The sequence below is a fragment of the Equus caballus genome, chromosome 30, assembly GCF_041296265.1.
Source record: "Equus caballus isolate H_3958 breed thoroughbred chromosome 30, TB-T2T, whole genome shotgun sequence".
Lineage (NCBI taxonomy): Eukaryota > Metazoa > Chordata > Mammalia > Perissodactyla > Equidae > Equus > Equus caballus.
Window position 1 is genome coordinate 38,273,624 of NC_091713.1, and position 433,877 is coordinate 38,707,500.

General features: G+C 48.6%; 13 protein-coding genes, 7 long non-coding RNA genes, 1 other non-coding gene and 4 pseudogenes across 94 annotated transcripts; 9 read left to right on the top strand and 16 right to left on the bottom strand.

Moving 5' to 3' along the window:
* Positions 1-16,687: 16,687 nt before the first annotated feature.
* Positions 16,688-22,963, bottom strand: TUBA5P (tubulin alpha 5, pseudogene; annotated as a pseudogene).
* Positions 22,964-23,087: 124 nt separating this feature from the next.
* Positions 23,088-59,510, top strand: LOC111771333 (uncharacterized). Of its 5 annotated transcripts, none has more exons than XR_011434260.1 (5): positions 23,108-23,511; positions 44,927-45,114; positions 54,110-54,203; positions 55,228-55,375; positions 59,103-59,510. It is a non-coding gene; the product is annotated as an uncharacterized lncRNA (long non-coding RNA). The 5 variants fall into 5 exon arrangements; XR_011434262.1 differs by lacking the exon at positions 23,108-23,511 and adding an exon at positions 40,478-40,938; XR_011434263.1 differs by lacking the exon at positions 23,108-23,511 and adding an exon at positions 42,101-42,247.
* On the bottom strand, positions 29,840-40,450 carry RABIF (RAB interacting factor). The gene is made up of 3 exons (XM_023632676.2): positions 40,155-40,450; positions 32,453-32,704; positions 29,840-31,574 (listed from the first exon to the last, which is right to left on the bottom strand). Exons 1-2 carry the CDS (start codon positions 40,278-40,280, stop codon positions 32,459-32,461), a joined length of 372 nt encoding a protein of 123 aa, XP_023488444.1. The 5' UTR covers positions 40,281-40,450; the 3' UTR covers positions 29,840-31,574; positions 32,453-32,458.
* KLHL12 (kelch like family member 12) lies at positions 42,751-73,257 on the bottom strand. The gene is made up of 12 exons (XM_023632674.2): positions 73,060-73,257; positions 71,157-71,390; positions 67,530-67,683; positions 66,233-66,450; positions 61,415-61,564; positions 59,183-59,297; positions 47,566-47,672; positions 46,561-46,756; positions 45,926-46,084; positions 45,502-45,600; positions 44,501-44,687; positions 42,751-44,321 (listed from the first exon to the last, which is right to left on the bottom strand). Exons 2-12 carry the CDS (start codon positions 71,349-71,351, stop codon positions 44,195-44,197), a joined length of 1,707 nt encoding a protein of 568 aa, XP_023488442.1. The 5' UTR covers positions 71,352-71,390; positions 73,060-73,257; the 3' UTR covers positions 42,751-44,194.
* Positions 73,258-73,335: 78 nt separating this feature from the next.
* Positions 73,336-74,961, top strand: LOC138921583 (uncharacterized). The gene is made up of 2 exons (XR_011434264.1): positions 73,336-73,883; positions 74,377-74,961. It is a non-coding gene; the product is annotated as an uncharacterized lncRNA (long non-coding RNA).
* A 2,756-nt stretch (positions 74,962-77,717) lies between these two features.
* On the bottom strand, positions 77,718-92,416 carry ADIPOR1 (adiponectin receptor 1). 9 transcript variants are annotated; one of them, XM_070255934.1, is made up of 12 exons: positions 92,204-92,331; positions 91,160-91,213; positions 89,249-89,506; positions 88,636-88,706; positions 87,374-87,533; positions 85,453-85,687; positions 83,869-83,985; positions 82,620-82,791; positions 81,948-82,134; positions 80,768-80,955; positions 78,908-79,101; positions 77,718-78,576 (listed from the first exon to the last, which is right to left on the bottom strand). In XM_070255934.1, the coding sequence occupies exons 6-12, from the start codon at positions 85,591-85,593 to the stop codon at positions 78,448-78,450; spliced, it is 1,128 nt and encodes a 375-aa protein (XP_070112035.1). In that variant the 5' UTR covers positions 85,594-85,687; positions 87,374-87,533; positions 88,636-88,706; positions 89,249-89,506; positions 91,160-91,213; positions 92,204-92,331; the 3' UTR covers positions 77,718-78,447. The 9 variants fall into 9 exon arrangements, with proteins under 9 accessions (XP_070112035.1, XP_070112037.1, XP_070112036.1 ...); XM_070255936.1 differs by lacking the exon at positions 92,204-92,331 and adding an exon at positions 91,903-92,155; XM_070255935.1 differs by lacking the exon at positions 89,249-89,506.
* A 2,416-nt stretch (positions 92,417-94,832) lies between these two features.
* Positions 94,833-101,212, bottom strand: CYB5R1 (cytochrome b5 reductase 1). 2 transcript variants are annotated; one of them, XM_001495674.7, is made up of 10 exons: positions 100,168-101,212; positions 99,889-99,964; positions 99,453-99,602; positions 99,238-99,310; positions 98,606-98,712; positions 98,235-98,364; positions 97,456-97,539; positions 96,465-96,550; positions 95,925-96,024; positions 94,833-95,640 (listed from the first exon to the last, which is right to left on the bottom strand). In XM_001495674.7, exons 2-10 carry the CDS (start codon positions 99,901-99,903, stop codon positions 95,468-95,470), a joined length of 918 nt encoding a protein of 305 aa, XP_001495724.4. In that variant the 5' UTR covers positions 99,904-99,964; positions 100,168-101,212; the 3' UTR covers positions 94,833-95,467. The 2 variants fall into 2 exon arrangements, with proteins under 2 accessions (XP_001495724.4, XP_023488216.1); XM_023632448.2 differs by lacking the exon at positions 100,168-101,212 and having other exon boundaries at positions 99,238-99,358.
* Positions 101,213-102,404: 1,192 nt separating this feature from the next.
* Positions 102,405-106,518, bottom strand: LOC100064979 (alpha-1,6-mannosyl-glycoprotein 4-beta-N-acetylglucosaminyltransferase). 5 transcript variants are annotated; one of them, XM_070255942.1, is made up of 6 exons: positions 106,414-106,497; positions 106,179-106,305; positions 105,894-106,016; positions 105,590-105,719; positions 104,437-104,596; positions 102,405-103,690 (listed from the first exon to the last, which is right to left on the bottom strand). In XM_070255942.1, the coding sequence occupies exons 3-6, from the start codon at positions 105,905-105,907 to the stop codon at positions 102,549-102,551; spliced, it is 1,446 nt and encodes a 481-aa protein (XP_070112043.1). In that variant the 5' UTR covers positions 105,908-106,016; positions 106,179-106,305; positions 106,414-106,497; the 3' UTR covers positions 102,405-102,548. The 5 variants fall into 5 exon arrangements, with proteins under 5 accessions (XP_070112043.1, XP_070112042.1, XP_023488212.1 ...); XM_023632444.2 differs by having other exon boundaries at positions 102,406-103,690; positions 105,964-106,016; positions 106,414-106,509; XM_070255941.1 differs by lacking the exon at positions 106,179-106,305 and having other exon boundaries at positions 106,348-106,490.
* A 10,742-nt stretch (positions 106,519-117,260) lies between these two features.
* Positions 117,261-160,562, bottom strand: LOC100065011 (alpha-1,3-mannosyl-glycoprotein 4-beta-N-acetylglucosaminyltransferase C). 29 transcript variants are annotated; one of them, XR_011434266.1, is made up of 10 exons: positions 160,125-160,325; positions 157,921-157,987; positions 148,702-148,772; positions 147,038-147,181; positions 129,426-129,614; positions 128,149-128,305; positions 123,409-124,436; positions 121,322-121,380; positions 120,658-120,787; positions 118,660-119,124 (listed from the first exon to the last, which is right to left on the bottom strand). XR_011434266.1 is itself a non-coding variant. In XM_070255950.1 (7 exons), the coding sequence occupies exons 3-6, from the start codon at positions 129,531-129,533 to the stop codon at positions 121,333-121,335; spliced, it is 1,341 nt and encodes a 446-aa protein (XP_070112051.1). In that variant the 5' UTR covers positions 129,534-129,614; positions 157,921-157,987; positions 160,121-160,325; the 3' UTR covers positions 117,261-119,106; positions 121,322-121,332. The 29 variants fall into 29 exon arrangements, 24 of the variants coding, with proteins under 24 accessions (XP_070112051.1, XP_070112064.1, XP_070112050.1 ...); XR_011434269.1 differs by lacking the exons at positions 148,702-148,772; positions 160,125-160,325 and adding an exon at positions 160,495-160,550 and having other exon boundaries at positions 117,261-119,106; positions 128,149-128,528; XM_070255950.1 differs by lacking the exons at positions 120,658-120,787; positions 147,038-147,181; positions 148,702-148,772 and having other exon boundaries at positions 117,261-119,106; positions 160,121-160,325.
* On the top strand, positions 160,469-177,771 carry TMEM183A (transmembrane protein 183A). 2 transcript variants are annotated; one of them, XM_023632729.2, is made up of 8 exons: positions 160,469-160,817; positions 161,666-161,755; positions 162,550-162,717; positions 169,893-170,052; positions 170,958-171,138; positions 173,560-173,640; positions 175,608-175,763; positions 177,075-177,771. In XM_023632729.2, exons 1-8 carry the CDS (start codon positions 160,709-160,711, stop codon positions 177,258-177,260), a joined length of 1,131 nt encoding a protein of 376 aa, XP_023488497.1. In that variant the 5' UTR covers positions 160,469-160,708; the 3' UTR covers positions 177,261-177,771. The 2 variants fall into 2 exon arrangements, with proteins under 2 accessions (XP_023488497.1, XP_023488498.1); XM_023632730.2 differs by having other exon boundaries at positions 160,588-160,817; positions 169,896-170,052.
* Positions 177,772-180,054: 2,283 nt separating this feature from the next.
* On the top strand, positions 180,055-226,639 carry PPFIA4 (PTPRF interacting protein alpha 4). 21 transcript variants are annotated; one of them, XM_023632668.2, is made up of 31 exons: positions 180,074-180,335; positions 189,967-190,599; positions 194,184-194,285; positions 194,696-194,860; positions 195,153-195,227; positions 195,436-195,525; positions 196,071-196,262; positions 196,552-196,698; positions 196,948-197,082; positions 198,912-198,995; positions 199,249-199,380; positions 199,617-199,679; positions 200,339-200,430; positions 202,692-202,800; positions 204,381-204,589; positions 206,002-206,242; positions 206,643-206,678; positions 206,886-207,019; positions 207,309-207,475; positions 209,620-209,713; positions 210,151-210,232; positions 210,713-210,913; positions 211,603-211,665; positions 212,319-212,345; positions 214,021-214,196; positions 217,694-217,791; positions 218,433-218,608; positions 220,700-220,768; positions 223,934-224,087; positions 224,228-224,328; positions 224,456-226,639. In XM_023632668.2, the coding sequence occupies exons 2-30, from the start codon at positions 190,366-190,368 to the stop codon at positions 224,284-224,286; spliced, it is 3,606 nt and encodes a 1,201-aa protein (XP_023488436.2). In that variant the 5' UTR covers positions 180,074-180,335; positions 189,967-190,365; the 3' UTR covers positions 224,287-224,328; positions 224,456-226,639. The 21 variants fall into 21 exon arrangements, 17 of the variants coding, with proteins under 17 accessions (XP_023488438.2, XP_023488436.2, XP_070112071.1 ...); XR_011434273.1 differs by lacking the exon at positions 212,319-212,345 and adding an exon at positions 214,463-214,517 and having other exon boundaries at positions 180,089-180,335; positions 224,456-224,611; XM_070255970.1 differs by lacking the exon at positions 224,228-224,328.
* A 4,067-nt stretch (positions 226,640-230,706) lies between these two features.
* On the bottom strand, positions 230,707-233,539 carry MYOG (myogenin). Its single transcript, NM_001317250.2, is given in 3 exon segments — positions 230,707-231,590; positions 232,153-232,234; positions 232,972-233,539. Coding segments are annotated over 3 exon segments (675 nt in total). The 5' UTR covers positions 233,443-233,539; the 3' UTR covers positions 230,707-231,468.
* On the top strand, positions 231,867-268,188 carry LOC138921584 (uncharacterized). Its single transcript, XR_011434274.1, has 2 exons — positions 231,867-232,089; positions 267,436-268,188. It is a non-coding gene; the product is annotated as an uncharacterized lncRNA (long non-coding RNA).
* Positions 259,051-260,139, bottom strand: LOC100065194 (annexin A2 pseudogene; annotated as a pseudogene).
* LOC138921585 (uncharacterized) lies at positions 264,494-274,661 on the bottom strand. 3 transcript variants are annotated; one of them, XR_011434276.1, is made up of 5 exons: positions 273,825-274,661; positions 273,526-273,664; positions 273,363-273,415; positions 272,232-272,512; positions 270,606-271,193 (listed from the first exon to the last, which is right to left on the bottom strand). It is a non-coding gene; the product is annotated as an uncharacterized lncRNA (long non-coding RNA). The 3 variants fall into 3 exon arrangements; XR_011434275.1 differs by lacking the exons at positions 270,606-271,193; positions 272,232-272,512; positions 273,363-273,415 and adding exons at positions 264,494-265,544; positions 266,513-269,800; XR_011434277.1 differs by lacking the exons at positions 270,606-271,193; positions 272,232-272,512 and having other exon boundaries at positions 273,158-273,415.
* Positions 274,633-307,811, top strand: ADORA1 (adenosine A1 receptor). Of its 3 annotated transcripts, none has more exons than XM_001496410.7 (3): positions 274,633-275,028; positions 275,845-276,242; positions 303,329-307,811. In XM_001496410.7, exons 2-3 carry the CDS (start codon positions 275,902-275,904, stop codon positions 303,966-303,968), a joined length of 981 nt encoding a protein of 326 aa, XP_001496460.1. In that variant the 5' UTR covers positions 274,633-275,028; positions 275,845-275,901; the 3' UTR covers positions 303,969-307,811. The 3 variants fall into 3 exon arrangements, with proteins under 3 accessions (XP_001496460.1, XP_005608137.1, XP_070112081.1); XM_005608080.4 differs by lacking the exon at positions 274,633-275,028 and adding an exon at positions 275,246-275,515; XM_070255980.1 differs by lacking the exon at positions 274,633-275,028 and adding an exon at positions 275,333-275,548.
* Positions 305,567-315,265, bottom strand: MYBPH (myosin binding protein H). Of its 2 annotated transcripts, XM_005608079.4 has the most exons (12): positions 315,123-315,265; positions 313,388-314,802; positions 313,164-313,298; positions 312,269-312,436; positions 309,777-309,865; positions 309,202-309,397; positions 308,905-309,044; positions 308,198-308,357; positions 306,945-307,081; positions 306,626-306,812; positions 306,341-306,391; positions 305,567-305,839 (listed from the first exon to the last, which is right to left on the bottom strand). In XM_005608079.4, the coding sequence occupies exons 2-11, from the start codon at positions 313,581-313,583 to the stop codon at positions 306,375-306,377; spliced, it is 1,425 nt and encodes a 474-aa protein (XP_005608136.1). In that variant the 5' UTR covers positions 313,584-314,802; positions 315,123-315,265; the 3' UTR covers positions 305,567-305,839; positions 306,341-306,374. The 2 variants fall into 2 exon arrangements, with proteins under 2 accessions (XP_005608136.1, XP_070112079.1); XM_070255978.1 differs by lacking the exons at positions 305,567-305,839; positions 306,341-306,391 and having other exon boundaries at positions 306,597-306,812.
* An 8,133-nt stretch (positions 315,266-323,398) lies between these two features.
* On the bottom strand, positions 323,399-330,921 carry CHI3L1 (chitinase 3 like 1). Of its 2 annotated transcripts, none has more exons than XM_023632449.2 (10): positions 330,750-330,921; positions 330,256-330,285; positions 329,118-329,319; positions 328,546-328,602; positions 327,645-327,795; positions 326,832-326,953; positions 325,646-325,769; positions 324,904-325,086; positions 324,227-324,343; positions 323,399-324,044 (listed from the first exon to the last, which is right to left on the bottom strand). In XM_023632449.2, the coding sequence occupies exons 1-10, from the start codon at positions 330,904-330,906 to the stop codon at positions 323,904-323,906; spliced, it is 1,284 nt and encodes a 427-aa protein (XP_023488217.1). In that variant the 5' UTR covers positions 330,907-330,921; the 3' UTR covers positions 323,399-323,903. The 2 variants fall into 2 exon arrangements, with proteins under 2 accessions (XP_023488217.1, XP_005608139.1); XM_005608082.4 differs by lacking the exon at positions 330,750-330,921 and adding an exon at positions 330,452-330,702.
* Positions 330,922-337,995: 7,074 nt separating this feature from the next.
* On the top strand, positions 337,996-345,400 carry LOC138921542 (uncharacterized). Its single transcript, XR_011434181.1, has 2 exons — positions 337,996-338,398; positions 338,610-345,400. It is a non-coding gene; the product is annotated as an uncharacterized lncRNA (long non-coding RNA).
* A 7,862-nt stretch (positions 345,401-353,262) lies between these two features.
* CHIT1 (chitinase 1) lies at positions 353,263-365,658 on the bottom strand. The gene is made up of 11 exons (NM_001143797.1): positions 365,553-365,658; positions 364,239-364,268; positions 361,833-362,034; positions 361,185-361,241; positions 359,774-359,939; positions 359,451-359,575; positions 358,595-358,718; positions 356,112-356,297; positions 355,685-355,798; positions 354,233-354,359; positions 353,263-353,689 (listed from the first exon to the last, which is right to left on the bottom strand). The coding sequence occupies exons 1-11, from the start codon at positions 365,575-365,577 to the stop codon at positions 353,445-353,447; spliced, it is 1,401 nt and encodes a 466-aa protein (NP_001137269.1). The 5' UTR covers positions 365,578-365,658; the 3' UTR covers positions 353,263-353,444.
* On the top strand, positions 399,232-399,942 carry OR4C224P (olfactory receptor family 4 subfamily C member 224, pseudogene; annotated as a pseudogene).
* On the top strand, positions 404,464-410,348 carry LOC138921609 (uncharacterized). Its single transcript, XR_011434312.1, has 2 exons — positions 404,464-404,613; positions 409,451-410,348. It is a non-coding gene; the product is annotated as an uncharacterized lncRNA (long non-coding RNA).
* On the bottom strand, positions 417,631-418,557 carry OR5W66P (olfactory receptor family 5 subfamily W member 66, pseudogene; annotated as a pseudogene).
* On the bottom strand, positions 425,137-428,946 carry LOC111771319 (uncharacterized). 2 transcript variants are annotated; one of them, XR_011434311.1, is made up of 4 exons: positions 428,806-428,946; positions 428,338-428,404; positions 427,978-428,233; positions 425,137-427,264 (listed from the first exon to the last, which is right to left on the bottom strand). It is a non-coding gene; the product is annotated as an uncharacterized lncRNA (long non-coding RNA). The 2 variants fall into 2 exon arrangements; XR_002805081.2 differs by lacking the exon at positions 428,806-428,946 and having other exon boundaries at positions 428,338-428,472.
* Positions 428,364-428,494, bottom strand: LOC111771364 (small nucleolar RNA SNORA18). The gene has a single exon (XR_002805176.1). It is a non-coding gene; the product is annotated as a small nucleolar RNA SNORA18 (small nucleolar RNA).
* Positions 428,947-433,877: the final 4,931 nt, after the last annotated feature.

The window sequence follows — 433,877 nt, forward strand, 5'->3', positions numbered from 1 at the left end:
TCTGCTTTCTTCGACTTTTCAATCACTCTCATAGTTTCACCTGAGAGAACTCTCAAGTGCTACCCAGGTCGACGTCATCCTCTGAGGCCTCAGCGTCTTCTCTCCAGCTGATGATGGATACGCTCCATTTGGCTGTTTTACTGTCTTCTCAAGCTCAAATGTCTAAAACCAAATTCTTTAGTTTATTCCAAAACCCAGTACCCGCTTCTAGATGTGTCTATCTCTGCCAATGGTTACCTTATATACATAAACTCAAAATCTTGAAAGAATGCTTTAAAAAAGTGTCTGTGAACCACTGGCATCAGATTCACCTGGAACTGCTTGTTTAAAGTGCTGTTACCAAATCTTACTCATTCTCCAATCAAAGTGCTTCGACCTCAGTGGTTTCCTATTTTGATATCCACCCCAGTCTAGACCCAGCTGTCGTGTAGGCTGATGTTCAAACTTCTCCGCAGAGTTACCTCTCCAGGCCAAGGAGCACTATGGCCCTGGGCACTGGGGAAGAGGTAGGAGGCTGTAGACTTGGCCTTGAAGGCTAGTGAGAGACAGCCAAAATGCAAAGTGAAGGGAGCACAGAGGAGGGAGTGACTGTGCCTGGCGCCATCAGGGAAGACTTCACAGAGGAGGTGACAGTCAAACAGATGAGATAGTTCTTGAGCAGAAAAGCGTGAGTGAAAGATGCAAGCAGAGGGACTGACATTGCATCGGGCCTCCTCTCCCTGGAGGTGCCTGGTGCCTGTTCTTGTGTCCACCAGGGACTTCAGGTAACACAGGCGAAGCAGGCCTTGTGTAAGAACCCAGGGCAAAGTTGTTGTAAGTGCAACTGAGCCTCAGCCTCATGTCTGGGAGATGCTGGGCGTAGTGAGGCCTGTAGCCTGGGGGTCCGCGTGCCCTGCTTGGAGGGCGGAGCTGCTGCCCAGCTTTCCTGGACTGGCACCCTGTAGGAATGTGGGCCCAGTGTTGCTAGATCTGGTGATTTTTCATGAGAAGCTGGAAATCCCAATGTTTATGTTAGCCCTCCCAATTTTTTAAATGCCAATTCAAAATATATAAAAGCACGGTTTTAGAACACCTGGAGCCACTCCTCTGCTCTGCTCTGGGAGGCTTTCCCAGGTCTCCCGTTTCACCCCAGGTCACAGCACCCTAGCTCAGGTGACAGCTTCCCTGGACACTCTCCGGGAATCGTCTCAGCTTCAGAAGCACTGGCCACCTGGATAGAGCCTCGTCTCTATCAGTCACACACACCATCTCTCAGTGTGGACTACTCTGCAAATGACAGAATTGATCTGTTGTTGAATTTATTAGCTCCACTTTCAGAGTGGCCTCTTCCTGATATTGACTCACCCACTCTATTCGGGGCTTAGTGTCCTCTTAAAGAATCACCCCATTTAGGATCAGCCCTCAAATGATTTACAGTGAGTGCTGTAATTCAAAAGAAAGACTTGTCACTGGATTGGGGTACGGCACCAAAGGTTGAGGGGCCTGAAAGAGATTGTTGAAGTTTAGGATTTAGGGTGGAGCTCAGGCCTGGTCCTGGCTGGAGGTGACTGACCTAGCTGAGGAGGGCAGTGCAAGTCAAAATCACACACGACAAAGTGGGCATGCGGCGCCCCGAGATTGGCCTCCTCTCCACGTGCTGGAGTGTGGGGTCTCACCTTGAAGCCGCCGAACAGTGAAGGCAGGTGAGTCGTTACGGGGTCAGTGGAGAATCGCTGCAGATGGTCACTGGGCTCTGGGGACGAGTTTCATGCTTCCTCAGACTTCTCCAACCCGAGGCAAGAGGTGGGGGGCAGGGCTACAAGCAGCTGACGGAGGCTTCTTGGCCCCTTCCCCACAACCTCCCTCTCTGGGACATCCTGTCTCCTAAAGTGATGCCCTGCTCCCTGTTTCAAGTGAGGGTTAGGGCAGGGGAAGCCAAGAAAGGCAGTGTTTCAAAGTTGTCTCAGTTTCCTTGGGAGAAGTGAACTCTGCAAGAGGCTTCTCTGAGCCCAGATCCTGCCCCTGCCTCCTCCAACTCCCGGGCTGGGCTTTTTGGGATCAGTGAGATGCAGAGGCTTGGGTCAGATAATCGGTTCACCCTGGGCCCGGGCCCTTTGTCCATACTTCCCTTGCAAACCTCCTTTCCACATCCTGCTAACCTTGCTCTGGCCTCTCATAAGCCAGACACCCTCTTAAGAAGCTAAAGGAATTGGGATTTTGCTTGAGAAAAAGATGAGGGGTGACATTCTTAAGGAAAGGAAATGTTGCTTTAAGAGGATGTTGTTAAAAAGGAGGTCTTATGGTGAGTGGTTACAACTATGAACTTTAGAGTCAGCCTGACAGGGTTCAAAGCTCAGCTGTCGTCTGTGGGCCGAGTGACTGAGGTTACTTAAGCTCAGCTTTCTCACCAGGTAGAAGGGGGGAACAGGGGAGGGTTGCCTCCAGAATTAAGAGGTGAAAAGTACCGTGAGCACTTACAACACCGCTTGGTGCTTAGTAAGCACTGGGAAGTGTTGGCCATCACTCATATTACAGTAGAAAGTATTACTGGTAGAAAGTACTAATTACTAGTAGTATTACAGTAGAAAGTATTACTGGTAGAAAGTACTAATTACTAGTAGTATTACAGCACAAGGAAGGAGAAGAGGCCATGCAGCGCCCATCAAGCGTGCTGTGGCTCTCTGACCCCCTGCATTTTCCTCCCTGCCTGGCGCCCCCTCCTTTCCTACAGGCTAACCCCTGCCCCTTCTGCAAGAGCCAACTCAGCAGCCCCTCCAGGGAGCAGACAGGGCACCTTAGTTGGCTGTCTGGACGTGAGTTCCCGTTTGCCTCTAATGCATTGCCCAAACTCAGTGGGTGTGTGTTGAGCATGGAATGATCCCTTGCTTTGGTTGTCACTTTAGTTCAAACAGCTCAGAGGAATACATTATCTGATTTAATCCTCAGAACTGGAGGGGCCGTCCCTGTTTTACAGATTAAAATATATAGAAATGAGATCGATTACCTGGAGTTTGCAGGAGTCCTACGGGATTGCCACAGCCTAGACCTTGGCTGAGGCCACTGTTACCTGTGCAGCCAAAGGTGGGTGTCGTGGGAGGCTCCCTCCCCTGACCCAGATTCCGAGGACCCGTCTGTCCAGGCCCTCTCAGCGCCCCACACTGGTGCCAGCCCTTCCTGGGATATGACTTTCCCTGGCCAGGGGAAGGCGGGGTCCTCCCTTCAATCAGTGGGGCTCCAGTGGAGGTGGTGAGGAAGCCGGGGGAAGCGGGAGCACAAGCCCGCCATCCCGACTGAGGCTTCTCTCACTTGGGGTCAGCTGTCTTCCTCAATGTCTGCTTCTCCTCCCTCTAACATGGCACATCCTACTCAAAAGCACCTGCCTTGGGTCCTCCCCGATTCTCTTTTTGGGGAATGGTGTTTGGGTCTCTCGGTTGCTGGGTTCCTGCTACCAAGCATTGGCCAGGGGACAGGATCTGGCTCCACAGGGGAGACTGGGAGGCCTTGTCACCCCTCACTCCTGGGGAGTTGGGTCCACAGTGAGACCCCTGCCTCCTTCCCCTCTGCCCCCACCGCCAGCACCAAGGACCAGCTGCAACCCTTTTCTTCCAGGTTTTCATTCATCCAAACCTTTAGTGAGTTCCCACTGAGTCCTAAGCACCTTAGCACCTTAGCTGAGCACCTGAGAGGAGGGTCTCAGTGCAAATCTCACCTGCTCCGTGGAGCCTTTGGGACTCTCCGTGGGAATAAGTGAGCTCTCTGTTTACGGGTTAGTGAGGGTCAATGGAAAGCCCATCGGCGTTGGTGTCAGCTCTATTTACTAGCTGAGAGATCTAAAACTGTGATTCACCTCTCTGAGCCAGTGTCCCCATCTGTACAACAGGGGTTCCATCTGCCACAAGGGGTTGGCACGAGGGTTGAAGGCAATCAGATGTAAGGCAGACGATAGACACTCTAGAGCCTCGGCTCACCCTCCCTTGGCTTCGGGAGCTGGTCAGACTCTCCTCCCTCCCACCCCACCAGTGAGGGAGGACCACAGGCTTTGGCTCCCTCCCCAGGGCCTGCTCCTTTGAAGCTGTGTCTGGGGTTGCTCCCTGCTGACACATCCCCAGGGCTGCACAGTCAGCCCCACCACGGGCCTGAGCTCCCTCCATCTTTGCCAGGGAGCCTCAGACAGGCCCAGGCAGGTAGGACATTTCCGCCGTGCAGCTAGCCCTGCGCCAGGTGGGTGGGGAGGGGCCCCTCTTCCCACCAAAAGGCCTTGGCATGGTTCTCTTCTTTCTGGTTGGGCTCCTCTAGAAGTTCTGGACACCCAGCGAGCAATATAGTCACCAAGAGGACTCAGAGACAAGATGGGGGAAACCCGGCTCCCTGCCCTTCCACGGGCACCCCCGCCTCCCCTGCAGCCCACAGGGCATTGGTGGCATCAGCCTTGTAGGGGAAGGGGACAGGGCTGGGGTGGGGATAGTCTAGATCCCAAGTGTTCTGGTCTGTGGGATGAGGACACCATTCACGGAGGTTGCTGTGGGAGTCCAGCTGGGATGTGTGAGGCTCAGGAATATGTCACATTCGGTCACAACAGTACCCAGTTTGCAGTCTTCAGCGGCTTCCCCACAGCTCTTGGCTAAAAACGTTTTTAACTCAGCCTACAGCCACCTCACTCACCTCACCCCCACCGTCGCGGCCGCATGGTTCCTGCCGTCTCTCCAGGGCCTGAGCTGGGGCTTTCCCCATGCTGCTCCCTGGCCTGGACCTCCCCCATCTGGCTAACTCCTCGCCCCCAGCTTCAGTAAAACATCCTCAGAGAAGCCGGCCCTGACCACTCCTGCAAGGCCAGGGCCTCCTGTTACTCACTCTCTTTGCACAATGCAAGTTAGTTGTGTAACTGTTGAAGGCCTGTAACCCCCTGCAGGGTGTGTTTCCCAAGACAGGAGCCCTGCGTGGTATTTTTCCACCACTCTATCCCCAAGGCCTCGCCGGGTATACAGCAGGCGTTTTCTTATTTGTTGAAAGCAGCAGCAATGGAATCCGAGCAGCCTCACCGCCAGTCTCCCCCTTGGCCGTCCCCCCACCCCCACCGCCCCCGAGCCTGGAGTCTGTGGCTGTCACAGCCTCCCCACCCCCACCCCCACCCCCACTCTCAGTTCAGCACCTGCTCTCTGTCTGCAGAAGAACCCGGAGGGTGCGGACTTCCCCTCAGTCCTCCCTGCCAAAACCTGAGGTTCCGACCCTTGCATCTCCCTTCCTTGCTCCCTGTCATGACCCCAGAAGGATGTGGCCTGTTGACCCTGTCTTCTTACTTTCACCTTTGGGGCTGTTCTGCACGTTACTCACCTGTCAGCAAACCTGCTCATCAAAGGCTCAAGTCCAGGTGCAGCCGTGCCCTGTCCCAGCTCTTAGGACAAGTCAGCTCGTGCACCGTGCACCAGTTTCCTGATCTGAAAGACAGGGGTACCGCTCCACAAGGCGGTTGAAGTCAGGAGGCCCACAGATTACTGTCCATGCGCCTGACGCTGCACCAAGCACCCCATGTGCCTCAGTCGGTGCAGCTCAACGCGACAGAAGCCATCTACTTTACCCTACATCTGAGGTCTTTGAAGCACAGAGGGGCTAAGCCCTGGCTTGCTCACACCCTGTTAAATTCAGACTCACATGAGCTCCTTCTAGAGCCCCCAGCTCTTCCCTAACCGCAGGCTCGCTCTGTGCAAGTCAGGGGCCCAGCACGTGCTCACCGGTTCAGGTTGTTTAGATCCAACCTCAGTGAGTTATTGAAGGCAGCTGGGAGGTTTGTGTCCTAAAGTCACTCAGCTCTGCAAGCACCAGCTAACGTTTGAGGCAGGGACGTGGAAACATGAGGGGTCCCCTCTCCTTCCCTCTGAGGATGGAGCTCCCAGCTCTCTCCGGCCAGCGGGACTGTGCCGGGATGACGGACAAGAAGGAGTTACAGTGTTCAAGAGAAGGCGAGGGACTTGCAGGTCAGTCAAAGTCCCTCCCCTCAGGAAGTTAGGGAACACTTTTTTTCTTAATTTTTTTAAAGCTATGTTTTGTTTGGGCCATATGTGTCAGATTGAGGAACTTTTTTCTAAAAAGCACACCCTGACATGGTTTTATTGCACTGTTTCCTGAAAGGTCTGTGGCCCTTTGAGCAGTGGTTCTCAACAGCTGCAAGTTGGCTTCACCTAAAGAGTCTTTAAAAAAATACCAGAGCTTGGACTCCAGCCTAGACCCAGTCTAGGAGGCTCCAGGAGAGAGCCTGGGCGGTTCTCCTGTGCAGGCAGCGCCCCTCACAGTGTGCTCTCCAACCAGCGGCCTCAGCACTTCCTGGGAACCTGTTAGAAATGCACCTTCTGGGGCTGGCCCAGTGGCCCAGCGGTTAAGTGTGCATGTTCCGCTTCGGCTGCCCGGGGTTCACTGGTTCAGATCCCAGGTGTGGACGTGGCACTGCTTGGTAGGCGTGGCAGGCGTCCCACGTATAAAGTGGAGGAAGATGGGCACGGATGTTAGCTCAGAGCCAGCCTTCCTCAGCAAAAAGAGGAGGATTGGCAGCAGTTAGCTCAGGGCTGATCTTCCTCAAAAAAAAAAAAAAAGAAATGCACCTTCTCAGTCCCCACCCTGGACCTGCTGACTCAGAGACTCAGGGAGGGCATTAAAAGCCCTGCGGGGATTCTGATCCAGGCTCGAGTTTTAAAGTTGAAAACAATCGAAAAGGGCATCTTATCTAAGCCCGTCCTTTCGTGGTCTGGGAAGCAGCTCCCTGAGGCCGCCTATCAGCCCTTGGCAGTCAGGGCTGGGACTGGGTTTTGCCTTCCCTTCTCTAGTGCGTCCTCTCCCTTGTCCTGCCCGCTTGTGAGCAGCCTCGTAGCAGATGGACTACAAAGAGCCACAGCAGTGCCCCCATGCCTATACACGTGTATCACCCTTCCTGTCGAGAGGTGGCAATGATTGCCTCCTGTATGAATCTGCTGGGCCGCAAACAGGGTGGCTTCAAACAGCAGGAACTGGGCCGGCCCGGTGGCGCAGCGGTTAAGTTCACACGCTCCGCTTCTCAGCGTCCCGGGGTTTGCTGGTTCGGATCCCGGGTGTGGACATGGCACTGCTTGGCAAGCCATGCTGTGGTAGGCATCCCACATATAAAGCAGAGGAAGATGGGCGCGGATGTTAGCTCAGGGCCAGGGTTCCTCAGCAAAAAGAGGAGGACTGGCAGTAGTTAGCTCAGGGCTAATCTTCCTCAAAAAAACAAACAAAATAAAAAAAATAATAAAACAGCAGGAATTTATTGTCTCGTGGTCTGGGGCCTGGCAGTCTGAGATGAAGGCCTTGTCAGGGCTGTTCCCCTGGACGGCTCTGTTCCAGGCCTCCTGCTAGCACCTGGGAGTTGTGGCAGCATAGCTCATCTTCCTAGGCTCTGTCCTTGTGTCCATCTACATTTCTCCCTGTACAAGGACGTCAGTCACCTTGGATTAGGGGCCCAGCCAATTCCAGTGTGACCTCATCTTATTGATTACGTCTGCAATGACCGTATTTCCAATGAAGGTCACATTCTGAGAAACTGAGGGTGGAGCTTCACATATGATTTTGGGACTCTCCAGAGTCCTCACAGCTTTCTTCTTTCTTTCTTTCTTCTCTTTTTAAAGATTGGCATCTGAGCTAATATCTGTTGCCAATCTTCTTTTTTTTCTTCTTCTTTTCCCCAAAGCCCCACAGTACATAGTTGTAAATTCTAGCTGTAGGCCCCTCTGGCTCTGCTATGTGGGATGACGCCTTGGCGTGGCCTGATGAGGGATGCTAGGCCCATGCCCATGATCCAAATCGGTGAAACTCTGGGCCGCCAAAGCGGAGGGTGCAAAGTTAATCACTTGGCCAAGGGGCCGGCCCCCAGGATCCTCACTACTTCTATGTCCACTCTCTGGAAGCTGGCTACTATGCAGAGAAGTCTGCCTACACTGCTGGCAGGAAAGGCCCTGGAGGATGAGAGACAGAAGAGAGAAAGGGAGGCCCAGGTCACCCCCAGTCTTCCGGTCACCTTGGCTAAGGCATCAGATGTGTGAGTGAGGCCACCTTGGGTTCTTGGGTTGCCCCAGCCAACCCCACACTGGGGGAGTGGGGGTGAACCGCCACCACCCAGCTCTGCCCAATTACACAATCATGAGTGAATAAATGGCGCTTGTTTGAAGCTGCTCAATTTTGGGGTGGTTTGTTTTATACAGCAGATAACTGCAACGAGCCTCAAACAGCAGGGCCTTCACAATTAACATGACTCTTTCTGTTGGAGGCCCTTCTGCAGGAGCCCAGCATCTGCCTTTCACTCAGTGAAGATATCTGGGTCTCATCGTGGCTGAGTGGCTGGGAATTAGGACACAGCGCTGCCTGGACGTGGTGAACAGCACCATCTGACGCACCTAAACGCTTCTGAGAGCACGGGGCCGGCGCGGAGGCTCTGGCTGGGAACAGGCGCCAGCAGGGGTGGGGGCAGGGGTCCTGAGGGGTGCTTTGTGTGGGTGGGCCTGAGGCCAGCGCTGGGACGCACAGAGCCAATTGTGTGGGCTCCAAACCCTGGAACTCGGGGCGGGGGTACAAGCAGTGAGGGGCCTTGGCAGAGGGGAAAATTGGAATAATTAACCACTGAGGACGTGTCCTCAAAAGGGCTTCAGTGGGGGGAGAGGAAGAGCTATGCCTACAGAGAAGTAGGAATAGGAAGGGAGCAGTTTTCCACAGAGAACAGGATGGGGGAAAAGTGCTCAGATGCTGCCCCGGGCGTTATGCTGGCGCCCACACGGATTCCACTAACACAAGCACCTGAATGTCCCAGGCACTGTTCTCAGCGCCGTGCGTCGCAGCCTCACGACAACCCCACGAGGCAGGCTCTGTTCTAGTCTTGTTTATAGATGAGGACACTGAAGCCCAGTCTCATGTCCAAGCCACGAAGCTGTCCTTCCAATCCAGGCAACTGGCCTCAGTCTGTGCTCTCAATCGTGAGTCATGCTGCTCCATCCTTCTTCAAGCCCGCCGAACGGATTTCCAGTGTCCCTCACACCTCTGCAGAGCATGGGACTGGCCATTTGACCTGACTTGTGCTCGGGGCTAATAAAATCCACTCCAACGGGCCCAGCCTTCAGGGATGAGGGCTGTTCCCCGGTAGGCTGCTCTCTGGAACAGGATGACCACACTGGCCAGGGTCCGCTGCCTCCTCGTGACTCATTGCTGTATGAAATCCTGTGTGACACTTGCCTGTTGCCTTTTTTTTTGCTGAGGAAGACTGGCCCTGAGCTAACATCCGTGCCCATCTTCCTCCACTTTATATGTGGGACGCCTGCCACAGTATGGCTTGATAAGCCGTGTGTAGGTTGGCACCTGGGATCTGGACCGGTGAAGTCCGGGCCGCCGAAGCAGAACATGTGAACTTAACCACTGCACCACGGGGCCGCCCCCGCACCTGCTGCCTTTCTTATAGCCTGAAAGCAGCCCCTCCCAGAAAAGGCGAGCCACACCCTTCCGAGGAGCCTGCTGGGGCCAGGCTGGAAGCCTGCTCAGACTTGATGGAAGAACCAGACTCCTGATCAGCAAGAAGGGGTGGGAAAAGTGCTTGCATCTCAGACCACATCCCCCCATTTCTTCCTGGTTGCCTGGGTTCTGTGTCCTTGTCCATAGAGACACGCGGAGTGTCCTTAACACCCTCAATGTACAGAAGAGCGTCCAGAGGAGGGAATCACTTCCAAGTGAGAGCTGGGTCATCCCTCTTTCCAGCCAGCCTCACTGCATTGTCTTTCTTCCCGACGACCAAAGACCAAGCGGAGGAGGGGAGAGGACGTGGGTGCCCATGGCAGGCTTCCTTGTTCCTCCTGCCAATGAGGGATCCCACGCTGCCCCTCAGCCTGGCCCTGCCAGGTCCTTCTGAGCAGGGTTCAAGTCCATGGCAAGCCAGTGTCAGCAGCCCCCACCTGCTCCTCAGGGCGGCCAGAAGGCCCCAGGAAAGGGCAGAGGCAGTCTCAGCTTGAGTCTAGCCCCAAACCCTGTCACCAATTTTGTTTCTAACTCTGTTCCTTCTCTCCCTGGGCAATGAGAACGAGCCACGTCATTGTGGAGTGGGGAGGAGGGTGCCAGGGACACAGGAACCACCAACGTCTAGAACCATCCCTGGAACCCTAACTCTGGACTTCTGAGGTCTTCGGCAGTCACCGTCTTTCTCTGCCCATAACTGGGCACTCCAGTCCCTGCCTTCCCTTCTCACACCTGAGTCCTTCCACCTAGCTCAGTACCCTGCCTGCACTGGGGACCAGCACTATGTGGGATGAGACCAGAACACAGACCCTGCTGTGAAGGCTCACGCACTAGGTCCTTCCCGCACTAGGGCGTTCTCTCGGGGCCCTCTGTTGGGCGGGGAGAACACAGCCGCTCCCATGTAGCTTTCCCTTTTCTCCCCACTCTGCCTGGCGCCTCAGCCCCAGCACGGGGAAGCCAGCGTGGTTCCAAGCTGGGACGCTGGCCCTGTGCCTCCTCCCTTCCGGGTCTGCTCCTGCTCGGCTCCCCACCATCTCCATCAGAAGCCCACCAGACTGTCCGCCGTTTCCGGACTGCGCTCACATTTCCACCCTCCTGCAGCGCGGTATATGTTGGTTTGTTCACGTCTCTCCCTCTCCCTACCCTGCTTCTCCCCTTGCAGGCGTGGACTCAGGTGGCAGTGGGGTTCAGCCTTCATGCCGGGGACCCTGGTGGTGGCTGTGTCGAGGGTCCTGGGCCCTGGGGACCAGGGTGGGGGGGGGGCGGTGCATGCTGCTTGGTGGGCCGATGACCATTCTCCGATTCACTGGGACCCCAAGGGTGCCTGTCAGGCTCCCTACCCTTAGACACTTCTTCCCGTTCCCCCAGATTGGAAGTCTTGGATGGTGCCTAACCCATTTCCTGGCATTCACGTGAATTAATAAAAGACGAATTCTTCTACTTTAAAAATAGAAGCCAGGAATTCCAACTTCCTGCCTACAAACGTATCTGTACCAGTGTCTGTCTGCTGTCGCCACCCCATCGGACTAGTACTGAGCACCAACCACCCACCCCGCACCCACCACGGCTATCCTCTCCCTGGTTCTCGTCTCTTGGGCTGGGGGGGGGCGGTCTCTCCTCTCCATGGACAGCAGCACTCTCTGAGGTGTCTCCTCTGTCCTTTCATATTCTCTACAGGTGACCTCACCTGGCCCTCAGCTCTAGCCACTGCCATACACCAGTGACAGGAGTCCTGACTTCCAAGGTTCCAGAGCAGCAGCCCCAGTGCCCAGCGTGCTCCAGTCAGCCCCAGGCCTCAGGCTCCACATACCTGTTAGGGGCTGAACTATGCCCCTACAAAATTTGTCTGTTGAAGTCCTACCCCCTAGTACCTCAGAATGTGACTGTATTTGGAGACACAACCTTTAAAAAGGTAATTAAGATAAAATAAGGTCATACGGACAGGTCCTATATGCCTGGCATCCTTCTTAGAAGAGGAAATGAGGACACGGACTGGCACAGAGAGACCATCTATATGTCATCCTGTGAAGACACAGGAAGAAGACGGCCATCTATGAGCACGGAGAGTGGCCTCAGAAGAAACCAACGCTGCTGACACCTCGACCTTGGACTTCCCGCCCTCAGAACTATGAGAAAATTGACTTCTGTTGTTTAAGCTCCGAGTTTGTGGTACTTGTGGCAGCCCGGAAGATTAATGCAAGGTCTGAGGCTGAATTCGTCCCCAAGTGCAGATGGAACAACGCGGGAGGGAGAGCATCTCAGGTGGTCCGAGGCAGAGATCCAAGGTCACCGCAAGTCTCCGCTCCATGGGCCGTGTCAGCCGGCCACTGAGTGCTGCCCTTCCCTGTCCCACTGCTCTGGTCTAAGCATTCGTCACCACTGTGACTGCTGCACTGCCTCTGTCCCCTCCTGAGCTTGGAGACACTGTGCTCGGAGTCTCCCTTCCTGCAACAGGCGAGTCATCCTTCAAGGCACGGGTTTTCCGCTCTCAGCACAGCTGACATTTCGAGGCAGGATAATACTTGTTGTGGGGGTCCGTCTTGTGCTTTGTAGGGTGTTGAGCAGCATCCCTGGTCTCTTCCCATGACGTGCCAGAACCCCCTCCAGTTGTAACAACTGAAATATCTCCCAACGTCTCCCCAGGTGAGAACCACTGCTTTAAGGACAGCTTATCCCTGAATGTTGGCACTTGAAAGTCACTGATGATTTTATACAGGAGAAAGTTCAAACTCCTCTGTTCCCCATTGGTTCCCTATAGTCCCTATAGCATCCAGAATAACCCACAGCACACAGGAGGTGCTCAATAAATATGTGAGACAGAAAAGCAAAACCAAGGTCAATCAGCCCTGCACCTTTTTCTCTAGCTTCCCTTTCCTCCATCACAAGTTCCAGCACAAACGACTCAAAGTCACCTGAATATACTGTGTCCCTGTTTTCCATCCCTTTTCCTCTGCCAGTCTCTGCCTCCAACACCCTGCCCTGTCCCCTGGCCCATCTTCAGCTTCGGCTCAGGTGCCAATCGTCCCGGGAGCCTCCCTTGGTTGGGCTGGGCCTTCCTGTGTCCTCTAGGCATGCCATGAGCATTTCTCATCCCAATTCCACTGAGCTTTAAGGAAGAGGGGAGACAGAAAGAGAGACAGTAGACAGGTCCCTCACTGTAGGTGGGAGAACTGGTGCACAACACCCAGCGCCCACAAGAAGCAGGATGACTCACGTCATGGTTCCAAAAGGCTGAGGAAGTTCTGAAGGTGGGGACGCAGGGAAGAGGTGTGAATAGGAGGACTGGTTGAAAATCTTCACAAAGGAGCAGTTAGACCCAGGATCCCATCCTTGACACCTGTTAACACATCCACCAGAAAACAAGTCTACACCCTGCAGCAGTCAAATCTAAAAGCCTTTGGGGACCCCAGGTACAGCTCAGGGTGTAGGTGAGGAACCAGCCCTCAAACCAGGCCTTCGTGGAAATCTGCACCACAGAAAAAGAAACAGTCAAGGCCTCCTGTCCCATCTGGACATTCTTGGAGGGTGGGAAGTTTTTCTTGTTCAACCTCTAACGCTTTGGAGGTGCTCTAGTCCTCCCTCTTACGTAGGTGAATTCCCTTCAGTCTTCTGTCCCGATCGCCGGCAGGATAACCGCCTTGCTCTCCAAATACCCCACGGAGCCAGCTTCCCACAGGGCTCCTGGGTGCTAGGCCAGCTACCGATGGAAGATGGTGGTGCCTGCAGGAAGTCATCTGGGTTCAGACCTGGCTGCGGCGAGGAGCAGAGTCCATCAGGGGCAGCTCCAGCAACATCTTCGAGGAAATCCCTGCCCAGCAAGAGGAAGGCTCACTCGATGCTCACGCTTAAGTGGAGCACTTGTTAAGACTAAGTGTCTCTAGTTTCAGACCACGGCTCCCAGGGCAAGAATTACTCTTTTTCTCCATCATCACCCCACCAAGGGCTCCAGAGTGTGAAAGATTCTCCCTGGGGACCCAGGGACTGGGCACTTTCTGGGGCTTGGAGGTGGGTGTTGGGGGGTATTGATTCCAGGCACAGATTTAACCAAGATTTTTCCTGCTTATTTCAAAAATACCAAAAAACGGGGGGGGGGGGGGGGGGGGGGGGGGGGGGGGGGGGGGCGGGTGGTGGCTGGCCCCGTAGCGTAGTGGTTAAGTTTGGCACACTCCACTTTGGCAGCCTGGGTTTTTGGGTTTGGATCCCAGGCGTGGACCTACACCACTCATCAGCCATGCTGTGGCAGTGACCCACATACAAATTAGAGGAAGATTGGCATAGATGTTAGCTCAGGGCCATTCATCCTCAAGCACAAGAAAAAGAAAGAGGGGTCGGCCTGGTGGCACAGTGGTTAAGTCCCCCTTCAGCAGCCCACGGTTCGCCAGTTCTGATCCTGGGTGCAGACCCGGCACTGCTTGGCAAACCATGCTGTGGTAGGCATCCCACATATAAAGTAGAGGAAGATGGGCACAGATGTTAGCTCAGGGCCAGTCTTCCTCAGCAAAAAGAGGAGGATTGGCAGCAGATGTTAGCTCAGGGCTAATGTTCCTCAAAAAAAAAAAGAAAGAAAGAAAGAAAGAAAAAGAGGATGAGGGGTGGGAAAAGAGAATATGACCTACATCTATTCCAGTTTAGGGCCACGAGAGAAGGTAATGGCAGCTGTGCGTTTACCCAAATAAATTATCTCGCTTGCTCCACCCATTGTGACTGAGTCACCCTACCTGGTTTCTAATCACAGGTGTCCAACCCTCAGTGGCCATTTGCTTTCCCGCCGTCTGGGCGCCTGCAGGGGGAGGGGTGGTCTCTCCAACCTGTGGCTAGAACTAACAGAGGAAGGCTGCTAATATGTACAAACCCACGTGTCCAGCAAGGGAGAAAGCAGAGAGAGGAAGAGAGGAAAGACAGCGTCAGTACTGGCTTCTGGTGACGATACCAGCAGAGCAGGCTAGACGCACTTGCTGAACACCATCAGATCCGCATCCTCGAGTAGGCCCTGGGCAGTTTCCTAACCTCCTTCCTTGCCTACTCTGCCTTCACTGCCCTCTAAACTGAGTGCTAGAGGAGCCAGGAACAGCTTTGGAGAACAAGACTCTGAGGTAGAAAGTCAACAGCTCTAACAAAGGAGACTTGTGTTGCTTAAGATGGAAGAAAGGGGTGCAGGTGTCTGACACACACCGGTGTCAGAGCTGGGCTTCTAAGGAATGAAGACAAACCAATAAGGAAGGCTGAGGGCCTGTCTTCTTGGGACTATAAGGGCTGAGGGAAGAGAGAGGAAGCCAAGCTGGACTGTCAGACCTCTCTGCTCAGAATTGGATGGGGGGCCGGCCCCATGGCCGAGTGGTTAAGTTCGCACACTCCGCTTCAGCACCCCAGGGTTTTGCCGGTTTGGATCCTGGGCGTGGACATGGCACCGCTAGTCAGGCCACGTTGAGGCGGTGTCCCACATACCACAACTAGTAGGACTGAAAACAAAAAATATGCAACTATGTACTGGCAGGATTTGGGGAGAAAAAGGAAAAAAAAAAAAAAGATTTGGCAACAGTTGTTAGCTCAGGTGCCAATCTTTAAAGAAAAAAAATAGAGGGGCCGGCCCCATGGCCAAGTGGTTAAGTTCGTGTGCTCCACTGCGGCAGCCCAGGGTTTCGCTGGTTCAAATCCTGGGCATGGACATGGTACTGCTCATTGGGTCACACTGAGGTGGCGTCCCGCATGCCACAACTGGAAGGACCCACAACTGAAATTACACAACTATGTACTGGGGGACTTTGGGGAGAAAAAGGAAAAACAAAATCTTAAAAAAAAAAATTAAAAAAAAAAAGAATTGTAATGGTAGAGGAAGACAGGAAAGCAGAGAGAGACCGGTCACCTGGGGATTGACACGGCACAGGCCCACAGCCCATTAAGTGCAGGTGGCTCCACAGCAGGGTCAAAGTCTGTGGACCTGGGCACCGTGCTGTAAGCAAATGTCTCCCAGGGACCCATCAAGCAGGGCTCACAGATACTGGGGATCGGTTCCTGGGTTTACACTAATAACTAGTCCTCTGAACCCAAACCAAGGCCGTTGGTGACATTTCCAGGCAGCCCCAAGTTTCGCTGGTGCTTAAAAAAGAGCAGAGGGCCTGCCCTCGGGTGGGGGACGAGGTGCTGGGCTGGGTTCTGCTCAAGAGTCTTGCTAGGGGCAAGGCCTGACCATAAAGCTCTCTCACCTCTTCAGAGAGCACACGCCTGCCACTCCCACCCGGCCGAGGGGGGTTTCTTTTTTTTTTTCTTTTAAAGATTTTATTTTTTCCTTTTTCCCCCCAAAGCCCCCTGGTACATAGTTGCATATTTTTTTTAGTGGTGGGTCCTTCTAGTTGTGGCACGTGGGATGCAGCCTCAGCATGGCTTGAGCTGTGCCATGTCCGCACCCAGGATCCGAACTGGCGAAACCCCAGGCCGCCGAAGCAGAGTGCGCGAACTTAACCACTCGGCCACGGGCTGGCCCCCATGAGGGGGCTTTTCAAGCACCTGGAGGAGAAGCCTCCTTGGACTGGGCGGTGCCAGAAGGGGCATCCAGTTCAGCCCTTTCACTGGCTACTACACTTATCTATGACCAGGTGTGGCCAGATCCTAGCACAATGGTTACTTTCTCATCAGGGACGCCTTTGAGAATAAAAGATACAGATCTTCTTGCCTAAAAGGCTCATAGGCACTTTAAAAACTATTTCAGATGTTCATAGCCCCAGGCTAAAGACCCCTGTCTTTTGCAATCCTGGTTCTGGGACCCTGTGCCTTTATAAGGCCTCCGGGTAGAGCCCTCAGTTGTGAGATGGCAGCAGCTACCTGGTCTGTGAATTCACGCGGCTTCAACATGCACTGCCCTCTGTTGGCCGTGAGGAGGGGGGACAGGTAAAAATGCCTGATGCTGCCCTGGCATGGAAACTGAGACAGGGTTTCTTCCCAGAATGTTAGGGGCAGAGAAACTTCCCGAAGCTTTCACAGGACCACTAGGAGGGCTGCCTGTTCTGGAGACGGGCTGCTGATAAGGGGGTCCATAGGGAACTCCACATGAATTCAGAGCCCCTCAGCCCAGGTCCCAAGCCCCTGAATGGTTGACAGGGTGGTCTGCTCACACAAGATAGCCATGTCAACCCCTCATCCCCTGCGGGAATCACTGGAGGAGGCCACCCCAGCCCTGAACTTAGAAGAACGACTAGAAAGTTGGCAAGGTTGGAGAAGGCCCACTGCCTGGTCTGGGCTCCACGTCACTTGCAAAACCACTTGTATTTGCAGGGTCAGGGAAACAGTGGAATGAGAAATACAAAACTGGGGAGAGAGAAAGGGTGGGGCCGGTTCCAGGAACCCCTAGAACTCCTCACTCTCGTCCTCACCATGTAAACACTCTGCATCCACTTCTTCATAATCCTTTTCCAAAACAGCCAGGTCCTCTCGGGCCTCGGAGAACTCCGCCTCTTCCATGCCCTCGCCCACATACCAGTGAACGAACGTCGGCTTGGCGTACATGAAGTCGAACTTGTGGTGGAGGCGGGCCCAGGCCTCGGCGACGGCTGTTGAGCTACTCAGCATGCAGACCGCCTGCCGCCCCTCGGCCAGGTCTCCCCCAGGCACCACTGTGGGGGGCCTGGAGTTGATGCCAACCTAAGAAGCAACAGCTAGTAATGTAAGCAGCCGGTCCTGTGCTCCCTGGAAGGGTCTGCACGAGGCTCCCCATAACTGGTGAGGGGCATGGCCTGTGTTTGACACTTGCCAGTCCGCCAGAAACACGGGGATGGAGGAACGAGGTCACCACCACAAGGAAACAGACCAATCCGGGATGTGGGACAGTCAACACAATGAGACTAGTCCCTTCAAAGTCACAATCCAGCAAAAGGGTGAATGGTTTTACATTAAAAGATGCAAGAGACAAATATAACGCCTCATCCTTGATTATACCCTGATTTTGAAAAACTGACTATAAAAAACATTTGTTGCAACTGGGAAAGTTTGAATACTACTAGGTACTCTTATTTTGGGGAAGTTATTAATTCTGCTAGGCACAAAAATGGATTTCTGTGTTATATAATAGCTATAAGTGAGCTCAAATGGGTCAGTCAAGCGAAAATAAAGGAAACAGAGTTTGATGTTGACTCCCGGCAGTGGGTTTGTGGTGTCAAACAATTGTACTAGTCTCCCCACTTTCCTGTAGTTTAGAACATTAATAGTTTAAAAAATATAAAACCTTGTGAAAGTATCCAATTGGATCTAAACTTAACCTACTTTAAATTTCGCTCTATTCAGAATACATAAATACGTTTCACATTCAGCGTTTAAGAAAAAAATAGTCACCTTCCCCTTAACACTTCCTGAAGGCAGCCTGCTCTTCCTTTGAGCAGCTAAACCTTTCCTAACATGGAGCCTCCCACACATCCGACCTGTGTTTGGTTCTGGGCTACAGGACAACTCGCCACTACTAGCAAGTGGCTAATATCTTGTGGCCAGGGGCCCTGCCTCCCCTCCCGTTGAGGTCCTGTCCACGCAGTGTCACAGGGCTGTATGTAACAGGAAAGCTGTATATGTTTCTTTAAATGCCACGTCTGTCACCTTTAATCTTTCCAGTCTCACCCTGGAACAAAAGCCATAAAACTTAAAGGACCCTCTGGTAATGTGAACTGGTAAGGGGATGGGGCTTCAACAAGCTCTTCCCCATGACTTCTAAAGGAAGAGCTGCATTCACAGCCCTTCTTTCTGAGCCGTATCTTGCTCAGTATTTGAATGTAGGCCTTTCTGTGCTTCCAAAAGCACTTCCTGCTGGGCAGGAGCCATAATAAGTGGGTTTGTCCTGCACATGTGAATGATGAGGGCAAGGCCCCCAAATGACCAGAAGCAGAGGAAATGCCTATTTGCCAGGCTAAGAGACAAAACATGCTCTTCCTTTCACCAAGGAAAGCTTTCCAATAGACTCGGCCCTGGCTCACAGGCCAAAGGCCTGGGGTCTAGACAGGTTGAGACCTATTAGTTGAAGACAGTCTTGAACACTGTGAAGGACCCGACTTGCCCCAGCCCGAGCACACTTTCTTTCATGCCTGAAGCTCCACAGGAATCTCTCCTCCCAGTGGGTACACAGGCCACATGCTAATCCTCCCTCTACCCCCAACTTGCCTTGAAACCTGTGGGACACCAGTTCACAAACTGGACGGTGTGCTTGGTCTTGATGGCGGTAATGGCGGCGTTCACGTCCTTGGGCACCACATCGCCACGGTAGAGCAGGCAGCAGGCCATGTACCTGCCACAGCGAGGGTCACACTTGACCATCTGATTGCTGGGTTCAAAGCAGGCGTTGGTGATCTCCGTCACTGAATGTTGCTCGCGGCAGGCCTTCTCGGCTGAGATGACCGGTGCGTAGGTCACCAAGGGAAAGTGGACACGAGGGAAGGGCACCAGACTGGTCTGGAACTCAGTGAGGTCCACGTTGAGGGCCCCGTGAAAACGCAGGGAGGCGGTGATGGAGGACACAATCTGGCTGATGAGCCAGTGAGGTTGGTGTTGTTCGGGCGCTTGACGTCCAGGTTGTGGCAGCAGATATCATAGATGGCCTCGTTGTCCACTATGAAGACAGAGTTCAAGTGCTCCATGGTGGCGTGAGTGGTCAGGACAGAGTTGTAGGGCTCTCCAACCGCTGTGGACACTCGGGGGGGCTGGGTAGATAGGAAACTGCAATTTGGACTTCTTGCCATATTCAACAGAAAGCCGCTCCGTGAGCGGGGAGGTGAAGCTGGAGCCGGTGCCACCCCCGGTGCTGTTGAAGATGAGGAAGCCCTGCAGCCCGGTGCACTGGTCTGCCTGGGGTAGGAGATGACACTGCTAAGGATGCGGATGGCATATCCCCTGCCCGGCCCTCCTCTCCCGACAACACTTGTCCGTCTGGAAGCTACTGTAACCTAAGTACAGCTGTATTCACTCCTGTATTTACAAAAACACTTTGAAGCATGATTTATGCTTAAGTGCATACATTTTGTTCCAGGTACAATGAATGGGAAGTGTATGTACCTATAAAGCCACCAAACCAATCAAGATACAGACATTTCCATCACTCCGGAAAGTTCTCATGCTCCTCTGCTGCACCTCCATAGAGGCGAGAAGACAATACCTACAAGGGCTTGTTGTTCTTGGGAGAAAGATGACCCAGAAGGGCAGCGCCGAGTCTGTGAAGGGGGGTGGGAGGCAGGGAGATGAGGGTCAGGTGGGACGGAGGATTCATAGTCAGAGATTGGGGCCCTCTCAGTTTTGCAGCTTTGCCCCCAGTTGCAGGAGAGTGGAGTGGGGGCAGCAGTGGTGGTGGTACCCTGCTGAATACACAGATTCCGAGGCCCCAGCTCGGACTGGAATCCAGGAACTGCAGGTTTCACAAGCACCCTCGGTGACTCTGACGTAGCTGTTCCTCGGACTAGAAAAGCATCCTTCTATGCCAGACACATGGTAGGGACAATACAAAAGTTTTCCACTCATCCGCAATATATACATGTACCGAATCACGACATTGTACACCTGCAACTAATATAATGTTGCCTGTCAATATCTCAAAAATAAATTTTTAAAAAAGCAAAGCAGGCTTTATGCAAATTGATAACTAAAAAACCCCCAAAACTTCCTATTAAGAAAGTCTAATGGGCCAGCCCCATGGCAGAGTGATTAAGTTCGTCCTCTCTGCTTCAGTGGCCACGGGTTCACTGGTTCAGATCCTGGGCGCAGATCTACGTGTCGCTCATCAAGCCGTGCTGTGGCAGCGTCCCACACAGAAGGACTAGAATGACCTACAACTAGGATACACAGCTGTGCACTGGGGCTTTGAGGAGGGAAAAAGAAAGAAGGCTGGCAACAGATGTTAGCTCAGGACCAATCTTCCTCACCAAAAAGCATTAAAAGAAAGAAAGTCTAAGCCTAGGGGTGCTTTGTTTTCTTTTCACAGACTCCTGTTCGTTCCTCAGGTCACCCGCAAGTCCTTGGTCTCCACTGAGCAGCAGAGAGTACGTCTGCACACTCCCTCTAGAGCACCAGTGCCCAAGTGCTGGCTGCTCCTCGCTGGCCTCCCTCCTGGTTCTCAGCGCCTCAGGCAAGGGATGGGGAAACTGGGCTATGCAGGAGCCTCTCCCACTGGAGCCTAAGAGCTATAGGAGCCCGGAGTCGCAGAGGCAGCTTCCTCCCACCTGCTGGGGCTGGAGATGGACCAAGGCTCAGAGGAGGCTTGGCTCAGACTAGCAGGCCCAGCACAGTGAGGACCCAGCAGGGAGAAGGCCAAGTTCACAGACTCAGGGCAGACTCAGAGCAGGTTAGTTAGGCTTCTAACCCTAGACCCACCCCCAGGACACACAGCTCCCCCTAGAGGAAGCCTGGTGGACAGACAGGCCGGAGGAACCCCGGGGACACCATCAGCCCCGGCCTCAGCCACAGGCCTTCGGTTTCCCTTTCCTCCACGAAGGTCCAGCCTCCCAGGCCAGGGAAGGAGGTCAAGGACGCACTGATCTCCTGCAGGCACTGAGGACACTCGTCCACTCACCAGTGTTCGGACTTGCTCCAGCACCACGTCAATGATCTCCTTCCCCACAGAGTAGTGGCCTCGGGCATAGTTGTTGGCAGCATCTTCCTTGCCAGATATCAGCTGCTCCGGGTGGAAGAGCCACCTGTGAGTACCAGTTCTCACGGCATCTCGAGGGGAAGAAAGAGGGCAAAGGTGAGACGCTGGTCTCCTCCCCACGAAGACGCAGGTGCCAGGACCTAGGCTGCTAAGCACCCCTGGGTGGAAGCGCACACAGGGCTGAGGGGGCCCTGCATTCCAGAGGCGCCGTCTGAAGCCCAGTCCTAACCGGGCCTGGGTGGGGAAGCCAGGGCCCTTTAGTAATCCTTTCCTTTCCTCTTACCGTAGCCACTTCGCTCTGCTTGGTGAGAAGCTGAGAGGTGTTTGTGGGAATCTCACCTGACTTTTCACTGGGATCAGAACATTCACTAATGTAGAAAACGCTCGTCCACAGCTACAAAAATGTCCTCAAAAGATGGGGGGGGGGGGGGGGTGGCGTGTAAAGTTTTCAGGAACAGGAAACTGAGGAGATTTGGAAGCAGAGAGGTCCCCCCCACCTTCGCCCACCCTGGGAGCCAGCAACAGCCAGGTTGACACAAGTCTACATCCTCTCAGGGTGCCCACTGCAGGTAAGGCTGAGCTGGGGGCCCCAGTTCCTTAGGTAACGTTTTCCTCAAGAGTCTGAGGATAGGGAAAAGGAAGTTTAAAGTTTTTGCTTTTATATCCACTCTTTTCTGCAGTCTTTCATTCCAGGTCTGACGCCTGACTCAAAAATCTGGCAGTTTCTGGGCAGAGTTGTTTGACTAATCTCCCCCTCAGCACAGGAAGACCCCAGGGTCTCCCCTTGAAGAGAGTCTGGACAAAAGCCACAGTTGGCAGGGTTGTTTCTAGCAGGGGATTGCCCACATTCCAGGAGCTCTTCCCCTAAGCAAAGCTTCCCACTGACTTTGGGGCTGGGGGTAGGGAACCCCACCACCACCCACTCACCTATCGCAGTTGGCTCCAAGTCTACAAAGACAGCCCGGGGAACACACTCGCCAGCCCATGTTTCACTAAAAAAGGTGCTGAAGTTGTCCTCGCTGCCCCCCAGCGCCTGGCCACTGAGCATGATGCCATCCGGCTGGATGCTGTGCTCCAGGCAGTAGAGCTCCCAGCAGGCATTGCCCATCTGCGCCCCAGCCTGGCCCACGTGGATGGAAAGACACTCACGCTGTTGGCAGAAGCAGAGCAGGGACTGGTGTGAGGAGGGAGGTGGGGGCTAGAAGAACCTTCCCTGGGAGCACCCTTTATCCTTCCTCCTTGGAGGCTGAAGCCTAGCAGTGCAAGCGTGACCTGGACTGAAACCCAGAGGACTGGGTTCCCCTTCCAGGCCTTACCACACTTTAAGCCAAACTACCTCCAGGCTCTTAGTGTCTTTTCATTTATTCAGGGCTTGAGAACAAAGTGGGCTAAGCCTAGGTCTTCGGGGGCAGGAACCAGAGAAAACCAATCAAGTGGAGAAACCTGCCTGATTTCCTAACCATCCCAGGTGCCGCGTCCTGCGTGGGCGCCTCTTGGTCCCGGACGCAGGGCGCTCCCCAGCTGGGCTGAGGCTCGGCCGCCCCGACCGTGCCCCACATGCCTCTGTCCAGCGAGCGCCTCTGTCCAGTGTGCGCCTCTGTCCAATGTGTCCCTCTGTCCAGTGTGCGCCTCTGTCCAGCGCGCACCTCTGTCCAGTGTGTCCCTCTGTCCAGCGCGCGCTGCCAGGAGCTCGGAAGTATTCGAGCTCACACCCGCCTCTCGCAGAGAAGGGGCGCAGGAAAGCCGTGCTTGCGCGCCCCCGGCCCTTCCGCGCAGCCCCCTCTCCGTGGGCTCCTCGGGCCCCCAGCGCCACCTCACCATGGCCGCTCCGACAGGTGGAAGGCCTCCCGCAACGCCAGCCCTCCCGGAGCCGGCTGCTGATGCCGGCAGTATACCCGCCGAGCTGCTGGCCACGCCTCCCAGCGGGGCTCCCTCTGGGCCCGGCCGAGGGACCGCCCTCCGCGTCCTCTCACTGGTCCAGGCCCCCCGAGCCCCTCCCCGCCCCGCGCTGGGCGGCCAGGCTGTGGGGAGTTGGTAATACCACCCCGGGCGAAAGCCTCGGGGACGCGCGCGGGTCCTCCCCTCCCGCCAGGCCGTCTTCTACTCTGTCGGGGCGCGTGCTGCCTCTGAGAGGCTGAAGCTTTTGGGGAGACACCATTTGTCTTAGGTCTCTACACCCGCAACACCGCGGACTTGGTTCGAAAGTGCGTAAACCCGGGCGGGCGGCGCAGAGGAGCTCGGCAAGCGCCTGAGAAGGAAGGATGCTGTGAGGAGAGCCAGGTGCCGGGACGAAATGGGCGAGGCGCTGCAGGTGCGGCCGACTGAGTCTACCCCCTCTCTGCCGGGGGCAGCACATCCAGTTCGGGTGGCAGATTGCCGCAAGAGCCGGGGCCCAGGCTGGCTGACGCAGGCTGGAGACGACTTGTGGGGTGAGGATGGGGAAGCAGCGTGGGGCCTTGAATGTTACTCTGAAGAGTTTGCAGGTAATTCCGCTGGCTGTGCTGGGCGTCCCTGAGGGTTTTTGTCGGAGCAGTGATGTGATCACAGTAGCATTTTAGGCAGTATGTACATGTTACTTGTGTATATATTTTTTTCCAGTGGTGGCTTGTGTTTTTCCATGCTAAAGGGCATGCACACATTTGCCCTCTCCCCAGGCTGTTTGTTAGCTGTCTGAGATGAGGTTTTACTTCTATGAAACTAAGTGTAACAAATTAGCCCATTTCCTAGTTTGGGAGGGTTAATTGGTGTTTGTGGGTTTTTTTTGGTTTTAGTTTTTTAAAATTTTTTGGGGGAGGAAGATTGTCCCTGAGCTATCATCTGTGCTAGTCTTCCTCTATTTTGTATGTGGGCCACTGCCACAGCATGCTTGATGAGTGGTGTGTAGGTCCACGCCTGGGATCTGAACCCCCGAATCCTGGGCAGCCAAAGCAGACCATTCACACTGAACCACTACACCACCAGGCAGGCCCTGGCGTTGGGTTTTATCAAATGATTGCATACCCCACAAAGATTACCCTTAATATTTGACCAGCACATTCCAGAGGAACCCAAAGCATCTGTCACTTCCTAGTCTCACTTCCCAGGGGAAAGATGTCTGCACCCAGTTTATGTGGGTCAGACTTGGAGACTTGAATTGTTGCCTTAGGAAAGTCTGCAGCTGTGGTGACTTTCTTCTTCTTCTTCTTTTTTTTTTTCAAAGATTGGCACCTGAGGGGCCGGCCCAGTGGCATAGCGGTTAAGTTCGCATGTTGCGCTTCTCGGCGGCCCGGGGTTTGCTGGTTCGGATCCCGGGTGCGGACGTGGCACCGCTTGGCAGCCATGCTGTGGTAGGTGTCCCACATATAAAGTAGAGGAAGATGGGCACGGATGTTAGCTCAGGGCCAGGCTTCCTCAGCAAAAAGAGGAGGACTGGCAGTAGTTAGCTGAGGGCTATCTTCCTCAAAAAAAAAAACAAAAACAAAAAACCCCCAAACAAACAACAAAAAAAGGGGTGCTGGCCCTGTGGCCGAGTGGTTAAGTTCCCGTGCTCCGCTGCGGGCGGCCCAGTGTTTCGTTGGTTCGAATCCTGGGCGTGGACATGGCACTGCTCATCAAGCCATGCTGAGGCAGCGTCCCACATACCACAACTAGAAGGACCCACAACGAAGAATATACAACTATGTACTAGGGGGCTTTGGGGAGAAAAAGGAAAAATAAAATCTTTAAAAAAAAAAAAAAGATTGGCACCTGAGCTAACATCTGTTGCCAATCTTCCTTTTTTTTTTTTTCTTCTTCTTCTTCTTCTCCCCAAAGCCCCCCAGTATGTAGTTGTATATTCTAGTTGTAGGTCCCTCTGGTTGTGCTATATGGGATGCCGCCTCAGCATGGCCTGTGGAGTGGTGGTGCCATGTCCACACCCAGGATCCGCACCGGTGAAACCCTGGGCCACCAAAGTGGAGCACGCAAGCTTAACTACTTGGCCACGGGGCCAGCCCCTGTAATGACCTTCTGCTGACAGAACCCAGGAAGACTCAAAGTTACTGTGTCACTTGCCAGTGTGACATCAGACCAGCTGGCCCCTGGATTTCTGCAACTGTTTTTCCACAAGACTCTAGACATGTTATTCTAAAGAATCCTGGAACATTTTGAAACTAAATGCTTGTTCTGGTGGCTCGGGTAGTTTAAGTCCAGGGTGCAAAGGTTAACTTCAAATTCTGAAAAGTGTTCTTTGGTCTCAACTCTTGGGTTTTATGTGGATGCCTCTGGTCTAGGGATAAGGTGAGAATGTGTGGGTGAACATTCAAGTAAGTACTTTGAAAACTCTTGTCTATACAAAGCTAAGACATGGTTATTCATTGTCTGTCACTGCCCCAAGCAAAACAACTCAAATGTTAGATCCTGCCGAAGGTGGGCATATCAGCGATTAAAATGAAGCTACGTGGCCATAAACTCAAAAGTCATAAATTCAACACCATCGTCTCTCCCTTGCTCACCTTTCTAGGCATTCATTCTACCTTCTGGTAGGCAGACTCTGACAGTTAAAAACGTCCTTCCATCCCTCTACTGAATAGAGTCGCCTCTAACCCAGGGGGGTTATGAACATGTTTGGAACAGTGACATCTTCAGTCTTATTTGTGGAAATTACACAAACCCCTTCTTGACACTATGCTTCTTTACCTCACACCAATTAAAATTAGTCCTGTTACAAGGTAGATTTCTATGATCTAGACTGCTTAGATTTAGATGTAGATTTTTGCCCCTCCCCAAAGTCCCAGAGCATGGTCGTATATTCTAGTTGTAAGTCCTTCTAGTTCTGTGTGAGCCGCTGCGACAGCCTAGCACCTGACAGACGGGTGGTGTCTTTTGACAACCAAGAAACGAACCCATGCCACGAAGTGGTGAGAGCGCCGAACTTTAACGACTAGGCCATCAGGGCTGGTTCCCAAGTTGAGATTTTTGTCTCTAACTTTTCCTCCTCCTTTTCTCTATATCACCCCACTGATCTCTACTTCAGTGCCATTACAGACACACCATTTTCATACAGCTCTTCAGGAATTTTAAATATTCCACGGTTCAGAGGGAAAAGCCCATGGGCAACTCTAGTTTTCAAGCAATCTAAAGAATCCTGATAAGCCTGTCTCCTTTCGTATATACGTGCTCTCTCCCCAGCCTCCCCACTGCACGGCAGTTAAATGACACTGAACTGAATGACAACCACAGGGAGTCTGGGCAAGGGAGGGGCAAAAGGAGATGGAGAGGCTTTGTGGGAACAAGAATATCCTGTTCATTCAGTGGTGGAGAATCAGGTTAAACAGGGAGACATCAGGGCTGTGCCTGGCTATTCATTCTTGAGCCAGTGCCAAGACTGTACAGGCAGCAGCTGGCTTTCAGTTGACTGAATTACTTACAACTGATGGTCATCTTAGTTCAGTTGCCCAAGTAGGGTGACTTCATGAACTCACTCTCTTTCCATATTGTCTTGTCTTGAAATTCACCTCCCCTTTGACTGGGGCAACTGCTCCCTAGGATGAAACCCCCATTTCCACCCAATCCCTATTTCATGTCTCATAGAGGCCATTCAGGACCAAGGGGGGTTAAATGTATAAGCCCGTGAGAGTTATCACTCTCCCCTTACCTCCTTAGGGCCACAAGTCTCCCCTGCCCACATTCTATCTCCTCACTCGTTTCCCCAGGTCACAGTTCATCCTGGCCCCAATCTGAAATAGAATCTGTCTGGGGTCACCAGATCTGGAGAGTGACCCTGTTCTAATTGTAGCAGAGGACTTGTTCCTGGCATCCAAAATGAGAATCATTTATTATAATGTTATGCTTTGGGTACACTTAGTTTTGTGTCATAGGCTACAAACTACTCATCATGGATAACATTGTTTCTATATGAGGCAAAATGCATTCAAATTTTCAAAAGACTTGAAGTGAATTTGGTGGACACTTCTGCCACAACCCTACATTCTGACAGTCAGACACATATTCCAGAATTCAGTTCTCCCAAACAAAAGAAAACCTTGGTTACAAATGAAAAATTGGCACTGCTGAAGTTAGCACCTTCATCTTCTTGCCCTCTGAAGACTTAGCCACGGTAATGGCCACATTGACGTACTCTCTGCATGAGTCTGCGTACCACATCTGTTTTCACTGTCTTTGTCAAAAGGCATTGGAAAAAAGTGCCATACCTAATTTCTAACCCACTATTTCTGCATCAGAAATATTGCTCACTCAACCCTCCATTAAAAAAAACTGCATGAACTACTTTAAATTAGTCCCATTAAAATGATATAGCTTTCACTGGAGTTTATTTTAAATTCCTTTAACAATTATTTATCAGACTATTAAAATGTGGCAGACAGTGGGCCAAGCACCAAGGGTATAATAGTAAACAGGAGTTTTGGTCCCTACGCTTATGGAATTTACCTTCCTGAGAGGTGAGGAAGTAGTCAAGGGTTTAATTTTCAAATGAGATATTATAAAAGAAATGTCATCCAACTGAAGGGAAGAACTGATGTTTAGTAAACTGGGCTTTGTACAGGACCGTTGGTTACATTCTTTTAAAGACTGTTTTATTATGAAAATATATATTCAGAAAAGTGCACCAAAGATGTACAGCTTAACAATTTATTACATAACCACTACCTAGATTAGAAAAAAAAAACATTACCACATTGCAGCTCTCCTCATGCCCTGTCCAAATCGTTACCCTCGCCTTTGGCATAAATCGAGTATCCATATGCATGGGTCTGTTTCTGAGCTATTTTGTTCCATCTATTTGTCTGTTCTCGTGACAAACGACAATGTCTATCCAATAGAGAAGTTCTCTCATCTTGTTTTTCTCCATGACTGTCTTTGCTATTCTTAGTCTTTTGCATTTTCATATAACTTTTAGAATCGGTTTGTTGAATTTCACAAAAAAACTGTTGGGTTTTTGATTGGGATTTTATTAAAGTTATACATCAGTTTGGGGAAAAGTTGACACCTTTACAATATTAGGAGTTGGCAAACTTTTTTTTCTTTTGCTTGAGGCAGATTGACCCTGAACTAGCATCTGTGCCAACCTCCCGCCACTTTATATGTGCGTCCCCGCCACTGCATGGCTGACGAGTGGTGTAGGTCCATGCCAGGGATCCGAACCCACAAACTCAGGCCACTGAAGTGGAGTGCACTGAACTTAACCACTAGGCCACAGAGCCAGCCCCTAAACTTTTTTATTAAAGGGCCAGATAATAAATATTTCAGGTTTGTGGGCTAAGAGACAATACTATGTAGATACTTATATAACCATTTAAAAAGGTAAAAACCATTCTTAACTCGAAGGCTGCTGAATCTCAACAAATTGGATGCTGGCTTGAATGGATTTGTCCTGTGAGCTGTAGTTTTCTGGCCCCATAAATTTGTTTGCTTTTTGTATTTCTCTCAGTAATGTTGTGTAAGGTTTTGTGTGGTGGTCTTGCAAGTCTACTGTTAAAGTTATCCCTAGCTCCCAGTTGTCTAGTTCTCTCTTCAGCTGTGTCTAATCTGCTGTTAAAAACCTTCCTGAATTCTTAATTTTGGTGATTGGTTTTTTTTTAAATTCTAGAGTCCACTTGGTTTTTCACATGTCCAAGTATCTGCTGAATTTCCCCAAACTTGTACATCTCCTTGAAGAGACCAAGCAGTTATTTCACAGGCTCTGTCTGATAGCCCCAGTGTCTCCAGCCTCTCTGGGCACGTGTCCACTATAGTTTTACTAGTTTTCTTGTCATCTTGTCTCATATGCTTGGTTACATTCTGTTGTATTCAGGATATCAACTTAGCAAAATTGTTTGTAAAAACAACTCAAAATTTAGGCTGATGGTATCTTCCTCTAGAAAGGGTTTTTGTTTGCTTATGCCAAGAGGTTGGGGAAACTACCACTTTGGGATGACCGTCAGCTAATTTCAAGGATTGAGAGCACTGGAAGCTGAGCTGCAATCCTGAGAGGCTTTCCTACTTTCCTACTTCTAGTTCATCCCTGATCCTGGGGTGCAAAGGACTGAGGGCCTCAACCCAAAGTGAGGGTCACACATCAGGCCCACGATCCTTTGACAGGCCCTGTCCCCTACTTCTGGAAGGCTGTCAACATCACCCATCAGCCGCTTTCTGACCTGCCTCCTCCAAGTTTGGCAAATGCCCCCAAAACAGTAGCCCATAACACTCAGCCCACTTCCCAAGGCCTCCATCATCTCACCGGTCCTGGTTCAGTAATTCTTCAGTCATGGTAGCTCTCTGATGCCTTCGGATTTTTAAAATATTTTGTCCAGTCTTTCTATTTGCCATTAGTGGGATGGTCAATCCAAATTAGCCATTCTGCATTACCAGGAGCAGAAGTCTTATTAGTTCTGTTAGAGTTACTTGAGCAGCCTCATACCTGACATGGTAACAATATGTAAAATGTCAGTACACCACTGTTCATCTTTGATTATGTGTTAAAAAAGAATTTTGTAGAAACAATTTGGCCTTGGAAAAACCAATTGCTCTCCCCAACAAAAACTGCAGGTTTCTATACTCATAGTAGCAAGCATGGGTTACGTCCATCTACCTATGGCAAATAGCAGTTAACTGATTCACAAGTCTTTACTGAGAGCCTTTGTGTGAGGGGAAGGAAGAGATGACATTCTCATTTTATAGCAGACACTAAGCGGTTAATTTAGTAGTTGACAGACCTCAAGATAAACCCTAAGTTTCAGGTTTCGGCTCTCCTCTCTTTTTCAAATTATATATTCTTCCCAAGGACACACAGGAATCTAATTTCCTCTGTTCAAATGCCTTTATTTCTTTCAAATCAAGCTGAGAAGGCAGAATATTGATATTTTTGGCTACTGGGGCAATAACGTTTGGCAATTCTCAAAAAAATACAAATAACCAATAAGTATATAAAAATTTCATTAGAAATAAATACAAATTAAAACAATGAGATACTTTTTTTTCTATTAAAGTAGCAAAATGTTTGCTTTTTTTTTAGATTGGCCCTGAGCTAACATCTGTTGCCAAACTTTTTTTTTCTTCTTCTCCCCAAAGGCCCCCAGTACATAGTTGCATATTCTAGCTGTAGGTCCTTCTAGTTCTGCTGTGTGGGATGCTGCCTCAGCATGGCTTGATGAGTGATGCTAGGTCTGTGCCCTGGAGCCGATTCGGCAAAAACATGGGCCACTGAAGCAGAGTGCATCAACTTTACCACTCTGCCACAGGACTGGCCCCCAAAATGTCCTTTTAATGATAATAAATACCCAGTGTTAGGGTTCAGACAAATGAGTTCTCTTGTACATTGCTGGAGGAGGGAAAATTAGCACAGGTGTTTTTGAGGAATACGTGTCAATACAATAAAGCCTTGAAAATGTGCATACTCAGCAATTCTAATTATTATAATGTATGCCAAGGAAATAGGTAAGAATGTGTATACCGATTTAACTAGAAGGTTGCACATTACATCACACTATTTATAGGAAACTGGAGACAATCTAATAGCGGATTGTTTAAATTATTGTACAGAAATACAATGGAATATGAAAAACAATGGTGTACATAGATGAATCTACTGACATGAAAAGTCAGTATTCTGTTAAATGGAAAAAGCAAGTTATAAAAGAGTACAGTATGATCTCATATTTGTTTTACAAAACCATACATATTTATATATATATATATATATAAAAACATTGAGGATATATGCCACATTACCATTGGCAATCTCTGGATGGTGGTAATACAGGTGATTAAAAAAACTTTTACACCCATTTTCATATTTATCTGCAATGAATGGGTACTATTTCTGTGATTAAAAAAGGAAAGAAAAGTCAAAGCCTAATTTAAAAAAATGCTTTGCCTAGGTTTTGGCTTATAATGAGGGGTCATATGCCGAGAGGCATCTATTTTGTTTCTTCTGACCTAGTGGATAATTCTTGGTTGTTTTTCTGCAAATGCCATAATCATAGGCATCTGAGCATTTGTCTGGAAAACAGTTCTCTTGTTTTCTACTAGAGCTCATTGAGGCTATGACTGGGGAAGGGAAGCTACCTTTCTAGGGCAGTAGGTGGGTGATAAAATCATGCCCAAGGCCTGTACTTTAGTTGGGGAGCCCTTGGAGTAAGTTTGGGGGACAGGAATGAGGAGGCAACCAGAAAACAGATGCAAAAGAATGGACTGCAGATTGTAAGGTCTCCTTTTAGTCCTTTTTTCAATTCTAGGTCTCCTGACTCTTAAAGGTAGGGATGATGGGAGATACCTGAAACCTGGTTATACAGATTTCTTTTAAGATGGTAAGTCATTTCAGAAGAGAAATGGCAGAACTGAACATCATATTGAATGGTTAAAGAAGTTTGCTAATATCAAATGGCCAGAGCAACCCCACAGCTGTAGAAATAGAGGCATCTGGATAGAAAGTTTGTATTCTGGATTGTATAGATTCCAATTGAACTCAAACTCTGTGAAGACCATGTCCAGAAGGTTCAGTGAATGATGACAATGTCCATTAAAGAAGTTGTTCCTAAGAATAAAGGAAGAGTTATTGGTCCAGAGCAGACAAACCTGTAAACTCGCAGATAATATGGCAAAGGCCTATCCCTCCGATATCCCACATCCTCCACTGTGATTCCAAGAGATCCTGGGAAAATGGCCTGGGCTGAGTTTTCCTTGGGGTGGCTGCCAGATGGGGGTGAAAATCTGATTTTCAACTTACTGGCTATAGCAGCAAGGAGCTAATATGAAGAGAAAACACATTGAGATCTGAATGGAAGAGGGGCCATGTTCATCTTCACAATAAAAATCACTATCAATCTGGAGTAGAGGCTCTCGAACATGGTATTAGAGTTATGTCCAAAGTAATGTGTTTCTGATTAGTAGTTTAAATAGTGAAGTTTGTAAATGCTTTACTTTTAAAAATAAATTATGGTAGATAAAGTTAGCATACAACAAAGTCACTGTCAGATACTATATGCTTTTTGAATGAGAGAGAGATAAAGGTGGTTTCAACTGTCAGCACATGAGCATCACTTGTCATGTGTCATTGTGGCTACAAGGTTGATTATTGCTCTTTTAGAGCAAAAAATGAGGGAGCCCCTGGGTAGGAGAGCACCTGGGCAGAATGCTAGGGATGAGAAAAGATTTGTGGAAGCATTCCAGTGTCCTAAAACTGGGGAAAAGGGGACATTAGGAAATATTGTGATGCGAAGTGAATTAAGCAAGAGGCATGCACTTGAGGCTTTAAGGAAGCAGGGTTAGCTCTCTGCATGTTAAGCTGGACATGTTGATACTCATAATTTATATTGGTACAGAGAAGGTGGCAGCAGAACAATTATACCACGTTAAATGCCAGTTCTTGTGGAGAGTAGCTTTTACAGTTGGGGTGGAGTTGAGTCCTCCTACCCTCAATTACTCATGAGAAACCCGTTCCAAGGCCACATAGAAACTCTTCTTGTCATCTAGGCAATGCCAGCCAATTGGTCCAATTTCACAGTCCGCGCAGACCAGAAACTTGATGTTGCCCACGTCCTTGGTGAAGCCCACGTTCTCAAAGATGAACATGTCATCAACCAGCCAGTGTTCCTGGAGGATATCGCCATCGGGATTGCTGCCATCAGCCAGAGCTGGCTTCTTTCTCATGGAGGGAAGAAAAAGCTGTAGTGGCAGAAAGAATACAAAAGCTGAACTGGCTCAATCACATCATCACCCCCATTCTACTTATACTTACACTTCACCCTAGCAGTTTCTCGGAATGAAAACGAAACGAGGAGCTCTATTATTAAGTTACAGACTAGGAGGCTGGGTGGCTTCTCTGCTACCTCTGATCCATGCCCTGATTCTTAAGAGACATGAAAGAAGAACTTTGGTTGCTGTGGTAACTTGGCTTCATTGCTATCCTTACCATGGCCTATAAGGCCCTATCTGTTCCTAATCTCCCTCTAGCTCTTTATGCTCCTTCTTCAAACTGAGTAAGTCTGCTCTGCCCTCAGATCGTGGCAAGGCCAACTCCTTCTTGATATACAGCTCAACTGTAACCTCCTCAGGAAGTCTTCCCTAACCAAACAATCTGAGTTAGCTTTCCACACTGCCCACTGTATTTTTATTTTTAAAATGGCTTTACTGAGGTATAACTGACACACTCACTGCACATATTCAAAGTGTACAATTTGATACATTTTGGCACATGTATGCACCAATGAACCACTACCATCAAGATAATGAACATATCCCATCACCCCCAAAAGTTCCCTTATGTCACTCCTTCTTTATGTTTACTTACCATTTTTTGAAATTATCTTCTTAATTTATTGGCTTACTTATTTACCATGGGTCTCCTTCTACTAGAATGTCAGCCCCTGGACAGCAGGGAGCTTATCTTTCTTGTTCATTACTATATCCCCAGTGCCTAGAATAGTAACTGATATAGAGCAGGAACTCAAATATTTGTTAAAATAATACAGAATATCTGGCTTTCCTATATTCCACCATTGTTATGAATATGCTAGATTTACCTTATAAAAAGAACATTAAAAAGGAAAATCTAGTTTGAGAATTTGCATTATCATTAGGATCCTTGTACCCGCTAATTAACATGGCTTCCCAAGGTTTAGGAGAAAGCCTCTGGCACTGCCACGCTGCTATGAAAGCACACGCAGACACACACACACTCCCTTTAATTTCTTCCATATGGCTAGTTCACACACCTTTAGCTTCCCCAGACTACTGTAAATACAATGCCAGCAAAGCTTGTTACACCTCTGCTCCTCATCATTATGGCTGCTACCAAAACACTTATTTTCCACCCTACGATACATGTTTAATGCATCCCCAAACTCTAACAAAACAGGATGGCCTCAGTGTGCTAGTCTGGCATTGGCAATCAGAATAAAAGCAAAAAACTTTTAGAAATTGGACTGACATTAGTCCAAAAAAGGTAAATGCTTTGGTAGGGATGAGTAAGCCTCTCCCTGAATGCTACAGTTAGGAAGTCCACAAGAGCTACCAGTGTGTATTAAATACCCTGGAGTTTGCACTTCTGAACTCCAGGCTATACTGTAGTCAGTAGCGTATCCCTGATACGGAGGAGGGAGCACCATTCAGAACATTTCTACTCCCCGTCCTCCAAACCCTTGGCTTATTAAAACACGTCTGTGCTCTACCCTTTGCTGTCACCTGAGAGGTCATCTGAGGACATCACAAAATGAGATAGTCCTTCCTCCTGTTATATTATCATTCCAGTCACTCATTTTGCCTCATCTGATGTTTAAAATGAGTTCCTAATGCTTTGTTTTACCCTAAAGGAAAATGGGAACAGGCAGAGGCAAAGGGAGTTAGGAATCAAAATTCAGGAACCAGGAAACCTGGATTCCAGTCCTAACTGTAACTTTCTGTGGGCCTAAATTTCCTTAAAACTATTTCTGGCCTATCCCCTACATTGTAGGGGTGAAGTCACATCTTAACTAAATGGAAGGGAAGAAAATCAAAGACTATTTAAGCATTAGCCTTCAGGAGGCATCCAACAAAGCACCAGCTTCCCTCGCACTGTTCCCATTTAAAGAGCAAAACGCCACCTCTGCAATCTCACTTGATTAATGATTTAAGAGAAATACTATTATTAACCATTCATTCAAAGAATCATTCTGAGTCCTGTTCCCTCGATTTGTCAACATTCCCACTTTTATTTAAATGCTATAAGTAAGGCCCACAAGACTATACCTATATATAACCATGTATATGTGTATCTGCATGGATCTCAACCTATTCACTGCCATGCCGAGCACAACTGCTAGGGTTAGGTAATATGGGGGATATAGCAGTCTCGAAAGACTACTGGGGTGGAAATCAAGAATTAAGATTTAATTTGAGGCAGCTAACCCGGTTGGGGGCCAAAGTTGCCAGTCAGATCCCTGACCAGAAGGGTTAACTTTGCTGTCAGGACCCCAGCTAGTACCCTGAATCCTGGCCAGGCTCCTCAGAGATATGTAGAACATGACAACTCAGTGAGATTCTATTGATGTCTCAGTGGAACTCCTTTTCCTTTTTTCAAGAGCTGTTAACAGTACCCTTTTAAAAATAAAATGTTTTCTTTCTCTTTGTAAAAATACATTCTCATTATGGGAAGCTTGGCAAGCATGCTACAATATAGATGAGAATAAAAACTGTTAGACTACAGAGTAAACTTGGTAACTTTTTCATGATTTTCCCCCTTCAGTGAGTACTTGTGGTGGTTTTAAAACAGGTCCACAAATTCTTTGACAATCCTTCCACCAAGAGGTGGAGTCCTTGCCTCTCCCCTTGAGCCTGGGCAGGCCACTGTGACTGCCTCGATGAATGTAATACTGAATATCATGTGGTGGGAGTGACAGGCTAGGTTAGAAAAGGCCACGCCACTTTTGCTAGTTTCTCTTGGAACACTTGCTCTGGGAGCCTTCAGGTTCTATGTAAGAACCCCAGCTACCCTGAGGCCACCATGCAGAGAGACCATGTGGAAAGATCCACTGAAAGACTGAGAGGCCCCCAAAGCCTGTTCCAGTGCTCACGTGTTTGGGTCTTCCCAGTCCCCAGGCAAAGATGAGTGAAAAAGCTTTTGAGATGACCCCTCTGACTGCTATCACATAAAAGACCCTGAATAAGAACTGCCTAACTAGGCCCAGTCAACCCCCAAATTGATAGGCAAAATAAATGTTAATGTTTTAAGTCACTGTTTTGGGGTGCTTTTGTTATGTAGCAATAGATAACTAGAACAATACTGCCTAACATAGCTGAGATGCATGTTCCATTTTGATCCCTGATTTTTTTTTTGAGGAAGATTAATCCTGAGCTATCATCTGCCGCCAATCCTCCTCTTTTTGTTGAGGAAGACTGGCCCTGAGCTAACATCCATGCCCATCTTTCTCTACTTTATACATGGGACGCCTACCACAGCATGGCTTTTTGCCAAGCGATGCCATGTCCTCACCTGGGCACCCCAGGCTGCCGCCAAGAAGTGGAATGTGCGAACTTAACCGCTGTGCCACTGGGCCAGGCCCCCGCCCCCGATTTTTTATTGTGATAAACTATACTTAAAATTTACCACTTACGTCATTTTTAAGTGTACAGTTTAGTGGTACTAAGTGCATTCACATTGTTGTGCAATCATCACCACCATTCACCTCCAGAACTTTTTCATCTTCCCAAACTGAAACTCTGTACCCATTAAACAAAAACTCCCCATTTCTCGCTCCCCCCAGCCCCTGGCAACCACCATTCTAATTTTCTGCTTCTATGAATTTGACTACTCTAGGAACCTCATGTAAGTGGGATTATACAGTATTTGTCTTTTTGTGACTGGTTTACAGTCACGTGTCACTTAACAAAGTGGACACGTTCTGGGAAATGCATCCTTAGGCGATTTGGTTGTTGTGTGAACAGCACAGAGTGTACTTACACAAACCTAGATGGTGTACCCTACTATGCACCTAGGCTATATGGTACTGATGTTATGGGACCACTGTCATATATACCATCTGTTGTTGACCAAACCATCATTATGCAGCGTGTGACTATTTCCTTAGCATAATGTCTTGATTTTTAAAATGAGTTTTAAAGTTTTATTGAGATAATTGTAGGTTCATACATAGTGAAGAAATAATACAAAGATATAGATAAATGATAATTATTTCTATATTAAGAAATAATACAGGGGCTGGCCCCGTGACCGAGTGGTTAAGTTCACATGCTCCGCTGCAGGCGGCCCAGTGTTTCGTTGGTTCGAATCCTGGGCGTGGACATGGCACTGCTCATCAAGCCACGCTGAGGCAGCGTCCCACATGCCACAACTAGAAGGACCCACAACGAAGAATATACAACTATGTACTGGGGGGCTTTGGGGAGAAAAAGGAAAAAAAAAATCTTAAAAAAAAAAAAAAGAAATAATACAGAAATTCCATGTACCCTTTACCCAGTTTCCCCTAATGGTAACATTTTGCAAAACTATAGCACAACATCACAACCAGGATATCGACAGGGATACAACCCAGATTTTATTCAGATTTTCTTAGTTTACTTGTACTCATTTGTGTGTATATGTAGTTCTATACAGTTTTATCAATTTTATCCCGTGTAAGTTCATGTATCCACCACCACAGTCAAGACATTGAACAGCTCCATCACCACAAGGATCCTTCATGTTACCCTTTGTTTGTTGAGGAAGATTGGCGTTGAGCTAACATCAGTGCCAATCTTCCCCCATTTTTGTATGTGGGATGCCACCACAGCACAGCTTGATGAGCGGTGCATAGGTCCCTGCCCAGGATCCAAACCAGTGAACCCCGGGCTGCCAAAGCAGAGCATGTGAATTTAACCACTACATCACCAAGCCGGCCCTCTCCTGTTACATTTTATAACCACACTCACCAATACCCCCAGCCCCATAATTCCTATCCCTTGGTTACTTCAGAAATGTCATACAAATGGAATCATACAGTAAACCTTCTGGGACTGGCTTTTTTCACTCAGCATAATTCCCTGGAGATTCATCCAAGTTGAGTGTATCAGTAGTTAACTCCACGGTACGGCTGTAGCACGGTTTGTTTAATCAGTCATCTGGTGAAGGACAGCTGGGCTGTTTTTAGTTTTTGACTATTATGAACAAAGGTACAATGAACATTCACATACAGGTTTTTGTGTGAATATAAGCTTTCATTTCCCCTGGGATAAAGGTCCCAGAGTGCACTTGCTGGGTCACATGTTAAGAGCATGTTTAGTTTTAGCAGGAACCGCTCTTGGTTACTGCCTTCAGGTCCTCTGCTCTCATATTATCCGAACACTGCTCCACACTTCTCTCCCATGAGCCCATCTTCCACTGCCTACTCATGCTGCAACTCCACTCCTCCAAAAAAGATAAAAAAGCAAACAACTCTCATTTATAACATCATCCTCCTTTTCCTACCTTCACAAACTGTTGTTTCCTTTTTATTTTGTCTTCATGGAAACAAGGCTCTTGTTAGAAAAAACCACTGGCTCCTCAGTGCCGCCCACGCTGATAGCCCACATACTGGAGATGGGAACCAGTGTTCTCCTTGCCCCCAGATTATTACTCCTACATCTTCACATCAACACCTCTGTTCCTTTTAGGTTTCTGCGACCCTTCACGGTCAGCTCTGGTCACTCCACCCTATCTACAGCTGACTGGCACCTGGCTCAGTCTCTCTTGAGCCCACTTCCTCTATTCCCATCACCTTAACTGTGAGTGGCCTCATTTCTTGCTGCTTTTATGACATTCTATGTCCTGGCCAAGTTGAACTTTTCAGTGCTTCAAATATCCCAGTCTCCCTCACAACCATGAAACATCATGCTGCTATTCACCTACCTCTACTCCGCTGAACTATAATTTCCTCTGCCACAACTTGAGGTAAGATTTGAGAAGTACCTACTGCGAGCGTATGAACACTGTGTGTGACGTCATTTATATGATTTGAAAAGAACACAGATCACGTGCTGCACAAACAGAGAAGCAATGGTACCAGTTAAACATACTGATCCATTCCATCCACGCTAACCCATGGTTTACACCGGACTCATAGCTTCTATTCATTAATTTATTTCAATCCAAGGATTTACTCAGTTCTTATTTATACGCACAGTCCAGGTGTGGGAGATACGGAAGTGGACAGGACACCAGGCCTCATAGTCTAGGGGCATAAACATCAAGTACAGATGATTTCATGGGGCCGGCAGGGAGCATGGGTGGGAGAGCGCTTTGCGGTCTTCCGGCCATGGCGTCTCCATCTGGGTCTCCTGACATTTGGGCTGGAGAACTCTCTGCGGGGGGCTGTCCTGTGCCTTGTAGGATGCGGGCAGCATCCCTGGCTTCCACTCACTAGATCCAGCAGCACCGTGCCACAGACCTAACGTTTGTGCCCACCCTAGCATTCTTACGTGGAAACCCAGTTCCCAGCGGGACAGGTCATGAGGGCAGAGCGCATTTTGAGGGACAGGGTTGCAATGAGGGTACTCCTCACACCTTCCTGGGCCACGTTACACTCCGGTGAAAAGCTTACCAAACCACTGCTTTCTCAGCTGTCTTGCGGGGGGCGGTGGTGGAAGGGATGGGAACCCCTAAGGTGAAGACAATCAGCAGACTTCCTTCACACCGGATCTTCAGGGCTGCAGAGCTGTCCCGCTGACAATGGGATTCCCCTGGGAAACTCGATCCCAGAACTTGCTAGGCATGCGTGATACGGGAGTTACCCCGGCGCATCCCTACACTGCACGTGCTGTTCCTGGGGCTCTTCTCGGAGCGGACAGCGCCCGGCAGAAGGGACCCTGGCAATGAGGACTGGCGGCGGGTGGAGGCGGAACTCGGGCGCCATTTGGCAACGGGGCTACCGGAGAGGCGCTCAGACCTGCGGGCCTCAAGAGCCGGCCCAGGACGCCAGCCCCGGTGGGGCTCAGAGCCCTCACGGGAAGGGGCCCCTCACGGACCCAGACACCTCACAGGCGCGAGCCCCTTCACGGACCGGGGACCCCTCACGGACCGGAGCCCCTCACGGACCGGGCCCCTCACGGACCGGGCCCCTCACGGACCAGGCCCCTTACGGACCGGAGCCCCTCACGGACCTGGACCCCCTTAGGGACCGGGACCCCGGGGACCCTCACAGACCGGAGCCCCTCACGGACCGCAGCCCCTCACGGACCAGGCCCCTTACGCACCGGGACCCCCTCCGGGACCGGAGCCCCTCACGGACTGGAGCCCATCACGGACCGGGACCCCCTCACTGACCAGGGACACCTCACAGACCGGAGCCCCTCACGGACAGGGACCCCTCAGGGACCGGGACCCCCTCAGGGACCGGAGCCCCTCTCGGACCGGAGCCCCTCACGGACCTGGACCCCCTTAGGGACCGGGACCCCGGGGACCCTCACAGACCGGAGCCCCTCACGGACCGGGACCCCTCACGGACCGGAGCCCCTCGCGGACCAGGGACCTCTCAGAGACCGGGAACCCTCACGGACCGGGAGCCCCTCAGGGACCAGGACCCCCTCACGGACCGGGACCCCTCACGGACCCGGACTCCTCAGCGGCGCGGGCACTCGGTCACCCGCCTCCAACCTGTCTGCCTACCTGCCGGCGGGAGAAGAGAGCCGTCCCCGGCTGCAGCACCCGGGAGCCACAACGTCGGCACAGCACCGCCTTCCGGTTTCGGCCCTCGGCCGACACCAACTCGTTTAGCGGCTCCGCAGGCTCCATGACTGCCACCGGTGCAGCAGCCTCGGCCACCACCGCGCAGGCGCCGGCCCGCTCAGTCTTTCTGAACTGCGCAGGCGCGGCCTTCAGAGGTGGGGCGCGGCGCGGCGCGGCGCGGCGCGGCGCGGACGGACACGCCCCCTGCGCAGGCGCCCGCTTCCCCCGCTCCGGCCTCTACTGCGCAAGCGCCCTCCTCCTTTGCCTAACCTGAGCGCCAGGTGTAACCTGGCTTTGTGACAGGGTCACTTCCTGGGACGTGACAAATCCTCTCTCTGTACTCACCTGGTCACTAGCCTCCCCTTACTGTTGACTAAACCCTGGGCACAGAAGTCATTACAATTGACTGTAACTCTTTAGTTTCCCGAGATTTGTATTCAGTTCAGGAATGAACGGGGACATTCCTGGAGGCACCATGAAGGGATCTGGTCAGACTCCCATCAGCAAGTTTTGACCACATTAGCTTCTTCTATAGCCGACTACTTAGAAGGACATGTACCCTTTTGGTGTCGGAAAAAGAGGCCTGGAAGCTTTTATTGCTGTCTCTGTTCTAATCACAGTGACCATATATTAGGTGGCATGTGGAGCACTTCAGAAACCTGTTGAATCATCACAATTTCCTTATGGTGTCGTCACTTATTATCCCCAGGACACAATGACAAAGGTAAAGATCAGAAAGGTTACTTTCTAGGGTCCGTAGATCCAGGCATGGCTCTAAAACCACCTTACACTATACTTTCTCATTCCATCTGATGAGTCTGTAGACCCCTAGCTTACTACTTCTAACCCAACAGGCCATGGGTTTCCTGACATGGCAGGGGAAGCAGAATATGAAGGGAACTAAGCCACTTGATTAGGTAGTGTCTAATCTACCTGCCACTCCATCTGCATTTTTTTCTTTTTCCTCTTTGTCCTTCATTAATTCAACTTTTGGTAATTGGGTAACATGCTATACCCTGAGGATACATAGGCACTGTGTAGTTAAGAACAGTCAAAACAGGAAGACAGACCCAAACCCAATGACATGTGATAAAGATGATCACGGGAACAAAGTGAATGGAAGCATGGATTACGGAGTAATTCGGTCCAAGGAGTTAGAGAAGGCTTTAACCCAGGTGACATCTGAAATAGGCATTAAACATGACTAGGATTTTGTCAGGAAAGCAAGATTATTTTAGACAGAAGAAACAGAATACATAAACAAGGGAGAGAACAAATTTAGGAATGGTTGGTAGACCATTGTGGCTGAAACGTATTATACCTGAAGGAAGCGAGGGTTGTAGAGGGAGGTAAGATCAGAAAGGTACAGTGGGTCTAATATCATGCTAAGGAATTTGAACTTTCTAATATGGGCAATGGGAATCTATGGCCAGAAATAACTTACTGAAACTTTGCTGTATGTTAGGTATTATAATGATCCTATCTGTGCTTTAGAAAGATAACTGAAGACAAAATGGAAGGGCTTGATTGAAAGACAGGAAAAGAGCAAAGGTAAGGATAGTGGAAGGCTATTACTCTATGAGTCTGAACTATGTGGCAACAGAGGGAATAAAAATATAGGAGTGGATTTGGAAAAATTAAAGATAAAATCGTATAGAACCTAGAAACTAACTGGATGTTGTATTGTGATAGAGGTGACACAAGATAAATGATAGCCTTCTGAGGTTGGATAACTAAGTGGCTGGCTGCCAGTTAGGGGAGCTAGAAAAACAGAAGTAACCACCAAATCAGGGGTACCTCTGTTTGTATATGTGTGAGCATGCGAAAGTACACAAGATTGGGAGAAGAGTGGAAAGGGAGCAATGAGCTTTATGTGTTTTCTGCAGAATATTCTATTGTGGCTGCTATATAAGAACTATTTGGGAATTTGGTCTGAAACTCAGAAAACTCAGCAGTGAAGACAGCCTAGGAGCCAACAGTCTTTACCCCCACTTCTCTACCTCCTCTCAACCTTCCTTGGATCTCTTCCTGAGGTAGGATGAGTCACGTTTCATAGCTCTGGTTTAATCAGCAGTCACAACTCCCATCTGCTAGAGAGGTTGGCAGGCTTCTTTAGTGAAAATAACTTCCTCTTTGGCTCCCCCTTCCCTTTGCTCTGGGAATATCAGGACTTTTGCAGTTTTTCAGGCCTTCCACATAGCTGTTTAGATCACGGGTCACAAATTGAAGCAAATAGGAAAAGGATGGGGTGACTAAAACCCTAAAATTCCAGTGGGTACTAAATGAGCTCAAACTCCAAGTGTGAGAGAGTCAATGAATACACCAAATTCACATAAACATTTTACTGATAAGAATCTCTATAGTCACAAAGTGGCTACTCCTTATCTGTGTCTAACGGAGAGACATAGCAGAGTTAGTTGGCAAACACACAAGGTGAACAGGTTGAAGGGACAGGACTAGCAGCTGATCTCTATGCCTCATCCCCCCAAAATGTCTGCAAGGTAATGCTGGTTAGCCACAAACTCTCTTACAGGCATTTGAGACAGTTGATTTTTAATATTTTCTTAAAAAAATACAAAGATGAACTGTTCAGATCAACAAAACTCAGGGAAAGGGGAAAAATGGAATTTCAGAGTAAAGGGAAAGTGCATTCTTATTTAGGCATCATATTCCCACACTCCCAATACCCATAAAGCAAGAATTTCACTCCATAACACAGGGGAGACTTGAACAGTAGCTCAGAAATGGTGATAGCAGGTACTGGAACTAACAAAAGAATTCTGGTTGTCCTTGATTTTTCTGTCGTGGGATGGATGAAATCCATTCTAAGGACAGAGAAGGGAACCTTATAGTAGGAAAAAGACTAAATGTACCAAACACAGTTGTAAAAACCCGTCCTTAGCATAAATGTGCCCTTAAAAGAAGGGGACAGTAATCAGGTAGCTGAACTTCTAGGCTGTTGCCATCCCCACCCCATTCCCAAATAAATAGTTTGGAAGTGTAATAGCATAGTCGTATTTGATTCAACAAAGAGTCTCTCACCCACTCGAGGCAAACCTTACCCATGGGCAGATGAGCCCCGGCAGGGATTAAGACAATGTAAAGTCAGAGAACTTCCGATTCGTCCCCAGGCACACTGAACTCCCACATTTACTCAATCTCCGCTCCTCCCAACGTTTGTTCACTCTGTTATTCCCTCAGACAGTCTCCAGTGCCAAGATGCACGACACTTGAGTTCAGAAAGACCATGGGGACATAAAACGATGCTTCGAATAATACACCCTTCTCAGTCTTCCAGGTTATATTTTAGTGGTGTTCTAGGTTCACTCACATCCCATCGAATCATTTTCCTCACTCACTCTAAACTCCTGATAAAGCAACCCTGTCCCCTCTAAGGGAGTGTCCGATAGATCTTTCCCTTGGCCCCCAAAGTTTGACAGGGCTTTTCTGTTGGTTTTCCTCCAGAATGGAACTGTGTTGCCCCTAGCTACCGGTAGACTAGGAAAGATACTTATCCCTGGAAAAGGAAAACAAAAGACTTGGGTTTTACCAAGCTTGGTATCCTCCCAACCATCTAGGCTGAATACTGCCCACATGTAATAGGTCAAACTCACCTTCATTCTCTGCAACACATGAGGCACAACATATATTTATATATATAAGTATATATTCTCCCAAGCATATGGTAATTTAGAGATGACAAGAAAGTGCTCCCTAGACCAGAAGGAGAGGTGATCTGGCCTCTCACATCCATCCAGTGTGCAGTCTCTTCCCTGGAGTGTCTGTTACCCACCCTCCTCTTGGACAAAACTACCAGCGCGAGGGGGAGGTGTGTCAAATAACTACAGTCATCACTGCACTGGTGCTTGTAATCACCCTGTGCACACAAGGAGAAAGAGACATTCTGGAAAGGATCCTTGATTCTCCTGTAAACTGTCCCTGGGACTGGTCACTAGCTCTGGATGATGCTCCAACAACGGTCACTTCTCTCGGAGAACACACACGCCAGCATCACAGCGCTGGGTTCCCATGGATGTCACTACTTCCCAGCTGTCGATGATAGGGTCATAGCACTCGATGCTACTCAGCAGGGAATTCCCATCATATCTAGTGGGGAAGAAGCAAAAGAAGGAAATGAGCTTTCTATTCCTTTCCATACAAGTCCTACACTAAGGTTGCCACTGAAGATGTCTCCCTGACCCAAACCCCGTCTCCATCCAAAAATGTGGACTGGATCACACTGCCCTGGATGCTTGGTGACTCTAGCCTGGTTTCTAAATCCTCACCCTGCAATCGCATAAAGTCTTCCCCGCAGCACTGTGGCTCCTACATAGCAGCGTGGAGTGGTCATGCTAGTGACAGTTGTCCAGGAATCGGTGCGAATGTTGTATGCTTCAACGGAAGAAAGGTGGGCTGTACCGTCAAATCCCCCCACCACGTAAATATGGTCATTCAGCAGGGCTACTCCTGCACCTGGGGGAAAAAGGTACAGCAGATGAATACTCCTAAGTTAAGACCTGAATTCTAGAAACAAAACATGGTCACTGATGGCTAGCTGAATTCTAGGTTAGCTGAGGGATGTGGACTGGGGCCAGACAGGCCTAGAAGAACCTAGCCCAGCACAAGTTATCCCATCTGTAAACCCTTTGGTTGGGCCTCGAAATAGAAAAGAAAAACTGAAATGGTTGTCATCTTCACTTTCATTAATTCAGAGCCCAAGCCTCTTCACTAGGAGAAAAGGCGGCAGTGGACAAAACAAGGTACTGAAGGTGGAAGGAGGAAAGGAGTTGAAGCTGTCATCCCAATGCAGTTTCCACCCAGAGAAAGGAAAGTGGAGCAGCGCAGCATTTCTCCTTGCTTCCAACCCAGCCTGCTCCACTTCAAGCAGCTCCCAGTGAAGGTAAATCACTGCTTTTCTGTACTTGTGCATTAGAGATTTTATTCAGCATATTCATTTAACAAGTACTACACTCACGAAACTGTACTAGATACCACAGAGTGCAGAGAGGGAACAGAGACATAAAAAACAAGTAAAACAAGAAGACTTTTGCCCTCAAACTTATAATCTAGTTGAAAGTTTAAGTTGTCTTTATTCTCACTATATTTAGAGAAAACAGAGGGAAAGAGGAGAATGGAGTCTGACTCATGTTTTACTTTATGTCTACATGGAGGAGGAAATGCAACTCTGATTTACTGATACCCTGTCCTGTGACTGTACCATGGCCGCACAAGTACAGATTTGACAGTACTGTCTATTGTCCCCTCCCTTAGATCCGACTGGTCTTACCAGAGCGCTTGGTGGCCATCGGTGTAACATTGGTCCAGTGTCCTGTATGGGGATCATATTTCTCAACTGAATTTAAGATATTCAAGCCATCATATCCTCCTGAAAGACAAAGTAGAGACTATTCCAGAAAGAACGGTAAATCCTTCTGCCCATTCCCAGTCTGCCTGCCTTTCTCTGAGTGTTTCAACTCATTCTTTCAGTTTCACTTTTCCCTCAAGAGTTCCAATAATCCAAAAAGAAATCTGATAGTATGCTATTTTCTGCTTCCAGGGAAAAGATAATCCTAAGTGATGGAAAAGATAGTGGGATAGACTGGGGTTTTAGTTGAAGGAAGTCTATGAACTTCCGGTAAAAAGGGAGTCCCACCCAGAGGCTGCCACCCTTAAGTGAGTTCTCTCCCATCCCTGCATCCCAGACTGAATACCTAGACAGTAGATCACTCCGCTAGCCACTACTAGTCCGGCGCCTTCCCGGGCTGTCTGCATATCTCCCAGCATGCTCCACTGGTCAATGTTTGGGTCATATCGCTCCATACTGGTATGACGCCTGCTTCCATCAAAGCCTCCAGAGACATAGATCATATCTGTTCAGAATGAACAAATCACAGACTATTAGAGAATGAGAGATTTCTAGGAACTCTTTTCTCTACAAATTCCCCACAATTCCTTCAAATGTTTGGGAGCAAAAACGAAGATTTTTTCACGGAATAAGTCAATTAGGTCTTATAGATAAGGAAGACAGCACAGTCGAGATATCTAAAAAAGAATGGGGTAAGACTGAATCCTCAAAAGCATTTGAAGAGTAGGCGAAGTTTGCAAAAATAAAACTAGTGCCAATTCCTCATCAGTACATTGGAACTCTATTTACCAAGTGTTGTCAGTGTTGAAATATCCATGCATAACGAACAGCTTTGTTAACACTGATATTTCTGAAAGCAAAAAGGATATTTGACCTTACCAGTATCTCTACATTTCATGCTCCTGCCAGACCAAAGGCAGAGGTATGAACCCTGATCCAGCCACAACAAAATGGAAACACTGCTCTCCACACCAAGCCTACCTCCTAGGGTGGTGGCTCCAGCAAGGCCTCGTCGGACATTCATCGGGGCTACAGAATACCAGACCCCATCCTCATCTGCTGTGTAGTCTAGACACTCCACTGAACTGAGGCGGGAACGGCCATCATAGCCACCAATTACGTAGACCCGGTCATGTAGGGACACTGAGGCCACATAACGTCTCTTACGAGTGATGCTCTGTGGATTTAGGAGAGAAGCAGTGCAGAGCATGTCAGTCACGAGAGTCTCAGGCTGTCCTTTCTGTTTCTACCTACACACCTCTCCTTCTTGTCACCAGGAACCCTTCTTGAGGCAGTGGTTCACCCTCACGTGGCCTCCAGCGGCCTGCCTACTGAATGAATACCCTCTTGCCTGTTGTGATGCAAGACTTCTGTACATCTGCCTCTTTCCAAGGCTTCCAAAAGATTTGATGTCTTTTTGTTATCTAGTACCTGATCACTTCCTATTTCATAAGGCACTGGGCTACAGACTTCCTTAAAGTGGAAAAGTTCCTTGCACTGCTAATCCAAAGGCCAGGATTCAAAGACCCTAAAAGTTAGGAGGACTGATCAAAAGATTTCCATGCTTTCTCAGAATTATTATTTTTCTTTCAGCACTGAAACAGAGACACACCAAGGGAGAAAGATACAAACTTCTGAGTTCAATTGAACACTAGTTCAAATGAACACCATTTAACACTGAGTTCACGTGAACAGAGCATGATCAACGGAGCATGCCAGGAGTTACACACACAGCTCAGGAAGGCGATGAAATAGCAGTGGCCAGCTGAGTTTAATTCGATGCAGTGCCACTAATATTTCTGAAGTTTGATCTACTCCAAACAGTCAGTAACTATTTATCGAGTCCCTACTCTACATGACACTGTTGTAAGGAACATTAGGCTGTTACCAGGCTTTTATACTTTTAGGGCTGGATTATTATGATCTATAGTCAGGGAACGGGGACATTCAGCTCTTTCCCCATGACTGGTTTCACCAATTACTTACTGGCAAAAAGCTCCACTCCTGAGTCTTGGGGTCATATTTCTCTACCACATCGATGGGAGACTGCTGGCTTCCAAAGCCCCCAACCACCAGGAGCACTTCATTGGCTCCTGAAAACAAAGGGAGAAAAAGAAGTTACTTCACCACCCCTGGCTGGGGAATTACTCACAGGAAAGTATTAAGTAGAAACAGTTCTGGGATATCTTGCTTTACGTGGCCCAGAGAAGCAATCTGAAATAGGAGAATCATCCTAAGGCTGCCTAACAGGAAATTATTTCTTCCTGATGCCCTAGCTCTTGAGGACCTGAATCTATGAAATTTAAATTTCTGGACAACATTAAAACTCCAACAGGCAAACCCGAACATACCATCACACCACTTCAACCTATCTAGATGACTTTGGTTGATACAGTAACTGTGTTCTAAGTGCAGGCAGGAGGAGGCTAACGAAGCTCCCTGCCCCTCAGCCTGCAAACTCCGAATGGGATTTTCTCTAATGAAAGAATGCTCTCCTAACCCTGTCTCAAAACAGTTGAGAGATGCGGCTTAAGACCAAGTGATCAACTTTTAAAATCTCTTTTCCATGAACTTTTATTCTTCCAATTTAGCCAACTATATGAACATGTTCCCTGCCAGTACATCAAAACTGTCAGGTATTCATAAGACCAGGCTTATAAAGGGAGTCTTTTTCTCTACTATTTTCCCAAACAAAATATTTTGATGGCCTTCACATATTCCCCTTTATCCTAAGGCCTTATTCTGATCAAATACTTCCTACCTTGTGTCCTTCCAAGGAGCAAAGTCTTCTGAGGAACCCCCTGGCGCATCTGCTCTCCTAGAGCACATGGACTGAACACTTAGCTGGAGCACTTTGGATGATGCAATCACTATGAGGGCATTTAAGAGACCAAGGCGCTCAGAGAAATAACCTGGACTTGAAAGAGTAACTGTAGTACCTCTAAACTGACAAGAGACACAGAGCCCTGAAGTAGTAACTGCTCTGACAGTTACCACCAACAGTTGCTACAATCATTAGCTGCCGCTAGTATACTACTTTACAACGCACAATAGAAGTACACCACCATCACCTATGAAGTATTGCTGCCAAAAAACTGACGCTGAATCTTCAATCTTTTCAAGTCTCTAGTCTAAACCACCTGTTTACAGGAAATACAGGGGACAGAAATACATGTTAAATGATACAAGGCTACAATCAGTAAAATCTAGAATGTGGGAATTTCTACAGGTCAAACAACCTGGTCACTTCAACAAACAAATTGCAAGGAAAAACCAAAGCAGGAGGGGAAAACCTGTGGATTAAAAGAGACTAAAGAGAGAGATGAACTCAACGCAATGGCTAGACCTTGTCTGGGTCCTGAGTGGAGCAACTTGAAGTTTCAAAAACAAAAACAAAAATTATGGAAAATTGGGGAAACACGAACATCTACTTGATATCTGAGATAAGGAGCTGGTTGTGGGGGGAATCCTGGTCAAGATGGCAGTGTAGGCAGACTCTGAACTCACCTCCTCCCATGGACACAACAAATTTACAACTACTCCTGGAACAATTACCCCCGAGAGAGAACTGAAAACGGGATAAAAAGAACCACACCACAAGGGACAGCGCTGACAGAGGTGGAAGAGGAAAAAGTTCCTTTCTGGAGAGAAGAAAGCCACCTTCTAGCCGCAGAGCTTCATGGCCAGCTGGGAGCAATCTTAAGGTAGGAAGCCTTCCCTGGAGGAGTGGGGGATCTGAGTAGGGGAATGTGAACACAAGCAGCAGCTTTTGGACTCAGCATAACCAAGACAAGCGTCATAATATCTGGCATTGCTGCTACTAACAACAATGGGGAATACCCCCAGAAAAGCAATTGGACATAAGGGAAAAAAAAGCCTGCTATTAAAGGGCCCATGCACAATTCAGAAAGCAACCTAAAATCACCAGCAAGAAAGGTGCACAATCCTTTGGTGAAGACTCACCTGATAAGCTTTGGTCGCATCTCAGTGAGAGGTGAGACCTCCCCACGGACTGAGACATTGGTGGTAGCCATTTTTGAGAACTAGTACAGACATGCTGACACAAACACTGGCAGATGCCACTGGAGTTCTTCCCATGGCCTATTAGCATAGGAGTCTGCCCCATCCACCAGAGCACCAATTTAATCCAGCTCAGCCAGAACAGGCAACCTGCCCTAGGGACTAGCCCCACCCAACAGCAAGCCTTGGGCAATCTGTGGACCCACAAAGGTGGGGTGCCTGGATCCTCTGCAGTGCGGTGGGTGAGTCCACCTCGGCGGCACAGGGCATGCACGAGGTGTGGGCCTGGATTGGCGGAGTGTGTGAGGCCTCTGCAGTGCAGTGACTGGGTTTGCTTCAGTGGGTCAGGGCCCACGCGTGGGGCAGGACTGTGTTGACAGAGTGTGTGGCCCTGCAGGCAGTGGGGCTTCTTAGCTGCAGCAGACTTGTGCTTCTCAAACAACCACATAGGGGATCAGCCCCAACTTCGAAAGCCTGAAAAAATCGGGTGCTCCCATGCCTGGTGCTGGCCCCACTAAGCTGCAATCCTGAGAGAGCCAACAACAGACCTGCAGGCCAGAGGGCTACAGCAATGTAAGCCCCCTGAGCCTAGCAACCAGCCACACTTGGGTCATATTCACTTAACAGAAAAACTGCAACAGGAATGTGCTATTAGACCTTGTAGCCAACTGTGCTGGAACTCCCCATGCCAGATAAAGTGACTGAAGGGTCCACGGCAGCCACATGCAGCTGAGCATTACAACCGGCCAGCTAGGGGGACAGCCTCCCCGGGTACCTGAAGCAAGAGCAACCCTGCCACAACAGAAGGACTCACACAGCCCACACAGGTGACACCCTGAACATCTGTAACTGGTGACGAGAGGCAAGCACACCACTGGGCCTCATAAGGCATTTCTTACATAAGGTCACCTCTCCAAGATCAGGAAATGTAGATGACCTACCTAATACATATATGTAAGCACGGAGAAGAAGGCAAAATGAGGAGATAAAGGGAATATGTTCCAAGTAAGGGAACAGGACAAAACCCCAGAAAAAAAACTAAATGAAACAGAAATAATCTACCTGACAAAGAATACAAACTAACAGTCATAAGGATGCTCACTAATCTTGGGAGAAGAACGGATGAACTCAGTGAGAACTTCAACAAAGATTTGGAAAATATAAAAAACAACTAATCAGAAATGCAGAAAACAATACTAGAAATGAAAATTTCACTAAAGGCACTCAACAGCAGAGTAGATGATACAGAAAAACGGATCAGAAAGCTGGATGAAAAACTAGAGGAAATCACCCAAGCTGAACAGATAAAAAAGAATTAAAAAGAATGAGAACAGTCTAAGAGGACTCTGGGACAACATCAAGCACACTAACATTCATATTATAGGTGTCCCAGAAGGAGACGAAAGAGACAAAGGGGCAGAGAATCTACTTTAAGAAATAACAGCTGAAAACTTTCCTAACCTAAGGAAGGAAACAGACATGCATGTGCAGGAAGCACAGATAGCACCAAACAAGATAAATCCAAAGAGGCCCACTCTGAGATACATTATAGTTAAAATGTCAAGAATTAAAGATAAAGAAAGAACCTAAAAGCTGCAAGAGAAAGGAAACAAGTGACATACAAAGAAAACCTCATAAGGCTCTCAGCTGACTTTTCAGAAGAAGCCTTACAGGCTAGAAGGGAGTAGCACGATATATTTAAAGCACTGAAAGGAAAAAACCTACAGCCAAGAATACTCTACCTGGCAAGGTTATCATTCAGAATGGAAGGAAAGAGAAAGAGTTTCCCAGACAAGCAAAAACTAAGGGAGTTTATCACCAAGAAAATAGCCTTACAAGAAATGCTAAAGGGATCTATTTAAGTGGAAAAAAGATGACAAATAGGAATAAGAAAATTATCAAAACAAACAATAAAATCACTGTTAAAGGCAAATATACAGTAAAGGTAGCAGATCAACCATCTAAGAAGCTAATATGAAGGTCAAAAAAAAAAAACTAAAATTATCTATTTCCATGATAAGAGGGTAATGGATACCCACACAAAAAAAGGTTAGATATATATCAAAAACATAAAATGTGAGAGGAGGAGAATAAAAGAGTAGAGTTTTTAGCAAGAGGTCAAACTAAAGAGACCATCAGCTTAATACAGATTGCTATATACATAGGTTATTATATATGATGTCATGTAGTCACAAACCAGAAACACGTAATAAATACACAAAAAATTAAGAGACAGAAACCCAAACACAGTACTAAACAAAGCCATCAAACCACAAGAGCAGAGAGCAAAAGAAGGAACAGAGAAGAACTACTAAAATACCCAGAAAGAAAGTAATAAAATGGCAATAAGTACATTCTTATCAATAGCTACTTTAAATGCCAGTGGACTAAGTGCTCCAATCAAAAGGCATAGGGTGGCCAACTGGATTAAAAAACAAGACTCATATATATGCTGCATACTAGAAACACACCAGACCTAAAGACACTCACAAACTGAAAGTGAAGGGATGGAAAAAGATGCTCCATGCAAATGCAAAGAAAAGAAAGCTGGGGTAGCACCACTTATATCAGACAAAATAGACTTTAAAACAAACAGTGTAACAAAAGGCAAAAAGGGCACTACATAATGATAAAGGGAACAATCCAACAAGAGGATATAATACTTGTCAATGTCTATGTACCCAACATAGGAGCACCTAAATATATAAAGCAATTATTAACAGACATAAAAGGAGAAATAGTAACACAATAACAGTAGGAGACTTTAACACTTCACTTACAACAATGGAGTGACCATCCAAACAGAAGCTCGATAAGGAAACACTGGCCTTAAATGATACATTAGACCAGATGGACTTAGTAGATATAACACTCCATCCAAAACCATAAATACACATTCTTTTCATATGCACATGGAACGTTCTCCAGGATAGATCACATATTAGACCACAAAACAAGTCTCAATAAATTTAAGAGTACTAAAATAATACCAAACATCTTTTTTGACCACAACAGTATGAAACTAGGAATAAGCTACAGGAAGAAAATTGGAAAACCCACAAATATGTGGAGATTAAACAAAATGCTACTAAACAACGATTGAGTCAATGAAGAAATCAAAGGAGAAATAAAAAAATATCTGGAGACAAATGAAAATGAAAATACGACATGCCAAAATTTATGTGATATAGCAAAAGCAGTTCTAACAGGGAAGTTTATAGCAATGCAGACCTACCTCAACAAACAAGAAAAGTCTCAAATAAAGAATCTTACAACAACAACACACACACAGCAACGGAGATTGGATTAGTGGTTACCAGAGGTGAAGGGGGTGATTAGGCACAAGTGTGTGGTGGTGGATTGTAATTAGTCTTTGGGTGGTGAGGATGATGTAATTTACATAGAATTTGAAATACACTACGATGTATACCTGAAATTTACATAATGTTATAAATCAATGTTAATCGTACTAAAAAACAACAAAAAAATGCCAACAACAAAAAAAAGGATTGGTTGTGTGTTTTCTTTAAAGAGTGATAATGGCATTTTGGATACATTAAAAAAAATGTTCCTTATCTTTCAGAGATACATATGAAAGCATAATATATGTGGATAGAATTATATCCTGTCTGGGATTTGCTTCAAAACAGAAAGGTCATGAGTTCAAAGTTGTTGAAACTGGGTAATGGGCATGGGGGATAATCATATTATTTTGTTTTTATGTGTGTGTGAAATTTTTCTTAATGACCCACACAGAAACCAGAGTCTAACCTCATCTTCTAAGGGGGCACCAGTCTTGTGTACTTTCTCCAAGGTGAGCCAGGAAGCAGGTCTCAGCAGCCAGTTCCTTTTGGAAAAGCAGACCATGTACACACGGGCCCTTTCAAATTATGCTGGTTTTATTTGTGTATAAAATTCCTTCAAGCAGGAAGAGGCCAGGCCCACAGTTATTTGTCTCATCTTTGGGAGCACTCTTCCCCACTTCTTCCCTCCCTCTGACAGGAAGAGAGAACGTAAGAGCAGTCCTTCTATCCAAACACATTTCCCTCTGTAGATGAACATGATGCTAGTGGATGATGTCTGTATGGGTAAGAGAATGCAAAGACTCCAAACAACTGAGAGGTATGTTCTACGCTTTGCACATCTAAAAAATTTCCACTGATTTCCAGCTGTAATTTCTTTTGCTTTATGTAATTCCCAGCAGAAAATAAAAGTAGGGGAAAAAACCCCTTGTTCTTGATAATATGATTTCATTCAGGCAGCTTTTGAAGGATGGGAGACACAGAAGCAGATAGGAAATATTTAATTATGCTACAAAACCCAGTGAACTGACAGCACTTCCTGGGCGACAATTATTGAGTAAACCTGGTACCTATACGTCGACAGTGGAAGTTGGACAGACGTGTGAGGTGCTCAGTCATTCTATGGCTACAAGTGCTGGGGGCCCTAGACCACTGGTTCCCAAATATACTTGCCATGAAGGACTCTTTTCATTATTTTCTCCTGACAGATCCTGTGTTTGAAAGACTGTCTACCAAGCTGCATTTAAGTAATCAATCTCCCCATTGCTGCTGGAGCTATATATAAGTGCAAGAGAGCTTTTGGTAAGTATGAGAGCACCACAGTTTTCACATTGAATAGACATAACTTTAGTCAATTCTGATGTCTTTTGTTCAGCCTGTGCAGCTTTTTCTAGCACAAAAATGATTTCCTTTTAGAAAACTTAAAAAATTACTCAAGGACTAGTATAATTGCCGTCCTTACTCGAATATTAATTATATTTCTCGTGATTATAAAACATATAATATATAAAACACATTTTCACTGCTAGAAATAACTTGGAAAATATAGACAAGTATTATGAAAAAAAATTTACCCTTAATTCCACAATACAAATACAAAGCCAAATGTAACAGATTATTTCCTTCCAGCCTTGTTTCTAAATATTTATAAAACATAAATGGGACCATATTGTATTGCAACCTGCTGTTTTTATTTCATTTTCCCAAGATAAGAGCAAAATCTTTTGATATACAATTTTATTTCAGGGGTTCATAATTTTGGGTTATGAACAATCACATAACCCTGTGATAAATATCGCTGAATATGGAACTTTTCCCAGTTATTTTTCTACCACAGAAATGGGAGGGTCTCTGGAGTGAAGAACATGAACATAAACAAAAATCTTTTCATTTAAATGATAAGATTACTCTGAGGTTGAACCAATTTACATTCCCACCAACACTATAAAGGTGCCAATTCTTTCTACTCTCTGTAGCACTGGATATTGTTGTTTAATCTTTGATACTTTGGTAGGCAAAAAATTGTATTTATTGCTTTAATTCTTATTTTGTTACTAATAAGACTCTCTTACTAACTAGGTTGAACTTTGCCCCTCATATTTCATAGCCAATTGGGCCTCCCGTTCTGGGAGCTGTACACTCAGGTCTTCAGAGTTTCTCTCACGCATTTTTATGAATGCTCTACATACAAATGACGTTAACCCTTTGCTGTGGTTGCAGCAAATCTATTCTCCTAATTTGTCTTTAAGGTTGCGTATGATTTTTATTTAGTCAAATACACTGATCTTTTCCTTTGTGATTGTTTCTATTCCTCTGTGCCTACAAGGTCATCCTCCACTGGAAGAACGCCTAAGGTTTCCAATGTCTTCGGACTCTAAGTGGGGACCATTCCTGTAACAATGTGACTAATGTGAAAAAAGCTACTGAAAGGAGTGACCAGAAAGAAGCCTGCTAGTTCTTTGCCAATGAATGGGGTACTTAAGATAGATTTTTATCTTTATGATGAGGAAAGCATGTCGAAAACATCTAACAAGAGGGTGAAAAAGCACATTACTAAAACTGAGGCATCTTCACAGTGCCCCGGTGGTTTTTTTTTGTAGGAGAGGATGGGGTGGATAGGAGTGTGTGTGCGCTGTGGTGTGACGTTAGAGGAATATAGCAGATGGACTGCAGGACTGCTAACATAACAGGGCTCATAGAACTCTATTTCCATATGCATTGACCTTTAACTCAGAGAACAGACAGCGACAAATCAAGAATTGCAATTTCCATGATAGCTTCTGTGAGGGCAATAGGTGTGGTTAATAACTAAAACAAAATCCCCACACACTATTTGGCACGCTATTTTTAATTAGCTGTAAATTTAATTTCCTTATGCTGCATGCAGAAGAGTCATTATCCTGGTAGCTGGTTTAACAATCCCTATGAATATAGATGGGCAGTGGACATCATGGTAGGAACATTCTACTTCTAAGGTACTGATGAGGAGATGATAAATTAATAATCTAGCTGGAAGCAGCTTCAGAATTTCCTTTCTAGGATTTCTGAAAAATAACCTCAAAATGATGAGCGCACAAAAAATCATATCCTAATCTCTCAAGGTCAGGGCAATAAGTAAGTTCTCTGAGCAAGCAGGAGCTTCTGCTGCATGTTTAGAGAAATGCAGGAAATGTACCTTCAAAGAATCTTCTGGGTTTTCGGGTTCACAAAATTTTCATTGGCTTTAGTTCAATTTAACAAGCAATTAGTGAGTGCTATCCTGTACTTTCTGGGACACCTTTGGCTCTGCAAAAAAAAAATATATCTTCCATATTGGAAAGAAACTTAGTGACTGAATTTAACCCCCATGATATACAGAAGAAATGGTAATCCAGGAAGGTAAAGAACCTGTCCAAATTCAAACAGTAAGTTACTAGAGTGAAGAAATGGGAGCAGAAATCAAAGCAAATAATATGTCTTACCTCCTAGTGCCAGATTCTTTCCATTAAGTCACTGGCTTACATCGTATTTAAAGAATATACATTTTTTACTATTTTTTAAATAACAAAAGTAACCATGTGCTTATGATAACCCAGACGTATATAAATAAAACAGTCCCACTTTGTTAAAGGTATAGTGTTTAATCCTTGCACACATATCCTGTTGATGCTCATGCAAACATACACAAACAGTTTTTGCCTCTTTTTTTCCCCCAATGAAAAGATTTTCCCCTCCACTTAGTATACTCAATTAATCCTTCTTGTTTACCCAGCTACATATATCTGACTCAATGCTTTAATAGTTTCATAACATTCCATGGTACAGTTGTAGTATAATTCAGTCAACCATGCATTTCCCTGCAGATGGAATTCAGGATATATCCCTTTTTTCTGGCAATATTAGCAATGGGAAACACTCTTTTTTTTTTTTGAGTGGCACCTGAGCTAACATCTGTTGCCAATCTTTTTTTTTTTTTCCTTTCTCCCCAAAGCCCCCCCAGTACATAGTTGTGTATTTTAGTTGTGGGTCCTTCTAGTTGTGGCATGTGGGACACTGCCTCAGCATGGCCTGATGAGCAGTGTCATGTCTGTGCCCAGGATTTAAATCGGGGAAACCCCGGGCTGCTGAAGTGGAGCATGTGAACTTAACCACTCGGCCACCGGGCAGGCTCCATATAGGAAACATTCTTATGCATATATCTTATATATACTTATTTCTATACTAATATTTTATTTCTATGGTATAGATTATACTATTGTGCTTATTTCTATAGTACAGATTCCCAGAGGTGGGACACAAAGGTGGTTTGTACATTTTAAACTTTAATTTTCATTTCTAGACCTGCTAGGGAAGCAAATTTTTAAATGTTCAGTGTTCACTTACATTTCCTTTTCTGTGTGAATCTGTATATCTCTCATGCAATCTTCTATTGGGCTAGTGTTCTTTTTCTTATTGATTTATATGAGCTCTTTTTATATTAGATATATTAACCTTTTATCATATATACTGAATATATTTTCTCCCAGTCCATCAATTAAAAAAAAAATTGATGCAGTCAAGTAACCTTGAAGGGTTGTAGGTTTTTTTCTTTTAGCTAAAAAGGTTCCTACCCAGGGGGATGGGGGAAGGGAGAGTTGCTGTCTAATGGGTACTGAGTTTTAGTTTTGTAGGATGAAAAGAGTTCTGGAGATTGGTTGTACAAGAATGTGAATATAACTAACACTATTGAACTGTACACTTAAAAATGGTTAAGATGGTAAATTTTATGTCATGCATTTTTTACAATTAAAAACAGAAAAAAGGGCTCCATCCGGAAGTTATACAAATATTTTCCTATCATTTCTTCTAGTATTTTTATAGTTTTTCACACTTAGTCCTTCAATCTATCTTGTGTTGATAATATATCCTTGCATATAGTATGAGAAATAGATCATATTTTGTCATCCTCCAGGAACTAATAGAAGAGCATCATCTACTATTCTTTCTCTAGGATTTCCCTTATAAAAAAAGCAGCATCTCTGTGTGGTGGGATTATGGATGACTGTTACTTGTTTTGTGCTTTTCTGTATTTCTAAAATTTTTACATTAACATACAGCACTTATGCCATTAAAACAATATAGGGGATAAATCATCATTCTACTTAAATCTATCAATGAACAGCTTAATTATCAATTAACACCTTAGCATGCACACACGAGTCCACAGTGAGATTAAAAACAAGACTAGGAAATAATGAAAAGAAAACATCACTCCATATACAGAGTAATTTATAACTTACAAAATGCTTTCACACATACCACCTAGGCTCTTAGGACAGTGAAATCGGGAGGGTAGGAAACAGAAGTGAAGCAAGATTTGGGCACCTTTTACTGCCAGCTACAATGTTAGGCATCTTCTTTGCGTTATCTCCTTTAATCTCCACAACAACCCAGTGAGAGAGGACATTAATTAGCACCCTCATTCTAGAGGCAGAAGCACAGGCTCAGATAAATTGATGCCTTGCCCCAGGTCATAAAACCAGTCCTCAGAGGGGCTGGGATTTGAACCTCAGTCTGCTTGCTAAAATAAGAGCTAATATACACAGCACTTATGCACCAAGAACTGTTCTAAACCTTTTACATAAATTACTTCATTTATTCTTCATAACAACTTTGGAGGTAGGAGCTACGATGATCCCCATTCTACAGATGAGTCAAACTGAAGTATGAGGTTAAGTTTTCTGCCAACATTAACACACCTCGTAGTCGGTACACTGGCAGCTGCACCCACACGGTCGGCTCCAGAGCGCAGGCTCTTAACTACTACACGTCACTGCCAAAACCCCTGTATTGCAACTATCCTGAACTCCTGTACTCTCTACCATGCTGCTGCGTTTCCTTCCTCTTTTCATCCCAGAATGGAAAAAACACATATGGAGAAGGGGAGAGGTGGGAGGGAGCATACCACCTACTACATGGCATTTGAAATAATTCCTAGTTCACAGACTTCAAGTACATTGAAATAAAATTATAACTTACATTGCATAATAGCTGACAATTCATAAAGTGCTTTCACATACTTTTTCTCATTTAATCCTCCATATAGTTATGTGAAATAGATAGGGAAGATATCCTTGGTTCATAGGAAAGAAAGTTCAGGGTGATGAAGTGATTTGTCTGAGATGACATAATTAATAAAAGATCAAAAACATGTCTAAAACAAGGTCTTTGTATTTCTTACAGAATGTTCTTTTTAACTACATCATGCCGCCTGGCAAGTGGTAGTGGAAAAATCCCCCCCTTCTGCTCAGACGCCAGCTTACCTAGACGAGCCCTCGTCCTGGGTCCCTGCATCTGACTGCGCAGTTCAGGCCTCAGGTGAAACTTCTTTGCTTCATCAACTAGGTCCCTGCACTGTAAACTACAGCGGATGAAAGGCTGAAACACAGGAGGCAGGAGAGTGAGCCACAGCGGCCACCTCTCATCTAAGAGAATACAGGGCACACATCAAGAATTAACACAGAAAACCAGCACTGTGGTTCCAGAAGGGCTGCTAGTAATAACTACACTGTGGGTTTCCAGAAATGATTAAGAAAAATTTTTAATAGACAATATATTACATGGATCAAAAATAAAATGATATAAAGAAGACATACAGGCATACCTCATTTTATTGCACTTTACTGTGCTTTGCAGATAATGCGTTTTTTACAAATTGAAGGTTTGTGGCAACCCCGTGTCAAGCAAGTATACTGGTGCCATTTTTCCAACAGCATTTGCTCACTTCATGTCACATTTGTCATGTGACAAAATGTGTGTCACATTTTGGTAATTCGTGCAGTATTTCAACATTGAGGCAAGACCCTCCACCAGCAAAATGATTACAACTCACTGAAGGTTCAGGTGAGTGTTAGCATTTTTTAGCAATAAAGTAAATTTTTTTTATTGTTTTTGGTGAGGAAGATTGGCCCTGAGCCAACATCTATTGCCAATCTTCTTCTTTTTTTGCTTGAGGAAGATTGTTCCTGAGCTAACACCCATGCCAATCTCCCTCTATTTTGTATGTGGGATGCCACCACAGCATGGCTGATGAGTGGTACGTAGGTCCACACCCAGGATCCAAACCCATGAACTCTGGGCAGCCAAAGTGGAGCGTGTGAACTTAACCAATATGCTACCAGGCCAGCCCCCAGCCATAAAGTATTTTTAAATTAAGGTATGTACATTTTTTTTAGACATAACGCTATTGCACACTTAAAAGACTACAGTACAGTATAAAAATAACTTTTATATGTACTGAGAAACCAAAAAAATGTGTGTGACTCGCATTATTGTGGTGGTCTGGAACCAAACCTGCAATATCTCCAAGGTATGCCTGCCTCCTTGGCACTTACAGGTAACTACTCTTACCGGTGTGTTTGTAATCCCCTCTAGTGACTGTGCAAAGACAAGTACATGATAACTAATAAAAATTTCAGGGGAAAACCAAAAGGCTTCTGTTATTTTCCGGGACGACAGGATGGAGGACATCATGTCTGGAGTAACTTCCCCAGGGCTCAGAGCACTGTCATGATGCCTGTGTCTACTGCTGACACAGCTCTGTACTGGACGGCTCTCACGTGCCTCCCCACAGTCACTTTGCACCTCCTCCGCTCTGCTCTCTGGCTCAGAAGACTGGCGCATATGAACTAGGTCACAGGGCTCCCATGTCCTCTTGCTTTTGGTTGGGCTCTGCCATTGAAAAGCCCTAGCAGGAACTCAGAGGCAAGGAGGAGAGTGAGGTCAGGCTCCTTCACAGTAAGGTAAGTGGTGAATTTGGGATTTCAGTCCCCTGAGTCTGGGCTCCTAACCATAATATAAAGAAATACACACTAGGGGTCTATGGATGGGTTGTAAGAATGGCATTATAAATTGGACAAAAAGAGTTTGAGATGTGACAATGACCAGCCTGCAACTTTTCTAACGTGAATAACTAAAAAACTGTGTTTGTAGTTAACTCCAAAACAGATCTAGGGCTGGGCCAGAGGAAGGAACGTGTCTGCTGACGTGGGTCTCACCTGCATGTCAGAAATCAGTGGGCCCCCAAAGGATGGTCCAGGTGACACAGGTGAGATAGATGGTAAAAATCATGAAAATGTACCACAAACAACTTAAGGTAGAGAAATACTTTTATAAGTAAACACGTTATGACTTAAGTTGATGTTAAAATGCATCAAACTACTTTCATGTGGGCTTCACCAGAGGTCAAAAACAGAGAGACTCGATAAGCAAAGTATCTCTTTTGGGGCAACTTGGAACAATTTACATTGAATAGAGAAGGAACAAAATTTATCAAGTGTTGCTTATGTAAAACACTTAGCGGCATATAAAAAAAAAAAAGACACCTCAACACAGAATTAATTAAATCACAGATTTTCACTTGAGTCAGGAGCCCAACTTGCCTAGAGGCAAACCAGGAGACACTGTGCCTACATTAAAATAACTGATTTGAGTACACAATACGAAGCCAAAAGAGATACTCAAGGTTTTGGATCCTGTGTGTCTGCATGACTTACCTCAGCATCTATTACATCCGTGATGTACCTGGGGGTCAGCAAGGGCATCCGGACATACTGTAGCAGATCAGGCAAGGATTCTTCTCGCTCCTTCTTGGCATGCTTCACCCAGTTGATAACAGCCTCAAAGACTGGCTCTTCAGAATCCACCTACAAATGTATAATTACAAACCATGGATCTCTGCTTTTCCACTTATCTCACAATCTCAAAATGGAACCATACCGGGCCTGGCCTGGTGGCGCAGCGGTTAAGTTCGCACGTTCTGCTTCTTGGCGGCCCAAGGCTCACCAGTTCGGATCCTGGGTGTGGATGTGGCACCGCTTGGCAAAAGCCATGCAGTGGTAGGCGTCCCACATATAAAATAGAGGAAGATGGGCATGGATGTTAGCTCAGGGCCAGTCTTCCTCAGCAAAAAGAGGAAGATTGGCAGTAGTTAGCTCAGGGCTGATCTTCCTGGAAAAAAAAAAAATGGAACCACACCTACTTTCTCCTTCCTGCTCTCCACCCCCACCACCATTCACCATTATCTCCCAACTTCCAGAAACAGCAAGGCTCTTGGGAAAATAATCTTTTCAGACACAACTTACTAAGACCAGAAAAAGAATTACAGTCAAATTGGGTAAAAAAAATCTTAGATAGATAGTGCCTCATAAACCATCAGTCACAAGTTGGTTTTCCCCATTCCTGAATTTTTTTCCAGTAATTTGTGAAACTTTAAGGTGGGTGGGGGGAGGGAGGATCTGTTGCCCTATTCAAAACTGGCTCTTCAAATAACTCTTATTCCTAAGGGTTGTCTGATGACCTCCAGGCTTGCTCCCTAACTCCTCCACACAAGCCTGTGAAGTCGGAACTTCTCTTCCATCATAGATGGAGTGTCGCAGTTTTCAAAGCATTGTCAATTAGCACTGGAGCAACCACGCTGTCTTAACGTGCTGTGCTATTTGAGATGATATATATAATCCATCACTTGGGAACTTAGGTCTAAGCTTACACATGACAAAACTAGATAAGACACACCCTAAAAAACCTACTTTACACCCCTGGTAAAGCACTAGTATGATGACACCTAGGACATCCCAAAGATGAACATCTAAGCATAGGTCTTGTGTCCCCTCCACCAGCCCCTTGAGTGTATCTGTTCTGAGAGATACCTTTCAGAGTGCGACAGTGCCAGATAAAGAAACCATTCTGTGAACTTTCCGCAAGAACTGCAAATGTTTCAGAATGTTTACTCATTTGATGGATTTACTGAACACCTTCTAAGTGCTAGGCACTTAGATTTCCCAATTAAGACTGATGGGTTAGGGAGGGCCTCCCTGGATGGGTAGCAGTTAGCAGGGAGAATAAGAGAGACCTGGAGAGACTCCAAGGCAGACGGGAGAAGACATGCAAAACCCGAAAGCTGCACTGTTCACACGGCTGCCACCAGCCAGTGCGGCTAGCCACGTTTACACTAATTAAAACCAAGTTAAATTAAAAATTTACCTTCACAGTCACACTAGCCACATTTCAAGTGCTCAGCAGCCACTGAATAGCAGCTACTGAATTGGACAGCATGGATATAGAGCCTTTCCATCTTCACAGAATGTTCTAATGGACAGCACTGTCCTAGGACAAAAAAGAACCTGACCGCTGGGCAATGAAAGAGGTTGGTGCAGCAGGGGAGCAGAAGAATGGAAGAAGACGGAGCTAGAGAAGCCAGCACGGGCCAGACCCCGGAGAGCATCAGAACACTGGGTTTTACTCCATGAGCAACCACAAGCCCACCCTACACAGTTTCCAGCAGGCTGATGACAGGGTCACACTGACGCTGTGTGAAGATCACCCTGACACTGAGGGGAGGACAGTGTGGAAGGCTGACAGCTGGGAGGACAGCCAGAGGCTACTCTGTGTATGAGGCCAAAGGTGACGGTGGTGAAGACATTTATACACCAAATCTATGGGAGGGCAAACTAACTTGGCCTACTGATGGATTAGATGCAGAGGAATGCAGAAGGGAGTCCGTGATTTTTTTTAAAAAGTTTTGTTAAAGAATGACAGACTAACAGTTTTAAACAGCTGCACACTGGACTCCTGACACATTCTAGGTTTAAATTAGATACATCAATTGAAAATGAGGCTTTCAGTCACGAGCAGAGATCCTTGATCTTACTGAAGACAGAATAAACTAGAATTGCAGTGAAACAGCTAAACTGGGGGGGAAAGCCCCAACATCAACACTTCACTATGGAGAAAAATTTCTCCATGATAAATTTTCAAAGAGGATTCTTTCACGTATGAGGCACTGGCACTCTTATTTAATGCTCAGAACAGCCCTGTGTACTGACTACTATCAGTGCTTTACAGAAGAGGAAACTGAAGATTAGTGGTTATGTCACAATGTCACACAGCCCAAACTAAACCCTAGTCTGATTCTAAGGCCATGTTGTTTTAACCACGACGACACACTGCTTCCCACTACTACGTATAAAACAGTAGTACTTAACACTACTTAACAGTAGTACTTAAGCACTCCTGTTTTATATCACTGAGATGAAGGGTTAGGTAGCAGTGGGGAGTCAGATACCTGGTTCCTATTTCCGGCTAGTACATGGGAGAGAAAAAAGTGTCTCAGGCTGTCTTTCCAGAAAAAGGCAAAGGCCAGTCCTGATAGACACTTAAGGAAGACGATACAACAGAGTTCTCAAACTGCTTTCATCTCGGCTTCTGAATAAAAGGTTAGTTATTTGCTCTCCTTGTTCCATATAGTTTTATTCCAAAGTCTATGTAGTTCTAAAATAAATGACTTTTGTGACTGCTTCCTGATTTGGTCAATTAGACGTGCACTAACTAGGTGACCAGCTCATAGCTGAGTGGCTAAGAGAACAGACTCTGGAGCCAGGCTGCCTGGATATGCGTCCTGGCTCCGCCACGGACTGGCTGTGGTACAGTGGTTACCCTCAGAGCCTCAGTTTCCTCCTATGACAAATGGAGAGAGTTTTGAGAAGTAAATAAAATAAAAAATACCAAGAATGGTACCATTAGAACGGAAACTCCAGGGTATAGGGATTTTTGTCTGTTTTGTTCACAAGTGGATCCCTGGTACCTTGCACTGTTCTAGGCACGTTAAGTGCTCAATGAATATCTGATAAATGAACCAACAGTGGATGCTGAGTAAGTGCCAGCCGTTCCACTCTCACGCGCAGTCAACTGCAAGTCTGCAGTGCTCACCCCATTCACTGTATTTTCTAATGTCCGAACAAATCGAGAAAAAACAAGCTATTCTAGCAAATTACAAGTCTGAAGAATGTCATTTGGCTATACCTGGCATTTCAGTGCGAAGACACAATGTCTCACACCACGAAGGTGAGAAAAAACTTTAGCAAACACTTTCCTCAGCGGTATTTCTAACAGCAGCTTCTCTGGGCTGATATGAAACAGCATGTCACCCTGGAAAATAATTCCTCTTTAGCTGGAGACAATGTCACCAACATGCCCTAATCAATATTCCCTCAGGAATGTCACTAGGGAGAGGTGTAAAGAAAAAGTTGGCTAAAATTTGATAAGAAATATATTTAAGACTTGTTATTATATTACATGAAAATCCTAGTTTCAACAAAATAAATCAGGGAGTAATCATTTGGTTTCTAAGTCTATTACGGAACTTCTTTAAGTAGCAAATGCCTCCTACAGCCCTTAGAATATTAATCAAACTTTGATTCCTTCCAATATCTCCCGTTTAAATTGAGGTGCCACTAACTTCTGGGAATCCACTAATTTAAAATTCATTTTTTATTATCTGTGGAGAGTGAGAGGAGAAAAAAATGAACTCTTAGCCTTCCTAGAGAATCAAATTTCTCCTAACTGGGGGAAAGAAAACCCAATAGATAGACTTTTATCCTACCACTTGGCTCTGCTAGGCATTTTCTAGAAGCTACCAACTAGATTAAAGAGTTGGACCACTGGAGATTAATGCCACGGGCTTCAGAGACATCTAATAAATAGCCCTACAGTGGACCTCTCTCTCCAACTCTCAGCCTAACTATAGGCCTATATGCAATAAGAACTGCTAAACCACTGTTACTATGATTCGGAATTAGGAGTGACGAACATTCTTCCTGCTGGGTTAAGTCACTGAATGCTAGCCTGGGCACGGTGGTCTCCCCTCTGCTGGGTGAAGCACTCCTTCAACATGCAGTTCTCACGTCCCTTCCTCCCACTCCCCCACACCTCGTGGAGCACTTAGGATCTTGCTCGTGCGTACCATCTCCAACCTTCTGTTCTTTCCTCTTTGATCTAATTTAAACTTAGAAAGTTCACTCTCCTTTCTTCTATGGAATTCCCTCACTTTGAATAGGCTCATTATTCTCATTATACTCTATCATAATAATTTTTGTCTTTGTGTCTGTCTCTATCACTGTGCTATGAATCCTCTGAAAACAAAAACTGTATCTTACTCACTTTTGGATCCACAGCACCTGGCTACTGATTGCCATATAGCAGTTATTCTCAATAAATGTTTGTAAAATGAGTAAATGGGTAATAGAGAAGTGTTCTACAGAAATCTACTTTACTTCCAATTTCTGCTTATTCCACACTGTTTAATGTTGACTCAACACTGGGATCACATATTTCATCGAGGAAGGTGGTGAACTCCCTCCCACAAATACCCAAATAAATCTGCCATATAATCTCAGCGTTTAATGACACCTCTGGAGCCAAGAGGGACACCCGATTAAGAAGCCCTGCCACAGCCACACAGTAGCTCCACCCTGCTTTCTGCAGGTTTTGTTAGGGCCCAGGCTTGAAGTGCCCATAATACCAAGCCAAATCTGTACCTGAATTTCATCACACTTGATCAGCTTTTCCACCTCTCCTTGACTTAGAAGAATGAATTCTTCATGCTGTACCACTTCAGGAAAATGCTTCTGGCTAAAAACTTCAGCTGCTTGCATCAGGTCAACACAATTGTGAGTTTCAGCAAAATCCCTGATACCCAGGCAGTTAGAAGGGTCCAACTGACTTTCTAAGAACTCACAGCAGGCTTGCTTCACACCTAGGACAAACACAGACAGTGAATCCTTCAGGATACTTGGCCAGGTGTGAACTGGTCTACATTCTTGGATTGCGACATCTTCTCTACACAGTATCAGAGGAGCCCCAGTTCAACACCTAAGAATCAGACTAGCAATTTTATGCATAAGGATTCAAATCCTATTTCTGTCTTAGGTGCTGTATGACCTTCAGCAAGGCCTTTACAACTGTCTCGGCTTCAGCTTTAAAACAAGTGTAGCAAATGAACTGCTTGTACAGACACTGGCACAATTAAACAAAAATGCCCATAAAACTCTTGGGAATCAAGCTATAAAACCAATTATAATTCAGCAGAATTGTACCTAATTTCTACTGTACATGAAAACTTACTAAAAGACTCCAGTGAAGGAAAAATAGAAGATAGTAATAACAATCTATTATTTCTATAATTGAACAGTTCAGCATACAAACTTAATTTTATAGCTGTGCACTAATGCAAAAGTTTCACACTGTTTCAATCATGTACTAAAACTGAAAATGTTCAATCATGTGTATAGAAAAACTGGAAATAATAGAAACATCATTGGAGGTTAAGAAACACAGACTGGCAACTGGAAAAGGGACCATCCCTAATCCTGTGAAAACTTTACACTTTCATTTTTATGTGTCAATTAAAAATTTTAATAATTTATATGGTTCAAAACATTAAAGGTACAAAAGGGTTTACCACGAATAGTCCCCTAGCCTCCGTATCCACCTGGCTACCTAGTTTCCTTCTCTGTTGGCAATGCATAGATTCAGTTTCTTGTGTTCCTTGGAGGGCTATCACGTACATATATGGAAGGAAATCCACCTGTTATCCTCGCCTCCATTTTTTTTAAAAACAGAAAAGGTGTAGATGCTCTCTTCTAAAGACGCAAATGCTCACATTTGGAACGGTTCCTTTCTATTGTGATCGAAATCTGATCTTCTGTGCCATGGGCAGTAAACATGAGTGCCCAAAGTTTCTCTCCGTGATTTTCACAATCAGGTATACATCATTAATTTTAAACATTTCCAGGGCTACCTAGGCATGAACAATAGCAACTTAAATGTCTGTACCTTTCAACTGAAGCAGACAGGCTGCAGGGAGCAGTTCTTGTACATTCTCCACCGTCACGTGTACTGTTTCTGTGTACACAAAGTCCAACAGGATTTCCATGGTAGAAGCAGTTAAACCTTGGATATCAACATAAGGTTTTCCCTTCTCTGAAAGCTGGAAATTCAAAGCATATGAAATAATGGTGGTTATAATTCCACAAAACAAAGGCAGTATCTCATATCCAAGAGCTTGAAGAGATGTTAATAATATTAATGGAACATACACCTTTTAAAAAATTACGTTCTATTTTTTTGATTTGTATAAAGCAAATATGGCATGTATTTGTAGCTTTTCAAATGGGGGGGAGCTGTATGTAACCTAAGAGCACACAGTGAGGTCACACCCTTCCAGGAATATCAACTTTACTAGTAAATAACTTAAAACACTGCTCTCATATTAAAACAAACGTAGATGTATTAAAGAACAGAAGGCAGAAGTCCCATGAACATATCACTAGTGTCTGGGAGCCTTTAAGATAAAACAAAATTTCAATGGACTCTCATGCTTGTAGAGGACCCAGTGGGTTACAGCTCCAGACCCTCCAGGACCACCCAGTTCTGTCTTATCTGTCCTTAGACTATATTTGGTAATGATGAAAAGAGACATGCAGGTCATCTGAAGGGGCCTTCTGCTCTAACACTGCCTGAATACAACTGAATTCCCTGATACTATTTCAAAATATTCAGTTGACTCTACTTTGTGATTACTGAATTGTTGGTATTATATTTAATCTAGAATATATCCTTGGAGTCATGAGTATTGATGAGGCCAGATAATGATAGAAAATTCTTTAGCTAAGGATGGATATCTTCAATTTTCAGGACAGTAAGCTGTATGTAAATTGATTACTTTATGAAAATCTTACCAGATCTTAAGCTTAGTTTAGAAACTCAAATTACTCACAAAACTCCAGTGCACTTCTATTATGAACTAAATGTCTTTATCATTTTTGATACTTCTATCAGCCCAGGATAATAATCAGACAGTATTCTCTACCAAAGCCAAGAACAAAATCAACCTCTAACATTAAAAAAGGTCACTAGTATATTATTTGGAAAAACATTTTATTAACATTTATCACAGCATAAGTATTTACAAACAGAAATACAAAAGTACATTTATTCTAGAAGTTTCTTATTCAATAAACTATATTCCCATCAGCCCAAATAGGTTAAATATGGAAATGATTTCACTATGTAATAACTTAGAGCAATTACAGTGTCATTTCACATTTATATTTGCTTCACAATTTTTCAGAGTGCTTCTCATTTACTATTATTTCATCTGATTTTCACAGCAACCTGTGAAGACAGTTAGCTCTGACGTTATTGCTACTGAAGACATGAAGGATCTAAGGTTCAAAGAAGTTATGTGACTTCACCAAGCTCTCTTAACTAGCAAGTGACAGACGTAACTCAGGTCCTCTTGCCTCACTCCTATGATCTTTCAATTGGACCACATTTGAGGAGCATCTCTGGGCTGGAAGAGAACAATGAAACCATCTAGTTCAATCACTGTATTTAACAGATCAAATCAGTGAAGTTAAATGGTTGCGAGGGTTCACACAGAATTGCTAAGAGAATTGAGCCTAGAAGCCAGGTCTCTGGACCCTCTCCTTTATATCAATTACTCTTAAAAATAAAGAGAAAACCATCTGGCATTTTCTTGCCTGATATTGGTTTTTAAAGAAAGACTATAAAATAAGCACTGATTAGAAACAAATGAAAAAGAATTCTTTTCCAGAACTCCAGACCAATTTCTAAATGTGTAGAAAAAGAGTGAAGACACACTAATTTTCCTCGAGCTGACAAAGCACAGGATGTACAATACGTAATTAGCAGGTGGCAGTCCTAGACCATTAGTATTTCACGCTCAGCAGCTGCTGGGTGACACTCTCCTTACCCAGTTAAATGCCAACTGCTTCTGATGCTCTCAGGCAGATACTGCAGAGAACAGTAAAGGATAGGGAGCTGTAACATTACACAAGCTCACTTTAAAATTAGCCTGGATTAGCTGGAACGATCTGTCAGGTTTCCACGTTATTCCTTCCAGCCATGTGACTGAGCACTGGTTCACAGCAACATAAACTACTTACGCTTTAAAATCAGACTATAGAATACAAAACTCCTTATCTCAGAGGCTGAGGGACACAGTACTTAAAAACTGTTTGGGCTTCAGAGTTAGAAAATTAGGGATTAAATCCCATGTCTACTATTTACAAGCCATGAGACTTGGGGCAAATCATTTAACATCTGAGACCTTCTTTCTTTGTATGTAAAAGGAGATGGCAACATCACCTCCTGGGGAGAATGGGATATAACAATCACCTAAAGCAGCACCTGGCCCAGAAAGGTGGTTATGTCGTTATTATGACACCAGCTCTCCCACTCAGATCCAGCAGCAACAGCTTCAATAAGGTGAGGGGACTAACTGAAGACAATAAGTGCTGGTTAAACAGATTTCTTTTTTAAAGATTTTATTTTTCTTTTTTTTCCCAAAGCCCCCTGGTACACAGTTGTGTATTTTTAGTTGTGGGTCTTTCTAGTTGTGGCATGTGGGACGGTGCCTCAGCATGGCTTAATGAGTGGTGCCAGGTCCATGCCCAGGACTTGAAATGGCAAAACCCTGGGCCACCGAAGCAGAAGGCACGAACTTAACCACTTGGCCACGGGGTCGGGCCCTAAAAAGATTTTTTCAAGTGTTACCATAATGAAATATTTCAGGCATACATATAAATATAGATAATGATATAATAAACCCTGGTGTATTCACTGCTCAAGCTTAAAAAAAAAAGATAATTTATTTAAAATTTAAAAATCAACTTGATCTTGAAAAGTAAAAAAGTTGCAGTGCTCTCCTCTGTTCAGCTTTCTAGGAGCACCTCACAATGTAGTCAACAGCTTTACTCCACATTTTAAATGTTTTGTCAATTACTAAAGCAGCCTTTCTTAATGCTTTGTGAGCACTGCCGTTTTTCTTGTCAAGTCAGCCTTTTCCTAATTCCCTTTGCTAACTGCGTACCCTCCAGAGTCAGCAGCTCTTTCCAAGTTATCCCCCGCGCCAACAGTCATCCATCAGGTTCTCTTCCTCTCATGTGAAACCACTCTAAAATCTGCACTAGCAGAATGAACACTGGTTTTCTTCAATATCGTTAGGAGTAGTGGGAAGAGGAGTGAATCCCAACCCTTTCCTTCACTACTCTCTAAACCCCTAGTATTCACTTTAACATACTAAACTTGAGGAAGAGCAAAACAGGAAAACAAACAAGACCAATAAGTGACATCCAATAGCTGACATTTATGTTTTACCACATGCTAGACACTGTTCTAAGCACTTTACATGCAATGCTCTCCAATAACTGTCACAATAACCACGTTGCCGTGTATTCCTATCATCCCTAAGGTAGAGATGAGAAACTAAGGCACGGTCAAGTGGCAGATCTTATCCAGAGCCTGCCCATTTAACCACCATGCTATAGAAATTCAGCACCATATCACAGTTCTGCTGTTTTATTCAGTAAAATGAGCTGACTACAAGGTTGCAACATGTGCGAGTGTCATTTGTTGAGGGGATAAGTTACCACTTACCTCACTGGTGAACATGGCACAGAAGTAGTCACTACAGGCAGCCAGCACAATCCGATGGGCAGGGAAGTCCTTCTGCTCCACCCTTAATGTCACATCACAGAGGGTATTGCTCTTCCTGAGGGAGTTCATCGAATTGAGGATGGATTTAGCATGAGTATTTGTCATTATGTCTTTGGGGGCCATAATGCCTCCCATCAAGCAATATGTAGAAGGAATGAAACGAGTCCTTGGATTCTGCAAGGACAAGAGAAAAAAAACAATGAGCATATTTGAAGGACTGCGAAACTGAATACATTCAATGAGCCTTAAGGAGGCTTCCTCAGACCCAAACACCCACAAGTAGAGAGCACTCCTACTCCTGGCATTACTGCCACAATCTAGCCACTAACTATCCCAAGTAAAAAGGATCTCTTCTTTCTCTGAATTGCACTATAACTGAGTACCCCTACCACTTGACGTTTATTATAATCAACACTTTACTGCAAACAGAAACTACACATGTCCCGCATATCTCCACAAAGCTGTTGTCTCAAATGATAAAATGATGAAAAGATAAAATTTCTTCAAGGTGTGATATCACTGTCATTTGATATCCATCCATAAGATTAAGTAGATCAGTATGGGGGGGGGGGTCCTGTTTTATATATTTTCTCTATCCTAGTAGCTGTACAATGAACGTTTAGTGATTGAATGCAAGAAAAGAAAAATTGTGTATTCAACTAAGAGCAATACAGACTAGAGTCAGCGAAAATGGACTTTTTTCTAAAGAAGTATGCAAAGATTTATTTGATGACTTCCGACTATTTCTTGATTTCTTCTTAAAATGACACTCCAAATGAGGACTCGACAGCTACACTGAGTAATGGAAACCATACAAGCTCACGTATAAACTTTCACTTAAGCTACTGAAGCTCTTCCATAGAGGGTTCGTCCTACTCTACATTATTAGGAAATGTCCATCGACATTAACAAGTCAATATTTGCAGTAATTCTTCTATACCGAAACAGAGCCTCATTAGGAAAGAAAACTGTCAAAACTCTACTGATTTTACTGCCACAGCTGGTCACTTGCAAACTTCACTTGTATGCATCAATTAAATGAACTCACTAAGAGATCACAGATCAAAAAACCAATATAAGAAGTACTTTCTTGGTTGTTGACAGCCTCTAGTCACACTATTTTTTTCTTTTTTTGCTTTAAGGACAATTTTTGGGGAATAAAATGGAGTCATTACTAAGAGAGTTTATCTTACTTGAAATACAAAACTTTCTCAAATGATCTAAAGGAAAAAAAGAATCAAACTACGATCTTCAAGAGTCCATAACCCACAACCGTAATTTTCGAATAGCAAAAACAAGACCCTAAATTCTCATCTACTCCTGTTCACAGCGTATTATCCTACAAGCAGTCTCGGTAATCCCTCCAACTCTGCAGAGATCCATTTTACAGAAAAGGTGATTCATCAGAGCAGACGATGCTTTTCGCAACGATTTTCCTTAAGCCGACTCAGTCTCAACTCCGGAGCTGCAAGCAGGTCTGAGAACCGCCCGCCGTGAGGACTTCCCGGGGGCGCTCTGCAGCCTCCGCGGCAGGACGGCCGGCGGAGACCCAGCTCCCCGGGACACCTGCCTCGCCTCCCCTTTCCGAGGCGCTCTATTCTAGAACTGCCGCGGTCATCCGAACGCAGGGTCGCGCCCTGGGGGACTCGGGGAGGGGGGCCGCGCCGAGCCCAGGAAGGCTCAACTGCAGGCGGGAGGAGGCAGGAAGGGCGGCCTCCGCGCGACTCGACACCCAGGCGGAGGCCCGGGCGCGTCTCTCCCGTTCCGACCGGGCGGCGCACGGGCCGGGCCGCGCCGGAGCCCACGGCCGGGAGGGCGGCGGCCACCGCCTCAGGGCACTCACCCGCGCTCCCGGCCCGCCCGCGCAGACCGCGCCCCGCCCGTGGGGACAGGCTGGGGGCCAGCAGGCGGCTCAGGAGGAACCCAAGCGCCGCCGCCGCACCGGCCCGCGGCCTCCGGAGCCGTCACCAGGCCGTCCCCGCCGCCGCGCGGCGTGATGACGTAACGCAGCCCGAGGCCCACCCCTTCCGTTCCGGTCTGCGTCACGTGAGGTCACGGCGTCACGTGACCCGTCTACCCGGGCTTCCGGCTTGGTAATCTTCGGGAGAGCGGGCGAGAAGGGCGTGGGCGGGGCCTTCCTGCGAGCTCGGAGAGCGTCGCGGGCTGGGATGCTCCGGGCTCGTGAGACAGGCAGGTTGAAGGCATCTCAGAGAGCTCGGGGTCTAGGGGAGCTCGCTGCGGGGAGCCTGTGCTACCTGCCCGGTGTGCGGGAACCCTCTCGCATGTCGCAGCGCTTCAAGTTGCTTAGGTCCGTGTCCTCATTGCCCCTTCTCAGGCTGAACACCGTCGCGGTGGGAATCCCCCAGCCCTGCGCTCCACTCACCTCAGCCTTCTCTGCATCTCCTCGGGGACTGTCATTACCCCTGAGGTCCCTCTCTGCCTTTTGCGCTGGAGGACAAATAAGTGGAAAGAGCTCGTGGTCACTAGAAGTTGGATGTTGTGAGGGAAACTGCCAGGGATCTTCTTAGAAGTCCCGGGAGTCCTCATCTTTCTCTTCTGCTGACTTTGCCCCAGCTCCTGGGGGCTGAGCGTTTTTGCTTCTAATCGATTTTGGCGCACTTTTCTTAGTGGCTCAGAAGGGAACGAGGGTCCTTGGTTCAACTTAATGTGAGTGTCCCAGCTAATTGTGTTTGATTATACTGTTTTCTTCCCTGAGGCCCTTGATTCTTTAGCGATACTAAAACCATAGCCAAGTGGGCAGCAGTCTAATTTTACATAGTGTTTCCATCTTTCCTATCATGTCTCTCTGACCTAAAATTATCCCTGATTTATACGGGGGTGGGGGGGGGTGGGATTGCAGGCTCGGTACAAGTTCTGTTGGGGGCGTTTTGGAAAAGTTCACCAAAATTATTGTTACAGGCTTTTAATTAATACCAGTCCTGATATCGGTTCCCCTACAGTGACCCCAGCATATGTGGGGTTAAAACCAGAAGCTCTCATCCCCTTCCCGTTTCTTTAGTTACACTCAAACGTAAATATCTGTTTCTTTAACCTTTGTCTCCCTGAGCTTTGTAACTAAACAGAAGTTACAAATTGTTAAAGCCCAGGTGGCCTCAGCTGGGCTCACACCAAAGTTTTGGCTAATCAGGGGTCCTTAAAGTTTATTACAGGAAAACAGATGTCCAGAGAATAGCAAGAAACTGAAGCTTCCTGGGCCCCAACTCCTTGGCTTCCTGGCACCAGAATCTGCCAATCCACCCTGGAGGCAGACAACCAAGGACACCCACCTGCAGATTCCCTTATCTCACCATCCCCCTCCCTAGGAGCAGCCTCACAAGGCCAAACACAGGCTGGTGGGAAAGGTTGACCAGCAAGGTCACAGGCTCCCACTCCCTACAAGCAGCAAACCTTTAAAACCCTTTACCCACTTCTTAATGGGGAGCCAGCAGTTCCTAAGGCGTTAGCCGGCCCGTGCCTGGCAAAGAAAAAAATAAAACTGTTTTTTTCCTTTTCACCCAAAACTCTGTTCTCGCTATTTGGGTTGGCACCAAGTTCAGAGAACAAACTTTCAGTAACATTGTAAATGCAGATATCCTTTAACTGAGTGATTTTTATGTTTATTCTTATATACTCCTACACATGTAAAATGATGTGTGTGCAAGGTCTAATTTCTAGATTAGATTGAAACAACCTTAATGTCCATCAGTAGGTGACTGGTTCAATAAAGTACATCTGTACAATCCAATACCATGATGTTGTGAACAGTGTGTATAGTTTGCCATTATTTGTATAAAAAGGTTGGGGAAATATAAGTATTCATATTTGCCTGTATATGTCTAAAATGCATTTGGAAAGATATGAAATCAAGTGGTAATATTGGTTTCTTCAAATAGAGAAACTGGTTGATTGGGAGACTGGGTGGGAGGATTTTCCCCCTCCATAACTTTTTGTGCCTTTTGAACAAACTTTTCATTATATGAATTAAAAATATGTACAATTCAAATAGCCCTAAAGGTCTAGTGGTTAAGATTCTGCACTCTCACCGCTGAGGCTAAAGTCAGGGAACCACAGCACCCATCTGTCAGTTGTCATTCTGTGGCAGCTGCATGTTACTGTGATGCTGAAAGCTATGCTACCAGTATTTCAAATACCAGCAGGGTTACCCATGGTGGACAGGTTTCAGCAGAGCTTGCAGACTAGGACAGACCAAGAAGAAGGACCTGGCCACCTGCTTTTGAAAAAATTGGCCATGAAAACCATGAATAGCAGCAGAGCATTGTCTGATATGGCACTGCAAGATGAGAGGATGGCACAAAAAGATCCGGCAGGGATCCGCTCTGCTGTGCAAAAGGTCGCTAGGAGCCAGAATCGACTCGATGGTACTAACAAGCAATTTAAATAAAAAGTAAAAATAAGCCCTTGTTTTGTGGATGCAAAATAGCACTTTAATGATATTGCCTAATTCCTGGCTGCTAAATTGGGAATTTTTCCAAACGTGAGAGGGAACTTAATCAAAGAGGCTTTGTTTAGATTATGCCCACCCTTTTTCCAGAGACAAAAAGAGAGGGAAACTGCTAATAAGCAAGCCAACACTGAGGGAACTAGTTCAGGCTAGTTCATGGTGCAGTCCTGGCATGTTTTGGGTCTTTAAGTCATGGGTACACTATCCTTGCCATACAAGAATATTTCCAGTCATTTGGAAATACCCTAAAGCCCAAGCCCAAACTTGCTCTGAGTTTCTTAGGTCCATTCTGGAGGGCTGGGTTCTGGTTAAGGTGAGTCGGTCAGTTTCCATACATAATCCTGCTTTGATGGTTTGGACCTGGGGTGATTCTGAGTGTTTATATCTCCTCAAGGGTTTCAGTAAAGGAAAACAGAACTTGCCTTGGAACGCTAGATCATGTACATAGAGTATAGGTCAAATCTCTAAACCAGCTAGGCAGAATACATTGTGTTTTTGCACCACCTGAGTGTGGCAGACATGACAATGCACCTCTTAATTACTCATTTAACGTAATCAAAGCAGGGCCCCAGCTGCTGCTTTGAAATTTGTCACTGAGGTGCCAGCCCGGTGGGACAGCGGTTAAGTTCCCACATTCCGCTTCTCGGTGGCCCAGGGTTCGCCGGTTCCAATCCCGGGTGCGGACATGGCACCGCTTGGCAAAAGCCATGCTGTGGTAGGCGTCCCACGTATAAAGTAGAGAAAGAAGGGCATGGATGTTAGCTCAGGGCCAGTCTTCCTCAGCAAAAAGAGGAGGATTGGCAGTAGTTAGCTCAGGGCTAATCTTCCTTTAAAAAAGGAAATTTGTCACTGAATTTGCACTCGGGCCCAGATCATGCCTCCTAAGAGCTGGTTCTTGCCCCAACTGGGCATAGCAGATACTGAGGTGGACCTTTTCCCAGGAAGATGGCCCTGAGCTAACATCTGTTGCCCATCTTTTTTGTCCCCCCTCCCCAAGCCCCCACAGTACACAGTTGGATATCTAAGTGTAGGTCATTCTAGTTCCTCTATGTGGGATGCTGCCACCCCGATGAGCCCTGCCTAAGTCTGCACCCAGGATCTGAAGCAGCGAACCCTGGGATGCTGAAGCGTAGTGTGCCAACTTAATCACCTGGCCATGGGGCCAGCCCCCAGAATCAGCATTCTTTTAAATGAAGTAACCTATGATAGATAGCAGTTGCATCTCATATTGTGAAGTGTTGTTTCACGAAACATTTGGATGTTGTAATGTGTATATACCCTAAGCTTATCCACACAAAGTGGTCCTGCCAATGTACAGCTCCACCAGCAGCATCTGGTCTGCTCCATAGCCATACCCACACTCAGAATCTGAGGATTTTTATGTTGTATCAGTCTGGTAGCAGTAAAATGGTTTATCACTTTGGTTTTAACTTACATTTCCCTGATTACCATGGGAAGTCGAGAAACTTCACTTGTTGGCCTGGTTTGATTATTTTTTAAAAGAATTATTTGTTCTCTCAGTTGTACAAACTTGACCCTCAAAGTAAACTCAACTTCTAACTCAAGATTTCCATCTCACTGCCTACATTAGCTTGGAAGTGCTCACTGCGGACCTTACACTATCCCATGAACAGAACTCACGTCAACTCGAGGACAACTCGCAAAGGCACAGAAAGCTCCCGAATAAGCTCGTGCAACAACCTTAAGCAAGGCGGTTTTAAAAGCACTAAACTCCAAAGTAATAGGTAGTACACCTTTGATATTCACAAAGGCTATATCACAACACCTCTGAGAATCTTTTACTTATTCAACACTACTATAGCACACTAATTTCTCTAGTAAATGTCTGTGCAATAAGCAGAGAAAAATAAAGCTGTATTGAGGAGCATGTGTCAGGAATTCAATCAGGTTCATTCACTGGTTTGCATATGCCAGTCTGTCAATACCTTTGATTCAAATTTGTGCCTCAGCAGAATCTGACATTACTTTCCTAGTGTTAATCCTTTGGAGTTATGTGCAAATAGTTGAGACCACACGTGTTAAATTTCTGAATGCCAAGTGTCTTCTGTACTTTCCTTTATTATCATCATAGTCTTTGCGTCAAGATACATAGCAATGATAGCAGGTTTCTTTTTAAAGCTTAGTATTAAATATTAAATATCTTTCCCCATTTTAATTTTACATTACTCTGCCAAGAAAAAAAAAATTAAAACTTAAGTTATTTGAAGCCTGGACACATTTCCATGATTAGCCGGGCTATGTAAAAGTTGGGGGCTTTCTTCTTCCTGCTGTGTAAGCAGATCCAGGCCCCAGAAAGATGGGACCAGGTTATAATTGTTTTGAAAAGTGTGCTACAAAAATGGAAGGCCTGTTATAAGCCAGGTTACAAAGTAAGGACAGGGGTAAGGGAGGGACGTTTTCTTCCAGAAACAGAATTTCTGAAGAGTCCCAGTCCATCATTTTTCCCCAAAATGGTTGGAGGGGTAAAAATCTCAACATGAGCTTCAAAGTACTGTCTCTGGAGGGGGACGGAGTTACCTCGCCGAGGAGGGGGACGGTGGAGTTTGACCATCCCCACCTTTCTCAGCTAGGGAAATGGAAAGTTTATTGCCCAGTGGATGTGAACGTGGGCTGAAGCTTGGTTGGTACTGAATTCTCTAAGAGGTTTCTTCTAGAAACAGACAACTCAGACTCTTCCTCTCACTTCAGCAAAGAAGTGATTTTTAAAAGCACTTGGGAAGTCCCTCCTCCAGCTTGCAGGTGAGGGGCTCAGAGAAGGGAGTCATCAGTACAGCCGCCTTCAAGGCCGTACCGGAACTCCTGAAGGTTGGAGACCCCGTAGAAGTGGACAAAGGCTGCTGCCACCACCAGGACATGGAAAATCTGATGAGACTGGAACTGCAGAAATGACAAGAGAAGAGCCTTCAGGATCATGCAAGGAGGGATGAGAAACAAGCAGGAGAAAGCATTTTCCTGTTCTAGTTTCTCCTCAAAAAAATTTTTTTTAAATCATAAAAGTGCTGTATTTGTTGCAGAAAATTAAAAAGTCCCGTCAGAGATACACTAAAATGTTAATATTGGTTACTTCCCCACCATGTCTCCCTATGTACACATATATACCCCTCAAATGCTGCAGGATCCTCATGCCTCTTACTGCCTCTCACGCAGACCTTTAACTTTAGGCTGGTCATTCACCACCAGAGACCCTGCTGGAAGAGTCATTTCTTACCCATATGTCAAATTTTCCAGGAAAGAAGCGCTCAGGAATTCGAGCAGCATAGAGGCCAGCTCCCGTGATGTACATCACAGCCATGAGGAAGAACCAGCCCATCTGGCCCACTGTGGTGGCCTTGACAAAGCCCTCAGCGATTGTAAAGTGCATGGTGGGCACAACACCGCTCAAGCCGAGTCCCAGGAACACTCCTGAACAAAGCAGATGTAAGACTGTCAAGCAGGGGAACACTCACTCCATGAAGGCACTGCTGACTTACTCTGGAATCCAGATATTGAGGATCATTAGCGATTTTCTGCTGAACAGTACACATTCAGCAAATGTAGCAACAAGATGGGTAACAGGCAGCAGATGTTTCTTCAACATCCAGAATGAGAAGGCTGTGCAAGTGCCAATATAGCTGTTACCTTTTAAGGAGCACCAAGAACAAACACCTCACATTCTTTATTATCTGCTAAGAAGCCTAGGAAAAATGATGTCAGAACTCTCTAATGGTTGATTTGGGCACAGAACCTGGATGGCAAGGCCTCAGGGGGCCTGCAAGCCAGAGAAGTAGGACAGGTTTCCATGAAGCTGAGAAAAGACTTAAGTAATCAGGACTCTGACTTCCCGAGTAGACAGATACACCAGATCAGACGCTGTCCGTGGCTGCTGGGACACACAGAGAAAGTGAGAGGAAGGCAGGAGTGAGCACTTGCTCACCACCACCACACTATACGTAACTGGAGGGCAGGGACCACCTTCTCCTTTTTTCTCCCCCCTGCAGGAAGATTAGCCCTGGGCCAACATCTGCCACCAATCCTCCTCTTTTTGCTGAGGAAGACTGGCCCTGAGCTAAGATCCATGCCCACCTTCCTCTACTTTATATGTGGGATGCCTGCCACAGCATGGCTTGACAAGCAGTGCATAGGTCCACACCCAGGATCCGAACTGAACCCGCAAGCCACAGCCACTGAAGCAGAGTTCCCAAACTTAACCTCTGCGCCACCAGGTAGGCCCCCCACTTTCTCCATTTTTGTAGATATGCTTGTGAACGCACAATGCTTGGCACATGGTTGGTACTTAATGAATATTTAGTTTTTTTTAACTGAACACTAAAACACAGAAGATATTAAGAAGTCTAAAGGGGGGGCTGGCCCCGTGGCCAAGTGGTTAAGTTCGCGCGCTCCGCTGCAGGCGGCCCAGTGTTTCATTGGTTCGAATCCTGGGCGTGGACATGGCACTGCTCATCAAATCACGCTGAGGGGGCGTCCCACATGCCACAACTAGAAGGACCCACAGCGAAGAATATACAACTATGTACTGGGGGGCTTTGGGGAGAAAGAGGAAAAAATAAAATCTTTAAAAAAAAAAAAGAAGTCTAAAGGGACTGAAGATTAGTGGTAATTGGTGTGTAGCTCCAAGTAATAAAGCTTAAAATGAGAGTCCAGATGAGACAATACAAAGATGATTATGCTTATAGCTATTAGGTTATAGTCATGCATCACTTAATGACGGGGACACATTCTGAGAAATGCATCATTAGGCGATTTTGTCATTGTGTGAAAATCAGAGAGTGTACTTACACAGACCTAGATGATACAGTCCACACACAGCTAGGCTCTATGGTACTAATCTTATGGGACCACCATCATATGTGCAGTTTGTTGATGACTGGAATGTCGTTATGTGGCATGTGACTGTACTATGAAACTTCGGGGAGAATTAACCTTTGAAAATTCATGCTGTTTTCAAAGTTCTGAACACAAATCAGGGTTTGGACAGGGTCCCCAAACTGCACACCTCAGGGCCCAGAGTGGAGCCTATTAGGCTAAGGTCCAAACACCCAGGAGGCTTCCACTGTGTCTTCCTGCCCACCTGCTCTTGTCTGCCGGTGCTTAGGAGTGGCAAACCGGTCCCACTGTGCCACGATGATGGCGGAAATGCCCAGGACACAGACGATGGAGAGGTAGATGAGCCGTGGCTGTGGGGAGCAGTAGAAGGAGTAATAGAGCCAGGGGACAAAGCTCCCCATGATCAGTAGAGCAATCCCTGAATAATCCAGTCTGAAAAAGAGCCACAAAAACAAAATCAATCAGTGGCAGAAATGAAGAATTCCTACAGCTCGTTTAACTGTTTTTTTCTGTTCTCTACCCGCTCGCAGACTTGACTACCCCCAGTTTCCCCTCACTTCCCACACAATCCACCCTATATCCTGGGTCAAAACTCCACAAGGTCAAGCACTTCTATTTTGCAGTGGAAAAGGTTCTACAGATCCTTGATCACAGAACTATATGCCTTTCTCTAGCTGTGAACACTCTATCTCCTCGTGTATACTTAAATTCAGGAGTTCTATCACAGTCCAGCTGGTTCCCAGCTTAGTACTGAGGAAGGGCTCTGAATATCTCTTGTTCTGATAGGTTGCATTCTAAAAACAAAACTCTTAAATTGGGAGTATTATTAAGGGGTACTGTTCTGTTCTGGTTGACTTTTTAATGAAAAAAATGTATTCTTGTTAGTGGTATTACTGGGAAAAACAAAGTACACACCACTCCCACCAAAACCAAGCAAACAAACAAAGAGAACTCCAGGCTCAGAGTTGGGGAGTACGGAACACACTAGATAGTGGACACCCGGGGCTTCCAGCAATGCATGGGCAGCAAAGATAAGCTTTGCTGGATGGGTGGGTAGGACCCCTGGCAGAACAAGGCACAGAATACTTCGCCACACCTTCCTTTGGCTCGGGCGATAGCCAGCTAAGACAGTACTGGGTACTTGGTCGTGGAGAGCAGCCACTAGCACCCCAAGGCTCACAAAGGATAGCACTGCACAGGGAGAAAATATATTCTACAACTGGGTTCCATCTCTTGAGGCTGCCATGAAGGATTTAAGAGAAAAGCTTCATCACCCTATTATACCCACAAAACAGAAAGCCCTTCCTCTGGCACATCAGGGAATCTTTAGGAGTCACTGGAGTTTCCAGGACCCAGTCAGCACTCAGACCACAGGATGTGACAACAGGGCGTGGTCTTTCCCTACTGACATTCTTTCCACTCACTTGGAAAAAGTCCGAGAGACTTTCTCTGAATGGCAATAGACGGTGTGAAAGAGCCAGGAGAAGCTGAGGCAGAGCACCGCGCCCAGAAAGAACATCCCGAAAACCACCTTCTCCTGCAGAGGGGCCATGAAGTACATGTTTGGTCTGAGCATGGTCAAGATTCCCAAAAAGAGAAACAGCACAAAACCTACAGGAAGGGAAAAAAAAACAACCCTGAGGAAAAAGGGAACATGTGCACTCTGACAGTTCACGGTGTTCAGTCAGTACTAAAATTACAGGGTTTAGCTGTGCAAACTGCAGTTTAAATTTAAACTTCAGGAGAAAACGGGACCCATCATATAAACCCAAACAAGAAGATCATTTTCTGAAACGCTGGGATATTGTTTTGACAATGGGAACTTATGAAGAAGAAGGAAGTGCCTCCCCCCGGGACAGATGTGATCACAAGAGAACACCTAGTTCCAATTTCTTCTCCTGTTTCTAGGCCTTCTTCCTCCAGTCTTAAAGACCAGTGATCAAGAGTCAACCTAGCTCACTGGTAGTTTAAAGGCACACTGCCAGCTATCCATCAGTCAGAACGACTCTGTTCTTCCTTCCCATGGACAAAGGCTATATAATCTCTTGGCATTTAAGGAGACAAAAATTGGATTTTTCCCTATCCAAATCACTCACCAAGTAGATGGGTCCAGATGTTGCCAGTCTCCGTGTGGATGCGGAAGATGCTCTTGAAGCAGGCCCGAAAGGAGGGCATGGGGGGTCTGTGGCCATGCAGCAGATAGTCATTGTCCTTCAGCCAGTCGGGGAGCACATCATACGGGATGACCCTCCAACGTCCCTCCCACACCTAGAATACACACACTCTCTCTAAGCAGGACCCTCGAGAATACTGAGTTCCCCAAGGCCAAGGGCTGAAGGAAAGCTCGGCTAGGAGGACTCAGTCAGGCTTTGGGTGGTCCTGGGTAACATCAGAGAACCAGCCTGGACCTGGAGCTATCCAAGACACAGCATAAATGAGGCCATTCTGGGACGGACCATTTTTTTAATGCTTTTGTTCTTTGGTCATGTTAGTCTATCTAGATATGCTTTAGATAAGTGTTTCTCAACCTTTAAAAAAAATACAGTAGGACCTCCTTTAAGCTACTCAAAATTTCAAAATTAAGTAAATATAGTGACTGAAAACAAAGAAGTAGAAATTACACATATGGTTTTAAAAATATACATTTTATCTCTCCTTTGCCCCTCTCCTCCAGGAAATACTGGTTGCCCCCTGCTCTATCCTTTCCCGGATTAGATTCCAAGTTCTCACTAGGTTGAGATTATGACTTTTTGGAGCAGGGCTTCTTAGCCAAGGACACATGGACAATAGACAGAATCCAGAGAATGGACGGAAATCTGGATGGAAAAAAGTTATCTTTATTTTCATTCACCTCAAACTAAAATTTAACATTTCCTTCAATTATAAGTGTGAGCAACAAAGCATAGCAGTAATAGAACTTGTGAATCTGTCACCAACAGAAATCACAGATATTTTCACACATCAGTTTTGCAGATATCAAAATATTGTTTCTACTCATCACTACTTAGAAATTATAAATTTTAATAAAACGTTATAGCTTGTCACTAGTGCATATTTAATGTTAATAAAAGAGCACATATTACTACATCACATTGTAATATTTTGATGACTGCCAAAGGGATTCACAGCAAAAACACTATACTGTTTTAGAATGCGTTTTGAGCAACGCCTAACACGTAGGCAATGAAAATTTAGCCATCCTTCCCCTTGACTTACTCCACCTTAAGCAAAAACAAATGCATTACACGGAGTAAAAGCTCTTCAGTCCAACGCATGCTTGCCAGCTGGGAACGCCCCAGTAAGCCTCTCCCCTTCCCCTCCAGGACAGCAGCTGTTAGGCTGTACCTTATATACAAACTCCTCCATCTTCTCCATGGCATGGTGGGCTTGCAGAGGGAGTGTCAGCACCCGCACCTCCTCCTCCTCTTCCTGGGGCACTGGGCATGCTTGCTCTTCTTCAGCCTATATGGGGAAAAAACCAACAAAAGCCAATCCTAGGAGTCATCTTGTAAACTGTTCTATTCCAGATCAGAAAGATTCAGAGAAACCCAAACTCAACTTTTTCTACCCAGCCTCTCTCCCACACATAGGGCCCTGTCTCCAAAAGCATGACAGTTAAGGAGTTTACAACACTGTAGTTCAAGATTTATTAATACTTTGTGAAGGGTGGAGTGAAAGCTCAATTCAGCATGCAGGAGACAGACATGGAGACTGGCATCAGAGGGACACAGGACTGGCACACCAATCCTAAATGTTCTCTAAATCTTCATGGCCCATCCTTATCTCTAGGACAGTGGTCCTCAACTTTCCCCAATTTCCCAAATATTTCTCTCCTCCAGACCACTAAACTTTCAAAACAATGAAAAAGTCTCAGAGACTGCTTTAACAGTTTAAATCTCTTCATAGTTCTCTGTTCCCTGACTCTGGGGATGCTATCATGACGCAAACTTTGTATACGCAGCAGCTCCCAGGAGTACCAGGGCCTCAGGACTAGTTCCACAGAAAGCAGCAGCACTGACTCCTGTACCCAAAGGAGTCTCAACACAGAGAGTGCACACCGGAGAGCACTTGCCTACCAAGGAGAGAAACTTTTCTCTCTGTCCCAAGGCTCCAAACCATGGAGATGGAGAGCCTGGCAGTTCAACTCCTTCTCTGGGCTACTCGCTCTCCTGCTGATGGTCCCTGGTAAACAAATGGTCCCGCTTAGATTTTGTGATACAGATTCCTGCTGGCCAACCCCAATATCCATTCTCTCTCTTTCTCAGTAAGAGCATTCTTGGTTCTTTTCAGGGTGGCAAAGTTATTGTAATTTTACTCAGCCCCACTGAAAAGACTACCTTGTCTAGTCTCCACTGCAGCTGCATATAACTACATAACTAAGTTCTGGCCTATGGGATATAAATGGCAGCATTGCAAGGTACTTCCAGAAAAGGCAGGCCCTTCTCCCTTCTGCTCCCTCCCTTGTGGTGGCTAGTACCTGGGCGGGATGGGTAACATATTAAGAATGATGGAGGAGATAGACAGGTGAGCCTCTATATCAGCCTTGGTTACTTCCAGAATTTTTTATGTGAGAAAGACTTCTATCTGGTCAAAACTATAGGGATTTTCGTTTGTTAAATGAAGCCAAACCTAATCCTAAATGACTACTTCCCTCATTCAATCAGACATTTACTAACCACTTACTGGATTTCAGGTCTTGTGCTAAGCACTGGGGTTACAAAGATAGTGAACTCACAAAAGCTTACAGCGGGCAAACCAGACAAATCAAAAGATACTTAGAACACAGTATGGTAAGGATTGGGACAGAGACATTCCCAGGGTGCTACAGTTCCTCCCTTGGGGTGGGAGTTGGGGTCTTAAAAAACGGAGACCGACAGAGATCTGAGGAGAGATGACGGCCCAGGGAAGGACTCCTGGAAGACAACTTACTTTGGTTGGGTTGGCGATTACCCGTGTGCCCTTCTCTTCTAGCAAGGGTCCCAGTTCAGCCAGCTCCAGCGTGTCCGTTTCCCTGTTACTGGCAGGAGCCCCATTGCCCTGCGCCACCACAGATCCTTTGTGAGAAGACATCTGGCTGGTACCTCAAAACCCTGCAGCTTCAGCTTGGGGAAAGGTTGGAGTCTCTCAGCCCCAGGGGGCAGAGATCTCCCTGTGATGGTCGACGCTAAAAGCAAACACAAACATGACGAGTGTTGACAGTTTATTCCTCTCATAGTTTCATTTCTACAAGCCAATACTGAATAAGACACAGCTAATCAACTCACACCGTCTCTAACTCTAAAGGCCAATTAATTGTTAAAACAAAATCTATTCCTCGATCTCCCTCCTTAATATCACTCTTTGCTCAGAACCTCACCAATCTCACAGTTAAGGCTGAAAACATAACACCTGGTTGCTTGCCTTCAAAGGATCTGTGGTTATCGTACCAAACTGTCGCCAGTGACAAACAGCTACCCACCCTCACCTCCCTCCCACAGGCATGGAGTCTGTTTAGTGAGAAGAATCTGGCCTACCACTCCCAAAGTTATTCTGCCCAAGGAAGGCCTGGCTTTGAGACTGTGGAGCAATAACATGAAGTCAACACCTGGCTGAAATTACTACAAGACCACCCAGGCTTAGAAATGAATTAAACGCCAACCAAACTAAGCTGGGCTTTGTCTACAAATGCTCTGACAAGTGTGCCCTGAATGCAAAAGACACTTGGTTGTGGACTAGATGTCCAGTGGTTAATTTCTCCGCAAGGTCACTAATTCTATTACAGGATTATAGCCTGGGTTCAACACTTGGATAACAAGCTTTCCTCACAATCTCCTTAAAGCAAGCAATAACTTACCTGGAAGCAGGAAGCTGAAGACAGGCAGGCACACACACATACCAAACAACCACATACCTTTGCCACACACATACCAAACAACCGGCTCAGCAAGAGCTTGTTCCAACCACCACAGCTCATAACCCAAGCTCCACTCAAATTAGCTTTTCAGAAACTAGAGACAGGCACCACATCCTTTAGGAAAACCAGAAAAACCCAGAACTCAGTTTTCTAGGAAAAATCTCAAACATTTCAGGGTTTCCCGAGATTGACTTTAGCAGGAGTCTTTAACTAGGCCTCAGGGAGATGAAAAGAGGGGGAAAGTGCTCAAAGATTTCTAATATCTTATAAATTACTAGTGTTTTTCCCCCAGAAACAAAGCAGTTTATTACTCATAGCAGTAAGATAAGCCAGAATATTAACATTTTCCTGCACTAGTTACCTCAGCCCGACAACCAGTGGGCAATGCAAAGAGGACCAGATAACACCTGCACAAGGCGCGGGTTCCACATAAGAGAGGACAAAGAATTGGGGAACCCAAATCTTTTTTTTTTGAGGAAGATTAGCCCTGAGCTAACTACTGCCAATCCTCCTTTTTGCTGAGGAAGACTGGCCCTGAGCTAACATCCATGCCCATCTTCCTCTATTTTATCTGTGGGATGCCTATCACAGCATGGCTTTTGCCAAGCGGTGCCATGGCCACACCCAGGATGGGAAGCAGTGAACCCCTGGCCGCTGAGAAGCGGAACGTGCAAAATTAACCACTGCGCCACAGGGCTGGCCCCACCAAATCTTTGACAATGGGCAGTAAGCTCAGCACGACTCTGTGCCCAAGGAGACATTATAGCTATATTCCATGGCGGGTGACTATACAAACGTCTTTGACATGTTGTACAGTTCCTTTTTTACCCAACAGTAACCACAAGTCCCTCTCAGGGATTAAAACTGGCTGTATGCAGCCAGGTGAGGGCAATCCTCAAGTCTCAAAACAGTCATGCTGGGCTCAGCTCACAAGCACAGCTGAATGCAATGGCAAACCTGGGTGCAGAGAGCAAACAGTAGCTCCCTGAACAGCAGGCCTCTCTATGGTGAAACACAGACGGCTCCTCTTCCTTCAGACGGACGACTGACAAGACAGATGCCAGCCCACAGTCACAGCCAACTACTGAGCCCAAGGAGAACAGGAAACTGGAGGCCCCTGCAAACCTCAGGAGACAGGCAACCCACATGAGAAGGAACATTGGGAAATCTGTTTCAACAGACTGACCACAAAACATATTACATCAAAGTGAAGTACTACCGAATAAACAGCTTTACTAAGAAATAATGTATACTACAGCAAAAAACATAACTAGCTTTGGGCATCTTGGAGAAGTCTGAAAAGGGGAACACATTTAGCTTAGAATACTGCTGCCACTACTTTAGAGGCAGGCCACGGTGGGCAGTGGGGTGCTGTTGTTCTCAGGTTCTGGATACAATACTACGCGGATCACAAATTGATATGTATGAGTTTGGTCAGCCTGTATTTCAAAATGAATGAATGAATGGGGCAGCATTCCAGCCAGCAAGCATATGACTTATTAGCTTCCCGTCACTGCCTAAAGGTTTATGGCCTCTTTCTTGTGATTGTGGGGCTTCCTCCTCCTCCTTCCCCCAGAGTAAGCCAACACAATCACCAATTATTTAACAAAGGTATTTAGCACTAGGGCCCTAAGGCATTCTAAGGTACTGTGCAAAATACTAAGTTGAACAAGTTAAATCATTGTTTTCAAAGAGCCTACAATCAGACGGCATGAGGTAATCTGTGATATGTGTAAAACCAGTGATAGAATGTCACTCTCCAGGAGAACGGTGGAGAGAGAGAACCCCTAAACTACAGGCCACATACTAAGTTCTGTTATTTTGAATGCTGTGTAACTATTATACTGGAGGCAATGGGAATAATATAAACAAAGTTTAATTTGGGCAATTAGGGTCAGAGATCAGATGCAGAATCTAGCTTGGTATTCCTACTAATTTCCTCATTTGATCTGAAAATTTTTATGCCCTCAAGTACAGTGTTCTCTTAGGATGACCTCAGTCTCTTGGCCATCAGCAAAGTCTTCTCCCCTTCAGTCCAAACCACTTCCTATTAATTCTTTGGATTCCCTCCAGCTCCTCTATCTCTAGCTCCCACACCTCCCCTCAGCATTGTCTTCTAGACCCAAAGTCACTAAGCCTAACAGACACCCCACTTAACTCACAAACTAGCCATCAGCTACAATTAATCGTACAGGACATGTCATCATGAATTAACGTACATGCAATGGAGGTCAATGGAGATCATGTCATCGTAATGAGCAAGGTCCATTGTCCAGTTTGGTCTTTTAAACTGTAGCAACACAGAGGCAGCAAAGGGAGAGAAAGGGATGAGAGGTCTGGCAAAAAAGAAGAGCAAATAATACCAGGACCTGAAAATCTAACTTCCGATAGGGTGGACCACTCAAAAACAACTGGGAATTATTACAAGCAAGTGTTTTAGTCTCCATCATACAAAATCAGCAAAACCCCTAAGGTCTTATGACTGATTCTAGGAGCACTCAGGAGAGCAGGATACACTTTAACTTTCTACCAGCTTTGTGCATCCTCATGTATTTGAGGAAACACATTTCCTGTCAAACTCGCCACACCCAATATGGCATACTATAATTGGGCCAAACTCTGCTGACTGCATTTTTGACGGGATTTCTTCAATTCAAGCTAATAAATCTTTACCACTAAGCTTTCCAACTGGAAAAACCTATGATATTAGAGAATAATACAGTGGAGGCAGGGAGGTGTTTGTGTTCCCATAAATAAGATAATCCTGTGCCAAACCTGGGAGGACTGATTCTTAATCACCAGCCAGTTAGCTGGAGAGTTTATTTCCCTTACAGTTTTTTGAGACATTTATTCTGTGATCCAGTTCCCGAGTTTTCCAGGCTACCGCACACTCCTTCCCTGGAGTCAAAGGCACATGGCTTCTTCGAGGAGTTTTTAATCTCTGGTCCCGTCCTCTTAGAGATCCCAAGGGTAGGCGCTATCAAGGCCTACCAGACCATCATTGTTCGAAAGCCGGTTGGTCTGGCAGTAAAGACAACACAGCCATCTTCTCTATGTGCTCTCTCTTTTAGGGAAGGTGGTTTCACAGCACTGAGGGGAAAAACGAGTTGAGGCAATGAACTATGTGTGAAAATTACTAAACTGCACTAATGGGGCCTAAGCTTTCCAACTTGATGCCAAGTGTCACTGACTTAGGAGTCTCAAGTGGAAAATCACAATCTAATTTCCTTTGTAGCTCTTCTCCAGTTAAAGTTATCCCAATAGAAGAGGTCTTTTTGATCCCCAACAGACAGGTAATCTTTTCAAATGCCATATTAATTTCAACAACAAAAAGTAAAGTATACAGGCACACGAAGGAGTTTCATGCCAGGCCCTGTTTTTAATACCTGGCTTTCAGTCCATTTCAGATATATGGTCAACATGGTTACACACTATAGTGATCACTTTGTACTGTGCACCTCAGAAGCCCCAACGAGACAAGAGCAAACTAGGTGGAGGTGCACGCCTAAACGCCAATCACTTGGAACTGGTTGGGCTAGAGGGCACTTTCAAAGATCTTTTCAATCCAAGACAGCTACAAACTTCATAAACATTAATCAAGCCCCTAGCATTTCTGAGCAGGAAGAGGGAAACAACTCTAAGCATAATGAGAGGAACAAAGTCCAGTGGGCAATGGTAGGGACAAATGGACACTGAGGACAAAATGTAACTACTTTGATAAGTGGCAGGACCAGAAAAAATAACTAATAAAGCTTCTAGATTTAAAGATGACTGTTTAGTTCACCAGTGTGACCACAAGTAGATGGGACAGCTTAACACAGCAAGAGTGTTATAGAGTTTCAGTTTAGCTTATATGCTAGGGGTCAGGGGAAATTTCCTAGGGAAACAGAGAACAAGCTTACTGGCACTGAAAGAAGTACAAACTCTATCCTGTATACATCTCAGAATACCTATTGATTATTTACAATACGCATAGCACTGTGGCTACAGAGACAAGGAATAGACAGGAGTTAAGAGGCTTGACATGGTTGCTGGTCTTTACTTCAAGAGGGAGCAAAAACTTTTGTTTTCTACTAACATCACTACAAGGCAATACCACTAAGTGCTGAAGGAATTCAGAAGAAGAGGTCAATTTGAGTTGGAATGATCAGGAAAGGTTTTGTGGAAGATTTTAAGAAAGGATCTTGATAAGTAAAGATGGGAGCAGGGCATTCCAGGAGGGTACGCGGTATGAACCAAGGCAGACTTGAAGGAACATAACCCCTAGGGTAGTGAATAATCCATTTTTCCATAAATGAGTCTTGGAAAGGTAAAATGAGGTCAGACTGAAGAAACTGAAGATAGCCTAAAAGCCTACTTAAGGTAGTATACTTTACCCACTGGCAATGGGGAGCCTAGTGGATTAATGTTGCCTCCTGATATTTGTCGAGATTCTTTCCTATTTGCAGGCAAAGTGGTCGGTTAAATTTTTTTTTTTTTTTTATCATTTGGGAATTATGTATTTCCTTGGCCACTGAGAAGAGAATGATTTCAGATTCTACTCTGCAATTAGGTATGGTTTTTGGAGGTCTACCCTAAGATGGACCTTCGCAGTTTTTAAGAGGGATTCCCCAAGTACGACCACTATATGGGAACACAGAAGTTACTCCTGGAATAAGGAAATTTAGCAGCTGCAAGCTGGGACGGGCTACCCTGGCATTACCATTTGTTTAGCACCACCCAGTCTAAACTCCCAGTACTTACAGATACTATAAGAACATCAGGAATGGCATTGCACGGTAACAGGTGACCCAACTCCTACCGAGAGAAAAGCGGTGAACAGATCCCACTACTACTTCATTTCAGAAAAGAACAGCCATTACAATGTTTACTTGATTTAAATCTTCTAAATACTTGAGGGAAATACTGTGGTTAATCTAGTAAAGTACTATGGAGGTCTCCTAATGCTCCTTTTACCCCTGAAACTGTGTACACTGAAACTCGCCTCCTCAGTTTCCCATTTGCCTACAAAGCACCAGAAACTGAAGGAAAGTACATATCTACATTATTTTCTTAAAAAGCGAAGGCTCGAGGACCAAAAATCTCGAACATAAGATGGCAAACATAAACACGAGATTTCCAAGGGAATGAAGTTTCGTTTTCCCCCCAAAGCAGTTTAGATTCTGTTCACATTTCAGCTTTTAGAACGACCTAAAATAAAAAGTAAACTGTCCACCAACCTCCCCTTCTCCCCCATCAAGGTAGGGGCACTGTCACGGTTAGATCTGCCAAAGATTGTTGGTCTGTCAAAGACTTAGGGCTTCCCAGGCCACCAAAGGCGGCGTTTCCCGCTGAGGCGGTTCTGCGACCCGGGCACACACCCCGACTCCCCATTTGCCTCGCGCGGCGGCCCTGGGACCAGGCTGAGCTCCGGCCTGGCCCGTCCCGAGGCGGAGCCTGAATCTACACGTCTCAGCCCCAGCGGGCTGGGAAGACACAGCACTCACCAGGACTGCTGGCCGTCGGGGCAAGCCGGGGCACGAGCGGCCCACCCGCTCCGAAATTGCTTTGGAGGCCGCCCTGGAGGCGGCACGCAGTGGGAAGGGCCGGAAATGTTTACAAGCCCGCCCGCGGAGAGGCCCGGAGGCCCGGCCGGCGTCGGGGCGGGGGTCTCGGGACCCTCGGGGCGCCCGGGTGGCTTGGCCCACAGGCTGACCCCGCCTCAGGCCTGGGGCGAGGCTCCCGGGGCCCCCGCGCTCCGGCCGAACCCTGCCCACCCGCTCGCCACGGCAGCCCGGGGACACTTACGGCTGGGCAGCCGGGCTCTGCTGGCGCCGCGCTCCGGCGCTACATCCCGCAGCGCTGGAGGCCGCCTGCGGCCGAGCGGCCCGGATCCTTAGCGCCCTCCCCGCGCCGGAAGGGGCGCGCGCCCACATGGCGTCACTTCCGCCGCCGCGTCGCCTCCTCTCGGCGCTCGCTGCCCTCGCACCCGGCGGTCTCCCCGTGGGCCCGCCCCGCTCCTCGTGACCACGCCTCCTCCGGCTAGGCCCCGCCTCCCGCCCGACCACGCCCCCCGTCCCGGCCCCGCCCCCTGGCTGCGCTCGACAGGAGACTCCAGCTCGCCAGACCTCGGGAGGACCACGCCCTCAAGCGGCAAACTGGAACGCGCGCTGGAGAAGGAATTTCAGGGAATTCGACCCAACCCCGGGAAGGAATGCCGAATATCCTACCTTGCACCCTGTTGTCTAAACTGAGAAATGCCCTACATCTCCTCTTTTACCGACACGAGTTGTTTTAGCTCCGAAATTTGCTAATCCCTCTTCCTCAATCTCGTGGTCCCTCCCTCCCTGCCACAGATGTTTATCGAGCGCCTGTCACCTGCAGGGCACCGGGCTAGCCTCCGCTTCTGGCTCCTGTTATTTCTCGTCCGAACAGCGGAATGGTTTTTAACCAGTCTCGCTAGAGGACGCCCCACTGCAGCGCGCGCTCCCGCACGGCGGCCAGAGTGGCGGCCCCGGAGTGCACGTCTGGGAGGCTCCAGGGGGTGGGCCCTGATCGGAACCACGGAACACAGTTTTCTCAGTTCTCCCGAGGATGGTACATGACGAGTGCTACTCTAGATGCAGAGAGACAGTAGTTTATCATAATCTTATACGGATGCCTTGGGGCAGTGGAATTACCGTTCTTGCTGCTGGTTAAAAGCGTGGCATGACCAGCCTATGATCTTGAGCACGTTACTGAACCCCTCCAAATAATAATTACCTCACCTAGAAAATGGGAATAAAATAGTGCTATTTCACTGGGTCTTTCTCAGGATTGAGTTAATTTATGCAGGCTGATGCCTGGCAAATGGTAAACGCTCCATAAACGTTGGCTATGATGTGTTGCCCTCTGTATATAACCCTCAGAAACGTCTGTTGTCCACAGGGTTGAGTTTCAGTTTCTTCAGCATGGCATCTCAAGGCCTCACCTTCCTCCACTTTCCCGCTGGCATCTGAGCCTCAATGAACCTATCTGAGTTCTCCAAATACAAACTTCTCTGTCATTCCTCCAGGCTTTTGCCCATGCTGATCCTTCTGTTGGATTGCCCTTCTCCCACTCTCTGCTGAAAGATGCCTAGTTCTAGGCTTAGCTTTGGACTGAGACAATCCTATGTTGACATTCAGGCTCTGTCAGCCACTGACCAGGTGTCTGACCTTTGCAAATCCTTAATCTTAGACTCACAGGGTTTTCATAAATTATATGCTCTGTACTTAGCACAGTACCTGGTACGTGGTTAATTCTCCTTCTCTGAATCTTTCCCAGCCCCTCCCCATCTGTTCCTCATGTATCTACTAGGTATTAACCACACCGTGTTATAATTGTTGATCACCTGTCTATCTCACTCTAGACTATGAGTTCTTTGCGGGTTTAAGACCAGTCTTGGTCACAATCATATCCTCAGGGCCCAGCACAGTGCTTGGCACGTGGCAGGTCTCTAATACATGTCCGTATGTTGAGTGGGTAAGGCAGAAACCTGTGCAAGACAAGGAATGGTGAGCTTCCATGTGGGAAATTCCCTTTGCTGGGCTTCTTCACTATCTGAGCCCAATGTTGCTAAGCAAGATTTCCCTTTTTGGAGGTGAGGTGGCTGAGTGCGTCTCACAGAGCACAGTGCCATAACATACTAGCTCATCAAGAAATATCTGATACCGTACCAACAACAGAAGTTACTGACAACTCTGCTCTGTGGAGGGGTGAATTCTGAGGGTCCCAGAAGCCTTTCTTCCAGGGGCCCCAGGGACAGCAATACACAGTTCCATGCAGAAGAACATGTCGACCCTCCTCCTGAGACTGATGCTTTTTCTGTCCCATTGGGACTAACAAAGATCTGAAGAAGCTGCCCTTGCCCAACCCTGGGAGAAGGGAGTGGACTGGGTCGTGTTCTCATAGCGGAGGAGACAGGCAGTCCGGACAGATGGGCCTGCGGGAGGCCAGCTCTGTCCAGACACCAGCAAGTCTGGCTAGGGCTGGTGATGTCAGGTTACTTTTTAAAGGAGGAGGCTTCTCTTCCAAATAGAAAGACAATCCTCTGGTTTGTTTGTCTGGTACCCTGTAGGATAAATATGGTGAAGGGCCAACAGAAGGAAGAAGGGAAAGAGGAGCCAAACCAAGGGACCACTGCGAGGGGTTCCTGGGCTCAAAAAGCCTCCCCTCTAACTTGTATTCTCTTTCCCTCACCTTAAAAGCCTCCAGGGAGAAGCTGAGCTTCTGATTCTGCTGAAACAGCTGCTAAGATGATCACTGAGTTTGGTGGCAGCTCACATTTCAGCACATGGTACAACTGCTCAACGGTTCTTTGGAAGACCTGGGAAAAATTCTGTGCTGGGAAACTGTTCCTCCCAAGATTCTCAGGCATGAAAAGCCTTGGACACAGGACCCCAGACACAACAACCCCTTAGGTATAACACTGGGGCCTTAGCCACATTTATTTGCATAGCCAGAGGTTCCTGCCACAAGCAGCAGTCTTAGACTGTGGGTTGCTACTTCCCTCCAGCCTGGGCAGGGACAGAGACAGACAGATACAAATAAATATTTCAGATTCCATTCTCTAAGCTCTGCAGAAACCATTTCTTCTTTTCCTGCAATTTCTATAAGACTACTTCTGTAAGTCTGCTCAACTTGCACTCACACACATGGAATCTGCTATGGGTTAAGCACTGAATATTAAGTAACACCCATTGGATAGATTCTTCCTTTCATCACAGACACAAAGAATAGTGCAGTGCTCTCAAGGAACTAGCCAGTCTTGGATCAAATGTACATGCTTCCTTCTTTCTGACCCGTGGAAGAGATTGCTCCATGCGCCTGACCTGGACCTTTTACCACAGGGAGATGTGCAGGGGCCTTCCAGGGAGCGACTCAGCCTTGGCCCTTTTCCATGGCTATAAGGATGTTGTTTCTGCAGGTACCATGGAGATTTCAGCTCCAGAGTAAGACAAAAAGGCTGATCCTGTCAGGAAAGGAATCCAGGGCTTAAGGCATTTGTGTACTGACTGGGGACACTGCAGGGCCCAGGGAACTAGGGGACGCTCAGTAGGTGAATCGCATCTTCTGCGTGTAGCCCAGTTTGTCCAAGTTCGGATGGCAGGCCAGCTGTACCATCGGGGGAGGCCCACAGAGCAGCAGCAGCACGTCATCTGCCGGGGCGGGCAGGTGGTCCCGGATCATGTCGGCAGTCACAAAGCCCTTGCTGTAGGCCCACTCTGAAGGACAGGGGAGAGGAGAGAACTGACACTCCAGACCCGTGCTGCAAGGGGGTGCCATGCCCGGAGATGGGGAGGACCCAGAAAGGCACCAGGTGTAGCAGTAGCTGGATGTGTAGCAGCAGGGCCATCGCGGCCACCCTCCGTGAACAGTAATTGGGAGGAAAGGGCCCAGGAGACCAGCGTCCCCATGCACTCGGACTTGGGAATCAGGCAGTGTCAGGGAGGGTTAGTTTCACTGAAACAGAGCTCAGAGGTGCGAGGCCCTGATTTGGGGAGGGTACCTTCTGAGGGATGATCCAGAGTGAACCAGAGCTTAAAGCGACGGGGATATCGGGCCTGCAGTTCCTCCAAGTCCTCTCGCAAGATTATATCCTTTTCAGTCTGAAACGAAAAGGGGACGCAGTCTTTAGGGAACTCCTCAGGCCCACACAGAAAAAGTGCTCTGCTATAACAGCTTTCCAACCAGGAGAGAAAAAGAAAACTCAAGTTCCAGGGAATAAGCAGGACTTTCAGGGGGCTGGAATGAGAATGAGGGTAAGGCCTCTATTTACACGGCATAAGGGAATGAAGACAGAATGTGTACCCAAGGAGAGGCACACTTCTATGTCAGGACTGGAGTCCTCCCATGTTTCCTTTCCTTTGGGCAGGGAAGGAACCGGGCCCAGTACTCTGTCCTCCTTGCTGCAGGAGAGGACCCTCTGCCTTGCAGGGACTGTGGGCAGGGGCTAGACAGGCTCTGGATCAGTTCTCGCTGTCAGCACACCTCTCAGGCCCACCCACTTTGCAGCTTTGCATCCCAGGACCGAGAGGAGGAAACCAACCTGGTTGGCGAAAAGCAGAAAGCACTGGGTTGGGTCTTGAGGGTCACTCAGGACGGCCCGGAGCAGCTGCAGCATTGGGGTGACTCCTGCATCAAGATACCGCCCCCCCAGAGTGAGAGGCCTCTCCCCTGACTCCCAGCTCCTCAGCCCTTTGCCTCACTTCTCCTCATTCACCACTCCACTCTGATTTCCTTTAGTGCCCCAATCCTCTCATCTCCCCCTGTGTATCCTCCAGTACCTACACTTCTGGACACATATGCCCTTCACCCCACACTCACTGAAATTCTTATCTGGTAGGTGGATGGTGGTCATGCTCAATACTCACTTAAGTTCCCATTGCTGAAATCTGTCTAAGGAATCAATCTAAGACTTCCTCTGAGAGCCCGTTGGAGGCTAGGACTCAAATATCACAGGTGACTATAAGTACCTCCTGATTCAGTGATGAGGGTTCTGGAACACTGGACACGCAGGTTAAGTGCACATGCTTTGGAATTGGGCAGAGTAGATACTAATCCTGCCTCTGGCCACTACCAATTAAATAACACTATAGAAACCATTCAACCTCTCTGAACCTCCAGTTTCTCATCTGTAAAAGGGGAAGGCTAGCGCCTGCTTCATAGATGCATACATATAGTGACTATCATGGCATCTAATACATGGAAGTAACCAATGCTAATTTTCTTTCTTGTTGACTATCCTATTCCTAGTTGCTTCTCTCTATTCTCACCTAAAACTTATGAGAAACATTCAATTTGAGGTCTTGGGAGAGCCCACCTGATTTATTTCTCTCATTCTATCAGTTAAAAAAATTTTGGGGGGGTTTCTATGTCATTGTGATTTTGTTTATCAGATACTGGGGAGCTCTAGCCACTGCTGGGAATCCTGAATAACAGCTTGGCTATGATTACCAAACCTTCACAGGGTCACTTGGAAGTTTTCATGGCAACAATCAACAACGGTGGGGGAGAATGGCCCCTGAAGTGACATACACCTGTTCCGCCGGCAATCATTCCCAGTTTCTTCACCACTCGGGGCTCTGGTGGAGATTTTTTGTTGGGCTGAATGCTAAAAGTCCCTGAGAAGTCAAGTGAAGAGGAGGGTAGGAGAATGAAGTCAATATAGAGAACTAAGAAAACAAACGCAGAACTGAAAACATGTCGCAGGCCAGTTTAGCAGCTGCTATGAAACCTGATCTTGGAGCTTGGGTAGGGGTTTGAGTTGAGCCAGCTCTGACAATAATACACTTGAGGAACAATGGGGCCAGGACTATTTGTCCCATATTATTAACTACCAGTCAGTTTAGGGCCACACCGTGAGTCATCAGCTGCTTTTGGCAGAGGGTCACTCCCTGCTGAGGGCGACAGGCACAGGGCCAGGTGTGAACCTGCTTTCCCAAGTGGCACAGAGCAGCCCCAGAAGCTTGCTAATGCACCCAGCTGTTCCCATGAGAAGGACTGAAAGCTCTCTCTGGTTCTCCAAACAGCTCAGCCTGAGGGCGAATCTTTCAGGGAGGCAAAGAGAGGTAGTGCTTGCTTCACAAACTCCACAGCTGTCATGGCTGCTCAATTCAGATGGACAGGGAACTGATCCCTGTGGCAAACGGGGCTGAGAGAGACGCATTTCCATAATAGCTGTGCTATGTTTAAAGGAAGGGCAGCTCTGGTCCTTACACACATGCACACACATGAACACACACAGCCACACTGTGCCAAGAGCACTGTGGGCACGGGAGACGTGGGACACAGGCTCAAGGAGAAAAGAGGCTGTTACCCTTTCCTGTGTAAGTGAGCAACCCACTTGGCCCTCGAAACTCCACCACATCCCCAATCTTCAGGCTATTCAGGTACTGAGACATCTTCCCCCCCTCAGGAAATTTGGGGTGCACACCCTTCAGGTAGACCTGGTAAGACAGAATGGAAAATACTTTGTTGGAACGTCACTGATTTCTGAGCCCCCTGTTGACTGACCCTCCCTGAAGCTGGGGCAGGGATGAGACATGTGCCATCTTTTCCTAGTCCACCTACTTTCTTCATATCCACAAAGGACACACATCTCCTGCTATCAAACACATCTTGGAAGTTCCCACAAATCCCAGAAAGAGTAGGATAAAGAGCTCCTGGGGCTCCTTCCTACCCCCTTACCTTGATGACAAGATCCACGTAACCTTGGTCCTCATCACTGGTGACAGGAGTGTATGGCCTGATGACCAGGCTGCCATCAATTCGGGCAGAGAGGTAGACATGTTTGCCTGGGGACCATGCAGAGAGCTACATAAGGGCTGCTTGCAGATGTGCTGCATTCCTGTTACCTTTCAAAGTACTCAGAGAGATTTGAGAGGACAAGGACATCTTGCTTCCTACTGTGGTCCCAGTGAGCTACCAGGCAGCGAGGATTCACCCCTTTGAACACACAGTTGGATCCTTCATAAGTCCCCCATTGGAGAAACTCATCAATTACTGCCAGGACCTTTCAGCCGCAGTGAGTTGAGGGTTTGGGCAGTGGGGAAAAAAATGAGTGGTTGCTCTAGGGCAGGTATGAGCAAATCCTGCAGGAAGGAGGGAGGACGGCTGAGTGTTAAAGATGTCTGGGGGCACAGACGCCATACCCTAGAGTGGCCCAGTAGCACCTCACAGCCTGGAGGATCCAGTGCCAGGTGGGGGAGGGGAATGGGATGGGGAGGCAATAGATGGAAGCAGCGTGTTTCAGGAGACCCCAGAAGGGGAATCAGCCCTCTAGGACACCAGGGAAAGAGCCCACTCCACACTTTCCTTACCCACAGGCAGCCCCAGAACGTGGTGGGCGGTGGGCAGAGCAAAGCGGAACCTCTTGGTGTTGTGGCTCACAGTCTGGAGAATGGATGACACGAGTGTTTCACCAGGCAGGTCTGGTGCTGCCTACGGGCATCCCAACCACAGTGGATGCTGTCCGTTTCATACAAGGAGGGAACTCTGGTCCCCTCCTCTTCCCCAGCCCCTTCCTCCAACTTACCGTCTTATCTAGCAGTCGCAGCAGGTACTTCTCATTGGGGTCCAGAAGAGTGACCAGCGGCCGGCGGGACCTCCGAACCAAGTAGGATCCCAGGGCCAGGCCGAGCAGAGTCAGCAGTCCCACCCCCAGGGAGGCCAGCAGGACTGGGCTCTGTGGGTAGAAGGGGCCGCGTAACCGCCACGCTGGGGAAGCGCCCGGGGAGTGGGTGGTGACCGTCCCCTACGCCCAGCCGCCCCAGGGGTGCCGACCAGGCGCTCCAGCGCGGGAGCGGGGGTATCTGGGCGGGGTCCCGAGCCCCCATGTGCGGTACCGGGACCCCGGCATCCAGGGCTGGGTCGGCGGAAAGAGCCCTGGTCCAGAGCTGAGCGCCCAGAACCAGATGGCGCAGAGTCCCCTGGTGCAGCACGTGGAGCGAGGGGGCTCCGAGGGGGCTCACCGGCTGGAAAGCCATGACCGCGAGCCGTGTCCTCCACCGCCAGCCGGCGAGCAGATCCCACAATGCGCCTCGGGGCCTGGCAATGGGCGGGACCATACAGAGGAGGGGCTTGTAAGTGGGCGGGGCCGGAAGGAGGCGGGGCCTGGCAGTGGGCGGGGCGGACGGGTCTGTAGGTGGGCGGGGCCTGGAAGGAGGCGGGCCGGAGGGCGGAGTGGCTCTGAGCCCCACCCCTTCCTTCCCACGCTCGCTGGCGGCTGGGCCCAGGAGCCGGGTGCTTACCAGAGACCTTTGAAGACAGCAGTTCCAGCCTCTCCTCCCCAGCCTTCTGTCCCTGCCACTTCGACCCGCTTAGCCCCTCTTAGCCCGGAACAGGGTGGGAGTCCTGTCAAATGTAGAGTCTCACCAAGTCGGGGGACTGGAAATCAGTCTGCGAATGCTTAACACACAGGGTGGGGCGTTGAGCCAGAGACAGGCTCGAGGTGGAGCAGCAGGGGCTGAAATTAATCATCGTGTGGTCACCTTAGTTTTTCAACAGCTGAATTACAACAAGAGAATTGAACAGCCTGGCGGAGTCTCCTTCAGGCATGAACGGTGTATAGCAACTTCATAGCAACTGCATTTGCTGGTCCCACTTGACTGGTTTTGCTCACAGCGCCGGGACATCAGGCCATCGTGATCACTCAGGAGCTTGTTTTGGGTCCAGTCAAGCTCATTGTCCAGATCTGGGTTCTCCTGCCCTCAGGCTCAAAGAGAACTGAACAAGAATTTCACCTTGAGCACTTACTGGCTGTGAGCTTAGGCAACTTACTCAACTTCTTTGCGATTCCTCATCTATGTAGATGGATATGTACTATCATCTATCTAGTTCATAACGTTATTATGAGGCTTAAATGAGATATGTAATGTGCTTAGTGTACTGACTGTACACATGGAGCAAAATACTCAACAGATGTCAGCTACTATAATGACCCAGGAGACAGCACTGATGCTCAGTTAGGGTTTTAAGAGCAAGCTCTGTTGGCAGCAGAAGCGTGGGACAGGTGGAGTCAGAAACTGAGACAGACACTGAGAGCCCACTGGAGCTACAAATTTGCCAAGATGGCCGTTCTTTCTCATACATAGTTTCCCAACCAGATTGACACTTGCTCTTGATTTCTTCTGAGACCTCTCTCCTTGGCTTGTAAGTGGTGGTCATCTCCCTTCACATTGTCTTCCCTCTGTTTGTCTGTGTCCTAAGTTCGTCTTCTTATAAGGATGTGTCACATTGGATTAGGGTCCACCCTAATGACCTCATTTTACCTCTTTAAACTCTATCTCCAAATACAGTCACATTCTGAGGCAGTAGGGGGCTAGGACTTCAATAAATGAATTTTGGGGGGACACAATTCAGGCCATAACAGGGGGTGCTATTTTAAATGCCATTGTTTTATAAAATTTTTATTTCCAATTGTATTTACTAGTGTATAGAAATATGATTGATTTTTGTGTGTTGACTTTGTATTCTGTGAACTTGCTAAACTCATTAGTTCTAAGAGTTTTTAAAATATTTCAATGGAAATGTAAAAATTTCTCGTAAGTAACATTGTTTCCTCTCTTAAGAAAGTTAAAGCTACTGGTTTAGCTATTCTTAACTTTTTAGAGATAGATATGAAACATTTCAATGCTCTGATGAAAGTATTCTCTTCTTAGAAAAATGCATTTATGAATTCATACCAAATTTTGGACACAGTTCTAGGGGATTCGTAGATACTTAAAATGTCCGTTATTGAATCCCAGCTAAACTTTGCTCCAGCAAGGTCTCAACCTTGGCACATTGGAGGTTTGGGTCTTGCTATGGTCTGAATGTGTCCCCCTCAAAATTCATATTGAAATCCTAACCCCCAAGGTGATGGTATCAGGAGATGGAGGCTTTAGGAGGTGATTAGGCCTTGAGGGCAGAGTTTTCATGAATGGGATTAGTGCCCTTATAAAACAAGCCTGAGAGTTCCTTTACCACTTTCTGCCACATGAGAACACAGAGAAAAGACAGCCACCCATACACCAGGAAGGAGGTTCTCACCAGGGGCAGAATCTGCCGGCACCTTGATCTTAAACTTCCCAGGCTCCAAAACTGTGAGAAATAAATTTCTGTTGTTTATAAGTCACCCAGGCTATAGTATTCTATTATAGCAGCCCAAACAGACTAACACAGGTGTGTAGATATGCGCCAAAGCCGGTTCCACCTCCATGATCATGGTACTATCATGACAGTTGCAACTCCAGATAGGGCAATAACTTCTTCATAGAAAGATCTTAGGGGGTTAGAGTTGTGTGGGGATAAGAGCCAAGGCAGTTCATGGTGTCTCCTTCCCTCTCTCTGGCCGTTGGAAGCCAGGTTATTGTCTTGTCTCTGCCCCAACTATTGTAAGTAGCCCACAAAAATCAGAACTAGGATGACATACATCTGAGCCTGCTGGGACAGTCCTGGTTTACATCTGCTGTTCTGGTGTAATTTTTCATGGTGCTTCCTTTCACTCTCAAAAGTGTCCCAGTTTGGACAATAAATCACATGGTCACCTTACTCAGAATGAGCAGGCTTTGATCAATTTCTAGCTTTATTTCTTGTCAACCATGTGATTCCATTCCCAAATCCCGTCCTTTCAGAATTCCCATTTTGCCCTCTAACTCTCCTCCTCCTTGTACTCAGTCCAGACTTTGATCTGCCTGATTAGGAGCCAAGACTCTTGAGGTGCTAGCACCACCAGTCGTACACAACGCAACTCCTCCACAGAATCTTCTTCGTAAAATACCCTCTGGTCCAAATTTCCTTCCACCAGTGGACCTAGCAGGGTATAGCGAGCACAGCCTTTGGAATTCTCTAAGAGCTCATAGCCCAGTTCTATCTGCCCTTGGTGCAGCCGGTACAGGCCTTGTTTGTCAGAACCTGTCAACACCTCTATCCGGATGACTTTTTGTGGCCTCTCCAAAATCACTGTCAGGTAGTTGCCTCTTACAGGATCAAACGTAGAATAGCACTCATCGTTAAGAGTGTAAGCATATTGTGGAATAATATTAGATAGTGTCATCATGTCACTGAGGACACTGGCAACGGGGTTGTCTGGTTCACCAAAGATCTCTTCCTTCTCCACAGGAAAGCATGTGTCCACCAACACAGAATAATTGTCCCTGTAGGAGAAGACTGAGGAACTGAAACGAATTGGAGTGTTTTGGGCCAAGAGAAGACGGAATTCAGAGAGAAGCAAGTGAATAGGAGTGTCCTTATGGAAGAGGAGAAAGAAAGAGGTCAGGCGGGAGAGGTCGCTGTTGTGGAAAACTTTCCCAGAGAAGCTCAGGCTGGAGAACTCCAGGATCACCCAAGGTAGTTCTTTCCAGGCTGATAATGCCCAATAGATGGTAGAAATAAATTTGGGGGTGCAGTGAACATTATCTTCCAGCATCAGAAAGTATTCAGAGAGGTTGAAAGCAAAGTTCATGAGGAGGGCATAATCGACTTTCTGCCTGGAGTCACGTGCGTCACAGGGCAAGGAGTGATTAGCGCTGTTCAGATCTCTTGGGAAGGGAGAGCCACTGAGACAACCGTGGATCATGAGCAGGTTTTGGTCCTCGATGTGTGGTTTGAAGAGGCTTGAAATATTGGCAGCTGTTTGGCTGAGCCATTCAGGGTCAGGATCTGACAGGTAGACCAGCACCACAACACAATCCAACTCAGGTCCTGAGGAAGCTTGAAACAGGGACTGCAGGGTGTCCAAGAGGTAGCTCCCACGAGGATTCCGTGCTGAGGAAATGCCCACTGTCAGCAGTTCTGGGGGCGGGAGAGAGAAGAGAACCTTTAGCACTTTAAGATGGTGAAAGTTGCTGGGTCTCTCCTCCCAGGTCTTCCCCTTAATGCCAATACCTGTGACAAATTCACATTTCTATTCCCTGGGAGAGTGTGGTCTGGATAAGAGGTTAAACTCTGACCAGAAGTTGTCAAGTGGTTTTATTTGATCTCTATTTTGAAAGGCTGTTTGAGGAATCTTTATGAAGGAAAAGGCTCTCTGTGATGGAGAAGCCTGCCCTGTACCAAAGGTAAACTTGCTGGCTTGGCAAATTAGCCTGGCCTTGACCTCAGGGTTATCTCAGCTCCCGTGGATCAACCAGACCTGGATCTGAGGATCTCCAGGGCCCTGTGTAAACCCTGGGGCTCTGGCAGTCTGGTGCACAGCAAGTCAGCATCCATCTGCCCTCTTCTCTCTCTACCCAGGCTGTTTCCCATGGCTCCCTCTGGGTTCCCTCCCTCCTGTCTTCCCCTCCCTGCCATGAGTGTGCTTCACTATGTGATGGCTTACTATGGACTTCTCATCCTGTTGGTCATTCAAAGGGTGGCAGGTGGGAAGAGAAGGCACTCAGAATTATCCCTGCACCAAATTCCATAGCGTGGCCCTCCCTCAGAGCACCCTCCTTTCCTCACCAGATGGCAGCTCATTTGCCTTTTATCCACCTTCCTTTTTCCTGTCGGAAACTGATATGACCTTGTCCCAATCTGACCACTCCCTCCCATGTACTCACTCTTTTCCTGGGGAGGGGCTCCAGCCAGGAATTTGTAGTTGGCATGATGGAGTAAAGGGGAGTTTTGCTGCATCTCCTTGAAGGTCTTTAGATGGTTCTTGCTTTCAGAGCTGATTCGCTCCTGGTCTAACTGCCACAGTATTTTCTTCTTTTCCTCCTCCTGAGGATAGGATAAGCATCAGCCTTGAGGTTCATCCCTGCATCCCTGGAGACAATTGGGGAGCAGATCCCCCTTCTAGGACAAGCTAGGCAAGCCCCAGGATGCAGTCACCAGGTTGCCAAGTGTCAGGGTTCAGTTAACCATTATCCCCACCTCACCAGGAGGACACACAGGGTTTTCCAGAAGGGCTGAACTCTGGCATCAGGGAAGTGGTGCTCCCCAGTTCTGTGTGGAATGGCTGTAGGAAGGTCCTAGGTGTAGAGTAAGAACTTGCCTGCCCCCACCATGCCCCACATCTAATTTCTCCTACTATTATCAGGCTGGCGAAAGTCATCTAACTCAGCTTAGACCGTGCTAGGTTCTGTGACAGATGCTGAAGACCAATGCTGGTCCTGTCCTTGAGGAAGTTATACATAGTGCCTCAGTTCTAAAGTCCTTTCTCCTGCTCGATTCTGACCAAACACATTTCTGGACCACTTCCCCACAACCGCTTTATGCTTTGCTCCAGCTGGTCTGAGGCATTTAGGAAAAATGCAGACTTTAAACCTGAGCATGACTTGTGTTGGGTGTGGCCTTCTCCATTTGCAGACGTTGAACATGGGCGATGTTATTTTAGGGCTCTGAGTTTCAGTCCCTTCATGTGAGATGTGGGAAGATAACATCTCTCATGCTAGGCCCTGGTGAGGGAAGCGGCCAGAACCCAGGCAGGCATCATCACGCGCTGGTCCTGCCAGTCCGCACGGTCTTCTAGAAGTGTCTGTGCATTGCTCTCTCCACACTCAAAATGCCCTCTCTTCCTCTCTGCCTTTATTCAAATATTGTTTATACTTCAAGGCTGGTTCAACATTTATCTTTTCTCTGGTACTCTCTTGATTCTTCAAGTGTTCTCATCTGAGAACTTCTATGGTGATATTAGAGTGTTCACATAACTGGAAGAATTTACCTCCTAGTGAAGGATTAGCAAGCGGTCCATCCTCAATCTCTGGTACTTACCAATGATAAACGGTATTCAATACGCTCTTCCTTATTCTTCTGGAGGAAGAAGCTGAGGAAGATTAAGGACACAGCAACTATGATATATTTCCACAGGCAGTGATGCATGGTGCTGGGGCCTGGAGCAGCTCTGCAAAGAAATGTGAGCGGAATATGGGTCCTGAGTGCATCTTGCTCAGAGATGCATAGGGATGTTCTCCTCTTGCTTGGGAGCCTCCCACTTCCTTTCCCCCATCATTCCTCCTGGGCACCACTGCCAAATTATTTCCTTAGCCTTTTCCCTTTGAATTTGACCCCTCCCCACCTAGTTGTAGCCATCTAAGGAGAGACAAATGTCAAGGAGTTTGATTCTGTTCGACCTCTACATTCTTCACCTCCTGTCTGGGTTTCCAGGTGAAATTGGAGTCACTTCTTTCGTTCATCCACTCTTGAAGTAGAGACCCAATCAGAGATGATGTGTTGCCAAGAAGAGGAAATCAAAGGTTAGGTATTAATCATACCCTTCCCTAAGCTTCCAACTCAAGCCAGAGTCTCCACTTGGGTGTTCTTGATTAACAAATTGGGTCTCATCTATTAACTCCCCACTTACTTTTGTGTCTGATCCTTCCCAGGATTATGCTAGGCAGACTGTGAGGTTTTGAATCAAGTCAGAGGGACCAAGGGAAACTCTTGTTACTATATCCTCCCCATCCTGGACTAGTAAGAAGGATGGAGACCTAAAAGTGACCAGAAATTTCTAATCACGTGAAAGTTTTTACCATGTTTGGAGTGCTATATCCATTGGAGGCTTTCTGTCTAACAGAAAATGTGGCTTGAGGGTTTACCATAGAGCAAAGATTTCTCTGAAATCAAGGAGAAAAAACTCTAATGTTGCAGGGTGGGGGCCCAGAGGGATTTCTCTGAGGTAGCTGAAACTAGTCACCTCTCCCAGGAGACCCTGCTTGACAACCATTGTTCACCCTGAATGGGGGCCTGCTCACCACTCCAGCCTCACATCAAACACCTGTTTCTAGATAAAGTGGGAGGCAAGTTTTAAAACCAGATTTCCTGTCTTTTATCTCAAACCAGGAAGTTTAGAAATTAACTGTCAGTTTGAATCAAATTGACAAGGGTGGATATTGAATGGGTATCTAATAGGCCTTTCCCCTGTTAGAGGGCCCCCATAGATGGTTCCAGGGGGAGGAGCTGCCTGCCAGTCTGTCCCCCTCCCTGCCCAGGCTGCTGTCTAGTGGGTCTGTTAATCACCACAAATTGGTCCTCAAGTCTCCCATTCTTTCTTGGGCCCAGAATTGCCCAGTGAGCCTCCGAAGTTTCTTTTCTTCCCTTTATCTATTCTTTTCATTACTGGTTTTGTCAATTCAACTTTTTAGATATGAAAAATGGAACCTGTATTTAGGATCATATTTTACTTATAACGGTTTTTTTCTGTCAGTTTTATTGAGATATAATTGACATACAGAACTGTGTGACTTTAAGATGTAGAGCATGTCAACTTAAACAGCAAATTTTCCTGTTATCTCAAAATGAGTTCATTTGGGAATAGCCAAAGGAAGTACAATTCAGAATGTGCATGCCATAGCAAATCACAGGCAAATCCAGAAAAAAAGGGGGGAGCTGCTTTTATAGAGAAAACCAGGGAGAGGGAGGGGCTGTTCTAAAGGAAAGCCCATCTCGGGGAAGTGGCAGTTTAGGGGGGCAATGGCTTCTCATTGGCTGGCCTGCAGCGTTTCTCATTGGCTGGGCTGTCGGCCATGGGGAGAGAAATCTTCCTTCAGTAGTTAAAGTGGTTTCACTTCCTGTCCAAGATGCAGGCTCCCTCTCTTCCTGTTTGGTGTAACTGAGGATGCGTGATAGGGTGTGAGTGCTGCCCCTACAGGCCTTCCCAACTCCAGGTTCGTTAAGGTCTCTTTTCTTAATTTCCACAAGTCATTAGACTTTACCTACATATATTCCAAAATGATTACCACCATACATTTAGTTAACATCCATCAACTCATATAGATTAAAAAAAAAGGGAAAAAGAAAAAAAAGTTTTTTTTCGCATGATGAGAACTTTTAGGATTACTTTCGCAGCAACTTTCAAGTATACTGCACAGCAGAGTTAACTATGGCCCCCACGCTGTACATTACATCCTCCGTACCCATTTATCTTGTAACTGGAAGTTTGTACATTTGACCTTGTTCATCCAATTCCCCTAGTCTCTACCTGCCCGCCCTCCCTCCCTACACCACCCCCACCCCCGCCACCTCTGGTAAACACAAATCTGTTCTCTTTTTCTGTGGGTTTGTTTTTTCAGATTTCACATGTAAGTGAGATCATGCAGAGTTTATCTTTCTCTGTCTAACGTGTCTCACTTAGCATGAGGCCCTCAAGGGTTATCCGTGTGGTTGCAAATGGCAGGATTTCTTCTTTTTATGGCTGAATAGTATTCCACTGTGTATATTACACACACTGCATTTTCCTTAACCATAATAATATTGTTTTGACAAGAATGTGTGTTTAACTACTACGGTCTTCTACTAGGGCATAGCTTCTTTCAACTAAAGCCCTTCTCCTCCCCTCTCTCCCCGCTTTGAATCTTCTTTTTGGAATTTTTCTCCCCTCTCCTCCCCTTTCTCCTCTAGGAACCAAAAAGCAAGCAAACAAAAAAACTACTAAAAGCTTTATATTGAGGTTAAGATGGTTAGAGAAGATCTAGAACCATTTTTTTGCATTAAAAAGTTATGTGTAATTTTGACGTTCAATTTATCATTTTTTTCTTTTATGGTCAGTGATTTTTTTCTCCTGGTTAAAAATATGATGTACTACAAGATAGCAAAGATATTCTCTTATGTTTCCTTCTAGAAGCTTTATAGTGTTTTCCCACAGATTTATTGAAGTATGACTGACAAATGAAAATGAGATATATTTAAGGTGTACAACTTGATATCTTGATATACATTTGCATTGTGAAATAATCCCCACAATCAAGTTAAATAACACATCTATCACCTCACAGTTACCATTTTCTTTTTTTTTTAAAGATTTTATTTTTCCTTTTTCTCCCCAAAGCTCTCCAGTAAATAGTTGTGTATCTTTAATTGTGGGTCCTTCTAGTTGTGGCATGTGGGATGCCTCCTCAGCGTGGCCTGATGAGTGGTACCAGGTCCACGCCCAGGATCCGAACTGGCGAAACCCTGGGCCGCTGAAGCAGAGCCTGTGAACTTAACCACTTGGCCACAGGGCTGGCCCCACCATTTTCTTTCTTTCTTTTTTGTTGTGAAGTCCCTTAAGATCTACCCTCTTAGCAAATTGCACATATCCAATACAGTATTGTTAACTCTAGTCACATTATTGTACATTAGATCCCAAGAGCTTATTAATCTTGCGGAACTGAAACTTTGTACCCTTTGACTAAGGTCTCCCCATTTCTGCCTTCCCCCAGTTCCTGGCAGCTACCATTCTACTCTCTGCTTCTATGAGTTTGATTATTTTAGATTCCACACATAAATGAGATCACTCAGTATTTGTCTTTCTCTGTCTGGCTTATTTCACTTAGCCTACTGTCCCCAAGTTCATCCATGTTGTTGCAAATGGTAGAATTTTCTCCTTTTTAAAAGCTGAATAATATACCATTGTGTATATAAATATGTACCCCCCTCACACACACACATTTTCTTTATCCATTCATCTGGCAACAGACATTTAGGTTGTTTCTGTGTCTTGGCTATTGTGAATAATGCTGCGATGAACATGGGGGTACAGATACCTTTTCGAGATACTCATTTCATCTTTTGGATAAATACCCAGCAGTGGGATTGCTGAATCATAGTTAGTTCTATTTTTAACTTTTTGAGGAACCTTCACACTGTTCTCCATAGTGGCTGTACAAATTTACATTCCCACCCACAGTGTACAAGTGTTCACTTTTCTCCACATCCTCAAACTTACCTTTTTTTTTTTTGTAATAGTCATTCTAACAGATGTGAGGTGGTATCTCGTTGTGGGTTTTTTTTCTTTTTTGAGGAAGATTAGCCCTGAGCTAACATCTGCTGCCAATCCTCCTCTGTTTGCTGAGGAAGACTGGCCCTGAGCTAACATCTGTGCCCATCTTCCTTTGCCTTATGTGTGGGACGCCTGCCACAGCATGGCTGACAAGCAGTGCTTAGGTCCGCTCCTGGGATCTGAACCAGCAAACCCCAGGGCGCCAAAGCGGAACATGCGAATTTAACTGCTGTGCCACCAGGCCAGCCCCATCATTGTGGTTTTGATTTGCATTTCCCTGATGATTAGTGATGTTGAGCACATTTTCATATACCTTCCGGTTGTTGGTATGTCTTCTTTTGAGAAATGCCTGTAAAGGTCCTCTTCCCATTTTTTAACTGGGTTGTTTTCTTTGCTATTGAGTTGTATGAATTCCTTTTATATTTTGGATATTAACCCCTTATCAGATATATGGTTTACAAATATTTTCTCCCATCCCATAGGGTGCTTTTTCATTTTGTTGATTGTTTCCTTTGCTGTGCAGAATATAGTGTTAGTTTTTATTTTTATAAATTGAGTTCATAATAGTTTACATCATTTTGCGATTTCAGTTGTATATTATTTCTTGACTGTCACAACATAAGTGCTCCCCTTCACTCCCTGTGCCCACTCCCCCAGCCCCCTTCCCCTGGTAACCACTGAACTGTTTTCTTTGTCCACGTGTTTGTTTATATTCCGCATATGAGTGAAATCATCTGGTGTTTGTCTTTCTCAGACTGGCTTATTTCGTTTAGCATAATTCCCTCCAGGACCTATAGTGTTAGTTTTTAACTTTAGGTCTATGATTCATCTCAAATTAGTATTTGTGTATGGGATGAGGTAGGGGTTGAGGTTCGTTTTTTTGCACTTATATTCAGTTGTTCCAGCCCCATTTGTGGAAGAGACTTCCCCTTACCCTCTGAGTTACCTTGGCATCTTGTCAGAATCAATTACCTGGATAAGCAAGAGGCTATTTTTACTCTATATAGTTCCGCTGATCTATTTGACTACTTTTTTTTTTTAAGATTTTATTTTTCCTTTCTCTCCCCAAAGACCCCCGGTACATAGTTGTGTCTTTTTAGTTGTGGGTCCTTCTAGCTGTGGCATGTGGGATGCCGCCTCAGCATGGCCTGATGAGCGGTGCCATGTCTGCGCTCAGGATCCCAAACTGGCAAAACCCTGGGCCACCAAAGCGGCGCGCGCGAACTCAACCACTCGGTCACGGGGCCGACCCCTCCTAGGTATTCTTTTTGCAGTTATGTAGGATGGATTTTTAGGTAGCATTTGCAATAGGATTCCAATCATATTATTTTCCTCATGTGGATGGCCATGCTTGCTTGCACAATTTATTAAAATGAAAGTTCTTTCCCCACTCATTTGCAGTGTCATCTCTGCTATAAATCGTGTTTCTGTATACCCCTACTTCTTGGAGATGGTTTCTACTGCTGTGCTTAAATCATGCCATTTTGATTAGAATAATTTATTCTATTTTTTTAGCTTTTAAATTAGCTTTATTGACATAGAATTTACAACCCATTTTAAGTGTAGTTCACTGAATTTTGACAAGCGTATACACTTATAGAACCACCATCAAGATATAGGACAGTTCTATCACCCTAAAAGGTTCCTTCGTGGTCCTATACGGTCAATGACCACCCTCCTCACCCTCCCGTCCCACCTCTGGTCCCAGGAAACCACTGATATGCTTTCTGCCAGTACGGTTTGCCGTTTCTAGAGTTTAACATAAGCTGAATCACCCAGTGTATCTTCTCTCGTGTCTGGTCTCTCTCTCAGCGCAATGCTCTGAGACTCATCTGCGTTGTTGCGTATCAGCACCTTGTTCTCTTTTTATGACCGAGTTGTGTTCCATTGTGTGGACGGACCCCAAGTTATTCATCGATTCATGACTTTTGATGAACATTAGAGTTGTTTCAGCTTTTGGCTATAAACAATAAAGCTTCTATGAAAATTCACGTGCAAGTCTTTGTGTGGACATATGCTTTCATTCCTCTTGGGTAAATATCTAAGAGCGGAATGCCTGTTTTGTGTGCTAGGTGTCGATTTAACTTTATAAGACATTGCCCAATTGTTTACCAAAGTGGCTGTCCCCTTTTTGCCCTCCACTAGCAATGTATGAGAATTCAGTTCATCCATATCCTTGGCAACGTTTGGTATTGCCAATCCTTTCAATTTTAACCATTCTGGTGGGTATATGCTGGTATCCCATTGTGGTTTTTTCTTTTGTAAATTAAGGTATAATTTGTATATAGTAAAATCACCTTTTCTAGTGTAGAGTTCTGAGAGTTTTGACGTATGTGTATAGTCATGTAATCTCCACCATCATCAAGATATAGATAGTACCATCACCTCCCCAAATTCCTCATGCCCCTTTGTAGTCAATCCCTCCCCTCACTTCCAGCCTCTGGCAACTCTTCCCCTGTTTTCCTCTCCATCATTTTGCCTTTTCCAGGATGTCGTGTCAATGGGATCACACAGTATGCAGCCTTCTGAGTCTGGCTCTTCTCAGCATGCTGCATTTGAGATTCATCTGTGTTTGTGTATATTAGGAGCTCATTCCTTTTCACTGCTGAGTAGTATTCTACTGCATGGATGGACTACAGGTTTTTTATTCATTCATGATTTAATGGATATTTGGGTTGTTTCCAGGTTTTGGCAATTACAAATGAAACCACTAAAAATGTTCCCTCTCAGGTTTTTGGGTAACATAAATTTTCCTATCTCTCAGATAAATACCCAGGAGTGCACTTGCTGAGTTATATGACTAAGTGTATGTCTGCTTTAGAAGAAACTGCTAAACCTTTTCGTAAATTGGTATATCATTTTGAATATCCACCAGCAATGCATGAGAGTTCTGGTTACTCATCATCAATACTTGCAATGTCAGTTTTTTAAAAAAATTTTAGCCCTTTTAATAGGTTTTATGGTGGTATCTCATTGTGTTTTTAATTTGAATTTTCCTTATGGTTAATGATGTTCATCATTATCCCCTAAAACAAGCCTTTAAGACTATACACTTTATTCTCAGGACTGCTTTAGTTGCATCCCATAAAGTTAGATGTTGTGTTCATTGTTATCCAGTTCAAAATAATTTCTATTTCCTTTGAGATTTATTTTTTGACCGATGAGTTATTTAGAAAATTGCTTAATTTCTAAATGTTTGGAGATTTTCTAGATACATAATTGTTACTGGTTTCTACTTTTATTCCTTTCTCGTCGGTGAGTATACCAGGGTAACCCTCTAATGACCTACACAGTTGTTAGACAATATTTGGCAAATCTTCTCGCCTCTCTTAGCTTTTGTCTTCCCCCATCACCCCAATCCTGACTTTTTGGCTTCACCTTCTAGTCCCCAAGCAGATAACTCCTTGAACCTGCAGCAAATCTGGCTTCTCTGGCTTGTCTGTCAGTCCTCCCTTTGGCACTATTTTGTCACCCCCTGGCTTCCTCCATTTCTGGCTGGGCTTGCCACCATCTGGCCTATACACACCCCCTGGCCTGGGGCCTGGCCTTGACTGGCCCTCTTGGCCCAGGCACCCTATGACAGGAAATAACCAATTTTTCTCATAAATCCACAGTGCTCAAGGGATTACAGTGGGATTAAGGGAGCCCTGGTGGGTAAATTTCGTTTCACCCAGTCAGAATCTGGGTGAAGATGCTCAGAGCAGAAAGAGCAGTGGCCCTCAGAGGCCAACCGACAGTGGGGAGAGTGGAGTGTGTTTCCCCGCATTCACAGACTTAGCCAGGCCTGCTCTCTCTCATTACTTGCACTGATGTTTTTGGGACAATTCCATGGGTCTGTAGCCCAACCTCTCACCAACATGATGCAGCTCCGACAGACTTCAAGACCTATGCCTCTGCTGAAAAGGTGGAATCTTCCTTGATCCTCTTAACAGGCATTTGAAAGGATAGATCATCCCAGACCATCAGTCCCCAGTGAGCAGCCTAGGGAGAACACGGTAGCATTCCTGGCTGTCCTTCACAGCACCTTGCCCAAAGCTGCCTGACCGCTCCACTCTTTTTCGCCTCTGTCGTAAAAGGAATGATGCTGGTTTTTCAAAATGGAATTTCAGGAAAAGCTTTCAGGGACAATGCTAGAGGGGTGGGCTGGTTACAGAGCCGGAGAGCCCTGCAGGGCTGGCAGATCTTGTCGGGTGTTGAACACGGCTGGCCACCTGGCCTCACTTGCTTGGCCCAGCCCAGGCACGCTTCTGGGTAGAACAGGGAACTGATGCATACGGGATGGGGGTATCAAGGCAGCAGCCAGGGCCATGGCTGGCTCCGCCTGGGTGGACAAGACAGGACCTGACCGGCAGCTGAGGAGCCTCCGGAATGCTCAGGGGTCGGCTCCGCTTGTAGCTCCTCTATCGGCGCTGGAGCCCCAGCTGATCTTACTTCTGAAGGGTGAGCTCACCAGCCCTGCCTCCTTCTCTTTTGTGCCCTTCTGATGCAAGCAAGGACTAGAAATGGAATGAAGGTGCAACAATAGAAGTCCTCTGTTCCTCAAGGGTCAGTTTGTGTCTCTGAAGAATGGCTGGGTGATGCCCAGTTCCCTAGGCCCCTGCTCTACTCAGGAATGGGTCTCTTTGGGAACTTTCTAGACTGATGAGCTCTAATGTTCTTCAGGGGGAAAGAGAAGACTATCCAGAGGATGCTCTTCATCATGTTTCACCCACAGACCTCTTTGGATCTTCTCAGAAAAATGGATAAAATGCACCCAGCCATTCACTCACCCCCAGCACCTACTTACACAAGCACCCACAACACCCCACCCACATGTATATACACTGATTCACCCCCGCACCCCTGCACGTATATCCACTCCCACATGTCCATACACACAAACCTTCCACACACCTACAGATGCATCCACTCACACACAGTTCACGCTTCTCACTTACACACTTACCCACTCATTCTCCACCTGCCTGTGTGTTCCATAAATGCCCACACGCGCCCACACAAATACCCACTTCTAAAAACCACACATACACATATCACGCACACTTTTGTATTTAACTTCAGGTTAACTCCAGGCTAAGAACTCACCACTGTAGGGTGTTTTTTCACAAAAGTCCCCTCTTCACAGGATTCTGCAGCTGACAGCCCAGAATTTAGGATCCTGTGGAATCTCTTGGAAGAAACCATTCACACTATGGAGGGTGTGAGCTGGGGCTTCTCCTCTGTGCTGTCCTCGCTCTCTACCTAGCACTTCCTGTGATATGAGGATGTGACATTCCAGTTTGTTACTGGTGTGTAAACACTGTGAGGCCAGGGACTGTAGCATCAGTCTTTGAATCGCCATGCTTGGCACAGTGCTTGGTACATAGAGGGGACCTGATTAATTTTGAGGGAATAGTTAACTCACTTTATGACTGAATAAAAATAATTCACTTATTCAACAGATATGTGTTGAGTTTTTCCTGGTTGCCAGGCACTGTGCTAGTCTTGTAGGAGATGAAAAGAAGGCCTTGCCCAGTGGGTTCTGGAGATCTAGCCGAATGTGGGACACAGGTGGGCAGAAAATGACAATACCAGTAGGGTATTTCTTTACTCAGTTCTTATGACACAAAAGGCACTTAGTAGATTTCTTGATTGAAAGAAGTGCTAGAAGAGAGTTCAGCATAAAATAGTATGAAAATAGCAGAGAGGTGTTATTAACTCTGCCTCTGAGTAATTAGGGAAGGCTTCACAGAGGAGATATCGTTTGAGCTAGAATCTGAGATCTGATGAGGAATTTGCCAGGTGAGTCTGAGGAAAAGGGCATAGTAGACCATCTGAATTTTGGGTGGGGTGGGAGGCAGTAGGATGTGAATCCAAAAAGAACAATCCAGATTGTGAAGACTCTAATGAGTAATGCAGGGTTGATGTTTACCCAGTTACTAACCAGTTAGTAAACACCTGCCATTGGGTCGGCCCCAATGTCCCAGCCATGTCTGCCCCTTCCCTGAGACTCCCAGACCTCCCATGAGTTAAGAACTGGCCCTGCAGGGGGCTTCTAGAACCCACCCTAGTTCTGGGTCCAGTGCCTGTTTTGATTGAAGGGTGCTTGTCCCATCTAAGTTTTCAAATTTTCAAGTAAGTACCACCTCTGAATTAATGTGAAGAAAAATGGAGCCAAGAGAGCTAATATTTACTTAGCAACTTATATGCCAGACGTGGTGGTGATAGTGATGGGAAGTCATTTGCTAATGTGTTCATAACTGAGACCTCATAAATGCCATTGAATTTATTTATTAGTATCCCTGTATTAAAGATGAGGAAATGAGGCCGAGAGAAATAAAGAGAAGGAACTTTATCAAGGGTCTGCTATGGCTAGATGCTGCCCTTTCCTGCCTTTGGCCATGGGTCTTGGGGTTTGCATTTCCAGTTTCTAACTCTTGGGGGACTTAGCTCAGCTGCCTAAGGATATCCCAACTTAATTCTGACCTCTAAGACCAACTGCATTCTCTGATCTTCACCATGCAAATAGCTTTTAGAATGGACAGAAGGTCAGTAGAAGACAGCCAAATGGACAGGTTCATATAAGGTGGGTGGGGACAATACAGTGAGAAGAAAATGAAAATATGTGGTTGCTGAAAACATGGCTGGATGCCTTGGCATTTCCTGCTCAAGCTCCTTCTACGTTGGGTCTTAGAAAAGATCAGAAAGGCTTGGGAGAAGCTCTAAGGGGCAAATTGGCAGTACTCATTAATCCTTGCATTGATTTTGTCCTCGTCCCAGATATTTTAAGTGAGTATTGGACTCTCTACAGTGAGTGTCAGCCCTCCCCTCAGGGAAATCGGGCCAGGTAGCTGGATAGATACATGCAGATCTTAGCCTACGTTCCAGCAAGACAAGGATGTGGTGCTGACGGTGCAGCCACTGGGACCAGAGACCCTAGGCCCAGTAGCGGCATGGGCAGGATTAGCCTGTCCTATTGGAACAACCTCCTGCTCTGGGAGAGGCACTACACTATCTCTGAAATACAACGCCTAGTGGGAACCCGTGACTAGTACCCAAGCCAGCTGACTGTGGCTCAATTACCTACTAACCCTGTTTTTAAGCAAGTAACTGTCCCATCATCATTAGTAACCTTCACTCTCCAATACCAGCTATGTTATGCACAGGCAGGTTTTTAGAGAACTCTAAAGGTTTCTGTCATCAGCCATAGCCGTTCTAGGTACCACCTTCTTTCTGAGAGCTGTATGCTTGCCCCCTATCTAGATCTGAGCCTAAAGTTTGGCTGACTTTGCTCAATTCATGCTGGTGGTAAATCTGAAGTGGGGAAGGTCCTCCGACACAAGCACGCGGCGAGAGCAGGATGGCTGCCTCAGTGGAAATGAGCCTCACCTTCTTTTGAAATATCTAGGACCTATTTCTTCCTTTTTGTTTAAAATAGATTTTCTGGAGTGATCCAGTTTTGCATCAGAAATGTACCCCCTCCAAGAGCTGAACATCCAAAGCCCAGTGCCTCCATGTGCATTTGGTTGTAAAGACTGCATTGTGCACAAGGGGAGGGGTAAGAACAAAATCCACCATCACAAGCCCTGGTTTTGGCTTTGCAAACTGGGGGCCATCTATCTTAGGAAGGGGTGCCTTTTCCTCATTTGTACAAAAGTGTGGTGTGGACTAGTGTGTGTCCACTCGGAATCCAAGGCCAAGATGGGATTAGACGTCCAAGGGATTTATTGGGGGAGGGAGCAGGACAGCCTTCAAGACTGCAGGGCAGGTTTGACGTCCGGGAAGGCAGAAGGGGATGGAAGGAGGATTGGGTAGAAAGCATCTTATCCGTACATCAGTGCAGTCTCAAGAAAGCTTCAGACAGGCCGATGGGGGAATGCTCAAGCCAAAGTTTCCCATTGGAAGAATCCTGATCTTGTTGGAATGGGCCCGCCATAGTAACCCTGATGTGCTCAGTCACTGGAGAAGTGCAGACTGTGGGAGTGTGCCTTTGGGGGCAAGGCAGTGGTGGACCCTGAGGGGCAGCAGCTAGGTCTTCCAGTGAATCATGCTCTCTGTAGCGGGAAATCTGAGTGGCAAACTTTCATGGCTGCCCAATCCACCCCTTGCACCACTTGGATATACTTCTCCATACAGTCTGGGGAGCAGCTCCTCCCTCGTTCCCACTGGTCTCTCTTCCCAGGGGAAACCTTGAAGAGAGAACTATAGCTCTCATTGCCTTAATTGGCATTAGGTCCATAACCTATACTCATCTTCACTCTCGTCTACCACCTGTTCTACTTTCCCTCACCCTCAGCTATTGTCTTGGCACGTCTTGGTGGCTTCCCTGGTGGTGTGACCCAAAGCTACATTTGGGGTCTGAGTACTGGTCAGTCATAATCCTTCTTGTACTGGGGTTGCTGCACATGTCCATTCACAGTTTCAGTGGGGAAAGGGAGGTGCCCAAGTGGGTCACACGGGTTTCATAATTATTCTTCTTTGTTCTCATTGTGTAAAAGTAACCCTAACTCCTCCTGCTGATCAGGGACAGTTACTCTTCACACAGTAGTGACTCCTTGTCTTCTGCTCCCTGAACACAAGGAGCCCAAAGTGCCCTGGTGGCAGCTGTGACTTATAGTTTAACAGGACCCTTGTTGTGTCCCCTGGCAAGGGTGGAACCTCTTCGGGGATCAGCACTTCCAACTCTGCGAGTCCAGAGTTTCAGAGGTGGGAAGCACAAAATTCCCCAGTGGGTCATGGGGAATGATTACTGGGAGTGATGGTAAGTGGGGGCCCATGCCAGCTTCCACCCTTAGGTTCCCAGACCCATGTATTCTTCCTTTTGAGGACCATTTAGAGGTCTCTGATTTAATGCATATAATGCATACTGAAGGATGGCGTCAAACCCTTTCCGGGTGTTTTCCACGAGCTGGCATTTCACCTGTACCTTTAGAAAGGCATTCCAGTGCTTCCAGAGGGTGTGTTATGGGATATGACCTTCTGTGCCTCTTTGCTGTGAAGTGGCTTCCCTGGTTGTGATTCCATGCCTGGTGATCAGGCATTTCATAAGCTCCTAGATAGCGGCCCTGGCTGAGACTCTGTGGGCAGGAAAGGACAACCCCTACCCAAAATAGATATTTATTCCGGTGAGGATGAGCCTGTGGCCCTTTCAAGATGGAAGTGGTCCAATGTAGTAAACTTTCCACCAAGTATCTGGCTGGTCTTCTCAAGGAATGGGGCCATACTGGGGACTTAGATGGTCTCTGTTGTTAACAGGTTGGATATTCAGAGGCAGCAGGGGCTGAAAGCAGCAAGTTGGAATCTATGCTCTTTAGCTCATATGTTACCTCCATATCAGCCACCCACTATGCCACTTCCAGGTTGCCTAATGTCAACTGGCTGAGTCATTTGTCTGCTTGGTTGTTCAGAGCCTCTTCCATGGGGATGCTCTCTGGTGGGTATCGGCATGGATACAAAAATCTTCACAGTTTGTGCTCACATCCATGTGTCCTTCCACGTTCCTCTATCCCAGTCCTTCTATCTCCAGTCTTCTAGTCCTTTCCCTTCCAGGCCCCTGATAAGACAGCCAAACCTTTGGTCACTGTCCAGGAATTGTGAGTGACCAAATACACTGCTTAGAGCTTCACCCATTGGGAAGATCTTCCTTCTCTACTGTCTTTCAAGGTCACCCCTGAATGTGGCTATAGTGCAGCCACCCTGCATTTTCAGCTTACACCCACATATTGAGCACACCTATATGTGAACCAAGCTCGGGGCTTCTCTTTTCCTTCAGCTAGTCATGTGGAACCCTCCATGTGGCCATAGGTATGAGCTTGGGATGGGCATGGTATAACTGCTGTGTGACATGGGAGTCTGGACTACCTATTAATGCAGCTTACTCAGGCCTTCTGGCTCTGCTTGATCCCAGATATCCCTTTTTCGTCTTTTGATGGACTGCTGCTAGGCCCGTCTGACTTATACTAGGCCTTACGACTTGGTGGGTCCAACTGAATTTAGCTCCTAACGGGAAGTTTTAGACCCAGGGTCACTAGGTGTTCTATGCTCAAGCATTTGGTAACTACCAGGGCTTGATTAGATGCCAGGGGCCACTCTCAAAGGTATATAATTCTGTTGCAGATGGCATGACTTCTCCAGAATCCCAGGGACCTGCTTTGTGGTTCTCCTGCTGGGGCTTGTCATAAACTCTACACTGCATCTTTTCCCATCAGTATAACCTCTGATGCCATAGGGCGTGCGGGGTTGCATGGCTCAAGTGGCAAGGCTTCCTGCCTTGTAACCTGGACCTGCTGCAAAGCACTTACTTGTTCCAAGACCCACTGAAGGCTGGTAGCTTCCAGTGTCAGTAAATGAGCTAGGACAGTATTCCTAGATGCGGAAACTGCTGCCTCAAAGAGGCCTACCAGGCACTGTGCTTCCTTCTTTGTGGTAGAGGATGCAAATGCAGTAATTTGTCCTCACTTTGGAGGGAATATTCTGGCACTCCCTTGACCACTGGACTCCAAAATTCTTCACTCAAGTGGCAACTTCCTGAATCCTACTCTCTTACCAGGACCTCCAGCATCCAGCCACTTCCTGCTTGTCCTGCCTGATCAGCATGTCCTGGGTCAGTGTGGTGTTCTGTGTGATGTCCAGGCACTCTAAATCTCCTTGGACTATCTTATGACAGAGGGCAGGAGAGTCAACACAGTTCTGGGGCAAAAATGTGAATGAATATTGACCATCTCATATGAATGTGAACTGTTTCTGATCTTCGTTTCTAATCAGAATGGAAAAGAATGCATTTGCCAAATCAATGGCTGCGTAGCATGTACCCAAAGGTGCATTAATCTGCTCTGTAAATGACAGCGTACCTGGCATAGCAGCTGTGATCAGGACCACTAACTGGATGAGCTTGTGTTAGTCTATGGTCATGTTTCAGGATCCATCCAGTTTCCGCAGGGACAGACTAGTGAATTAAACAGAGATGTGGTAGGGACCCCTCCACTTCATACTTTAGGTCTCTGATGGTAACACTAATCTCTGCCATCCTCCCCCACCTGGGATACAAGAGTTTTTGATTTACTATCTTGGCCAGGGGTAGGGTAGTTTCAAGGTTTCCACTCACAGCTCAGTCCTTTGCACTGTGATGGCTCTCATTCCATAGGCCACGGATCGAATGTGGGGTTACTCCAGTCACCAAATATATCGATTCCAATTATACACTTAGGGAGTGGGAGAATGACCAGTGGATGGCTCTGTGGACACATTAGTCCCACACTAAGCATATCTTTGGCAAGGACTCCATTTATAACCCGGCCCCCTTAGGTTCCCACTCTAACAGGAGGCTATGATTTTGCTTTGAATCTCTGGATAGCAGTATCAACTGAGATCTTGTGTCCCATAGTTGTGAAAATATCTGGGGATTTCCCTTCCCGCAGTTGTTCAATTACCCAAGCAAATGGCTGCAGGTCCCTTTGGGGGAAAAACTAAAGAATCGTTCCAGGATATGTGTTGCAGGGTCATTCCCTCTAGGGACTTGGCCACCTCTTCTGTCAACTCAGTCGATCTGAAATTGGCTCAGGCCCAGGAACTAAGAGAGGATTGTGACTTGTTATTGGGATGGCTGTCCTCAACCTCCTGTTCCTCCATTTCTGCCTTTTCTTGGTTGTAGATGTTAAGCAGCAGTCTTATTATTTCCCCATAGTGAGGACATGTTTTGCTGACCTATTTTAACCTCTATTTCCACAACTTCCTCAGGGTTGTAAACCAGTCCAAAATCCTCAACTTACTGTCCATTTTCTCAGAATACTCTTGGTACTCCTTGTATTAGTTCATACCTGCCAAGAGACTGACATGAAAATGGGATTAGACATCCAAGAGATTTCTTTTTTTTTTTTTAAATTGTAGACCTTTTTTTTGGAGAGGAAGATTGTCCCTGAGGTAACATCTGTGCCAATCTTCCTCTATTTTGTATGTGGGACACCACCACAGCATGGCTTGATGAACAGTGTGTAGGTCTGTACCCAGGATCTGAACCCACAAACCCCGAACCACAAACCCTAGGTTAAGTTACACAAATTTTATCACTACACCACCGGGCCAGCCCCCTGCCAGGAGATTTCTTAGTGGAGGGAGAAGGAGAAGGCAGGGAGAGGTTCAGGTGGTAGTGAAAGTTTGACAACTGTGGAAGGTGACAGAGAAGGAAGGATTGGCTAGGAAGAGTCTAGGACTGCAGCGTGGTTCCAAGAAAGGTTCAAGCAGGCTAATGGGGAGTCCTTGAGCTAATGTGCCCTGTTGGATGAGTCCCCATCTTGCCAAAATGGGCCTTGCTGGCACCCCTGCTGTGGCCAGTCATTGGCTGGGAGCCTTCTGTGGGAAGCGTGGCCTTGGCACCAACACAGAGGGCAGCAGTGGAGCTACCAGTCAGTCATGCTGCCTGTAGCAGGCAATTTGAACAGTACATTTTCGTGGCTACCATATACATTTGCCTCAGTCCCCTGCATCTGACACTCCCAAAGCTTCTACCTCCCATCCTTGTTTGTTTCCCTCACATCACTCTCCTTGTTTCCATCCCATCATCCTGTTCCCAAATTCTCCGGCTCTTTCTAACCATTTTGATTACAACTCATCTGGACACAGCGCCTGGCTGTGATTTCAGTTCTTACCAAGTGTTGCTCTCACAGTGCTCCTTCCCTTTTCCCTTCTCCCTGCCGTCAGGGACTATACTCTCCAGCTAGTGAAGACGAGACACTGCACGTTAGTTGAGTGCAGGGCTCAGAGCTCAGATTTTTCTTAGAACAAAGATCTCATAGCCCAACTGAACTAAAAAAAGTTAGTAAAATACCCAAAGTTTTTCTTTTCAGAAACATTCAAATTACCATATAGTCCCAGAGATACGACTAGGCCTTCAAGACAGGAGCTACCAAAAATCAGAGCAAATTATTTTGAATAATTTTGCTGCTATTTAAAAAAGAATACCCTGCAAGTTGGGTGATCACGTAGAAGAGGACTCAGCCTAACCATAAAAGGTACTCACTGGATGTTTATCAAATGAATGGCTACCTGGTAATGGAAAAATTAGATCACAGAGAAAACAGTCGAGTTCCTCTCCTGACCAATCTACTTTTTTCTGTCACATGGAAAGTTCAGCCTTTAATGAATCCATTTCTCAGCTGGCGGAAAGATCCTCTCTCTTCTCTCCTGCACTGCTAGAGTCTTATGATATGAGTGTCAGTTGCTGTTTATAGCTGTTTATAGCAAGTATTCTTGCCCCAAGGAAAGAATTTTGGATGGTAGATCTTTTTGGATATAAAATCAGGGAAGAGGGCCTGGCCTCATGGTGTAGCAGTTAAGTTCACTCACTCCACTTTGGGGGCCCAGGGTGCACCACTTTGGATCCTGGGTGCGGATCTACATACTGTTTATAAAGCCATGCTGTGGTGGCATCCCATGTACAAAATAGAGGAATATTGGCACAGATGTTAGCTCAGGGCCAATCTTCCTCACCCCAAACCCAAAAAACCAGGAAAGGATTTAACAAGCCCACCTCTTCTACTAGTGGGCGTCTGGGACCAGGAGGATGCTCCCTTTACTCTGCCTTTCAACATGCTGTCTCTTCTTTATTAAGAACCCTGAAAGACCCCAACAATGAGATATCCCTGACCAACTTCAGGACTTTATTTATTTATTCTTTTACCTCTGTAGACTCTGACCCCAAACTTGACCCCTCCCAGAACTCCCAAAGGCTTCTCCAAATATTACTTAAACTTCACTTAGTCCAGAGGTTGATGTGCCTGACTACTATTCCAGAGGGTGAAGTGGCTGTCACAAGCAATCGCACACATTTTACCTTCTTCCCAGACTCGTTTGATAATACCTGCTTGTTCAGGCTGCCGTTTACCAGTAGCCCCAGCAGAATGTAGTCATCACAGTCATTGATCCTGTTAGTACAATCAAAGCCCAGTTCGACGTGTCCCTCTTTCAGCCAATTTTTGCCTTTTAGGTCAGAGCCAGTCAGCACTTGAACTCGGAACACTTCGGCAGGTATGTCCAAAACCACAGTTAGATGACTGCCAGCCTCAGCCGACTTGGCATAAAAGAAATTCCTATCCAAGCTATAGGCATTTATGAGAACAGAGTCATGAGGAACATTCAGGTTAGTGTAGATGGAGGCAGCAGGGTTGCTGGGAGAGCCAATGTCATTTTCCTTAAACTCTTTATCTTCGAGGCTATTGAATTTACCCTCAAAGGAGGAGTAATTATCTATGTGCTGGAAGAGGGAAGGGAAGAAGTGGATCCGCGGTTCTTGCATGAGAAGGTCGTGAAAATGGGAGAGGAGGCAGTCACCGGGCATTTCTTGGTGGAAGAGGAGAAGGAAATGAACAAAGCGGGGGAGGTCTCTAGCATGGAAGAGTTTTCCAATGAAGCCCAGCTGAGAGAACTCCAGAGTCACCCAGTGTTTGTTTTCCCAGGCGGACACTGTAGTAGCTATCTGGGTGACAAATCCAGGGGCACATTTCACGTCATCTTCGATCATCAGGAAATAGTCAGAGTGGTTGGTAGCAAAGTTCATGAGGAAGGCATAATCCATGTTCTGCTTGGAGGGGAAGGCTACATAGGCGGGGATGTCATTAAAGTTTTTCTTAAGGTCCTTCAAAGAGAGATAGCTTTTAAGAGGAGTATTGATCACTACTAGCTGTCTGGCCTGGATATATGGCTTAAAGAGGGTTGAGATGTTGGAGATCATTTGACTGAGCCACTTGGGGTCCGGATCTGCCAGGTGTACCAGGACGATGAAGTGTTTCCGCTCAGATGAGGAGGAAGCAAAGAAGAGAGACTGCAGGGTGGCCAAGAGGTAGCTCCCTTGGGGATGCTGCACTGAGGCAATCCCTATGGTCAGCAGTTCTAGGATTGGGGAGAAAAGAGGAGCCTTTATCAACTTAGGGAAGTGAGGGAAATAGTTGCCATGGGTGAGGTTATAATACTTTTTTAGGTCTTTCCATATGCTAACTTCATGTGTTCCTATGGTTATTTTACATTTTCTCTCCCACAGGCCTGAGTATGGGCCATTTTAGGGGTTAATATGCGGCCGTAAGTTGTGAGTTTTAAAAAATCATTACCTTTGAAAAACTGTTGTGAGGGAAATAGATAAAGATGATAAACTAAAAACATTTGCATCTATGTCTCCTCCCACCCCAAATTCCACTGAAAAACCACACAGGTTGCCATGACAGAACCATAACATTTGAAGAATTCCTGGAAGTCATAGTCCTAAAGACACACAAAGAAAACAACACACAGATACATCCTTATACCAAAAGCCTGGGAGCAATTCTAAGTTTGAGCCATCAAATACAAAGGAATGGGCCCTGGGATGGTCACCTGGATAATTATTTATAGAACTATTTCAAGAACTACTGGACCAGCGACCACCAAGGGGCTGGTGGTAGCAACATCCATCCCCAAGTTAAAGTCATAGGATTTCCGTCAAAATAAAGTGGAAGGTCTGCAGCGAGGAGCCCATGGTATGAGTCCTTAGTCTGGAGGGAACCTCAGAACTGAAGCCAAGAACTCCAGGCAACAGAGGGAAGAGGAGCTAACACAGCTGACTATGGTATTTGCCCCTAGGATAAAGCTCTGCATATGGTTCCCTGAAGCAGACGTTCAGAAATGCAGAGGCTGCCAGAGTGTGTCTAAGCAGATGAACGGTGACATGCTCCAGATGGCTTAGGGCTTTACTAGAAGAGACGGGGGATACTTCACCCAGAAGTTCAGCTACCCACATTGCTTACTTCCTCCATGTGTCACGGCTCCCCTACAATCTAATGAGGCAGGCTTCCATAAGCGCAGCCCACTTTTACTGAGAGGCAAACAGGGATGGTTGTTGAGGAGAAGTACACTGTTCATTCTAGATCCTTGAAGATAAATCTGAAACAAGCATCACTAAACATTTGAATGTAAATATGAAACAAGAATCACCAACGTAATGGAAGAAAGACAACAACTCAACCAGAAAAAGAACTCCAAATATAGCGGTTAACAGAGGAAACAGTGATTGAAGAATATTTCAAACATATTAAATCAAACCTCAGAGAATTAGAGAGGAAATCATATTCTTTGGCAAAAGAACAGGCTTGTATGAATCAGGAAGAGGTTGTAGAAAATAGGGATACGGGGACTTGATCGAGTTCAGGTTAGACTTTTTGGCAATGATATTTCCTGGGTTGCGATATGTTCTTCCATCTGAAGGCACATGATGCAGGTTGCTTCTGTTTTGAGGATGTCAGCAGCCTTTGATGCCCAGTGCCCAGATCCATCAATACTCTAGGGGTTGCAGTATGGTGATATTCTAAGTCAAACATTCCTTCCTCATTTATTATCTGGAATGCTTCTATAAAGAGAAAATTCCCTCATCTACTTTTTGGTTACCCAGTGGCATAGTTCATACAGGAAAGTATTTCCTATATGAAATATATAGGAAAGATAAATATATCTCACATAGGAAAGATAAACATTTGATTCTTTCCCTTTATTTACCAGCTTTCAAAATAATGGATTGGTTCCCTAGCATTCTCCAATGGTGATAAACTTTATAAGGTTTTTTTTTGGTATCCGTATGAACTCATGGATTTTATGTGTTTCAAACCATTGAAATTTTATGCTTATCGATGCTCAAACTGCCCTATCTTTGGCAAGTAGCCTTTTGAAGTTAGATCCTGAGCCCTTTTGATACAACCTCAGTTCCTTTCAAAAGCTTCCTTGCTATCTGGTATGACACTTCCTGCCTTGCACGTGGAATCAGCCACTTTTTCAAGGCACCCTGGTCCTTTTTAGTGGAAAATGGTGTTTATATAATGGGTGCTCATTGCTAGTGGGTCCTTTCTAGGCCCTAGTGGACAGAGCTAAAACATTTTTTTCCAGCTCTCTTCTTTATGTTTCCACAATACACAGAAATGAAAATACATGGAGATTAAACCCTGGCGGCAGCTTTCATCACCCGTCCTCACATTCGTTGGAGCTTTCTTCACTCAGACCCTCGCTGCTCTCCCCTTCACTCCCACCGCTCCTGTTTTCTTCACTATCTTCATCATCGTCCTCAAGATTCTGAGCTTTCTCCATCAGCAACATTTCTTCAATAAGTGAGAAAAACTCCTTGGCCTCAGGATTTTCTGGTTCATAGATTAGAATCATCTGACATAAATTTTTTTGTCAAATGGTAGTCTTGGCTCAGTTCTGCTCCCAGGAATTTTGCCATTAACTCTAATGGTGCGTGAAGATCCTAATTAGGGTTACTGTCTTTGTCATAATCTTCATCATTGGTATCATCTTCACCATCATCTGTTGATTCAGACAACTTATCATCAATATCTTGAAAGCCATATTCGTTATTTGTCTCCTGCTCTGCATTGACGGCATCTTTGCCAACTCCGTTCTGACAATGTTCCACTTGATTCAGTCGTCACTTTTTCCTTTGGATCAAAGACTAGTAACCTGCCATTCCCTCTATGTTTTGGTGCCTTCATAGCATCTGCCTTATCTAGATAATTCCTACGGATTTCTGGAATACAAAATTCAAGGCCAAAACTTCTCGCATGCCACCTCGGCAGCCATGGGGCCCCAGAGCCAGAACCTGGAGGGGGCAGAGAAGTTTATGGGTTCAGGTGCCAGGCCTAGAGGGGTCCCAGGTGAGGGCTGGGTCAGGCTGCACAGGGATGGGGAGAGGGTGACTTGCGGTCACCACGGCACCTCTTATCTGCTTCTAAAACATTTTGTTTTTTAATAAAACACATCATGAGTTCATACTGATATTTTAAAATGCATTCAATTAAAAATGCATTTAAACTTAAAGAAAAAGTAATTTTTCTTATTGAGAGGTCTTTGTATCATTAAGTCCAACAAACTCAAGCCCTCTCGAACTTAATCTTATTTTATTGACATAATAAATAGCTTAGCCCTGTCCTTTGAATTCTTGAAGTATTTGAGTCAGAAAAAGCTTACTCTGTCTCAAGGTTTATTTTTTCTTATTAAATACCATCACTACTTTTGGGGATCAAACCAGTGTCACAGCCGGACCTCAGGAGTATTCACAGTGCCAAAGTGAAGCTGGTTCAGCAGGAGAATTGCAAAGTGATGATTGAGATGGCAGATAAAAGGCCATGTTCTCTAGCCTTAGACTGCAGTGACAGACGCCAGCACCGTTACCAGTGACAGGGGAAAAGGGATGCCGCTTCTGCAGAGGCCAGTGAGGACTACCGATGGATCTAGGCTGGAGCCGTAATTTTGAGAGCAACTGGCATATATATGGTACTTAAAGCTGTGAGACTGGATGAGCTCACCAAGACAATGAATGGAGACAAAGACTGAGCTCTGGGCTACATCAACATTTAGACCTTGGAGAGAGAAGATAACCCAGCAGAAAGTACTGAGGATGTAGCAGTGAAGCTGGAGGAAAACCAGAAGAGATGGGATCCTGGAAGCAACTGAAGAGAGTGACGAAAGAAGAGAGTGACCTACAGTGTCAAATGGTGTCCTGGGCCCTGTTCCTTTCCACCTGCCTTCTCTCTCTACTCTTGTCTATCCCGCCCCTGCACAGCCTGTACCCCTGGTGCACACTCACTTTTTTCCACAGGAGGGAATCCAATCACGATACGAGAGTTCACCTTTTTGAGTGGTTCTGAGTTTTTCTGCATGAGTTCGAAGGTTTCCAGGTGTTTTGTTCTACCTGGGTTGATCTGCATCCGCGCTCTCTGCCAAGCTACCACCTCTTTTTCCTCCTGAGAAAAGGGTAGGTTTCAGCTCTATGATTCGTGCCCTTTGGCAGTAATGGCTGGGAGGACTCCTCTTTGCATAACATAATGAAACATCTCCAGGATACAGGGCACGTTGCTCAGGGGTCAATTCATTCTCTTCCTTATCTTCTGAAAAAATTCTACACAAGGGGTTCTTGCATAGGTTATGTGTCCAAGGATGAAGGGAGTTAGGATTTCTCTAGCTCTCCTGGGTGATGTGGAGGGAAGGAGACGATGTCAGTCTATGGCATGCTTCACCCACACTCATCCCTGTGACTACAGCCTGATGTAGGTCACTGAATCCCATGAAGGACAAATGTGAGAGATACAGGAGACAAGGTGACACCCCCCACTGATCCAGTCTAGACTCTTTCCCATGGTGGCACTAGAGTCTTCCTCATCCATTCAGCACTCTCCCTTTCCTTATTTGCCTTTTCTCATTCTGGTGGAATTTTCTCAACTCTTTAGAATTTTTCTTGGCTTAGAGAAATGACGTAACTTCTCTGAGCTTCAGGATCCTATTGTATAAAATGGGGGAAAAATGTGTAACCTTGAAACCAAGGGAAATTTTCTAAAATGGGAAACTTACAGGGCCAGCCCCGTGGCCAAGTGGTTAAGTTCGCACGCTCCGCTTCGGCGGCCCAGGGTTTCGCCAGTTTGAATCCTCAGCCATGCTGAGGTGGCAGCACACATGCCACAACTAGAGGGACCCACAACTAAAAATACACAACTATGTACTGGGGGGCTTTGGGGAGAAAAAGGAAAAATAAAATCTTTAAAAATAAATAAATAAAATGGGAAACTTACTAAATAAGGAGAATATTTTCTACCTCATCAATTGCTGTTAAAAAAAGGGCCAACTCTGCTGAAGCATTAAATAAGTGTCTTTCTTGCCAGCTCTGAAATCTCTCTTCCAGCATGCTCCATCCCTTATTGTCTCCACCAAAACAAAAAAATGCTATGCTGAGTCCTCAAGCTTTATTATCCTTTTTCTGTTTTGAATGTCTACAACGTTACTGACAATTTCACACAAATAGACACTTAGATAATGTCTCCTTTTTTCACTCCAGGGATTTCATTTTTGCTCATGGTTTCTGGTACTCACCAAAGACAGGAAGCTTGCAGTATCAAAGGGGTTTTCTTTAATGAAAAAGAAGATGGGGAACACTCCTGCTGTTGCAATAAGGATGAGTCTCCATAGGAGATTGCTCATGTTGCCGGGGTTGGGGGCTTGTAGAGCTGTTTCTCAATCTGTGATCCTTGGATGTGTATTCAGATGTCTGCAGTTTATACACTGTTGAAAAAAGTTTTCATTTGACAGTAACTTTTTTTCATGAATCAAGAAAGTGCAGTTTACTTGTAAAAATAGCATTCTTTTTTTAGACTATTTTTTAGAGCAGTTTTAGGTTCACAGCAAAACTGAGAGGAAGGTACAGAGGTTTTCCATTTACCCCCTGCCTCCACACATGCATAGCCTCTCCTGTTATCGACATCACTCACCAGAGTGGTACATTTGTTGCAAGTGACGAACCTACATAGACACATCATCATCACCCAGAGTCCATAGTTTACATTAGGGTTCACTCTTGGTGGTGTGCATTCTAGGGGTCTGGACATATGTATAAACGGTACGTATCCATCATTATAATATCATACAGAGTATTTTCACTGCCCTAAAAATCCCCTGTGCTCTGCTTACTCATGCCTCCTCCTACTGCCCAATCCCTGGCCACCACTCATCTTTTTACTGTCTCTGTGGTTTTGCCTTTTACAGAATGTCATATAGTTGGAGTCATACGGTATGTAGCCTTTTCAGATTGGATTCTTTCACTTAGTAATATGTGTTTAAGGTTCCTCTCTGTCTTTTCATGGCTTGATAGCTTATTTCTCTTTAGTGCTGAATAATATTGCATTATCCGGATGTACCACAGTTCATTTATCCATTTGCCTACTGAAGGACATCTTGGTTGCTTCCAAGTTTGGGCAATTATGAATAAAGCTGCCATAAGTATCTGTGTGCAGGTTTTGTGTGAAGCTAAGTTTTCAACTCCTTTGGATAAATACCAAAGAGTGCAATTGCTGGATGATATGGTAAGAACATGATTAGTTTTGTAAGAAACTGCCAAACTGTCTTCCAAAGTGGCTGTACCCTTTTGCATTCCCACCAGCAATGAGAGTTCCTGTTGCTCCACATCCTTGTCAGCATTTGGTTTTGTTAGTGTTCTGGGTTTTGACTATTCTAATAGGTGTGTAGTGGGATCTTTCAATGCTGTTTTAATTTGCATTTCCTTGATGACATATTATGTGGAGCATCTTTTCATGTGCTTATTTTTCATATGTGTATCTTCTTTGGTTAGGTGTCTATTAAGGTCTTTGGCTCAATTTTTAATTGGGCTGTTTGGTTTCTTACTGAGTTTTCAGAGTTCTTTGTGTATTTTGGATAATAGTCCTTTATCAGATGTGTCTTTTGCAATATTTTCTCCCAATCGGTGGCTTGTCTTCCAAGTCTCTTGATGTTGTCTTTTGTAGAGCAGAAGTTTTTAATTTTAATGAAGTCTAGCTTATCAATTATTTCTTTCATAGACCATGCCTTTAGTGCTGTAGCTAAAAAGTGATCACCATACCCAAGCTCATCTAGGTATTCTTTTATATTATCTTCTAGGAGTTTTATAGCTTTCCATTTTACGTTTAGGTCTATGATCCATCTTGAATTAATTTTTGTGAAGGGTGTTAAGACTGTGTCTAGACTCTTATTTTTTTTGAGGTGGATGTCCAGTTGTTCCAGCGTCATTTGTTGAGGAAGTACTTTTGCTTCATTGAATTGCCTTTGCTCCTTTGTCAAAGAACACACTGTATTTATAGGGGCCTACTTCTGGGTTCTCTATTCTGTTCCATTGATCTATTTGTCTGTTCTTTCACCAATACCACAGTCTTGATTACTGCATGTTTCTAGTAAGTTTTGAATTATCACTTATTTCTTTCATAGATCATGCCTTTGGTGTTGTATCTAAAAAATCATCACCATAGCCAAGATCAGCTAGGTATTCTCCTACATTGTCTTCAGTCCTCGAACTTCGTTCTTCTCATTTAAAATTGTATTGGATATTCTGAGTCTTTTGCCTCTCCATATTTAGAATAGATTTAGAATCACTTTGTCAACATCTGTAAAATAACTTGCTGAGATTTTGACTGGGATTGTGTTAAATCTATAGATCCAGTTGATCTTCTGGAAGAACCAACATCTTGACAACATTGAGCCTTCCTATCCATGCACATGAAATCTCTCTCCACTTATTTGGTTCTTCTTTGATTTTGTTCATCAGAGTTTGTAGTTTTCCTCATCTAGATCTGATACATATTTTGTTAGATTTATATCTCAGCATTTCATTTTGGGGGGTGCAAATGTAAATGGTATTGTGTTTTTAATTTAAAATTCCACTTGTTTATTGATGGTATGTAGGAAAGCAATAGACTTTTGTATATTAACCTTGTATCCTACAACCTTGCTATAATCACTTACTAGTTACAGGAGTTTTTTTCTTCATTCTTTTAGATTTTCTACAGAAATGATCATGTCATTTGCAAACAAAGACAGTTTTATTTTTTCCTCCTCAATCTGTATACCTTTATTTTCCTTTTCCTGCCTTATTCCATTAGCAAGGACTTCCAGTACAATGTTGAAAAGGAGTAGTAAAAGGGACATCCTTGCCTTGTACCTGATCTTAGTGGGAAAACTTTGAGTTTCTCACCATTATCTGTGATGTTAACTGTAGATTTTTTGTAGATAGTCTTTATTAAGTTGAGAAAGTTCCCCTCTATTCTTAGTTTATTGAGAGATTTTATCATAAACGGGTGTTGGATTTTGTCAAGCACTTTTTCTGCATTGATTGATATAATCGTGTGATGGATTACATTAATTGCTTTTACAATGTTAAATCAGCTTTGCATGCCTGGGACAAATCCTACTTGGTCATGGTGTATAATTCTTTTTTACATTTTTGGATTCAATTTGCTAATATTTTGTTGAGGATTTTTGTATCTAAGTTCATGAGAGATATTGGAATGTTGTTTTCTTTTTCTGTATTGTCTTCATCTGATTTTGGTGTCAGGGTAGTACCAGCTTTATAAAATGAGTTGGGAGATGTTCCCTCCTCTTCCATTTTCTAGAACAGACTTTGTGAAATTGGTGTTAATTACTTAAATGTTAGGTAGAATTATCCGGTAAATCTACCGGGGCCTGGTGCTTTTTGTTTTGGAAGTTTATTAATTATTAATTCATTTCTTTAATATAATTAGGCCTATTCAGATCATCTATTTCTTCTTGTGTGAGTTTTGGCAGATTGTGTCTTTCAAGGAATTGGTCTATTTCATCTAGGTTATCAAATTTGTTGGCATAGAGATGTTCATAGTATTCTTTTATTATCCTTTTAATTTCCAAGGGATCTGTAGTGATGACCCCACTCACATTTATATTACTAATGTGTGTCTTTTCTCTTTTTTTCTTAGTTAGCCTGGTTAGAGGCTTACTGATTTTATTGATCTTTCCAAGGAGCCAGTTTTTGGTTTCATTGATTTTCTTTATTGATTTCCTGTTTTCAGTCTCGTTGATTTCTCCTCTAATTCTTATTTCTTTTCTTCTGCTTAGTTTGGATTTAATTTGACCTTCTTTTTCTAGTTTCCTAAGGTGGAAACTTGGATTATTGATTTCGGATCTTTCTCCTTTTCTAATATATGCATTCAATGCTATAAATTTTTCTCTAAGCATTGCTTTCACTGCATCCCACAAATTTTGATAAGTTGTGTTTTCATTTTCATTTAGTTAAAAACATTTAAAAATTTCTCTTGTTATTTTTTTCTTTGACTCATGTTATTCAGAAGGTTTTTTGTTGTTGTTGTTTAATCTCCACATATTTGGGGATTTTCCAGTTATCTTTCTGTTATTGATTTTTAGTTTAATTCCACTGTGGTTGTAAGAGCAGACATTGTGTGATTTCTATTCTTTTAAATTTTTGAAGATGTGTCTTATGGCCCAGAATGTGGTCAATCATGGTGAATGTTCCATGTGAACTTGAGAAGACTATGTATTCTGCTGTTGTTAGATGAAGTAGTCTATAGATGTCAATTATATCCAGTCGATTGATAGTGTTGTTGAGTTCAACTATATCTTTACTGATTTTCTGCCTACTGGATCTGTCCATTTCTGATAGAGGGGTGTTGAGGTCTCCAACTATGATAGTGGATTCATCTATTTCTCCTTGCAGTTCTACCAGTTTTGCCTCATTTAGTTTGATGCTGTTTTTAGGTGCATACACATAAAGGATTGTTCTGTCTTTCTGGAAAATTGGCCCCTTTATCATTATGTAATGCCCTTTTTTATCCCTGATAACTCCCCTTGCTTTGAAGTCTGCTCTGCCTGAAATTAATATAGCTACACCTGCTTTCTTTCTCTTTTTAACCATCTTAACCATTTTTAAGTGTACAGTTCAGTGGTATTAGATATTCACATTGTTGTGCAACCATCCATTCCCATAACTCTTTTCATCTTATAAAATTGAAACTCTATACCCATTAAACAATAACTCCCCATTCTCCCCTCCCCAGAGCCCTTGGCAACCACCATTATACTTTCTATCTTTATGATTTTGACTACTCTAAGTACATTGTATAAGTGGAATCTTAAGTATTTGTCTTTTTGTGACTGGCTTATTTCACTTAGTATACTGTCCTCAAGGTTCATCCATGTTGTAGCATGTTGCAGAATTTCCTTCCTTTTTAAGGGCAAATAATCCATCATATGTATATACCACATTTTGCTTACCCATTCATCTCTCAATGGACAGTTGGGTTGCTTCCATGTTTTTTATTTATTTATTTATTTTTGTGAGGAAGATTAGTCCTGAGCTAACATCTGTGCCAATCTCCCTCTACTTTGTATGTGGGATGCCTCCTGAGTGGATTAGGTCCACACCTGGGATCCAAACACATGACCCTTCAGCTGCCAAAGTGGAGTGCGTGGAACTTTAACCACTGAGGCACAGGGCCGGCCCCCGCTTCCATGTTTTAACTACCGTGAATAATGCTGCTATAGGGGCCAACCCTGTGGCTGAGTGGTTAAGTTCATGCACTCTGCTTTGGCAGCCCAGGGTTTCACTGGTTTGGACCCTGGGTGCGGACCTAGCACCACTCATAAAGCCATGCTGAGGTGGTGTCCCACATGCCACAACTGGAATGACCCACAACTAAAAAAATATACAACTATGTACTGGGGGGCTTTGGGGAGAAGGAAAAATAAAAAATAAATAAAATCTTTTAAAAAATTAAAAAAATAATGCTGCTATAAACATGGGTATACAAATATCTCTTTGAGACATTGCTTTCAACTCTTTTGGGTATATACTCAGAAGTAGAATTGCTGGATCATATGGTAATTCTATTTTCAATTTTTTGAAGGACTTCCATCCTGTTTTCTACAGTAGCTGTACCATTTTACATTCCCATCAGTGGTGCACAAGGGTTCCAATTTCTCCACATCTTTGCCAACACTTGTTTTCGACATTTTTCTTTTTGATAATAGCCATCCTAATGTGTGTGAGATGGTATCTTATTGTAGTTTTGATTTGCATTTCCCTAGTGATTAGTGAGGCTGAGCTACTTTTCATGTGCTTATTGGCCATTCTTATATCTTCTTTAGAGAAATGTCTATTCAAGTCCTTTGCCCATTTCTGAATCAGGTTGTTTGTTTTTTTGTTGTTGAGTTTTAAGTGTTCTCTATATATTCTGGATATTAATTCCCTATCAGATATATGACTTGCAAATATTTTCTCCGATTCTGTGGGCTGCTTTTTTACTTTGTTAATGTTTTTTGATGCACAAAAATTTCAAATTTTCATGTCCAATTTCTCCATTTTTTCTTTTGTTATCTGTGTCTTTGGTGTCTTATCCAGAAAGTCACTGCCAAGTCCAATGTCATAAAGCTTCTGTCCTGTGTTTTCTTCTAAGAATTTTATTGTTTTAGATCTTACATTTAGGTCCTTGATCCATTTTGAGCTAACTTTTGTATATGGTGTAAAGATCCAATTTCATTCTTTTCCATGTGAATATACAAGTTTTCCCAGCACCATTTGTTGAAAAGACTATTCTTTCCTCCATTAAATGGTCTTGGCACTCTTGTCAAAAATCATTTGATCATATGTGCATGTGTTTTCTTCTGGGCTCTATTCTATTCCATCTGTCTTTATGCCAATACCACACTGTTTTGATTACTGTAACTTTGTAGTAAGTTTGGAAATCAGTAAGTGTGAGTCCTTCAGTTTTGTTTTTCTTTTTCAAGATTTTTTTGTCTATTCGGGGTCCCTTGAGACTCTATTAATTTTAGGATTTTTTTTTTTTTTTTCTGCAAAAACCGTCATGGGGCTTTTGGTAAGGATTGCATTGAATCTACAGAGTGCTTTGGGCAATATTGATGTTGTAAAAATATTATGTCTTCCAATCCATGAATATGGAATGTATTTCTATTTATTTATATCTTTTAAAATTTCCTTCAGCAATGTTCTGTAGTTTTCATTGTACAAGTCTTTCAACTGGTTGGTTAATTCTTCTTCTTTTTTTATTTTTTGAGGAAGATCAACCCTGAGCTAACTACTGCCAATCCTCCTCTTTTTGCTGAGGAAGACTGGCCCTGAGCTAACATCCATGCCCATCTTCCTCTGCTTTATACGTGGGATGCCTACCACAGCACGGCTTTTGCCAAGTGGTGCCATGTCCGCACCCGGGATCCAAACCAGTGAACCCCAGGCTGCCGAGAAGCAGAACGTGCACACTTAACTGCTGCACCACCTGGGCAACCCCTGGTTAATTCTTAAGTATTTTATTCTTTTTGATGCCATTGTAAATGGAATTGTTTTTGTAATTTCCTTTTCAGATTATTCATTGTTCGTGTGTAAAAATGCAACTGATTTCTGTGTGTTGACTTTGTATCCTGCTTCTTTGCTGAATTTATTAATTAATTTTAACAGATTTTTGGTGGGATCTTCAGGGTTTTCTACATGTAAGATCATATCACCTGCAAACAGAGAAGATTTTATTTCTTTCTTCCCAATTTGGATGTCTTTTATTTCTTTTTCTTGCCTAATTGTTCTTGCTAGAACGTCCAATACTAGGTTGAATAGAAATGGTGAGGGCAGGCATCCTTGCCTTGTTCCTGGTCTTAGAGGAAAAGCTTTCAGTCTTTTACCATTGACTATAATGTTCACTGTGGGTTTTTCATATATGGCCTTTATTATGCTGAGATAGTTTCCTTCTATTCTTAGTTTTTTGAGTGTTTTTTAGAATGAAAGTGTGTTGAATTTTGTCAAGCATCATTTCTGCATCAATTGAGATGATCTTGTGGGATATTTTCATTCATTCTGTTGACGTGGCATGTCACATTGATTGATTTTTGTATGTTAAGCCATCCTTGCATTCCAGGAATAAATCCCACTTAGTCATGGTGCATAATGCTTTCAATATACTGCTGAGGGGCCAGCCCAGTGGCACAGTGGTTAAGTGCGCATGTTCTGCTTCTTGGTGGCCCGGGGTTTGCTGGTTCAGATCCTGGGTGCAGACATGCCACCGCTTGGCACACCATGCTGTGGTAGGTGTCCCACATGTAAAGTAGAGGAAGATGGGCACGGATGTTGGCTCGGGGCTGGGCTTCCTTGGCAAAAAGAGGAGGACTGGCAGTAGTTAGGTCAGGGCTAATCTTCCTCAAAAAAAAAAATGCTGCTGAATTCCGTTTGCTAGTATTTTATTGAGAATTATTGCAGCAATGTTCATAAGGGATATTGTGCTGTAGTTTTCTTTTCTTGTAGCATCTTTGTCTGGCTTTGGTATTAGAGTCATGCTGGCCTCATAGAATGGGTTAGGAAGTGTTCTGTTTTCTTCAGTTTTTGGAAAAAGTCTGAGAAGGATTAGTATTAGTTCTTTAAATGTTTGGTAGAATTCATCAGTAAAACCATCAGGTGCAGTTTTTTTTGTTGTTGTTGGGAGATTTCTGATTACTGATTCAATCTCCTTACTATTTATGGACCTATTCAGATTTTCCATTTCTTCATGATTTATTCTTGGTAGGTTTTGTGTTTCTAGGAATTGGTGATTTCATCTAGATTATTAAGTTAGTTGGTGTACAATTTTTTTATAGTACTCTCATAATCCTTTTTATTTCTGAGAATCAGTAGTGATGTCCCACGTTCATTTCTGATTTTAGTTGAGACTTCTCTCTTTTTTTCTTAGTCCATCTAGCTAAATGTTTGTCAATTTTGTTGATCTTTTTAAAGAACCAACTTTTGGTTTCATTGATTTTCTCTATTTTTCTATTCTCTATTTATCTCTGCTCTAATCTTTATTATTTCCTTCCTTCTGCTATCTTTGTGTCTAGTATGGTCTGATTTTTTTAGTTCCTTAAGTTGTAAAGTTAGGTTGTTGATTTGAGATTTTTTTTTAATGTAAGCATTTATACCCATAAACTTCCCCCTTAGCACCACTTTCACTGTGTCCCATAAGTTTTGATATGTTGTATTTTTATTTCCATTCATTTTAAGTGTTTACTAATTTCCCTTGTGATTTCTTTTTTGATCTATTGGTTGTTTAAAAGTGTGTTGTTTAATTTCTACAGTTTTGTGAGATTTTCAGTTTTCCTTTTACTGTTGATCTAACTTTATCCTGTTTTGGTCAGAGAAGATACTTTGTATGGTATCTATTTTTCAAAATGTATTGAGACTTAATTTGTGGCCTAACATATGGTCCATCCTGGAAAATGTCCCATGTGCACTTGAGAAGAATGTGTGTGCTCTTGTTGGGTAGAATGCTCTGTATGTGTCTGTTAGATCTAGTTGGTTTATTGTGTTGTTCAAGCCCTCTAATTCCTTACTTATTTTCTGTGTGGTTGTTGTACCCATTATTATAAGTGGGGTATTGAAGTCTCCAACTATTATTGTAGAATTGTTTATTTCTCCTTTCAATTCTGTCAGTTTTGCTTCATATATTTTGAGGATGTTATTAGGTATGTAAATGTTGTAAATGTTCTATCTCCTTGCTGTTTTAAACATTAATAATACATAATGTCCCTCTTGGTCTCTTGTAAACTTTTTGATTTAAAGCCTGTTTGCTATTGGTATAGCCGCCCTACTCTCTTTTGGTTACTATTTGCATGGAATATCTTTTTCCATCCTTTCACTTGCAATCTGTTTGTGTCTTTGGATCTAAAGTGAGTCTCTTGTAGATGGCACACAGTTGGATCATTTTTTTAAAATCTATTTTGCCAATCTCTGTCTTCTGATTGGAGAGTTTAATCCATTTATATTTAAGGTAATTACTGGTAAGGAGAGACATTTGCCATTTTGTTATGTGTTTTCTAAATGCCTTATAGCTTTTTTTTTTTCTTAGGAAGATGTGCCTTGCACTAACATCCATGCCAATCTTCCTCTATTTTTTAGTATGTGGGCCACCAGCACACATGGCTGCTAATAGAGTGGTATAAGTCCACATCTGGGAATTGAACCCAGGCCACCAAAGTGGAGTGCACTGAACTTAACCACTAGGCCACTGGGGCTGGCCCACTTTATAGCTCTTTGTCCTTCATTTGCTGAATTACTGTCTACTTTTGTGTTTAGTTGTTGGGGCTTTTTTTCCCTTTTTTTTTTGGTGAGGAAGATTGGCCCTGAGCTAACATCTGTGACAATCTTCCTCTATTTTGTATGTGGGACACAGCCACGGCATGACTTGATGAGTGTTATATAGGTCCATGCCTGGGATCCAAACCCATGAACGCTGGGCTGCTGAAGTGGAGTGCACAAACTTAACTACTATACCACCAGGCCGGCCCCTTTAGTTGATTTTTTTTTATAGTGAAATGTTTTAATTATCTTCTCATTTCCTTTTGTGTATATTCTATAGCTCTTTTCTTCATGGTTACCCTGGGGATTACATTTAACATCCTAAAGTTACACTTTAATTTGAATTTATATCAGCTTAACTTCACTACAAAAACTCTGCTTTACAGCTCCATCTCCAACCCTTTGGGTTGTTGATGTCACAAAATTACATCTTGTACCATTGTGTGCCCCCAAACATAAACTCTTAATTCTTTTAAATGCATTGGTCTCCTAAATTATGTAGAAAATAAGATTTGGAGTTACAAGCCAAAGTTAAAGTAATACTAGCTTTTACACTATTACTTTTTTTCTTTAAATATATAGTCTCTTAAATCACGTAGAAAACAAAAAGTGCAGTAACAAATCATTGTTACAATAACACCAGCTTTTATAGTTGCCCATATATTTACTTCTATTGGGATCTCTATTTCTCCATACGGCTTCATGTTTAGTGTCCTTTCATTTCACCCTGCAGGACTCCCTCAAGCATTCCTTGCAGGGCAGGTCTAGTGGTCATAGACTCCTTCGGCTTTCGTTTCTCTGGTAATGTCTTAATTTCTCCCTCATTTTTGAAGGACAGCTTTGCTGGATAACGGATTCTTGATTGATGTTTTTTTTCTTTTAGTACTTTAAATAGATCGGCCCACTGTCTTCCTGTCTCTACAGTTTCTGATGAGAAATTTGTTGATGATCTTATTGAGGATTGCTTATATGTGATGATTTGCTTCTCTTTTGCTGTTTTCAAGATTCTCTCTCTGTTTTTGTCTTTTGAAAGTTTGATTATAATGTGTCTCAGTGTGGGTCTCTTTGAGTTCATCTTAGAATTTGTGGAGTTTCTTGGATGTTTATATTCAACAAATTTGGGAAAATCTGAAGCCATTTCTTCAAATATTCTTTCTGCCCTTTTCTCTCTCCTCCTTCTGGGACTCCCACAATGTTTATCTTGGTCTGTTCTCTGCTTGAGCTGGGCTATCCATTTTCTTCTGCCCTCAGACATTAGCAGTCCTGGTTCTCAGGCCTTCAGGTTTGGACTGGAACTACACCACCAGTTTTCATGGCCTTCTGGCTTGTAGACAGCAAATCATGGGACTTCTCCACCTCTACAATCATGTGAGCTAATCCCTCATAATAAATCTCTCTCTATATATCATATTGGTTTTGTTTCTCTGGAGAACCCTGACTAACACAGGCACTTATTAAGGATCTAAGGTAGGTTATGAATGGGGTCAAGTCAGAGATCCAAAAGACAATCTCTCTTTCTGACATGAGCCTTCCATTCCCCCAGGACTTTTGAGGAGGCAGGAAGGAAATTAAATATATTTATATTGAATATATATTTCAATATATATTTATATTGAAATTTCAACCACAACACATGAAAGTCCTCACCTTCACTGGAGCTACAGTTCCATCTGAGATTTTTTTCTGGGTGCATAGGAACTCAGCTGCACATCTCTTGAGTTTTCAAGACTTTCCCCAAGTCAAGAAGAAAATGCAATGTTTGTGGGGGGCTAGGTTGGGGCCAGATATGCATCCTCTGAGGCAAGACAAAGTTGGTCACTGCTCTCAGATGACACCCCCCTGGCAACCATTGTTCTCCCTGAATGGGCCCTGTTTACCACCCCAGCCTACACCAAGCAGCAGCTCCTAGGTGAGGGCCCCCAGGGAAATGGAGAGGAAGTTATGAAATCAGCTTCCTGGGATTCTGACCTAGATCCAGGGCATGGACAGTAACTGAGCCACATTTCTCTCCAAATAAAAAGTTTTATTGATATTTTCCCAGTTATAAATACAATACTTGTTTAATGTAAAACATGGAATGAATTACAAAAAAAAACTACTCAAAATCACAATGGTCAGAGATAATCTTTGGTTAACATCTGGCAGACGTCTTGAATCAAAATGAGGGTGGATTGAAACCTGGCTTTATAGCAAGAGATAAAGTCACTCAAAAGCCCCCCAAGAAAGTCATTTGGGCAACAGAACTTACCACGTGTAGCAATCTCTGTGAGAGTTTAGGGAAGAAGTCAGTCTATCTCCACAAATTTACCATTTTCAGTTTCCTTGGGCAACTTCCAATTCCCACTTATCTCAGACGTGCTATCCTTTTCCCTAAAAATCTCCCCCCTCCTTATCTTGTCACCTTCTTTGTCATCCTTAATAATTAATGTCCTAAGCCTGTCTTTCCAGCCCCCATCTCTGTCCCAGCATTCTTGGACTGCTCTGGATAAAAGATACACTTAGTCACTATCTAAGGGAAAATGATGGTAATAGAACATTATCACTGTTATAAGTCCAGGACTGCAGTGTCCACTTTTAAGAATATCTCTCCAAAGAGCTACAAAGAGCTTACGCAATAGGAACCAGCTTTTATTTGGTGATGTTGTTGCTTTTATAAAGCTTTTTGCTCAGAATACAAGGGTTCTCTCATTCCTTTCCCTCTTCCTCCTTACTGATTCAGCTTTCCCCTCCTTCCTCTTAACTTCTTGATCCTTGTTATCCCCTTTATATGCTTCTGATGCTTCTCCTTGTAACCAAAGACTACTCTAAAAGAATTATCTTGAGAGTAATGAACATAAGGAGCCCCATGCGGGTGTATAGCCTCAGTGGGAAGTGGCTGCATCTGGGGCCTAGTGCTCTGGACTCATGGGTGGTACTGTGAAGCCTCCATGTCGACGTGCTCTCAATGCCAGTTGGGGCTCTCTGGGGCAGAGCATAGCTGGGCTTGGGCCAAGGGCCCAAGGGTAGGAGGCTGACTGGTACCACTGTCTTCTTCAGAGGAAGAGAAACGTACTATCCATCTGCTCTGCCTCTGATGCAGAAGTGATGCTGTGGTTGGATATTTAGAGGACATTATCATGGATGAAGAGTTCCAGGCGTTACAGAGAAAAAGTACATGGACAAGTGCTACCACGAATTGGAAGAAATGAAGGATAATAAAATCACCTACAATGCCTATTTTTAATGAATATATTCCCTTGGCAGAAAAGCGTATGAAGGAACAGCTACTGGAGGCTTCCTGAGTTTAACGTGGTGGTTTCCAAACATTACAGCTCCCAAAAGATGGCTGGTGACATACTTGACAGACTGCTCCCATGTATGGATTTTCTGTCTTTCAAAGACATGTTTCTGGACTACAGAGCAGAAAAAGGAGGTCTAGCACTGGGCTTAAGCAGTGGTTTGGTGGCTACTTCATTGTGCAAATCATCTTCCCAGGACACTTTGCAACACTAGCTCTCACCTTCAGCCAACAGGATTGTTGTGGACATCTTTAGCCCAATAGGTTGTTAGAGGCTTAGACTAATGAAGATAGAAGAGTAGGTGTCGGAAACACTGAATTTGTTTGTGGCTGTTCATTAATGTTCAGTATTGAGTCAAAAAGAAAATGAGAAGGTTTTATATTGTTAAGATGATAATACTCCCCAAACTGATATACAGATTTAATATAATCCCTTTCAAAATTCTAAAAGAAAACAATTTTGTTTCTTCTTCTAGTCTACTCACAATGCTTTACTTCTGACACCTGATATGCGAGGTTTTCCACACCAAACAATTTAACTCAATTCTGACACTATCTACCTGGAGTTAGCATCAGATCCCACGGGATAAGGGCTCAGTGCCACAGGTCTGCCTCCCACTTCAGATGCCAACTGCAAGTCTGGACCTCTGGTACTTCTGACCAACTGGCTATAAATTGGGGATTCCTACAACCCCTCTCCTCAGGTTCAATAATTCACTACATTGGCTCACATAACTCAGGGAAACACTTACTTACATTTTCCAGTTTATTATCCAACAAAGGATACAGATGAATAGCCAGATGATGAGGTATATAGGGCAAGGTCTGGAAGGGTCCCAAGGACAGGAGCTTCTGTCTCTGTGGAGATGGGGTGTGCCACCATCCTGGCATGTGGATGTGTTCACCAACCCAGAAGCTCTCCAAACCCTCTACTTTAGGGATTTTTATGGAGGCTTCATCACATAGGCAGGATTAACTATTAACTCAATCTCTCCTCTCCCTGGAGGATAGAGAGGATGTGGGGCTGAAACTTCCAAGCTTCTAATCATGGTTTGGTCTTTCTGGTGACCAGCTCCCCTCCAGGAACCCACCCAGAGTCACCTCATTAGGACAAACGACAATTTGTGTTATTCAAGAGATTACAAGGGCTTGAGGAGCTCTGTGTCAGGAACCAGGGGCAGAGACCAATTTATATATTTCTTGTTATTTCACAATTCCAACTGCCTTTATCCCTCACTAAAGTCGATCCTAAAATTTATACGGAAATACAAGGGACCCAGAATTACCAAAACAATCTGGAAAAAAACCAACAACAAATAAAACAAAATTAGAAGACTCATACTTCCTGATTTCAAAACTTACTACAATGCTACAGTAATCAAGACAATGTGGTCTGGTATAAGGACAGACAGATAGATCAATGGATTTCATAATTTCTAAGACAACAAAATGGGTAAAGAATAGTCTTTTCAACAAATGGTGTTGGAACAACTGCATATCCACTTGCAAAAGAATAAAGCTAGATCCCTACCTCACACCATATACAAAAAATTGACTCAAAGTAGATCAAAGAACTAAGTGTAAGAGCTAAAGGTGTAAACTGCTTGGAAGAAAACTTAAATGTAAATCTTCACGACCTTGGATTAGGCAACGGTGTCTTACATACGACACTGAAAACACAGGCAACCAAAGAAAAATAAATAAATCGGACTTCCTCAAAATTAAAAACCTGGGGCCGAAAAAAAGAGAAATAAAGGGGCTGGCCCAGTGGCCGAGTAGTTAAGTTCACGTACTCCGCTTCGGTGGCCCAGGATTTCACCGGTTTGGATCCTGGGTGTGGACATGGCACCGCTCATCAGGCCATGCTGAGGCGGTGTCCTACATGCCACAACTAGAAGGACCCACAACTAAGAATATACGACTATGTACTGGGGCCACTTTGGGCAGAAAAAGGAAAAATAAAATCTTTTAAAAATTAAAAAGCTTTGTGCTTCAAAGGATGCTATGAAGACAGTGAAAAAGGCAACCCACAGAATGGGAGAAAATATTTTCAAATTGTATGTCTGATAAGGGACCAGAATTCAGACTACATAAAGAACTCTTGCAATAAGATGACAACTTTGCTAAAGAATAGGCAAAGAATTTGAATAGATATTTGTCTAAAGAAGATATACAAATGGCTAATAAGCACATGAAAATACGCTCAACATCCTTAGTCATTAGGGAAATGCAAATCAAAACCGCAGTTAGACCCTACTTTATACCACTAGAATGGCCATGATAAAAAGATGGACAATAACATGGAAGATAAACAAACACAGGACAAAGAGAACAGTTCAGTGGTTACTAGGGGAAGGGGGCTGGGGGTGGGCACAGGGGGTGGTGGACATGTAAGAATGTACAACTGAAATTTCACAATGATGTAAATGATTATGAACTCAATAAGAAAAGAAAGATGGACAATAACAAGGATTGGTGAGGGTGTGGAGCTGTTGAAACGCTCACACATTGCTGGTGGGAATGTATAATGGTATAGCTATTTCGGAAAACAGTTTGACAGTGCCTCAGCAAGTTAAACATACAATTAGCATATGACTAAGCAATTCCACTCCTAGTATATACCTAAGAGAAAGGAAAATACATGTCCATACAAAAATTTGTACATGAATGTTCATAGCAGCATTATTCAAAATAGCCAAAAAGTGGAAGCAATCCAAACGTCCATCAATTGATAAACAGATAAATAAAATATGACATTCCATGCAATGGAATATTATTCAGCCATACAAAGGAATGAAGGGGCTGGCCAGGTGGCTGAGTGGTTAAGTTTGCACGCTCTGCTTCAGTGGCCTGGGGTTTGCAGGTTTGGATCCTGGGTGCGGACCTACACACTGCTCATCAAGCCATGCTGTGGTGGCGTCTCACATCAAAATAGAGGAGGATTGGCACAGATGTTAGCTCAAGGACAATCTTCCTCAAGGAAAAAGAGGAAGATTGGCAATAGATGTTAATTTAGGGCCAATCTTCCTCACCAGAAAAAAGAAAAAGAGGAATGAACTGCTTATACATGTTACAACATGTATGAACCTTGGAAACATTATGCTGAGTGAAAAAACCCAGACCCAAAAGGCCACATATTGTTTATATGAAATATCCAGAATAGCAACTCCATAGAGACAGAACGTAGATAACAGTTGCTAGGGATTTAGGAGAGGGGGAAGGGGAAAAATTGATAATTGATACAGAGTTTCTGTTCTGGGACTAGATATGGGTGATGGTTGCACAACTTTGTGAACATGCTAAAAAAAAAGCCCACTGAATTGTATACTTTAAAAGGGTGATTTTTATGGTGTGCGAATCATATCTAAATTTTTAAAAAGGCCTTAAGGTCCTGGAAAAAAAAAGAAGATCTCCTGACTGTCCTGGGACTGCTGTTTCTCCTGAAACACGTCCTGGTCCTCAGTAACCCGAACTCTCCTCCCGGGGTCGACGCCTGTTGCAGGGGTTGCCGAGTCAGCTCTGTTGAACTTTCCACCTAGGGAGTCCCTGCCCCACAGACATGGTGACATGTCAACATCGAATTACTTAACGTCGCAAACCTTCTCTGTCCCAAGTACACAGACAGGATTTGCACAAACCTTCTGTGTGTTCACAGCTCTTTCACTTGGCCAAGAGTTTCGGTTTTTCAGCCCCAATGCCCCAGCTGAGTGGTGTTTCTCTTTGGGAGTGTTTATCTAGGGTGTTAAGCTGCCCCTTAAGTTTTCTGAAGCTCCTATTTTCTGCCCAAGATTCTGGGAAAAGCATGGCTAGTTTTGGCTGTGGGAATCAACTGAAAGAAACGGAATAGATTTGTGCATGTTTGGAAACCAGAGAAAGGATTTGATGGGAAAAATATGTTCATTTTTATAATTCCTGTTGTGTTTAGTTTTGCAGAGTCAATTTGCAAGCTTTCTCAGGCCCTACAATCTTGGTCCTGTAATGAGGCTATACTGCCTCCACGTGGTGTAGGCTGCCCAGGCACTTCATTCTGAACCAGGAGTCAACAAACTTGCCGTAAAGGGCCAGATGGTAAATATTTTAGACTTTGAGAGTCGTATGGTCTCAGTCACAATTAGTCAACCGCCCTTGTAGAGTGACAGTAGCCACAGATAATAGGTGAACAAACAGATGTGGCTGTGTGCCAGTAAAACTTTATTTTAAAAAGCAGGCTTGGGTCAGATTTGCCCTGCAGCCCCGTTTCTTGATCCCCCGTGTAAACTTGTGGTGCTCAACACAGTCACGCGTCGCTTAACGATGGGCTACATTCTGAGAAATGCCTTGTTAGGTGACGTTGTCCTTGTGTGAGCGTCATAGAACGTACTTACACAAACCTAGATGGTGCAGCCTTCCACACATCTCGGCTCTGTGGCACAGCCTATCGCTCGCAGTTACAAACCTGTGCCACTGTGCTGAATCCTTCAGGCAATTGTAACACAATGGTCAGTATTTGTGTATCTAAACACAGAAAAGGTACAGTAAAAAGATAAAAAATGGTGCACCTGTATAGGCCACTTACCATGAATGGGGCTTGCAGGACGGGAAGTTGCTCTGGGTGAGCCAGTGGGTGGTGAGTGAACGTGAAGGCCTAGGACGTTACTGTAACTACTGTAGACTTTATAAAAGCTGTACACTTAGGCTACAGTAAATTTATATAAAAAATATTTTTTCTTCAATAATAAATAAACCTTAGCTTACTGTAACTTTTTACTTTATAAAAATTTTGACTCTTGTAACAACGAAGCTGGGTACCTGAGGGTTACTGAACTGGCGGGAGGCACGGCCTGGGGACAGGTGGGCGCTCGCCTGGCTCCACCCAGGGGCCATGAGCAGCTGCGGCAGTGGAAGAGGCTCGCTGCTTAGTCTCTTCACAGCAGGCTGGACACTGGGCTGGAGCTGGAAGAGATGTGTCCTTGGGTCAGAAATTTCCAGGCCTAGTGGGAGGGCTGTGCCAGGACTGACCCTGGGTGGAATACTCTTTCAAAGTCTGCTTTTGAAAGCCCTGCAAATAGTAAGCTAGCCACCCCTTGACTGGTCTAAATTAACAGAGGTCCAACAAGGCCCTGAGGACAATCCCTCTGCCTTTTTGTCCCAGAGGCTACGGGACTGCCTCGGGGGATCTGTTTGGATGGAGCCCAGGGCAGTAAAGTGATTCTTAATACCTATCATATCTCAAAGTGCTCCAGACATCCATAGGAAACTCCAAAAGTTGGCTATAGGCCCTGACGCTAATTTTGCACAGCTAGTAGAGGCTGCCTTTAGGGTGTTCAATACCCAGGATGTAACTGAGGATGAAAAAGAAGACAGGAAGATGAAAAGGCAAGCTGTGCTGCTAGCTGTGGCCCTCCATCCTACTCAAGGTAACCTGAGGGAAAGGAAGATGCCATGGGTGAGTGACCTTGGCCCCCACCGAGGGACCACAAGGCCACCAACAAAGTTGAGGGCTAATCAATGTGCATACTGCCAGCAGGAAGGGCATTGGCGGTGGGACTGTCTGAACTGTCCCCAGAGAAGGAGGGGATCAAACAGGACTGGGTCATGCCAGCTTCCCTTGACTGCAGATGAGATGTGATGGGCAGTGGGGGTTCCGTGGTTGGCTCCAGGAGCCCCAGGTGACCTTGGCAGTAGGAGGAGAGCATGTTGAATTTTTGTTGAACACTGGAGCCACCTTTTTGGTGTTGAACACCCAAAAGGGAAACCTTTCTAAAGGAAAGTGTGACATAAAAGAGGTATCAGGAAAAGGAGAGACCACAAGATTTCTGGAGTCCTTGGCCTGTGAAATAGGATAAAAAGTGCTGAAGCATTCTTTTCAGTATGTACCAGAATTCCCTCTTCCCTGTGTAGGGAGGGACACGCTACCTAAGTTAGGGGCCTCAATAAGCTGAGAACAAGACCAAATAGAGATCCCAGTGATGTGGATTAGGGCTGCCCCAGGGAGAGAAGCCCACGGTGTCCTGCCTACATGCTGATCAATACGACCCGATGGATTTCATGGTGTGGATTAGGGCTGCCCCAGGGAGAGAAGCCCATGGTGTCCTGCCTACATGCTGATCAATACGACCTGACGGATTTCATGGTGTGGATTAGGGCTGCCCCAGGGAGAGAAGCCCAGGGCATCCTGGCCTACATGCCGATCTATATGACCAGATTCATATCTAGTTATACGACCACACAATAACCAGACCCCATCTGCACCAAAACCATTTAATGACTTTTTACATCATCTTTTCTTTGTCTAGTAAAAATAAGTCACGTACCCATGCTTTATAAATTTAGCCCTAACCCTCAACATGTGGCAGCTCTTCACTGTCCATGGGTCCTGGCCCCATGCTATTCCATACTATTCTCTGAATAAAAGAGCACTACTGCCAGACCTTGAGAGTCCAAGAAATCTTTCTGTCGACTCCTCGACTCACCGAGCCTGCACCACAAGTTCCTGAAAGTTGGGGAGTTGAGCTCGTGGCCCTATTGCAATATATGCCAGTACCTGAAAAGGAAGAGATTCCCCTAAATATATTAAGCCAAATTAAGTCGGAAGTATGGGCACAAGGACAGGTGGGACAAGCAGCTGGTGCCATGCCAGTAAAGATAAAATTGAAGCAGAGAGATCACTGGCCCCAGGTAAAACAATACGCCTTGAAGCCAGAAGCTGTAAGAGGAATCTTTCCTGTAATCAATAGACTTTTAGAATAGGGATTGATCAGGCCACGGAGAGTCCCATGGAACACTCCCATTTTACCCATTAAAAAGCTGGAAACAGAGGAATATAGATTTGTTCAAGACTTTAGGGCTTCAGTGCTATACAGTGCTAGATTTAAAAGATGCTCTTGGATGCTCATACCCCCCCATCACCGCCCCCCCCACCACCAGGTGATGTCTGATCACCTTGCTGATTAAGGAATCCTGATAGGTTGGTGTGATGTTGTGATTTATAATAAGAAATACTTTCATTTCATTTCTGGCACAGAGCTCCTAAAATTCTTGTAATTTCCGATATAAGAGCCATGGGGCATCTTTTATATTCAGTTCCTGAAATAACTCCAGAGCAATAAAGGTGAAATAGGTATCTTTTGTTATTCATAACAAGCTCATTTCAACCACACCTGAATTTATGTTAATAGAGTGACTTTTGGAAAGTCCCTAAGGGTGGAGACTGGTTGCCAGGGGAACCGATTGTGTGATTGGAGGGCTGGCACTTTGCCCCACTGGGAGGTGTGGGGAGAAGGACCAAAGATTGAGTTCAATATGTTCAATAGGTGCAGAGAGCTTCTGGTTCATGAACACGTTGAAAATTCGGAGAGTGGCATGCCCGGAGGGAGCCTGGGAGTTCCATGTCCCTTCACCACATCTCTTGCTGTAAGCATCTCTTCCATCTAGCTGTTAAGTAAAATGTTTTCCAAGGGACGGGGTTGTGGGAACCTCTGGTCTGTGGCAAGTTGCCAGAAGCACAGGTGACAACCTGGACTTGCAATTGGCATCCAAAAATGGAGGCGAAGTGGAATCTGATGCTATCTCCGGGTAGGCAGTGTCAGAATTGAATTAAATATGTTGAAACTTTTTTGCCAGTAAGGGATATAAAGTGTCTAAAAGGTAGGCACAAATGTCTGAGACTGTAAAGTATTTGTAGTTTATCATTTCAAAAGGGCAACACAGCCTTCCTCAAGAGAGAGAGGTGGTAAAAACTCTGGCAGCTATGAGGATTCCTGGGGATGGCTGGCTTTTGCTGCATTTGGATCCCTAACTTGGGTTGATTGCTAAGCCTCTGTATGATAAACTACAGAGGCCAGAAATGGACCCCTTTGAGCGGGAAGCTATGTGACCAAGTTTTCAATAAGCTTAAAAACCTCTGGCCTCACCAGACCTGAGCAAAGGATTTGAAATGTACATCTTGGTAGATCATTCTCAGGCACAGACTCTCACTGTCGGTCTAGAGTGACTGCGGAGCTGCATTCCTCTCCTGATAACCCAGGACGTATCAAGAGCCTTGGGGATCACTTGGAAACGCCACGCCTCATGGCAGCCCCAGTCAACGGGAAGGGCTGAGAAGATGAACGAGGAAACTGATTTAACCTGGGACAAGGTGCTGCCCTCTGCCCTGTTGAGGATCCATGTAGCTCCCGAAGTAGGCTCCAATTTAGCCCCCTTGAAATGATGTATGGGAGACCATTCTCACCTTCACCAATGGGGGGAGATCATATACAACAGAAGGAAATAGCGATCAGGCAGCACTTAAATTTTTTTTTGTTTTTGAAGGTAAGCAGTTTGAGGAGTGTTTTTTAAATTATTATTTTTATTTCTTCTTCTTCTTTTTCTTCTTCTCCCCAAATCCCCCCAGTACATAGTTGTATATTCTAGTTGTGGCATGTGGGATGCTGCCTCAGCATGGCCTGACGAGTGGTGCCATGTCTGCATCCAGGATCCGAACTGGTGAAACCCCGGGCTGCTGAAGTGGAGCATGCAAACTTAACCACTTGGCCATGGGGCCGGCCCCAGCACTTAAAAATTTTAAATGAATTTCTAACTTCTGTCCATGAGTCTGCCTCTCACAGGTCCCCGTTCCCACTGGATGTTCCACTCCACGATGTCAAGGCAGGTGACCAGGTTCTCCTTAAGTCTTGGAGGGAGCGTGGACCAGAGGGTCAACTAACCCCCACGTGGACGGGGTCTTATGAAGTCCTCCCAACTGCCCATCCATCAGTCAAACTGGCCAGAGTCAAGCTGTGGACTCATCACACCTGGGTGAGTCCTGGCCCCCACCCACAACCAGAGCACCTCGGAAACTGCAGAGAAAAAGAAAACTGGTCTTGTGAGCCGCTGAAAAACCTCAAGCTGCTGTTCCGGGTTAAGACAGCTGACACTAAACAGTCAGATGAATAAAATGAATCAGGTTGTTGCATTTTGGGTTCTGGAAATTTGGGTTAATCAAATATGCAACAAGGCGCTATTCTAAGACTATAGATAAAGGCACTCAAATAATAGTTATGCAAAATACAACCCGGTACTCGAGAATATTTAAAAAATTTCCTTCCTCAGTTTCCCCATCTTTGCTCTCTTTCAGCAGGAAGTAGCCAGAATGATCGCTGCCCTGCTCCCTGCAAGAATGAGGAAGGGAAAATAGTGGGGTTGAAGCCGGTACCTGAGGGTTACTGTAGATATTCAAGAACATGGTTGCCTTTTGACCTTGTTCCCAACACAGACGTAGATGAATCTTGTCAGTTTGCCGTTGTCTTATTTAACTTGAAGGGTGACTCAGGTCTCAAGGACTTGTGAGCTTGTTTTGCAGAAGAAAGAGAATGCATTTGGGGAGGTTGTGATCACCAGGTGGCTGGCCCCCAGCAGCCGTTGCAGATCGCCCAGAGGCTTATCGGGGGGGGGGTGGCCCCTTTGTTTCTCCAAAGCGCCTCCTGCCATGCCTCTTAGCTCTATAAAACCCCCTGCTTTTTGTTCTGGTTAAGGTAGATTTGAGCGAACCCAGGCTCCCACCTTCTCATTTTGGCCAATTCGAATAAATCTTCCTCCATCTCCAAGCACAGATGTCTCAGTGTTTGGTTTGCTGTGCATCAGGCACACGAACTTGAGATTAAGAGGTTCGGTATCAATAACACTTAGCTTAAAATGCAAACATTATACAGCTGTACAAAAATATTTTCTTTCTTTATATCTTTATTCTACAAGCTTTTTTCTATTTTTGAATTTTTTTTACTTTTCAAACTGTTTTGTTAAAAACTAAGATGCACACACGTTAGCCTGGACCCACACGGGGTCAGGATCATCAATACCACTGTCTTCCACCTCCACATTGTGTCCCACTGGTAGGTCTTCAGGCACGATGACAAGCATGGAGCTGTCATCACCTATGACAACAGTGCCTTCTTCTGGAATACCTCCTGAGGACATACCTGAGGCTCTTCTTGAGGAGGTGTCACTCTTTTCAGAAGTGTGTCCATGGTGGTTTGCTTGGTTTGTTTCTTTTTTTCATCACAGATTCACTTGTAAGTGGATAATGCACCATGAACACTCCTCTCTATTAGTGAAAACATTTTGGTGTTAGGGTCCATGTTTTCAAACTTTTTAAGGAGCTTGTGGAGGTCTGCAGAAGCTTCTGCTAAACCCTTCACTGTGCATTTTCTTGAGGGTTCTTCTTTTTCTTCTCCTGCAGTTTCCTTTTCTCTTGCCTCTTCTTCAGCTATGTGTTCCTGTTCCAATTCCAACTCCTCATTAGTCAATTCCTTAGGAACCACTTCTAGGAGATGGGCAATGTCATCCTCATCCATACCCAGGTTATTTGCCATCTCAGCCATAGACTTGTTGATTTTTGCAACCTCCTCCTCCTTGGCCAATCCTTTGAAGTTATGGACGAACCTGTTAAGTGTCTTTTTCCAGATGCCATTCATACACTCTTTGGTGACATCACCCCAAGCCCAAGCAAGGTTCTTGATGCAGCCGTAGATGTTGTAATCCTTCCATAATTTCATCGGTGTCTTCCTCAGTTGTAGCAATAGCCTGGGCTAAGGTCCTCCTCAGGCAGGAGGCCTTAAAAGCTGCTATAACTCCTTGATCCATTGGTTGAACCAAAGAGGTAGTGTCTGGAGGGGGAAATACAACTTTGATATTGGGATGCAGATCACCAATAAAAGGAGGATGACCAGGAGCATTAGCAACAATAAGCAAAATCTTGAAAGATATGTTACTCTCCAAACAGTACTTCTCCATTTCACTGGCACAGCAATTGAGGAAGTCATCTTTGGAAAAGGAGCTGGGTCCTCAACTTCTTATTGCTCCTGTAGTACACTGGCAGTGTGTGCTGACTGATATGCTTGAAGGCCCTGGCGTTCCCACTGTGCCAGATCATGAAGGGTTTCAATTTGTAGCTTGCAACATTGCCGCCAAGCAAGACTGTTATCCTGTCCTTAAAAGCCTTGAAACCTGGCATTGACTTGGCTTCCTTATGGATAAAAGTCCTCTCAGGCATCCCTTTCCAGAATAAGGAGGTTTCATCCATACTGAGTATTTGCTCTGGAAAGTAATTTTCCTCCACAATTAGCTTATCTAGAGTTTGCAAAAATTCTTCAGCTGCCTTTACATCAGCACTCACAGACTCATTACTCACTTTCACATTATGTAATGAGTAATGATTCTTAAATTGTTTAAACCACCCAGAGCTAGCAGTAAATTCCACATCATAGTCGTGTCCAACCTTTCTTTTAACATCGCAAACTTTTTGCTTTGGCCATGATCATCATGGTGCTGAGAGGGACAGGCTTCTGTGTCGGGTCTTTAATCCAGGTCGTTAGAAGTTTCTCCAAGTCTGCTGCAGGCCCTTGCTGAATTTTTGTTCGTCTCATTGCCTTCAATGAGGCAGATCCTCTAACAGCTTCCATCACTTCGTTCTTGTTCTTCAAGACTGTAGCTATGGTGGAGTGGCACATGCCTGACTAGCAAGGAATAAGCATCACTGATTTCCACCTTCGTAGCCCTTAATCACTTTTAATTTCATTTTTAGGTCAATCGCTTGACATGGTCTCTTATCGGCAACATTAGCAGTGGATTTTGTACACTTAGGGGCCATGATGAACAAAACAACATGAAAATAAATCAAACACAAGAGAAAATGATGCAATCAAGAGATGTGGTAAACATGAGATGTCTGAGGCTGCTGCTGGCATAACACAGCATGCTGTTTAAAAGTGAACTTTTTTATAAGTAGAAAGAGTACACTAAACTAATGATAAAAAGTATAGTAAATACATAAACCAGTGACAGTCACTTATTATCAAGTTTATGTACTGTACATAATTGTATGTGCTGTACTTTTACATGACTGGCAGTACACTAGGTTTGTTTTCACAAGCATCACCACACACGTGAGTAATGTGTTGTGCTATGATGTTACCATGGCTACAACATCACTAGATGATAGGAATTTTTCAGCTCAATTATCTTATGGGATGACTGTTGCATATGTGGTCCGTCATTGACTGAAACGTCATGTGGTGCATGACTGTATTTGGGATGAAGATAAAGTTATCCATGTTTTTATTTAAAAAAAAGTGGGTGCCCAGGCCCCATCTCAAATCTACTGAATAAGAGCCTTTGAGTGTGGGGCTAGGTCACTGGTTCTTCATAAAATTCCACCAGGGAGTCTATTGTGCAGCCAAGGTTGAGAATTACTGATTCAAACCAATATATTTCTAGTTCTAAGTGCAGCAAATAATAATAGCTAATGTTTATTTAGTGCTTATTATGCACCAGGTGCTGGGCAAAGAGCTTTCATTTATTTCTCACAACAGCTGTATAAATTGAATACCATTTTTAAGCCCATTTTATAGATAAGGAAACTGAATTCTTTTTTTTTTTTTTTTAAAGATTGGCACCTGAGCTAACAATTGTTGCCAGTCTTCTTCTTTTTTTTTTCTTTCTGCTTTTTCTCCCCAAATCTCCCCAGTACATAGTTGTACATTCTAGTTGTGGGTCCTTCTAGTTGTGGCACATGAGACGCTGCCTGAGCGTGGCCTGACAAGCGGTGCTATGTCCACACCCAGGATCCAAACCAGCGAAACCCTGGGCTGCTGAAGCAGAGCGTGCAAACTTAACCACTCCACTATGGGGCCGGCCCCTATTTTATTTTTTTATTGAGGTCATAATAGTTTATAACATTGTGAAATTTCCACTATACAATATTATTTGTCAGTCACTATATAAATATGCCTCTTCGCCCCTTATGCTCACCCCTGACCTCCTTCCCCTCTGATAACTACTATTCTCTTTGTCCACGTGTTAGTTTATCTTCCACATATGAGTGAAGTCAAATGGTGTTTGTCTTTCCCTGTCTGGTTTATTTTGCTTAACATAATACCCTCCAGGTCCATCCATGTTGTTGTGAATGGGATGATTTTGCCTTTTTTATGGCTGAGTAGTATTCCATTGTATATGTATACCACATCTTCTTTATCCAATCATCATTCAACGCGCAGTTCAGTTGCTTTCACTTCTTGGCTGTTGTGAATAATGCTGCAATGAACATAGGGGTACATAAGTCTCTTGGAATTGCTGGTTTCAAGTTCTTTGGATAAATACCCAGTAGTGAGATAGCTGGGTTGTATGGTATTTCTAGTTTTAATTTTCTGAGAAATCTCCATACTGTTTTCCATACTGGCTGCACCAGTTTGCATTCCCCGCAGCAGGTATGAGGGTTCCGTTTTCTCCACATCTTCTCCAATATTTATTATTTTTTGTCTTGGTGATTATAGCCATTCTAATGGGTGTAAGGTGATATCTCATTGTAATTTTGATTTGCATTTCCCTAGTTATTAGTGATGATGAACATCTTTTCATGTGCCTGTTGGCCATCTGTATATCTTCTTTGGAAAAATGTCTGTTCATATCCTCTGCCCATTTTTTGATTGTTTTTTTTTTTTTTAAAGATTTTATTTTTCCTTTTTCTCCCCAAAGCCCCCTGGTACATAGTTATATATTTTCAGTTGTGGGTCCTTCTAGTTGTGGCATGTGGGATGCCGCCTCAGCATGGCTTGATGAGCAGTACCATGTCTGTGCCCAGGATCTGAAGTGGTGAAACCCTGGGCTGCCGCAGTGGAGCGCAAACTTAACAGGGCTGGCCCCGGGTTTTTTGGTTGTTGTTGAGTTGTGTGAGCTCTTTATATATTTTGGAGATTAACCCCTTTGTCAGATACATGATTTGCAAATATTTTCTCCCAGCTGGTGGGTTGTCTTTTCATTTTGTTCCTGGTTTTAAGGAAACTGAATTTTGTTAGATTAAGTAATTTGCTCGAAGTTGAAGGAGATTAGAATGTGCCACCCCAAAATACGTCACTTTGGTATAAAGATTATTTTATGCTAAAGACTTTTGAGATGCAACAGATGCAAGAAAAAAAAGAAGCCTTGTCAGAGCTTCCCTTATTGACAAAAAGCAGCAACTTCTGAGAAATAAGGCTACCACAAATTCCTTTTCAGGGTAAATCTACTCCCAGAAGGGGGAACACAAACAAAATAATAACCTACCCCCAAATCCCTTATTTAGGGAAACTTTATAGGCCAGAAGGAGACGAAGAGACCACTCAGACCACGATACAAAAACATTGTTACGAACTTTCTTGTCTCCTGTTTGTTCTCCTGAAAACCCATTTATCTTTCCAAAAAGTCATTTGTTTTCCCATAAATGCCTTTCTCCTCCTCTCCTTCACCTATTAAGATGGTATACAAACCCCCAATTCTAATCACCTGAGTTACTCATCACTGAGGCCTCCTGAGTGTATGCATGTTGCACACATAAACTGTTTTTTTCCCTCCTGTTAATCTGTCTTTTATTTTAATTTATAGGGTTCCAGACACAGAACCTAAGGAGGTAGAGGAAAAAGGGTTTTTCCCCCTCACCTACAAGGTCATGTAGCTATTAAGAGGAAGAACGGGGATTCAAACTCAGACATCTGTTTCTAGAATCTGAGCTCTGTTTCTACACTACTCTGTTATTATTATTTTTAACTGAAAGACACCCAGTTTCTATCTGAACTTAACTAAACCATTTTACCATATATTTTATAAGGTATTTAAAAAGGTAGTCACAAATAGTTTTCTGTAGATTTAATTAACATACTTTTTCTAGTGCCACTGAATCTTATTTTGAATCATATTCTTCTCAGACCTTGTCCAAGGCTTTGGCACATCGTGGAAATTCACTGTTGAAGTAGTATTTCAGTTTGTTTTCTGTCTTGTGGATTTTCTTAGCCATTTATCTTAGCCATTGTTTGACTCCACATCTGTTTAGGTTATTAATACTATTCAAAAGCAAAGCTTTAGTATGATTTCCTTCATTTTAGAGGTAGCACGGTTCGGTAATTTTATATATGGGCTTTGAAGCCAGACAGTCCTCAGTTTGCATTCTGGCTCTGCCACTTGCATGATAAGTACTCGGTAAATATCAACTATTCTTCTAGCAAATTAACCAACTAGAAGGGGATGTCTTGCTTCTGATTTCCCCATGTTTTCTCTCTTCAGAAGCAAAGAGGATTTAGTCACTTAAGGTGTCTTCCAATAACAAGAATCACTACAATTTTAATTACCACCACCACCACCACGATAATGAAACTGGCAAACAGTTAGCCACTGATGATTAAGTAGCTAGTAACTAAAGTTTCTTTTCCTTTTTGCAATTACTGATTATAGCTTTCAGTTGTTCCCCTGCCCATTGTTAACTGTGCTGCTTAGGCAGTAAGCTACCTGACTCCCACTGGGCTCCGATAGATAACATCTCCCTGGAGCCTGGGTCACCATGGTAATGGGTGTTTGAACTGTATTTCACGAATTAGGACCCCTTGTCCACTTCAGGCTGGTTGAGATCACCAACCCATCAACCAGGCCCATGCAGATGTGCGATAAGTGACCTTTTGATGTCGAGAGGCTAAAAACTCCACCCTCAGATCATGCTAACACCACTATTTTGTGACCAGACGTCCTTATGAAGAGGCATGGAGTCTGACTACGTTTCTGCAGACCATCAATTACCTCACCTCCAATCATCCGTCTCCACACTTCAGACCAGCTTATCCCCTACCCCATAAATATCCCTGAGTCCCCATTTTTGGGGGGTGGATTTGAGACGTGTTCTCCTGTTTCCTCACTTGGTTGCCTTGTGATTAAACCTTCTCTCTGCTGCAATCTTGTCATCTCGGTGTTTGGCTTTCTGGGCTGCAGGGAAAGGAACCTGGTTCAGTAACAATAATAAAAGCTGACGTTCATTGAGTAATTACTGTTATTTTAAACACTTCTCATGGATTAATTTAATTATTTCAATAATTCTATGAAGCAGGTGTTATTATTATCTTTAACTTATGGACAAGGAAACTGAGGTCCAGGGAAATTAAGTACTTTTCCAGGGTCACGCAAATAATAAGTGGAAGAGATACTTTGTGAACTGGTGAGTCTTCACACTCTTTATTACTTTTCTATATTGCTCTATTATACTATATGGCCTCTAATATGAAATTCTGTTATGTATTTCTTAAAATCAGAAGGAATAATTTCCAATGCCTCCAAGGCAGTGGTTCCTAGGCTTTAGGATTTCACAGGCCATTAAAATTTAAAAGAAGATTCTGGCAAACAATGTTGACTTTCCACCTTTAGGTTTCGACAAGAAAGAACTTTAAAAAGCAACACCACCAACACCACCAACACCATTTACTATTAGCACAAAATAAAGGACAATTTAATACCAAAACAGTAGGACAGATATAATCTAGAAAGATAGCATCCTAATGCTATATGTATTCATGTATTGTCCTCAAATTTTCCACCTTGTTGAGCACAAAAATTTTAGGATAACATTCTCCTTCCACCTTGTTCCTAATAGCTAGACTAATAACTAGATGCCACTTGCATTTATTTTATCTTATTTTATTTTTTTTGAGGAAGATTAGCCCTGAGTTAACTGCTGCCAATCCTCCTGTTTTTGCTGAGGAAGACTGGCCCTGAGCTAACATCTGTGCCCATCTTCCTCCACTTTTTATATGTGGGACACCTGCCACAGCATGGCCTGTCAAGTGGTGCCACGTCTGTACTGTACCCAGGATCTGAACCGGCAAACCCCGGGCCACCGAAGCAGAATGTGCGCACTTAACCGCTGTGCCACCAGGCCAGCCCTACGCCACTTGCATTTAAATATAACAGCTCTTTCAGTAACTTTTACAACTTGTCTTTCTAGATAGGACCTGTATCTTTGGGTCTGGAAGCTAACAGTGCCATTAACTAGAAGCTGTTGCTTTTTAATAAAAGGTAGAATAAAAGTTCTACTGGTGTTCTGCTCCACTACAGTAGCCAAGGGACTTAAGAGCCTGAGGGGCCTTGCTTAAGACCTTCTCATTCTTGGAATCTTAAAAGATGAAATAAACAGCTTTGGGATTAGCATTTCTTTCATTCCAATGCATTAAAATAATTATTATACTGTTGAAAATGAGAGAACATTTCACTTAAAACCTTCAAGTTTGCGATAGTGACGGCATATTAATACGGTTTATGTCCTCTGCACCCATGGTTTCCTCCAGAGTCCAGATGCCTGAGTGTTTTCAACAGGGCGCCACATGAGCAGAAATCTACAGGCAGGTGGGTCTTAGGAATTTTTTATTGATAACAATGTGAGGTGAAAAGTCTTGGTGCTTACTGGCTGCCTTTTGAACTTGACTCCAAACATGAACTATGTATACAGGGAAAAACTATTTGAAACAATTTTCTTTTAGTTAACAGTCTATTAGACCCTTGCTTCATGTTATGACTAAATAAATTTTGAATAGTTCACTATTATAATCAATTATATTCAGCTTCAATTATAATTCCTAACTAATTCACCTATTAGCGTGAACCTCTGGTAATAGTCTGTTATACTAGTGAGAGGCTAGTGGTTTGTTCCTAATGAACTTCTATGTACCAGGTAATTAGATTAAAGTAGGAGTCTCTTTCCTTCCAAATACCTTAGGGTGGCTTTTTGGAGGATCCAGCAGGTTGGATACCTGGTCCCTAAGGGCTATGCTCCTCAAGCCAGGGATTAGCACCTTTTGGGAGGGGCAAGGACGTTTGGACAAAGAACATAACTCGGGACACCAAATAACTTCTTATTCACACCGGTGACACGAGCCCAGGGTCCTGCTCCCTCACGGTTCTGGAACCTTCCGTCAGTGACCTTTTCTCTCTCAATACAAAGGAAAGACAGTATTCTTTCCTCATCTGTCCTTCTAGTATATTGCTCAGAGGATGGTGGTAGATAACGTTTTAAAACCCCCTCCCATGTCTCGAGAATTCAGAAATATAAAGCTTTTGTATGAGTCTTACAAACCCATGTTGGCACAGCAGGCGCTCAGTCTGTGCGGCCTGAGAGACGGAGCACGAGAACAACGCCCGCGAGCGGGGGCCGAAGTGAGCCCGCAGTGTGGACAGAGACGGGGCACCGGGACGACGACGCCCGTGCGCTGGGGCCGAAGTGAGCCCGCAGTGTGGACAGAGACGGGGCACCGGGACGACGACGCCCGTGCGCTGGGGCCGAAGTGAGCCCGCAGTGTGGAGAGAGGCGGCAGCAGGAACACCGGGGAGACCTGGATGTATATTCGGTGTCGACCCGCGCGAATGCGCGCTCCGGATCTGGGACGCCGACCGTCCTACAAGGGGAACCGCGAAAACCCACCCCGCCCCGAACAGCGGCGACCCACCGTGACGGACGCTGCTCGCAGGTGACCGTGGGCGCTAGATGGTGACGCACTCCCAGACCAGGCCCTGATTGGTTTCCGAAGAGGGGCGTCGCCCGCCGACGCGACGCCGAGCCCGGCCTACGTTCCCGCGAGAGCTGCGGCCTCGGTGCGGGATGGCCGCGGAGCCGGGTGGAGCTGGCCGGCGGCTCCCGGAGCCGGCTCTGCGGCCCGAGACATGGCCCGGGGTCCCGGCCCACTAGGCCGGCCTCGCCCCGACGCGGGCGCCATGCCCAAGAGAGGGAAGCGACTCAAGTTCCGGGCCCAGGACGCCTGCTCCGGTCGAGGTGGGCGCGGGCTTGCGGGGCGGCGGGGGCCGGGCCTGCGGGGTGCGAGCTTGTGGGGCGGCGGGGCCGGGCCTGCGGGGTGCGGGACGCGGGGCGGCGTGCGAGGAGGCGGGGTTCGAGCTTGCGGGACGGCGGGGGCCGGGGGTGCGGGGCTGCGGGGCGCGAGGAGGCGGGGTACGGGCTTGCGGGGCGGCGGAGCGCCGGAGCGCGGGGCGGCGCGGGCCAGGCCGGCGGGGTGGTGGGGTGTGGGGCGTGGGGCGGCAGGGGCCGGGCCTACGGGGTGCGGGCGCGCGGGGCGGCACGGGCCAGGCCTGCGGGGTGCGGGCGCGCGGGGCGGCGCGGGCCTCTGCGGTGCGGGGCGGCGGGGGCCGGGCCTGCGGGGTGGTGGGGTGCGGGGCGCGGGGCGGCGGCGGCCGGGCCTGCTGGGCGCGGGCGCGCGGGGCGGCGCGGGCCTCTGCGGTGCGGGGCGGCGGGGGCCGGGCCTACGGAGCGGCGGGGCGCAGGGCGGCGGGGTGCGGGGCGGCGGGGTGCGGGCGCACGGGACGGCGCTGGCCTGCGGGATGCTGGGCGGCGGGGTGCGGGCCTGCGGGGCGGCGGGGGCCGGGCCTGCGGGATGCGGGGCGGCGGGGTGCCCTATGGGGCGCTGGGTGGTAGGGGCCCGGGCCTGTGGGGCGGCGGGGCGCCGGGTGGCGGAGGACTGGGACTGCGGGGCTCGGGGCGCGGGGCGGCGGAGGCCGAACCTGCGGGGCATTGGGCGGCGGGACTGCGGGGGGCTGGGCCTGCGGGGCGCAGGGCAGCGAGGGACCCGGGGAGAGGCCTCCTCCCGCGAGCCTGGTGCTGTGTTGCAGTTACCGTGGCCGACTACGCCAACTCGGATCCGGCCGTTGTGAGGTCCGGACGGGTCAAGAAAGCCGTGGCCAACGCTGTCCAGCAGGAAGGTAGGCTTCCGACCAGGGTCTCGGCCTCAGGCCGTGAGGACAGACGTCCGTCTTCGTTTTCCGCTTCGCTCCCTGTTCTTGCACCCTTCGGGCATCTCCCCGTGAACGTGCTGCTCTCCTCGATGGGTGCTCACACGGTGTAGGGGGGAACACTAGCCAAGAGCAGTAGCTGTAACGCTTTCTATCCTTGCATCGATAAACGTCCGCATACTCTCCCATAGTTTCCACTGCTTTCTTCTTAGTTGTTAGTCTTTTTCTTTTACACGTTCTCCTCCACTTATTCTGCAGTTTGCTTCTTTGCGTAGTAACCTTGAAGTATTCTTTTTCCCCCCCCCAAGTCTCTTACTAGCAAGCTTTTTACTCACGGGTCCCTGATACCTGTGTTTTTAGGACCCTGCTGTCTCCAGCCCAGGAACAGGGTTAAATTGGATTCAGTTCCTCTCAGACTTTGGTCCTCAGAATTTATGCAAATAAGGGTAGCATTCAGCGTTTGTTTTTATCCTGCAGGATTTATAGTGGAAGAATAATGCACTCCCTTTTGCTTCCGGCCTGGAGTTGGCACTGTTAAAGAGTTAGTTTCTGCAAATTTGGAGTCACATTGCCCATTGTTTTCTGATTTTTGGAATTTAAAATGCTATGATATTTTTCTCTTTAGATTCTCAGCTTTCTTCACTTGATTCTCACACTGCTTTTGCTTTTTTTCCCCTTTCCCTCATGGATGCTGATATCTGCCTAAGCCGCTCATATTTCTGGGTAGGACTCTGCCATCTCATTCTCCCCTTATTTTCTTCTAGTAAAATCTCTTTGTGGCTTGGAAGCCTCCCAGGTTCCGGCAGTGGAAGCTCTTTCTGGGGCCGGTGAGCCTTGTGACATCATGGACAGCAGTGATGAGATGGATGCCCAGGAGGAGAGCATCCATGAGAGAACTGCCTCCAGAAAAAAGAAAAGCAAGAGGCACAAAGGTACCGGGCTTGCTCGCTTGGCTTGTTAAGCTTGCCTGTGGTGATAACTGGAAGCTGTCACTTTCTCAGTAGCATGAGAGATGATACCAGTGGAGAATCAGAGTTTGGGTCACAGTAGTGAGACAGGCTCCAATATAGCAGGGCTTTCTACTTTTGTCTACGTGTGAGAGGAAAGGAGATTGGGAAGAGTCAGATTCCTGGAGCTGTGAACTCAACTGTAACAGCCACTCATTGATTATCAGGGAAGATGTCAGTATCAGGTAAGAACCCAAGTGGCAACATGTAAACAGAAGGCATTTGCATTTCTGCATTTCTGAATGTATGAGGAAGCAGAGACATGACGAAAAAGGTTTTCCCAAATATGTGGATTGTATATTACCAGTTTAATGTCAGCTAAAGTTGTGTATTATTATGGGTTTTTAAGTGCTCTGCAGTTATTAACGTCTGCTTTATGTCTAATAAGTACTTTGGGAAGTAGAAAAGTATGTGATACTTTATCTTAGTAGTGATAAAACTTACACAAAGGAAACAAAGAAAAATAAATAACAGTATGTCATGTGCCATACCATCATTCAGTGGTTTGTTCCAAACTTAATGAATCAGACTCCAGCTGTCTAACTATCCCAGAATAGTTATTTTGAAAGCTAGCGTGGTTCTGATGATCAGCTAGAGTAAGGGGGAAGCTAATGCTAATGTAATAAATAATATGTACATTTTGGGTCTCAGATCTACCAGAACTTTTACTTCTATTTGAGAATCAGAACAGATATTTGTATTTGTTAAAATATGTTGAAATAATCAATAAGTTAATGAACTGATGTTGCTTTGCAATTACTGGAATTATTGTCAGTGGTACTACTCTTTTCCAGAACCCCAAAATTAATATTGACATTCCTCGTACTTCTTTGTTCCTTAATTTCTTGCTTGAAGTCCCTACTCATGATCACCATTCTATTAGACATTTATTTTGTGTTTTTTGTTTGTTTTTGGACACATTCCACAGAACAGCCTACAGATTTTTTAAACATCTTTGAGATAAAATTCATTCCTTTGACATGTATGATTCACTGGTTTTAATCCTTTCACAGAGTTGTGCAGCCATCAACATGATCTAAGTTTAGAATTTTTCTGTGACCCCAAACCTATTAGCATCATTCCTCATTCCCTCCCGACCTTCCCCTGTCTGCTCCCCTCATGCAACTGGTAATTTACTTTTTGTCTATAGATTTGTCTGTTCTGGACATGTCATATAAATGGAATCATATCATATGTGGTCTTTTGTGTCTAGCTTGTTTCACTTAGCGTAATGTTTCAAAGTTCGTATTGTAGCATATGTATCATACTTCATTCCTTTTTATTGGGCTATTCTGAATAATGCTGCTATGAACACTCAAGGACAAGTTTTTGCGTAGACATATATTTTCATTTCTTTTGGGTGGAGTGAAATTGCTGGATCACTGGTAACTTTATGTTTAACTTTTGAGGAGTTGCCAAACTGTTTTCTCAAGTTTCCATTTTTTTCCTACAAGCAGGAGTTTGTCCATACGGTGTACCCTTATTGAATGGATGTTACAGATAAACTGTCCCAGCTATAGTGAAAGCTTTTTTTTTTTAATTGAATTTATAATAGTTTACATCATTGTGAAGTTTCACTTGTACATTATTTCTTTTCTCTCCCCTTACAAGTGCTCCCCTTCACCCCTGTACCCACCCCCACCCTGCCTTCCCCTGTAAACAGAAGGCATTTGCATTTCCGTATTTCTGAATGTGTGAGGAACTGTTCTCTTTGTATATGTGTTTGTTTATATTCCCCGTATGAGTGAAGTCCTATGGTGTTTGTCTTTCTCAGTCTGGCTTATTTCACCTAACATAATACTCTCCAGGTCCATCCATGTTGTTGCAAATGGGATGATTTTTGTCTTTTTTTATGGCTGAGTAGTATTCCATTGTAATTGTATGTATGTACCACATCTTTATCCAATCATCAGTTGATGGGCACTTGGGTTGCTTCCAAGTCTTGGCTACTGTGAATAGTGCTGCAGTGAACATAGGGGTACATAGGTCACTTTGGATTGTTGATTTCAAGTTGTTTGGATAGATACCCAGTAGTGGGATAGCTGGGTCATAGGGTAGTTCTATTTTTAGTTTTTTGAGTAATCTCCATACTGTTTTCCATGGTGGCTGCACCAGTTTACATTCCCTCCAGCAGTGTATGAGCGTTCCCTTTTCTCCACACCCTCTGTAACATTTGTTATTTTTAGTCTTTGGATTATAGCCATTTTAAGAGGTGTAGGTGGTATCTTAGTGTAGTTTTGATTTGCATTTTCCTAGTGATTAGTGATGTTGAACATCTTTTCATGTGTTTATTGGCCATCTGTGTATCTTCTTTGGAAAAATGTGTATTCATGTCCTCTGCCCATTTTTTGATCCAAGTGTTTGTTTTTTTGTTGTTCAGTTGTTTGAGTTCCTTATATATTTTGGAGATTAACCCCTTGTCAGATATATGATTTGCAAATATTTTCTCCCAGTTGGTGGGCTGTCTTTTTGTTTTGATCCTAGTTTCTTTTGCCTTGCAGAAGCTCTTTAGTCTCATGAAGTCCCACTTTATTTTTTCTTTTGTTTCCCTTCTCTGAGAAGACATGGTATTTGAAAAGATCCTTTCAAGTTGGATATCAAAGAGTGTACTACCTATATTTTCTTACAGAAGTTTTATGATTTCAGGACTTCAAGTCTTTGATCCATTTTGAGTTTATTTTTCTGTATGGCGTGAGATAATGGTCTACTTTCATTCTTTTGCAAGTGGTTGTCCAGTTTTCCCAACACCGTTTATTGAAGAGACTGTCTTTTCTCCATTGTATGTTCTTGGCATCTTTGTTGAAGATTAGCTGTCCGTAGATGTGCGGTTTTATTTCTGGGCTTTCAGTCCTGTTCCATTGACCTGTGTGCCTGATTTTGTGCCAGTACCATGCTGTTTTGATCCTATGGCTTTGTAGTACATTTTGAGGTCAGGGATTGTGATGCCTCCAGCATTCTTTTTTCTCAGGATTGCTCTAGCAGTTCGGGGTCTTTGGTTGCCCCATATGAATGTTAGCATTCTTTGTTCTATCTCTGTAAAGAGTGTCATTGGGATTCTGATTGGGATTGCATTCAATCTGTAGACTGCTTTGGGTAGTATGGACATTTTAACTATTTTTATCCTTCCAATCCATGTGCATGGGATCTCCTTCCATCTCTTTATGTCATTAACTATTTCTATCAAACGCCTTAGAGTTTTCATTGTATAAGTCCTTCACTTCCTTGGTTAAATTTATTCCTAGATATTTTATTCTTTTTGTTGCGATTGTAAATGGAATTGTATTCTTGAGTTTTCTTTCTGTAAGTTCATTATTAGAGTATACAAATGCAACTGATTTTTGTAAGTTGATTTTGTACCCTGCAACTTTACTGTAGTTGTTGATTATTTCTAATACTGTAGTTGTTGATTATTTCTAATAGTTTTCCCATGGATTCTTTAGGGTTTTCTATGTATAAGATCATGTCATCTGCAAACAGCGAGAGTTTCACTTCTTCACTCCCTGTTTGGATTCCTTTTATTTCTTTCTCTCGCCTAACTGCTTTGGCCAAAACCTCCAGTACTGTGTTGAGTAAGAGTGGTGATAGTAGGCATCCTTGTCTTGTTCCTGTTCTCAGAGGGATGGCGTTCAGTTTTTCCCCATTGAGTATGATGTTGGCTGTGGGTTTGTCATATATGGCCTTTATTATGTTGAGGTAATTTCCTTCTATCCACATTTTGTTAAGAATTTTTATCATAAATGGCTGTTAGATCTTGTTAAATGCTTTCTCTGTGTCTATTGAGATGATCATGTGGTTTTTATTCCTCATTTTGTTAATGTGGTGTATCATGTTGATTGATTTGCAGATGTTGAACCATCCCTGTGTCCCTGGTATAAATCATGATGTATTGCTGTATTTGGGTTGCCAATATTTTGTTGAGGATTTTTGCATCTATGTTTGTCAGCGATATTGGCATGTAGTTTTCCTTTTTTGTGTTGTCCTTGTCAGGCTTTGGTATCAGAGTGATACTGGCCTTGTAGAATGTGTTAGGAAGCGTTCCATCTTCCCTCAAGTTTCCATTTTTATTCCCACCAGCAATATATGAGAGTTCTGGTTTTTCCATATCCTGGCCAACACTTGTTATTGTCTGACTTTTTAAATTATAGCCATCCTAGTGGATGTGAAGTCGTAGCTCATGGTTTTGATTTGCATTTCTCTGATAGCTAATGATGTTGAGCATCTTTTCATGTGCTTGTTTGACCATTTGTATATCTTCTTTGGAGAAATGTCTATTCAAATCTTTTGCCCATAAATTGAAGTATGTTTTTCTTACTGAGTTGTAAGAGTTCTTTGTATATTCAGGATACCACTCTCTTATTAGATAGATGATTTGTGGCTTTTACACTCTTAGCTATAATTCGTCTTTTACTTCCTTGTTCCACTTTACCCTCGTTGGATTCTTTATTCTAGTCAAACTAGTCTTGTCTTTTGCCTCTTCTTTCCTTTAGCTTCTTTTTAATGAAACATATACAAAAGATGAGAGAATAGTATAATGAATCCTGTGTAGCTATTATGCAGCTTCAACAATGATCAACTCATGGCCGTTTTTGTTTCAACCACTCCTGGCCCAGTTTGCACTCCCACCAGCAATGTGTGAGAGTTCCCTTTTCTCTGTATCCTCTCCAACACTTATTTCCTGTCTTGTTAGTTATAGCCACCTCTTCCCCACCCCAAGACATGTGCGCGTGCGTGCGCGCATGTACACACACACACAGGGTTATTTTGAAACAATTTACAGATATCCTGTTATTATCTGTAAATATTTGGATAGTTATCTCCAAAAGGTAAATACTCTTAAAAAAGAAACCATTAGCAAGTCTAAAAAAGTTAGTAGTAATTTTTAATATCAATTCTTGTTAGACTTGTCTCTTTGTTGCCCTCACATGTGTCTTGTTTTTCTAAGTGTGTAGGCTTCATGTTAGCTGTTTATTTTGCTTGGAATATTTTTCCTCTTAACCTATGCCTATCAAAATTCTTTATGTCAATCATGGCTTATTTCCATGAAGATTTCCGTTACGTTCCATTTCCTACGTTTAGAAATTTCTTTTTTTTCTAATTTATTTATTGTTTTTTTTTTTGAGGAAGATTAGTCCTGAGCTAACATCCACTGCCAGTCTTCTTCTTTTTGTGAGGAAGATTGGCCCTGAGCTAACAACTGTGCCCATCTTCCTCTACTTTATACATGGGATGCCTACCACAGCATGGCTTGCCAAGTGGTGCCATGTCCCCACCTGGGATCTGAACCAGCAAACCCCGGGCTGCCGAAGCAGAACGTGCGCCCTTAACCGCTCCACCGCTGGGCCGGCCCCTAGAAATTTCTTAATAATTATGTATAAAACACTGACCGTTCTTCAGTACTGAGTAATTTTTGTCTCTAAAGACAGAAAATTTTTTTTTTTTAAAGATTTTATTTTTTTCCTTTTTCTCCCCAAAGCCCCCCAGTACATAGTTGTATATTCCTTGCTGTGGGTCCTTCTAGCTATGGCATGCGGGACGCTGCCTCAGTGTGGCTTTAATGAGCAGTGCCATGTCCGCGCCCAGGATGTGAACCAATGAAACACTGGGCCTCCTGCAGCGGAACGCGCGAGCCTAACCACTCAGCCATGGGGCCAGCCCCAAGACAGAAAATTTTTAGTAGCATTCTGCTTTGTAAAAGTCCCTATGGTTCACAGTGGAGGAAAACTGATGGTCATTTGCCTTTGCTTTCAGGGAGAGATTTAATGTGGGAGACAGTGGGGCCCAGACCTGGTAGACTGAACCTTGGTTGGTTACTGGAGATGACAAGAAAGGATAGGAACCAGGAGGATGATGGTTCAGAGGCTCTTGTCTCTGTTTTGAAGAACCTAATGCAAGAATCTGATTGAGTCATAGAGCTGCAGGAAGCAGTTAGCTAGAAGAGCAGAGGTACCTTTGGGGAGGTGGTGTAGGGCCTTTTTTTTGCCCAGGAGAGAGAAAAAAGGTAACTGGTTTTAGGGTAGTTCTGTGATTAGGTCTGAATTAAAGGTTAGGGCTAGCGTTAGCCCAGATTCAGGTGTCTTTATGGAGTGTGAGTTTTTACTTGAACCTGAGATGTGTAGTGGGCCTCAGGGTGGAGACAATTAACACTATGGGATCTGAAGGAGGAGGAGGTGGGTCTGCATTATCACAGGGTATCTTTGAATACTGAATACCTGTGGCCAGGGTCATAGGTCAAACTGGAAAGGAAACCTGGAGAAACTAGCAGAAAGGAAACATGTCTACAGACAGTTACTGCATCATGAAAACACTGTAACGAGCCAAACCTGAGGGCCTAGTGGTTAAAGTTCAGTGTGCTCTGCTTCAGTGGCCTGGGTGTGGTTCCCGGGCGTGGAACCACACCACTTGTCTGTCAGTAGCCATGCTGTGGCAGTGGCTCATGGAGAAGAACTAGTAGGACTTACAACTGTTCAATCGTGTACTGGGGCTTTGGGGAGGGGAAAAAAAAGAAAGGAAGATTGGCAACAGATGTTAACTCAGGGCGAATCTTTCCCAGCAAAAAAAACACACACTGTAACATCCCCTAGTTTTTTATTTAGTTTGCACTCTGAGGTTTCCTCATTCCATCTTAAAATCAGGTTTTTTAACGACTGAACTGAAGAAGCTGTTTGGTGGATGGGACTTTGGGGAGTCAAGGGCAGAGCTGGAGTTTGGAGTCAGAAGACCTAGTTCTGTATACCTTGAGTAGGAGGCAAGGCTCTGTTTTTTGGTTAGTAAAGAGAGCACCATAATAGTTCCTTATTTCTGTTGAAGAATTATTAGGGTGAATGGCATAATGTAGGCAAAGGTACTTTGAAAACTTCAAAATAGTATGTAAATAGTTATTCAATAAAGGCCTTAAGAACAAGACTTGTTCATCTGGGCAGCAGGAAGCCAAGGTTTCCAGCAGCTTGAATAAGCAGGAAACGATGAGTTTGAGAGGCTTCCTTCGACCCGTTTAAAACCTTTCTCTTAACTGTGCAAGCCCTGGGAGAATTGAATGGTTGGGAATCTTTAGATACGTGTATGATGGAAGGTCAAAGGTGATACTCTTTTTTCTGTTTCAGAAGACCTGGATGGGGCTGGAGGAGAAGAATATCCCATGGATATTTGGCTCTTGCTGGCCGCCTATATCCGTCCTGAGGACATTGTGAATTTTTCCCTGATTTGTAAGAACGCCTGGACTGTGACTTGTACTGCTGCCTTTTGGACCAGGTTGTACCGAAGGTGCGACACCGAGGGCTCACTTTGTTGTGTGTGTGGCTGAGTTCATTTCTGCTTGTGATTCGGAGCTGCTACCTGATAGGCACCTCTTTTCACTTTCTCTGCTCCAGGCCTGGGCGTGAGCCTAGCCTTGGACTCCTTGAGCTCCTCTCTAATTTAAAATTGATATTATTAATTCATCCAGGTGATTGTCTTCCCTGTGGTTGCCCCCTCCCCTCCTCCATCCAGTATCGCATTTCAGAAAAAAGTCTTGCTTCAGGCCTCAAAGAGAACTGTCCTTGACTTTTCTTCAGAGGTTTATCTGAGCTAGAATATTCATAAGTTACAGGTGTCTATCTACTTAACTTTCCAGCTGGATTAGGTTCTTAAGTTTGCTAGTCATCTTGAAGTGTCATGTAGTTCTTGTACTTTGCGGCCCTACGTGCAGTGGTAGTGGTGAGGAGAGAGTGAATGTTAGGGCAGTTAGAGGGAAGATTGTAAGCTGTCAGTGAGGATGTGGTGGGAAGGAGTGTTGAGGTAGCAGGGAGTAGAGAGCTTGCTGAGATGTGTGACAGGAGAACCTGGCAGCCTTTCCATAGTACAGGTTCTTTTTGAGCAACTGAAGTCTCTTTTACTGGTGTGAAGTCATAGACTTGCCCTTCTTTTAGGGTGAAATAGTGAGGATTTAAAATTTTAAAGTGAATGGAGAAGTGCAGGATTACAAGGTATCTGTGAATTCTGAGGAGTGAAGGAGATGGTGATGTCTGTGTCTGTGTGAGAGAGAGAGAAAATGAGAGAGCGCGCGCTGGGGATAAGCTGGCCAGTGGAATGGTGCAGTACAGTCCTGCAGAGACCAGGAGTCCTAGGAGGCTCACCGGGAGCAGGAGAGACAGGTCACATGTTGGTAGGAGTAATGTGTCGTGTTTCAGGCACTACACGCTGGATGCCTCTCTGCCTTTGCGCCTGCGACCAGAGTCCATGGAGAAGCTGCGCTGTCTCCGGGCATGTGTGATCCGATCTCTGTACCATATGTATGAGCCATTTGCTGCTCGAATCTCCAAGAATCCAGCCATTCCAGAAAGCACGCCCAGCACATTAAAGAATTCCAAAGTAAGTGAGAATTAGTGCTGGGGTTTAACAAATGGGCTGTTGTAGGGTGGGCCTGTTATCGTGGCTTGTCTTGGCTTCCTTGATGGGAAGGGCTCTGGCCATAGGTACCATGCTGCTAGGTGCTAATGTAAACTTTCAGGGCTCAAGGTTTTCACTTCTCCAAGACATTCCTGCTGTGCTGGTCTGACTTATGTCATCTTACCTTAAAGCTTTCTTGTGCTTGTAGCATATTCCTTATTCTCTTCATTTTAATTTATTTTCATGCACTGTACATTGAACCACTTTACATGGCTTTGATGGTTTGGGCAAAGAAGAACACAACTCAAATGGTAGATGTAAACTGTAATTCTTAAAAGGTACTTTAAATTGTGATACAAAGATACAACATGAACAGCTTACTGATTTTCTCTTTTTAACATGACCTTGACATCTGGGATTCCTCTTTCTTACTGACCTCCTTAAAGGATTCTGGTGTAGACTTGATTCCGTTAGCATTTGCTAAGTGCCCACTGTTGCCAGGCTCTGGGGAGGGCCATTTCAGTGACTGTAAGGTACTCCCACGCATAGACTTTAGTGCTCTAAAAGTTTTCTTGTGTTCTAGGCTGGTTCTTGTATCTCGAGGTTTCCCCAGTAGTTTATAGTCATACATTGTGTTCAGGTTTCTGGCATTCTTCTGATCTGTCAGTAGGTCTGTTAGCCTTTGGTCCATTTTCTCCTTTCTCCTCTGCAATGAAGTGCCCAGTGAGTGCACCTTTGCCAAGCTGGACTGGCGCAGCAGATAGTGTTATTTAGGCAAGTTCATGTCTCAGCTTTTTCCTCATTCAACTAATACCATTGTCTAAATTTCGTATCTTTTGAGTTTGTGGGTAATTGTTATTACTCTTTTCCTACCCAGAATCTGGTGTTCTGTAGTACTTCCTATTCTCACGTATTTTGTTTTTATGCTTCGGATGTTAGGCAATGATTCTTCTCTCCTAGTTTAGCTCTAATGTGATACATAGTGATTAAAACGGTACTGTTGATTCCAAGATCAGCAAGGTTTCTCCCAGGGTTGCAAACAGGTGGTCAGGGCCACTGGCTGAGCTCTTTTTAAAATGGATATAGGGTGGGAGTAGGATGCTAGGTGAGGGGAATCCCGCCCAGCAGCTGCTTCTGCTTGTAATGTGAGTGGACAGTGTCATCTCACATGTACAGTTTCCCTCCCCCAGAAACATTGGATAGTGTCAGACGCACTCTGGTGAGATGGGAATCATCCCAAAGCTGACCATGCCAGCTGTGAATCAGTTGCTGGGAGCAGAGCAGCATTGGGCAAACTCCTCCAGCTTGACACATCCTAGCGGCTCCAGTGCACAATGCAAGAGCTACTGCCTAGTTCTAAAACACCATGTGTTCATGTTCTTATCACTGTATATTAATTTTTTGAAAGTGGACTATAAAAAGCCAAGGTGGCATGATAAGTAATGCGTTAATCCGGATAGTAAGCCCAGGCCACCTGGCTGCTGCTTTTGTGCCTTGTTGTTGGAGAGCTTCTGAAGAGGAGGTGGGACCTGCAGTGCAGGTGTCCACGCATGGCCTTGCCACTTGATAACCACAGTCGCATGGCATTCAGGGAGTTGCCAGCATGCCTAAGGAAGTTGTCCCAGTTCCTGGACTCCAGCTTTTCGTATGTGATTCTCCCTCTCTCTCTTTTCAGTAGCATAGCTTGTGTGGGACACTGGAGCCGTTGTGATGGCAGCAGAAGTGTTTGCCCCTTAAAGCCAAGCCCATTATTTTTGATGGAACAGCAGGACGTACAGGGCATGTCTGAAGGGCAGGACAGCTGGCACGGCGGACGACCCACCCCTTATCCCCTGGGAGGTACTTACTTCTTGTGCTTAACCCTAGCTGTAGCTTGACTTTCACTGAGGGGCTTACTTAGACTGAATTCAGCCCAGCTCCGTAGTTTCCACACTGCTGTCTGCTCCCAGAAGGTCCTGAGTGGCGTGCCCCTGTTACAGGGCTGGCCATCTCTGCCTGCTTTATGGCTTTGTCATCATCTTGCCTGGTGGCTACTGGCTGCCTTTATGCTTTAATACAGAGGAGTGGCCTGCTGAATCAGAGCATGCCCCAGTCTCTAGAGACCATGCTTCTGTCTTTACAGATGAGAACAATAGGGATTGACCTCAGTAGCCTCTGAGGTGGGCTTATATTGGTCCCTCTTGTCTTTACTGAATAGCCCTGGGATTGTCTCTTTTCCTGTTGCACCAGTGTCAAATTGGGGGGTCTCCACCTGTGCCAAAGTAAAATCTCAGCATGGGCTGTGGCTGGCTTTAGAGCTATGAAACAAAGGTTTTTGCTTATTACTTTTTGTTTTCTTATTTTGATTTTTTTCTTTTCTGTCTTTTATTTATTTATTTTTTATTTATTTTCATCTTCTTACAGTGCTTACTTTTCTGGTGCAGAAAGATTGTTGGGAACAGACAGGAACCAATGTGGGAGTTCAACTTCAAGTTCAAAAAACAGGTATGCAGTCGTATCTTCTCTTTGCTTTTCAGGTAATATCTTGTTCTAATAAATTTCACTAGGCATAAAATTGCCTTATTAAAATCAAAACTTATAATGTCATGAAAAGAAAAGGAAGAAGGAACTATTCTGTATGAAAGGGACACAAAGATATATTAGCTTAATGCAAAAACTAAACATTGAGTGGATCCTGGATTGGGGAACAGAGAGCTATAAAAGACATTTTTGAAACAGATTTGAATATGCTGTGGATATTAGATGATATGAAATTGTTAATTTTCTTAGGTGTGATAATGATGTGGTTATACGTCAGTGTCTATTCATGCTGAGTAAGGGTGGAGTGTCAGTGTTACTTTCAAATGGCTTTGTATCCCCTGAAATGTGCGTGATTTATGCCTGTGTGTATATATAAAATGAGAGGTGGGGGAGCAAACATGGCAGAATACCCAGTGGGAGAGGGTACACAGGAGCTTATTGCACTATTTTCTTAACTTTTCTGTGTATTTGAAGACTTTTTAAAAGTGAGAAAAAATGGGGAAACTTGTTATAAAGTACTGAGGTTATTTGCCTAAACTTTTGTGTGTGTGTGTTTTTGTTGCTGAGGAAGATTGGCCCTGAGCTAACATCTGTGCCAGTCTTCCTCTATTTTGTATGTGGGTTGCCACCACAGCATGGCTGATGAGTGGCGTAGGTCTGCACCTGGGATCCAAACCTGTGAACCTGGGGCACCGAAGCGGAGCATGTGAACTTAACCACTATACCACGGGCCGGCCCCTAAAAATATTTTTGTTGTTCAAAGCAAATGTATTTGTAAACAACAGTAATTTATGTGGTTTCATGTCTGGGTTGATTTGGGGAAGCCCTGAGGAGGACTGCCAAAGGCTGTTCTGAGAAGAGCAGATACTGTTCCTCCTCCGTCTCTGCCTGTTGCTGGGGCTGCACCTGAGATCTGGGCCACAGAGAGGGCCTCTTTGACTTCTCTTTACTTCTTGTCCTCAGCAGCCTCATTTCTCCCATCTGTCTCCCTACGTAGTATCCTACTGAGGAGACAGATCACAAATACAAATAGTCATCCCTCACTTGATGGCAGGTAAGTTACAGAGACGTTTGTAATTAAAGCAAATCATATTTTCTGTTGATTTTTTTCAAAAACATTGTTCTAGGAAAGAATTTTGGCTTTGATAATTTGCTTTTAATAAGATGTCCCCTGGGGCCAGCCTGGTGGCATAGCAGTTAAGTTGGCATGTTCCGCTTTGGTAGCCTGGGGTTTGCCCCTTTGGATCCCGGGTGCAGACCTACGCACTGCTTGTCAAGCCATGCTGTGGCAGGCATCCTACACATAATGTAGAGGAAGATGGACACAGATATTAGCTCAGGGCCAGTCTTCCTCAGCAAAAAGGGGAGGATTAGTGGCGGATGTTAGCTCAGGGCTAATCTTCCTCAAAAAAAAGAGAAAGATGTCCGCCTTGTGTGATATCCTTTAGACATTGGTGAGCAGTCCCGCATAGGACTTTTTAGCAGTGTCTCAGCTGAGGCCAGAATTACTGCAGGGGAGAGAATGCCGAGATTCCTCGAGTTTTGAGGCTTGTGACTCTTGCTTCATGGTGCCTGGGTTCCCGGGCCGCTTCTGCTTCCAGCCCTGTGTGTAGTAAGTGTTCTTGGGGGTCTGACAACATTGGGGAGCCTCTGGTAGAGCTGTAAGTTTCCATTCTTGCCACATGGCAGGAAATGCCATCTAAATGCAGCATACACCCACTGCCACACTGCTCGTCCAAATGTTTCCCCTCCTTTCGAAGGGCAGGTTTTCTTCAATTTGTGTAAAAACCGATACACGTATAAAGAGAGGAGATGATAGAGAAATGGATCTCATTAGCTGTGGTTGAGCTGTAGGATGATTTTCACTGGTGGAATCCTAGAGCCATAAACATTTCCTCTACGCTATTGAAGTAATTCTCAGTTCTCTTCAGTCCCCTAGAGTGAAGAGCAAGTGTGCGGGAGGGTTGCAGCCTCCCATTCAGTATGAGGATGTTCACACTAACCCGGACCAGGACTGCTGCCTGCTGCAGGTCACCACTCTCAATTTCATCTTTATTCCCATCGTCATGGGAATGATATTCACCCTGGTAAGTGGGGACAGGATGCCATGCGCAGCTCTTTCATAGACTCACTATCCCTAGGGTTTGAAGGAGATTTGTAACTTTAACCATTGACGAAGAAATCTTCGAAGAAGAGTAAAAATAGTGTCAGAAAGCAGACTTGTGTATTAGGAACAGACAGATTTGTGGAGAAGTTAATTAAGTCTGAGAATGTTTTACCTCTGTTTCCTTCCCTATGGTTAAGGGGAGTGTTTTGCATCTCCTGTATAGTGATCATTCATGTTTGAGAAACATCACCCCCTTAGGGATAATGATGAGGCTTATCCTCGAGGACTGTGTGTCGGGACCTTGAGGCGTGCATGTGGTGTCATAAATGCATTATTAAAATCTAGGGTGACCAGCTCTGTCCTTTGCGTGATGCTCTGACTATTCAAGGCTTAGCTAAGAATTAGATTAGGATATGCTCTGGCATATTTTCCAGGCTTAAAAAATTTTAGCCTGGATTGGCAATTGGAGAATTGACACAATTTATCTTTGCTGTATTTTAGGCTTATGTTCAGACATATGTGGGGTCTCCCGCTCTACATTGAAAATAGCTTTATTCTTTTTTTAATGGTAAAGTAAATAACGTATACTTCATGTAAAGAATTTAAGTAATACATAAATACATTGAGAGAGTAAAGGTGACTTAGACTTCCACCATCCTGTGACTCCAGTTAACCTTTTGGGAGCTGTCCTGTAACGTGTCTGTTAATATGTACGTGTACACACCCACTCTCTTGAGTAATTCTGTGTAATTGATATTGTTACACATGCTGCTTTTGTGGTAGGCTCCTCTCCCCTCCCTCTGGCTTAAGCCATGTTAATGACCTAGCTATATACATACTCCATGTACTTCATACTCATACAACTCTGTGCTGACCTACACACACATAAACATGTTTAGAGATTTTGTGGTTTATTTTACAAAAAATGTGATCAGGTGTGTTTCATGCATCTTGCTTGACTTGCTCAACAAGATCTCATCAAAATCCCTTTATCTCTTACAGCTGTAATCCAATCTGTAAAAATTGGCTTTGATGGTAGTCTGTGTGCATGTATCCTAATTTATTCAGCCATTTGAGAGGCTTTCTTTAGCATAGTTTAAATATATGAAGCTAAGAAGAACTTATAAAAATCACTTAATTTTTTACATCTTTGCACAGGTGTTGGTATTATAATTTAGAGATTCTCTTGTGGCCTAGCCAGTGTAATTTTGTCTAGACTGTCTCATTTCAGAGTGAGCTGTGGGAAAACAAGGCTGTTTAATTTGGGTGCTGACTTTACTTTTCCTTCCAGTTTACTATCAATGTGAGTACGGACATGCGGCATCATCGAGTGAGACTGGTCTTCCAAGATTCTCCTGTCCATAATGGTCGGAAACCGCGCAGTGAACAGGGTGTGCAGGTCATCCTGGACCCCGTGCACAGCGTGCGACTCTTTGACTGGTGGCATCCTCAGTATCCGTTCTCCCTGAGAGCATAGTTACTGCTTCCCGTCCCTGAGGGCGGCCCTGAGCTCGGCCAGTCCATTAGGAATCGGATCCCAGTTTGGAAGGGGTGGCTGGATGGGATGTCTGGTTAGTAATGCACATGCTCTTCAGGCTCCTGGGGCTCCTGTTAGGGGAAGGAGAAGGAGTGAATCAAGAGGAAAAACAACTATGATTTATAAACATATTTTAATGTGAAAATTTGCATTCGAAAGGAGAAGCCTCGCCTTATTTTCTGCGTTAAACCCCATTTGGTGCTATTGAGTTTGTTCTTTATTCTTTTATCCCAGTGAAAATGAATAATCTTGCTCTAGGGAAAAATTAAACTCTTGAATCTCCAAACAAGGAAGTTTCAGCAATCCCTCCTGGATCAGAGGAACCTTAGAGGCCTACAGTTGTTGCTGTGTTGCTTCCAGTTTAGCTACCCCTCAAATTCAAGTGAATATTTTCTCTTCTCCCTTGACCCTTCTGCAGAAATAAAGCGGTGAAAGGGTTTTCAGAATCTTATAAGATTGACTTGTGTATCCTTCTTTAAAAATGATTTTTGGATATTTATTGCATAAATATTCTTTTGCCAGTTTTGGATTTTAGGTATTTTTTTGCATGAAGCTGATATGGTGATAATAACTTTGTGTCCTTGGTACTGTATTAGGAACTTTACATAATATCCCTCATTCTCACAGTCCTGCAAGGTGGTGACTCTGTTCCCATCTGTGGCTGAGGAACTGGCTTGGTGACTTACCCAAGGCTATAACAGCCAGTCAGTGGTAGAGCCAGGGTTCCAGCCGAGGTCTTTCTGCTGTGCCAGAGTTAAAAAGGTCAGTCTCCTTTTTCTTGAGGTAGATAGTGGCAAAAGGGAGTAGGCAGAATGTACAAAAGGTGACTCAAATTTGACTGTGGTATACCTTTCCCTAATCAGCCTGAAACTTATGTTTCTAAGTAAAATGTAAAACAAACCAAGAAACTTACTGAAGGCAGAATAGTGATATTTTCATTGAATTGTTAGAAAGGCACTTATGCCAAAGGTTGCTAAAAAAATGCCTCCCATGTTGAAACCAGCCTCCTGAACTGTAGGCAGCTGGTGACTTTGCCCTGCTCTGTCCTGTGCTGCTTCTCATCCTACGTGCCTACAGGCGCCTGGCCTCGTGCCTGCAGAAATGCTGGCGTCCTGTAGGCCAGAGGACTGCGGTAGCTGGTGTACTCTGAGAAGACAATCATGGGTGGGCTGTTCTGTTTTGTTTTGCTAAGGAGATAACCTTGCTGCTTGTGTCTGCCCCCCAACCCCACAAATTAGCCAGTGAGCTAGATATCAGCTAGATATTGTCATGAAGTGGGCATTAAGATGATGTTCTTTAAACTTGAAAATCTTGTGGGGGCAGTTATTAGCATGAGCCAAAGTGCTAAATTAGTGTGGTGTTTTCTCCTTACCGTCCTCCCTACCCCCTGCTATTTAAAGTATATTTTTAGGAAGCGTTTGCTTAATACTGCTGTTGACAGCTAATCTTATCCCACACTGAGGGTGGTACTAAAGCTGTTCACACAGAAAGTGAGCCTGTGTCAGTGAAAAGCAGAATTTGGGTATTTAAATGATAAAAACAAACAAAACCTGAGGATGATAAGCACCTTGTGAATCTCTACAGTCAAGAGGTCCCTGGCTCCCTGCGCTAGAGATGCTGTGGAACAGGAGGGCTGTGTCCTGGTGGATTGATGTCCCCCCTTTAGGAGTTCCTTTAAAAGGGGAGTGAAATAAATTTGGCTTAGTTGTTTTCTGACTCAACTTCCGAGTTTTTGTATCGCAGTCCATGGTATGATGATAGAGAAAATATTAGATACTGCCTCAGCTGTTCTCTTAGTATAATATTGACAGACTTGGTGAAGTTGTCAGTAGTCGTCATGCCTAAGTCTTCCTTCTGCACTGCCGAGTTGCCTTTTCTAGGATGATTCACGGTTTATTAGCGGAAGGATGTGAAGTGCTCAGGGATTTCCTTCTGATGGGACCCCCAAACCACCTGGAGAAGTTGCAGCTTTCCGGGCTGCTTTTGTAAAAACTGCTTTGTAATTTTCACTTCCTTAACTACATACCTTGATTTCGTTCTGAGGGGCAGACAGAGAAAATAACACAAATTTACCTTCATTTCTCACCCCTTAAGTAAATCAGAATTACTCACATTTTCTTGCCTTCTACCAAAGATACAAGGAAACTAAACCAAATGGGGGAGAGAAGAAGAAAGAATGGCTGTACGTGCCGTCGATCTCAGCGACAGCGTTTGTCGCAGATGGAGAGCGCGCGTCTGCATCTCTGCGTGTAAAAACTCTTCCCGCTTCCCGCCGTGCCTGCCGGTCGGGAAAGGGTTGAGCAGGCTCTGGGATGCACCGCCACAAGCCGGGCGGGCGCCGCACTGTCGCCGCGGGGGACAGGGTGAGGGGCGATTCAGGACGACGGAGACTCAACGGAGGCGCCAGCCGGGAACTTCGGCCTTGGGCCGCCTTCGAACCCCGTGTTAGAGCAGGCAGCGCGCCGCTGGACAGCAAGTGCGCGCACGGCCGGGCTGCTGTGGCAGGAGACGGCTCGCCAGCGCGCACGCGGAGTGGCTGGATCGCAAGCTGCTCCGCGTGGAAACGGGCGCGACCGCAGGAGAAGCGGTGAACGCGCGCGAGCCGGCGCGAGGGGCCGAGCGCGTGGGGCTACGCCGGGCCGGGACGCAGGCCGACTCTGGAGCGGGGGGGGGGGGGGAGCCGGGAGACCCGGAGCCGCCGCATCACGTGCCGGGGGCGGGGCCTGAGCCGGCCGGGGGCGGGTCCGGGCCCTGCGCGGGCGAGGGGCGGGGCCTCGGGCGGACGCTTCGCGCCGCGGAGGCTGCAGCGGCTCGATCCCTGGGTTCTCGGCTCCTCGGCTCCTCCGCCCCTCGGCTCCTCGGCCCGCTAGGCCGCTCGTCCGCTCGGCTCCTCGGCTCCTCTGCCCCGCTGTCGCTCGGCCGGTCGGCTGCTCAGCTCCCAGGACGCCCGGCTCCGCGGGCGGGGCCGGCCTCTGCTGCCCAGAGCGCACTGCCGGCCGCCGACGACGCAGGCGGGTGAGCGTGCGGGGCCGGGTCGGGGAGGCTGCCTCTGCCTCGCTCCGGCTCCCTGCCGGGCTGGGGTCTCGGCGCGCCGCGGGAGTTGCCCGCTGCGTCCGGACGTGGGGTCTCGGGCGGCCTGCCCGCTCCCCGTGCCGCCCCCTGCCTTGGCGGCGCGGGTGCCCTTGGGGTGGGCGTGGGTTCGCCGCCGTCAGCCGCCGAGGGGCTGCGCGCGTCCCGCCGAGGGCACCTCTGCCCGTCCCGGAGGCGCCCCGAGCCCGGCCGCCGCTCCGTCCTGCGGCCCCGGCCCCTGCCCGACCCCCGCCCTCCGGCCTCCCCCTCCTTGTCCCCTGACCCCCCGGGTCTCCTGCCTCCTCGCCCTCTGGTTCCCCGGCCCCCTTACTCACTTCCTCCTGCTCCCCAGCTCCCCTGTCCCCCTGCTTCTCTGGGTCCAGTCCTGCCCCACAGCCCCCTCCACGGCCCCCTGCCCCGTGCCATCCTGCCTCTCCGGGTCCAGTCCTGTCTCCTGTCCCCCTGCTCCTCCAAGTCCAGTCCTGCTCCCTGCCCCCCTTCCCCTGCGGGTCCAGTCCTGCCCCCTGCCCCCCTGCCCCTCCGGGTTCAGTCCTGCCCCACAGCCCCCTCCCCGGCCCCCCGCCCCCGTGCCATCCTGCCTCTCCGGGTCCAGTCCTGTCCCCTGCCCCCCTGCCCCTCTGGGTCCAGTCCTGCCCCACAGCCCACTCCCCGGCCCCCGCCCCTGTCCCATCCTACTCCTCCGGGTCCAGTCCTGCCCCCCTGCCCCTCTGGCTCCCGGTCCTTCCTCGCAGTGCCCCGGACACCTGCTCCCCTGCCCTCCTGCCCCTGCGGGTCCAGTCCTGCCCCGCAGCCCACTCCCCAGCACCCCTGCCTCCTGGCCCTGGCGTCCTCGCGGCCTCCGCCCCTCCCTGCGGCCTCAGGTGCCCGGGGTCTCAGGCCCGGGCGGCGGCGGGGGGAGCAGTGCGGAGCGGACTCCGGCCGCGCGGGGGCCGTTTCCAGGGGGCCGGCGGGCCTGGGAGCGGGCAGACGGAGGTCAGGGTGCGGGTGGGTTCTCGAGCAGGAGGGGGGCTGGAGGGCAGTGCGCTCGCTGCCCAGGTCGCCTGTGGGGAGGGGCACGGGCGGTGGTCACCTGCGGGGAGAGGCACGGGCGGTGGTCGCCTTTGGGGTCCGCCAGGGCTGTCCTGTGTGAGCAGGTGTGGAGGAGAGCTCCGCGAGCCTGCAGACCCCGGGCGGGAGCTCAGGGCCCCTCCCGCGGCCGGGCTCAGCGACTTCCAGGAGCGCTGGAACCGCACCTAGTAGTTTGTTCAACCCCCCGCAAGCATTCGTGGGGCCCCTGTGTATGCCGGACACCGTGCTGGGAGCTGCGTCTTCTGAAGGCGGTTTAGGGCCATGGAGCGGCTGCAGGGCCCCCCACCCCGTTCTGTTGCATGCTCTTGGATTAGGAAAAGACAACCTGTCCACGTGCTTTCCAACAGCTGTCTGAACTGGACTCCGGCCCCTCTGCCCCCGACCACTCTTAGCTGGCCAGGTAGTCCCCTTAGCAAAGGAACAGTTTGGATGATTTCCCTTGGCTATTTTCAAGGACTTTGTCATGAGGCCTGAGGCGGCTGCCTGGGATAAATGATGCCTCAAAGTAATGAGATGATGAATAGCACGATGGTTATTAGGGGCCAGGGGTATGCTAGACGCCCAGCAGAGCGCGAGACTCCAACACTGGAAGATAGAGGAGCATGGGGGAGGTGGGTTTGGAAGGGGAGTCTGTCCAGTGTGCTGCTGGGCGTGTCCTGAGGGCAGGAGGGACTGGAGGGGCAGGCCAGGGCAGGCAGCCAGACTTTCGGGCCTGCTCCCTGTGCTGATGGCTGAAGTCTTAGAGTTGGGAAGAGTTGTTGCGTTGCTTGTGAGCCCTTTCAGAGCCTCTGGTGGAGGGGAGGACAGTCAGGCTGTGGCGGCAATGAGACAGGAGTGAAGGCTCAGCAGGGCCAGGGTGCTGGGGACCCTGGGGGGCTTAGGTGATGGGGGAGCTTGCTGAGGCCCTTCTATGCCAGCATATTCTCCTCTGGGGCTTTAGGCCCTTGCCTGGGTTGCTGTAGAGACAAGTGTGGTTCTGAGTGGTCCGGAGGGGTGTGTGTGCTGGAGAGGAGCCGGGAGGACTAGGGAGTGAAAGCTGCCCTGATCAGAGTCTAGGTCCCAGGGACTGAACTGGGAGGAGTGGAGAGAGGAGGGGGGTCAGAGGGAGGGGCGAGTGTGTTTGCAGCCACACCAAGTCACCATCTGTCCCCCGTTGGCCTGCTAGCTCACTGACCTATAATTAGCTCTGGAGGGCATATGGGGCTGGCTCACAGGAGCTTGGCACCTTGAGTGGCCGGCCTAGTGAAAGGTGCTCAGAGGGGCTGTGGTGCTCGGCGGACCCTGGGAGGCTAATTCCAGGGGACTCTCAGCCTTTGCTGTACTGGAAGGGACTGTGGGAAATGAGGATGTCTTGAGGTGCAGGACATGTCCCTGGTGGGGGACATGGCAGTAGGGGAGGAGCTCTGGGCTCAGGTGGTGTGAAACTCCAGGCCCGGCAGAGCCTGAGCACTCCTCTCTCCTTGCCTGGCCGCTGGCTCAGCTGTCACGAGAAGTATGATTGCCACCTGCCTCTGGCTCGTTGCTCTGCTGTCGGAGCTGTAGCCACCGCCTGCCTCCCGTGTCTTCTGTTTGCCCAGGTGAAGTCACCGCTAGCACAGGGCAGCTTCTTGCCTGTCAGTCAGGGGCTGAGAGCCCTTGGCTGGGGCTGCTTCATTCTCAGGGAGCTGGAGGAGAAACTACCTCCAATTAGTTTAACTGGTTGTGCTCCAAGTGGTGGTCAGCGCAGACCCCCAGGCTGTGCTGGGACTGAATATTTGGTCACATGCTACTCTGTATTGCTCTGGACTGTACTTACGCATCTGTGTTCTCTCAAGTAGACTGTGAACTTCTTAAGGACTGAGACCGTATCTTACATGCCTTTTGCATCCGTAACAGTTTCTAGCTCAGTATTGGATTCATGGAAATCTACTCAATGAGTAATTGTTGCATTGAATTGAAGAGGTCTGTCTTCTGATTCCCTGGGTTCAGTGAAGCAGGGTCTGCTTACAACTAGAAGTGTTTAACCCGGAGCCGAGGAGCCTCTGGGGACCCAGTACAGTGGTGTTACATCTCAGTGGGGAATTAGATTCTGTAGGCAGTAGGTAAAGTGAAAATCCCTAAATCTCCCATAAAGCATGGTATATGGGTTTAGGTTTATAACTCTGAACAATAGCGTTAATGTACAGATATAGTATATGTTATATACCTTGTATATTAATTATATAAATATATAATGTGTGCAGTGATTTTAAAGAATACTTATGTACAATATAATTTTGTATTTAAGTGTCAGATGCATTTGAAGGCCTTTACTGCTTATTTTGCCCAGCCAACAGAGTTGAATTCTTCTAAATTAAAAGCATATCTGATGTGACTTCATGGCCATTGTCTTCCGATGGATAACTGTCATTTCAAAGAGGAGATGGGTTTCCATTCAATTTAAGAAAAAGCTTCCTTAGGACAATGAGGGCTTCCTCGTTTCTAGTGAGCTCCTTGTTCCAGAAGGATAGTCAAGTAAAGACTGAGCTGTCGGGGGTGTGTGGAAGGACTCCCACACAGAGTGGCAGTTTGGCCTGCGTGACCTCAGAGGACCCATCCAAGCAGGAATCTGCAGTTCCAGGTAATGGGTGGGGGTGGGGGTGGGCGCTGGATGGTGGAGGTCTTTGGCAGCTGCTACAGAAGAGGACTCTCCTGAGTTTGGCTTAGAGGAGAGATGCTGAGAGCGGAGGGCCTGGGGAGTGGGGCCAGGCTGGGAATTGGTCTGGGCTATTCCATGAGTAGTGGACATTCTGGAAGATCCAGGGGGTGGCCACTGCCGTCTGTAATGCACATGGAGCCCTGGGCTCAGGAGACCCTGCAGCGCAGGTCTGGTGGGGTCGTAAGTAGAAGAGTGGGCTTGGCCCAGTTCCCTGACCCAGCTCACACTGGGCCGCTTGTGGAGTGCCCACAGCTTTTGGCCCTCGTTCGGGCAGAGCATCTGGACCAAGTTTCATTCTTTCATTATCATTCCTGTCCTTCCCTGCTCTTCCTGTTACACGTGTCCCACAGGTTCAAGACCACATGTGCTCTTAGACTCTCTCATGACCAGCAGTGTGCTTTCATGATCACACACGTGCACGCACCCTAATGGGGCCCACATGCTCTTATGAACCTATGTGATTTCATGACTCCCCGATGTGTGTGCTTGTATGGCCACACACACTCACTCTCGTGACTGAACACACACACACACACACACACACACGCATTCCCATGGTCACAGTCGTACCATCGTGAGCCCTGACACACTCATGACCACACATGTCCATACACAGTCTTACCCCTGTACACACCCGCTCACTGTCTCTCAGGCCCCTGTTCTCGTGACTGTGCCTGCACATGCACATACCCCACAATGTGTAACCATGTACACATGCACACTTTTTGTGATGCCTGCATTTCTCTGGGCGGTTTCGCACCCTGGCACCTGACAGCACTGCCCTCTGTGTCCCCGACTCCTCCTGGGCGGTTCTGTTTGCTCCTGTGTGATGGCTCCCTTGCTTGATGCACTGATCTCCTGATGCAGAGACTCGTCAGTGTTTTTTTTCCAACACCAGAGGATCTATATTTGTTCCACGGGAACCGCTAGATTTGAAAGATTTTTATTCTCCAAATACACCACACTTATTACTTTATTTCTTCTTTTGAAATCATTCTTTGAGGGCATCCTTGAGTATTAATCAATGGCTCTGATTAGCAGAAGGTGGCTGGGGTTACCGCACTTAGTGACGCAAGTCCTGCCGAAGCTGTGTGCTGTGTTCAGTGGTGCCGCCTTTGATCTTTTCTGGTGTAAATATATGATTTATATTCGACGTTTAGAATGTGGAACACAGCTGGTGGCCCCCAGTGCCACCTGGTAGCCCCCAGGTTTACCGTGCTGTGCATGGATGTGCTGCCTCTCTGAGAGAACGTGTTTCTTTTTGCAGGGCCTTCTGCGGACAGTGCTTAAGCCAGGGATTTTCTCACCTTGTTTTAGACTCGGAACCCTTCTATACAATGAAATCTTAATCAGATGTCTAGTAAAGTGAGGATGACCATACAGCCAGGCGTGTCTGGGACGGCCCCAGTTGACACCTGTTCCTGGTGTGATTGTTAACCCGTGTCTATTCGCGCCCAAGAAGGTCCTGGTTTGGACAGTAAGGAGTGTGCTCACCAGGTGGTGGGCTGTGTCTTGGGAAGAGGTGGCCCATAACTAACTCCTGGGGAGCAGCTGGAGAGATGGGCTTCACAGCGACAGGCCCGGGAGCCTGTTGGAAGGAGACGCCCCTGCCTGTGTCTGACTGCGTGTGCCGGGCACTGGGAAGTTGAGTGCCTGGGCTGGCAGCTGGTGCTGATCTGTGAGGTATGTGCTGAAAAAATAGCTATAAACAGAGGGTGATCAGAAGTTCCTTAGACTAGCATGGAGAGGGAGACTGAGGCAGGCCAGGCGAGGTGCTAGAAGCTCATGGGTAGCAGGTGGGCTCTGGGAGCATGGCAGTGAGCAGGGCTAGGAGGAGCAGGGGAGGAGGCCCGACTGGGATTTTGGAGGAGAGGGTGAGTGAGGGCAAGGCTTCTTGGATTGGTGAGTGAGAGGGACGGGAGGAGGAGAAGCTTCTGGGTTAGTGGGAAGGAGAGGGGTCACCTGGACTTCCTTCTGCTAGGAGGCTAGTATCTGAAAACCCCCCAGAGTGAGGGGGGCTGAGGGCTCAGAAGAACGTCTGTTCCTGTGGTTCTCGCAGGAGTGTGTGGGGGAACTCAGGGGTCTGCGAACAACTCAGAGTGGAGCCAGCTGTGGGCTGGGGGAGAGGGTTGGGTGGGTGGCAGACGAGGCCTTGGAGATGGGTCACTTCCAATGGTGAGGGGGCCACCTCATGACCGTGACAGCTGCTTTGCCGAGGCCTCCCCCCAGGCTGGAAGAGGAGGGGGTAGGGGGCCGAGGTGGGCTCTCCCTAGGCCGCCACCACCCTGATGAGGGCAAGAAAGGCTGCCCCCAGGTGCCTTGGCTCCTGGGAGGAGACACGCCCAGAGCGGTTATCGCTCGCCCGCTTCCTCCACCCCGACCCCTGTTTGGAGTCAGACGGACTGGAACTGAATCCTGATTCTTTCTCCTACGAGCTCTGTAGACTTGGTTGCATGACTTTGTCTCAATTCTCACACCTGTGAAAAGGAAAGAAGAATTATGTGTTCCTTGCAAGAAATTGTGAGGATTAAAGGAAGTTAATATGTCACCTCACAACCCAGTGCCCAGCATGTGGTAGATGTCGAATCAGCTGTAGCTGCTGTCACAATCGTTATTGTCCTGGGTGACGGCTCCCTCCTCCTTTCCTCGGGCTTCCTCCCCCTTCCTCCAGTCCAGTGGGTGTGTGGCCCTCCTCATTCGTCTCTCTGCTCTGAAGGGGCTCCCACCTGGGGCCCCTCTTTGCCCAGCTCGTGGCTACTCGGACTTGAGCACAGCTCCTGGCAGCTTTGCCCTGGCCCTTTGGCCTGCACAGGGGCCAGCAGCTTTGTCCTTGCCGAGCTGTCTCCCTGTGGTGGGGCCTGCCATCTGGTGGGACAGTGGGGAGCCAGGCTGTGTGTGTGCGGCCAGCCAGAGCCTCAGACAAGTGTCCATCCCTGTTGTTGGGAAAGGTGGGTGACTTTTGGGAAGACAAAGAGGCCTCAGAGTTTATCTTCTCTGTTTATGAGCCCTGAGGCCTGGGTTTTTGGTGAACCCCTCCCTGCTGACACACGCACACGCACTTGCACACGTGTACACGCACACACGCTCACTCTGGAGCCCTCTTCTGCTGTTGCACAGCCTGCCCACGCTCCTCACCGGCAAAGCCCTTCACAGATGCTTGCTTTGGGGGCTGGTAGCTTTCGCCTCTGAATCAGGACCTGTGAGTGTTACTTAGAAATTGTGCGGGAGTTGAGGAGGTTCTGTTAGGCTGAGATGGTAATTGAGCTATTTAAAGATGGCCCCGGAGCCAGAAGGAGCCAAGTGTCCTGACGTGGCTGTCCTAGAGCTCACTTCCGCTCACAGTGCGTGTGGTCGGTGGGGGCAGGGGCAGGAGGTCCTAGACCGTCGTCTCAGGGGCATCTGCCTGGCGTCTCCTCTGGGCCCATCTTCAGCCTGCTCTACGAGATGACATCTTGCCAGAGGAAGTGGAGTTCCTGCCTGGCGCCTGGTCTGGAGGAAGGCTGGGAAGGGCAGGTGGCTCTGAAGCCAGCCTCTCAGTTGCCAGAATAACCAGAAGGATTTGGGGAGGCCAAGTTGGACCAAATACCTAGCCTGTCGCAGTCGGCAGCCTGAGGTCCTGCTCTTCCTAGCCCCTTCCTGTGAGGAGCTTTCAAAACCCCGCCCACAGGCCTACAGTTGCCTCCCCTGGGGCCATTCATCCTCCCCTCAGTCTCAGTGTGCTTTCTGCTTTTCCAAGCCCTGTTTACCCAGGGTCTCATCCCTCTAAGGAGGGCAGAACAGGGGTCGTGGCTTCCATCTTGCAGCAGAGGCTGTGGTAGGTGTTGGCAAGCCTAAGTGCCAGCTCTGGGCTCCTTTATGCTACCCTGTGGGCTGCCTGCGGATCTGTTGGACTGAGGCCATTCCCAGGGTCCTGGGCTCCTAGCCTGGCTCTTTCTCCTCTCTCGTTCTTCTTGGGGCGGGGTGTGGGAGTGGGAGGGATGAGGGCCTGGCTGGTGATGAGCTTGGAGAGGTATGGTGGGGCCATTGTGGCCTTTTGACCTTACAAATAGGAGCATTCACCGTGGGGGAGAATGGGAGGAATGGGTGGCATCGGCACCAGTGAGATGGCAGCTCTGGCAAGATGGGGGTGGCAACTCCTCCTGTCTGCTCCAGCTGCTCTGTGGGGCAGGGAGGTTGGGGGCAGCAGGTGTGCTCCAGGCTGCTACTTGGCGCCTCTGTAGCCTCTGGAGTGACTGTCTAGCCTGGAGGAAGAGTCCCTTGGAGCCGTCTGTGTCTGGTTTCTGTGTCTGGGAGACTGTGTGTGGCCACATGCATGTTGTTCTAAGTCTCCATGGCTCTGTGCCACCTCCGTGTGTGTGTGTATGCACGAGGTTGTGTGGGCACCCACCGCCTGCCTGGACTGCTGGGCCCCCTGGGAGCGGCTGCAGGTGTGTGCCCTGGCCTTCTCAAGCTGACGCTCTTTCGTCTGGTCCAGGCCTGTGTTCCTCCCCAGACTCCCTCCTGCTGCCCCCCTTTCTGCCTAGGTCCTCAGTACTCTGAGGGAGGGCTTGCCAGTGAGTGAGGGGCAAGGGGCTTGGCCCTTCTCTGGTTCCCTTGCTGGGTTCAGCCCTGCACAGGCCTGGGATGCCCAGACCTGATCTCTCACTTCATGCCTGGTCCTGATGCCTCTGGTCCTCTCCCCGACCCTCCCAGTCTGCCACCTGAGGGGTGGACAAGAAGCTGTCCCTGTGTCTCCCAAATGGGGGTGGAGTAGGAAGGAAAGCAGCATTTGTGGAGCATCTGTGTGCCCATCGCTGTGCTGGGTGCCTCACATCCCATCGCTCATGCAACAGGAGCTCTGAAGACAGCTCCCTTTGAAAACTGATTAAGGGCAGGGAGGTCCCCAGCTCCTTGCTGCCTTCCTCATTCCACCTTCCTTTGCTCTGTCCCCGGGCTCCCCTGCGCCAGACTCAAGGCCTTACTGCGGCCAGGCTGTGCACATGCTACCTGCCCCAGCCGGCAGTGCCAGCAATAGGCGATTACAGGGAGGGAGAAGATCCCCTGCCACGAGCAGGGCCCCCACACCAAGCCCTGCCCTAGGAGAATGACACCCCCACCCACACACTGACCCTGGGCTCCTTCACATCAGTCCGTCCCTGCTCTAGCCCAGAGGTGGTAGGCCATGAACGCAGAATGGAAGCCTGCTGGCTGCTGGTGGTGGGGGGAGTGCCTTGAGCTAGAGCTTCCTCCCTCAGTGATGGGCATGGAGCAGGTCAGGGCTCTCTGCCCGCCCCAGTGCCCTGCTTGTGTGCTCCAAGGAGCCGTGCTGTGCCAGTGGTCAGGGGAGGAGCTGCTCTGCCCCTGTTTCCATGGCCCCAGGAGTCAACCCTGTGTGGGACCCACACCCACTGGGAGCCCTTTAATTCCTTCTGTGTTTGCCTTGGCTTGAGCGTGGGGGGAGAAGGCCATGGTGGGTGGGGCAGAGACCCTGTTTCCTCCTCACCCACCCCCAGGTCTCAGGAGGATCTGGGCAGCCTGCTGGCTGCTCCCCTGCCGCTGACTGAATCATTTCTATATTTGGCCAGCGAGCCACGTGGGTGGGGGAAACCACTCCACTGCGGCTGCACTTCTGACAGCAGGGGTGGGGGGAGCTGGCGGCCCAGGCTGCAGCAGTGGGCATGTGCGTTCCTTGGGAGAACTAGGGAAGGCGCTTTCTGAGAAGGGGCATGCGCCAACACTGCCCTCGCCTCCCCACACTCTGGTCCAGGTTCCTGCCTCCTTTCCCCCACCTCTCCCCTCAGCTGGGCCTCACGGCAGTCTCTTCTCCCACAGACCACTGCCCTCCAGAAATGATGGGTGTCGCTGGACCCGGCTGGGACTCTGCCAGGCTCCAGCGCTCAGTCTAAACGAGGGGCCCTCTTCTGGCCCTGCTCTCCCTGCCTGTCATGGCCACACTTGGCTGCTGCCCGCTTGTCTGTGGACAGAGGGCACCCAGCCCCAGCCCTGAGAGGTTAAGCCAGGCCCTCTGGCTCTGTTCCACAGGGGCGCTCTGGGCACCAGGCCCCTTTCAGAGCAAGAGCAACTGATGCCATGGGAGAAGCCCCTGCCCACCTGTCCACTTGCCTGGCACTGCCTGCTCTGAGACCCATGCACTGGGTCCCCCTGAAGGTGCCAACCCTGTGAGCCCCTCCCCTCTCCCCTGACACCGTGAAGGCCCTGCCCACTCCCACCATGTGTGAGGTGATGCCCACAATCAACGAGGGGGACCCCCTGGGCCCCCCCCATGGCGCCGATGCTGACGCCAACTTTGAGCAGCTGATGGTGAACATGCTGGATGAGCGGGAGAAGTTGCTGGAGTCCCTTCGGGAGAGTCAGGAGAGCTTGGCGGCCACGCAGAGCCGGCTCCAGGATGCCCTGCATGAGCGGGACCAGCTCCAGCGCCACCTTAACTCCGCCCTCCCCCAGGTAAGGCCTGCACCTCCCTCGTCCCAGTCCCCCTCCAGCCTTGCTGAGGCCAGCATCCTCTGGGCGCTGAGCTCTCGGCATCTGTTTGCATATCGACCAATGGAATTTACAGGGCATTCGCTTTTCTTCGTCTCCCTACTAAGTCCTTTCCCTGTCCGTCCCACGCCCCCGAGTTTGGAATTGGCTTCACCTGGGGAAATGGATGGACTTGGATGCGGGAAGAAAATGCAGCCGTGAGCCCAGGCGGCCAGCAGGGGGCAGCCTAGACCGGCGTCCTCCCAGTGGAGGTGGCCGGTGGGAGCCGCTTACTGCGGTGGGAGCGCGGTCGGCTCGCACGGAGAGTTCCTGAGGGGCTGCGTCTGGGAGCCGGCGTCTGCTCCTCCGTCAGCCAGCGCTGCCGCTGCGCTGGTGGTCGGCAGGGCTGTGTGTTTCTGTGTCCCTAGTGCTTTGGGTGGCCTTGCCTCGCTGAGTTCTCCCGGCCGCACGCCGGGACTGTTCTCCGCCGCGTCTGCTGTGCAGTGATGATGCTGCCCCGCCAACCCGGCCTGGCTGTGCGGTGATGACACTGCTCCCCCGGCCTGGCTGTGCGGTGATGACACTGCTCCCCCGGCCTGGCTGTGCGGTGATGACACTGCTCCCCCGGCCTGGCTGTGCGGTGATGACACTGCTCCCCCGGCCTGGCTGTGCGGTGATGACACTGCTCCCCCGGCCTGGCTGTGCGGTGATGACACTGCTCCCCCGGCCTGGCTGTGTGGTGATGACACTGCTCCCCTGGCCTGGCTGTGCGGTGATGACACTGCTCCCCTGGCCTGGCCTGGCTGTGCAGTGATGACAGTGCTCCCCTGGCCTGGCCCGGCTGTGCGGTGATGACGCTGCCCCGCCAACCCGGCCTGCCTGTGCGGTGATGACACTGCTACCCTGGCCTGGCCTGGCTGTGTGGTGATGACACTGCTCCCCCGGCCTGGCCCGGCTGTGTGGTGATGACACTGCTCCCCCGGCCTGGCTGTGCAGTGATGACAGTGCTCCCCTGGCCTGGCCTGGCTGTGTGGTGATTACACTGACTGCCCCCCAGCCCGGCTGTGCAGCGATGACACTGACTACCCCCCGGCCCAGGTGTGTGGTGATGACATTGACTGCTCCTCCTGCCCGGCTGTGCGGTGATGACGCTGACTCGCCCCCCAGCCCGGCTGTGCGGCGGCCACCCGGGCTGGGAGAGGCTCAGCTCAGCACAGCTCTGGCCCCTCCTCGGGAGTGGGAAAGGGGCCTGGTTCCGGGCGGTGCAGTTTTGCCAGGGTTTGCGTCTTGGGACGCTGCGTCCATAGGAGTGGGGAGTCCTAGGGAGGCGTGGGGGCGGGAGGTGGGCCCATCCCACCTGACTGTGCGTGGGGCCCTGAGCAAGCCCTGAGTGAAGGACCAGGCCCTGCCCCCGGGTGCTCATAGACCGGGAAGGAGGTAGACCAGAACCCAAATGACTGGAAGAGGTTGTACAGGAAGAGGAGAGGAGACCCAGAGGGTTGTTGGAACAATATCAGTGATAGAAGCAGCTGCCTTGGGGGGCTTGTGCTAATGCTCTCTGTACATTGGCTCATTTGATCCTCCTAGCAGCACCTGAGGGAGGTCTAGACCTTTGTCTTATAGATTAGAGGCTAGAGGTTCAGAGAGGTTAGGTGACTTTTCTAAAGTCACACAGCTGATGGGGCAGAGCTGAGATTTGATCCCAGCCCCTCACTGGGAGCTTCATGCAGGCGGGGATTATGTCCTTTTTGTCCCTTTGTGCCCAGTGACCAGCACGGGATCTGGGACGTGGTAGCTGCTCACAGTATTTGTGGTTGAATGGTGGGCTCCTAAGCCGGTGCTCTTAACCACCCTTCCAAACAGTTTTCAGAAGAGGGAGAGAGCCTTCCCCTGGGGAGCTGGAAGGGTCCCGAGGAGGCATGTCCTATGGCTTGGGCTGTGAAAGCTGGATGTGATTTCATCAGTGATGGCTGGTGACAGAGGGTTGGGCCCTCCTGGGGGAGGGAGCCCACTGAGCAAAGGTGTGGAGCTAGGAAGGCTTTCTGGTGACTGGAAATAGCAGGTGACCCAGGTGGGCCAGGTTGTAGGGTGTGTGGAAAGGAAGGTGAGGGAGAAGCTTGAAAACCCGGACAGGAAGTTTGCATCAGTGACAGCGCTGTGCACTGGGAGTCTGCCCTGCCACAGTGTGAGACGGGCTGGGGTGGGGACGCCAGGCAGCCGCTGCACGGGAGGGCGGGGGAGGAGATCGGTGTCATGGTGGGGGCTGGGGGCAAGCCATTGGGTCCTGTCTCTGGCGACAAGCGCGTGCATGTGTGTGCGTGTGCAAGTGTGAGTGAGTGTGTGTGTACATATGTCCATATGTGTGTAAGCTGAAGAGGGAAGCAGCCTTGGGGCCAAGCCTGGCCTTCCAGGGTGTGAGATGCTTGACCACCTGTGGCCATGGCCTTGGTAATCAAGGAGCAGGGTCAGAGGTCTGTGGCTTCTCAGGCTCTGGCCTCTCTGGTCCCTCGTCCCCTTCCCACAGTGCTCTTCTTCCCTTTGCCCGGTCTGGGGTGGTAAGAGGGCACTGCCTTGGAATCCTTCCTTCGGTCGTGAGACCTTGGCGTGTGAGGGAGGGTCCAGGTGAGGATGGGGCTGCAGCTTCTCTCAGTCACTCCTAGACTCTGGGCATTCACAGAGTTGGGGCCGCTTATCTGAAAACCTTTCTGGAATGAGGTGATGTCTAAATAAATAGAATATGATGGGCCTGGAACTGCGGGGCCAGCCTCTGCCCTGTATGCTTGCCTGGGTGGAGGAGGGTTGGCTGGAAATGTCTTTGAGGACGTCTGGGCCTGATGGTGTGGGCACAGGGCCCCCGAACATATACTCAGAGTGTGGGAATTTGGTAAAACCAGGCCAGTGCTCTGGCCTCAGCACTGGGAGGCACACTGAGTGAGCAGGGATCCCAGAAGCCAGAGCTGAAGCCACACGGCCACATGGCTGGCTGGGCAGGTCTGCACCCTCACTTGCTCCCATGTAGGTGGGTCCTTCAATCCCCTTATTTCACTGGCTACCTGCAACTTGCAAAGCCCTGGGGAGGGGCTGGGAGAGAGCTCCCTGGGCACTCACTTCACAGCCCCTTCTCTTCCTTCTCTGATACCCACCAGTCTCTGTTTGGACCTTATGATGCCAAAACAGGAGCAAAACTGCTCTCCATCGGTTTCTCAAGGGAAATGTCACTGGTTGCTGGGGACACAAGAACACAAGGGGCGAGAGGACATCATCTGTTTATATTGGTGGCTGGGGCAGGAGGGGCTGCAGAGCAGACCTGGGGACTTTCTCACCCTAGTGTCGAGTCCTGTTTCCTTGTGCCCTAACACAGCTTGGAATGCACGGAGGACCCAGAGATGCAGACCCTCTGGGAGGCACGTGCTAGCTGCGGGTTACTGCCCTGCAGTGTGGATGGACAGGGATTTTTCTGGGGCGGGTGGTGGAGGGAAAGGATGGGTAAGAGGACCCCACCATTGACCAGGTGTGCAGGACACTGCTCAGGGTGAATGCCCAGGCACTGAGGGTCTTGGGGTTTTCAGGAATTTGCCACCTTAACCCGGGAGCTGAGCACATGTCGGGAGCAGCTTCTTGAGCGGGAGGAAGAGATATCAGAGCTGAAAGCCGAGCGGAATAACACAAGGGTAAGCGGGGGGCCTGGCATGCGTTCGTGGGGGGTGTGAACCCTTGGACCAAGGAGCAGGCATGGCCAGGGCCAGGTGCATCCCAGCGCCACCCTTACCTCTTCCTGGCTTAGGTTCTGGGGGATAGTGAAATCATTTCATCGTCAGTGCTCGGCTTTTCACCTGTGGTTGGGGGATTGTGGGAAGGTCGGCGTCCTGGGACACAGGCCAGGCAGCTGGCTGGCGGTGGGTCTTCAACTGGGGCAGGAGCTGTTTACCAGCATGGAGCTTCATGAGCGTTTCAACTGTGGTACACATGGCTGTACTTGTGTCTACTTGGTGGCCATGTGGGCCCTGCTCGTGGACCCGGGGCACATGCTTACAGCCCTCCCTCTCAGCCCTCCCTCTCACCCCTCCCTGCTCACTGCCAGTTGCTTCTGGAACATCTGGAGTGCCTGGTGTCCCGCCATGAGCGGTCACTGCGGATGACTGTGGTGAAGCGCCAGGCCCAGTCACCTTCAGGGGTCTCCAGTGAGGTGGAGGTGCTGAAGGCCCTCAAGTCACTGTTCGAGCACCACAAAGCCCTGGATGAGAAGGTACCCAGCCTGGCCCACCCCCGCCTACCCTCCGTCCAGCCAGGCTTCCCTGGAACCGCTACATGTCCCTTCTCTGCGAGTTCTGCATCCTGTGTTTTGGGAGAGCTGCCTTCTGGCTTCATAACTGGCTCCCTCCTACCACTGGCCCAATTTCCAGGTTCTCCTTATTAGGTTCCCTCAGAAATTTGCCTCTTTGTCTCACACCCAACAGTGGTAGACCAAGCCTGGGCTCCTCCAGCCTGAGTCCAGTGGGGTTCCCATTTCTTCCTCCATCTCCCCTTACCTTGGGCAGGTGCGAGAGCGGCTCCGGGCAGCCCTGGAACGAGTTACGTCCTTGGAAGAGCAGCTGGCAGGTGCCCATCAGCAGGTGAGCTGCCTGCCCCCTCCGTCTGCAGACTGCAGCTCCTGGAAGCCCAGGCCGGGTCACCCCTTTGCCCCGCTTTGTTCCTCCTCGGGTTTCTCCCTGCTGCCTTGGCTGGGGACTACCAGCCTCTGGGAGGCAGGGCCTTAGGAGGGCCTGGAGTGTGTAGGAGGTTCTCCTCTCTGACTCACTGCCCTGGGGCTGTCCCCTGCAGGTGTCTGCCCTGCAGCAGGGGGCAGGGCTGCAGGATGGATTGGCAGAAGAGGAGGGGACTGTGGAACTGGGACCAAAGCACCTGTGGAAGGTGAGTCATGGGGAGCTGCACAGCAGGGGCATGTCTTCCCCCAGATGGGAGGGGGGCCTGCGCTGCTGAGGTCACTGGAGCTGCTGCCTGAATTAAATCGGTGCTTTCTCCAACATTCCCACCTCTCTTTCCTTCTTTCACTACCCCATCTGCAGAGACACCTGTAGGTTTTTGTTTTAGTGCCCAGCACACTTGAATTGTTAGGTGCTGTCTGCCTGTGTGTCAGCTTCAGGCAGGACGCCTTCTCTCTCTGAGCCTCCTGACCCCTAGTCATGCTCCTTTCTGGGTTACCAGAGGCTGAGACAGCAGGTGAAACTAGAACTTGTTTTTCCAGAGATGCACAGGAGAGCGAGGCTATCTGATCACTCTCTGGACTAAGCTCCAGGGCCCAGGGGAAGGAGGGTACCTGGAGGTGTGCTCTGAAATTAGGGGCAGTGCTGTGACCTGCTCTGGACGTGCTGTTCCTCCTCCCGCCTCCCTGGGGCGGGGCAGGGGAGTGGGATCCCTGGGCTCCAGTGACTGACTGTGGCCCCCTGTCCCTGGAGGAGGATGTGGGCCGGGTGGAGGAGCTGCAGGAGCTCCTGGAGAAACAGAACTTTGAGCTGAGCCAGGCCCGGGAGCGACTGGTCACCCTGACAGCAGCCGTGGCTGAACTTGAGGAGGACCTGGGCACGGCCCGCCGGGACCTCATCAAGTCGGAGGAGCTGAGCGGCAAGCATCAGCGGGACCTCCGAGAGGTGAGCAAGGGCCCACCTCACTCTCTCCTGCCGGGTGCAGGCATTTGGCGCTTGGGAGGGCAGCTGGCTCGACGCCTTGGGCATGGAGGGAGGGCCAGGCGAGGGCAGGAAGACCGAACTCCTGGTGGGGTCCAGTGTGCGGAGGTTGGCGGGGAGGGATGGGTAGGGCCAGAAAGTGGCAGGGCAGTGTGGAAGACACAGCCAGGCAGGTGTTGCTGGTGAGGTGCCCACAGGATGGGGGAGGGAGAAGCTTATGACCTTCCCTCCCACGCCCTCCTTTCCTGCCCAGGCTCTGGCCCAGAAGGAGGACATGGAGGAGCGGATCACCACGCTGGAGAAGCGCTACCTGGCTGCTCAGCGTGAGGCCACATCCATCCATGACCTCAATGACAAACTGGAGAATGAGCTGGCCAATAAGGAGTCCCTGCACCGCCAGGTAACTCTCCCAGATGGGGGTGAGGCACTGTACTTGACTCTGGAGGTCCCGATGTTCACGCCAGAACCTTCCCTTGATGGCCCAGGGGCCCCTGGGGCTGCAAGTCACCTTGGGAAAGGGGCAGTCAGGCATCTTTGGCAGCCAGGAACCAAGGCTGTCCCTTGCTGCTTCTGCTGGTCTGCTGAGGCTGGGTGGGCTGGGGAGGCTTCGATGCCCCCTCTTGACTCTTCCCCACCTCCACTGTGCTAGTGTGAGGAGAAGGCCCGACACCTCCAGGAGCTGCTCGAAGTGGCAGAGCAGAAGCTGCAGCAGACGATGCGCAAGGCTGAGACGCTGCCAGAGGTGGAGGCTGAGCTGGCCCAGAGGATTGCAGCCCTCACCAAGGCAAGTGGACTGGGGCCTGGGGGCCTGCCTCTGTCCCCTGCTTCCTGAGCTCTCATGGAGCCAGGCGGTGAGTGGAGAGAGTGGGAGGCACGTGGGGCTGGGAGCTAGGAAACCTGTGCTCACTGTGTGACTCTGCTCACTGTGTGACTGTCCGTGTCTGTCAATTGGAAGCGCACGCCCAGCCATTGTCGCCCCACAGGGGTGTGAGGTGCTGGGGGAAGCAGAGGAGACTGCTGACACAGTGTTCTCTTGTCGTTCATACCTTGTGGTTAATAACTTCCTTCTGTTGGTCTGGGGTGGAAAATTAGGACTTCTGTCTCTGGAGGGAAGGAATCTGCGAGGAGATATGGCCAAAGTCTGTATATCCTTGAAGGGGTGGCAAGTGGGAGTTTAGGATGAGCATACCTTTCTTTATCAAGACGAAGCCTTCTAGATGTGGGGCCACCCCTGGTTGCTTGAAGCCTGCAGCTTTAGCACGAATAAAAGGAAATATGATTTTACCCCGTGGACAGTTAACTTTCTGGAATAGTAATAATTCCTAAGAGGTGTGCAGGCTGAAAACAGAATAGGCTCTGGGAGAGCTTGGTGGATGCATGGACACAGACGGTTGGTGGGTTCATCATGAGAATCAGTAGTGTTTGCAGCTGGCTGGAGGGTTACTGGGGACTCCATAACTCCCCCCACCCATGGGGAGAAGGAAGCCAGTGTCTCATCCTCCAGAGGCTGGCCAGTGTGTCACTGTGGCAGTTTGGGGTCCTGGGGATGGAGCCTGCAGCCTGGCTGTCCCTTGGTAGAGCCAGGACCACGTCTGTATCTGCCACTGGCTGGCTCTGGGACCTGGGAAAAGTCCCTCCCTCCCTACTCAGGCATCAGTGTTGTTAGCTATGATGATGTCATCATCTCTATGATGACACTGTTGTCTCTATGATGACATCATCAGCTTTACGCTGATGGGATTGGGCTTGGTGGTCTCTAAGGTTTTCCAGCCCCTAGGATGAAGGGCTGGGTTTCAAGTGCAGCAGAGGATGTTATGGGTGGAATGTTGAGCAGTCAGCTTTAGTGTCTTCCAAAACTGGCAAGAAGGGATGAAGTGATTTGGATGTTGAAGTGAGTCATAGGAGGAGGGCTTTAAGGATGGACTTCCTGACTGGAAGAAGAGTGCCAGTCTGGAGTATCTTGTCAGCAGAAGCAGTGGGGTCTCATCTCTGGGAATCCATGAACAGAAGGGGAGACCACTCTACCTGGGCTGGTTTCATAATGAAGAGAGTAACCACGGCTGGCATTTGTTGACTGCCTGTTGTATCCTCAGTGTTTGCCATGGCTTATCATTTAGTCCTCACAGTGGTCCGGTGGGCATAGGTGCTGTTAGTATCCCTGTTTTACAGTTTAGAAAACTAAGGCCCATAGAGGTTCAATAACCTGCCCAAGGTCACGCAGCTGGGAAGAGAGCAAGCCAGGATTTGAACCCAGGCAGTCTGGCTTGGGTTCATGCTCTTAAATGCAGGTCCATGTATCTGGAGGCAGAGAGGAGATTTATGGTAGCTCATGCTTTCAAGTGGAGTTTTTTTCTGCAAGTGTGGGGAAGACTTTACAGTCTCTTGAGCTCCCAGCTCTGGGATGCTTTAAGGCAGGCCCTGAGCAGCGAGAAGGGGTTGCGGGGGGAACCTGGCAGTGGTGCTGGCAGTTCTGCTCCCAGATGATAGGCTGGGCTTTGTTGATACCTGAGGCCCTGATCCCCAAAGACCACCCTGGCACCAGTGTGCCGGGATATGAGGCCTGAGCAGGAGGCAGATGATCCGCAGGCTGCAGTGACCCATCCCTGCCCTTAGGCTGAAGAACGGCATGGCAATATTGAGGAGCACCTGCGGCAGCTGGAGGGCCAGCTGGAGGAGAAGAACCAGGAGCTGGCAAGGGTGAGGGCACCGGCCGGGCTCTCTGCCCCTAGGGCAGCTTCCCAGGGCGGACTGTGGGTGGGGCATGGAGGAAGTGGGAGCTGGGGAAGGACCTGGCCAGGGACAGAGTCACAGAGGGGCAGGAGGAAGTGGTTAGGAGAACTGGAGAGAGGGGACAGGCGAGCAGGGTAGAACCAAAGAGGGTGGCTGGCTCCCTGGGACGGTGGAGAGATGGCCCCGGTGTGGGCTGGTGCGAGGTGGCCTGGCTGTGCAGGTGCGCCAGCGGGAGAAGATGAACGAGGACCATAACAAGCGGCTGTCTGACACCGTGGACCGGCTGCTGAGTGAGTCAAACGAGCGGCTGCAGCTCCACCTCAAGGAGCGCATGGCGGCCCTGGAGGAAAAGGTGCGTGGGCCGGGGTGGGTGGGGCTGCAGGAAGGGGGCGGGGCCGCTGGTAGGGGCGGGGTTGGGATGGGAGAGGTTGGTCAGGGGCGTGGAGTGAGGCTGGGAGGGGCGGGGCGGCCTGCGGAGGCGGGGCTGGGAGGGGGCTGCAGACCGAGGATCAGGTTGGGCAGCGAGGCGGGGGCCGGCTGGAGCTGATGGAAAGGGCGCGGGGTGGGCTCACAGCTGTTCTTCCCCAGAATACGCTGATCCAGGAGCTGGAGAGCTCCCAGCGGCAGATTGAGGAGCAGCACCATCACAAGGTACAGCTGCCGGCCAGCCCACCGGCCGTGCTGTGAGCAGGGAACACACCTGTGCCGTGGGCAGCTGCTCTGACAGCCAGCCTGTGCCAGCCCAGTTGTCGGTCCATGTACATACCTGATCTCACTAATCCTCAGTAGAGCCGTCATGGCGGATGCATCACCACCCATAGAAGAAACTGAGGCCGTAGGCATAGGCACAGAGTGGGCAGCAGAGAGGCAGGCCCAGTGCAGCACTCAACACAAGTATCTCACACTTGGTGAGGCTAGAGTCCCGTGTTTCTGGGAGGATTAGCTACATCCCTGCCTTGGCAGTGGCCATGAGGTCTGCGAGGGCACCAGGGCCCTTCTGCTGCCCAGCCTCGTTTGCCAGGCATTTGTGTGGTGGTGAGGGCCCAGCAGGCCTATCTGGTAGAGTCCTTCCCCAGACAGATCCCGCTTCTGGCCCTGCCCCTCTGCCTGCCTGCTGCTGACCCTTCTGCTCACTTTCCAGTTGGACTGCTTCTCTTTTGGTGTCATCTGTGGGCCTGGCCTGGGGCCCCCGGCTTTGAACTTTGTGGTGCGTTCTTCTGCTTCTCCCCAACTCTGCTGTCCTCTTTGTCCCTCTCTCCCTTCTCTGCCCTTCCCTGGTCCCCACCCCCACCTGGGTCTGCCTGGCACAGGGCCGCCTATCCGAAGAGATTGAGAAGCTGCGCCAAGAGGTGGACCATCTGAAGGGTCGAGGGGGGCCGTTTGTGGATGGCGTCCACTCCAGGTACTGGAGCACGGGAGGCTGGGCGTGCGAGGATGGGGTCCTGGATGGACTCTGAGGAGGGAAACTTCTTCCCACCAAATGCAGTGGGCCTGTGGTTCCAGCATATTCCTCAGGGTCTTGAGTGACAGCCTTCTGCTGGGAAGAGCCCCAGCTACCGGGCCACACGGCTCCAGGTCAGAGTCCAGCTTTGCTGGCTGCTTGATCTTGATCAAGGGGTCTTTACAGTGGGACTAGTGACGGCTTCTCATAGCTTTTGGCCTGGTTTCTAGTGTACCATATGTACTCTTAATGCCAGCTTCTTTTCTCAGCCTCGTCTGCCCTCCTCACTGTCTCCTTCCGTCTCGCTCTGCAAGCCCAGGACCTTAGGGTCTGCCTTCTGCTCTGGGTGGGACACTGAGGCTCAGAGAACTTGGTCAGAGTCGCCCAGCTCATGAGGGCAGTTGAGAAAGGGTCACCTGTCCTCTGAGGGATGCTGAGAGGCACGTAAAGCACAGGATGCTCCTTCCCCAGTGCTGTGGGACAGGCTCTGCCTCCTGCTGCTCTGACAAAGGGTATGCCCTTGAGAGGGGTCTGCTGAGTTACGTGCTCACCTGTGTCCCACGGGGCCCGCTCGTGGGAGTGTCCGGTTCGCTCTAGTTCTTTTGAGACGCCGTCTTTAGGGCTTTGGAGCATTGCGGTTGAGGAGTCGAGGGCTGCCTCGGTTCAGGCAGCACATGGTGGGCAGAAAGGCAGCGGGAGAGACTGAGATGAGGCATCAGGAGCTTCCTTCCTGTTGGAAGCTGAGATGCCATGTTACTCCTGGTTGTGGCGTCCCTTTTCCTGAAAATGTTTTAAGAGATGTGAGTGGAGCTCTCCACCTAATGCTTGAATTAGGGCTACATTTCAGGGAGCTTCTGGATTTTTCTTCATATTTTGTAAAGCAGTTGATATTGAACTCAGACCTCAAGCCTGTGCTCAGTTCTCTGCCCAGAGAGGCAGGGTGAAGGCCACGGAGATGGAAGTGGGTCATGCCTCTCACGGCTCCTGGCTCCTGGCTGTTTTCTCTCCACTCCAAAGTCTCTCAGATCAGAACCCTTGAGGTTCCTTTCGCTCTGCTCTTGCTGTTAGGGAAATAGGGATCAGCTTCCCTGAAGAGAGGTTAAAGGAAACGTGTATATGTGCGGAGGGGCAGAGCTTGAGTTAGGGAGGGGAGGTTGAGTTTGAAGAAGAGAAGCCTGTAGGCGTCTGGGGTGGCAGGAACTGAGGTGCCATCTTCCGGTTCATCAGGCATTGTACAGGAGCCTGGAGATAAGCAGGGGACAGGCGGAAAATTGCAGTTGGATACTTCCTGTTTCTCCCTTCCTGTAGGTCGCTCGGAAGAGACCGACCCCCAGTTAATAAGACATGGTCCAGAGTACACGAAGCTGTTTGCCACGGCCTGGTGTACCTTAATGTATGGGAATTCCTGGCTTTGACTAGGGGAGCGCTGGACCCATTGTGGAGTTGGGGCTGAGCTGCAGGGGAGAAGACGGGGACAAACAGAAGCGCCCCTCTCCCTCTAGCTGCCTGTGTGGGCTGTCATAGGTGCACCCCGTCCCTTTGCACTGGGCTCCCTAAAGGGTTCCAAACTGGGAAGGCATAGGGAAGAAGTGTCACTGATATTAGAGGATCATTACTGGGATCAGGGTTGGAACAGACAGTGGGGGCAGTCAAAGTGGTTTCTCTGGCCCGTGTGTCTGATACAGTGTCAGGGCCTCCCGAAGCTTCCTGGGGGTATGCCTGGGTTGAATTTCTGCCAGGGACTCAGTCCGTATTATGGGGAGCCCTGGGGAGAAGACCAAGAAACAAAGGCCCTTGGAGTTAAAAGGGCCTTTAGAGATCATCCCTTGCAATCTCCCTCAGTGCTGGGCACCCCCCTACTTCTTGTCAGATGGCCAGAGAGCCTCGGCTTGAATACCTCTTTGATGGGGAACGCAGCTTTTTTAAAGCCGCCAGTTGCATCATCAGCCAACTCCTGCCTTTCGAACGTACTTCTTATGTTAAATGGAAAGATGCCTCTCTAGAACTTTCTCTCCTGGATCATTCTGATCTCTGGAGTACCAGAGAATAAATCTAATCTTTTGCATACATGGCAGCCCTTAAAACATTTACAATAGCTCTATGTCCTGCTAGGATTTCTCTTCTCCAAGCTGAAGACCCCTCACTCTTTGGGCCCAGTGGTGGTGAGCTGGGGCTCCCGGTCCTCAGAGCTTGTCTTTTCTCCTCCCCCCCCCCGACTCAAGGTCACACATGGGCAGCACAGCGGACGTGCGGCTCTCTCTGAGCACAGCCACCCATGCGCCCCCAGGTCTGCATCGCCGCTACTCAGCACTACGGGAGGAGTCTGCCAAGGTGAGGGGTGGAGGGGTGGGAGTCTCCCTGGGGAGTTTGGGGTCAGTTCGGCCGCGTGCCTGGCTCCAGTTTCACAGACGGCTGGCGTGCGGCGCAAATCCTCCCCTGCCCTCCCCTGTGTGGACGACAGCTGCAGCCCTGGGGTCGGGGCCGTCGTCAGCTGCAACAGCTGTGTCCCCCCCTTGCCTTGGCCTCCTGGTGGGCGAGAGATAGGGGCTGGCGGGCGGCCAGCCAGTCCCTGAGGCCCCCCGAAGCGTGTACACGTGTGCCTGGGTGTGCAGGCGTGTGTTTCTGGTGGCTGGGGTGGGGGATGCAGGGCAAGATGCAAATGGCAAGCTTTCTGGAATAAAAGTTGTGGTTTATGAGGGCGACGAGGGAGGGATGGCAGGGTAACTGGCCCGTGGGATGGGACCTGAAATCTTCTGAGAAGCAGCTCTGAGTTCCTGCTGAGTCCGTCTCGGGGGTTTGTCAGGAAACAGGAAAAACAAGGGGCAGAAAAGTGCTATTCCTTCCTGCTTCCTTCTGGTTCTAGGAGCACAGCTGTTGCCCTGGAGCTCAGACTTAGGCTGCAGGAGCTGGAAGGGGGCCCTGCGGGGAGCTGGGGGCTGGGTGGTGGAGGACCGGCAAGAGCAGTGTCCCAGCCCGTTCTGGCTCTTGCCTCTTCTGGGCCTTTGTCCACCGAAGAGGTCTGTAGGATGCTTTCTGAGAAGCCGCCTCCTCCCAGGGGTCACTGGAGGGTTCTGCACCACGCTGAAGCTCTGAGACACAGGGCTGGCCTGCAAGGCCTTCTCGTGTTCCCTGGCTCTAGTCCTCCTTGTCTTCAGAGAGACTGATGGCCTTTCTGTGCTGCTTACTTTGTACTCCACACCGTGCTCCATGCTTCATATGCATTTCCTCACTTCATCCTCACACACGCCTACCAAGTAGGTATTACTATTATCCCCATTTGACAGATGAAGAAACAAAGGCAGAGAGAGGTTAAACAACTTTTCCATGGTTGCACAGCTAGGATTTGGTGGAGCTGCGAGTCAAAGCAAGACAGTCTCTCTCTGGAATCTGTCGTAACCACTCTGCTATCCAGCTCCTTGAGTTAGTTAAAGTAGTATTTCTTTTTTTTTTTTTAAAGATTTTATTTTTTTCCCCAAAGCCCTCCAGTACATAGTTGTATATTCTTCGTTGTGGGTCCTTCTAGTTGTGGCATGTGGGATGCTGCCTCAGTGTGGTTTGATGAGCAGTGCCATGTCCGCGCCCAGGATTTGAACCAACGAAACACTGGGCCACCTGGAGCGGAGTGCGCAAACTTAACCACTTGGCCATGGGGTATTTCTTAGTGGTATTTCTTAGTAAGGTTTCTTAGCAGTATAGAGTAGTATTTCTTAGACTTCAATGTGCAGGTGACTCACCCAGAGACCCTGTTAAAGTGTGGACTCTGAATCAGCAGGTCCAGGGTGGGGCCTGAGCCCTTGCGTTTCTAACAGGCTCCCAGGAGATGCCAGGCTGCGGGTCTTGGTGGGGAGGGCTCTGCTCCTCAGTCCCCCGCTGTGCCTTGTTGCTATCCTTTACCCTCCTTCTTTGCTAAGGACTGGGAGCCATCTCCGCTGCCTGGGGTGGTGGCCCCCGCGGCCACCCCTTCCTTTGACAGTGACCCTGAGATCTCCGATGTGGATGAGGATGAGCCAAGGGGTCTGGTGGGCTCCATGGATGTTGTCTCCCCCAGTGGCCACTCAGATGCCCAGACGCTGGCCATGATGCTGCAGGAGCAGCTGGATGCAATCAACGCGGAGATCAGGTGTGGGGGCGGAGGGCGTGGGAGCCTTGAAGGACAGTGGGCCCTCTGTTTGGCTCCTGCAGGAAAACTCCCGCACGCGCTAGCTTGTTCTTCCAGCTGACCTTAGAGTGCACGGTGTGGGGGCCCTGTGGGCCATCAGGCCAGGTGCTGGGCCGGCGTGGACAACGCGGGCGGGACCCCAGCTTGGCTTCTCAGGCTTGGTTTCCCTCCCAGGGCCGTGGGAGGCTGTGTTCCCCCAGTTTGTGCAGCTCAGCGTAATCACCAAGTGTATAGCTCCCCTTTGCCAAGGCCACCTCGGGGGGCTTTGTGAATGCTAGTGTCAGTCTCACCACTGTTCCAGGGAGGCAGCCTTATCTCCACTCTACAGACAAGGGAACAGTAACCAGAGAGGTTCTGTGATTTGCCTAAAGCAACACAGTAAGTGGCAGAGCCAGGATTGAAACTTGGGTGTAAACTTGGTGCCCTGGGCCACGGCTCCCGTCCCTAATGAGGCATCAGACAGAAGCCAGCCACAGGGAACACTATCAAGACCCACATTCTTCCTGCCTTTGAGGAGAGTTGTTAATGTTTCTGACAAACGGCAGGCGAAGTCCAAGTCGGTCATCAGAGCTTTTCAGGCCACGGGTCATCTGGTTCAGTGGTTCCCACACTGGGTCTCACAGACCAGTTGGAAAGAGAACCTCACACACAGGCACAGCCCCACATGGGAGGGTGTTCAGGTAGGACTGCCAGCTTCATTCCGCAGAGTCAAACATTAAAGGCAACCACGTTTCCTATCACGACCATTCTACAGAGGGAAGGACAGTGAAACATCCTTGAAGCTGGGAGACACTTTCAGAATAAAGTCCTGCTCCTCACACACGGTTGGCATCTGTGTGTCAGTGTGTGCGTGTGTGTGACTGTGCATACACACGCTCCCCGAGTGCCCCCCACATTATCATTATCGTGCCCCTTTTCCCATGGGACAGGGAGGACTCTGTCGGGGGTCAGCATCCAATAAGGGTCCTATGCCTGGGAACTGCTGACTTGGGGCATATTGGGAGACTGAGGCCTGGCTCGGGGGTGCCCCTGTGGTTAGTCAGGTAGTTAGGTTGACAGGCTGACGTCCGGGGTGGTCTGCACCTGCTGACCGCGCTGCCTTCTTTCCTAGCACCTGTGTTGGTTAAACTGGGGAGTTTTGTTACGTTAGGCAGCTACAAGAAAGAGAGAAGGATGTTTCTAAGCTACAGAGGGATAGAACCCCCTATGCTGCGAGATCTTGCACGTCTGGGCAGTGCCAGAAACAACAGGGCTCCCCTGGGCAGTGCCTCCTGCCTGGGCTCACAGGGCGGTGGGTGCAGGCGGTGCCCAGCGCCTGCCTCCTGCTGGCCCTGCAGGACTAATGCTGAGGTCCAGTTTGGCCCATCCCCCAGGATGATCCAGGAGGAGAAGGAGTCCACGGAGCTCCGAGCTGAGGAGATCGAGACGCGGGTGACCAGCGGCAGCATGGAGGCCCTGAACTTGACCCAGCTGCGTAAACGTGGTTCCATCCCCACCTCTCTGACCGCCCTGTCCCTGGCCAGCGCATCCCCTCCCCTCAGTGGCCGCTCCACACCTAAGCTTACCTCCCGCAGTGCTGCCCAGGACCTGGACCGGATGGGGGTCATGACCCTGGTGAGAGTCTTGGGTAGTTGATGGACACCACCATCATGACTGGGCTCTGCTCTGGGGGCTGCCCGGGGGAGTCGACAAGCATGGGAGGGCTCCTTCTTCAGTCAGGCGCACGTGTTCTTCCCAGGATGTGTGCAGAGCCCGGCATGTCAGGCCGCCACTGTGTCCTTCTGGATCGGAAAGGGCCTGAGGGGCTCCCCCACTGCCCACACTCTTCGTCTCTCCCAGAGGTAGCCCTGGTGTATTTTCTGGGCCAGCTTTTTTTCTGCTGTGATATGCTCCCCAGGCCTGTGTGAGGCACTGAATCCTATCTTCTCATCCTAAGACCACTGGGCTCCCCTTGGGGTTAAATTCTGGGCATCCAGAGGGTGAGTCCGAGCTCACCCTTCACTTTCTCTTCCAGCCCAGTGACTTAAGAAAGCATAGGAGGAAGCTGCTGGTGAGTATTCCTGATGACCCAGGTGCTAATGGGTTAATTCTCCCAGGCCCTTCCCTTTGGCTTCTCCCCACCCTGGGCCCTCGAGTTGGAACTCAGGCCCCAGGGCCTCCCCACTGCATTTCTCCATTCTCCTCTGCCTCGTCTGGGCTGGGTAGGCAGGCCCCTGGTCTCTGCCTGTATTCCCTGACAGCTCCACTGTCTGTTCAGTCGCCAGTGTCTCGGGAAGAGAACCGAGAGGATAAAGCCACCATAAAATGTGAGACTTCTCCTCCTTCCTCACCCAGGACGCTGCGGCTGGAGAAGCTTGGCCACCCAGCCCTGAGCCAGGAAGAAGGCAAGAGGTAAGGGGAGCAGGCCTCACCTTGAGTCTCTCCACCCCAAGGCCATCTCCTCCCTCCCTCTGCCTCTGAACGGGCTGCATCTCACCTGTCCCAGGTGTCTGGACGTCTGACTTCTCTTTGAAACACCATCAGGGAAGGATAGTTCCATGGCTCCTTGGGTCACCTGCTCTGATCATACCCCCTCACCCCCACCCCAACTCTGTCCTTCCTGAGGTCTGACTTGCATCTGTCCTGCTGTAATTTAAGTGTCTTCTTCTCATCCCGCCCCCTCCTGGCTGTCATCCTGTAGTGCTCTGGAGGATCAGGGCAGCAACCCCAGCAGCAGCAGCAGCAGCCAGGACTCCTTGCACAAGGGCGCCAAGCGTAAGGGCATCAAGTCGTCCATCGGCCGCCTGTTCGGGAAGAAGGAGAAGGGCCGGCTGATCCAGCTGAGCCGGGATGGAGCCACGGGACACGGTCTCTATCCCCTTCCTAGCAAATGGGTGCGAGCGTGGGGTCAGAGCAGGAGGTACACTCGGATCCAGCCTTCCCTGCCTGCCCGCAGGGCCCAGTGAGCGGAGACCCCAGGCAGGCGGGCGGCAGTCCACAGGAGCAGGAGCTTCCTGTTAGAGCTGTTCTCCAGCAGGACTGCCTCCTGTGGTGGCGGATCAGGCGGCGATGGATGGCGGTTTATTGGGGATGCTGTAGGAGGGCTTCCCATAGGAGTGAGAGTTGGACCTCTGGGGTTTCTCCCGATATGGAAGTTTTCCGGTGTGCTGTGCTCAGGACCTTCAGGAGGAGTTTCTTGGTTCCTCCTTTAGGAGCGTCAGTTCCTGATGAGAGCTGATTTCTGGTGCATCTGGCCTCCAGGACTCACAGTATCCTAATCCCTCCTCACAGCTTTATAGACGTTGTACCAAGGAAGTGCTTGGGCTCGTGTAGTACCTAGAGTCCCAGGGCGTGCGTGGCGGGTGCTGGGGCCTCAGTCAGTGTTAGCTGTCTCCGTCCCGCCCTCCCTCCTTCTCTTTCCCGCATCTGGTTAGTCAGTCAGTTGTCCAGCAGACATTTCGGGAGTAATTGCTGTAGACGAGGCTTAGGATGAGGGGTGGGAGCAGTTGTCCATTCCTTCAAGGAGCTCCATGTCTAATGAAAAGGGAAAAATAGAGATGATTCCCAAACAAGACAACGATAGAGCAGTGCCCGGGGTGCTCCTGGGACTCAGAACTGAGTCACTGCGGTGGGGGCGACAGGAGTGGCTGCCTCTGCTGGGCAACACCTGAGCTGAAGCTTGAAGGCTACATAGGAATTCGCCAAGCAGAGGTGCAGGGGTGAGGGGAAGGGGGTCTGAGCAAGGCAAAGATTCTGGGTGTGGGAGTTTTGTATGCAGTTGAGTCTTTTCAGGGTGGGGAAGGGAGGGAGTGGGAAGAGTGGGGAGGCGGGCCTGGACTCTGGGCTGGGCCAGCTCTTAAGGGCCTTGCAAAGGCTGCGGGAGAGGTGTAGAAGTTCCTGGGAGGCAGTGGGAGCGTTGACGAATTTCATGCAGGGAGGAACCTGACCAACTATAAGAAGGGAACTTTTGAACTCAGGTGCATAATTTTGCCTTCCTGCACCTCTGGAGGGCTGAATCAGAACACAGCTAGCTGAGCGAGGAGGAGGAGGAGGAGGAGGAAGAGGGGGAGAAAGAAGGAGGAAGGAGGAGGGGGAAGGAGAGGGGAAGGAAGGAGAGGGAGAGTGAGGAAGGAGGGAGAGGCAGGAGGAGGCGGAAGGGGAGAAGGAGGAGGAAGGGGAGGACAGAAGGCAGGCACCTCTGCTCAGGATGTGCAGCCTCAGCAGGGAAGGAGGTGGAGCCCCCTGCCCCCAGTCCACAGGGGATGCAGCGAGTCGTGGGGAGGGCCACAGATGTGGAGGAGAGGCGTTTCGTGTGGAGCTTTTGCCTGCCTCTGCGCCCCACACCACGCTGGCGCCTGAGTCTGAGGCAGCATCTCTCACTGGTTTCTGGATCACCCACACCTGCTGCCCTCTTCACTGTGCAGAGTGAGCGGGACTTAAATGATTTCTAAGGTGCTGCTCCTGTTGTGAGCCCTGTAGGGTGCTGGCCTCCCTTCAGGAGACCCTTAATAGAAGAGGACAGAGCTGTGCATGCTCCCCTTTGTGGTTTAGTGCAAATGAGCACCCCCTGAGAAAGAGGCTGACACTGTTTCCCCATCCCCGACCCAGGTCGGGATAATCCCCTCTGAGCCTGGTAGCCTGCTTGTGTAGCCCTGTAGCCACTCCTGTCTGGCTTTCTGGGTTCCTTTGCTCCGTGGTTTGGAGGAGGGACACGTTTTGTCTAGGATTCTGCTGCTGTTAGGGTGGGACAACTCCGGTCCACTAACTGGAAAACACCTCCAGGGCTAACTCCCCAGGGGAGACTGGGCTGAGGGTGACCTGCTCGATGCCACTGTGGGTTCACCTGGAGGCAGGGATGTCGAGCGGAGGCTCTAGGAATGATGGGTGGCCCCTCAGGCCCTCTTGGGCTGTCATACACGGCGGAGCCTCCTGCTGGTCTGCTCCCCAGTCCTAGCCCAGGCCACGGGAGGAGAAGCAGAGGGCCTGGCTGACACGCTGCCTTTCCCTTCTAGTGCTCCTAACAGACTCCGAGCTCGGTGTGCAGGAGCCTATGGTGCCTGCCAAGCTGGGGACCCAGGCAGAGAAGGACCGGCGGCTGAAGAAGAAGTAAGAGCTGCAGGCCAGGCTTTGCCCTTCCCCTGGGCTGCGTGGACGGAGCTCAGGCCACCAGAGTCCACCAAGGCCCCTTCTGAGCTGGGTTGGCCTGGTCCATGTGGGCACAGCAGGGGCTGCGCGGTGGCTCTTAGGATGACCCGCGGAAGGAGGCAAGGGGCTGTGGGAGAGTGACCCGGGCCTGCAGGTCTCTGGCAGAGCAGATTAAAATGTATGTGTCAGGCCATGTGCACGTCACCCTCTGGGGCTGGAGAGGTGTTCCTGCCCTACGTCTTGGTATCCTGTTGCTTCAGCACAGTGCACTGGGGTCGAGGCAGGGTACGGCACGGGGAGTGGGAGTCCAGCTCTTGGCACAGCCCGTCGTCCCAGGAAGTCAGCTTGGTGGAGGGGGGAGGAAGGACTAGTGAGTCTCTCGTTCCTCTTCCTCCAAGACACCAGCTGCTTGAAGATGCCCGCAGAAAAGGAACACCCTTTGCCCAGTGGGACGGCCCCACTGTGGTCTCCTGGCTGGAGGTAAGCTGGGCAGGGGAGTCTGCCGGGGTCCCGTGGGAAGGGTGTGTGGGGTGGGACGAGGACGACTCCGGCAGAGGGGTGGTGTCTCTAGAACCCCCCTCCCCCAGCAGACACATGTGCCAGTTACTTTGGAGGAGAATTGATGCTGCTCACGGCCGCCTCCTGGGCAGCTGGTGTGGATGAGGGACCAGTTACCACTACGCCGGAAGGTTCTCAGGGCCGGTTTGACTCTCCCATCACCCACGTGGTGTTGGAAAATCCCTCAACCTCCCCAGGCCTCAGGTTTTTGCTGTAAGGTGGGGAAGAGAGGTGCTGGATGATGGTCGTCTCCACATCTCTAAGCTGCTCTGCTCTACGTTCGCTGTTCTGAGACCATGGATGAGGCCAGGCCCTTGCCCCTTGCTATTGCCAAGCTCTGGGCAGCAGGGTCTACATCGTGGGGAAGGGCCTGAATTTACCCCCTGGGCCCCGTATCTGCAGCTCTGGGTGGGGATGCCTGCCTGGTACGTGGCTGCCTGCCGGGCCAACGTCAAGAGCGGTGCCATTATGTCGGCCCTGTCGGACACAGAGATCCAGCGGGAGATCGGCATCAGCAATGCCCTGCACCGGCTCAAGCTGCGGCTGGCCATCCAGGAGATGGTGTCACTGACCAGCCCCTCGGCCCCGCCCACCTCCAGGACTGTGAGTGGCCTCTGCCTCACCCAGGACACTTTCAGAAGCCCCTGAATAGTGTTTGCAGTGTCTCCCATTGGTCTTTGGGACGATGGTAGCATTGAGGCCTGCCCCTCCCATCCCATTCCCGCAGAGGGCTCCGCCTGGTGTCCAGGAGGGTGACTTTGATTCTAGGAGAACCTGTAGGCCTAGTTCCCTGCCTTCCACATTCCGCCCGTGGGCTCCGTCTCCCCGTCCCTACTCTGCCCACCGTTCCAGGTCCCTGCACAGAGTCGGCAGGATGGGACTCCTGGGGTTGGGGTTCTGTGTTGTTGCCAGATTGGGGAAGCAGAGGGTGTAGGCATTTGTGAATTCTGTCCTGGTCCTCCCAACTCTGCACAAGAATGCAGGCTACTCCACGACCCTTGGAGGAAGAGCTTTCATGTTGTCTGTCTCTGTGACGGGTCAGTCCTTATTCCAGAGCTGCACCGTTCATTCAGGAAATGTTTCTTGAGCACTTCTCTGTGCCGGGCTCTGTGCTAAGCAGTGTGGATACAGTGATAACAGAGTTGCTCAGAGCAAGGCAGTGAGCAGAGCCCTGGGCGGAGCCTGGGGGAGGACCCAGTGAAGGAGTTTGTTCTTGTCTTTGGGGCTCCCAGCCTGGTGGGGATCCTGGGGACCCACACGCAGGACCAGCTAGGTTTCCTTTCTGCCTGCAGTCTTCTGGGAACGTCTGGGTCACCCATGAAGAAATGGAAACTCTGGCCACATCCATGAAGACAGTGAGTCTGGCCCTCGGCTGGGTTGGGGCTGATGAGTCTCACGAGGGAGCGGGAGGGTCGTGGGCAGCCAGAGGGGGTGCTGCTGATCTCCCAGGAGCTCGGTGCCCCTAATGGGTGACTACTTCTGCTCGCAGTCTGGAGGGCTGTGCGAGAGAAGTGAGACTGGACAGTGTGTGTGTGTCCCACTCCAGGGTCACGAGCTCACTCTGGCCACTGGGCTGCAGTGGAGAAGAGCTGGGCTTGGGAGTCTGTGCCTGTTCTGGGCCTGCAGCCAGAGCCCTTGCCTCTGTGCTTGGTCCTCAGAGGAGGAGCAGGGAGGATTGGGTCAGCCTGGCTCCCAGCCAAGCCTGGGAGGTGTGGAAGATGTTTTTGCCACATGCGCATTCGCTCCTCTCTCACCGGAAACACAGGCACGCACACCAGCCTGTGTTCTCTCTTGACTGTCTCAACCAGCTTCCCCTCTCACCACCTGCTCCTGGGGGTCTGTGCCCTCTCCCTGATGGGGCCTTTCTCTCTTGACTGCCCCAACCAGCTTCCCCTCTCACCATCCCCTCCCGGAGGTCCATGCCCTCTCCCTGGTGGGGCCCGGGTGGAGGCTGCCAGGTTTCTTGACTTTGCCTGTTTCCTCTGACACGCTGCGCCCATTCCGCTAGGACAGTGAGGAGGGCAGCTGGGCTCAGGTAAGACCCTCTTCCCTTGTACAGAACCAGCTCTCAGGAGTTGAGGACAGTAGGCTCCCAACGGGTTCTCTCCTCAGCTGGACTCTGAGTCCTAGTCTCTTAGTGTCCTCCTTCACCTGAAGAGCCTGGACACAGCTCCTCTCTGCCCTCTGTAGCTCCTCTGTCCTCATCCCCCTTTAGCTACTTCTGGTTTCTCAGGATTGCAGTGAGCAGCCCTGGAGGCTGTGCCTGCCTCTCCCCCAGTTTGACTCCCTCCCCAGGAATAATGAGACTTAGATGGGGGAGCCTCGTGCTCTCCTTGTCCCTCAGGGGCACCCTGGTGAGCTGAATGAGGCCTTCCATCCATCCATCTGTCCATCCATCCATTCATCCATCCATCCATTCATTCATTCAGGGAGCAGATGCCTCCAAGCATCTACCAGGGGTTAGGCCTTCTAGGCTCTCTGGGTACAGAGTGAACAGACTGAGCCCTTGTGGGGCTTCCGTTCTAGGGGAAAAACAGGCAGTAAAGAGACAGACAGATGGACAGATGTCAGACAGTGTCAGTGCTGACGAGGAGGAAGCACAGAGCGCCCTGTCGACAGTGGCAGGGAGGCCCTGAGCGGGAGGCAGGGCCGGTCAGCTCTAGTGTATTCGCATGAAACCCATCTGCAGGGGAAGGGGATGACTCTTAGAGATGTCACATCATGCGGAAAATGTAAGTCCCAAAAGATTCATAGGATTTTCCACTAAAACTCAAAGACAAGCAGAGTTAATAATACATTGTTTAGGGAAATCTACATTAGCGATTGTAAAACCTGTAAAGTTGTTCTTGAGCAAGGGATTGATGGACAGAAAACTCAGCACAGTGGCCACGCCCGGGGCAGGGGTGGAGGGGGCGAGCCTGAGGTGGACGCAACAGCATGTCTGTAGATGGACCTTTGTAACCAACTCGTGCTATCTGTTTTCTTCTGTGTACCAACGGGCTCAGTTTAACAGCTAACAAAGTGAACTTCCAATCTAGTAAATCAAGTAGGGCGGGGAAATAGTGACGGAGGGCTGCCGTTAGAACTCTCTCCAGGGGTGGGTGGTCAGGGCGGCCCCTGCGCACAGCAGGAGGCGATGACTGAACAGCAAAAACAAAGGACAGGAGTTCTGGAGAGTTCCTGGAATGGACAAGCAAGCCTTAGAGAACCGAGTGCTAGCTATTCAGGGGCAGGCCACTGTCTATTTTTTTACGCCTTTAGCCAATATCTAACTCCCCTGTGGCCTGTGTGAGGCCAGTTTCCCAAGAGACACTGCTTCCTTTGCTGCTCGGCAGGGCCTCGGCACTGCAGCCGGTCCCCTGGGCTCAGCGGGTGGGAGGCTGACTGCGAAAGAGGACGGCGGCTCTGCCGCACAGTGCCGCAGGCGCCTTCCCGGGCCGGCAGGAAGGATTTCTTGTTCTCTGCTGCCTGGAGAGGTGCTTCTGTTCATTAGTGTAGATAATTGATGTGTGAGTGGAACCGGATCGTTTGAGGTCTTAAGAAGTTCCACTTAAAACCGCCACCTCCCACCGCTCCCAGCCCCGTAGTGAAATGAGCTGAAGTTTTATTGAACTGCCGTGGAGAATGGAGTGATGTTTCTCCCCCAGAAACGCCAGCTGCAACCCGCTGGCACTGCCTCCCGCCCATAGCCTCCCCACCCTGTCCCCCAGACGCTGGCCTACGGCGACATGAACCACGAGTGGATCGGGAACGAGTGGCTGCCCAGCCTGGGGCTCCCGCAGTACCGCAGCTACTTCATGGAGTGCCTGGTGGACGCGCGCATGCTGGACCACCTCACCAAGAAGGACCTGCGCGTCCACCTGAAGATGGTGGACAGCTTCCACCGGTGAGAAGGCTGCAGCCCCGGCCCTCCCGATGGTCTCCCCAGCCCGGGGTGTGTGCCCAGGAATAGCAATGCCTCCCTCTCTCTCCGTGGCCTGTTCTGGGTGGTGACACACCTTCCTCTTGTGAGAGCCGAGTCCTCATCTCCTCCTGCAGTTTGAGAGTTTGGGCGTCTCACCTCCAGCCGTTAGGACACAAAGGCCTTTCTCTTTAGCTTCACTTTCTTGGAGGTTCCCTCCTACATCTGAAGTTCATCACTTGTTCTTATAGTTGCTGAATTCTCTCTGCTTACCTGGGATGACTCAGACTGAACCCAGCGTCCAGCGTAGGTGTCTCATTCCTTCCAAGGGGAGAGGACAGGTTTTCTGGGCCCTTGCCTGCAACAGCCCAGCTCTGAGTCTCTCAGCTCTGAACCCACGACCTTTGTGCATGATGTCACCCAGGCCTCTCCTCCTCCGTGCTGGGAAGGCCTTCCTTCAGAAGTGTCTACAGTGCAGGTCCCCAGCTGGTGCCCGTGGGCAGAATTTGGCCCACAGATATGTTTTGTTCAGCCTACGTAGTATTTTAAAAATTATGGGATTTAGCTGCCAGTATTTAAGCACTAGGAAATTTTACACAAAATTCCGGATGTCTGGTTTCTTTTGAAAAATTGGAAGCCTTGTCGACACATGTTGGTGTGGAGACAGCAGCTGGAGCGAGATGGCAGCATCCCTTGCGCCGGGTGGGTGGGCGGCCTCTCCGGGCTCTCCCACCCCACCAGCGGCTGTGCCCTTTGCAGGACCTGCCTGACCCCGGTGGGCGTTTGGGTGGGAGAGCACGAGGGGTTGCCATGGGTCCAGGGTGTCTGGTCTGAGGCAGTCCGTGATGACATCTGGCTGCTGGCCATGCAGGTCGTGTTTGAGCCAGGCCTGTGTCTCTCACCTTTAATGTTACAGCAGCCCTGTGGGAGAGCGGCACCGTCTCATGTGCTGGGCCCACCCAGGATGAGGAGAGCATACGCACTAATGTTGGGGCCGAGGTGTGTGGCTTTGTGAGGACAGCTCGGGGCTCTGTGGATGTCCCTCGGTCTCTCTGGCTCATCAACCGTAAAAAGTTAAATCCAGAAGGGATCTAGTTGCCTCCCCATCTCAAGGGGGAGGACATGGAGGCAGAGGAAGGCTCAGCAGCCGAGGGTCCCTCGGGCCATGGCAGAGGGCAAGTGTGACTTGAGTCTTGCTCTCCTGCCACGCCACGGCAGAGCCTCCGATGCTGGAGCTGTGGGTGTTCAGCACCACTGCTCCCTCCCCTGGGCTGAAGGGAACCTTGCCTCTCTGGAGGCGGCCAGGCCCAGCTGCACGGTCCTCCCCAGTGATTGATGGGGGTGGGGAGAAAGGGCCGGCCCTGCCCAGGGAGGCCGGCTGTGCCAGGTCTGCTTGGGGATCAGCCAGCGTGGCCCCACGTGGTGCATGGAAGGCCTCCTCAGGCCCCCTGCCCAGGCCCCACGGGACTCGTCTGCGCACGCGGTTCCAGATTCAGCTCTAAATCTTGAGTGCATTAGTCTCTAAAGCATTTCCACATTCCTGCCCTCAACTATGTATATACCTGCGTTTATTCCATTTGATGTTTCATAAGCGTGTTGTTACGGCTCTAAACATTCTTTTGAATCATAACCTTTTATGACAAAAAGGGATATTTAAAAACTCTCCTTTTACAGATGGGGAAACTGAGTCCAATAGAAACTGAGTGTGATCAGGTCCCTCGGTTGGGTGGCTCCAGCATGGGGCCAGCATCCTTCTTTCTTGACACCCCGCTCAGAGCGCTCTGCATTGGAGCACTGTGCTCACTGCACAGGCATCCTGAGGACCCGCTTTGACGGGAGGCCAGCGCACACAGCGCTCAGCAGTGTCCTCCACAGCGGGGCCGTCGCCGAGGGCCACGCTGTTCAGGGCTGGGCCCTGCCCTCTGTACTGTTGCCTTTAATGCCCCTAGCAGCCCTGCTGCAGAGCTGGGGCCCTTCTCTCGCTTGCGGAGTCCACCAGCTGGGAAGTGTAGGGCTGGCACTCAGACCCAGGCCAACCTGACTTGCAGGCCTTTATGCTTTTGCTATGCTATGCAACAGCTTTGAAAGTCGTAGGAACTAGACTGAAAGTTCTAGTGAGATCGAAACTAGGTGGAAGGGGTCTCCAGCGAGGAGGTGTGCGCTCCAGTGGCCAGGGCTTGGACCCGCAGCTCGAGCAGTGAATGGGTGCCTTGAGCCAGAAGAGAGTTGGTGAATTGGTGTCTCTGAGCTGCGGGTGGTGTTCTAGGCAGAAGGGCTGCCTGGGTGGACCTGAGGAGAGAGAGGGAGGGCGCGGTCGGCATCATTTCTCTCACAACGCAGTGGCCTCAGTGATAGAGGCAGCAGCAGTTGGAGTTTGGAGGGACCTCCATTCTGTCCCTCCATCTTACAGATGACAAACCCAGGGGCTGAACAACTGGGTCATGTTCAGGTTAGGGAAGGACACCGCAGTGACTGCACCCAGGTGGAACCGGCTGCCTCTGCTGTCGCGAGGTGACAGGCACAGGCATTCGCACCTCTTGGGAGGATGCTGCCCAGGTGACTCCTGCATCAGATGGCAGCTTGGACTGATTGTCTGTGGGGTCCCTTCTGACTTGCAGATTCTGTGGTCCTTACCCTGGCTTCGTTGTTACATATTGAGTGCCTACTATGCACCTGGTGCTGTTTAAGTACTTTTACACTTTCCGTGAATTACGTTGTTTCCTTCATTAAGCACTGATGGTGCTTACTCTGTACCAGGCACTGTTCTAGGGGTTTGAGATCCATAGTGGGCAAAACGAAGTTGCCTGCCCTCCTGGGACCTAACTTCTAACTGGGAGAGACAGACACGGAACAGTAACTATATAGCATGTTCATAGATGAGAAAGTTAGACCAGAGTATGGGGCATTGTGAGTGTGGGCCAGGGGGTGGTGATGATGTTAGTTGTAAATCAGGTGACTGCTGAGTTGAGAAGATGACACCTGAGCCAAGACTTAGAGGAGACAAGAGGGTGAGCCATGCAGCAGACCAGAGGAGGAGTGTTCAGATGGCGGGAGCAGCCAGTGCAACGGCCCTGAGGCACATAGGCAGGTGTGCCTACCATGCTTGTGGAACAGTGGAGGTGTTGGTGTGAGGTGCAGATCACGTAGCATCTTGTAGGCCGTTGCAAGGACTCTGAGTGAAATGGGGTTACCAGGGGATTTCTGTAGGGTCTGTGTGATTCCAGTGCCTGGAGAGTGGGGGGCATGTTGCTTCATTCAGAGGGCTTTCCTTCCACCAGTCAGGCCCACACCTTGGCTGAGGGAGGACATGGGGTCAGCAGAGAGAGGGAAGTACCCTGGGAGAAGGAGGAGTGTGTGCTGGCGGGGGTGGCCTTTGTGCTGGAGGCTGTAGGTCTGGACACGCCCTGGCTGTGCCGCATGTGGGGCAGACGTGGTGGGAATGCGCCCTGCTGAGGCCCTGGCTCGGGGCTGTGTGCCTACAGAACCAGTCTTCAGTATGGCATCATGTGTCTGAAGAGGCTGAATTATGACCGGAAGGAGCTGGAGAAGAGGCGGGAGGAGAGCCAGCGTGAGATCAAGGGTGAGCTGGCCAGCTCGGTGGGCCTCTGACAGGCATGGAGCGAGGGGCAGGGTGGCCTTGCTGGCACCTTCCATGGGCTGAGAGAGGGCTGAAGGCCTTCTGTGCCTCGGGGGGCTCCATGTCTGCGAGGGAAGGTACAGGCCAGCCTTGGGAGTGGGGGCTCTGGGTCCAGTGAGGGAGACATAGTCCATCCCTGAGAGCCCTGCCCCGTCAGCTGTAACCCCCACCCCATACCAGACACTGGCCCCCAGCTGGGCCGATACCATGGGTCCCGGACAGCGCTACAGACTGGGAGGAAGTGCTGGCGGAACTTGGTGATCTGGGTGGGGTTGGACGGGAAGGCGAGGCAAGTCTGAGACTAGCAGGTGGAAAGAACAAGAAGGGCACTTCCAGAGTGAGGGCAGGGGCTGGCAGGAACCTGTTGGCCCCACCCTGAGTCCTGCAGGCCGTGGGGATGGAGGCGGAGGGGGTGGTTCTGCAGGAGCCCAGGAGCCAGGTAGGACGGACAGAGGACGCAGGACCTTGGGAGCCTGAGAGCAGGGTGGACTGGAGCTCTGGGTCTGGGGAGCTTCCTTCTGGCCCTGCAGGGGCCTTGGCCCAATCTGCTGTCTCTTTCTGCCCCTTTCTTCCCCGCCCTCCAGATGTGCTGGTCTGGACCAACGACCAGGTGGTCCACTGGGTCCAGTCTATTGGGCTTCGGGAGTACGCAGGAAGCCTGCACGAGAGCGGCGTGCATGGTGCCCTGCTGGCCCTGGACGAGAACTTCGACCATAACACGCTGGCCCTGCTCCTCCAGATCCCCACGCAGAACACCCAGGTGGGCCCTGCCCTCGGTCTGTCTCCGTCTCCCCTCCCCAACTCTCCTGCTCTGGCTCTCGCACAGCACGGGCTGACGGATCTTTTTTGGGGGCTTTTCTGAGGCCTGTCCCAGCCGAATCACGACGTTCTCAGCACTCCACATGGGGATGTGCATAACCATGCCTGGGGAACAGGCGTACCGCATGTAGAGAGTGCGCCTGGCCCGGGTGCAGTGCTGCCGTGGGCACCCCGCCTCCTCCCAGCCCCATCTCTGCAGCCGGGACTCTATGCCTGCTTTTTCCTCAGTCACTTTTCTGACCTGACTTTTCTTAGAGGAAAACTAGCCCTGGGGCCCGAAGGGAGCAGAGAGCCCTTATTTATCTCCTGTGTCCCACCCTAGGGACCTACTCCTGGGCCCCCAGGCTTAAGAAAGCTAAATACACCCAGCAGCGCAGCCCAGAGCCTGTTGTGCCAGGGCTTTGTCCGCTGTGTGAGCTCAGAAGATCAAACGTCTCCTGACGTGACGTTTCCTCACTGTTACGGATGCCAGCCAGGGGCATCCAGGTCCTCCCGAGCGGTCACGTCCGGCCTTCCTGCCTTCCTGTAGGCAGTGGACCCTGTCGTGTGACGTCCCTCCTGATCTTGTTTGTCTCAAAGATGCCGTCAGGCTCCCCTGGGGAGGGGACGCCTCTCCCCATCCTCTGCACTTGGTGAGGGTGTTCGTATGTGACCAGCCTCACCTTTCGTGACTCTCTAAACTCTGATTGTGTTGCCTTGGGTCCAAGCCTTGGTCTCTGCAGACAGAGAGGTCTTAATTCTTTTAGCCTTTCCTCATATAGACTCGCCTCCTGCCCTGATCACGTTAGCCGCCGTTGTCTGGACTCTGCAGCTGTCAGGTCTCTTGAAATTCAGCCACCAGCGCTGCGCAAGCTGTCCTGGGAGCAGATGTATTTTGGCTTATGTGAGGGTGGGGCTGTGTTGCCTCATAATTCTGGGGGACATGTTGGCTTTTGTGGGTGATGGCAGCACAGAAGGCCAGTGTGTCCCATAGGCTCTCTGGAGGGACCTCCAGCCAGTCACATCCGAGAGCACAGAGCCCCTTGACCTCTAAGCAGAGCTCAGATTTCCCTGAGATGCAGGTTTTCTCCACTTGCCCATTTCCCGCCTCCTCAGCTGCTTTCTTGCCCTCTCACATGACTTTGTGAGATGTTCCTGAAGTTTATAGCTGAGTGTCGCCCTGCCCAGTGGAGCAGCGTCATGTGCGTACGTGACAGTTTACTGTGCTGCTCCTTTCCAGTCATTTATAACCCCAGTCCGTCCCCAGTACCGGTGCAGACCATGCTTACGGAGCTTGGTGGTTATTTTCCACCCAGTGGTGGGCTCGTTTCTGTCTTCTGTTTCCCCTCAGTGCCTCCAGCTCTGTGGAGAGCAGCACATCCGGGACTGCCGGGCACTCTGTGCTCGCTGGGCTGTTTCCTGGGCCATTCACTGAGCTGAGCTCTCAGAGGATGTGGGGGCTGACCCAGGATGGAATCCTTCGCCAAAGATGGTTACACTCACCTGGTGGCAGTTTTGAGAACACTTTGTTTCTGGCATTCCCAAACCTACTGAGTTTAAACTCCTGGGAGGCCTAGAGAAAGCCTCCGTGCCCCTCAGCCCAGGGCCTCCGATGCCCGCGACCGAGCAGTCGTCCTCAGTTACGTTTCTGATGTGGAGCCTTACGAAATGTGTTTCTTTAATCTGAGAAAGTTAAGTGTCCATTCCCCACGGTCTCCGTGCTGACTCACCCTCCGGGAAAGCTGTAAGGCATGATTTTCCCTGAGACACAAAATGTGAGTTTTTTCCCCCAGTAGGTGAAGCCTGTCCCTTCACTTGTTCTGTGATCCTACTTTTTAAAAAATTGCAGTTTTCTAATTTTTTCCGTATGAAAGAATCCTGAGGTTTACAGTTTCCTGTCTAAGAGGACACTGAGGTTTGCTTGAAGGAGCAGCATGAGTCCCATGCGTTGACACCCCATCTCTGCCCTTGGACCCCTGGGAGATGGGAGAGATGGCACGGGGGTCATTGCTACAGCCCTGCCGCTCTCCCTCTCTCACCCCGTGGACTCCAGGCACGCCAGGTGATGGAGAGAGAGTTCAACAACCTGCTGGCCTTGGGCACAGACCGGAAGCTGGACGACGTGAGTACCTGTCCGTGAGTCAGGGGCCTCCAGGCCCGCAGTCATTGTCTGTTCGTTGGATGGAAAGTTCATGAGTTCTGCTTTCCTTGGGCTAGTGATTGGTGGGGTGGCCTAAGGGAGAAGAGCCATGGCGGATGGGGATGATGTCGGGGCACTGGGAAGGCAGCCAGCCTGGCAGCAGGCCCGGGGAGGTCTCATGGCGCTCCTTCCTGGACAGAAGCTGACGGCTCCCGCGTGTTCTCCCGCAGCACCTTCCAGCTCTGTCTCTGAACCTACCAACCACGCAGGATTGGAGGGAGGTTCCCCCGAAAGCCGCCTCTGGGGTCAGATCTTGTCTTCACCTCTCGGACCCCACTTCAGGGCTGTCCGCACAGCCGTCTCCTGCCTGCCCATCGGTTCCGTCTTGTAGTAACGTGGCTGTTTGCACATGGGCATCATGCATTGTTGCTGAATCGCATTTGCTCCCCTGGCCCTCAGTGCAGCTGGACGTGGCCCCACACGGCTCAGGCCCTCACCCTCCAGCCTCCTCTCTAGTTCCTCTCCTGTGTCTGCCTTCACACCTAGCTGAGGTTTCCTCCCTCAGCCCCCTGGTCACTGAAGAAACAGTCCCTTCCGCTGGGTTTCGTCCGGCCTTGCCCTTGGGTTCACGCTGCGCTGTGTCCGGGAAGGCCCGACCTCCTGAGCCACGTGCTCACCTTAGAGCTGTGAGAGTGCACCTGCTTCCTGAGGACAGCCCTCCTCAGGCCCTGCCACGCCTCCCCTCCTCCCCCCTCCCCTTCCATCTTCAGTTCGATCTATTTCTCATCCCCATTTTCTGTGCAACTTCCCTTTCTCCACACCCCTGCCCTCACCAATGCCTCTGTTGAGATGTCTGGGCCTCCTCAGGGGAGACCGGTAGTGTTACCTACGTGTCAGTTAGTCCCTTCTTAGTTGGTTGAACAGGGCTAAATCCACCTCTGTGGGTGAGTGCCCAGCCTTGGTAGACAGGACACACTCTGGGACACATGGAATTTGTGGAGGGTATTTTCTTTACAGAGGTACCTTGAGATGTGGAGTGTGTCTTCCAGTCAAAGAGATAAGCTGCCAGATCCCGCCAGCTGTCCCCACTCAGAGATCCTAATTCCCCAGTGCCCTGCAGTGTGGACCCTCCACGTACTCCCACACCTAGGACCATAGCTTTCTTTGTGCAGCTAGGAGAGACAAGCCCATACATCTTTGTGTGGTGCTTTCTCATTTGGTAAGCTGTTCATTCCTTCAGTCCTTACCAAATATTCCTTGAGTGCCAATGCTGGGCAGTCACTGGGCCAGGCGCGGTGCTGCAGTGCTGGCAGCCCTGTCCCTTGTGCTGACTGTCGCCGTGTGACACAGGTTGCGATCCCACCGGACAGATGAGTCAGGTGCAGAGGGGTAACTTCCCTGCTGTCGCGGGCTTACGTGTGGCAGAGTGGGCCTGGAGCCCACATGTGTCTGGTTCCTGTGCACTTTCCCCTGAATCCTGTGGCCTCCCAGAAGCACGTGGGACTGGCTGGCCTCCCAGGCCTCAGACGTTGGGTGGAGTTATTGAGTCGTAATGTCATGGATGCAGCTAGGTGTGGTGCTGGAGAGGACTGGTTCTTGCAGGAAGCTTAAAGTAGCAGGCCAGATCTTGGCAATAAAGTGAAATTTGGTAGTAGAGGGGCAGTCGGAGATCCAAGGAGACTGCCTCCTGTGCAGCCGTCTAGCCATCATCGGCAACCTTGAACTGTCTCTTGCGACTCCTCCCTCTGCCACATCTGGTTCTTGGTTTCCCCTCTCAAGTTTCAAGGCCCTGGAGGGCTGCATCCAGTTCCCCCACATGGAGAGCCCGACTCCAGGGAAGTGAGGAGGTGGGGAGCAGGAAGAACATCTGACTGTTGGGAACAGGCGAGGAATAGAGAAACAAGCCCTTCAGATTTGCCTGAGGTGGAAATGGAGACAGAGAAAGAGAGAGAGAGAAAGGGTAGGATGCTGGGCTTGGCCGAGGGCAGGATCACGGGAAGACAGCAGTGATGAGGAAAGTTGCTGATCGACTCAAGGAGGGAGCCAGCTGCCAGCTCTTCACTGAACAAGGTTTACTGAGCGCTGGGTTCCTGGGGCTGCTCAGGGCCTGCGATACATTGGTTGGAGCAAAAAAGGTCATGGTCTCTGTCCTCTGGATCATAGAATTTGAAAAAGAGAGAGACTGGGGTGGGGAGATGGAGAGAGAGATTAATGAAATAATCTCATAAGGACATGTGAAATCGCTGCTAGGACAGAGGTGCGTCGTGCCCAGAAGTGATGGGGGCGTTTGGCCTGCTCAGGGCCCAGGTGGCAGGCCCTGGGAGTGGGCAGGCACTGGTGGTGTGTCCTGGTTCCTGCTGGCTGCCCTGGGCCTGCTCCAGTTCCCAGAACACGGGGAGGGAGATGAGGTGTGGCATCTGTGGGGTGGATGTGGGCTGGAAGAGGAGTGGGGAGGCCTGTGCAGAGGGGCGTCTGTAGAGTGAGGGCTCTGGTGCCCTTTGGCAGAGATGGTTCTTTGGAGACTTTGCTGGCAGGGGGCTGCCCACTGCATCCTTTGGAGGAGCCTGCCTCTGATTGGCTATCTGCCTGACCCTTCACTGTCACAGGTGTTCTCACCTGATCCCGTTGGGAACAGGCAGCCTGTGAAGTGGGCAGGGCAGATGTTACTCCTCTTTACAGATAAGGAAACTGAAGCTCAGAGAGGTCACGTCACCTGCCCGGGATCACATAGCCAGTAAGATGGCAGAGCCGTAACTGAAAGCCTGGTCTCCTGACCCAGGCTCTTCCAGCAGGCGGGGCTGCAGCCACACTGAGGCCGCAGAAGACGGGTGGATGGGAGCTGGCTGGTGACCACTCGCATGGGAGGAGGCTGAGAAGAGGAATCCTGGGAAGGTTAACAGCCCAGGCTGAGATGTTGGGGCCGGGAAAAGAGTTCCCCAGCAGAATGATGACAGACCCCAGCAGGGGACCCGCCCACTGAGAGGGAATCTCAGACTGGGAAAGCCCCTGGGAGTCAATCCACTTGAGCCGATTCCGTTTTACAGGTGGAAACTGAGGCCAGGAAAGGGGGAGGGCCAGGACTGCGCCGCCCCGGCAGTGAGGGGGCCATTCCAACCCGCCCCTGGCCTGTGCGTGTCCCCACTGCAGGGCGAGGACAAGGTGTTCCGCCGCGCGCCCTCCTGGAGGAAGCGCTTCCGGCCGCGGGACCCTCCGGGCGGCGAGACGGTCCCCGCCGGCTTCCGCGTGTCCGCGCTCGGGCCGCAGCCGCCGCCGGCGCTGCCCAGGAAGGGGCTGCCCGCAGGTGAGTGGGCCGCGGGGCGGGCGGGGGCGCGGCGGCCGGGGGCGCGGCGAGGCGGCCGGGCGCACGGCAGCCCCAGGGCTCCGGGGGCGCGGCGGCCACTAACCGGCTCTGTGTTCTCCCGCGGCCGCCGACCCTCCCAGCCGGGACGGCGGGGGCGCCGAGACTGGAGACCTCCACGGTTCGGACCTACTCCTGCTGACCCTCCCGCCCCGGGTCTGGCGGGGTGTGCCCGTGGCTCGGGGTAAGTGGCCGGCCGCCTCCCGCCGCCGGCCTCGCCAGGGCAGGGCAGGGCAGGCAGCCGCGTTCCCCGCAGCGCAGTCCGCCCGCCCGCCGCTCAGCGCCGCGCATCTCGCCTCTCTCCCCCTCAGCTCGCTCCCACTATCTCTACGGACACATGCTCTCCGCCTTCCGGGACTAGCGGGCCGGCCGCCTCCTGCTCCGGCCCTTCCTCCTGCGGCTCCCAGCTCGTCTGACTTTCCGCTTGCCCTGGATCTCAGAATATAGTCGCCTCCCATATCCCCCGCTCAGAGTCCCTCGTGTGTCCTCTGTCTGTCCGTCATGGATGTCTGGGTCTCCTGGTGGTGTGCAGGCACCCAGGTGGTCCCTGCTTGGGATTCTGCGGGAGGAAGAGGACAGCAGCCCAAGGGGGCTGTGACGCACTCTCCCTCCTCCGGACCTAGCTGGTCCTCCACCCGACACTGGCCCACGGGCTGGGGATGACGGCCCTTCCGAGAAAGGCACTGCAGACTCCGCCTGGCTTGGGCTGTTCGGCCTTCTGGTCCCTGTCCACCTACGGGCTGTGCCAGATGGTCTGACGCCTGGTTTTGGTGTCCCAGCGTTGTTCCTCCACAGCTCATCTCCACACCTACAGGCTTGCTTCCAGGCCCACCTTGGGGGCTGGGTGGGCTGCAGAAGGCCCCTGCTCCCTCAGAGCGCTGCGGCTGGGGCAGAGATTCCAGGCCCCAGCTTAAGCTGAATCCAAACATGAGTTTGGGAAGAATCTGAGCTTTGGGCCAAGTGTGCGGTGGGAAGCTCTCAGCTGTCCTGCCCAGTGAGAAGTGCAGACAGGCCGGCTGGAGGGGGCGTCAGTGGTCTGTGGTGGCCTTAAGTCCAAAGGGCAGTGGGAATGCCTCCTGCCCCAGCCGTGGGGTGGAGCTGCTGCCAGGCTGGGGCCGGGGGATTGTGAGGATCTTGGTTCGGGGGCACTGCTGACTGTGTTCCTGCCACCCCTTCCCCTGCTATCCCCTTCTGCTCCACTTCTTTAGTGGCCCCAGCCCCATAAGAATATACCTGATGGCTGGATGGAGTGTGCGTTGACCTTAGATTCAGGTTTGGGAAGAAGGCAGTCTGAGGCTTCCTTTCCCTCATCTCCTGGAAGAAAATAAAGCTCCCTGTGTGTGAATCATGTCCAGCTCCAGAAAACCCAGTGTTGGTGACAGCTGTCTCTCCTGCTCGTCCTGTCACCCACCCCATGTCCAGGCTCCCCCGGTGTGCGGAGACTTCCTCCTCCAGAAACCCCAGGCCCCGTGGCTTCCCGCTTCAGCTGCTTCCCCAGCAGTGTGGTCGCAGCCTGGGCTGAGGGACGCAGGTCCTGTTTGGCAGGAGGGGCATTCCCAAGAACCCCTCTTCCTCACCCCCTTCCTCCCCCTGCTGAGGTGCCTAGGCATGTTTGGGACCCCAGTTCGGGGTGCGTTGATGGAACCCAGGGCTCTGTCCAAGTGAGAGGAGAGGAGCAGGGTCTGGAGCACGTTTCTTGGAGGGGGGCCAGTGCCGTGCCATCCTTCAGGCAGCTGAGCAGCTGGTTTGCAACCAAGTAGACTGGGGTTCTGAGTGGGGGTGAGGCTAGCAGGTGGGAGGATGGGTCAGAGCCTCCTGTCCAGAGGAGCGCTGGGGCCTGGGCAGGGCTGGGGCTTGGAGCCTTCTGCTCGTTTGCAGTAGAGGAGAGGTCCACTGGTGGGGGCGCTGAGTAGGCCCCCCTGGGTGTGGGCGAGGCAGCCACCTGCCCTTGCTCTCCCTCGTTGGTCTCTGCCCCCCAGTCAGGCCGCTGCAAGTGGGGCCGCAGCGGTTCTTTAGCAGCAGGTGAGCTGGACGGAGAAAGAGCCCTGTCCCTGGGTATGGATGTTAAGAGTCTGGAGCAACCCCAGATTCTTAAGATTGGTGGAGTTGGGGACCACAGGCCATCTAACTCCTTCAAGGGACTCGATGGGCTAGCTCAGTGGGAGAGTCAGCCCCGCCTGTCCTCTGCAACTTCACCTTGTCACGGTTGGTCATGTCCTAAGGCAGGGACCTGGGTTCGTTCAGGACATCTTGGGATGTGATGGAGAAGAGAAACCTGTGCACGTCGGGATGGAAGGCTGTTTGGTGTAGCTCTGACCTCACAGTCAGTATATTTTTTATTTGGAGAGTCACCAGTGAGCCAAGCCCCCGTCATCAGCTTCCTGTACCTTGTCAGGCCCCTTCTCAGTCCTGTACTGGCTCAGCGCATCAGAAATGGATGTGCAGGTGGGTGTGGGTGTGGGTGTACCAATAAACAACCTGGTTTTAAGACAGCATACAAACGGCTCTGGTCTTTTCTTAACTCTGAGCTCACCTGACATGTCCAGCTTCTTCCACACCTGAAGCACTGCTGTGCTCTGGGAAGTAAACATCAGAGTTAAAAACTTGTCGCCAGTAACCTTGTTCCTTACATAACCAGGACTGGAAGGTTACTGTTTGGGTTGCTTGTGCCAAGAGAGTGGAGGGTGGGGGAGGCGGAGGAGCCTGGGGGCTGGGCTGGACTTGTCTCCTCTGCGTCCTGCTCCTGGCCATGCTCTACTTTCCCTGCAGCCTTCCTGCTGCCCCTGGAGTTCCCCTCCAAATGCCCCATCACGTCACCCCTGTTCACACTTCCGGCAGCTCCCCCACCTCTAGGTCGAGTCCAGCTCCTCGGGGTGGCGTGAGAAGCCGTTGGGGCCTTGCTCCAGTGCCCTCTGCCCGCCAGTCTCCAGTCTGCCTAGCTTGGAGGCCTTGGGTGCACCCGGCCCCATCACAGAAGGCAGACGGGCGCTTCTGTCCTTGCCTTTGCGGCTGCGAACCATCAAGACCCACGTCACGCTTGCCTGGGAGCTGCCAGCCGCCCTTCCCAGCAGAATTAGAAAACCACAGCCCTTTGCTCCCGTGGCGCTCTGCGTGTGGTGACACGGTGCTGTGTGGTCATCGTGCCTTGCTCTGTTTTCCACACGGGGCTATGAGGAGGCTCCTTGAGGTCACTCTCGTTGATCTCTATATCCCTAGACGACACACTCGAATGGATACACGAGCTGACCTTATCTCAGAGGGTTTTTGTGAGGATTATTATTAAATAAAGCTAAAGTCACTGGAACTACCGTGTGCCAGATGCACTTCTAAGCGTGCCCAGTGTGCAAGCTCGTTTAACCCTCAGGACCCACGATGCATTATTGTTGCCATTTTGCAGAACAGGAAATTGTCAGGCTGATGCTGCACAGCTGGTAAGAGACATGTGGGTCTCACGCCCGGGTCTTCCTGGCTGCACCTTGTCGTTGACTGCACTGTGTCCGCTAAAGCTTCTGACCTGGCCAGGAGCGCCTACGAAATGCCACTTTTCTTTTAAGTGAGCTCAAGCCCTGCCCTCGGCTGAGCCTCCCCCAGCTCCATGTCCCAAACCCCTGCGTCTGTACCACTCATGTGGTCCTTGGGGTCTTCGTGGGGCCGTGTTTCTTCCCACCAGGATGGTGAACTCCTTTAGGGCAGCATAATACACCGCACGTCCTGTGTTCCTTCCAAGGCTGACAGCGTCCCGCACACTGACGGTACAGGATGGCCTCACCCACGACCATGATGACAGGAGAGGAGCAAGACAAAGCCACCTGTGGCCCAGGGAGGCCACACAGGCCAGGGAAGGTGCTGCCCCAGTGCCTACAGGCCTCTGGGGGTCCCCTCCCGCCCTCTCCATGATCAAAGATAGAATCGACCAGCCTTGGTGACCAGCGGGCTGCAGGAGTGAGACCTGAAGGAATCCAGGAAGATGGTTTCCCAGTGTCACTGTCCACTGGGATGGGGAATGCAGAAGGAGCAGGCTTATGTGGAAATGAGTTTGGTTTTGGACATGCTGAGCTTGAGGTGAGACCTCACCATCGTGTTTCTGTTGGCATCTGCAGAAAAGAAAGAAAAATCTAGGTTTCTCTCCTAGAAGACTTCCTGTACCTCCCCTGGGGATGTTCCCAGCAGAGGGAGAGGCGGAGTCTGGATCCAGTGGGTGCCTGCGGCTGAGGGCTGAGCCCAGCTGGAACCGCTGTGGGGTGGAGACCTGGGGTTCCTGCTGGGCCTGGGCTGTGCCCCCTTAGCCTGGACCCTCCCCAGCCCAGAGCCTTCCATCTTCCTGAGCTCTTGCTCACCTCCAGGCGTCTCTGCCTCAGCCTGGAGCCTAGAAGCCAGGGGTACAGACCAGCCCAGGGGATGTGACATGTTGGGGTGGCTTTTTTTCCACGAGACAGACACCTGAGCCGTGGGGCTCTTCTCACCCTTCATGTCCCCCTCCACCTCCCTCTCCAGGTGGTCCAACCCTGTACGCCTGCAGCGCTGAGAAAGGTTTTCAAGTCTGCCAAATAGATTGCTTCGAGAAGTCAGATGCCTAAGAATGTGTGTTGGAGTGCAGCAAATAGTACTTCGAGCATTCTGCAGTTCACAGCGCTTTCTGAGCACTCCAAGAAGTTGCTGTTCGCACACTGACAATTGGGATGGCAATTTCAAGTAATTCTGGTCTTTTCCTAGTGGTTCCCCAAAGCCCATTATTAGGCAACCTTTGATTAACCCGATTTGATTTATTGCAGGTGCTTCCACCGGAGACCTAATTTAAGCTAATTTCCCTAAAGAACTACCACTTATTATTCCTTAACCGGAGTCCTATCTGTAACTCAGTTGGGAAGGCCCAGCATTTGTTAATTTAAGAAAGGTCCTGTGCTTTGAAGACACACTTGTTCTCTGGCTTGCAGAGTGCTCCCTTCACACCTGGGAAATCCCGGCGGTGGTTCCTCCCTGCAGGAGGCTTCAGGACTTAAATCTGTGAAAAAGAAAGTAGACAATGGCTATGCCTGGCGATGGCCGGGAACTGGGGGCCCTAATGTCCACCGCTGAGGACTGTTCATTCACGCCAGGTTATGAATATGAACCTCTTTCCAGCTGACGTCATAACTGAAGAGGAATAAACTTAACACATATATCAGCACCCCAGAGCCAGCAGCTCCTTACAGAGATGGGTGTCTCCTCTTTTTGGTCCCCCCAAGCCTGACTAAGAGGCGGGGTGACTGAGGGCGCAGGATTGTCTCCGCCCTGGGTGGTTGGGAGGTGCTGGGAACTGGGAGACAAACCCGAGGGAAGGAGAGGCCCCTTGCACATGCAGTTCAGTATTTTCGGTCGGTGACGAGGGGGTGGATCGGAGAGCTGGGAGTCGTGGAGATGACATAGCATTCCACCCTTCCTGGAAGGTGAGGCTGCAGACCCAGTGACACAGACTCAAGAAGGAAGTCATCCCACAGACGGGAACAGATGGGGCCAGTCCGTGATTCCCAGGAGGCCCAGCCCTGACTGGCTGCTTGGGATGAGCCTGGGAGACACCCTTGCCCAGTTCTGGGAGTCTGCTTTTCCTTAGGCAGAGTGTCTGGAGGAACTCTGGGGGCAGGGTGTTGATGCCCCTCGTCAGGAGCACGTCAGGAGGGCAGCAGTGGGGAGACTGCCCCGCTGAGCCCAGAGCAAGAGCAGATGGGCCCCAGAGCATGCCCAGTAGAACTGGGCGAGGTTTGTTGTCCAGGGATCTGAATTATTGACTGGGGGCTGGAATGTACCCCAGACTTCTGTAATGATTCTGAAACTTTTAATTTGCAATAAATCAGACAAACTTAGCCCAAAGCAGTTGGAATAATAAAGTTCCTAGTGGAGTTCATGGTCTGTTCAAATTCCAGCTCCTGATACCTCCCCAGTGAATCCTTATGTAATCTCCATCCAAAATCTTTGTTCTCCATTCTCCACCCACCTTCTCCCTGCAGGAAGCCAGTCTTTGGAAGACAGCATCCCGTACAAAGAGAACCTGGCTCCTCTTCCTTTGCTCCTTCCTCCCTCCTTCACCCTCCAAGCTGTAGGAGGGGCCAGAATCCCCGCAGCCTGGAGGAATGAAGGGTGTGCCGAGGGGATGGCCTGTGAGGAGGTGGCTGAGTCCGACCCCAGTCCCCTGATTCAGTCACCTCCCACTTCCCTACAACACTCCTGGTAATGGCACGAAATCCAGCTCTGCGCCCCTGCCCGCTGGCTGTGGGCTGAGCGCCAGGCACACGAGCATGCTCGGTCAATGGGAGGGAAGAGACAGAGGGCCAGGACTGTGACCCACATCTGTGGTTGGATGCTCAGTGGGACTTCCTGCACGTCCCACAGGATTTCTGTGGAATCCGGTTTCACCCTGCCTGTGGACTAGGGCCAGCTTCCTTCGTCGCACGAGAAGAGCAGGGGCCTAGCGCTAGTGACCAGCGACAAGGTGGCGCCTCCCCCTCTGAGCCCCACCTCTCCGTCCCTGGAGCCTCCGCCCTGGCGTGTCTGGAGCCCTCCCTCCACATCATCAGCCGTGCTCCTCCAGCACCCAGCCTTTATTCATTTTGTAAAAAAGGAAATCCAAATAAGTTAGCAAAAAAAAAAAAAAAAATACAAAACAATGGCAAAACCACACGATGCTTAGTTAACAAAAGGAATCACCCCAAGACCCCTGCCCCCACCCCGCCTGTCCCTGGCAACTTAAGCACAGGGGACCTTGGTCAGATGGCAGCTTTACAAACAACACACAAAACAAAACAAAACAAAACATAAAACCACTGGAAGTTTCCGGATATTCACCGCAAAAGTTTGGCCCCCCAGGGACTTGGGAACAGAAGGCGTTCCTCCCCTTCTGCTCCCCCCGTCAGGGTGGGCCCAGCCCACAACTGGGTCAGGGAGGAGACAGGACAGGAGATGTGCACAGCTGGTCCAGGAGGGACACCGTCTTCCTCTCACAAACCATTTCCCTTGAGGGGGTGGAATTGGAGGCTGTATCCTGAGCAGAGGGAAGCTCCTGAGTCTGCCCCCGGGGGCACACACAAGGGGGCACCCTGGTCCCCACTTTGTCTCCCTGGAAACGGGATGCCCCCTGCTCTAAGGAGTCAGCTAAATAAGAGCATCCATTCCCTCTTGGGGTGGTGGGTTAACTCGCGTGGATGAGGAGGGGGCTGGTCTGGCCTTTGGCAGCCCCAGGGCTGGTGTCCTGGCATCAGGACAGCCTGGCTTAGGAGACCCCTGCTGCAGAAGTGGTGGCACTGTGGCCAGCTTCGGGGGCTCTCATGGACACCTGGCCTGGCAGACGATCTCAGTTGGGCATGGTTTCATCCGGGAAGGCCACAGACACATCCTGCACGGTGATGCTGTCCACAATGGAGGTGAGCGAGTGCAGGTTGTGGGCATCTGTAGGGTCAGCCGTGAGCAGATGATCTGTGAGGAGAAGGTGGGAGGACGTTATGTGGGGGTCTCAAGACCCAGCACAGAGGATGAGCCCTTTGGCGGGGGGGCGCAGGGTTTCCAGGATGGTTGGGTGAGCAAAACTCCCCAGCCCATGCCCTTCCCAGTAGCATTCCTGTGTGCATGTGCATGTCTCCCCTGAACTCCCCTGGTGGCGTTAGGGTTTGGAAGCAGCCATTCCAGCTGGAGGTGGAGCCAGGATGGTGTATCCTGGTTGCCTGGAACTGCCCTTTGCTGGCCCGGGCTTGCAGCACTGACTCAGCAATTCCCAGGGACCCCTGGGGCAGGGACATTCTCCTCTCTGTGGAGAAGGTCAGCTGCCAGGCCCTAGCTGGGGAGCTGCAGAAGGCCTGGCCTCTCCTTAGCTGCTCAGGGCTTTGGGGAGGTATGGGGCCTCCCAACCCACCCTGCGAGCCCCAGGTTCAGCAGGTCCCTACAGAGGCCAGGGAAAAGGACTGGGGCAAGGAATAAGGTAAGAGCCACGACTGGGCCCAGAGGCAGGCTGAGGGACGGGAGCCGGGCCCGCCTCACTTACCCCCTGGGCTGGGGCCGAACTCCAGTGCGCTGCCCCACTCCGGGCTGCAGGAGGCGCTGTGGGCGCTGCAGTCACTGGGCACCTGCAAGACAGGGCGAAGGCCCAAGGTCAGGGCACGGCGCTCTTGGTGGTCTCTGTCCAGTCCCAGTGGGCAGAAGCACCTGTGGTGGGGTTGGCGGGTGGGCCACCGGCTACAGCCTGCCAGCCCGGCCACCCCCGGCCCCCCAATCTTCACAATCATCTCCTTTCATGCCCCTGCCTGACCACTCTGCCGGCCTCCGTCCTGGCAGTGGTTCTGCCCTCATAAGACACTATCATAAAGGGGTCTCCAGTTCTCCTGACCCTGGATGGGGTGAGGGAGGCAGAGGGACCAGCCCCACCAGGGCCACTGCTGTGCAGGCCTGCTGGGGTCCACAAGAGAGGCTGAGGGGTCTTCTCTCTGCTCTGCCACACCCAGGAGGGCTTTGGTGGGGGGGAGGGGGGCGTGTGGCAAAGCCGTCTTCTCTTTTGGGCCCCAGGCCCAGGCCCTGCAATTCCTCAGCCCCACCAGGGCTGACTCTGGACTTGCTCCTTGGGTCCCTCCTTCAATCCTCTGCCACCCACCTCCACATCTGCTTTTGTCTCGTCTGGAAAGGGCACAGGGACCCAGGAGGTCAGCGGGACAGCCAGCTCTGACAAAGGGGCCTACGGCCTCCTGAATTCCTGCCTGGCACCCGCCCCGGCCGGCCATCTGACCGAGCCCCACCATGGGGTCCCAAGGCCGCCCAGGGGCCTCCCTGTGCCCCCGGCCCGGGGCAGGTGGGTGGGCTGGCCACTTACCCCTGGCTGGGGCCCGCCCCCGCCCCGGTAGCGGAGGTCGCGCTCCTCCTGGTTGAGGGAGCTGAGCAGCGCCTGCAGGCGCTCAATGTACTGGATGGCGCTGCGCAGGATCTCCACCTTGGGCAGCCGCTGGTTGGGGTTCAGCAGGGTGCTCCTCTTCAGGGCCTCGAAGGCCTCGTTCACCTTCTTGAGCCGGCGCTTCTCCCTCAGCGTGGCCGCGCGCCGCCGGTCCACAGATACCGACTTCCTCTTACACACCTTGCACGCCCACGGCAGGCACTGGCCCGGGCAGTGCTCCGGGGTCCCCAGCCCCTTGTCTTCCAGGGGCCCTTGGGCCTCGGGGCTCAGGGCGAGCTCAGTCCGCTCGTAGCCCGGCGGCTCGAAGCCCTGGAGGTGGACGGGCAGGTAGTTTTCCCCGTCATAGAAGTGGGGCTCCTGGTAGAAGTAGGGCGACGTCTCATACAGCTCCATGGGGTCGGAGAAGACGTGTTCCTGCCACCAGCCCCCGAGCTCCTGCAGCCCCTCACGCCAACTGCTGGGTGCCATTTAAACCCTCCCGGCTGGCATGGAACCAGAGATAAATATAGCCAACGCCACGGAAACCTGAGCCCCTCTAAGCTGCTGCGCATCAAGAAGTTCACAGTGGATGAGGACTGGTGCCCCTTCCCTCTCCCCGCCCCACCCACCCAGCCAGGCTGCCCCGGCCGGCAGGCTCCTGTGCGCGGGCAGGGAGGCCGTCGGCTGTAATTCGATTAGTTTTCATTTCTCCACAGCCCCCGGGGGGCAGGGGAGGTGGGGGAGGACGTGCATTACTCCTCTCATCTGCTCCTTTCAATTACTCCTGGCTGGGCGGCCTGCCTGCTGCTCTCTCCTTGCTGGTCCAGAGGAAGCGGGGTGCGGGGCGGGAGGGACCAGGGAAGGGGTGGGTTGAGGCTGGAAGGGCCTTAAGGAGTCAGTTTATCCATCACGCTGCTTCCTGACTGTATCAGGTGGATGAGACTGAAAGACGCTGCTTTCCGTGCGGGGCCTGTGGGAGCCCAACGCGCAGGGGAAGGAAAGGGAACCTCACTGGGCAACGGGTCTCAACTTCTGGTCCCCAGAGCAGCTCTGACATCACCTCTCTGAGGTCTCATGTGACCTGGCATAAACTGAGGCAAGAGGAGTTTTTTGGTCTTGTTCTTTTTTGGCAGAGTCAGTGGCACTTTTCTCTTTAATGCAGCTGGTCAGGGTCCGAGCGGCCGACACGGCCCCTTCCCCGCAGGGTCAAGGTCTATCAAGCCCCAGCTGCTCCCTCTCTCACTCCGATCATTTATCTGTCCCCCTGTGTCACCTCCATGACTCTGTTTCCTGCCCCATTTGGACACCGGGACTTTCCTGACTCCTCACTGCGGGTGGGGTGGGAAGGAGAGAAAGCAGAGCCCGTCAAACACGCAGTTCACGTCTCCCCGGTCCTCACCCACCTGGCTCGGTTGTCCTACGTCTTCCCGTCTGAGCCGTCAGCTTCACGCTATCCTGCGGGGCTCAGATGTCGGGGGGGGGGGCGGGGGGGTGACTACTTAATCTCCCGGCTTCTCCATCCAGAGTCATCTCTCAGCAGGGGCTTGGGGTGCGAGCAGACGGAAGCACCCAGTGCCTCGGGCAGGCCTCAGAGACAGACCAGCAGCGAGCAGGGCTCGGGCTCCGGGCTGAAGGACTGCAGCCCTGCCCTGGAGGACCTCACCATCCAGTAGACCCCGAAGGTCACCTAGATCTACCCAAGCCCCCGCGCCCGAATCCTCTTCCCAGGAGGCCGTTGTCCAGCTTCTGCCGACCTCACAAGGCAGCCCGTCCCACCAATGTGCAGCTCTGGCCACAGGGACGCCTTCTGGGTTTTTTTTACCCAATAATTTACCTTACTAACCACCAAAGAGTGCCTCCCATGAGCTCCATACTCCAGTCACAGTAAATTCCCTGCTTTTTTTATTTTTAATTTTTAAAACAATTTTTTAAATTTTATTTTTACTTTTATTAATTGAGTTCATTATGGTTTGCATCACTGGGAAGCCTCTGGGTTTGCAATCTGCTCCATCTTTTTTCCTGTGGTCCCAGTTTTTTCTCGAGGACCCTGTGGACTCATAGGACAGGTGGGACTGATGTTATAAGCTCCAGCCAGTGGCAAGGACGCTGAGAGGAAGAGGAGCAGGGCTGGGGATCTGGGAAGACTTCCCGGGGGAGGTGAGATCTGAACGGAGCTTGAAGGACTGCTTTCCTTCCTCTCTTGTCCACGGTGAAGAGGCAGGAGATGCTGGTGTCCTTTTGGGGTAGGAGACAGGGACGATGAGGGACATAGCTGGACAATAAAAACCTGAGTGTGTGAAGGGGAGCAGTGAGGTCTTAAAGTGATTCTTGGCCTCACCCGTGTGATAGAAGTGGCGGCTCGGGGGCTGTGGGTTCTGAACCCCAACCAGCTGGACTGAAGAAGAATCTCTATTCCAACACACCCCCACTGGGAAAAAAACACTTTGCCTCAGTTTACACTGTAGTCCTATGAGCCCTGAGATTAGGAGTGATGTTGAAGTCACGGTGGAAACCCAGAAATTGCATCGTTTTGTCCTTTGGGTCCAATCTGTTTTACGAGGTCCACGTCCTCTAAAACTGGAAGCTGGAGAACTGGGCTTGTTCTGTGCTGATTTTCAGGGTCTTCCTGTCTGTCGGCCAGCACGGACGCTGATGGGAATGTTAAATTACATACAGTGCGCGAGAGAGTTGTTGAAATTCAACAGTAAACACGGGGGCCGAGATCAAATGCAAATGAGCAGGTCCATCAGACGAGTGTTTCAGGAGATTATAGAAAGTCAAGACCACCGTGGCTGGGGTCTGTGGAGGAGGAAGGTGTGGGGCGGGGGCTTGGAGAACAAGCAGGATTCGGGGGAGAGGGGCAGGGGCCTCGGGGGACAGGTTTGCGTGGTGCTCAGGTTCAGGTAAGTGGGTGATGGAACAAGCCTGCAAAGATGGGGGCGCCCACCTGGGCATGGAGGCAGGCAGACCACACGTAAGAGCTGACAAGAGTCCAGGAATGAGGTGCTGAGGGTCCCAACAACCCACTCAGAGGCCAGAGGATGGACCTGGCCGTGAGAGGACGCAGGTTTCACCTGGCAGAGGGACGGTGCGTGCATGGTGTGAGCGTGTGATACGGAAATGGCGGTTCTACTAATGAAGGGGCACCCGGCACGTGGAAACACCCAGTAAATATGAATCCCTTCCCTTGCTTCGTGTCCTCTTCACTCCTGGCTTCTCCTCAGGCCATTTCCCTCACTGTCCTCATAGCCTCCCGGGGACCAGGACAGCAGGAATAGGGGAACCCGGCCACACCCCCGCCCCGTGTGTATAATTTATTCAGTCGCTGTTTCAATCCAGACACACGTGTTGCGCACCTTGTGCTGGGTGCCAGGTCACTGACGTGAACGAGATGTCATCTCCGGATGAGTGAGGAAGATGTGCCTGGTCACCCAGCCGGATGGGAGGTGTTAGGGGATGTGCGAGCAGGCCAGAGAACATGCTACAATTATGCAGAGAAGGGACTCATTCCTTCTCTCCTTCTCCTGCTGAGCTGTCTCCTGAGAGCCAGCTCTGTGTCAAGCCCTGGCCGCTGGACCTGGGCCGGCCATGAGTGGGCTCAGCCCTGCCCTCGGGTTGGGTGGGTTTGGCCCTGCTTCCTTGTGATGTTTGCCTCTGACTGGACCTGAGACCTGGGCTGGGAGGTTAGGGTGACCTTGTGTGTCTGGGTTTCAATGACTCCCTGTCTGTATCCGTGCTCGAGCACGTCTGTCTGAGTAAGTGGACTGGGGACTGTGTCAGGGCCCAGCGTTGGGGCGCAGACCCTCTCAGGACCAGGAAGATGGGGTGGCCCAGGTGTCTCTGACCTGTCGAATCCCCGAAGGGGGGACTGTCCCTCTACACACCGTGTTGTGTTCCCCTCTCAGAGCCGAGCTGTGGGGCGGCCGTGTCTGGAGGCTGGCCTCCTTCCCCGCACACTCCGCCCCACGCAGGCTGCCCTGATGGACGGCAACACATTGGTGCCAGCACAGAACAGCCTTTGTGCTCCACCACCAGCGGCGACCCGTCAGCTCCCAGCTGACAGCAGGGCGTCCTGCCCTAATCCCCACCCCTGCCGGCTGGGCACAGGGGGCCCCTGACCGATGGCCTCCTCCTCCCGCTCCCTCCAGAGGAAACCCTTGCCCCCGGAGCTGGGGCTCCAGGCCAGGCTGCTGGCCTCCCACCCCGCTGTCTCCACCTGATTCTATTTGCATGCCGGGCTGCTCTCATTTGCATGGTGGTGGCTGTATTTCAAATGCTCAGAAATCCCCATCACCTGCTCCTGGCCCCTTCCTTCCCCCTCTGCTCCACACCCAGTCCCAGCTCTATGACTCCCAGCATCTTCCAGTTCTAGCTGACCTGAAGGTGGGCTGACCTGGGCTGCCAGGTTGCTGGGCTAACGTCAAAGCAAGTTTCCCATTCTGGAGTCTCCTGTGCCTGGGAACTGACTAGCAGGAAAGAGGAGCGTCCAGGAGGGTGGGAGCCTCCGGCTTCTCCAGATGGGCCCCACCTTTCGTTTTCCTAGGCTGGGTCTCTGGGGGTTATGGATGAGACCAGGTGGGGGTTGGGTGACGGGCATGCGTGTGCATTTCTGTAAGACCTAGATGGGTGAACACAGTATGCAAATCACATGGATTATTCGTGCGGCAGTGGCTCTGCGCAGGGTGAGAACAGATGACAGAATCTGCCTGCCAGAGTAGAAAGTAGTCTAAGGAAGAGCTAGTCTACCTTCTTCCTTCTATATACCAGGAAACAGGCCCAGAGAAGGGGAGTAACTTGCCCAAAGGCGCACAGAGCACTGGGTCAGAGTGTGAAGGGAGTGGCTGCCTGCTCTGGGGCCTTGGGGCTGAATCCAGGTGCCTCCTCTCACTCCCTGAGGCTGATGGGTGGAGGGTCTGCAAGTGAGGCTTGCTTCCCAGGTGAGGCTGGGGCCACAGGTGGAGCTGCTGGAGGTTCTCTGGGCTTTGAAGGGAGAGCTCAGGGAGAAGTCGTGACTGAGAGGTGAAGAGACAAGAGAGGTGAGACAGGAGGCTGGGGAGGTGGGATGTCTGAGGGTTGGAGTCAGGAGAAGAGGTCTGGAGGCAGACGGTAGCCCAGGCTGAGAGGCGAGGGGCAGTCGGGGGGCCCCAGGCCTCCGGAGGCCACACATTGTTTCCATTGAGGACTGAGCATCGGGTAACCACTGGGAAATCCGTCTCCGCCTGGAATCTGGAGCTCAGAGCCAGGCTCATTCATCAAGAATCTCTTGGCCTCCGGGTGGGGGAAGGTGCCGGCCTGGAGGCGGAAGGGATGGGTCCTCGGGGAGTGGGGGTCATGGGGAGGTGAGTGGTGGACACAAAGCACAGAGCTGGGTTTAAAAATAACCAGCTCAGGGCTCAGTGGTGTGTGGCACTGTAAACCTGGGGGCCTCTGGAAATATGGGTAAGGGTGTTCCGTGTTCCTAAGAGAGCTGGGCCTTCAGCTCCCGATTAGGACAACCCTGTCCGGAAGCTATGGGCAAGAAATGACATGTTGCTGTCACTTCTCCTCTCTGGCTCTCAGTTTCCCCATTTGTAAGTCGCGTTGCTGGACTGCATGATCCCAATGACTCTGTGAGAGGGACCTTCCTCCCTGCCCCCCTCCCTGCCCCCCTCCCTGCCCGCACCCTGCGCTGCCCGCCCTTGGGCTCAGGAGCTCGCATGCCGCTCCACCCTCCCGCTCCCTGGCCAGCTTCTATTCCTGCCTCTTTGACAAGTTGTGACATATTTGGGAGCAGCTGCTGCCTGGGTGGAGATGCCTTGGCTTTTCTCCTGGCTCTGTCCTCTCCTCCCCAGGACCTCTCCCAACAGCCACCCCTCCCCAGAATGTGCTGTGAAGACCCTCCCTGCATTCCTTGCTCTGGAACTCAGCCCACCAGCTTTTCCTAGGCTCCTTTGGGGGGCCCAGGCTCTAGATGGACACAAAGGGAGCCTCCTGGGAGAGAACATCAGGTGGCTGGCATGGGGATGGGCTCTTTTCTGCCAAATCCCACACCGTGTGATTTGAGGCAAGTCTCCTCCTGCTCTGGACTTCATTTTCCTATTTTGAAAATGGGGTGATGAATAATGTCTTCCCACCAACTGTGAGTAGTTTTGCCGCCTATTAGCTGTAGAGACTTGGGGACTCTCCTGTGCCATCGATCTCATTACTCTTGTCTTCTCTAGGACTTCATTCCATCGTCCCTCTTCTTCTCAAGTATCTTCAACTTCTCCCTCTCTGCTGGCCTTTCCTCTGAGCCCATAAACATGCTGAAGTCTCTCCCACCCCAAAATCCCTTTCTTTTCCACGTAGCCCCTTCAGCGATGGCCCTGTCACCTACCTTCCCTTCTTCACCAAGTTTCTAGAAAGGGGACATTACACTCACTCTTCCACTTCACATTCACCTCCGTTCACTTATCTCCTCCTGGGCTTCCACCTTCGCTGGGACCCTACAGCTGCCGATCCTAAGGTCACCAGACACCCACATCAGGAGATTTCTGTTTCGATCGTACCTGACTGGTCTATATCATTGGACAACGTTGGCCACCCTGTCCTTCAGACTTGGCTTCCTCAGCTTTTGTGACCCTCTGGTTCTTCTCACCATTCCTCCTCTCTTCTGTCTTCCCCTCCGCTCCTCTTCTGCCTCTTCACAAGCTTCTCCTCCGCCTCCCTTCAAGAGGGATCTTCTATTCTCAGTCCTCTTCTCTACAGTCTCCCTGGGCAACCTCATTCCCCCACCGGGGTTTCAGCTACCACGTGTATGAACGCTTGGTAAATGTTAGCTGCTCTTGACTGCTCTGTATTGATGACTCCAAAGTCTGTGCTCCAGCCTTGGTCTCGTCTCTGAGCTGCAGATCACATGTCCAAATTATGGTAGATCTCTCCACGTGTGTCTTGCATGCTCCTAAATTAAATGTGTGTGATACAGAATCCGCTCACTCTCCTCCCCATTCCAATATTCCCTCTATTGCTCACTGGCGCCACCATCCACCCAGTAATCCCTTTCTGTCTCTTATCCGTCCACATCTGATCATTCAAAAAGCCTGTCAGTCTGTCTTCCCTCTCCATCTCAACAGTTCCCAGACTCACACAGGGCCGGGAATTGTTGGAGTGCCCACTCGCCAGAGTGACAGCTTCACAAAAGGGTCACATCCTAGCAGGAAGGGGAAGGCTACTCTAGATCTCCTTTTAATGAGTTTAGACAGGCCCTAAAAGGATCAAACTGATTTAACTGCCTGCCAGAACAAGGTCCAACGCTTTAAAGGAATATGATGAAATTCAATACTCAGTTATGTAAAGTTCACAATGTCAGGTCTCCAATCAAAAATCAGTAGACAGCAAAGAAGCAGAAAAAATGTGACCCATAATCAGGAGAAAAATAAGTCAATTGAAATAGACCTAGAAATGACAGAGATGATAGAATTAGCAGACAGGACTGTTACAAGAGCTATTATAAGTATGCTCAGCATGCATAAAGATTTGAAGACAAACATAAACACAATGAGGAGAGAAATAGAAGATACAGAAAGGAATAGAAACTTCATGGACAGGATTATGTATTAGTCTGCCTTGGCTGCCATAACAAAATCCCATAGACTGGACGCCTCAAACACAGAAATTTACTTCTCACAGTTCTGGAAGCTGGGAGTCTGAGACCAGGGGCCAGCACAGTTGGGTTCCGCGGAGAGCTCCCTTCCTGGCTGCAGATGTGTGCTGCTTGCTGTGCACTCACAAGGCCTTTCCTCTGTGCATGTGCAGAGAGAGAGAGAAGGAGAGGGAGAGAGAGGGAGGGAGAGAGGGGGAGGGAGAGATCAAGCTCTCTGGTGTCTCTTCTTATAAGGATAATAATCCCACCAGACCAGGCTCCTACCCTCATGACCTAATTACCGCCCCATAGCTGCACCTTCAATTACTGTCACGTTGGAGGTCAGGGCTTCAACATACGAATTTTGGGGGGGACACAAACATTCAGTCCTCAACAGATTAATAGCAGATTAGACATTGCAGGAAACAGTTCACTGAATTTGAATATAAAGCAATAGACACTACCCAAAATAAAACAGAGAAAAAAATGTATATATAACAAAGAGCTTCACTGACCTGTGGGACAATATCAAGTGGACTAACAGACATGTAATTGAAGTCCCAGGAAGGGGCAGAAAAAGATTAGAAGAAATAACGGCTACAAATTTTCCAAATGTGATGAAAACTCTAAACTCATGAATCTCAGTCATTTAATGAACCCCAAAAGAATAAAACATAAAGAAAACCACACCAAGGCCTATCATAATCAAATTTCTGAAAACCAGTGATAAAGAGAAAATTTTAAAAGTCAGAGAAAAAGAGGCACACTATATATAAAGGGACGAAGGTAAAAAAGTCTGCTGATTTATCATCAGACACCACGAAGGCCAGAAGACAACAGAACAACATCCGTAAGGGGCTGAAAGAAAAGAAAACTGGTCAACCGAGAATTTTATACCCAACAAAAATATCTTTCAAGAATGAAGGTGAATTAAAGATTTTTTCAGATAAAGGTAAGCTAGCAGAATTTATCACCAGCAGATATTCACTGGGATAATTGTTAAAGGAAGTTCTTTTTTAAAGATTTTATTTTTCCTTTTTCTCCCCAAAGCCCTCCAGTACATAGTTGTGTATTTTTTAGTTGTAGGTCCTTCCAGTTGTGGCATGTGGGACACTGCCTCAGCATGGCCTGATGAGCAGTGCCACTTCTGCACCCAGGATCCGAACTGGTGAAACCCTGGGCCACCAAAGCGGAGCGTGAGAACTTAACCACCGGCCAGGGGGTCAGCCTCTAAAGGAAGTTCTTTAGGGAGAAGGAGAATGATGCAGAATGAACACTTGGCTCTACATAAAGGAATGAAGAGTGTCAGAAGTGGTAAACACGAGTAAATACAAAAAGACCTCCCTTCGTTTTTAAATTTCTTTAAAATATAGTTGCCTGTTTAAAGCAAAAATAATAACGTGGTGTAGGGTTTATAACACAAAAATAAAACGTATGACAACAATAGCAGAGAGAATTGGAGGTGAGAAGCAAGTTTACTGTTGTGAGATTCTCAGGTTATATGTGGAATAGCGTAATATTGTTTGAGAATAGACTGTGATCAGTTGAATGTGCATATTGTTAACACTAGAGCAACTACTAAAATATAAACTGTAGAGCCATAGCTAATAAACCAATACTGGAGATAAGTTGGAATATCAAAAAATGCTAAGTTAATTTAGAAGAAGACAGGAAAAGAGGTAAAAAGGAGCAAAGAACAGATGGGACAAATTGAAAACAATAAGTAAGATTTACACCCAACTGTTTCTATACCTGCAGTAGATATAAACAGTTGGGCTGGATAAAAAAGCAAGATCCAACTTTAGCTGTCTACGAGAAACTAAGCTGACACATAAAGACACAGATAGGTTGAGAATAAAATGATGGAAAAAGATAGAGCATGCAGACACTGATCATAAGAATCCTGGAGTGGCTCCATTAGCATCAAAAAAGTCGATCTCAGAAGAAGAAATATTGGTAGGGAGAAAGAGAGATTTTACATAATGATAAAGGGGTCCATTCCTCAATAAGACATATTAATCTTAAATGTATACGCACCTAATAACAGACTTTCAAAATACACGAAACAAAAACTGATAAAACTGAGGGGAGAAATAGAGCCAAAATTTTAGCTAGCGATTTCAAAAATCCTCTCTCAGTAATGCACAGAACAAGTAAATAAAATCAATATGGAAAGAGAAGACTGGAACAACTCTATCCATCACTTCTGCCAGTTGACATCTGTGGGCCATTCCACCCAACAACGAGTGCACATGGCACGTCCACTGAGATAGACCATGTGCTGGGGCACAGAGCAAGTCTCCACAAATTTTAAAATACTGATCATAAAGAGCATGTGCTCTGACCAAAGTGGAGTTAAATTAGAAATCAATAACAGAAATTTCTAGAAAATCCCGAAACATTTGGAAATTAAACTTTTAAAAACCCAGGGATCATTGCTCATTGAACCCTTTCTGCCAGGCCCTATGCTAGGTGCTAGATGAACCATAACTCGTTTAATCCTCACAATGATCCTGTCGGGTAATTACCATCATCACCATCTGGCAGATGAGGACCCACAGCTGAGAGAGGGTAGGCAGCTGGTAAGTTGTAAAGCTAGGACCAGAGACTCAGATGTCTCACACCCAAGCCTGGCTCATGATCAGCACCTCACTCAACGGTCCACTAGCTGCAGCCTTTGAGGTGGGCGCCCCCAGGAGAGCTGTGCCAGGAGAGCCCCGTGGGGCCTGGGGTGTGTGCTGAGCTTTTCTTGCCTCCGCACAGGCTCCCATCCCTAGTCTCCCCCCAGGCTTGGTGCTCCAGAGCCTTCCCTGGGGAGAGTCTCTAGCGATGTTTGCTTATCTTCTCCTCCACCCACACGCCCTTGTTTGGGGCCCCTCTGCCCCCTGCCAGCTCTCGCCATGGCAGGCTCATGGGCCTTTCTCAGGGGCTGGTCTAGACTCTTCATGAACCTTCCTCCTTGAGGGGCCCGCCTCCACTGCCCTCACTCCTGACTCCCCATCCTGATCTCAGCAGGCCTGCTGTCTGCCCCAGGGCTCTCTGGACCCCTATTCCTGGGCCCTGAGCTCCAAGCAAGACCTGAGACACTGTGCTCTTCAGGCAGCCTTCTCGGACCAGACCCGCTGTCACTGGTCCCCTGGAATGCACGGTAAACAGAGTGTCCCCAGACTGCGCCGGCCCGCCCCATGGCTCGCTTTTTCTTGCGAGATCCTTGAGTTAGACTTGCCTGGGTTTTAATCCTGGCGTTATCACTTTCTAGCTTTGTGATCTTGTGTAAGGGGCTTGACCTCTCTGTGCCTCCATTTCTTTGTCCTTTTGATAAGGATGAAAATAGGACCTGTTTCACAGAGCTGTTGATTCAGTTAATGAGTCGTGTTTATAAGTGCTTGTTACGTGGCGTGGACTCGACAAGCTTTAGCTCTGCGATTGTCACCAAACCTATGGTCTCCCGTCCTCGTCTCCTCTTTCAGGGCAGGAGGGTTTCTTCTCCCACTCTGTCATCCTAGGGGCTCTCTGGGGAGAGGGGCTGCCTCTTCCCTGAAGAGAGGGGGCTCCCTGAGGGCAGAGCACCATCAGACACATGCTGGGCCTGTGCCCTCAGGCCCTGAATTCCCTTCTTTGCCTGCCCCTCAGTGCTCAGGGCAGCGAGGTGATCCTGGGCAGTGAGGATGTCATGGGGAGGGGCCCTGGTGAGGGAGCCATCGGGTCCTACCCAGGGCAAGGTGGCCCCCAGAGAGAGCTGGGCAACGCCAGGAATGAGGCCACAAGGCAGCCTCCAAGGGCCACTTCCACCCTCAGGAAGGGGCAAGCTGGGAGTTCTCCCGGGACCCTCTGCCCACGCCCACCATTCTGAGGATATCAGCCCTCCATGTGGTCTTATGCCTTTCTCTCCTTGGAAGACAGGAGACGCAGGATGGCATGGGGCAGAGAGCAGACCGAGACGGCATGGAATCCCAGCTCTGCCGCTTGCTGGTTGTGTGACCTTTTATTTATTTAGTATCTTGGAACCCTCATTTCCTCATAGGCAAATGGTAATTAGAAAACCTGTTTCTTTGGGCATACCATGTGCTCAATGAATGCTTGTTGAATGAATGAATGCATATCCGTTTCCTTTCTTTGAGGGGTTAGGAGTGGGATAGCCAGCCCCATCTCCAGGTTGAATTCCAGCATCTGCGGCTGAACGGGTCCTTGGGTGACATTTCCTTCACTCCCAGCCTCTAATCCGTCCCAGGAACACACTTAAACAAGCTCCCAAAACGGAACCGTGGGTAATGCATTCCCATGCCTTGGCCATGAGGAAATCCTCTAACCTCACTTCGCCCTCCACACCCACCCCGATGGCTCGTCTTTGGCTCTTTCTGCAGTGGGGACGAGGAATGCTGTGTACTCTTGGGTCGAGAGTCAGGACATCTGGATTCTAGTTCCAGCTCTACCATCAACCCCATGTGACCTGGAGAAATGGAAGCCAGTGCTTGCCGAGCCTCCTCGGAGCTCTGGCCACCGTGCTGAGGGTCTGCGCATCGCCTGCCTTGTTTCTCACAAGTCTGTGGAGTGGTGATGGGTTTTTAGTGGCGACTCTCTGTTTTACAAGGGAGAAACCTGAGGCTCAGAGAAGTTAAGGAACTTGCTCCAAATCACACATCTTTTACGTGCTGAGTTCCAGTCTCTGCCTCCATAGTCTCTTTCCATGTTCTATGCTGACGGCTCTAGGGGCCTCAGTTTCCCGACCTGTAAAATGAAGGCACTGGAAGGTCCCTTCCAGCTTTGGCATTTTGTCACTACCTGCTCAAGGCCCCTGGAAGGATCTTAGGAAATTGTGCTCAGAGTCCCGGCTTGGCTTCCCAGCCCTCCTGTCCTGTTTATCCTTCCCCGGCTCCCCTCACCGTCCTCTCCTCTGCGTGTCTCCCCAGAACGGGCCAGCTCCATGTGCCGTGTCCTGCAGAGTGGGCTGTGGGAACTGTGTCCGGCCCCAGACCCCGGGGCCCGAGCCCCACTGCCTGTCCACACTCCCTCTCTGCAGGGCTCCTGCCAGCCCGAGGCAGGACCGTTTGCTTTTCTGCGTCTGAACGCAGATGGCTCCTGGTGGTGGGGTGGGGTTGGGTGCACTTGCTTCCAAGCCGGGAATTCTCCTCAGCAGGCTGTCTCCATTCCGAAAGTGCACAGCCTCCCACCCTCAGACTAGCGATGGAGTTCCCCCAGCTGACATTCCTGACACACATCCTCCATGGCCTCATCCCACCCGGCTCCCCGCAGTGGAGACAACCCTGACTTCAGATTTCTGCGTGGTTCCCTCAGCCTGTGGCTCAGGCACCAGCCCTTCCCCTTCCTGGCCCTCCCCACCCCGTCTCTCAGTGGGGATCCCCCCCACCCCATCTCCCAGTGGGGCTGCTTTCACAACACTGTGTCCAGGCTTCCAAGGCTCCCGTTGCCTGTTTGTCCTCTTTCTTGGCTGTGACCAGATTTCTGGAAGGGACTGTTTCCATTGCTTGGCTAGTGAGGCTCTCACACTTCCTGGTCCAGGGTGAGGAGCAATGTTTTCTTGGATTCCTGAGCCCAGAAGCAGCTGCATTCTCCAGCTCATGTCACCTGGCAGGGGTTGCATGGCCAGGGGAAGTACCCTGGGCTCAGAGTAGGAGTGACCCAGGGCGACACTGTGACCATCACCACCAGAGCATAACCAACAGCCACATCATCATTTGGGACTTTCCTGTTTACCAGGCCCCATGATGAATGGTTTATGGACATTAACAATTTAATCCCTACCATGATTTCTGTGAGGTAGGCATTATTACTTCAACTTTCAGACTGGAGTCACGATTAAGAAATCTGCTAGCCAGATGAGTAGAAGGTGGATGCAGGATTGGAACCCAGCCTGGCCGACTTCACAGTCAGTGGACAGGCTTCTCCATCAAGGTCTATACCTCACACTCAGACCTGGGCACCCTTGATGACCAGCTCCTCTTCAGAGTGGGTAGAAAGTAGGGACTCAGCAGGTGCACGTGGCAGATGGTCACTACATGCTTCCTGGCCAGCTGAGTGGGGTGGTGGAGCCCATGTGATCAAAGCAGTTCCCTTCAATGGCAGAGGGAGTGTCCAGGGCCATTTCCCCTTCTCTGGGTTGACCTGAATGTCGTCGCCCATGTGCTTTGTGACCCAGGGTGAATCCCTGGCCCTTTGGACGTTGATGGTACCCAATGGAGAAAATGAAGATGTCATTCAGAGGGCCGTAGAATTGTAAACCAATAGAGGCAGGAGGCTCGACCTTCAAAAGTGTTACTGCAGCCCGAGGAGTAGGAGCTGCCTCAAGTTGCCTGGGGTTTTGTTTACTCTGAGACAGACAGCCTCGCTCCCAGAGTCGTGAATTCAGGAACATTCCATCTACCCGTTGGTGGGCGTGCTTGGCACAAGCGCCCATGTCCCTGGGAGTGGGTGTTGGCCTCATCAGTGGTGCTCACGGTGCCTCACTCCCTGCCATGCGGGGCAGACGGTGCCTCCGACTCGCCATCCTTTGCTCTGCTCCTGCTGGCCCTCCTCACCAGGGTTTGGCTCTTGGCCTGGGAGGTTGGTAGCCAAGGGCTCACCTTCTGACCTCTGACATCCCAGCCCTCCCTTCCCCCACACTTGCTAACTTGTGAAATCATAGCCACGTAGATGATCAGAGCCAGGAAGAATCTTCGACCAACTGTCTCGTTTTAAAGAGGAGAAGCTGAGAGCCAGGGAGGAGGAAGTGACTTGCCTGAGGTGACAGATGGCAGGGTGGGGAAAGCCATGTTGGACCTCGGCAGACTGCCTGCCTTGTCTACAAGAGCCAGGAAATATTAATTTAACAAGCATTTATTGTCTTCTCCGTATAATCACACTGTCTTCACCTGGGTGTAAGCACACACACCACACGCATGCACCCACACCACACGCATGCACCCACATGCATGCACTCCCCCCCCCCGCCGACGTGCTGTTAGGAGCCTCCCTTCCGCGCCCCCGGGTTCTCTACCCCTCTCCCCACTCCCGTCAGAGCCCCTGCTCCAGATCTCCCCCTGTCGTCTCACCTCTTTAGGGGCTGAGGGCTGCTGTGACGGTGGGAGAGTCTAGACTTTCCGCATCTTCTCCCTCCCACAAGGGCTGGGCAGACAGCTTCAGCACTTACAGCTGAGGCCTTGGCTATTTACCTGAGTCGCCCTCACCAAGCCTCAGTTTCCTCATTTTGCAAATGGGGTTAAGACCACATTAAGCTTAGCGCCTGGCATGCAGTCAGCAAACAACATATTGGCTATTATTCATTATTGTGAGTGGGACCGTCATTCTTCTTGAAGGCGTGGTTCTATGGAGGACTTCCCACCTGGCCTGGAGGGTCTCAGGCTCCACAATCTTTCCAAGATGGCACCCTCCCCCCAATCTGGCAGGCTAGGCGTCCCCATGGAGGTCTGTCCCTACCCCGGCCCCATCCATTGTCAGCCAAGCCCCTGGCATTTCACGGATCTCAGCTCTGCCTGTTGCAAGTTATAAATAACCCACGGCCATCTGTTCTACGAAGCCCCGATGCTGAGACCAAAAGCAGAAGCGTCCTGGATCCCTGTCTGCATCCCTCCCCATCTTCCTCTGCTCCTCGCGGGGTTTTTATTTTCTCTGCCTTAGAATTTAAGGCTCTTTCCTTTTGTGCCTCTCCCCTCAACCCCAAGCCTGTGTGGACTCCCCATCACAGCAGATGTTGAGAAAATCTCTGGGGAGCAGTTCTCTCGGAAGGAAGTGCCCATTTAGAGAAATTGCACAGAAGCGGTATGCTCCCTCCTTTGCCCCGGCCCGGCTGGCCGGCAGCTGCGAGGCGGGTGGAATGTGCTCGGAGGCACTGCCCACAGTGAAGGCGCTCAGAGGCAGTGGCTTTCTGAGTCCCTGGCACTGAGCAAGGCCTCAACCTTGTTGGGACGTAAAGTGAGAACCCTTGGGACCTGTCTTCATTGTCATTTCCACTCCCTGAAAACACATACTCCTCGTAAGTCCTGTGTGCCTCAGCCCCGCTCAACCTGTGGAGTGACACTCTGGCTACTCTGGGTGGCTATATGCTGTAGACCGAAGGCTCGTGTCTCCAAAGTTCGTATGTTGAGGCCCTGACCCCCAGTGTGATGGCATTTGGAGACGGGGCCTTGGGGAGGTGATTAGGGTTAGATGAGGTCATGAGCGGGGCCCTCGTGATGGGATTAGTGACCTCATGAGAAGAGACCCCAGAGGGTGTGCTTCCTCTCTATGTGCATGCACCCAGGAGAGGCAGCGAGAACTGAACAAGGAGGTGGCTGTCTGCAAGCTAGGAGGAGAGTCCTCACCGGAACCCTACATGCTGGCACCCTGACCGTGGGCTTCTAGCCTGGAGAACGGGGAGAAAATACATTTCTGCTGTTTAAGCTGCCCAGGCTGTGATATTTTCTTATGGCAGCCCAAGCTGACTAATACACTATATGAACAGAACAGCCAGGACATTCTCTCTTCTCAGGAAGAGCACCAGCAGGGCTTCCTGGAGGCAGTATTGATGGTGTTCCGCTCCTTATGAACCTAGTTCAGAGGCAGCCATGTTTTTTCCATCAAGAGACGTGATCAGAAATCCATATGAATGTGAAACATAAAGTTTTCAATGTTGTATCTAATTTAACTAAATAGAAAGCAGCATTTGTAAGTTATAAGGTATAGGGGGCTGGACCTGTGGCCGAGTGGTTAAGTTCGTGTGCTCCGCTTCAGCGACCCAGGGTTTCACTGGTTCGGATCCTGGGCGCAGACCTAGCACCACTCATCAGGCCACGTTGAGGCGGCGTCCCACATGGCAGAGCCAGAAGGACCTACAACTAGAATATACAACTGTGTACAGGGGGCTTTGGGGAGAAGAAGGAAAAAAAAAGAAAGAAGATGGGCAACAGATGATAGCTCAGGTGCCAATCTTTAAAAAAAAGTTAAAAGATATAAAAATAACAATTCAGCAAACGCTCATCTCCCCATCATCCAGCTGAAGAAGGGGAGCCTGCAGCACTGCCTCCACGTGCGTCTCTGAGCTCTCCGTCCCTCCAGGGGACTCCCAGGGGACCTTGTGCTTAGAATTCTCCCTGCTTTTCCGTACAGTTTTATCACATTTCTATCCCTAAATGTCATACTGTTTGATTTTACATGTTTCTGAATATTTTACCCATGGAATCACAGTGAGCGTCTTCTTTCATGACTAGCTGCCTTTCACCTGTGTTGCCTGTGCTGCAATTCCATTTTCTTTTAGTCATGGTGCAGAATCCATTGTGTGAATGTACCGTGGCTTATTTGTCAATCCTGTGGCGTGGGGAAAGTATTTTTCCTCAGTTTGGGAGTACTGGATGCCACGCTGCCCTGAATCTTCTTGGTGCCTCCTGATGCATATGTAAGAGAGCTGCTCTGGGGTACATCCAGACAGGTGGAATTGCTGGCTCGTAGAGTGTGTGCATCCCAGACTTTGCTAGATGATGTAACAATTGTTTCCCAAGGTGATTGCACCATTTACACTTCACTAATGGTGACATTGTCAGACTTAAAATGTTTTTGTTTATCTGGAGGGAACAAAACGACATCTCCTGTTGTTAAAATTTGTATATCCATGATGTGTAGTGGTGTTGAGCATTTTTTCATATATTTATTGGCCATTCAGATCTCCTCATTTGTGAAATTCCTGTTCAAGTATTTTGCCCATGTTTCTATTAGTTTGTCATTTTCCTGTTGATTGTTGGAGTTCCTCATATGTTCTCAGGAGCCATCCTTTGTCAGACGTAAATATCTTCTCCCACTTTGCTTGGCCTGTTCTCTCCCTTAAGATGTCTTCTTGGCTCTTCTTTTACTGTGAATGCTTTTTGCTCCTGTTTAAGAAATCTTTGCCTACTGCAAGGTCATGAGGATGCTCTTTTCTGTTTTCTTCCAGAAGTTTTGTTGTCTTGCCTTTCGCATTAGGTCTAAGTGTCTGGAACTGAGCTTTGTATGTGGTGAGGCTCCTGGTCACCTCCGTGGCAAAGCTGTCTGTCTTCTGGGGAGCAGGCCTCTGGGGTCCGTGCTGAGGAACACGACAGGGTCCTCTGCTGTGAAAGCTGTGCGGAGTCTGCAACTGTTGTAGGAGCTTTGAGGTCCTTGGAGGCAAAGGCTTCCAGGGTCCTCCAAACAGCAGGCTGCTGGGTGGTGACGGCCTCGCTGAGTGGCTGACAGTGAAGCCCTGCCCCTCCTTCTTTGTTCCTAACCGCCTCCTCACATGCCAGCTGAGCCAGTCTCCCAGTGCTCTCTGAGCTGTTCTCTGTGCTCATGCCGCTGTGCTGCTGCAGGCTCTTAGTGGGGCTCTTGAGCCCACCCAGGGGCATTTGTGTTTGTGGATATAGCTGTCTGTTGTTTTTCGTGTGGGGACAAATGCTGCTCTCTCTTACTCTGCCATCTTGCTGATGTCACTCCAAAGTTACTTTTGCTGTTTATAAAGTTCTAAATTTGCACTTGTTTTCGGCACTTTAAAGACATCATTCCATTGTCTTCTGGCTTCCATGGTTTCTGCTGAGAAGTTCACCGATAGGATTATAGTTGCTCCTTTGCAACAATGTGTGGTTTATAGATAATCTTGAGTCTGTGGCTCCATTTTGGAATATTCTAGGATTTGGAATACTTCTATTTGAAGCATCTCTTCAAATACTTCATCTGTCTTTCCTTCCTCTCTTTCTGGCACTCCAGCTACATGTATATTAGTATTTTAACTACGTACTGTGTCTTACACATTTTCCACTCTTTTTGGGGGCTTGTATTTTAATCTGAATATTTTCTATTGATTCATCTTCCAGTTTACCAATCTTCTCTTTTGCTTTGTCTAATCTGCTGATAAACTCATCAAATGAATTCTCTGCGTTATTGTTTTTTTCAGTCCTAGGATTTCCATTCAATTCTTTTTGAAAGATTCTAGTCCTCTGCTGAAATATGCTATCCTTGAGTGTATTTTCTTAAATACCTTCATGATAGTTATTTTAAAGTATGAATCTGAGAAATAAAAAATCTGAATGGCCTGTGGGTCTGGGTTTTCTTTTTTGGAGAGGGCATCTTTTTTCCCTCTTGGTTCAACCTTTTGTGTGTTGTCAGTTTTCGATTGATTGCTGGATATTGTTTCTGAGAAACTGGAGAAGCTCTCTATGATGTTAACTTCCTCCAGTTGGGGGGTGGATAGATTATGATCAGACTAACTTGATCCTTCTGTGTTACCTTTACTTGTAGGATATGGTTCTCATGGTGTCTAAACTGAAAGCCTGGTGCCATGAACTCTAATTTCATCTCCCCTGATTCATAAGCATTGGCCAAATTTCTACTTGGTTTCTTGAAGTATTGCCTTACATGTGCACAAATGAGGCAAATGCCTTGATGGGAAATTGTCTTTAGAACGTTGGGCTCAACTGAGTACATTTTCCTTTTCTTTGGATCTTGACCCTTTGAGTCCTGGCTGCCAGCTCTGTGCCTTTGAACAGTTTTATGCAGCTTTTAAAGTTATTAGTGTGAGGGATAATCTGATACCAATTATTTTTTCATAAGTAGAAACAAAAATCCCCCCAGACTAAAAATTCAGTGAGAGTAGGGGCCTGTTTCTCTTGCTCATCACTGTGTCCCCATTTCTAGAGCGGCGGCTGGAACATGGTGGGTGCTTCATGAATGGGACAGCCCAGTCCTCGGCTTCTCCATGGGTCCCAGTGGAGATCCGATTTGCCCCCTCACTGCAGGTGGACCTCAAGATCTGGACGGATGCTGCACCTGAAGCACTATGGTAATTCCTAGGACTTGATTGGAGTTGCATTGAATCTACAGATTAACTTTGGGGAGAACTAACATCCTTATAATTTTGGAGAGAATTGACATCTTTATAATTTTGTGTATTCCAAACCATAAATAGGATGTCTCTCTCCATTTATTTAACTCACTGAGAAAGGCAACATAATACAAGATTAAGAGCGCGGATTCTATAGCCAAACTGCCTGAGTTCAAATCCCAGCTCTGTCAGTAGATCTGTAACTTTGTGAGAGTTTCTGGTTCCCTTGCATGTAGATGCAATGATTATAATAACATAGGAGTGGTTGTGAGGATTTAGTAGGTTAATAATTGTAAAGCAGGAGAACCACTTGACATGTAGTGGGTTCTGTACGAGTGTTTGTTACATGAAACGATAATTCTCCATTAACGTTTTTTGATAAAGTTTTAAATATTTCTTCATAAAAATCTTGCAATATTTTGTTATATATATTCCTAGTTACTTTATATTTTCAGTGATGATAGTTTTAAAGGTTACATTCTTTGTGTGTTTTTGCTGGTTCATGGAAATAAAATTAAGTGAAATTGAATTTTTGGTTCAGTAACCTTACAAAATGCTTCTATTTACTCTAACCATTTATCTGTGGATTCCTTAGGATTTGCCACATAGATAATCTTATCATCTGTGAAAAAATGACAATTTTGATTCCTCCATATCAATTCTTATAACTTCCCTCCCTCTCTTCCTTTTCTCCTTTCCTTCCTGCTGTGTCTTGCTTAGAACTTCTGGGTCAGTGGGTGATGATGCACATTCTCTTCTTGTTCCTGATCTTGTAGGAGGATTTCAAGGATTTGCCATTAAGCATAATGTTTGCTGTGAGGTTTTAAAAGCTGTCTTTTATCAATTTCCTTCTGCTTCTAGTTTGCTAAGAGTTTTTGTCATGAATGGATATTTAATCAAATGCTTTCCAGCAGCAAGTGAGATGATTTTTCTCCTTTAATCTGTTAATGTGGTGAATTACGTTAATTGATCTAAAAAAAAGATAAAGCAACTTTCCTTCATAGAATAAACCCATCTCAGTCAAGATGTACATGTTTGTCTGTTGCTGTGTCTAGTTTGCTGATATTTTCTTTAGATTTCACATGTATATTCATGAGTAGAATGATCTATAAAATTCTGTTCTCATTTTTTAAATCTTATTTTGTTATCAAGGTGATTCTAGGCTCATAAAATGAGTTGAGGATTTTTCTTTTTTTATACTTCTGGAAGAGGTTTTATAAGATTGGAATGGATCTTTGGTAGAACCATTGACTCACTTTCTTTGACAGTTTATTGGTTCAAAGATTATTCAGATGATTTCTTCTTGAGTTAGTTTTGGTAAATTATGTTTTTAAGAAAATTTTCCATAACATCTAAAGTTTCAAGTTTTTGGCACAACATTTTTCTTTCTTTTTTTTTTTAAAGATTTTTATTTTTTTCATTTTTCTCCCCAAAGCCCCCCGGTATATAGTTGCATATTCTTCATTGTGGGTCCTTCTAGTTGTGGCATGTGGGATGCTGCCTCAGTGTGGCTTGATGAGCAGTGCCATGTCCACACCCAGGATTTGAACCAATGAAATACGGGGCTGCCTGTAGCGGAGTGCACGAATTTAACCACTTGGCCATGGGGCCAACCCCACAACATTTTTCTTAATACCATCTTGTTATCTCTTAAAAGTCCTTGTAGTCCATGTAATTCTGTCTCCCCTTTTAAGTCTTAATATTTTTGAGTTGTGTCTTCTCTTTTGTACTTGATAATTCTTGCTAGAGTTTTATTAATTTTATTAGACTTTTCAAAACACTAACTTTTGACATTGTAGACCCTCTCTATCATTTTCTGTTTTATTTATTCTGGTTCTTATCTTTATTCTTTTCTTCCTTCTACTTTCTTTGACTTTAATCTGTTGTTCTTTCTTGAGTTTCTCAAGTTGAATGCTTTATCACTGATTTTCAGTCAATTTTCTTTTCTTTTTGCTGAGAAAGATTCTCCCAGAGCTAACATTTGTGCCAATATTCCTCTATTTTGTACGTGGGTTGCAGCCACAACATGGCCACTGATGAGTGGTGTAGGTCCATGCCTGCGAGAGTTGGTTTTATTTTCTAATGTAAGTGTTAAGACTATGATTTACTATATGCTGCATATAAGACACACATTTCAGACCTAAAGACACTCAGAAACTGAAAATGAAGGGATAGAAAAAGATACTCCATGAAATGGAAATGAAAACTAAAGCAGGGGTAGCAATACTTATATCAGACAAAATAGACTTTAAAACAGAAACTGTAACGAGAGACAAAGGACACTACAGAATAATAAAGGGAACAATCCAACAAGAGGATATCACACTTGTAACTATCTATGCACCCAACATAGGAGCACCTAAATATAAAAAGCAATTATTAACAGACACAAAAGGAGAAATAGACAGTAACACAATAATAGTAGGGGACTTTAACACTCCACTTACACCAATGGATAGATCATCCAAACAGAAGATCAATAAGGAAACATGGGCCTTAAATAACACATTAGACCAGATGGAATTAGCAGATATATACAGAACATTCCATCTAAAATCACAGAATACGCATTCTTTTCAAATACATATGGAACATTCTCCAGGATTAATCACATATTAGGCCACAAAACAAGTCTCAATAAGTTTAAGAAGACTGAAATAATACCAAGCATCTTTTCTGACTGCAACAGTATGAAACTAGAAATCAACTGCAGGAAGGAAATCAGAAAAGCCACAAATACGTGGAGATTAAACAAAATGCAACTGAACAATGATTGGATCCATGAAGAAATCAAAGGAGAAGCCACAAATACCACAAGACAAATGAAAATGAAAATATGACAAGCCAAAATCTGTGGGATACAGCAAAAGCAGTTCTGATAGGGAAGTTTATAGCAATACAGGCCTACCTCGACAAACAAGAAAAACCTCAAGTAAACAGCCGAACAGTGCACCTAAAGAAACTGGAAAAAGAAGAACAAACAAAACCCCAAATCAGTAGAAGGAAGAAAATAATAAAAATCCCAGCAGAAAGAAATGAAATAGAGGCTGAAAAAAAAAATAGAAAAAATCAATGAAACCAAGAGCTGGTTCTTTGAAAAGATAAACAAAATGGGCAAACCTAGGCACGCTAAGAAAAAAATGAGAGAAGGCTCAAATAAATAAATCAGAAATGAAAGAGGAGAAATTACAACAGACACCTCAGAAATACAAAAGATTATAAGAGAATACTATGAAAAGCTATATGCGAACAAATTGGATAATCTAGAAGAAATGGATAAATTTTTAGAATCATACAACCTTCCAAAACTGAATCAGGAAGAAATAAAGAATTTGAATAGACTGATCACTGGCGAGGAGATCAAAACAGCAATCAAAAGCTGCCCAAAAAATAAAAGTCCAGGTCCCGACGGCTTCCCTGGTGAATTCTACCAAACATTCAAAGACTTAATAGCTATCCTTCTCAAACTATTCCAAAAAATTGAAGAGGAGGGAAACTTCCTATCTCATTCTACGAAGCCAACATTATCCTGATACCAAAACCAGACAAGGACAACACAAAAAAAGAAAATTACAGGTCACTATCACTGATGAACACTGATGCAAAAATCCTCAACAAAATACTAGAAAGTTGAATACAACAATACATTAAAAAGACCATACACCATGATCAAGTGGGATTTATTCCATGGATGCAGGGATGGTTCAACATCTGCAAATCAATCAAAGTGATACACCACATTAACAAAATGAAAATAAAAATTACGTGATCATCTCAATAGATGCAGAGAAAGCATTCGACAAGAGACAGCATTAATTTATGATAAAAATTGAATAAAATGGATATAGAAGGAAAGCACCTGAACTTATAATAAAGGCCATGTATGACGAGCCCACAGCTAATATCATTCTCAATGGAGAAAAACTGACAGCTATCCCTCTAAGAACAGGAACCAGACAAGAATGCCCACTTTCACCACTCTTATTTAACATAGTATTGGAAGTCCTAGTCAGAGCAATCAGGCAAGAAAAAGAAATAAAAGGGATCCATATTGGAAAAGAAGATGTGAAACTGTCACTATTTGCAGATGACATGATTTTATATATAGAAAACCCTGAGGAATCTACCAAAAAAGTTTTAGAAATAATAAATGAATACAGTCAAGTTGCAGGATACAAAATCAACATGCAACAATCAGTTGCATTTCTTTACACTAATAACAAAGTAGCAGAAAGAAAAATTAAGAATACAATCCCAGTCACAATTGCAACAAAAAGAATAAAATACCTAGGAATACACTTAACCAAAGAGGTGAAAGAGCTGTACACTGAAAACTATAAAACATTGTTGAAAGAAATTGAAGAAAACACAAAGAAATGGAAGGATATTTCGTGCTCTTGGATTGGAAGAATTAACATACTTAAAATGTCCATACTTCCTAAAGCAATCTACAGATTCAAGCAATCCCTATCAAAGTTCCAACAACATTTTTCACAGAACTAGAACAAAGGATCCTAAAATTTGTATGGAACAACAAAAGACATCAAATAGCCAAAGGAACCCTGAGAAAAAAGAACAAAGCTGGAGGTATCACACTCCCTGATTTCAAAATATACTATGAAGCTATAGTAATCACAACAGTGTGGTCCTGGCACAGAAAACAAACACAGAGATCAATGGAACAGAATTGATAGCCCAGAAATAAATCCACTCATCTATTGACAGCTTATTTTCGACAAAAGAACCAAGAACGTACAACGGAGAAAGGAAAGTCTCTTCAGTAAAAGGTATTGAGAAAACTGGACAGCCACATGCAAAAGAAAGAAAGTAGATTATCTTACACCATACACAAAAATTAACTCAAAATGGATTAAAGACTTGAATGTAAGACCTGAAACCATGAAACTTCTAGAAGAAAACATAGGCAGTATGCTTTTTGACATCGGTCGTAGTAGCATATTTTCAAGTACCATGTCTGACCCGGCAAGGGAAACAATAGAAAAAATAAACAATGGGACTACATCAAACTAAAAAGCTTCTGCACAGCAAAGGAAACCATCAACAAAATGAAAAGACAACCTAACAATTGGGAGAAGATATTTGCAGACCATGTATCTGATAAAGGGTTAATATCCAAAATATGTAAAGAACTCATACATCTCAATAACAAAAAGACTAACAACCCAACTGAAAAATAGGTAAAAGATCTGAACAGACATTTCTCTAAAGAAGACACACAGATGGCCCACAGTCACCGTGAAAACATGTTCAACATCATTAACTATCAGGAAAATGCAAATCAAAACTACAATGAGATATCACCTCACACCCGTCAGAATGGCTATAATTAACAAGACAGGAAGCCACAAGTGTTGGAGAGGATGTGGAGAGAAAGAAATCCTCATACACTACTGGTGGGAGTGCAACCTGGTGCAACCACTATGGAAAACAGTATGGAGACTCCTCAAAAAATTAAGAATAGAACTACCATATGATCCAGCTGTTCCACTGCTGGGTATTTATCCAAAGGACTTGAAAACACAAATGCATAAAGATACATGCACCTCTATGTTCACTGCAGCATTATTCACAATAGCCAAGACTTGGAAGCAGCCTAGTTGCCCATCAAGAGACGAATGGATAAAGAAGATGTGGTATATATACACAACAGAATACTACTCAGTCATAAGAAACGATGAAATCTGGCCATTTGTGACAACATGGATGGACCTTCAGGGTATTGTGCTGAGTGAAATAAGTCAGAGGGAGAAAGTCAAATACCCTATGATCTCACTCATAAGTAGAACACAAAAACGACGACAAACGACCATGTAGAGACAGAGATTGGATTGGTGGTTACCAGAGGGGAAGAGGGGAGGGAGGAGGGTGGAAGGGGTGATCAGGCACGTGGGTGTGGCGGTGGATTGCAGTTAGTCTTCGTGTGTTGAACATGATGTACTCTACACAGGAGTCGAAATATGATATACACCCGAAACTTATATAATGTTATAAACTAATGTTACTGCAATAAAAAAGACTATGGTTTCCCTCTAATGTACCACTTTAATTGTATTTCACAAGTTTGACATGTAGTGTTACTGTTTTTAAGCTTTTGTAAGTACTTTAAATTTCCATTACCATGTGCTCTTTAAACTGTGAGTTATTTAATGTTTTTATATCTCTTTCTTTCATGAATATTTTCACTAAGTATGACAATTCTAGGAATACAGTTATTTTTTCTTTAGCACATTAAAGATATTATTCTACTGTCCTCTGGCTTTCACTATTGATAAAAAAGCTGTCAATCTAATTGTCCTTTACTTGTAGGTTATATATCTTTTCTCTCTGACTGCTTTTAATATCTTTTCTTTCTTTTACATTTTTATTATTTTTTAAAATAAAAATTCAGTTTATTCTTCTGTTTACAACACAGTACACGAGAATTTGCAAAGCGTTTCACAGCATAGATTTCACTTCCAGCTCCTTGTAATGTTCATTTCTTTGGCTAAGAGGAGAGACCGGATGGGGGAGGCAAGTAGGGCTCAGGCAACTAAAACCAGGTTGGGGGTGGGGATGCTAAGGTCATCCTCACACGGATGGGCATAGCCGGCTGTTAGTCACAAGCTGATTTTCTGCCACTGTTAGCTGGAAGCCTGGGAGCACCAGTTCTGGAGCTCCCGCTGTCCCGGGTTCAGTCATCCCAACCACACAGCAGCACCTTCTGGCGGTCACCTGTGGTGTCTTGCTGGATGTGGTAGGACACAGACTTGCTGTACTTTCTCATGAATTCAGACCTAATTTTCAACATGTCCACTTCACTGTGGGAGGCCGTGATTCTGATCAGGACCTTATCACGTGACCACTTGCCCTTCGTGGAGTCGTATAGTCAGTTGGCAAAATACGGGGGCTTATTCTGAATACACTGGACCAGGTCCAGGGAAGCATTCTCCGGGTGTCCTTTGACCTCCTTCTGGATGCTGCCTAACACGTCATAGGGCTGTGGCTCTTGTATCTTTCAAGTACTTTCTGGAGATGACAGACACTCTGCCCGGTCATGATGCTGGTCCATTTGGGAACATCAGTTCCTTTCCTTTCTCTCCAGCATCGTGGCGATCCTGAGCATCTTGGTCACTCAGTTCTTAATCAATGACAGAGCCTTCCTCTGCTCTTCTGTGCTGTGTGAGGGCAGCCATCAGCTTGTGGGAGTCACCAGATGTATCAGAAACAATGTCCTTCTCAGATCAGTCTTGTACCTTTCATTGTGGGCTCTGTTAGTTGCCTGAAGCTCCTGGTTGGTCCTTGAGCAGGATCTCAGTGAGGGGTCCTCATCAGTCTCCAGCCCCTTCATGGAGGCTTTCAGCTTGGAAGCGTCACACCGAGTGGGTATTTTCAGTAGGCCCCCGATCACCATCTCCAGGCGGCCAAGTCTGACCTCAGCACTGATGCAAGTCCTCTCCTGGTCCTTCTCTGCTGGGTGAAGGCAGCGTTCTGCCTCTGTTTGTTGCTGCAGTGGGTCAAAATGTTGACAATGGTGACCTCACCCACACCTTTGGTCTTGATGACGGTTTCAGTGTTCAGAGCATCCTGCTCAGCATCAACTTGGTGTGCATGTTGACTGACGTGTGTGCACTTGGGAGTGTAGAGAGATCCCCTCTGAGTTGAGCTTGCACAGAATTTCATGAGCAGCAGACATTTTGAAAGGAGCTGGGCCAAGCACAGAGAGCTGCGAGTGTCCCCAGATGTGGAGCTTTATCTTTTTTTAATTGTAAACATTCTGAAAGTTTCCCCATGATGTGTTCTAGGTGTGGGCTACTTTTTATTCATACTGCTTGTGATTAACTGGGCTTCCCAATTTAGTGGACTGTTATCTGTTATCTAGTCTTCAGTTCTGAGAAAGTTCCAGCATTTAACTCTTCAAATATTGCCCCTTCTTTCTGTCATGTCTTCTGGAATTCCTATTCAATCTTTCTTTCATGCTTTCCATCTCTTTGTCTCTCAGAACTGCATTCTGGGTAATTTCTTCAGATCTGCCTTCCAGCACAGTAATTCTCTCTGCAGCTTTGTCTCATCAGCTGTTAAACCTGTCCACTTCATTTCAAAAACATTTTTTAAATTGGGAAAATGTAACTCAATTCAGAAAAGGGCAAAAATATAAATGTACAGCTTAACAATTAATTATGAAACAAATACCAATATGTTTTATTCCTTTATGTTTACATTTATACTTATTATACATATTTTTCCTAATAATACCAAAATAGAAGCTTTGCAAATATAATTCGGCCATCGCAAGGTTTCTCAGCCTTGGCACGATTGACATCTTGGGCCAGATAAATCTTTGTTGTGGGGGCTGGGGTGCCCTGACCCAACATCGAGGTCATAAACCCTATTGTTGATATGGACCCTCAAATAGCAATGCACTCTGGGACAGTCCTGTGCCGTGTAGGATGTTCAGCAGCATCTCTGGTCTCTACCCACCAGATGCCAGGAGCACACACATCCCCCCCCCCCCCCCCCAGTTGTGACAACCAAAAACGTGCCTGGGCTGTGAACTCCTACACTCTCTACTGTTTCCCTGTGGGACCTCACTCATGGTGTCCTGTTTCCTTGTGGTTTATGATTTTTTTTCACCCTGAGCTCACGTTTCTTAGAGCTGTATCTGTGGGATTCCCCGAGGCCCAGGGGAAGGTGCTTTCCTCCGGGATGGTTTTTCATTTGCCACTGCCAGGCATTGGATGGCACTGCTGGCTCAGGATCACAAAAATGCACAGTCTTGGCTTTAGATTGTTTGAACGATTGAGATGGTGTGAATTTGGGTGGCAAACCTGCGCCAGGCCAGCTGGTAGTTGTTGCTTCAAGAGAGATGTTTTCCTCCCTTCTGTTCAGCGCCAGGTTCGAGGTAGGAAAGTTGGGCTCAGATTTATTTCGAATTCACCCTTGTCATGAATTGCGGCCTTCGGGTTCTAGGTTATGGATAACGCTGAGAGTAACTCTTCTACTAGACTCCTCCCGTTGATGCACCCTCTGTGTCTCGCACGGTTTGTGAAAACTGCAGCTCATTGTAAATGCTGACGTCAGAGCGAGGCTGGTCCCCCGGGCTCCTGCCCTCTCATGATTTTAAGCTTCTGAGTGTACCTTTAATCTTCACCAGTCTATTGATGCATTTAAAATTTTGTCCAGTATTTTTGGTTGTCTTGAGTGAGAGGATCAATCAGTAAACTACTCTGTGATGCATTAGAAACTGAAGTCCATAACTTTTAAAAATTAATAGCAAGAGGGAAGGGAGCTGAACAAATTTATGGATTTTTTACAGAAACACAAAAGCAGTACAAAATCAGCTGAATTAATATCACTTATTCAAAAGTGCCCTGGTATAGGCCTCTGTTAGATGCGTCAGTTTTGAGGATACGGATGGAGCTGCAATGACAGGACAGCGTGAATGAAGGGAGCTGTGGGGATTCAGCCGTGAGGCCTCTCCTGCTGGCCCAGCTGTTTCACAAGAAGAAGAAAACGGACCCAAACGTTGCCCGGGGTTAGGCCTCACCACAGACACTTCAGGTTCTGGGATTTGTCCAGTGCTTTCTAGAATCCTGAATGAAGTCTTCTTGGTGAACATAATTCACTTTCCCGTCACACGTTCCCAGGAGATGAAGCCCCACCGAGGGGGCTGATGCTCGGAGAGGTGGATACATCCTGCGTTTACACAACGTGGAGGAGCTGCTGAGGCCAGACTGCTGAGGTGGCAGGATGGCTCCCCACTCAGTCTTTCTTCTTCACCTCGTCATTTCTTTTCTCTCTTTTTTTCTTTTCTTTTTTTTTTTTTTTTTGAAGAAAGGCTGTGATTTGGCTTATCCCCAAAGCCCCAGTACATAGTCATATATCCTAGTTGTAGGTCATTCTAGATATTCTGTGTGGGAGGCCACCTCAGCATAGCTTCATGAGCGATGCTACGTCTGCGCCCAGGATCCGAACCAACGAACCCTGGGCCACCGAAGTGGAACACGCGAACTTAACCACTTGGCCACAGGGCCAATCCCTCAACATTTCTAATTTGTGAGATGAGAGTAATGCTAGAAACTATACCACAGGTTTGTCGTGAGGCATGAATGGATCACACATAAGACAGCACTGCCTGGAGCACATAAGCACTCAATGGATGGGAACTTCAGAAATGTAAAAAATACACAACTTACAGCAAGATCCAAACTTAACAAAATCTGAGAATTTCTTCTCAAATATGACGTCAGGTCCATCAAACAGGACTGCATTTCTTTACAGTTGGCGATTTCGTTGTGCTCAGAGCAGTCAAGCTATAAGTGAAGGCAGGTTCCCCTGGTCAGTCACTTGGTCCATGCGTCTAGCTTAAGCTCGGCATGAGCACCTCCTCCACTGAGGGGGCCACCACGCTTCCCTCTCGAGATCAGCGTGTTTGCGACTCTTGTCACATCAGTAAGACATGAGCCTCCCGAGGTCCGATGAGGTGGTTCCCTCAAAGCCTTTCATTTCCCGTGGTGGTGAAGCAGGTCCGTGAATCTTTCCAAGTTTCCACAACTTCACCACCAACAGCATCAACGCCTCCATCCTCCGCTCCATCTTCCTCCAAACTTTCAGGAAACCGACAATAGTTACAGCACAAGAACAAAGAGAATTCATAGGTTGGGGACTTTCTCCCGGGATCATGTAGGAGTGTGATGTGCAAAGTGCACGGTACACACTCGTGCAACAGGTGATGCCACACCGACTCCTCCTGCGGAGAGAACTGCCGAGCCCGCTCGCCCTCTCTGTTCCTCTGTGCATCCGGGTCTCCTGTGGGGAGCTCAGGTTCTGCACATTCGTACCACACTCTCTTTTGACAGCGTCTTCCTGGAAGGCTGAGGGCTGGCTTTGTCAGACGTCCCTGGTGGACTGTCAGGGCCAGGGGGCCACGGTCCCTCCCTGGGCTCATGCAGAAAGGTACCCTGATGAGTATGCATCTTGCTTTAAGTTTCCGTACTTTTTACTTGTTTTCTTTGTTTAACTTAACATTTGTGGCGCAGGAATTATTTTAGGTGCTTTCTGTGAAACTCATTCAGCCGGGAAGGTGACAGGCAGCCTCAGCCGCACCTGGCTTTTCTGGATAGGCAGGAGCACAGGGAAAGCCAGGAGCCAGACCCAGACGAGCCTCTGCCTCCGGCCACGCCCCTGCCTTGTGTCCGCGCCTCCACTGGGGGCTCCACTCTCCGCTCATTGCTCCTCATCTGAGGCAGAAGCCTAGAAGTCATCCTCGACCTCCTGCCCCACTCCCCACCCCATCCCTTCCTGGTCACTCACGGCCTCTCCCTCACTGGCTTCTCTCTCTCATAGCGCTTTGACTGTAGTTGATCTGTCACCACCTGTCTTCCTGTCCATCTTCCCCTCTTAGCACTGGGACCGTCTTTGATCTCTGAATACCTGGTGCCACTGCAGGCCCTCAAAAGATGTTAGCAGAATGAATGAATGAATGAATGAATGAAGTCCTATCCTTTCTATGTAAGAATTTCTTGAGTTAATCCTTCTATCTCCACTCCCCCTTAGGTGCCCAGCGTAGAGTCTTACTCTTCCTACCAGAACTCTCACAGGAACCACCTACCTGATGTTCCTTTTCTCCATTCGCCCCATCCCACCTGCTTTCCTCATTGCCCCAAGCATCAGCTCTCTAAAGGGTTGCTTCTCACTGCCCTTGGGATGAATTCAAGCCTTCATCTCTTGCCTCTGTTTCTGCTGAGCCCTATGGCTAACCACTATCTAGTGGTGTATGCCACGTGCATGTGTGTTCAGGCCCCAGTGTCTTTGCATGTCTTCCTAGAATGCTACCCACTTTGCTCTGCCTGACTACCTCCTGCCCACCCTTTGAAACCCAGCGCAAATGTGCTTCCTCGTGAAGCCTCCTGGGGCCCTACAGCCTCCCCTGTTCAGAGGATTAGAGCTCTCTGAGCATTTGTCGACTGGCTGTCATTGTTGGCTCACACATCTACAGCCCCATCTCCCCCTACCCACTAGATGGAGTCCCTTAAAATCCTGAGCTTGCAATGGCTTCATTTTTTTTTAATCAAGGAAGGTGTATTCACATACTGCTTGTGTAACAAAAACTAATTCAAAAAATGCGGCCGCTGTTGTGTCTTTCTGTTTACATTGTACACTGACCCCACCCCCACCCTGTTTGGTGCTGGCTGTGAGTAACTGAAACTGATCAGAGAATGCTGGTAAATATGCAAATGTCCTTTCAGGAGGGGTGGGCTTTTTGCCTTTTCACGCTGGAATGCATGTTGTTTCCGACAGTGCTGGGGGCCTGGGATGCGGAGGACAAGGCCAGCTGCTCCAGGAGATGAGGGGCCCCAACTCAGCCCTGCCCCTCAGCCCATCTTCCCCGCCCGGCGCTGGCAGGTGGACGCTGGGGTTTTGAAGCTGAGTCTCTTGCACTGAGTCCTGGATGGAGGACGACAGATGGGGCCACACAGCTCCGCTGCTCAGACCGCGGGGACAGGTGGAGGCTCCGGGGCCAGAGTGTGAATGCTGGCGATTCATGCGTGGTGCAGGCCGGCGCAGTGCCCAGCTCAGGACCAGCGACAGCTGGGCAGCACATGGGCAGGGGAGGGAGCAGGGCACGGGGTGGGGCGGGAGCGTGGGTTCAGCCACGGGCGGGCGTGGGGGGAGGAACGGGAGGGCAGAGGACACGGGAGGAATGAGGGGGAACTCCACCTGCCCCCGCCCCAGGCTGGGGCGGGAGTGAGGTCAGAGGTCCCGAGCTGACCCCAACGGCTTAGGAAGCTGGAGGGTAAGTGGACACGACGTGAGGGAAGAGAGCTCCTTGTCTGCCCCTTCGCCCTCCTCCCCACCCCCAGCTGTCCTCCACCTAGCCCTGCAGAGGCATTTGGGCCATCCCGGCAGCTGTGCCAGTGCTTGGCTGGGTCAGGGCCCGGGCAGGGAGAGAAGCAGCTGCCGCCCCTCCCCCTGCGGACGAGGGTGACCAGGTTGGGGACGGCTCAGCACGTGGCAAGACGCTCCACGCTCTTCCGTGCAGAACGCCACCGGCCGACTGTGCCCTCACGGTCCCTCTTGAGCGAAGCGATGGAGGGAGAGCTGTGGAGCCATGACAGTAATTAGTAGCAGCGTCGCCTGAGCCCTTGCCACCTGCCCGAGGCTGCTGATCTGTGGGACGTCACTGGGTCCCCCCACAGCCCGCCGCGAAAGCATTACAACTTCCATTTTACACGCAAGAAAACAGGCTTCTTGGTTGAGAAAAGTGCCCACAGTCGGACCCTGAGATGGGACAGAGTGAGATCTGACACAAATTTGTCTGACACTAGAGACCCAGCTCCTAACCTCTGAGGAGGACTGGATTAGCACGATCCCCAGCTGGAAGCCAGCAGCCCCCATCGGCAGAAGTAACGAGAGTGGGGTGGGCCTGAGTGAGCCTTTCTCTCTGTCAGGATGGACCCGCTAGATGAGGTGGGGGGAGTAAAGGAAGCGGGAAAATCCTTTTTTTCTGGGGATTTCTCTAAATAGGAGCACTGCCATCCCTTTGGGCTGATTTAGGAGACTTTGCCTGGAAAAACCAGAACAAAGCCCTGTGGGTTGGGCGCCAGGAGACCAGAGTCCATCCGTCCCTCTGGGTGGCCTCCGTAGGCACTGCCGCCCTTGGTCTCTCACTCTCCAGGTGGGTGCGGCCAAGCCTCAGAAGGAGGGGTGGGGCAGGGCAGGGTCGGTCTCCCTCTGGTCTGGTCCCTTGCGAGGTGGAGCATCCCGCCTGGAGCCCTGTGCAGAGCACCTGCCAGTTGGCCTAAAGCTGAGTGCAGACATGCTTCTCCCAACCCCATATCCACCACAGAGCGGCCAGGAGGGCGGGAGCTCCAGAGCAGCCGGCCCTTTCCAGATCCTCACCCGCCCAGGCCTCCGTCTGGCCAGCAGGGGGACCTCGAGCCTCAGGCAACGGCCTGAGCTGGGTGGCTCCCTCCGGCCCTGGATTCCACCACTGAGCAGACCCACAGGCCTCCCTAGGCCTCAGTTTCCTGCTCTGCGAAATGGGAAAACAGTTACACTTCCTTCACCTGCAATGCTGGGGGTGTTGGTGAGAGCTAATGCTGAAGTGTGTGGACCTGGACCTTCTTGTCGTCGTGCTGTATTATTCTGAACGCCCGGCCTTCCATAAACGTTTCTGGAGCTCTGCTATGTGCCAGGAGCTGTTGTGAGCCCTGGATGAAGTCCGTCCAACTCTGGGGCCAGGACAGTGGTTGAAACAGAAACCTCTGCGTGTCCCACCCACCTGACCAGCCAGACAGAGCGGGCGGCCTTAGCTTCGGTGGACGCCTCTAGCAAGCTCCTGTCTCTTCCTCTGGCCTGGAATTTGGGACTTTGGGTGGGCCCCGGGAGGGGCAGGGAGGCTCGGCTGCAGCCCGGTGCTCGCTCCGACGTCAGGAAAGTGCACCTGGTGAGGGACCTCTTGCAGCCCTCTGCTCCCCGTGACTGGGCCTTGGGTTCAGGGCAGAGGGGTGAGGCAGATGTGACCGGATTAATGTCACTCACACTGAGCGTTCTGCTTACGGTCAGGGAATTGGGGCTGGGCTAAGGCTGGAGCTGAGAGAAGGGGCTCGAGCTTGTCGCCAAGCCCGAGCTGTCTAGTCACCTCTCCGTTCTTTTCCCAGGAATGCGGCCCCGGTCGGTTCCTCCTGTGATGGGGTTGTGGCTGGTGGCCTCTTGCCTCCATCCCTTCTGGGCGGGGCTTCCATCGACAGTCACTGTGAAGACCTGGGTGTGGTGGGCTCTCTGACAGGCTCCTGGGGGTCCGCGTGGAGGAGAGTGGACCCTCCACCTGTTAGCTTTCCGCCTCGCTCCTTCCAAGGAGCCTCTGGCTTCAGGCCTAGCCTCACCGGGGCCACAGTCCACAAAGCACCTAATTAGGAGTTCAGAGTGACAGGTGACTGTTCACATTGCTTGTGCTGCTTCTCCAGTTCCGTTTGTCTCGTTCTCTTAGGTGGACTGCAGACGGTCTGAGAAGGGCTGCTTGTGATGTGGTGCAAAGAACCCTGGGCTGGGAGTCAGAGACCTGAGTTCATATCTCAGTTCCAGCTCTGGCAGTTCCAGGCCTCTCTCTGAGCCTTGGCGTTTTACTCTGTTAAAGGGGATCATCACAGTTTCCCCACGAGGCAGCATGACGACCCACGAGATAAACGTGAGAAACGGCCACATCCTCTGTCTGCATCTGCCCAGGACAAGCGAAAACATGCGTCCACACAAAAACTTGTCCACGAATGTTCACAGAGCATATCATGCATAATAGTCTGAAATGTGCATTGACCGAAGAATGGATAAACAAGCGTGCTGCGTCCTCATGATGGAATATTATTCAGCTACAGAAAGGGATGCAGTGCTGACACATGGTACAACATAGACGAACTTTGGAAACCTCCTGCCACGCAGAGGAAGCTGGTAACGAAGGACCAGGTATTGTGTGGTTCCACGTACATGAAATGCCCGGAACAGCCATATCCACAGAGATGGGAAATGGATTAGTGATTGCGGGGCCGGGGTAGGGCTGCGGAGGAGCAGGGAAATGACTGCTAACAGGGGCAAGGATTTTGGGGGGAGAAGGAAAGTGTTCTAAAATTAAATTATGGTGATAGTTGCACAATTCTGCAAATATACTAAAAATCATTGAATTGTATGCTTTAAATGGGTGAATTTATGATATGTAAACTATATCTCAATGAAGCTGTTTAAAAATTTAGCCGAGTGTCCTGAATTTAATCTGGCAACTCTGCCCTGTCCTTCCTTTCCCATTTCCCCCAGTCCGCACGGCCCTCCTTGCCCTCTCAGAACATGGAGAAGGCAGTGGGCATACTTCTCTTTCTCGAGAGTTGTTGGCCCTGCCTGTAGGGTGGAAAAGAATAAAGGAGGCATTAGGGAGTCCAGATGCCAGCCCGCCAACCTCCAACCAAAGCCACATAATCCCCCCTGCCTCGGTTTCCCCTTCTGCCTGCTGAGGGGACGGGAGGCAGAGGATCCTTGCCCCGCACCCCTGGAGGTGGCGTTCGAGGAGTCCAGGGCGGTGGGGGTGAAGTGCTGGCCAGGATGGGGGGCCTTGCTGGGAGGTGTGGTAGAGCAACTTGGGCGGCAGGTGGATGGCCCGCAGGCACCTCTTGGCCGCAGTCAGGGCAGAGAAGCCAAGAAATCATGGCTGGCGCCACGTGGGCCAGAGTCAGGCGTGGGAGCCGGGCCATGGGCTGCCGCATGGAGAGCTGCTGGTGCCAGGAGAAGCCTGATTCTTTAATTGATGAGCAGCGTGGCGGCTCCCTGCTGGCCAAGCGTGGGTGGGGGCGGGCGTGGAGGAGAGTCGGGACTGGGGCCGAGGGCCTGGAGGTGGTGGAGAGCTGGCACTCCTGGGCTGGGGAGCGCCCAGAGCTCTGTGACCGGCCAGCTGTCACTAACCACTCAGCACCTTGACGAGTGGGATCTGCTCCCAGTTTCTCTTCCCTCGGATGTCTCCTCCTTGCCACGGCTTCCCTCCCTTGGGCTGTGAGCGTGTGCAGGTCTCCCGTCTACAACCACCACTTTTTGATCCTCGTCTCCTGCCTCTCACAGTCCATCTTTTATTCTCCTCCCTGCCAAGCTCTTTCAAAGCCTCGTCTGCCCCCACGGCCCGGCCTTTCCTACCTGCTCCAGCGTTAACCCTGAGATGGTGCTTCTACCTCCCCGCCCACTTCTTGTCATCGAATCGTCCCACTTCTTCCCGGGTGCTGTGGGCACAGCCTGCTTCTTTCCAGCTCTCTTTGGCATCCTCTCCTGGAGTGATCTCACCTCTCCTGGAGCTCTGACTGCCGCCTAGATTGACATGACCCAGGCGGAGCTCTGACTGTCCCCTGGGCCATTGCCACAAGCCTGCTGGACCCTGCGCCTGGGTAGGCACATCCCACCCTACCTGCCCAGGAGAGGCCTTCTCACCCTCGCTGTCCCACAGCCAGCCTCTCCTGCTTCAATCCCACTCACCACCACCAGCATTTCTCCAGGAGCCCGAGCTTGAAATTCAATCGTCCTCTTTGCCTCTCCATTCTCCCCGGCTGCTCTGCTTGGCTGGCCAAGGAGCTGGGAGTCCTATGTGACATCTCTATTGTCCATCTTCTCTGTTCCCACTGCTTCCTCTTATGTTTGGCTTTTAATCTTGTTTGGCCAGGACTTGTCTCTGATGGGTCTTCCTGCCTGGCCCTCCCCCTCCTCCAGTCCACTCTGCACGGGGCACCTTTCCAAAAGAGCATCTTTCAGATCCTTCAAAAACCCTTGAAGGCTTCCCATCACCCATAGGGTGGACCACATCTGTCTAGTGATTTACAACCTGAAAAACACTTTCAAACAGATAAAATAGGTGATGTGATTATTCCTCGTTTATGGATGGGAGAACCGAGGCTCAGAGAGATGCGGTGAGTTGCTGGGGTTCATCCAGAGCTAACAGGTGGAGCCAGGGCAGGGGCTGAGGCCTTCTGCCTTTGACCGGGTGCACCACCCGCCACAGTCTCCCCCACCTCCCGAGGGGGCCTCCAGCAGTGTGGGCCCTGGCTGTTGCCCTGCTGCCCAGCACCAGCCCCTGGTCCTGCCCAGAACACGCCTCTCTTGCTCAGGCTGTTTGTCCTTTCTGTCTGCCTAGGCCAGCAGCCCTTCTCCACAAACCAGGACATCTCATCCCTGCTCCAAGGCCTTCCCCACCCAGCGCCCCCGCGACCTTGTCTGTGGCAGCTGGAACACGCTGCCCACCCGCCCAACGGAGCTCCAGCTGGTTCTGAGCAGGTTCCACACCAGCCCTGCCCTCCAGCCCCAAGCTGGGAGCCCCTGAGAGCCCTCAGAACAGAACACCTTCTTAGGCTGCCATTCACAGCCGCCAGTTAACACGGAATGAGTGGGTGGGGCTGGAGCCTCCTCCAGGAAGCCCTTCCAGAGCAACTGACCAGCGATGCCAATCACCCCATGAGCCTCACATGCCTAGGCAAACACCGCACACCCTGGGCAGTCTGCCAGTGGCTTCCCTCCAACGTCTCCCAGCCTGGTGTCCTCGCCCACGATTAAGGACGAGTGACACTGCTGTGCTCCCTCCGGGGTGTGTGTGAGCATTCCGTGTGGGACATGACGTATGTCTCTAAAGACTGAACCACTGCGCACCTGTAAAAGGGGCCTTTATTACTGTAGGAGAGCGTGTCCCCCCATGCCGATTTCTCTGGGGGGTTAGCAGACTGCCTCCCCTGCCCCCCGCAAGGTGGGGAGGGTGTGGAAGCCAGGACACCCGACTTCCCCGAGGCCTGAGCTCAAAGGCTGGTGCTCAGGGGACTCCCCAGGGCCGGGACGGGCGGATGCAGGGCAGGGCTCACCCCGGACATCTCCCCTGGCACCAGGCTCTGCCCCCAACTCACGGGGGTAACAAGTTGATTGCCTCTCTGGGTCTCAGTTTCCTTATCTGTACAAGTTGGGTTGAAGCTCAGACTTTCAAGACTTTTAAAGCCACAGAGCTAATAAAATCTTATGTTCAAATAAAATCTCATAGCAGGAACCCCGGAGTGAAGTGAGCTGAAGCAGAGTGGCTCTGGCTAAAGCAGGGTGGTTTTCTGAGTCCTGACTGAGAGTCAAGACCTGACCCTCCTTCCCAGCCCCTGAGGTCCTGAGGCTTCTCGGCTGAGCCCTGAGGGGTCTTCAGCGAACAGCATCCAAACCGCCAGAACAGACCCCCGTGGCGCTGGCATCAGCTCTTATCTGTGAACAGGAGGAAGTACCCATCAGTAGGGTGGGAAAGACCTCTGAGCCGCCCAGGTGGCTGCATGTTGGGGTCGTTTGTGCCTTGTGCTCCCCACCCTGACTGGGGGGTCTTTCCAGAGACGGTGCGGGAAATGATGGCTTTTTCATTTCTCTGTCTTCTGTGCTCAGCTCATTGTCTAACGTGAAAAAGGGGTTCAGGAAACGTCTTTTGAATAGACTAAATGAAGGAAGGAACGATGAAGTTAAGAAGGAAATGGAAGGGACATCCTCGCTTCAGGATTTAGGACCAGTTCTGTGCTATCCGGAGGGACCTCGACTAGCTCCTTCCCACAGACCCAGCTGCTGACCTGGGAGAGGGGATGGGGAGGGGAGAGAGACCTGGATTCCAGATCTGAAGAGGGAACCTCAAAGGGGCAGACGGGGCCTGGGGGACGAGGGCAAGGCCGGGGCCTCCCTGCCGTCCAGAAATCTTCTCCTTCCAACCAGCCCGCCCTTGCTCTGCTCGCCTCCTCCTCCTCCCCTCCCCCTCTGTCCCCTCTCCCACTTCCCCCTCCCCCTCCGCCTTCTCCTCTCCCTCCACATACTGCCCAGAGAGTGGTGAGAAACAACGCAGGGACCAAAATCACCTCCTGCCTGCTGGCAGGGGAAAGAGCGATCCTAAAGCTTCATCCAGCCCCAGACCGCCCTGGGGCCTGAGCTGAACCTTGGCTGCCCCCTCCCTGCTGGTGTCCTGAGGGTCTGCAGGGATGGCTGCTCTCCTGGGGCAGGCCTCTTCCCGACTCCACGTGTCTCATTCAGTTGGGAGAATTCCAGGAAGGAGGAGGGGCAGGGCTGCCCTGCAGGAGTGCCTCTACCAGCCCCCACTTCTCCACACACCCCCTCCCCACAGTGGAGAGAGGGCAAGAGTGAGGGGCCCTGAGAAATCTAGACAGGGGCTTCAGGGGGAAGGATGGGGGCAGGGGCAGGCCTGGGGGTCTTTAGACCTAATCTTGCTCCCAGAGCCACATGCCAAACAGAAGCTTCTCCCTGGGTGACCTTGAAGGCATCCACGCCTGGTCCCTGTGTCTTTTGGTGCCAACTTCAGCGTGACTGGCTACACAGAGCACTCCTCGTCCTTCTACTGGCCCCGCCTGGTGCTGCTGCTTGTCCTGCTGATAAAACGTCTGGCTAGACACTCCTAAGTCAGCTCAGGAAGCTCTGCCACCCTGCGAAGGCCTTCGTGAGCAGACCAAGGCTCACCTCTTCACGTCGAGGGCCCTGTGTCTGCGGGGCATGGATGGACCCTGGTGTGGGGAGGGTCAGCGTGTCTGGAGGTCCTGGACATGTGATGGAAGCCAGAGAGTTTTTGGCTCAGTGTAATTCCAGATACCTTGGTCCCACCTGTTCTGTCCACTCCTTCCCATACCATCCTCCCCCCATTACAGACCTCTGACCCTCCTCTAACCTCCCCCTGCACTGACCCTGCTCTTGGCCCTGGAATCTGCCGCATATGGGCAGCCAGGACCTAGAACTCTTCTAGGGGGAGAGGCCACCCCCACAGCCTCTGTCTCGACCATCTTTCCTGCCTCAGAATGGACTGGGTGCTGTCAGAGCAGGACAGGACAGGAGACGTCAGCTGTCTAAGGCAACTGAGGCCAGGAGATGAAAAGTGCCTTGCCCAGGGCCACACAGCCAGTGAGTGAGGGCCCGAAGCCAGCTTCCAGCTCTTCTGACTGTCAGTCAAGCGCTCTTTTTCCTGCACGAAGTGGTCCTGCTGCCCAGGAGCACTGTGTTCACCTCTGACCCCCCTCCCCTCTGCTCAGAGACTCTGCGGAGACAGGTGCTTTTCCCAGAGCGGCTCTCTGGACGGACCCTGCCTGGGCCAGCTCTGCTCTCAAAGGTCAATGTAGTCCCTGGAGGCTTGGCCCTGGGACCAGCAGGGTGGAGGGACAGAGAGCGGAGGGGGCGAGGGGAGGAGGAGAGAAGGGACAACAGCTTTGATTTATTCTGCCCAGAACTGAGGAACAAACAAATTCCCTACGGGGATTATGCAAATGTATCCACTACAAGTCAACAACCCACATGGAAGAACTGGGGGTGAGGAGTGTATGGGGGGGGCGGGGGCCCGCTCAGGTGCCCTCCAGAGCTGAAGACACTGCTGAAGCTTAGACAGGGTGACCTGCTCACCTACGCCCTGCCCCAATCTGGGCCTGCTGGGTCTTTGTAGGTTTTTTTGACACCTAGATGAACAAAAATTAGGAAGCTGAGTGAAAACCAAGAGAAAGCCTTGATCCCACAAGGACTTGAGCCAAGGAAGGGCTGAGAGCCCAGGATGGACAAGAAGGCTTGCCTGTTGCTGGGCCTGGGGAGGAGGCTCCGGAGTGCTGAGGACGTCTGCAGGGGAAGTGGAGGGCGACACGTCCCAGTTTCTCCCCAGGGTCTAGGGCAGCGCTGCGATTTGCCGTCTGTGGCACAGATTCCTTGCTCCCCTGAAGGCAGAAATGGAAGTTACCTTTCCCACTGGGTTTCCTCCTCCCCAGGAAGATTCAGCCCCCTCTCCCGCTCCTCCAGCTCCTCAGGTTCCAGCCCCACTGACCCTGATCCCCACGGAGATTCGGTGCGGACCCCCAGCAGAAGCTGTGTTCTCACCCTCCTTGGGAAGAACTCCTGTCTGGCATCCCGAGGTCCAACAGGCGGGCAGAGCCTCAGGGGCTGGGGCCAGGCCAGGTGGCACTGGGGTCCTCAGCCAGACTCTCTTTGCTCTCCTGGGGCCCTTTCCCAATATCCACGAGCAAGGGTTTCTTAGATCGGGATCTCTGCAACGCATCTGTTCTGAGCAGGGGTCTGCCCCTGGGTGGTTCTTAGTTGACACCAGCAGGCCACCTAATCTGAGCTGCAGCATGAGGCAGCCCAGAGAGGGACTGGGATGGGGCACAGGGAGGGGAGCACTGTGATGGGAGTCAGGAGCCTGGTTTCTTACTCCGGCCGTCAGGATTTGCTGTGCCCCCTTGTGGAAGCCCCTTCCTTCCAGTCTGCTGTTCGTCTACACTGAGGGGACTGGGCTGCAGACCTTGTGGCTTAGCTCCTGTGCTATGAAGAGGGAGGAGTACAGAGAAGGAGGAGAGAGGGGGACATTGGTGGGGACCATTTTGGGAAGTAGGTCCCATCTGCCAGCCTCTGGCCCTCATCTGCAAGATGGAAATTGCTAATAGACTAAAAGGCAGTTCTGGAAGATAGAGGAGAAATAAGCATAATGACTCAGGATGGAGCTGCAAAGTATAGCTCCTGAGAACGTGCAGGAGCTGGTTTCATGGGAGAGCAGGGTCTGAGGACTGAGGGTGGGGACTGTGCCAGGAGGAAGCAGAGAAGGGCCATCCTGGAGCCCCGCAGGCAGGCGAGAGGCTGAGGCAGGTGGAGGGGTCTCCCGAGGCGGGGCTGGGACTCCGGGGCACCCCGCACAGAGAAGGAGGGAGTGAGCACAGAGAGGCCGGATTCCGACACCAGACCCTAGAAAAGGCTCACAGGTTCCCAGCCTTTCTCAACCAGAATCACTTCCTTTGTTTGGAGGAGGGGTGGGGAGGAGACGGAGGGCGAGGAGGGAGGGGCCCGGTGCCGCCGCCGCCCCCGCCCCTCGGGTGCGCGGAGTCGATTGTCACCAGCTCCAGCGCCGGGGGGCGAAGGAGGCGCTGATGCCGAGTCAGTCCCCGCCCGCCACATCCCCCCGGACCTGACAGGCTGGCCCCGGGCTCGCCGGGCATCCCGGAGCCAGCGGTTGCTGGAGGCGTCGAGCTGGGCGGGCGCTTGGACAGCACCGTGCGGGCGCTGGGAGCTCTGCCAGTTTGGGTGACCTTGGGTAGGTCTGTGCCTCAGCGCCCCGGGGCTCCCGGCGGGTATCGGGAGAGGGTTGACAGAGGCCGCGAGAATGCCCTTGGGGTCGGGGCGCGCGAGGGTCCCTGTTGAGCCGAGCGGACCGGGCAGGGCTGGGAGGCAGGCGCCGCAGGGTCTCCGGCGGGGCGGGGCGGGGGGCGCTCTCCGGGGCAGGGGCCGCGCCCTGGCCTGGTGCTCGGCTCAGCCCCCTAGGCCCGCGTCTGCCCGCCCAGTCCCAGGTGCGGAACGGGCGCTACCTCTTTAAAAGCGTCCGGGGCTGAGCCTCCGCCGCACCATGTGATTGCTGGAAAGGCCGGGCCGGGAGGCTGCCGCGGGAGCCTGGAGAACCAGGAGCAGCGCGCGCTGCCGGAGCCCAGCCCTGCCCGGCGTGGCCGCGGCGCTCCGGGCGGCCCCAGGTGCCCGCAACTTTAGGCGCTGCCTCTGGGGTCCCCTGGCGGCCAGCACGCAGGATGGTGAGCTCCTTGCGTCCTGCTCTGTGGGCATAGGTGGGCAGAGCCGGGTATGGGGGACCCGTGCGGGTGTGTGTGCTGGGAGCTGCCTCTCACCTGATAAGAAAGCCGGTGGAGGAGTGAGCGCTGCTATTTTAAGTTGCTGAATGGAACCTCTGGGGCTATAAGGGGAGGGACAAAGATTGGAGAGAAAGGGCCAGGTACTCCGCCAGCCTGGGCGGGCACCACGTGTGCCAAGTGGGGCACATCCCCACAGGGCGGCGGGGGCTGCAGAGCTGCTGGCTCCCCTCCCCACAGGCAGGCCTCCCCACTCTAGGCTTCCGTGACCACAGGTGCCTGCCTCACGCCCCTTGGTGCCCGTCTGCTGATGTGCCCGGCCTGTGCCCGCCATGCCGCCCTCCGTCTCGGCCTTCCAGGCCGCCTACATCGGCATCGAGGTGCTCATCGCCCTGGTCTCGGTGCCTGGCAACGTGCTGGTGATCTGGGCGGTGAAGGTGAACCAGGCGCTGCGGGATGCCACCTTCTGCTTCATCGTGTCCCTGGCGGTGGCTGATGTGGCAGTGGGTGCTCTGGTCATCCCCCTCGCCATCCTCATCAACATCGGGCCACGGACTTACTTCCACACCTGCCTCATGGTCGCCTGCCCTGTCCTCATCCTCACCCAGAGCTCCATCCTGGCCCTGCTGGCAATTGCCGTGGACCGCTACCTCCGCGTCAAGATCCCGCTCCGGTGAGTCCAGAGCAGCTGGAGGCACCTGCTGCGCCCGTACTGGGTGGCTTGAGGGCCGTGTAGAGAGGATAAAAGGTGGAACATAAGACCCCATGTCAGCCAGATAGTCTCTGGGCCACTGCGCCCCAGCACACATTCTGCCTGCCTGTCCTCTGCTCTGAGCGCTGGGCTGAGCTGCCGCAGAAGCAGGAGGGGCTGGAGGAAGGGGAACCTGGCAGTGCCCAGGGCCCCGGGACCGAAGCTGCTGCTGTTCTCCCGACACGGCCAGGGAAACTGAGGCTGCCTGTCCGGCCTGGGGTGGGCCTGCCAAGACAGTCACTGTGAGCCCTGGGTGGTAAGGAGCTGTGCTCCCCCGGCCCACGGACGTGGAAGGGCAGACCAGACTGCAGGGTGCAGTGAGGCTGTGCCGAGGGTGGCATGGTGGGGGCGGGAGTGCTGTTTCCAGCCAGGCCTGGCTGGGCTTCCTGAAGACACCCTTTAGTCTTGTTTTCTGGATAACTCTGTGCCAGCCGGCTCCACCTTCCGGGGCCATCCTGGCAAACCCAGCTCCTGCTTATGGGATCTCTGCGGCAGGCAGGAGGAGGGAGGAAGGGACACCTGCTCTTGGCGTGCCTATTCTGTGCAAACCCACGTGTGTCAGGCAGCACATGGTGGTGGCCTGACGGTGGCAGTCCTCATGCGGGTGTCTACTCCGTGTTGGGGCTCCTTGCCCAGGCCTGCCAGGCCATAATCTCATCACCAGGCAGTGCTGGGGCCACCAAGTGCCAGCGAACGCCTGGGCGCAGGGCCAGGGCCAGCCCTGCTGGGACGCTTCTGTGAGGCGTGCTTGACCCCGTTTAAATCTGGTCACCAGTGGATCCGCTTCCTCCCGGGGGCTCTGGCCATCTCTGGCACCTGCCGTCCGGGGAGTAGCTTCCACACCCGGGACGTGGGGCCTCTGGCCTCAGTTGGCCTCTCGCCCAGGCAGGCCTAGGCACCCATGTTTCTCCCATTTGCATTACATTTGTGCACGTTTAACTTTTCAAAGCTTTTTTCATGCAACATTTTTTCCTTTTTTCACCGTGATCCTGTAAGGGAGGTGGAGTGGGAGCTGGTACAGGGGAAATTAAGACCCAGAAGGTCTCCTGAAGCTGATGGGAGCAGACCTTGACCCCACTGCCTACCCTACCTCCTGCTTCCCCCACGGCCTGGCACCTTGAGGCCAGGCTCCCTGCTGTCCACCTCCCGTACACCCTCGTTTCCAGGGGAGGTGGGCTGAAGACAGCTGCTCAGGGGAGAAGGAGGCAGGGAAGGCAACCAGAAGCCCGGTGAGCTCAGCCGCGGAGGGGCCTTCCTGCTGCCATTAGTCCCAGGTCGTGGCTGGGCTGTGCAGATGCAGCTGGTCTCAACCCATTAGCATGGGCTGGGCCTCTGAGCCCGGCCACAGCACAGAGTGTTGCCACATTAGGAAACTCACCAGATAGGCAGATAGGTGAAGGCTGCTCAAGAAATTCCATCTGCTGAGTGGACGCCAAGGTGAGCCATGGCCCAGGCCGCACGTGACAGAGGTTGTAGCTGCAGAAGTGCCCTACTTGCCCTGTTGGGACGGGGGCCGTGCGTGCAGGAACCACTGGCCCATTGCTCCGGGAGGCAGCTCCTGTTGCTTCTTGCTCCAGCCTCGAGGAGCTGGGGCTCTTGAGGAGCGTCTTCCCAGGACCAAGGCTGGGGTGTACATAGAGGCTATGAATCCAGGCTTGGGGTCACGTCCTTGCTGTGACCTTGGGAAAGTAACTTATTAACCTCTTTCAGCTTCAATTTCCTCATCTGTAAACGGGGACATTAATAATAGTGCCTTCTTCCTAGGATGATTGGAAGAGTATGATAAACTCCTACGTGGAAAGTACTGAGTGCTGTCTGACATGTTACGTGCAAACCGCACGTGGTAGGTTCGTCACTGTTAACAGTGGGCTCACAGTGGGCCTGATGGGCCAGCCCTGCCCCGCCCCCCCAACACACACACCTATGCACACATGCGCACACATGCACAGACACATGCACTCGTGTACCCCACCTTTCCAGGGAGGTGTCGAAGTGCCATGAAGTTCCATCTGTGCCTGCTCTTCCCCCTTGGTGGACTGTCAGTGCCTCAGGGCGGTGACCTGGGCAGTGGCTACATCTTGTCTGTTTCTGCAGATTTTCCAGAAAGCCCCTCATGGGGTCTGGCACACAGCAGACATTCAGGAAATGTGGTGAACTGGATGAGTTTCCGGGGCTCACGCAGCTGAGCCCCAGGCAGGCCTTCCAGGTGTCAGTGCACCCCAGGGCCCTCCTCCCACAGAGAGGAGCCTTTCTCCCGGGTTAGAGAAAGGCTGCTGGCATTCTGGAGGCTGGGCTGAGGGGATGGGCCACTCCAGCCCCTTGCCTGTCACAGCCCAGGTGCCCCTGCAGGAGGGAGGGCACGTGCTGCTCCGCTCCCGGCAGCTGGAGGCGGTGGGCTGCTGGGTCTGGGGGAAGCCCTCTCAGCTAGAGGTCCCCCATCAGAGGATGAGCAGTCAGAGCGGGACGCGGCCCCGGGCACCAGGGCGTAGTACCGACACAGTACCTTGCTGTTGAGGCAGCTGTGGGGCATCCTGGTGACAGGAGTCAGCTCCGTCAGCATGGTTTGGTCAGTGGACTGAAGATTTCAGTTCCCTTCACCTGGCAGAAAGCCAAGAGAGAGAAAAGGTTCATGTCATGTAGTGTGATCCAGTTGCCAAAACACAGCTCAAATTGTTGATTCACCAATGGCCTGAGGTCATTTACGTGTGTTTTGCACAAGTTTGCATAGGGCCCCCACATGCCTCGTAATTGATACCCTCGTCCCTCAGCTCCCGCTTCTGGGGCATCTCCAGCGTTCACCCCACCACCCCCTCACCCTGGTTTCTTGGTGGTGCTCTGTGCCTGCTCCAGGGGCTGGTTATGAGGGGGAGTGCCTGCAGGGACTCCCTGACCAATGCCCTCTCTGTGGGAGGAGACCCAAGCACAGCCGTCTGTGGTGAGATGGGGTGTGGTGGGTGGAGGGTGGCGGGTATATAGGAGTCAGAAAGGTGGGAGTTTGAACCTTGGTCTGTTTTGCAACCTTGCAAAAGTTACTCAGCCTCTCTGAGCCTTTCTCCCCTCATCTGTTAAATGAAGGGTCTGGATTCGAGGTCTCTGGGCTCCTTTTGTGTCTCTCCATGGTCCGTCCTTACTGTGACTCGTGCCAATACCATGTTGAGATCTGGGGCAGGTAGGGTTGTGTTGCTCCTAGTGATTATGTTTTCTTTATGCTGTGTTTTTTCTTTAATGCTTTATCTCGTTGATGCTCCCAGCCTCTCACTAGTGGAGGTTGCTGTTGTCTTCTTTCTGTAGATACTTCTATGGACAGATTGAGGTCTGAGGCTTGGGGACGTTCAGTAATTTGCTCAAGCATCTTGTCAGGAGCAGAGACAGGACTTGAGTCCCGGCCTGTCTAACGGGTGCCTCTAAGCAGGCAGCCCCTGAGTGTCCTGAGTCAGCCCCAAGAAGCTGTGGGACTCGTGGGGGAGCTTCATTCTCCTCTTGTCTTTGCCGATGGCCTCTGTGCTCTGCTCAGCCCACGCGCGCCTCCCCTGCCTCCTCCCCTTCGCTCCAGTGGGCTGGGAGCCCCTGGCAGCCCTGCCTCTGTCCACAGCTGGAGGCCTGCCTGCTGGGCTGCTGACCTGGAGCATGGCGCCGGCCCGGAGGGAAATCTGGTAGATGAGGGTCCGTGTGGCTTTGCCCCCCTAGCCTGGCCGGCCTGGGCTTTTTCTGGCAGCCAAGTGCCTCCTGTGCTCATGGCCACCGCCGTTTGTGACCTCAGGGTCCCAGAACGATTGTGCTCCAGACCTGCCTTTGCTTTCCGGAGAACTGGGCCGCCTCCAGCTCCTCTAAGGACTGGTGAGTCTCAGCCTGAGTGTCTGAGACGAAGGGCAGAGGAGCAAGCCCTGAGGGCTCGCAGAAGAGGAAACAGAAGCAAGGGGAGAGGGGCTCAAGGTCACTCAGCTGGGAGCTCTTTCCTCCTCCCCATCCTGACTCTTGACCCCGGCCTCTGACCCCCTGACCCCCAACATACAAGGTTAGGGCAGGAGGAGCTGTTAGCACTCACCCTCCTCAGGGAACAGAGCAGAGAAATGAGGCCTCCCAGGTTAAGTCAGCCAGTTAGTGGTGGGCCTGGAGGGGACGGTTGCTTTGTGATTGACAAGGCTGGGTCTTTGTTGGAATCAGGGACAGCCTCCAGGTGGCTCGTCCTGAAGACGCGCTGAGCAAGGGGACGGGACTCTAGTTGAGAGCCATCTGGATGAGTTTCAGGAAAGTGTCCCCCGCCGGCCCTGGGATGACTCCCAGGGAGCCGTCTGCCCACGTGTGAGTGTGGCTGCTGGGGGCAGGAGGAGAATCCTCTGCCCGGGGTGGTGGGTGGGGCCCTAAGTCACACCCTGACACTTGGTATTTTTTCTGAGCATAAAAGCAATCCATGTTTATTGTTAAAAATTTGAGAAAACTAGGAAAGAATAAAGATGATATAATTACCAGTAATTCTACCACCTACAGATGACTACTGTTAACATTTTGGTGTCCAGAAAATGTTTCCATGCGTATCTGTCTATCTATCTATCTATCAGTCATCTATCTATCTATCCATCTATCCATCTATCTATCTATCATCTGTCTATAGATGCATTATTTTTACATAGTTGAGAGCATCTATGGTTTCATATCCCATTTTATTTACTTGATGTTGTATATAAGCATTTCCCCATGTCAGTAAACATTCATTTGTGAGGACTTTTATGCTGGTGTACCAGTGGGCTGTCCCTTTTGCCGTCTTTCAGGCCTCGGCTACAGCCTCCCCTCCTGGGAACCTTCTCTGACCCACCCCTGGACCAGGCTGGTTTCCTCTGTTAGGCACTCAGGTTGTATCTGCTTTTCCTTCTCCATCACTCGTGGCCCAGGTAGTTTTTCTGAGCTTCATCAGCACCCTAAGGGCCAGGACTGCCTCTGCGTACAGACCTATGGATCCCCCAGGCCTGGCACACAGTAGGCATGCTGTAAACCTTTTTTGAATACATGATTATCGTATTTTATTTACTCATTCTCATGTTTTTGACTATTTGGATTGTTATTACAAATAACATGCACTGACACCCACAGTTCACATTGTTTGGAGGCTCAGGGCCCAGGCTGGAGCGTTGGGTGGTGCCTCCTGGTGTGCAGCACGGCTTCTGTCTGTAGGGAGTTTCTCATGAGGCTAAAGATCTCCCGGCTCCTCCCACCCAATTTCACCAAAACTGCAGGTCCCTGGAGCTGCCTTCTGGGCCAGGAAGGGTCTGGTCCGCCTTGCCTGGCTGTCTCCCCTGAGGGCTGGGCGTCCTGTTTCCTTGCCTTTAGGAGGAGAGCAGTCCCCAGGTGGAGGGCTTGGCCCCGTCTGGCAGGGTGAGCACCGAGCAGAGAGGAAGGAGGCCAGGCGGCTCCTTGGCTGCACGAAATCTCCCTTCAGCCTCTTCACTTCGGAGCCAGAGGAGCTCCCCCACGCCGTGGAACAAAGCTCGGCTGGCGGTGGGATGGGCGAGGGAGGGGCGGCTGGGCCGGCCTTGGCATTCATGTCCCCTTGGAAATGCTGGCTTGTGGGAGACAGGGCCGCTGGCAAAGGGCTTCCCTGACCCCAAAGGCCAGGGAGTCAGGGCCCCTCTCCCTGTGTTGCTCCTCACTCTGGAGATTTTCTCCCCAGCAGGATTAGAGGTTGGGGTTAGGGAGCTGGACATGCATCGATCTATTTCAAAAATGCACCTTGAGCACCTGCTGTGTGCTGGCCCTTTGCTGGGCCTGGGGACATAGAGATGGGCAGGCTGCTCTGTCTCCCCCTCTGTCTGGGGCTCCTAGCCACTGTCGAGACTGTGGATTCCTGCAGCCCAGGCTGCCTGTGGTGGGTGTGGGAGTGGCAGGACACTGGCACTGGGCACCTCACCGTGCTCAGGCAGCTGGACCCTACTCCACACCCACTTTCTGCAGCTCTGGTCCCGGGGGACAGGCCCTTTGGGACTGTCTTCCTGCCACCTGCCTCCAGAACTTCTCTGTCCCTTGGGAGAGGAGGGCAACTGATCACTGGTCCTAATACAGATAAGTCTATTCATTTGTTCAGTCAACAATACTTACTGAGTGCCAGGCGTTGTTATGGGTGCTTGGGACACATTCATTAACACAACAAAGAGGGTGAGCCTGCATTCTAACGCATTGGAGGACAGACGCCAAAGAATAAACACAAACACTAGTCTGTAGCATGTTAGAAGGTAAAATGTGCTATTGAGGAAAAAAACAGGGCAGGTGGATGGGATGGGAACACCCGGAGGGGTGGCGAGCGAGGGCTGCCCCTTTAACTGAGGTGGCCAGCAAGGCCCCGTGGAGAGGGTGGCATTTCAGCAAAACCTGAGAGGTGAGGGACCACACCTGCAGATACGGAGAACGTTCCAGACAGAGGAGGCGATCAGAGCAAGGGTCCCAGGGAAGAACGTGCCTCGTGCGTTTGGGGACTAGCAAGGGGGGTCCGTGCTGCTGTGATGGAGTGATGCGGGGGGAGTGTCACAGCAGGGCCGGAAAGGTGAGGAGCTGCGGCGTGGAGGCCGCTGGAAGGACCTTGGCTTTTACTTTGAGGGAATGGGGAGCCCAGCAGTCTGTAGAACAGAGAAGTGACATGGTTGACTGGGGTGATAAGGGCTCGCTCTGGCTGCTGCGTCGAGAGAGCGCTGTGGGGACAAGGCTCGAGCAGGGGCCTGGGTGGGAGCTACTGCAGGACTCATGAGAGAGGAGAGGGAGGTGGTGAGAACTGGATAATGCTGGCTGTGCATTTTCAGATTTTAACTTTTCATTTCTTCTTATTGAGGTAAAATGTTCAGACAGCCAAGTGCATGTCTTGAGCGTATAGCTCCATAAACTTTTACATAGGCTATAGCTTTGTAACCACCTCCCAGATCAATAGTTAGAACATTCCTGGGGGCTCCCTGTGTCCCTCCTGGTCAGGACCCCTGAAAGGAAGCACCGTGCTGGCTGATTAGGTTCCACCTGTTCTCGAACTTGGATGAAGGGATTCAAGCAGTGTATGCTCTTTTGTGTCTGGCTTCTGAAGCTTAAAATTATGTCTCAGATCCATCCCTGTTATTGAGTGAAACAGTAGGTTTTGTTTGTTTTTTCCTCATTGCTGTTAGAATTCCATTGTACCATGATTTGTTTAAATTCCAGACGTGTTTTGAAGAAAGAGCCAAAAAATTTGCTTGGGGATTGGATGTGGGATGTGAGAGAAAGAAGAGTTAAGTATGAGCAAACTTTTAGTTCTAAGTAGCTGGGAGGATAGAGCTGGTGTTATCTGAGGGGAGCAGGCTGCAGGGGTGCAGGTTTGGGGAGCAACTAAAGGAGCTCAGATGGAGGCACATTGAGTTTGGGGTGGTGAGCAGGCAGCTGGATGGACATACGAGGATGGAGTTCAGGAGGGAAGTCTGGGCTGGGGGTGTTCGTGTGAGAGCCGTCGGCTGTAGATCCACATGGCTGGATGAGATCCCCAAGAAAGAAAGTGCCGGCAAAGAAGAGGAGGGGACAAGGACTGAGCGTGGAGAGGCTGGGGAGGAGATGAGGCAATAGCAGGCGAGACTGGAGGAGAAGCAAGATGTAGGAAGAAAACCCGAGCCCAGGGGTGGTGTTCCGGAAGCCGAGTATAGAAAGTGCATCAAGGAGAAGCGGGAGATTGGCTGCTGATGGGTCAGTGAGATGAGGACCAAGAAGCACCGTTGGATTTGGCCAGAGCGATGTCAACGGAGTGGTGGGATCAGAAAGCCTGAGTGCAGAAGGCTCAAGAGAGAAGCGGAATGGAATGGCAGGCGGCTGGCGTAGATTACTCTCGTGAGGAATTTTGTTGCAAAAAGAGTGAAGTCATGGGCGGTAGCTGTCAGGAGAAGCGGGAACAAGGCGTTTGTTCTGTGTCTTTTTCTAAGATAGGAGGGACATCCGTGTGCTTGTGCATTGACTGAAATGATCCAGTGTCGAGTGCAAAACTGATGATGGGGCGAAGGAGAGAATTTCTGGAGTGACGTCCTCATTTAGGCAAGCAAAGTTGGGACCTCGGACGGACAGGGAGGTCCTGGTTTTAGGGGAGCGTGGTGGTCATCTGATGGGCAGGAGGGCAGGTCACATGGGAGCAGGAGCTGGCCGGGAAGCTCTCTTCCCAGGCCCCAGTCTTCTTAGTGAAGTGGGAGGCAAGGTCATAGCTGAGAGGGAGGATGTGGGAGGAGGTGCTGGCGAGAGTAGCGAGTGTGAACCAACTCTCTGGAAAGTGGGGAGTGACTGGGCTCCAGAAGTTGAGGGTCACTGGGGCAGCACGAGGGGCTCACCTCAAGTTCTTGTGAGGAGCCGATGTGAGACGTGCAGCATGGCCACGTGTTTGTCAGCAGCCATGTCCACGGAGGAGGCCAGAGTTCATTCCTTCACTAATTCAGAAGTGCCAGATTCGGTGGCAGACATGAGGCGTCTTGTCAAGGTCAAGAAGTTGGCCCGGGTCCCTCACCTTGTGGGACCTGGAGACTAGCGGGGAGAGAGTGACACACAGATCAACAGGCCGGTGATTCCAGCTCGAGAAGGACTCGAGGGAGCCATTGGGTATTCTCTGAGCCTGCCTCTCTGGCTTCTCCAAACCCCATGTCAGCATCCAGAGAGATCCACCGGGTCCCGAGGCCTGAGGGGGCCTCCTAGGCCTTATGGCTCACGGCTGAGAGTTAGGATCCTATCGTGAGTGCGCCGTGGAGCCTCTGAGCACTGTCAGCAGAGAATGACATAATCCAAATTACATTTTTAGAAGGTCAAACATCTTTAACAAAATGTTAGCAAGTCAAATCCAGGGATGCAGAAAAAGGATTATATATCACAACAAAATAGGATTTATTCCATGTGAGCAAGGGTGGTTTCTCTTTAGAAAAAATCAATCATTGTCTGCACCACATCCACACAGGGTGGCCCTGCCTGCTGTGGAGCCTGTACTGGGTTGGGTGGGAAGACGGTGGGAGGGCATGGCGGTGGGAGGTGGGGGGTGGCGGCACAGGCTGGAGCCCAGGAGGCAGTGGAGGTGGAGAGAACTGAAAAGACTTCAGGCGTGTTCGAGTTAGAACCAGTGGTGATGGCTGGGTGTGAAAACGGGAGAGGGAATCAGGTGGGACTCCCTGGGCTTCCAGCTGAAGCTAGGCGGGGCTGGTGGCCGGTTCTGGAGATGGGGAAGGGGGGGAAGGAAGGACTGGGGGGAGATTCAGATCCTAAGAGATACTCCAGTGGAGGTGATGTGCTGGCAGCTCCAGGGGTCTCCCTCCCACTCCTTCCCCAGCTCCCGTCCCTTCGTGGCCTGGCAGATGGGCCCTTCGTGCCTCACATGGCCTGGAGGAAGGGGTCCCTTGAATATCCAGCAGGCTCCCGGGTGCCTGCAGCTGCTCTGTCTACTGTCTTCGTACCTCAGGGCTTGGGAGGCTGTTGGCTTTCTCAGGCCGGGACCCCAGCAATAAGGACACGTGGTTTGGGGCTCCCTACGGCTTCCGCAAAGATAAGCAGAGCTGGGGGCTCTCCCTTCTGGCCAGGCTCCATCCGGAATGAGACACAGTGGCTTCTGGGATAGCGAAGGCCCCCAGGTGTCTGCCCATCCTCAGTCACTCTGGGCGGGGCCTGTCCCTGGACACACCTTGTGCCTCCCCCGCCTCGTTTCCCAGCCTGTCACCGGAACCCATGGGTGGCCGGCACTGTAGGTTGTGTTAACCCCCTGCACTGAGGCTGTTTCTTCTTGCTCCAGAGCAGAGTCTGCTCACAGCCGCTGTCGGGCACGGAGTGGCCCAGCGTCAGCTAACATAGAGGAGAGGACAGCCGATCAATACATGGGTAGTTATCGGGGATCAGCTCTGGCCCCGCCCTGATGGGCAGAGCAGGCGGGAGGGGCCCCAGGGCTGGCACAGCATGCTGGGTCCCTGTCACTCTGGCCCGCTCACGGGAGCACTGTGGCTCTTCCAGGCAGAGATCGTCTACTTGGGCCTTGTGTGGCCAAGAACACTGGGCAGCGCAGTGGGCAGGGCTGGCACAGGGTCTGGCGTGTGGCCAGCTCTCAGAGGCCGATGTCTTCACCTCAGCTCGCCACCCAGGGGAGCAGGGCCGAGGCGACCGCACGGCAGGAGCTGGCCCACCGCCCTGTCTTCCATCCCAGCAGATCTGACTGAGGGCTCTGTGCACATGCACCTGGCTGGATGGCAACTCACAGGGGCTGATTCTCTTGGGGGCACTGAGGGGAAGGCATGCTTGAAAAGCCCCTCTTCCCTAGATATTTGTGATGATCCCCTTTTCAGAGAGCTGTCCCTCCCCTGATTTACCGCGATGCCCGGTGGCCTGGAGGGTGAGAGCATCTCCCAGGCAGACAGTTCAGGCACTTAGAGCTGCGTTGTCTTGGAGAGGTTACTTAACCTTCCTGAGCTTCCATTTACTCTTCCACGAAACAGGCTTCTGAATACTTCCTTCCAAGGGTTGTTGAGGTTGAGAGATGAGACATGGAGAAGGCGCTCAGTAAACAGGGGCTGGCGCATCGTCGAATCATCCAAAGCTGGTCTTTTGTTTACCACGTGATGTCGTGTGGCCGCTGTTGTCCCACCGGGTTCAGGTCCGAGTCAGAGGGAGGTGGGGCATGGTTCTCTCCGTCTGTCCTGCTCATTGTATTCCGGTCCCTAACCCGCGCCTGGCTGGCACTTAGTAGGCGGCTGACTCAGTGTCTGTGGGGGAAGGAATGCGAGGATGCTCAGCGGAGGAAGGAGCCTTGGTGGGGAGGCTGGGAGGCAGCCTGGGAAGACGTCAGTCGGTTCCTTCACGTTCACCCACAAGGGCAGAGGCTGGCGCTGGGGAATGACGGCTTATTTCACTGAAACATTCCAGAGGTGGGGCACAGGGGTGGAGGGTCTCACCCAAGCTTCCGTGGAAGTTAGCGGGGAGCATCTTGGTCTCCTGACTCCCAGCCCCGCCCCTCCGGTCCCCACATTCCTGCAGGCGTCTGTGAGGGACTGTGGCCAGCCCCTCCCCATTCCCCTCGTCCTCCCGAGGGCCTCGTCCTGTGAAGTGAAGCGTGGGCTCCCCCGAGGGCTGGTGGCTCCGCGATCGTCTCCGGGGAGGAAATGTTCAGTGTGTCTGGGGACTCACTGAGCCCCACAGACGCACCTGCCGCTGTGGCCGTCCTCTGCAGAGCGAACACCCCGCCCCACGGGGCGGCTCCGGGGCTGCCCTGATGACAGCCGCCCAGCCAGGGCTGGGAGAGACACAGACACGATTCCCAGCAGCTGTGTCAGGCCCCGGGAGGACAGTCTGGGCGTGAGCCAGCCAGCCAGTGTCACAGAACCAGGGCAGCTCAGGCCCTTAGTGGGGCGAGCGTATTCACATGTGCATCCCTGTGTGCGTGTGTGTATGTGTGTGTATGGGTACAGCTTTTTACTTTTATTTTTACGAGTCAAAGAATAACCTCCTGGGCTTTCATTCAACTCTGCCCACCCGCCCTGCCGCTCCGGCCCCGTCCTCAAAGCCCCTGCCAAGCTCCTCTCTTCCTGTTTGAGCCCCGTCCCGCCAGGAATCCTCCTTGACGGGAAACACAGTTTACACGTTCGAGTGGACGGTGTTTTCTGACGACACATCCTGGCCTCGAGGGCACAGACCCACAGGCCAGGGCTGCCCCTCGGTGGAGGGCCAGGCAGGCTGGGCCACACGCGTGTGCACAGGGCCAAACTCCCCGAGAGGCTCAGCTCCACCACTTGTCCTCTTTTTGCTCAAAACTCAACTTTCCCTGCCTCCTGGCCGGCTACCTCTTAACCTGCCCAGACCTTGGAGTTGAGGAGAAGAAGAAAAGAAGGGGGTTTGATATCTAAGGCCACATCTTACGCGCACGCGCGCGCACACACACACACACACACACACACACACACACACACCCCTAGAAAGCTGCTCCCTTCTCTTGTCTGTCCAGTTCTCACTCGGTCTTTAATACTCAGCTCAGATGATACCTCCTCCAGGAAGGCATCCTTGTTTTGCCTTCGTGTTCCCACAGTTCCCCGTGCCCCCTTTATCACAGCCCTTGTCAAATTGCCCTGAGGTGATGCCCCTCCCTGGCCTGTGAGGATGGGGTCCTGGCCTATTCATGTCTATCTCCAAGTGCCCAGCAGTTTCTGCTGATTTTCGGTATCCAGTGACTGACCCAGTGAATCACCAAATGCGTGGTCATAGCAGCAAGTGACTCCCAGGCACCCACCCAGTCTTTGCCAGGCCCCATGCTAAATACTTTATCTGGATTCTCTTATTTAAATCCTTGCACAATTTTGTGAAGAGGCACTAATAGTATTTTATATTAACAATATAATCTATTCCTATTTTCCATGTTTTCTAAGCTGGGGCTCAGAGAGCTTACACCACTTGCTAAGTCACACAGCTGCTAAGTATAACTGGAATTGTTGAACAAACAATTGAATGGATGAGTGAAAGGCCTGTATTTGAGCCTGGACTCCAGTGCGTACTGCTTGGTGATCTCGGGTGAGTCACTCACCTCTGTGGGTCTTGGTTTTCACGTCTATAAAAGTGGGCATAGTTCCAGTCCCTGCCGCAAAGGTTTGCCTGTAGGGCAGTGCTCTTGGCTCGGGGCATGGGTCGTGGAGAATGGCTTCATTGCTCCAGGGCGAGTGGCTCTGAGTGTGTATGTGGGGAGGGGGTGGCCTTGAACCCCCATCTGGTGTCTGGCCTGTGGTTCAGAGCACTGCCCAGGGGCTGGCCTGCCTGCCTGGCAGGGAGGTGGCAGAGGAGCTGCTGGCTGCAGGGCTGCGGGCGGTGAGTGGAGCAGAGGCCAGGAGACAGAGGAGCCGCTGCCCTGGGAGGTGAGAGGGTCAGGAAGCGGGTGGCCACCCACCCGGAGAGAGGCCGAGCTTGCCTCTGGAGCTGACGTTTCAGAGCGAGCCCCCTGCCCCACCTGCTGGAGCTGCGGGGTCCCTGGCTGCAGGTGGGCTGGCGGCTCCAGCGCCATCAGTGGGCAGTGGAGGCCGGCACACAGGGGCTCTGACCAGCGAGGGCTCCCTGACCACAGGTGTGGGGCGGCCTGGGCTGGCGGGAGGGAGGGACCTAACTGACCGGGTTTGCGGCTGCCGCTGGGCTGTCACTCCTTGATGATGATGACGGGGCCTCCAGGGCTGGCTCCCCACGGGCAGCAGTGGCACTGTCTCCGGGACCCCTTCCCGTGAGAGCATGGCAGAGTCTGCGCTCAGCCTGCATCAAGGCTTGAGGGAAAACTGTTCAGGGAAACGCTTATGAGGAGGGAGGCTGGGGGTCGAGCGGCCCCCGTCTGCCCAGCTCAGAGGGAGACTCGGGCTGGGACCCAGGAGGCAGAACTGGGGGCCTTGTTTGCCACTGTGCCTACCTGGACCAGCCGCCCGGTCCCTCTGGACGGTAACGGGACCTCGTGGTCCCCGCCCAGCTTCTCAGGGCTGCGCGAGGGCCCAGTGGGCTGTGTGTGCTGAGTCTGGTGAGGGAAGGGATGCTGAGAGACACAGCATCCCGATGTGCGGGAGTCAGGCTGGCCACGCTGCTCTCAGCCTCTACTCTGCTCCTCACTCCTTCCTTGTTCTGTGACCATGGCCGACTGTCTGAGCCTCAGTTTCTACATCTGTAAAATGGAAATGACAATATCTACCTCACGGGGCTGTAGGGAGGACTGGATAAACCCACCTTCTCGCTCTAGTATTACGGGGCTTTCCCTTTCCTGCTGCTTGTGGGACGGACGAGGATGGACGGGTAGTGGCACCTGTCTGTCTCTGGACAGATGGCACACCCATCCACCAGTGTGGCTTTACACATGTGCCAGGGCGCCGTGCTGTGGGCTCGGCCTCGGAGACGGGCAGGAGGCACAGGAGGGCCACGCACAGGAGGGCGTGTTCTGTGCTGTTCGGGGTACAGCATGTGGGGCACCTCCCGTTCTGCTTCAAGCTCCCCTGTGAGCCCTGGGGGCTGCCCGGGAGGGTCCCCTGGAGGGAGACACGCAGCCTCGGGGGCAGGGAGCCTGCGAGCCGAGTCTCTCCTCAGTGTCAGAGGCAGCGCTGGTGCTGTCTTTGGCGGCGTATGTAGTTTCATTTAGTCCTGCAAGGCTGGCACCAGCGCCATTTACAAATCAAGAGACAGAGAGCCAGGAACTGAAGTTGCTCCCCAGTTAGTAAGGAGGAAAACCAGGGTTTGAACACCTGCCTGCCCGAGACCAGAGTGGACGCTGTCTGTGACCCGCCTGCCCTCGGTCACCATCCTTTGGGGTCTCCAGACTGTGGGGAACTGCAGCCGCTGTCCTCAGGGAGCTTCTGGACTGAGATGGAGGCGAAACAAGCTTTTGCAAGAGAGCGAGAGAAATCGGCACAGTCTGAACTGGGAGGGCTGGCTTCTGGGACAGCTGCCGTGGGCACAGGCCTGGCCTGGCCTGCTGCCTGGTTTCCTTCAGGCCCCACCTGCTTTCTCTCTGGCCCCAGGGCCTGTGTGTGCTCTGTGTGCAGCTACCTCAGTCACACATGTAGGGAGCTAAATCAGGCGGTGTGGCAGGTGTCATGGCAGCAGCAACGATCCCACCAGGTCCACAGAGGGGAGAGTGGGGTGGGTGAGCTGGAGAGGCAGCCACAGGCCTTGGGCTGGGCACTGTGAGGGGCTCCGGGGAGCCCCTCTGCCGCCCACAGTAGAGAGCATCCTGCGAAGAGCCCCAGGCCTGAGTCAGAGGACCTGGGCTCGGTCTCAGCTCAAACCCTGACCAGCCAAGCCATGGCCTTGGGCACTCACCAAACCCTCCTGGGCCTCAGTTTTCCCATCTGTACAACAGCAACAACAAAACCTGCTCTTTTTACCCTACAAGCCGGTGTGCGTGACGCGTGGGCTCCTTGGTCTGGAGGTGCTCTGTGAGGGCTGCTGTGCGTGTGCTGCTGTTCGCTGCGCTGGGGCGCCTCCGGCTCCCGCTCCCCTCCCATCCTGGCTCCCGGCCCTTCCTCTCTCCATGAGGAGAAGCGGGTCACACCGGTGGATTTGCGATGGACCTGTGGGGATTTGCATCCCTGTTTCCTGTGCGATCCGAGAGAGGCCCTTCCTTTTCCTGGGTGCCCTGTCAGAGTCTCCCCCAAACCAGTCACCCCGTCTCCTCATCTCTGAGACGCTTCCTCCCCTGAGGATGACGGTGGAAGGAGGAGGGGAGACTGTGCCTGCAGTGGTAACTATGGAAACTCTGGGAGCAGGTGGGTGGGTATCAGCTCCCTTTTACGGATGAGAAAACTGAGATCTGAGAGGCGATGCGATGCGCTGCCACAGCGGCTCGAGTCTGAGTCACACCCGGCCCTTTCGTGCTGTGAAGCCGCCGGGGTTCCGTGACCCCGAGCCTCTCGCGCCCTGGCTGCCTGGTGACTCTGCTGGAGACAGTGGCTCCAGCTCTCAGGTCAGGGAGGGAGCCGTGAGGTGCGGTGGTCGGGCCTGCGTGGACGTGTAACGGCCCAGATTGTCAGTACTGCATCAGCTGGGGCGGGGGTAGGTACCTTGGTGCCCTGACCCCGCAGCCCAGCGCGTGTCCTGCCTGACTCTCGCCTGGTGGAGTCCCCAAGGCCCATTCCTGCCAGCGATCCGCTTTTCCTTTTTCTAGCTCTGAGCACAGCCCTTTGAAGTTTTCGTGAATGGTGAACAGAAAAAAAAAGGCTTTGATTTAATAAGCTCCCTCCTCCTTCACACGCATGCTAATCCCGGATTGTGGCGGATCAGAGAGATTTGTAGGGCTTTGCTGAGGTGGGAGAGCGACTGAAGATGAGTTTATTGATCAACCCCCAGAGAAGCCGCCTCTCCAGGCCCCTGCTCTGGGGCTGTGCTCGCGGCTCCGTGTGGCTCCCTCTTCCGGGTGCAAATGACGGGGTGCAGGCCAGCTCCCCGGCTCCACCCAGGGATGAGACAGGCTGTTCCCCCTCCGCCCGAGGCCGCGGAGAGAAGGGCTGGTTCTGCAGCAGGAGGCAGTGTGGTTAGACTCTTGCTAGAACCACGTAATTATGTGGCTTAATGCTCTGGGGCTGGACGACGGAGGCAGGACCTTGGACAGGAGCTTGTGAGGGTTCCACTGAAGGTGCCTTGTCCTTGTGGGCAGGGGGACACGTGGAGAGGAGCAGGAGGCCTCAGACTGGCTTCTGGCTGCCTCTCACCCCCCACTACTTCACTTTAAAGCGATGTTGACACAGTCGGGTGAATGTCTACCAGGTTCGCACCTGTTTTCTCTGTGTTCCCTCCTTGTTTCTTCCCTGCCCTCCTCCTGCCTTCTCCGGGTTCACCTGAGCATTTTGCATGAATCTGTTTCCTTCCCCAAGTATTCCTGGGTGCCTGCCACGTGCCAGGCACTGCAGTGGGTGCCAGGGATCCGACGTGGAGCCCGACCCGGTCCCTGCCCTCCGTACCTGCAGATGTACGTTCAGGGAGGAAAACAGTTTTCCTGCTTGTCCAGCCTGGGGAGGAGGGGGAGGTTGCAGTGCTGCATGCTGTCCTGGGGAGGGATCTGTGCCCGACCTGCAGCCCTCAGGGCCCCCTGAGCCTTCCACTGTGCAGGGCCCTCCTGCTAAACCAACTCTGAGACGAGACATCCTAGGGGGCAGGGCGGATGGGGCTCAGGGTTGCTAAACTCTTCTGTGCGCTGCCTGGGTGGCTGCTGGCTAGGGTGGGCTGGTTCCAGAATGGGGCCTGGCCTCGACTTCCTGGAAGCGCCTCTGAGGCTGTGGGGCTCTGGGCTCCGTGAATGTGCACACGGTGGGACACGGTCAGGAGATACCGAGGAGGGACGGTGGGAGACTGCTGGGTGCTGAGTTCTCCCTGTTCTTTGGGCTCCAAACCCCACCGACCTGGACGTGAGGGGGTAGCAAAGGCAGGACCTGGGAGAGTGTGACTGTGGCTTCTGGGTCCCAAGAGCAGCATCACCCTGGGTTGTGATATAGCAGGAGGGGCTCAAGTTAGACCCTGGGAAGGACTTTCTGATGTAAAAGTACCAGCTGAGCTGCAGGATGGAGCCCGAGGGTGGGAGTGTGCTCTTTCTTTGGGAAGAGTCCCATGGTGGAGAACTCTTCCTGTCTTCTCTGTTCTCCTCCCACATCCTGCTGTCTGTGGCATCTTTTCTGGAGTGGAGGGCCAGGCACGGTGAACTTGGGGAGCCCCGAGGTCCCAGCCAGCGGAAACAGAGAAAGAACTTGAGCCCCGTGAGAGCAGTTGCCCACCAGGGTGAAGGTCCCTGTGTCCCCACTGCCTGTGACTCCGGGCTCTGGCACAAGGGCGTCGGGCCTGCCTCCTGGTCTCAGCAGCTCCTGCCTGTGGGCTGCTCCGGACTGTACTCGTCCCTCCAGTGGGGTTCGATTATGGTCCTGCTGGAAACAGGGCTTCAGGCAGATTCTGAGCACCCCCTGGTTCCAGACGGTTCAGGAAAGGCTCAGGGGGAGGCGGGAGGAGGGGCCTGGCTCCCCCAGTCTGCCTCCCTGTCCCCACTCTCCACACTGGCCCCTCCCCTAGGAGAGCTTTTCAGGGGCTCAGCCAGGGAGGCTGGTCTCTCAGGACCTGTGTGGGGTTTCATCCTGGGCTGAGCCAGCTCTCATCCCCCACCCCATCCCCACCCCAGCTCAGACTAGTCAGCCGGATCAGGGAACAGACTGATTCCGTCCCGGGGCTGCGTTAGGTGGGAGAGCTGGCTGCACCATAGATACAAAGGCCCTGTGGCCAGCCTCCGCAAGAAACGGGACCGTTTGTCTGCAGCCTGCTCTGTGTCTCTTCAAAAGACTGTGTTTCCTAGTGGACTCAGTTGTTCCTATTCGCCAAGGGCCCAGATAAGCTCGTGCCCCCACCTTAGGGTCACAGCGAGGCGGCCAAGCTGTGCCGAGGACAAAACCAAGACGTGGGGAATTCTTCCCTGCTCAGTCACAGGCTGTTCCTGGGGCAGCCGCAGCGTGAGGTCAGATCTGACTCCACAGCACACTTCATTCGTTTGCTCACTCACTCACTCAGCAAACGTTCTCTTTCTGTTCTGTGTTGCGCCCCCCCGTTCCTCTACGTGGGGCACATAGCAAGAGTGTGAAATCCTTAGAAGAGGGACTGCCTTCTGGGGGATTGTATGGTGTCTGGGCTCCTCCTCTCCAAACACCCTTCTGTGGGTGCCAAGCCGGCTCTCCCTCTAGGATGATCAGACACCTTCCGGGAGAGGGGAACCACTGCCTGCCAGAGCTTGGAAGTGTCTTACCAGTCCCACAGCATCCAGATGACATGGATGCCCCCAAGCGGAGGGGTCTCATCCAAGGCCAGACCGCTCCCTCCCGGCCCAGCCTGGACAGGAACACGGCCTCCTGACTCCCACCACTGGAAGTGTTCCGAGGAGGACTGCCCTCTTCACAGGCAGGCGCCCCTGGGTGGGCAGCATGGGCCTTCCAGCTCATTCCAGCTCCCTCCTGCCCGGGCCCTCCCGATGTGCCAGCCAGGCTGTAGGATTCTCTGCCGCCTCTTGTAAGGGGCCACTGTCTGCGAAGCCAGAGAGGGCTGTGGGGAACCATCCCATCAGCTTCCTCCCCCAGAGCATCAGCACTTTCCATGCCATAGGGAAAGGAATTTGATGCCCTTTACCACCATGGTCATCCCAGGAAGGCCTCACCGTGCCAGCCACTCACAGCTGATTAAATCCGCATGCAGGCAGCATGGTTTTTTCCGTCCCACCAGATGAGTCAGACAGTCATCCACTGGGGCCAATCCGTGGCTGAATGGTTAAATTCGCGCGAGCCAGGGTTCGGATCCTGGACTTGGACATGGCACCGCTTGTCAGGCCACGTTGAGGCAGTGTCCTACATCCCACAACTAGAAGGACCTGCAACTAAGATATACGACTATATATGGGGGACGGTTGGGGAGATAAAGCAGGAAAAAGAAAAAAAAAGAAGATTGGCAACAGTTGTTAGGTCAGGTGCCAATCTTTAGGGAAAAAAAAAAAAAAGAAAGTCATCCCCTGGCAGGTGGGGCTGTCCTGGCTTTCCCCGCAGAGTGGGAGAGAACCAAATCTTGGAGCAGGAAACAGCCCAAAGGCTGAGGTCTGGGTCCAGTTTCTAGAATTTACTGCTCAGGTCAGACGCCCTCCTTTGCAAGGACTATCCCGTCACTGGGATGTGGGAGCTGTCCCTGGCCTCGGGAGTCAGAGAGCTGGGGGTGGGGAGGAGGCATTAATTCCAGCTCAGGACCTGGCCTCCTGTCCGTCCCTGTGGGGACGTTCTGCCGTGCCCAGGCCTGGGAGAAAGGGCTGGGGAGGCTGAAAATGTGCCTCCCCCGAATGTGAGAACCTCCCTCCTAACCTTGCCCCCTGCAGCCTCCTCTGGATCAGAACTGCTGAGCAAACCCAAGCCCCCTCTGCAAGGATGAGAGAGCACACCAGAGAGGGTGCTCGGGCCTGGAGGAGAACCCGGGCTCTCGGTTACTGGTGCGACCTCGGCCGGGCCGGTGTAGCCGGGAGTCCGGGCTGCGGGTTCTGGCACAGCTGCTCGCTCGCAGCCCGGGCACTCTCTTTGCTCGGGGCTGTGCCCCCATCAGAGGGAGAGTCCCTTTAGGGCAGGAGCCGTGCTCTTTCCGCTCGCTCCTGGATTTGAGAAAGGGGCCCAGACACTGAAGCAGAGAGAGGGGTGCGGTCTTTCAGAATAGGCAGCGTTGCTGGGTCACATAGTAGACTTATTTGTCTTTCCTCCCAGGCTCTGGAGTCATTTGTCCTCAGCATGTGGCCAGGAGCTGTTTCCAAGGCCCATTACACTAAGAACCCAATCAGTTCGTCCAGCTCTCTTCTTTCAAGGAGCTCAGAGTGTCTGCAGTCCACTCTGGAGCCCTGCGGGCAGGCCCGGGGGTGCCAGATGGATCCCCCTTTTGGGGATTTGTGACACTGATGTTCAGAGATGGTGGATGATGCCTGGAGTGAGCAAGATTCAAGGCAGGATTACTAAGACTCAGACATCCTGGCCCCTCCCAGGGGCCCTTGGTCCAGACTCCTCTGGGCAAAGTTACTCTTAACTATCTGGCCCCTGAGTTTGCCCAGCGCCTTTGATGGTATCTGGTTTCCTGTTCTCCTCTGGGAGGAGGAATTTCTCCGCAGGAAGTAGTTTAATAGTCTGAAAGCCTTGCTGCCCTGGTGTTGAGATCCAAGTTTCCAATTACAAGTGGCTGAGATCCTTGATAAGACGGGAGGCAGAAGGAGGGGACCAGAGCTATGAAATATGCTCCTTCTCAGACACCAAGGGAGAGGCAGGGAGGGTGGAGGATCCGGTCCCAGTGATCCAAATGGCAGGGTTGCAGAAAGATGCTGACCCCTCCGGACTCTGACCTAGCCCTCCTGCCCAGGGCCTCGGAGAGGAGCAGGTGGCAGGAAACAGGGGTGGCTGGGCCTGAGGACTCTGCCCTGGTCTCAGCCATCCACAGGACACTTTGTCACCCCTGCCTTCAAACAGAACCAAACCCGCCCTGGGGATTGCCTCTCTCTCTCCTGAGTTGACACGTGTCTGTTGAGAATCTGGTCTGTCCTCTTGTCCCTCTGTGGGGAGTTCTTTGTGATAACTACACTCAGTTCTTCCTGCTCCAGGGTCTCTCCCAAGCCGTCTGGGTCTAATCAGGAACACAGACATCCCTGAGGTGTTTACAGCCAAGGGCCTTTCATGCCAGGGATTGGTCACACAGGTGATGAAGTGTCCAAGGAGCCAGACAGGAGAGAGATTAGCAACGAGAGGGAGCTGCCCCCCGGCTGAAGGACAAAGGGAACAAGTGGTCCTGGAGGCCAGGGGCTGCAGGGGCTGGTGGAAGCTGGAACCACTGTGGGCCTGTCTGTGGGAAGTGGAGCCAAGGAGGAGCTTTGACTGCTGCCTGGTATTCTGTGTGCGATGGGGAGAGAGGGGTGGGAGCATCCTGGCCTCTTCCCGACCCCCAGCACTCCAGTGCCTCCCACGGGCCTGGCAGACTTGGGAGCCTGGAAAATCCACCTGCAGGGCTCACCCGCCAGGTGACACAGAGCCGGCAGGGCGAGCAGGGAAAGCCGAGGACAGACAGCTTCAGGATGTGCACGCTCCAGTCTTGTGTGGTGGCGGAGCATCTCCTCTGAGCGCCTTCCTCTGCCAGCTCTTGGTTCGCCAGAGAGTTCTTTGGGGTCTCCACACCCATCCCTTGTATTTCTCTGTCAAATGCTTCTCTCCTGCCTAGGTCCCATGGTCTGTCGTCACCTGGTGGGGTTCTGAGATTTCCTGTTCTGAGGAGGCTTATTATTCGTGTTCTCAGAGTCAGCCTGGAAATCAGTCCCAGTGGTGTCCAGGAGGAGCCCTCCTCGAGGCCACCCCTCTGTGCACAGCTGAGTCTCCACCTGGCCGTGCTTTTACTGTGAAAGGGGCCCATCCATGAGGCAAGGGGCTGATGGGAGCTCGGCATGCACACGGCTGCTGTGAGATTTAGCTGGAGATGGAGACAGTCTGGGCTGCAGGCTGAGGACTTGGGGAGGCTGGTTCTGCCCAGGGAGCCTCTGCACTCACATTCCGGGGCTCTGGCTGTGTGGACGTGTTGGGCAAGCTGGTGGCCTGGCACAGCTTGCTCACGCCTCTCATCAGGGGCCCTGGTCAGAGCAGCCTGTGTCACGGGACCCAAGCAGGGGCCCGGCAGTTGTCTGATTCAGTGGCGGGTTCCCCATGGCCCCTGGCGAGGCAGGAATGAACCAGGCGATGTTTTCTTCCGTCCGGGGCACTAAATTGCTTCCAGGGCTAGCTTTTTAATCTGATCTTCTTTAACTGAGCATCTTCTGCTTAGTCCTTATCTCTGGTGCCTGAGATGTACTCACACGGTAGGTCCTCAATCAATCATAAATGATTGGATGAATCATTGTTATTTGTCATTGAATAAATCATGGATGATTGAATAAATGGATACATGGGTTCATTTATCCATTTTTACATGTATTCATTCAACAAGTAGCTGTTGCGCATGGTTCTGGGTACTGAGGATGCAGTGGGAACCTGCAGAATGATGGCTCTGCCCTGGAGGAGCTTGCAGTCTTCTGGAGAGACAGACGACACATGTGTATACATGCAGGGAGCAGGAAGCGGGAAGGGACAGGCTCTGATGAGAGAATTAAACATGGCAGGAGGTCGAGGGTGGTGGCGGCTGTTCTGCAAGGGGTCAGGACTCCTCTCTGAGGAGGTGATGCCTGGGCTGAGAGCTGAATGAGGGGGAAGGAGCCTTCCCAGACCCCTCAGGGAGACAGGCAAGATATGCCCAGGCCCTGAGGGGAGGTGCTCAGATGTGCACTCAGAGGAGTGTCTGCAGCACAGCATGGACTTCAGGGGCCGGTGGAGGGGGGTGGAGTCAGGGGAGGCCCCTCGGGAGAGAGGGGAGTGACCGCCCTCCGCTCAGCAGTCAGGATCCACACCAGAGCCTCATCCTGAGGACTCTTTCTCTCACCTGGACACCCAGACTCAGGGCAGATCCTGCTGGCTGTTCCCAGAGCCGCACACGTCTCCTGCCCCGCTATGGCCTCCTCACCTTGCCTGGACGGCCGCAGCAGCCTCCCTGCAGTTGGTTCTTGCTTTCCAAACAGAAAGTGGATTGAGTGACTCTTTTGCTTACATGGCTTCCCCTGCACGTGGAATCAACCCAGACCCTCCTGTGGCCCTCCGCGTCTCTGCCCAGCCCCCTGCCCTCTCCCAGGCTCCCTCACTAGCCGCTCTGTCCCTTGAGTCCACTCCGGCCTCAGAGCCATCACCGGAGGCACTTTCTGCCTGGATGCCTCTGCCGCGACCTTTGGGTTTCGCGGGCTGGCTCTTGGTGCTCCTGTAGCTCTCAGCTCAGCATCTCCCCCCGGAGAGCCGTCTGCCCACTGTCTGGCCCTCGGCAGCACCCCGCCCGACACTTGCTCCCCGTGTGTGCTGCTGTCCTCTGGGCCGGCCTTCACTCTCTGGGCGACCCGTGGACGGGTGAGTGGTCCATGTCCCTCCCCTGCCTCCAGCACTGTACTTTCCTGACAGCTTGTTCTCTCGGATGTTCCTGAACCTGCCTCTCGGTGCCTGGCACCGACTGGCGTGCAGTGAACACCTGCGTAAGGAATGGAGGGAGAGAGCCTCGCCTGCCTGGTCACCCCGGCACCAACCATTAAACTTCCTGGCAGCCAGTGGCCAGGCCAGACTGAGGGCGACGAGGAGGTCAGGCGTGGAGGGAGGACAGAGGCTCCCAGGCGGGTCCGGTGTGGACTTTGGACTTGGGCGGGTCTCAGTCTAGAAATTCTGTCTCTGCCTCTTCCTGGCCGAGTGACCTTGGATGTATTTCGTAACCTCTCTGAGTCTCGTTGCTGCAATTAGCAAATGAGGAAATAATACTTAACCCATAGGGCTGCGCGGAGTCAGTGCCCGCACACGGCCAGCTTCACTCGTGTTGGCTCCCTGCTCTCCCATGGCAGCCCTGCTGGGGCAGGCGGGTGTAGGGCTGGGGCCTCCTCCGCCCGGTCAGGGTCGGGGTGCAGGGTTTGTAGGCCTCCCGCCAGTCTCCACCTCGGAACCAGATCCTCTGGCGGCCGCTGTGATGTGAAATGCTTCTCCATTCAGCCAGGCTGGCTCTCCTCTACCTTTTCCTCAAGCCGTCCTTTCTCTGGCGGTCTCTCTGCCACCCCTCTGCTCCAGGGGCCCCGTGCCTCCCTGTCAGCACCATCAGCTGGATGCTGACCGTGGACTGATCCATACTGTGGAGCTGGTGTCCCCTGGGTTTTTAGACATAACACGCAGAAAGGGCAGTTCTTAACCCAGAGGAGCTTCTTGCAAAGGTGGGATTTTATGCGTCGCCAGGGAGATGCTGGAGTTGGTGGGCTCTCCTTGGCTTCTTCAATGACATCTTTAAGGAGCTGCCTGCCCTGCCTGCGTGGTGCCTCTGTGCCTCCATTCTGTGGCTACCGCCACCACCCCCCCGCATCGGTCCGGGACCCTGCACTCCCCAGGGCAGCCATCTCTCTGGCTAGTTCCCAGCACAGCCCTGGGGAGGGGAGGCCTTGGACCCCGACTTGGGAGGCGTGTCCCCCAGCGTTGGAGGCGTGTTCAGCCCACCCCACCCCGTGTGCCCTGGGACTTGCAGCCTCTGCTCCTTTCCCATGTGTTGGGAGAGGTGAGTTTCTCCGGCCTGGGAGGCCCTTCCTGTGAGAACGTGCCCCACCTCTGCCAAGGTCCTGGGTCCAGCCCTTTCCCACCGTGGAGAAAATAGCAAGAAAAACAGATGGGAACTGATACTTTCCGCGGCAGGGTCTGCTGGGACCTGGCCCTGGAGGAGCCCCCGGAAAGCTTTAATCCCCGGCTCCAGGCCGTCGGAAGTGGGAGGGGGGAGGGCGGGGCATCTCTCTGGCTAGAAGTTTCTTCCTCCCTCTCTCCCACCTGGGACGCGGTCAGAATCCACCTGCTCTCAGTGGGTCATCACTGCCCAGAGGGCGTCCTGGGCTAGACCCCCTGTCCTCAGGCTGGATGGCAGCACCAGAGTTCACCTCATCCACCCCAGTCTCTGCGTGGCACCCTCTTTGAATGGGTCCCGACTTTTCCGTGTTGGAGCTCCCAGGACAGGGACGCTCTCCATCTCCTGGTCGTCCGCGTCTGAATGCACAGGGTGAGCCGGTGCCCTGGAGGAGAGCTGGTCTTGGAGTCAGGAGACCTGCGCGTGTTATCGCCCATCTCTGGGCCTTGAGTTCACAGCCTGTGAAATGCGGATTCCATCATGTGCTGGGCTCTGCTCACAGAGTGGTGATGGGGACCCCCTGAGATGTGAACACGGACAGGCTGGTGCACTATAGAGCAGACGGGCATGGCGGGACCCGGCCTCCCCTCCCATCTGTCGTAGCAGCCCCACTTGGTCCTGCCTGGACCTGCCTACCCTCCGCCTCATGATGGCGTGTCCCTCAGCCTCCTTCTCTCCCAACAGAACAATCTGTGCTCTTGTGGTCTTGCCCCATGGACTCATGGCTTCTCCAACCACAGGACGTGGGGACACTTGGAGACCATCAGGCACTAACCCTGAGCTGGGTATTTGCAGAGCCCTCCGGCTGTTTGCTGAGCACCTGGAGACATGGGAGGTTCTCGGGTGTGAGCGCTCCTAGGGCTTCGAGGGGCAGGAGCACAGGCTCAGTGTTCTTGGTGGGGTGTTTACAGAGCACGTCCGTGTTGTCTCATCTGGTCCTCACCCTCTGACATGGGTCCCACCGTCTCACTTTACAGAGGAAGAATCGATCCTGTAGGTCATGGGCCGGGGCCAAGATTCGGGTCTCTGACTTGCAGGGTGTACGCCAGCCTGGCTCTCCCGTGGGGGGTCCACGAGGAGGCGGCGGGCTTCAGTCACAGCCAGAGGGTGAGGACTGGGTCTAAGGAAACTGAGGGAGCATGAGCAAACCAGGCAGCCTTGCAGGCCCCCTGTGCTCTGGGGACACGAGGACCCTGTGACCACAGAGGAGGAGGCGGGGCACCACACCAGGGGATTGGGAGTCATTTGGGTTTTCAGTTTCCTCACCAGGACGATAAGGAGATTGGAAACGAGGGTGCACAGCTCCCTCCTAGTTCTGGCTTTCAGGATGGGGCGGGCGTCCCAACCCCCAAACTGCTGGGCTTTGTGGGATGGAGAGGCATCCAGGGTGACAGAACCTTCAGACCCCCACCGGGAAGGAGAAAGTGCAGGTTCTGGAGAGAAGGGTCCGAGGGAGGCTTCCCCTTCACACGGGTCTCAGGAGACATTTGCTGGCTGGGGTGAGTGCTCCATCCGTCGTCCTGGAGGCTACACTGGAAATTAACAGCCGGGCAAGGTGATGCGCTGAGCCAGCTCCTGTGCCAGGTGGGCCCCAGCCCTGGGCACTCACTCCAAGGCCGCTGTGTGGGTAGAGGATGTGCTGGCTCTGGCCGCATTGGTCTGGGGTAGTGGGGAACCCCCAGGACACTGGGCCCTCTGCCCTCTGTGTGGGTGGGGGCAGTCACCGCCCAAGGGCAGCCCTGTCATTTTTGGTGTCATCCAAATGTTTTCATCTCCTGTGTATTATGACATGAAGAAGGTTGGTAGCTCTGTCCCTTGACGTCGTCCTGTTTATTTCCTTCGAAGGACGTATCACAACCTGTTGCTGTCTGTTGATTTGTTTTCTTCCTTTTGTGGTATCTGTGTCTTCACCCCAAACGTGGGCTATGTCAGGCGAGGGTGCTTTATCTTCTTCCCAGCACGGAGAGCAATGCCTGGCGCAGAAGGCGCTCATGAGTGTTTGTTGAACGAACGCACCTGTGCACACATGCATGCACACAAGCACCTCACCCATAGAAAACGCTGAGTGAACGTCCGTTTTCTTTCTTGAGGATAATTCCCAGTTAGTGTGGGGGTGCAGAGCTGTTCCTGAGATCACCCCTCTGGAGGTAAGCTCTGTGCAGCGACTGGAGGGGGAGGCGAGGGCGGGATGGAGGGTGAGATGGGGCCGATCCAGAAGGAGGTTTCGACAGTTGTGTCAGCTGGCCCAAGGGGAGGGGTGCTTGTTAATCACCTGGCTGGGTCGGTCAGTGTAGACGTGTGTTAGGGAGCACATGACAGTGCTGCCGCCTCCCCTGTGGCTTTGGGCAGATCACTTGACTGGGCTGAACCTGGTCTCCTCATCTGTCAAATGGGCACCCCTGCTGTCTGTGCTTTCCTGTCTGATGAGGGCATCATGAAGTGAGGATGAGGTGACCGGTGGGCATGTGGCAGCGCGTGTGAGCATTTTTACTTTGGTAATTTTGTTAAAATCCTAAAGGGAGTCCTTTATTTTCTGCTGTGATTTTCTATCGTTAACCAGGTTTCCCACCCCCTGCAGGAGAGACGAGCCAGCGCGGTGCGAGCTCTGGTCTACATCTTGGGTCCTGAAGACTCAGCCCTCCAGCCAAAGACACACACCTCCCCGTTCCCTGGGCCCTGGCTGCAGGGGGCCTCCTCTGAGAGACCCCCAGGGGCTGCGTGAGCCACAGAGGGTCCTCACACTCCACCCTGCTCTCCCCCAGGTACAAGACGGTGGTGACTCCCCGGAGGGCTGCCGTGGCCATCGCCAGCTGCTGGATCCTCTCCTTCGTGGTGGGCCTGACGCCTCTGTTTGGCTGGAACAACCTGGGGAAGGTGGAGCGGGACTGGGTGGCCAACGGCAGCATGGGCGAGCCCGTGATCAAGTGCGAGTTTGAGGTGGTCATCAGCATGGAGTACATGGTGTACTTCAACTTCTTCGTCTGGGTGTTGCCCCCACTGCTGCTCATGGTCCTCATCTACCTGGAAGTCTTCTACCTGATCCGCAAGCAGCTCAGCAAGAAGGTGTCGGCCTCCTCTGGCGACCCGCAGAAGTACTACGGGAAGGAGCTGAAGATCGCCAAGTCGCTGGCCCTCATCCTCTTCCTCTTCGCCCTCAGCTGGCTGCCCCTGCACATCCTCAACTGCGTCACCCTCTTCTGCCCGTCCTGCCACAAGCCCAGCATCCTCATCTATGTTGCCATCTTCCTCACGCACGGCAACTCGGCCATGAACCCCATCGTCTACGCCTTCCGCATCCAGAAGTTCCGGGTCACCTTCCTCAAGATCTGGAATGACCATTTCCGCTGCCAGCCCGCACCCCCCATCGACGAGGACCCCCCAGAAGAGAGGCCTGATGACTAGTCTCCGCCTTCTCTCCCACCTGCACATCCGGGCGTCAGCCCGGGCTTCACCTGCCTGCTGTCCCACTTGTCTCCCTGAGCCTTCCCCGGCTGGGCTGTGGGGTGTGGGTGTCCTGCCCCTCTCGGTCCTGGAGGAGGTTTTGGGGGCAGCCCATGGAGGAGGACAGTGGTGGGAGCCCCCTTCCCCCACCATCCCACGGCAGCCAGTGCTTCAGGCTGCACAGGGGCCTGTGGATGGGGGTCGTCTCGGGCTTCCCCAGCAGGTAGGGGCGTCTGCTGGTCTTAGGTGGTGTCTTAGGTGCAGCCCTGGGACCAAGCTTAAGGAAGAGAGAGGGTCCCCTCCAAATGGGGAGAAGGAAGAAGCTGCATGTGCTGGTCTTGCTTTCACTCCTGTTCTGTAGGAGAAGGTGGCCAGAGCCGCTGAGGGGTAGGAATCAGCAGCCTCAGTCTCTACCTCCCAGGACTCTGTGCTCCCAGCCAAGGTGCCTGCTCCCCTCTCCCTGGGGAGCCCAGGATTGTGCCCGGGAGAGGCAGAAAGAGCGGGTCCAGAAATCGTGTCCAGCATCAGCTTTAATCTCCGCCAGCCCTTGGACCCTGGATGGGGGCTCCGAGCCCCCTGGAGCAAGTATGGGGTGGTAGGTGTGGACCTTGAACAGCCTCCGGGAGACAGCACTGAACCCTCATTCTTGCTCTGAGTGTCCCAAGGAGGAGCCTGGCGAGTAACTACCTGTCATCTGGGCCACTGGCTCCACCAGTGATGATGGGCCCAGGCTCTCCCAGGTGCCACCCATCCCTGCTGCTTCTGGGCCAGATGAGAGGAGAGCCCCAGACGTGCCTACTCTTGGGAGCATTTTGTCTTCCTGGGAGACAGGGGAATGTGTCCTCCAGGTCCTGGGGGCCCACTCCTGGGATGAGGTGTGCCATGCTGGAAGGGGCCAGAGGAGACCACCCTCTGGAAGTGTGGGCGGGGACGTCTAGCTGGTGTTTAAATGCCCTCGGGACCCTTGGCCTTCAGCACAGTTTCCAGTGGCTTTGGGGCTCTGTTGCAGAGTCTAGGCTTCTAGGACATCTGGGGAAGGGTCCACCCTACAAACCGCAAGCCCGGTGGGGAGAGGTGGGGGGCGTGGTTCTGAGTGCGAAGCGACTCCAGCCTTATTGCAGGCCCTTCCCTCTCTCCAAGGTGGGGGTCCCCTGGCTCCCAGGAAGGGCCACCCAACTAATAAAAGACTGAACCCTCATGGAAAGCACACTGCTGGCTGCCCACCCCGTGAGGGACCAGCTCAGCAGAGAAGCACTGATGTGGGGGTGGGGAGAAGCGAGGAGGGAGGGAGGTGTTTGGAGCAAGGAGGGTCCTGGGGGGCGGGGGCGGTGTGTCTGTTCCCCTGTTCTGATCCTGGGGTAGCAAACCCTGAATGTGAAGGTAGAATCCTGAAAAATCTCACATCTGGAAAAGCCCTGGGACAGCTGGGTCCCCCTCCCACTGGCCCTTCTTCATGGTGTTGTGTGTGGAGGCCCCTCCTGGTGACGCATTCAACACCCGCTCATGGTGACATGGTGCCTCCCCCATCATGATGGCACTCACTGTCACAGAGGCACCCACACAGGACACACACAACTTTATTTGAGTGCCTCCTGCCCAGTGGGCACTGTGTGCAGGGCGCTCCAGTCCCAGCACTTGCCAGGCCCCCCTGTGCCCAGGAAGCCCGGCCTGGGGCCTGCCAGGCCCACTCCTGGGTGCTGGGCTCCAGCCTCGGGGGGGACGGGGGATGGGGGGTGGGTCTGGGAGCAGAGCAATCAGGTGTCACTGTGGAAATGGGGCCTCCGTGGAGCTGGGTTCTGGGCCTGGTGGCCCGGTCCCCAGGCCTGCAGCACCTGGCAGAGAACAGCCTTCCTGAGCCCCTGGGGCTGGGCAGAGCCGGGCTGCACGTGCCCCACTGTGGAGGTGGGGGGAGCAGCCCTCTTCCCTCCCCAGGCCGCCCCGCTGAGGGCCCACACCAGGTCTGCGCTCTGGATACTTCCTCACTTGTCCAGACCCTCGAATCACCGGGGAGGGAAGGCAGGCACAGGGTCCAGGAGGAGGGAAGGCAGGCACAGGGTCCAGGAGGAAGAGGGAGCAGGCCCCACGGGAACGCCCCGGCCTGCGGTCAGTCAGAGCCAGGGCCAGACCCCCGTCCTCTGCCCATCCACCGAGTCCCCGCTTCCAGGCCCTGCAGTGTGGCCTGTGTCTGGAACACCTCCAGGACTGTGTGGTTGGCTGTGACAGCAGATTCGTCCCCAGAGCTGACTCCCACGGTCCCTCTCCCCTGGCCCCTGCTCCTGGGCCTCCCCCTCCCCTGAGCCGGAGCAGCAGGGGCTATGGGTCCAGCCGCTCACCTTTCTCCTCATCGCAGCCTCCTCCAATCGCTCTTCAGTGTGTGGCTGAGGCTAGAAGAGGTACCAAAGGTTAGGGCTGGGGCGGGGACAAAGAGGCTCCAGGATCCACGCCCTCACCCACACTGGGCTTTCCTCCTGCTTGGAAAGTCCCTCTGACCGCCTGAGCTCCATCTTGACTTGGTTTTCTCTGCTCAGCCTCATCTGGCCCAGCAGGAGGAGAGGTGGCTCTCCTGTTCGCCCATCCGTGGGACGGTCCCTAAGGAGCAGCCCTCCTCAAACGCTCACCTTTGACCTCCAGCCGGCAGTCCACGGACGCCTCGCCCAGCACATTGACGGCCTTGCAGGTGTAGACCCCGGAGTCAAAGGGGCTGGGTTTCCGGATCTCCAGGGTGCAGACGCCTTGCTCGGAGAGGGCACGGTATTTGGGATCGCCCTGGATGTCCATCTTGTTTTTCATCCAGATGATCTTGGGCTGCGGGAGTGTAGGGTGTCCAGAGGAGGGCTGGGACCGGGCTCTCGAAGGCCATCCTCAGGCTCGGGGGAGAAGCCCGGAAGATTCCTCCACCCACCGCCTGCCCGCCCGGCACAGCAGCCTGCCCCTCACCTTGGGCGATGCTCGGACACTGCAGAAGAGCTGGGTGCTGTAGCCGGGGGTGGAGGTGTGGTCAGCCAGGGGCTGGGTGAATGAGGGGGCTTCTGAGAAGTCTCGCTCAACAAACCCTTTAGGTTTGGCAGCGATGTCTGGGTTCAGGGGAGAAAACAGGGTGAATTTGAGGTGACAGGAAGAGACCTCTTAGGACTGACCTCATCCATTTTCCGAAGAATCACCCTAGCTTACACTGGGGGGGTCTCTTTTAGCTGCACAGCATTCTTCTGCAAGGATGTGTTTGTCATCCCGTTTGACAGATGGGAACATAAGTCCCTTGTGGGCGAGTGACTTAAGGGGTGGAAGGTCACACAGTGACCATGGCGCTCGGTTGAGAGTCGGGAGATCTTCGCCTCAGGAGGGTGGGAGACAATCCGCTTTATCTGGCCCCCACTCTGGAGCTCCGTGGCAGGACCCCAGGATCCTGAGATCTTTGGGAAGCCAGGGAACTTGCAGACAGAGTGTCTCAGAGAGGCAGAGCGTGGTCAAGACCACACCTGGGGGGTCCGGGAGGGGAGCAGAGAGTGGAGTGGGCAGAAAACCGGGTGGATGAGATGGTCTTGGCTGAGGGTGGAGACACTGCATTTCATTTCTGTTTGCCTTTGGAGACCTGACTGGCTTTCCTTTTTTAAACAAAAATTTCTTCCTAATTCTGTGCAGTTCAGGCTAGTGTTAAAAAGAATGTGCCTTCCGGAGCCCACACAGCCTCTGTGGGGGAGGGCGTCAGAGCGCACAGGGTGATGGGGAGAAAGGGCTTGGAATTTCACATCTGACGCAAGAGGGTCATGCGCTGTGTGGAGACAGTAAATATCCCTATCTCTGGTCCATCTCTGTGGTGTTGTATTAGGGTTGGGAGGTGTGTGCTCACAGCAAACTCCCCAGAATCTATGCACGCACATCGCCCTTCCACACGGCCTCCCTGTGACTCTGCACACGAGAGCCAGTGACCACTGCGATGCTGGCAGCCACACAGCATCTTTGGAATGAGTTCACAGCCTCCCGAGGGGCGCTTCTCGTTCACATAGTCTGCTCTGGCGTGTTTGTTGGAATCAATCAACCGCATCCGTTTCTTCACAGTCGCTCCCTGTGAACGTGTGTGTGTGTGTGTGTGTGTGTGCAGCTGTGGCGTGGGCACCGTAAGAAACCCACAGGGACGGGTGCCGGGGTCAGGGCAAAGGTGGGGATGGGGAGAGAGCCCCGGGCAGACCCACCTGCCTTCTGGACATGGGCCAGCTCCTTGGTGACAGCGGCTGAGGCGCTGAGTCCACACAGGTTCTCCGAGAAGACCCGGAAGGAGTATGAGTTGCCCACGATGAGGTCAGAGACGGTGCAGGTGGTCGGGTGATAGCGCTCCAGCACCGTGAACCATTGCTGCGGGCACTGCCTGTCAGCCTCGCCTCCCTGCTCCCTGCCACCCCTTCCTACAGGGGCTCCTTCCAGGCCTCAGCCCTGGAACCATCAGCTTTGGGCCCCGGGGTCTTTGCATTGGGAGGAGGGGCCCCTGGGTACCTCAGATAACCTCTCTGGGTCCTCACAGAATTCTAGAGCCTTACACTCAGTGTGGCCCAAGGACCTGCAAACTCAGAACCACCTGGAGCTTCTTAGAAGGGTGGTGTCAGCTGCCACCATGGATCTCTGAACCACCATCTGCACGTTAGCATGATTCCCAATGACTCACACGCACACTGCATTTCCAGGAGCACTGCCCAGACCTGGAGGGGCCTCAGAGAGCCACCCTCGCAGTCTCCAGGAGGAAACAGGCTCACAGGGGAATTGATCTTGCCGAAAGCCACACAGGGAGTTGGGTCAGCACGAGGTAGACTGGAATGTGGTCCCTGGACTCTTGATGGGCTGGGCCTTCCCAGCCACCTCACCTACCCCCCACCCCCCTGCCCTGCCCTGCTCCAGCAGGCCTCACCCCTGTCTTTTTGTCTGCTTTCTGCACTGTGTAGCCCAGGAGGTCTGTGTTGCCTGTGTCCTGGGGTGGTGTCCACTCAAGGGCAGCGTTGCAGCCCCAGACGTCCAGTAGCCTGATGCTTCTGGGGGGTCCAGGTTTTTCTGAAGGACCAGAGTGGGAGGGGGGAGAGTGGGAGGGCTGGGCTTGCCACAAAGTCCCCACACCTAAGAACTGACTTCTATCAGTCTCCCCTGGCCGGACTCCATCAGTGTCAGCTCTGGGGTAGGAGGTAGGGTCCCCACCTCCCTGGCTCCGTACCAATCACCAGGATGTCAATGGCTGCCTTGGCCTCCAGGCCTTCCAGGCGCACTGTGAGCTCATAGCAGCCTGAGTCGGAGCGCTGGGCCGAGCGGATGAAGAGGATGGAGTCCTGGTCCCCAGTGCGGATGCTCACCCGCTGGCTGTCCAGGGCATGGCCGTTGTGGGTCCATGAGGCCTGAGGCTTGGGATTCCCCTGGGAGAGAGGAGCCCTCAGGGTGGGTGTAAGGAGAGCTAGCGCCCCCACACCCACTCAACTCCAGGGGCCTCTGGAGCTGTGCTCAGGGGAGCCGGCCCATCATCCCTTCCCAGGAGGGGCAGCAGAGGCTGGAGCCACGGGTGCTGCCTGGGGCCTCCTTCTCCAGGTGTCCAGCCAGCCCTGGGGCCACCTGCCCTGTCCACAGGCTGGAGACTCACGATAAAGTCGTGTGCACGACAGAGGGAGGGCGAGGCCATCTCGGCGGGTCTGGGCAGACCCCCATGGGGGTCCTGACATTTCCTGGGCTCCTCTGACACACTGCAGACGGGAGCCTGGTTACAAGTGGGTTCTAACGCCAGGCACGAGGCACACCCACCTGGAAGGGGATTTGCAGGTTGACCGCCTCTCCCACCTGGCGGATGTAGGTCTGACGAAGGTGGCGGGGGACGCGGATCTTGGGGGCCTCTGCATCAAAGCGAGAGTCTAGGCTTAGCACAGCAGTGGGGTTGCTGACTGGAGGCATCGGTGGCAGGCGCAGGGGTGGGGGACAGCTGGGGAGGCCGCTGCTGGGCAGGAGGGCTCCTGGAAGTGTCCTCGGGCTGCCTCCTTGTGGGATCTCGCTCCTGAGATACAGGGGCCCAAATCCCCTAAGGCCTGTGGGGAATGAGAGCTGGGAGGTTCCAGGAGGGCAGGGCCTCTGCGGTGTGAACGGGGAAGCATCCGGGGCACGCCCTGGGCGCTCGACCCTGCCAGGCTGGGATTTGCAGCCCGGGCATTCCTGGGCTCCAGATGGGCCCCCGCCGGCTCCCTGGCTCCCCCTGGCGGGGACGGGTGCTGCAACTGTCCACCTGCATTCTCAGGAGGGGCCGTGCCGTCTTCCTCCTAATCCAGCCGCCTGGCCTGCACCAGCCGAGGACCTTCAGGGAAGCGCCTGTGAGACCCGTTTGCCCATCGCTCTACCTCCAGGCCGTATGGGAGGACCAGGATCTTTCCCTTCTGAAGTGAGGCCAGAGTGACATACCCCCGTTTTTCTCTGTCGCCCCCCACTACCATTCAGTCTCGCAGCTGAGATGCCCTCCCTGAAATCTCACTTCAGCCGGTGCTGCGGTAGGGAGCGCCTTCCTGACCAGCCCCCACACGGGGGCAGCGCTGGAGCCGCCGGCCTTCCAGGGAAGCCCGCAGCAGCCCCTGCCACGGCCCCAGGGCTGGTGGAGTGGGGGTGGCTGAGGCTCCTCTGTGGCAAACAGGTGGCAGCAGTTGGTCGGTGGCACGCGGGGCGAAGGGGAGGAGGCAGCAAGAAGGAACACTGTGTCTCCAAGGATTAGCTGTGCAGGCACTTGGCCCTGGGAGCATCAGGCGCTGAATGCTCCAGGCGCAGCTGCAGGGGGCCAGGAATGCTTGGCAGCTCCAGGTGGCCACGGAGGGACAGCTGAACAGTCAGGACCTGGACGGGACCCCACCCTGCCCTGCCCGTGAGGAGAGCCTGGCTGGTGCCTGTCTGTTCACGGCCTCTCCCTCCTCTTCTCTCCAGGAAATCCCCTTTTCTCCCACCAGAGGCATTTCATGGAGTGGTGGGTGCAGAGTTCACCTGGCTCCTTCAATGTCGGGCCTCGGAGTAGAGGGCTGGCCCCTGGAGCCTTGGAGTCTGAGTTCCCTGGGGCTGCTGGGAAAGGTCCAGGACCCTCCCCCCAAGGAGATTTCCTGCCCCTCCAGGCCAGAGTCCACGTGTCATACTGTGCTGCCAGGTGGGGCCGTATCTCACTCAGACTCCAGGGGCAGGAGCACCCTCCGGTTCTGGAAACCACCAGGGAAGACTCTCTGCCCCTGGTGGGATGTGAATGGTCCCGTGTGGGAGTCAGGTTCTGAGACTGCTCACAATAGGCTCAGGACCTGGAGGGAGTCCCTGGGCCCCTTGGGACCTGCCTGGCTCGGGTGGACCGGCCATGCTGGTCTGTGGTTCTAAGCTCCTTAGCCCCAGGGTTCCCACATCTTCCAGGCCTTGGAGTTGAGACACATTTCCTCGAACCCAAACTTGACCCCTCCTGTGGCCAAGGAATCCCTTCTTTCTGGAGGCCTTGTCCAGAAATGTGGGGTCCCCCTCTGGGGGATGGTGTAGGGGGGACAAGAAGGAAGGTGGAGAATACTTCAGGCCACCTGTTGGCCTGTGTCTTTCTTCACCCTGGGGCCCTGAGTTGTCCCCAGAGACCTCGGATCAGACCAAATGAGTCACTGCCATTAACAGCCTGAAACTTGATCGCCCCTGGGAGGGGAACAAGGTTTGGCTTTAGGCTAATGTACCCCACAAATAGAAATCCTAGCAAGGGGACAGCAGCTGGCCCAGGTCCCCAGCACGGCACTGCCTTCTGGGGATGGAGAAATCTTCACGGCCTTTTGCAGGCCTCAACTTCCCCTACTAGGGACGTGTGGAGGCAAACACAGACTTCTCTGCTCCAAACTGTGGGGAGAGTCTGGACCCCAGGCCATGTGCGATAAGCAGAGACTGAACTTCCGTGGTGGCTGGAGGGACGGAGCTCAGGTGGAAAGGAGAACGGAATGACTCTTAGCACTGGGACCCTGAGGCAGGTGGCCTGGGGGGCTTGCTCTGTCATTCCTGGGGGTCAGGAAGCCCTTTCCCCACTGCTTGGGGCTGGGCCACTCAGGGAAAGGCCTCTTTGACCTCCAGAGGACCCTTGCTGCTGAGGAGCCTTTCTTAAGGCAAAATGGTGACAGCACGTGGCTTGTGCCTGTGAGGGTGGGATGGGGGAAGTGACTCCCTGCTCCCTCTGCCCGTTGGCCTCAGTTTCTCCACCCATCAGATAAGGTGCGTGGGGAGGGCTGGGGAGCAGGAGAAGAAAGTGTGGGCTTTACCAATGCTCTTTTGGATGTGGACAGGTTGGTCCAGTACGGCCGGCGGGCCGGCACCTGCAGAGCTCACGGCAGCCACGCGCAGGAAGAACTTGTCTCCCAGGGCCAGGTTCCGCAGGGTCTGCTGGGTCACCATCATGGGCCGGGCATTCACGGGCACCCACTCCGAGGCTGGGGGAAATGGAGGGAATGCAAGGCCCTGGCTCTGTGGCTGTGGGCACACTTCTCTGTGGGCCTCCCTTCTCGCTGGTGATCTGGGGAAGCTGACCTCCCTCTCCGGGCCTTATCTCCTCCCCTTGCTCCTCTTCCTTGACTTCTCATTTTCAGATGGCATTAAAGACACCCAACATTAGAGCCCTTTAGAGGTGGCCAGAGAGGGCTTGCTGAAGCCCAGAGCCAAGTCACTCAGCAAGGTTAGCGGCAGAAGCAAAGGCTAGGCTGAACTTGGCTGCCATGGAGGTAGACAGTAGGACAGTGGCTACAGGAACTGGGCCAGAGCCCCTGTCCCCTGTTTCTCCTCACTGTCCTCAATCTAACTGCCCCCCAGCTTCTCTGATCTCCACCCCCGGCTTGCCCTCCCCACACAGTGTCCCTGAGACTTAGCATCCCCTTCACTTCTCAGGGGAGCCGTGCCCTGGCATCCCCTCCCCTCTCTCTCTGTTGCTCAGAGGCTTCCTGCAGTGGAGGACAAGGGACTCCCGAGGGCACCTGGGCATCCCCCTGCCTTCAGAGGTGACTGGTGGAGCCAGAAGCAGTGGGCGAGCAGGTTGAGGGGACTGCTTGCACTCCCCGCTTCTGTGTCTCCCCAGACCGACCCACTGCAGGGTCTGGGGGCTGGTCCCTGCTGCCCCCAAGCCCACCTCCCCCAGGTGCGTGCAGGGCTGAGGCCCTGGCTCACCTCCCTCTCGGCAGAGCTCCAGCACGTAGCCCTGCAGCCCCAGCCGCCCCAGCCGCTCGGGGGGCTCCCAGCTCACAGTCACAGCGCTGTCACTCACATCCTCCACGGCCAGCAGCAGCGGGGCACTGGGGAGATCTGAGGGAGAAGCGGGCAGGTGAGACCTCCCCTCCCACCCCTGCCGGCCACGCCCGCCGCCCTCCTCCACCTGCCCCACCTCTCATCACCTTCACTTGCAGGTGCGGGTTTAGTGGCTGCGGGGGCCTGAGGGGCAGGCTCCTGTGGCACGGGAGTCTGCTCTTCCCAGGCCGACTCCGATGCTGCTGCCTCTCCCGAGGGCTCTGTGGTGGGCAGCTTGGCAGACTCAGAAGTGGTCTCCTCCGGCCCACCTGTGGGGACCTCCGAGGTGGCTCTTTCTGTCATTGCTAGACTGGCTCCGGGGTCAAGCCACTGTGTGCAGGGGTCAGCAGTGGAGGGTCGGGGCCTCCAGGGTGCCTGGGAGACGTGGGTCCAGGCTTATATAGTCAGGGGCCGCCCCACCCCCAGCCAAACGATTCCCAGCTGTGGGGTCAGATGGGGGGGGGCGGAACTGGGGGGCGGGGAGGCGCCTCTGCCAGGAATAGCTCTGGGGAGGACCCGAAAGGGTCCTTTGAGGAGCGTACTGCCTCACCCATCACCCCGATCGGGTCTCAGCAGCTGGGGTGCTGGTGCCCCGGTGAGAGGAGGGCACAGATGGGCTAGATGGACGGTGCTGGGAGCCGAGCCAGGGGTGAGAGCAACGGGAACGAGAGCTTCCACGCAGAGAATGAACCCAGCTCAGGCTCTGCGTGTTTGGCCACCTGTGCCCAGGGCTGCTCAGCCTGGTGCTGGGGCCCAGTCTGCCTGAAATAGCCTCCCTGGGGAGCACCCCAGCTCCGCCCCGGGTCACACACTCCTTGGTCTTCACCTTCCTGGGGGCTGTCGCTCGTGCTGTGTAAGGTTGAGGGCCCCAGAGAGGGAGGGAGATGGGATGTCCAGGTGGGGCTGAGGAGGGTCTTCCATCAGTGGGACCCCAGGAAGGGAGTCTAAGGCCCCTGGTCACTACCTCTGTTGGGGAGGCGAGGACCCGGCCCATAATCCCTGCTCTGGGCCTCAGTTTCCCATCCATTGCGGAGAGCACCGTGCCAGTCCCCTCACTCTTGGTGTGGGATAGTCACCAGGCAGATCTGGAGGAGGCCCTGGAAGAGGACTCTGAAGCTTCTAGACTCTTGGAAGCAGAGGACGGGCATGGGCAGTGGCAGCAATGAGGCAGGTGCAGCCGAATTTCTAGTCATTGATTCATTCATCCAATGAAACATTAAGATTAATAATTTAATGAGCCTGAAAATACCATGTGTCGGGGAGGAGGGGAAGCAACAAGAGCTCGCATTGCTGGTGCGGGTGTCGATGGGAGAAACTCCTCTGGAAGAAGAGAGACGGTATCCAGTAAAGTTGAAAACGTGTGTCTGCCATGACCCAGCAGTTACACCCCAGACACCCTCGCAGGGTCCCCAGGACACGCGGTGAAAACCTGCACCTCAGGGTCGTTTCGAACAGCCCAAATCTGGGGAAGTCAGCTGTCCCTCAGCGGTGGAACGGGTAAATCCCTGGAGGGCATGTGAACCTGTAAAGCAAGAAATGTGGTGAGCCATCCACATCCGATTCAGACACGGCCGCACCAGCTCGCTTCTCCATGGCGTCTCAAGGTGCTGAGAGCACAAGGGAAGCAGAGCGGGTTGGGGTGGTGTTGCCTCTGGGTGGAGGGGCAGGGATGTGTGTCACTGTGGCTTTCAGGGGCACTAACAAGGTCGCCTTTCCTGTCCTGGGTGGTGGTCACTATACAGTAATTCTTTAAATTAAATACATTTTATGCGCTCTTAACCATGCATGATATAACCCACAATTTAAAAATAAATACACATGTAATTTATTTAGGGCCCTCACCCACAAGCACGCTCTCCCCTGTTCCCCGGGCCGGGGGCACAGGAGTGTGGCTGCCTGTCTCCCCTGGCTGTCCTCGTTGGGCAGTGGCTGTGGAGGGCCTGGGAAGCCTCCTGCTCCTGCCTGCCTGGGCGCCCCTGCCCTCTGCCAGGTGACTCAGTGTCCTGCCGGGCAGGGGCGGGCCCTGGAGACCCGATCCCCATCCCTGGCCTCTGAGTCTGCAGCTATAAGTGACAGTGACTAACTCTGCAGGACCCTGAGTCAGCCCTGCAGAGCCTGTCCCAGGCTGGGGGAAGGGTGGCCCGGGGGCAGGGAGCAGGGGGCTGGCTGCCCTGGAGGGTTCACAGCCCCTGGGCTTCAGAGAGCCTCCTGTGTGGGGTGGGCGCTGGTCCGGGATTAGGGAATGCTTGGCCCCTCTGGCCAGCGGTGAAATGCCAGGTACCCCCGAGGCCCTGGCCAAGTTCTCACTCTCTCTGCCTCTCGCAGGGCTGTGACCTTGAGATGGGTTGCATCTGCCCAGCTCCAGCTGGTTCAGATTTCAGGGCCAACAGGTGCTTCCTTCCCTTTACCTCAAACCGGTGTCGCAAACCACTGGGCCAAGTCACAGAGCATCCAAACATCAGCCACCCACAGATACGTTCTCCTTGGTTTTGGAGTGCGCATCTGGACTCTCTGGATCCAAGGCACGTCGGGGCCCAGGGAATTCACAGGAACCCGGTGAGAGCATCTTCACCTCATAAAGTCTGGAAGGCTGGCTGGTCTGAGTCTAACACGTCCGTTCCCGTCCAGTCCTTTCTGCCCCCAACCTCGCGTCCCAGGCCAGCCTGAGCAGAGGAGCTGACCTCTGTGTGGGGCGAGGGCTGAGTGTCCTGAGAGGGGAGAGATGAGCAGGACAGAGGGCTGAGCAGCAGCCCTAGGACATCTGACAGATCTTAGCCCAGCAATGGGAAGGGCTCCTCCCAGGTCCTGAGCCCTGAGTGTCAGGGGAGGCTAAAGGGCCTCTCTCACCTGCCCTGCAAGCTCCAGGTGCACAAGGTGACAGTGGTGTCTCCTTCTGGCCCTGAGAGGCCAGGACCGGGGTCTGGCCCTGTGTTGGCTCCCTACACCTCCTGGGGGTCAGTGGAGATGAAAAGCAGGGGTTAAAGGGCTTCCTTCTTAGTGCCTGCCAGCCTTTGGGAAACAGAAAAGACTTCTCTCAACAAGGACCTGCGTCAAGAGGCCTGGATGACATTGACCTTAGTATCTGGAAGGGCTTCGGCCCTCTTGGGTTGAGTCCACGGCAGATGGATCTGAAGATGCTGGCCTCCTTTTGGGACTCCCCGGGGCCCAGCAGAGGCCAGGGTGGCCTCAGCTTCTGCAAGCTCAGGGCCCCTAAGCCTGAGAAAGGAATCCCGAAGAGATGGGGGAGGGGAGCCCAGCGGGTGTGGTGGGGCTGATACGGGCTCAACACAAGGTTGACATAAGGGAAGCCATGTTGTAGAAAAGAAACTGTATTGTAACTTTGAACGACCTCTGACTAACCCAGCTGGATTTGCACCCCCCAGGAGATCCACCTGCTCTGTAGATTTCATGACCCCTGCTTGTGCATGTACCTCCCAGCTGTGATAAGACGGTAACTTTGTTCTTTTGAGTTCCTTAGGAGTGTGGTGACCCCTGAATGGAGGGTCCATGCTGACAGCCGTCATCAATGAAAACTGAAAGACATGGTGTGGTGACTCTCAGTCTGTAACACGAGAGGGTCAACATTCCTACCCTCCCCTACAGCCCACTGGCCTATATAACTGCTTCGAGATTCTGTGCCCCCCTGAAGATGGTTCTTTTGGACGTGAGTCTGCCATCTGCCCTCCTGCTAGCGAGCTGTAATAAAATGTCCTGTCTCTGCCACCATCTTGCCTCTTGACAACTGGCTTTTGTCTCGTGGTGAGCATACCGTGCCCTTTGTGTGGTGATAGAAATATGGCGACTGTGAAGGGGCAATAAGTCCTGCTTGTGGCCAGCCGACCTCGGATGGGCAACCTGTCAGGTAAGACCCTCGCGGCTGCCGAGGCTCCATTTGTCCTGGGAACCTGCCCTTCCTGCTCTCCCGTGCGGACGCCGGCTGCCTACTAACACTCCCTACGGTGGAAAGAGAACCGGCTACTTCTGGTGGGTCCACGGGCTCACATCTGGAGTAGGGTAAGTCGAGAACACCACTGAGAACTTTCCTTCCCCCCATCTGGGGTACCCTCTTTGAGAGGGGGAACAATCTGGTTCCCTGCTGGAGTGGGAAGAGGAATAGGACTTCATCTGAAACCTAGGAACAGGTTCACTGGCGTCTGTGTAGCTCCAGGATCAAGTGTCTTTGGGTGAGTGACCTCGTTGAAATGCTCCTGCGCCTTAAATTGTCTAGTATCTCATCAGGACAGTGGGTTAGAGGCCCCACTGTGAGATGTGGCTGCTGGTTAAAGTCCCAAGGCCAGGATTGTGGGAGAAAATATAAAGGGGTTACAGCCACTGGGGCACTCAAAGGATCGGGTTAGAGCCTCAAGCTCCAGGATGGGGTCCCTGAGTAGCCTGGGTTAGAATCCTAGCAGTATTGGACTTTGGTTCATGTTTGTCTATGTCTGACTGTCCTGTTTGTTAAAATTGGCTGTTTGGGGACTGAGTTTCTCAGTGATTGTAACAAACTCTCTCCAGAAATTACCTTGTTGGTTGCTGCCAACTTGGGAAAAGTGCCCTAAAATGGGGACAACTGTAAACAGCTGGCAGGATAATATGGGATAATTTAAAACTACAGTGGCCATTTTGGGCTCTTTTTGAGCCTCCAAACCAAGGAACAAGGAAAAAATCTTTGCTCTTTAAAGAGTCAAGGGCTCCACCTTTCCATCGAAAGTTTCCAGGAGCTGTAAATGTTTGCAGACAACAGCAGATTTTAACAAGCTTGTTCTGTGGCCTGAGGGCTCGGCTTGATAACAGTCAGGTTGGGGGAAGGGGTCCCAAAATACGGTCGGACAAAATAAGGTTGCACCCCATTTTGCGGTAGGAGATAGTCAGACAGAAATGCAGGTTGCGCTCCTGCTTGTGGCTGAGAGTCCTACGGAACTGCCCCCAGCCTCAGGGGAATTACGTTGGCCATTAGAGGAAAGCCTGGGCTGGGCCTTCATTGTAAGACTCTTGATTCCAGGGATGCTTGGAATTTTCACAATCTGATTCTAGCTGCAGCATAAATATACTTTTGAGCAGTGATGTCCAAATTCTGAAACAATGGGAAACACTAATTAGATCCCCACCTGTAGCCCCTCAGGCTGCTTTCTCCCGAATTGGACGACTCTTAGCTACAAGTAAGCAGTATGAGCTACTGAGTCCTCATTGTATTTTACCCTTATCCTCCAAGAGACAGCCACTATTTTTCCTTGTCTCTGTTTTTTTTGTGTGTGTCATTTGTCATAAAAAGGAAAAACCATAGAGCAGGATGCAGGCCCTCCCCGAGCCTGTTGTCTGGGCGGCTGCAGCAGACTTTGCTGCAGGGGTGGCCTATGGAGTACGTGCATAAGGGGGAAGATGTTGCTAAGGGCATCTTGGAAGCCGAAAGGGCTGTGATATTGGTGGGTGCGGGTCGAGGAGTTAAGAGCCAGTAGGGCACTCGCCACCTCAGGGAGTTTCCTGTGAAAGGATGCCTTGGTCACAGAACAGGGTAGATGACACAGGTCCCCCGCCAACTTCAAAAAAATTGTCCATGCAATGACGAGGTACTCTGTAAAGCATACACAATCCCCAACCATGTGGCACCTCCTTCCTAGGTATTATTCTGGCTCTGAAAGACCCAAAGCATAGCTAAAACTGTTAACGTGTATATAAGATGAGGGCTTTTTTCTTTTTGTCTAGTGCTATGTCCTGAGAGCTTGGCTTGGTGAGCTCTCCGGTCACAAGGTGTCCCAGTCCATCGGGGGCCTTTGTCGTCTCAACCTTTGTTGCCTGTCAGTGCACTACCACCTGTGCAGCAGAAGCCTTTGCTTTCTTGGACTATTTTTGGGAGTGAAGTTTCTAGATCTTGTGAGGGCTGCTTCTTTTGCACTCTCTTGTGAAGATGCCGCTTGCATCCACAGTAAAGCCATAAATGCTTGTAGGTATTGGAACGTTATAAAAAGCTGATGAGGGAAATGTGCCCCAGAAACTCCAACTTGGAGAAACTTGAGGGCTTTCTCTGTGCCTTTATGATGTAGTTGGACAGGTAGATCAACCTATAATGTCATTTGAGTTATAATCCAGTTTCTGAGAAATTAAGAACAATCATCCTTTAAAAAAATCCTTCCGAGACTGGAAATGCAGCTCTGGAGGCAGCTCAGGTTCCACCCATTTCTTTTACCTCAAAGAGCTTGCAAATCCTCTGGGGAATATCTAGCCCATTACCAGTTCCCAGGACTGAAGGAAAAGAAAGGGAAAATCAAGGAAAACAGCCAGATTAGTGCCCTTGTGAAAAATCTAGCATCTTGAGTGTCTTTTCCACAAATATTAGTGAAAAGGCTTAATAGAAAATTTGGATTCATAACTAGGGAGGCTTGCACCTGATTCATGGCAGTAATTTTGAAATGACTGTGCAGTCTCTGTGTGTGTGTGTCTAGATGTATGCTGTATGTGTGTGTATTTTACCTCGTGATGGTATTATTTCTAAACAGCTCTATTCAATTGGCTAAAAGTAAGCACTTACATAAATTCTAAATGTAAGAGAAACCAACCCAAATGTCATTCAAGTTAACATGATAAAATTAATCTTTGGTAACTGGAAGCTTATTTAACATTGGTGGTTTGATTAAGATGGACATGTCCTTCGAGTTGTCAGCATTGGATGTGATGCAGACGTGCCGCCTTTATTCTATGTTTATCGGTCAAATAAGCTGATCTTGTCTCTACCACAAAACTGGTCAGCAAAGATAATGACTTAAAATGATGGCTAATTTTGTCTAACGTCTCGTGAAGTTTTGTAGGCAATCTAAGTAATTATTGGAAACAAGCAAACTGAATAAATGTAAAAAGGGTAAAAGTTTTTTGGAAACCTTTTAACAATGATTGTGTGTTATGATGTATGTGCTTAAAAGAACTTAAGATGGTGGCTAACTGCTCTCGTGTCATGTGAAGCTTTGTGAGTAATCCAAATATGACTGTTACGAACAAATGGTCTAGATGTGAGATAAGAGTTTATAGGTCAACTTTTAGCAATAATTATAGTTTGTGACATGAGTACTTAAAATAGCTTCCAAAATCTCTTTGGTAACTTGAAACTTTGAAGTTTTGATAGGTTAAACTGAATGATAAAAATTCATTGAATATCTAGATCATTTCCAAATATGATAGAATATTAGACATTAATTATTAAATCTGGTTTATTTCCTTTTGGCTTCTTATTACAGAGAAACTAAAATATGTTTGGGTCTGTCAGTAAACATGTCTTGCATTTTATTAAAGGTTTTTCTGAGGTGGCATGTTTCTAGAAATTATTAAAAGTGTTTATGCATTTGCCAAGCCACAGAATGTTAATATAAAAGTTCATAATTGCTTTTTAATTTTTACTAGGGTCTGTAAGGTTTAAAAATTCTAATTGATATATGTAATTAAAGCTACTAAACATTAATGAGGAAAACATCTTTGTGTTCAAGGAAAGTAAGATATACATTTTCATTAGAGAAGGCATAACAAATATTTTTTGTTTACTTGTTTTTTTAAATTCGAATCCTGAATGAAGTCTTTCTTTTGACCTGGAAGAAGGAAAAGATATTTTTTTCTCTTTGAGAGTTTTCAGAGGGCCCCTGGGACTTCTCAAAGAAATTTGTTCTCTCTTCCTATAAGGAGGAAGATACTAAACTAATTAGACTTATTTGATATGTTAAATTACATGGGAAGCATTGCCAAATAAGTGACAATAAACCTTCTTAGGTGGTATTATATGGATAAATGTTATTGATGTAAATAAAAATTATATAACATTCCTGAAATTCTGATCTCTCCTGGATGTCAGCCATAATTCTAGTTATTACCTTGAAGTGTTGTATGTCACAAAAATAGCCAGGTTTCTTTGTCAATTGCCATTGTTGGGTCTTGTTCACAGATAGTTATTGTTTTACTCTGATGCTTTTGCAAAATATGATTCATCTTCAAAGAAATTCATGGAAAAGACTCTGACACTCTAGAATACAGGCTTCTAATAAACTTTCAGATCATAAAACTAAACTGGGTAAGAAATTGCAGAACTCTACCAGAGAAACTGATGACCTCATGAGAATACTAACAGAAGATTAAGATCAAGAATCGATTACACAGGACTGAATGACCTGATGAAGACATTTATAATTTTTATGATTTTTTGTTTGAAATATTGCTTATTTTTTTTGTAGTTTTGTTTTTTCTGATTTAAGGAAATCTTTTTCTCTTTTTCTTAAACTATGACATAGCAATTTGGTAAAATCACACCTTTGTAAGCAGAATTTAAACATTTATTTTTTCTCCCTACCTGATCCTTCCAGAATTTGGAAACTCTTAGTGAGTTGGTATTGTTTTCATGGCAATATAGTTATTTGCGTAAGTTCAATAAGAATCTGTTCTCCTTATAACAGGACACAATTGGAAATATTGGTTATATTACCAAAGCTTTGACCGGAATGTCATATTTGAGAGACATGTACAGACTCAGACACAACAAGATAGCTTTTGAGAAATAAAGGTTGACTTTCTAGAATAAAGCCACTTAGAAATATTGGGCTGCTACCTTGTTTACAGGGTTCCCAGCAACCCGGATAAGTAAGGAAGGTTGCTTATCTGGCACATGCCTGGAACCTCGAAATATTTTGGGGAACCTCAAGAGAAGAGAGGAATTCACCCAAATCTAGGATATTCCAAGTGAAACCTGATGATAAATCCTTAGCTTGGCTTTTTTGGCTTCAAGAGGCCTTTAAAGTTTAATCTGAGATTCCTTATACAAAGTTCCAGCAAAGCAGATTTAAAAAGCCTGTATGCTCAATGGCTATTCTTGCTATATCTCTGTAAATAATTGAATTAAGTTTTATTGAAACTAGACTTATTTTGCAAACCAATGAGTCTTAATTGGCTATCTTTGGTAAAGATCAAGGTGATTTTAGAGAGAAAAATTATGTTTCAGTAGAAACTATGGTACACATTCATGGATATTAGATTCTAGTTTTGTTAATTGTCTTTGAGGTTTTTGTCTTATATCTGTTAACCGGACTGGATCCTGAATTCATCTAGTCTCTTGAAATATCTGGCTACAAATCTCCAAACTAACATTTCAACTTTTTCCCATCATTTTCTCTTGGAATCATTGAGAACTGAACCTTCCCTTTTCCCTGAAGCCTTGCAAATTGGAGCTGGGCAACTTAATATAGACTTAAGAGAGATTCGTGTCTGTTGCTGAGTAAGCCCCTCAGAAAGATACCTGAATGCCCAATGACATCATAAGAAACATTTCTAACTGCAAACATGCTTTGACTCTGACATCTAGAAATCTTCTTGACTGGTTGCCCCCTGGGATCAGGAAATAGATTATAATTTCCTCCCACTATTAACCTTGTTTTCTTTTTGTCTCTCTAGAAATGCTTCTTATTAAATGCCTGGTTAATTGCTTACACAATATAGGCCTAAATTTTGGAGCCTACCTGCATCACTGTCTTACTAAGAGATTGGTTCAATGAGAGGGAACAACCTATTCCCCTCATCAACAGGATGTCCCTCAAGATCGAGGAATGAAAAACAAAAAGGGGCAATTGACACCATCTCAACACAGGGTTGACGTAAGGCAAGACACGATGCAGACAAGAAACTTTATTGTAACTTTGACCTGCGACTAACTAACCCAGCTGGATAAGCACCCTCCAGGAGATCCACCTGCTCTGTAGATTTTATGATCCCTGCTTGTGCATGTACCTCCTAGCTGTGATAAGACAATGAGTTCCTTAGGAATGTGATGACCCCTGGACAGAGAGTCTGTGCTGACTGCCATCATCAATGACAACTGAAAGATCTGGTGTGGTGACTCCTGGGTCAACATCCTTAACCCCCTACCCTGTAACCCACTGGCCTATATAACTGCTTCAAGACTCTGTGCTCCCCGTAAGATGGTTCTTATGGACATGAGTTGACTATCTTCCCTCTTGCTAGCAAGCTGTAATAAAATGCCCTTTCTCTGCCACCATCTTGCCTCTTGATGATTGGCTTTTGTCTTGCAGTGAGCAGATCGTGCCCGTTGTGTGGTAACAGGGTCACAAAGACAGATGACACAGGGGCCAACACTCTGCCAGGCTTGGGTGCTTTATTGAGCAGCTGCAGAATTAGGAAGGTGACGTGGGCAGGAGACATGACTGTGTTCCTGGGTGAAGGTCCTAATTTGGGCTTTGCAGAGGCTGTGATTAGTGTGGCTGCTGTTTCTCATAAGATGTTTGCTGCTTGGTGGTAGAGCTTGCCAAAATGATGTCCCTTGGTGAGGAGGCCTAGGGGTGTGGGAGCTGAAGAAATCCCCTTGTGTGGGGCAGGGCTCAGGGGCACTGGGCACTTTCATCCATCCACAGGGTGTGTGCTGACCCTGTGTCTCACACTGTGCTGGTCTCCAGGCCCTAACCAGCTGCAGCCTGACCACTCCCTGCTTGTCACCAGAGCTGGGCTCGGATCCCAGAGCTGTGGCCCCCCGCATGCATGGGGTCCAAAGGAGGGAGACTGAGGCTCAGCAGGGCAGGTGACCAGGCTCCTGACCTTTGGAGCTGAGGGGCAAGGGCTGCCCACTGTGCACAGCAGGATGGAGGGCTAGGCAGCCGCGAGTGCGTCCTTGACAGCACTGGTGAGAGGGAAGCGCAGGTTCTGGCCGCAGAAGGTGCCCCTGAAGTCATCCAAGTCCAGGGCCCACACCATGGCGCCTGCCAGCTGCCTGTTCCTCAGGTACTGCACCTGTAGGGGGCCCAGAGGGGCAGAGCTGGGGTCCTGGACCAGGATGTGTATGGGAGGAGACACGCCATCTAGGCCCTGCCCCAGGGGAGGGACCAGCCGGCACCTGAGACATGAACGCCACCCCCCCCCTCCCCCGGTGCAGGGCACCTGTCCTCATCCTGGGGCATGGCCTCGGAACCTACCTTGCTTTTGACGCTCTCCTGGTCCTCATACCCCACCCACTGGTTGCCCTTGGTGGCATAGGGGACCAGCTGGCCAAGGAGTCTGTGAACAGTGGCTCCACGGAGGAAGTCACAGATCTGAGCAGAGGATAGACAGGTCATGTGGGGAGCTGTGTTGAAATTTTGCGGGCACTGGGGGACGCCACTCCCCAAATCTCTTTCAGCCCCTTGCTGCATCCTGCAGGCTTCATGCAAATTTATGTAAAACAGATGCAAGTATCCCAGAGTCCTGGGCTGCTATAGCCCTAGGGCTTCAAGGGGGCTCTGATTTGCTTAATGCCTCTTGTTCCACCACCTCCCACATGGCTGTGGGAAATGATGGAGATGCTGAAGACCGGCCTGAAAAAAACAACCTGCCTGTTGGCCATTGCTCTTTCCTGGTGTAGAAGGAAGGGCCCCAGCTCGATGGCTGGAGGGGTGTCCGGGAGCTTGGTGATGCAGACCGAGTGAGCCTTAGAGACTTAGGGGCGGAAGGCCTACCTCCCCGTTCCTCTACCTCCCCCTGCTCCTCCTCAGGCGCTAGGTCCAGTGGCACACTGTTTTATTCCCAAAGGAGCAAAAGTGGGGGTCGAGTGGGAGGCTCGCTTTCCCCAGGGCTGCTGGTGGTGTGGGGGTCTCACCTTCTCCCCACCTCATACCTCATAGTAGGCGAGGGTCCCCTCCTCCTTGGTGAACTGGCCTGGAATTCCAGGCCCCGAGATTGGGGCTCCCACATCCGTCTTGGAAGAGGCCAGAGTGAAGCTCCTCCCAAAGGTGGGGATCCCCATCACCAGCTTATTGGCCGGGGCCCCCAGCCTCAGCATGTAGCCCACAGCGTAGTCCTGGGGGGGAGGCAGGGATGGCCTGAGCAGTTAGCTGGGCTGCTTGTGCAGGATGGCAAAGGTCGTGCAATCCCTATGCCACCTTGAGTGTGGAGCTCCAGGTCTCCGTGTCTCTGGGACTCCCCTTCCTTCTGGGAGCCGGTAATGTCAGTCTAAATGCACATTATCGTCTCATTCCTGAACAAATCCTCCTAGGTATGGGAAGGGGTTAATACTACTTGATGGTGACTGGCTCAGGTTACACAGCAAGCCAATGGCAGGTCTAGACCAGACTCTGGCTTCCTCAGCCCCCACCCCATGTGTGCTCTCTCCAGTCGGCCCTGGGCCTTCACTCAGTCTACCCTGAGACGTCTTGATTCTCTACAGAGGTATGGCCTCCTCTGTTCCCAGAGCCGAGGAGAATGCATAGACTTTGGGCCTCAGTTTCCTCATCTGTGAAGTGGGCCCCATCAACCCCCCCGCTGCAGGAGTACTGAGGAGTGGAGGGGTGGCGTGTGGGCACCAGCAGGGAGCAGGTCTTTGTGGCCCCCTCCTAGCCCTCACTATTCAGGGCACTCACAGCATTGCTGAATCTGTCAGAATTTGCACTCTCTTGGCCGCGGAACAGGGGGCTGTGATGTCCGGTGGTCTGACGCCAGGCTCCGTGAAAGTCATAGGTCAAAAGATTGATGAAGTCCAGGTATCTGTGGGAGAGGGGTTGGAGGGCAAGGCGAAAAATTAGAAAAGCTCTTGGCCTCACATCCTCTACTCAGCAGGTTGTGAGCAGCTGAGAGACAGACCATTAACCCAGACCCTGTAGAACCTGGTGATCCGCTGTCCAGGCTGCAGGACCGCCTCCCCCGTGCCACGCCAGGGAGCAGGCTCAGGGCCCCACAAGTGCATCTAAGGCAAGAACGGGTTCTTCTGTTGCGCCCCTAGCACACAGTCAGGAGCTGGCCGCCGCCTGGCCATACCCCCTCCACGCCACCACATTCATCTTGGGGAAAGCAGATTAAAAGTGGCATCAACAGACAGCCTTGTGGGGAAAGAGTAGACCCAAGGATGGCCTGAACCTATGCTCCAGTGGGGTGGGAGGAGGGTTCCCACACACACAGATGGGGGCTGCGGGGCACCTCAGGAATGTGAGGTTTGGATGTTTGGGGTCAACGGTTGGGAGCCACCTCTTTTCCACCCTCTAGATGATCCCGCAGAGTCCACACCTCCCTAAGATACTGAGGGAGGCTCTGAAGTCACAGTGCAGAGCCTCCCTGCTTTGTCCTGCATCTCCCGGGACCCGGCCTTTGTCCCACTGAGGGATCAGGCCACTTGGCTGTGGATGTGCAGGGGGGCAGATGAGGAGGGCAGGTGACAGCTGGGGGTGCCCGTGTGTGTGTGTGAGCACCGAGGGCTCCCCAGCAGTCCAGAGCGGAAGGTTTGGTGACGGTGGTGTTGACTCTCCAGAGGCTAGCGCTCCTCTCAGCCCGGCTTGGAGAAAATGCCGGTTAGGCACTGGTTTGTGTCACTTTTCTTCCTTGTTTTTCCACAAAATACATGCACAGCAACTCTCTCAACGGGTCAGTACTATACCCCAAGAGAAAAAGGAAGGATGGGGGTTCCTCGGCCCCATTTGACAGATGGGGATACTGAGGCACAGAGAGGGGAAGCGACTCGCTCCAGGTCACACGTCAAGTTTTGGGATGCCCTGGGGCTGGAAATCCAGTCTTCTGACTCCCGAGAATGCTAGGGCAGGGCGGGCCGGGACCCACCGAGACATCTGTGCCACGTCATAGCCGCTGTCGATGGTGACCTTCCCTGCAGACACGGCCGCGCTGAGCAGGAGCTGCTCTGCCCCCGCCTGGGCTTCCTTTGCAAACTCTGCCTTCATCTCCTGGTTGGGAGAGAGGCAGCAAGTGACAGGGGCCGAGGCCTCCGACATTCCCGCCTGCCCCGTCACCAGCCTGAGGGGCCCGGTGGGATGATAAAGTGCTCCATCAGTATTCCCATCCTCAGGCTCAGCTATCTTTTTCCTAAGAAACTGTTTGGACCAGTCTCGCCCCACCCTCCATCAGTACTTAGTGACCCCTGTCCCAGAGGGACCGTGAGACCCATTGGCCCATGGGAGAGATCAGCCTCTCGGTCTGCGCTTTGTTTGAGTTGGCACGTGAGACACAAAACTCAAGTGACTTACGTTGGCATGCAGACAATTTGTTTACGTGATGGCTCTGCCCCCGGGTGCCGGGGGTGCCGGGCGCTGAGTGGCCCCGGCGCAGTGCACGCTGGGGAGCGGGCAGTGTCAGTTGGGGACTGAACAGCGGACGATGATGCTCCCCTAAACGGCAGTGCTGAGTGAGTGCCAAGTGACCTTTTGCCTCCTGAGACCCACCCCGCCTCCTCCCGTGGTCACAGGATGTCTTCCTCACCATGTGAGTTTTCAGGGCTGGTTGGTTCCATCCATGGTCCAGGTCCCAGGACCCTGCCGCCCGGAGGCCCCGGTGCCTATTCGCCGGCCCTCAGGAGGACATCGGCGAAGACAGCCTCCACCCATCTGCCCCGGTGCCCACTCGCCGCCCTGCCCACACCTTGACCAGGGTGGTGAGATGCCGCTTGTCCCTCCGGCCGGGGTAGAGCCAGGCTAGGTCCAGCCCGTCAAAGCCGTGGGTCCGCAGAAATGGTGGCACCGACTTGATGAAACTCCTGCGACTCTGGGTGTTGGAGGCTATTTTGGAAAATCTAGGATGGAAATCACCCCAGAAGAGTGCTCAGCACAGGGCTCCAGGCCTCAGGAGGGGTTTCTGAGGCACGTGGAGTGGGACCTGGAACCCCACAGCTCTGGGAGGGCCCGGAGATAGGGCCCGCCTCTGGGCGCCTTAGAGAAAGTGGTGCTTGGGGCCGGGCCATCCTGGTTCCCACGCCTGCTGCTAGCCCAGCCGCTCTGGGCAGGTCATAACCTGAGTCTCAGTTCCCTCGTCTGCAACATTGGGACAAACATAAGGCCTCGCAGTGCTGCCATGAGGGTGGCATGATGACAGCTGGAGAGGGTGCCCGAGACACGGAAATCGCTCAGTAAATGCGAGCTCTTACGGCCACTCCTGGACCCCTTTTAAGCCCTGCTCCAACTCTACCCACTCCAGGAAGCCCCCCAGGGTCCCCATGCCTGGTTTCCCATTCTTTCCACCCCTCTCCCTGCAGCCCTTAGGGCAGTAAACTCTGGAAGCTCTTTGTTTTCAGGTCAGGGAAACAGTAAAGAGAACATTGGCAAAGAGTCAGAAGACCCACTGTCAACTTGCTGTGTGACTCTCGGCGAGTCCCTCTCCCTCCCTGGGCTCTGGCTTCTTGGTTGTCCATGAGACAGGGCCCTGACACCACCTAGGCCCCTGTGCCTAACCAGTCTGTGGACACTGTGACCCCCACACCGTGGGCAAGAGGAGACCCATGCCTCCTTGCTCCTATTCCATCATCCTCCAGGGAATGGGGTCCTACCTTTGAGAACCAAAGTTCCATCCTCCAACAGACAGGAGGGTCTTCAGGTTGGGGTTCCTGTGGGGCACAGGGAGGCAAGGGGCAGCGGTGGAGTGGAGCTGCTGTGACACGGGGAGGCCCTGTGTTTGGGAGGCTGTGGCAGGCTTCTAGCTTTGGGTGGGAGGCTGAGTTCGACCTCCAAGGCCCTTCCAACCCTGAGATTCATAGACTTTGTGGCAGTGACTCTGGAGCACGCTGCTCATTTTTGCTTCCCCCGTGGGGAAGCCGGGATATGACAAAATGGAGTCCTGAGCACTTTTCCTGCTCCCTGGAAAGGCGTCCTCAGAGATGGAGAGGGAGCCCCTTTCCTGGGGTGGCTCAGCTGTGCCTTCTGCTTCTGTCTGCCTCCATCATCGCCCCGAATACTGCCAACTCCTGCCCTCATCACCTCCTCTCACTTGAGCCAAGGCCTCCAATTCTCCACCCAGAGGCAGGGAGGGGGCCCTTGCCCATCCTCCGGAGTGGAGGTGCCCTGCCCTGGGACCAGCAGCTGACCCTCTGTCTTCCTCCCGTCCTGGGGCCAGTGGCCCAACCTGCTCTTGAGTGTGTTCAGTGTGTCATAGAGCGTCACGTCGTTCCACTCCCAGGTGTCGATCTCGTCGTGGCTTATGTTGGCAAAGCTATAGATGATGTGGGTGCAGAGGAAGGGGTCGATGGCATCTGGAAGGCAGCTCCCGTCACCCTCGCGGTACTGGGACCAGCTGGTGTAGTAGCAGACCAGTTTGTATGCGGTGCCTGAAGGAGAGGTCTGGGTGGGGCCTGGGCCAGGACTGAGCCAGGGACCCCCTGGCTGAGCCCTGAGCTGAGCCCCAGTGGGATGCTAGGGGGCAGAGTTGTGGGCAAAGTTAGCATTCTGAGTGCAAGGGACTGGCTGAGGTCCTTCTGCCTCTGGGGAGCTCCCTGTCACGAAAACAAGGCCCATTCCGAAAATGTGTAGAAAACATCAAACGTGGTGGATGCAACTGTTGCAGACAAAGAACAGGGCCCTGTGCAGGGTGAGCATGAGGCTGAGGAAGAAGGATGAGATGGGACTCTGTGCAAGTAAGGAGGGCTTCCCAGAGGCAGTGTCTTTGGAGGAGAGGAGGGACTCCTCCAGGACAGCCAGTGTCAGAAGACCCGGCCCTCAGCGGGAAGCCTGGCAGGACCTGCAGTGGGGCCATTGATCTGAGAGGCTCCAGCCCGTCTCTTCTCTGCCTTCCTGTGGGGCTGCCCCCGACCTGTAACCCACCTAGAACGGCGGTCCCCAGGCCCCCTCAGCTCATGCTCCAAGCTGGGGCACAATCACAGGGACCAGGAAGTCCTTCCTCCCCTCTCCTTCCATTCCTCCTGCTGCAGAGCAAGCCCTGTCTGCCCTCGTGTTGTGGAGGAAGGAGGGTGGGCCTCGCTCCTCAAGCTGTTGCGGGGCCCCGGTTAGTGGAGCCAGCGCAGGCCGACAGTCGAAGCCTGCATTGAACCTGGGCCTTTTGATTTTGAATGTTTTCAGATATACAGAAAAGTCGAGAGCAGTATAATAAACGTCTATATACTCATCACCTCAGTGTAACAAATGTTAATATTTCTGAGCCATTTGGATCCCAGAAGAAGCGGGAAAAGTGCTTCCCTCGTGCCAAGACCTCCTCCACGGCTCCCCCCAACCCCGCCGACCCCGGGACTTTCAGTGGGGCTACTTACAGCTCTGGAGCAGCACCAGGACCACGAAGCCTGCAGGAAACCCAGGGTGAGACCCCTGCGAGGACATCCTGCCCTTCCTCCTGCTCCCCCATCAGGGCGCCAAGGGGCGATGCCACCCCCCCCCCTCCTCGCCTGCCCTCTCCCGGCAGGTGGGAGCCCAGCCCTCTGCACAGTTGCTCTGGGACGAGCCAGAGACCTGTCTGAGCTACCCGCAGACCCATCCTGGCTGCAGCAGAGGGGCTGGCCTCTTCCTGTGCCCTCTGGGCCCTCTGCTCCTGGGTCCAGCTGCCTAGCTGGAGCCTCTTCCCCAGGCACGCACTTCTCTTATACCTTCCCTGTTCTACTCCCCCGCACCCCAAACCATCCCGTTTACGGGAACTGAGCTGGGTGTGATGGGAACTAGGCTGGGGAGTGTCAGGGGAGGAGCCCTGTGGGCCCCCAGAGCAGGATTGAGAAACCCTGGAGAGTTTTGAAAACTTGGGCCAGGTCTTCACCTGCCCGCAGACGCTCTCGGCTTGCTGACCCGGCTCCCTCCCGGGCGAGGGACGAAGCCTCCTTTCCTAAGACCTTCCTGCCTTGCCTGTTGCACCGCCCCCACCGCTGTTCCAGCCAGCAGTTTCCCAGCTTTTCTGGCAGCCTGTGCCTTCGCATCGCCAGCCCTCCGTCCAGGCCCTTGGCCAGATTGACACCAGGCACAATGGAGTTCAGTGCCCCAAACAAGGCTGTTATTCATTTTCCCCCAGCCCATCCTGCCTGACCTAGTCTCCCCCAAACACTTTCTTTCCGAGCTGTTTCCCACAGCCTGGCCTGAGAGGCAGGTGAGGACCAGAGAGCCTTTAAGAGACGGACGTGCTGATGAGTGAAAGGAAAAGCCAGAGGAGTGGGAAGTTGCCAGATTGTTCTGAGGACTGGGGCTCTGTGCTCCCTTTTTGAGATGCCAGTTAACACGGCTCTGCTGCATGCCTGGGGCTGCAGTGAAGTTGCAGGAAGAAACACTGGGGACTCGATTTCCCACAGGGCAGGTTTCCTCCGAGGATGATGATCACCATCTCTGCTTGAAACCCAAGCCTAATGATGTCCCCCCCTCTCCAAACCCTCCAGTGATTCCTTATCACTCCCAGGATAAGAACAAAACTTCTTAACAAGGCTCTGCATGGTTTGGCCACTTTGGATACTTTTTTAGGCCAGAGATCCAGGACAACTCCATTCTTTGCAGGCTATAAATTACTTAATAAGCGATGAGCGAAAAGTTCAAAACTGCAAGAGCCAGAGAGCTCAGAGGGTTTCTCAACAAAGTCCCTTTAGTTTTACAACAACATTAGTAATAAACTCACGATGGCCACACTGGTTTCACAGCCCAATCTTGGTAAGTCTCTCCCTTCCTCTTCTCTCCCTTCCTCTGTTTGTAAAGCTGGACCACTCCTCCTCTTTATTGTAAGAGGAGTGGACAAAGAGTGGTTTGTCCAGACTCATCTCTGTGAATACTAGGGGGTCACTGCTCTGCCCCTTTAAGGTGACTGCCTCCTTTGTACTGCAATGGTTCTGCTTGTTCCTGGGGACACGAGCAGTGGACTTCCTCTAATCTCTAATAGAGGTATTACAAAGTAATGTGCATGCAAACATTCTCATAACACGGTTCAGGATGTTAAGAAAACACCTCCTATTTTCACTCTCTTCCGTTGTCAAAAATTATCTCATAGGCTCGAATTGGCCCAAGCCTTGTTGTCCTGTGCTCCCCCAAACTCAGTTTATTAATTCAACATGTTCTGCATGAAGGTGGCATTGTCACAACCAATGGCTGAGATACCCCCTGGGCCTTCCTCAGCAGGACTAGCCAAGGGTCCCATGGCTCAGCGCCTCCCAGCGTCTGCCCCCTCACTCTCTGCACTCCAGCCATGCATGCCTTCTGTCACATCATTATATTTGTTCTACTCTCTCTCGGGTCTTTGTATATGCTGTCTACTTGCCTGTCACTAACTAGGCAGGGCCTGAGATTTTGTGCTACTTGCAAGCTAATGAGCCAGACAGCCACAGTTTCATGGATTCTGGCAGAAGACACGAGAATCCTAGGTCAGAGACAAAGGATTTGTTCACGGCACAGCAAGCAGCATGAACTGCATGTCTGCATCACCTCCTGCAATGAGAAAACGGCTTATGAGTTGCTGTCCAGCCATTTTACGGGAGCCTGCTGGTGAGCAGAGTCACCTTTCAGAGGAAGAGCTCCTGGGCCCGGGGTGACCCCTCCGCATAACTGATTTGAGGGTCTCTTCCTTCTACATGGGCTGTCAGAACACACGAAGTGGGTGTTAACTTGCCACCAAATGTCTGAAGGAGAAGCTCTCTGTTTGCAGGCAACCCTCTTCCTCCAGATGGTGACCTTCTGCCAGGCAGGGGTTCAAACTCGTCTCCAAGTCCTCAGCCTGGCACTGCATTGGTGTCAGGACATAGTAGGTGCCGTCAGAGACCCAGAGACAGAAACATTCAGACAAGAAAACAACGACTTGTGAAAAGTGAAAGGGAGTCAGAAAAGACTTTCTTTCAGAAAGAAAGGTGGACCCACCAAATAAAACATAAGCATTTAAAGGAAAAAAAGGATGACCAAGGCTACCACATTCATGGTGAAAATCGGCAGCTTTCTCCTGTGTTCATCGTATTCACAACTTATCTTCACTCATTAGCCTAGTAAAAATCAGGGACAAAATTGTTTTTGTCAGAGAGTCTGTGTTCATGAGAAATAGTCAAAGCTTATTATTTTGGGTCCTGAACCAGCCAGGATAACCTGTTGCTTTTGGTTTATCTCCAGATGCAAAATGTTCCCTCAGCCCCCAGTGGGACTTAGTCATGAGTTGGGGAGAGCACCCATTCCTGCTCCTCCAGTATTCCTTTCCTCATGGGCAAGTTCTTGCCACTGAGAAAACAAGTTGATTAACAATTTCTTGACTCAGAGTCATTATATTGATATTTTGTTTTATTTGAAACAAAATTTATTTCCATAGGCATAACAAGAGGCGAGATTAATACATAGACACTTCCTTTCTGATGGCTGATAAAGCTGGAGGCGCGTGACATTGAGGCCTCACCGTGAACTTCTGTCTGGAGCTTTGCAGAGCTCCTGGGGTTGTAAGTTACTTTTACATGTCAGAAGAATTTTTACCATCCTTATTTGCATATTTTCTCTGAGATTCCCGTATTTGTTAATATTTCTGGCCTGCCAGGAAATGAAATTTTTTACTACCCGTAAGCTGGAATTTCATAAGTCATCCCAGAGAAGTTTCTCTGGGAGGACTCCACAGATGTCATTCTCTCATGTGAAATGTCGCCTTGCTCCTTAATCATGGGCTTTTCACACCTAATCAAGTGGAATTTTAGTCAATTTTCAGTTATATTCTGGTAGGAAATGGGACAGATTTTCATTGAACCTACATAAACAATCTACATGATCGTAAGTATTAAATCCTCTAGAGGTAAGTAAGCTATACCAATTTGTTTGATTGCATTTTCCCCCTCAAATTTATAAAATAGGAAATTTGGTCATAAAAAGTAAAGGAACTTAGTAAAGACACTTTCCATATTAGTTGACCCTTGTTATCAACGTTTTGTCGACAAGGCCAATCATTATGTGTCGTTCTGATCTACAAAGCTGTTCTTATGATGATCCGTTAGTTTATAATCTACATTAAGATCTCTTGTGGAATTTATTTTTCTTTTGAAATTTGAAAGTTCATTTGGGACAAAATGACATTTAAAGAGTGATGCAAGTGTTGTAAGTAGAAAAAGAAACACTGGATTTGAAGACAGAATGAAAAAAGTAAAATATCTCATTAATATTTTTTAGATTGATTATCTGTTGAAATGTTAATATTGTGGATATATTGGGTTAAATGAAATACATTATTAAAATTTTTAAAAGAGAGTGCTTTATTCCAGTTTGTGTAGGTAAAATCTGTTAAGCTGAGGGTAAGAAGTAAATGAAAAAGAAAGGTATTTTCCTACATCAGTTAATATGAATATTAATCATAACAAAATCAGTTCATCTAGTCCGTTTAGTCCTAGGTAATTAATTTCTGTTTTTTGGGCTAGGTAGTCCACTTCTACAGAGTGGCATGTTTTTAGATCAGTTGTGTACTCTGTAGTCAACCACTTAACTCTGTTGTTTTGTGAGAAAGCAAACACACATAACAGTAACCCAACAAGCATGACTGCGTCCCAATAAAACTTTATTTACAGAAACACAATTAGTTAGACTAGTCCCGAGGGCCATAGTTTGTTGACCCCTGTTCGAATCTAGAGCAAAACCAGACTCCGGCTCACTTCCTCAGTTCAGTCTAACAGGTCCGTGGTGAGGATGTCAGCTTGTACAGGGAAGCCTGTCCTCATGGCTGTTTATCCTGTGGTGTCAAAAGTCAGGAGGACCAGGTCCAGGTCTTTTTTAACGTTCTTTTGTTATTTCTTCTGGAAGATGGAATTCCTGATCTTTAGCTTGTAGCAGGGGTCTTTAGTAGATGCAAGGAATAAAGAAGTATCATCTATAATCATAAGATTAATTATGATCAATAATAATAAGACTGGTTCTGGTTAATCAACAAGAAAGGAGGAATGTGGAGTCTGCCATTAAGGTCTAACATGCAATCGATTTGTGTGGGAGAGGGAGGACATTAGCAAGTCTCAAGGGCCTTTATTTTATGCCACAAAGTAAGAATGTTACCAATTGACAAGGATATGTAAAGTTAGGGACAAAATTTAAAGTGAATGAATATGTTGACAGTCTTTGTACATGAACATCAGAATGTTTCTTTTCAAAGTGAAATGTGAGTACGATTGTCTTTAATAGAATCATTGAAATATTTAAATTAAATATCTACCCTATAAAGCTAAATGTTACTTTTGGATAAACAGGGATAAATAGGATGGCTCTAACAATTGTGTCGAGCTAAATAATCATCTGGAGAATGTCAAATATAACTATCTTTCATATCTTCCCTTGATTAAGGTGAAAAAATAAATCAGTGTGTTACCCATGGCCATCTAAAAAAACCTATAAATAGTTTGGTATAAAAAAGACATCTGAATAGTTCTACTATTCTGAATATGGGGACTGAATTAGGACCCAGTAAAATTTGAAAGAATTGTCAGAGGATACAGGATATGAACTTACATCATAAATATTTAAAGGGAAGAAATAATTACAAACAATGTTTTTTAAAAACACACAGCAATAGGTAGTAATAATTATTAGAAATCTTAACTTTTTCAAAAGGAAGGAATTTTTGTTAAAATGTAAAAAGATGCCAAAAGAACAGAGAATTAACAGAATATGTTGATCATAAAAAGGAACTTCTGTTCTTTGGGAATACGTTAAATTGGTTATACAAACAGGCAGAAAATCTCAATTCTAGTTTTTTTCTTTGTACATATCATTTGTGTAACAATTTATAGTAAAGAATATAATACTAATGAGTAAATTAATTAACATTGAGCCAACTTTATTAAGAAATGTAACACAAGCCATTTCTCCTTTCAAACTCATTATTTGCCGCTGTCTTAAACACATGAAGTAAAGTTTACTTCCCGTCAGACCATCTAAGCTTATGGCACAATCTCAAATTTGTCTCTTATTATTTTCTTTTATATTTTGGTACAACCAGAACATTTTTGGTTTGAGGTAAATTATTCTTTCTTTTTTTCCTTGATAAACGAAAACACATTAGTTATCTTGCAGACACGCCTTCCTATTCTCACAGACATTTTTTATCTTAAAAAATCAATCCCTATGTTGACATAACCCAAAGGCATTTACACAAGGTTTCACCCTGTTACCACTGGCTGTGCTGTGTTGTATAAATTAACAGTGGGGGTATTTTAAAATTATGTCGTTCAGGTATCCAAAGACTGTTTATCATTGACTCAAATTAATATTAGTTGAAGGTCATAAGGTTAACCAAGGACCTGGGAATTATAATTTAAGTTGACACAGTGAGTCTTTGTGATCTTTTAGCATTACACAAAATAATCCCTTTTTTAAAAGATATTCCTTATAACTGTTAATTTAGCTGAACTCTTCATTTGCAATTTTATAATCTTAAATAAACTGACATTAGCTTATATGACCAGAAAAAAGTACTAGAGGAAATTTAGGCAATTCAAAATAATTGAGCTTTTCAAGACAAGATGAACCCATTTTGTACAAACTAGACTATTGTGTTCACGCTGTTTTCATAATGGTGCAAAATCAGGGAGAAGCACTAGAGCTATTTTTCAACCAGTTTAATTTTTCCAGAGTCCTCTCGATAGGAACATTATACAAGTTTTCCTTCCGCATTACAGATTAGATATTAACGCTTTTTAGTTATTTAACAGCAATGCTCTTACTTCCTTTGTAACCTGGTGACCAAGGTCATCAATTAAACCTGCGGTCAGACCCCTTTCATTTCCTGCTACTCTCTGAATTACAGTTTGAGCAAGAAAAACTTTGAAAAGTCAACACACTGAAAGCACGAGAGCAGAAACAGTTTAGAATCTTTGTATTCTTTACACTTATGTGGGTGCTTGGTACACAGTGACATGGCTTTTAGATAAAAGCCATTGGGAACAGCTTACATCATTGGATTTTAAAAGATCTTAAAATCTGATTTATTAACTCCCTCCAAAAGTGGATAAACTACATCAATTTGCTCAGAATTTTTCGTATTTATAAAATAGATAATTTTATCAACTCTTGTGCAGGTTGGAGGAACTAACAGAATCTAAGGTAGAAATAGGTACTACCTGTATCTTTTAAGAAAGTTGATCAGTTGACATGTAATTAAGCACCATTAGGTCTTTTGTACAGAAGCATCATTGGTGAAAGTCTCAGTAATTTGGAGATTTTATTCTGAATTTAGTAAGGGAAGATCTCTCTCTTTTAATGTCCACATCCCTTAAAATAACAATAATCTTCCTTTTAACCTTTTATACAAATTTCTGAAGAGACATTAATTTTTGAATCATTTTACCTAGGGCAATGAAACAGGCTGATTTGTTTCCTTTCATCTTTGGTGTCGGACTTTCACCTTCGCAGCTGTCGGGGTACAAGCGGCACATGTCAAAAGCTAGAACTTTGGGATGAGGAGGGATCTTGGAGCTCAGAGTTTACATAACTCCCACTGTCACCAACCTGAGACACATGAACACAGAGAATTCTATCAATAGTCACAGAAACACCAAAAAAACTTTTCAACCCTGTATTCTCAAATGCCAGGAAATATTGGAATCCTCAGACAAACATGTTTTCCCAAAAAAGATGACCAGGGAATCAGATTCCAGAAACCCCCTCTGCTGTCCTGACAGAAACCGCTTAATGCTCTGGGCATCTTCCACTCCTGCCGTCACCGTGTGGGCACAAGTGGCCGTGCTCCATGAGAGCCTGAAACGACCCTGGCCACCACTCAGACTGAGCTTCATCACCTCACGCATGACTCCCTAGGGGAGCCGGGGATAAGGCCGGACTAAGGGTCCAGGTCTGGGCAAGGTGCTGTCTGGGCCCCACGGGTTGCAGGCACCAGTGGTGGAACTCCAGAATAAGCTGTCAAAGGAGGACTGGAGACCAGGCATTTAGAAAAGGGATGGAGACGTTCACCTGCGAAGGGTGTGAGGGACTTGGCCTTCAGACAACCGACTGGCCAGATGCAAAGCACAAACGTTTGAAGGAAAAAATGAAAAACGGCCAAGTTCACCGTGTTTACATTAGTCTACTCACGGTGAAAAAGAAGCAGCTTTCTCACATAATCATCCTATTTACAACACATCCTCAGATCTCAGCACTGCAAAACTCAGGGATTAAAGTGTTCCGTTAGGGGGTCCAAATTTCTGGGAAGTATTCAAGGCTTATTATTTTGGGAACCAGAACCAGTTAGGACAACCCTGTCAGTTTGTTTTTTTCTTTTTTTCCTGACTGTGGCATGTGAGTGCTTAGTCATCCTGGAAACAGGGCAAGGTGTCAGCTTTTGTTTCTGCAATGCTCCACACACGCTTGTTAAATTAACTGAACTGAAGTTGATGGTCCCTCACAGGATGGTAAAAACTGTGGTCTCCAGAGAAGCCTCGTGGAGATAATGGACAGGTGCTTGTACAAGGTCCTCTTGGCTGACCTGACGTTGGCGTCTGGGTAAGCACACAGGATGGGCAGTAACCAGGCACACTGCTGCCTGGAGGAGGTACGGCTGTAAGGGAGCAGTGGCTCCCAGTGGGTCTGGGTTCTCTGGGCAGGGGACTGGGAAGAGAAAGCGGGGTGAGGAACACTCGAGACCTTGGGGCCAGCAGTCTTCATCCACGCAAGCGCACCTAGATTGGCAACGTGTGTGTTTATTTTCTTGTAGGGTCCCTGACCTTGGCCCATCTTATTGGAGAAGAAGCGGCTGCTTGAGCTGATCCAGGCGATTCCTCTGCCGGCTCGCTCCTGCCTCTTACCTTCACAGACCCCAACTGGTGAGCTCCTCTTCCTCCCCCAGGACGCTGATGCCAGCTCCCCACTTCAGTGTTCCTGCTCTTGCTTCCAGAGCCACGTCCTCCTGGAACCTTCCCTCTCTCACCAAGCTCACATCCAATGGCTCTTCCCTCTCACTCTGGCTTTACACCCATCGAACTGTGTGGATTTGGGAACCCCTGCCTCTCTGGTGGTGTGTTTAGTGCCTGTGTGTTATAGCTTTCCTTTCAGACTGGGGACTCCCCGGGCGCAGGGGCTGTCTCTTTTGCATCTGCCACACTTGGACCCTTCCGAAGGTAGGGACTCTCTCCTCTTTTCCTTCTCAGATCTGGTGCCTCCAGAGGGCAGGGGTTGTGTCTCCTTCTGCTGGACTTCTCTGCCACTGTATTAGTGCAGGGGTCTGACTCTCTCAACAGATGTCTTCAGCCCAAGGACCAAGGTCTCTGACAAATGTCTTTGGGTGATGGTTCTTTCAAGCCACTGTTTGGAGGGATGTCTTACACCCATCCACAGTGAATACAGGGTGTTTTTAGTGACCCTTCATTGGGCTTCTCTTCCTGTTCAGGTGACAATCTTAAACTCCCGTCCACTAGGCCATTCTGCCCCTTCTCTCCATTTGGATATCTAGAGGTAAGTAGGAGCTAATGAATGCCGCTGTGAGCTCTGAAACTCCTCTGCAAATGTGTTGCTCTTGCTTGTCTGAATAGCCCTTCTCACCATAAGTGATGGTCCTCTCATTGGGATAGTTTTTAATGCCAGGAGAAAAGGAATGTTGGCAAGACACAAAGCCAGACCCCACCCCCACTGTGCTGCGATGGGCTCGGAAAGCACCCCCTCACCCCATTGAGCAATGCCACTGCTGACCTTGGGAACAGTATTCTGCCTTTTGAGCCTCAGTTTCTCCCCAGGATGTTAAAGACTAAATGGGATGTTGTATGTAAGGGTCTGGCCTCAGCAGACACTGGTTCCCTTTCTTTTCCACACTCTGCCTTAACTTCTGGCTCTTCCACAGTGGAGACATTTCTGTGGCTCCTCCACTAAGTACTGAATTCGTGAGACACGTAGAGCAGAGCTACGTGGATCTCCTGTGCTCTGGCCAGGAGAGATTCAGAGAACAGTGCGAACTTCCGTTAGGGGCCTTCAGCACTGACACTGGCGGCTAGAGGCATCTTAAGCCCAGGCCCTTTGGATTGAAATGAGATAAGCAGGTCCCTTCTGGAGCCTGGGAAATGGGTGAAGTTAGAAGAGAACAATTTATATAGTAAGAAGATTACAGCAGACAGCATAATGGTTCCCCAAAGATGTCCATGTCCTAATTCCCAGAACCCAGGAATACATTACCTCACATGGGAAAAGTGGCTTTGAAGACATATCTCAGCTAAGGATCCTGAGACGGGGAGATTATCTTGGATTATCTGGGTGGCCCAATGGAATCCCACGAGTCTTTTAGACACAGAAAAGGGGACGTGATGATGGAAGTGGAGTTTGGAGCCATGCGCTTTGAAGGTGGAGGGAGGGGTCACGAGCCAAGGGATGCAGGCAGCTGCTTGGTGAAAAGGCAGGAAAATGGATTCTATCCTGGAGGCCCGCTGACACCTTGATTTCAGCCCAATAAAACTTAGTTTGGGTTGCTGACCTCCAGAATTGTAAGATAATGAATATGTGTCGTTTCAAGGCACTAAAGTTTGTGGTAATTGGTTCCGGCAGCCACAGGAAACTCATACCGAGACTGTTTTCTCCATCTGGCAACAAGGAAGCTGAGAGCAGTGACCTTTCCAGGTCACTTGGCGCGGGCAACAGAGCCTGCCCTGGAGCCGGTCTCCAGCTCTGTCCACCAGGCACGGCCCCAAGCAGATCTGAGTTTAGGGAATGTGAAGACATGCCCGAAAGTGACTTTTCTCCTTAGCAGCAGGGACCTCGGGGGGCGAAACCTGCATGGTGTTGACATGAAGTACCAGCTCCCTCATCAAACCCCGAGCAGCACTGCCTGGTCGACACTGGAAGAATCCCACACAGGAGAGGCAGCTGGATCACACGATCCCTACTCTGGCCCAGGACTCACCAAGATGTACCTTCTCCTTGAGAGGCTGTCACCATTGTGGCCTTGGGCACAATGGTCGTCCTTTAACACTCTGACCTGGGAGGTGGCACACGCTCTCTCTGTAGAGCTGAGTCTGAGACAGGTATTCAGGTCAGACCTTAGGGAGCTCCAGGGTACTGAAGGAGGTACACACTGCGATGGTGCCTCATGACAGACCTCCATGTCATGCTCCCCTGAGCCCACATAGCGGACACCATCTTACACCTCCCGTTGAGGACACACCCCTGCTCCCAAGCTGGGGCCCAAGAGAACCAGGCCCAAGAGAGGGGAGGCCCTCCTCTGTCTGCCTGAGGCCAGTCTTCCAAGCTCTGGTTTCCAGTAGAGATTTACCCTCTTCCTGGTGGTGGAACTGGGCCCCTCCCTCTTGAGGGAGACCGAGCTTCTTGTCTGAGACGTGACCTGGCTCACCATTCGGGCCACAAGAGAATGGATAGAATGTGCCAGTCTCCCAACAGCATATCAGTTACACACATACACCGTTGGGTTAAAGAGCTGAATTGTTCTCCAGAGCCCAGGAGTCTTTTAGCTGAAAAACTTCACACCATTCGTCCATCCCATGGGGGAAGGGAGACTTCTTATGGGTGACCAAACTCAACACGTATTATGCCAGTCGCCCCCTGCCAAACCTGGGGTGGTGTGTTGTTCTTATTCCTATTTGACAGAGGAGCAAACTGAGGCTCGAACCAGATGATGGCCTTTCAACTACTGAGTGTGGGGCTGGGAGATGCTCCTCATAGGAGGAGAGTGGGAGAAGGGTGGAGGGACCACCTGGACAGAAAACTCGTACACACAGTCAGACAACAGAACAGAAGGGATGAAATTGGGGCTGCCCTAGATGGCTGGTGAGACCTTGCCAAGAAAGGACGTCAGGAGCCGACCAAGGGCATGACCGTGACGAGGCGCCGGCGTCTGGACTCTGCCACCGCTCCCCATTGCTGATTTCTCATCTCCCCTCTGTTCCCCGCAGTGACTGCCTTTTAAACCCTGAAACTGAAGGGACAGCAGGGAAGTGGGTGGCCAGGGAGTCTTTGTCCAGCTCTGCAGCTAATGTTGAAGGAGAAAGACACCCCACAGCATGGTGTTTGTGTGCGCAGTTTTGAGAGTAAAGTTAAGAGGAGAAGGTAGAGTAGAAGGAGGAAGAAGGGAACTCACAGGAGGTGGTGGGACGGAGGGCTGCAGCTCCCCGTTCTTTCAGGTCACAGTTACTGCACCCCGACTGGGTGCCGAGTCCTGGACTAAAATGGGCCGGGTGAGGAGGTGGATTTACTCTGGATGGTCAGGGAGGCCTCCCCAAGGAGGCAGCCTTAAACCGAGATCTGAGGGGTGAGAGGTGGGTCAGGAGCGGAAGCTAATCTAGGTAGAGCATGCCACACGTAAAGTCCCAGAGGCGAGAAACAGCTTTGGGTATATATATATATATATATATATATATATATAAAGTGGAAGGAACTGGTGAGGCTCGAGCAGACTGAGCGGTGGGGGGAGGCAAGAGGCACAGCGGAGAGAGGGACCTGGGTCAGGGGCCTGTGAAGCATGAGGGGGTTTGCTCTGAGTGAGTCAGGATGTTGAAGCTGGGGTGCATGATGGGGTTTATGTTTAGAAAATCCACTCTTGCTGCTCTGTGAGCATACATGTGGAGTGGGACAGGAGTAGGGGAGGTGAGAGAGCATGACGAGCTGTTAAGGAGGTCCAGGCGACAGAGGTGCTGGCCTGGACTGTCTGGTGGGGATGGAGATGGAGAGAAGTGGGCAGATTCTAGATGTTAATTGGAGGGAAAATCAAACTTGCTGATGAGTTGGCTGTAAGGGGCCGACGGCAAAGGAGGAAGCTCTCTCTTCAGCACCGTGGAGAGGATCACGGCAGGTTTCTAAAGTGGGGAGCGCTGTGGGCGGGGACAGGTTTTAGAGTACGGGACGCTATTTCAGGCAGAGTGGAGATGAGCTGTTTACGCCTCATCTGAGTGGAGGGAGCAAGTAGGCCAGTGAATATACGCATGTGGAGCTCAGAGGGCAGTCTGGGCAGGTGATATATAAGTGTGGGAGTCATCAGCATAAAGATGCTATTTACAGCCATGGGAAAGGATGAGATCATCCAGGGAGAGAAGGGAAGAGGCCTCTGTCCAGGCCTGAGGCGTTTGGACATTTAGAGATCAGGTGAGGTCTGGGAGACAAGGAAGGGGCAGCTGCAACAATTTCATTCAAGTATACTTCTATCGAGCCTGCAGGCCCAGCTGCACACGCTGCAGATGTTGGGGCCCAAGGGAGCAGGGCAAGTCTTTGGCCTCAGGGGCTCATAGTCTATGAGGAGCATTTGTAGGAGCCGATGACGACAATATGGTGTGGTCAAGAATTTAGAGATGGGCCCAGGAGAAGGGACTGGAAGACTTGTCTGTGGTCTCAGGTCCCTGAAACTAGGGGTATGGCCAAGTGTATGGGCGGGACCATGGGCCTCAGGAAGATGGGGAGAAAGGATGCAGAGGCTGGGAGCTATTCCAGACCTGGTTTCTTTCCTCTAGACTCCCTGTGTCCCCTTGAACCCGGCTTCGCCTCTCCCCCACCCTCCACGCCCTGGTCTTCTTCCACCAGAACCCCCACTGTCCATGGCCAACACCACGGAGCCCTGCTTGTTCCTCACTTCCATCCCCATCTCCATGCCCCAGGTCTCCAGGCACCCCTCCCCCCCACTGCCCTGCTGACAGGCTAGCATCCTGAGGAGCAGAGCTGTTTTCTAGAAACAGGATTAACTTGACAGCAAAATGACCACAGCCTGGAGCCTTGCTCCCCATCAAGGCAGGATGTTGTCTCAAAAACTGTTTCTTCATTTCCTGCTGTTGAGCAATCATGCATGATGACTAGCTTCTATTTCACACCGCTTGAAGAAGACAGAGAAATCTGTCTCACTGAGCTTTTCAGAGAGAAATGGGGTCAGCCCCCTCGTGACTGCAGGCAGGGCCCTCCACCAACCCCCTGTCCTCCCCACATCAGTGCTGAGCAGTGCGGGCGGGCCGCACTTGTTCAGTGTGCTGCCTGGGTCACGGCGCCCACGTGGCTTGCTCTCCTGTGGCTGTGTTCAGTCCACGAACCTGCACAGTCTGGCCCCAACCTCTCTGTCCATCCTCATCTTGTGCTGCCTCCTTCTGAGCCCCATGTCTGGTCCAGTCTGGATGTGCCCTGGGATGTCGGCTCTCAGTCCTTGCTGCACAAGCTCTGCCTCTGAGAGCGAGGAAGGTCTGAGCCTGCACTCGAGGCCCCATCTCAGTGCCGGAGCCTCTCTCTGTGAAAGCCGTCACCCACCAGCCAACTGGGGAGGATTTCTCCTTCCTTTGAACGTGCTTAGCTTCTTCCTTTGTCATTGCTTGTGGCTCATTTAATCTTGAAGTATAATGCTTTGAGGGCACTCCTTATCACCTCTTCTAGACCCTATAAACTCCAGAAGATCGAGCCTTGAGTCTGGGGTCAAATCTGATTTGTCTCTACCTATAGTCTCAGCAAAAGTCTGGACATCCCTGTAAAATGGATGAATTTTGATTAAAGTTGTAGGGAGCCTTGAGCTGACATGGGAGATGCAGCCTAAGGCTTGATTTTATTGGTTCTCTGGGAAAATGCAGCTCTCTGTGAAGAACAGAGTCTATAAGGGGATAGAGAGCTATGTGCTCACTCATTCATCCATCCATTCACTCAACAAACACTTATTAAGCATCTGCTATGTGCCAGAAATAGTGTTAAATGCTGGAGATACAGTCGTAAGACTGGTAGTTCTTGCTCACGTGGAGATTCTATTCCAGCTCAGGGAGATCGATGACAAACAAGGAAACATTGCATAGTGGTCGGTGCCATGATAAAAATAAGTCGGAGTGATGTGACAGTGTGCCTGGGAAGTGGTTGAAAGAGCTCTCTGGAGCAGTGACACTTCGGAGAGACCTGAAGGATGAGCCGAGGCGGTCGTGGGAAGACCTGGGCATGAGCAGTTGGAGGGCGGAACAGGGGGCACAAAGCTTGGAGGTCAGGGAAGTGGGGAGAGACGGGAGAAGTTCAAGGGTGCGAGGAACAGAAGTGAGGAACAAATGACTGGATCACAGAGCACAAGGGGCCGATGAGCATAGACAGTCTGTTCAGTAGGGAGATAATGGTGAGATGGCCAGAAAGAGACAGCAGAGGGTCAGAGCCTGCACCAAGCTGTGGATCCAAGTCCTGATTCTAACTATTAACAACTTTTCTGGGTCTCAGTTTCTTCATTTGTAAAATATCTAACTTTTAGAGTTCTTGTGAAGGTTAAATGACATAACAGAAATAAACACCTATCACGTTAACTCTATAAATGGTAACCTGTAATCCAGGTAAGACCCTAGAAGCCAGCTTTACAAGGTTAGGGATGACCAGGACCATGGAGCCGAGAGAGGAACGAGTGAACCGTGGTCCAAGTGGGCTCCCTCGTTTCCTCCTAACTCCATCCTTTCTCTCTCTTTCACTTTCTTTTTATCTTTCTCCCCACCACAATTTCTTACTCTCGCCTTCCTTCATACTATTTCAAGTCACATCACCTCACTGTCCAAAATTTGGAATAAAGACGTCTTAAAATATAGATTATTTAGTATGGTTTTGGCTTCCTTTAAAAATCATGTGTGTTTAATGCTTTATACATGTCTCTTAATTAAAAAGCAGCAAGAGCAGCAGCATCCACACCTAAATTAAGTAATTTTCTATGATTGTATGGTCCTCAGATGATTATTTTTTTCCACTGAGGTCACTGTCCCTTAATAGAAAATGGCTCCTACCACTGGATTAAAGGATTAGAAAGAGATTGTCTCAAGGCATTTGGGGCCTGGTGTGCCAGGAGAAGATCTCTCCATGGGCTGAGTGGGATTCAGATGCCCTCCAAAGGCCAGTGACCTCCGAGTCACTCCAGGGATGCTCGGGAACACAGCCTGGCTGTCACGCTCAGCCCTGACTGGCTTGGCTCTCCGGCTGCCCTGCAGTGTGGATCAGGGCAGGCAGGAGGGCTGGCTGGGGTCGGCTCGTGGGGATGGAGGCTGTGAATAACGTGCACAGATGGGCTCTGGCATGACGGGTGATGTAAGATGCCCCATCCCCATGTTGCAGGTCTCTGTGCTTGGTCAAGAAAGGACAAGTTTTCTGTGTGTGTGTGTGTGTGTGTGGTGTGAGTGTGTGTGTGTGTCAAGTGGGGGAGGCAGCCTCAGAGCAGGGCCCCCACATTCAGCTTGGGTTTGCACTGAAAGGGGCCTTGTGGTTGGGAGAGCAGGGCGAGGGGTGATACTCAAGGCAGATAGAAGCTCTGCCTCCCTTGTTTCCCTTTCTCCTGGGAAGGGGCTCCAGTGGTCAGTGGCCCTGGCTGTGCCAGCTGGTCATCTAGTGGGACACTGCGGACTCGGAATGAGAAGTGACTTGCCCAAACCCACACGGGGGGCAGAGGTAAAGGCCTGGTGTACTTGCCTCCATTCCAAGTCACCTTTGAGTCCCATGACGGTGGTAGGAATATGGGGGTGATGTTCTTTCTTACTCTGACTTTAGGGGTCCCAGATGTCTAGCTTCAGGTCCTGCCCTGGCTCATGTTACACAATCTGAGCCCCTCATACTGAAAGTCTGCCTTCTAGCGGGCAGGGCTGAGTCCAGGAGCCCTGGGTTGTGCACTGGGAGGCGTCCCAGGACTTACCCGTGGACACAGACAAGCCACATGTGGCAAACCGCAACTTTAACTTTCAAAATGAACGGGGTGGAGATTTCCATTCCTACAGAGGCCCAGAGAAGGTCATACGAGCTACTGCTACAGCGTGAGGATCTCAAGTTAGATGCCAGGAAGAAGCTTAGGGAAGACAAGACCCCCAGCCTCTGTGTCTGGGCTGCTTTGCATGGGCCTGGCCCAAGTCATAGTGATGGCGGAAGTTATGGGCACTGGGTGCTTCTGCCCTTTTCCTGTAGATGTCTCCCCTTCTGAGGTGGCCCCTTCAGTGTCCCTTCTTAGAGTGTGGCCTCCACGGAATGCAGAGACCAAGGGGGTGGGAAGGCATCCTCAGCTAAGCCTGGGCTTCTGGCTGCCTGGCCACGTCAGTTTATTATTGGTCTGGACGACAGCTGGGAATGGCAAGGACTCTCTGGAGGAGGGAATGGGGTGGTGCCGGGGCCTCACTAAGCTCCCAAGATCTCACATGCCATATGGTGAGGGCCGAGGAGGGGAGGGGAATGACAAGAATGTCTGTATGTCGGTATGTCCTCTTTCCCACTCCCATGCTGGACGAAATGAGGCAAGACCCAAAAGAGATTCCGCACTGGGCCTTTGGAAGCGAAGTTTCTCTCCTTGAAACATGTTTGAAAAACACTTGTTGTCTGAATGACTGAATTAATTAAGAGGGATCTGGCTGTTTTCTCCTGGCACCAAGCTCTGAGCATGGGGAAATGGGTTTTACTTACAGCGAGAGACAGTGGACCCAGCACAAGGAGAGCTTGTTTGTAGTAATTCCACACGGGACCAGGTGGCAGCATCGGAGAACATGCTTAGAAAAAGTAGTTGGCTAGACAGCAAGGCATCAAGGCATGGAACAGGGGGTGCCCCACTCCTGATAGAACCCCCTCCACCCACCACTCAGAGGGAGCTTTGTCTAAGCATGTTGCCGTCCTTTCTCATTCTGGATCTCTGGTGGTGCTGCTCCCTCGGCCAGGACCCCTTCCAGTTTTCCCCAGACCTGGTGACAGCAGGCCCCAAGTCAAGGGAGATGCAGGCCTTCCCAGGTGAGGTGGTATTCTAAGGCTTCTGCCTTGTGCAGGGAGGTGGGAGTGAGGGCGGAGGAAGGAAGCAGAGAGAAGTGGAGGAAGCTGGTTTCCCGAGCCTGGACCCCCTGGAGATCCCTGGGGCAATGTGTGGGCTCCCTCAGTGGGAGAAGGTGAGGATAGCACCTCCAGATGAATAACCTTTCTAGGATGCTCATAACTGTCCACGGGACCTTCAACTTTCTGGGTCTGCTCCAGCGACTGCTAGAAAGCTGCAGGTTTACAGCCTGACTTTACCCTCTCCAGGGTCACTTGGCAGGGACAGATGGAAGGGAGAGATGGCCACCAACCTCCCTGACTTTATCTCAAATAAGAGCTCTTACACAGGTAACACGGACACACTGAGTTCTGAGTAAAACCAAAGAAAGTTTTAATGCTGCCCTTACACCTTAGACCCCTGGGGAGGAAGACGGGGATCGGCGGCCTGTGGAGGGGTAAAGACTTTTACCTCTCAACCTACTTAAGGGGATACAGAAAAGGCAATGTAACCCGCAACCACTAAAAGACATTGAATCAGCAGTTACAAATCATCCTCAAAAAAAGCGTCAAGCATTCCTGGTGGCAGCCACCAAACGTTCAAGGAGCAGACTAGTCCTTTGATACAACTCTGTCAGAGAGCGGGAAGAGGGACTCCCTCACCCATTTTACGAGGCCAGCAAACATTGTACCCCAACTCAGTTTACCGTTAGCCTGGGTGACAGCCAGGATGGCAAGGACATCCTAGAGTGTAAAGAAGAAAGCAGGTGGCCCTCTTACGCATTAATAAATGAAGGCAAAATGTGACACACAAAATCAGCCAGATCCGGGAAGGTTCAAGACCTATCAGGACTCGGCTGGATTAATCCTAGGAATGCAAGACAAATTTAACAGAGAAAAATTGATGAATATAATTTACTTCTTTAACAGAATAAAAGCAAAAACCTATTATAAATGAAAACCATTTGACAAAATTCACAGCCCTTCATATGAAAACTCTCAGCCAGCTAGGAATAGAAGGAAACTTCCTTAGTCATAGAAAAGGCATCTACGACAAATCTACAATAAACAGCACACTTAACACAGAATGTTGCAGACAAACCCTCGGGCCAGGAGCAAGAGGAAGGCGCCCACTTTATACACTGCTTTACACACCTCTCTGCTGGAGGGTGCAGCTAGCGCAGTTGGTGAGAAAAACACACAAAGGCATAAGGTTTGGAACAGAAGAAACAAAAGTCACTTGTGTGGATGGTATGATCACCTACACAGAACACTCCGCAGGATAATCATTGAAACTAATAAGAGGGTGGGAGAAGTGGCCGGGCACAAGGTCCACATCCAGACATCAGCAAGATTATCATACACTGGCAACAACTGGTTCATAAACGTAATTTTTAAAAAGGATAAAATTTATAACAGTAATCAAACCTAGGAAATAAGTATAATAAGAGATGTATGACATCTTTAAGAAGAAAATTATTAAAATTTATTGAGATATATTTTAGAAGATATAACTAAGTAAAGAGATATACCATATTTTCAGACTGGGAGACCCAATACCGTAAAGATGTCAATTCTCCCCAAATTGACCTCTAGCTTGAATGTGTGATTGTGATTCTAATCAAAACCTGAACACTGGGGGCCGGCTCCGTGGCCGAGTGGTTAAGTTCGCTTGGATCCCAGGCGCAGACATGGCACCGCTCGTCAGGCCACGTTGAGACAGTGTCCCACATCCCACAACTAGAAGGACCTGCAACTAAGATATACAACTAAGATATACAACTGTGTACAGGGGGGGTTTGGGGAGATAAAGCAGAAAAAAAAAAAGATTGGCAACAGTTGTTAGCCCAGGTGCTAAACTTTAAAAAAAAAAAACCTAAACATAATTTTTAATGCAATTTGGCAGGATGATTCTAACACGTACATGGAGAAGGAAGGACTAAGAATAGCTGAGACATTTCTGAAATGGAGAACACAGTGGAAGGGTTTGTTCTGCTAGACATCAAGACTTATATAGCTTCAGTAATTAAGTCAATGAGTTACCAGGGTAGATGCAGAAAAACAGGTCAAGGAACAGAAAGATATCCATGCATATATAGAAACCTGACTTATTAATGTGAAAGGATAGATTTTTTCAATAAAAGATGCTGGGAAAACTAGTTATCCATATGGTAAAAAACTTGGATTCTACCTCGTAGCATACTCAAACGTCAATTTCAGAAAGATTAAATACTTAAAGAAAAAGAAGTATACACTTTTAGATGACAATATAGGAAAATAAGTTTTGTGTGTGTGTGAGGAAGATTGTCCCTGAGCTAACACCTATTGCCAATCTTCCTCTGCTTTATGTGGGACACAGACACAATGTGGCCTGACGAGTGGTGCTAAGTCCACACCCAGGGCCTGAACCTGTGAACCCCAGGTGGCTGAAGCCGAGCATGTGAACTTAACCACTGCGTCACTGAGCTGGCCCCAGAAAAGAATTTTTTGATCTCAGACTGGAGAAAGATTTCTTCAACAGGATGCAAGAAACACAAATCATAAAGGATAAAATCAGTAAATCTGACTACATTTAAAAAACAACACCTAAAGAGAATGAAAAGCCAAGCCTCGAACTGGGAGAAGATACAGCCAAACCTGTAATTACCAAAGGACTCGTGTTCCGAATGTGTAAAGAACTTCTACATTTCAATAAGAAAAGACAAACAACAGAATAGAAAAAGCAAGAGAGACAACATACTTCTCACAAAAAAACAAACACAAATAGCTTATGACATAGGAAAATTTGCCTAAATAATGAGCAAGTGAGGCAATGCAAGTTTAAACCATAATGAGAGACCATTTTACACCTTTGCAGTTGGTACAAAGTGTGCTGTGGCGATGGTGAGGGTGGGGGCACGGGGAGCTCCGCAGTGGGATGGAAACTTGTACAACCACTTTCGCAAAGTATTCGTCTGCATTTAGTAAAACTGAACTCACACACGCCCCACATCCCACCAATTCCACTCCTGGATGAACACACACGTACCAACAGTCATGTCAGAGGGTTCACAGCAATATCGTTACATTAGGCAAAAACTGGAAACAACTCAAATGCATACTGATAACAGAAGGTATAAACTGTGGTACAGTCATATGATGGAATACTATACAGCAGTGAAAATGAGCGAGTTACAGCTATGTGACACATCAGAAGTCAGCCACAGAAGATACCACACAGTATGTCTCAATTTATATAAGGTTCAAAAACAGGCTAGACCAAACAATATCTTGTTTGGGAATGTCATGGTTGGTAAAACTGTAAGAAAAACGATGGAATAAATAACCAAAATCTAGCCAGAGAAGAGTGGCATTGGGGAGGGCCACATGAATAGTTTCTAAGCTGCTGGTCATGCTCTGTTTCCTGACCTGGATGATGGATTCATAGGAGATACCAAACATACATACTCCAAACACTCTTTTGCCTATGTGGTATATTTCATAGTTGAAACAAAATAAAAACAGTAGAGTTTCAGGGTAGGGTGTGGCACAGATGAAAGCAGGTGATGTGGGGGAAGGGGCCTGTGAGCCCACCAGGAGAGCTGGGTCCCAGCTGGGGGGGGATTTGCCCGGGGTTCCAGCAGGTGTATTAGACACGGTGCTGAATGGTCTGAGCATGCTCAGAGAGAGGGCCAGAGGAGACTTTCCTTTATGGGGTTGAGAGCGGCCACCGCTGTTGGGGACAGTGGCCAGACATTCATGGGTTTCGCCATCACAGCACAAATGAGCCAAAGGTCCTTTCAAACTGTGTTGCCCAAAGCTAAGCAAAACCTAACAATTCAAGCAGCGTCTGCACCTGCCTCAAAGGCTGGCTCCACAGGCGGGTACACCACCTTGTTTGTAAATAAAGTGCCTGGGGGTGGTGGGGCAGTCCAGTGGGTAAAGGGAGAAAGTCTGTTTAAAAAGCAGTAGTTGCTTTGGGGCTGGGGCTCAAACCTCAGAGGAGTGATGGTGGACGTCTGGGGGTCCCATGTGAGAAGCTGGTGTGGCTGAGGTTAATGCTGACAGCTGGGGTACCCTGTCACCAGATGGGGGTGGGATGATAGGGAATGAGACCAGGAGAAGAGACTGGGCCCTAATAATCGGTCTCGATGCTGTGCTGACAATAGGCTTTGTTCTCTGGGCTCGGGAAGCTGTTGGCAGTCCTTATGCACGGGAAGTGACAGGATTAGATCCCTAATTTAGAAAGACCAAGCTGGTCCAGTGTGGGGGTTGGACTGGACGAGAGAGGGGTAGGAGGCCGAGGGACCAGAGAGGAGACTGCTGAGAGTGCTGTTGGCCTGAGCTGAGTTGGGGACCACGTGATGGGAGGGAAGCAGGAGCATGAAGCTGTGGATAAAGCTGGCCCAGATGCCAGAGTTAGTCCTTAGGGGGACTGGCTGTGTGGACACCAACAGGAGAGCTCATTTGGCTACAAGCAGACTGTTTGCTCAATTCTTGATTTATCCGGCCTACAGAAGCACAGAAAGGACTGAGAAGAGAAGAGGGAGGGGGAGCCAGTGCTGCCCTAGGGTGGGCACAGCTAACACGCCCCACTTCCTGCACTGCTCACGGTCAACCCCGGGGAGGGTGACGCCATCTGACAGAGGAGGAGACCAGGTGTCACACGCCCAGTAGGTGGTGGGACCAGAAGTCAGCTCTGTGCCATTGGGGGGCTCAGGCGCCCCTGCAAGGAAACACCCCCCAGACTCCACCTGGAGCAGTTGGGGAGCCTTGTTGGTGGTGACCTCGGAGGAAGGGACATGGGCAGACAGACCTGTGCTCTGGATAGAAGAAGAGCAGATTTAAAAACCCTGAAGATGGGCAGGGTGTGGGAGGGTGGAAGTCTTTGTTATGGGGATCTGGTGCTGGCTGCACTGATGCGAAGGGCCAGATCACTCCTCCGGCCCCAGCTGTCCCCATCCCCAGGGCCTGCCCAAGTCCCACCACAAACCCAAACCAGCCTGTTTGGTTTGGCGAGGGTGCGGCGCGCTGGTCCGTTAGCTTATGTGCAGACTTTCTTCAAATGGAACGACCTGGACTCGACGGACGGCCGCGAGGACAGCTTGGACCACTCCGTCTGTCCAGGGGACCGTGCGCGCATGCTGTCCGGCGCATCTCCGCCCATTCACGCCTCGGTTCTGGACTCAGAACTGGGTTAGAATCAGTTTTCGGTTTAAACACCTGCAAAACGAGGATGACGATTGTCCCTGCCTCATCTGGCAAATGGGAGCAGGGGATGAGACAAAGCGTGTGGAGGGCCTGGAAGGGCTGGACTCAGAGGGCGGGGTCAGTGCGGGGTCCGCATCCTCACATTACGGCCGCGCAGAGCCCAAGGCGGGGAAGCGCTCTTCTCTGCTGCCACCTGGTGTCCATCGTGGGAATAACACCTGAGTGGAGGTCGCCGGGAAGAGCTCTTCTGTCCCCAACGGCTTCTGAGCCGTGAAGAATGTGTCACTCCACCTTGCTCCCCTGGGGCCGTTCCCCAGACGCGGTTGTCTGCGCCCTGTAAGCTGCCCACTGGGGTCTGCGAGACAAGCCCTGGCACACGACCTATGCGTGCCCATGCCACTTCCCCTCTTGGCTCCCTACCTGCCCCAGGGCAGTGCTTGAGCTTACAGTGTGCTCCGAGAGCCTCTGTAGGTCACCACATCTGGGGACAGTGGGATGCGAGCCAGAGATTTATTTTGCAGATAAAAGAGGCAGCCCAAGAGGACCAGAACAAAAGGCATCCAAGGCTGAGAGCAGAAAGCTCCGAAGTGGAGGGACCAGAGAGAGGCCTGCAGGACCCCCGGGGAGAGCTGGGGAGGCAGGTTGTGGCGAGACCTCAGGCTGCGGGGGCCCTGGGGGCTCAACTCCAGCTGCAGCATTTGCAGGAAGAGCTGAACACCAGGCCCCTGGGGCAGCTTTGCTGGAACAGCCTCCCCCCTGCACAGTTGTAGTAGCTGGAGCCGTCCCGAGGGTTGGGGTAGAGCCCATCAGCTCTGCCCTGGCAGAAGGTGTCTTGTCCAAGGCTGGGGCCACCCTTGGGTTCAGAGGGCTGGCCCGGCGCAGGCACTTCATGCTCTGGAGGGCCCAGCGGTCTATGTGGAAGACCTGGGCAAACAGGGAGATTCAGCCAAGACTCCCCCAAGAAATCCCAAACCCATGGGCTCCGAATACAGGCGGCAACTGCTTGCAGGCAGCAGCTCACACCCTCTAGGTGGGGTGCAGCCGGGTGGCAGCCATGCCTTCAGCCACAGCACACACAGCTCAGCAGAAAACACCGGGGCTGCAGGTGTCACGGGCAGGCGATGGCTGCCTGTAAAGCCCAGCCCTGTGCTGGTGAGGCCAGGGGGTCTCACCCCTCACGCCGAGGGCAGACTTTCTCCTTGAGAAGAGAGGAGCAGGCTGTCCCCGGAGGGAAGCCCTGGGTACCAATGCCTCAGGTGGGCATTGCTACAACCAGAAAGAGGAGGAGGAGCGTGGAAAGAGAATCAGCTCAACAGTTTCCTCAGCTCCTGGGGGTGCATGAAATTTGCGACATCATAGCACTGGGGCCAAGTCATTTCCTCTGAAGGAGCCAGGACCTGCAGTTCAGGGATGGGGGTTCATACCCTACCCCCGAATTCTGCCTCTGGTCCCTGGCCCCATACTCACTCAGCTCCAGCTGCAGGGTCTTGATGAGTGGGTATTGGCCCTGGTTACAGAAGGAGCCAGAGAAGTCGTCCATGTCCAGCGCCCAGACCATGGCCCCGCCCAGTCCCTTCTGCTTCAGGTAGCTGACCTATGTGAGGAGCGAGATGCGGGTGGAGGAGCCCAGGGACGCCTGGCCAGGTCAGCCCAGAGCCTGGCTTCCTCATCTAGATGGGGCCTTTTTTTCCCAGCACACCAGGCCCACGAGTGGTCCAGCCTTCCGGCACAGCCCTGGGCTGGGCAGGGCATGAGTCTTCTGGAATCCCCCTGTCCTGACGTAGCCTGGCCTGCGGTGAGGGTGAGGGTGGAGGTATGAGGAGTGGATGGGTGTGTGGGCATCCCTGGGTTGGCAGCCTTAACTTGGCCTTTTCTGGGCTGGGCTTCTGTGGTTGAGGGCACTGTCTGCTTGTCGTCCTGAGTCCCATCACCACAGACAGCCACAAAGCTTCCTCACAGATCTGAATCAGTTCCCTATCTTCACGTCTTCGTCCTCTCCGAGGGCCTACTCACCCTCCACCGGATCCCAGAGGCTTCCTCAGGGTTAGCTGTGTGTTCCCTCAGGTGGGCTTCCCTGTCCCCTAACCCTGCCAGGGGGCCCTGACTCACCCTGGAGCGAGGCTGGGGGTTGGAGGGTGGGGCTGGTCTGGAACCCTTGCTGGCCCCAATCTCCCTCTCCAGCCACCTCCCTTCCCACACCGTGCCCCCTCGGGCTTCCAGCCGTGCGAGCCTATGACTTGTTCTCTTAGTCCATCCTCCGTTTTCCTCTTCACCATGTCTTTGCTCCTGCCGTTTCCTCCCCAGAATGTGCCCTTCTCTGCTTTAGGACTTTCTCAAAGACCTTGCCACCTTGATCCCTTCCCCATGTCCTCCAGCGAGATTGTGCTCCTTCCTCCATTCTCCTGGAGCGCTTTGTCCACACTCTAGAACCTGCTACTGCCTGCGTGACCCCGATGGGAGATACATAGATGACAGGTGCGGGAGCTCCAGACCTTGTGGGGACAGAGGCATGGAAGCAAATAAACGCACTAAGTTTTCAGCCGTCGACATTGGGCAGGAGTGGGGGTCATATAAGTAAATCACAAGGTCTATGATATGAACATGCACCAAATATTGCCATGGACTGAACCAGATGATATGCTCGCTGGGTTTATTTCTCCTCCTCAAATGTCTGTAGAGTTTGTATTTAATAAAATACCAATTCTTTCAAGAGTGCTACTCGGTGTAGAGCAATTTTTTGTCATCGTGTCTTTTCTTAGTCAATAGGTGGTGAAGGCGCAAATGCTGTCACATGGAGATCTGTGAAATGCTGGGATGTTTAGAGACTTGTTGAGGGTGCCCTGAATGCTGTCATTCGATGTTACTGACGGGCCTCGGACCCACCCAGAACCACTCCCTCCCAGTGGGGTTGGGCCTCACCTTGGTTTTGAAGCTCTCCACGTCATCAAAACCCACCCAGTGGTCACCCTGGACAGCGTAGGGCACCTTCTGGTCCTCGATTCTGTGCTCAGTGGCCCCCTTCCAGGAGCAGACCTGTAGGGACAGGGGACACAGCTGGGGAGGAGGTGGGAGGCACTGCAGGCTTCTGTGCCTCCCTCCAAGGGCAGACTGCAGATCAGAAAGTTCCTTTCTGAGGAAGCCTGGAGCATCTATGGGGTTCTAGATTGTGTGACCTAGAACCCTGGATTCAGTGAGGCAGCTGGGCTTAAGGATAAATCAAAAGTGACAGGCGTGGGATGGAACTCACCTGGCCAGAGTTTGCTGTGCCTGGCACCCTCACTCAGATGCTGTGGGAGAAGTAGCCCCTGCCCCCTACGGTACTTGGGGTGGACATGGGCTTTCCTACCTCATAGTAAGCCAGCAGCCCGCCCTCCCTGGTGAAGGGGCCAGGGGTTCCAGGCCCCGTGACTGGGGCCCCCACGCCAGTGTCTGATGAGGAGGCCAGGCTGAAGGAGCGCCCGTAGGTGGGCATGCCCAGGATCAGTTTGTTGGCGGGGGTCCCCTTCTGCAGCCAGTGCTGCACTGCAAAGTCCTGGTGGTAGAGAAGGGGGGCAGGGTTAGTTTTCTTTGCCTTCACCCTGGTTGTGGCCGTCCAAGGCTGGGGGCTCCCGAGGAGCTTCATGGACCCTTTATTTAGGATTCAATTCTGCCCCGTCTTCCCTAGATCCTGTCTTAACCCTCAACTCCAGTGAGAGAAGCTCATGGCACAGTAGCCAAGACCGTGGGCTTTGGAATCAGCCAGCTACTCCCCCGAGCAGATATTTACTGACGGCCCCCAGTGGCCCAGGCCTGTCCTAGATGCTGGAGTACCTGGGTGAACACAGCAGCCAGATCCCTCCTTACTCAGCAACTCATCTGATCTTGCTGAGCCTCAGGCTTCCTGTCTGTAAAGTGGGAACAATAGAAATATCTGTCTAAGGGCGTTACAGGAGTGCAGGGTGTGGTGCGTGAGGAAGGGCCAGCACAGTGCAATAAAGGGCAGCTAATCATAGAGACTCAGGTTGTTTTTCCCTGAGCACAAGGCTAGGGAATTGGGTCTGTTTTCTCTCTTTTCCCCAATGCCTAGAACACTGCTTGACGTTTCCGCGCTCAAATGGAAAGAGCAAGTGGGCTCCCTCATCCGCCTCTGCTCCATGCCTTCCTTCCCCGTCAGAATTCTCGACATGATGCCCCCGGGCCTGTGACGTGAGGAGGCGCCCAGCGTGGGCGTGTGGCATAAAGGGACGATGGAGATTCCTCCTCAGGATGACGGGCTCGCTTCCCCCAAGAAGTACCCCGTCTGAGTCTTGGTCCTCTCTCAGCACTGTGGTGAAGAACAGCTTTCACTGTATTCATTTGTTTTTGTTTTGTTTTGCTGGTCTGCCTGATTTATCTTGGCTCAGACTGGAGCTTTCTGAGGGCAGAGGGCAGGGCCCCTGCTATGCGCTGTGGCTCCTGTGTGCGAGTTGGGAAGTCACCTCTCCGGCCAGAAGCATCCCCAGCAGCACGGTAGGGAGAGCTGAGGCCTCTTTGTAGGAATGGAGGGCACGGTGCCGGGGGGGACTTCAGCCCTAGCTGCTCAGCTGAATGTCGTGTGTGTCCCACCAGGCTGGGCTGGCCGCCCCCTGGGGACCCACACAGTTTCGGAGTGGGGGTGGAGGGGCGGGGCTCATGTGAAAGAGGGGTGCCTCACTCAAGCTCCCGAAGAGGTGACTGTATTCCTGGAGGAGCCGCCGAAGTCCGGGGTGTTCCACCAGCTGATGCACAGAGAGGGGTGTTCCACCCAGCTGATGCACAGAGAGGGGGGCTCCACCCAGCTGATGCACAGAGAGGGGGGCTCCACCAGCTGATGCACAGAGAGGGGTGTTCCACCAGCTGATGCACAGAGAGGGGGGCTCCACCCAGCTGATGCACAGAGAGGGGTGTTCCACCCAGCTGATGCACAGAGAGAGGTGTTCCACCCAGCTGATGCACAGAGAGGGGTGTTCCACCCAGCTGATGCACAGAGAGGGGTGTTCCACCCAGCTGATGCACAGAGAGGGGTGTTCCACCCAGCTGATGCACAGAGAGGGGTGTTCCACCCAGCTGATGCACAGAGAGGGGGGCTCTACCCAGCTGATGCACAGAGAGGGGGGCTCCACCCAGCTGATGCACAGAGAGGGGGGCTCTACCCAGCTGATGCACAGAGAGGGGGGCTCCACCCAGCTGATGCACAGAGAGGGGTGTTCCACCCAGCTGATGCACAGAGAGGGGGCTCCTCAAGACTGTAAAGCAGTTCAATTCAGGCCTTTTTGTTCTTCTTTACTTTTAAGATATCATTGGGGCTCATAAGAAGCGTCCAGCCTACTCAGTGAGGGAGAGTTGTGCAGGAGGCCCCAGCCCGCCCCAGTCTAAACCAGCCCTGCCCTTTCCAGAGGCTGGGGTCAGGGCAGGGCGGTTCTGCCCTGAGTGACACCCACTGAGACGTTCTCAACTAGGGAAAGCTCCCATCTCAGAAAGCACCTTCCGGAAGGTCCACTCAGTGACTGGGAGCAAAAGGTCACCCACTGTCTTGAAGGAAATGGGATGAGTGTGTGTGACATAGCAGGAGCCGTTGTGACTGGGAACTCAGAAAGAGTCACTGGCTGGCTGTGTCCAATACCAGCCGGAGCGCCACTCAGCAGCAGCACGGAACAGGAAAAGAAAACAACCAGCACTGAAGAAACAGACACTCTGGCTTCTTGGGGCCGGGCTGGGCTTCCTGCTTTTTTTTCCACCACGTTCCTTGAGACTCAAAAGAGGCCACTTGGCAGGGCCTGCGGAATGGGAGTCCCCTCATCCCCCGGCCACTTCATCCCCCCGGCCACTCACCACGTTGAGCTCAGCCGCTGCCCCGCTCTCTCCCTGCCTCCTGTAGAGGGGGCTGTTGTGTCCTGTGGTCCTCTCCCAGGAGCCATGGAAGTCGTAGGCCATAAGGCTGATGAAATCCAGGTTCCTTCGGGAGGCACGGAAAAAGGGGTGAGGGGCTAGTGAGCAGGCAGAGCCCTCCCCCTCCCCGCTCCTTTGGCCCCAGCGTGTGGCCTGGGAGGGACCTGATGGGAAGAGAGGGGGCTGCAGGCTCCTCTGGCTCTGTGACACAGGCAGCACTCCCAGTCAGCCCCCCATTTGTGAGGCTGTTCTTGCTTAGACGGTGAGGTTGGCGCAACAGTCTTTAGCATCTGCCCCCAGCTGTCCCCTCAGCACCCTCAGGATCAATTCCACCCAGGACACCTCCAGCTATTTTGCCACTTTGGAGGGAAATCCAGCTCAGTGTCTCCGGACTTCAGTGCGCACATCAATCAGTCACCTGGGACTCTCCCTGTGGGGCTGGTTCCGAGTCAGGGGGCCTGGGGGCCCTCATTTCTAACAGGCGCCCAGGTCCACACTCATCCTCTGGGAGATGCTGGGGCTTCAGTTCACTCCTCATCCCCCTCCCCCGCACCCCCCTTTAATCCTGAGTTCCCAAGGACAAGGACAAGGGCCAAAGCGGAGGGAATCTGGAGTGTGGAGCAGCAGACACACTGAGCAAATCCTTCCTGGGTTTGCCGGTGGAGGGGAGGGGCTTTCCCCAGGTGACACCTCGCAGTTGAACCCCTGCTCTGCTCCTGGAAGCTCAGCTGGCCCGGGCCCCTCCCATCCCAGAGAACAGGGGGTCCACGCCTGTGGTCCTCGCTTGTCTGAGACTCACTGGGCAATTCTGTCCACCTCGTAGCCGGCATCCACGTAGGCCCGCCCCGCCGGGACGGCCGCGCTCAGAAGGAGGCGCTCCTTCCCCGAGGCCTGGGCTTCCTGCTGGAAGGCGTTGGTCAGCTCCTGTGGGACAGCTCAGAGTGAGCACAGTGGAGGCACCATGCCGGCCCCTGCGAGCCCCCATGGATGATTGCTCTCGGGAGCCTGAGAACCGACAGCAGGGCTGGTCTGTGCCATGTAAACCTATGAAATATGCGTCATGGGGGGCCACGGCTCTGGACCCCTGGCCGACTGGGTGACCCCTACCCCACCCAGCCACACCTGCACCAGGGCTGTGAAGCGCTGCTTGTCCGAAGGGGGGCTGCCCCGGCTCCCCGGGTACTCCCAGTCCAGGTCAAGGCCGTCAAAGTCATACTTGCGCAGAAACTTGATGGCCGAGTTGATGAAGGTCTGACGGTTTTCGGCTGTGGCCACCATATCTGTGAACCTGTGGGTGACGAAAGGCAGTGTGGGACTGCCTTGCACAGGGCAGCGGGCCCCTCTCTCCTCAGAGAAAGTGAGAAGCTGCTTGGAATATTGGGGCTTGGCTGTCAGGCCAGGAGGGCGCTGGCAGGGCTGCTCACGTGCTGGTGAGTCATGAGCCTGGCCAGGGAGAAGGGACCACCTAGAGGTGTGTCCTGCCCCCAGACGGCATCACTGGGGGCACACTGACTCGCCAGGAGCCCTGAGCCAGAGCTAGCTGTCACCCTCTAGGAGGAAGAAGAATCCGTTTCTCAGATGAAGAGGGAAGAGGCGAGGGTCGGGCAGTTCGGGGGCTGCTGCTCTTGCTCCCTGTGTTTTAACCTGGTCACCCTCCTTCTAGCTCGCGGTTGTAGGATGCTGTGCGCTCTGACTGTTACTAGTTCAGGGCTCTTGCCCCAGGAGCCACCTCCCCACGTTCTCCTTCCTCAGCATCCCCAGGAGAAGTCCCTGGACTTTGGGGGGGGCCTTGAGATTTTTATAGACTGATCCTATTTTATTTTTTATTAATTTATTAATTTAATTAACAGCAGCAGTTCTTAAGTGGGGTGTCTGCCTAGGAACCCCAGCATATCAATGAAAAATCAGTGCGTGAGCAGTATTTTGGGAAGGTGGCTCATAAATTTCGTCAGGTTCTTAAAAGGTCTCATGATCCAAAAATGTCTTGGAAAGAGGTTTAGAACTTTGGGAACCATATTTCCTGGACTTTCTAGGAAAAGTCTAGTCCCCAAAATACCATTCCATTGCCTCCATAAATCATCAAAAATGTCTTAGAAATGCCAATATTTTGGCATCCAAGCTCAACTTCACAGACTGCCTTTGACGCCTAGAAGAATTCTGGGACAAAGTATCCTGTTTCAGAGCTCGGGAAACATAGACACTGTGTGTCGTCTGGGATTAGCTGGGACCCTCCTTCTACCCATTTCGTGGAGGAAGAGACTGAGGCCTGGAAAGAGGTCAGAATCTCCGTGCTGCATTCGGATCCTGCACTCCTGGCAAGACTGGATGGATAGTGGCTCGGAGCTCAGCCCCCTCCTCTGCCCTCCCCGTGAGGCATTGAGAACTGGGAAGGAAAGTCAGCTCTCAGCATCCAGATCCCCTCCCATACCCCTCACCATGGCCACACCTTGGCCTGGCCTGAGTCCCTGACCAGGGCTCTCTCTGGCCAGTGAGCTGGTTTGTACCCAGTGGCTCTGCCACACAGTCAACTCACTTCTGAGTGCCGAAGTTCCAGCCCCCGATGGCCAGCAGAGTCTTCAGCTGCGGATTCCTGGGAAATGCAAGAGAAGTGCCCGAATTCACCCCGCCAGCTCCCAGGGCTCACCTCCCTGACCGCAAGGAGCTGGTGGCGCCCTGGTGGGGCTGATGGGGTAGGCGTCAGGGAGGCGTGATTCTCCGTGTGCAGAGCTGCACCGGGGAAGCTCTAGACTGGGAAGGGAGAGACATGTTCCTGCCTTCCAGGACCTGCCGTCTGGCTGGGGAGACGCACACACAAGGAGTTCAGGAAGTGAGGGGTCAGGGCAGGTCCTCAGAGAGGCTTCGTCAAGTGGTGAAAACACTTGAGCTGGAGAATGGATAGATTTTAGGAGGGAGAAGGGCACTGGTTCCCGGCATAGGGAAACCGTTTCACAGTCCAGAGCCCACTTGGATCTAACCTGGAAGGGCCCTTAAGGAGTCCTGTCTACCCCCACCTCTTCCATCTATGCACAGGAAAGCCCAGAGAGTGGCTGCGACTTGCCCTAAGCGACACAGCAGGTCTGTGTGGCTGGATTGCAGTTGGGAGCGGGGTGCGGGGCGGGGGGGAAGATTTCTGGCTCTGCCTTCTCCAGTTCCCCCTCCCCCATCCCCCACCGCAGCTCACATCTTCCTCAGGCCATTGAACTCCTGGTAGAGCGTCTTGTCATTCCACTCGATGGAGCTGAGCTGGTGATTGTTCATGCCGGCAAAGGCGTAGATGAGGTGGGTGCACAGACTGGGATTCACGTCCTTGGGCAGGAAGCGAGCGGGCCCCTGTCTGTACTGGGCCCAGTTGGTGAAGTAGCAGACCAGCTTCGCAGCAGAGCCTGGCCCGTTGGGGAAAAGAAAAGAAATGGCGGTCAGAAGGACCAGCTGGGACTGGCGCCCTCTGCCTGGGGACAGAAACTCCTTGTGCCACAGGGCGTTAAACACTTAAACACGGCCCTTCATCTGCTGCAGGCAGGAGGCTGAAATTGCAAAGCATGGCTTGGCATACTTCGGAATGTTAATTAAAATGCAAATACATGAAGTGGCAGAGAGGAGGCCCCAGCTCAGTGTTTGGGTTTTGTTTTTCTCTTGATTTAGAGGTTTGCGTTGACTTGTCATCTCTTGTAGAGAATTTGTGTTGATGGACATCACTGATAAAATGCTAATAAAGGCCTTATTTCATCCAGGAAAAAGTAGCTTGTTTCTGGCATCCCCTACAGACTAGGAAGACTCTCTGGGGAGGGCCTCTGTTCCCAGACGGGGTGGTCTTGCAGTGATGGCCCCCACCATGGTCAGTGCTATGCTAGGGTGACCGGAACACCAGGAAGCAAGCACACTAGTCTTCATTCCCACATCTGCCAGGAAGGCACTTGGGGCCCATCCCCTTCAGCCTCTGCCCAGGGGTCCCCATCTGAAGATGACTCTGGGTCTCTTCCAGCCTCGCATTCTTCCATGGTGTGGTTTGTGTGGGCCGACATTTTATGCCAGAAACTTGGCTGAATGGTGAGTTTGGACTGGATCCCATCTGTGGCTGGTGTCTGGACCCTGGGACTTGCCCTTGCCCCTGGTGGGGGGAGGGTCTCTCTGTGCTCCCCTCCAGCATCCCTCTGGCCAGTGAGAGGGCCGGGTGGGGGAGGGGTGCAGAGTGGCTACAGGAGGGTCTGTGGGGACCCAGAGCACGAGGGGCTGGCTGAGACTCCCCTGGGCACCCAGATGGAGCTCTGGGGTGGTCACTGGCCCTAACCAGAGGTCACTCAGTAGTAGAGCTGGCCGTTAGGAGCTGAGGGTATAGCCTGCTGTGATATAGGAGGAGGATTGGTGGACTCCCCAAACCAGAAGAAGGAAGGAGGGGATTAACCCTGAGAACACATCTCTGGGACCGTCTAGGAGGAGCCAGGAGGCTCTTCTCACACCATATCCTGTCGTACGCGATCAAAGATCACGCACGGATTTTCCTACTGTAGAGGCAATGAAGTGTGGTGGTGAAGAGCAGGCACTCTGGAATTTCAATGCCTGAGCTGAAATCCCAACTCTGCAACTTACCAGCCTGGTCACTCAGCTTCCTCCTCTGTGAATGGGGACAATCATTGTTCCTCCCTTACAGGACCATTGTGTGGACAAAGAGTTGATCTATGCAAAACACTCAGAACAGTGCTGACAGAGAGTCAGCTCTGCTCTAAGCACTTTGCATATATTACCCCTTCGTCCACACAGAGCTCTACTATAGATCTCTCTCTCTATATCATACTATAGACCATATGGTATATGGTGTGTGCCCAGAAACAGCTTGGACTAAAACTTTGTGGGAAATCTTCAACATGTATCTTCCCCATATTTGTTATTTCTGTGGCCTCTGGCTGTCGCTCTGGTGAGACCAAGAGGGGGAATGTGTGTTCAGTGCCACAGCTCAGCCTCACGACAGGTCCGAGGGCCGGGCCTCCTGGGGCCTTGATGCACAGGGACTGGAGTCGGGTAGGAGGGAACCCGGACACCCAGGCTACTTGCAGATCCCTGGAGAGCTCTCTTTTGTCCAACACAAGGAGCCTCCTGGCTTCCCGAGCCCTACATGCCATCAGTTCAGTGGACACGGGAGTGCACATGCTGTCCTGGCTGAGCTAAGAGGCTAGGGTATGGAGCTGGCTAAGACCGAGGCTACCATACCTCCAGGAGCTCGGGGTCTGTTGGGGGAAGACCCTCAAGCCCGTTGTTAGAAACACTGATGCATACTGTCAACTGTGTTCAGGCGTTGAGCTTGGAGTAAGTGACCCCAGGAAAGTCCTGAGAGAGGCTGACGTTTAAGCTGGCCCCATGGACATGCGGGAGCTCAGCTAGTGGGTGAGGGCACAAGAACCTTACTGGAAGAAGGGACAGCAGGGCCATCATGGGGACAAGGACACTAGTGGGGGGCTGTGCTTTGGAGGAGAGTCCCCACTGAAACTGGCAAGAGCTCCTGGGGCGGGGTGGGGTGAGTAAGTTGGGGAGAGAGAGAGCAGGGAAGGGGCTGACGGAGTCGATGGCCAGCCTCAAGGAAGGTGCCACTTACCCCATTGGATCACCAGCAGGACCATCAAACCTGAAGCAGGGAGAGAAGGCAGAGGTCATGAGTCACCCTCCCCTTCCCAGGCCCTGTCGGCCGTGGAAGCACAGGAGGTGGAGGTGGTGGTGGGGGGGGCTCTGGATGTTTTCCTGAAAACCAAGCTTCCTCTACCCAGAAGGGACCCAGGAGGGCACTGTGTCCATCTCTTCACCCAGGCCGCATGGCAGGGGCCCCTCCCTGGCCTGGGCTGATGGAGGTATTCATGAGCTGAGGCTGCTACCTCTAGAGCATCAGTGGAGGGCCATGTGGATCTAGGAAGATTCTAGGAAAACCACTGACTTGTGAGGGATTCACAGAGAAAGTTTCTCTTTGGAAAGGAGAAGAAAATCTGTTCTAGGAGGGCCGGCCCCGTGGCCAAGTGATTAAGTTTGTGTGCTCTGCTTTGGCGGCCCAGGGTTTCACCAGTTTGGATCCTGGGCGCAGACATGGCACTGCTCGTCAGGCCATGTTGAGGCGGCATCCCACATGCCACAACTAGAAGGACTCACAACTAAATAAAATATACAACTATATACTGGGGGAATTTGGGGAGAAAAAGCAGAAAAAAAAAAGAAAAAAGATTGGCAACTTTGTTAGCTCAGGTGCCAATCTTAAAAAAAAAAAAGAAAAAATCTGTTCTGGGGCTGGAAAGAGCCCCTTTGGAAGGGCTTGGCCAGGAGATCCATCTCCCCGCAAGGCTTCTGTGCATCCTGCTACTTTCCCACCACACCTCAAAGGCACTGGCTGAGTTGCCAACATCCTTGGAGAACCAGGATTTGGCAGGGCTCCTTAAAAAGAATTGATCTCACTTTTCTGGTGACCTTGGATTTTCCCATCAACCTAATAAAACTGGCATGAAAATTTGCAAGGACACCCAGGATCGTGGCCCCCAGGTTGCCCTCTTGCAGGACAACCAGCATGGGGTTGGCAGTGGGCACCTCTTGGGTAAAGCCAAAAGTCGGGGCCTCAGAGCACAGGAAAGACGACTCCCCAGTGCAGGGGCTCACTGACGCTGGGCTTCCAGGACAGAAGGAGGAAAAGCCATTTTCAGCCTTTTGAGAAAAGCCTTTCCTTGCAACACAAAGCCCCAAGGGGACCCCACAGGAATGGGAATTGAGGGACTGCCAGCCAAGTGGCAGAGGGAGGGCGGGGCTGACGGTCCCAAGTTCTCCTGTATGCCCTGCTTCCTTGCAGAAAGCACCGAGGAGCCATTTACTGTGCACACCCCACTTCCCCGCAGCTTCAGCCCCAAGCCCTCCCTCCCAGATGATGCCCACTCACCTGCCCAGGCCGCGGACCTCGCCATGGTGCTGGCCTGGTGACACTCCAGCCCAGGCAACCAGCTCTCTGGGTTCTACCCTCCTTTTATCAGCGGCCCTGTCCCACTGCAGTCTGCTGTGCTGAAATCAGGCAGGGAGAGGGAGGAGACAGGGGCTGGGCCATGATGTGGAGTGCTAGGGTGTCAAGTGGCATGGGTTGGGCAAAGCTGACACAATGGCCTTTAGCAATTCTTGGTTTTCTGGAACAATCACAGGATGTGAACTTGCTCTCAGCCTTGCCAAACTGGGAGGCAGAGAGAGGGAGGTGGGCAGTGTTTCTAAACCTTCTGCTGACAGGCATGATCCTGACCTCTTTGTGTGGGTTTGTGAGGACCACGAGTGCCCGAAAACTTAATGGACCTTGGAGGAGGAGAAATGACTCACCAGACCAGCTTGCTGGCTTCTCCACAGCCCCCTCTGAGGCTCAGCTGCCCCCTCTGGAAGATAAAGGGGCTGCAAATATGGATGTTTCTCGAGAGTAATATTTTTATTACTATTCACATGATGGTAACATTTTTGTTCCTATTCACAGGATAGTAATATTTTTTATATCCATTGATTGAGAAAAACACATAATGACCAACAGCAACATGAGCTCAGTCATGGTTTTACAGGCCTGTGTTTCCTATCAAGCCTCATAGGGACCTGTGTGAGCTTCCTGGGGCTGTTCTAAGAAATTATCACAAACTGGGTGCCTTAAAACAACAGAAGCTTATCCTCTCACGGTTCTGGAGTCCAGAAGTCTGAAATCAAGGCGTGGGCAGGCCATGCTTCCTCTGCAGGTTCTAGGGGACAGTCCTTCCTGCCTCGTTCAGCATCTGGTGGCTCCTGCTGGTCCTCGGCTTGTGGCCACGTCTCTCCCATCTCTGTGTCCGTTTTCACCTGGCCTCTCCTCTGTGTCTCTGTGTGTCTTCTCCTTTTCTGCCTCTTATAAAGATGCTTTTCATTGGATTTGGGGCCCACCCTAATCCAGGATGATCTCGTCTTGAGATTCTTACGTTAATTACATCTGCAAGACCCTTATTCCAAATAAGGTCACATTTTGAGGTTCCGAGTGGAGATAGCTTTTTTTGGGGGGGATGGGCACTATTCAAACCACTATAGGACCTAACTGAGTACATATTACTTATTCTGTCTACAGACAGTGTCTGGTGCATGCATGAGCTCTAGGGTCCTGGGCAAAACTCTGCAGCATCTAGGCGATTCGATCCTTGCTCCTTGGCCTTAACATGAATGGCCCGGATGCCTGAGTGGGAATGTCCAATGGCAGCAGGCTTCCAAGTCAGGCTGTCCAGGTCCACATCCCAGCTCTGCCATTTACTGTGTTTCCTCGAGCAAGTTCCTTAATTTCTCTGAGCTCCAGTTTCTTCATCTGTAAAAGGAAATCCTCAGGATTGTCGTGAAGGCACTATGCGCTGGCTGCTGTATTCCCAGCTCTGTCCAGCCCTGACGCTTCTGTCCAGTCTCTGTGGGTGTCAGAGAAGGGCTCCGGAAACCTCCGTGAGGTCCCTGAGAGGGTCTGACCTCTGGGCCCAGATGGACAGGCCCTGTGTCCTCACTTGCCTTCCAGCCATCACGGCCTCTGCTTTGGCGGGTTGCGTCCCCTTCACTTGGAGATCGTGCAAAAGAGCTCGTTCAGGGTGCCCTGAGATCTGCACAGGAGCCTCAGGTCCTGGAATGGGGCAGGTGGGGAAGGGCAGAGGGGGCGTGAGGACGAGAAGGCCCTGGGGAGCTTCTCTGGAGAGGCGGCCTGCCTGCCTCTCCCCACATCCCCCCCACATATAACTGACTTGTCAGCTTGTAGCTTTCCCACTCAGCTTTGCGTCAGCAACAGGATGCTGCACTGTGGTGCCCAGGGCTCTGAGTTGCTCCAAACTCGAACCTGCCCCTAAACACTTGGGGTGTATAGGGTGTCCAGTGGCCCCACAGCTAGCATGACTACCTCAGTTAGTGCAGCTGTTTCTCCTCCTCTTCCTCCTCCTCCTTATTATTCTATTGTTTTCTTTTAATTTTTGTCCAGACCATTTCTTCAAGTAAAAATAAATGGAAACCTAATATATGAAACAAGCTCCTCTAAGTTGCTCTGGAAAAATCTGGTGAGGCTCGGGGGCTCCGACTCTTGTGCCTTCAGTAGTGTGATCAACACCTCCTCACAGGCCCCTGAGCGTCCCGGGGAGCATCCCACTGGGGCAAGGCCTTGTCTTCAGATGAGTACCTAGGGAAATGCAAATATGTGCCCTATTTCCTAAAAATAATAACAGTATGGTAAGATGGCTGGATTTAAGGTACATATACAAAAATTAGTAGCTCTTCTCTATATTTTCAATAATCAATTAGAAATAGAAATAGGGCAAATGTCTGATCCACACAAGTGTCAAAACCTTTAAAATACTTAGGCATAAATTTAATAATAATAACTTTAATAGTAAAATCTGTGAAACTTATTACAGGATATAAACAAGACCTGAACATGTTCCTACATGGGAAAACAATAGCATAAAAAACGTCAATTATCCTCAAGTGAAAAAAAATGATAGTTATAATGAGGGACATACTATATAAAACTCACTATAAATCCACTGGGATCAAAACAGCGTGGAAGTGGCAGGAGAACAAACAGTGGTGGATTTGAGCATGTACGGAAAACGTATGTACAGCAAAAGCAATGTTTCAACGGAGCAGGAAAAGGATGTTTCCTACATGTCAACGCCTTGTCTGCCAGACAGGAAAGAATCACGATGGGGCCCCTCACACCGTCTACAGGAGCAATGTGTCGCAAGAGGGCGCACAGGGAGTCCAGGAGCACACGAGACCCTAGCCAGAGTAGGCGGGGGCCAGCGGAGGGGGTGCCTGAGCGGAGCTTTGAGAGCGAACAGTGTTGCCAGGGAGGAGAGCAAGGAGGAAGGTCGACAGGCATGCCCATGCTCACCGTTGGGTCATCCAGCAGAAAGCTGCCGTCACACCTGCAGGGACCAGCAGGACCATGAGATCCCGCATCCATCAGCTGAGAACCACTGGGTGAGGAGGGCAGGCTGGGGTGGCCTCCGCCAAGGGGCCCTGGTGGGAGAGCACTGGACATGCTAGCAGGGGAGGAGAGAGGTGCCCTGTTTTGCCAACTTGGACTTATGTTACGATTACATCTAAGGCTAGGTAAGGCACATCCTAGGCTGACCTGGTAACCAGACCTAAATTGCAAGGAATCAAGGAACAGGAAGTCTTTGCCTGGATGTTGAAGGCAGGCCCATGTCCTTGGAAGCTGGGGAGGAACCTTCCCCTGGGATGGGCCCAGAACACCCCTGAATTTCTGACTCAGGTAAGCAGGTCTCAGCACCCAGTGCTCGTTTCCCACATGTGGAGCTGAAAGATCCCTGGCACCTTCAGCAAGTTCTAGTCAACAATCCAGTGTGCCGTTGCTCTCTAACGCTCTCCCTCCTGGGGCTGCCCTCCCTGCCCCTCCGTCTTGCAGAGAGCTATGGGAGTCAAGCCTTACCTCCCTCCACCCCCGTCACAGTAGTCCACACCACCCTCTGCTGTCTCTGAGTCACTCCCATCCAGGATAGAAAAGGAGCCTGCTTGAAGACAGAGCTCACTGTGCCTCAGTGGATCCCCAAGAAATGACCTCAGGGGGACTCTACCCTCCCTTTAATCCCCATCCGCTTCTCCTCTCCTTCTCCTGGCCACCCTTCCCCACACCCTATCCAAGTAAGACCAGTGTGCTGATAGACCGAGACGCTGCAAGACCAACCGCCAGCGCCCCCCAACGGAGAGCAGAGTCCTGCATAGAAATGCTGAAGGGGCACTTAAACATAGAAAGCAAGTTTTAACAGACCTAAAGGGAGAAAGAGACTGCAATACAACTGTTGGGGACTTTAGTACCCACTTACAGCAGTGGATAGATCATCCAGACAGAAAATAATAAGGAAATGTCGGCTTTAAATGACACATCAGAAATCCTGGCGGCTCCTCTGGCTCTCATCCTTCCTGGCTGGCTGAGCTGGGGCTGGGTACAAGCTCTCCAAGCCTCAGTTTCCTCCTCTGTCAAGTGGAGATAGTGCTCCCTGTCTTACTTGTGACGTGGATTGAACAGATGATCCGTGAAGACTTGTGAGTGATGGAGCACCAACCAGACATGAGGAGGCTGCCATCCCGATGGCTGGATCACATGGCTCTCCCCCCGCCTCGAGCAGGCATCTCGTCTCCGCAGGTGGACTGTGCGCAGCCGGGCGGGGCTGGGCCTCTCCGCACACATCTGCGTGTCCCTCAGTGCCAAGCGCAGGTGAGCCTTCAGTTAGCGTCTGTTACCTGCTTCTTCCCACATTCCAGCTGGTTCTTCCCATAGCCGTAGAAGGCGTCGCTCCCACTCGGTTCCTGAAGTCATGCTCGGAGCACCCTTGAGCCTTCCCTCCTCGTCACCCTCACACGGCCAGCTACTGCTGGAGGTCCTCCCTGCTTTCCTTCCCCTGCACCACTGCAAACCCCAGCAGCTCTCGCCCCGTCCACTGCTGGAGCCTCGTAGCTGCCCTCCTCCCGCTGCTCTTACCCCTGCAACCCGTTCTCCACTCAGCGGTCGGGATGGTCCCCGAGAAACTTAGATCCTGTTACTCTCCCGCCCAGATCCCTCAATGGTTTCCCACTGAACTTGAGTAAAGCACAAACTCCTTAACTCTGTCTCTTGGAAATTCCAAGTCTGTTCTTTCACTAAGACCTCGGCACCTGCCATTGTCTCTGCTTGGAATGTCCTTCCCCGTGATCTTCACATGGCCGACTTCCTGTCGCCATTCAGGTTTCTCACCTGCAGGAAGTAGTGCCCACCCCATCCTTGTCCCATTCTGCTGGTTTGTTTTCTCCTGAGTACTTTCATGAGCTGAATCTTCCTTCCCTCCTTCCTCCCTTCCATCCACCTATCTATCTATCTATCAGCTATCAACTATCTATCAACTATCTATCTATCTATCTGTCTATCGATCTATCTACCTGTGTATGTATGTATGTATGTATCTATCTACAAGTCTTGTCTCTTTCTTGCCCCGGAACATGAGCCTCATGAAGGCAGGGACTTTGTCTCGTTTGTTCCTCTATTTCTAGTGCCTAGAACATTTCCTAGCACATAGTAGGTTCTTAATCTTTACCTACTGAAAGGAAGGAAGGAAGGAATGAAGGAGGGAAGAATATGGCCTCCAGGTGCTATACGATCTGGCCCCACAGATCTTTCAGCCTCCTGCTGGTCACCATGCCCTGTGTGCACAGGTCGTATTTCTTGAACGGGAACACGTCACACCCTTTGCCGCCTCAGGGCCTTGGCACATCCTGTTCCCATTGTCTGGAATAGCTCTCCTTCCTCTTATTATCCTTCAGGTCTTGTCTCGCCCGCTCAAGAGGCTGCCCTGACTGCTTTACCCCGTTGCTCTCCTGAAGCAGCACACTCTTTTCCTTCCTAGCCCTTATCCTGATTTGCTAATTTTGTGAGTTTATCTGTTTAATGTGTGTCTCTCTCACTAGAGCGGAGGCTCTAAGAGCAGGGATATGTCTGTCTGTCCACTGCTTGCCCCAACAGCCCCAGCGGCCGGCACCTAGGACAGTCCTCAGGAAATACCTGAAAATATTGGGTGAGTTGGTCACTGCATGTCGTTTTCTCAGCTTCCCTCACCACTCAGAGCCAAGCACTCAGTAAGCAGCTGCGTGATGTGAGAAGCCCCAACCTCCTCACACAACCTCTTGATGTCTGAGCAGATGCCGTTCTCCCATGTTGCAGCTGAGGGGAGAGAAGCCAGCGAACTTCAAACCCACCCAAAGGTGTATAAAAGAGGAGCAGAGCCACATGGAGACCCCCAGGCTCTTCCCTTTCCTCTCTGGCACCTGCCGACGGGCGAGGGCCAGACAGGGGCACAGCCTGTGGCTGACGTGGCTTCAGCCTCTGCCCTCTGAAGACAAAGGCACATTGAGTCTCCGCCAGCCTGCAGCTCGTGGCCTTCTCTGTCCAGATCTTGGCCTGTTTCCTGGTCCTGGTGGACCACGCCCCGGGGCAGGCTGCTTCGCTCACCATTAAGAGCCTGAGGCCTTCGGATGCAGAACTGAGAGGGGAGGATTGGGTCTGGGTGTGAGTCAAGACCGGAAATACAGCCCACTCATCCCCCAAGCTTCTCGGCACCTGCCTTCTTCAGAGGCTGACGTTCCATGTGGACCCCTCTCCTCCTCCTCCTTCCTCTCTCTCCCTCTCTTCTTCCTTCCTTTATTTATTTCTGCACATGATTATTGATGCACCATAATGTTCATTGTATTCATTGCAGTCTTTTGAAAATAACATAAACCTAAGACAGGCTTAAGTGTTGCCTTTTGGAGCCTGGAATTCTGTACCTTGTTAAAAAGAAATAAAGATCGCTTCTCAGCCTTTTGTCTAAGATCAAGTGAAGAAATAAAGATTTCCTCAACATATTGTTAAGGGAAATAAGCCTATTGCACATGGCAGATTGGACACAGTACTTATCTCCACGCTCCTGAAATTCCCTGAACAGCAGTTAAAGGAATAAAGTGGTATAAATCAACTGGGACGAGTTAATGAAAGGCAGGACCGAAATAGATGAGAGATGCCAGCAGACGTTTGGCAGATGAAGCAGGATGCGCATGTGGACCGTTTAGCAGGCCTGAAGAAGCTGCAGCCTCTGCCTGCAGGTGGGGAACCCGCAGGAAGCCAGGGGGCTAGTGCTGAGCACCTGGGAAGGCGCAGGAGTTGGCAGGAAGCTGTGAAGTAGGGGAAGCTGACAACAGTAACTGTGGGTGAACTGGGAGACCCCCAGGTCCTCTTCTTCATCCTCACAAGATACGAGGATGGACCAGAGTGGCTGCGGACTTAGGAACACCTTGCCCAGCAGAGAGTGGAGTGCGATGGGGCTGGCTGTGCCAGACTGAAGACATACTGCCAACTGGGGATTAAATGAAAGTCTCCATGTGGGATGCCCAGACCACGAGCTCTTCCCTCCCCTAGAGCCCCGAGGAGGACACTGAAAACTGCTCTCAGAGAAAACTGATCCACCTGAAGGAAAAGTTGCCAAGGCTCAGATGACATCTGGGGTCCCCAGCAGAATAGCCACGTTCCTGTGTCCCCAAGGTGGGACCCCCAGACAAGAAGCCACTCAGGCCCCAGAGCTTCCGATCAGCCTTTGATGACTCACGATTACATGGAAAAAAAGCCAGGGTCACCAGACATTTGAGGAAGGAGTCCCCATGTGAAAGAGAGACCAAAACAAGCAGAGAGAAGGAACTTAAAGAAACCAGAGTGGATAGTTATGCGGGGTTGGTGAGCTGAGGAGTCCAAAGAAAGATTTCTTGGACTCTCAAGGTCTGGCAGTAGTGCTCTTTTATTTAGAGAATAGTGTGGAAAAGCATGGGGACAGGACCCATGGGCAGTCAGAGCTGCTGCGTGGGGACAGGACCCATGGGCAGTCAGGCTGCTGCGTGGGGACAGGACCCATGGGCAGTCAGAGCTGCTGTGTGGGGACAGGACCCATGGGCAGTCAGAGCTGCTGCGTGGGGACAGGACCCATGGGCAGTCAGGCTGCTGCGTGGGGACAGGGCCCATGGGCAGGAGGAGCTGCTGCTGCTGCCACTGCAGCAAACATGGGTGGAGAGTAAGGCTAAATTTAAGGCATAGGTATGTGAGTTATCTCTTTGCAAGACAAAGGAAAGAATGTGTAAAAAGAGTTGTTAAAATGGTATCAGCGCCAGTAGGGTCTGGTTATTGGGTGGTCCTATAACTTTTAGATAAGAATCAAACCAGATTAAGTAAATGGCAGAAGCCACCACTTAAATATTATCTTCAGCTAAAGACAAAGGAGGATGTTGGGGGGGGGGAGGGATCAGTTACATGAGGTTGCCAGACAGTAAACAACTTAAGTCCTTGCCTTCCCCATTAAGAGTTTCCAGAGATAAGGCCATCCCCCCTTCCTCCTGGCCCTGAGAGAAAGACACCCCCTACAGATGGAGACTTCCTTCACAAATGCAAATGTCTCTCATCAAAGGGCAAGCAAATTCCACTCCTCAGAGCCTCCTTCTCATCTGCAGTTTTTAACAGTAACCAGCCTAAAATCCTCACCAGGTAGCATGGGCCCTCCTGATGTTCTGACCTCCAGCTGCTGCGTCCTGCCTGCTGACAATGAGAGTGTGTGACTCTCATTATTAAAAGAATGTTTAGTGCACCTGTTTGCTGCATACCTTCTGGATCACCAGGAGTGTGCCAGGCCCTGGGGACGCCGAGGGGCGCTCACAGCCCTGTCAGGTGGAGCTCACAGCCTGCAGGCTTGAGCACTGCTTCTTGTTGGGGTCGTTTCTCAAGATCAAGTCCCCCGAGTCGCTCACACTTCAGCCTCTTCCCACTGGTAGGGAGAGTGTTTGGTCCCCACCACGGCCGAGACTTATCTTATCTTCTCGTGCAAGGCCGTGGCCTGTAGCTGGGGGCCTTGGGCCTGGGCCTGCTGGTCCTGAGATGGACTCTGCCCAGCCTCTGGGCAGCTAGGCTTGGAGGGCTGGTCAAAAAAGACTCCTTGTGGGAGCATCTTGGCCTGGCCGGGTTCTCTCAGCTCCCACTCAGGGGCTGTGCTCAGGCTTCTATTTTGGGTGCTTCCACCCACTCCCTGTCTGTGAACTGAGCCGCCCTAAGTATTTTCTTCCTCTCCCTGGGGCTCCCCAAGGTCGTCATGAGATGCATTATCACAGGCTCTGCGCTGGGCTGGGCCTGGCAGGACATAGCACACATTGTGCCCTGGGGTACTTGTTTCTAATTTCTCTCCCAATACTAGGTCTTAGAATTTCCCCTTTTAAAAAAATTAGCATTTCCAAAGCTTTGTCTATTTCATTCATCTTTTAGAGGAAACAATCTCATATGTTTACTCATCGATTCTACAATTTCTAATAAACTGGCAGGAGCACCTAAGTAGTGATTGTAATGAATTGCTGGAAGGTGAGTGTGGACTACCTTGAGAGTTAAAACTCCTGGGGGCCCAAGGGGGCCACACTTTGTGTGTTTTATTTCCAGAAAAAAAATCTCCTCATGTTCCCTGGAGGGGAGGGAAAAGCAATTATTTGGAAATGAGACCAGGAGCAAGCTTCCAGTTGTCTTCTCCCGGCGGAGTTGTACAGACAGTGCTTAATTCTGCCAGTGACAGTGTGTGACAACGTGTACGAAGTGTTGCCTGACCAGCTCACTTGACCTCGGTGGCAGTCACAGGGGCCTGGAGCGTTCCCACGATTGACCTTAGTCACTCAGTCTCCAGCCCCTCTGGAGGTCAAATTGATAGAATTGCACAAGACCCCATCATAAATCACAATGGTTGCATAAACTCTTTGGCCTGGCCCGAGGCCCAGGTATGCAAAGACAGGCTGGATATTGCAAGGGCTTGGAGCTTATTTCCTAGGAGCATTTCAGGAGCCAGTGCCTTCTTTCGAGTGTGCAGGTTTTGAACACCCCAAGCCTGCTGAGTTAACCCTGTGCTGCAGACACATCCAGATGCAAAAAAAAAAAAAAAAAAAAAAAAAAAGATTCTAGACCTAGACCTAACACCTTTCACAAAAATTAACTTGATATTGATCATAAATCTAAATGCAAAATGCAAAACTGTAAAACTTCTAGAAGATAGCATAGGTGAAAATCTAGGTGACCTTGGGTTTAGAGATGAGTTTTTAGATAAACATCAAAAGCACAATCCATGAAAGAAAAAACTGCTACATTGGAATCGATTAAAATTAAAAACTGCTTCTCTGTGAAAGACACTATTAAGAGAATGAAAAGACAAGCCACAGACGGGAGAAAATATTCAAAAAACACACATCTGGTAAGGACTTGTATCCAAATACATGAAGAACTCTTAAAACTCAACAATAAGAAAACAAACTCAATTAAAAAGGGGCAAAAGATCTGAATGGATACCTCACCACGGAAGATATGCAGATGGCAAGTAAGCAAATGAAAAGATGCCCCACCTCATATGTCATTAGGGAATTGCAAATTAAAGCAATGCATGCCCATTAGAGTGGCTAAAACCAAAAAAATTGACAATGCCAAATGCTGACAAGGATGTATTTGCTGCCGGCGAGAGTGCAAAGTGCACAGGCACTCTGGAAGGCAGTTTGTCAGTTTCTTACAAAGCTAAACGTAGTCTCTACACAGGACACAGCAATCACGCTCCTAGGTATTTCCCTAGTTGAACTGAAAACTGGTTTTTTGTACACTGTTAATCTTATACATCAGGTTTTCTTTTGCATTTTCTATGATTGTAAGCATTTTTACTGCTTTATCAGGAATTTTGGTTTTCTTGGGGGTTTGGATAAAGCAAGCGTATGCTGGGGGTGTGACTGTGTGATGAGGGGGAGGCGCTTTTACAGGAGGGGTGGGGACCAGGCAGCAGGCCGGCACCCTCAGTAATTATGTTCTGCACAGCATCTGACTACAACCGCCTGCCTTTGTAGCCGTAACCTCCCGGGATTTCCCTCATAAACTCTCGACTTTAGTCAAGTTAATCTGCTCTCTGTTCTAAGAACACACACTTCATTTCCTGACTTTGTGCCACTGTCTGGCAGTTTTTACCTCCTTGGAACACACTGTTTGTCTCTCTTGATTTAGCATCTGAAAAGGGCCCTTTAAATTCCCATTTCCGCTTTGGATCTTTACCAGCTAGACCTGACTGGCGGTCATCTCTGTGTCTCTGCCTGTCTCTATCATGTTATATTTTCTTCTTGGAGTTAGAGATTCTTTTGTTTTTTTCTCTCACCTCCTTCTGTGTTCCCTTCCTCCTTGCCCACTCTCCTGGTCCTTTCCATTCATCATTCACTCTTCTGTCAATCCATCCACAAACATCTATTCCTTGCAAACATCTATTCCTTGTTTTAGAGAAAACAGAAAGCTGGCTGTGTGCCAGTCAATATGACAGGCACTTTATAAGGTCTTTATGAATACTTCTTTGCCATTTCTTTTCAACAGGCAAGTTGGGTATCTAGGCTTCCTATTGGTAAGTAAAACTGCCTGAATTTAAGCTAGAAAATTACTAACATTTTGGGTGGTTGAAATTAATATTTTCATTAAGATGTAATTGAATCAGTGGTGAAGGTAGAATGATACTTTGGTAGAACTTGTGTTGAGAGAATAAGATGTATTCCTATTTTTGTTGGTTAATTTTAAAATAGCAATGATAATACGGCAGCTTTAAGCTTCCAAATGTACATTTTGTTGGTAATGAAAGAAGAGGTAAAGGAAATGGAGAAAATTTTATTCATATGTTCATTTCTGCTTTTGCATTATAAGTAATAACCTGATGTTAATGAAATTTAGCAATAAGGAGAAATAAGTAAGTACTGCTTTGTGGCTTGATAGTTATTGGGTATAATTTTACTAATTGAAAACTTTCTAAGGCTTTTTTATATTAAAATATAAATATATGGCAAATATGACTTCTAATCAATTTGAAATGGTAGTTAGTAAAGCAAGGTATTATACCATCAAAATTATAAGAACAAGTAAGAGCAGGTCTGGAAGCTGTAAGAGGATTCTGACCACGCTGAGTGTCATTATCCTTGACACTGCTCCACTCTGGGTGAGAGAGGGGGAAGAATTTATGTCTTCCTCCTTCCCAGTGATGTACTTGGAGGGGATCAGATAGAAAAGTGCCAGCCACTCTTCTGCGATCCAGTCAGTCCCCAGTGTATCACGGATCCACTGGAAGCTTTATTATCTGTTATGCCAGAGTGGCAATGGGCTGAAAATAGTCCTTTTATTTTTGCGGGGAATGGAATGATTTCTTGAGAAAATTAAGCCTTTATTTGGCTTTATAATTATGCTTAAAAAATGCTTAAGCGCTACTCAGTTTGGTCTCTTTTTTTTTTTTTTTTTTTTTTTTTTTAAAGATTTTTTATTTTTTTCCTTTTTCTCCCCAAAGCCCCCCGGTACATAGTTGTGTATTCTTCGTTGTGGGTTCTTCTAGTTGTGGCATGTGGGACGCTGCCTCAGCGTGGTCTGATGAGCAGTGCCATGTCCGCACCCAGGATTCGAACCAACGAAACACTGGGCCGCCTGTAGCGGAGCGCGCGAACTTAACCACTCGGCCACGGGGCCAGCCCAAGTTTGGTCTCTTTTTATACTTGAAGCAAAGGGTTCTTTGTTGTAGTATTCTGTGATACAGTGGGCATGCATGGAAGACAATTCTGTGTCATTTAAATGGTTTTACTCACACAGAAGGGCAAAGAGTGGGGCTTATCAGGAAGTCGCCAGCAGCACAATGGCAGTAGTGCAGGCTGAGAAGCTTCCCACTCGGCCTTCCCTTGTAAGTGTCCCATTGACTTCCTGTTAGGCGGGGTCAGTGACGTCTTACCTCTTCGTGGTACCCTGGTTTCTCAGGTTGCAAAGGTGAATGTGATCTTGCTGGGAGGCTGCGTCCTGCAAGTCTCACCGCCCCTGCGACCCTATAGAAGCGAAGCTTCCAGCAGGTCCCCTTTCTCCTGAGAGTGGTGCTCTGCATATTTGGAGCTTTTCTTTGTTGTTAGGTCTGAAGAGAATCCTCATGCTGGAGGATCCATTTATACCGTGGGGTAAGGATGCCTTGGGTATCCGTAATCATTGGTGGTAAAAGCAGTGATGGTTAGGTCTTGAGAGTTTTGAGCAATTGTTGACTGATGCTAAAAGAGGTTCGGATTGGTTGCACTGCCATTATCTGATGTGAACTTAGGACCTTGTGTTGTCGACACAAATCATCCATAATAAATCTATAAATCAAACTTGGAGTGAGTTTATGATGAGCCAGATCTGAGGACTAACCTGGGGTGTTCCTTCTCTAAGGAAGAAAGGGCACCAAAGAAGTGGGGTGTACTGAGTGGTTATAGACCATCTTGGAACAAACAGGATACATCACATATGACAGGAATGTCCCTTTCACAACTGTCATGAGATTGCTTTGATGGCACAGCAGATCAGTGGTCAGCAGGTCAGTGGTCACAAGCTGAGCACAGCAGGTTGGTAACTAATCCTTAGTTCCCAGGAAGAGATGCTTATCCTTAAAGAAATGCCAGTGGAGGGGGAAGCTACATCCCTATCCTTAAGGTCATGATTCTTGTCTTTGGGACAGAGTAAATATTTAAAGCAGATATATGATACATGCTCCACAGGCCATGCCAGGCCCTTTTGGAAAAACAAGGTCAGGCCAAATTAGTTTTAACCCAAATGGTTTCCTCATATACTCCAATATATACTAGTGCTTTTCATTTATTTATCATTTTCCCGTTTAGATTTATAATCTTTCAATAGAAAGCATTGATGACCAAAATAGTGTCCCTCGGTGCCAGGGTGGTTGCTGCCTGTCCTGGGTCCATCATGTCCCTTGGTGCTAGGCTTTTATTTCATTTATTTGCCCAGTTATCCACATTGGGGGAAAATAGTCAGACAAGCATAGAGGTATATGTTAACAGAGGAAGCATTTCACAGGTTATATAATTTTAGGTTGTTGCACAAACATTGTACATGTGCTTTTACATGACTCCTCATCCTCATATTGTTTACAATTAGATTAATTCAAGACATTCACCTGCTTTTTCATGTGCTTTATCAGGTGCAGTTAAAATGTCTAAGGCCATTCTATTTTGAAGGACAGCCTTGCTTGTTACATTTTAGTATTTAATAAGGCTATTCATGCTTGACTATTGTTAAGGGCTTGTTGAGTAAATTTAGTCAGGGCTTCTATGTGATATGACATCCCCTAACTCGAAATAAGGAACAAATATAGCTGCTAGGTGGTCATACCAGTGGAACACTGAAGGAGCCCACCTGGCCTTAAAGAGAAGATTGGGAACAGGTGTTAGTTCAGTGTGACTCCTTCCCTGCATCCAAGGGAAACTCAGGGTGCAGTGTGTTAGCCATCCAGGCAGTAGCCAAGGCCAGAGGTTTGTTCCACACAACCAGTGAGTTCCATTAGGAGCCATCCGATAAATGCCTGGCCTTCAAGATGAGTCTGTTCCAAACCACTTTCTTTAAGTATGATGGTATTCTGAAAACCTTAAATGGAACAATTACAAAATAGTTACACAGTTAAAGCATAGCAAAGGTTTAAATGAGGAGATATAAGGTTTGGAATACAGGCCTGGTCTGGAGTCTTGAGACAGCTGTCTGCAACAGATGCCGTCTTCTTCTCATCCTGGTTTGGAGGTATTTGCATTAGTCAGTTGAAGCTGGGTATCAGAAATATGACTGAAACCCACTCAGATGAAGTGTCTTTTTTTTATTTTTTAAAGCCCCTCCCTTTTTTAAAAAAAAATGAGAAATGTGAGTCCATGATTCTGTACCTTTTGATTCTGCAGCACATGAATTGGTTACAAGTACCTGGTATGGTTCTTTCCAACAGGACTTCAAAGAGTCTTTTATCTGGTGCCGTTTCTAATAAACAAAATCTCCAGGTTGAAGTCCATGATTCCTAAGATCTTTATCTCCCAGGAGCTCCCCGTGAAAAGAGTCAGCTACCAACCTCTCATTTCTTTTAAGTGTCTTCATGAGACCTTGACAATAATTAAGATTTAAGCAAAGTCGGTTCATACATTGCTTCATCTAATTGCATAGACCATCCGGTTATTATCTCAAAAGAGAGCAGCTGATGTTTACCAAAGGGTGTAGATTTAAGACTGAGGAGCACTGGTGGAAGAGCTTCTGGCCAAGAGAGATTAAACGCCTCTGAAAGCTTTGCCAATTGAGTTTTGATTGTGCCATTAGTTAAAATGTTGCATTATTGGCCAAATATCACAAATAGATTTAATTATTTGTCTTGTGAAATGAGTTCCTTGGTCACTGTGTAACTCAGTAGAATTCCTCAAACCGGAATTATCCTTTCCAACAATAATTTACCTAAAGCTGCCACTCTTCTGAAAGGAAAGGCCCCAACCCAATGTGAGAACATACAGATCATTACAAAATATTTTTATATGCCTGAGATGGTGGCATTTGGACAAAGTCCAATTGCCATACCTCAAAGGGTCCCTTAGGAAGGGGCAAGTGGCCTTCTGATCCATGAAACAGTTTCCCTGGATTTATATTTTGGGCATATAACACAACAAGTATAGGTTTTATGAGCCACTGTGGGAGAGAGTTTCCGAAAGTATTGTTTTCCCCATGAAATCATCTTTTGAGGTGTCCAATGGGTTTATTGATGTATGTGCTGGAGCCGTGTCAGTTGTGCCCCAGTAGGCACTATGGTTTGTTATCCAGGCCTGAACCACATCTGAATGGTGGTGTTATCAAAAAAGAAAAAGCAATGAAATCACTGGTAAAGCCAAATTTACAGTAAAGGTAGCAGATCAATCATCTATGAAGCTAATGTGAAGGTCAAAAGACAAAAGTACTAAAATTGCCTATTTCCATGATAACAGGGTAACAGATACACACACACGCAATAGATATGATATCAGAAACATAAAATGTAGGAAGAGGGAAGTAAAAGTGTAGAGCTTTTAGAAAGAGGTCAAACTAAAGAGATCATCAACAATATAGATTGCTATATACGTAGGGTATTATATATGAACCTCATGGTAAACACAACAGAAACCTATAATAAATACACAAGAAATTAAGAGAAAGGAAGCCAAGCATAATATTAAAGAAAACCATCAAATCACAAGGGAAGAGAGCAAGAGAAGAAGAAAGGAACAGAGAAGAACTACTAAAACATCCAGAAAAAAAGTAACACACTGCAATAAGTACATTCTTATCAATAGCTACTTTAAATGTTAATGGACTAAATGCTCCAATCAAAAGGCATAGTGTGGCCGATTGGATGCAAAAACAAGACCCATATCATTCTGCATACAAGAGACACACTTCAGACCTAAAGACACCCACAAACTGAAAGTGAAGGGATGGAAAAAGATACTCCATGCAAATGGCAAAGAAAAGAAAGCTGAGGTAGCAACACAGCTATCAGGGAAAATGGACTGTAAAACAAAAACTGCAACAAGAGATAAAGATGGGTACTACATAATGACAAAGGGAATGATCCAACAAGAGGATACAACACTTGTAAATATCTATTCATATAAACATAGGAGCACCTAAATATACAAAGCAGTTATTAACAGACATAAAAGGAGAAATAGACAGTAACACAGTAATAGTAGGGGACTTTAACACTTCACCTACACCAATGGATAGATCATTCAAACATAAGATCAATCAGGAAACATTGGCCTTAAATGACACATTAAACCAGATGGACTTAGTAGATATATACAGAACACTTCATCCAAAAACCACAGAATAAATGTTCTTTTCAAATGCACATGGAACATTCCCCAGGGTTGATCACATATTAGGCCACAAAACAAGTATCAATAAATTTAAGAAGACTGAAATAATACCAAACATCTTTTCTGACCACAACAGTATGAAACTAGGAATAAACAACAAGAAGAAAATCAGAAAAGCCACAAATATGTGGAGATTTAAAAAAATGCTACTGGACAATGATTGGGTCAATGAAGAAATCAAAGAAGAAGTCAAAAAATACCTGAAGACAAATGAAAAAGAAAATACAGCATGCTAAAATGTATGGGATCCAGCAAAAGTAGTTCTAAGAGAGAAGTTTATGGTAATATAGGCCTACTGCAACAACCAAAAGAAATCTCAAATAAAGAATGTAACAGTGCATCTAAAGGAACTGGAAAAAGAAGAACAAACAAAGCCCAAAATCAGTAGAAGGAAGAAAATAATAAAAATCAGAGCAGAAATAAAAGAAATAGAGAGTAAAAGAAACAGTAGAAAAAAAATCAATGAAACTAAGTTCTCGTTCTTTGAAAAGATGAACATAATTGAGAAACCTTTAGCTAGACTCACCAAGAAAAAAAGAGGGAATGCTCAAGTAAACAAAATCAGAAATGAAAGAGAAGAAATTACAATGGACACCTCAGAAATACAAAAGATTATAAGAGAATACTATGAAAAGCTATATGCCAACAAATTGGATAATCTAGAAGAAATGGATAAATTCTTAGAATCATACAACCTTCCAAAACTGAATCAAGAAGAAATAGAGAATTTGAATAGCCCAATCACCAGTAAGGAGATTGAAACACAGTAATAAAAAACCTCCCCAAAAATAAAAGTTGAGGACCAGATGGATGCCCTGGTGAATTCCACCAAACATTCAAAGACTTAATACCTATCCTTAAACACTTCCAAAAAATTGAAGAGGAGGGGAAGCTTCCTAATTCATTCTATGAGGCCAACATTACCTTGATACCAAAACCAGACAAGGACAACATAGAAAAATTACAGGCCTGATATCACTGATGAACTTTGATGCAAAAATCCTCAACAAAATATTAGCAAATTGAATACAACAATACATTGAAAAAATCATACACCATGATCAAATGGAATTTATTCCAGGGATGCAGGGCTGGTTTAACATCCACAAGTTAATCAACATGATACACCACATTAACAAAATGAAGAATAAAAATCACATGATCATCTCAATAGATGCAGAGAAAGTATTTGACAAGATACAGCATCCATTTATGATAAAAATTCTGAATAAAATGGGTAGAGAAGGAAAGTACCTCAACATAATAAAGGACATATACAACAAACCCACAGTCAATATCATACTGAACGGAAAAAACTGAAAGCTATCCTCTAAGAATAGGAACCAGATAAGGAGGCCCACTTTCACCACTCTTATTTAACGTGTGTTAGAAGTCTTAGCCAGAGCAATTTGCCTTTGCCAAATGCCAGAGAATTTCTTAGCCAGGCAAGAAAAAGAAATAAAAAGGATCCAAATTAGAAAGGAAGAAGTGAAACTGTTACTATTTGCAGATTACATGATTTTATATATGGAAAATCCTGAAGAATCCAACAAAAATTTTTTAGAAATAATAAATGAATAAGCTAAAGTTGCAGGATACAATATCAACATGCAAAAATCAGTTGCATTTCTATACACTAACAATGAAGTAGCAGAAGGAGAAATTAAGAATATAATCCCATTTATGATAGTAGCAAAAAGAATAAAATACCTAGAAATAAATTTAACCAAAGAATTGAAAGATATGTACACTGAAAACTATAAAACATTTTTGGAAGAAATTGAAGAAGTCACAAAGAAACAGAAAGATATTCTGTGCTCTTGGATTGGAAGAATTAACATAGTTAAAATGTCCATGCTTCCTAGAGCAATCTACAGATTCAATGCAATCCCTATCAAAGTTCCAGTGACATTTTTCACAGAAATAGAACAAAGAATCCTAAAATTTATATGGAACAACAAAACCCCCTAAAAAGCCAAAGGAATCCTGAAAAAAAATAATAAAGCTGGAGGTATCACACTCCCTGATTTCAAAATATACCACAAAGCTATAGTAATCAAAACAGCATGGTACTGGTACAAAAAGAGATGCACAGATCAATAGAACAGAATCGAGAGTCCAGAAGTAAAACTGTTACTGGCTCTTAGTTAATATCAGCCCTGATATTGGGTCCCCTACAGTGAACCCAGCATATATATGGGTTAAAACTAAAGGCACACATCCCCAGCTCCCTGGTTCTTTAGTTATACTCATATATGCTGGGTTCATTTTAGGGGAACCAATATCAGGGCTGATATTAACTAAGGGCTGGTAACAAAACCACACATCTATGGACAGCTAATTTTCTACCAGGGAATGAAGAACATACAATTGAGAAAGAAAAGTCTCTTCAATAAACGGTGTTGGGAAAACTGAACTGCCACATGTAAAACAATGAAAGTAGACCGTTATACACCATACACAAAAATTAACTCAAAATGGATTAAAGACTTGAATGTAAGCCATGAAGCCATAAAACTCCTAGAAGAAAGTATAGGTAGTACACTCTTTGACATCAATCTTAGCAGCATCTTTTCAAATAGGATATCTTCTCAGGCAAGTGAAACAAAAGAAAAAATAAACAAATGGGACTACATCAGACTAAAAACTTCCACACAGCAAAGGAAACCATGAACAAAATGAAAAGATAACCCACCAACTGGGAGAAAATATTTGGAAATCATATATCCGACTTCATTAACCCCGTTAACCAGGGGATTAATTTCCAAAATATATAAAGAAATCATACAACTCAACAACAACAAAACAAATGACTTGATAAAAAAAAGAGGAGAGGATATGAACAGACATTCTTCCAAAGATATACAGATGGCCAACAGGCACATGAAAAGATCCTCAAGATCACAAATTATTGTGGAAATTCAAGTTGAAACTACAAGGAGATATCCCCTTTTGCCCATCAGAATGGCTATAATTACCAAGACAAAAAATAACAAATGTTGGAGAAAAGGGAACCCTCATACATTGCTGGTGGGAGTGCAAACTGGTGCAGCCACTATGGAAAACAGAACTGAGATTTCTCAAAAATTTTAAAATGGAAATACCATATGATCTAGCTATCCCACTACTGGGTATTTATCCAAACAGCATGAAATCAACAATTCAAAGAGACTTATGCAACTCTATGTTAATTGCAGCATTATTCACAATAGCCAAGATGTGGAAGCAACCTAAGAGGCCATCAACTGAAGAATGAATGAAGAAGATGTGGTATATATATATACAGTGGAATACTACTCAGCCATAAGAAAGACAAAATCGTCCCATTTGCAACAACATGGATGGAACTTGAGGGTATTATGTTAAGCAAAATAAGCCAGACAGAGAAAGACAAACATCATATGATTTCACTCGTATGTGGAACATAAACACATGGATAAAGCGAACAGATTAGTGGTTACCAGAGGGGAAGGGGTTGGGGAGTGGGCAAAAGGGGTAAAGGGACACATTTATATGGTGACAGATAAAAATTAGACTGTTGCTGATGAGTATGACGCAGTCTATACAGAAACTGATATGTAATAATGTACACCTGAAATTACACAATGTTATAAATCAATATGACCTCAATAAAATAATTGGGAAAAAAAAGGGAAAATGAAAAGAATATCAGAAAACTATGTGTTCTTAAGAAATGATACTCCTCAGTTCCAACCTAATGCCTGTACAATGTAGGTACTCAGTAAGAGCTTTTAAATTGAAAAATTTCTCCTACCATATAAAAGGTAAATTCATCTTATTGCCACAGTATCATGATTACAAAACACATTCACATCATTAATGTGTTGAGATCTTCTATCTGTTGTGTATGGTACACAGGCAGATATGCTCCATTCTGTAAATCCAGAAAAAGGAAACAAATACAAAGATGAAAATAATCTATCACTTACTGCTGAAGACTCTCTGAATTTGTGTCAAGTCTGCCCATCCTTTTTTGTCACCAGCTTTCTCACAGAACACAGAAGAAAAAAGTTTCTCTCTGCATTACTGGCGGGATATTTTAAGACACAATGATGTAAGATAATAGCATTCTAGAGTGTATTTTTCCCCCAAATTTTCCTTCCTTTGATAGTCAGATTCATTGCAGATGTAATAAATTCAACTTTTGGTTTGTCCACTTAGCCTTACAAGAATAGCAAGTTAGCCCACCTCATACTCAGTAACCAGATACAAGCAAGGATTCAGAGTTGTTATTTGCCTCAGTCTGAGCAAAGGTACCAGGAAAAAGATGAAAAATATAAATAGATGGTGGAGAGAGTGGGGAGAACAGGAAGAAAGAATTACATCGTTGGTAGGAGAGAAAGTTGACCACAAGAAACAGCTCTGCTTCCAGTCAGTCCCCTAAGTTGCCTACCTTGCATTAGATAACAAGCTTCTCTAGCTCGTGTAATTTATGTGCAAGTTCAATCCAGGGAAGACAGTGCGGTGCCTGAAACCAGGGCTTCTATGCTGTGGGCTATGAACCCTGCCCCCAAGGACCTGCCCATTTACGGGAAGTGGACTGAGGATTAGTATTATGTAAAGCCATTTTGCAAACTGAATTAATATCATATTTTTTCAAATTCATTTACATTTGTTTTGTTAACTCATATTAGTAAAAAGACATATTAAGGAGTACAATTTATTGACATAATTTTCTCAGCAAATAACTTTTAAATACCTTTTGTACACTGGTGTTTGTCATTTATATAAGTGACATCTTATAGTTCAAATAACTATTTCATTGTGTAGGTATTAGTAATGACATTTTATGTAAGAGAAAAATGAAACTCACAGAAATTAGGCCCCTTGTTTAGACATTCCAACACTGAAAACTATGCTAAAGAATGTTTCATTCAAGTGTGCCTTCATTCCACACGTTTTCCTGACACTAGTCTAAACTGAAAGCCAGGGAGCGCTAGGAAGTGATGATAATGAGAAAGATTTCTAAGAGCTAAGTAATGGTATCTCAGGTTTAGGTGGTTCGAATTTATAGCAAGATAATGAGGACAGGTTAAAATTCAGGCAGCCATAGGATATACAGGTGAAAATGTTCAGTAAACAGATTTTTTTTTTTAAAGTATGAATTCCAAGTTAAGGTTGTAGAACTGGATCTGATAATCATTACTAGTAAGTGATAGTTTAAATCATGAGCCTGTGGGAGAGAACAGAGAGCTTAGAGAAGTGGACCAACTACAAAATGCGGGGTTACACCAACATTTATAAAGACCCCAGAATGGTTTCGAGATGAACATTCAAGAATCATGAGTCAAATCATGAAAGAGCAGTGTTATGGTGCCCAAAGGAGTGGACTTTCCAGATGCATGAGTGAGTGTCCTGCACAAGAAGGTCACCTGAGTACTGATGGTTAAAACTCAAATACATGCAGATTCTGACTGAAATGATCAGTGGCTAGGCAAATTCAAAATAGAAAAATTTTGCGTAAAGGCTAGAAACTAGGAGTTTCATTTTGTTCCTCAAACGCTTAGCCAGTTCTGTAAACTGTGAGGACCGACCCAGGACAGATCACGATTATCCTTTTTTCCACCATATCTTTCTCATGGTCAGTATTTAGCAAACAACAGTGTATAGCATGCGATTAATTGTCAAGTGTTTAGCAAGTGAATGAATGAATGAAGCAAATTAAACTAAATGGAAAAAAGAAATTGAATAACACTTTATTACATTTCCCAAAATTACCTATGTAGTGGTAAATGAAATAAGTAGAAGGAATTTTTCCTAAACTACACCAAGACTGCTAATTTGGAAGGATAGCAGAACACTGTTCTTTGATGTGACTTAGAGAAACAGCACTGGGAGACAGCATCAAATGGAACTTTGGAAATGACAGATTGTCTTCATAACAAAGCGCACATTTTTCATGATGTGGTGTGGCAAGGGCAATCAATAAGGAGGACACATTCAGCCTCTGGATGACATCTGATGTTTTACTGCACGAGTCTAAACAGCTTTGTAGACACATCTGGGCTGGTTCAGAATGATGGTTAAAGATGAGATGCAAAAACTGCCTTGGGGGTTCTGATTGTTTATACCTGATAGGTGTCTATTTTCCTTCTTGAGTAACGGAATCCTGATTTTCCTCTGAGAAAACACAACTGCTTCATTTTTCTGTATATAAGGTTTAGGTGGTGTTATCTCACAAGGTTTGGAATATGAGCCCGTCCGGCTGGTTCGAGCTGAACGTCCCCCCAGCAGTCGTGACTGTGTCAGATACCTAGTGACAGATGAGATGCAGTCATTGTTTTTGTTTGGCCTATTGAGAAAAGTCATTCTTTTGTTCCTAAAAGAGTTTCTGAGAGTGCAGATCTAGAACTCCTTCCCACCATGAGTGGAGAAAGCCAACAAAATGGCAGAGCTAAGAGATAAGCAGGAGAAACCAATTTTTTACAATAAAATTTTACCTGTAGAATTCACCCATGTCCGAATTATTTTACCATATTTTATTTTACTCATTTTCTATTTTTCCTTTTCTACCTTTACTTAAATCATATCACAAATACTTGTACACTTGCTTTCAAGTTAAAAAGCAAATTCACCTGTGATTTTACCCTCAAAATGAGTTTATTTGAGAATAGTCAAAAGAATTGCAATTTGAGATGTGCATGCTATGGGGAACAATATGCAAATGCAGAAGACAAAGGAGGGAGCTGCTTTTATAGAGAAAAAGGGGGAGTAGGGAGGTGCTGTTCTAAAGGAAAGTCCATTGAAGGGAAAGTAACAGTTTACAGTGGCAATGGCTTCTCATTGGCTGAGCTGCAGCATTGCTCATTGGCTGGGCTGTTGCTGTGTGGGGAGAGAAATCTTCCTTCAGTAGTAAAGTTTTACTTTTGTCCAAGATGCAAGCTCACCTCTCCTCCTCTTTGGTGTAATTGACCATGTAAGATAGGATGTGAGTGCTCCCCCTACAGGCCCTCCCAAATCCAATTTAGTTAACGTTTCTTTTATTAACTTCCACACTGCCGACCTTCCCAAGAACCAAAGTATTACCCATAATTAAATCTATTTATGAGTACCTTCCCTATCCTGGCCCTGCCTTTCTCTAAACGTTACTGATATCCTAATATTCTTAGAGGTCAATTTTAGTTTAAAGAAAAATGAATGGAAAGTATACTGAGTTCCTAGCACCCAGGGTCCCCTATTATTAACAAATGCATTAATGTTATACAATTTTTAGTAATCAGTGAACCTACATTGATGCATCATTATCACTCAAAGCCCATAGTTTACATTAGGATTCACTCTCGGTGTTGCACATCCTATGGCTTTTGACAAATATATAACGATATGTACCCACCATTACAGTATTATGTAGAACAGATTCACTGTCCTAAAAATCCTCTATATCCCTTTTAATCAACCCCCTTTCTTCCTCCCTCCCAACCCCTGGCACCACTGATCTTTTTCCCGTATCCATAGTCCACTCTGTCCTAAATATCATACAATTGGAATCATACAGTATGTAGACTTTCAGATTGGCTTATTTCATTTAGAAATACGCATTTAATGCCCCCTCCAGGGTTTTGTGGTTTGATAGTTCATTTCTCTTTATTGCTGAATAATATTCCACTGTATTTGTGTTTCACAGTTTGTTTATCCAGTTGTCTGTTGAAGGATGCAGAGTGTATTTTTTCATAGACCTAAGTTTTCAACTCAATTGGGCAATGCCTAGGAACACATTGCTGGGTCATATGGTAAGTCTACATTCAGCTTTGTAAGAAACGGGCAAACTATCTTCAAAGTGAATGTGTAATTTTGCATTCCCGCTAGCGGTGAATGAGTGTTCCTGTGTCTCCACATCCTCACCAACGTTTGATGAGGCCAGGGTTTTGGATTAGCTGGTCTAGTAAGTTTCTGTGGTATTTCATCACTGTTTTATTTGCAATTCTTGAATGACATATGATGTTGAGAATCTTGTCATATGCTTACCTTTCGTCAGTATATCTTCTTCAGTGAGATGTCTGTTCAGATCCTTTGACCATTTTTTAAAATTGAGTTGCTTGTTTTCTTATTGTTGATCTTAAGTGTTCTTTGCACATTTTGGATATGAGTCCTTTGTCAGATATGTGTTTTGCAAATAATTTATCCCAGTCTTTGGCTCATCTTTTCATTGTCTTAATAGTGTCTTTCACAGAGCAGAAGTTTTTTATTTTAATGAGGTGCAACAACATTTTTTCAATTCCTCATATGAACATAACATTTTTAATAGACTTCATTTTTTAGAAGAATTTTAGCTCACAGCAAATTTGAGTGGAAAATACAGAGAGTTTCTATATACCGTCTTCCCCCATCCCTCACACACACACAGCCTACTCCTCTATCAACACCCTGCACTAGAGAGATCCATGTATTACGATCAATGAAACTGACGCGTCAATGACACACCGTTGTCACCCAAGGTCCTCAGCTTACATTACGGTTCACTTTTAGTGCGGTACAGTCTATGGGTTTTGATCCACATATAATGACACGTACCTACCGTTATAGTATCATATGCAATAATTTTGTTACCAAAAGTTCAGTTTCTGATCCTGATATCTATTTAAATAGTGAGAACAGAGTCTTGGGAGAAAAAATAAAGCCTTCATTTTGCCAGACAGAGGGAGCAAGGCAAAGGGCCATGCCCCAAAATTTGCTTGCTCCCTGTTAAGGAATGGGTAGGGGTTTTTATTTGGGGTTTTAGGTGGGGGAGGGGAGCCGTGGCCTTCTTTGTCAGCATTTTCCTATCAGCCTGTATCTGGGGCTGTTTCCAGTGGAGGAGACATAGCATTTCTCAGATGAGTGTCCTTGGCTGTGTATCTCCATGGTGGAAGGTAGACTCTGATGCCAGGAAGCCCAGGAGGTGGGCCTGGGAAGCTTCAGTTTCTTGCTGTTCTCTGGACATTAGTTTCTCTGTAAAAGAACTTCAAGGTCCGGTGATTCGTCACAACTTTAGTGGGAGCCCAGTGTGAGGCCATCTGGACTTTGATAATTTGTAACTTCTATTTGGCTCTGTAGCTCAGGCGGTCACAGGTTAAAGAAACAAGGATTTACATATGAGTGTAACTAAGGAATCAGGGAACTGGGGACGTGTGCCTTTAGTTCTAACCCATATATTCTGGGTTCACTGTAGGGGAACCAGTATCAGGGCTGATGTTAACAAAGAGCCAGTAACAATTTCACTTCTTTAAAAATCCTCTGTGTTCTGCCTATTTACTCTCCTTCTCCCCACACACTGCCAACTACTGATCTTTTTACTTTCTCCGCATTATCTTTTGCCTTTTCCAGAATGTTATGTAGGTGGAATCATACAGTACGTAGCCTTTTCAGATTGTCTTCTTTCACTTAGTAACATGCATGTAAGATTCCTCCATGTCTTTTCATGACTAGATAGAACATTTCTTTTAAGTGTTGAATAATATTCCATGTGGACAAAGCACAGTTTACCTACTCATTTACCTACCGAAGAACATCTTGGCTGATTCCAAGTTTTGGCAATTATGAGTTAAAGCTACTATAAACACCCATGTGCAGCTTTTTGTGTAGACATAAGTTTTCATCTCCTTTGGGTGAATACCACATTGTGCAATTGTTGGATTCTATAGGAAGAGTATGTTTTGCCTTTTAAAAAATCACCAAAACGTCTTCCTGTGTGGCTGTACCACTTTGCATCCTCATGGACGACGAAGGAGAGCTCCTGTTGCTCTACATCCTTGCTGGCATTTAGTGCTGTCAGTGTTTCGGGTTTGGCTTCTAATAGGTGCATGGTAGTATCTTATTGTCACTTTAACTGCAATTCTTTAATGATGTACCATGTTAATCATCTTTTCATATCTTATTTGTCATCTGTATATCTTCTTTTTTATATTTTAGTACTTTTGTTATTTTTTGAGATAATTCTTTTAAAATTTTTATTTATTTTATAATATTTTTTATTGTAGTAACACAATGTGAGACCTACCCTCTTAATAAACTTTGAAGTACGCAATACATTACTGTTAACTATAGGAACAGCGTTTCACAGCACACCTCTAGAACGTATTCATCTTGCATAATTGAAAAGAAACTCCCTGTTTCTACCTTGCCCCAGCACTGGCAACCACCCTTCCACTGTCTGTTTCTACGAGTTTGACTATTGTATATACCTCATACAGGTGGAATCAGGCAGTATTTGTCCATGGCTGGCTTATTTCACTTGACATAACGTCCTTCTGTCTCATCCAAGTTGTTGCATATGGCAGGATTTTTTTCTTTTTTAAAGACTGAATAATACTCCATTGTATGTGTATATCACATTTTCTTTATAAATTCATTTGTCAATGGACAGGTTGTTTTCATATTTTGGTTCTTGTTAATAATGCCACAATAAACATGAGAGTGTAGATATTTCTTTCTACTGATATCCTGACATCAGTATTTTTTCATAGATAGACCCAGAAATGGAAAACTGAATCATATGATAACTCTATTTTCAATTTTTTGAGGAACCGCCATCCTGTTTTCCTTAGGGGTTACATCATTTTACATTCCCACCAACAGTGTACACGGGTTCCAATTTCTCCACATTTGCACCAAGACTTGTTATCTTTGTTATTTAGATAAATACATCCTAACAGGTGTAAGGTGATATTTCACTGTGGTTTTAATTTGCATATCCCTGATGATTAGTGATGTTGACCATCTGTTTCTATACCAGTTGACAATTTTTATGTCTTCTTTGGAGAAATGTCTATTCAAGTCCATTGCCCATTTATTGAGTTGTTTTCTGTTGGGTTGTAGGACTTTTTGTATATTTTCGATATTAATCCATTATCATATATATGGTTTACAAATAGTTTCTTCTATTCTGCAGGTTGCTTTTTAACCTCTGTTTATTGCTTCCTTTGCTGTGTGTAGTGATGCTGTTTCACTTGTCTAATTTTGTTATTTATTCTTTTGTGTCTTTCTCAGAAATCACTGCCAAGCCTAATGAGGTGAAGTTTTTCACCTATGTTTTCCTCAAGAAGTTTTACAGTGGTTCCACGTCCCACATTAAAGTCTGTAATCAATTTTCAATTGGTTTTGTGTGTGGTCTAAGATAAGGTCCAATTTCTTTCATGTGGTTTGATTATCAAGTTTCTCAATCTATTTGTTGAGACACTGTCCTTTCTCCATTGTGTTTTCTTAGTATTTTTGTCAAAGAGCTGTTTATAGTGTATGCATGGGTACTTCCGGGGCATCTATTCTGTGCCATTGGTAATGTTACTTTTTCCTTTGTGGTTTGGATGTCTTTTATTTCTTTTTATTGCCTAATTGCTATGGCTTGGACTTCTAGTATTGTATTGAGCAGAAGTGGTGAAAGTGGGCATCCTTGTCTTGTTCCTGATCTTAGAAAAAGCTTTCAGTTTTTCACTATTGAGTATGATGTTAGCGTGGGCTTTTATATATGGCATTTATTATGTGAGGTGAGTTCTTTCTACTTGTTAAGAGTTGTTACCATAAAAGTGTGTTGAATTTTGTCAAATGGCTTTTCTGCATCTATTGAGATGATAATCGATTTTTATCCTCCACTCTGTTAATGTGGAGTATCATGCTAACTGATTTGCCTTGTATCCCAGGGACTAGTTTCAGTTGGTCGTGGTGTGTGATCCTTTGATGTGCTGGTGAGTTCAGTTTGCTAATATTTTGTTTAGGATTTTTACAGCTATTTTCATCAGAGATAGAGGGCTATAGTTTTTATTTCTTATGACGTCTTTGCCTTTGGAATCAGGGTAATAGTGCCCACATAAAAAAAGGATTTGGAATTGTTCCCTCTACTTTTGAAAGAGTTTAAGAAGGGCTTGTATTGAATCTTATTTAAGTGTTTGGTGGAACTCATCTGTGAAGCTGTCTGGTCCTGGGCTTTTCTTTGTTGGAAGGTTCTGATTAGTGATTCAATTTCCTGTTTGTTATTGTTTTCTTCTCAATTCAGTTTTAGTAGGATGTATGTTCTAGGAATTTAGCTATTTTTTCTAGGTTATCTATTTTTTAGTGTACAATTGTTCATAATAGTCCCTTACGATCTTTTTTAATTTTTGTAGCATCAGCTGTAATGTTTCCTCTTCTTTTTTAATTTTATCTATTTGATTCCTCTTTATTTTAAAATTTATTATTCTAAGGGTTTGTTGATTTGTTTGTCTTTTCAAAGAACCTACCCTTAGCTTCATCGACTTTTTATATTGTTTTACAACACTCTCATTGGAAAGCGCACTCTGTATTGTTTTAATTCTTTTAACTTCATCAACAAATTTTATGGCCCACCATATCTTCTATCCTGGCATTGTAGGCACTTAAAAAAAAGGTATACTGCTGTTGTCAGATGGAGTGTTCTATAAGTGTGAATTGGTAAATAGTGATGTTGAGTTCTGTATCTTTGCTGATTTTGTCTACTTCCATTAATTTTTAAGAGAGGGGTTTTGATTTTTCTATTTCTGCTTTCAATTCCCTCAGTTTTTGCTTTTCGTGTTTTTCAGTCTACTGTTTGGTGCATACACATCTTCTAGATAGATTGACTCTTTGTCATTACATAGTGTTCCCCTCTGTTTCTGGTAGTTTTCTTTGCTCTGGAATCTACTTCATTTGATATTGATAAAGTCACTCCTAATTTCCTTTTATTAATGTTTCCTTGGTATATGTTTTCCATCCTTCTACCCTATATCAACATACATAGCTATATTTCAAGAGTTTCCTGTAGACAGCATAGAGTTCAGTCATGTTTTTAATCCATTTTGACAATATCTACATTTAGACATTTAAAGTTACATTTATATTAAAGTTACGTGTTATGTGATTATAGATTATTGCATTTAATGCAATTATTATAAAGTTATTTGAGTAACTTTATTTCAATGATGGGACATCCCCTCTGGATATGATTTCATCTCTTGTGCTGAGTGTAATGGCAGCCAGGAACCTAAAATGGACTAGCTCTAGTGGAAAATAATATCAGAGTTGAACCTTGAAATGTTAACCAAACTTAAGAAAAAGGAGAAATATTGAACAGTTGGGGTGCTCAGACCATCCCAGCATCATTACCAATGCTCTCTCTGCCCCTGGCTCATTTGCAAACATCTGATAATGGCTTACTGAGACTTCACCTCTTGAATCCCTATTTGCTGTCTTACTCTCTTGGGCAAAACTTTCTCTTTTAGTTAACTCTTTTTCTTGTCTTTCTCCCTTGGAATTCATCATTTGGTCTATCTTTACCTTTCCAGTTATATTTGCTTGGCCCCTAGGCAACAAGTCCCCTTAGTGGCACAGGCTATAATAAAGGGAGGGCTGGTTCCTTATCTGGGAACATGACTTCTTTTTCTAATTGTTTCACATCTGTAGAGACCAGGTTTGCCATCCTTGGCTCCCAAGTTTCAGCCTGGGTCAAAGGGCAAGGTATACCTTGGTCATTCTGAGTAACATATTAGAGATTTATTGGGTTGGATGTGGAGAAGTATGAAAAAGTCATTGTTAATATCTACTGACCTCAGGCTCTGTTCAATATAATTAACTGAATGGGGTATTGCCATCTAAATAATTATAGATGTGGAAAAAAATCTCTTTTCACAAAGATGGTCAGTAAAGTGAAAAATAGAATCCAACATAAAATTCAAGCAGTAAAAGAATGGCTAAAATACTGTTGTGCTCTGAAAGAGGAAATGTTATATGTCTATTAAAAATAATACTCTATGAAAAGTGCATAATAATTTGGGATAATGACAGTATTATGATATTAAAGTGAAAAATAAACAGAATAGATGATTGTTCCCATAAAAGGATAATTAGAATGTAAAAATGTAATAAGAAATTACTGAAAGAAAACACAATAAAAAAGCCACTTTTTCTGTCCAAAGAAAAACAAAACAAAACTGAAAACAAAATGGCTAGCACCATTAGATGCTCAAGACAATTTATTTTCCCCTACATATTGTTATAAAATTTTTCAAACATTTAACATCTGCAAATGAATACACCTGTGTAAGCTGGGACTTATTAAGATCTAGAAATTTTTCTTTACCCCAGAAATTTTCCTCATGCTGCTTCCTGGACAATTGTCATTCCCTCACCCCACATAGGTACCTGCTATTTTGTTTTACTTTTCCATCACAGATTACTTTTGCCTGTTTTAGATCTTAATATAAATGAAATCATAAAAACATACCCTTTTAAGTAAGACTTCATCTCAGCCAAATACTTTTGCAATTCTTCAATGATATTGTGTGTATCAGTAATTCATTCCTTTTTATTGGTAAGGAAGAGTTAATTATATGTTTATATACCACAGTTTATCCTTCTTTTTATTAATGTGCACTTGGGTTATTTCAAATTCTTGGCTATTATGTACAAAGCTGCTGTGAACACTATGGCACAAGGCTTTTGAGAACATATTGTATATCCTGGAAAAATAGCTAAGGATGGAATTGTTGGGATGTATGCTAAGTGTATGTTTAATTTATGATAACCATCTACAACATTATCCAAAGTGGATGTACCATTTTACCTTCCTGTAAACAATTAAAACTGTATCCATAAGCAGACTTTTACTCATCATATACTGCTACTCACCTGGTGCAAACTACCATAATCTCTTTTCTATATTGTTACAGTATCTTCTTACTAATATCCCTGTTTCCACTTGTAGTGCTCAATAAAGCATTCAGACTTATCCTATTAAACCATAAGTTATACCATGCCACAAGTACTGAAATGTCTTCCCATTTCACTCTAGATAAAATCCCACAAGTCCTATACAATGACCTTTCCCATTATATTCCTGGTGTCATCTTCTAGTATTCTCTCCCTTATTCCCTTTCTCCAGCCACACTGGGCTGTTTGATTTTCTTCATCTACAATAAGCATATCCTATTTGTCCTTGCTGTTCAATATATCTGGAACTCTCTCCCTACTGGTAGATTTAAGAATTGTTCATATGGGTCAGAGTCTCCCACCCTTGATGCTATTGATATTTGCCGTAAGATAATTCATTGTTATAAGCATTTGTCCTGTGTATTATGGGCTCTTCAACAGCATCTCTGATCTCTACCCACCACATGCTAGTGGTGGTGCCCATCCCCGACTCCCATGGTTTGACAATGGATCTAAACTTTGCCAACTGTATTTGGTGGGGCAAAATTTCCCCCGGTTGAGAAGCACTAATTTTGTTCTTATTTGAAAAAGTCAAATAATTGAATGGACCTCCCTTGACCAGCCTATCCTAAATAGCACATATCTTCACCCCTAGCTCTGCCTCCATCACACTCTTCGATTACCTTGCTTTATGCTAATTCATGGCTCTTTTTAAATCCCTGGCATATTAAATATACATCTAGTTTTTCATTATCCATCTTCACTATACCACATAGTAAACTCCCTGGGACCATGAATATTGTTTTTTCTTCACTACGATATTTTCAACTTCTAGAATAATTCATCGCAATGAGAAGGTGGTAGTATATTCCTGTTTCACCTTCCTTTTCTATAATTTTTTTTCTGATAAATTTAAAACTTAGTTTTATGCCCTAAACTTCTTCAGCCAGTTTTAGCTGCAAAATCTTGCCCTAGGCTCTGAAAGCGTAGGCTTTACCTTTACTTCCTTTCGGAATATAAGATGAATTCAGATAGGATACGTTTGTAGTAAAAATCCAAACTCTTTTTGTTATTATGGGAGACTTAAAGCATTTAAAAAATTATATCCTATTCTGTGTTTATTAACTTTAAAATGTAGTGAATGTGGTATGTTAAAAAAAGAAATAAAAGAATAAGAGAAAAACTCTTTTTAGATATGTAAATATAAAGTGTTAATGACTATCCTGTGGAATATAGATAACAAAAGTCTGTCAATCCAAATTCTTCATGATCTGTAACAGCATTAAAACGAAAGCATGTAAATTTAAAATAATACTTCTCAATTTAAAAAAATAATAATATGACCCACAGAAAATATAAAATTGTGTATTCATTAATGATATTTGTATTGCATACTAGGGTAAATTCTAGGGGATGTGAGGGTATCAATATGTGGCTTAATAAAATATGTACTCATATAATTAATTGTATAAAAATTCAAATAAAATATTTTAAACATGGGAATGAATAGTTGAGCTTTCTCTTGCAAATATGACTTTTAAAATAGACTATTCTTAGGTCAGTTTTAGGTTTAAAGTAAATTATGCAAAAAAAATACAAAGAATTCCCACATACTCACAGTTTCCCAGTTTCTGATATCTTCGGTTAGTGTGGTACATTTGTTACAACTGATGAACCAATATTGACACATTTTTACTACAGTCTTTAATTTCGTTTGGGCTTACTCTTCGTGTTGTATAGTTTTGTGGGTTTTGACCTGTGCACTGTGTTACGTGTCCACCGTTAGAGTATGAAACAGAATAACTTCCCTTCCCTAAAATTGCCCCGTGCTCCACTATTCACCCTGTCCCTCCTCCCTCAGAGTCCCTGGCAACCACCAATTTTTGGGGTTTTTTTTTTGCCATTTCCACAGGGTTTTTTCAGAAAAGGAAATTCATAATTCATAGTTGTGATATAAATATTTCTGTTTCAAGGCCTACATGTCTTCCTCTGGCCTATTTCATTCATTGTTCTCATCTAATTTAGGAGCACAAAGTAGATTTTATTAAAGATCCTATTCTGAGTATAGACCTAACAGTGAAAACCTGCCTAAGATCGAAGACCTCCCTCGAAGGATGAATTTCCTCTCCATATTTTGTCGCTTTTCTAGAAGGCTCTCGGCAAACACATGTTAAGAATTTGGAGTAAACGCCTGACCTTTGGAAGGGAGGTCCCTTATTACACGAAGTTTCTACAGTTATTTGAATCTGGTGCTAATTAGAAAGAACAGCTAATTTGGAGGTCCACAATCAGATGTGATGAGACAGAATTGTCTAATAAATGAAAGTATTTGGAAGACTTAAAAGTTACCAGGTTGTGTAACATGCATCTAGGGTGAGGGTATCCAGAAGCAGAAATGCCAGAAGGTGGAGAAGGCAGGTTACACACCAGATGAAATCCACAGTGATGCCAGGCAGGCAAGAGAGACAGAGACACCACAGGAAACCACATCTAAGGCAATGGGCCGAAAACCTCTTTATACTCGATGGCGTCTCTTCTTCTACGTAAAATACGTAAAATTGGCACAACAATAACCAGTGTGTGTTCACGTGACAGAATCCTGAAGGAACTAGCTCTCGTACCCTGAGATAGTATTATATGAACTCCACAATAAGAAGATAATGTTTTTTAGGGACTTCTAGGTCAATTCAGACCATAAAGAAAATTTGAAACTTCCACTCATCTTTTTTCATCTGAGATCAACTTCTGCTCCATAGCTTCCTCATGGTGTTTTTAGCTTATGCATTATAAATCAGAAGGTTGAACAAAGGTGTAAATTGTGTAATTTACAATTTGGAATTGTGTAATTACAATTACAAAAAACCAATTGTGTAAAACACAGCTATCATCTTGTTCGTGAAGAAGGTGGTTGCAGGGTATGTGCATATAAATATGCAAGGACCAAAGAACAAGATGACTATGATGCTGTGGGAGATGCAGGTAGAGTGCTCCTTTCAGCACTGTGGTTTCTCAGAGAATGCAAGATGATAACATAGGAGAACATCAGCATGACAAAACTCACTGTACAAATGGCCCCACTGTTGGACACTGAGTGGATCAACCACGTAGGTGTCTGTACACACAAGTTTCAACAAAGGCTGCAAGACGCAGAAATAGTGATCAATCATATTGGGACCACAAAAAGGTAAACTCAAGGCCAGAAAAATCTGACCTGAAGAACACACACAGGACCCCACCAAGGCCATAGCCACCAACACACCACAGACCCTGTGGCTCATGATGATCATGTCATGCAGAGGCTGACAGATGGCTACATATTGGTCAACAGCCATGAGGATTAGGATGAAGATGTTGTGGGGGACTGGCATTGGCCACCCCAAGATATGTCTCTTTTGCATGAGGATTATTTGGGGCTGGTTTCTTTTAATAAACTGCAGACAGGAAGGAGGTTCTGAGGAGTGGAACTTGCTTGCCCTTTGTTAGGAGACATTTACATTGTAAAGGAAATCTCCATCTGTAAACCTGTCTCCCTCTCTGTACCAGGAAGGGGGGGGGGGGTGACCATATTTCTAGAAACTCTTAATCAATGCCAAAGGCAAGGACTTAAATCTGCATTTGTTTACTGTACTTGTGTGGAATCTCCCGTGATCGACTGCCCCTCCACCCCCAACATCCTCCTTTGTTGTTAGCTGAAGATGATATTTAAGGTGGGGGCTTCAGCCATTTTGGGGAGTTGCTCAGCTTGCCTGAGCCTCTCCCATGTATACATGTTATAAAGCTTTGTTTAATTTTCTCCTGCTATTCTGTCTCACGTGAATTTAATTCATTCTCCGGCCAGACAAACCCAGAGAGGGTAGAGGAAATGTCTTCCTTCCATACAATGTCGAGGCTACCAAGATAATGCAAGGAAAAGACTTGGATCATGCACTCACTGAAAGAGATACTGGTCTTCTTCAAAAGGACATCCATAATCTTTCTAGGGGCCATGGAAATAGAGAAGCAGATATCAGATAAGGATAAGTAGAAAAGGAAGAAGCACATTGGACTTCCAAGTGCCTGGCTGGTCTTGATAGTAGCAATAATCATCAAGTTACCCAAAAAGGTCCTGAATAGCATATCAAGGAGTGGCAAACACTATTTTCTTCCTAACAGGATCTTAGGTCACCCCAAGAGGAATAAACACAGTCACATTATTGTTCAGCTGCATGATCTCATGAATGAGGAGAAGGGATAAGTGTGAAATGGACTTTCTGAAAAAATAAAGGAATTTATGGGGTGCTATGAGATAGTATGGAATATTTTAAGCAAATTAATTCATGGTACTATGTGAGATTATGGAAAAGTTTAAGAAAAATTAAATATTCTTCATCAGGTACATTCTAACTGTGATTTTTTAGTGTCACTTCAGTGCTTCGTTCCTCAGTTGTTAATGACCAGATTATTGGGCACACTGTGACTCATTTGGTACATTGAGTTCAGTTAAGATTTTGAATGCAGTACTTTCCTACAGCACTCTTCAAATAAAACCCTTTGTTAGATATGACATTATTCTGCTTAATTTTGTCAATTCAATAAATATAAAACTGAGATAGTTCCTATTTTATTATTTCCTTCAGGTTTTTCATTTTAATAAATCTTGGAAGCCAAGTTTTACATGGTGTATCACTTTGCCTGTAGGATATACATGACTGCCCTTGTAGGGTCATGAATAATTATAAACAACTCACACACCACTCTTAAGATAAAGGATTATTCTTTATACATTCATTTATGTATCATGTATTGTTATACACATTTATATAAATGTGTATTATTTAGAAATACATGGTGTTCTCCACTTATCAGCACATTCCCCCCCTCCAGATATTCCAGCTTAAAAAGAAGGAACAGGACACACTTATGGCCTTTAAATAATCTGCTGAAAACTTCAAGCCTGATTGTGATACTAGTTCTTAAGAAACACTAATGAACAGAAATGAATGTTCTTTGATAGTAGTAAAATATCTCAATATCCCCATTTCTATTTGTCTTTCCTCAGTCTCTGAAAAGCACTCCTTAGAGCAGTCAGAGCTCCTGAAGTGACATTTCTACATTAAGGGGGGACATTACTTAATAGTTTGTTTTCAAATTTGTTTTTAGCTAAAGCGTTATAGTTCCAGAGTGGCTGTATGTTGGGGTGTCACCAGGCACACAGTGTAGGACCAGATTGTGATTGCAATCCCCCAAACCCCACATTCACAGGAGAGAGCAGAGAAGCAGAAGTGGGAAGAGATGCATTTTAGAAAGGGGCTTAATAGATAGTAACTGACTTCTTTATTTTTTTCTGTGTTAGCAAAGTCAATGATTACTGAATGCTGAAATGTCACTTCTTTCAATGAAGATTTCTTTTTTTCAAATTTGAAAAGAAATATTATCATGAACATTTCCAGGAAAAAACCTTTCTCTAGACATTTCTTGCAAGTTGATGTTGGAAGAGACACCACATTCAAGTAAAAATATAATCTGGAAGTCTCACTTGTCCTATTTTCTCCCTCCCCAATCTCACCCGTACCTCCAATACGTTGTCTTGCAAGTTGTGAGCTGACCAAAGCCCAGACTATGATAGGCTAACGAGGCACAAATTACCCTTTTATTTTTTCTCCTTTTTAGTAAATTTTCTCCTAAATAGACTTGAAATTTCTCTCATCTTTCTCCAAACCAAAACCAACTCTAGCAAAATGTCGGAGAAGGTTATTCACTTTTGAGTGGCAGGGATAAAAAAAGTCTCTTTGGACTTTGTGATCTTGGACAAAGATCTGAAACTACAAGAGAAGTGAGTCTTGGCACCTTAATCATTACAATGAGCTTATTATTTCCTTTATTCACTTAAATGAGTGCTGTATCATATGATATCAGCATTTGAAAATATGAGGCATTGGAAGCAAGACGCTGCGAAAGTCTCTGTCACTCTGTTTAGTCAATGATTTTGGCCACTCCCTTGAGAGTGCATTTTTTTAGTTTGTATATCATCAATTCTATTAGCCTGTCCATTTGTAGGACAAGCATTTATTTTTTACATTTGGACATTTATTTTTACTTAAAATAAATTTATTACTTAATTCATATTTTACTTAATTTATATTTTTTTACTTAATTTACTTAATATTTTACTTAAAATAAATTAAAATAAATAAATTTTACTTAAAATAAATTTAAAAATTGGGGCCTGCCCTGTGGCTGAGTGGTTAATTTCCCGTGTTCTGCTTCAGCAGCCCAGGGTTTCACCGGCTCGTATCCTGGGTGTAGACATGGCACCGCTGGTCAGGCCGTGCTGAAGCAGCACCCCACATGCCACAGCTAGAAGGACTCACAACTAAAAATACACAACTATGTAATGGGGGTGCTTTGGGGAGAGAAAGGAAAAAAATAAAATCTTTAAAAAAAATTAAATAAATTTACCTTTATTTTTACTTAAAAAGTGAAGAGTATCAAATAATTTAGTTAACATTCATTCATCAAATATTTAATTAATATTTAATCAATAGTTTTATGATGACATTAAGAGTCAACAGCTCAATCTGGAACCATAAAGCTAAATTCTATCCATTCATGGTCAAAACAATCCAGACTAATTTAGTCATATATCTATTCACTTCTTCCAAAAACATTCTCTGTGGCCTTAAGTACATTTCAAGGATTCTCTTTCTATGTTAAACAAAGGGATTTTTAATTTATCTTGTAATCTCTAATATCCCATGATCTAGAAAAGGGAAAATATAGTTCTCAAGTCAACAAGTATTTATTGAAGTCTGTGTACAAACAGGATATGTTCACAATGCAATGGGAGCGTACAAAGACTAGTAAATATATCAGGTGAATCTCTGTAACGGAAGTAATGTAGTAGCTAGGATTAAAAATAAACAGTTGTAGAGCATCAACTCCTCTTGTCCTCTCCTCTCCTGTAATGCCTTTCCGTTTCTAGCTGCGTTAACCTGCTGTGAGCTTTAGGACCAAGCTGCTGAGAAACATCCTCTAGAAGGCTTTCAGTGATTGCCTGTTAGAAGGGAAACTCATTCTCCCGATCTCTAAAGGCTTTCTCTATAGCTTTTCTTATAATATTAGATATCATTGCTTATAACACAAGAATGAGTGTGCTTATTTTAGCTTCCTTCCTGGAATTAGAATATTGGAGAACTACATGTTTTCAGGATTTTATTTTCCACAGTTCCGACTCAATGCCTTGTACTTTGGAGGTGCTCAGTAAGAGCTTTTAAATTGAATATTCTCTACTACCCCTTAAAATGTGATAATATGTATCTCATTGTTGTTGTGCTATATGGATTACAAAACACATCCACAACACAAATTTACTGGGACCTTCTGTCTATTGTGCATGGTAGAGAGACAAATATGCTTCCAATTTATAACACCAGAAAAAAAGAAAAGAAAACTGAGATCAATTTTAAATGACTTTTGAATAGTGTACAACCCGGAGTAGAAGACGTTGTACTCAGAACAGCACCACACGGCATGTAAGACATTGACATTGTGACACCCATAAAAATAATCATTTTAAAACATTTTTTCTTTTTGGAAGATTAGCCCTGAGCTAACATCTGCCACCAATCCTCCTCTTTTTGCTGAGGAAGACTGGCCCGGAGCTAACATCCGTGCCCATCTTCCTCTACTTTATATGTGGGACGCCTACCACAGCATGTCTTGACAAGTGGTGCTTAGGTCCGCACCCGGGATCTGAACTGGTAAACCCAGGGCTGCCGAAACAGAATGTGTGAACTTAACTGCTGTGCTACTGGGCCGGCCCCTTAAAACATTTTTTTTCATGACTCTTAGGCCCTTAGGGATACAAAAAGAGACATTTTTTCATATCCTCCTAATATTGATCCGTGTTTTCATGTATGACATGTGTATGACCACATGTCCAGTTTTTTTCCAAAGGAGTGTTAACACTTTTCATCAGATTCTCAATGGAATCGGACACAAAAACAAGTTACAATGATCCAGAGACAAAACAGCATCAGTAACACAGCACATCTTCCAGTGATTGCTGTACTCATCTCAACTCTTCAGATAAGGTAAGACAACTTTAAAATGGCTAAATTTGTCAAAACCATAATAAGAGAATGTGTTGGTTTGAGAATAGATGGGTAACAAAGATGTAGTGACAGAAAATCAGAGAGGAAAATATGGAGAGATGAGGGTGGAACACAGTTAGGCGGCTCCTGCTCTGTGTCTGTGTTTAATGCAGATGCCACAGAGGGAAGGTTGCTTCCCTGAGGCAGTGTGTCTCTTCAGCCACCCGCCCCTCCCTGATCAGGTTACGTTGGACTTCTATCTTTGGGAGAATCCCTACACTCACTTTACATCTACACAGAATTTGCCCTCATCTGTGGGAATGTTACCAACTTGTCCTGGGATTCTTTACCTCTCAAAAGACCAAATAAACGGATAACATAATCTATGCTCCCTAAACTCCTCACTCTTCATAACTAAATCCAGTGAGTCCTGCTTATCTGTTCAGGAGATGCCCTGGGAAACAGTTTCACCTGAGAACCAAAGAGTCATCATGAAACTCAACACCCTTTACTCACGTTTCCTATATCAGGTTGCCCCAAATCACATGAAATTAATACTTACTTATTCCTCTTTCCAAATCTTACTAAAGAGAACAGAAACATTGTGGAGGAGCAAGGTAGAGAAGACCACGTGTGGAAGAACATTTGGTGGGGACAAATACTGATGAAAAAGGAAATTTTTACCCAAAATATTTCAGGAACTCCCCTCCCACATGTTGGCATGTTAGCTTTCAGTTTTTAGCCGCCTCATTGTCATGTTTCCTATGAGCTTCTCTGAGAAGCAGTTACTCTACTTTTAAATTAAATCTCAGAAGTGCATCAAATACAAATTATACCCTCATGCTATCATTTTGGAAGCATCCAGGGAGTAATAATTTTATACCTGACGTAAAGACTCTACTCAAAGCTGTCTCTTGGAGACGGAAAGGTGGCATTCTCCAGGACTTACATGAAGGTCACTTCCCCGTTACCCTTTTCTGTAATTTCTAACCAGGCAGAATCGTTTCTTTCTAGAACCCATAGCTCTTAGTGAGGATTTACCTTGTACACTACCTTACACTCAAATCATTCGTGAACTTTTCTACACTCCAGAGACTGTAATAAACTTTGACACATGAAATACATTCCTCTATCCCCACTCTGCAGTGACGGCTTTTCACAGACCTGGTGCTCGTAAAAGATTTATTGAACTCAAAAGACCATTCTCACCAACACTTATATTTATTCTGTTTAGTTCCTATATTAATAGTAAATCTCAACAAACTTTGGATTGTTCTTTTTTTTCCTGTTTCTTTCTCAGAGTATGTGAAAACAGCATAGTCAAAAAAATTATTTTGGATTGTTTTGTAATGACGCCTCTCTGTGTAAAAAGATGGAAATATTTGTCACTTACCTGTTAGAAGACTCTCTGAATTAACGTCAAATCTGACCATCCTTTTTTCACAGCAGCCTTCTCACAGAGTACTGAAAAAAGTGTTCTTGTCTGCATTCCAGGGGTAATATTTTAAGAAATAATGACACAAGTTATTAGCATCTTAGAGAGCATTACTCCTGAAAGTTTCCCCCTCTTTCCTAGTCACAAACACCTCAGATGGAATAAACTTAACTTTTGATTTGTCTATTCAACCTATCAGAAGAGTAAGTTAATCTTCCTTATGCTCATTAACCACATAAAAACGAGGATTCAGAGTTGCTAGGTGCTTCAGACTGACAAATGGTGCCAGGGAAAAAGAAGAATAAAACAAATAAATGGTGGACAAGGTGGTAAAGAAGAGAAAGAACAAAGATAGTGTCATTCAGAAAAGAAAATAAGTCACCCAGAAACAGCTCTGCTTCCAACCAGAGCCCGAAGTTGCCCCTCCCTGCATTTCTCATTAGAAACCTTGCAGGACAGAAGGGCGAGAGATGGTACATTCAAACCGCTAAATGAAAGACAAGCCAACCAAGAATTCAATACCCAGAAAAAAGTGTCTTTTAAAAATAAAGATGATATAAAGACATTTCCACATAAACAAAAGCTGACTGAGTTCATCACCACCAGACCTGCCTCACAACCAGCACTAGGGCTCCTTCAAGTTGAAAGGAGAGGACAATAAATAATAACGTGAGCACGTATGAAAGTATAAAACTTATTTCGTGGAGCTATATATGAAGACAAATATGGAATACTGCTTTAACGGCAGTATGTAAATCTCTCTTAATTTTAGTGTAAACAGTAAAAGAAAAAAGTTTTAAGAATAACTCCAGCTACAAAAGGTGTTTAATAGAGACACAGGATAAATAGAAACTGTGACGTCAATAACATAAAGTTATTATAAAGTGTGAGAGGAGAAGTAAAAGTGTGGATATGATTGATGTTAAGACGTTGTCATTAAAATACACCATTACAATCAGACGCTTTATGTAAGTCTCATAGTAACCATACAGAAAAATACTTATAGGTGATACAGAAGAGAAAAATGGAAAGGAATCAAAGAATATGACTTCAAAAAATCAAGAAAATACAGAGGAAAACTGCAAGAGAAGAATGGAGTAACCAAAGAAATACAAGACAGAAAATAAATAACAAAATGATAATATTGTCATTCCCTATCAATAATTATTTTAAATGTATTTGTATTAAAATTTCCAGTCAGAAGATGTAAAGCAGCTGAATGGATTAAAGAAAAAACGAAGCAAAGCTCTGCTATATTCCATCATAAGAAAACCAACTTCAGATTTAAGGACATGAATAATCTGAAAGTGAAGGCACAGAAAAAGATATCCAATGCTAATTATAAAAAGCAAGGAGCAGGTGTGGCTATACTTACATCAGAAAAAATTGTCTTTAAATAAAAATTGGTTATAGGAGACAAAGGATATTACATAATGATAAAAGGATCAATTCATTAAGAGAACATTAACAATTATAAATATATATGCTCCCAACATCAGAACACGTAAATATATAAAGTAAATATTAACATAACTGAAGGGAGAAATAGGGAGCAATGTAATAATAGTAGGACACTTCAATACTCCCATTTCAATACAGGATAGAACATCCAGGCAGAAAATCAATAAGGAAACAGCTGATTTAAACAACACAATAGATTAAATAGACCTAACAGATATATACAGAGCTTTTTATCCAATGGTAGTGGAATACACATTAACTAAATAAACCCCCAAAAATGTAGAAGAAAGGAAGTAGTAAAGATTAGAGCAGAAATAAACGAAATAAGGGAAAGAAAAATCAGTGAAAATAAGATTTAGCTTTTTAAAAAGATAAGCAACATCCGTAAAACCTTACACAGAATAAGAATTTTAAAAAAAGATTCAAATAAATAAAATCAGAAATGAAGGAGGAGACAGCTCAATGGATGACACAAATATAAGGGATCACAAAGGGCTATTATAAACAATTATATGCCAACACATTTGATAACTTAGAAGAAATGGATAAATTCCTAGAAACATACAACCTACCAAGATTGAATCAATAAAAAACGTAAAGCCTGAACAGAGCAATAACAAACAAGAAGACTGAATCAAAAATTTTCTTACACAGAAAGGTCCAGGACCAGATGGCTTCATGGATGAATTCCACCAAATATTCAAATAGGTACTAACAGTTTTTAATCTCTTCTGAAAAGCAGAAGAAAAGGGAATACTTCCAAATTCTTTTTTTTTTTTTTGAGACTACCATCGCCCTGATTCCAAAACCAAAGACAACACAAGAAAAGAAAACTATATGCCAATTTCCCTGATGAACGTTGATACAAAAATCCTCTACAAAATACTAGCAAACAGAATTCAATAGCACAGTAGTAGAATCATTCATCACAACCGTTTGAGACTTATACCTGGGATGCAAGGATGGTTTGACATGTAAAAATCAATAAATGTCATACACTACATTAACAGAATGAAAGACGAAAGTCATGTGATTGTTTCAATAGATGTAGAAAAAGCCTTTGACAAAATTCAGCACCTTTTTGTGATAAAAACCCTCAACAAAATAGGTATAGGTGGCACAGAATTGAACAAAATAAACTTTTATATAAAAAATCAGCCAACATTTTGGGAGAGACAGTGGTGAAATATCCGACATCTCAGAATGACAGATTGCTCAGGAAATAATACACGTGCAGGTGGAGTCTGGGGTCCATCTTGACCAGTAGGATCATCCCTATGTTGGCAATCACAGTGATGCCATAAGCCAGGAGGAAGAGCACAGAGTCCCTGTTGTACATCTTCTCTGTCAGAGAGTCCAGGAGGATGAAGTCAGTAAACACAGTGCAGTTCTCAACAGCCGTTGGTCAGGTCTGGAAATCTCTGGTTAAGAAGAAAATGGAAGTGGACGGTAACATGATCTTACTACAGTTAAAATGCTGGTATTCTCTATTTTTCACTAATTAGAAAAGGAGACAAAGAATGCTAGGACTGCTAGGACTAGAGGGAAATGGACTCTCCTGAAAATATTTCCAAATTAATGTAAATTGTTACAGTGATAATGATAATAACATTGCCTACGTTTGCACAGCACTGTAGAGAGTTTGTAGGACACTTTCATCAAAACTAAATCATGCTATTTCCACACCCACCTAAGTAGTATTTATGATTGTTTTTGCTACTTCTATCTTATAGATTAAGAAATTGATGTCATCAGAGTTGAGGCAATCGTTCTTACAATTAATTTGTCCAGACAACCCACATCTTATGAGAAGACTGTTTTTGTTTTCAGTGTTGTAGGAATGTTGTTATAGCCTGTAATAGAGAGGCATAGCTGAGTGAGAGATGAAGGTAATGAATATATTTCTTTGTTTTTCCCTCGACATCCAAAATTGTGGAGCAGCAGAGCTACGGCACTTTCCTGGAGAGAACACGCCTCCACTTCCCTCTTGACCCCTCAGGTCCTATCCAGCCTCAGTATACAAGGGACGGATATAGTTTGTGATCCAGGACCCACCGGAGCCGGCAGGGGGGTGGCTGCTGGAGAAGAGGGTGGAAGGGCCTCCGTGAGGGCTGCACTGCAGTGTACGGGCAGGAATGTGCCGGGGCCGACATGCTGCCCTCTGACGGCTGCTGTGGCTCAGGGGAGATTAGAAGAATGTCTGGGACCTCGTCGTAGGGACGTTGGTAGCACAGATGACAGACAGGCAAGAAAGGCAGTATTGCTTCCTGCGTGAGTCCTCCTGCCCTAATCAACTGGAATCCTCATCATCTGTTCACCAGCAGCTCAGATGTGTGAGACGTGGTGAGAGTCCTCACGTGTCCACAGTCCAACGACATCAAAGAGCTCCATGTCCGAACTGCGCCCATCCCAATCCCTAGAAATTGAAGTACTATTTTATTGTTTTCTTTGATGCCTATTTCTCTTGAACATCTCTGAAATCTGCGTTCTGGTTTAAATGAGTTGGTAGTTCTTGGGAAGCCATTTGAATTCCACGTCCTAGTTATGTTTTACCCAACCAATTATGTTACGTGTAGTGTCACACATGATCGCCTCTGTTCTGTGAGAATGTAAGAAAAGTGGAGATGAAGGTAGATGAAAGATGGAAAAAGAACATCTGAATAATGATCTAGTGATCAATATACAGTTCTCCAAAAACTTGGTCTGAACTCACTTAATTTCTGTCCCTGTAGATGCATCACTAAAAAGAATGCTTTCCTTTAAAAATGAAAATATTAAAAAAAGTATATAAAAGTACAGAAAGAGATTTAAAACAATAAAAAATGTACAACCACCTCTATGATCCATACTTGCACTTTATTGTCTTCCCTGCTAACTACATAAAAGTATTTAAGATAAATAAATTGATAAAAGTAATTAAAATAATTCTTGTATAATATTTCATACCTTCCTCTGGTTTTCTAACATGCTTTCAGTGGAAAAAGCATAAAAGAACTAAAGAAATCTAAAATATAAATCAGAAAAACAACAGAAAATATTAGTATCTGACCCAGAACTCCGACTCCTTGTTGCACGAGTTCTGTCTGCAGGAGGATCCAGCGTTGTCTCCTGACGGACCTGGATTGCATAACCATCTCTGTGTCTGGTCCCCGGTTGTTGAACACTTGGGCCCTCATGAATAAGTGACATGTAATAATGTGGTTTGTCATCTGATATTTCATACAGGTAGAGTGATTGAGAAAGAAATACAGATCTTTCAAAAAAATGTTTCTTTTGTCTCTCTCTACCTTACTGTCCAATGCTATACTTATTTAGCAAATATTATACTTATCCAGGCAATGAGCATTCCTTATTTTCAGTTCCCAAATCCATGTACAGGCATTTCATTTCAACACCATGATTTACAAAATAAGTACACACCCACTCACACTCACACACTTACACCGAAACACATATAGAAATACTTTACCATTAAACACATTTACATAGTGAAGATTTTTGTAAAAATAGCAAAAAACTGACATTAATCATACTGCCTAGGGATAACTAGATTTTGTTGTCTATATTATTGGACTTTTAGTTTTTATACAAAGATGATGTCAGAATAAACACACTTTATATATGTAATTAAGTATTGTGAATAGAGGCAATGCATTCCTTTTCATTGAAGAACAGTAATTTATTCAATTTGTCCTCTGCTAATGGCCACTGGGTTTATTACAATTCTTCTTATCATAAACTCAGAGATGAGTAAAACATACATACATAATTTACCACAGCCAGGTGTTTCTTTAAAATAAATGATAAAAAATGATATTTAAGAGGAAAGAGATATTACTTTAAGGTAATTTTGGCCTTTTTACCATAGTCAGATGTTTTATATCAATATATCTAATTATCAGTACATATTATCCACATTTTATATACTGCCAAATGTCCCGAGTCGTCTCTAACAATCTCATTATATGGTACGGAAATTGAAACCTAGAAGTGATAAGTAAACTTCTAAAATCTCAAAGACAATGGGTTTCATTGAATCCCTAGAATTTGGGCACAATAGATTTCTGAATAGCGTGCAACGAAACAAACATGTCCTAAAAGATAACTTTCTTAAATACTCTCATAAAATATTGTAGTATGTTTATGTTAAAGTGACATTTGAAAATTCACAAAATTAGTGACCCATGGGCTACTAGATTTCTGGGAGAACTGAGAGATTGTTTGAGTCCCCCTCTGAACCAGGGCAGAACCTCAAGGGTGATGGAGAGCAGAAGGGTTGCCATATGGGGAGGGAACCTGTTGTATTTGTATCAGCTGTGCCCTCGAACTTCTTGTCGAGAACAGACGTGATGTGGAGGCCGTTCTATTGTACAATTCCAGGAAGCAAACAGAAAATGAAGAAATTGATGTCCTTGCCTGTTGTGCCACTTGGCAGCTGTGGAGGGTAATCTCGTGCGGTCTGTCTATTGCGTAATAGTTGGTCTCGTGTGGGGATCATTGCTCTACACTCACACTCACTAGGTTGAGTGTGTTCTTTAAATGCCTACTGTTGATGAATGTTCCGAGAAAACGTACAGCAATCATGTACATTAGCTGTACATCTTGAGTCTCAATGCAGAAATTTAATTGCCAGAAAAATTGCAAATGCAAAATTTGTGTAAACAAAAACAACAACAAAAGTAAGATGAGCAGGTGTGTACCAGCTTCTACATCCCAATACCTCAGGTGGTTTCATGTTCCTTCTGAACCCTCACCTGGAGAAAAAGGAAACTTAGGTTTGCAGGGTTTTGCTTACTTGCTTGTTTGTTTGTTCTTACACAGTTCCCCCTACTTTCTATAAAGATGAATACTTTTCAGGAAAAATTCAATCAAATTAATCTATTTTTAATTTTTGGAAAATAGCTTTAGTGACCAATTTTAATGCTTTTTCATAATGCATTTCTATTCTTTGTGTGATGATCCTGATACTAAAATACCAAATCTACTCCTGTGGGAGATAATGTTGAGACAAATCTAAAACGATCTCAGTAATAGCCAATAATTTTACATCAGGTAAACATAGGAAAATGGTATATTTGTGCACCTGGGAGCTTTACTTCCACCCTCTCCTTCTCCGGTACATGCTTGGAAGAGGAGGGTTCTCCTTGGTCAGCTTCCTCTGGCTCCTTTCCACACTCATTTTCCCTCGGCTCTTCCTTGTCCCCAGGATTGCCAATTTCCTCAGGCTACACAGTCTGGTCAGGATGCAGACATCGCTGCCCCTCTAGACCATGTAGTCTAACTCTCACTGCTCATTAACTCCAGAGCACAGGTGGCAATATATTGCTGAAAGTTGGGTAATCTAAACTACTTCCCAAAGGAATTTGTGTGTTAATAAGGAATGGCTTTTTTAACCATGGGGGAAAAGACTTAAGGTAAAATTTAAGCCATCAGAGACAAACAAGTGAAGGGAAAAAGTCTATATCCACACGGCTTTCCTGGTGTGACTGGCGCCCTAAATGTAATACCAAGGAGGCAACTGTCTACATATAAACTCCTCCTTTCAGAAAGTGGCTGTCTGCCCTGAGGCACAGGCCATTATCAAATAAGTTCAGTTCTGATTATGGTACCAAGAAAAATTAGGTTTACTAAGTTTTCTGTGGCAGGAAACAGGATGATGGTGTTCAGGGCCGGCCGCCCCAAAATATGCCACTTTGCCATATTGATTATTTTGAATTGAGGTTATTTAAGATGCAGCCAGAGCCAAAAGGCCACTCTGACTCTCCTTTGTCCCCCTGACAGCAGGAAATAGATCTCCCGTGTGGAAGGGACCTCCCTGTGCCAAGAGGAAGAGAGACATCTTCATCACCAGACGCAGGGAATTCAGGGCCAAGAGCTCTGTGCAAACAAACTGCTTAGTTTCTTCACTGATTAGTACCCAAGCCTAAGTCTTTTTGTCTTGTCAGTTCTTCACAATTTTATTTTTTTTGTCTAAAAGGTATAAAACTTGCCTGTTTTGGTCACTTCTTTGGGTCTCATATCTTTGGGGTCATCATACATACAAAATTAAATTAATTTTTTTCTCCTGTTAGTCTGTCTGTATCAATTTAATTATTAGACCAGCCAAAAGAATCAAGAGGGGTATGGAGAAATTCTCCCCTCTCGAAGAAAAGCAGGAGTTGTGGTTTCTAACAGCATCTTTATTCTACAAGCAAGCAGCACATTTTTAGTAACATAAAAGATAATTATTTAATAAAATAGTTCCTGAAAGTTGTATGCTTTGTTAATTTTACAAGAATATATTAAAAACATATTATGTACAATAAACTGATAGAGATTTAAAATTAATCATGAAATCCAGCAGTTGTCCACAATCTGGTAGTAAATCATCTTTGTTTTTGAGAACATTTCAAAGTTGTATGTGTATTTGTTTATTTATTTAAAAAACTACAAGTTAATTTTTAGAAATGGAAACATCCCTGCATCCAGAACCCAGACCAAAACACAGAACACAAAGGGCATTTCAGAAACTGTCCATGGGCCCCAACACAAACCGACGTCCAACAGCACAGTTTTGTATGTTTTTAGAAACTCTATAGAAGTGAATCATTCAGTTGTTACCTTTTCATCTCTGGATTCCTTCCTCAGTACTCCGTATGTGAGATTCCACACTGGTTCATGTGCTGACGGTTCCTTCTCGTGGCTGTGTGGTATCCCAATGAACAGACATACCGCATGCTATTTGTTAGATTCCAAGCAACGCTACTCTGATCATTCTTGTAAAAGCTTGGGCGTACAAATCACTCATTTCTATTGGATATAAAACCAGGAACGGATTGTAGGGCCAGCTGTACTGGATACTCCCATACAGTTTTCCAAAGTCGAGCGTCAGTTCTGACTCGCTGTGGACACGTGAGAGCTGCGCTTGCTCCGCGTGCACACGAGCGATCGGCGTTGATCCTGTGGGTCGTCTTCACCGCAGCTCCTCTTCGGGCGAGTCGTGGCGACTGTGGTTTTAATTTTTATTTACCTGACCACTGATAAAGTTGTGCAACCGTTTCTGTGAAGGGCCTGTTAACGTCTGGATGCAGAACGGGATGCAGAATGGGAGGCAGCTAGAGGAGCTGCGTTTAAAGTATTTGATCTCCCGCGAATCACAGTCCCTAGCTGATCGCTATTGCCGTTCAGATCGAATCGGCCTCGGGAGACAGTACAGTTCTTTCGCATGAAGAACAGGTTTGTTTTTTTGTGTCCAGCAGTGGGGATAAGTTTACACAGCAGGAGAATCACAGATATATAAAGACAGATTGTCGAAATTTGAGATGATTTTACGGATAATTGATTGAGACCCTCTTTTATGGAGGAGGGACTGAGGTCTCGGAGGAAAAGTGGTTTGTTAAATATTGCAGAGATTTAGAGTTGCTTTGGGTGCATGAATCATAGCATGCTTCTGTCGGGAATTTTCCACGGAGGTGAAAATTTGCTCTCTCTAGCTTTACACTGGACCTCCCACTTATTGGATCATTTAGCTTTACTACTGTTGAATTTTAACAAGTGTAAATATGCAGCCTGTCACTAGTCTGTATCTGTCTGTTCATTGTGTTACACATATGCCCAAATCTACCACCACTATATTGTTATTATCTTTAGGAGTTTCAGTGCAAGACTGAAGGAAAGGAATCCAGATATGTAAAAATGCCTATTAGGGGCTGGCCGGGTGGTGCAGCGGTTAAGTTCACACGTTCCGCTTCTGCAGCCCAGGGTTCGCCGGTTCAGATCCAAGGTGTGGATCTACGCACCGCTTGTCAGTCCACGCTGTGGCAGGCGTCCTGCATATAAAATAGAGGAAGATGGGCACAGATGTTAGCTCAGGGCCCGTCTTCCTCAGCAAAAAGAGGAGGATTGGCGGCAGATGTTAGCTCAGGGCTAATCTTCCAAAAATAAATAAATAAATAAAAAAAAGGCCTGTTATATCAACCCACTTTACACAGTCATTGATAATATCACATTTGGATATTAATATTTTCATCATTCCTTGATGGGTGTGTGAGAACAGTGTGATGTAGAGATACAGACAGTGAAAGGAAATGGTGAGGAATGAAGTAAATGATCTAGAATAAACCAAAGCCTTTTCATGTTTTCCCTATTTCTGTAGAATCCCAACAGGAAAGGGTGAGTTCACCCATCTTCTCCAAGTTCCTATTTAAGTGATGAAGCCACTAGGCAATATTCCCAGTACGTGATTTTTCAACCTCTAATTGCGTAAATTTAGGGAGATGAAGCCTACAATTAATGAAATTGGTTTCTTCCATTTTCAGACATACATTTATTGAGCTTACAATGCCTCCTTTATTGGATTAAAATTTCCTTCTTTTAGTTCCCACTCATTAGATGAGATGAAAGGAACCAATATGCAGATCAAATCAATCTGTGCATGATATTACCATCACGTGTCATATGGAAGATGGCACTTTATAACTTCTGAATTAGTGGCAATCCACTGACCCTTCAATTTGTTTAGACTTTAGTATATTTCAAACAGTGTTTTCTGCCATGTTTCTGCCATTAAGAAAGATTAACAAAAGTGTATGGGTAAACTGAGAAAATATGGTACAGGTGAAAACTCTTAAAACTTTTTTCTGAAAGAAGCATTCCCCATAGATTTTTTCCACCACGATATTTTTCCTTGATCTGTCACAGTGTCCCACAAATGCCACCTTGAAAAGCAGAGAAGTGTCTTGGGGTTTCCTTCCATTCTGAAATTCTTTCACCAAGGACATTTACAATTATTTAAGGGGTACAATTCTCAGAGATGATTAAGAATATCATTGAGTCTTGTATGTTCCTTCAAGTATACAGCCATATCCAATTTTCCTCAACAAGCTGCTGCCAGTGGTTGACACCAGAAAACTTGAGGAAAGCCACATGAAGCAGAGAACATCAAGAAAGTACACAGATGAGTGCTTTTTACTTCCCGTGTAATTAATATGAATGTCTCTATAGATCAATTATCTCAGTATTCCCAACCATTTTATGCACTTTCTTAAGGCTATTAAATCTATACAAAGCACAGATCGTACCCTCATTGAATTATGTTTTGACAGATATTTAATAAGCTTTCAAAAATGTTATCAAGTATATGGTTTTTATTATGTATTTGTTTTCCCATTTTGTGTTCCAGACGCCACACAGGTACTGGGATGACAGGAATGAAACACAGTCCTTGAGCAAAGAATGCTTACAGTCTCCTTTTGGAGGCCGTGGTCTAATCAACGGAGTGAGAGAGAAAATGAAGCCTTGAGGAGAGTATTTTTATAAAGGACCAAGAGGGGATTTAGTGAGGACTGAGAAGGGGGAAGAAGGGAGGAGCATCTGAGCGGAAGGACTGAGCTGAGAACCTCAGCACAGGGATGCATTTCACCAGGACCCTCACTCTGCTCTCTGTCCTTCCCACGTTGGACTTCATATCCTCTAAGACGGCACTGTCTGCCCACCTCAGGGTCTCTAATTCCCCTCCTCTCTATCTAGAATCCTTACTTCTCCTCCTTCCACTGCCTCTCTATTCAGTGTTTATTTCTGAAATTGAATTTCAAAGAATTTTTTTTCTCTGCACTCTAGATTTAGACATTTTGCCCGAACTTAGAGTACCTTGCTTTTTTACTTCAGGGTGATTTGGAGTTTGTGATGAATTATTTGTAAGATTAGTTAATTAATCATACTCATTCCTATTCATTAGTATACATTCATTAGGAATCATTAGTTCCCAAACTACTGGATTCACCATGAAATGCAAAGCACCTAGAGTTCCACAAGAGCGTTCTAAACTCTTAACAGCTCTTAGGATAATTAAATTAATACATAAAACAAACATCAGTTCAATGAGAAATTGGCAGAGTAAGATGGAGATTGCAAAGTTTTCCAAAAATAGAGAGTACCTTATTCAAAATGGAGATATGCAACGAAATATAGCATATTTAGGAAATTCTAAAATGTTGATACCATTCTAGCTTAATAAATACTTATCATATTAAGGTATTTGAGACAACTTTATAGTATAATAAATGATTTGAAAAACACAAGGGTGTGTTCGTGTGTGTATGTGTATATAAATACATGTTTATTGATAGCATATACCTATTTACTTAAAACCAAATTTTATTTTTCAGTTTCTGCAGGGCCTCTTTCACATCCTCGCTCCACAGGGCATAAATCAGAGGGTTTAACATGGGAATCACAAGAGTGTAAGACAATGTCATTTTGTCTTCATCAAGGGAGTAGGAAGAACTTGGTTGGAAAAACATGAAGAGCAAAGTTCCTTGGAAAATTACCATGGCAGTTAAATGGGAGGTGCAAGAGGAGAAAGCTTTGGACCTCCCCTCAGCACAGGGGGTCTTCAAGACTAATAGGGTAATATCATAATAAGAGATGAGAACTCCTAAAATGGTACACAGTTCAATGAAGCCAAATATGATGAACGTCACTCACTCACTGACCTGTGTTTCTGAGCAAGAGAGCAAGAGAAGAGGAGGGGCATTGGAGAAGAAATGGTTAATCTCGTTTGACCCACAGAAACATAAGCAGAAAGTTAATGTGGTGTGTGTCAAGGCATCTGCTGTTCCCACCAGATTAACCCCAGCTGTGAGCAGGGAGCTCAGGCTACGGGACCTGTTGGCTGTGTAGAGCAATGGGCTTCTAATGTCCTTGTACTAATCAAAGGCCATCACTGCCAGCAATAGACACTCAGAATCTGCAAAGATACAGAAGATGAAAAGTTGCAGAGCTGAGGCAAAGAAGGGGGTTGATTTGTTCTTGGCAAAGAGGTCCACCAACATCTTGGGCCCAATTGCTGAGGAAAAGCAGAGATCACGGAAAGAGTGGTGCCTGGGGACAAAGTACATCAGTGTGTGCAACTGGGAATCCATTCTAACTAAAATGATTACTCCAAGATTTGCCAGATTAATGAGGTAAACAGCTAGAAATGTGGTAAATAGGGTCACTTTGGTCTCAGGATTATCGGTGATTCCCAAGAGAAAGAATTCAGTCAAGGAGGAGCAATTTTCACTGTACATCGTCTTTATTCTTGTTGTAAACTTTTACAAGAATGATCAAGGAAATGGCTGTTCAGCATTTAACTCTTCTGCATATCCAAAAATACTATCTGTAAGACAGAACATGATTTGTTTCCGTAAACTGTCTTTTTTACCCTCAGAAAATAGCCCAACAAGTGTCACTTTTAAAGAGGCATTATTGTTTTGTGAAAAAACTAAAAATGTCTGGGATTGAAAGTTGATAAATTTTAATTCTAAATCTGTTTTTCATTCCTGAGATATGTGACTCATCTTGGTTTCTGTCACCCTATGTCAGGCAGTAGATTTGAACTGAAAACTCATTCTAGATCCAAAATAATGTGAAAGAGACAATAAAGTTAGAGGGACAAGGCGAGATGATACAGGACTAATATATGCTTGACAAAAAGAGTCACATTTATTGCATAATTCAAGAAACACATTGGGAAGAGGGCCAAATGGGCAAACGGGCTCATTTGTACAGTGATGGGTGGAAACAACTAGACTTTTGGTGGTGAACATGATGTGGTCTATAGAGAAGTCAATATATAATATGGACACCTAAAATCGCTATAATGTGATAAATCAATGTTACTTCAACTAAAAAAAAAAAAAGAAGAGACTAATAAACAAGTAGCAATGCCTTCTCTGGCACTAATTCACCACTTTGGCTGTAGTTATAATTACTTGGGGAATTTAGCAAAAAAACACTAATTCCCAGATCACAACATATATGCTCTGGCTATATTCCATACAAAATGCTCTAAAAGTCTGTCTAGATGATTCTATTACCTGACCGTTGTTTGTAGCCACTGAGATAAGGAAACAAAGTAGCTACTATTAAGCTTCTACATCAGAGGCAGACAGTGTAAGCAGCTACTTTCTATATAAGCCTCACCACAGGACACTTCAAAATCTCGTTTTCCAAATTTGAAACTGGAGTTTGGGGAGATTAAGCAACTTTAGGAAAATCACAAACTAGCAAGTAGTGGAATGAAATTTAAGCCTATGTCACTCCAATTTCTGGCGCTGAGTGCTTTTCAGATCTGACACTTGTACTGGGGACATTTCAAGTATCAGTCAGAGGACCCTTCATGTTTCCTAGTAATCATATCAGATGAGTTGATAATTTTTTTTCTATTTAGTAAACTCATCATTCATTTGTTCATTTTTTATCAAATGCATGTCAAATATTTACCATAAACTAGGAACCGAGATAGATATTGGAGATGTTCAAGAAGCTCAAAGTCCTGGAAGGGACTCAGAAGAGCACACAAATATTTCACTAATATGTCATGCAACTTAGAGGATTGTGACAGAGTTGGTATCAGACCCACCCCTACAACCTAAGGAATTATAGAATTTGGCCAAGGTCATAAATCAATTGTTTTATGAATTGTAACAAATGTACCATTCTGGTGAGGGATGCTGATAATAGGGGAAGGAAATGCATTTGCGGGGGCAGGAGGTATATAGGAAACCCCTGTACCTCCCTCTTAATTTTTCTGTGAACTTAAAACTTCTCTAAAAAAAATAAAGTCTTAAAAGACAAATGTTGAAGAAATGCAAGGTGGTGATCACCTCTATATAACCTACTTTTAGGGTCCGTCTTTTTCTTCTTATTTGTTTTCTCCAATAAAATTGAAAAAAAATCAACAAAATAAAACTAACAAACATTTGTGATCAGTGTAAGCTAACGCTATCAAAATATCTGTCACTGAATAATGAGTCCAAGAGAGCAAATATTTGGAACTCTTTGACAAGGGGCCAAGGCTTTGAGGATCAGAATTAATGTTCGAGAATGACACTGATGGAATCAAACGAAAAGGGGCCAGCACTTTCTGAGCTAATTGTTTAAAGCAGATATTTGCTGCTCTAAATTGGAAGGTGGATGATGTGAGAATCTGTAATTTGTCATTTAAAACTTCATTAACCAGGAAACTTTCTGGAGACTTGTGTCAGTCAGCTGATTGACTAGCAATGATGAGACCACCATAATCCACAAACTGTCTATTTTCCCATTACCATGGCAATGAAACAGAGGAGAAAAACATGCAAATCGCTCATTCATGTTTTTATTTCGCTTTCCTAAATTACTTCTAAGCTCCCTGAGTCAGACTTCCATTATAATGAAGTCTTGACTTTAAAAAAAGTTGTTTAGTTAGAGCTTCCTAATTGGCAACAGAGCATTTAACCAAACTGCCAGCTACCAAATTTGTTAAACGTTCTTTGTTATTTGGATATGAAAACAGCCTCACGGAGACTTGCAGATTTGATATTGGGAACTTAAAATGTTACTATGGGGATTTGTAAAATAATTCCAAACAAAACCAAGCATTGTGCATAACTTTTAAAACTGCAAAACACAGAAAAAGTACTAAATGTATTCAGATAGTATAATCAATCATAAAATATTACAGCAGCAACGGAGTAGACAGATTCACTCTCTTTTAATGGGAGAGACAATGTAATTTCTGATGCAAAATCAGCCATTTGTGAAGCATCAGCAATTAAATTAAGAGCTTTCAAGTCTGTAAAGTCAGGGGAATCTGAGGGGAGTTGTTTTTTTTTGAGGAAGATTAGCCCTGAGCTAACTACTGCCAGTCCTCCTCTTTTTGCTGAGGAAGACTGGCCCTGAGCTAACATCCATGCCCTTCTTCCTCCACTTTATACATGGGACACCTATCACAGCAAGACTTTTGTCAAGCCGTGCCATGTCCGCACCCGGGATCCGAACTGGCGAACCCTGGGCTGCCAAGAATCGGAACGTGTGAACTAAACCGCTGCGCCACCGGGCTGGCCCCTGAGGGGAATCGTTGTTTTAAAAAAGCATGATGTAAAATATTGACTTAAAACATGTGGCCTTAAAACACTGTCAATTCTGAATTTTTTTCTCAAGGTAGTCTCACAAATATCGATGAGGAATTAGCATTCCAGACCATGTTCTCATGGCTAATATTTGAAATAACTGATTTTTCTTCATTTATAATAAATTATTGTACACTGAAAAAAAAATAAGGACATAGGTTCGGAGAGGAAATAATTCTGATGAGAAGTCCTGTTGTTTCAATCGAGGCTGTAGCAAAATTTTAAAAAGAACTGCTTCAATTCTTGTTCAAAATTTGCCCTCCCAAGATTTACCAAAACTGAGGTTTCAAATGCTGTAGGTAAAAATTACACTTTGATCTTTTCTTGTTCAATCTTTTGAGATTAAAGATGCTACACATTTTTTATAATTCTTCCTGTTTAACAAGAACGCTTGTCCTCAATCTGAGAGGATTCTCACCAGGCTGCTCTGAGGAGTCGCGTCCTTGTCTGCTGACTGGGCTCTGCTCCAGGTGACCAGGGCACAGCTCAAGGTTCAGAGTCATGGGCGGCTTTTTTATTTTCCTCCTCTCCCTCCCTCTTTCATTTCCTCCCTTCCTTCTGTTTGTTTTAAACAGAGAAGAGAACCCATAGCCGATATCAAAACTGACTTACGAGCAGACGCTTGAGTATTTCTAATTAATATTAATAATAAAGGCAGATCAGATTCTTTTTTAAAAAAAGAAATTAAGTATTAAGACACACATTAATTGCCTTAGAAGACTGGCAGAATTGGCTTGTGTTATTCGTGTTAAAAAATGGGGTCATGAATTAGTTCTCTTTCTCTAAAAGATGAGCTAGTCTCTGACTCCTGGTATTTCTTAAAAACATTTCTTCTGCAAGTTCTCTCATAAGTTGCTGGCATGAGACATTTCACAAGAGGTGACATCTTTGGTCTCATATTGATCAAAGCACAGAGCTCTAGGTGGGTCATCTTATACTCTTTGTGAAAAGTCTTTGGTTCAAAACCTATGAGCTGCTAAGGAGTCATTTGATGGGGAACGTAAATCCAAATACAGTCAGGGATACCAGTATTTCAAGTTTACTCCTAATAAAGGTTTGTAATCTTAGTTTTTTCAAGAAAATCTAGGTTTTATTTTTTTTGAAAATTGTAGAAGTTCAACATTCATTTTAAGAGTAAGTGGTTATTTTCTTCTCCCTTTTTTCTCTCATATGGAAGTTCATCGCGATTCTCAGAGTTTGCAGGGAAGTGGTCATTCTTGAATATGTTTAGTTTCTCACTTGCTACTGAATTTTTAATAGTTTTGAATTGTTATACTATCTAATGGTTTTTGATATTCCCTAAATTAATTTATTCATCTTTTAATCTAGTGAGCTATTATACAATTAGAATATAACACTGCCTTGTCATTTACTTGGCCTTTAGAATTACCATAAAGATTAAATGATAACAGATTTTATATATGCAACAGATATATGTGAAACCTAATATTATGAATTATAACAAACAGATCCATAATTTTATCCTAAAGGAAACTGATGGCTTTTTAAATATGCCATTTTATGCCATATCCCTATGTAGAAAAGACAGAAAATGACTCCTAGTCATTTATAATTCAAAACTCATAATTGAAAATCATCTAAAGCATGCCTGATCTCGAAAAAGCCATGAATTTTGAGCACAGTAAATTACTCTACCTTGGATATAAAAATCTTCTGAAATATTTGGATTTAAAAGTTTTAAGTTTATGTTCCTCTTAACCTAAAATGATTGACATTAAAGTATAATTTATAACAACAAAATAATGATTGTAAAAGATGCAAACGTTTGTTCTCAGAAATTTATCGCTTAAAAATTTGTACAAATATATATCTATATCTTGGTAAAATGCAATCATACATTAGATATCCTGCTAATGCAGAATTTCTTAATGCATTTTGAGGTGGCTATCTTATAAAATAAATTATATATATGTATTTTTTCTAAAACAGTGATTATTTTAAACTAACTTGGATAGAAGCCAAGATGAATTTAAAAATCCTACAAATAATAGTAAGATATGAAATAATGCAAAACATAATTCTTTTAAAAGACCCATAAACAAAATAAACTACTTCTTATTTATTAATAAGATATGAAAGAAATGAGAAACTTTAGGAATGAGAAGAAAAACATAACTCCCAAATACAGAAAAGATGAAAAGAATTAGAAGCCGCTCCTACAGGCAAATCTATTTTTTAAACTAGAAGAAATGGATGATTGCCCAGCCAAGTGAAAAATGCCAAATTGACCAAGAAGATCTAGAACACTTCAGTAAATAGATTAACCTGGAAGAAAATGGAAAGGTGATTCAAGATCAACCAAGAAGATGACTAGGGTAGGTTCATGGCTGAGTTTTACTGAACTTTCAATGGCAGAAATCACCCCCGTGTTTGTGTTTTGTGTTCATGTTGTGCATAGTTATTCCAACAAGAGAAAAACTTAGAAGGATTCACACCAGTAAACTCATTGGAGAGAGATCACATGACAGGAGGAGGGAGGGAGAAAATACAAACACCATTACAAATAAAGGTTCAAGGAAATTTCAGATGGTGGTAAAACCAGCGCCAAACAGAGAAGGGAGGAAAAGGGAACACAGCATTTAAAAGTGATGTGGCTTTTAATGGCATGTGTCTATTCAGAGTTACATATATGTGAGATGTATGTGAACAAAGGAGAGGAGAAAGAAGGGAGGAAGAAAGGAGAAAAGAAATTGACTTGGCAACACCTCTTTTCCCAGGAAACCCTACATAGATTTTCTCTTTATGGTGGCAAGGGAGAACAGTAAAGGATCTCTCTCTCTCTCTCTCTTTTTTTTTTTGAGGAAGATTAGCCCTGAGCTAACATCTGTGCCCATCTCCCTCTATGTTATATGTGGGAGGCCACCTCAGCATGGCTTGATGAGCAGTGCTAGGTCCACACCCAGGATCCGAACTGGTGAAGCCCAGGCCTTCGAAGCAGAACGCACGAACTTAACTGCTGCACCACCAGGCTGGCCCCAAGGATCTCTCATTTTTTAAAATGATCTCCAGAAGCGAAAAGTCTGAGACTTACTTAGACACTTGAACTAGTCACCTTTTCTCTCTCAGCAGGGGGCCCTCACCTGTGCAGAAAGCACTGGAGGTGACCCAAGTGCTCCCCTTGCTCTAACAGCCCCCTAGTTCACCCCAGCCTCACGCTGTGCCGGGGGGCAGGCCGTGGGGAGGAGGACGGATGACGGGCGCAGGTCCTATTACTCTTCACCTTGTAGCTATAGTGACATGGCCGTTATCTCATTTGATGGCTTTCATCCTTTTAAAATTTTGATCTCTGCAAATCTTCACTGACAGTCATGGACAATCTGTAAAAAAGGCCAGTACATTTAAAAAGTAAAATAATGTCTCAAAGAAATCAACCATGAGAATTTCTTAAATTGTAGCATATCCTTAAAACACAGTTGTATCATAGATTATAACTTGTGAAAGGCAGGCAAATTCACCCACAAGTAAAAATAACAAAATTTATTTTATACCCGAAGAAAGGAAAAGATATTGCTGACACGGGAATCTTTGAGGAGAAAAACCTCTAAATGGCCTAAAAATTGTGAATTACATGAATATCTTACTAATGCATTTTGATTCGAGCATGCAAAACATTCTTCATTTTATTTTAGAGAATATATTGATAGCGAAATAAGCACAAGGAAAGAAAACCAAGTGAATTAAGAAGAAAGCAAGTAACTTACAAATTCTTTTTATTTAGTATTATTAAGAGACTTACATGATATGGGTGGTGGTTCAAGTCTGTCTCCTGAGAGCTAACGGTGTTGCAAAATAGTTTGTTTTCTTCATGACTAATTATTCGGTTGAGATTGGTCCAACTGGCACTTGATTGAGGACAAAGTTTTGGATAACCCACTGGTTTTTCCTCTCTCTTTTTGTCTCTTTTTATGGCATTAACATTGGTTTATAACATTATACAAATTCCAGGTGTACATCATTATATTTCGATTTCTATGCAGATTACATCACGTTCACCACCCAGAGACTAACTGCAATCCAGCACCACACCCACGTGCCTGATCACCCCTTTCGATCTCCTCCCTCCCCGCTTCCCCTCTGGTAACCACCAATCCAATCTTTGTCCCTGTGTGATTGTTTGTCATTGTTTTTATCTTCTACTTACAACTGAGATCATATGGTATTTGACTTTCTCCCTCTGACTTACTTTGCTTATAGCATAATGCCCTCAAGTTCCATCCATGTTGTCACAAATGGCCAGATTTCCTCCTTTTTTGTGGCTTAGTATTCCATTGTGTATATACCACATCTTCTTTATCCATTCATCTCTTGATGGGCACCTAGGTTGTTTCCGAGTCTTGGCTGTTGTGAATAATGCTGCGATGAACATAGGGGTGCATGTATCTTTATGCATTCGTGTTTTCATGTTCTTTGGATAAATCCTCACTGGTTTTAACGTTTTCTCAATAGCAGTAGCACTTTCATTTCCCCATTTCTGTGAACTTTAATATAATAATTTTATATCTTAATAATATAGCTTTATATCTTAATGGCTAACCGTTTTTAAATACTTATTACATGCCAGGCATTGATCTAAGCACCTCACCTGTGTCCACCCACTTAATTCTGACACATCTCTATGAGTTATTGCCCATGTCACAGATGAGGAGACAGAAGCACAGAACAGTGCAGTAACCTGCAAGCAGGTGACAAGCTTGAATAACACCCCGCCAGAGCTGGGCCTTAACTTAAACTGTCTTTTGTAAACTGATGCAGAAATTCCGTAAATTATTTAAATACACATACATTTTTCTGAAAAATGGTCACAGCACTTATATTCAAATGTTGACTGCCAGAAAAATCATCATTTAACAACTTGAGATGTTTACCATCTGACTTAGAGGAGTCAGAATTCTGGGGTTTTTTTCAAAGTATTTAAGGCACTAGAATTATAATGTTAAAAAGTGGAAGTCTGAACAAGAGACATATGATTCGAATGTACAGAAAAGTGAAGGACTACCTATAGACCATATTTTAGGGTTCTGTTACAATGACAAAAAGTTCCAAACATTTTCAAGACAAGAGATTAACTAAATTTTGATCTCCACTCACTGAAAATGTGGATACAGCCCTTTTAACGAGGCCATTTTTAAGCTGAGTTGCTGAATAAAATAAGACTTTTGCACATTTCAACTCGATCTCTTTTCCTTTGGAGGTTTTAAATATCTCTCATTCTATTTCTCAGCAACAGATCATTTCACAGATGAATTCTAGAACATCACAAGAAATCATGACTAATAATAATTATCATTGTCATTTTGCATTTATAGAACACATTTTCTCTGAAAGTGTGTGTGTGTGACATGCATGGCACACTGCAGAGTTATTGCCTAAAGGAAAAATAAATTAGCGACATCTTGCAAGAAAGTCTTCATAGTTCATAAGGCAAGGAGAATACAATTTAATCCAACAGCAGAATTCCTGTCAAGACAGAAATATCACTTAAGGAGAAACCTTAAGGTGCTCCTGTGACATGGCAGCCGTGGGCACGGTTGATCTGGAGCTTCCTGTGACAACCCCAAGATGGGGGCCAAGGTGGTGGAGAGAGAGGAAAGAAGGAGTCAGAGAGAGTGCAGCAGCGCTGAAGGCCACGAGGACAGTGTGGACAGCTGACCCCCAGGCGGGCATGGCCAATGTCAGTTGGAACAGAGATGACCGTTATGAAGTTTGAAGCAGATGCAATAAAACTTCTGTTTCTTTCCACAAATAACCAGTCTATCACAATTACATAGACTTGCTGGGGGAGTGCATTTGAGGGAAACTAAGGAAATGGGCTCCTCTCCTCCTTGGGAAGAAAATAAAGGGAAAGTCAGAGGACAGCTACAAGTGAGACTCAAATTTAGCAGAAGCAATAAATTAGGACAAACTGACTTGAAGAAACGTAAAATCTAATGATTCTCAGGGAAAGGCATGAGCAAAGGAAGGATCTGAGGTTCCCCATCACAGATGGGACATGGGCATTTTTTACGAAAGAGTGTCTGTTCTATCGACACTTGAAGGGGAAGGGGGGTTTTACAGGACTGGTGGACTTGGGAACATCTGAGTGAAATTATCCATTATAATCTTTTTTTCCCTTAACTACAATTTTATATTTGATGAAATATATTGTACCCAAGCAGACTAATCTCTTAAAGTTCAGTTTGAACTGATCATTTTTACTTATTTATTATTTTTGTGAGGAAGATCGGCCCTGAGCTAACACCTGTTGCCAATCTTCCTCTTTTTACTTGAGGAAGATTGTCACTGAGCTAACATCTTTGCCAGTTTCCCTCTATTTTATGTGGGACACTGCTGCAGCATGGCTTGATGAGTGGTGCTAGGTCCATGCCCGGGATCCAAACTTGTGAACCCTGGGCTGCCAAAGTGGAGCACACGAAGTTAACCACTATGCTACCAGGCCAGCCCCTGAACTGATCATTTTTATGCTTTATAGGTTTTTTTTTAAGTCAATAAATTTTTATTTAAGTAATTTCACATGTTCTGATTCCTTCCAATCACCTTAGTTCCTCCAAAGTTTGAGTCATAATCTTCAAGACAGCCCTTTTAAAAAGAAATTGTGCTCAATCCGTGGCTATCATGTCAGTCAGTTCACAATTCTTTCAGTTGGGATTCTTTGGTCTTCCCTCGAATATGGACATCCTTTAAAAATTCTCCACCTGTAATCTTTAGGATCCAATTTCTTCAACCAGTTTACCTTAGGGCCACATTTAGGGTCAGAGTCGATGGATCTAACTGGTTCTCAGTATTGTATACCCTGTAAACATGAGCAAGTTCAAATCATACTCACTCCTAAGCTATCACCCTAGAACAGTACAGATCTCGGGATACACCAATGCCAAAGATTAAAAAAAAACTGACCATTAAGTCTTTCATAGTTTTAGCAGCTCTGTGTTGTACTTCTTTCCCACAGATCTAACACATAGTTCTGTGAGTAAAGGAAACCACGTAATTACTCTATGAGGCATTTCCAACAATGTAGGTCTACAGAAAACACCCCACTGGGATAGACCTCAACTTTGCTTTATAGTTTTGAAAACAGATTGTGATTTGCTTTTTTGTTTTTGCTGAGGAAGATTCACCCTGAGCCAATATCTGTTGCCAATCTTCCTCTATTTCGTATGTGGGTCACCAGCACAGCATGGCTGATGAGTGGTGTAAATCGACACCCAGGAACCAAGTCTGGGCCACCAAAGGAGAGCATGCCGAACTGCACCACTAAGCTACAGGGCCGGCCCCCAGATTGTGATCTTTAAGTGCCTATGTTGACATTTAGATGCTAAAAGTGTTAGGCAAGTGATCTGGCCTCGGCCCCCTCTCTGAACTCACCTGATACCTTTCTCCCCATCAGTCACTTTTCCAGGCTGGCAGCCACAGCACTCAGATGGGCTCCCACCCTCACGGTTTCATTCTTCCTGTGTACCTCCTACCTGGAAAACTCGAATCTTACCTCCTTAGGGAGACCTACCCCGACCAGCCAATCTAAACCAGGGTGACCATGGCCCACCCAGACCTGTGGGCTCTCTCAATCACATGACTCTGCTTCATCACCATCTGAAGTGACCTTGATCTTTCCAGGATTTACTTGCTTGTTGCTTGTCTCATCTCCCAGGACTAGTGTGTAGGCTCCTTCATGGCACAGGACCCTAAGCTGTGCTGTTCAGGACTATCTCCAGCACCTGAAGTTGTGAAAACATGAAATAAGTACTTGTGAAATGAAGAAATAAATCAGAGGCATATATTAATAAAGAGAATAATTATAAATGTAAAATATACGTATATAAAGTATTTGTAAAGGCAAACACCAATGGTACATGTCATCATTACAGTCATGTTCACACCATGACTTGCTTAGAAATTTCTTCAGAACAATTCAAAAGCAAATGATAGGTCACGTATGTTTGTCATGTTTTCTAATTTGGAGAGGCGTGGAGTAGTAATATTTAATATCTGTCTGTGATGGGAAGAATGACGCCCTGAAAATGCCCAGGCCCTAATCACTGGAACCTGTGAATATGCTACGTTTTATGTCAGAAGGGAGCTTGCCAATGTAATTAAGACTATGAACCTTAAAATAGGGAGATTATTCCAGATTATCTGGGTGAGCCCAAGTTAATCATGTGATCCTTAAAAACAGGTAAGTTTCCCTGGCTGGAGTCAGAGATGTGGTAGAAGAGAAGGCAGGAAAGATGCTGCCGCGGGGAGGGCAGAGAGATTGCGAGTGAGAAGGACACGATGCCCTATTGCTGGTTCTGAGACATAAGGGGACACCTGCAGGGACCAGAGAGAGGCCTCTAGGTGATAAAGACAGCCCAAAGCTGGCAGTCAGCAAGGACACAGGGACCTTTTTCCTACATTCTGCCGGTAACCCAAATGAGCTAGGATGTGCCTCCAAGCATCTGCCTCCAGAAGGGAACACAGCCCTGCCAGCATCTGGATTTGGTTCTTGTGAGACCTGGACCAGAGGAACCAGCTGAGCCACACTGTGCCCAGACTTCTGAACCATGGAAACTGTGAGATAGTAAATAAGGTGTTTAGGCTGCTAAGTAGTGATAACTTGTTATAGCAAAAGAAAACCAAATAACGTCTAATAATAATCATAAGAATAACAAGTAACATGGAATTCTCACAGCGCCTTAGAAGGTGTAAGGATTTTATGAGAATTTCATTTTATTTTTATGACAATTTATGAGGTAGTGTACTTGACCCATTTTGAGAAGTCTATTTAACCCAAACCTCTTGTCTTTGAGAACTGCCCCTCCTCACTCACGCATAGGAGTGGGCCTTTGGCAATGATGTTACCATTTTGTGATCCCATTGCTCTGGTCTAAAGTGGACCTACGGTGAACACTCGGCCTAAGACGGGTCAAATAGATTCAACTCCCTTAACTTGGAATTGTAATTGAGAGGTGTTACTTTCTTGAACATGGAGTATATAAAATCAGAAATTGTGGAGTGGCATTTACATGGAAAGAAAGATAAAATAATGAAGATGTACAGAGAGAAAGAGTGGCCAGAGGTGAGGGAGAGAGATTGAAAAAGTGGCTTCCTAGGTTTTAGATGGACTTCCTGTTTGTCGCTACTGCCTCTTGAGGCCCAGCTGTATCCTGGCCACCACTTCATTACGGAAAATGTCTTGGGTTTATTACCAGTGTCTGCAGTTACAGTGCCCGGCAGCCTTCACCCTGTGCCCACTTGTCGTGAGACCTTAAATGACCCAGGGCAGCTCTAGGATTCCAACCAACATCACCCTGTCGCTCCAGGAGCTTCTGGGTCAGAGAGCTCCTCCTTTCTCCACACTGCACACATCTGGAAATATCAGCAAGCAGGTGTGTTCACAGGTACTGTGACTGCGTTGTGGATATGAACCCTGACCCAGGCATTAATTTATTTAAAATAGTGTTTTAACATTTTCAAAAAGTGGGACATCTTCACAATGTCTATTTGTTATTTCTCATTGTATTGCATTATGACCCAGAAATGTAAAGTGTAAGATTTTTGTCCTTTCATATTTACTAAGTATAGCTTTTTGTTTTCAGATTATGGTCAAAAGTATTTCTATTTCTTTGCAAGTCTGTTGACTCATTTTTTAAAAAAATTTGTTACTACATTCTTTTGAGTATGTTCATACACATTAGTTATGTTTTCATTGTTTCTTGTGCTTAAAAAATTTCTGGCCCTTCATTTTCTCTTAGACTTTTCCTTCCATGCCCTTTGCTCTAGATTCTATGATCTAACAGCCATGTGAATTAAGATTTCTTTCAGTTCTAGATACCAGAAAATCTGACACACAATAGTCTCAATAAGAAGGTAGGAGAGGGGGCTGGAGAGGCAGGCAGGGGCCAGGTTGTCTGAGCTCTTTTTCTATTGCAATGAGAAGCAGAGGCAGAGTTTAAATGGGGAGGTGGGTGGCACATATCATGGTTTTTCACGCTTTCAAGAGGTCACTCTGCATGCTGAGTGAAGAATGGCTGGAGGAGGGCAAGAGAGGAAGCAGGGAGACGGTTAGGAGGCCATCCTTGGCAGGAGACCAGTAAGAGAGGAAGGCGGCTGAACCAGGCTGCAGAAATGGAGACAGCGAGAAGTTGCAATCACAATGCATGTTGCAGGCAGAGCCAACAGGACTTGCTGTGAGACTGCGTGCAGGGTGAGAAGGGCAGAGAAGGGATGACTCCTGGGTGCTCCCCTCCGGGAAGAGGACCCAGGCCTGGGGGTGATCAGCAGATGGTATTCAAAGCTAGGAGGCTGGGTGGGATCCGTCTGAGAAGAGAGGGCACACTAGAGATCTGGTGGGGGAGGAGGAGCAGGGGGAGGAAGATAGAGTGAGGGGGCGGGGTCTAGGAAATCCAGAGGAAAGTGTTTCAAGAAGGAGGAAGCACTCAGTTGTACCATCTGTGTTGAATGCAGCTGAAAGAGTGAGATAAGGACAAAAACTTAACCTGGAATTTAGCAAAACGGAAATCATTGGTGACCTGGATAAAAGCCACTTCAGTGAAGTGCAGTGGAGAAAGCAGGAACGGAATCGGTTCAGGAGAGAACGTCAGGAGAGGCAGCTTGAGTGGAGCAGAGAAGCAGATGCTAACTGGAGAGGAATTTGGGGTCAAAGGATGTCTGTCTGTTTAATGCACAACGTTAGGGCGTGTTTGTACACAGATGTTGGCAAAGAATCATTACAGACACAGGACTCCAGAACTCTGGACGTAGACTGCAGGGACTTCTCAGCCCAATTTTGCTCAAAGTTACAACTTTAATCTTTAAAATAAATGGGATTTTTGCCATCTTTTTCATAATACAGGTGTACCCCACAGAACATGTCCCCCGTTAATGTTTTCCTGGAAGAAGACGTGAGTTTTTAATACATACTGCATAGCAGCTACTTATTACTCAATATATTTTTCATCTGATACTTATATAGATAAACTTTACATTGAGTCTTCAAAAAATACAACGTCTTAAACTAAATGGTTTGCAAGAAAAGCTTCATGTTGCTTGCAAATACAATTGGTAGAGCATCAATCACGCTAGCCACTTTGCAAAGGTTTGGAGCATCAACAAGGTGTACAATATCTGGTGGTGCTGGTCTGAGAGGCCAATGCCGCTGTACAAGGCAGCGGTGCTATGTTAACAACCACATTCAATGAGAGGTGGCCAAGAAGCAATATTTCAAGCATTTTACATCCTAACATTGTATCTGTAACTTATACCTAGGTGCCATATTGTGATTTAGGAAATTGGTAGCATTTTTCCAGGACTTGCAATGCCTTATAATTTTTGCTATTGAAAATAACAGGAAATAGGTTCTCCTTAGTATTTTCTCAGAGAAAGTCAGACATTTTAGGCACAAATTACTAACAGTTATTAATAGCGGATGAATTCCCAGGTTTGGTTTAGTTTTAAATTTTTAATTACTTACCTTGGAAATTACTTAACTTATTCTTCCAAATCTTGTAGTAAACTGATGCTCCAGAAAGTTGCACCACAGATATTCTGCCGTTTTGCATCCTCCCTGTACAGAACTGGGGCTGCCAGCACTCATCTGAGAGGCAGGTAGTAATGTAGAACTCGGAATTATCAGAGAAACTAAATGGGAAAATGACTTAACAGAATTATTGTAACTCCCAACAGCAACAAATTATTAAACTCGGTTCCAAAGGGATATTTAAAAAGGGATGTTAAAAGTGGTTCCAAAGGAGCTGCATTGTAGAGCAGAAATGCTGAAGTTGTGTAACACCTTCCTACACAAACTTCCCTAACATTTTGGGGGTACTGCTGGGAACTTCTGGTCCTGTTGCCTGTGTTGATTAGGTCAAGAGGCCCACAGTGGGACAAGGATGCGGTGAACCAGCCTGTGTGGGCCGTCAGAGAAGCGGTGTGGGTGTGGTCCCCAAAGCAGCTTGGGGGGGCATCACTGACCTGAGCACCTGAGTTTCCTGTCTGGATAACGCAGGAATGGGGCTGCCCACTGTGACGTTTTCTCCTTTTATAACACGGCTGGGGCAGTCCTTCCAAGATGCCTGACCAAGGTGTGGATGGTTCAGCCAGGCAGGGTCCAAGGGGCACTCTGAAGTGAGCCTGACCAGGGGTTCCAGAGGGAGGATCGTTGCAGCCAGAGGGATGGAGGGGAGAACGGGAAAGGCAGCATTGAAAAGGCAACTTCCAGGTTCCCAGGTACCTGGCATTTCCATTCTAGCCGGTGAATTCACGGTTTCAAACATAGGCCAGGGAGCTTCCGTTTGGGTTCCAGGCAGTCTCAGCCCCCATCAGGCTGGTCAGCCCACCCCTACCAGGGCGCCAGCCTCAAGGCGCGCTGCCCGCCCCATTGCACATTCCCACGGGGGCAGGGCGTGGAGAGCGGGCGTGGCACGGAGTGGTGGGGGAGGGAGTGGCGCGTTGAAGGGGAG

What these genes read in the sequence shown, in the direction of transcription:
- MYBPH (XM_070255978.1), bottom strand. Translation starts at nt 313,583, where the DNA reads ATGACAGAAAGAGCCACCTCGGAGGTCCCCACAGGTGGGCCGGAGGAG. An exon ending in ACCCGCACCTGCAAGTGAAG is followed by an intron (nt 313,299 to 313,387) that starts GTGATGAGAGGT and finishes CTTCTCCCTCAG; the next exon opens with ATCTCCCCAGTGCCCCGCTG. An exon ending in GTGTCCGAGCATCGCCCAAG is followed by an intron (nt 306,813 to 306,944) that starts GTGAGGGGCAGG and finishes ACACTCCCGCAG; the next exon opens with CCCAAGATCATCTGGATGAA.
- PPFIA4 (XM_070255964.1), top strand. Translation starts at nt 190,366, where the DNA reads ATGTGTGAGGTGATGCCCACAATCAACGAGGGGGACCCCCTGGGCCCC. An exon ending in TGGCAGGTGCCCATCAGCAG is followed by an intron (nt 195,228 to 195,435) that starts GTGAGCTGCCTG and finishes TGTCCCCTGCAG; the next exon opens with GTGTCTGCCCTGCAGCAGGG. An exon ending in AGCCAGGAAGAAGGCAAGAG is followed by an intron (nt 207,020 to 207,308) that starts GTAAGGGGAGCA and finishes GTCATCCTGTAG; the next exon opens with TGCTCTGGAGGATCAGGGCA.
- LOC100064979 (XM_070255942.1), bottom strand. An exon ending in TTGAATACCGTTTATCATTG is followed by an intron (nt 104,597 to 105,589) that starts GTAAGTACCAGA and finishes TCCTATCCTCAG; the next exon opens with GAGGAGGAAAAGAAGAAAAT. An exon ending in AGCCCCTCCCCAGGAAAAGA is followed by an intron (nt 103,691 to 104,436) that starts GTGAGTACATGG and finishes TCCCGCCCCCAG; the next exon opens with AACTGCTGACAGTGGGCATT.
- ADIPOR1 (XM_023632757.2), bottom strand. Translation starts at nt 85,593, where the DNA reads ATGTCTTCTCACAAAGGATCTGTGGTGGCGCAGGGCAATGGGGCTCCT. An exon ending in CATCTGGACCCATCTACTTG is followed by an intron (nt 82,135 to 82,619) that starts GTGAGTGATTTG and finishes CCCTTCCTGTAG; the next exon opens with GTTTTGTGCTGTTTCTCTTT. An exon ending in GCACCGGCAGACAAGAGCAG is followed by an intron (nt 79,102 to 80,767) that starts GTGGGCAGGAAG and finishes TGCTTTGTTCAG; the next exon opens with GAGTGTTCCTGGGACTCGGC.
- LOC100065011 (XM_070255948.1), bottom strand. Translation starts at nt 129,533, where the DNA reads ATGAGCAATCTCCTATGGAGACTCATCCTTATTGCAACAGCAGGAGTG. An exon ending in CTGCAAGCTTCCTGTCTTTG is followed by an intron (nt 128,306 to 129,425) that starts GTGAGTACCAGA and finishes CCCTTTTCTCAG; the next exon opens with GAGGAAAAAGAGGTGGTAGC. An exon ending in ATTCCCTCCTGTGGAAAAAA is followed by an intron (nt 124,437 to 128,148) that starts GTGAGTGTGCAC and finishes CCCCAATCCTAG; the next exon opens with AACTGCTGACCATAGGGATT.
- CHIT1 (NM_001143797.1), bottom strand. Translation starts at nt 365,577, where the DNA reads ATGGCGAGGTCCGCGGCCTGGGCAG. An exon ending in CAGCGGCTGAGCTCAACGTG is followed by an intron (nt 356,298 to 358,594) that starts GTGAGTGGCCGG and finishes CTCTACCACCAG; the next exon opens with GACTTTGCAGTGCAGCACTG. An exon ending in TGGAGAGCTTCAAAACCAAG is followed by an intron (nt 354,360 to 355,684) that starts GTGAGGCCCAAC and finishes CTCCTCACATAG; the next exon opens with GTCAGCTACCTGAAGCAGAA.
- CHI3L1 (XM_023632449.2), bottom strand. Translation starts at nt 330,906, where the DNA reads ATGCGAAGGCACAGGCTGCCAGAAAAGCTGGGAAACTGCTGGCTGGAA. An exon ending in CTGAACACACTCAAGAGCAG is followed by an intron (nt 328,603 to 329,117) that starts GTTGGGCCACTG and finishes TGTGCCCCACAG; the next exon opens with GAACCCCAACCTGAAGACCC. An exon ending in GGACCCTCGCCTACTATGAG is followed by an intron (nt 324,344 to 324,903) that starts GTATGAGGTGGG and finishes TCCTCTGCTCAG; the next exon opens with ATCTGTGACTTCCTCCGTGG.
- RABIF (XM_023632676.2), bottom strand. Translation starts at nt 40,280, where the DNA reads ATGGAGCCTGCGGAGCCGCTAAACGAGTTGGTGTCGGCCGAGGGCCGA. An exon ending in CTCTCTTCTCCCGCCGGCAG is followed by an intron (nt 32,705 to 40,154) that starts GTAGGCAGACAG and finishes CTGCCACTACAG; the next exon opens with CTTTTTCTTCCCTCCATGAG.
- CYB5R1 (XM_023632448.2), bottom strand. An exon ending in CGTTCTGGGGCTGCCTGTGG is followed by an intron (nt 98,713 to 99,237) that starts GTAAGGAAAGTG and finishes CATGGTCCCCAG; the next exon opens with GCAAACATGTCTACCTCTCT. An exon ending in AATGATTGCCGGCGGAACAG is followed by an intron (nt 96,551 to 97,455) that starts GTGTATGTCACT and finishes ATCTTGATGCAG; the next exon opens with GAGTCACCCCAATGCTGCAG.
- ADORA1 (XM_001496410.7), top strand. Translation starts at nt 275,902, where the DNA reads ATGCCGCCCTCCGTCTCGGCCTTCCAGGCCGCCTACATCGGCATCGAG. An exon ending in CGCGTCAAGATCCCGCTCCG is followed by an intron (nt 276,243 to 303,328) that starts GTGAGTCCAGAG and finishes GCTCTCCCCCAG; the next exon opens with GTACAAGACGGTGGTGACTC.
- KLHL12 (XM_023632674.2), bottom strand. Translation starts at nt 71,351, where the DNA reads ATGGGAGGCATTATGGCCCCCAAAGACATAATGACAAATACTCATGCT. An exon ending in CTGTCTGCTTCAGTTGAAAG is followed by an intron (nt 66,451 to 67,529) that starts GTACAGACATTT and finishes TGTTTGTCCTAG; the next exon opens with GTGTGAAGCAAGCCTGCTGT. An exon ending in CAGGACGAGGGCTCGTCTAG is followed by an intron (nt 47,673 to 59,182) that starts GTAAGCTGGCGT and finishes CTTTGTTTTCAG; the next exon opens with GAGCCAATGAAGTGCTCCTG.
- TMEM183A (XM_023632729.2), top strand. Translation starts at nt 160,709, where the DNA reads ATGGCCCGGGGTCCCGGCCCACTAGGCCGGCCTCGCCCCGACGCGGGC. An exon ending in GGACGCCTGCTCCGGTCGAG is followed by an intron (nt 160,818 to 161,665) that starts GTGGGCGCGGGC and finishes GCTGTGTTGCAG; the next exon opens with TTACCGTGGCCGACTACGCC. An exon ending in GAAAAGCAAGAGGCACAAAG is followed by an intron (nt 162,718 to 169,892) that starts GTACCGGGCTTG and finishes TTTCTGTTTCAG; the next exon opens with AAGACCTGGATGGGGCTGGA.